Raw genomic sequence first — 477,643 nt, forward strand, 5'->3', positions numbered from 1 at the left:
GCTTCAATGCCATACAACTCTCCTTCCGTGGCCTCCAACTGCTCTTAAATGCAAACTAAATGCATGCTCTTCAAACGATCGCTGCCCACACCTGCCCGCCCGTCCAGCATCACTACTCTGGATGGTTCTGACTTAGAATATGTGGACAACTACAAATACCCATGTGTCTGGTTAGACTGTAAACTCTCCTTCCAGACTAATATTGAGCATCTACAATCCAAAATTCAATCTAGAATCAGCTTCCTATTTCGCAACAAAGCAACCTTCACTCATGCTGCCAAACATACCCTCGTAAAACTGACTATCCTACCGATCCTCGACTTCGGCGATGTCATTTACAAAATAGCCTCCAACACTCTACTGAGAAAATTGGATGCAGTCTTTGCTAGGTAAAGCCCCGCCTTATCTCAGCTCACTGGTCACCATAGCAGCACCCACCCATAGCACACACTCCAGCAGGTATATCTCACTGGTCACCCCCAAAGCCAATTCCTCCTTTGGCTGCCTTTCCTTCCAGTTCTCTGCTGCCAATGACTGGAAGGAACTGCAAAAATCACTGAAGCTGGAGACTCATAACTCTCTCACTAACTTTAAGCACCAGCTGTCAGAGTAGCTCACAGATTACTGCAACTGTACATAACTAATCTGTAAATAGCCCATCCAACTACCTCATCCCCCATACTGTTATTTATTTTGCTCTTTCGCACCCCAGTATCTCTACTTGCACACTCATCTTCTGCACATCTATCACTCCAGTGTTTAATTGCTATATTGTAATTATTTTACCACTTTGGCCTATATATTGCCTTACCTACCTTATCCTACCTCATTTGCACACACTTTGCCATGCAAATGAACTGAATCCCCCAAAAAAATTCCACTGCATTTAAGCCCTGCCACAAAAGGACCAGCTGACATCATGTCAGTGATTCTCTCGTTAACACAGGTGTGAGTGTTGACGAGGACAAGGCTGGAGATCACTCTGTCATGCTGATTGAGTTCAAATAACAGACTGGAAGCTTCAAAAGGAGGGTGGTGCTTGGAATCATTGTTTTTCCTCTGTCAACCATGGTTACCTGCAAGGAAACACGTGCCGTCATCATTGCTTTGCACAAAAAGGGTTTCACAGGCAACGATATTGCTGCCAGTGAGATTGCACCTAAATCAACTATTTATCGGATCATCAAGAACTTCAAGGAGAGCGGTTCAATTGTTGTGAAGAAGGATTCAGGGCGCCCAATAAAGTCCATTAAGCGCCAGGACCATCTCCTAAAGTTGATTCAGCTGCGGGATCGGGGCACCACCTGTACAGAGCTTGCTCAGGAATGGCAGCAGGCAGGTGTGAGTGCATCTGCACACACAGTGAGGCGAAGACTTTTGGAGAATGGCCTAGTGTCAAGAAGGGCAGCAAAGAAGCCACTTCTCTCCAGGAAAAACATCAGGGACAGACTTATATTCTGCAAAAGGTACAGGGATTGGACTGCTGAGGACTGGGGTAAAGTAATTTTCTCTGATGAATCCCCTTTCCGATTGTTTTGGGAACCCAGAAAAAGCTTGTCCGGAGAAGACAAGATGAGCGCTACCATCAGTCCTGTGTCATGCCAACAGTAAAGCATCCTGAGACCATTCATGTGTGGGGTTGCTTCTCAGCCAAGGGAGTGGGCTCACTCACAATTTTGCCTAAAAACACAGTCATGAATAAAGAATGGTACCAACACATCCTCCGAGAGCAACTTCTTCCAACCATCAACTCAGGAACAGTTTGGTGACGAACAATGCCTTTTCCAGCATGATGGAGCACCTTGCCACAAGGCAAAAGTGATAACTAAGTGGCTCAGGGAACAAAACATTGATATTTTGGGTCCATGGCAAAGGAAACTCCCCAGACCTTAATTCCATTGAGAACTTGTGGTCAATCCTCAAGAGTCGGTGGAAAAACAAAATCCCACAAATTCTGACAAACTCCAAGCATTGATCATGCAAGAATGGGCTGCCATTAGTCAGGATGTGGCCCAGAAGTTAATTGACAGCATGCCAGGGCTGATTGCAGAGGTCTTGAAAAGGAAGGGTCAACACTGAAAATATTGACTCTGCATCAACTTCATGGAATTGTCAATAAAAGCTGTTGACACTTAAGAAATGGTTGTAATTATACTTCAGTATTCCATAGTCACATCTGACAAAAATATCTAGACACTGAAGCAGCAAACTTTGTGGAAATTAATATTTGTGTAATTCTCAAAACTTTTGGCCACGACCTTATATAGACCTTTTCTATTGTATTATTGACTGCATGTTTGTTTAGTCCATGTGTAACTGTGTTGTTGTTGTTTGTGACGCACTGCTTTGCTTTATCTTGGCCAGGTCGCAGTTGTAAGTGAGAACTTGTTCTCAACTAGCCTACTTGGTTAAATAAAGGTGAAATATATATATTTTTTACACTCTGCTTCTGGTAAAACCACAGAAGTCTCAAGAGGGTTCCCTGTCACTATATCCATTACCTGACAGCCCTGCACAGGGGCAGAATGTTCCTTCACTAACATGTGCATCGTACTCACACACACACGTTATTCATCTTTCTATCTGTGTGGTCGATGGTAATCGAATTGAGTGTGTTGGTATAAGAGAGATTAAGGAGCGTAGGAGCCGCTTCCACAGTAGTGACCAACTTGGCATTTAAAAACCATTAGTCCCATAAGCCACAGCGTGACGCTTTCATTGCAGAAGTAACTCCACCTTTGTGACTGTAATTGTAGGTGAGGATGTGTGTGTCACCATGCACATTTTAAATCCCACAAGCACACCTTCAAGTATACCTTTGAGAGACAGATGCAATATGACTTGTAGGATAGAACAGAGACATGGAGAAACCCTGATACTAATAACACCTTTCACATAGCATGAGAGAACAGTCTGATCACAATCAATAAGCACCCACACATTATACAGTTGTAGATATAACCCTTCCACCGGTCATTTGCATGTTAATAGGAAATCAGCTGAGCTGATGGAATAGGATGGAGGCAGAGAGCAGGAGAAATGTAATTATTTGGCTGTACATGGAAACTAAAAACCAGGCAGTCTACAGGATAGAATGACTGAATTGCAACGAGAGAAAGCTGTTCAAATTCGTTTCAGAATAACATGCCAGCACAGTGACGAGGCACAGTGCCTTCATGAAGTATTCACACCCCTTGACTTTTTCCACAATGAATTATATTGAGATTTTTTCCCCGCTGGCCTACACACAACACCACATAATGTCTAAGTGGAATGAACTTTTAGAAATGTTTACAAACTAATTACAAATGAAAAGCTGAAATTTCTTGAGTCAATAAGTATTCAACCCTTTGTTAAGGCAAGCCGAAATAAGTTCAGAAGTAAAAATGTGCTTAACAAGTCACTGAATAAGTTGCATGGACTGTGTGCAATAATAGTGTTGAACACAAATTTTACATGACTACGTCATCTCTGTACCCCACACATACAATTATCTGTAAGGTCCCTCAGTCGAGCAGTGAATTTCAAACACAGATTCAACCAAAGACCAGGGAGGTTTTCCAATGCCTCGCAAAGGGCACCTATTGGCAGATACAGTAGGTAAAAAAAGCAGACATTGAATATCCCTTTGAGCATGGTGAAGTTATAGATTACACTTTGGATGGTGTTTCAGTACAGTCACTACAAAGACACAGGCGTCCTTCCTAACTCAGTTGCCGGAGAGGAAGGAAACTGATCCGGGATTTCACCAAGAGGCCAATGGTGACTTTAAAACAGTCACATAGTTTAATTGCTGTGATAGAAAACTGAGGATGGATCAACAACATTGTAGTTATTCCACAATACTAGCCTAATTGACAGTGAAAAGAAGGAAGCCTGTACAGAACAAAAATATTCCAAAACATGCATCCTGTTTGCAACAAGGCAGTAAAGTACTGTAAAGAATTTGGCAAAGCAATTAAATTTTTGTCCTGAATACAAACTTATGTTTGGGGCAAATCCAATACAACACTTTATGGAGTACCACTCTCCATATTTTCAAGCATAGTGGTGGCTGCATCATGTTATGGGTATAATCATTAAGGACTGGGGAGGTTTTCAGGATTAAAAAAGAAATGGAATGGAGCTAAGCACAGGCAAAATCCTAGAGGAAAAGCTGGTTCAGTCTGCTTTCCACCAGACACTGGGAAATTAATCCACCTTTTAGCATGGTAATAACTGAAAACACAAAGCCAAATCTACACTGGAGTTGCTTACCAAGAAGACAGCGAATGTTCCTGAGTGGCCGAGTTACAGTTTTGACTTCAATCTACTCTAAAATCTATGGCAAGACCTGAAAATGGCTGGCTAAGCAATTATTAACAACCAATTTGACAGAGCTTGAAGAATTTTGAAAGGAATACATAGGCAACTGTTGCACAATCCAGGTGTGGAAAGTTCTTAGACTTACCCAGAAAGACTCACAAACAGTAATCGCTGCCAAAGGTGTCTACAAAGTATGGACTCAGGGGTGTGAATACTTATGTAAATTAGTTATTTCTGTATTTCAATTTCTAATAACATGTTTTCACTTTGTCATTATGGTGTAGTGTGTGTAGATGGGTAAAAACAACAATTGAAACAATTTTGTATTCCGGCTGTAACACAATGTTAAATAAGTCAAGGTATGAATACTTCTGAAGGCACTGTAGTGACTCAAATACACCACGAAGCTGATATCTGTTAAAGTGACATGCAGCATTGTTCCTGAGATAAATATCCATGACTGAAGTGATACATTTGTCATCAAGCACAATACATGTTCCAGTTCATAAAATGGCAAGTGTTAAACATACATTGGCGACTCAATAGGGATATGGTATATAGGAAACAATGTCACAGACTACTGCAGCAAGCTACACTATAAGAATGATAGTGTGTGATGATAAACCAGCGGTGCTTATGGAGATGACTGCAGGACCACCTCACCATTCAACAGCAGTCAAGCCGTGTGAAGTGAATGCCAGTAAACCTCCACACATTGACTAAAAGTGTAGCAGGCAGAGGCTGATCCTATTACAGTACAGCTGTAAATGGGAGAGGGATAGGCACCCACTGCCATTCAGCTAATTCCCACAGTAGGACTAATCCAGTTTTAAGGAAGTTAAAAGATTTACAGTTAATCCTCCCCATCCATGGTTTCCCAAGATCATTAACCACAGTACCTGCAGCCATCTTAACTGGGGCCTACTGGTGCATCTATAATGTGAAATACTGGGAGAGCTGTTTAGCCCATATGCTGCTATGAAACTATTGGCACTGTATGGGATAACGGTTGACTATGTGGTATTAGGACTAGTAATATGGGAGGTAAATGCATAGTGTTGCCATGAAATTACTTCGAAGCACAGGGAAGTATGTTCATTTCATGTAAAAACGATTAAACTAAAGTGTGAGAGCAACAGGTAAATTCATAGTTGATTTAAAATGTCCTCCGCTCCATATCACTCAGTTATGGGGCAAGTTTTTCAAGTTACAACAGTTGAGTACGCTCTCAGTCATTTCTGCATGGATGCCTCTCCTCCAAATGTGTCTGGGTCACCGTCTTTTCCCCTGGGACCTATTTCAGGGACTGGCGAGTGATGTTGGTGGACCGTTTCCGAATGGTGTGTCTAATCCAACTGCAAATCTCCGATGGGAAAGACTAGGATATCTTCAACGCTTCAACGTCAGGGGGCCTTAAAGTTTGGGTAGTGGCCGAAGAGGACTTGAAACGTACATGATCTGAAGGAAAACACTCATTTCAAAAAGCCTGTGGGGGTTTCTGTGGTAAAACATAAAAAAGAGCATAAAGGTTAATCGAAAAATAAGTACGTAAACATTTCAGCCATGTACTGCATTTTATTGAAGCTGTTGAAAAAAAGAACAAGGTCTTTCTATTAGAATTTAGCTAAAGACATATTTTCTACTGCTGTTGTGTTCAATGTCACCATTGCTCCCATCATTCTAATACCAGTACAGAAATCAGCTAATATATATATATATATATATATATATATATATATATATATATATATATATATATATATATAAAAAAAGCAACATTGGAAAGAAAGGATATTAGAATTAAGGTAAGGCTGAAAGCATAAGGCCTTTGTTTTGCTTGACTGCTACTGAACTCAATCACAGTGTCTATGGAACTAGGGGAAGAGAATTGGATAACACTTTATTTTACAGTCCAGTTTCCACTGTATTTACTAGGATTATTATGTGGTAACAATGGCTACTTTCTGGTACTTATTTCAAATAATTCAACACAATTTGCATCTGGCTGGTACCAAGTGGTAGTGGTGCTTGTTTGAATGAATATCAAAGAAGAGTCATTCCTAGCTTATTGTATAATTACAATGTTTATGTCAAAACCTGGACATTTATGTACCATTAAATGAAGTGCAACCGATTCTCTAGTCCACTGTCATCCCTGTGAAAAAAGTTTTCTGTCCAAAACATCACTCAAATCACACTTCAGTTTATGTATGTCCTCAATTTGATTATATGGCATTTCATACACAACCGGGAGAAGGCTCAAGTTGCCCCAAGATGCTGATCAGAGGTCAGTTTTGCTTTTCCACCCCTAATGGGTAGGATTAGAGTGGGGTTAGCTGATCCTAGATTTGTGCCTAAGAATAACTTCCATCCTGCTTCAATGTCCCAAGTTCTTTTACCGTCATGCTACAACCATGAGACGTGAAGAACCATGACATTTCAGGAAGATAAAACAAATGAAAAACAAGGTTTGTTTTTAAAGTGCTCTGACACACCTTGTGACACACCATAAAATAGCAGCAGCATTCATATAGAAATGTGGTTCAACACTTTTACAAATCACTTGTTAAAAATCGCTTTAATCTCGCAGTCAATTAATTGAATTCAGTCCGATGATATGAAAATATACACGCCCCAAAAACAGTGTCTGCATCTCTCAATAGTCCTAGTACTTGATGATCTCAGGGTGTGAGAAACAGAACAAAGAACCATGAAGAGAAATTAGCTAGCTAAACTAAAAAGTTAAATATCTTCATGCAGAGTCATCCATACTTTACATACATACATACATACAAAGTACACTTTTGCTCGCTATTCGCCTTTAAGAATAGATCTGTAAACACTGTTTGGGTCTTTCGGTCAGTGAAGCCATATTCCCATCACGCCACACACGCTTTCCCAGTAAAAAAAAAAAATCCAAGGCTCCTGCCTCTTCAGAAGGTTGTCTTTGCGTCGTATTGTTATATTCCCTCAATCCCCCATTTCTTAACATCCTCCTAAGTATTTACCCCATGCTAAAACTAGAGAAGCAGAAAAACTGTTAGAATGGAAGCTCTATTCATGTTTCTGTGTGTTTAAAAAAAAAAGGTGGTTTGTGGGTAAAGGAAGGTTCTAGGTAGGTTGTAGTTAGGGTAGGGTTTGGTAGAGAAGAGGGGGTTGTGGGTAAAGGACAAGTGAATTATGGGTAAAAGTAGACATGGTAGAGGTACATGTTGCAGTCCTCTCTTTCTTCTGTGCCCAATAGGAGGTCGAGGAGAGGAAAGGTAGGCTACGGATAAGGTACAGCCGAGATGGTTAGTAGGGGGCAGAGGTTGAGGTCTTTTCTCTCCTGTGCTCAAAGGCCTATCAGGAGAGATAGATAGTATAGGTCTGGAGATGGATGCATTGAGGTTACAGGAGGGAAAGGGTAGAGATAGGTAGAGGCTCTCCTCTCTCTCAGAGGCCCTGTAGGAACTCCTGGAGCTGCCTGACGATCTCTGTGTCCACCGTCTCCATCAGAGCCCCAAAGCCCTGGTCCCCCATCAGAGCCTGCTGGGCCTTCAGCTTCTCATACACATACTGCTGTAAGGAGACACTGTGCACTGGATCCTCCAGGGCCAACTATAGGGACACACAGAGAGAGAGACAGGCAGTTAGCAGGACGCCTAAGACAGATTCTCATAGACCTACTGCTGCAAGGTCATACATCTAGCTAGAAATTCCTCTAGCTTTAGGAGGTAGAGAGAAATGTAGGAAGTCAGCAAGACACGTAACACAAATAGGGAATGCAGCAACACGTACTGTGCACCGTGTGATCGAAGACTAGCTACAAGAGACCGAACAGGGATTGAGTGTGTGTTTGTGTGCTAACCTGGTTGCAGATGAGAGATAGTTGTGGGAGTGTGCTTCATCAGATAATCACACTAATTAGTCTACAGGGGAAATCAGAGGAAACTGAGCCAGAGAGAAATGCCACTGTGAGCTTCTTCTGAGAGGCAGGTAATGACCTTCTTGACTCCTAAGCCAACCAGTGAAGGTATACTCGCTATGGTAATTCCCTGTCATTACTGTGTAATCAAACCACCAGGGTTGAGCATGGACTTAATAGAGAGAATGTCATCAACGTTACACAATAACAATCCGAATCAGAGTGCCCTAAATCTGACACGTGTGTTATGGTTCACACTCAATGATTTCCCAGACAGAACAGTGAAAAGCAATGCTGAGGTAAATCACGATCAATATCACGCATGTAGTGAAGTGAAATTATGAGCAAGGGACCTCTAATTAAAAATATGTTTGTGGTGTGTGTGTGTGTGTCGTGGCTGAGTGAAACAGTAGCCAATTATGGAAGCTAACACATGCATAGGTGCACATTGAGTGTGGTTCCCCACACTGCGCAGGAATAGAAAAGCACCAAACACAGATGCTCTGCATACTGGGCACAACAGAGAGAACATATGATGAATAGAACAAAGGAGAGGGACAAAGAGATATAGAGTGACAGCTAAAGAGCGAGGGGTGGAGAGAGAGAAAGCCGTGCGGCTTGAGAGTAATGTAAAAAGAAACAAACAAAGGCAACAGATTAGGGGATTGGGATCGGTATTTGGGGGAACGATACGACCCCCTGCTGTTTTCACCGGCTGAGGTAAAAATTTGACACGGCGCTAAATTAATCAAACAAACACAGGGGTATTGCGATCCTCTGGAGAGAGAGGAACAGGAGAAACAGACTACTATAACTGTTCAACACGGGGTTTCAAAGAGCATAAGAGAGAGTGAGGCCGGGACGATACCAGTATCGCGATATTCGTTAGTATCGTGGTAAGGAAACAAAACAGATTTATCTTCTTCAGGAAAATAGCCCTAATGTTGGAAACAAACATCATGTTGTCATCCTGACTCACATTTATTTATTTTCCAGCCTTAAGCACACAATATTGTAAACACACAATATTTTAAAGGACCAAAGAGTTTTTTCTGCTTTGTGTTTGAATTTTTACCATGGAAGAAATATTGAGCTACTGGTATTGTCACAGATGGTCACATTGAATGTGTCTGTCCCTGCCTTTACCAAAACAAACAAATCGAAAGTGCACTGTCATTTCTTCCTGTGAACTGCATTGTTACAGGCAGTAGCAGCAGCATACAAGCCTGTTGTCGCTCCGGTACCGCTTGCTGTGCGGTAGCAGAGAACAGTCTATGACTAGGGTGGCTGGAGTCTGACAATTTATTTGACACTGTCTTGTATAGAGGTCCTGGATGGCAGGAAGCTTAGCCCCAGTGATGTACTGGGCCGTACGTACTACCCACTATAGTGTCTTGCGGTCGGAGGCCGAGCAGTTGCCATACCATGCAGTGATTGCAACCAGTCAGTATGCTCTTGATAGTGCAGCTGTAGAACTTTTTGAGGATCTGAAGACCCATGTCAAATCTTTACAGTCTCCTGAGGGGGAATAGGCTTTGTCATGCCCTCTTTACAACTGTCTTGGTGTGTTTGAACCATGATAGTTTGTTGGTGATGTGGACACCAAGGAACATGAAGCTCTCAACCTGCTCCACTACAGCCCTGTCGATGAGAGTGGGGGCGTGCTCGGTCCTCCTTTCCCTGTTAGTCCACAATCATCTCGTTTGTCTTGATCACACTGAGGGAGAGGTTGTTATCCTGGCACCACACAGCCAGGTCTCTGACCTCCTCCCTATAGGCTGTCTCATCGATATCGGTGATCAGGCCCTGTTGTGTCACCGGCAAACTTAATGATGGTGTTGGAGTTGTCCCTGACCATGCAGTCATGGGTGAATAGGGAGTACAGGAGGGGACTGAGCACACAGCCCTGAGGGGCTCCAGTGTTGAGGATCAGCGTGGCAGATGTGTTGTTACCAACTCTTACCACATAGGGGCGGCTTGTCAGGAAGTCCAGGATCCAGTTGCAGAGGGAGGTGTTTAGTCCCAGGGTCCTTAGCTTGGTGATGAGCTTTGAGGGCACTATGGTGTTGAACCCTGTGCTGTAGGCAATGAATAGCATTCTCACGTAGTTCCTTTTGTCCAGGTGGCAAAGGGCAGTGTGGAGTGCAATAGAGATTGCATCATCTGTGGATCTGCTGGGGTGGTATGCAAATTGGAGTGGGTCTAGGGTTTCTGGGATAATGGTGTTGATGTGAGCAATGACCAGCCTTTCAAAGCACTTCATGGCTACAGAGGTGAGTGCTTACGGGTCAGTAGTCATTTAGGCAGGTTACCTTAGTTTTCTTGGACACAGGGACTTTGGTGGTCTGCTTGAAACATGTTGGTATTACAGACTCAGTCAGGGACAGCTTGCCAGTTGGTCAGTGCATGCTCTGAGTACACATCCTGGTAATCAGTTTGGCCCCGCGGCCTTGTGGATTTTGACCTGTTTAAAGGTCTTACTCACATTGGTTACAGAGAGCATGATCACACAGTCGTCCAGAACAGCTGATGCTCTCATGCATGCTTCAGTGTTGCTTGTCTCGAAGCGAGCAAAGAAGTAATTTAGCTTGTTTGATAGACTCGTGTCACTGGGCAGCTCGCGGCTGTGCTTCCCTTAGTAGCCTGTAATAGTTTGCAAGCCCTACCACATCCGACGAGCATCGGACCCAGTGTAGTATGATTCAATCTTAGTCCTTTATTGACACTTTGCCTGTTTGATGGTTCGTCTGAGGGTATAGCAGGATTTCTTATAAGCGTACGGGTTAGAGACCCGCTCCTTGAAAGCGGCAGCTATAGCCTTCAGCTCGGTGCGGATGTCGCCTGTAATCCATGGCTTCTGGTTGGGGTTTGTATGTACGGTCACTGTGGGGACGACGTCATCGATGCACTTATTGGTGAAGCCAATGACTGATGTGGTGTACTCGTCAATGCCATCGGAAGAATCCCGGAACATATTCTAGACTGTGCTAGCAAAAGACTGTAGCTCAGCACCTGTGTCATCTGACCACTTCTATATTGACTTAGTCACTGGTGCATCCTGCTTTAGTTTTTGCCTATAAGAGTACCTCATGATAAGTTGTAGACCACAATATCTACCAAGAGAGTTCTCATCTATATTTTTTGTAGGCGTCTATTTACAACCACAAATGGAAGCTGGCACTAAGACCGAAAATCAACGAGCTGTATAAGGCCATAAGCAAACAAGAAAATGCTCAACCAGAAGCAGAGCTCTTAGTGGCCGGGGACTTTAATGCAAGCAAACTTAAATCCGTTTAACCTCATTTCTACCTGCATGTCATATGTGCAACAAGAGAAAAAAAAACATGGATTGAAGCCATGGATTAAAGGCAACATCCGCACCGAGCTAAAGACCAAAGCTGCCTCTTTCCTGGATACGGACCCTAATCTGGACGCTAATAAGAGATCCCGCTATGCCTTCAGACGAACCATAAAACAGACAATACGTCAATACAAGGCTAAGATTGAATCCTACTACACCAGCTCTGATGCTCGTCGGAAGTGGCAGGGCATGCAAACTATTACAGACTACAAAGGGAAACCCACCCGCGATCTGCCCAGTGAGGCGAGCCTTCCACACGGGCTAAATGCCTTTTGTGCTCGCTTTGAGGCAAGCAACACTGAAGCATGCATGAGATTACCAGCTGTTCCGGACGACTGTGTGATCACACTCTCCATAGCGTGATCACAGACGGATGACCGTGACTTGTATTCAGAGCATGCACAGACCAACTGGCAAGTGTCTTCACTGACATTTTCAACCTCTCCCTGACTGAGTCTGTAATACCAACATGTTTCAAGCAGACCACCATAGTCCCTGTGCCCAAGAAAGTGAAGGTAACCTGCCTAAATGACTACAGCCCCGTAGCACTCAAGTCGGTAGCCATGAAGTGCTTTGAAAGGCTGGTCATGGCTCACATGAACACCATCATCTCGGAAACCCTAGACCCACTCCAACTCGCATAATGTGGTGTGGTGCCAGGACAACAACCTCTACCTCAACATGAGCAAGACAAAGGAGCTGATTGTGAACTACAGGAAAAGGAGGGCCGAACACGCCCCCAGTCACATCGGCGGGGCTGTAATGGATCGGGTCGAGAGCTTCAAGTTCCTGATGTCCAAACCATCATGGTCCAAAGACAGTTGTGAAGAGGGCACGACAACACCTTTTCCCACTCAGGAGACTGAAAAGATTTGGCACGGGTCCCCAGATCTTCAAAAAGTTATACAGCTGCACCATGGAGAGCATCACCGCCTGGTATGGCAACTGCTCGGCATCCGACTGTACAGAGGGTAGTGTGTACGGCCCAGTAAGCATTTCACGGTAAGGTCTACTCCTGTTGTATTCAGCGCATGTGACAAGTTAAATTTCATTTGATTTTCCGGTGATATTACATAAATTGTTCTCAGGGCTGGGTTTTAATTGAATGTTATCACACACCAGCATGGGATTGTTAATTAATCAGAAACAACTGCAAAGTCTTTCCTTTTTGGGACTGAGATGTGCCAAGGAAATTATAGTTACATGTAATTTGCAGCATGCATGACCATGAGCAAAGTCATTGTAGCCTATAATTTCAATTCCCCTGTGAGAACCATGAGCACGTGCTGACTTGGCTTTGCTGTACATCACATCAAAGCCTGCCAGCAGCCTACCTACCAAAGGTCGCACAGTGTCCATTACAACGCAGAAAAGCACAAATCAGCCACCAATAGTTATCCGTATTACCGGAGCTTCATCTTATTCTTCTAACTATTTCTATGGTGTATTCCAGGCTGCAATTTATGGAAGACGGCAAAACTTCATGGCAAAAGATAGGCAAGCGGTTTCCATCTGAGGTGAAGTTTTCCCTAAATCAATGCTTATGACAAATCCAGCTCCAGAACCAGCCATAGAGCCAGCTGGATAATATTTTGAATACGGCGTCGTAAAAAAAGTAACACAAAGAAATGCCTGGGCACTTTAAATCAACGCCTGGACACCCGCCCGCTACCCTGAGGGAACACAACTGTTCAGTCAGTGAGAAGAGAAAAGGGTATGACAGAGGAAGGTAAAGGGGAGAAGAGGGGGGGGGGATAAGATGAAAGGAGAAATGATGGTAAGGGGAGAAAAGAGGTAAGCGGAGAGAAGAGAATGGTTGACAGATAGGCAGGAGCCTAAGGAGCACAGGGTTGTTTAGACAGAGAGAATAAGACAGAGGGAGAAAAGAAGAAGGAAGAAGAGAACGAGTGTAAGGGAAAAGAGTGAAGAGGTGAGGAGAAAGCTGCTTTCCGAGAAGCATTAACCTGTGGATACGCCACTGTTCAGTCAGAAGGAGCGGGAGAGGAGGGATGTAGAAGAGAGATGAGTGGAAGGGAGAGATGAAGGGAGAGATCAGGGAAAGAGATGAAACGTAGGGAAAGGGAAAAATGCTGGCTGTGGGTTGAGTGGCAGTAGCCTAGTGAGAAGAGGGGAGAGGCAGGGGAGAGATGAGAGGAAAAGAGAGATGAAGGGAGACGCATGTAAGGGAAAAAGAGGGAAGAGGAGAGGTTACTGGCAGAAGCCTGGTGGGTACAGATCTGTTTTATCAGCGAGAAAAGGGAGAGGAGAGAGGACAAAAGAGGGGGAAGAGGAAAGGTCCTGTAGCTGGTAGAGGCCTGGTGGGCGGAGGGCAATTGTGTCGAAGGCTCAGTGCCAACTGGCACTCTATTCACTACTTTTGACCAGAGTAGTGCACTATAGCGATTGGGGTGTCATTTGGAACATAACCTAAATATCTAATCCTGTTACCTACGCTCTCCGCAGGTACTATCTGCTGTTGATTCCGTATATAGAGAAAAACCTGACAACTTGGATGCAATTATTCTTTGCTCCAGTTTTGTTTGCAGGTTTATGGTGGCACCTGCTAGAAAATACTTGAGAAACAAACCTGTGTAATAACACCAAATCCCTGTCTGGGGGTGGATGCACAGCTTCCTGGGTAACATCATCTGTACTATGATTTAATACATGTAACTGGTGTCTTGCAATTTCCCGAACAAGTTCCTTCCTGTTTCCAGAGGACAAAAATGACGGGTACCATGGACCAATAATATACCATTTCTATGACGTACTAATGCAACAATACAAAACAGGTATGTGCGAACAGATGCAGTGAACGGACACATCAACTATCTGATGGCTGCTTTTTTTAGTTGTCTAAGAGCTCAAGTCACAAAATAAAATGGTAAGTAATACAATATGGGCCAAAAAGGTGTACGAAAATTGTGTTGTGTGATGCAAGGAACTTACTTCACAAAATAACCTTCATTATCATCACTGGTATTGACAATGGAAGGCTGCTGGTCTCTGATCCCATAAATTACATCTCTTGCTGTTGTGGCTTTGAGCAAGGCACTTAACACCCACAAAGTAAAATAATGCACTGTATAAAAACACATGTGGTCCATCAAGCCTCCATCTGGAGAGCTACTGGGTGTGCAGGCTTTTGATACAGCCCTGCTCAAACACACCAGTCAGCTTTGTCGGAATTACATAATAAGTGGGTTATCATTAAGTTTTTAAAAAATGCCACAACCTTCCCTAATTCCCCTGATAACCAGGTGGAAGGGGATAGAAAAGGACTAACAGAGCTGTCTGACATCTTTCAGTCAAAGGTAGGCTAAAACAAATGTCATTTTGTAGGCTGTAATAACCTCATATTTTACTTGTCGGCCAACAGTGATTCATAGGCATACAATACAACTACCGGTAGGCTACATCAATTAAATAGGGTGGAGAACTTTCAGGAGAACATAAAAGTTTATTCAATTGCAACAAATTGCCTACATCAAGAAACCGTTAGATTAATGTGCATACTTCTCCATTTACAGTGGTATAATTATGTCCGAAAACAACATCAAATGCCTACCTCAAAACACCCGTTTGAACGAGGTTTACCAAACACAGATGGAGAGCCCAGCTCCCCTGTGCATGTTGCCGTCTTCTCTGCCCACGGTAACGAGCGCTGATTTTAGTGGACGCTGTTGTCTTGCATAAACTAATTTGTGCTGTACTGTAGACAATCCTCCCTGATTGGAGATCCAGCCATTCCACAAACACGACCACACTGGTCCTGCTCTATTCTGGACTGGGCCTCTCAGGTCATATTACACATCTGAAAAGATTTGAAAAGTATTACACCAATTCAACTAAGCCTATCAGCTGGCTGTGTCCATTACCATACAGCTAAGGGCCAGTCTTTTCACATTGACACTCTAGTCCTGGAGAGCTGCAATGTGTGCAGACTGGTGTTTCCGCCCTGCACTTGACCTAAGTTCACAGTGAGTCACTGGAGCCAAGCCAAGGAAACACAAAAGTCTGTGGTCTAATGGAAATGGCATTTCAGTCTCTCTTCACACGACACTACACTTAGCCCAATTAAAGTCTGCCTCTCTGGTCCCAATGACAACATTACTCAGCACATTTAAATTACTCCCATTGATACACCAATTTTTACTGTCATATTTAATAAGGCAGTCATTAAGACTATATGAGGGTGCTTAAAAAGTTGACAGGACACATTTACCTTGGGGAAAAAGTAATTGGAGTGTGTGTGTGTGTGTGTGTTTAGAGGTAAAACGCTGTTGCCCTCTGATCGATACAGAGGGAATGTCTAACTGGCCTGTCTAGACCAGGTCAATAACCCAACATGAAAGGGACAATCCTTAGTTGAAACAATGACGAGATGTCCCCGCCTCTGTATTGGTAAAATGCTGAGGGATGGGCCTGGAGAAATGTAACCCTCAAATTCAAAGCTAGAGCTACTGTATGGATGCAAGGACAATCCAAGATATTAAAAGTGTAGTTCTAAGCACGTTTTGAGGCTATCCAATGTTTGTTTACATTTACAATGTTAAGAAATATTGGCCATTTTCCCCCCTTCAATTTTGGGTTCTGATGGGGTACGATAGTTGAACTACGTTCCTGAGGCATTCTTCCCAAATCAATGACTATACCTCATTAATCCAAAAGTCCAAAAATGGATGTGCAGTAGCAATCCCGGATTGCCCTTTCAAGTATGAGACTGTAAATCTGATCAAACGTCATCACACACTTTACCTCACACAGACACAAGAGGTTGTGGAACCATCTTAGAGGTAATAATTAAGGTTAAACTACTCACAATAATATTCATTATAACAATTCTGAAATTCAGAGTTGATATTATTTACTAACACGCACATAAGAGGACACATTTTCCCTGTAAACTGCAGGCAGGTATGATAAATGGGAGACCGCTTCGGCAGTGACAGGTGGTTATTGAAACAGCACTAATGAGTGTTATCTGTATTCATAATGATCTTCATTACACTAGTCAGTAGAGCTGCTAAAACAACAGGAGATGGGCTGGGGTTACCTTGGAGCTCCAACTGAGGACGGGAGGAATATAAGCTTTTCGGACCGTAGGAAAGCCATGTGTGTGCATAGATGCTGTCATGAAAATGCAAGCAGGCACGCACAAACAGTCACACATGCACGCACAGTCCCTGTACCCCCTCACTGCTAACGAGACGCCATTAGCAGTGAACTCTGGGTCAATTAGTGACCCGGGTCTCGCTGTTGAGCGCGGGATGCAAGGGCCTGCCTGGGAGCCCAGGTGTCTGAGAGGAAAACAAGTTACTGTATTGACTAATCACTGATACAGGAATAGGGATGTGTGAGGTGTGTGTGTACGTGTTTCTGCATATTTTGAAAGAGAGCGAGGAGAGAAAAGATAGTCAGAAGAAAGGAAAGACTGGGGGCAGAGACATGCGTATGATGAGAAGAACTATGAGCGAGAGAGATGGAGAGAGATGGAGGGAAAACTGCTGAAAGATGGACAATGAGAGTAAAAACAGACATTTCCCTGTCTCTCTCCTGTGTGTGATGTATTGACTAGGTTCATGATCCCTAAGCTCGTCAGAGGATTAAGCCTTAATTATAGTAATTTCCACACTAAATGAAGCAGTACAAATTAAATTGCCTTGAACAGCATTGGGCGAAAGGGCGTAATTAGTTATAGCACACAAACCCGCACGCACACCCCCCCAAAAACACCAATCAGAGCACACCAACTGTCCAACTTAACCCTGCGGATGATTTCTGTTATTTTACTGAGGGCATAAGTAAACAAACTAAACAAAGCCACATCAACACAGAGGGCAATGTGTGTGTGCGTGCATAGGGCAGCAGGTAGCCTAGCGGTTAAAAGCGTTGGGCCAGCGAACAGAAAGGTCGCTGTTTCGAATCCCCGAGCCAACTAGGTGAAAAACCTGTTGATGTGCCCTCAAGACACTTAACCATAATTGCTTCTGTAAGTCGCTCTGGATAAGAGTGCCTGCTAAATTACTCAAATGTGAAAATGCATTGGGAAAATTGCACATAGGCTACCTCAGATCAACTTCAAATAGCTATCAAATATTGTACTATGTAACTATCTATTTAATTGAAGGACTATGGTGTGCCTGTGCTTAATATCTGGTGAATGTGAAGCCACAAACACAGATACTAATCAAAAGATTAGCCTCCTCTGTTCTTTTGACCCAGTAGCAGTGTTGGCTGGAGCTCTTGGGAGGCATCGGGGGGGTATAACAGCAGCTCTAAGAGATCAATAAGCCCAAAGGGACCTGCCTCTGTGAATTACTCTGTATGTGTGTGGGTGTGTGTGTGTCCTGTGAGATGCCCAGGAGCTGCTGATTGAAGACAGGAGTGAGACAAGCCATCAGGGGAGATGAGAGTAGAGGGGAAAAAAAATCAGTTTTATTGTGTTCTCCAGAGATGAAAGAGAGGCTTTATAAACGACCACAGTAAATAGCTGATGTGGCAAGCAATCATAGGACTGATTGATGGCATGGACTGAGGAAACACAGCTGAGCATGTAGGTGAGGAATTGTGTGTGTGTGTGTGCGTGCGTGCATGCATGCATATGTCTGTCTCAGATAAGGATAACTCACAGGCGGAATCAATAACAGAATGATGTCATCCGCACCATTGGTCTTCGGGTGCCTTTATTTTTTATTACTGGTGACACACATCTTCAGTCAATTCACTACTGTGATTGTCTGCATTGGGTCTGTCTGTTGCTAGCAAATGGCCAGTCCATTTTTTTTTTGTGTACAGCCAGTAGAGTGGAAATGAGACCGAGTCAGCCTCTAGCTACAAGGTTCAACAATGGAACACCACGGTTCCAATTAAATTTCCGCAGTAGTACAAACTTCAGTGAGATCAAAAAAAGAAGAAGACGAAGTAAAAAGCAGGAGATGAGCATTGTGTCCTTCCATTTCCAATCACCAGACTGTGGAGTGACTGACTCTGAACAAGCCAGAAAGAACCATCTGACCAAGAGACCAATCATGCCACTCAATTATCACACTCAGCTTTGAGGCCTCCGGCCGGCACACACCAATCAATCCATGTATCAATGCATCAAAGAAAGCTTTCACAAACAACTCCACCAATCAATCCATGTATCAATGCATGAAAAATAAATGGAACTGACAAGCTAGCACGCACGCACGAACACACGTATGTACACAAATCCACCAATTGATTGATGTATCAATGGCCATAAGTGCCAGGAAACAGAACAGTCCGATCCATGTCATCAGATAAGTGGTTCCTCATCGGACACCTGTCTGGGTGGTTCAATAGTTGCTTCCCCTCCATCAACTATGATTTATAAAATAAATCCAGATAACATTACTTCAGCTCCGGGCCACTTTCTTCATATCGCTCTACAGCAGGGTGCCACAACTGGTGGCTGGTGTTTTATTGCCCCCCCCCCCCCCCCCAAAATGTATCATTGTTTGGGGGGACATAAGTCTAAAAACACCAGGAAATCAGCTCCAAATTATTACATTTTGGAAATATGTTCCCAAGTATTCCCCACGCATAATAAAGATTCTTTGTCCTTTGACAAATCAACTGTAAATTTCGGTGTTCCTCAAGGTTCCGTTTTAGGACCACTAATTGTTTTCACTATATATTTTACCTCTTGGGGATCTCATTCAAAAACGTAATGTTAACTTTCACTGCTATGCGGATGACACACAGCTGTACATTTCAATGAAACATGGTGAAGCCCCAAAATTGCCTTCGCTAGAAGTTTGTTTCAGACATAAGGAAGTGGATGGCTGCAAACGTTCTACTTTTAAACTCGGACAAAACAGAGATGCTTGTTCTAGGTCCCAAGAAACAAAGAGATCTTCTGTTGAATCTGACAATTAAGCTTAATGGTTGAACAGTCATCTCAAATAAAACTGAAGGACCTCGGCGTTATTCTGGACCCTGATCTCTCTTTTGACGAACATATCAAGACTGTTTCAAGGACAGCTTTTTTCCATCTACGTAACATTGCAAAAATCAGAAACTTTCGTCCAAAAATGATGCAGAAAAATGTATCCATGCTATTGTTACTTCTAGGTTAGACTACCGCAATGCTCTACTTTCCGGCTACCCGGATAAAGCACTGAATAAACTTCAGTTAGTGCTAAATACAGCTGCTAGAATCCTGACTAGATCCCAAAAATTTGATCATATTACTCCAGTGCTAGCCTCACTACACTGGCTTCCTGGCCAGGGCTGATTTGAAGGTTTTACTGCTAACCTACAAAGCATTACATGGGCTTGCTCCTACCTATCTCTCTGATTTGGTCCTGCCGTACATACCTACACGTATACGCTACGGTCACAAGACGCAGGCCTCCTAATTGTCCCTAGAATTTCTAAGCAAACAGCTGGAGGCAGGGATTTCTCCTATAGAGCTCCATTTTTATGGAATGGTCTGCCTACCCATGTGAGAGACGCAAACTCGGTCTCAACCTTTAAGTCTTTACTGAAGACTCATCTCTTCAGTGGGTCATATGATTGAGTGTAGTCTGGCCCAGGAGTGTGAAGGTGAACGGAAAGGCTCTGGAGCAACGAACCGCCCTTGCTGTCTCTGCCTGGCCGGTTCCCCTCTTTCCACTGGGATTCTCTGCCTCTAACCCTATTACAGGGGCTGAGTCACTGGCTTACTGGTGCTCTTTCATGCCGTCCCTAGGAGGGGTGCATCACTTGAGTGGGTTGAGTCACTGATGTGATCTTCCTGTCTGGGTTGGCGCCCCCCCTTGGGTTGTGCCGTGGCGGAGATCTTTGTGGGCTATACTCGGCCTCGTCTCAGGATGGTAAGTTGGTGGTTGAAGGTATCCCTCTAGTGGTGTGGGGGCTGTGCTTTGGCAAAGTGGGTGGGGTTATATCCTTCCTGTTTGGCCCTGCCCGGGGGTATCATCAGATGGGGCCACAGTGTCTCCTGACCCCTCCTGTCTCAACCTCCAGTATTTATGCTGCAGTAGTTTATGTGTCGGGGAGCTAGGGTCAGTTTGTTATATCTGGAGTACTTCTCCTGTCTTATCCGGTGTCCTGTATGAATTTAAGTATGCCCTCTCTAATTCTCTCTTTCTTTCTCGCTCTCTCGGAGGACCTGAGCCCTAGGACCATGCCTCAGGACTACCTTTCTAGGGAGTTTTTCTTAGCCACCGTGCTTCTACACCTGCATTCCTTGCTGTTTGGGGTTTTAGGCTGGGTTTCTGTACAGCACTTTGAGATATCAGCTGATGTACGAAGGGCTATAATAAATACATTTGATTTGATTTAAAGAAACGTGATCATATACAAATTAAATTATTACGTTTTAGTCAAATATTATATCTGTTTGGGCTTCTTGCGGTCAATTTGAAGTCCACAAATGATTTGTAATTATGTTCCGGCCCCCCAATAATTCACTCAAATTAATCTAGTTGATGATCCCTGCTTCACAGAGTGGCTGGTGATTCAGTACCACATGATCGTCTCTGACTATCTAGCGTTTCTTCTGCCTCCGGGGGCTTGTGTCCATGCAAACATATTCAGTACGTGTGAATAGTCGGATCAGCAGAGGTGATGTTAAGAACACGTCTACAAACCCATTTCATAACCTACTAATCTTTTTTTTGCTTTAGCAGGTTACGAGGAAAAACAAACATTCAACAACAATGTCAATGTATTAGGAAAGCTAAACTAGTTATATCGCCCTATTAAAGAGTTAAGAGGAATCTTCAGTATGAGCGAGTCAGTCAGAAAAAAAACCTACAAAAAGGCTATTGTGTCTGACTGGATGTGAGAAGCCCCAAATAGTCCTGTTCCTCTGGTCTCCTGGTGATGTAACATGCTGCACCATTTCCCTCAGACATTTTATCTGGAGCCCCAATTAAATCCCCCACTGCATTCCCCACCAGCCTCCATAAATCAAACAACGCCATTAAAGCAGCTAAAATAAACTACTTAAAAATCCCAAACACACGCAAACAGTCGACCACAGCACAGACTGTGACAAATTCCAGGCAGGCAGAACAGTCCAATGCCCATGGTACGGTGGCGTCGTGTCTCTGACTGATTAAATTATGACAGGCTAGTTTATCAAATCGATTACCTAATGTTTGATTGATTACGCGATTGAATTAAACCATGCAACAATTCACTCGTTAATAACCTGGGGTACCACTGAAGAGTGTTTATAGAGCTGCTGTCTTCCGGATAAACTCTTAAAAGATCTGAGGATCTTTTATATCAATAGCAGTCAATAATTAATCATCACCTTATACAGTCTCATCTGAACATCGTCAAATTCTTGGTTTTATGAACCCTGGCTAACAAGTTGAATCAGCAATACAAAAATGGGCAAAATTATTTATTCACTAAATAATCACACAGAATTACATATACACAGGATGGATCATACATCGATTACTAATCATGTCATAAAAAGCCCAGAGCGGCGAAACCGATATGACGAATTGTTACACAAAGAAAGGGGGTTGGTTTTGAATGAAAGAGTGGGAAGACTGAGGGACAAATGGAATTGGGTCTAAATCAGACCTTGAGAAGCTATGCTATCATAAATACAGAATCTTATGCATTTTAATAATCGCCCAGAAAAGAAAAATACAAGATATATATTTACACTGAGCTGCGCTTCGATAGATGGGTTGAAGATGGAAGACTGGTTTGCACAGCAGATATTGCCCTTGTCCTTTGAAGAATCTTTCTGGTCGTAGTGTGGATACGTTGTACCCTTTCCTTCTTATTAGGAGATGGTCTGTCCTTTCCTTTCCTAGGCCACGTACATTTACAGCTGCAGCTAAACGTACGACTTCTCGGATGTATCACTTCTTCAGTGAATAAAAGTTCAAAGTTCATACCATTTTGCCATTATCAGTTCACGCTGTATTCTGGCTGGTCTAGTAGAAATTCAGAATTCCAGCATGGTGATCGTCACCTCCACGTGATCTGGTCTCATGTAAATTTAGTTACGTAGAGTGGATATTCAACCATTTGCAAACCACAGCTCAAGTTGGCGTTTGCTTAGTCTGAGGTGAATTGGGTCACTGGGGATTTATACTGGGGAAGAGAAGGGCGTGATTCATCCCTCTCCAACCAATATCTTCACTTGGGCATGGCCACTGAGTGTGCATAAAATGACTTATAAAAACAATTCTCATTTAGAAGGCTAAAATTACATTGCATTTTTCACAAAAAGTTCGATATCTAAACATATAAATTGCACAACAATTCCATTTGAATCTGAATGTGTAGACTTTCCAAGATACAATTTATGTCGTCCTATCATCAGACATAATGTCCCAGACAACAACTGATCTGACATCGTATTCTTTAACCTCTCGGGGCTAGGGGGCAGAATTTTTACTTTTGGATAAATAGCGTGCCCAATTTCAACTTCCTGCTACTCATGCCAAGAATATAAGATATGCATATTATTCATAGATTTGGATAGAAAACACTCTGAAGTTTCTAAAACTGTTTGAATCATGTCTGTGGAGTATAACAGAACTTATGTAGCAGGCAAAACCCAGAGGACTAAATGTTCAGATTTTTTTTTGTTGCCTCTCTCTGTTCACTATATTGTCTTTGCCATTGGATATTTAATAGGAACCAATTTTCAGTTCCTACCGCTTTCACACGATGTCGCCAGTTTTTGGAATATGGTTGAGGTTTTGCGCAAGACGTGAAAAGCAGAGCTGGTTTCTTTTCGTTCATGTATCAAATACAGATTGCCCGTCTACAATTTGATCGATTATTAACGTTTAAAAATACCTAACGCTGTATTACAAAAGTATTTTGAAATATTTTGGCAAAGTTTATAGGCAACTTTTGAAATATTTTGTAGTGACGTTGTGTTTTTGTAAGCAGTTTTTTTCTGGATCAAACGCGCTTTATAAATGGACATTTTCGATATATATGGACGGAATTAATCGTGCAAAAGGACCAATTGTGATGTTTATGGGACATATTGGAGTGCCAACAAAAGAAGCTCGTCAAAGGTAATGCACGTTTTATATTTTATTTCAGCGTTTTGTGTAGCGCCTGCAGGGTTGAAATATGCTAACCCCTTTGTTTACTGCTGGTGCAGATGGTGCAGGCTATCAGATATTAGCTTCTTATGCTTTCGCCAAAAAGCATTTAAAAAATCTGACATGTTGGCTGGATTCACAACGAGTGTAGCTTTAATTGAGTATCTTACATGTGTGATTTAATGAACGTTTGAATTTTATAGTATTTTATTTGAATCTGGCGCTCTGCATTCTCCATGGCAATTGGCCAGTTGAGACATTTGCGTCCCGCCTATCCCTAACTAGTTTTAAGTACCAACAGACACTGTCAACTGGTTGGATTACAGAAATATAATTCCATTCCCCAACCTTTTGATGTTAATGTATTGCAGTCTCTCTGTGGTAACAGAGGATTTTCAAGTCAATTCTATAGAGTGGAGAGACTTTTGGTATTTATGGGGTGGGGGTCATAAACCAGTGGGGGGGAAGAGAAAGGGAGTTTTATGACCCTCACGCAACAGGGCAAAGTCATGACAGTGGGAAGAGACAAAGCATCTGGGTTCAAAGCCCAGTTTATTTATTTCATTTTGAACATTTGAGAGACTTGCTATCCCTCACTACCTGTGCAGTAATGTACAAGAGAGAATATGCAAATCCGTAAAAAAATAAAAATAATTGTGACCAAATGTTCAGTCTCGCTGTTTCTCGTTTGCATTAAAATAAATCAATAGCTCCTTCAGAAAGTTTCGAGGTCTGTCTTGGACTGGGGAAGTAGTGAGACAACACTTACGAGCACCAGACCAGACTCCAAACAGCCGAAGTAATTGATATTGACTTTGCCCTAAAACATGGTACAGATTAGAGTATCAGAGCCACCAATTTCCTGGCCCCTTTTTCTTTCTACCTTCTTATCCTCTTGGGACTGTTTTCATGGTTTCGATTTTTTGAGCCTGAAGGTGTTCTGGAAATCGTCGACCCTGCCAGACAACATCAAAGTGGGCCTGTTCGTCTCTGTAGTGGAGAGCGTTCTACTGTATGGACGTGAGTTGTAGACACGGTGCAAGATATTGCAACTGGATGGTTTTGGCATTAGAACACCATACAACTATGATTCTTTATGAAACAATTCTAAAGTTAAAGTAATTACATGTACAAGGCCTGTTGTTCATGATTTATAGATGACTACAGGTTCTCAGACGGTTAGAAATGTATGTAATGGGGAAATGGAGGTGAACGGGGGAGGGTCATGCTTTTAACATTTCAGTCAAGGGATGTGTGTCTGATGCCGCCCCTCATCTCTGATTCTCCTCTGGGCACGCAATATCAAGTGCGTCTATAGGCTTTAAGAGTGGGAATCAATTATCCATAGTATATAGGCCTAGGCTATACGAAGTTCATGCTCGGAGAAGCACAGGGCAAAGCTATATTTCTAAGAAAAAAACCGTCCTTCCCGAGTTTTTAACTGACAGCTTTGTGGTGCTGAAACTTGAAGAGGCAGCTGGAGCACAATCAATCAGAGACGGACAGCGCCTGGTTCTGAAAGTAGGCTAATTCAGGCTAAATCGAGTAGGCATTACTCATTTTAACAGTCTTTATTTGAATTAGAATTTTCTAACAACAAGAGGGCTTTGTGTTGGCGCCTATTTCTTCCTATTTACGAAATAAGATTAATTTATAGACTGCTATCCATAGATTATCTGGGCCAATTCCTCTACCCACTCTTTAAATACCCGTGTCAGTGAAGGACTTGGTGTGTTAAGTTAAAACCAGGGCTCAAAATGAGGGGGTATGGGAGGGTATGCCATACATTTTGTTATAGAAAATGGCAAAAAGCATTGGCCTACCCCTTGTTAGCTAAAGACTTAAGAAAATAAAACAGACCTGATTAAATAAAGCGATCTATAAATGGTGCTTTAGTCCGTGACGCTTTATGCTAGAAACTGCTGTAAAATACCCAGGAAAGACGTGACTCCGATGCATTATGGGGATATATTTGGTTAGTCTCTATGACATTCAGACGTTGAGCTACAACCTACAACTTTCTGTAAACTCAGACAGCTTTTAAGGAAATACTTGTTACCACCTTTCTCCTTGGGTTAAGCCATGGAAGAGTAGCCGGCAGTTAAAGCTGAAATGTTTCTGCGTCAGGCCAACTCTGTTTGGGATGGAAAGGTAGGCCTAACTTTTGAAAGTACCATGCTTAGATTCATAATGACGTCACATATTTAATTATTTGCAAATCAGGCAAATCACATCAGACACACTGATGTGGCATTGGAGAATTATGATAAGATTAATGCATAGGCCTCTCTCTCTGTCCATTCTTAGCTTGTAATTTCGGTGGTAAATATTCTGATACGTAAAGATTGCATGAAATCTGTTTATAAAAGGCTACTTTTTCATTGGAACCTCAAAGACGATGATAGGTTCCTTCAATAATTAGTTTTAAAGGACATCTATTCACCACTACCCTTGTCCGCGGTGGTCTACGAACCGACAACCTTCTAGCATCAAAATTGCCATGTTGCCATGCAATGCTTATACAATAGAGAACAGTTTCTAAAACAGCATATCAAAGGCTCTGGTCTGTCCTAGGAGTGAGGGTAAATGGTGGAATGTTTTTTGCTATCCTCTTTGTTTTATACAGGGGAGGGTCGGGTTGAGTGAAAGTACACTATCGTTCAAAAGTTTGGGGTCACATACAAATGTCCTTGTTTTTGAAAGAAAATTAAAAAACATTGTCCATAAAAATAACATCAAATTGATAAGAAATACAGTGTAGACATTGTTAATGTTGTAAATGACTATTGTAGCTAGAAACAGCAATTCTTTTGATGGACTATCTACATAGGTGTACAGAGGCCCATTATCAGCAACCATCACTCCCGTGTTCCAATGACACATTGTGTTAGCTAATCCATCATTTTAAAAGGCTAATTAATCATTAGAAAACCCTTTGCAATTAGGTTAGTATAGCTGAAAACTTTTGCACTAATTAAAGAAGCAATAAAACTGGCCTTCTTTAGACTAGTTGAGTATTTGGAGCATCAGCATTTGTGGGTTCGATTACAGGCTCAAAATGGCCAGAAACAAATAACTTTCTTCTGACACTTGTCAGTCTATTCTTGTTCTGAGAAATGAAGGCTATTCCATGTGAGAAATTGCCAAGAAACTGAAGATCTCGTACAACGCTGTGTACTACACCCTTCACAGAAGAGCACAAATTGGCTCTAACCAGAATAGAAAGAAGAGTGTGAGGCCCCGGTGCACAACTGAGCAAGAGGACAAGTATATTAGAGTGTCTAGTTTGAGAAACTGACACCTCACAAGTCCTCAACTGGCAGCTTCATTAAATAGTACCCGCAAAACACCACTCTCAACGTCAACAGTGAAGAGGCGACTCTGGGATGCTGGCCTTCTAGGTAGAGTTGCAAAGAAAAAGCCATATCTCAGACTGGACAATAAAAATAAAAGATTATGATGGGCAAAAGAACACAGACACTGTACAGAGGAACTCTGCCCAGAAAGTCAGCATCCCGGAGTCGCCTCTTCACTGTTGACGTTGAGACTGGTGTTTTTTAAGTGACCCCAAACTTTTGTATGGAAGTATATATTTTGCTGAATTGAGGGCCACCCATTTTCATTTTTAGAGAGGTCCCATTTACTCCAAGTACCCCTTATTATCAATAATGTACAGCCTCTAATAAATAGTTGATATGCTATATAAACAAATTATGATTTTTATCAACTATCATCCTTCCGCTGAGACTAATGCCGTTTCCAAGACAACTGGAAACATGAAAAAGTAATGAGATCCGACTGGGGAAAAAACTGTCATCTGAACTTTCTAGAGCTCTGACTTTCCGACCTGAAGACCACAGACGTCATGATTTGAGTTCCCAGTTGAAAGCACTATCTTGAAAGCACAACGACCATCAGATGCAGGTACCATCAGGTCAGTAAAAATAAACAAGTAAATGCTACCACCCATTCCTACAGAACAGTTTTTATTAGGTTAATGTCCATTTGAGCGGTAGAACGTGCTTTTTGTCTGCGAAATTGATCTGGACTCAGAAAAGGTTGGTGACCACTGAACTAATGGCTTGTATGCAAAGCTTAAAATGAAGCATTAAACCAACATGAAACCCACAGAGCTCTCTGCGCTCTACTGTTAAACAGTAAATTCACACCACTGGCTGCCAGTCAGAGTGATGCAAATCCAACTTGGCAGGAGTGTCATATAGATCATGGATGTGTTATGTCACATGTTTAAATAATTGATAATGGAAAGAGAGAGATTCACACCACTAATTTCCTCCAACCCCATTGCAGTCCCTTCTCCGTTTCTCTCTCCCTCTTTCTCTGAAAGATACAGTCATTATTTGATCGCGCCTCCTAGGCCATTAGCTTCACCCATCTGTCACTCTCTGTAAAGTATCTCATGCAGGAAGGAATGAGAGTTAAACTTGATTTGAGACAATAGACACTGACAAACGCTTTTATTGCATTGTTTTTTTTATGTCTTTAATGTCTTTGCACCAACAAGCACTTCAGGGTCATATTTCAAACCGAGAATTTCAAAGCCTGAAAGCTCTTTTCCAAAAAACAAGTGGGAAAATATCAATATAATCTGCTGCAGTTTAAAAATGGATGTTTTTGTGTCACAGAAATACAGCCCTCATATTTTATTTCCATATTACCAAAAACGTCCATGTTAATGTTTTCCCTTGTATGGAGGTCACTGGTACAACAAACATGATTAATACATGTAACCAGGGTTTCTAGCTTTCGCCTCCGGACAAATAACACGAAATACCAATGGTTAAACATTGAAAAATGACCGTGCTACTTTTATTCAGTCGGTCAGTGTCTTTTGCTGGTCTGAGGTCCCCCTTCTGTCTAGTCAATAATACATTCCTTCCTCCACACGTTCCCAGCTATCAGTTAATCTTACACAGGGTCTGAAAATGTTGGACTGATACGGATCTCTCCAGAATCTCTCAGTCCCTCTACTTCCTTTGCATGATCATGAGGAAGTGCTGTGGACTTATGGGAGGGCAGGCCGTCAATGCTAGGATATCGATTCTACAAGGCCTAATAGCGTGAAATGCCCTTTCTCATTCTCACTTCAGTGGTGGAAGGATGGATTCTCTTAGCATCGTCCTTTCTCTCTCCTCAGAGAGAGATGGCAATCCCTCAAGTCAACGGCAGACTTTAATGCCTACACACGTTCATTTTTACTCTCCCAAACACACACACAATGTACTATTTATAAACAGCACTTGAGTGAAAGCAGAGAATTCATATAAAGATCGATCAATTCTGTCGAAGGGTGAAACAGCGGTATCTCATGGATATATTTCCAGCATAAAATCGGAAAAAAAGTTACGTTGATATCTCTGCCAGCTGGCACTCAATTTATATGTACATGACATTGCATTAAGTGGGTGGGACAGATTGCGGCACCTGATGTAGTGTGTTTTATTCACAAATCTCTGAGGCGACTGAGACAGCAGGTCTTCCTGCTCCACAGAGATCTCCCAGATCCCTCTACACCCTGTTGCAATGCATGAAGCAAATTAAGATGCTGTTGTCACAGTTCCTTTGCACAGATCTGCATCGATAACCCATTTGTAAAAAGCCTCACAGTTCATATGGACGCTGGGTTGTTTTGTCTTGCTTCATTACGACAGTCACAAACTTCTCCGGAATGCTCAGTCACTATGGTGGAGTCAGTTAGAGCTTCTAACTATGGTATGATGCTATCCAACTCTTCCACAATGTGTCAAGGCTGAGCTGCATCTGTAGCTAGTGGTGTAGAAGTGCAAACTTCAGCACAGAAATCTTTAACTTCTTTGAAAAGGTTCAGTTCACCTTTGTCCGTTAATTTATACCCTCAGACTTCACTGTCACTGAGGCCCCTGCTAACTTAGATATATAAAATAAATTGTCGATAGCGCTTTCAAAAAGTTTGGCTATCTTTTCTGGACTGGTGAGAAATCCTTTAGAGTACTAGGATGCACTCTTTGAACAATGAGAAAGTCCCAGAAAATTCTCTTCAGGATTCAGCCACCCTCTGTGCTGATGGAACTTCTGCCGCAATGTATAATTTCTCCAAGTTTTAACTAGAGGACTTCTCAGCTGCTGCTGATCACTTCAAACAAAGTCTTAAAAACCCAGCCACTTCAGGCCGATGGTGCAGCTCACTTTGGTGTGACAGTCCATCCACTGTTTGCTTGCTTACACAGCATCTGTTCTGTTAATTCACCCCTTTCAGTCTCCGGTCTCCTTTCTGCTCTTAGAATAGGCTCTAAATCACGTGTCAAACTCATTCCCCGGAAGGCCAGTGGGTTTTCACTCCTACCTTGTACTTGATTGATGAATCCAGATCACTAATTAGTAAGGAACTCCCACCACCTGCATGTATAGGTCCTAATAAAAAAACTTTTAAAAAACTAAGCCAGCAGTCACTAGGCCCTCCATGGAATGAGTTTGACACCCCTGCTCTAAATTATATTAATGGGATGCTTTACATCCAGAGGAAAGTGTTCAGAGAACACTAAGCTCCAGGAATCTCTTATTAGACCAACTCGACATTGCCAGCATGAAAGTGGGAAGCTACACAGGTGATCTTGAACTATGCTTACTCAGGACCAAATCACCGGTAGTGCTTTAATTGATCAATTATCTGTTCCGGGATCAATGACAAATCGGTCAAATAACCATGATGTAACTGGATTGACGAGCCCTGAACGTGACCCAGCAAGTTCATGTGCATAATCAGGACAGGAGGTGAACTCATCATTTAGGATGCTGCATTCTGTAAGTGGGCCCATCACCAGGACAAGATGACATCTTGAGCTGAAATGGCCTACGTGCTGTGTTGGTAGACTACATAGAAGTAGTCAAACAAATTCAATTAATTTTGGATCGATTACAAGAGCCATCAGCGTCGGGTCATTACTTGAAACCAGACAATTTACCCCCACCAGGGATCCAATGAATCCATCAGACTGAAGACATTTAAGACATTATGTCTGGCTACTCACCGATCCGCACAGTAGGAGTATTAAATACAGAGACGGCATATAAATCACATACACAACGGGCACATTACATACTACAGTAAGTGGGCTAAATGACTATGCTGGCGTCCGCCGGAGAGGCTGCATTATAATTTATTACCTGCTGGCTCGTTAAGACAAGCACAATGCTACTCCCTTCACCTTCGTTAAGATGCTCCGCTGTTCTAATTAGGCTGTGTGGGACCAGATAAGAGAGAAACTAACACGGAATATGAACACTAATGATGAATGTTTACATACATCAGAGTCTAGGGACTATTCCTCTGACGTAAATAAGAAGGAATGCAAACAAATGCAGACCCACATTGCAAAAGAACCAACCCCCTCTGAATTAGGGAAGGGAGTTTTTGAATACTAAAATCACTATTGGTAATTTGATGACTTCCAGGTCTTGAAAACGTCTGCATTCCGACTTTTACTAGAGCAGGAGAAGTACGGTAAAAGCTGTACTTCCATCCAGCACAAGTCTACAGTATCCATTGCCTCAGGTGTATTTCAACAGCAAATGTTCAAGTATTTCCAACTTGCCTTAAATTGATTTAGACATTTGCTTAGTTTATTGTTTTCCCTATAGTTTCTGTGAGTTGGAGAGAAGCTGTACATAAATAAAACAAAAGACAAAAAACATTACATCATTACCATTATCAAGCAGGAAATAGGTCTGACCTCAAGTGTGACAATTACCCAGCATTCAGTTCTCTAATGGGCTACACGATCTGAAGCAATTAAGCAGATGCCAAGAGAAGCCCTGCACTGAATAAGAAGCCTCTCCGTTAGTGTCATAAACACAAGGAAGAGCAGGATGAGGTTAGGATAATGGTGATCCAGTGACAGCAGATTCAGATGAGATCAACTTCAATTTTTATTTTATTTTAAACAGAGCACAAACTTAAAAGTTCACCGACATCCATGCATGACAGAGCTCAAGTTTTCTTTTGCACTATTGACTTCCAAAATGTGTAAGTACTGTAGCTATGACCTTAGAAAAGTAGCTGAATTGTTCTCTGCATGGATCACAAAATCTCAATGGGTCTGGTGAGAATTAAATCGCAATGAGCATTTTGTACTATCAGACGGGAAAGTTAACGAGGTAGAAATGGCCTTGAGCAATGCAATTGTTACCACAATGCTTCTACATACAGTGACAGACATAATGATTGACTATTGATTCCATTCTTCACAACATTGCCATTACTTGCTTTGTGTGAGTGCATGAGTAGCACGCATGTGAGTTGAGAACTATACAATCTGGCGTACCCGCGTGTGTTTCGAGGTTGAGAACTAGGCTTCATTTTGTAAACGAAGTCAAGGTTTGTGACTAGATGGAACACAGCTACAGACAACATCTACAATTGAACTACTGCGAGAGTTGGACTTCACATTTTGAAACCAGAGGATGGGTCTGAGTTGTATTTCACTTAGTTTTACAGAAAATAATTGTACATTTTCAGTTTATAAAACTCACAATGGCTTATTTTCAATGAAAGTACTGATGGGTATACTGTTGCTTGTATGCATGTGCTTACTTCCCACACCGTTAATGGACGGCAGTGATTGACAAGCGGGATCGAAGACACTGTCCCAGTGTTGAAGCCATTAACGCTTGTATCAAGGTGACATCTAGATGGTTATCAATATTATTTATTGTGTAGGCTACTATCCTACATAAAATACAATCATGGTACGGTAAAAATAGGGTACATTGGCTACCACCGGCGACACTGTAGCACCTCACATCAGCAAGCAACTCAATACAACACCTGTGCCGTAGTCATTTACGCCAAGTTAAAAGTATGTTTTCTGTCATCGCCAAGAGACTCTAGCCAGCTAGTTAACTAAACTAACTCTCGGTAGTTATCGCCATAGCAACGGAAAGCACCAAGTCGCTTTCTGACTTTAAAAAAAATCCTAAACATCATAAGTCCAAACTCGTGGTATTTCAATGGTAAATCTCGCCCACAGCTGTATTCCATCTAAGTAACAACCGAAGTCAACCTGTCACAATAAATACAGTCCATCTCTCAACGGCCAAATAACACATCAAGCTTGCATGAATTTTCTGGTCCAGCTCTGGCCTGTAGCACCTAGTTAACCCAGAAAGGAGAATACCTCCCCGTGTATCTTCACCTTGCTTCTATTCAAAAAGGTGCAAATTGAAACTCATCTGTCAAAACGCCATTCGGTTATCAGATTGTCCCGGTCTTAAATACAGTACTGGTAGAGAGGAGAGCTCCGAGACTACAGTGACAGATACTCAGGCTGATGGCTCACTACGCTGCAAGCGCCACACTAGAATTTCTCAGCTTTCAGAATTCATCAGGGTTATTCTTTAATACAACTAGATTATAGTGACAGTTGCAGTAACAGCCTGACAGGGCAAAGATAAGAGCAATAAAGCAGTTTGTCCCCCATTTTTAAACGATGACAGATCATTATCAGTGGCTTTTGAAAGAGAGAAAAATGATCACACGATAAAACACATGGCAAACGTGCTTCCATAATAAGTCTCCCTGTTGTTCCAAAAAAATGGACAATCCAAAATGGATTAAGTGGGATCATGACCTGATGAGTAATAAGCCTAATATCTCATCTTCTAATACAAAAAATAAGATTTATGATTTTTTTCTTTTTAAGGAATTTGGTCCAAACTTCCAAATGACCTATAGCAATGTTCGAGTCTGCATGAGGCTCTTTGGGGGAAACGAATGCAGACCTCTTCAGCTCTGGTATAGGATTTCAGATAAAGGATGGGGATGAGTAATCGAGTACTCAAACGGACGTCAAAACTAGATCTTTAACCAAAAACAACAACAACAATAATAATAATAAGCTAAATACTGTGTGGCGAATACACGCTAACGCTAGCCATGTCTCTCTCCACTGGCAGGTAACACAGCTCATTACGGTTTCAATTCATAATTCTCAAATTGCACTTGTTTTTTATTTAGTTTTACCAGTCAAAAGTTGGGATGCACCTACTCATTCAAGGGTTTTTCTCTATTTTGACTATTTTCTACATTGTAGAATAATATAGTGAAGACATCAAAACTATGCAATAACACATATGGAATCATGTAGTAACCAAACAAGTGTCAAACAAATCAAAATATATTTTCTATTTGAGATTTTTCAAAGTAGCCACCCTTTGCCTTGATGACAATGTAGAAAATAGTTAAGAATAAAGGAAAACCCTTGATTGAGTAGGTGTGTCCAAAATTTGACTGGTACTGTATATGGGATAACTGGATTTTTATTTAATTACTTTATTTAATTACTTGACCTACCTTTATGTAGTAATTTTGATTCCTAACATAAGGCTTCTTCTACAAGCAAGCGCCACTGTTGAGGTTCCTACCTTTTTGAAGACTGTGTTCCACAATGTAACATAGCCAGTTGATATTATGGTTTCAATAAGTGGATCTTAAATTGCCATTTAGCTATTAGGATTTGTTATCTGTAATGGTTATGATAAATTATGCATTGTGGCGCACTGTTGGCATATTGATAAATGCATTTTTTTTTTAATTGGAGTACTCGGGGGAAACAAATCATGTGAGTACTCGAACAGTCAAAACATTTCAAATTCCCATCCCTATTTCCGACGCAGCCCCACTGTGTGCGCCAGTGGTTCTGAGGGTTTCACTTGAGGGCCTGCTAAACGGCGTGACGGCGAAGGGGAGCCAAAGCTGTCGGAGCGAGCAAACACGAACACACACAGGGGCTGAAAGCCCACCATTACTGTGGGAAAATGTCAGAGCATTCTCACTGAAAACCATCACTGGAGCCTGAGCACACATATATGAACACACACACACGCACACACACACAAACACACACACTACAGTGCATGACCAAGACAAGCACACAGTTTTTAAAGCGTCAAATCATGATTAAACTGGTTAGCATGAGAGATATATAAAATCATTTTTGACCAAAACAGCAGATTTTGACTAGAGCCGTAGCCGTCCCCCATCACACACCACCATAATATCTGCAGGGAGTTAATGTGAACTAAGACTCAAATCCTATGAACTTTCAGGGAACTCTAGAGCTGGGAATTAAAAGTCTTCCTAAAAACATCCAGATAGAAGCTGAACATTCTGTATGTGTTCTAAATATCAGAAAGCATTACAATGGTAAATCAGCTTAAAGGTAGTACACTTTATAGGGAGCCATTTGGGACTGAGATGCACTGGGTAATATTCTTTTTCACTCCCCTATACCCTCTGCATATCATATTTGACGTGCATAGGCACAGATACGCATGCAGGCACACAATACACTGCATCTACAATAATTACGTCAATGCATCTTTTTGGGGCGGCAGGGTAGTCTAGTGGTTAGGGTGTTGGACTAGTAACCGAGAAAGGTTGCAAGTTCAAATCCCCGAGCTGACAAGGTACAACTCTGTCGTTCTGCCCCTGAACAGGCAGTTAACCCACTGTTCCTAGGCCATCATTGAAAATAAGAATTTGTTCTTAACTGACTTGCCTAGTTAAATAAAGGTAAATAAACCTACAGAATACAAATCTGAAAGTTAACAAATACAGACATCTCAATTCCAATACAAGCACATCCCCGATGAGGCTAAAGGTCTGCAATTTAGATGTAATTAGATTGTAATGAAGCCACACCTTGCACAAATATAACAATCGATGCAGAATGGCTGTTCTGTGGCTCAGTGTGTTACTGAGTGGGTCTTTGCCTGACGATACCGGCTATGCTGCCAGACATCTTTATCATAGAGAATAAGCCGTATTGTTTCGGACTCGTATGGCTTCAGTAATTCAGCGGCCAAAAGGCTGTATTATAGTGTAAATCCCTGGCAAAGCCTATCCTATCCCCTTCACTGTACAGACTTAGAGAGAGAAAATGAGAAAGAGGGAGGGGATCGAGAGGACGATATCCTCTATACGCATAGCTGTTAGGGTGCCAGAACAAGAAACCCTTTCTTCATCATTATTTTCTCTGAAAATAAAATCAGTCCTCTCACTTTTCTCCCTCTTTGTTTCTTCCCTCCTTACATAAGGAGCACAACCTGCACCTTAGTGCTTTCTTTTATTTTCTTCCCAATCCCGTAACACTTCTCTTCCTTGCCATCTTCGTCTCTCTCCCCACCCCCTCTACCTTATTCCTGTACAAATCATGTCTTCCATTCCATTCAATCCCAATACCAGCACATCTACTATATGGCTAAATGTCAGCAATTTACCTCTGAGTGCTAGATCTTTTTTTTTTCGTAACCCCTCTCTTCGTCTTTCTCCCACTCCCTCTACTTTCGTCCTATACAAATCATGTCTTCCATTCAATTACAATACCAGCACATCCACTATACGGCCACATGTCAGCAATTTACCTCGGAGTGCTTTCTCTTCCTTTTTTCTTCGCCTAACACTTCTTCCTCACCCGCTCGCTCTCCCACCCCCTCTACCTTCTTCCTGTACAAAGCAGGTCTTCCATTCTGCAATCCTTTTCTGTCTTGCTCTAGATATCCCCTTTCCCTTCATCTCCCTCATTCACCATCTTGCTCCTTGCCCTCCTAAACATAAAGATAGGGCTTTACATCTCCTCCAGCTCTTCCCCTTTCTGATCCCTAACATATCTCTTCTACTCCACCTCTCACACTTTCTCGCTCCGTCCTATAAAAACACTGCCTCCAATTCCTTAACCCGGACTGATACTACGAGGCTCTGCTCCCGACCTCCACACAAAGACCACGCCTAACAGTTTGACCTCTTATCTTCCTTTCTTTTGTCTGTATCCTCCTCTGGCTCACAGACACCTCTCTCGCACCCTCCCTCCTCCAGAACTTCATATGAAGACCAGGTGTTTACATCTCTAAGCCTTCCTCTCATCTGAACCTATAAGCGTCTAAGCCCCGTCTAAGCCGGGGGGAGGGGGGTTATCCAAAGCTATATGGAATTGTTTTAAAGGAAATCATACCAAGGATCATTTTGCTATTTGATTTAGAATTTTAATGTAAAAAAAAATATATATACAAAGTTATTTGATGAAATTTTTTATTTGGCCTCACTGCTATTAACCCATACAAACGCATTGAATAACAGATTCACTACATGGAACAACAGATAGTCCCCCCCCAAAAAAATCAAAAGAAAGTTTGTTCCGAAGTGTCTTTCCGAGAGAAATAAGACATTTTTCAGGAAGTCTCATGGTCAGATGCGGATAAAGAAGTGTTTCATAGGCAGATGCGTTGGATCCAATGCAAAAAAAACATATCCATTATTATGCTAATTCGATTTCAGCAGTTAATAATAATAAGAATTGTTTTAATTTGTAAAGCGCTTCACACACACCCAAGGAGCAATAAAATTTTTAAAAATCCATCACAGAACATTGTTCGCAGACAACAATAAAAGCTATATTTTTGAATTTTGAATTTTACTAGGCAAGTCAGTTAAGAACAAATATTTATTTTCATTGACGGCCTAGGAACAGTGGGTTAACTGCCTTGTTCAGGGGCAGAACGACAAATTTGTACCTTGTCAGCTCGGGGATTCGATCTTGCAACCTTTCAGTTACTAGTCCAACGCTCTAACCACTAGGCTACTCTGTCTCCCCAAATATACAGGTGTCATCAGATTCGGTGGATAGGAGAACAGAATTAACATAGGTCCTTGAAAGCTTTTGTGAACACTTTTAGCTGTCCTATAAATGAGGCCAGAAACTCTGAAGCCCAGACAGTGACTGGAAGTGCGAACAGCTGAGGAGTCACACAACTGAAAGCCCTATCACCCATAGCATTTAGCCTGCTGTGGAGCTGCTGACGGAAGTTGGACCTGAAGACCAGAAGGGTGCGTGCGGCAGGAGCTTGGTAGGTGTGACCCAAAATGTTAAACATATTAGGAGCCAGTTGAGGTTGAAGAGCCATGGACTAATGTGCTCATGGGGGATTGTAGCATTCTTAACTTCTTGGTGTTAGGGGGCAGTATTTTCATAATTTTTTTTTTTTTTAAACTTTCCCGTTTTAAACGGGATATTTTGTCAGGAAAATATGCTAGAATATGCATATAATTGACAGCTTTGGATAGAAAACACGAATGTTTCCAAAACTAAAGATATTGTCTGAGAGTATAACAGAACTGATGTTGCAGGTGAAAGCCTGAGAAAAATCCAATCCGGAAGTGCCCCAGGTTTTGAAAGCGCTGCGTTCCAATGACTCCCTATATGGCTGTGAATGTACCATCAACGAGCTTACGCTTTCTACGTATTCCCCAAGGTGTCTACAGCATTGTGACGTAGTTTTACACATTTCTGTTGAAGAATAGCCGTATGGGGGCACATTGCGTAAGTGGTCACATGGTGGCTCCGAGAGAAATTCTTGCGTAATGTGCAGAGGCCATTACTCCAATCGGTCCTAGAGAAAAAGGAATTGTCCCGACGGATATATTATCGAATATATATTAGAAAAACACCTCGAGGATAGATTCTAAACAACGTTTGCCATGTTTCTGTCGATATTATGGAGGTATTTGGCGTGGTGGTGACCGCAATTTCCGGGCGATTTCTCAGCCAAACGTGAAGAACAAACGGAGCTATTTCGCCTACAAAAATAATATTTTGGGAAATAATGAAATTTGGCTGTCTACCTGGGAGTCTCGTGAGTGAAAACATCCGAAGTTCAAAAGTAAACGATTTAATTGGATTGCTTTTCTGATTTCCGTGACAAGTTTGCCTGCTGCTAGCAAGGCATAATGCTATGCTAGACTATGATAAACTTTCATCAAAATGCTTGTCTAGCGTTGGCTGTAAAAGCATATTTTGAAAATCTGAGATGACAGGGTGATTAACAAAAGGCTAAGCTGTGTTCCAATATATTTCACTTGTGATTTTCATGAATAGGAATATATTCTAGGAAGATTTATGTCCGTTGCATTATGCTAATTAGTGTCAGATGATGATAACGGTCCCGTTCACGGGCTGGGCGTCACTACAGGTTAACTTCTTGGTGACTGGGGGGCAGTATTGAGTAGCTTGGATGAATAAGGTGCCCAGAGTAAGCTGCCTGCTACTCAGCCATAAAATCTAGAATATGCATATAATTAGTATATTTGGATAGAAAACACTATGAAGTTTCTAAAACAGTTTGAATGATGTCTGAGTATAACAGAACTCATATGGCAGGCGAAAACCTGAGAAAAATCCAACCAGGAAGTGGGAAATCTGAGGTTTGTAGTTGCCATTCCAATATGGGCTCATGACGCGCGTTCATGTGAGAGTTACCTCGCGTTCCATTGCTTTTCTACAGACAAATGAATTCTCCGGTTGGAACATTATTGAAGATTTATAATAAAACATCCTAAAGATTGATTCTATACTTCGTTTGACATGTTTCTACGGACTGTAACGGAACTTATATTCTGTGTATTCTGATGAAGATCATCAAAGGTAAGTAAATATTTATATTGCTATTTCTGACTAATGTTGACTCCACAACATGGCGGATATCTTTATGGCTTGTTTGGGCTCTGAGCGCTGTACTCAGATTATTGCATGGTATGCTTTTTCCGTATTTAAAATGTTTTTATCTGACACAGCGGTTGCAATAAGGAGAAGTTTATCTAAAGTTCCATGTATAATAGTTGTATCTCTTATCAATGTTTATTATGAGTATTTCTGTAAATTGATGTGGCTCTCTGCAAAATTACCGCATGTTTTGGAACTACTGAACATAACACGCCAATGTAAAATTAGATTTTTGGATATAAATATGCACTTTATCGAACAAAACATACATGTATTGTGTAACATGAATTCCTATGAGTGTCATCTGATGAAGATCATCAAATGTTAGTGATTAATTTTATCAATATTTCTGCTTTTTGTGACTCCTCTCTGTTTTTCTGTGACTTGGTGGTGACCTAACATAATCGTTTGTAGTGCTTTCGCTGTAAAGCCTTTTTGAAATCAGACACTGTGGCAGGATTAACGAGAATTTTATCTTTAAAATGGTGTAAAATACTTGTATGCTTGAGGAATTTTAATTATGAGATTTTTGTTGTTTGAATTCGGCGCCCTGCACTTTCACTGGCTGTTGGCAAAGTGGGACGCTACCGTCCCACATTTCCCAGAGAGGTTAAGCGCTTGGCAGATGTGCCAACAAGCAGGGCATTACAATAGTCCAGATGGAATGAGATAAAGGCGTGGATGACTTTCTCAACAGCGGGTTGTAACAGCATAGGTCATAACCAGGCAATGTTCTGTAGATGGTCACACTTTTGATGTGGGCCTCAAACAAGAGCAAACTGTCAATTATTACACTCAGGTTGCGAACCTCAATGGAGGATAGGACCTTGACACCACAAATATTGAGGCTGTAGCTGCTGATGTTAATTATGGTATGAGAGCCAATAAGGAAGACCTCAGTCTTTTTGCAGTTTAATTGCAGTAAACTCTGCTGCATCCACACTTTGATGTCCTGCAGGCAACTGACCCAGAGTGCAGTGGCATTGGCAGTATCAGTGTTTTTGAGACATACAGCTGAGTCTCGTCGGCATAAAAGTGAAAGCCCAGTCCGTGTTTCCTCAAGATGTTTCTCAGTGGCAGATAGAGCCGCTACTGTTTTCTAGGACCGAGCCTTGAGGGACCTCCTGGCAGATCGTCACTGTGTCTGACCTACTAGGACCGATGGCTACAAACTGGGAGTGATCAGTGAGAGAGACATTGTCCTGGACTGGTTCAGGTCATAACAGGCCCAAGAACTTCTCCATGCGGTCCAGCAGATTGGCATGTCTGACCATGTCAAATGCTGCACTAAGGCCCAGCAATTAGAGGATGCTGGCAGTCCCGGGTCCGCATTCATAAGGTGGTGAACCTTACCCAAGGCAACCTGTGCTGTGTCTACCTCTGAAACCCGACTGGAATGGGTCGAGTAGGTTGTGAAGAGCCACATGGTGTGGTACTGTAGTTGAAGACAGGCCTGTCGTTCTGGAGGTTGTCATGGTCAGATCCAGGCTCGCTTTTTCATCATCATCCTCTGTCCTCCTTCACATGGAGACCATGTGCTCCCCGTCTTTCCATACTGAGATAGATGAAAGGGTGTTGACACCCAGGCTCACCATCTTCCCACTTCAAAGAGCCCCAAATTAGACATTCTCCTGATGGCTTCAGTAGCCCCTGTTTGTGTGTTTGTATATGTATGTGTGCTTTCTCTAATAGCATGAGTGGGGGTGGAGGAGCCTCCTCTCACCATCACGCATACTAAAGACCCCATGCTTCTCAGCTGAAACGGTTTGGACATTTGTGTGCATATATTATGACAACATTTTGTTACTTTTCTTTTGGTGAGAGTTTTTTCGGCTGTTCGGGCACACAACATTTTTTTCCGGAGGAAAGCTGAGTTTTTTTGCCCAAGTTTACACCCCTTTGTCGGTGATTGGTCAACAATAGTGATACTTCAATAGATTCTGTTGTCATTCAATGAGAGCCGTCTTGTTTTCATGCACATTTTTTCATTGTGAAATACTGCACCAAACATATTAGCTGGATCTAAAATTGCACGACTAAGATCTCCTCTGCAAAAATGGCAACATTTTTGACAGATTTCTTGAGTTATCTTAGATTAATTCAGACTATTTTGAGGAAGTGTACAGTATACTGGCTACGGTGTCTCAAAATGGACATAGAGCACTATTGCCACTTTTGATAAATCTTTCAAGGAAGGTCTTAGAGCACACTTGTTTGGTTTGCCCAGCCTAACTGAAGCATGCTGACGCCTCAATGGGCACCTCTGATGGAAGCTGAGGTATCACAGTACTGCCGAGAGCCAAAGATAAGATACACCATGAAACAATGCTATATGTATCAAGCGTCTCAGAGTAGAAGTGCTGATCTAGAATCAGTTTTGTCTTTTAGATCAAAATTAATACAATTATGTTGAAAATGGGGACCGATTCCTAGATCTTACTTTGAGATGCTTCATACATATGGCCCTTGGGCTGTATTTCAAAGGGTCTGGAACTATGTGGTGAATTAAGTCAGGGAGATGGAGAGGTTAAGATCAAGAGGTGAGCATAGAATGAATAAAATCCTTCATGTTTTTCTATTCTCTCTGGGTCCAATTTTAACCTCATAAGCGTGAGCAATGTGAACTTTCCTGCAAGTCTGCGATTGATGTCAATGCATGATTTGTGCAGTGGTTTGAGTTCCTTGCTCATAAAGTATCAAATGCTTGAAAAGTCTGAAAACTATTTTTCCTATGAGATGGTGTCCATCCCCTACAGCCAATTAAATACTAGGCTATATCTGAATTGTGTGTAGGGCCTACTGAACGTTTAAAGTTAAAAGTGGACACAAACACTCCCTTCTCAGACCCAAAGCCATATGGGTAATTTATCTAAATTATGAGAGAAGAGGGTATTATAGGGTATTAATAGATAATTATAATGATTTATTATTAAAATGTCCTCTTCATGCTAAATGGTGTCCATTTAAAATGTGAATGTGCAAATTTCCACTGAGCACACAAAGACCCAATTCTTCCACTACAGGGAGGTCCAAAATGATTGACACCTTTGATAAAGATAAGCAAAAATTACTATAATATAATTGAAACTGAGCTATATTGTATGCAAAAGATTTTTGTGAAATTGTTATTTTATATGAATACAATTGCTCAGAGAAAAAGAGGGATCTTAGATCATTTCTCCATACAGAATCCTCCCAGATCCTTGATATTCCTTGTCTGCACTTATGGACTGCCCTCATCAATTCAAACCACAGGTTTTTAATGGGTTTCAAGTCCGGATACTGAGATGGCCCTTGCAAAATGTTGATTTTGTGGCCAATTAGCTTTTTCTTTGTGGATTTTAATGTGTGCTTGGGGTTATTGTCTTGCTGGCCAAGATAATTATCATAAGTAGACATTCCAGCTTCCTGGTAGAGGCAACTAGGTTTTTGACAAAACTAGCCTGGTACAGGGTAAAGTTTAAAAGCCATTGCCATATGTACTGGTATGTTTCCAAGTCAAAAGAGTTTGCACATATATTATGACATCAATGTGTGACACTTTGTTTGTTTTGGTGTTCGGCAAGGTTTTATTCAGTTTTCTTCCCTGTTTTTCCTTGAGGCAAGTCAAAATCAAATCAAATTGTATTTGTCACACGCCCCGAATACCACAGTTGTAGAATTGACTGTGATGCTTACCGACAAGCCCTTTCCATACAACGCAGAATTAAAAAGAAGAGTTACAAAAACAAAAAAAGCTAATAATAAACAAAAATAACAATGAGACTATATACAAGGAGTACCAGCACCGAGTCAATGTGCAGGGGTATGAGGAAGTTGAGGTAATATGTACATGTAGGTAAGGTAAAAGTGACTAGGCAATCAGGGTTAGGGTTGCACATTCTGGGGAATATTCAGAGGTAGAAACTTTCCGTGGCAATTAAAGGGAATATATCGAAAATTAACAGTAATACCATTAAAGGTAGATGTTTTTTCCATTGGATATATTTATCATATTATACGGAGACAGAAACATAAACCTTATCATAAGTAGACATAATTGCAAATGATTAAATACTTCCAATAGAAATAAAAAAATCAAGTTACGAATTGTACTTTAATTAAATGAGTTGACTCTTCACATGGGGTGATTCCACAGAACAGCAAAAGGGAATACTGAATGATCCCCAATGATCCATTGCATCGCCGAAAAACATTTTTAACAGACATCTGTCTAGAAATGAAAGCTTTGGTTGTCTTCCCCTCAGGCTTCCATGTCCTCTCCCTGGACCTCCTCAATGTCCACCGGATGGCAACCAATTGTTCAACCCTGTATTGTCAGCCTGATGCGTGCATTGGTGTGTGTGTTCCAGAACAAGGACCAGTTGTGATGTTGGTGGAATTTGGAGGATGATGGAGGCAACAGCGGAAAGAGCCTCAGATCCACAAAGTCCCAACCACCAGGTGGCTGATGAGATATGTTGGCACGAATGCCATATTACATCTTCATCCCAAAGCCCTTGCTTGGAAGTGTACTTCACCAAGCTGCCAAGAACCTTGCCCTCATCCAGGCCAAGGTGACGAGACAAGATAGAGATGACACCATAGGCCTTGCTGATCTCTGCACCAGACAAGATGATCTTGCCAGCATAGTTGGGGTCCAACATGTACGCTGCGGTGTGTATGGGCTTCAGGCAGAAGTCTTTATGCTTTTTGATGTATTTCAGAACTGCAGTTTCCTCTGCTTGGAACAACAGTGAAGTGGGCAGGGCATTACGGATTTATTCTCTTACATCTGCAAGCAGAGTCTGAACATCAGACAGGATGGCATTGTCTCCCTCAATCTGTGCAATGGCTAGTGATATAGGTTTCAGGAGTTTCCGGCTGCTTGCAAATCTCTCCCAAAATACATCATCCAGGAGGAACCTCTTGATGGGGCTGTCCATATCGGCAGACTGTGATATGGCCATTTCCAGGAGACTGTCAAACATGATGCCAACATCAACCCAACAGTCTTGCTGGGCAGCTTCAATGTGGTGCTCTTATTCATATCACTTTACTTTCTGAGGTAGATTGCTGCTATAACTTGATGACACTTCACATATCTAACCATTTCCTTGGCTCTCTTGTAGAGTGTATCCATTGTTTTCAGTGCCATGATGTCCTTGAGGAGCAGATTCAATGCATGAGCAGCACAGCCAATGGGTGTTGAGGGTAGGACTCCTCCACTTTAGACCAAGCCGCCTTCATGTTCGCAGCATTGTCTGTTACCAGTGCAAATACCTTCTGTGGTCCAAGGTCATTGATGACTGCCTTCAGCTCATCTGCAATGTAGAGACCGGTGTGTCTGTTGTCCCTTGTGTCTGTGCTCTTGTAGAATACAGATTGAGGGGTGGAGATGATGTAGTTAATTATTCCTTGCCCACGAACATTCGACCACCCATCAGAGATGATTGCAATACAGTCTGCTTTTTCTATGATTTGCTTGACCTACACCAGCAAATTAGTAGATAAAGCATATCTGGTTGGAGGGGTGTATGCTGGGCGAAGAACATTCAGAAATCTCTTCCAATACCCATTGCCTGTGAGCATCAGATGTCAACCAGTTGCATTTCACAGCTCGAGCAAGACATTCATCAGCATTTCTCTGACTACGTTCCTTCATTGAGTCAAAAAAACTTCTGATTCCAGGAGGACCATGAGCTGTTGCTATCGATAAAGTGTCTGATTCATCATTTTCACCTCAAATAGAAGTAGAGGGACTTTTGTCAGAGGTTGTTTGTTGTGAGCACTGAGGGAACTTTATGCAGTTGGCCAGATTATTCTGCATCTTTGTTGCATTCTTCACATATGATTTGGCACAGTATTTGCAAATGTACACAGCTTTTCCTTCTACATTAGCTGCAGTGAAATGTCTCCACACATCAGATAGTGCCCATGTCATTTTCCTGTAAAGAATAGGGAAAAAATGAGTAAAATAACAACAAATACAATTCCATGTACAGATAAATAGTTAAGCAATTAGATTAAACAACTCTTTTGTAAGATACATTTTTTTTTTAAATAAAGCATGTATGGAAACAGGTGAATTAACAGTCCTCAGTTAGCAGGCCCAAGCAAGCTAAAACCCACATGGCAGCAAAAACTAACTAGCAGAAATTGTTAACAAGTTAGAAATGATTTAAACAAACTTTTCTGTACGCTACTATTTACTAGTTAACAAGAAATCATGTATGCCATAAAAATATTCTCCCCACCCAGTATTGTAATCAAAACTTACCAGAAAGCATGTAGTCCTTAGCTCAGACAGTGTGGTAGTGTGGGCTCAATAGCATCTCATTAGTGTGCAAGATCTTGAGAATCAGCTGTACATGTGATGGAAGAATGCCCTGCGCATTCAGAGGGTTGCAATTCCATTGAATTAGGGATAGTTTAACCAAAATATGCCACAAGACCTAGAATTGCCTTGTGTGCATATCCCACAAGAAAGGTTCACTGTTATAAGCATTTTTTGTTGTTGATGAATTTAAGCAAAATTCCCCAAATTCCCGAGCTTAACTTCCCATGGAAGATTTACCAGAATGTTTCCGACCATTTGCAACCCTAATGAAGATAGATAATAAAGATTAGCAGCAGCGTATGTAGAGAGTGTGAGAGTATGAAAGCCGCCTCCAACGTTGTTTTACAGAATTTGGCAGTACGCCCAACCGGCCTCACAACCACAGACCACGTGTAACCATGCCAGCCAAGGACCTCCACATCCGGCTTCTTCACCTGCGAGATTGTCTGAGACCAGCCACCCGGACAGCTGATGAAACTGTGGGTTTGCACAATCGAATAATTTTTGCATCAACTGTCAGAAACCGTCTGCGTGCTCGTCGTCCTCACCAGGCTCTTGACCTGACTGCAGTTTGGCGTTGTAACCGACTTCAGTGGACAAATGCTTACCTTTGATGGCCACTGGCACGCTGGAAAGGTGTGCTCTTCACGGATGAATCCCGGGTTCAACTGCACTGGGCAGATGGCAGAGAGCGTGTTTGGTGTGTGGGCGAGCTGTTTGCGGATGTCAACGTTGTGAACATGGTGGTGGGGTTATGGTATGGGCAGGCATAAGCTACGGACAACGAACACAATTGCATTTTATCAATGGCAATTTGAATGCACAGAGATGTGACGAGATCCTAAGGCCCATTGTCGGGCCATTCCTCCACCGCCCTCAACTCATGTTTCAGCATGATAATGCACAATCCCATGTCACAAGGATCTGCACACAATTCCTGGAATCTGAAAATGTTCCAGTTCCTCCATGGCCTGCATATTCACCAGACATATTAACCACTGAGCAGTTTGGGATGCTCTGGATCGATGTATGACAGCGTGTTCCAGTTCCCGCCAATATCTAGCAACTTTGCAAAGCCATTGAAGAGGAGTTGGACAACATTCCACAGGCCACATTCAACAGCCTGATCAACTCTATGCGAAGGGGATGTCACGTGCTGCATGAGGCAAATGATGGTCACACCAGATACTGACTGGTTTTCTGATACAAGCCCCTACCTTTTTTTAAGGTATCTGTGACCAACAGACGCATATATGTATTCCCAGTCATGTGAAATAAATAGATTAGGACCTAATGAATTTATTTAAATTGACTGATTTCCTTATATGAACTGTAACTCGCTAAAATCTTTGAAATTGCTGCATGTTGCATTTATATTTTTGTTCCACGTAATTACAGATTTCTTGATTTATCAGAACAATTCTGACTATTTTGGGAAAGTGTATACTGGCTATGTTGTTGCTAAGGAGTCTCAAGAGCGAGAAACAGTAATATTGCCGCTTTTTTCTCGCTTTTCAAGTTAGGGTCTTTTATTAAGGAAGTATGCAAGGCACAGACTTTCGCATCTCCTTGCTGAGTTCTGCTAGGAGCAATCCAAACCAAGTATGGGGGTGCCTTTAACCCATCAGCTGGGGAGTACTGGAAAGCAATACCAGGCTACTAGAGGATGACGCTCAGAGTATAAGAGTTAATGGGGGCTCTGCAAGACAAAAAGAGGAAAACCAACTTTGTCATTCACATTATGGTTCATAAACAGGATTATTTGGGCAGGTCAATGATCAGGGGCAAGTTCATCTCTTGTGGACAGACTAAGTTAACGTAAATCGTACCATAGATCTGTATTTATAATATAAACACCAATTGATGACAAGCAGCAATAGTTTTGGTGTTTGGGTATTTCCATCACTGGTAAACTTGGACAAATCAGGATTGGGTGAATGCGGTATTTGTATGGTTTTGAAGGAGAGTCTGAAAGGGCGGTCATAGTCTGTTTACGAGAGATAAAATGATGTAAACATTATGGTACCGTAGAGGTCATCCTGCAATGGGATGCGTGTGATAACAAGCAGCATTAGTTCAGGGGCTTAGGTTTTTTTAGTCACTTGTTATTTGGACAAATCACAATTTCGAGAGAGGGTGGAGCTCCTCTTTCTGGTTCCACTCCTAGCATTTATTCATATCTTCTCTTAATATGTATGGACACAGAACTTAATTGAGCATCTGGCCAATTATGCAAGACATTAGTTCTGGGTTAAAAGAGATTAGGGATATATTTGACATACCACAAGACAAGACATTTCCAGTAAAAGTAGTGCCATATTTCTTCTGCTATTTAGAAGTAACACATGGTAGCTAGGAAAAGCTGAACCCTTGAGAAACTCTTGAGGAAATTACAAGACAAAAACAGTCATTTCAGAATTATTCCTCTTAATTTTAAAGCGTACACAGTGATGTTTAGGCCAAAACAAAAGCAGCGGTGCATCTCTTTCACTCCATGTCATCTGTTTCAGGACAGTAAATCTTGTGATCCCACAGAGAAAAGTGTGAGGATGGAATGATCAATGAGAGCCATCACAACCACTCAGAACCAAAACAAACCAACTGAACACACTGAAAAAGTCCAGCTCTGACCCATTACGACCGGTTTTCAACCATATTGTTTTTCTTCACTTCTTCTACTGTAGGTTTGGGAATTGCCAAGGACCTCACGATACGATGACACTTAGGTGCTGATAAGATAAGTATTGCGATTCTATATTGTGATTTTATTGCAATTTGATGTTTCAAACATATTGCTCACCATACGCTCACCGTCTTTTGCAGAGGGACAACTGAGAACGAGTTTGGATCAGTCAGGGAAATAAAAGTGCCAAAACATATGGTCTCATTTCGAAAGAATGCAGAGAACAAGCTATGAAAGAAGATGACTGGAGTTGGTGCATATACAGCCAACTAATGCAAAAATAATATTGCGAAAGTCAAAACGACACATCGTCAAAAATCCCGATATGCAACTATCGATTTTTCCCTCATCACTATTCTACTGTTGTATTTTTTTCATAACACGGGTTATATGTAATCTAAATGCTTTTAGCTGACTGATAGTTTAAGTTGAGTGTTTCAAGTTGATATTTAGTGTGTGTCCCTCTTTCCCCTCCACTTCATACTTGATAACATCTTTAATAATATAAACATGAAGCTGATTTAGAGGACTGTCTTTACCTCCAACATGCTCCGGGGGACATTTCCTGACAGACACATAACTGTACAAAAATGAAAAGTCTGGAGAAGCCAGGAGGAGGTTGGAATGTGACCCAGTTAGGGAGCTTGCCACTGGGGAGCGGGAAGGACTGTGACAACCAAGCTCCAAATCTCCTTTGGAGGCTACACACATACACAGTTACAGGCACACTGGTCAAAAAGCAGATGGGCCAGCCAAAATCACTCCAAAGACAGATTCACGTACAATCACGTGCACAAATCAAATCCAGTTCCATTTGAATCCTACATCTATAGCAGTTACCCTGGCCTAAACTCCCAAAAGAGGCAGACAATTGTGTCCTGCACGGGGCTGCCACGCCTGAACAGTAAATATCAAATAAAAAAATTCAGAATAGCCTCTGAACCAAACCATCTATACCACATTGTCACTCCACATTCTGACTCCAGCACACTCCATCATCTGTCACTCAGCATCCCTCCTCCTACTCCATCTTCCACACTGTGCCCATCACGCCACTGCCTCTGCTCTTAGTCAATTCTTCAGCCTCTTCTTTTGTTTCCCTCTTCTCTCGCCTCCTCCACCTATCCCTGATGCTCTCGTCTCAAAGTGCTGCCCCCACCCCTATTGATGTTCCTATGTCTTCCTATGTCTATGTTCTTTATATGCTCTGTTTCCGTCTCTGTCCACCACCCACCATCGATGTGCTCTCCATCTTGCTCAAAGTGCTGTACAGTGTCTCTGTCTGGAGTTTGTGTATCTGAGGGTATGGCGTTTGTGAAAGACAGAGTGTGTGTATCTAGGACTATGTGTGTTTGTAAGACAGTGGGGATTTCAGTTGGATAATGGCCTAGCTCTGAGTCCTGGTTTTCTTACACTACAATGAGCAAGCATTATCCAAATTGCTTTGACCACACACACACACACACACACACACACACACACACACACACACACACACACACACACACACACACACACACACACACACACACACACACACACACACACACAGGGTAGAGGGAGTAAAAACACACACACATATACCCCACTAGTACAACCACACACGTGCACACACACTGAACGACCACACCCTGCTAGTACACACACCCACACACATAGTAGACTGATGGCAAGACACACCAGGGTAGCGCTCCACCCGGGTTTGTCTGTCAGTGAAAGAGGGAAGAGAAACAGCAGAAGTCTGAGGGAACAACACAGCGCAACTTCAGATTTATCCCTCTGTTATTCTATTCATCTTTTATTCAGACAGCAGAGCAGGGGGAAATCTTTTCATCCGAAAAGATACAACCATCATCTGCAAGCAGAGGGACCTCCAGGCATGAATAAAACAAAAGAACTAGAAAGGTAGATTTCGCAAGAAAAAGCTGTCCAAATGTATTTTTATGTCAGTGGGAGAAGTGTAGAAGTTAAAATTGATAGAGGCTAGTGTTTAAAATGTGAGACTAGTGTAGTAGCAGAGGTAGTGACTGTATTATAAAGAGTAGTGGGATAGTATATTTTAGTTGTTTATTAACAGTAGAAGTAGTTACTTCAGTAGTGGTGGAGGGGGGGATGGATGGAGGGAAGGAGGGAGTGATGGCTGAAAAGATGTAAGGAGGGAGGGAAAGGAGGACAAAAAGAAGGTAGGGGCAAGGTCGTATAGAGGAATGGAGAGGGAGAGAAATGAATCGAGAGGTAGATTGAGAGCAGAATGGAGTGATGGGGGGAGGGAGGTATGACAGAGCTCACTCCGTCTTCCTGGCTGTTGTCTGTACATTAGTGAGGTTCTACAGCGAGAGGTGAAGTATATATAATTAATATGAGAAGAGACTGAAAAGGAGAGTTGAGGATATTTCACCACACACACACCGGTGAGAGTTGAACCTCGGGCAACACACACAGTTGTGAGGGTCATGGAATTTTGGATGACAGTAATTGGCCCGCCACATTTTTTCCCCCAAACATTTCTCCTCTCCTTCATTCCTGACTGCATGTGCTGCCATAGAAATGTAATTAATACATTCTATTTCTATGTTTGCTGCTGCTGCATTGTGCGGGGACGACTGCCGAATGAGTCTGCGGTTGCCAAGGCAATTTGCTAGTTTCATCAAGGCGCAACAAAGTTTCATCACGTTGTTAAAGGGATAGCTCACCCAAATGACACAATGACATATTGGTTTCCTTACCTTGTAAGCAGTATGTGATTTAGGCGTGACATCAAACCGTGCCTTGGTTTAGTTGCGTCAATGTGTCCACATGCTAATCTTTTAGTGTTTGTGGCACAAACCCCAATCAAGTCATGGGACCAATATAATGTTTGTGGCACAAACCCCAATCAAGTCATGGGACCAATATAATGTGTGAACTATCCCTTTAAGAGTCCATATTACTGCATGAATGCCTGTGCCAGCTCTACACACACAAACACTGTTACAACTGCTGCTGTTACGTCTGCTCCTTCTAAACCAACCCAGACTTCACAAATACACACTACATTGATATCTTACGCTTCAAGTGCCGAACCCCGGCATGTAATTTGTGCATGTAACCTCACTTACACAAAAGTCTCCTACTGACATCCATTCATGATTGACAAAGCCAGGCAGTGTTGCGTCTCAGGATAGGATAATTTCCATCCTAGGCCCACTGATTTAACGAGTTGGCACTTCTACGGCAATAATAGAGTTCAGAGTTGTTAGCAGCTTCAAAAAAATAAACTTTCCACACCTATGGGCTTGTTCAGTGGTTGGATGGTGCAAAATGGTGTTTATTAATTTAGCTTCAGGCCAGTTCAGAGAAAGGCTACAGCTAGAAGAGAAAGAGGAGGAGTAGGAGGAGGAGGAGAAAGGGAAACGTAACAGCAGCACCTCCAGACACTACAACACCTACCTGCTTGCAGACAAACTAAACCACATCTCCACATGCTCTTGTTAAAGCCTCCATTATACAAGACATCTGAACGTCCCCGAATGGAGATCGAGACCATACCCATTTCCATAAAATACCACTATATCAAGTTTTGGGAGCATGAGAGTTACAGATGATACATTTTCTGCACTATTTTGTGCAGCACCTGAACAAAGGGGATACAAATATGGATATGCCGTCACACAGGCACAAGCGCACGCACACACACTTCGAGTGTTTAATAAGTGAAGCTACACTTGCAGTACAACCAGGCGCCGTGGCTTATGGAGTGGTCACAGGGAGCCCCAGACGTCACTTAGCCAAAGGTCACTGTTGATGGGACACTCTAGCAGCACATAAACATGCCACTTAGAAACAGGTACACACACAGGCCAAATGCTACCTCACAGAGTATGTTGCATACAATTTTGCCAGGTGACACACAGAGGACACAAACAGGGTACGCTTGCATGCACACACACAGACACACAACGTTATTCAATTGTGCAGGTGAGACACTCACTGGCATGCTAATGTGTTGATTGTCTGGTCTGTGAGGTCTGGAAACATCAATGTTTAAAATATTGAATCGAAATAGCGATTGAGGAGCAAGTGTCTAGTGTTAGACTGGTGTCAGTCTAGACAGTTTAGTGCAGTTTGTCCATTCTACCTCAGAGGTTTAGTCATTGTCCCCCCTGTTGAAGTATGTCTGCTGCTTTTAAACAGCTCCCATTGAAGAGGCTTGAGACCCTTGTCTAATGCTATGGTAAGCGCCACAGAACAACCTTTACAAGCTTCTGGATAGCTGAAATGCCTGTGACGGTTTTCTCCCGAGGAGACTAAATATGATAAGCGCAACATGAAAGGTAAAGTGAAGGTTAAAAACAAGTGGACTTTAAAAAAAAACATGGTTTTGCTGCTTATTTCAATGCCCTTCTGAGAACGGTACGCAGGGCGGCGCATAGGCTCAGTTAATCTGTCTCTTTAATGGAGGCTAGGGGGACAGGGTTTCCGCCCTGCCACGAGCAGCACTAGAGATGTGAGCAGGAGTGTGTGTGTTTTGCTACACTCTAGACTCTAAGAGTGCTCCGACTGGGCCATGTTCCATTCTATTACTGTCACACTGGTGGTAGGGGGCTGTGTCCCAGATCACATAACCACTGAAGCAAACCCACCTGCTAGAAACCATGCTTGAGTGCACACAGCGGCTGTGCAGGTGTGAGATATCTCCGTGTTGGACTGGGGATCTAAGGCAGAACATTTAGCGCTCTTCCACACTTAAAAAACGACTATGCTCTCCCCTTGCTGGCTAGCAAGCAGATCAAGAATGTGTGAGAGAGAGAGCGAGAGAGCGAGAAAGAGAAAGTCCGAGGGGGGGGGGGGGGGGGGGGGAGAAACGGAGAGAGAAAGAGTCAGACTGAATACAGCGACCATTCTTCAAGGGAGCTGCGCTGGAACAAGCAGTGCCAGCTGTGTGTGTGTTATAGTGCTGTAGCTTTGTGCACTGCTGTCTTACCCTCAGGGGAAACATCAGGGGTCTGGGCTGAGGTGATAAGTGCTGTGGGACACTGCCACAGTGCCGACACAAACAAACATGCTAACAAAACCATGCGCGCACGCACGCACGCACGCACACACACACACACACACACACACACACATTCCCACACACCCCTGTGCGTAGATGTGCACCAACACACCAACTTATCCAACCTGTTTAGGAGGGTAAGCGGGCGGTTGGTAGAGTAAAGTCATACTTTAATATATAGCGTTATTATTTTACCCACTGTGAACCACCTGTGGAGCCTGCAGAGGAACCATGATTGTCCACAGACACACAGCAGGACGGAGACATGTAAAGCGAGAAACATGGCTCAGAAAGGTGCCAATGGTTTGAAACAAAACCAAATTACAACACGCTCTGCAGTGGGGAGAAAATGCTGTTGTTGTGATTTAACAGGACACACTGTGCTCTGTGTCTGTGTGTGTGTGTGTAGACTCACCAGTTTCTTCCTCTTGTCCTGTTCTGTGGGAGGCTCCTCATCGTCAGTCAGCTTGGGTTCCTCGAAATGGCTCATCAACATACAGCTAGCAGAGAGAAACACACACACATAGTTACACGTGGACAGACAGACATGTACCAACATATACATGCACCCTACGCACGAACACATACATTCAAGCGCGCTACACACAGACAGACACATGTACAATGCGCCTACACATATGGCCCAACGATAGGCCCATGAATCATGCAGCCGTGTGATTGATAACGCAGTTGCGAATGTATCATAGACCTGGTGACTGTGATGAAGAGTCTTCGAGGGGAGAGAACCTTAGGGCATGACATCATCTAAAACCTATGATGCACTGACGACACTGCGGCATCACTCTCGTATATCATACACACCATATATCGCTGCATACACAAACATTCACACATTCATTCACATACATATTTATACAGGTGATTCTCATGAAACCAGTTTCAAACATGTCTATAGCAAATTGAGCTACAAAACCATGATGCATCTGCAAATATCAACTATCATTCTGAGGACTAAGATGTTTCGTTTTTGGCAAAGTGTCTTATTTTAAATACATTTTATCCCGAATCTTTTGTCATGACCAAAATACATCCGGATTAAATTCTCAGGTATTTTTTTTTATATAAAATGTTAAATTAGAAAAACCTAAAATGCATGAATGTTTGAAATGTTGTTTAACTCAGGCTTTAATTAGTGGCGCAACATAAAACATATATTTGAAATTGATTACTTTTTTGGACCGTTACGGTAATGAGAACTTTGTGGAAATTGTGGTAAAATGCATAATATCTGATCGAAAAACATAATAATAATTATGAAACAGATAAGTACAGATCTAATCTCAGTGATCCAAGAGGAAATGTCGTGAAAAATGACACGATTTTGTGGGTCAAATGTCAGTTTTGTGAGAATGACCCACACATGGATACGCACTCAGGCATACAAATAAACAAGCATGGTGGTGACAAACTACCCAGTAATCCCTCACTATTTGCGTCAACTTTTTATTTCCACCAGTGTGTCCGTTGATTGCATTTGCAAACAATACAAGCAAGAAACTTCCATTTGCTAGGATGCGCAGAGCTGATTCCTAACAACTTTCAACAACAGCCAAAATAACTTGAGGAGTTGAAGTGTGAACTCCGCATGCCAGTTTGCTGTCTGGGCGGGGATCGGTAGCGCTAGGGCTGCTATCATATGTCTGGGGGTAAACACTATTACGCCGTGCACCATTGTTCCCTGTGCCATTTCACGCACCATTAAATCCCCAGATTGGCACAGCCACAGAGAGATGTTATGTTGAACCAGCACACCTACTCCTTATGGGATTACATTTCTTGATCGAAATTTCTCTTTAGGCGTTTGGGTTTGATGTCTTTCAGATTCCTACCGCCGATTCTTATTTCATGAAAGTGCCCTCAGATTCTAACCACAGACACCGTGGCTCTTGCTTTCTGTTTCTCACATTCACACAGTTTAAATGATCAGACTAAATCCATGTTGCATCACATGTACTTCCATTTCTGTCATCAGTTCTACTGACTGTCGTTGTGGTCATGCTATGGGCAAGCGATGGTCAGAATGTGGTTGTGCTGTGGTTGCGTTCAGGCCAGACGTACTCTTTGAGGGTTCCTGTGTCGGAGTCTTCTGTCATCACGTCATGCAGCGCCTCCACACAGATGTTGATGATGCCACAGAACTTCTCCTGGACCACACTAGAACACAAAAACTCTCATTAAAAAGACAAACTGCAACAACACACATTCGCAACAAACTGCAAAACAACAACAAAAACAAGAATATGAACAACAACCATTTAAGATACACTGGAATACAACAACAACAGAGTTAACACACAGAACATCTCCACACTGGGACACAATAAGAGACCGTTTCTTCTGGATCATCCACAGTGTCCGGTATCAAGCAGGTGGATCAATGGTCCCTTTGAGAATTATGTGTGTTACCGCGTGGCTCAGCTGGTAGAGCATGGCACTTGCAACACCAGGGTTGTGGGTTTGATTCCCACGGGGGACAAATATGAAAATGTATGCACTCACTACTAAGTTGATACGTATCAGAGCGTCTACTAAAATGTCAATTGCTTCAATAAAATAATGTTTGTACCCTGTGCTGCTACAATGCTGTGCTGTTGTCTTATGTGTTTTGTCCTATAAATGTAATCCCAGCACCCGTCCCCGATGGAGGCCTTTTGCTAGGCCATCATTGAAAATAAGAATTTGTTCTTAACGGACTTGCCCAATTAAATAAAGGTTTTATTCATTGATGTAAATATCGCAATCGCCATCACACTGCCCTATCCCATCTGGACAAGAGGAATACCTATGTAAGAATGCTGTTAATTGACTACGGCTCAGCATTCAACACCATAGTACCCTCCAAGCTCATCATCAAACTGGAGGCCCTGTGTCTCAACCCCGCCCTGTGCAATTGGGTCCTGGACTTCCCGACGGGCCGCCCCCAGGTGGTGAAGGTAGGAAACATCTCCACTTCACTGACCCTCAACACTGGGGCCCCACAAGGGTGCATGCTCAGCCCTGTACTCCCTGTTCACCCACGCATCCAACTCAATCATAAAGTTTACAGGCGACACAACAGTAGTGGGCTTGATTACCAACAACGACGAGACAGCCTACAGGGAGGAGGTGAGGGCACTCGGAGTGTGGAAAACAACCTCTCACTCAACGACAACAAATTAAAGGAGATGATCGTGGACTTCAGGAAACAGCAGAGGGAGCACCCCCTATCCAAATCTACGGGACAGCAGTGGAGAAAGTGGAAAATGTTAAGCTCCTTGGCGTACACATCACAGACAAACTGAAATGGTGTTATGGGATTTTTATGAATAATGACTAAATTATGTATACATTTAGCTTAGAATTATAACTAAACAGAATACTACTCTGTTACTATATGAATGTATGAATCTTATTATAATCATGATACTAAATATAAGGTGTGTAGTTTTAGTCAAGAATTAGAACAGAAAGTCCAGAAACGAATGGCGCTATCGTCAGACCGGCTGGAATACTGTGTTCCTTACAGGACATTCTGTCCCTACCCAGGGAGGGGAGAGACCTTGGGCTTGTAGTAGATTGTTTAACAGGTGGCAGACAATGTGAGAAGTGAACTATATTGCCATTGTATCTGAGAAGAGGGACATTTATGACGAAATGTGAGGTATATAGACCAATGTACAGGAAATGATAAGCAGAACGTTCCCGCGAATAAACATTTAACTATTGTACTATTGTAGACTGGGCCTCTGTCTGTCTATATTTATATCAGTATCTTACAAATCCTGATATAGCAGACTGAGTAATTACAATTGAATTGGCTAATGAACACGAGAACAAAATTCTCATCACAAATGGTCCACAAACTTTTACAGATGCATAATCGAGAGCATCCTGTAAGGGCTGTATCACAGCCTGGTACGGCAACTGCACCGCCCTTAACCGCAAGGCTCTCCAGAGGGTGGTGGGGTCTGCACAACGCATCACCGGGGGCAAACTACCTGCCCTCCATGACACCTACAGCCCTCGATGTCACAGGAAGGCCAAAAAGATCATCAAGGACAACAACCACCCGAGCCACTGCCTGTTCCCAACGCTACCATCCAGAAGGCGAGGTCAGTACAGGTGCATCAAAGCTGGGACTGAGAGACTGAAGTACAGCTTCTATCTCAAGGCCATCAGACTGCTAAACAGCAATCACTAACTCAGAGAGGCTGCTGCCTACATTGAGACCAATCACTGGGCACTTTAATAAATGGATCACTAGTCACTTTAAATAATGCCACTTTAATCATGCTTAAATATCCTACATAACTCATATCATATGTGTATACTGTATTTTACACCATCTATTGAACCTTGCCTATGCTGCTCAGCCATCGCTCATCCATATATTGACATGTACATATTCTAATTCACCCCTTTAGATTTGTGTGTATTAGGTAGTTGTTGAGAAATTGTTAGATTACTTGTTAGATATTACTGTACTGTCGGAATTAGAAACACAAGCATTTCGCTACACTCACATTAACATCTGCTAACCATGTGTATATGATCAATAACTTTTGATTTGTCCCAGAGTCTGTTTGGGCTATTTATTTCTTGACAAGCTGACTAATAGATAGTATAGGATAGTGGATAAGGATAGTAGATTGACATAGGATAGTGGATAAGGATAGTAGATTGACATAGGCTAATGATTAGGATAGTAGATTGACATAGGCTAGTGATTAGGATAGTAGATTGACATAGGCTAGTCGGGGACTTTTTTCCCATGATGGTCCTCAGAATTTGGTAAGAAGGAACACACATTGTTGCGTCCTCGACTTGGATGTTCTGTTAATGATAATTCAGAGGCGAAAAAAACACACCTATTTAGGTGGCTGGCTAGCGGAGTAGAACAGCTGAAAAATGAAAGGAGAGCAGCACACTCTAGTAGCTCAGATGCAATAATTTAATAACCTAATATCCAACGTTTCGACAGATAAGCTGTCTTCATCAGGATTAATAATTACCATAATCTAAATGTGATTTCTGTCATTCTGAGCACCTTGGGTGGATGATCTAATCAGCTTACGCACCCCAATGCATATGGGTCCGGCAGATTTCTCCAATGTCCGGTAAATTCAAATGTTGCTGATCAAATATCCAGTGCCACATTTTCCTAACGCAAACCCCGATGTGTGGCTTTATGTCACAGAAACGATATTGGCACCATGTGTGTGCAAAACATGTACAAGAGCATTCGGAAAGTATTCAGACACCTTGACTTTTCCCACATTTTGTTACATTGCAGCCCTATTCAAACATTGATTAAACAAATACAAATCTTAATCTACACACAATACCCGATGATGACGAAGCAAAAACAGGTTTAGAAATGTTTGAAAATGTATCAAAAATGTAACTGAAATACTTTATTTACATAAGTATTTCGAAATTGAGCTCAGGTGCATCCTGTTTCCATTGATCATCCTTGAGATGTGTATACAATTTGATTGGAGTCCACCTGTGGTAAATTCAATTGATTGGATATGATTTGGAAAGGCACACACCTGTCTATATAAGGTCCTACAGTTGACAGTGCATGCCAGAGCAAAAACCAATCGAAGGATTTATCCGTCGAGCTCCGAGACAGGATTGTGTCGAGGCACAGAACTGGGGAAGGGTTCCAAAAAATATCTGCAGCAATGTCCCCAAGAAAACAGTGGCCTCCATCATTCTTAAATGGAAGAAGTTTGGAATCACCAAGACTCTTCCTAGAGCTGGCCACCCTGCCAAACAGAGCAATCAGGGGAGAAGGGCCTTGGTCAGGGAGGTGACCAAGAACCTGATGGTCACTGTGACAGAGCTCCAGAGTTCCTCTGTGGAGATGGGAGAACCTTCCAGAAGGACAACCATCTTTGCAGCACTCCACCAATCAGGCCTGCATGGAGATGGCCAGACGGAAGCCACTCTTTAGTAAAAAGACACACGACAGTCAGCTTTGAGTTTGCCAAAAGGCACCTAAAGGACTGACCATGAGAAAAAAAAATATCTGATATAATGAAAGCAAGATTGAACTCTTTGGCCTGAATGCCAAAAGCGTCACATCTGGAGGAAACCGGGCACCATCCCTACGGTGAAGCATGGTGCTGGCAGCATCCTGCGGTGGGGATGTTTTTCAGCTACAGGGACCAGGAGACTAGTCAGGATCGAGGGAAAGATGAACGGAGAAAAGTACAGAGAGATCCTTGATGAAAACCTGCTCCAGAGTGCTCAGGGCCTCAGACTGGGGCGAAGGTTCCCCGCCCAACAGGACAATGATCCTATACACAGCCAAGACAATGAAGAGCGGTTTCGGGACAAGTCTCTGAATGTCCTTGAGTGGCCCAGCCAAAACCCGGACTTGAATCCGAGCGAATATCTCAGGAGAGACCAGAAAATATCTGTGCAGCGATGCTCCCCATCCAACCTGACAGAACTTGAGAGGATCTGCAGAAAATAAATGTGTGAAACTCCCCAAATACAGGTGTGCCAAGCTTATAGCGTCATACCCAAGAATACTCGAGGCTGTAATCACTGCCAAAGGTGCTTCAACAAAGTACTGAGTAAAGGGTCTGAATACTTATGTAAATGCTATATTTAGGTTCATTATTATGATTATTAAAAAAAAAAAAAAAAAAAAAAAAATGGTCTTTGTCATTTTGGGGTATTGTGTGTAGATTGATGAGAAAAAACTAAACAATTGAATCAATTTTAGAATAAGGCTGTAATGTACCAAAATGTAGAAAAAGTCAAGGGGTCTGAATACTTTCCTAGTGCACTGTATGTGTGCAAACACGTGAATATCTACATGGAGAGAAGTGACATCCACGGGGACATACTGTATCAGTCAAAAGTTTGGACCTACTCATTCAAGGTTTTCCTGTATTTTTTAAAACTATTTTCTACATTGTTGAATAATAGTGAAGACATCAAAACTATGAAATACACACATGGAATCATGTAGTAACCATCAAATTGTTAGACAAATCAAAATATATTTTATATTTGAGATTTTTCAAAGTAGACAGACACCCTTTGCCTTGATGACAGCTTTGCACACTCTAGACATTCTCTCAACCAGCGTCATGTGGTGGCAGGTAGCCTAGTGGTTAGAGAGTTAGACTAGTAACCGAAAAGTTGCAAGATCGAATCCCCGAGCTGACAAGGTAAATATCTGTCGTTCTTCCCCTGAACAAGGCAGTTAACCCACTGTTCCTAGGCCGACATTGAAAATAAGAATTTGTTCTTAACTAACTAAAAGGTAAGTAAAAAAAGAAAAGAGGAATAGTTTTCCAAGTCTTGAAGGACTTCCCACCTATGCGGAGCCCTTGCTGGCTGCTTTTCCTTCACTCCGCGTCCAACTCATGCCAAACCATCTCAATTGGGTTGAGGTCGGGTGATTGTGGAGGCCAGGTCATCTGATGCAGCACTCCATCACTCTCCTTCTTGGTCAAATAGCCCTTACACAGCCTGGAGGTTGGTTTTTGGGTCAATGTCATGTTGAAAAACAAATTATAGTCCCACTAAGCACAAACCAGATGGGATGGCGTATCACTGCAGAATGATGTGGTAGCCATGCTGGTAAAGTGTTCCTTGAATTCTAAATAAACCATTGACAGTGTCAACAGCAAAGCACCCCACCACACATTCTCCTCCATGCTTCACGGTGGGAACCACACAGACGGAGATCATCTATTCACCTATTCTGCGTCTCACAAAGACATGACAGTTGGAACCCAAAATCTCAAATTTGGACTCATCAGACCAAAAGGACAGTGTTTCTTGGCACAAGCTAGTCTCTTCTTATTATTGGTGTCCTTTAGTAGTGCTTTCTTTGCAGCAATTCGACCATGAAGGCCTGATTCACACAGTCTCCTCTGAACAGTTGATGTTGAGATGTGTCTGTTACTTGAACTCTGTGAAGCATTTATTTGGGCTGCAATCTGAGGCGCAGTTAACTCGAATGTACTTTTCAGCAGCGGTAACTGGGTCTTCCTTTCCTGTGGCGGTCCTCATGAGAGACAGTTTCATCACAGCACTTGATGGTTTTTGCGACTGCACTTGAAGAAACTTTCAAAGTTATTGATATTTTCCAGATTGACTGACTTTCGTGAAAAAGTAATGCTGTTGTTTTTCTTTGCTTATTTGAGCTGTTCTTGCCGTAATAGGGACCTGGTCTTTTACCAAACAGGGCCATCTTCTGTATACCGCCTCTACATTGTCACAACACAGCTGATTAACTCAAACGCATTAAGGAGGAAAGAAATTCCACAAATTAACAGGAACACCTGTTAATTGAAATGCATTCTAGGTGACTACGTCATGAAGCTGGTTGAGGGAATACCAAGAGTGTGCAAATCTGTCATCAAGGAAAAGGGTGGCTACTTTGAAGAAACACAAAAATAAAATATATTTGGTTACTACTGTACATGTTTCCATATGTGTTATTTCATAGTTTAAGTCTTCACTATTATTCTACAATGTAGAAAATAGTAAAAAATAAAGAAAAACCCTTGAATGAGTAGGTGTGTCCAACATTTTGACTGCTACTACATGTCAGACAACCCTGGAGCAAAGGTTCAAAGAACATATTTAACATCACGTTGGGCCTCAACTTCCACTACAACACACATTGCTCCCCTCGTGTGTCGCGTCTATGTTCGCCCTCACCTATTCACTTTCTCGCTCATACCATTTCTAGCCACATATTCCACTTTTCTCTTTCCCGCTCACCCTCCCCGTTGGTCTTTCTACCTGCTTTTTCTTCTTCTCTCTCTGGCTGTCGGTGTCAGTCTGTCTGTCGGTTTCACTCATCTAACACTCACCTACTTTGGTTTCCAAGAACCCAATACTTGGCAGGCATAAAAACACATAGGCCTATTGTGAAATTGTAGTATTTCCTCCCTCTACGAACTAACAAAGCTAATACCTGAAAGGGAATGAAGAGAACATCTCTCTAAGATCCAAGACCTGCTCCAGTCTACACATGTACTAGGCCATTAGATTGGATAATATGATCTATGGTTCAAATAGCATCCTATGATGCTCTGTCTGTATGCTATGTCTTGCTTGTCCTATGTTGCTATGTCTTGCTTGTTCTATGTTGCTATTGTCTATATTGTAATTGTTTTTAATAACCTGCCCAGGGACTGCGGTTGAAAATTAGCCGGCTGGCTAAAACCGGCACTTTTACTGAAATGTTGATTAATGTGCACTGTCCCTGTAAAAATAAAAATAAACTCAAACTCAAATGCTAATAGCACGGTCCGAGAAAGCAAAATGCCTCACAAAATGCCCCACCGTTTGATAGCTCAGCTCAGTGCAAAGATAGCCCCCTAACATTCTAAAACGCATCTCTATCGACTTTCCAGTGCTATGTATGAAAGGGATAATAATGAAATAATAAATTACTAATAAGCCTTCAGCGGTCTAAAATGGGGGCTATAATAATAAAACGCCATTTAGCAGACACTTTGATCCAAAGCGACTTACAGTCATTGGTGCATACATTTTACGTGTGGGTAGTCCCAGGAATCGAACCCACTACCCTGGCATTGCAAGCGCCATGCTATACCAAGTGAGCTAGATGACCACAAAGCTGGGTGTGAGTAGCGAAGGCCAAGCTTGTATTTCAGACATTGATTTGGAGAGACAGGAAAGTCGATTCCATTCTAGTGACAGGGATTTAAGTTTGGCTGGAGAGAGCAGATGGGATGGAGAGAGGTAAAGTGACTTCATTGATTATCCATGTGTAGTAATCTGTAGAGTGTATGTGTAGATTGATATTGGATTGGGAAGGAGTTGGGCAAAACCATTTATTTGGGATTTGATGGTACTTTAACTGTATGCCTTTTCATGAGGCACAATGATTGTACCTTGACATCTGCTGAAGTACGTGTAAAAAAAAAAATGTAGGGTGGAAAATTCTTGCTAAACTAGCCCACTGGTAGTGCTTTATTTGACAGTCATGTTTCAGTGGTAACATCATGTTATTACTGTATGTTAGGTGGTAACCATGGTTACTATCTTGGAGGGGAGAGAGACCGGGAGACATGAAGTGAGAGAGGGAAAAGACAGTGAACAAGAAAGAGAGGGTGAAAGAAGATCTAGATAAGAAAATTCTGCAAATAATACATATTAGAAAGCAGGGAATGAGAGGGCAGTGATTGAAAATGAGAGGACAGAGAGACACATTTTCTCTAACGTGGTGAAAGCCGATGGGGAAGACAAGGCCCAGCCACCGTTTGATAGCTCAGCTCAGTGCAAAGATATAATCTATCAGTGCTCGACTTTGGCAGGAGCTCATCGGAGCGGTGTGCCTGCACCTAAAATCTCCTGCTGCTTAAGCGCCTTTTACTCCTGCACCTAAATATAAACCGTACCGGCACCTATTTCAGACCAAGTCAAGCACTACAATCTATTAAACACCTGAGGACACATTCACCAGAGTTTGTTACATGATGTTGGACGTTCAAGCCGTCCCAGTTGTCTGCATGTCATCCTACGTTTTATTTATTCATAGGTTCCAACAGTTCATATAGGTTGAATTATTGAGGGCACACATCTGTGGGTATATATAGCTGGCTGGTTCCAGTTCAACCTCAAGCCCCATTCCCTAGCAAGCTAGCCATCTCACAAGTTATTTGCTAGCTAACTAGCTTACCAACTAACGTTATCTCACGAAATGGCTTCCTAACTGACTAACAAATATTAGCTAACTAACGAAATAGCTAACTAAATAACAGATCTGAAAGGACTATGCTGTCAAAACTACACTTCCTTCAGAAAGCTGAGGATACAGAATTTCAGTTACTTTGATGTTTCCCCATTGAACACCCAATGCCTAGCAAAAAAGCATTTCATAGATTCATTATTTGAGTCTTTCTTTGAAAGGGTGAGAACAGTGGGCTGGCCATACCAATGGAACGAAACGAGAACGGGAAAATAACTTGAGATAAAGAGGGCAGTGGAGCTTCAAACTCAGCGTCAAACTTGTGAGTGGATGGATAGTCGAGACAAAGATAGACCACAGCCTGTCGTTTCTAATGGGAGCAAATTAATCCTAGTGGGCAGAGCCAAGCGATCCTATTGGCGCATTTTAGCGTGCATTAGCATACTTTGTTAGGGAATGCCTACTCTTAAGCGCACATGTGCAATAACTCAATTCACCCTTGCACTCCTAAACAACGCAATTTATTAAAACATTGGCAAAGGATAAAGTCAAGAGAGCCAAGGCAGAGATCAAATGCTTCATTGATGAAAAAATAAGCAGACAAAATACATCTCTCTCCATCTTCTCCCACTACCGGCCACTGGGCTTCCTCTCATCACCATATTTTGTGGTGAGTAGAAATGCCAACCGGAAAATGTATACATCTGGTGAAACATTTGGCTCATTGTTCGATTTGTGATCGAGCAGTCCGGAGTAAAAGTCAGCCAATAAGCTTTATTTTGTAGAATGAGTAGCTTTTTCATACTCTTGACAAAATGTCTGTCAATAGCTGGCAATTGTCAGTTGTACCTATGCTGTCGTTTTGCCATAGTAATGTACAGCTACTCCTTTGGTACAACATTTCTACCCTCAAGTCTAAACATGCATTGCTGTTTCCATATTAACATTGAAATTATTGCTTGCATCAATGGCTAAGAGAAAACAACCATATTGAAAGAAGCCTCAAACTGCAAATCTTAAAAACAGACAATAGACTAAAGAAAAACTGTTCTGATGCCACCTCACAGAACAGTCTGAACAAGGTGCATGAAAAGTAGAGCCAAACAATTATACAAATGACATTTAGACACTTTTGGAGGACTACATCTTAAGCCAACAGACAAACTTGTCTCGGATACTTTCCTATTTCCAGTCATGCGTTTAATAACATTTTAATACTTTAATAACCTTGCTGTGTAACACGCACTATTGGACACCCCTACCCTTAATCTCCTTGATATTAGTGTCAGGCTTGGCTGTCATGGCAACCGATTGAAGTAGGCGTCCGGCATCATATTAAAGATCTCTTATCACAAGTGAGGCTTGTGTCAGTTCGAATTCCGTTCTGCTCGACACCTCGTTCGTGATTACTTACCAATGGGTGTCACCCCACCTCCATTCCAGAGGAGATAAAAACATGGACGTGTCAGGGAAGCCAAAGAGTGTCCCCGAGGAGCAAGGAAAGACACATTCTTACTGTATGTAGCTAGTTGCAATGCTTCATGGTGCTAGGGTCAGGCAGGGGACTTTTTTCCCTCCATTAATACTTTAACAGTGTCATCCATCTATGAGGTATATCAGTGTCGTTTGAAGAAACTTGCGGTTTTGAACATTTCCGGTTCTGTGGTGGAATTTGGGTTTGATTTGATTGAACTCAGCCTGTATTTTTGATGTATTCTGTGACTTGAGGACGTTCCCAACTGGAAACTTCTATCTCCCTCTTGAGATCTCAAACAAACAAAAGCAACAGTATAAATGCCGCAATTGAGTAACTTATTAAGAACGGATTCTCTCTTTAGCTGTTTGGCCACATTGAATCAGCAAAGCAGTAATTCATTCACTTTAGTTTCATTGTAATGCTATACAATCCTTGTAGTTCCACACATATGTCTGGAAGATTGGCATGCCAACTTACCAGGTCAAACAAAATACAAATGACCATGGCACTCTTCCATGAAACTGACCACGCAATTTATGCATGCTAAGTAGAGGATATAATTCCAAAATGTGTACTTTACTTATTAAAAGACTGGCAAAAGTCCTTTTAAACTATGAGCAAAAACAGGAGGACCAAAAGGCCAATAAGATATCCTCTGCTGATAAGGAATAAAAGCTACATTTCCTTCAATGGCTTAGAGACTAACACAAACCCATTGATAAACAACCCCCCCCCCCTTTTTTTAATACAGTGAAAGAAATACGGATGGGAGGTTGTGACGGATGGACTGAATAAGTAAGTATTTCACTGTTGGTCTACAGCACACCTGTTGTTTACGAAGCATGTGACGAATAAAGATAGATTTCGATTAATCTTTTGTTGAATAGTTTATGGTGAGCTAAATGCTCACTTTTAAAAGAAAATGAAGGGGGAGTGGTACCCCACTCAGACCAACACCTCTCTAGCCTCTTCAAACCAGAACACTGATTTACATTCAGTGACAGAAAATAAACTAGTCATCCAACATCATTATCATAAGATAGGACAAGAGGAGGCTGCAAAATTCAACAAATCATTGAAATGTAAGTGGCAAGGAACAGTTAGTGAGTGGGAATAATTGCATATTAAAAGGAGACGGAGTAGTTACCTGAAGCCACCGTGTTATCAGATATTTACATTATATTACTGGCAAAGCAGAAGCTGTTATCCCGATCTGACACACAAGACAGTCAATTTACACAAAACTGTTTATTTAATTTTATTTATTTATGGATTGCACTGACTAGGTCGCTGTGGATAAAAGCATCTGCTAAATAAGGGTTTCCCAAACTTAGCCATTGTAGTAGTTGGAATTCGGTTCAATCGCAGTGGATCGAATCATGTGGATCAAAATAATAATTTGTGAAATCGCGAACAGGCAGCAAATTTTTTGGGAAAAAATATTTTGTTTTGTATTATGTGGTTGCAAAACTTGTTTTGTAGATACTTCAAGTTGGGCATTCAATTTAGGAGATATTGCAACTCAATAGATACTAGTCAACCTGCAAAGTAAACACGACTAAGGTAAGAAAAATATGACTAAACTATGAAAGAAGAACATTTGTGCGCGTTCTTCAGCTGTCTAAAAATATTGTATGGTAGTTGGAGATGTTGTTAAATGTATAATTCAAGCTGAAGAGGAGCTTAAGCAGTTTATTAAGAATAGGTCTGATTACTTTAGTAGAATGATATACAGTGCCTTGCGAAAGTATTCGGCCCCCTTGAACTTTGCGACCTTTTGCCACATTTCAGGCTTCAAACATAAAGATATAAAACTGTATTTTTTTGTGAATAATCAACAACAAGTGGGACACAATCATGAAGTGTTAGAATGGCCAAGTCAAAGTCCAGACCTGAATCCAATCGAGAATCTGTGGAAAGAACTGAAAACTGCTGTTCACAAATGCTCTCCATCCAACCTCACTGAGCTTGAGCTGTTTTGCAAGGAGGAATGGGAAAAAATTTCAGTCTCTCGATGTGCAAAACTGATAGAGACATACCCCAAGCGACTTACAGCTGTAATCGCAGCAAAAGGTGGCGCTACAAAGTATTAACTTAAGGGGGCTGAATAATTTAGCACGCCCAATTTTTCAGTTTTTGATTTGTTAAAAAAGTTTGAAATATCCAATAAATGTCGTTCCACTTCATGATTGTGTCCCACTTGTTGTTGATTCTTCACAAAAAAACACAGTTTTATATCTTTATGTTTGAAGCCTGAAATGTGGCAAAAGTTCAAGGGGGCCGAATACTTTCACAAGGCACTGTATATTTCAACTAGGTCATCAATTGTATAAAATAAATAAATAATAATAATAATAATAATTGCAGAATATGCCTCTGCAAAATGAAAAACTGTGGTCCCGGTAACTAATTTCAAAACCGTTATACCAAAAGTCTAACATCTTTGGGTATGGCTGATAGGTGTATTTGCTTGCTCACCACAAAAAAAATGAAATCCATTAAACAGTAAATCAACTGTGTATGGCCTAGTACTCTGTCACCGTACGATTCGATTGAGGTGACGTCTACAAAATTCATCAAACTATAGCATTTCAGCTGTGACTGTGTGAAATAGCGGTTAGGTGGTAGTTTGGAGATGCAACACAGCCAGCAAAGGCTGTCATATCCAATTGCTGGACAAAAGAACTCCCACTTGCCTACAGTATGATTGTCACATCAAAACAAAAGAAAACTCAACCCCCAGAATCTGGATAAGGAATTTACAACCATACAACACAAGACTTACAAAGGAGAAGTTCATTCTGAATCCTTTGAAAAGTTCAATAATATGCTTTACCTCCCACTTGGCTATCTGCCACGGTATAATAATTTCAGTGCTTGTAATTCAGCGCTCATTGTCTGGCTCACATAAAAGACAAGAAAATAGAATATCAAATGAAATATTTATCGACCAACAGTTGTAAACAAATATTTGTAGTCTTAGTAAGTCCTGAGACCTGATACACAAAGCTCCTGCTCCAGCTGTTAGGATACAACCATAATGTCAAACCTATGACACCACCCACCATCAATACCTTAGCACACTTAGTTTGTCGACATTTTGAGTCAAGTTGATCAATGTCTCGACAAAGCAGTAACAGATTTTGCTTTCAGGATGAGGGTCATCCTGAATCGACCCTGGAAATGTTTGCACTCTCTGTGGCGTCAGAGAGAGGTGTGAGTGACCCTTTTAGATTAGAGCCAGGGAGATGTTTTTTTGATCCAGCCCAGACTTAAATCCTATCGACCAGCTATACTCCAATGGTCATCCTCTCTCTCTCACACATACTAGCATTTCATATTTTAAATGGTATTTTACAAAATGTTCCATCTCAAGAATAAACCACTTATCTTCCAGAAGAGTTATTCTAAAGCTTATAAAGCATATGTCACCATTTGATTTGAGCTTTGATTGGCATGACATTCAAGCCTCATGCTACCTGATCCTGATGAGCCATACATTAAAGACATTTTATGAGCCCGAGCCCAAATGATTGTGCTGGTAGCCTATAATATACAGTGCATTCAGAAACAATTCAGGCCCCTTCCCCACATTTTGTTACTTAGACTCCAAAATGACAAAAGAAGTTTCAAATGTATATAAAAAATATATTTAAAAACTTAACATAAGTATATGAGACTCGAAATTGAGCTCAGGTGAATCCTGTTTCCATTGATCATTCTTGAGATGTTTCTACAACTTGGAGTCCACATGTGGTAAATTCAAATTGGTTGGACATGATTTGGAAAGGCACACGTCTATATAAAAAGGTCCCACAGCTGACAGTGCATGTCAGAGCAAAACCCAACCAAGAGGTCGAAGGAATTGTCCGTAGAGCTCAGAGACAGGATTGTGTCGAGGCGCAGATCTTGGGAAGGGTACCAAAACATTTCTGCAGCATTGAAAGGATAAGCGCCTTGGTCTGGGAGGTGACCAAGAACCCGATAGTCACTCTGACAGAGCTCTAGAGTTCCTCTGTAGAGATGGGAGAACCTTCCAGAAGGACAACCATCTCTGCAGGACTCCACGAAGCAGGCCTTTTTGGTAGTAGTCAGACGGAAGCCATTCCTCAGTAAAAGGCACATGACAGCCCGCTTGGAGTTAAAAATACACCTAAAGAACTCCATGACCTTGAGAAACAAGATTCTCTGGTCTGATGAAACCAATATTGAACTATTGGCCCTGAATGCCAAGCATCACCCCTGGAGGAAACCTGGCACCATCTATACGGTGAAGCATGTGCCAGCAGCATACCACCCTGCGTGCCAGCAGCATACCACCCTGTGTCCTACTGCTGGCTTGCTTCTGAAGCTAAGCAGGGTTAGCCCTGGTCAGTCCCTGGATGGGAGACCTGATGCGGCTGGAAGTGGTATTGCAGGGCCAGTAGGAGGCACCCTTTCCTCTGGTCCCCCCCAAAATATCCCAATGCCCCGGGGTAGTGATTGGGGACATTGCCCTCTGTAGGGTGCTCTCTTTCAGATGCGAGGTTAAATGGATGGAGTAGTGATGTTAACACCGGTGTCCTGGCTAAATTCCCAATCTGGCCTTCATACCATCATGGCAACCTAATCATCCCGTTTACAAATTGGCCGATTCAGCTCCTCTCCCCTGTAACTGTTCTCAGTCAACTTACCTGGTAAAATCATGGTCTCCCAGCGGCTGAGACTGGGAGACTAGTCAGGATCAAGGGAAAGATGAATGGCACAAAGCACAGAGAGATCCTCGATGAAAACCTGCTCCAGAGCAGGTTCACCTTCCAAAAGGACAATGAACCTAAGCACAAGTGGCTTCGGGACAATTTAATCAATTTCAGAATAAGGCAGTAACAAAATGTTGAAAAAGGCAAGGAGACTGAACACACTGTATAGGCTACCGCACATTACACATGACATGAAATCAAATATATGTAGTAGCTCTTGGGTAAACAAATTAAACTAGCTCCAGTAGTCTAATCTTTTGGAGTGTGGACTGTATTACTGGACTGCATTTTGTTCGGGGGCGGCAGGTAGCCTAGTGGTTAAAGCGTTGGACTTGTAACCGAAAGGTTGTAAGATCGAATACCTGAGCTGACAAGGTAAAAATCTGTCGTTCTGCCCCTGAACAAGGCAGTTAACCCACTGTTCCTAGGCTGTCAAGAACACATTTTTATTTTCATTAACTGACTTGCCTAGTTAATTAAGGTAAAAAAAAAACTGGGATTACACATTCAAACCATAAAGCTGGGAGGGACATGCAATCCTGGTGCAGGACATAAGGCCTACAAATTAACTAGGAGCTAAAATATAATAGGGCCTATTTTACATTTGTATCATTAGTAGGGTGACGCATATATACCTTTCAATCTTTACCAAGATTGAATATTTATGGTCTGAACAAATAACTGCTATAGCCAAGAGCCATTGCGAGTTCGCTCTTCTTTCAAACTCCCCTTGAGTTTTAGTGGCTGCTGTACTTAACATTCAGCAAACAAGAACTTGCTCTTCCAACAGTATATTCATATAAGAAATACAAAAACAAAATGTACAGCCTTTCCTGGGACTTAGAAGTTAGAAGCTTATGCATAAACCATCATTCATTAGCTAAATATAAGGCTAATACTGCATTGAATCTATTACCCGAAAGAGGTAGGACATCTCATATATATATATATATATATATATCTTGAACAGGATTATCGATTTTGGGTTACATTTGAATGGAATTGATGGAGAGAGAGAATAGGGATGGGCATTTGACCTTTTTTGACTGTTCAGAGTACTTGCATGATTTTTTTGTTGTGAAGTACTCAAGTACTCGACTGAAAATAAATATATATACTTTAAAAAAAGCTATTTTAGAACAAGAGCAGTACTGGAAAGAAATGTGCACTTTTATCCATATGCCATCAGTGTGCACCAATGACAAATGTATAACCATTACAGATAAATCCTAATAGCTAAATTGCCTCATATAGTCAGTCAGTAAAAAAACAAGTGCAATTTAAGATGAATTTATTGAAACTGTAATATCAAGTGGTTATATTATATTGTGGAACCCAATCTTCAAAAAGGAAGTAACCTCATCAGTGGGGCGCTTGCTCATTGGCAATTTTAGCATGTAAATCTTGGTGGGACAAACTTTAAAAAACTACTATGCATACCAGCAAAGCCACTACACAAAACTAAACAATACATTAATTGCACTATAACGGTGACAAACGGTGCCTACATAAAACTGTCCCAACAGCAGAGTCCCAATAGCAGACCTTAGCACTGCTACACCTGGCTCTCAGCAGAGCCTTGTCTGGCAGCGAAAGTTAATTCAGCCTCATTTACTGCCTTTAAAATAAACATAGCTGATATGACTGACTTGTTAAACAAATGCGGTTTCTACTGGGAATTGAGATGTACAAACTATGGCATAAGGGAACGACGAATGGATAAGAGGCAATCCGTAATTTCGATTAAAACATTGAGCAAGCTAGGACGGACATTGTCAATATAACTATTTGTTCAGCACTCTTGAAACATACAGCGTCAGAATTCAGAATATGTTCCGTGCTTACAGTCAGAACCGTGGGATAAACGTTCTAACCACTAGGCTACCCTGCCGCCCCAATAAGCAGACAATGAGTGCTCTTACAATATTCAATGACATGTCTCTAAAACAGGCTATTGGCTAATTAAGAGGGGGAAAAGGGAACAAATTAGTAAGCTGTGAGGCACAGCTTACTAAACAACATACACTTAGTAAAGTTATTACTTTCTTAGCTACAGTATACATATCTCTCTGGCATATTACATCATTTATGCAGCAGCATACAATACATTTTTGGACCCACGTTGTTGTGCTGTGCTCACTTCCTCCCAAACCACTCATTGTTGAATTCGCGATTTCCAACTTGTTGTGTACTGTTTATGTCCAATGGCCGATGAGCACCGATAGGTTTTTATCTATAATTTCTCTTCATTACTTCTCTTCATACGACAAGGATTGAAAAGGACTTGCCAGTAGATTGTCAACTTGATTCATGATGACTGCTGGCTAATATTTTGAAAGTATGATGTTGACAAGATCAGTCCAATCAAAGCTATTGTACATATAACGTGATTTTACATTTTATGTCTGGCCAATGACCTTGAGCCTTCTTGGATGGGCACTTATAATATCAGCGGCCAAAGGGATAGCATTTTCGAGGTTTCCCCTCACACTTCGCAGTGACATAAACAACCGTTCAAAAGTGTGGGGTCACTTACAAATGTCCTTGTTTTTGAAAGAAAAGCACATTTTTTGTTCATTAAAATAACATCAAATTGATCAGAAATACAGTGTAGACATTGTTAATGTTGTAAATGACTATTGTAGCTGGAAATATATATTTTTAATGGAATATCTACATAGCTGTACAGGGGCCCATTATCAGCAACCATCACTCCTGTGTTCCAATGGCACGTTGTGTTAGCTAATCCAAGATTATCGTTTTAAAAGGCTAATTAATCATTGTAAAACCCTTTTGCAATTATGCTAGCACAGCTGAAAACTGTTGTCTTGATTAAATAAGCAATAAAACTGTCCTTCTTTAGACAAGTTGAGTATCTGGAGAATCAGCATTTGTGGGTTTGATTACAGGCTCAAAATGGCCAGAAACAAATAACTTTCTTCTGAAACTCGTCAGTCTATTCTTGTTCTGAGAAATGAAGGCTATTCCATGTGAGAAATTGCCAAGAAACTGAAGATCTCGTACAACGCTGTGTACTACTCCCTTCACAGAACTGCGTAAACTGGCTCTAACCAGAATAGAAAGAGTGGGAGGCCCAGGTGCACAACTGAGAAAGAGGAATAAATACAGGATATACAGACGCTCTATTGAGTTCATTATGACTGTCCTTGGAATTTTCTAAATGGATGAACTTATTCTACATTGAACACTTCATCTGGATGAGTTATGGCTAGGACATCTGTCTGGTGAGTAGGCCAAGGCTTAATGATTCTGATGAAAATACGCTCTGTCTTCATCAAATTAATGTTTTTTTTGCATAGTTTCAGTGTGGAACCCGTCTTTGTTTAGGGGGGGTAATAGCCGAGGCTAACAAATTCTAAATGACACTAGCAGTTCCTAAAGTGGGGTCGTCACTAACGTTAGTTACCACAGCCACAAATTCATAAACGCTGTCTGTTTCTACAATTTTTCTTCATAAAATCAGATTTTAAACTTAACCACATTGCTAACCTTTTTTATATTGAATTAATTTTGGGCAACAGATATATACAACAAAATGCACAATGTGGACCAAGAGGATATAACTTGAAAGTATTAATTAAAACGCTTATCTCCAAAGTGGTCCTCGAAGGTAAAAATAACTAACACATAATGATTAAAAGACCAGACAAAATTACAAACAACCATAAATACATTCATTACATTGACATCCTAAAAAGTGGAACTATTCACTGCACTTCTCCCTAACCTTAAAAATCAACCACTCATTTCACATTAAAACAATCTAGTAATCGCACATCATACCGATCCTTCAAATAAATACACCTGACCAGCAGTAGGGGGCACAAGGGGCTATGGAGTGGTTTCCTTACTTAGACAACCTTGTCCGAATGAAAAACTTTGCCTGCTTTTTAAAGCTATTTTTACTTTTTATTTGCTTGATCTCCAAGGGAAGGCTATTCCAAATGCCTGTATGTAAAAATGTGCTCCTCGCAGTACTGTTTACTCTTATGCCTCACCCTAAACTTCAATTAAGACAAAAAAGCACATGTTTACTTTCATACATTTTTACAATAGAGCCAATATTGACTTACTGGCTGTGGTAATTAGTGACAACCGCAAAGTAGCCTAAGCAAAAATTACATAATTATTCCAAAACTGCAACCCATTGTCGGAACACATATTTTCCTACTTCAGTTAACCAGTCCATTTTGAATTTGAGATAAAACTCAATTTGGCAAGGAATGTAGCTTGTGTATCCCATCAGTTAGAGACGTTTTTATAGGCATTTATTTCTGTAGGTGCACACAGCACGCGTGTGTAGAGGGAGCTGTCAGAACGCAATTGAGTGAGTGAGTGAGACATTAAGGGAGCAGAACTGTGTGATGCTTGGATTGGTTTCTTTTTTGTTGTGTCCCGCAATTGCACACGCACTGATTTAAAGCAGCTATATTCAAGTAATAGGCTGTTTTTAAAACTCTGCTCTGCAATAAAAAAATATATCTTTACAATAACTGTTTTGTCAAAAGAAAAAAAGTTACCATGAGATACATGCATTGTGAACTGTGCTCCATGCTGAGATGTGCTGTCTGTGATTGATCATGCAGATAGCAGTGAGAAGGCAATAGAGAAGCCAGATTTAGACAAAGCATATAAATGAACCGTTAACGTCATGCTGTTCAGAAAAATAATTTACCAGTTTCTTGCAGTTATTTTGTCTCTGCGTACAGTTTGAAGTTGCTAACTAGTAGATACCATAGCATGCTAGTAGATACCATAGACTTCCAGACATTACACTAACACTAGTTAGCATTGGCTAGTGAAACTACTTCTAACTTTCTTCATGCTGGATGCAGAGACAAAAATTGTATATATGACTAGGGTATCACTTTAAACAACTAAAACCAGATATAAAGTATGTATGAAAGACAATGGAGCTACAGTTGAAGTCGGAAGTTTACATACACCTTAGACAAATACATTTAAATTCAGTTTTCACAATTCCTGACATTTAATCCTAGTAAAAATTCCCTGTCATAGGTCAGTTAGGATCACCACTTTATTTTAAGAATGTGAAATGTTAGAATAATAGTAGAAAGAATGATTTATTTCAGATTTGATATCTTTCATCTTATTCCCAGTGGGTCAGACGTTTACATACACGCAATTAGTATTTGGTAGCATTGCCTTTAAATAGTTTAACTTGGGTCAAACGTTTTGGGTAGCTTCCCACAATAAGTTGGGTGAATTTTGGCCCATTCCCCCTGACAGAGCTGGTGTAACGGAGCCAGGTTTGTAGGCCTCCTGGCTCGCACATGCTTTTCAGTTCTGCCCACAAATGTTCTATAGGATTGAAGTCAGGGCTTTGTGATGGCCACTCCAATACCTTGACTTTGTTGTCCTTAAGCCATTTTGCCACAACTTTGGAAGTATGCTTGGGGTCATTGTCCATTTGTAAGACCCATTTGCGACCAGGCTTTAACTGATGTCTTGAGATGTTGCTTCATTATAGCCACATCATTTTCTTTCTTCAGGATGCCATCTATTTTGTGAAGTGAACCAGTCCCATCCTGCAGCAAAGCACCCCCACAACATGATGCTGCCAACCCCGTGCTTCACGGTTGGGATGGTGTTCTTCGGCTTGCAAGCCCCCCCTTTTCCTCCAAACATAACAATGGTCATTATTGCCAAACAGTTCAAAATATTTTATATTCTTCAAAGTAGCCAACCATTGCCTTGACAGCTTTGCAGCACTCTTGGCATTCTCTCAACAAGTTTCATGAGGAATGTTTTTCCAACAGTCTTGAAGGTGCTCCCACATATGCTGAGCACTTGTTGGCTGCTTTTCCTTCACCTCTGTGGTCCAAATCATCCCACACCATCTATATTGGTGAATGCGGAGGCCAGGTCAACTGACACAGCACTCCATCACTCTCATTCTTGGTCAAATAACCCTTACACAGCAAGGAGGTATGTCTGGAGTCACTGTCATGTTGAAAACAAATGATAGTCCCACTAAGCCCAAACCAGATGGGATGAAGTATCGCTGCAGAATGCTGTGGTAGCCATGATGGTTTATTGTGCCTTGAATTCTAAATAAATAACTGACAGTGTCACCAGCAAAGCACCCCTACACCAAAACACCTCCTCCATGCCTCACGGTGGAAAACACACATGCAGAGATCATCCGTTCATCTATTCTGCGTCTCACAAAGACACGGTGGTTGGAACCAAAAATCTCAAATTTGGAGTTATCAGACCAAAAGGACAGATTTCTAACAGTCTAATGTCCATTTCTCGCGTGTCTTGGCCCAAGCAAGTCTTCTTATTTTTGGTGTCCTTTAGTAGTGCTTTCTTTGCAGCAATTCGACAATGAAGGCCTGATTCACACAGTCTCATCTGAACAGTTGATGTTGACATGTGTCTGTTTATTTGGGATGCAATTTCTGAGGCTGGTAACTCTAATGAACTTATCCTCTCAGCAGCAGAGGTAACTCTGGGTCTTCCATTCCTGTGGCAGTCCTCATGAGAGCCAGTTTCATCATAGCGATTGATGGTTTTTGCGACTGCACTTGAAGAAACTTTAAAAGTTCTAGATATTTTCCGGATTGACCGACCTTTATGTCTTAAAGTAATGATGGACTGTCGTTTCTCTTTGATTATTTGAGCTGTTCTTGCCACAATATGGACTTGGTCTTTTACCAAATCTTCTGTACACCTCCTACCTTGTCACAGCAATGGGCTCAAATATATTAAGAAGGAAATCAATTCCACAAATTAAATTTTAAGAACTGTTAATTGAAATGCATTCCAGGTGACTACATCATGGTTGAGAGAATGCCAAGAGTGTGCAAAGCTGTCATAAAGGCAAGGAGTGAATATTTGAACAATCTCAAAATTAAAATATATTTTGATTGGTTTAAAACTGTTTTGGTTACTACATGATTTCATATGTGTTATTTAATAGTTTTGATGTCGTCACTATTATTCTACAATGCATAAATAGCAAAAATAAAATAAAACCTTGAATGAGTATGTGTTCTAAAACCTTTGACCAGTATTTATATATATTTTGTTTTACACTGTTTGGACATAGCCGGCCCAAAAAACACTTTAGCGTCCCGCCCAATACATTTCTATGAAGAAAAAACGCTGGTGTGTGTGCCTACCTGTGTTTTTTTTGTCAGCCAATGGGAGTCAGGGTATGGAAATAAAGAGAGCTGAAACGCTCCAACTAATTTGCTAGGTGTGTCCTCACCTGTTGTCTGACGGTAAGAGGGAGAGCAGAGCCAGAGACGACAGTTTCCTCCTCTCCGGCTGTGTGATGTTGTCCATGCGGTCAACCCACATCTCTATCACACCACCTAACAACTGGCCAATCTGAGAGAAAGTGAGAAAGAAAGGGAGAGAGAGAGAGCAAGAACACAAGGTTCAAACATATCAGTCATCTGAAGTGGCCTCTGTCTTTCAAAGTCACAGAAAAGAAGTGGACAGATGAAAGCATAACAGCTATTAGTCTTCATCCACAATGCTCTCACCTATTTTGTCACATCAGTACTGATGGAAGAGTAGAGCGTATGAGATACACCCTACTGTATACAGTGCATTAGGAAAGTATTCAGACACCTTAACTTTTTCCACATATTGTAAAGTTTCAGCCTTATTCTAAAATTGATTAAATAAAATAATGTCCTCAATCTACACACAATACCACATAATGACAAAGTGAAACAGGTTTTTAGAAATGTTCTCAAATAAAAAAATATAAAGATATACAAAAACACCTTAATTACATTAGCATTCAGACCCTTTGCTATGAGACTCGAAATTGAGCCCCGGTGAATCATATTTCCATTAACCATCTTTGAGATGTTTCTACAACATGATTGGAGTCCACCAGTGGTATATTAAATTGATTGGACATGATTAGGAAAGAAACACACCTGTCTATATAAAGTCCCCACAGTTGACAGTGCATGTCAGAACAAAATCCAAGTATTGAGGTTTAAAGGAATTGTCTGTGAGCTATGGGACAGGCTTGTGTCGAGGCACAGATCTGAGGAAGGGCACAAAAAAATGTATGCAGCTTTGAAGGTCCCCAAGAACACAGTGGCCTCCATCATTCTTCAATGGGAGAAGTTTGGAACCACCAAGATTCTTCCTAGAGCTGGATGGCTAGCCAAACTGAGCAATGGGGGGAGAAGGGCCTTGGTCAGGGAGGTAACAACCATCTCTGCAGCACTCCACCAATTAGGCATTTATGGCAGAGTGGCCAAACAGAAGTCAGTCTTTAGTAAAAGACACATGACAGCCCTCTTGGAGTTAGCCAAAAGGCGCCTAAAAGACTCCTAAAGAACAAGATTTTCTGGTCTGATAAAACCAAGATTGAACTCGTTGGCCTGAATGTCAAGCGACACGTCTGGAGGAAACCTGGTACCATCCTTAAGGTGAAGCATATGGTGGTGGCAGCATCATGCTGTGGGGATGTTTTTCAGTGGCAGGGACTGGGAGACTAGTCAGGATCAAGGCAAAGATGAACGAAGCAAAGTACAGAGAGGTCCTTGATGAAAACCTGCTCCAGAGCTCCCAGGACTGGGGTGAAGGTTCACCTTCCAACAGGACAATGACCCTAAGCAAACAGCCAAGACAATGCAGGAGTGGCTACAGGACAAGTCTCTGAATGTCCTTGAGTGGCTCAGCCAGAGCTCGGACTTGAACTGGATCGAATATCTCTGGAGATACTTTAAATGAAAATAGTTGTGCAGCGACACTCTCCATCCAACCTGACAGAGGTTGAGAGGATCTGCAGAGAAGAATGGGAGAAACTCCCCAAATACAGGTGTGCCAAACTTGTAGTGTCATACCCAAGAAGACTCGAGGCTGTAATCACTGTCAAAGGTGCTTCAACAAAGTACTGAGTAAAGGGTCTGAATACGTATGTAAATGTAATAAAGTTTTTTATTTTGAATAAAATAGCAAAACTGTCTAAACCCGTTTTTGCTTTGTCATTATGGGATAAAAAACATATGATATATATATATATATATATACGTATACACATACACACACACATATACATACACACATACACTTGAAGTCGGAAGATTACATACACTTAGGTTGGCGTCATTAAAACTCATTTTTCAATCACTCCAAAAATATCTTATTAAGAAACTATAGTTTTGGCAAGTCGGTTAGGACATCTACTTTGTGCATGACACATGTCATTTTTCCAACAATTGTTTACAGACAGATTATTTCACTGTATCACAATTCCAGTGGGTCAGAAGTTTACATACACTACGTTGACTGTGCCTTTAAACAGCTTGGAAAGTTACAGAAAATGATGTCATGGCTTTAGTAGGTTCTGATAGGCTAATTGACATAATTTGAGACAATTGGAGGTGTACCTGTGGATGTATTTCAAGACATTCCTCAAACAGCGCCTCTTTGCTTGACATTGTGGGAAAATCAAAAGAAATCAGCCAAGACCTCAGAATTTTTTGGGGGAGACCTCCATAAGTCTGGTTCAGCCTTGGGAGCAATTTCCAAACGCCTGAAGGTACCATGTTATTCTGTACAAACAATAGTACGCAAGTATAAACACCATGGGACCACGCAGCCGTCAAACCACTCAGGAAGGAGACACGTTCTGTCTCCTAGAGACGAACGTACATTGGTACAACAGCAAGGAATGCTGGAGGAAACAGGTACAAAAGCAACTATATCCACAGTAAAACGAGTCCTATATCGACATAACCTGAAAGGCCGCTCAGCAAGGAAGAAGCCACTGCTCCAAAACCGCCATGAAAAAGCCAGACTATGGTTTGCAACTGGACATGGGGACAAAGATCGTACGTTTTGGAGAAATGTCCTTGTCCGATGAAACAAAAATAGAACTGTTTATCCATAATGACCATCGTTATGTTTGGAGGAAAAGGGGGAGGCTTGCAAGCCAATGAACACCATCCCAACCGTGAAGCACGGGGGGTGGCAGCATCATGTTGTGGGGTTGCTTTGCTGCAGGAGGGACTGGTGCACTTCACAAAATAGATGGCATCATGAGGGATTAAAATTATGTGGATATATTGAAGCAACATCTTAAGACATCAGTCAGGAAGTTAAAGCTTGGTCGCAAATGGGTCTTCCAAATGGACAATGGCCCCAAGCATACTTCCAAAGTTGTGGCAAAATTGCTTAAGGACAACAAAGTCAAGGTATTGGAGTGGACATCACAAAGCCCTGACCTCAATCCTATAGAAAAAGTGTGGGCAGAACTAAAAAAGTATGTGCAAGCAAGGAGGCCTACAAACCTGACTCAATTACACCAGCTCTGTCAGGAGGAATGGGACAAAATTATTGGAATGGGCCAAAATCCCACTTATTGTGGGAAGCTTGTGGAAGGCTACCCGAAACGTTTGACCCAAGGTAAACAATTTAAAGGCAATGCTACCAAATACTAATTGCGTGTATGTAAACGTCTGACCCACTGGGAATGTGATGAAATAAATAAAAGCTGAAATCATTCTCTACTATGATTCTGACATTTCACATTCTTAAAATAAAGTGGTGATCCTAACTGACCTAAGACAGGGCATTTTTACTAGGATTAAATGTCTGGAAAACTGAATTTAAATGTATTTGTCTAAGGTGTATGTACACTTCAGACTTCAACTGTATATCTACTGTATATAGCACATCTATAATTTGGTCCCTGGTGGACCACGAGGTTGTCTGGTTTGAGTTTCCCCCCGAACTCTATCCTCCATTTCCATCAGGGAAAGGGGTACCCAGAGGAAAGACAAACAGCCAACTCCCTATAGCAAAGTCTGTATCAGAGGTTCTTAAACTCTGTTTGGCTTCGTAGGCCTAATGAGACCTAACTGTGCGTTTATCCCCTGGTCGGGAATCAATCGTCCAAACCATTCCCTCCCAATCCATTAGCCTTTCATTTTCTACTCAAACAAGCCCAGAAAGTTTGACTGTAATCCACGAACTAGTGAAATAAAGTTGCACGAAGACCCTGGGGGCATATACTGTTGGAAAACATAGATAAGGGGATTGCAAGGAGAATTGTCAAGGTCGACATTTCAACTGCAAGGCCTTTTACAAGTCAAGACTTGTGGACAAGCCTCAGTGTCAACAACGGAAAGACTGCCCTCAATCCCACTTTCTTAATTTTTGGTATAAAAATCAACAGAGATGCATGTATAGGCTCCATATAAAAATACAATCTGACCCAAATTGCTTCTCAGAGGGCCTCCTGGAACTCCCTTGTGCATATATTTGTGAACAACTAGTAGGGTTTGGCAAACTGATCCCCTGATCAGAGTAGGCCAGCAGGTCGTAGTGACTAAGAGGCATGTGGATGTTTACACAGGATTATGCTAGTAACCTGGGCTGCAAGCCGTTTCACCTTCTGCCTCAGCCGTCTCATATGCTGTTTCCTAGCCAAACAAGAATCTAAAACAATCAAGGAGTTGGCGCAAGTCAAAAGACTGGCACCCATGCTTAATCTCGGCCGCTGCTGCCTGGATCCCAACTGGATGGCCTATGTACCCAGCAGGGCCTGATCTGTACGGTGTGGTGACTTTAGCATTAGCAGAGATAGTTAACCCACAGACATCTCAAAACTATTAGCATAGCAGACAAACAGGCATATACAGTGCATTTGGAAAGTATTCAGACCCCAATACTTTTTCCAAATTTTGTTACATAACAGCCTTATTCTATAATGAATACATCAATCTACCCACAAGAGTTCCATAGAGGAACTCTGAAGCTCTGTCAGAGTGACCATTGGGTTCTTGGTCACCTCCCTGACCATGGCCCGTCTTACTGAGGAGTGGCTTCCGTCTGACCACTCTACCATAAAAGCCTGATTGGTGGAGTGCTGCAGAGATGGTTGTCCTTGTAAGGTTCTCCCATCGCCACAGAGTGACCATCGGCTTCTTGGTCACCTCTCTGACCAAGGCCCTTCTCCCCCGATTGCTCAGTTTGGCCGGGTGGCCAATTCTAGGAAGAGTCTTGGTGGTTCTCAAGGTCTTCCATTTAAGAATGATGGAGGCCACTGTGTTCTTGGGGACCTTCAATGCTGCAGACATTTTTTGGTACCCTTCCCCTCGATACAATCCTGTCTCAGAGCTTTACAGACAATTCCTTCAAGCTCATGGCTTGGTTTTTTCTCTGACATGCACTACCAACTGTGTGTCTTTCCAAATCATGTCCAATCAATGCAATTTACCACAGGTGGACTCCAAGTTGTAGAAAGATCTCAAGGATGATCAATGATCAAGGATGATCATTTTCAAAAATGTATGAAAACCTGTTTACGCTTTGTCATTATGGGGTATTGCGTGTAGATTGTGGAGGACTTTTATTAATTTAATCAATTTTTAGAAAAAGGCTATAATGTAACAAAATGTGTAAAAAGTCAAGAGGTCTGAATACTTTGGTGGACTGAACGTGATTTAATCATTTTGGCTGCTGTTGAAGGGGAGCAGAATTTCTTTCTCATGTATTCTCTGTCGCTAAAGAAAAGTTGTACAGACAATAGAGGGTGAATATAAATAAACATCTAAACAAAAAGGCATCTTGGGAAAATGTTTGTTGCTTTAAGTACTACGGCGGTAACAAAGCTAAATTACGGGAGAGGGGGGTTAAATGATGTAACCTCCTGGTTAGAGTTACGGGCCATATGGTACATCCAATATGCCTACCATTCCACCACTCTACTAGTTGGCAAGGTGTCTCACCTCCTGGTTGTACTCGCTGGCCATCTGTGTGAGGAGAGAGGAGAAGAAACTAGCGTTCTGCAGCAGGACTCTTCCCATGATGCCCAGGTAGGTGGACATCACCACCGGGTACCGCTACAAACACACACACAAGAAAGAACAGGGTTAATGCTGAAAACACCAATGTGGAGAGGAGCATGTACGTATTACTGTCAATGAGTAAGTACAGTATATGCCAAGGTAACTGATGAAAGCATAAAACCTTGAGCGCTTTCAGAACAAACCAGTCAAGGTAATTGTATGAGTTTGACATACAGTAGTGCTGAGCAATTAGCGCTTTTTGAAGTTGGTTCGTTTTCGATTATTAAAAAATAATCAAGGATTTCAGTTTCGATATATTTAAAAAAAAACATTAAATTTGATTATGCATTTTGTCAGTTGAATGCTGTAAAACAGAAAACAATTAATAAAAGCCCCATAATGGTAGTGACTGTCCATTTACCGCTCATCAATTATTAACTATAATTTATTCACATTACTTCACTAAAAATATTTCAGTTGTGTAAATTACTTTTGTTTGATTTGATTTAATTTAATTCCAAGTCATCATCTCTATAGAGCTGCTGCCTATGCTGTCTGACAAAATCACTATTTCAGTAGATCTTCAAATTAAATAAGGCATACTTTTATCACTGCTGAATATCAACTATCAATTGCTTATATCATGTATTTTCAGGTAGAGAAACCTCTGATCTCTATCCCTCTCGATTGCGAGAGAAACTGTGCATTGAGTTCAAAGAAAAAACGGAACGAAATGGAATTGTAATAATTAAACTGACGTTGGTCAATTATGTTCCTTTAAACCAAAAAACACACAGTGTACAAAACATCAAGAACACCTTCCTAATATTGAGCTGCACCCTCCTTTTGCCCTCAGAACACGGACCATTCTTAATACACATAACACATAGGAAAAAGTTGAGTGTGAAAAACCCAGTAGAGTTGCTGTTCTTCACATAAACCGGAGGCACCTGGAACCTACTACCAATACCCCGTTCAAAGGCAATTAAATATTTTGCCTTGCCCATTCAGCCTCTAAATGACACATTCACAATCCATGTCTCAAGGGTTCAAAATCCTTTAACCTATTTCCACCCCTTCCTCTACACTGATTGAAGTAGCCTTCAACCTGAAATCACCTGATCAGTCTGTCATGGAAAGAGTATAATGTTTTATACACTCAGTTTACAGTGAACTATAGAGGCTAAATGGATTATACTGTCATTCAATTTAGTCCTTTAGTATTCGACAGGGAACGACATAAGGGGAACCCATAGTGAGTGAGTGAGAGACTAAAGGTTCCTATGGAAGGTTCTGACAGGGAGCCATAGCAGTTAAAGCAGAGCTCTCATAAGATAGAGAAAAAGAGAAAGAGAGAGAGACAGACTAAGGTTGCAAAAATGCTGGTAACTTTCCCCAAATCGCCAACCAGGATTTCTGGAAAACCCGTGAATTTATGGAAAGCTACTGGACTTTAGCTACCCTGGTTGCACCAAAGCCCAGCTCCAGAACAGGTACAAAGCATTAACAGGTAGCTCACCTCTCCATCCACGATCCCTCTGAAGACAGAAGGCAGCAGGGGCTGGAACATGTGGGCTCCTAACACAGGGCTAACCTTCAGAGCTACTTCTACCACCTACAGAGAGAGAGAAAGAGACAGCTATTAGTCTACTATAACGCGATGCGGCTTGGTTGGTTGATCACTCGTTGTCCTACTAGAACGGCTCCTCCCTCTCGTGCTTTATCAGCTCAGTTTAATAAGGTAGCTAAAACAGTACTTTTCTGCTAATTTCCTCACTCAGATCGGACCGGGTGTGGCCCTGACAAGGTCTATACAGAAAGGGTCTTGTTGACCTCTGGTCCGTTTGGAAAAGTTATGTATATTTAAAAAACAAACATTTTATGCATATCGGGTCTGGGTGGGAAAGCCCCAGGATCATTTTGGGAAAGTGTTCGACTTTTTGGACCTGTGAAAACCTCTATTTCCAGGTCCTGTGCCTGAAACTGTACTTCAACCCTAAAATGAACAGCCTGGAAGAGAACACCTACCCCAAGGTCTAAAACCAGCTAGTTAGCCTGTTGTGACTAGGGGGCAGTATTTTCATTTTTGGAAAAAAAAACGTTCCCGTAGTAAACAGAGGAAACTGCAGTTCTAAAATAAATTTAAAAAGCGCAAAGACTTCTGCCTGAAGCCCATACACGCCACAGCGTACATGTTGGACCCCAAGTATGCTGGCAAGAGCATCCTGTCTGGTGCAGAGATCAACAAGGCTTATGGTGTTATCACTACTGTGTCTCGCCACCTTGGCCTGGATGAGGGCAAGGTTCTTGGCAGTCTGGCAAAGTACACTTCCAAGCAAGGTCTTTGGGATGGAGATGCAAAAAGGCAGTCGTGCCAACATATCTCATCTGTTAATTAAAGTTCAACTCGTAACTTAATTGTTTTTTAAAATTTCTAGGCACGACAACACATTTTCCCCCTCAGGAGAGAAGAAAAGATTTGGCATGTGTCCCCAGATCCTCAAGATGTTCTACAGCTACACTATTGAGAGCATCCAGACCGGTTGTATTACCGCCTGGTATGGCAACTGCTTGGCATCTGAACGTAAGGCGCTACAGAGGGTAGTGCGTACGGCCCAGTACATCACTGAGGCCAAGCTTCCTACCATCCAGGAACTATATCCTAGGCGGTATCAGAGGAAGGCCCAAAAAATTGTTGAAGACTCCAGTCACCCAATTCATAGATTGTTCTCTCGGCTACCGCAAGGGCAAGTGGTACCGGATCTCCAAGTTTAAGACCAAAATGCTCCTTAACAGCTTCTACTCCCAAGCCATAAGAATGCTGAAAAATTAATCTAATGGACAATTTACATTGACCCCACCCCCTTTTGTTTTTACACTGCTGCTACTTGCTTTTTATTATCTATGCATAGTCACTTTACCCCTACCTACATGTACACAATAACTTGACTAACCTGTACCCCCTCACATTGACTCGGTACCGGTACACCCTGTATATGTGACCCGATTCAGGATACTAAGCGTATGTCGCAAGTCACGACTTCACATGAGAACCATTTGAACGTAAATTAAAATGTGTTTTTAGGCAGAAATGCCTTGTCGGACATTCATGTGCCTTTATAACGAACTTGTATGCCGTATGTAAATACAAATGCAATTGTTATATTACGAGCCTTGTTGGTTAAACCACAGAAAAAGAACGCAACCTTCTCATTAGCCATGATTGGCTGTGATAATGAGTGGACTGGACATGCCGATATTATTAATATTATTCGTATCCCAGAGCTGACTTTCTAGTTAGAGCCTAATGTTAGCTAGCTAACATTGAACCTGGTTGTTTAGCTCCCAGCACTGTGGCATTGTTGGCACTAGTTTTCTAGTTAGAACCTAATGTTAGCTAGCTAACATTGAACCTGGTTGTTTAGCTCCCAGCACTGTGGCATTGTTGGCACTGTGTTAATTGTTGTTTAACTGGCTAACATTAGCTGGCTGGCTTGCTAGCTAATGTTACGTGACGTGTGTGAACTTACGCTTTGTTTACCTAGCTATGTTCATTGTTTACCTAGCTAGCAAGCAATATGTCTTAAGCTAAAGTGTACTGTTAGCTAGCTAATGTTAGCTGGCTGGCTCCCTAGCTGACATTATTCGTATCCCAGAACCATTTGCTTTTCTAGATAGAGCCTAATGTTAGCTAGCTAACATTGAACCTGGTTGATTAGGTACCAGCACTGTGGCATTGTTAGCACTGTTCATTGTTGTTTAACTGGCTAACATTAGCTGGCTGGCTCGTTAGCTAATGTTACATGACGTGTGTACAACACCCGTTGAATATGGCCGGTGTCAGTAAACATCTGAAAAAAAGCATGTTATCCATAGGTAAACAAATCATTGGCCAGAGCGTCAAGTGTGCACTCCGAGAGCAAAACAAGATCAGTGGGACTAAAGCTTAAGAGGGTGTGAACAATACGAAGTGGGTGTAGACAAAGAAGAGCTCTTCACGAGATACCAAAACATTCAATGGCCATTTTCTCAAAAGTGAGTTTACAAGTTGATCAACTTTCAAAGCAGCATTACTTTCCTCAAATGCAGTGTAAGATATAGCATTTGGTAGCTCTGAGTCTCTACTTTTATCCAATGTAAAAAACACAATTTCAAATTTTGCTACGTAAGACCGAATCCAGGTGGCGTGTCACGTATATAGCTGTGTTACTTTTTATTTTAATTTTACTACTTTTACTTGAATGTATTTATTTTCTCAACCCTTTCTTGAACTGCATTGTTAGTTAAGGACTTGTAAGTAAGCATCTCACGGTAAGGTGAAGTATTCAACCCCTTTGTTATGGTTAGCCTAAATAAGTGCAGGAGTAAACATTTGCTAAAGTCACATAATAAGTTGCATAATAGTGTTTGCCATGATTTTTGAATGACTACCTCATCTCTGTATCTCACATACAATGATCTATAAGGTCCCCTCAGTCGAGCAGTGAATTTCAAAAAACAGATTCAACCACAAAGAACAGGGAGGTTTTCCAATGCCTCTCAAAGAAGAGCACCTATTGGTAGATGGTAAACAATAAAATACCAGACATTAAATATTAAATATCCTTTTGAGCATGGTGAAGTTATTAATTACACCTTGTATGGTGTATTAACACACCCAGTCACTAGAAATACAGACATCCTTTCTAACTCAGTTGCCGGAGAGGAAGGAAACTGCTCAGGGATTTCACCATGAGGCCAATGGTGACTTTAAAACAGTTACAAAACTGAATGACCGTGACAGGATAAATCTGTTGATGTCTAAACATTGTATTTCCTACACAATACTACCTAACTGACAGAGTGAAAACGAAGCATGTACAGAATGAAAATATTCCAAAACATGCATCCTGTTTGCAACTAGGCACTAAAGTAAAACAGCAAAAATGTTGGCAAAGAAATTAACTTTTTATCCTGAATACAAAGTGTTTCAGGCTAATCCAGTACAACACATTACAGAGTACCATTCTTACCCAGAAATAATCACCACTGTTATTGCTTTCAAAAGTGATTCTAACATGTATTGACTCAGGGGTGTGAATACTTAAGTAAATGAGATATCTGTATTTCATTTTCAAAACATTTGAGTGTAGATGGGTGAGAAAAAAAAAACATACATTTAATTCATTCTGAATTCAGGCTGGAACAAAAATGTGGAATAAAGGGTATGAATAAATTCTCGACCATCAAATTGCAATAAAATTGGTATATCGAATCGCAACACATAAAATAGTGAGAATCACAATACACATCGAATCAGCACATACAGTGCCTTGCGAAAGTATTCGGCCCCCTTGAACTTTGCGACCTTTTGCCACATTTCAGGCTTCAAACATAAAGATATAGAACTGTATTTTTTTGTGAAGAATCAACAACAAGTGGGACACAATCATGAAGTGGAACGACATTTATTGGATATTTCAAACTTTTTTAACAAATCAAAAATTGGGCGTGCAAAATTATTCAGCCCCTTTACTTTCAGTGCAGCAAACTCTCTCCAGAAGTTCAGTGAGGATCTCAAAATGATCCAATGTTGACCTAAATGACTAATGATGATAAATACAATCCACCTGTGTGTAATCAAGTCTCCGTATAAATGCACCTGCACTGTGATAGTCTCAGAGGTCCATTAAAAGCACAGAGAACATCATGAAGAACAAGGAACACACTAGGCAGGTCCGAGATGCTGTTGTGAAGAAGTTTAAAGCCGGATTTGGATACAAAAAGATTTCCCAAGCTTTAAACATCCCAAGGAGCACTGTGCAAGCGATAATATTGAAATGGAAGGAGTATCAGACCACTGCAAATCTACCAAGACCTGGCCGTCCCTCTAAACTTTCAGCTCATACAAGGAGAAGACTGATCAGAGATGCAGCCAAGAGGCCCATGATCACTCTGGATGAACTGCAGAGATCTACAGCTGAGGTGGGAGACTCTGTCCATAGGACAACAATCAGTCGTATATTGCACAAATCTGGCCTTTATGGAAGAGTGGCAAGAAGAAAGCCATTTCTTAAAGATATCCATAAAAAGTGTTGTTTAAAGTTTGCCACAAGCCACCTGGGAGACACACGAAACATGTGGAAGAAGGTGCTCTGGTCAGATGAAACCAAAATTGAACTTTTTGGCAACAATGGAAAACGTTATGTTTGGCGTAAAAGCAACACAGCTCATCACCCTGAACACACCATCCCCACTGTCAAACATGGTGGTGGCAGCATCATGGTTTGGGCCTGCTTTTCTTCAGCAGGGACAGGGAAGATGGTTAAAATTGATGGGAAGATGGAAGGAGCCAAATACAGGACTATTCTGGAAGAAAACCTGATGGAGTCTGCAAAAGACCTGAGACTGGGACAGAGATTTGTCTTCCAACAAGACAATGATCCAAAACATAAAGCAAAATCTACAATGGAATGGTTCAAAAATAAACATATCCAGGTGTTAGAATGGCCAAGTCAAAGTCCAGACCTGAATCCAATCGAGAATCTGTGGAAAGAACTGAAAACTGCTGTTCACAAATGTTCTCCATCCAACCTCACTGAGCTCGAGCTGTTTTGCAAGGAGGAATGGGAAAAAATTTCAGTCTCTCGATGTGCAAAACTGATAGAGACATACCCCAAGCGACTTACAGCTGTAATCGCAGCAAAAGGTGGCGCTACAAAGTATTAACTTAAGGGCGCTGAATAATTTTGCACGCCCAATTTTTCAGTTTTTGTTATGTTAAAAAAGTTTGAAATATCCAATAAATGTCGTTCCACTTCATGATTGTGTCCCACTTGTTGTTGATTCTTCACAAAAAAACACAGTTTTATATCCTTATGTTTGAAGCCTGAAATGTGGCAAAAGGTCGCAAAGTTCCAGGGGGCCGAATACTTTCGCAAGGCACTGTAAGTATCATGATAATATCATATTTTGAGGTCCCTGGCAATTCCCAGCCCTAGTTAACATAGGATAGTGGATAAACGATATGAATGAGTTTGTGTGTAAGTATGTGTTTATTTTGTGTGTGTGTGTGTGCGTTATGACATGAATAGCAGGGCATCTGATCTAAAGACTCCTCTCCTCTGCCCACAGCACCATGATCAAAGACACAATCAGGACATAACCCCTGACCTCTCCACAGTTTAACATATTCTCAGAATTGTACTATTTCGATAGCCTCTCCCTCTAATACTTTTCAACATTTCACTTCGTTTGATCTTTCAACTTCAAACATTTGACACCACGATACAAAACAACTTAATGGATCATTTCAGCCAGGGCTCGACATTAACGCTGGTTTTCGTCTGAGACAAGTCAAAAAGCCTCATGTCCAAACCAATGCTGACATGAGGCACCAGAAAATGGAGCCAAACTTTAATTACATAAATATGGGCTAAACACCAGTCATGTTTGATAAATATAATGAAGGATAATTAACCATGTCTAAAGGCTTGATTCTGTCGACATACTAGAGTCAAGGTTAGTTCAGATCAAATGGTCACCCGAGAGTGCGCACAGCATAACACCCACATTGAATCTGAGCTGCGGCAGTCAACATTCGGACACTATTTAACCATAAACTTAATTGTTTAAAACATGGACTTCTGTAATTTTATCAAGCATGTCTTACCTTGTTTCAAAGTAAATTTGAAATTATTTTCTAAACACTTTATATGCCACTGAAACCAACATTCTTCTCATATTCTATTGGATTTCAAATCAACATAATTTTATTGCCCAGCAGCCAAAGGCATAATTCTAGTCATGCAAGTAACCCACGCTAGATGATGCATCTTTAGATCTCCCTCTCTTTATTAGTTTCTAACAGATATTTTTCATCACTGTCACAGGAAACCGCGCATGCGCACGTTTGAGAATGGTGTATTCCAGGTCATTTCCTTTTTGAACCTTCACATGTAGCCTGCATTGTTGCACTTATAATATGTGACCTACCGGCTCGATTCATATTCACGTGAAGCCATGTACTAAAAAAACTAAGACTAAAAGCTGGTTTATACTATGTGCTCAGAGTGTACTCTGGGCTTTCGTAAACTCGTTGTCAGATTGTCCATTTGTAAATTCAGAGCGTTTCGGAGCCCACATTGGACGCTCTGGCGGAGGAGTAAGGTCAGAACGCTCGGATCAACCCAACAGCAGCAGTCAAGCAAACTGGCTAACGTTGGCTAGCTTGCTAGCTACTTCCAGACACAAATGAGGGAACCGCTCACCTGACCATTCTATTCGTCTTAGCAGCACTGGTTAGGCAGTTTATTTGTTATTCAGAGCGTTGGTTCTCCGCAACTGCGCTGCTGGCAACAATTTAATTACTTTTTTTTTTTTGCTAACTTTTACTGACACCGGCCATATTCAACAGGTGTTGAGCGTTCGTAAATTCGTCAGAACTAAAAAGTTATCAACATTAAGTTAAACAGTCAGATCTGTTGCATCAGCCTCATTGTTTTTTCACATTTAGTAATGTTGTATAAATTTAGGATCTGTCCCAGAATCGATTTTTGAACATTATTTTAGTGTCCAAGGAATGACAGGACACCCTTAATTTTGAGCCCTGGAGGGATTGATTATATATAGACATAAAAAGTATTTGGTTGTAATGTTACAATATTTTATAGGCTATAAAGGGTGACCAACCATTCCTCCACGAGAGCCTTAAAGGGGAAGTTTTGTATATTGAGACAGACTTGAATATGCCAATGTTGCAGTGTGTAGCCTACATTTTGGTCTGATTCTCTATGGCAAAAAATAAAGATAATTCCTTTGATCTTGTAAAGTGGTTCATTGCATCATACAATTAGGTAAAAATTGTGTTTACACACCTTGTTTTTTGAAGGGGGGGGGGTGATTGGTGATGCAATCAACAGTGGATGGGTGGAGAAACCATCTAGATTGCTAGCTAACTGTTCTGTTCCAAGTGAAACCGAATGGGAGCATTCACACCGTCAGGGTGGTCCCACTTGGGCAAACGGCCAGAACAGGGAAGGTCCTACCTGAATTGATCTAATAAACGCCTGTTTTTGTTTTCCATTGCAAAACATTCTGCTACGGTGTGAACTAATGAATAAAACAGAGGCTAGTGAGAACGAAGAGGGTGAAAACGTTCTCTGAGCTGAGTCTTCTTCACTCTGTTGTTCTGCTTCTGTCCTCAAATGGGATTAAATTCTTTAATAGGGATGATTCAGCAACACACATTGGTCCCCGGTTCAAATGTTTAAGATGCATCGGTCAGAAAATCTATTGAAAAGTTACGAATCATCTATTAAACTGAAATGGTTTGCTCAAACACTCCGTATTTTCTGCTGACTTGCCCCACTAACACAGAAGGTACTTAGCTAGGCTGAAACACCTGCATTTTGGCGCTGCTTTACAATAAATACATACAGTTGAAGTCGGAAGTTTACATACACCTTAGCCAAATAAATTTTAACTCAGTTATTCACAATTCCTGACATTTAATCAGAGTAAAAATCCCCCGTCTTAAGTCAGTTAGGATCACCACTTTATTTTAAGAATGTTAAATGACAGAACAATAGTAGAGAATTATTTATTTCAGCTTTTATTTCTTTCATCACATTCCCAGTGGGTCAGACGTTTACATACACGCAATTAGTATTTGGTAGCATTGCCTTTAAATTGTTTAACTTGGGTCAAACGTTTTGGGTAGCCTTCCACAAGCTTCCCACAATAAGTTGGGTGAATTTTGGCCCATTCCTCCTGACAGAGCTGGTGTAACTGAGTAAGGTTTGTAGGCCTCCTTGCTCCCACACGCTTTTTCAGTTCTGCCCACACATTTTCTATAGGATTGACAGCCGGAGCATTGTGATGGCCACTCCAATACATTGTCTTTGTTGTCCTTAAGCCAGTTTGCCACAACTTTGGAAGTATGCTTGGGGTCATTGTCCATTCGGAAAACCCATTTGCGACCAAGCTTTAACTTCCTGACTGATGTCTTGAGATGTAGATGACTATTTCTATATTTCGAATTTGGCGCTCTGCAATTTCACACAATGTTGTCGAGGTGGGTCGCTAGCAGAACGCCTTCGCCAGAAAGGTTACAAGACATTTGTGGATTGGTTGAAAAACAAGTTTTAATGACTCCAACCTAAGTGTATGTAAACTTCCGACTTCAAAAGTGTGTGTGTGTGTGTATAATATATATATAAATAAATATATATTATATCTATATAAATAAATATATATATTATACACATACCACATTGTAGAATATATATATTCTACAATGAGTATGTGTGTGTGTGTGTGTATGTATGTGTGTATAATATATATATTTAATAAACATTACACATACATTCTACACTATAGAATATACATACACATATATTCTACATTGTTACACACAATATATATATATATATATATATATATGCATGTGAGGATGCTAATGGGGCATGGAAAATGGCCCCATTCCAGATGATGTAAAGGATTACAACAAGAGCATGGGAGGTGTGGATATGTCAGACGCGCTGATAGGCTACTACAATTTTCTTCACAAGACAATGAAATGGTACAAGACATTGTTATATTACTTCATCGACATTGCTGTGGTGAATGCACAGCCAGCCTTCAGAGAGCTGCTCATCCAGGAGCTTGCCGACTACGGCACAGAGTCCACTGCAGCGCCTTCTGTCTCCTCTACTCCTGCCACCAGTGGTGTTCACCTGCCAAAATACGTAATTGCAGACCTGAATGTGCCTCAGGGCCAAAAGAGTACAGCGGGGAGGAGTCGTTGTATTCTTTGCCACAAGAAATATCCCATCACATGCACTACTTGTGCTGTTTCTCTCTGCTTCACAGTAAAAAGAGACTGCTATGGGACTTGGCATAAGCAGCACTATCTTGTGTAGAGGACTGTGGGTATTGTAAATACTCTAATTGTACATTTAAAAAAGTATTCACTTTGTGTGTGGTTAGTGGTGTGTGTATTTATGACATTAGATCAGTGTTGGCTGCTAACTTACCCTTATCTTAAATAGTTCACTTGTGTGTTGGGAGGCATTGGATCCGTGTTTTCGTTACATCTCATGTTAGTACCTTTTATGTAGGGAAGCTAATGATTCATTATTTATTATTATTTTCCTGGGTGTGTAAACTTAATTTTTGATTACCAAAGCATTTTATGTTCTCTATGGTTATGTACTTGAAAATGTACCAATTCGGCCACTTGGGTATATTTGGGGAAACTCGTGAGGGACACCTGGGACACTTCATACTAAATATGATGTAGCTCTCACTTTCTCGTGTTGCCCTGTTGTGAACAACATCTACATTATCCCCAGCATCCTATCTCAATGGCCTGTCTTTTGCATTTCAAAGAAGAAGAAATATATATGTAGAAAACACTTTTTTTGTTTGTTTGAACTTTTACCAGATCTATTGTGTTATATTCTTCTACATTATTTTCACATCTACACAAACTTCAAAGTGCTTCTTTTCAAATAGTATCAATAATATGCATATTCTTGCTTCAGGTCCTGAGCTACAGGTAGTTCGATTTGGGTATGTCATTTTTGGCTGAAATTGAGATGAAGGGTCCTATCCAGAAGAGGTATAATCAGTTTTTTTGATATGCCACACCTGTCAGGGGGATGGATTATCTTGGCAAAGGAGAAATGCTCACTCACAGGATGTAAACAGATTTGCGCCCAACATTTTAGAGAAATATGCTTTTTGTGTTTATGGAACATTTCTGGGATTTTTTATTTCAGCTCATGAAACCAACACTTCACATGTTGTGTTTATATTATCGTACATACATACATACACACTGAACAAAAATATAAACTCAACATGTAAAGTTTTATTTCCATTATGAACACTTGCTCTTTCCATGTATACTGACCAGATGAATCCAGGTGAAAGCTATGATCCCTTATTGATGTCACTTGTTAAATCCACTTCAAATCAGTGTAGATGAAGGGGAGGAGACAGGTTAAAGAAGGATTTTTAAGTCTTGAGACATGGATTGTGCATGTATGCCATTGTGTGTGTGTGTGTGCCATTGAATGGACAAGACAAGATTGAAGTGCCTCTGAACTGGGTATGGCAGTGGATGCACTGGTTTGAGTGTCAAGAACTGCAGCGCTGCTGGGTTTTTCACTCAACAGTTTCCTGTGTGTTTCAAGAATGGTCCACCACCCAAAAGAAATCCAGCCAACCTCTACTGACTCCCCATCCCGCATAATCATCGCCTGACACGAATTAGCATAACGCAACGGACATAAATATCCCGAGAAAATATTCCTATTCATGAAAATCACAAATGAAATATATTGAGACACAGCTTAGCCTTTTGTTAATCACCCTGTCATCTCAGATTTTCAAAATATGCTTTACAGCCAAAGCTAGACAAGCATTTGTGTAAGTTTATCGATAGCCTAGCATAGCATTTTGTCCAGCTAGCAGCAGGTAATTTGTTCACGGAAATCAGAAATGCTATCAAATTAAATAGTTTACCTTTGATGAGCTTCGGATGTTTTCACTCACGAGACTCCCAGATAGATAGCAAATGTTCCCTTTTCCCAAAAATATAATTTTTGTAGGCGAAATAGCTCCGTTTGTTCTTCACGTTTGGCTGAGAAATCGCCCGGAAATTGCAGTCATGAAAACGGCGAAAAATATTCCAAATTAGCTCCATAATATCGACAGAAACATGGCAAACGTTGTTTATAATCAATCCTCAAGGTGTTTTTCAAATATCTATTCGATAATATATCCATCGGGACAATTCGTTTTTCAGTAGGACCGATTGGAGTAATGGCTATCTCTGTATTTTACGCGAGAATCTCTCCGGGGGCATCAGGTGACCACTTGCGCAATGTAGCCGCCTACGGCTATTCTTCAACATAAATGCGTAAAACTACGTCACAATGCTGTAGACACCTCCGGGAATACGGAGAAAGCGTAATCTGGGTGATAGCCCATTCACTGCTCAATAGGGACTCATTGGAATGCAGCGCTTTCAAAACATGGGGCACTTCTGGATTGGATTTTTCTCAGGCAATAGCATGCAACATCAGTTCTGTTATACTCACAGACAATATTTTTACAGTTGGAAACGTTAGAGTGTTTTCTATCCTAAGCTGTCAATTATATGCATATTCTAGCATCTTGTCCTGACAAAATATCCTGTTTACTACGGGAACGTTTTTTTCCAAAAATGAAAATACTGCCCCCGGGTCACAACAGGTTTTAACACAACTGGGAACATTGGAGTCAATATGGGCCAGCATCCCTGTGGAATGCTTGACACCTTGTAGAGTCCGTGCCCAGATTAATTGAGGCTGTTATGAAGGCAAAAGGTGGTGCAACTCAATATTAATAAAAGTGTTCCTAATGTTTTGTACAATCAGTGTTTATCTGGTGCAGAGAGATGAGAAAATGAGTTTCTCAGTCATGGAAATAAAAGTGCTGAAAACTATTTTAAAATAAAATGGAGAATAAACTATAGGATTAAAAATACTGGCGTTTTGGTCAGGTACAACTGACTAGCGCTAACTAACGCTACCTAGAAGTGCTAACAAACGCTACCTACCTATAATATCAGCCAAAATAATATTGAGATATTATTATATATAGACTTTTCCCCCATCACTAATTCAGTCCCGACAGATTTATTTCGGTTTACACGCAGAATCTTTCCACGAGAGATTACACAAACACACAACACAAATTCACACACAACCAGGTTTTACTGCTAACCTACAAAGCATTACATGGGCTTGCTCCTACCTATCTCTCTGATTTGGTCCTGCCGTACATACCTACATGTACGCTACGGTCACAAGACGCAGGCCTCCTAATTGTCCCTAGAATTTCTAAGCAAACAGCTGGAGGCAGGGCTTTCTCCTATAGAGCTCCATTTTTATGGAACGGTCTGCCTACCCATGTCAGAGACGCAAACTCGGTCTCAACCTTTAAGTCTTTACTGAAGACTCATCTCTTCAGTGGGTCATATGATTGAGTGTAGTCTGGCCCAGGAGTGGGAAGGTGAACGGAAAGGCTCTGGAGCAACGAACCGCCCTTGCTGTCTCTGCCTGGCCGGTTCCCCTCTTTCCACTGGGATTCTCTGCCTCTAACCCTATTACAGGGGCTGAGTCACTGGCTTGCTGGGGCTCTCTCATGCCGTCCCTGGAGGGGGTGCGTCACCTGAGTGGGTTGATTCACTGTTGTGGTCATCCTGTCTGGGTTGGCGCCCCCCCCTTGGGTTGTGCCGTGGCGGAGATCTTTGTGGGCTATACTCAGCCTTGTCTCAGGATGGTAAGTTGGTGGTTGAAGATATCCCTCTAGTGGTGTGGGGGCTGTGCTTTGGCAAAGTGGGTGGGGTTATATCCTTCCTGTTTGGCCCTGTCCGGGGGTGTCCTCGGATGGGGCCACAGTGTCTCCTGACCCCTCCTGTCTCAGCCTCCAGTATTTATGCTGCAGTAGTTTATGTGTCGGGGGGCTGGGGTCAGTTTGTTATATCTGGAGTACTTCTCCTGTCCTATTCGGTGTCCTGTGTGAATCTAAGTGTGCGTTCTCTAATTCTCTCCTTCTCTCTTTCTTTCTCTCTCTCAGAGGACCTGAGCCCTAGGACCATGCCCCAGGACTACCTGACATGATGACTCCTTGCTGTCCCCAGTCCACCTGGCCATGCTGCTGCTCCAGTTTCAACTTCCACCTGACTGTGCTGCTGCTCCAGTTTCAACTGTTCTGCCTTATTATTATTCGACCATGCTGGTCATTTATGAACATTTGAACATCTTGGCCATGTTCTGTTATAATCTCCACCCGGCACAGCCAGAAGAGGACTGGCCACCCCACATAGCCTGGTTCCTCTCTAGGTTTCTTCCTAGGTATTGGCCTTTTTAGGGAGTTTTTCCTAGCCACCGTGCTTCTACACCTGCATTGCTTGCTGTTTGGGGTTTTAGGCTGGGTTTCTGTACAGCACTTTGAGATATCAGCTGATGTACGAAGGGCTATATAAATAAATTTGATTTGATTTGAACCAGGTAATGGAATTCCAATATGGATCCTGCATGGCCAGCGTAATAATGCTCTTTCCTAGTATTTTCCAGGGGAGCTTAACTTCTAACAATAACATCATTTTTTTCATGTTGTCAGAACAAAACATGCCAGACAGACAATGAGGGAGGCATATAAAAATCATAATGAAAAAAATATCCCATGCCAAAAAATATCCATGCCATTTTAAAGATCCCTCATTGCGTTTGAAGTAGGAGAGAAATGACAGTTAGCAAGCTGACTGTAAAAAAATTTAAGCTAATGAATGACGATGTAGGTTGTCAACGTGGTAACGGCTGAGCGGCTGAGAGCTTTTCCAAGGAAATGAATTGAATGAATGCATGCAGCACTTTGGAGGGTGAGCAAGACCTCTAAAGAAATTATAGGCTCCTGTATATTGGAATGGTAAAGGTCAAGTCTATTACTAAAAAGCATAGAAAGGCGAAACATTATTAAAAATACATTAATAGACATAATATTCAACTCCAATCCCATGGAAAGTGGAAGATAAGCAGGCGAGATGGATGATGCTTCACTAAGAAGAACGTAGAGTGTTTCTACATTATATTCCAATATGGAAAAATATCTGGAATAATGTTTGTCGACCCGTTCTGGTCTCTAAATAACATCTCAACTATCAACTTTTTAGGAGTAACATCATATTAAAAGCTATTACCAAGGCTACAGTAAACGCTATTATCGAGACTACTGTCAACTTTTAAACAATGTACACGTGATGACTTCACCAACAAGTCACTGAATGTGCAACTTTTGGTACAATACAGACATGCTGCACATCAACTCAGTTTCTGTAGTAGACAATAGTGCTCCGTAGACGTGATGTCAGTAGAAAGTTAACAGCACGACAGGATCAACCAGTTAACCTATAGAATGATCTAGAGGCAAAAACAGCACCAACAACTACTAACAACAGGATGAGAAAAAAAAAACACTTCAACCAGAGCCGTATATTTACACATATTTATAAATATACATCTCTGACCTCAATCAGTTGCCTCAGTTCCCCTCATTAGCTGAGAAAAACACAGCAGCGTCTCTGTTCATCAATTTGTGTGTCAATTAGCAGCGAGTGGCGTCACCTCTGCTCTGTCGCTATCGACAACCGCACTGGAGGAGTAACAAGTTAATTAGCGTCACTAAGAGTCACTTCCTGTAGCTACCCTACCCTTCCTCAGAAATGGTGTGTCATTGGCGTTCGGTGCGTTTAAGATAACAAATAAAATAAAAATATTAGCATGGCCTTATTTCTATGACAGAATATTGGATGACTGTCACTCATATTCCATTCACTCAGCTTAATGTAACATCGATAGTTTTAAGTTACTACATGACACTTATTTTTCCTAAACCCATTATAAGGCTGCTACAGGGTAGCCTAGTGGTTAGAGCGTTGGATTAGTAACCGGAAGGTTGCAAGTTCAAATCCCCGAGCTGACAAGGTACAAATCTGTCCTTCTGCCCCTGAACAGGCAGTTAACCCACTGAACAGGCAGTTAACCCACTGTTCCTAGGCCGTCATTGAAAATAAGAATTTGTTCTTAACTGACTTGCCTAGTTAAATAAAGGTAAAATAAATAAAAAATACAATCTAGGCTATGAATGAAAGTTTCCCATACAGAGGTCGAGAGAAGGATGAGTAATCAAGTTGAAAGATAGTGACACATTCAACAATGCCTTGCACACTCTTGCCTGCAGCTAGCTGATCTAGGGTGTAATCATTAGTCCAACAGTTGCAAAAGAGAGTTTCTATTGGACCAATTCAGGTATGTTCATCCCAGTTTCATTCCATTTGCTTCCGTTTAAGAAACGTTATTCAACATAATCGGCATAATGAATACACCCCTGATCACACGCAAACACAGTTCCCTTTCATAGCAGCCACATACAAACAGCATGATCGCTTTGCTCGTTAATTCCTTCTCGCATCGACATACTCTCCTCCTTTTACCTATTCCCTTAACTTGTGGAATTCAGTGCACAACACATCAGCTGTCTGTGACCAGGCAAAAAAACACTTTCCAAGCCAAACCTTTATATCTTACCCGCTAACCGCTACACACAGCGTACATCGTTGTCACCAAATTAGCTAATGTCATAGTCAACATCGCTACTAGAACTAATGCATTAGTAAACCCGCAGTACAGCGTACAGTGAGCATGCAAGCAGATGACCAGTTAGTTATACCTGCAGGGACTTGACTTGGAAAAGTTCCAGTGTTGGATAGCCATAACCAGCTAGCTAACATAACATCCCTCTCTGTTTAAACTGGGTGTTTGAATAGCCTAACTAGCTAGCTGCATTCGCTAGCTAAGGAAGTGAATATACCTAGTTCGCTCTCTCTCTTGCTGTCTCTCTGTTCAACTATTGTCTTCCTGAGTCAACTACTCACCATATTTTATGCACAGCAGTTCTAGCTAGCTTTAGCTTATGCTTTGAGTACTATACTCATTCTGATCCTTTGATTGGGTAGACAACATGTCAGTTCAGGCTGCAAGAGCTCTGATAGGTTGGAGGATGTCCTCCAGAAGTCAATTTGTAAGTCTATGGAAAGGGGTGAGAACCATGGTTTTGTACCAAGTGGAGGATGGAAACTAGCTGTCCTCCTGCTACACCATGGTGCTACCCAACAGAGTGCTGTTGAGGGTACTGTAGACCTTCATTGCAAAAACAGGGTGTTTTAATAAATTATTTGGTGACGTGAATATATTCACTATATGGTTCACTATTTTGGTCCTCCCCATCCTCCTCTAAGGAGACTCCACTGGTGTGTATGTGTAATAATAATTTGTGCTTATTTCACACATGTATTAGTATGCATGTGAACATTGAAAAAGTGTTTATTTTTTTTGCATTTCCCACTCTGAGACACCCAGACATCACAGCTCTTCAAGGTAAATATACGCTGAGTGTACAAAACATTACGAACACCTTCCTAATATTGAGTTGCACCACCTTTTGCCCTCAGAACAGCCTCAATTTGTCAGGGCATGGACTCTACAAGGTGTCGAAAGCGCTCCACAGGGATGCTGGCGTTCCACAGTGGTGTACCATTCTTGATTCAAACGGGAAACTGTTGAGCACAAAAAACCCAGCAGTGTTGCAGTTCTTGACACAAACCGCACCGACTACCATACCACGTTCAAAGGCACTTAAATATTTTGTCTTGCTCATGGCACACAAACACAATCCATGTCACTATTGTCTCAAGGCTTAAGAATCCGTCTAATCAACTACACTAATTGAAATGGATTTAACAAGTGACATCAATAAGGGATCATAGGTTTCATCTGGAATCACATGGTCAGTATGTCATGGAAAGAGCAGTGTTTTGTACACTGTGTAATGGCTTGTTATAGTGCTTGATGAAGAATATATGGGGAATGGAGGAGGAGCGGGGAAGGGAGGGAGAGAAGCTTTCACAGAATAGTACCATATATTTTAAAACGTTTCTAATCTAGAACTATTCCACACACTCAATTAAATGCAACAAACTGAGGTACTAGAGAGGTGTGAGCCTTCTTCTGAATACAAGGATTGTCTGGTTCCACACTCTAGATCCAAGATGGCAGTGGATTCAAACAGGTGGCTGTAATCTGACACCGATGCATCTTTCATACTCTCGCCATCTCCCCGACTTTCTCTCTTTTACTCTTTCGGTCTCCCCCGCTTCTCTGTTCCCTCTCTTTCACTTCCTCTCCCCATCTCCTTCTACTGCCTTCTCCCTCTCTCTCATGGGCCAGTGGGACACAGCAGCACAGTGCCTGGCCTCTGCCTCTCTCTCTGTCTCACACTGGCATCGCAGACTTGAGCTGCTTTTCCTCAGTCATCCTCTTCAACAGGGAGGCAAGTGGCTGACACTTTCCCCACAGAAAAAACACAAGACACGCACAACTCTGTCCTTCAGAGCCCACCACCCTTCTCCTCCTCTCACTCCCTCCTTCCCTCTTACTCTCCTCACAAATCGACAGTGCTGGCCAAAGTCTGTACACATCTCCACCTCATTTCACCCTTAATCCTTCTCATACTCTCTCTACTTCCCTCTAGTCCTCCCCTCTCATCAAATTCCCGTCAGCCTCCCAAACCCACTGAACAAGCCAATGCAGCTATGAACACCACATCAATCACTTTAGAAACCAGATGACCAAGTATATACTGAACAAAAATATAAATGCAACATGTAAAGTGTTGGTCCAATGTTTCATGAGCTAAGAGGACAGAAATGTTCCATACGCACAAAAAGCTTATTTCGCTCACATTTTGTGCACACATTTGTTTACATTCCTGTTAGTGAGCATTTCTCATTGCCAAGATAATCCATCCACTTGACAGGTGTGGCATATCAAGAAGCTGATTAAACAGCACGGTCCTTACACAGGTGCACCTTGTGCTGCGGCCAATAAAATGCCACTTTAAAATGTGCAGTTTTGTCACAACACAATGCTACAGTTTTAAGGGAGCGTGCAATTGGCATGACTGCAGGAATCACCGCCAGATAATTAAATGTTAATTTCTCTACCACAAGCCACTTCCCATGTTGTTTTAGAGAATTTGACAGTATGTCCAACCGGCCTCACAGCCGCAGACCATGTGTAACCACGCCAGCCCAGGACCTTCACATCCAGCTTCTTCACCTGCGAGATCATCTGAGGGGGTGCTGCACATGATTTCTGTCTATAATAAATCCCTTTTGTGGGGGAAAATCTAATTCTGATTGGCTGGGCCTGGCTGACAACTGGGTGGGCCTATGCCTGCCCAGGCCCACCCATGGCTGCGCCCCTGCCCAGTCATGTGAAATCCCCAGATTAGGGCCGAATGAATTTATTTCAATTAACTGATTTCCTTAAATGAACTGTAACTCAGTCAAATCTTTGAAATTGTTGCATGTTGCATTTACATTTTTGTTCAGTATACATGGAGACCAGTGGCATCTGGTGGGATTTTAAAGTGGAGGACGGGCTCATGGTAATGACTGGAACAGATTGGAATAAATGGAATCAAACACATGTATCATGGTTTCCATATGTTTGGCACCATTAAATTCTAAAATGGATGGATGGAAGCAAAGATGGAGAGGAAAAGGAGGGAAACAAAAGAAAGGAAGAGCGAGAAAGCGGAGATAAGTGTGGAAGGAGTTAGCCATCAGGGTGAAACACTAAAGCAATGCAGTATTAAAAGAGCACACAGCCTTGTTATTCCCTCTTTGATTTAATCAAATAAAATGTTAACAGCAGAAGGCTGACTCCTGGTACAGGGAGAGGTTTTTCCCCTCACTGCCCTGTTACACTGATGGACATACTGTACGTACAGGCTGGGGGGGAAGAAAAGATGTCGATAGAGCTCATTTGTTTGTTTCTTTGTAAAATATGTAGTCTTATTTAGTCTTTGGCCCACCGAGATATCAAGAGGAAACCAAACATAGTCCTCATCCACAGCTCGATTAAACCAGCATTGGTCTCTCATTACTGTACAATGTTCATTTGAACTATTAGTTTTATGTACAGGCTGTGCCCAGAGTGAAACAACCTTCACATCCTACTGGGCAGGACAATTAGAGTGACCTTATACTGGGCAGTTGCTTTGTTCAAGTAACACTGTGCTTGTTGTTTTTAGTGTGAATTTGAGCACAGCGTTAACTCTCACTGCTGATATAGCCCCAAAACCTTGCACAGTTACTGGTGCAGTACACTACTCTTGGCTCATACTGCCCACTAAATCAATGCAAATGTTATTTTTCACATGCTTCGTTAACAACAGGTGTAGACTAACAGTAAAATGCTTACTTACGGGCCCTTCCCTACAATGCAGAGAGAAAAATTGAAAAACATGAGGAATAAATACACAATGAGTAACGATAACTTGGCTATATACACGGGCTACCAGTACCGAGTCTATGTGCAGGGGTACGAGGTAATTGAAGTTGATATGTACATATAGGCAGGGATAAAGTGACTAGGCAACAAGATAATAGACAGCAGCAGCAGAGTCTTTGAAGAATCAAAAGAGTCGATGCAGATTGTCCCAGTAGCTATTGGTTGACTATTTACTATCTTATGGCTTGGGGGAAGAAGCTGTGCAGGGTCCTGTTGGTTCCAGACTTGGTGCTCCGGTACCGCTTGCCATGCGGTAGCAGAGAGAACAGTCTATAAATTGGGTGACTGGTGTCTCTGACAATTTGTAGGGCCTTCCTCTGACACCGCCTGATATAGAGGACTTGGATGGCAGGGAGCTTGGCCCGAGTGATGTACTGGGCCATACGCACTACCCTCTGTAGCCCCTTGCGGTCAGATGCCGAGCAGTTGCCATACCAAGCGGTGATGCAGCCAGTCAAAAATAGTCTCAATTGTGCAGCTGTAGAACTTTTTGGAGGATCTGAGTGCACATGCCAAATCTTTTCAGCCTCCTAAGGGGGGAAGAGGCGCTGTCGTGCCTTGTTCAAGACTGTGTTGTTGTGTGAACCACGTTAATTCCTTAGTGATGTGGACAGTGAGGAACTTGAAGCTCTCGACCCGCTCCCCTCGAGCCCCAGACTGTATAGTATTGGGGAAGAGAGGGATGCAGGGATCACAGAAATCCCTGTCTTCCTCTAGAGCAGGGTTCCCAAACTCGGTCCTGCCCCCCGGGTGCACGTCTTGGTTTTTGCCCTAGCACTACACACCTGATTCAGTTAACCACCTCATCAAGCTTTGATTATTCGAATCAGCAGTGTAGTGCTACGGCAAAAACCGTAGCACTACACTGAAGTTTCCCAGAAATACAATTCTCAGAGAAGCCCATGATTAAATTCCTAAAGCCGGCGCATCGATAATGGAGAGTAAAACCGAGTGAAAACAAATGTACAAAAGGGTGCAAGCGTGGGCACACAAGCACAGACACAAGCACACACAAGCACACACACACACAACCTTCAGAACTTGGACTTGTCCTTCGTTGGTGATATCTTTGAGTAGATTACAGAAGGATCTGCACAGGCCCTCAGCATAGTTCTGTAGGAAGTCAGTAGCTGACAGGTAGATGTAGGCGTTGACTATCTGGAAGCATGTCCTCAGGTTCTCTGAGCTCATCTCTGAAACAGATAAACACACATCACATTAGAGGGAGGGAGAGAGATGAGCCAGACAGACTCCTAATCTCTGTGTTCTTTATAGTGTGCAAGGTCCTATCTCACCAGGCAGTGAGAGGCTGGCCTGGCACTAAGGGATGGATGCTCTTGAGGATGCCACCCCTCAGCAGACCCAGGGAATATCAACATACACTGCCAAGATCCATGACTCGTTCCAGTGCTAGGAACCAAGTGATATCGTGAGTCTCAATGATTTGACTCACTAGCACATTTTGAACAGCTAAGGGCTTGAACAAACTACGCCGTCATGCAGTCCACGATCCAACATTAGTCAAGAACACTTGGAGAAACCCAAACCTTCCTGGTTAATATAAAGGTTAAATAAATAACAATAAAATAACTGTTGCTAAGTCGAGCAAAACGCCACACTCCTGCAAGCCTGCCTAACTACAGCACCATGCGGGTTAATATGATAAACACATTCTCCAACATAACATCTAAATGGTTCAAACACACCCTCTACTTACACTGGCAACATTATTATTAGCATTGAATCACTTCTAGAGAGATATATAGTCGTTAGGCCTGAGTCCCTGGTGTTTTCCCACCCGTGTGTTCTCCACATCTACCTGATTAGTGATGGAGTTTTTCAGTTCAGTGATTGAAGCAAACACAAACCATCAAGAGGTAGAGACTCCAGCTGTGTGTTTATGTTTCTGGATTATTAGCGCTGATCAATTATGTGTAATCACCAACAATCTTATTTTCATGTCAATTATTATTGACATTTTCTTTACTCTGTTCAGCCCTAAGTCTTAATCCGCGCAGAAAGGTATAGTAGAACGGGGCTGAGTCCCCAATGGCACCCTATTCCCTATGTATAGTGCACTACCGTTGACCAGGGCCCATAGGACTCTGGTCAAAAGTAGTGCATTTATAGGGAATAGGGTGCCTATTGGGACGGACCCCTAGGAGCCTTAATCCTATCAAGAGAACCTGCATCTCGCCACAGAAAAGGAGCAAACGACAGGACATTGATGAGACAAAGTAAAAGCTATACAACAAAGCAATCAATAAATCTAATTGAAATTGATACAGAAATCTGCATATTTTTAACAATTCAAGCCACTAGGGAACTAAAATGTAAATGAGAAATACATGAGTAAAGGGTTAATGATGAACCTTTACTAATCATTATGGAACCTAGCTACTCCCAGACAGTATTCAAGCCACTAGGAATTAACATATAAATGAGAAATACATGATGATGGGATTAATGATGAACCTTTACTAATCATTAGGGAGCCCAGCTACTGTAACCCTGTTGTTTATCATGTGACTCACTGTGGGCTTGTAAGAGCTGCTTTTGACAGGGTTTCTTTCCATATATGTGCAATAACTAAACTGACCACAGCCACATTGCCATACTGGAGTGTGTGTATGTGTCAGCAAACTCTTCCTAGATTGCCGCGAGGAGCTCAATTTAACAGTGATGTGGAGTGTCATGGTGGCTGATCCAACCCCCAACACACACACACACACACAGAGGAAGCTTGTCTCTGACGGTAATGTGAAGTGACAGGGTTACCGCTCCTAACGCCTGGAATAGCAGTCTGCTTGCATCCCCAGAAACACACACCTCTTACCCTTTCAAATCCCCTCCTCCCTTCCCAGAATTTGTCCTCTCATGCTGTCGGTCTATTTCCCTCTCTGGGCTCTTCTGTAAGCCCCCTAAAACAAGCTCTCACTATCCAGTAGACAGCACTTTGCTCCCACTTAAGGATATTTTGTGTGCATCTGTGTGTCCTATCTGCTAATCAAGAAATAGGAAAGTTCTAGACTGACATGCTCTTCTCAAGGGTCTGACCATATCAGATACAAATCATACATCATTCTATGAGACTCACCTACCAGAGGTTGTGTCGTTTATAGTGCACTAATTTGGAATTTTTCCCAGGACCTAGTGTAGGCCACTCCGGCAAATTGATTGGTACCACTCCAAGCCTCTGTCACACTGCAGACAGACTCACTTTGGGTTGAAGTTATGGGTGGAATCAAATTCTGTTCGCAACAATCAATAATTTAAAATAAATATCCATCCAGATTTTGACGCCCCACCCACTTGATCCAGTTCCTGATCAAACGGGATTCTTTTCCTCCTTCCGGCCGATTGGCAAACAAGTAAAACTTTGTTAAATATTAATTATATTTGTCAAAACTATTAAATTATGTGAACAGAATTTGAAAGATATGTTAATTTTATGTTGAGGAAAAATATTACAAAAAAAATGTAAATGCTTTTTTTTCCACCTGGTATAATACTCAGAAGCCATCGTCAGTTAGCATTAGCATTCTCACAGAGAATGAATGGTGGTGTTAGCTAGTTAGCGTATTAGAAAAAATTTAAACCGTGCCGATATGTTGAATGTAGATAACATTAGGATATTTGGAATCTGTTGTGCCACAAAGCTAACAACACAAGGCATTCTCTATTACCAATTTCAGACAGAAGATGAGGTATGTTACCTATAAAAATATCAAATCCCATTTTATTAGTCACATACACATGGTTAGTAGATGTTATTGCGAGTGTAGCGTAATGCTTGTGCTTCTAGTTCCGACAGAAGCACAAGCATAAGGAAATGTTTGTATGAACCCCTTTCTTGCAGGTATACCACTTTTATAAATATCAGTAGGCATGGTAAAATAGTGGGAATTTGGTCAGTGTATGAAAGGGATATATGAGTGAACATATATTTCAAATTCTGTGCATGTTATTTAATTGTTATTATATTTTATTCATATTTAACAACATTTTGCTCGTTTGGGAATGGACCGGAAGGAGGAAAATAATCGCAACAAATTGGATGCGCCCTTGTTGGCACGTGTCATAAGGTGAATTAACAAAGAAATAAACCTCCCCTACACTTTGTAGGTTATTGTTGTTGGATGACATTAGCCTAGTTGTCTGAAACTCTCTTACAGAGATGTAGTATAGGCCAGTTTCGTTCGCTTGTGGACTACCTCTATTCTCAAAGCAGTGAGCGATAGATATCAAGGGCACTTCTAACCTGGATAAAAAAGGAAATGAATATGCGAATGTACAAATCCTACATCTCCTGTAAGAAAGAGTGGTATAAGATGGCAAAGATGTATTGCCATTGAATCCAATGCTTATTCCCATTCAAGCTACAAGTAATAATGCATTCGTAGTGTAAGTGGCAAATCATTTTGGCTCGAGGGCCACATCAGGGTTTTCAAAATTCGGTGGAGGGCCGCCAGATTTCTTTCCAGACATATTTGTTTTTCAAAAGGTCAGTTATTTGTAAATAAAATAATACATTTCCCCAATCTTTTGTTTTGAACTCAAACCTCCCCAGAACTGGATTGAATGGGCTCGCGGGCTATGCACAGGTTGTTAATTTGGGCAATGTATTTCATAGCATCTGCTCTCTGCACATGTTGTTAATGATGATAATGTATGCAAGGCAGCTTTTTAGTCAGCATCTCAACCCTGATAGCTTCATGAATATTTAAAGTGTCTTCAGAAAGTATTCATAACCCTTGAAACGTTAACATTTTGTTGTGTTACAACCGGAATTGGAAATTGATTCAATTGAGATTTTGTGTCACTGGCCTACACACAATACCCCATAATGTCAAAGTGTAATTATGTTCAGGAGTATACATTTGCTTAAAAAGTCACAATAAGTTGCATGGACAAAAACAGTGTTTGACATTGAATGAGTACCTCCTCTCTGTAGCATAAACATACAATTATATGTAAGGTCCCTCAGCCGAGCAGTGAATTTCAAACAGAGATTCAGTCCCAAAGACCAGGGAGGTTTTCCAATGCCTCGCAAAGGGCACCCATTGGCAGATGGGTAAAAATATAAATGTATATCCCTTGGAGCATGGTGAAGTTATTAATTACACTTTGGAAGGTGCATCAACACAACCAGTCGATACAAAGATACAGGCGTCCATCCTAACTCAGTTGCCGGAGAGGAAGAAAACTGATCAGGAATTTCACCATGAGGCCAATGGTGACTTTAAAACAGTTAGAGTTTAATGGCTGTGATAGCTTTCTCCTGAGAATGGATCAACAACTTTGTAATTACTCCACAATAATAACCCAAATGACAGAGTGAAAAGAAGGAGGCCTGTACAGAATAAAAACAATCCAAAACATGCATCCTGTTTGCAATAAGGCACGAAAGTAAAACTGCAAAAATCATGGCAAAGAAATTATCTTTTTAAGCATGTTATGGCTATGCTTGTCATCGGCAAGGACTACAGAGGTTGTTTTTTTAGGATAAAAAGGAAACGGAACAGAGCTTAGCACAAGCAGAGGAAAACCTGGTTCCAACAGATACTAGGAGAAAAAAATCTACTTTCAGCAGGACAATAACCTAAAACGCCATTCCAAATATACACTGGAGTTGCGTACCAAGACGCAAGTGGCCTAGTTAGTGTTGACTTAAATCTACTTGAAAATGGCTGTCTAGCAATGATCAACAACCAACTTGACAGAGCTTGAATAATCTTTTTAATAATAATATGCAAATATTGTACCCTCGAGGTGTGCAATGCTCTTAGAGACTTGCCCACAATGACTCTAAGCTCTAATCGCTGCCAATGGTGATTCTATCATGTATTGAGTCAGGGGTGTGAATACTTGTGTAAATGCGATAAAAAAAAAAATGTATCAATTTAAACTATTTCGTTACAAAATGTGTAATAAGTTGAGGGGTATGAATACGTTCTGAAGGCACTGTATGACCTATGAGCTTGGCGAGTGAATGTGTCCGACCAGATAATTAGCTAATTGATTATGTACACTGGACACTTCATTCACATCACGTACATACACATAATCACCACTAGCGATAAGGCTAGGCACCTTCCCTAAGTACACAGTCATGGAGTTGCTACTAATCCCATGCAAATCCATTCCAATTATGCATGATCTAACACTCACTTAACCACATTGGCCTCCAGAGACACGGCTCTACAGTACTCACTATGCCCATTAAACATGAATAGATCTAGACATTCCTTCCTATTATCAAAATATTACATATAGAGCTATATGAGCTATTTATATAAACTCTGAAATCCAGGTCAAATGTAAGTTACTCTTAAGCGCTTTTCAGACAGCCAGCGGAATAGAGTAGAGTTCCCCGCCTAGTACGCCATTTGTCTCTCTAGACAAAGCGGCAAGTGTGTTCACATGAGGACGACAGGCGCAGGTGACCACGGCAACAAAATAAAGAAACATTATCGATGTCTGAAAGAATTATCGCTTTAACGTGCAACAGAATTTATTAATCCAAAAATGGATTAGAAAACAATAACTTCTATTGTAAATGGGACTCTAAACTGATTAGCTCGTTTTTACTGCTGTACTGTTTTTGTAATGCTGTTCCGTGCTGAGTGTCACCACGCAGGGTATGTTTTGTGATTCTTTCCTCTGGTAAAAAAAAGCATCCCATTGGTAGTTAGTCTTGTCCCAGAGACGCAAGCCAGTCGTTCAGTCTTTTTGTTCTGCATCTATGGACACGACCCAGTCATTCGTTCTAAATTTGATTTGATAAGTATTCACCCGAGTCAATTAAGGGATAATGCCCGAGAAGCCGGTGTTTGGAGGATATATTAGCATGGGTGTTAGGCCCGAGACGAATTTGGCAAACCGAGCCAATATATCCTTCAAACAACGGCTTCGAAGCCATTATCACTTTTATACAATGGGTTACCAACATATTCAACTAATGATTGACATTTTCGTTAAAAACTTTATTTTGTGACTACTGAGTGGCACAGCGGTCTAAGGCTTGAGGCATTACTACAGACCCAGGTTCGATGCCAGGTGGTGTCGCAGCCGGCCGCGACCGGGAGACCCAAGAGGCGGCACACAATTGGCCCAGCGTCGGGAGGGTTTGGCCGGCCAGGATGTCCTTGTCCCATCGCACCCTAACGACTCCTTGTGGCGGTGTGGGCACATGCGCGTTGAAACATTAGTGTGGCTGGCTTCCGTGTTAAGCGAGCAGTGTGTCAAGTAGCAGTGCGGCTTGGCAGGGTCGTGTTTCAGAGGACACATGGCTCTCGACCTTCATCTTTCCAGAGTCCGTACGGGAGTTGCAGTGATGGGACAAGACTAACTACCAATGGGATATAATGAAATTGGGGAGAAAAAGGGGTAAAGATACTAATAAAATGACATTCTTTTGATTAATTTATTCACACTATTTCATCCATCCACAAGATAGTCCTGACACAAATCGAGGGTCGCTACACAAGCCGGCTGGTCATTAGTGCCATCGCTTCGGTTGCCAGAGACGCAAGCCAGTCGTTCAGTCTTTTTGTTCTGCATCTATGGACACGACCCAGTCATTCGTTCTAAATTTTCCATTGCCATACCGGCTGGCAACATTCTTATCCCTTGGTTGCTAGCTAACTTAAAGTCATGTCAAAAAGTGTAGAATATGCCAGAATAACTGCAAAGTGTTGCATTTGCAGTTTTCTAGTGACATTTATTTGGATACATCCATAACAATGAGCTATTGAGGTGCGATTTCACCTGGCATAGAAAGTATGCTCACTCGGCAGGACAAAATGTTCAGAGGAGCTAGCCAACAACACAGCTAACAAAATCAATTCAAACTGAAGCTGGAAAGACTGCAAACTAGCTGCACTTCATTTCATTTCAACTTTTTTCAATTGACATTTCTTTGTATGCATAAAAATGATGCCAGGTGATTCATGATTTCGACATGCTGAGAAGCGCTGCCTTTTGGTCAGTCTCGTCTTGACATGTTCATTGCTATGGGAGAGCTGGAGGTCGAATTTGAATATTGGAACAATGTTGCAAATACCGGAGAGAGACAGCAGGTTTTATTCAAATCTCCTCTGCTGAAAACTAAATACTAGTCTAAAACAAATGTGAGATAATGTCAAGATGCTTTCTATAGTGGAAATCAAGTTGATAAATTCCCTGGCTGGGCTGAGACAGTGGATTCCACAGTCAGATGGAACAGAGAAATAGGCATTTTAACGTGAAATAGACACCAGCTGGAATACGGTATTAACCAATCAGCATTCAGGATTAGCCCCACCCGTTGTATAATTCATGTTAGAAACACCATTGGCAGTGATTACAGCTTTGCACACCTGGATTGTGGAATATGTTATTTCCCTGCCGAAAGGTAAATTCCTCTCCCAGTTGCTGGTGTAAAGGATTTTACTTGTGCTTAACTCCATCCTGTTTCCTTTTATTTTAGTCTCTGCCAATATCAAGCATACACATACTATGATGCAGTCACCACCATGCTTGAAAATAAGGAGGCAGTTACTCAGTGATGTGTTGCGTTTGCATTAAGGCCAGGAAGCGTATTCCTTGTTTTTCAAAGTACAACTTTAGTGCCTTGTTGCATACAGGATGGATGATTTGATTTTTAAAAAATTGTTTATATTTGTATTTTTCTTTTCACTCTGTCATTTAGTTTATTGTGGAGTCACTCACTACTATGTTGTAGCAATGTTAAAATCACCTCATGACCTCATGGTGACATCCCTGAGCAGTTTCCCTCCAGTCATGCAGCTTAGTTCAGAAGGATGACTGTTTTGATGCATCTGGGTGGTTTAATACATCAACCACAGCATACAGTGTATTTGGAAAGTATTCAGACCCCTTCCCTTCTTCCACATGTTGTTACTTTACAGCCTTATTCTAAACAAATAAAACAAATCCCAATCTACACGCAATATCCCATAATGCAAAAGCGTAACATTTGTTGTACATTTATTACAAATAAAACCAGAAATACATTATTTACCTATTTAAGTATTCAGACACTTTGCTATGAGACTCAAAATTGAGCTCAGGTGCATCCTATGTCCATTGATCATCCATGAGATGTTTCTACAACTTGATTGGAGTCCACCTGGGATAAATTCAATTGATTGAACATGATCTGGAAAGGCACACGCCTGTCTATATAAAAGTCCCACAGTTGACAGTGCATGTCAGAGCAGAAACCAAGCCATGAGGTCGAAGAAATTGTCCGTAGAGCTCTGAGACGAGGCACAGACTTAAGGAAGGGTAACAAAACATTTATGCAACATTGAAGGTCCCTAAGAACACAGTGACCTCCATCAGTCTTAAATGGAAGAAGTTTGGAAACACCAAGACTCTTCTTGGAGCTGGCCTCCTGGACAAACTGAGCAATCAGGGGAGAAGGGCCTTGGTTAGGTAGGTGACCAAGAACCCAAACCAAAAACCTAATGGGAGAACCTTCCAGAATGACAACCATCTCTGCAGCACTCCACCAATCAGGCCTTTGTGGCATTGGCCAGACGGAAGCCACTCCTCAGTAAAAGGCACATGACAGCCCTCTTGGAGTTTGACAAAAGGCACCTAAACGACTGATGAAACCAAAATTGATATTTTTGGCCTGAATGCGAAACGTCAAGTCTGGAGAAAACCTGGTGAAGCATGGTGGTGGCAGCATCATGCTGTGGGGATGTTTTTCAGTTGCAGGGACTGGGAGACTAGTCAGGATCGAGGGAAAGATGACTGGAGCAAAGTACAGAGAGATCCTGAATGAAAACCTGCTCCAGAGTGCTCAGAACCTCAGACTGGGGCAAAGGTTCACCTTACAACAGGACAACGAACTTAAGCACACAGCCAAGACAACGCAGGAGTGGCTTCGGGACAGGTCTCTGAATGTCCTTGAGTGGCCCAGCCAGAGCTGGGACTTGAACTCGATCAAACAGCTCTGGGGAGAACTGAAAATAGCTGTGCAACGACGCTCCCCATCCAATCTGACAGAGCTTGAGAGGATCTGCAGAGAAGAATGGGAGAAACTCCCCAAATACAGGTGCGCCAAGCTTGTAGTGTCATACCCAAGAAGACTCGAGGCTGTGATCACTGCCAAAGGTGCTTCAACAAAGTACTGAGTAAAGGGTCTGAATACTTTCGTAAATGTTTATTTAATTTTTTACAAATTAGCAAACATTTATAAAAAATATGTTTTTGCTTTGTCATTATGGAGTATTGTATGTAAATTGACGAGAAGGAAAAAGAATACACAAATATTCATTTTCAAAGTCTGCTGCTTCAGTTTGGATGTTGGCAATTTGCATATACTCCAGAATGTTATGGAGAGTGATCAGATGAATTGCAATTAATTGCAAAGTCCCTCTTTGCCATGCAAATTAACTGAATCCCCAACAAAAACATTTCCACTGCATTTCAGCCCTGCCACAAAAGGACCAGCTGCCATCATGTCAGTGATTCTCTCGCTAACACAGGTGTGAGTGTTGACGAGGACAAGGCTGGAGATCACTCGGTCATGCTGATTGAGTTCGAATAACAGACTGGAAGCTTCAAAAGGAGGGTGGTGCTTGGAATCATTGTTCCTCCTCTGTCAACCATGTTTACCTGCAAGGAAACACGTGCCGTCATCATTGCTTTGCACAAAAAAGGCAAGGATATTGCTGCCAGTAAGATTGCACCTAAATCAACCATTTATCGGACCATCAAGAACTTCAAGGAGAGCGGTTCAATTGTTGTGAAGAAGGCTTCAGGGCGCCCAAGAAAGTCCAGCAAGCACCAGGATCGTCGGGGCACGACCAGTACAGAGCTTGCTCAGGAATGGCAGCAGGCAGGTGTGAGTGCATCTGCACGCACAGCGAGGCGAAGACTTTTGGAGAATGGCCTGGTGTCAAGATCTGACAAAAATATCTAAAGACACTGAGGCAGCAGACTTTGTGAAAAGTAATATTTGTGTCATTCTCAAAACTTTTGGCCACGACTGTACAAGGACAAGAACTGTGTAGTCGAGACATAGGAATATTAATATGAGCTGTTGAGAGATATCACACCTGGCACAAATTCTTGTCTAGTTCTCTTTTATCTGCTGGGCAGTGCCCTATACCTGCACCCAGAGGGGAGTAGTTCAAAATCCAGGCACAGGGGGTGTCTTACATTTTTCTTGTTAGCCTTACAGAGGGCCCTGACCGTAAATATCTAATCTAAGCCTGTCTGTTTGACTCCAAGTACCTTGCTTGCTGTGGTGATAATATTTTTCTGGCTGACAGCGGCATTACTAAACCAACAATGTAAGACACAAAAAGTTTAAATACTCTCAATAATAAAATAAAATAATAAAATATGTGTAAAACAGTCAGTATCGTACAGTCAACAATTAAAATATCCCAGGTTTTTGCCAAAGTACAGTCTCTGCTGACGCTTATTGTAGATGAGGTCTGTACATTTACTCTACTGAAGCGTATTGTCCAAGAGGACACCCAGATATTTGTATTCCTCAACAATCTATGTTCTGACCTCTGATAGCTGTTGCAGAAGTCTGAGTTTTTGCTCCCTGAAGTCTATACACATCTATTTGTTGGTGCTGAGAAACAAGTGTGATTCATCACACCACTCTACAAAGTCATTTCAGACTGGGCCATGGTTTTCCTCATCATCATGCAACAGGCTGATCAGGGCAGTGTCATCAGCGAACATGACAAGGTGTCTGTCAGGATGGGAACTTGCACAACTGTTGGTGTACAAGATGTGCAGGAGTGGGGACAAAATACATCCCTGTTGGTGGTGCATTTGTCCGACATGTGGGGACCCACCTTGACCTGCTGTGAACTCTGGATCATGAACATTACAACCCCTGAACAATTTCAAAAAATCAGCCTGTTTTTCACAACAATCCTCTGACATTTGTCATGACTCATTTGTTGTACATCCAACAAAGTGGACTGATTCAAATCGGGAGAAGAAAACATTGTTCATTAGCCATACTCAGGCTGATGTTTCGAAATTGTTCAGGGGTTGTAATGTACACAAAAGCCCAGGCCCAGACAAAATAAGTGGATTTGTGTTAAAGCACTCTGCTGAACAATTAGCTGGTGTTAGACATTTTTCAATCCTTACAATCCTTACTCAGCCAGCAACACGTATCAGCGTTGTTGAAAAACTCAACAATTATGCCCATTCCTAAAGCATCCTGCACCCCGGCACCGGTGCCCCCTGTATATAGCCTCTTATTTTTTACTTTAGTTTATTTAGTAAATATTTTCTTAACTCTATTTCTTGAACTGCATTGTTGGTTAATAAGGGCTTGTAAATTAAGCATTTCCCGCATGTAAGAAATTATATTAGATTTGATCTAATCCCTGTGCAGAATGACAACCGTACTGTCGCCTTGGCATTCTTAGTAACGAAATGCTTTGATAAAATTGTAAAGTCATATCTTCTGCGCCACCAAGCAGTTACTCGACCCCTTTCAGTTTGCAGAGGAGTTGATACTATTCTTACTCTCCTCAACTTGGTCTACAGACATCTAGAGGGTGCCAAATCCCATGTCTGAACATTCAGTTCATTAGCCATGTTCTGCCCCTAATTTCGCCTAAGGTCAGCATTGGCTTTTCCCCTGCCTTTGTGGGGGCCACTAGTCATGGATTGTATCCCTTACCAGGCAACACTCGAGTTTCCTCAGGAGAGGGTCCTCTCCACCCTTTGCTTTTTTGCCTCCTTGTCCACCAGTATCAGTCTTCTAATCTCACATTGTAAATATCTTAAAGCCTGTCCATCACCCTCAGCATAAACTGCCTTCTTTCTACTCAGAAGTGATTTTAGATGTTTTGATACCTAGGGAAGATTTCACAGGTCTTGGTAGGCACAACTGACAACACAGAAGTTTATATAGTCAAACAACAGAGTTAAGAGCAGAGCTGCTGTCCTCAAATAACTGCTACATAGTACAGTCAAAACACCCTTGGAGACGAGTGATAGGGTTCTCGTTCCAGATCTGGACAGTTTTAACTGTGTTTCTCCCTCTCCAGGAACTGATAGAAGCTTGGCAAGAGGTCGACAATGTTGTGGTCTGATGTCCCCAGGGGAGGTTTGGTGGTGGAAGAGAAAGCATTTGGTATTGTCCCACAGCACAAATCAAGAGTCTTATTTTCCTCAGATGGCATTTTACATACTGGTGGTATGTGAACAGGACCTTGCGTAGAGTGCAGTTGTTAAAATCCCATAATATAAATGTGGGTGTGTCAGGGGAAATTGAGTCCAATTTCTGTGACAGATAATCATCTCTGATGCCATTGCTAGAGTCGGTTTTGTTTGAATATACACAACGGTAAACAATTAGGGAAACTCGCAGGGCGGATCGTAGGGTCGCAGTGACACAGAAAGCAATTCGAAAGTCGGGGGTAGAGAGTCCCTCTCTTACCAGGATCAATTTATACCACTGATCCCTGATAAGCAGGCAGACTCCACTGCCGTGATGTTTCCCTGTAGCGGTCAGATCATGGTCCGCACTGACCAGTGTGAAGCCGGCAGGCCGCACCTCACTGTCCGGAACTCTGTTATCCAGCTCACCCGCTTTCCCCCTCGGTGACTGGGTGTTGATCAGCAAAGTGGTGGGTAAGGAAAGTTTGTTCTTAAATATTTTAAGTCTGTCTGATTCCCCACGTTTTCCATGTTTGCATTTGGGCTTGTAATCCATCCACTCGCAGACAATCAGAGATGGGCCCTTGGGATAACGATCACGTTGCTTTGTTGAAGTAGGAACTCTTTGCTGTATTGGATTCTGCTGCCAGCAGCGTTTCCATAACTTAAGTCTGTGTGTAGCGGATATGTACACCATCAACAAGATCAGTCCAACACCCCAAAACTGTAAAGACATCTTTGACAGATGGTTAAGAAACAAAGTGTAAAAATGTTAAAAACCTAAAAAGAATGCCACGACAAACATCGCACACCATGCGGGATGCAAAAGAGCCACACGCCCTTTGCTCATCAGTCAGGCTCAAGTGCAGAGCAACCCAACTCAATGATTAAACACAGAAACATGTCAGACAAGTGCAGCTGTACATTCTCAAATTGGAGCTTGAGGGTCTTCGACTAATGAACAAATAATTAGTGATGCACCGATAACATTTTTGGCCGTTAACTGGTATTTTCCTTGCTCATAAAAAAATGACACTGATACCGATAACCGACGTTTAAAATTTTTGCGGCATTTTAAGCATTCTAGTACAGTTAAATAGTTAAAACACACACACGGACGCAGCAGTCTTAGGCACTGCATCTCAGTGCAAGAGGTATTACTTCCGTCCGTGATTGGGAGTCCCATAGCACAATTGGCACAGCATCATCCGGGTTTGGCCGTCATTGTAATTAAGAATTTGTTTATTAACCGACTTGCCTAGTTAAATAAAGGCTACACACACACCAACACACAAGTTATTTTGTTGGCATTTACATATGTCCCCATTACCCGTAAAACAATCAAAACCTATTTCTTTCACTTACTTGCTGTGCAGATTCGTTGTTAATTCGTTCAGTCGTTTCATTCTCAACCAGGATTTCGAATACTATGGAACGTCGTTTGGGTCATTGCGTGTCAAATAACACTATTTGACGTGTCAAATAAGCTTGTTGACCAATCAGGACCTGAATATGACTGTATGTCACATAATACATTTACGCGTTCATAAATGTTTTACGTAGATATTACGCACTGATTACACCATCACTCGTATTCCATAGTTACACAACGGTTCATCGATACGTATGCTATGATGGTAAAGTTGTCTCGCGCACCTACAGTGCTGGTCATAAAAAAAAGCTAGCTAGCTCATGGATGCAAACAATGTTCTTCCCCAAAAACATAGCATAACAACAATCTGTTTCAGCAGCTGCAGTTAGCTAGCTAACTAACTATATAGATAGGTCTCATCTAAAATAGCCCTCATTTATAAGACAGTTCTTATTTGATTAATGATCGGACCCATCTGTGAAGCTAGCCACAATAAGGATTAGCCACAAGAGTGGACTTTGTGGTTAGCCTTCAAAATAAAAGTATGTCATTGACAGTGATGCAAATGAATACAAATAGTAGACATAAGACATAATTGAATAGATCATGCTAGACGAGGTTGGAACGTTGTTATATAAAATCAAATAAAGACAATTTGTTAATTTCACAAAAATCTGTTGAAATCACACTGGATGTATTATACTTCAGAATTGCATTGGGGGCATACTTGTTTCACTGTACAGTCTTACCTATGGATTGTGGCTCAATGACATGGGTTTACTCTGTGACACCCAGAGGACATTAGTGTCTTTGCTCTAATTGCGGGACTCTGAAACAATTGTGAATTGAGCCACATTTACTGGCAACCTATGTGTATTGAACACTATTCCCGGTGGAAAATACTGCGTGGATGTTTTGGAGTCTAATAACTCTGACATTGTTGGGAAAAAACAGCTTGGGTATTGAGTAGTCTGATAACCATTTTCATTGAGCCCCAATCCTTAGGTAAAGCTGTACAGTGCAATATGAATGTCAATACACACAATAGGCCGGGAAGGTTATTTCACACAGTCACAGTCCCACGATAAGAGCTACAACGCTAATATTTGCGTAAACACTTCACAGTTGTGTTCTGTAGGTGTCAACGAGTAGACTGATACCTAATTTCATTGCTTCACATTCCAACCTTGTTTAACATTATCTAGTCTAAATATTGCATGATTCCACCAATTGTAACCTTCTGCATCACTTTCAAATCCTTATTGTGGCTAGCTTCAGAACACATAACCCGTTCCGGAAGAGCCTCATTTGCCAGATGAAGCTAGCTGGCTGCTTATAACGTTATCTTTGGGCAACAAGGTTAAGTAGCTTGGCTAGCTATTTATTTTCATGAACTGAAGTTCAATTTCAATAGGAGAACAACAAGTGGCTACCTAGCTAATACTTACAAGGATTCCTAAATCATTGTTTAAAGTAATGAAAATGACTGCAGTTTCATCTGGTCATTGCTTTCAGGCTGGTTTTATTGGTGCTAGCTAGGTACCAAGCTAAAGCTAGCTACCCTAGAAGTTACCAACGCAGTATTGGAAATACTTTTTTGTACAGCTATCACAGTGCTATTGATCGTAGTGGTGGTGCTTGGCTCGCATGTAAACATTCAGAACACACAACATTCTATCACAGAACTGTGTTATTTGACATGTCAAATTAAAAGCTTATTTAATATATTTGGACACGCAAAGACCCAAACGGCGTTCCATAGTATGTCATGAAGCTAATAGCAGTGACGCTATTACTGTGCAACTCTGGTATGGCAACATGTGTACCGGTGCTCGACCAGTCAGCAAAAGCCAACATCACCCACGTGATGAGAACAATGAAATGAATACCATTATCTTGCCGTTAATGGATTTCGCCTTTGGAGTTGTTGAAATTTCACTGACATTTTCTTACCCTTTCAAATGATTGCTTGACTTGTTGACTGCTCAATCCACACAGCGGACATTGTGGGCTAGGTTAGGAATGCTGTGTTGCGCAACATTTTACGTGGCGACATTACATCATGTACCTATGTCATATAGGTATGCACGTAGGCTTTGACGTTGGTTTTGCTCATCGGTGTTAAACTAGACATCGGGTCGATAACGATGTTGGCATTTTTAACTAATACCAGCCGATTCCGATATGTTCATCGATATATCGTGCTTCCTTATAAATAATTTATGAACACTAAAAAATGCATTAACATGGTAAAGGGTGCTGAAAAAGGCAGAACACCTGGGAATTAGTTGGTAAGGTCTGGAAGGATTATGCTAGTCTTAAAATCTATGCATGGCCAGTGACATATACATCCTAGACCTTTAAAAGGTTTGCCTTCACCATTATGTGTCCCACTCACAGTTAAAACACACCCCATATGATTACCCAAAAGACAACAGGAGCAACAGCATAGATTATTGGAATAATCTGTCTCTGTGCAGTGCTCATTTAGAGCAGCCCAGAGGCCTATAGTCTCCAAGTCTCTTCAGGCCTATGCCCAAAGCCAAATCAACGAAAACCCAGGAGGAAAGAGCCGAAGTGCCACGGGCCAAACCAAAAACAAGCCAACAAGGATCCCTGTGGAGGTGCCCCAGGGCAGATGACACATATCCACTGTATGAGGCAGTTAGAGACAGTATGATTACTAACAAAAAAATCCTTCAGCAATGGTTTGGAAGCTAAAAAATAAATACCTTACTGTGATTGTTTTCAATTGAAATGGCAAAGATACATTTCTCTAGCAAGAATTTTGCTAGGACTGTCTGAGTGGGGAGGGAAAACTGAAAATGAGTTATTGGCAGAGAGGTTTGAAATTCTTTCTTATTGGCCTATTAAGTAATTAGGCCAAAATTCCATCCCACCAAAACAGGATGACGCTACGATGACATTGCCATTTTCACAGTACTATTCCAACCTCATAGTATGGAAATATACATGTACAGCTGAAGTCGGAAGTTTAAATACACTTAGGTTGGAGTCATTAAAACTCGTTTTTCAAACACTCCACTAATTTCGAGGTTAAATAAACTATAGTTATGGCAAGTCGTCTTCCCAACAATTGTTTACAGACAGATTATTTAACTTATAATTCACTGTATCAAAATTCCAGTGGGTCAGAAGTTTACATACACTAAGTTGACTGTGCCTTTAAACAGTTTGGAAAATTCCAGAAAATTATGTCATGGCTTTAGAAGCTTCTGATAGGCTAATTGACATCATTTGAGTAAATTGGAGTTGTACCTGTGGATGTATTTTAAGGCCTACCTTCAAATTCAGTGCCGCTTTGCATGACATCAGGGGAAAATCAAAAGAAATCAGCCAAGACCTCAGGATTAATTTTTTGTAGACCTCCACAAGTCTGGTTCATCCTTGGGAGCAATTTCCAAACGCCTGAAGGTACCACGTTCATCTGTACAAACAATAGTACGCAAGTATAAACACCATGGGACCACGCAGCCGTCATGCCGTTCAGGAAGGAGACGCATTCTGTCTCCTAGAGATGAACGTACTTTGGCGCGAAAAGTGCAAATCAATCCCAGAACAGCAGCAAAGGACCTTGTGAAGATGCTGGGGGAAACAAGTACAAAAGTATCTATATCCACAGTAAAACGAGTCCTATATCGACATAACCTGAAAGGCCGCTCAGCAAGGAAGAAGCCACTGCTCCAAAACTGCCATAAAAAAGCCAGACCACGGTTTGCAACTGGACATGGGGACAAAGATCGTGCTTTTGGGAGAAATGTCCTCTGGTCTGATGAAACAAAATAGAAGTGTTTGGCCATAATGACCATCATTATGTTTAGAGGGAAAAAAGGAGAGGCTTGCAAGCCAAAGAACACCATCCCAACAGTGAAGCACGGGGGTGGCAGCATCATGTTGTGGGGGTGCTTTGCTGCAGGAGGGACTGATGCACTTCACAAAATAGATGGCATCATGAAGGGGGAAAATGATGTGGATATATTGACTCAACATCTCAAGACATCAGTCAGCAACTTAAAGCTTGGTCGCAAATGGGTCTTCCAAATGCACAATGACCCCAAGCATTCTTCCAAAGTTGTGGCAAAATGGCTTAAGGACAACAAAGTCAAGGTATTGGAGTGGCCAACACAAAGCCCTGACCTCAATCCTATAGAAGATTTGTAGGCAGAACTGAAAAACATGTGGGAGCAAGGATGCCTACAAATCTGACTCAGTTACACCAGCTCTGTCAGGAGGAATGGGCCAAAATGCACCCAACTTATTGTGGGAAGCTTGTGGAAAGCTACCTGAAACGTTTGACCCAAGTGAAACCATTTAAAGACAATGCTACCAAATACTAATTGAGGGTATGTAAACTTCAGACCCACTGGGAATGTGATGAAAGAAAAAGCTGAAATAAATCACTCTACTATTATTCTGACATTTCACATTCTTAAAATACAGTGGTGATCCTAACTGACCTAAGACAGGGGACTTATACTAGGTTTAAGCGTCAGGAACTGTGAAAAATTAGTTTAAATGTATTTGGCTAAGGTGAATGTAAAGTTCAGACTCTTCAACTGTACATAAAACACAGGGAAACCGTTTTATTAGTTACTGGACTGGGTCTTTATCAAAGAGTCACATTCTCAGCAGACCAATGCTGCTTTACTCAAGTAGCCTAGCTGCTACAAATGAATGATTGGATATTTCAACATACACTAGCCATTGACATAATCTAAAAGTTATACCCAGGTGAAAATTATCCTCTGAATATCTTTATTTCAGCACAATGCCGGCTACGGTGAGACATGAGACTTCTACAGGTTTTAATTGTTCCCTGAAGGGATGGAAGAATGGAGTGAGTGCAAGTAAACTAATAGAACGCTTTGATAAAGCTCCATTTCAATTCCGTTGAGGATCCTTTCACAGAGGGAAATTCACTTTGGAACGTTGGAATGCACTGGGAACGTGTTAGGGGAGGATGTTGGACGTTTCGTCTGAAAAAGGGTTCTTCTTACTACTAATGGATGAAATGATGGTATTAGACAGTGAAGAGGAAGAGGCGGGGAGAGACAAGAGAGAAAGGGACATGCAAAGAGAGGAGAGAGAATGTGAACGATAATCTCCAAATAGGCTGTTTCTAAATAAACAATTTTAAGTGCAGTATGATCCTCATAGCTCCAGAGACAGGTTCACAGCATGACACACACTAGTCCTAAAGCAGTCCAGGCATGATGTGGCCCGTCAAGTGATTTCACGCTCCAACGTGCATAATCCTTTCTTCAAATGTATATCCATATTACAGCAGGGATCAACTCAATTCAGCCGCGGGGCAATTTCTTCTTGAGCGGATGGTCAGGGGACCGGCCCGGAACATAATTAAAAATCATTTGTAAACTGCAAATTGACCGCAGGAAGCCCAACAGATATAATATTTGACTAAAACAATCCTCTCAAACCTTGTTTACATTTGTATACGATCATTCTCTATTATGCGTGGGAATACTCTGGAACGGCTTTCCAATGTTAAAACCACTTGGAGCTGATTTGCTGTTTTTTTTTTACAGTCCAACAATAAAAATAAATATATAACTCTGCTCAGAAAACTCGGGGGGCCAAATAAAATAAAAATAAATCAACTGTGGCCAAGCAGTTAGGGAACCCTGTAATACAGATTAATTGCCTGGGCATCAGCAGTATTTTGTCTTTTTAACAGGATTAGGATATGGCATTCACTTCACCGAGGATACTTGTTAATACATTCTAAATGGTCAGTGTTTCCCCTATATTCATTTAGCAGTGGTGGGCTACTGCTGGTAAATCGTTGCCGCCACTCCCCAAAATTTGGGGTTGGTAAAATCAGCGTAAACTTAAATGACTAAAACCAGATAAAATTACGCAGAAAAGTTAATGGAGCTATACATGTTAAAAACGATCATCTTTGAGAACTAAAAAACACCAAAATAAAAACTAAACAATCAGGGAGAATCAAAAATCCCCAAAATGTCATGCCTATGGTTGCACATATTGGGGAATATTCAGGAGGTGGAAACTTTCCATGGGAAGAAAAAGGAGTATATGGGAATTAACAGAAATACATGCTAATTAATACCATTTAAATGTATGTATATATATGTATATGAAAATGGCAACATTTTGTCAACGTCCACTCCCCTCCCCTAGCGCAGGTGAGGAATGGCACTACAATTCCCTCAATTCCACACACACTGATTTTCTCCCCTCGGGTGGTGCATCAGACTGGGTTCTCTCACGCACAAACATCCACGTACACACACACACACACACACACACCTAGGGAGGTTTCTCATGGCTGGATATTAAAACATATAGCCGCATACACCCAGAACACGCCAGGGGGTTATGGATCAGGAGAAGTCAAGGACTTAAATAACACTGTTTCTAATGGCTCTAAACCATTTAACTAATAACTATGTAACTTTTCTAATGACATGCAAAAACCTTGGGAACTTTCACCAAGCAGTTCATTTACATTCATTGGAAATGGTGAAAGCCAGCTGATAAGCTGTGCACATACAGTAGCAATATCTTCCAGGGACTGGTTCATAAGAATATCAATATGAGAAAAAAGGCATTCAGGGAGAGAATAAATTGAATTGGATTTCGCGGCTGCGTTCAATTTGGGAAGGACAATGTGGAGTTAAAGGTTGGATTTAATAAGGCTTGCAAAAAAATCGTAAAAACTCCAGTGTGAGAGAACGGGGGGGGGGGGGGGGGGGGGGGGGGGGCAGCCGAGTCAACACTTTAAAACCAAAAACATTAAAGTATCAAGTTTGAACACCCCTACAACTCTCTTTCTGATGGGGGCTGAGAGCAGTATGTCAAAGTAATTTGCTAAACAAATCGCAATAGCAAGGTCCATTGACAAGTCTTCACCTTTCCTTAAAAGTTACTTGTCCATGAGATACCAAGTTGAATTTTAATACATTTCATGGGTTTGGACGACCGTGCCAGACGGAAGCCCTGCCTTGTTCTGGCTGTTGGAGAATCAGAGATAGTCTTTTAGTGAGCTACCTGTACTGGGGTGATCAGATGCAATACACAGCCCTCTTTCAAGTGACTCACCTGTATCTCCAACTCCCCAAGCACATCACAACTTTTACCAGGTGTACATTGTTCACTAATTGTCTTGTCATTCAAACCTGCCTGCTGACCTGCTGAGTTGGAGATAAATGAGATAATTGTTTTGAAAAGAATGTCTAAAATAGTCTGTGCGGCACTTTTATGATTAGTCCATCTGTATGACCTTTGTGGTATTGGAGACATCATTCTCTTGCTCTGACTCATTCTCCTTCCTTTCCCTCTCCTCCTCAGCGTCATTAAAGCGGAGGTAAGACAGGGGCAAAGCATAGGCCCCGTGAAGATATTCCATGTGGGCCTAGAATTCACTTGAACATTAAAAAAAATATATCCAATCAAACTACTGGCTGCTACAAAACATCACTGAGCTGGATTGATAAACTAGGTCTTTGCATTACCGACAACAGCTGCAAAGGTACTGATAAAAACATTGACAGAAGATAGGAGTCTGGCCCTGGGCAAATGGTGGAGACCGGCAGGACTAGGAATTATCGGACAAAACAAAGTGTGTGTTCAACGCTGGGCTTGCATTTCAGTGAGATAACCATTCCCGAAACAGCTTTAATGTCTGTTGGGAACACTGAGGCTCTAAGGCTGTCGCGGTGACCGTATTACCACCAGTCATGACCTCGGTCAAATATTCTGTGACCGTTGGTAATCCCATCCAAAACTGCACAAATGAATGCCGCTGATGGTTAGTCTACTAAACTTGCTAATGGCCTGGTACTCAGCGCTCGATTGTCCGTCCCTCTAATCGCTCTCTAAACACGTCATGATCTAATTTGAATAATAAGGGAAAATGGTGATGGGTCCCGAAATGGACACGGGAAAGCCCTGGACCCAATATGCATACACTTATATTTAAAACCCGTTCCCGAAAGGACAACCGGTCCAAGTGAGGGAAGCAGCAGAAAAGCTACTTTTTTAAACATATATTTTTTTTAACTGGCAGAATTACACAGACACCGAGAAGCAGAGACAGAGAGGCTGTAGGCTAGTAGGGAGCAGAGGCCGTGCGACATGTGTGTGAGTAAGACATGGAAGGCTGGGAGCAACATAACTCCATTCAGATTCTAACCTAAATAGCAGCCTACCTGTTGGCTTTCGGTTGGTGTAGCCTTTCGTTCTCATTTCACTTCCAATTGTGTCATTTTAATTCAATCTTCCATTGATTAAATACCCCCTAACTTGGTTGCCACACAAGCAGCGCAGCAATGGTTAATTAACGGTTAATTACGGTGAGACTGGCAGTCATATGCATGACAATTACCGACAAAATAACAAAATAATTCAAAATAATAATAAGCCCTAGGAGGGTGTTGGTCCGTACCCAAATTTGCAGGTTTTGGAGGCTCCGTGACGGGGTTGAAAATCTGTGCATCAAATGGGCACTCAGGGAAAATGTGAGTTTCACAAATGATACTGAACAAAATTATTAAACAAGGATGTTGAAGTTCGTATAAGGAAATCAGTCAATTGAAATGAATTCATTAGGCCCTAACCTATGGATTTCACATGACTGGGCAGGGGCGCAGTCATGTATACATTTGGTGAGACTCTGTACCATTAGGGTGTAAGGGTGACCAGACTGTCTGTATAAGCCGTTAGACTAATTCAGAGTAAAGACACGGGGCTGCTCCTTGAGTTGACAGCAATCGCACATAAACCCCAGAGAATAGAATTCATAATAAAGCATAAATGGATGACGTCCCAAGGTGAACAAACTTTTCTAAACTACAGAAGAAGAAGCCCCGTCCTCTATTGAACTTCAATCACATCAGTAAACAAGGTTATGTAAAACCTTAGACTGTGCAATCTAATCCTCATCCTGGGACAATAACCGGAGTGAATTATTTGCCTCGCCAAATTTAAATAATGGGTTATAGCAAGTCATGGATATTTGCATTTATTGTTGTGTACACAGAAGGACAACGCATAATTTAACTAAGCGAGGCTTAACTTTTAAAAACTAGGAGAGCCCTTTGTTCCCCATGGTTCACAGAGCACTCCATGCCTTTGTGCAACAACCCCAGCGGAACAGCCATGGCCTGATAACACAGTGGGCATAAAGATCAGACCATGAACATGCTCATACATCACTGTGTCCATAGACCACCAACACTCCAACTGCATTAGGTAGCTAGAGTATGCTAGCTAGAGACCAACAGCTTCATAAGAACCAAGTAGCGCTGTTGTTCATGACCAAGCCCCCTAACACAGCATCAACAACAAGATGGCAGAAGGAGCTTCAGAGTTAGTGAAAAGGCTAGGGTGCCCTGTGGGAGGCGGGCTTTGAAAAGTCATGTCTGAGCAGAAACCTCAGAGAGAGAAAGACAGAAGAGACAGGCATGGCTCAGCATAGGCGCCAAAAGCAAGTTTTTAGGGCGCTCTCCATAGGTCCTAAACGTTAATGATGTGAAGGCAACAAAAACATATCTCTGGAACAGGCCTAGAGTAGAGATTCAGATGAAATACAGTAGAGGGAATAGAGCAGTGGTCACCAACCTTTTCTGAGTCAAGATCACTTTCGCAGTTTAAAAGAAAGCCGAGATCAGATTTGTTAAGAACATTACTTACAAAATGTAACAAATCAAATCGCATGTCACATGCGCCAAATACAACACGTGTAGACCTTACAGTGAAGTGCTTACTTAAAAGCCCTTAACCAACAATGCAGGTAAGAAAAAATATATTAAAAAATAAAAGTAACAAATAATTAGCAGCAGTAAAATAACAATAGTGAGGCTATATACAGGGGGTACCAGTACAGAGTCAATATGCGTGGGCACCGGTTTAGTTGAGGTAATATGTACACTAACGTTTAAAAGTTTGGAGTTACTTACAAATGTCCTTGTTTTTGAAAGAAAAGCTAATTTATTGTAGCTGGAAACGGCTGATGTTTTTTTATGGAATATCTACATAGGCGTACAGAGGCCCATTATCAGCAACCATCACTCTGTACGCCTATGTAGATATTCCAATAACACATTGTGTTAGCTAATCCAAGTTTATCGTTTTAAAAGGCTTATCATTAGAAAACCATTTTGCAATTATGTTAGCACAGTTGAAAACCGTTCTTCTGATTAAAGAAGCAATAAAACTGTCCTTCTTTAGACTAGTGGAGTATCTAGAGCATCAGGATTTGTGGGTTCGATTACAGGCTCAAAATGGCCAGAAACAAATAACTTTCTTCTGAAACTCATCAATCTATTCTTGTTCTGAGAAATGAAGGCTATTCCATGCGAGAAATTGCCAAGTAACTGAAGATCTCATCTACGATCATCTACTTCCCTTCATTAATTTCCAGGAGTTTTCTCGAAAGATGAGGGAACCATTCCTTCTAGAGGTCGACCGATTAATCTGAATGGTTGATTACTTAGGGCCAATTTCAAATTTTCATAACAATCGGAAATCGGTGTTTTTGGACACCGATTTTCTTTACACCTTTATTTAACTAGGCAAGTCAGTTAAGAACACACAACACAACGATACACTTGGCTACTAATTCATAGCAGCTGCAGCGTGAGTGGTCGTAGTACCACTCACCCTGCAGCTGCAATGAATTAGTAGCCAAGTGTATTGATAGGCGCATATTATGGTTTGTAATAGTGTTGAATAAAAACAGTGTTGACAGTTCTGAATAAAAACTTAAACATGAACTCACTCATAGAAACAGCAGCTCTATGCTGTATTCTTTGACAGTCTCTCTCTGGTCATGGTATTTAAAAAAGTTATTAAATCTCATGTAGGCTTTGATGGAAGCTGTAGCCACGGTGATTTGAGTGATCCGATTGGCCGGCTTCTGAATCAAGTGCAAACTGCGTAACACGACAAAAAGGAAAGGAGCGCAAGCCTTTATCTTTGGCATTTCTACAGAAATGTTTGGTGATTGACTAGGAATGCCTTGAAGATCGAGCAGTCGATCATGATAGACCAGTTGATGACCACTGGAATAGAGTGTAATCTAATGAAAACGCTATGACATCATCTGAAAATATGTGTTGCAGCTGATTTCGAACAGTCCATTTAGAAAGCAAAGACGTCCGGAGATACTGCAGATCCCATACAAATTAGAGAGATTCGGAGTTAAATACAGAGATCCAATTAATTCGAGTAAATGGATTAGAGACATTGTCCTATTGTCTGGTAACCTTTGTGGTTTTGTAATGTGTCTAACATTCCCCTCTGCAATAGCTGCGATTTGGGATAAAGCCTCTTTTTAAAAATACATCTCTTATCTGAACGTGATAACCCAGGTAGACCATACAAGACGTCCGACGAGATTAATGTGTCAAAAGAAAGAGAATACAAAATGGAGTCAAGCTCCTGCCATGTCGAGATCCCTCCTCCGGGTGTGTTGGTGTGGAGGTCAGTTGTCAGAATACATCAGATTAGCATTAGAGTAGGAAGTAGGAGTCTTCACTGAACACCAGGCAAAGAGGCATGAAGGTGTATTCATTAGGGCAGGAAATTGCCAGGGACCTCACAATACAATATTTTTGTGACATTTTATTTTATATTACTTTGTATAAGTCTGGCTGCAGAGAGAAAAAGCAATAAAAAGTGGTTTTGATCAGTCATGGAAATAAAAGTGCTGACATGTTGGCTCACTATTTAAAAATAAGACGGAAAACTAGCTAAAATACCAGAGTATTGCCGCAGGTACACCCGACTTGCACTTTGGAGTCAAAGTATCAATAAAATATTGTCCCAAATAATATTTCGATATGTAACTGTATAGATGTTTTCCCTCATCACTACTATTAATATTATTGTTTTTTAAAGCCTGGTCTGACATCTCAAGTAACATTGTTTTCTACCTGACTGACTTATCGTTCAGCCTGCTGTTAGCGTGCAGTAGCTTCTTTTAGCTTGTACTAACTGTTTATTATCCATCAAACTCATTAACTAGTAACATTCCCCTGCTCCAGTCCAGCGGAGACATACCAGTCATCTTCATCTGCTGGACCAGCCCAGGCTAGACCGAACATGACAATCACACCAGACTATTAGGGATATAACGATTCACCGATATGTATCGGCCCACAGTTCAAATGTTTAAGATTGCCAGTGCATCGGTCCCCAGGAGCCCAAACTGATCCAAATTAATAAAACCAATTCAAATGTTACGAATCACCGGGTTCACTGATGTTTAAAAAAAAAAAAAAATATATGCCTTATGTCTGAAAACACCTCTTATCTGATGTGACTAAATTCATGCGATCTCTCCTTCAGCATATCAAACTTTTATGCATGTAACTGTGTATGACATCGATCTACAAATCAGGTGACTGTGCACACGGTGCAGGAGACGCAGCTGCTTGCGTCAACGAGAGTTAGGCCTACTCTATCACTGTTCAAATATTCAGCATTAAGAAGTTAGTAAAAATGGCTTTCGCAACATTAAACCATAGGATTTATTAATTGAGGGACAACCAATGAAATTTGCTGGGTCATTGTTACCAAATGCGCTGTATAAAAAAAAAAGGGTATTTTACCGGCGGAGCTGTGTAGGCTCCCGGAGTGGACAACTCACATATAACTGCTGATTTTTGGTAGTTCAGTGCATTTTGTCATTTTTATATGAACAGGGTGAAGGTGTAATTTCATAACAAGGACAGGAATCATTCTTGCGAGCAGCACTGGTTGGAATGGGAGAAGAGAGCAGCTCTCCTCAATAAAGTAAAACAGTCAAAACCATTTGCTTTTGATACGGGGGTGAAATCCAAAACAATGTTATATTAACTGGCTATATATGGCATAGCTCATTTCTAAATATAAATAGACATATTACTAGCTAAAAATATTTTAAATCTACTACATTGTCAAGTTAATCAGTGGGTGATTGAGGATTTCAGATACAAATTGCTGCCCCCCCCCACCCCCCCAACCCCACCCAATAAACACAAATAGCTTCTGTAAATGTGACACACAAAAAAGCAGGTGAAAATTATATATCCAACTAAACACCAGTGCTAAGATGCAAACTGCAAACCCGGATGGCAACTCCGGGGAATCACATGAATTCATACCAGTTATTGCCACGGCACTACTGAACTCATATGACATTTTAATAACGGAATGAAAATCTTAAGGTCTTTATTTCTTCTATTAATACATGCATTTCCTAAAATGAGGCCTACCAACAGAGGCAAGCGCTTCCCTCCTAACCCGATGTGCGGCTTGTCGTATGACTAATGAGAAGGAACTGTCACTAGTTGTGAAACTGATTACGTCTGTGGAAAACCTCATTAAGAGAAGTGTCACACTTTCCATTAGGCCAGAATAGGAAAGTGGGAGAAGGACGAAAGGAGGGAGTGACGGGTGTGGCTGTTCCTTAACGCACCTAGCTGATGGAAGGAGGGATGCGGAGTACTGAGCTAGTTTCACACTGAATAAGAACACCCTTTCTGAGGACATCAAAGGTCCTATTGCATGTATCGTTGACAGATGGGTTAGTTGGTGGATCGTCTGATCAACCTAGAGCAGCAAGCAACATCGCTCATCTTTCTGTACTGTCTAGTCTAGGTTCCATAAGACACCAATTTCCATTAGAAACCATTTAAAGTTAAGCTTACATTTTACCAGAGAAAAGTAGGCTGGCTACACCAAGAAAAGTACTGGAGAAAAGTAGCTGGTCAAATCAAATCTTATTGGCAACATGCACATGGTTAGCAGATGTTAATGTGAGTGTAGCGAAATGCTTGTGCTTCTAGTTCTGACACGACAGTAATATCTAACAAGTAATCTAACAGTTCCACAACAACTACCTTCTACACACAAATGTAAAGGGATGGAATAGCGCTGTCTGCTGATAAAATGCCAATTTGTGAGTGGAGAAGTGCAACTGTCTGAAGCACAAAATTAGTCTGATGCTGAGCAGAAAGTATTTTATAGAGTTGAAGTCGGAAGTTCACATAAACCTTAGCCAAATGCATTTAAACTCAGTTTTTCACAATTCTTGACATTTAAAATTCTCTATCTTAGGTCAGTTAGGATCACCACTATATTTAAAAAATGTGAAGTATTTGGTAGCATTGCCTTTAAATTGTTTAACATGGGACAAACGTTTCAGGTAGCTTCCCACAATAAGTTGGGTGAATTTTGGCCCATTCCTCCTGACAGAGCTGGTGTAACTGAGTCAGGTTTGTAGGGCTCCTTGCTCCCACACACTTTTTTAGTTCTGCCCACACATTTTCTATTGGATTGAGGTCAGGGCTTTGTGATGGCCACTCCAATACCTTGACTTTGTTGTCCTTAAGTCATTTTTCCACAACTTTGGAAGTATGCTTGGGGTCATTATCCATTTGGAAGACCCGATTGTGACCAAGCTTTAACTGATGTCCTGAGATGTTGCTTCATTTTTGGTAGTTCAGTGCATTTTTAGGTAGATCGTCTGATCAAGGTAGATCGTCCGATCAACCCAGGGAGCAACATAACTCATATTTCTGTACTGTCTAGTACATTTTAATAAGGACAGACATTATAGGGGTGTCAACGCGGCACATCACCATTGGGAGAGCCATTCTGGGGATACTGAGGTGTGTAAAGGGAGAAAGGGGGTGAGAGGCCAACCAGCTGTATTAAAAGAGATATTAAAGCCATCTGCCTGGGAGAGAGTTTGACGGGTGTTTAGGAGCTTAAATAAGCTTCAAAACTAAATGAGTCCGTGGGGATGAGGAGGCTGTGAATGGATGGTGACTAACTGTGAGTGTCATCCCATTCCCAACACACTGTAAGAGCAGGATCTGGAGGCAAAGCCACAGAGATAAAGACATGTTACATCACATGCCTGTCTCTTCATGCTTTTCTACATTACTGAGAAGATAAAGGAACCCATTTGGACAGCAGAAAAATGGGATGTTACGAAAAGAATACTACTAGTCACAAGGCCTATTTTAGCTGCATTTATTTAAAACCTCGTTCGTTTTTTTTTTACACCCTTTTTCTTCCCAATTTTGTGATATCCAATTGCAATCCAATTAAGATCTTGTCTCATCGCTGCAACTCCCTAACGGGCTCGGGAGAGGCGAAGGTCAAGTCATGTATCCTCCGAAACATGACCCGCCAAACCCTGCTCCTTAACACCCACCCGCTTAACCCGGAAGCTAGCTGCACCAATGTGTCAGAGGAAACACTGTTTGACTGATGGCCAAAGTCAGCCTGCAGGCGCCCAGCCTATCACAAGAAGTAGCTACAGCGCGATGAGCCCTCCCCTGACCAGGACGATGCTGGGCCGATTGTGTGCCTGCCCTATGGGACTCCCGGTCAAGGCCGGTTGTGACAGTCTGGGATCAAAACATCTCCTCTCTTTATGTTGTTTGTGAGAATGTATTGGGACTGAAAGGCTATGGGGCTGCTTTAGACCTGGTTGCTGACGCACAAATCTGGGCAGGAGCAATGGCTGCCAGTTTGAAAAGAGGGAGAAGTAATTTACAGCATGGAATTCATAAAACATGAGACCTTTATGTGGGTTAATGCTGGGAGCACGCGCTGCTATTAGGCCCACTCATCGCTATTCAATAGCAACTACAGCACACCCCACTCAAGACTATCAGACTAAGACTATATGGATAGACAATGCCATTTGCAGCTGCCCTCAAGAGCCCATCTAGATGTATTTAAAAGGTGATCTAAGACAGTATCAGGGCTGAAAGTAAGGTGGTACGGTCCAGTATGACGTCCCAGCAAAATAAATAGTGGGGGATACGCCATACCGGTAAAAACATGAGCATATCACAGTAATTAAAACAAAACGTTGAGAAAAATGTAAGCTATTATATCACTTATCATTACCACATGTCAGAGGCATGAAAAATGAGAGCAACGGGTGGTATAGCCTATGCTCAAAACTGGATGTGGTTAGATGAAAAACAGACATTTTGCCAAGGCAGAGACAGGTGGCTGACAACGAGACGCACGCGGACATCAGTGGACGCATAAATTCTGGCCTAATGACAATCATCAAATGTCATTACACTTGTCGTGTTTTGTGTAACAGATGACATTCACCACTGTCTGGAGGCTGGAAATGTTGTGAGTGGATGAAAGTGCACGGGTAGCCTAGTAAAGGAGCTATTGGAGTGAAAACATGAATGGTTGTGTTCATGCCACAATAAACTTAACATTTTAAAAGTTAAATATTCACGACTAGGCTCAGATATATTATTGAATTAATTTGGATTCTATACAGTGGGGCAAAAAGTATTTAGTCAGCCTCAAATTGTGCAAGTTCTCCCACTTAAAAAGATGAGAGGCCTGTAATTTTCATCATAGGTACACTTCAACTATGACAGACAAAATATGGGGGAAAAAAATCCAGAAAATCACATTGTAGGATTCTTTATTTATTTATTTGCATATTATGGTGGAAAATAAGTATTTGGTCAATAACAAAAGTTTATCTTAATACTTATATACCCTTTGTTGGCAATGACAGAGGTCAAACGTTTTCTGTAATTCTTCACAAGGTTTTCACACACTGTTGCTGGTATTTTGGCCCATTCCTCCATGCAGATCTCCTCTAGAGCAGTGATGTTTTGGGGCTGTTGCTGGGCAACACGGACTTTCAACCCCATCCAAAGATTTTCTATGGGGTTGAGATCTGGAGACTGGCATCAACAACTGACTGTTGTTGATGCTGAGCAGCAATTACAATAAGAAGTATTTTATACGTTCGTTTACAAAACACAGCAATTGTGTTAGCTTTCTGCCATATTTGAGAAGTCAAAGCTCGTCTTCCCCTCTCCCTTCATCTCCGAGCATTTGTTGTGCATGTCTGGCACCTCCTTGTGTACTAAGCCGGTAATACCGTATATCCCAGTACAAGAGAAGGACAGTTTGACGATATAAAAATCTAGATACCAATCAACCCTATTTCTTGACTTTCACTCTGCAGTCTACATGGTCAGATGGATGCAAGAGATGGTGACATGATGATTTCCACAAGCAGTCTATAATTACACTACTAGTTTGTAGTATGTTTATTTGTGTATCTTTTGTTAGCTAGTTGTGTTAGCTAATGCTAAAAACAGGTTAGGTGGCTAGCTAACTTGCTAAAAGTACTTAAGGTCTGAGCACACAGCTACCTAATATCAAATCAAATTTTATTTGTCACATTCGCCGAATACAACAGCTGTAGACCTTCCAGTGAAATGCTTATATACAAGCCCTTAACCAACAATGCAGTTAAGAAAAATAAGTTTTGAGTAAAACAGATACAGTAAGTAACAAATACTTAAAGATCAGCAGTAAAATAACAGCAGCGAGGCTATATACAGGGGATACCAGTACAAAGTCAATTTGCTCCATGTTATCGACAGAAACACGGCAAACGTTGTTTAGGATCCATCCTCAAGGTGTTTTTAACATATATATTCGATAATATATCCGTCGAGGCAATTGGTTTCTCATAAGAAGCGCTTGGAAAAATGGCTACCTCATTATTTTACGCAAGATTTTCTGCGGGAGACACCATGTGACCACATGCTATATATGGTCCCTTACAGCCATTCTTCAATGGAAATGCCTAAAAAGACGTCACAATGCTGTAGACACCTTGGGGAATACGTGGAAAACGTAAGCTCATTCACAGCCATATAAGGAGTCATTGGCATGAGGCGGTTTCAAAAAATGCGGCACTTCCTGGTTGGATTTTTATCTGGGTTTCGCCTGTAACATCAGTTCTGTGGCACTCACAGAGAATATCTTTGCAGTTTTGAAAACGTCAGTGTCTTCTTTCCAAAGCTGTCAATTATATGCATAGTCGAGCATCTTTTCGTGACAAAATATCTTGTTTAAAACGGGAACGTTTTTCATCCAAAAATTAAAATAGCGCCCCCTAAATCCAAGAGGTTAATGTCCTGTTGGTAGGATATTTGTGATCGTAGTTTGTCTATTTTGTTATCCAATGATTGTTCATTGGCTAATAGGACTGATCGTAGAGGCAGATTACCCACTCGGCGTCGCATCCTTACAAGGCACACCGACCTACGTCCCTGATATCTCCGTCTTGTTCTCATGCCAATGACAGGAATTTTGGCCTTGTCGGGTGTCTGAAGTAAATCCTTTGTGTCCGACTTGCTGAAAGAAAAAAAACTTTGTCCAGTACCAGGTAAGTAATCGCTGTCCTGATATCCAGAAGCTTTTTTCGGTCATAAGAGACAGCAGCAGAAACATTATGTACAAAATTAGTTTTCAATTAACGCGAAAAAACACACACAATAGCACAATTGGTTGAATGCCCGTAGAAAGGGAGCCATCCCCCCCGGTGCAATTATTAAATCATGTATAGCATGGTACTAGTGCTTGTGAAGTCCTAGATAAACATGTTGTTTGTGCAATGGTATCTTCTAAAATCAGAGAAGAATTGTTACAAATTCCCTGCCGGTGACTCTTAGCACACCATCTCATTCTCACAGCCCTCTCTCAGGGACAAAAACTCTGCAACTTTTGAACTCCAGCATTAGGCTCCCTTTCCCCTCTAGGCTATGGGTTGTAAACGGACCCTTCACACCTCTGTACCTAGCCAAACCGATTGGCTGCTAGAGTTCATGGTTGCCAGGGGCCTTGACACAGTGGGGTCAGCCAATCACAGGCATTTCTGTGATTGGCTGCATCCAACTTTCAGTCTCCTTCAAGCAGTCACAACAAGATCAGCAAACTCATCTCTGGCCTGCACAACAACAGCTGGAGTCGTATCTGGACTGGACTTGTGGGATGGTGTGCGTGCACAAAGTGAGTGGTGTGACGTTTCAATTTTGTTCGTAGTTAGTTGTTACCATTGTTGTACGCTGCCTCTATGTACAGCTGTATTGTAATATGTGCATGTAGCAAACACATTTTCATACAGTCTTTCCCATGTTAATAGTCTTAATAGCCTCAGTTTTAGTATTGTGTACAGTGTATTCATTAGCTATTTTGTTTTGAGTTGGATTGAACAGAATAAAACCATCAGAATGGAGAAAGTCACATTGAAATCACATAGAATTTGTGTTGCCAACCTAGGGTCATGAACTACTCCCACAATCATTCACAAATGCATCGTCAACATCAATAATGTAAAACTCACCCAGGAGAGCCGACATGTTCTGGAAGATTCTCAGCAGCTCTGGGGTGATTGCCGGACTATTCTCCAACGTTACCAACCTGTAGGTCGATAAAGGGATGGAGGAGAGAAAGGAGGGTGGAGAGAGAGAGGGGGGTGCATGTGAAATGGAGAAAGAGGACCCGAGAGTTAGCGTCACAGAAGCATTTAAAGCTGCTGACCAGACCATAACAGAGCCCTAGATTAAGCAGACGCTCTTATCCAGAGCGACTTAAAGAGTAGTGAGAGCATACATTTTCACACTGGTCACCAATGGGAATCGAACCCACAACCCTGGCATTGCAAGCACCATGCTTTACCAATGGAACAGAACAGACAACACTACAAAAACTGTGTTTGAGACTCAGAATATGTACATATCTATGGCTGGCGGAGAAACGTCAATGTGTCAATGTGTGGCTGAACCATAAAAGAAGAATCTGTCTGAATGAGTCAATCAAACTCAAAACCATGACAATGGTTCATCACAGTCAATTGAGTCAGTCTATTGAGAGCAACTCAAGCTCAGTCTAGCACATCACTGCAGACGTTCTGCCCTTTGAGATGACAATTTAAAAGCAGACAATGTGCTTGTTCAGAGACGGTCCTGTTTGACACACCGGCTCAGAGATAGGACGCGTAATCCCTCTTATCACTGCTAACCATGTGTAACTAGGCCAACGTCATCGAAAGGCACAACAAAAGACGAGCCACGCTAAGGCCTCAGCGTTCAAGCTTTTGCAAGCCAGACAGGCTTTCCACAATAGGATCGTTTACTACAAAATGGCTCTGTAAGGAGAACCACCATTTTGAACAAATGTAAAAAAAAGTATTTTCAGAGCTCTGGTCGCACGGGAAAATGGGCAGTGTGTGTTACGCCTACTTTGAAGTTATCGTCATCGCCCATCAGAGGGCATGTATGAACGTGAAAGAGTGATTGAAGGAAAGAGAGAACGAGGAAGAGAAGGACAGAGATAGAGAAAGGGGAGAACAAAAAAAAAAAACGAGTGACGGACCGCGAGACAGAACACAAAATAGAGTGCGAGACAGCAGGTGAAAAAAAAAAGAGAAGCTGTTGACACAAATGACTCGGTAAATGAGGTAAATACGTATTTCGGTCACAACTGTTTATCTGGGAGGAAGCAAAGGCAAAATCAACATCACGTAAGCGGGGGGGGGGGGGGGGGGGGGGGGCGAGAGCGCATAATGGGAGAGAGAAAGCAGAGGGAAGAAAAAGAGGGAAATATCTAAGAGGGGAGTGAGAGAGAGAGCTACAGAGGGTGGGATGGAAGAAAGGTGAGTGCTGTAAGTGCCTGATAAGCGTCTGCCTTTAGAAGAGTGACAGAGACCGTTAGTATCAGTCTGCTCTCAGGGCTGAGTTTGTGTGTGTTTGTCTCTGTGTGGAACTGTTTGTCTCTGTGTGTGTACGTACCACAGCTCCAGTCCGTCCTCTAGCAGGTAGACATGCGGTGGTTGCGAGACATCTGTACTCAGCTGGATCACAGGAAGCAGGAAGAGATACAGGTTCTTACTCTCTGCTCCCAGGCCCTGTGATGACATCACAAAAGGTTTTACTACAATTTGCACTCATTTATTTTTTATTTTATTTCACCTTTATTTAACCAGGTAGGCAAGTTGAGAACAAGTTCTCATTTACAATTGCGACCTGGCCAAGATAAAGCAAAGCAGTTCGACACATACAACGACACAGTTACACATGGAGTAAAACAATAATACAGTAGAAACAGTATAAACAAGTCTATATACGATGTGAGCAAATGAGGTGAGAAGGGAGGTAAAGGCAAAAAAAGGCCATGGTGGCAAAGTAAATACAATATAGCAAGTAAAATACTGGAATGGTAGATTGGCAATGGAAGAATGTGCAAAGTAGAAATAAAAATAATGGGGTGCAAAGGAGCTAAATCAATTAATTAAATACAGTAGGGAAAGAGGTAGTTGTTTGGGCTAAATTATAGGTGGGCTATGTACAGGTGCAGTAATCTGTGAGCTGCTCTGACAGTTGGTGCTTAAAGCTAGTGAGGGAGATAAGTGTTTCCAGTTTCAGAGATTTTTGTAGTTTGTTCCAGTCATTGGCAGCAGAGAACTGGAAGGAGAGGCGGCCAAAGAAAGAATTGGTTTTGGGGGTGACTAGAGAGATATACCTGCTGGAGCGCGTGCTACAGGTGGGTGATGCTATGGTGACTAGCGAGCTGAGATAAGGGGGGACTTTACCTAGCAGGGTCTTGTAAATGACATGGAGACAGTGGGTTTGGCAACGAGTATGAAGCGAGGGCCAGCCAACGAGAGCATACAGGTCGCAATGGTGGGTAGTATATGGGGCTTTGGTGACAAAACAGATGGCACTGTGATAGACTGCATCCAATTTGTTGAGTAGGGTATTGGAGGCTATTTTGTAAATGACATCGCCAAAGTCGAGGATTGGTAGGATGGTCAGTTTTACAAGGGTATGTTTGGCAGCATGAGTGAAGGATGCTTTGTTGCGAAATAGGAAGCCAATTCTAGATTTAACTTTGGATTGGAGATGTTTGATATGGGTCTGGAAGGAGAGTTTACAGTCTAACCAGACACCTAAGTATTTGTAGTTGTCCACGTATTCTAAGTCAGAGCCGTCCAGAGTAGTGATGTTGGACAGACGGGCAGGTGCAGGTAGCGATCGGTTGAAGAGCATGCATTTAGTTTTACTTGTATTTAAGAGCAATTGGAGGCCACGGAAGGAGAGTTGTAATGGCATTGAAGCTTGCCTGGAGGGTTGTTAACACAGTGTCCAAAGAAGGGCCAGAAGTATACAGAATGGTTTCGTCTGCGTAGAGGTGGATCAGAGACTCAACAGCAGCAAGAGCGACCTCATTGATGTATAAGGAGAAGAGAGTCGGTCCAAGAATTGAACCCTGTGGCACCCCCATAGAGACTGCCAGAGGTCCAGACAGCAGACCCTCCGATTTGACACACTGAACTCTATCAAAGAAGTAGTTGGTGAACCAGGCGAGGCAATCATTTGAGAAACCAAGGCTGTCGAGTCTGCCGATGAGGATGTGGTGATTGACAGAGTCGAAAGCCTTGGCCAGATCAATGAATACGGCTGCACAGTAATGTTTCTTATCGATGGCGGTTAAGATATCGTTTAGGACCTTGAGCGTGGCTGAGGTGCACCCATGACCAGCTCTGAAACCAGATTGCATAGCAGAGAAAGTATGGTGAGATTCGAAATGGTCGGTAATCTGTTTGTTGACTTGGCTTTCGAAGACCTTAGAAAGGCATGGTAGGATAGATATAGGTCTGTAGCAGTTTGGGTCAAGAGTGTCCCCCCCTTTGAAGAGGGGTATGACCGCAGCTGCTTTCCAATCTTTGGGAATCTCAGACGACACGAAAGAGAGGTTGACCAGGCTAGTAATAGGGGTGGCAACAATTTCGGCAGACAATTTTAGAAAGAAAGGGTCCAGATTGTCTAGCCCGGCTGATTTGTAGGGGTCCAGATTTTGCAGCTCTTTCAGAACATCAGCTGAACGGATTTGGGAGAAGGAGAAATGGGGAAGGCTTGGGCGAGTTGCTGTGTGGGGTGCAGTGCTGTTGACCGGGGTAGGAGTAGCCAGGTGGAAAGCATGGCCAGCCGTAGAAAAATGCTTATTGAAATTCTCAATTATGGTGGATTTATCAGTGGTGACAGTGTTTCCTATCTTCAGTACAGTGGGCAGCTGGGAGGAGGTGTTCTTATTCTCCATGGACTTTAACAGTGTCCCAGAACTTTTTTGAGTTAGTGTTGCAGGAAGCAAATTTCTGCTTGAAAAAGCTAGCCTTGGCTTTTCTAACTGCCTGTGTATAATTGTTTCTAGCTTCCCTGAACAGCTGCATATCACGGGGGCTGTTCGATGCTAATGCAGAACGCCATAGGATGTTTTTGTGTTGGTTAAGGGCAGTCAGGTCTGGGGAGAACCAAGGGCTATATCTGTTCCTGGTTCAAAATTTCTTGAATGGGGCATGTTTATTTAAGATGGTGAGGAAGGCATTTAAAAAAGATATCCAGGCATCCTCTACTGACGGGATGAGATCAATATCCTTCCAGGATACCCCGGCCAGGTCGATTAGAAAGGCCTGCTCGCTGAAGTGTTTCAGGGACCGTTTGACAGTAATGAGTGGAGGTCGTTTGACCGCTGACCCATTACGGATGCAGGCAATGAGGCAGTGATCGCTGAGATCTTGGCTGAAGACAGCAGAGGTGTATTTAGAGGGCAAGTTGGTTAGGATGATATCTATGAGGGTGCCCGTGTTTAAGGCTTTGGGGAGGTACCTGGTAGGTTCATTGATAATTTGTGTGAGATTGAGTGCATCAAGTTTAGATTGTAGGATGGCTGGGGTGTTAAGCATGTTCCAGTTTAGGTCGCCTAGCAGCACGAGCTCTGAAGATAGATGGGGGGGAATCAGTTCACATATGGTGTCCAGAGCACAGCTGGGGGCAGAGGGTGGTCTATAGCAGGCGGCAACGGTGAGAGACTTGTTTTTAGAGAGGTGGATTTTTAATGAATATAATATAAAGCCAAGCTTTTACGGTATTGAAAATCAAAGTGTCGGCATTTCAAAATACCCTATGATACGGTTATTCGCTCAAGCCTCCCATACAGGTGCGAACACGCACACTGGGAGAAGCAATGACAAACGGCAACGAAGGGCTAAGGGGCCAGACGGAGTGTATTTTTTATTTGAACCTTTATTTAACTAGGCAAGTCAGTTAACCAATTCTTATTTTCAATGACGGTCTTGGAACAGTGGGTTAACTGCCTTGTTCAGGAGCAAAACAACAGATTTTTACCTTGTCAGCTCGGGGATTCGATCTCGCAACCTTTCGGTTGCTAGAGCGAGATTCCAACGCTCTAACCACTAGGCTGCCTGCCGCCCCGTATGTGTCATACCTGTACAAGGTGAACCAGTGTGGTGAGTATGGCACAGCGCAGCATGTTGTGTTCTTCTGATTGTTTCCAAAGCAGTGGCAGGTACTGGACCAGACAGCCTACATATGGCCGGATCTAAGAGAAAACACAATCCGATCAGCAACAACAAACACCAGAGCATTCCATTCAATAGAAACACAAAGGCCTTCATACAATATGAATGTGGAAGTCCAAATCAAATCAATCAATGTCTTTATTGTCCCATTTGGGAAGTGTGTACAGGTCCAGGTGTCAGTTGTACTAGTTAGGGTGTACGTCTTGTACGAACACAATGTCTAACGTGGGAAGTATTCTGAGCCAGACCTAACCATTCTACCTGTTGGATAATGTCCTTCTTTGTAATACTCCTGGGTGGAAATCGTAGGGTTGGAAGGGAGCAGGTCAAGATATTCTTTGTGGTAACACGATTTCAAAATATCAAGAAAGACTCCAACTGTGTACGTTCTCTCCTAAGCAGCCATACCAATGTATTCATCCCAAGTACCCAACACAAACAGACTAACTATTTGCACTGGCTGCTAATGTTCCCTGAAATGTGCTCATTTGCTGCTTGGCAATAAAAGTAAAATGAGCAAATATCAAATTAAGCCCCACTCCTCTAACAGACTGGCAACTCGACAGTAGAGCTCAGAGTGAGTTTACCATAGCCCACACACTCCTTTCTCTCCCTCTCCCTCACACACCCTCTCTTTCTCTGGCATCTTTTCTGTAAAGGAGGTGTTTAATAATTACATCTTTATTGGATTGAGTCGGAGGCATGTCGACTGAGACCAGTCGCTCTCTTTCCCCTTCGAAACTGGTAAATATGTCAGCACCTGCGGCCGCTGATTTACAACTACCTAAGTGCAATGGGCCAAAACTTATTATATGGGCCCAAACTTAATTATACATTTTTTTTATAACATTTTCATGCACTGAGTCTGTCTCTTTCTCCACTTGCTCCAGCTCCTCCACGCTTCCTGTCCCTTTCCCCTCTTAGGCTTCTTTCTCTCACTTCCCTTCTTCCCGCCCTCCCTTTGTGAGAGCTCCGCGTTTGAATGTCTTGCACCGTTACACATTTTTAAGGAGCAGAGGGAAAAAGAGAATCACAAAAAGACAGACAGCTTTCAAATGCAGCCTTTTAAAGAAGATGAGAGGGAACCAAGCCATTCTAAAGGGTGATTTGTAAATGCAGAAGAGAAAGTGAGAAGAAAAAAAATCTCCCATCTCCAAGCCATGGTTTCATTAGGCCTTTTCTACCCCATTATTTCTTTATTTTTTGCCTTGAAGAATTCCCTGTGAGGTGTAATAGAATATTCATGTGACTGCGTTCTCGCTCATAGGCAGTTAAGACAGGCGATTTAAATATAATGACAGTTGACTGGAGTGGAAGCCATTTATGAGGGAGTGAAGTCAAGAGAGCATTGAGGAGAAATAGTACCCCACTGAAAAATACAGGGGTCAAAGAATAAAGGTCATCAAAGGCTGACAAACACCGAGTAGATTTAGTAAAACAATCTGATGGTACTATTATAAAAGTGCTAGAAGGTCAAAACTATTATAAAAGTGCTAGCGAGTGAGAGCTTTCGTCGTGCTCAGTTGAACTCGGAGTTCACTTTATGACTTATGACAAACACATCATCAGTGGAAGGACGGCAGAACCCTGCAGTTGAATGCAACTGTCTGAGAAAGTGATGATGTGACTGGTTTCTTTTGCTCTTAGAAAGTAGCTTTGTTTCCTCTAGCCTGAGGGAGAGCAGGCTGAGAAATGTTGCATACCGGTTACATGATGGTTGTTCTGAACAGCAAGTGCTGTCTCCTAATAAATCAAAGGCAATGGATGCCACTGTATTTCTTTAAATATAGTGGCGTTTTTTTATCCCAGCTACCACATCAATTAGATGTGCATATCCTAATGTGTATCCTACCATGACGTATACCATTACCTTAGTAAATTTTTTAAAAACATTTTAGGCAATGAGCTCTTTGGGATTTGACCCCTCACCTGGATGTTAACCCTCTCAATGACACATGAGATCACATGGAGGACCTGCATCTTAGTGTCACACTCTGTCACCTGCTGCAACAGCTGGAATAGCAGGCTGAAAATAGACTCCAGGTACTAAAGGGTGAGAGAGGGAGGTAGAGGGAGAGAGAGAGAGAGAGAGAGAGAGAGAGAGAGAGGGGAAGGGAGAGCATTTTAACATCCCATTATCGCATACCATGCATTTACCCTCAAAAAATGTAACTAAAAAAAGCAAGGCCAATAGAAGACGATTAGCAACATTCTTTAGCAAAATTCTTTAAAAACATTTCTCCCCTAGAAAAGGCACTCACCGGTAAGAACTGTTCTGTCCGGAACTCAAAGTCGTCGACAGGTGATGACACATTAAGGAAAAGAAACTGACAGGTCTTACAAGAGGTTCATCTTCACAGAGAGACTTCACGGTGACAGGAAGAGAGGTGCATAACAATATTGATTTTTGAAAGAAGCAAAACATTTGTATTTCAGCAAAAATAGATTAAATGAAAAGGATATTGAGTTTCAGAGTTGTGGCCGTCTCAATCCGCACCTTTAGAACAAAAACAAAACATTGGTATTCTGCCAAATATGTCTGGGATGGGGCTGAATATGGAGCTGTACTCACAGTTGAGAAGACTGACTAGGAATAAGAGATGAACTTAAGGTTTTTATTGTTGGGGATTGTGATGAGTGAGGTAATTAACCGAAATGTCAGGTTTTGACAGACAACTAATTGACAGAATTGAATTACTTCAATTCAATTCCGTTCACATTTTTTCAGTAAGCTCAATGGGCACATTGCACAGTTTCTCTAGAGATAAATCAGATCAAGTCTGAACTGTAGGGAGTTGTCGTTACCAAAAAGCCAATATTATACACCGCATTTTTTAAAATAAAACTTGGTAATTAACTACAATGACCATAATCCATTGCTCCAAGTTGTCTGGTCTGTGCATTTCTTTTATACCTGCTACGAGAAGAGACAGAAGAATGCACGATCGAGAGGGAGAGCAGTTGCTTCCGGAGGTACACTACATAACCAAAAGTATGTGGACACCTGCTCGTCAAACATCTCATTCCAAAATCATGGGCATTAATATTGAGTTGGTCCCCCCTTTGCTGCTAGAACAGCTTCCACTCTTCTGGGAAGGCTTTCCACTAGATGTTGGAACATTGCTGTGGGGACTTGGTTCCATTCAGCCACAAGAGCATTAGTGAGGTAGGGCACTGATGTTGGGGCGATTATACCTGGCTCGCAGTTGGCGTTCCAATTCATCCCAAAGGTGTTCGATGGTGTGGAGGTAAGGGCTCTGTGCAGACCACTCAAAGTTCTTCCATGCTGATCTCGACAAACCATTTCTATATTGCTTTGTGAGGGGGCAATGTCATGCTGAAACAGCAAAGGGCATTCCCCAAACTGTTTTGGAATCACAGAATCATCTAGAATGTCATTGTATGCTGTAGCGTTAAGAAATTCCTTCACTGGAACTAAGGAGCCTAGCCCAAACCATGAAAAACAGCCCCAAATCATTATTTCTCCTCCACCAAACTTTACAATTGGCACTATGCATTCAGGCAGGTAGCATTCTCCTGGCATCTGCCAAAACCCAGATTCATTTGTTAGACTGCCAAATGGTGAAGCGTGATTCATCACTCCAGAGAACGTGTTTTCACTGCTCCTGAGTCCAATGGCGGCAAGCTTGACACCACTCCAGCCGAAGCTTGGCAATGTGCATGGTGATTTTAGGCTTATGTGCGGCTGCTCGGCCATGGAAACTCATTTCATGAAGCTCCTGACAAACAGTTATTGTGCTGATGTTGCTTCCAGAGGCAGTTTGGAACTAGGTAGGGAGTGTTGCAACTGAGAAAATATGACTTTTAAGTACTACACTCTGTGAGCTTGTGACGCCTACCACTTCACGGTTGAGCCATTGTTGCTCCTAGATGTTTCCACTTCACAATAACAGCACTTACAGTTGACCGGGGCAGCTCTAGCAGGGCAGAAATTTGACGAACTGACTTGTTGGAAAGGTGGCATCCTATGATGGTACCACGTTGAAAGTCACTGAGCTCTTCGTTAAGGCCATTCTACTACCAATGTTTGTCAATGGAGATTGCATGGCTGTGTGTTCGATTTTATACAGCCAGCAAAGGGTGTTGCTTAAATAGCCGAATCCACTTATTTGAAGGGGTGTCCACATACTTTTGTATATGTTGTGTATCTCTTCCTGAAAATAGATTATGTAAGTGATTGTTAGTTGGTATTCAGCAGTCATAAAAGTATGCCTTATTTACTTTGAAGAACTACTCAAATTGTGACTTTGTCAACAGCATAGGCAGCAGTGCTATGGTGATGAGATGATGAATTGGAATATAAACAGGTCATCAAATAAAACGTAATATACACAACTGAAATATTTTATTCAAGTGAATAAGTGATGGTTAATAAGTGCTAAGCAGTAACGGACAGTCACCACCGTCACGGGACTTTTTATTCTGTGTCGTTTCAGCATTCAGCCCACATAATGCAGTGCATTTCATGTTCAAAAATAAAATAATCAAAACTAAAATTGAAAAGAGAAGACTTGAGAATACTGAAGTTGCCGTGTCACTTTCATGGGGAATTGTAAGACGTCCAGTGTTATTGACTGTCTCCTCTGTGTAATCTACCACTGCCAATGTGATGAAGCTCATGTCTACAACAGAAACAAATGATTAGACCTAGGAGAGGAAAACAAGTCTGGGGCCGGAGTGGAACAGTGGAGTGACTACAACCTGCTGTCAGTGACAAGAGTTGAGCAGGAGTGTGTGTGAGAGAGTGTGTGTGAGAGAGCGTAGGGCCTTAATCTCACTGCTAATGTTAAACCAAATACGGCGGGCAGTCAATAAAAGCTCTGACACAGTATTGGCCCAGCAGTTGAATAGCCTAGTCCAAAAGTCATCAACAAAAACCATTAAGTGAAAGCACCACTTTGAAACCCTGCCTTGACAATCATTCAAGTGTATATATTTTTTGTCTCTGTGAACTGTATATAGAGCATGCATTGCACATTTGATGAATTCATACTAGTCGGCGCCTATATTGACAAGACGGCATATGGGCCGACAATTTGACACTATGGCAGTAAATGAAAAGAATGAACGTGCTTGGTGCATATAACTTGAGAGTAATACCTACGTTTGCTCTGCTGCTTTAGAAACATTGAATGCCACCCTTAGTGAGATTCCATTCAACTGATAAGAATAAACTGCATTTCCTTTCATTCCTGTGACATCTACCGGCTGGGAGAAGCAATAGGCCTAGTAGAGCTTTTGCATTCTCGGATTGGCAAGCACTGGTCTAAAAGGTGGGCATGAAAAGGCCAGCAAATTGACCCTGTTACCGGGCAGAAGCAGACAACGACATTTAAATAAAAACATCTTGATTCTCACATCTCTCCATCTCTGTTCAGTTTATACACCTCGGAAGATCGATTTCCTGTGCGTCTGTGTTCCCTTTCTGCAGTCAAGGCAATCACCTCCATTTTGTTCATTTGTTGTGGGTAAGCGATACCAACTCAGACATCCCACAGCATGGATAATAACTACGATGCTCACTAAAGACGTCAGTGAAATCCGTTCTTTTTTTAGATGTTCTTACAGCCCTTCTCTAGCTTCACCCTGCTATTCTACAGAGCTCAGATGACGGAGTGACAGAAAATGGGCCACAATGGGCTGAAGAGTGCCACTGCCACAGCGTGAAGCAGCCTTAATGGTTATGGGAACTTTCTTTCCGCTGAGCAGAGGCAGGGCTTGGCAAATTGAAGGAATCAAAAATGTCACCAGGAAGTATTTTCAGTCGAGGTTTTGGTAAACAGGGCAGAAATCAGATGGGTCTGAAAAGCAAGGATGAGGACTGAGGAATTGGCAGCCAGCTGAGCTGTCTACAGGGGATGGATATCTATGACTGGTGTGACTCACCTCATAAATATCACTGATAAATGCCCAGTGTGTGGTCCAGTGTGTGTGTGTTGAGCTTTCTCATGCAAAAATCCCTCTCTCTTTTATCATCTCTCTCACTCTTTTTCCCTCTAAACATTTCCCTAAATACTAAATGCACAAACAAATTACAGAATTTCAAATACACTTTTTGATCACGGTCTACCAAACCAATGCATATTACTTTACTTGCACACTTAAAAGGCAGTAATATTACACTTATTACAGGGCAGTATTTATAACATTATTTAATAATAATTACTTTGGAATAATGTGTAATACTGTTAATTGTTTCCTAACTGAATACATTAGTGGTCCACTTCCGTTCAGAATGATGAGGTGATTGGTTACAAAACATTCACGTTACTGGACAGGGGACCAGGTTATTGGTGTCTGGAGTTATTGATAACCAGTAGCTGGTTTGATTAATACGTTTTCAGAGTCAGACCGTGAGTGGCTATCATCAATTACTCTGACGGTAATACCGCCAATCAGGGCCCCAGCAGTCCCTAATTGAAGGAGGCAGTATTGATCAGAAGGTATACATAATTTGGACGGCTAGCCTGTGAGTAATCAATCGAGAACCATTCCTTGTGCAGAGCAGAGGGACTTTAAGGGTGATGCATGAGTGTTGTCCAACTAATTCACGTAGAGTAAGGTCACTACTGTATGTGGACCAGACAACACATCCCATGCTGGAAACAGTCCTTCATGTGAGTAGTAAAAGTGAGTAGTACAGGCCCGACACAGCAGCAGAGGGTGGATAGCCAGCTACAGTTTGCAACTCTCTACAATTATTATTATTGAACACTCCCCAACCACCCACCCTCTTCATGGAAATGCTTGTCTGAAATTCTCTCTCTTCAAGTGAGAGATCTGTGTGTGATTGGGCACTGTGGGTAATGGAGGCAATCTCAAGTCTATTTGGGGGAAATATCAGTTCTAAAGATCATTCAGCAGACTGTTTAGAACAAGACTTCCAAACAGTGTTTCAGTTACAGATGAAGCTAGAGACATGTCAGAGCAGAGTTGACTCTAGGACACTCTGTATAGAGTATCACTTCTACAGGCTAATTAGCCAAGTAAGCCATCATGGATGCAAAGTTTATTAGGAGCAGCTTAGCAATTAGCGTACTACAAGTGCATCATGTTAGCATGGAGTTAATGTCCTGAAGCTCACACAACATAGATTTCCAATTAACAAGCTCTGGCATCTCGGCAGAACTAACTGGCCATTTGTCCTGCCTTGTAAAGTGTGTGAATAACACTTGTTGCTACTAAAGAACCAGTCGTCACTATATTAACTGTGTCTAACAGCCTAATCATGGCTTTCGTTACTCTTTAGTGTGTGTGTGTGTGTCTCTCACCACTAGGTCTGGGTCCTGCATGAGGTTAAGGATGACCTCGTAGAGCAGCGGCCGTAGTTCGGATTTAAACTTCACTGAAATCCACTGACCTATGAGCCAGATCACCCGCCGACGAATCAGCTTGTACCTGGAAGCAGAGGGAGGGGGAGAACCAATCAGCTTGTGCCAGGGCTGCGTTCAGTACGTTTTTACATTCTGTAACGTTCAATTGAACGGAAACGGTGCAGTAATGAATGACTAGTTGAAAAATGGGGGAGGGGTCAGGTGGTGGGTTGTCAGCATGGCCAATGCCCTTTCACTACATCACGCATTGCTTCAAGCCACACCTCGACACACCCACCAAATGGGAACAAACATACAAGAACATTTTGGGGAAACATGTCATTCGGTATAAACCATTCCGCAATGTGAAGTAGCAATCATTCAAGCGAACAGAACGCACCTCTGGATAAACAGAGGAGGAGATGACAGTGAGGCGTTGATACACATTCATATAGTGTAACATAACGATAGCTAGTTCGCCGATTGGGAGAGCTACACTAGAGAGAGATCGAGCAGGTACTGTAGCAAAGCACCCATCCCTTAAAACCACCCCCACTCATTATGTAGGCTGAAAGACACTTAACATGTCACTGATATGTTTTTAACAGGGAACTGGTGAATTAGCAGCAATTGAATTAGGCTTACATAAAATATTAGAGCACATAAAGATAAAAGGCAAATTCGTTTTCACTGAACATCTGAAAATTCTAGAGCCGTGTAGTGTTTTGACAGTAATATAAATACACACACATACATATATACAGTGGGGCAAAAAAGTATTTAGTCAGTTCTCCCACTTAAAAAGATGAGAGAGGCCTGTAATTTTCATCATAGGTACACTTCAACTATGACAGACAAAATGAGAAAAAAAATCCAGAAAATCACATTGTAGGATTTTTAATGAATTTATTTGCAAGTCTCTGAATGTCCCTGAGGGGCCCAACCAGTGCCTGGTCTTGAACTTGATAGAACATCTCTGGAGAGACCTGAAAATAGCTGTGCAGCGACACTCCCCATCCAACCTAACAGAGCTTGAGAGAATCTGCAGAGAATAATGGGAGAAACTCCGCAAATACAGGTGTGCCAAGCTTGTAGCATCATACTCAAGAAGACTTGCTGCCAAAAAGGTCCTTCAACAAAGTACTGAGTAAAAGGTCTGAATACTTATGTTAATGTGATTTCACACTCGATACAGTCATTGTCAGATGCACCTACTCATATTTAAACTGTGTGTCACTGTGGAGACAGGTCATCGATCACACACCGACTCACCTTAAATCATAAACATTTATGAAGGCAGACAGTGTCAAAGAGCTTTACAGCAGAATACCAAGTAGAACACAATAAATAAAAAAGGCATGAACAATATTTCTGTCATTCAGGCTGGTGTCAAGACAAGCATTGGCATAAAACAGACAAAGCGAATTCTCTCTCGTGGACATGGATTCTACACACCTATGTCTCCAGGTCAGAATATCGCTTAATGCTCAATTCAATGCTCATTAATCCATACTCATCCGTGTGCATCTTTAAATGTCCCTATGTAGTACCTTTTATGACCTCTAATAAAAACTCTGTTAAATTTCCTTTCTGCTGGCCCAGAGATGAGGGAGAAAGAGATGAGAAGGGCTGTGTGTGAGTGTTTAGGTGAGGGGGGGGGGGGGGGTCAGAGGGAGGGTCTGGGCCTGCTCTTCATGGCTCACAACCACCGCAGCCAGATTCAGAGTACCAGACCCGCCACAGGCTCCAAGGCCGATTATCGCACGCCTAATGCATTGTAAACTACCGGAACATCAGAACACTGGCCCTGGAGAACAGAGTTGGCACTAGAATCCTTTATAGAAGCACAAATCCTGACGTGAACCCATGCAGGCAGGCACATCATGTGAGCACTGACTACCACAGTCTGATAAAAACCAACTGCCTCTCTCAAAGGCCTTTTGGCACTCTGCTAACGCGTCGTAAACTAGCTGTAGAAACAGACACAGATCTGGAATGTATTCAATTCAATGGAGAGGAGAAAATGGGTCTTGCTTTCTCCCTCCCTCACCCCTCCCAGTGAGTATTAAGAGCGGGCTGGCAGGTGACGGGTGCAGGTGGGCCATATGTGGTGCCCTTTAAGAACACGCCGATCTGTCTAATCACTCTGCAGCATCATTCCTCTCCCTCCCTCCCTCCGAACACAGGTATGCCACATGTGGTGGTCTTTACTACAACACAATGCAGTCTTATCCATCCACTACCATCAGCCATTACCCAGAGGGCCGAGCAGCACAGGCAGGGGGAAATGCCAACAGCAAGGTTGAGGCAGACGCGTGCACACACGATTTTCCTTGCCCGTACCAAACCACTGCCCGTCTGAGCGTCCACATAAGAAGGTCAGCAGAGAAAGCAGCAGATGCCTTTTAGCAACTGCCCTGGCTGGATCAGTCTCTCTTAGTATCGGTCTCTCTATTAGTCTCTCTCTCGCTCTCCTATCAGTCTCCGCTGTCCCGCATTTCTCTCTTTTTTTTTACCTTCTTACGTCTGTATACTTCCGCCCAGTACGGATGGCAGATAATGAACGGCTTGATTCCAAATGCATTCTTCCATAATTCTCTAGCTCTGCTTTTCACCATACAAATACCCACACGGATTAACAAACACCAGCAAACAATTCAGCTATACACACTAAGGATGCATCCCAAATGGCACCCTAATCCTTATATAGTGCTGTAGTGGAAGAATGACCTATAAAAGATTGAGTTCCATTTAGGTTGCATCCTAACTAGATCGGTTGAGATCCAGACTTGCACGTTAAACCACTAAAACGGAACAGTACTAGGGTTGGGCGGTATCCAGAGTTTCATATAGTCATACCGTCCTTCCCTCACCCCGGGATTTACAGTATTACCAGTTTAGTACACAAGGGGGAGCCAAATTTTTTTTAAAGCCCATTGGGGTGTCTATTAATAAGAGAATGCTAACAAAATGTGCACAATTAATAGAACATTTCAATGAAATATGCTAACGAGAGCAAATTAAAATAAATGAAAAATAAAAATAAAAAAGTCAATCCAGCTCATAAAGTTACACATCTATAGACAGGAACTACCGAATGTCATTTTTGGTGCGTTTAGACATTTACAAGCGAATATGAACGAGAGACATTGTGCAAATGAACAAAGTTTTGAGGCATGCTTGTCTGAAGGAAGAACAGTACTGGCTCTCCAGCAGCATGTCTACAAGCTGTGTCTGTGTGGAGTCTGTTGTTGCTAGGACAACAGGCCTGCCATGCTCTGCTAAGAGGGGGGGAGGAGCAGACTGACGAGAACAGAGAGAGGAAAAAAAAACTAGGAAATCAAGATAGCAGTGGCAGCTGTACAAATAACTAATCCAAAGGGCTTTGACTTCTCAAACACAGCAGAAAGCTAACACAACACGATGTCCCATCACCTTATTAACTCAGCCACTTAGATAGCAAGTTAAACTTAGGGGTCGTGTTAAAACACAGAATTCTGATTTCACACAGGAAAAATAAATAATAATCTTGCTGCATTTTGTAAACATAGAACTAAAATGCTTCTTACTGTAATTTTTAGCCATCCTATTTTTTCTCAGGTAAAATGCTAGATTAACTTCAAGCAAAACATTAGGAAATGTAGCTGGCTTCATTCTTTCTATGATAGTCCTAAACATAAATAGGATGGCCATGCATCATTTTTTGCCAAAAAATACCTTGCTTTTCATTGTATGCTCATTTACTTGTGTGGCTGCCAGCCAAATAGTGTTGCACTTCTGTTGTCATCTGATGAAAATGAAGCAATTTTCTGCCAAATGTGTTGCACTAATTTATTTTATTTGAAGGAACACTATAGTTGCACCTCCCTGATCACTCTATTGAAGCAAAAAAAAAACGGTTGACTTTCAATGTAAACACGTCCCACACACACACAAAGGCCAGAAGGGGACAGCATGAATGTGTTGCAGCATTGGATATGGAGACATATTATATATATATATTTGTCTTTATTTAACCTTTATTTAACCAGGAAAGGCCCATTGAGAGACAGTCTCGTTTACAAGGGAGACCTGAAAGGCAGCAGCAATCAATACAACATTACAAAATGTAAAACAACACACAATCAGCACAACAACACGATTCAGCCTAGAGGAAACATTTACACTCCTCCTGAACAGTCTTGCATCAGAGTTTTAAACGCACTGAGGGGCACTAATACATCTAGGTGAAGCATATATTGTAGACTATTCCATGACTCTGGTGCACAATAGGAGAAGGCAGTCTTACCTCAGAAAAGGCCCTTGGGACTGAGTAGCTTTAGCTTTAGTAGTTTTTGCTTCCTCACAAGATTATCCATCTGAACTTTAAAGGTCAGCTTGTCATCCAACCATAAACAGTGCTTTCTGAAAGTATTCACACCCTTCGACTTTCTCCATATTCTTTTTTTCTCCGTACTTTCTCCATATTTTGTTGTGTTAAAATCTGTCAGTAAGTATTCAGGTGTGGAATTAATGAGCGTATGTTCGGAAATGTATTATTGTTACGCGATTGCTATATATATGCAGCTCACAGATCACTGCACCTGTACATAGCCCCTCTATAAATAGCCCAAACAACTCCCTCTTCCCCTACTGTATTTATTTATTTATTTTGCTCCTTTGCACCCCAGTATTTCTACTTTGCACACTCATCTACTGTCAAATCTACCACTCCAGTGTTTTAAATGCTATATTGTATTTACTTCTCCACCATGGGCTATTTATTGCCTTTACCTCCCTTCTCACCTCATGTGCTCACATTGTATATAGACTTATTTTTCTACTGTATATTTGACTGTATGTTTGTTTTACTCCATGTGTAACTCTGTGTTGTTATATGTGTCGAACTGCTTTGCTTTATCTTGGACAGGTCGCAGTTGCAAATGAGAACTTGTTCTCGACTGGCCTACCTGGTTGAATAAAGGTGAAATTAAAAAAGGAAATATAAAAGTACCACGTATGTAAAATGTAAAGTGTGATATGTAAAATGCACAGTTGAAGTCGGAAGTTTACATACACCTTAGCCAAATACATTTAAACTCAGTTATTCACAATTGCTGACATATAATCCTACTAAGAATTCCCTGTCTGAGGTCAGTTTGGATCACCACTTTATTTTAAGAATGTGAAATGTCAGAATAATAGTAGAGTGATTTATTTCAGCTTTTATTTCTTTCATCACATTCCCAGTGGTTCAGAAGTTTACATACACTCAATTAGTATTTGGTAGCATTGCCTTTAAATTGTTTAACTTGGGTCAAAGTTGGGTGAATTTTGGCCCATTCCTCCTGATAGAGCTGGCGTAACTGAGTCAGGTTTGTAGGCCTCCTTGCTTGCACTCTCTTTTTCAGTTCTGCCCACAAATCTTCTATAGGATTGAGGTCAGGGCTTTGTGATGGCCACTCCAATACCTTGACTTTGTTGTCCTTAAGCCATTTTGCCACAACTTTGGAAGAATGCTTGGGGTCATTGTCCATTTGGAAGACCCATTTGCGACCAAGCTTTTAACTGATGTCTTGAGATGTTGCTTCAATATAGCCACCTAACCGCATTTTCTTTCCTCAGGATGCTATCTATTTGTGAAGTGCACCAGTCCTATCCTGCAGCAAAGCACCCCCACAACATGATGCTGCCACCCCAGTGCTTCACAGTTGGGATGGTGTTCTTCGGCTTGCAAGACTCCCCCTTTTTCCTCCAAACATAACGATGGTCATTATGGCCAAACACTTCTATTTTTGTTTCATCAGACCAGAGGACATTTCTCCAAAAAGTACCATCTTTGTCCCCATGTGCAGTTGCAAACCGTAGTCTGATTATTTTATGGCGGTTTTGGAGCAGTGGCTTCTTCCTTGCTGAGTTGTTATGTCGATATAGGACTCGTTTTACTGTGGATATAGATACATTTGTACCTGTTTCCTCCAGCATCTTCACAAGGTCATTTGCTGTTGTTCTGGGATTCATCTCTAGGAGACAGAACGCTTCTCCTTCCTGAGCGGTATGATGGCTACGTGGTCCCATGGTGTTTATACTTGCATACTATTGTTTGTACAGATGAACTTCTTTTGGCTGGGGGCAGTAAGGTGCAGAGAGGTGCCCAGAGTAAACTGCCTGCTACTCAGTCCCAGTTGCTAATATATACATATTATTAGTATATTTGGATAGAAAGCACTCTGAAGTTTCTAAAACTATTTGAATGCTGTCTGTGAGTATAACAGAACTCATATGGCAGGCAAAAACCTGAAAAAATCCAACCAGGAAGTGGGAAATCTAAGATTGGTCGTTTTTCAACTCATTATCGAACAAAACAAACATTTATTGTGGAACTGGGATTCCAGGGAGTGCATTCTGATGAAGATCATCAAAGGTAAGTGAATATTTATAATGTTATTTCTGACTTCTGTTTTCTGCACAATATGGCGGATATCTTTTTGGCTTGTTTGGTCTCTGAGCGCCGTACTCAGATTATTGCATGGTTTACTTTTTCCGTAAAGCTTTTTTGAAATATGACACAGCGTTTGCATTAAGGAGAAGTGTATCTAAAGTTCCATGCATGACACTTGTATTTTCATCAACATTTATTATGAGAATTTCTGTAAATTGACGTGGCTCTCTGGAAAATCACCAGATGTTTTTGGAACTACTGAACATAACGTGCAAGTACATACTGAGATGTTTTTATATAAATAGGAACTTTATCGAACTAAACATACATGTATTGTAAGTCCTATGAGTGTCATCTGATGAAGATCAGGTTTGTGATTAATTCTCTCTCTATTTCTGATTTTTGTGATTCCTCTCTTTGGCTGGAAAAAATAGCTGTGTTTTTCTGTGACTTGGCTCTGATCTAACATAATCGTTTGTGGTGCTTCGCCGTAAAGCCTATTTGAAATCGGACAATGTGGTGGGATTAACAAGAAGTGTACCTTTAAAATGGTGTGAAATACTTCTATGTTTGAGGAATTGTTTCTTTTTTTCTGGGGTCTTGGCTGATTTCTTTTGATTTTCTCAGGGTGTCAAGCAAAGAGGCATTGAATTTGAAGGTAGGCCTTGAAATACATCCACAGGTACACCTCCAATTGACTCAAATGATGTCAATTAGCCTATCAGAAGCTTCTAAAGCCATGACAAGCTGTTTAAAGGCACAGTCAACTTAGTGTGTGTAAACTTCTGACCCACTGGAATTGTGAATTATAAATTAAATAATCTGTCTGTAAACTTAAATAATCTGTCTGTAAAATTGTTGGGAAAATTACTTGTGTCATGCACAAAGTAGATGTCCTAGTCGAAATTTATGGAGTGGTTGAAAAACAAGTACGTAAAGTACGTCAACGTAAATGTATGTAAACTTCTGACTTCAACTGTATATGTACCAAAAAAAGGGTGTGGTGGCAAGCCTAAAGAAGTAAAAATGTGCTTAATGACTATGATAGGAGAAAACTGAGGATGGGTCAACAACACTGTAATGACTCCACAATACTAACCTAAATGACAGTGAAAAAAAGGAATCCTGTACAGAATAAAAAATACTCCAAAACATGCATCCTGTTTGCAATAAGGCACAAAACAAAAACTTTATTTTATTTTAAAGTTGACTTAAATTGGCTTTAAAATCTATGGCAAGACTTGTAAATGGCTGTCTAGCAATAATCAACTTCACAGAAATTGTGAAAATACTGTACAATCCAGATGTGCAAAGCTCTCAGAGGGGTGTGTGAGAATACTTATGTAAATGAGATATTTCTGTATTTAATTCACATACATTTAGAAAAACCCGTTTTCACTGTCATTATGGGGAAGTGTGTGTAGACGAGTGAGATTTTTTATTTATTTAATCCATTTTGAATTCAGGCTGTAACAACAAAATGTGGAATAATTTGAAGGTTATGAATACTTTCTGAAGGCACTGTACACAGGTAAATGTTTGGGATGGGCATTAGATATTATTTCACTATTTAAATAATAATCATTCATTTATACTCGAAATTCCAAAATAGCTAATTGCTATTTGAAGTGGGAAAAATACCATAACGTTGTCAGGGCTGACCGGAAGGCTAAATACTATATGATATTAAAATACCTTTTACATGTAAAACGCATCCTATGTGAGAGAAAATGAACTTGAAAATAAAACAAATCACGTTGTGCGTCCTCAGAACTGTCAAAGCCACGTGATGTCTGAAGCAGCAGTAGCTCACAGCGACTGACAGGAGAAATTCCATTCAAGGACAATGCAGGAAATGATCCATGTTCAAACGCTTCTATCCACAGCAATATTTGTGCTTCGCTTTTCAAACGGATCCAAATATCTACCATCTCTACAATCTCCCAGACTCTCACACCAATTCACCACAAGCAAAAAAAGAAACTGAACAAAAAAAAAGCTGATGTTGAAAAGTGCATCAGAGCACATACTGTCTATCAACCTGACTTTATTCTCTGAAGAGACTAAAAATACTCTCCCTCTTTGAAGAGCAGCAGCTCACCCACCACAGATACATGATAAGGCCAGATGGAGCTACTTTAACTAAAGTAAGTCTGTGAGCTTTGATGTCTCAGAGAGGCTGAGAGAGGCTTGAGCCATTGTCATTCCGTGGAAAGAACCCCTCCCCCATCAAAGCCCCATTGTGACATCACCACACCTGCACTGTGACATCACACCGTCGTTGGGACATCACTTCCTTTGTGTGTTTGACCACTCAATTGTTGAGAGGGTTCCTTTGTACTACATGAGATCATACATTCCACCTCTGCCCTCTCCTCCTCCTCCTCTCCTTCAAACACTGTCTCTCCCTCACACTTCTTTTAGCCGAGTCATCACAGCCTGAGTCTAGATGTTTGTAGTGACACCAACTACTAACCAAGTGACAGTCCTTTTTGGCTAAAGGAGTGATTTGCATTGATTGATGGAGAAAGAGTGGATGGAGGTTAACTAAATGAAGCTCAATTGAGTCAACAGTAACTCCTGGCATTGGGTGACAATAGAGGAAACCAGTTCACGGATTGGGTAACAGGAGAGTTGTCACGCCCCACTGAAAGCACTTCCAAGTTCTTGGAAAAGCATTACACCTATACAAATGCAATCCCTCACTGTTAATAATGCACCATTATGACACTTATGACATACCTGTGGTGGCTCACTTGTAGCTCGCCCAGCAGCTGATTGTTGAACCACTGGTCAAAGTCAATGTTGTCAAACAGCTCGTATGCCGCCAGCCCCACTGCATTGTACACTGTGGGCAAACAGGGACACACAAATTAAACATTTTTCAACAATGAAATACTGTTACGACTGAAAGACGCCATCTATTTCTACTTCCTTGCCATCGAATATCCAATAGTCTGAGCTGTAAATTTGTGGTTTTGTCATTTTATATTGAAGAAAACGTGAGGCATAAGGAACAAAACAGAAACTATGACACAGCGGTTTTGTATGACTATCCATAAAGCCCATTTGAGTAACTACACTGAAGAGCCCACTGACACTAGACATGGATTTTATAGCGTGAGAAATAGTCAACTATAAACCATGTGGACAGCTGATGACAACACACTGGTGGTGTGTTGGACAAACGATGTCATTAACAGGGCTGGGAGAACCTGTGGTGTGCTAACAACCACAGAGGGAGGAGGACACATACTGGAAGCAACATCAGGACAAGGACAGTCTTTCTACGAAATGAGACCCAGAGAGGGAGTTAAAGTCTGTATAAGGAGTGATCAAACTAGAGAGGGATAGGGCGAGGAAGAGAAAGAGAGAGAGGGATGGGGCGAGGAAGAGAGAGAGAGGGGGGGGGGGGGGTGCAGCGTAAAAACATTTAAAAAAGGAGGGATGGCGAAATGAAAGAGTGATAGAGAGGAGAGCGATAGGGTTTTTTAGTCTCTCTAGGGAGTAAATCACTGGATGTGGATAACAGGAACATCAGTGTGTCCTCCTGTATACCGGTATGACTCATCTAGATATTCTGTGGTCCAAAACACCCTCTAGACTTAGAGTTAAGTCCTAGTGGCGAAAAAATATCCCCAGGAGATGTTCCTCTTTTATCTTACTTTCAAACCCTGAATGAGATCTACTAAGGATCCAGTGAGATTCACGGTATATGAGAACGTCCGTCAAAATCCTGTGATGTCAGAGCTGCCAGGCACTTGAAACCGTCAGACGAAAGTCACTGCAAAAAGGCGGCAGCTGATTGTATACAGCCTTTTTACAGCCCCTGGATAAGGGAATAATCCTAAGGTTCTTCCTAGGATAGCTACAGTACATTTCCTGGAAGACTACTGCAGCCATTTCTCATCTGGATGTCTGAGCTTCAGACTTAAGGAACAGAGGTACCTCCGACCTTGCAGAGAGCTGTGACCTCTGACCTTACTGCAGTGAGACCACAATAACTCATGATTACCCACCTGCATCTTTCATCAGAAGCTGAACAGGATCCTCCACATTGCTTGGTCCTGCAATCACACACATAACACCAAGTTAAACCTACACACAAACGATAATAAGCTGAACATGGAAAATTATGGAATCCTCTGTCCCTCTCACTTACACCCCTGTTGCTGGAGCCTGAGTGGCTTCCCACAATCAATATCTGGCTCTCAGCTAAAACGGAATTTTCCATTCTAGTGTTATCCAATTTCTCCTCACTCTGACAGTCCTCTATAATATAACTCTGTCAGAGGAGAACACTGGCCTAAAGACACCATGTAATTGTCCTGTGTTTGTGTGCACTGACAACTCACTCTGGAAACTAATAACTTATCACAGGTCTGAGTCACAGGGGGAATCTCATATTGTAATCTAAAGAATGTGTTCCTAAAGACTCTTGAATGGTTGTGTTGTACAGCACATGTTCTGAGCCATTTAAGTGGACACCTCTACAACCAAGGCTGTGGTTGGACAAGGCCAGGTTAGAATGCAATCAGGCTGCGTTTTGTGAAACATGTTCATATATAATTCCTTTATTTAAAAACAGGATGTAACAATGAGATGAAGAAATTATTGTCTTAAGAGGACAATACAATAACAGACTTACCTTGTAGATTCAGCACCATCTCCAGCAGCACTGGTGTCAGAGTCTGACTGTAGTTGTGGAATATGTCCAAGAACAACACTTCTGTACAAGGCTGGTGAAAGAGAGAGAGAGGGGGGGGGGGGGGGGGGGGGTAAGAAAACAACAACACGATCACACACTCCCTCTCCATCAGATCCAGTCCCGCTCCATCAGTTCTACTGGCACTAAATCAATGAGCAGGGGAGCCACGTGGAATGCATCGCATGAGACCCCTCACTGACAGCAACAGCCAGGTGTCACTGACAGGGTTAAAGGATAGTCATCACCTATACAACACCTGTCAAGCGTTATCAGATCACGCCACAAACACAACACACCCATCAAACATGTTCTACTCCCACAGGGGGAAACAACCCTGACATGATCAACACCAGTGGAAATCAATAACTAGGTGTTAAGTCTTGCTGCCCATGACGGACCATTGATAATAAAGCCATACTGACAAACAGCTCATTAGAGGACCACGGTGGAGAGGGAAGAGAGAAGGCGACATCAAGGACACATCACCCACTGTACTGGGGAAGGCAGATCTATTTTCCTCCCAGCAGGCACACAGCATGCTGTAGCGGGGACTGGGGCATGTATGTCAAGATTTGTTTATTTATATGCAAGGCCCTGAGTTTGCTATGACCACATGATCTAACTAGAAGGAAAAAAAACTTGGACCTAGTCATCAGTGTCTGTGTAGTTGAAAGTCAAGCAGGATTGATGGGGGAGGGGTGGTCGAAGATTTGGGACAGCTGTGATTGGGCGCAAACCGGAGAGTGAGGATATCCTGAGCGAGACAAATGAATGTAAAAGGAGTCAGCACCAATTACGTCATCCACAGTTGCCTCATCAGCGGTCGACTACACTGGTGTACTTCAAAAGAAGTGTGGATCCTGAACCAGAGCGCCACGGAAGTAAGAAAAGCTGGGCTTAACAGAGAGGGAATATTAGAGAAAAAGAGATGGAGAAGAAGAAGCAAGGTAGAGAGGGAGGGAGGAGTCTGATAGCAGTAAGGAGATGATACAGGTAGCAGCCAAAACCAAAACAAAGCTTACCCCAATTCATTGAGAATCAGACAGTCAGACATCAGAGACGTCACTAAAATATCCCCCCCTGTGCCATGGTACCTACTGGTCCTAACTATAGGCAATATAAATAGTATATCAAATACATTTCCTTGTATCAGCTCAATACTATGAGTGCAGACCTTTCCTTTTTCTAAACATGGTCTGATTTTGGGTGAGAGTAGTGCTGAGTGATTAGTGCTTTTTGAGATGGGTTCGGTAATTTTTTAAAATAGTTTTGATAATTAAAAAAACAAACAGTGCAATTAATATGTGGGTTGAATGCTGTAACACAGAATAAAACAATGAATATAAGTCCTATGATGGTAGTGATGCCCATTGCTGCTTCGCACTTATTAACCATCATTTATTCACATTACTTTCATCAAATACTTCCATGTGTAAATTACATTAGTTTCATTTGATGACTATTATTTAAATTCTTAGTCATCATCTCAATAGAGATGACAAAATATTTGTATTAGTTCCTTTATTTTACCAGGTAGGCAAGTTGAGAACAAGTTCTCATTTAGAATTGCGACCTGGCCAAGATAAAGAAAAACAGTTCGACACATAAAACAACACAGAGTTACACATGGAGTAAAACAAACATACAGTCAATAATACAGTAGAAAAATAAGTCTATATACAATGTGAGCAAATGAGGTGAGATAAGGGAGATAAAAGCAACAAAAAAAGGCCATGGTGGCGAAGTAAATACAAGATAGCAATTAAAACACTGGAATGGTAGATTTGCAGTGGAAGAATGTGCAAAGTAGAAGTAGAAATAATGGGGTGCAAAAGAGCAAAATAAATAAATGAATACAGTAGGGGGAGAGGTAGTTGTTTGGGCTAAATTATAGATGGGCTATGTATACGTGCAGTAATCTGTGAGCTGCTCTGACAGCTGGTGCTTAAAGCTAGTGAGGGCGATAAGTGTTTCCAGTTTCAGAGATTTTTGTAGTTCGTTCCAGTCATTGGCAGCAGAGAACTGGAAGGAGAGGCGGCCAAAGGAAGAATTGGTTTTGACCAGAGAGATATACCTGCTGGAGCGCGTGATACTGGTGGGTGCTGCTATGGTGACCAGCGAGCCGAGATAAGGGGGGACTTTACCTAGCAGGGTCTTGTAGATGACCTGGAGCCAGTGGGTTTGGTGACGTGTATGAAGCCGAGGGCCAGCCAACGAGAGCGTACAGGTCGCAGTGGTGGGTAGTATATGGGGCTTCAGTGACAAAACGGATGGCACTGTGATAGACTGCATCCAATTTATTGAGTAGGGTATTGGAGGCTATTTTGTAAATGACATCGCCGAAGTCGAGGACGGTAGGATGGTCAGTTTTAAAAGGGTATGTTTGGCAGCATGAGTGAAGGATGCTTTGTTGCGAAATAGGAAGCCAATTCTAGATTTAACTTTGGATTGGAGACGTTTGATGCGAGTCTGGAAGGAGAGTTTACAGTCTAACCAGACACCTAGGTATTTGTAGTTCACATATTCTAAGTCAGAACCGTCCAGAGTAGTGATGTTGGAGGGCGGGCAGGTGCAGGCAGCGATCGGTTGAAGACGATGCATTTAGTTTTACTTGCATTTAAGAGCAATTGGAGACCACGGAAGGAGAATTGTATGGCATTGAAGCTCTTCTGGAGGGTTGTTAACACAGTGTCCAAAGAAGGCCCAGAGCTTTACAGAATGGTGTCGTCTGCGTAGAGGTGGATCATAGACTCACCAGCAGCAAGAGTGACATTATTGATGGAGACGGTCTAAGAATTGAACCCTGTGGCACCCCCATAGACTGCCAGAGGCCCGGACAACAGGCCCTCCGATTTGATACACTGAACTCTATCAGAGAAGTAGTTGGTGAATCAGGCGAGGCGATCATTTGAGAAAACAAGGCTATCGAGTCTGCCGATGAGGATGTGGTGATTGACAGAGTCGAAAGCCTTGGTCAATGAATACGGCTGCACAGTATTGTTTCTTATCGATGGCGATTAAGACATCGTTTAAGATCTTGAGCGTGGCTGAGGTGCACCCATGACCAGCTCTGAAACCAGATTGCATAGCGGAGAAGGTATGGTGGGATTCGAAATGGTCGGTAATCGGTTTGTTGACTTGGCTTTTGAAGACCTTAGAAAGGCAGGGTAGGATAGATATAGGTCTGTAGCAGTTTGGGTCTAGAGTGTCACCCCCTTTGAAGAGGGGGATGACCGCAGCTGCTTTCCAATCTTTGGGAATCTCAGACGACATGAAAGAGAGGTTGAACAGGCTAGTAATAGGGGTGGCAACAATTTTGGCAGATACTTTTAAGAAATTGTCTAGCCCGGCTGATTTGTAGGGGTCCAGATTTTGCAGCTCTTTCAGAACATCAGCTGACTGGATTTGGGAGAAGGAGAAATGGGGAAGGCTTGGGCGAGTTGCTGTGGGGGGTGCAATGCTATTGACCGGGGTAGGGGTAGTCAGGTGGAAAGCATGGCCAGTCGTAGAAAAATGCTTCTTGAAATTCTCAATTATAGTGGATTTATCGGTGGTGACAGTGTTTCCTATCCTCAGTGCAGTGGGCAGCTGGGAGGAGGTGTTCTTATTCTCCATGGACTTTACAGTGTCCCAGAACCTTTTTGAGTTTGTGTTGCAGGAAGCAAATTTCTTCTTGAAAAAGCTAGCCTTGGCTTTTCTAACTGCCTGTGTATATTGGTTTCTAGCTTCCCTGAAAAGTTGCATATCACCGGGGCTGTTCGATGCTAATGCAGAACGCCATAGGATGTTTTTGTGTTGGTTAAGGGCAGTCAGGTCTGGAGAGAACCAAGGGCTATATCTGTTCCTGGTTCTAAATTTCTTGAATGGGACATGCTTATTTAAGATGGTGAGGAAGGCTTTTTTTTTTTAAACCAGGCATTCTCAACTGACGGGATGAGATCAATATCCTTCCAGGATACCCCGTCCAGGTCGATTAGAAAGGTCTGCTCGCTGAAGTGTTTCAGGGAGCGTTTGACAGTGATGAGTGGAGGTCGTTTGACCGCCGACCTATTATGGATGCAGGCAATGAGGCAGTGATCGCTGAGATCTTAGTTGAAAACAGCAGAGGTGTATTTAGAGGGCAAGTTGGTTAGGATGATATCTATGATGGTGCCTGTGTTTACGGCTTTGGTGTGGTAACTGGTAGGTTCATTGATAATTTGTGTGAGATTGAGCGCATCAAGCTTAGATTGTAGGATGGCTGGGGTGTTAAGCATGTTCCAGTTTAGGTCGCCTAGCAGCACGAGCTCTGAAGATAGATGGGGGGCAATCAGTTCACATATGGTGTCCAGAGCACAGCTGGGGGCAGAGGGTGGTCTATAGCAGGTGGCAACAGTGAGAGACTTGTTTTTAGAGAGGTGGATTTTTAAAAGTAGAAGTTCAAATTGTTTGGGTACAGACCTGGATAGTATGACAGAACTCTGCAGGCTATCTTTGCAGTAGATTGCAAAGTAGTTAGGTTGTTGTAGTTAGGGATGGAGATTTCAGAATTTCTGGTAGTCTTCCTAAGCCAGGATTCAAAAACAGCTAGAACATCCGGGTTGGCAGAGTGTGCTAAAGCAGTGAATAAAACAAATTTAGGGAGGAGGCTTCTAATGCTTCTAATATATGCTGTCTGACCAAATAACTATTTTAGTAGTTATTTTACGAACGCTAAATACCATCCATCACTCACTTAGATCATGTATTTTCAGGTCAGGGTCTCCATTAGCTGGTAATAGCAGGCTTTTGGCCGCTAGAAAAATTGAAAAGCCGATAAATAAAATTGGCATCGCCACATTGTTTGGGAGAAGAAAAATATCCCACTGCAAAATAATGCTTTTTATCCTATTAATTGATGGAAATACCAGTTGATGGAAATAATTGTGAATGGTCATGCTTATCAGTCTAGGTTCATTTGCATAATTTAGTGGAATTAAATTGGTGCTTGTGTAGTATATTTGTTATGTATCTTATTTATCACACGAGTACAGCATACAGATAGAGCTTTTGAGCGGAAAATCTGTCACAGTGTGAGAGCTGCTGCTGAAGCTTCTCAAACAGCATATGCATACATAAGCAACAGAAGGTAGGCTACATGAGCGCGTCAAACACCACTTTGCAATGTGCTGGAGGCCGTATGCATTTTTGAAAACATATAATTGTTTGAAACCGGAACATTTGAATACGTATTAAGAGGCATGTCGTACCTCACTTCAAAGTAGCCTAGCAAAAAATCTGACCGTATCCGTGAAGGCAATTATTTTATAGCAACTTTCTTTCATTGTCCAGCAGCCAAAGGCAAAATCCTAGTCATATTAGCAACACGTGCTAGTTGTTGCATATTAGAGCTCCCCTCTTTCTAAATGCCTAATGGATATTTTCACCTCTGTGACATGAAACAGCGCGCATGTATGGTGCCCTTTTGACAACAGTGTTTTCCCGCTAATTGCATAACGGAACGAACATCCGTGCGTAGCCTACTGCCTTGTGTGCATTGTTGCACTCAAACTGTGAAGAAGTAATAGTTTATCATCATTTTAAGCTAAACTTTCTGATCTATTGCATAAGACTCGTTGCTTACATTTTTTAAATTTTATGTAGCCTAAGGCCTACTGGTTGTATGAATTTGGGATCCGTCATCCCACAACTGTCCCAGAGTGTGTGGAGTTGGCCATTTATGTATCGACAAGCTGACCAATAGAATAAGTAAACTTTTCTACTATGGGGAATAGTATATTAACATAGTGTAGTAATGTTGCTGTTCGTCACTTGTTGGCTGAGGAAAAGTAAATGTGGACAGATATTCTAACAAGTGCACACCAGAATTCGGTAAGGAGGACCGCACATCGTTGCATCCTCGACTTGCATATCTTATTAAGATGCATTACCATAATCTAAATGGGATTTCAGGTTACGCACCAAACGCATCTCTCTCAAATGTCCGGTAAATTTAGATGCCGATGGTCAAATTTCCAGTGCCACATTTTCAGAAACCCTGTTAAAGCAAGAGATACCTCGAAGCAACTGTTCTCGTTCCCTCTCGATCATGCATTCTTCTGTCTCTCGCTCTCCGTGTCTACCCCACACTAACATAATGTAGCAGGCATAAAACAAACACACAGACCGGACAATTGCATGCGTAATGGATTACGGTCATTGTACTTAATTACCACGTTGTGTGTGCTAAACCATGTAGAATATTGGCCTGTTGGAAACTACCCTACAACATCGCATAGTTCGGGCTTGACAGGATTTATCTGTAGAGAACTGCTCAATGTGTGCAGTTCATTGAAAAATAAATGGAATTAAACAATTAAACCTACAGTACGTCGGTCAATGAGTTGCTTTAAAAAAACAACGAAAAATAACAGAAACGTTGGTTAATTGCTCAGCTAGTATAAGTCTAATTGATAGTTTGACTGACCAGCGCTGCAATAAGACACTTTATTACTGTGTTTTAGGGGACCGCACAGATTATTTTGCTTAAGACACCTGAAATACTTGTCTTCCTTTTCTTGCATGCCAGTTCAGCTAAAAACTATTCTCATTCTTCCCTCTGGTAAGGAGAATATTGTTGCTCTTGCGTGCTTGTAATGGTGTGTGTGGTTGTTATTTTACTAAGACCATACATCACTGGCCACGGGTAGAAACACTATCTCATCTCTACATCCTTATCCTATCACACCTTCTGTCTCACAAATCTATAGGATTATTCTGGTTCCTGGTTATATGTGGCTGTGCTGTGGTATCTTGTTGCACCCCAGTCAAGGACTCCCAAACAATACAGGAGAAGAGGGATATGATGAAATGGAGGGGAAATAAATCAGCTTCAGTGTGACTGAATACATTGTTGAAATCAAATCAGCAAAGCTGTTAGTGAGAGCAGTGACAGGGGGAGCATGGCTGCTTCAACGGCTTGCCTGCGCTGAGCAAGTCAGTCGGTCTCGTCTCTGTGCACTGGCATATATGCGTGTGTGTGTGTGTGTCATTTACTCACCCGTAGACTGTATTTCCAGGAGTCACCCCCTGTTTCTTCAACAGCTGCGAATACAAAAACAGAGCAACAATGAGATAAGGAGGGTGTGTGTGTGTGTGTGCGTGTGTACTCCAGTATGGTGTGGAGATTCAGATGGACACATTAGCAGAGTTAACTTGTGAAGAGAAAAGTTTGCAAAGAGACAAGGAAACACATCAGCAGCCATATGTCTTTGTGAGCGTACCGAAGCCCTCGGGGTCCTCCTCCCACATGGCCAGCTCTTCCTTGGTCAACAGAAAGTAGTGGGAGACGAGACGCCGTCCGATCTCTGTGAGGGTGGGGTGTGTGAAGAATGCCGTCTTGATCTTGTGGGCCTCCAGACTCTCCGGCTTACTGTCTGAGAGGGGCGACCCAGAGAGCATGTAAGAACTTACACACAGACACACACACACACTATTCAAAACGAACCACAACCATCGACAACTAAGTCTCGACAGCTCAGAGAGAAACTGAACTCCACTGTGGCGCCTCCTAACCCGTTATATTATTATAATGGTACATTAATGATGCTTGCAATCTGCCTGCCTGCCAAGGAAGTGCAGTTATTTGTGGTTGGCTGTATTAACGATGCTACGCCATGTTGATTTCTCCCGCTGTCTCTTTCCATTCTATTTCCTCTCCCTAATTTTCATCTTGCTCTCGCTCCTCTCCTTTATTCTCTCCTTCCCATTTTCTCTTCCCTCCCTCCCTCTCCCCACTAGGGCTGGCACAATTACAAAAACCGTGTCACCAACTCTTATGGATGAAGACAGTCATGAAAATAAAATAACAGCCATAAATGGATAAAAATAGTAATAAAGATTCAAACTTATTACGATGACTGAGTCCTTTGGATAACCAATAACCTCCATCCAAAATTCCATCACCATGACTGCCCTAGCCCCCACCCTCCACCTACCCTCGATGTTCTTGCAGGGTTTGTAGGCCTCGTTCTTGACGATGGTTTTGATGAGGTTCATGCACTGGACAGTGAAGCGCTCGAAAATGAGGCCATCACCGGCCGCCGTGAACACGTAGCTGACAGCAAATTCCAGAGAGCGCTGGATCAGTGGGATGAACGCACACGGGTGGACCTCCAGGAAATCTAATAACTAGAGAGAGAGAGAGAGGGAGAGAGAGAGAGAGAGAGAGAGGGAGAGAGAAATGGTTAAGGAAAAACATGAGATTCAGAGAAGATGGAGAAAATATTAAACAAGAGAGTAAGGTAAGAAAAAAAAGATGGCTAAGGAGAGAACGTCAGAAAAGGAGAAGGAAAAGCAGAAAAAAATGTATAAGGGGAAATAACAAATATAGAGAGAAGAAATGTAGAAAAAGAGAGAAAGTAAGAAATGAAGTTGAAGCACTTGGCGCTGGGATATCAGCCTCTGTCAACAGTGCCTGGTATGCAAGTAAGACTACTGAGAAACTAACTAGTGTAGATTTGTAACAACACCTAGGCCTACATGGTTGTTGACTGATCAGTTTGACTCACCACTTTAGTGTACAGTATGATAGTCTTCTCAAGCTTCTCTCGACATGGGCTGTCTGGGTCTACCTGCCGACCTGGAAGAAATAAAACCAAAACAAATATGAGCAACAGTATGTTATGACATCAGAATAAAAACAACAAGCCATATGACAAGACTATAAAACAACAATACAAAATATGACAAGTGTTCATCTCTTGCCAACATTAAGTGCATCACTTACAACAAGGGGCTACCCATGAAGATGTTACTCTGATGTCAACAACCCCCCCCCCCCAATGCCAGACATCGGAGTCCATCTCCCTGCCCGGCTGCCAATAAACCAGGGAGGGTGGAGAAGACGGAGAGGAAATTGTTAGGTATCCACTGATCTTTTCTATGTAATACAATCATAACAGAGCTCGAGTTGAAGGGAGAAGGGAATGAAGGCAGTGATATCATAATGCACTTCACTACGGATGGATATTTTAATTCCTCTAGTGTATTCAATTCAAATAACTTATTTCCTGGGAGGGAACGTCATGTGTGGTGACGAATGGTACATACAAGACATGAGGCCCTGGCTTCACTTTATAACTACAATACACTCTGGGAGAGTGAACGAAACCACCACCTGGGAGAACAGGGCCTTTGTTTCTCTAATATAATAAAGTAGACTAATAAAGACAGTGTCGTGTCAGGAATAACTCCCTCGGCCGATCAAAATGAATCTATAAAAACAATAAGCTGTGGCCAATAAAAAAATGTCCTGGGAGGTTTACTTCCTCATCACTGTTCCTGATGACATCATCAAGAACAGGAAGCAACGGTCCTGTTCCCTAGCCTCGCAAAGCCGCTGATCCCTCAATATCAGTCTGTTAAGGTTGCGAAGGCCTGAGCCCGGCCTTTTTTTTAGCACCATTGCGTCAGACCAATCAGCTTCCTCTGATGAACTATGCCGGTGGTTTGGATACTGACAGGCAGGAGACAACAGGACAACAACACATGTAAAGTCATACTTAGGTGGTGATAGCTAAATATAAAGCTTTTACATGACAGTCTGAGGTTACTGTATCAAGACAATCTCTGTATTGAATTATATGCAGTGGCATAATATCCATCGCTACGGTTTGGCAAAATCATTAGGCGCAAATTCATTAGATATACCCTCGCTGATGTTAGGCTACTATATTGCTGTTAGTCTCTCGTTGACATCGATATATTACGCTTCTTTTGGCTCATATTGCCAAAGCCTATTGTCCTGGTGTTCGATATGCCTTTCTCTTGAACGACGGCAAGTTTTATTTCCAAGAAATGCATTGCTGCGGCTTCTGTTTTCTGATTGATTGAAGGTGATCCAATCGCTTTCGAGTTTGTTTTGGGGAAAGCCTATCTGCCCAAACAACTTGAATGGAATCCCTTCCAGACTGATAGTGTAGCGGTAATCAGTCGGGTAATTACGAGGCTACCTGTTCCCATACCTAAAAACACATCCTTCAGCAGACGGTGACACCTGTAATAACATGGAATATCCAGACAGCTGACCTCAGCGGAAGGATCATGCACAGGAAAAGGAGAGAGAAAATAGAGGATGGTGCAACTCAATGGACATGCTTCTTTATCCGCCCTTATCTTGCAGGGAGACTGATATTTCTCCTGGCTCAGAGCGCCTACGAGCTTCCGCTGTCGGACAGCCCAAAATATCAACGGGCCCAATACACCCCGACCTCCGCTGACCCTCTGCAATAAGGACATATTGTGTGTGATAATAGGGACAGATACCAGTAATTACATTTCTAACACACCATCTGAAGCACTGAGACTTACCCCTATGTGTGTGGTGTGTGGGTGGGTGCTAGGTGTGTGGTGTGTGTGTGTCATTAGATCATTGTATAATTAGAAAGTTAATAAATATTTAGGAAACATTTTTCAGGATACTTACTGCATTCTAGGAACTGTTTCAGTCTCTCAAAAACTGCATTGAGGAAGCCCTGGTGAGAGAGGGAAAAGAGGGTCAGAGGAAGGAAGCGAGAAGAAGGAGAGGGGGTACCGGGTTTGTTCAATCTCGGTGGAATCTCGGTGGTCGCATCACTGTTTTATCACATAATTAGGAGAGGCAGTCACACAACTGAACACATGAGTCATCATACACGTTACAGACACACACACTGACTCAGTGTGCCTGGCAAGCCTTTGCGACATGTCACTGACAGTTCATAATCTGCCCAAACTGGAAAACACGGAGCCTTCTCACTGGGCACAATCTGGTTGAGTCAACATTGATTCCACACGATTTCAACAAAAAAAATGTAACGTGATGACATTGAATCAATGTGGGAAAACTGATTGGACTTGCAAAAAGGAATTACGTGAATATTTTATCACCCAACTTTTAAACCTATATTTCATGACACCGTTAATCCTTTAATTAATAGCCTATGGCAGAGGACCTCGGAGCTTCAGCACGGAAGTCAACTAGAGGTAAGAAATCCAAAAACATAGGGATGATACCCTATAAGGCTACACAACAGTAACAACTTAAAGTAGGCTCCGTTAAGACAAAGACTATTATCCCCATGGGGACACGCAGGTTGCTGCTCTGTGCATACATAAAACAACAATCAAAACAAAGACAAGTACATATACAGACAAATACAGGTATAAAAAGCAGTTCATAAGCGATCATTGTGGAAATGAGCTAGTATAGCTAGCAGGACCTTTTCACAGCGTTGTAAACTCTTCCACTATCCAGTCACATCTATAGGCTTTTCAGCCTGACCTGCCTCCAGCTACAGTGTCACAACGGAAACACAATTACACAGGGCAAAGCGCTATGGTGTGTCCCCTTTGTTATCAAACTGTCACCAATAAGATTTATTTGCAAATATATTCTGCAGTATGTGGGAGAGCTACTGTAACTTTGGGGCAGAAAGAATGTTTTCCTTCACTTTGCCAAGTTGGGGCGGATGACTTCCTACAAAACCAGTCACATTATTACCGGTCCTTAGGCTGTGTGAGCAGGTAACAACAAACTATAGAGGGAGAGAAAGCACGGCAGAGAAAGAAAGAGCTGTGTAAAACCGGGATGCAGCCTCTCAGGGCAGGATTTGATAAATACCCAAGATATACAGTGCCTTGGGAAAGAATTCAGACTCCTGGATTTTTCCGCATTTTGTTACGTTACAGCCTTCTAAAATGGATTTTTTTTTTTAATTCAGCAATCTACACACAACACCCCATAGCAAAAACAGTTCTTCTTTTTCTTGTAAAAATATGTATTTTATAAACAGACAAAGCTTATTTATATAAGTATTCGGGCACTTTGCTATGAAACTCCAAACTGAGCTCAGGTGCATCCTGTATCCATTGATCATCCTTGAAATGTTCCTACAATTTGGAGTTTGTGCTAAATTCAATTAATTGGACATGATTTGGGAAGGCACACATCTGTCTTCATAAAAGTCCCACAGTTGACAGTGCATGTCAGAGCAAAAACCAAGCCATGAGGTCGAAGGAATTGGAATACATTGGCCTTCATCAATCTTAAATAGAAGTTTGGAACCACCAAGACTCCTACTAGAGCTGTCCGCCTGACCAAACGGGGGAGAAGGGCCTTGGTCTGGGAAGTGACCAAGAACCCGATGGTCACTCAGACAGAGCTCTAGAGTTTGTCTGTGGAGATGGAAGAACATTCCAGAAGGACAACCATCTCTGCAGCACTCCACCAATCAGGCCTTTATGGTAAACTGGCCAGGCAGAAGTCATTCCTCAGTACATGATTCAACCACAAAGAACAAGGAGGTTTAGAAATCCCTCGCAAAGAAGGGCACCTATTAGCAGATGGATAAAAAAAAAAGGAAAAGTAGACTTTGAATATCCCCTTGAGCATGGTGAAGTTATTACACTTTGGATGGTGTATCAATACACCCAGTCACAACAAAGATACAGGTGTCTTTCCTAACTCAGTTACTGGAGAGGAAGCAGACCGCTCAGGGATTTCACCATGAGACCAATGGTGACAAACAGTCAGAGTTTAACGGCCGTGATAGGAGAAAACTGAGGATGGATCAACAACATTGTAGTTACTCCAAAATACTAACCCTTTTGACAGAGTGAAAAGAAGGAAGCGTGTACAGAATAAAAAAATATTCCAATTGATGCAACAGTTTGCAACAGGGCACTAAAGTAATACTGCAAATAATGTGGTAAAGCAATTAACACTTTGTATTCAGGACAAAAAGTTATGTGTTGTATTTGCCCCAAACATAACTGAGTAGCAATTTTTAGCAATTATCAACAACCAACTTGACAGAGCTTGAAGAACTTTGAAAAGGATAATAATGGGCAAATGTTGCACAAGCCAGGTGTGGAAAGCTCTTAGAATATTACCCATTAAGACTCACAGCTGTAACGGCTGCCAAAGGTACTTCCACAAACTATTCACAGAAATACCTTATTTACTCAGGATGCAGCGCCATGACATTTCTGGCCGGTACCAATATCTGATATTTTCCTTGCCCAAAAATCGATACCGATAACCGACAAACATTTTTAGCCACCGTTTAAGCATTCTAGTACAGTTCAGTTTGGTTAGACCGCTACGTCCATGTGTGTGTTAAGGCACTGCATCTCAGTGCAAGAGGCGTCACTACAGTCCCCGGTTTGAATCCAGGCTGTATCACACCCAGCCATGATTGGGAGTCCCATAGGGCAGTGCACAATTGGCCTAGCGTCGTCCAGGTTTGGCCTTGGGTAGGCCGACATTGTAAATAAGAACTTGTTCTTAACTGACTTGCCTAGTTAAATAAAAGGTTACACACACACACCACACAATGAGCAAAAAGTTATTTTGTTGGCATTTACGCATGTCCCCATTACCAGTAAAACCAATTTATTTCACTTACTTGCTGTGCTGTTTCGTTGTTCATTTGTTCAGTTGTTTCATTCTCGACCAAGATTTCATCATGCATGTCAAGCAGTGAAGTTTCAGCTCTGTCTGTCCGTGGCCTCTCTTCCTCAGTGCGCACAGTCACTGTGTACGTTTCCATCTTGTCCAGGTGTGTATGTAGCATTTCACGTAAACCCTGTTTCTTGTCTGCAACGAAGTAGCAGTCCTTGTACCAAGCATCGAGCACGGTGGCAACACAGTAAATAGGCTCAGAGAGAATGCCACCGAATCACGTGTTCACAGCCTCGAGTAGAGTACTTTTGCAAGTTTTTGTTATCCATTTTGTTATCTTCCTTTGAAACTTCAAAATAGATCCAAACCACAGACATTGTGGGCTAGGTTAGGACTGCTGTGTTGCACGTGTAGCGCTGGATTATTTGTGGCATCATTACGCCATCTACCTACGTTATATAGGTATGCACGTCAGCTTTGACATCGGTTTTGCACATCGGTGTAAAACTATACATCAGGCCAATGCAGATGTTGGCATTTTTAGCTAATATCGGCCGATTCCGATATGCTTACCGATATATCGTGCATCCCTATTATTTACATACGTATTCAGACCCTTTGCTATGAGACTCAAAATTGAGGTCAGGTGCATCCTGTTTCTACTGATCATCCTTGAGATGTTTCTACAACTTGGAGTCAACCGGTGGTAAATTCAATTGATTGGACATGACTTGGAAAGGCACACACATCTATATAAGGTTCCATAGTTTACAGTGCATGTCAGAGCAAAAACCATGCCATGAGGTCAAAGGTTTTATCCGTAGAGCTCCGAGACAGGATTGTGTCGAGGTACAGATCTGGGGAAGGGTACCAAAACATTCCTGCAGCATTGAAGTTCCCCAAGAACACAGTGACCTCCATCGTTCTTCAATGGAAGAAGTTTGGAACCACCAAGACTCTTCTAGCGCTGGCCGCACTGAGAAATCATGGGAGAATGGCCTTGGTCTGGGAGGTGACCAAGAACCCGATGGTCACTCTGACAGAGCTCCAGTGTTCCTCTGTGGAGATGGGAGAACCTTCCAGAAAGACAACCATCTCTGCAGCACTCCACCAATCAGGCCTGCAAGGTAGTGTGGCCAGACGGAAGCCACTTCTCTGTAAAAGGCACATGATATCCCAATTGGAGTTTGACAAAAGGCACCTAAAGGACTATGACCATGAGAAACAATATTTAACTCTTTGACCTGAATGCCAAGCGTCAAATCTGGATGAAACCTGGCACCATCCCTACGGTGAAGCATGGTGGTGGTAGCATCATGCTGAGGGGATGTTTTTCAGCGGCAAAGACTGGGAGACTAGTGAGGATCAAGGGAAAGATGAACGGAGCAAAGTACAGAGAGATCCTTGATGAAAACCCGCTCCAGAGCGCTCAGGACAGACTGGGGTGAGCGTTCACCTTCCAACGGGACAATGACCCTAAGCACACAGCCAAGAAAATGCAGGAGTGGCTTCAGGACAAGTCTCTGAATGTCCTTGAGTGGCACAGCCAGAGCCTGGACTTGAACCCGATCTAATATCTCTGGAGAGACTTGAAAATAGATGTGTAACAACACTCCCCCCCCCCCATCTAACTTGACAGAGCTTGAGAGAATCTGCAGAGAAGAATGGGGAAAAACTCCCCAAATACAGGTGTTCCAAGCTTGTAACGTCATACCCGAAAAGACTCGAGGCTATAATCACTGTAAAAGGTGCTTACACAAAGTACTGAGTGAAGGGTCTGAATACTTTAAAGTCCATTTTAGAATAAGTCTGTAACATAACAAAATGTGGAAAAAGTGAAGGGGTCTGTGTCCTTTCCGAATGCACTGTACATACTGAACAAAAATAACAATTTCAAAGATTTGACTGAGTTACAATTCATATAAGGAAATCAGTCAAAATTAAATTAGGCCCTAATCTATGGTTTTCCCATGACTGGGAATGGGTGCAGCCATGGGTGAGCCTTGGAGAGCATAGGACCACCCTCTTGGCAGCCAGGCTCACCCACTGGGGAGCCAGGCCACACCAATCAGAATGAGGTTTTCACCACAAAAGGGCTTCATTACAGACATAAATATCCCCACGCCCCTCAGACGATCCCGCAGGTGAAGAAGACGGATGTGGAAGTCCTGGGCTGGCGTGTTTTCACGTGGTCTGCGGTTGTGAGGCTGGATGGACGTACTGCTAAGTACTCTAAAACAACATTGGAGGAAGCTTATGGTAGAGAAATATTTCATTAAATTCTCTGGCAACAGCTCTGGTGGACATTCCTGCAGTACAAATGCCAATTGCATGCTACCTCAAAACTTCTGTGGCATTGTGTTGTGTGATAAAACTGCACATTTTAAAGTGGCCATTTATTGTCCCCAGCACAAGGTGCCCATGTCTAATGATCATGCGGTTTAATCAGCATCTTGATATCCCATACCTGTCAGGTGGACAGATTATCTTTACAGAGGAGAAATGGTCACTAACAGGGATGTGAACATGTTTATATTTTTGTTCGGTGTATATTTATATTCCTGACTCTGACGTTGTTCATTCTGACATGTCTTAATGTCTTTTGTATTGTTGTTGTACTATTAGATATTAGAGCTAGACATAAGCGTTTTGCTGCACCTGCGATAACGTAGGCAAAACCTTGATTTGATCATTTATGAAACCGTTGACGGAGGGCAGACTCAAGATAGCCAATTACACTGAAATTACATTAGCTTCCTATTGCATACACAGCTCTGTTTCAGAGGGGTATGAAAGGGTGAGAAAGTGTGCCAATGATCTATCTGCTCTAAAGTTCGATCAAACTGAAAGTAGATTACCCAACAAAAGCATGTCCTCCAAGAAGTCTCTAAATGGAAGCACTTTGGAAACAAGTCAATCAGGACTCTGTGTGTGTGTATGTGTGTGTGCATATGTGTATAAGAATCTCTGCCTAGATCAGTGAATTTCATTATTCATTTGTGAAGGAGTTAAGGCAAGGCACAGCCTGAAAGAACTAATTAAAACTCATTTAAATGAGCTTTCTTTCCCTGTGGAGTCTATAATGAGGCAACCTGCAACAACAGCTTCATCAAACTTCTCACATCTCCACTGTTGTGGGTCTATTAAGCAGCTCTACACATCTGAGATGGCATGGGTGGGAGTAATATGGAGAAAATGCCACTGGTTGTGCTTTGGGAAATATAAGCAGGTGATAAGAGATAGGAAGGAGGAGGCGAGGGTGAGTGGATCAAACTACCCCTTGACAGTCAACTCACGCCTCATCCCTCCCTCCTTCCTTCTCTCCTTGAACTTTTTCCTTTGACATTCGCAGAACAAGAGGTTAGCTTAATAGTCCCCTGGTGTTCCTTAAACACACCACTCAGATATGAAGGATAGGAGAGTTGGAGTCGGAGTTCAAATGACCAGAGTACTCGGAGCAAATGATTCCATTAACTCCAAGCCAGGGGAGCAGCCCTCGGCACACGCACACTTTAATAATTTTATTGGACGATTTACACTAAATTGAATGAACAGTTCCAGGACCTTCATAGCGGGGTCTAGCTGTAAGGAAGACTGCGTTCAGGGCCAAGGTTATTATGGTAAACTAAAATAAAATAAATGAAAAATAATTATGAAAAAGCTAATATAGTAAACTGAAGAAAAAAAAATATGAACTATACTGAAACTATTATCGTTGACTCCAAAACTATGAATTACATTCAGCTGCGGGGAGGGGTCTAATGAGTTTAAGCTGTTTTTCTAATGGGGGTTTTCAAGCTTCTGAATCTGGCGGGTCACATTGAGATTAACGTTTATCATTTTAAGGTAAACTCAGTGAGATGATGAGCAGCACCGCATATATTGGGCACGTTTGAGTGGTAAGGCTAAAGCAAATAACCGTAGACAAAGGTGGAGGTGTGAAGTCGGGTGGGAGGTGCATCTGCGACAGTTGGACACGAACATGGTTTTTCAACAGCAGGGCTCAGATCAACATGGTAGTGTTACCATTGTTTCTAAAAAAAAAAATCTTTTTAACATTGAAATAAACATATCACACACTCAAACAACTGAAATCATATTATATTGTGTGTACGTTGTATTATCACTTTGTGAGAGAGCCTCAAAATGTAACATTTATTTGAATATATCCAGTGTACACATAAATCGCGGCAAATTATTTCCCGTTTCAGTCATGTATTTGGTCACGATAGTGTGGGTCAAATGAAAACACCTTAAGGATTAGTTGACAATAGAGCCTCCCACAATGCAGGTGATGGCTGCAGGATGAAGTAGGTGAAGCATACCTCCATGCCTGCAGCTTGTTGACAAAACTGTCTCTAGAAGCGAACTATGGCAATACCTCGCTTACAAATCAGATGGGGGCCAGCCTACGGAAACTAAGCAAAAGGTGTTATTGCAGTGCAAGGGAGGTTTAGTTCGAAAACACAATCTATTTTACACAAGACATTTGCATTGTAATGTTATTCTACTAGCAAGCTATATTCAGCATGACATTCATGGAGCATTATAATATGATGTAAAATGCCCTCATAAATTCTCTATGAAAGCAATATATTTAGACTACTTCACGTATGTCTGGGCTTGCCAGCACAAGCCAGCCAGCAGCCCTGGGTGGCGCATTGCACCCTGGAAGTTGAAATTCACTCAGAATTGCAGTATGCTGTGTAAAATCCATTGTAGAGAATATTGGAATATAGAAGATTCAAACATTTGTTTCAGCGGTTTTTTCCCCCATGTAATTCTGGAACTAAACTATTTATTTAATACATTCAAGCTTTAATGAATAATAAATCTTAGGTCATTTGACCCAATATTATGGCCAAACATGAGCCAATTAACACTGATATGTATCAAATTACATTTTAAAATAGTTTAGATGTTCCTATAAATTATTGTATGCTCCGAGTTTCTGATAGGTATTTTTTAAGGGCTTTGCACACCTTGAAAATTATTCAAGCGCTGTCAAGTTTGTTGTTGATCATTGCTAGACAGCCATTTTCAAGTTTTGCCATAGATTGTCAAGCCAATTTAAGTCAAAACTGTAATTAGGCCACTCCGGAATATTCAATGTCGTCTTGGCATGTAACTCCAGTGTAGATTTGGCCATGTGTTTTTGGTTGTTGTCCGGCTGAAAGGTAAATTTGTGTAACGGTCTGTTGGAAAACAGACCGAACCAGGTTTTACTCTAGGATTTTGCCTGTGTTTAGCCCTAATCTGTTTTTTATAATCAAAAAAACTCCCTAGTCCTTGCAGATGACAATGAACTCTGTCAATTAGATTAGTATTGTGGGGTAACTACAATGTTGTTGATCCATCCTCAGTTTTCTCCTAACACAGACATTACACTCTGTTTAGAAGTCACCATTGGCCTCATGAGCAGTTTCCTTCCTGTCCGGCAACAGAATTAGGAAGGACACCTGTATCTTTGTAGTGACTGGGTGTATTGATACACCATCAAAATTGTAATTAATAACTTCACCACGCTCAAATGGATATTCAATGTCTGCTTTTTTACCCATCTACAAATAGATGTCTTTCTTTACGAAGCATTGGAAAACCTCCCTGGTCTTTGTGGTTGAATCAGTGCTTGAGATTCACTCTTCGACTGAGGGGACCTTACAGATAATTGTATGTGTAGAGTACAGAGATTATTATTGTCAAATCCCATCTTTGCTTCTTTCCAGAATAACTTTCTCCTGGTTTTCCACACTCACCATCACTTCCATATTCTGTTGTGGCTCCTGGAATCCATGGACCGTCAGCTTCCGAAGTACTGGGGGGAAAATGTAAACAATGACCTTTAGACACAAGTCAATCAGAACTGTGTGTGTGTGTGTGTGTGTGTGCGCATGAATGATTCCAGCTACCTTTAAGTGACAGTAGAGTCCTCTCCAGTGAGCTGAGGGCATGGGCCTGATCCACGGCTAGGACTTGCTGGAGGAAGCAGTCTGTGTGGTGGCTCCACAGGGAGCAGGCAAAGCTGTAGATGCCCGACGCCAGCTGCAACACACACAAAACTCAATTAAATAAGACTCCTTAGCCTGGGTCAATCAATGTGTGTGAGTATGAGAATGTGAGTGTGATCGAGCCACAGGTGCAATTTGGCATTCGAAGGCAGGGTTATTGTTCTCTCCATGAGATTACCCCGGAGCAATAAATTGTAGTTTTCCTAAATTACTTTTTCTTGTAATGGCAACACAGTCTGTCACTTTCTAAACTATTGCTTTGTCATTAATTCTAGAATCATAAGGGACTGACATTGCATATAACTTAACTGTTACTGTGACTTGGCATATTAAACTGCAGAATGAGAATCCTCTGAGGTTGATTGTTGTACAAGAAAAACAATGCCATTAAAAACTAACTTTGTGCGCTCCCTCTTTGGTGAGAAGTGAGAGAAGCTCTGTGAGATGATGGAGCAGAAAAAACAAGACTGTGGAGAAGACAAATGGCTGAATTGGGGAATGAGCCAATGAGATTAAGCAAAGTGACTGAAGTGATTTATCCTCTAACACAGCCAAAGACACTATTGTTATCATTCCAGGACATCTCCACAGAAACCATTCATGATAAATCTCCATGCTAACAACAAATCCCTCCATTTGGCCTGAGGGAGAGAATAACCCCAAACAGGGCAGGACAACAACAATGACAGTTTTCTAAAGTGCGAAGTTGATGTGAAGTGTCTTTAAATGAAATGTGAATATCCAGCAATTCAAGGCTCCACATCTACAAATGAGATGTCTGACTCATTTGATCTAGTGTTTGCTTGATGGTTATTTTTATTGTGGCTGACATGTCTAAGGTTCAAGTGATGACTCGGAGGAGTATTCCATCTTTAAAATGACAGTCTCGGTTCAACACACACACACATTTCAGTCAAAGTAATGTTGATTGGATTTCTTTAATCATTTCTTAATGCAAACCCGAAAGAGCATGAAGGTGACTTCAAAAGAGATGTGACTCGATATATCAAATGTTTACATCCAGTGTGGTTTGATATATACAGTGCCTTCGGAAAGTATTCAGACCACTTGACTTTTTCCATCTTGTTTAAGTAACAGCCATACTCTAAAATAGATTAAATTACAGGTTTTCCCTCATCAATCTACACACAATACCACATAATGACAAAGTGAAAAGACATTTTCACTATCCGCCCTGACAAACTGAGCAATCGGGGGAGAAAGGCCTTGGTCAGGGAGGTGACCAAGAACTCGATGGTCACTGACAGAGCTCCAGAGTTCCTTTCTAGAAGGACAACCATCTCTGCAGTACTCCACCAATTAGGCCTTTATAGTAGAATGTCCAGACGGAAGACACTCAGTAAAAGGCACTTGACAGCCCGCTTGGAGTTTGCCAAATGGCACCTAAAGGACTCTCAGACCATGAGAAACAAGATTATCTGGTCTGATGAAACCTAGACTGAACTCCTTGGCCTGAATGCCAAGTGCCATGTCTGGAGGAAACCCAGCGCCATCCCTACAGTGAAGCATGGTGGTGGCGGCATCATGCTGTTGGGATGTTTTTCAGTGGCAGGGACTGGGATACTAGTCAGGATGTAGGGAAAGATGAAAGGAGCATAGTACAGAGAGATCCTTGATTGAAAACCTGCCGCAGAGCACTCAGGACCTCAGACTGGGGTGAGAGTTCAACTTCCAACAGCCAAAGTGGCTTCGGGACAAGTCTCTGAATGTCCTCGAGTTCCCCAGCATGAGCCCAGCTTGAACCCTATCAAACATCTCTGGAGAGACCTGAAAATAGCTGTACAGCGATGCGCCCCATCCAACCTGACAGAGCTTGTGAGGATCTGCAGAAGAATGTGAGAAACTCCCCAAATACAGGTGTGCCAAGCATGTAGCGCCAAACCCAAGAAGACTCGAGGCTGTAATCGGTGCCAAAGGTTATTTAACATAGTACTGAGTAAAAGATCTGAATACTTATGTAAATGTTAGTTTATATTATCTTGAATAAATGTTCAAAAATGTCTAAAAACCTGTTTTTGCTTTGTCATTATGGGGTATTGTGTGTAGATTGATGGGGGGGGGGGGGGGGAGAATCCATTTCAGAATAAGGCTGTATCAATACAAAATGCGGAAAAGTCAAGGGGTCTGAATATTTCCAAATGCTCTGTTCAGTGCAGTGGAAATGTTACTCTCCTTTCTGATTCTCTGTTTTTGCATATTTATTTATACTGAATGTTAATCAGATCTTCAACCAAAACCTAATATTAGATAAAGGTTTACAAAAAAAGCATACTTATTTTATTTATTTTATTATCAAAAGTTAACATCCAATTCCCCTGTGTGAAAAAGTAATTGCCTTAACTGGTTGTGCCACCTTTAACTGCAATGACTGCAGCCAAATGCTTCCTGTCGTTGTTGATCCGTCTCTCACATCGCTGTGGAGGGATTTTGGCCCACTCTTGCACGCAGAACTACTTGAACTCAGCCACATTTGTGGGTTTTCAAGCATGAACTGCTCATTTCAAATCCTGCCACAACATCTCAACTGGGAATAGGTCTGGACTTTGACTAGGCCATTCCAAAACTTGAAACTCGTTGCTTTTTAACCATTTACATGTAGGGTTGATTGTGTGTTCTGGATCATTGTCTTGCCCAGCTGCTCTTCAGCTTCAGCTCACAGGATGAACTGACATTCTCATGAGAAATTCTCTGATAAAGAGCAGAAATCCTGGTTCCTTCAATTAAGACAAGTTATCCAGGTCCTGAGGCAGCAAAGCATCCCCAAACCACCACACAACCATGCTTGACCGTTGGAATAAGGGGTCCTATTATGCCTGGTGAAAACCAAAACACTGAATTCCAAAGTAAAAACCTTTTACCAACAGTCAAGCACGGTGGTGGAAGTGTGATGGTTTGGGGATGCTTTGCTGCCTCGGGACTTGGACGACTGCATGCCAGAGTGGGCCATAATTCCTCCACAGTGATGTGAGAGACTGATCAACAACTTCAGGAAGCATTTGGTTCCAGTCATTGCATCAAAAGGTGGGGGCAATATAAGGGGGCAATTATTTTTCACACAGGGGAATAAATTGCATAAGTGTTCATTAAATAAGTATTTTTTTTGTAAACTTTTTTGTAAACTCAACCTCCCTCAGGTTTTGGTTGAATATCTGATCATTCAATAAAAAATATGCAAAATATAGAGAAAATCAGAAAGGTGGCAAATACTTTTTCTTGTCCTGTACAATGGACAGCATTGTCTCCATCTTACTCACAACACTTGTGTTAGATCATGCATCTCCCTAAACAGAAGGAAGCAGATTGTACAGTCAACTTTTCTGCCAGTTTTTGACTATTGTGAAATCATTTTTCGGAATGCAGCAGCCACTACTCTTTAACCATTGGATGGTGTCTGCCATAGCGCCCTTCACTGTATCACAGGTGACAGTTTTTATACGCATCACCACATCCTGTATCAAAAATTGGACTGGTCCTCGTTAAAGTCCCGTAGATCACTTCATTTCTCTCTTTTTGTTTAGCTTTACTACACAGGCTTACGACCGACCTCACCCGTTCACATGGATGGTGAACTCTCAAGGTTCCACTAGTATGTAACGATCTAGGAAAATCCGTCTTCACTTTTAGTGCCCCCCATTTTTCAATAGCCTACAAAACTCCCTACATCTTGACTCTGGTGCCTCTAGGGCAGTTGAGGACTTAAATGTTGAATGAATTTTATGAGAATTGCAACTTTTTGGATTAAATGTAAATAATTGCATTTTTTGGTGTTTGAAGCTGTAGTGTTGATTCTGTAACTTGTAGTTTATATAAAAAAAAAATATTGGTCAGCTTGAATGTTGTGTTGCTGTCCTCAAGGGACAATTGTAAATGAGACCCTGATCTCAACAGGATCCTCTGAATAAATAAAAGTTCAATAAAAACCTTCAAAAGAGAGTGAAGTGAACACTAAATTAACAAAACATCAAGCACTGCATTGGTGCCATCAAACTGCATATACATATATAAGGTTTCAATGGTGAAACATAAGAGGAATTTGAATAATTCACTGAAATTAGAGGTCGACCAATTAATCGGAATGGTCGATTTCGGGATTTCGATTTCAAAACAATCAGAAATCGTTATAGGAACGGTGGGTTAACTGCCTCGTTCAGGGGCAGAACGACAGATTTTCACCTTGTCAGCTCGGGGGATCCAATCTTGCAACCTTAGAGTTAACTAGTCCTACGCAATAGACTGCCTGTTACGCGAATGCATTAAGCCAAGGTAAGTTGCTAGCTAGCATTAAACTTATCTTATAAAAAACAATCAATCATAATCACTAGTTAACTACATATGGTTGATGATATTACTAGATATTGTCTAGCATGTCCTGCGTTGCATATAATCTGACTGAGCATACAAGTATCTGACTGAGCAGTGGTAGGCAGAAGCAGGCGCGTAAACATTCATTCAAACAGCACTTTTGTGCGTTTTGCCAGCAGCCCATTGTTGTGCGTCAAGCATTGTGCTGTTTATGACTTCAAGCCTATCAACTCCCGAGATGAGGCTGGTGTAACCAAAGTGAAATAGCTAGCTAGTTAGCGCGCGCTAATAGCGCTTCAAAGGTCACTCACTCTGAGCCTTCTAGTAGTTGTTCCCCTTGCTCTACATGGGTAACACTGCGTCGATGGTGGCTGTTGTCGTTGTGTTGCTGGTTCGAGCCCAGGGAGGAGCGAGGAGAGGGACGGAAGCTATACTGTTACACTGGCAATACTAAAGTGCCTATAAGAACACCCAATATTCAAAGGTTAATGAAATACAAATGGTGTAGAGGGAAATAGTCCTATAATTCCTATAATAACTACAACCTAAAACTTTGTTAGCTTTCTTACATAGCACATATTGCACTTTTACTTTCTTCTCCAACACTTTGTTTTTGCAATATTTAAACCAAATTGAACATGTTTCATTACTTATTTGAGGCTAAATTGATTTTATTGATGTATTATACTAAGTTAAAATAAGTGTTCATTCATTATTATTATTTTGTCTGTACATTATAGGGGTAGCCTAGTGGTTAGAGCGTTGGACTAGTAACCGGAAGGTTGCAAGTTCAAACCCCTGAGCCAACAAGGTACAAATCTGTCATTCTGCCCCAGAACAGGCAGTTAACCCACTGTTCCTAGGCCGTTATTGAAAATAAGAATTTGTTCTTAACTGACTTGCCTGGTTAAATAAAGGTAATTTTTTTTTATAAATACCTTGAAGCTATTTTATCGCCCCCAGAAACCTCCTTTTCCTCTCTGTTCCAGACGTTCTAGACGACCAATTCTCATTGCTTTTAGCCGTACCCTTATCTTACTCCTCCTCCTTTCCTCTGGTGATGAGAGGTGAATCCAGGCCCTGCAGTGCCTAGCTCCACTCCTATTCCCAGGCGCTCTCTTTTGATGACTTCTGTAACCGTAATAGCCTTGGTTTCATGCATGTTAACATTAGAAGCCTCCTCCCTAAATGTGTTTTATTCACTGCTTTAGCACACTCTGCCAACCCGGATGTTCTAGCTGTGTTTGAATCCTGGCTTAGGAAGACCACCAGAAATTCTGAAATCTCCATCCCTAACTACAACAACCTAACTACTTTGCAATCTACTGCAAAGATAGCCTGCAGAGTTCTGTCCCACCTCTCTAAAAACAAGTCTCTCACCGTTGCTGCCTGCTATAGACCACCCTCTGCCCCCAGCTGTGCTCTGGACACCATATGTGAACTGATTGCCCCCCATCTATCTTCAGAGCTCGTGCTGCTAGGTGACCTAAACTGGAACATGCTTAACCCCAGCCATCCTACATTCTAAGCTTGATGCGCTCAATCTCACACAAATTATCAATGAACCTACCAGGTACCTCCCCAAAGCCGTAAACACGGGCACCCTCATAGATATCATCCTAACCAACTTGCCCTCTAAATACACCTCTGCTGTCTCCTACCAAGATCTCAGCGATCACGGCCTCATTACCTGCGTCCGTTATGGGTCAGCGGTCAAACGACCTCCACTCATCACAGTCAAGCGCTCCCTGAAACACTTCAGCGAGCAGGCCTTTCTAATCGACCTGGCCGGGGTATCCTGGAAGGATATTGATCTCATCCCGTCAGTAGAGGATGCCTGGTTATTTTTTTTAAATGCCTTCCTAACCATCTTAAATAAGCATGCCCCATTCAAGAAATTTCGAACCAGGAACAGATATAGCCCTTGGTTCTCCCCAGACCTGACTGCCCTTAAACAACACAAAAACATCCTATGGTGTTCTGCATTAGCATCGAACAGCCACCGTGATATGCAACTTTTCAGGGAAGCTAGAAACCATTATACACAGGCAGTTAGAAAACCCAAGGTTAGCCATTTCAAGCTGAAATTTGCTTCCTGCAACACTAACTCAAAAAGGTTCTGGGACACTGTAAAGTCCATGGAGAATAAGAACACCTCCTCCCAGCTGCCCACTGCACTGAAGATAGGAAACACTGTCACCACCGATAAATCCACTATAATTGAGAATTTCAAGAAGCATTTTTCTGCTGCTGGCCATGCTTTCCACCTGGCTACCCCTACCCTGGTCAACAGCACTGCACCCCCATAGCAAAACGCCCAAGCCGTCCCCATTTCTCCTCCTCCCAAATTCAGTCAGCTGATGATCTGAAAGAGCTGCAAAATCTGGACCCCTACAAATCCCCTAAAATTACCCGCCAAAATTGTTGCAACCCCTATTACTAGCCTGTTCAACCTCTCTTTGGTGTCGTCAGATATTCCCAAATATTGGAAAGCAGCTGCGGTCATCCCCCTCTTCAAAGGGGGTTGACCCAAACTGCTACAGACCTATATCTATCCTACCCTGCCGTTCTAAGGTCTTCGAAAGCCAAGTCAACAAGCAGATTACCGACCATTTCGAATCTCACCATACCCTCCAGAGCTGGTTATGGGTACACCTCAGCCACGCTCAAGGTCATAAACAATATCTTAACCGCCATCGATAAGAGACAATACTGTGCAGCCGTATTCATTGATCTGGCCAAGGCTTTCGGCTCTGTCAATCACCACATCATCATCGGCAGACTCCACAGCCTTGGTTTCTCAAACGATTGCCTCGCCTGGTTCACCAACTACTTCTCTGATAGTGTTCAGTGTGTCAAATCGGAGGGTCTGCTGTCCGGACCTCTGGCAGTCTCTATGGGGGTGCCACAGGGTTCAATTCTTGGACCGACTCTCTTCTCTGTATACATCAACGATGTCGCTCTTGCTGCTGGTGAGTCTCTGATCCACCTCTACGCAGACGAAACCATTCTGTATACTTCTGGCCCTTCTTTGGACACTGTGTTAACAACCCTCCAGGTAAGGTTCAATGCCATACAACTCTCCTTCCGTGGCCTCCAATTGCTCTTAAATACAAGTAAAACTAAATGCATGCTCTTCAAACGGTCGATGCCTGCACCTACCCGCCTGTCCAACATCACTACTCTGGACGGCTCTGACTTAGAATACGTACAAATACCTAGGTGTCTGGTTAGACTGTAAACTCTCCTTCCAGACCCACATCAAACATCTCCAATCCAAAGTTAAATCTAGAATTGCCTTCCTATTTCGCAAAACAAAGCATCCTTCACTCATGCTGCAAAACATACCCTCGTAAAACTTACCATCCTACCAATCCTTGACTTTGGCGATATCATTTACAAAATAGCCTCCAATACCCTACTCAACAAATCGGATGCAGTCTATCACAGTGCCATCCGTTTTGTCACCAAAGCCCCATATACTACCCACCATTGCGACCTGTATGCTCGCATTGGCTGGCCCTCGCTCCATACTCGTCACCAAACCCACTGGCTCCATGTCATTTACAAGACCCTGCTGGGTAAAGTCCCCCCTTATCCCAGCTCGCTGGTCACCATAGCATCACCCACCTGTAGCACGCGCTCCAGCAGGTATATCTCTCTGGTCACCCCCAAAACCAATTCTTTCTTTGGCCGCCTTTCCTTCCAGTTCTCTGCTGCCAATGACTGGAACGAACTACAAAAATCTCTGAAACTGGAAACACTTATCGCCCTCACTAGCTTTAAGCACCAGCTGTCAGAGCAGCTCACAGATTACTGCACCTGTACATAGCCCACCTATAATTTAGCTCAAACAACTACCTCTTTCCCTACTGTATTTATTTTACTCCTTTGCACCCCATTATTTGTATTTCTACTTTGCACATTCTTCCACTGCAAATCTACCATTCCAGTGTTTTACTTGCTATATTGTATTTACTTTGCCACCATGGCCTTTTTTTTGCCTTTACCTCCCTTATCTCACCTCATTTGCTCACATCGTATATAGACTTGTTTCTGCTGTATTATTGACTGTATGCTTGTTTTACTCCATGTGTAACTCTGTGTCGTTGTATGTGTCGAACTGCTTTGCTTTATCTTGGCCAGGTCGCAATTGTAAATGAGAACTTCTCAACTTGCCTACCTGGTTAAATAAAGGTGAAAATATATATATATATATATATATATATATATAGCTGCAATTGTCATTATTACAAATAAATAAATAAAAATTGGCCGATTAATCGGTATCAGCTTTTTTGGTCCGCCAATAATCTGCATCGGCGTTGAAAAATCATTATTGGTCAACCTCTAATTGAGATAATGCAATTTTTCGTTCACCATCGGTAATACGAGTTTGCGATTCCACAGATCAGAGTAATCCAAAACTCAGATTTTTAAAAACAACAAAGTATTACATTAATAAGAATGCTGAATGTTTTATTCCCGCTCATCCCTCCATTTAGTTTTCGAGCAACAAGGTATGGAATATCAAAGCTCCCAACAAGGTCCCATCCATCCAGACACTCGTTCATCATGGTGAGTTTGTGTGTGAGCGGGTTCCTGACACTCGTTTATCACGCCATGCTCAATCCCTCCTACCTGTCTGTCACAAGACAAACAAAAGGGCCTTCAGAGGATCAGAGAGAAAGAGAGGGGCCAGACCGATTGGGAGAGGCATAAGAGAGAGGAGAAAAGATGTATGGAGAAAAAAGAAGAGGAGGAAGAGGTGTATAGAGACAGAAATAGGAATAGAAGAGAATCGAGGATAGAGAGAGGATGACAGAGAGGAGAAGGACATAATGGGTCTCTGTCATCAATGAATTTGAATGAAGGTAGCCCGCCTGTCGAATAATACATATATTTGATACAAAAGAGGCCTGTTCCTCCTCTCCACTGAAGGCAAGAAGCCTCATTATTCAAACACTGGCACAGATAAAAGCTTTTAATACTTTTTAAGGCCGCTTTCCCACCCCCACTCAATCTCATTCCGTTGCTCCCTCTTTCATTCTGCAAAAACACAGACAAACATCTCTTCAGCTGCCACTAACATACACTACCATTTTGGGGTCACTTAGAAATGTCCTCGTTTTTGAAAGAAAAGCATATTTTTTGTCCATTAAAATAACATATTGATCAGAAATACAGTATAGACATTGTTAATGTTGTAAATGACTATTGGAGCTCGAAACGGCCAATTATTTATGGAATATCTACATAGGTGTACAGAGGCCCATTATCAGCAACAATCACTCCTGTGTTCCAATGGCACGATGTGTTATCTAATCCAAGTTTACCATTTTAAAAGGCTAATTGATCATTAGAAAACCCTTTTGCAATTATGTTAGCATAGCTGAAAACTGTTGTTCTGAATAAAGAAGCAATAAAACTGGCCGCCTTTAGACTAGTTGAGTATCTGAAGCATCAGCATTTGGTTCGATTACAGGCTCAAATTGGCCAGAAAGAAATAACTTTCTTCTGAAACTCATCAGTCTATTCTTGTTCTGAGAAATGAAGTCTATTCCATGTGAGAAATTGCCAAGAATCTGAAGATCTTGTACACACTGCTGTGTACTACTCCCTTCACAGAACAGCGCAAACTGGCGCTAACCAGAGTAGAAAGAGAAGTGGGAGGCCCCAGTGCACAACTGAGCAAGAGGACAAGTACATTAGAGTGTTTAGTTTGAGAAACAGATGCCTCACAAGTCCTCAACTGGCAGCTTCATTAAATAGTACCCACAAAACACCAGTCTCAATGTCAACAGTGAAGAGGCGACTCCGGGATGCTGGCCTTCTATGCAGAGTTGCAAAGAAAAAGCCATATCTCAGATTGGCCAACAAAAAGAAAATATTAAGATGGGCAAAAGAACACAGACACTGGAGAGAGGAACTCTGCCTAGAAGGCCAGCATCCCGGGGTCGCCTCTTCACTGTTGACGTTGAGGGTTTTGCAAGTATGTAGATATTTCATTTTATTTTTTAAATCAGCCGTTTCCAGTTACAATAGTCATTTACAACATTAACAATGTCTATACCATATTTCGGATCAATTTGATGTTATTTTAATGGACAAAAAAATAGTTTTTCTTTAAAATACAAGGACATTTCTAAGTGACCCCAAACTTTTGAACGGTAGTGTATGTATTCAATCACGCACATCAGCCTGCCTGCCTGCGAGTAAAAGAGAAAAAAAGAACCATGCTGGAATAAGCTATTCGTCATTGAGAATTTAAGTTTCCGGTGCTTCAATTCCCTGTCACACCGTCAAAGAATTATCCACAAATGCTTATTTGAAAAAGCAAATTTGAGATTGTTGAATGCCAAAGTAATTTAGTCTTAAAATTAAGGTGCCACAAAAACACCCATCACACAGTCAGCACTTTATAGGCTTGATGGAAATGGTGCCAAGGATAAAGTAAAGAATAAATCCATTTCACTCTAAGTAACCAAAACACTACATTTCCTGTATGCCATTTACTCCTTCATTCCATTCAACCAACCTGACATACAGGCATTTTACAGGCACTGATATTCCCTCCCTATTCTAACATTTACTCCATTAAGAAGATTCTTGTAGACAATCCAGGAGTGATTAGGGGTGTCGTGTGCCAGCAATGGCTCTGGGATTAGGACTATACCTCATCAGTCTGTTCTGACACCCATTATAACACAAATGTTATTGAACTACTCTGGAGGAGCTGGAACCTAAGATGTAATGAATAACGTTGAAAAATCTCGGTAGCATTACCGAAAGCATCCTCCCTAAATTTGTTTTATTCACTGCTTTAGCACTCTGCCGACCTGGATGTCCTAGCCGTGTCTGAATACTGGTTTATGAAGGCCACGAAAAATCCTGAAATTTCCATCCCCTAAACTATAACATTTTCTGACAAGATAGAACTGCCAAAGGGTGCGGAGTTGCAATCTACTGCAGAGATAGTATGACAGAACTCTGCAGGCTATCCAGGTCTGTACCCAAACAATTTGAGTTTACACTTTTAAAAATCCACCTTTCCAGAAACAAGTCTCTCACCGTTGCCGCTTGTTATAGACCCCCAGCCGTGTCCTGGACACCACATGTGAATTGATTGGCGATAGATGGGGGGGGCAGAGTTTGTACTGTTAGGTGACATACTTAACACCCCGGCCATCCAACAAACTAAACTAGATGCCCTCAATCTCACACAAATTATCAAGGAGCCTACAAAGTACAACCCTAAATCCGTAACCATCTTAGATATCATCCTGACCAACTTGCCCTCTAAATACACCTCTGCTGTTTTCAACCCGGATCTCAGTGATCACGGCCTCATTGTCTGCATGCGTAATGGGTCAGCGGTCAAACGACCACCCCTCATCACTATCAAATGCTCACTAAAACACTTCAGCGAGCAGGCCTTTCTAATCGACCTGGCCCGGGTATCCTGGAAGGATATTGACCCCGTCCCGTCAGTAGAGGATGTCTGGTTGCTCTTTAAAAGTGCTTAACTCACAATCTTAAATAAGCATGCACCATTCACAAAAAGTAAAACTAAGAACAGATATAGCCCTTGGTTCACCCCAGACTTGACTGCCCTTGACCAGCACAAAAACATCCTGTGGCGTTCTGCATAACCATCGAACAGCCACCGCGATATGCAACTTTTCAGGGAAGTCAGGAACCAATATACACAGGCAGTTAGGAAAGCAAAGGATAGCTTTTTCAAACAGAAATTTGCATCAAGTAGCACTAATTCTAAAAGGTTTTGGGACACTAAAGTCCATGGAGAATAACAGCACCTCCTCCCAGCTGCCCACTGCTCTGAGGCTAGGAAACACTGTCACCACCGATAAATCTACGATAATCAATAATTTCAATAAGCATTTTTCTACGGCTGGCCATGCTTTCCACTTGGCTACCCCTACCCGGCCAACAGCTCAGCACCCCCTGCAGCAACTTGCCCAAGCCTCCCCATTCACCCAAATCCAGACAGTTGATGTAATGAAAGAGCTGCAAAATCTGGATCCCTACAAATCAGCTGGGCTAGACAATCTGGAACCTCTCTTTCTAAATTATCTGCCGAAATTGTTGCAACCCCTATTACTAGCCTGTTCACCCTCTCTTTCGTATCATCTGAGAAACTCTAAGATTGGAAAGATGCCGCGGTCATCCCCTTCTTCAAACGGGGAGACACTCTAGACCCAAACTGTTAGAGACTATCTATCCTTCCCTAAAGTCTTCGAAAGTCAAGTTAATTAACAAACAAATCATCAACCATTTCGAATCCCAACGAACCTTCTCCACTATGCAATCTGATTTCCAAGCTGGTATGGGTGCACCCCAGCCACACTTAAGGTCCTAAATGATACCATAACCTCCATGGATAAAAGACAGTACTGTGAAGCCGTCTTCATCGACCTGGCCAAGGCTTTTGACTCTGTCAATCACCGCATTCTTATCGGCAGACTCAACCACCTTGGTTTCTCAAATTACTGCATCGCCTGGATCACCAACTACTTCTCAGACAGAGTTCAGTGTGTCAAATCGGAGGGTCTGTTGTCCGGACCTCTGGTAATCTCTATGGGGTGCCACAGGGGTCAATTCTCGGGCCAACTCTTTTCTCTGTATAAATCAATGATGTCACTCTTGCTGCTGGTAATTTTCTGATCCACCTCTACGCAGAGGACACCATTCTGTATACATCTGGCCCTTCTTTGGACACTGTGCTAACAAACCGCCAAACAAGCTTCAATGCCATACAACACTCCTTCTGTGGCCTCCAACTCCTTTTAAATGCAAGTAAAACTAAATGCATGCTCTTCAACCGATTGCTGCCCGACTAGCATCACTACTCTGGACGGTTCTGACTTAGAATATGTGGACAACTACAAACACCTAGGTGTCTGGTTAGACTGTAAACTCTCCTTCCAGACTCACATTAAGCATCTCCAATCCGAAATTAAATCTAGAATCTGCTTCCTATTTCTCAACAAAGCCTCCTTCACTCATGTTGCCAAACACACCCTCATAAAACTGACTACCCTTCCGATCCTCGACTTCGGCAATGTCATTTACAAGATAGACTACATCCAGTTTGCTGAGTAGAGTGTTGGAGGCTATCACAGTGACATCCGTTTTGTTACCAAAGCCCCATATACTACCCACCCATGCTCTTGTTGGCTGGCCCTCACCACATAAGCCCCACCTGATCTCAGCTCACTGGTCACCATAGCAACACCCACCCGTAGCACGCGCTCCAGCAGGTATATTTCACTGGTCATCCCCAAAGCCAACACTTCCTTTGGCCGCCTTTCCTTCCAATTCTCTGCTGCCAATGACTGGAACGAATTGCAAAAATCACTGAAGCTGGAGACTTATATCTCCCTCTCTAAATTTAAGCATCAGCTGTCAGAGCAGCTTACCAATCACTGTACCTGTACACAGCCAATCTGTAAATAGCACACCCAACTACCTCATCCCCATATTGTTATTTATCCTCTTGCTCTTTCGCACCCCAGTATCTCTACTTGCACATCATCATCTGCACATCTGTCACTCCAGTGTTAATGCTAAATTGTAATTATGTCGCCTCTATGGCCTATTTATTGCCTCACCTCCCTACTCTTTTACATTTGCACGGTGCATAGATTTATCTTTTGTGTTATTGGCTGTACGTTTGTTTATTCCATGTGTAACTCTGTGTTGTTGTTTTTGTCACACTGCTTTGCTTTATCTTGGTCAGGTCGCAGTTGTAAATGAGAACTTGTCCTTAACTGGCCTACCTGCTTAAATAAAGGTGCAATAACATTTGTTTTTAATTCCCCAGGTGGAAGATTCCCAGAATCAAGACATAATAAACAGCAAATACGGAATCCTTCATCCAGGATCTCTGAAAAACCTGGGAATTTGGAGAATATAACTTAAACTTCGTTCTGAATAAGGAGATAGCCAGTCAAGAAACCCAGGGATGGACTATTAAGCCTGACATGGAAGGTTATGAGCACATGGAAAAGTGCCATAATAAAAGTATCTAATCCACTCATGAGGGACCTGGAGAGGAGCTGTATAAATAATAAATCCAATCCGTTATTAATATTATGTGAAACCACAGGGGTCTTATATAAGACTGTGTGATATAAACCAATAAAGCAGCCTTCATTGGTTGAATTACATATTATAAAACAGTTTGTTCGGATCCTGGATGATGATTGGCTGATAGCAGGGAGTTATACACCTCAATCCCCAGGTAAAGCCTGTTCATTATCAATTCATATCCAGTGTCCCACAGCCTAGCCAGGCAATTCATATAGTTAATCTTTCCAGGAAAAAAGTACGTAGACATTATTTCCCCATGCTATGTTGCAGCTATTTCAGCACCACGGAGGGAGTCTCTGCAACTGGGGCCTGCCAAAGATCATCTACAACATTGTCAAGATAGTCGAGTGGCAGCTCTACCAATGGAAATATAAGTCCTCAATGATATGAGGCATGCGAGAACAGGCAGGACCATTCTAGCAAATGAGAGGGCAGATACGCATGTGCACCGCAGTCGTTTTTTATCAAAGTTCCCAGAATGCCACGTGCATACCCTTATATCAGTACGTTTGTAACAGCCTAAAGATTACTAAACTTCAATTCGATCACATAAGCCTGACGTAATTCGACACTCTCATAGACCACCATACAAAAAAAGCGCTTCTCACATGGACAGATTTTGGGTGCCTCTTCCTCTCTGGCCGCGCCTAGCTCCACACCAGAGCTCTTAATGAGTGATATACTGTGGAAAGGGCTGTGAGCAACACATACATATTTGTCAGGAAGAAAAAATCCCACTTAGGATTTCTATTGTTCCCATTAACCTTTTGCCTAGCATTTGGTTTGGAACAGTTGAACTTTGTCTAAACCTTGCTGCCTGCCTATCCGACCTGTGCAACAATGTTGCATTTTATTTTTGCGATCTCGACCGTGCGATAGTGAAGAATGAATGTGATGAGACTGACAGCTTCTCTGAGCCAGGGAAATTATAATTATCAGGATCACTATATTGGATATTTCCCCCAAAAAAGGCAATAGAAAAGGGTGAAAATGCATAGTTTACTGTCATTCCAGCTCCTTGATGTGATTATGTTAGTTGGCTAGCTAGCAAAGGAGAAGTAGCTAGCTTGCTTGGCAGCCTTTTTTTGCTTAGAATGTCCATGCCAATAGAATGGAAAACCAGCCAGTTTGGCTAGCAACTTCAGAATATCAGAACTAATATCAGAATATCTGAACTTTTGACTGGACTATATCCTATGGTGGAAGGATGAAAAAAATGTACTCAAATAATGTTGATCGAAAACATGTCATTAACCTTTTTATATATATATATGCAACAGTTTTATCTGAGCAATAAGGCCTTAGACCCAGGAATTTTCATGAATAACACCCTCTTAAGAGCTGTTTCCTCGGCCCTTCGCTTCACTTCAGTAGAGTCCATTAAAGCCTATAAAAGGGCATACAACACTAGTCTGTTTGGGCCTTCTGAACGAGACCCTGGTAGACCTTCTGTTAGGGGCAGGACAATACCAGGATCGCAATGCTCATTCGTATCATGGCAAAGAAAAACACGAAGCGGATTTAACTTCTTTAGGAAAGCAGCCATAATGTTGGAAGACAACATATTTATTTGTCAAGTTATAATAAATAATATTTTACATACAGCATGTTTTTAAAGGACCAAATAGTTTGGTCTGTATTGTGTTTACATTTTTGCCATGGAAGATTTTTTGCGAAGCTGGTATCGTCCCGGACCTACTTTCTGCAGCGAGGAAACATTTCACAAAGGAAATTTACAGTGGTACAAGTACTATGCAGCAGGTAGCCTCGAGGTTAGAGCGTTGGGCCAGAATCTGGTTTGAATCCTGAAGTTGAATTAATGTCATTGTGAATCCCTATTGCTCCAGGTGTGCTGGACAATGGTGATCCTGGACGCGACCCCACACCCTGCGGGTGTCTCAGGGGGAGTTGGGATATGCAAGACAAATATTTCCATTACACACTTTCACCGATGAACACTTGTATACGTGTGTAAAAGGACAAATATAAGCATCCCCCAAAGTATTATTATATGCTTAACTCTGTGCAGCAGTCCCCCCCCTGGCAGTGAGACTAAGATTTGGATTATGTATAAATGACTAGTATGTCCTCTACGGTTCCAGAAGCTTCCAGTCCACCAGCCAACCTTTTTTGCATCGTTTTCAAAGCATTAAAAGCCCAAACTCAGCTCGAGTTGGATAATTTTCATATGTATAGGCTATTATATGTCTAATTCATGTCATTACAATAAAAATTTTAAATGCATCATATATTCATAAGCTTAATGGCTCCCATGGTGATAGTAATCTATTGGCCCATTTTCATTCCATTCAAGTCATTAATTTACGAATCATCTGCAAAGCTTAATATAGCATTTCACCCAGTGTGATATTCTTTATTGGTAAAGAACTACTGGTTCTTTACCAAAACCCCAATTCAAAAGACATGCTAAATGGTAACTCTCAACCCCAATTTCAGCCTTTGCCCAAACCCTTCAAATAATAATACATTTTTAAAAAATGCGTTCAGATGAGAAGTTGTGGGTGGGGGGAATTGCGCATAAATATTCATTTTGGGGGTGGGTGAACAGTTGAACCTGACGGCAACACTTTCTTACTAAAGCATACTTACCAGGAGTCCACTGTCACGCTCTGATGATAAAATGATGTGCATCGAGAGCATATACAGCTCTTGATAGTTAGTGCACAGCGGTAAGGCAGCGAGTTCCTTACATCTATTGCCACTTGTGGTGTAAGTCTGAATCGACCACGGGGCACCTCCATCTTTGAACTGTGGACTCACATTTAACGTGGTAACATGTTGGGAAGAAAAGTGCAATCATCACCTTGAAAATGAAGATAAGGGTCCTCAATTCCATCCAACCAGTATTTCAGTATTTACGCAGAAGCTCTTCTTCCAATGGTCAAATTAACTCACAGATTGGTCGTGGGTACTGTATAAAAACAGACTACTACAAGGGCGACCCCTCTCACAGGAACGATTTCACTTTTCAGAATTATAAGTGTGTGGGCACGAGATGATTATTGTAAGAAAATTATAAAAAGTCATTTAAAAAAAGATCTGCCCCACGTGGGATTAGAACTCACAACCATTAAACTATGACCCAACTGTCTTAGCAGACTGCGACACAAAGTCATAGCAGGTAGAAAAAAATACTACGAGTTGACATGACACCATTGTCATCTATTTCTTGTCACGATGGATGTAGCTACAAATAAAAACCTATAATCCTCATAGCCTAAGTGTGTTTTTTTTCTTCATAAAAGCACATTAGAAGTGTATGAAACAGAAAGCAAAAAACATTGAATTTGGTCATATGTGGGAATATGGCTTACTGCTTTTAGAATGTTGTGTAACGTCAGTAGTCTACTCAAGAAAGCATGCAGAATATGTTGGCACACTCCATTTAACAAGAACATTGCCAAATAAGGAGCACCTGTCACCTGCTTTTATAGTAAACCTTGAGGAAGTACCACTCAGCACATCTAGAAAAGAGTGTATTTCATACCGAACCCTTACCTTGAGATGATGTAATAGAACCTTCTGAAGGAGCCTTGACATCACGATTTCAATGGGAGGGTTGAACCGCTAGGGGCAAAGAGCACTACACTACTTAAAATACCTAAATATATCCCTTTTGACAAACTATCAAAATGAAGACCAGAATTGACATGTCTCACTACAACTAAGCCTAAAACATCTGATTGTTGAAGATTTTTTTTGTTCATGAAAGTTACTCTTTGTGATTCCTCTCTCATTCTCTCCTCACTTATGCTCTACTCCCTTTCTCCATCTCTCAGTAATATTTCCTCCCTGCATCTCATCCTCCCTCTCTCCCCATTCCTCAGTCATTTTTCTACCAGCAGCCCACGAGGCAGTCATGTGCAGCTGGCAGAGTGCCAGTGTTTACAGGGAGCAGCCAGTGGCCAATTAAACCGAGAGCCAGTTAATGTCCCATCCATTGGTGCCACTCAATTGTCCAGGAGAAGAAAAAATCCCATTGCAAAATAATGCTTTGATGGAAACACTTTTGACTGGTCATGCTTATCGATTTGTAGGTTAATTTGCATAATTTCGTGAATATTAAATTGGTGTGTGTACATCATATTAATTATGTGTTTTATTTATCACACTCGTATAACATACAGATACAGAAACTTTGAGCGGAAAATCTGTCAGTGTGAGAGCTGCTGCTACAGCATTTCAAACAGCAAATGAATGCAGGCAACGGAAGGCAGGCAACTTGCAATGAGCTGGAGGCAGCATGCATTTGGAAAACATATGCCTAGTTGTTTGAAACCTGAACATTTTACTACATCCTATGAGGCATGCTTTACCTTGCGTCAAAGTAGCCAAGCCAAAATCAGACCACATCTGCGGAGGCAATTATTTTATATAAACTTCCTTTCATTGTCCAGTAGCCAAAGGCACAATCCTAGTCATATTACATTTCTATTTTAGTCATTTAGCACACACTCTTATTCAGAACGACTTACTGTAGCAATTAGGGTTAGGTACCTTGCTCAATCTATGCTAGTTGTTGCATATCCGACCTAGAATATGTGAACATCTATAAGTACCTAGGTTTCTGGCTAGACTGTAAACTCTCCTTCCAGACTCATATCAAACATCTCCAATCTAAAATCAAATCTAGAGTCGGCTTTCTAGTTCGCAACAAAGCCTCCTTCACTCACGCCGCCAAACTTACCCTAGTAAAACTGACTATCCTACCGATCCTCGACTTCGGCGATGTCATCTACAAAATAGCTTCCAACACTCTACTCAGCAAACTGGATGCAGTTTATCACTGTGCCATCCGTTTTGTTACTAAAGCACCTTATACCACCCACCACTGCGACCTGTATGCTCTAGTCGGCTGGCCCTCGCTACATATTCGTCGCCAGACCAACTCCAGGTCATCTACAAGTCCATGCTAGGTAAAGCTCCGCCTTATCTCAGTTCACTGGTCACGATGGCAACACCCACCCGTAGCACGCGCTCCAGCAGGTGTATCTCACTGATCATCCCTAAAGCCAACACCTAATTTGGCCGCCTTTCCTTCCAGTTCTCTGCTGCCTGTGACTGGAACGAATTGCAAAAATCGCTGAAGTTGGAGACTTTTATCTCCCTCACCAACTTTAAACATCTGCTATCTGAGCAGCTAACCGATCGCTGCAGCTGTACATAGTCCATCGGTAAATAGCCCACCCATTTCACCTACCTCATCCCCATACTGTTTTTATTTATTTACTTTTCTGCTCTTTTGCACAGCAGTATCTATACCTGCACATGACCATCTGATCATTTATCACTCCAGTGTTAATCTGCTAAATTGTAATTATTCGCCTACCTCCTCATGCCTTTTGCACACAATGTATATAGACTCTTTTTTTCTACTGTGTTATTGACTTGTTTATTGTTTACTCCATGTCTAACTCTGTGTTATTATCTGTTCACACTGCTATGCTTTATCTTGGCCAGGTCGCAGTTGTAAATGAGAACTTGTTCTCAACTAGCCTACCTGGTGAAATATTCTTTTTCAAATCAAATTAGATCTGTCCTCTTTCTAAATGTCTAATGGATATTTTCATCTGTCACGTGAAAACGCGAGCATGAGCGGTGCGTGTTTTCCCACTAATTGCATTACGGAACGAACATTTGTGCATAGCCTACTGCCTTGTGCGCATTGCTGTGCTTAAAATGTGAACAAGCTAAACGTTCTGATCTGTAGCATCAGACTCATTGCATTTTACTTTTCTTTTATGTAGCCTACTGGTTGTATGAATTTGGGATCCATCGCCCCACAACTGTCCCAGAGTGTATAGAATAGGACATTTCGTTCACTCCAAGCTGACCAATAGAATAGGTCAACTTCTATACTATGGGGGAATAGTAGATTGACATAGGCTAGTGATTTTGCTGTTCGTGAGCTGAGGAAAAGTAAAATGTGGACAGTTATTCTAACATCTTCAAAGTGCACATCAGAATTCAGTAAGAAGGACCGCACATCATTGCATCCTTGACTTGTATTAATACGAATTACCATAATCTAAATGGGATTTCTGTCATTCTGAGCACTGTGAGTGGACACCATATGGGTCCCATAAATTTCTCAAACGATGCCAGTCAAATATTCAGCGACACATTTTCCTAACTGAAACCCTGGTGCGTGTTTATCAGTCCGTCCAACCTGTCTGGGAGAACTGACACACCTGGGAGTAAAGTGTTACTCCCATGTTTCATGAGCTGAAATAAAACATGTTCCAAACACACAAAAAGCTTATTTCTCAAATTTTTCACAAATGTATTTACATCCCTGTTAGTGAGCATTTCTCATTTGCAAAGATAATCCTTCCACCTGACAGGTGTGGCATATCAAGAAGCTGATTCAACAGCATGATCATTACACAGGTACATCTTGTGCCGGGGCCAATAAAAGGCAACTCTAAAATGTGCGTTTTTGTCACAACACAATGCCACAATGTCTCAAGTTGAAGGAATGCGCAATTGGCATGCTGGCTGCAGAAATGTCTACCAGAGCTGTTACCAGAGAATGTAACGTTCATTTCTCTACCATAAGCCGCCTCAAACGTCATTTTATAAAATTTGGCAGTACGTCCAACCGGCCTCACAACCTCAGACCACGTGTACGGCGTTGTGTGGGCGAGCAGTTTGTGGATGTCAACGTTGTGAACAGAGTGCCCAATGTAGCAGTGTGGCAGTGAGGTTACGGTACGGGCAGGCATAAGCTACGGACAACGAACTAAAATGCATTTTATCAATGGCAATTTCAATAAATAGAAATACCATGATGAGATCCTGAGGCCCACTGTGACACACATTTTGAATGTATCTGTGACCAGACACATATCTGTATTCCCAGTGTTGTGAAATCCATAGATTAGGGCATCATTTATTTATTTAAATCGACTGATTTCCTCATGGACCGTAACTCAGTAAAATCGTTGAAGTTGTTTCATGTTGCGTTTACATTTTTGTTATTATTTCACAACATAAAATATCAAACAAATTTCCATTTTATTTTTATAAATATGATATAATACTTTGGCCATATGGACCAGCCCTACAAAGGTGAAAAAATTCACAGGGGAAATTGAAATTGGATACGATTCATTATCGATGAATGTGGAGCTCTGGTTGCCCAATGCCATGGACTAGTTTTTTGTCTGTTTCTTGGTGTTTTCTATGAGCCACCGCGTTGACACTGGGTTGTGCGGAGGATAGCTGTGTTTGTTGATGGGCCATTTAGTACTGAAATCATCATCACTTCCTACATCATTAAAAATCTCAGTTTAATGAGTCTCTGAAAGACTGCCCACACAGCCCACAGTCTGACCCCACGCTTGATGTATTTTGTATAATTTTATATGCTGAGGACTTATCGTCTTTAAAAAACATGGAGGGGAAATGTTGTTACTTCAGAGTCTGAGCATCTGTACACACACACACTGCAGAGAAGTCAGCACACAGCTAAACAGAGACTCCCAGAGGCCAAGGCTGGCACAGCACGTGTATCAAACCGAGGAAGAGAGCAGCAGGGACCGGGCAGGTGGAGGAAGGAAATAAAATTGAGAACTACAGAGAATGAATGCACGAGAGAAATACAGTGCCCTTAGAAATATTCATACCCCTTGACTTAATCCACATTTTGTTGTGTTACAGCCTAAATTAAAAATGCATTAAATGTTTTTTTTTTCCCTCATGTATCACTACACACAATAACCCACAAAGTGAAAACATGTTTTTAGAAAATTGAGCAAATTGACTGAAAACGAAACAGAAATATCTAATTTACATAAGTATTCACACCCCGAAGTCAATACATGTTAGATTCACCTTTAGCAGCGATTAAAGCTGTGAGTCTTTCTGGGTAAGTCTCTAAGAGCTTTGCACACCTGGATGGTACAATATTTGCACATTCATTTTAAAATTCTTCAAGTGCCGTCAAGTTCGTCGTTGATCATAACTGGACTGCCATTCCAATGTCGCGGTAAAGATTTAAAAGCTGATTTAAGTCAAAACTGTAACTAGGCCACTCAGGAACATTCAATGTCATCTTCGTAAACAACTCCAGTGTATAGAGCGATACAGAAAAAGAGAGAGACTCACATGGGAGAGTTTGACCTTTAAGCCATGTTCTCCCGAACCACAACAGGGTTGGTACATCCTGGTACACCGCAAGCCTGTATCTTTGTAGTGACTGGGTGTATTGATGAGAGGTCGGCCGATTAATTAATGGCTGATTAATTAAGACCGATTTCAAGTTTTCATAACAATCGGGAAATCGGTATTTTTGGGCGCCTATTTGTCGATTTTAAAATATTTTTTTATACCTTTATTTAACTAAGCAGGTCAGTTAAGAACACATTCTTATTTTCAATGACGGCCTAGGAACAGTGAGTTAACTGCCTCGTTCAGGGGCAGAACGACAGATTTCACCTTGTCAGCTCAGGGGATCCAATCTTGCAGCCTTACAGTTAACTAGTCCTACGCAATAACGACCTGCCTCTCTCTCGTTGCACTCCACTAGGAGACTGCCTGTTACGCGAATGCAGTAAGCCAAGGTAAGTTGCTAGGCTAGCATTAAATTCATTAAATTCATTAAAAACAATCATAATCACTAGTTAACTACACATGGTTGATGATATTACTAGATATTATCTGGCGTGTCCTGCGTTGCATATAATCTGACTGAGCATACAAGTATCTGACTAAGCGGTGGTAGGCAGAAGCAGGCGCGTAAACATTCATTCAAACAGCACTTTTGTGCGTTTTGCCAGCAGCTCTTCGTTGTGCGTCAAGCATTGCGCTGTTTATGACTTCAAACCTATCAACTCCTGAGATGAAGCTGGTGTAACTGAAGTGAAATGGCTAGCTAGTTAGCGCGCGCTAATAGCGTTTCAAAAGTCACTCGCTCTGAACCTTCTAGTAGGTGTTCCCCTTGCCCTGCATGGGTAACGCTGCTTTGATGGTGGCTGTCGTTGTGTTGCTGGTTCGAGCCCAGGGAGGAGCGAGGAGAGGGACGAAAGCTAAACTGTTAGACACTGGCAATACTAAAGTGCCTATAAGAACATCCAATATTCAAAGGTTAATGAAATACAAATGGTATAGAGGGAAATAGTCCAATAATTCCTATAATAACTACAACCTAAAACTTCTTACCTGGGAATATTGAAGACTCATGTTAAAAGGAACCACCAGCTTTCATATGTTCATGTTCTGAGCAAGGAACTGAAATGTTAGCTTTCTTACATAGCACATATTTTACTTTCTTCTCCAACACTTTGTTTTTGCATTATTTAAACCAAATCGAACATGTTTCATCATTTACCGAGGCTAAATAGATTTTATTGATGTATTATATTAAGTTAAAATAAGTGTTCATTCAGTATTGTTTTAATTGTCATTATTACAAAAAAGGAAGAAAAAAAAGAAAACGGCCGATTAATCGGTATGGGCTTTTTTTGGGTCCTCCAATAATCGGTATCGCTATCGGCATTGAAAAATCATAAATCGGTCTACCTCTAGAATTGATACATCATCCAAAGTGTAATTAATAACTTCACCATGCGCAAAGGGATATTCAATGTCCGCTTTTTATTTTTATCCATCTAGGTGCTCTTCTTTGCGAAGCATTGGAAAACCTCCCTGGTCTTTGTGGTTGAATCTGTGTTTGAAATCCAATGCTCGACTGAGGTACCTTGCAGATAATTGTATGTGTGGGTTACATAGATGTAGTCATAAGGCTTGCCATAACAAAGGGGTTGAATACTTATTGACTAGAGACATTTCAGATTGCCATTTTTAATTAATTTATAAATATTTCATTTTGACATTATTGTGGGTAGGCCAGTGACACAAAATCTCTATTTAATCCATTTTAAATCAGGCTGTAACACAAAAATGTGGAAAAAGTTAAGGGGTGTGAATACTTTCTGAAGGCAAGTTTTTAGACTCACAAAGAGAGGAAAAAATAAAAAGGGAAAGTAAAGAAAAAGGGAAAGTGGAGAGTGAAAGAGATGTTGCGACGGGCGTCCTTACGTCTTGAAACAGTCGTTTGTCCTGGGCCAGGCGCTTGGAGGCCAGGGTCTTGGTGACGTGGTAGAAGGTGAGTAGAGCCCTGTGCTGCTGCAGCCCATCCTGACCCTTCACTGACTCAAGCAGGATGGGTATCAGCTCTGGCCACTGGCGGGGACAGTCCAGACGAGCCACCTTGGCTATCAGGACTGCTATCTGGGTGGCTATCTAGTCATACAGGAAACATATACAATAGGTTAAACATTATTAGAATAATATCAGGAATGTTTTTGGATATCCGGATAGTCAAAACACATGCATTAAAGAAAATATTTTTGTGCAACTTCAAATGGGGACTTGCTCTCTGCTTGTTGTTTCAGCACAGACAAGTGGGGGAGGGGAACAAGGGGAGCAGGTGTGTCCGACATGGACGGAGAAAGAGAGAAAGTAGCCAAACTGACTCGTAAAAGTTAAGAGTTGTTGCTGCTATAGGTTATCTATAATCTCATCTGGTAGTGTCTGTCTTGACTGCATCAAATCGATATCGATAACTAAATTAGTTAGCCAGCTAGCTAGTCAGCAAGGCTAATTGAGGCGATTTTTCTGCGCTCCACGCGTCCTTGTCTACAACAACTAACCAACCGATGCATATCTATATTCGCAGCCATGTGAAAGACAGATTAGGGCCTATTGAATTTATTTAAATTGACTGCTTTCCTTATATGAACTGCAACTCCGTGAAATCTTTGAAATTGTTACATGTTGCGTTTATATTTTTGTTTAGTGTATAAAAATCACGATCTGCCTGGTAAACACTAGTTCCTAACTTTTAAAATCACTGGGCTCTCCCGTGATTACTGGAGATATGGAACACCGGCAGCAGACACACTGGTACGTGGCTATTAAGACACACCATGTTTGATCAACAGAGCAAACCGTTTCCAGTTAGCAGCAGCTCAGTGCTAGTATGTTTGAATAGCCATTACGGTAGCAGGTTTGCCAGCATGCTGATGAAGTTGTACTGCACCAAAGTTATGGGACTGTTGTCCGAAACACTGACAAATAATCACAAAAATCCTTAGCTAGATGGCTGGTGCACTCGAATGAGTGGATAAGCCACTGGGAGTAAACAGATATAGGAATGCACTTTGGTCAAAGAGTGATGACAGACACAGAAGCCCAGTCAAGGATTTTAATGATGCAACAGAGTATACATGTAGTCTGTGTACAGAGGGAAACAGGATAAAATAAATAAAAAAATTACTACATACAATGTAAATCCAATAAACAATATTATATTAATGTCAGAAATCTCTACACAATTTACAATAAGAGAAAAATAACACCATAATTCCTCTCAGGAGAATTAACATTACAGTAACAACAACTGGAAGGCTAATTCCAATTGTACAAAATAGTAGAACTGGTGAAGAAAGTTACTCCTCTACATACAAATATCTTGTATTTACAGATAACAGCAGCAACAGGAATATTATAAAAGTGAAATAAGTATTTGTTCTGACTTACATTTGTTTAAAAAATGCACAAATATCCCTGCAAATTAACGGTCTGATCTCCACAAAAGCCAACCGAACTGAGAAATAAGATCAATTTCTATACTAACAATTGGTTGCCATGGTGAATACTCCAATAATAATTGGTAGAACACATGAAAGGAAACAAAAATAATTCACTGGAATCTCAAAATGAAAAAACATGTACATCAATAAAAGGTTCTGGTAAATCAAATTACATTTAGAGGATTCTAAATTAAAATCTACTGGGCTTTTATCCATCCACACCAGAATTAGTGTAACTAATTCAAACTTATTAAAAGCCTCCATCTTTCTTTCTACGAAGGGAGGTCTGCGTCCTCATGGTGGGCATCAGCTCCACCCGTTGTACCCCAATGTGTCTGTAGGGCAGTGCCATCGGAGTCCTAACGCGGGCTCTTCAGGGTCCACATGGTCTTGGGGGAGCCACAGTTCTGTGCTCACAGATCTTGCTTCTTTAGGGAGATGCTCAACAGCTGGGATATTACTCGCCCATTGGCTGATCTCAAATCCTTCTGTGGCAAGCAGAGTCCTTGACTTGTTCACCAGCTGGCGTGCTTCCTGGTATTCAGGGAGGCTGTGCAGGCAATTGTCGACTTAGAAGGCATGTTCCACCATCTGTAGCAAATCCTCATTACAATCCTTATGATCGCACACATGTAGCTGCAAGGCGAATGTGGCATAAAAGAGGCTGCAGGTTGTGCCAAAAGGAAGCACCTGTCATTCATAGACGATTGAGGTCATCTGAACAGGCACTGTTGTTCCTTGCCGGAATTGGACAGGAAGTTAGAAGGCCCTTTCAGTGCCCAACCAAGTCTTGTGTTGACTGCAACAGGTTCACCTTTAGGGTCCCATGAACACCGGTTCCATCTGCGTTAAGAAGTGGGGGTGATCTGAACCAATCAGGACCAGGGGACTGACCTTGGTGAAATTCGTCTGACGAAACCAAAATGTAACTCTTTGGCCTGAATGCAAAGCATCACGTCTGATGAAACCAGGCACCGCTCATCATCTGGCCAACATCATTCCTACGGTGAAGCATGGTGGTGCAGCATCATGCTGTGGGGATGATTTTCAGCAGCGGGTAGTGGGAGATTAGTCAGGATCAAGGGAAAGATGAACGGAGAAAAGTACAGAGAGATCCTTGAGGAAATCCTGCTCTATAGTGCTCAGGACCTCAGACTGGGGTGAAGGATCACCTTCCAACAGGACAATGACCCTAAGCATACAGCCAAGACAATGCAGAAGTGGCTTCGGGACAGGTCTCTGAATGCCCTAGAGTGGCCCAGCCAGAGACCGGACTTGAACCTGATCAATCATCTCTGGAGAGACCTGAAAATAGTTGTGCATCGACACTCCCCATCCAACCTGACAGAGCTTGAGAGAATCTGCAGAGAAAAATAGGAGAAACTCCCCAAATACAGGTGTGCTAAGCTTGTAGCATCATACCCAAGAAGACTCGAGGCTGTAAATTGCTGCCAAAGCTGCTTCAACAAAGTACTGAGTAAATGGTATGAATACTGATGTAAATGCGATTTCAAAAAAAATTAAAATAAATCCAAACATTTCTAAAAACCCGTTTTTGCTTTGTCATTGTGGGAATTTGACATTTGAGAAACATGGATAAACATCTAATTCTGGCGTGAGACAGAGCTGGTAGGTTCTACATGCATTGTCTTAACTTCTTGGTGACAGGGGGCAGTATTTTCACGTCCTGATGAAATGCATGCCCAAATTCAACTGCCTGCTACTCATCCACAGAAGATATGCATATTATTAGTATATTTGGATAGAAAACTGAAGTTTCTAAAACTGTTTGAATCATGTATGCGAGTATAACAGAAGTCATTTAGCAGGCGAATCCCCGAGGACAAACCATTCAGATTTATTTAATTTGTATTTTTTGGGGGTCACTCTCTTTTCAATGGTCATTTCGTTGGGAATCCAGATTTCTAAGGGACCTTCTTGCAGTTCCTATCGCTTCCACTGGATGTCAACAGTCTTTAGAAAATGGTTGAGGTTATTCCTTTGTGTAATGAAGAAGTATGGCCATCTTGAACGAGGGTCACTTGAATTGTACTGTTAGATAGAGGCACGTGACCAGAAAGCATGCTTCAGATTGTTTTCTTCCTGTATTGAACACAGATCATCCCGTCTTCAATTTAATCTATTTTTTAAGTAAAAAAATACCTAAAAGTTGTATTACAAAAGTAGTTTGAAATGTTTTGGCAAAGTTTACAGGTAACTTTTGAGATATTTTGTAGTCACGTTGCTCAAGTTGGAACCAGTGTTTTTCTGGATCAAACGCAAAATAAATTGACATTTTGGATATATATCGACGGAATTAATGGAACAAAATGACCATTTGTGATGTTTATGGGACATATTGGAGTGCCAACAAAAGCAGCTCGTCAAAGGCATGAATTATATATATTTTTTCTGCGTTTTGTGTCGCGCCTGCAGAGTTGAAATATGCTTTCTCTCTTTTGTTTACGGAGGTGCTATCCTCAGATAATGGGATCGTTTGCTTTCGCCGAATAACCTTTTTGAAACCTGACGTGTTGGCTGGATTCACAAGTGTAGCTTTAATTTGCTATCTTGCATGTGTAATTTAATGAACGTATATCCCAGACGCTAGCGTCCCACATATCCCAGAGAGGTTAAACACTTTGAATTAATAATCACCTGAGAAAGCGCTGTCCATTTCATTGCGTTTGGCTTTCAAAGAACATCCACAATTACAATGTTTTCCACTCAGTTTCAAACAGTTGTTGAACTTTTTCTTCAAATTGATCATCACGGTGAGGTCATAAAATTTAGCCTAACTGAGTTTTAAAAGCATACTAATGTTTTGATATGTGTTTGATGTGATTTTCAATTGCATTTGCATCGATGTCAGAGTGGTTGGAGGGACTACTCCCCCACTGTTTCCAGGCAGCGCGCAGTTTCGGGCAGGCCTACTACAGGACCATCCAGGTGTGAAGTATGGACTGCGATTCCCGGCCGGTCTATTGCTTTCTCACGATGGTAAAGACTACACATTTGATTCTCCGGATGAGGGTATGGCTCACATTCAACGTCACATCAAGAAGTCTTGAATTTGCCCATAGATCAGCAACTGTTGCTTGCAAACTGTGGATAGTAAGTAAGTAGCCCACCTGTGGTACAACTATGTTTAGTGAAAAAGTACTATTCTTGTACAGTTGGGGAGTTGGCGAGCCCACTCAAGCTCATTTGATATCATCTAGTGTGCTTGCCTTACAATCATTCAGTCATATTAATTTCATTGTATTAATGTTTTACTTTAGTCCTTTGTTTCCAGACTGTCTCATTCACCTATTTGGTTTGTTTACATAGAGCCTCAGTGACTCAAAATATTTTTGGTTATTGGTTCACCGCATCCGTTTATACCGACCCAGTAAACAGAAAATGTTTTGAGGCTACACGTTTTTGGGGGTCTTCGCTTCAATTTTAAAGGTTTTGAATGTCATTTATGCCCAGCAAACTTTCAACGTTGCACACACATTTTTTGGGGTCTTGCCTGGAAGTTGTCTTATTGTCCAACCAGACAATTATAATTTTTTAATCGTCTTACTACGATTTGCCTACATGAAATTAGGTTTTTGGTTGGGAGCCTTGATACATTTAACTTATTTTCTCTCTCAATGCCTGTTATAAGACTGGGAATATAATTATATATAATTACATATTGACATATTGTCTACAAGTGGTACTTTTGCACTCTCTTTTTTTCTCTTTTTGCTGCTTGATCCACTAACACAAAACACAACTTTAAAGAGCGGGACTGTGGGTTTGGGTTTAACACCGCACTCTCACAGACATACTGTGCCAAGAACATGTTCTATTTAGGCTTATACCTCATTTGGGGAGGAATTGTTTGGGATCGGGGGAGATGGTTGTGGGGAGGAAGGAGGTTCAATTGTTCAGTTCTAATGTTATCATTGTTTTTTTAGTTGTTTTTTTAAGACAAGTTATTCTGGGGTTTTTGGGTATTCATTGCTTTTCCACTCTATGCTCTAATCACAGGGTTGTATAACGGGAGTGCTCAGGGTGGCCGAAATAATACGATCAGGTACATTTCGTGGAACATCAAAGGGGCTAACAACCCTGTGAAGCGTAAGAGGGTGCGGACACACTTAAAGGGTTTGAACGCAAATGTTGCATTTCTACAAGAGACTCACTTGAGGACTGGTGAGCACTTTAGGATGCGTAGGGACTGGGTTGGACAAGTGTTCCACTCTAACTTTCATAGTAAATCAAGAGGTGCTGCCATTTTGGTGCTGCCATTATCGTCCTTAGGGACGATACGTCATAGTAACCGGTAAACTGTTTTCTACCCCTCTTGTTTTGGCTCGTCATTATGCTCCCAATTGGGATGACAAGTTTAATTTATTATTTTTTTCTGCTAAACCCAATTTTGATTCCCATTTGTTGATTTTAGGGGGGGGGGGGGGGGGGGGGGTCAACTGTACAATGTCCCCAGTTCTTGACAAGTTCTCACGAAGAACTACAGGCCTATCTAAATGTGCCCTACTTATTCAATAATTTCTTCAGAAATATGATATGTTTGAGGCCTGGTGTTTCCTACACCCTACAGATAGACAATATTCCTTTTTTTCTCATGTTCATCAAACATGCTCCCACACTGATTACTTATTTTTGGACAAAAAACTTCTGCCTTTGGAGGTGTACTTATGAGAGTATTTTTACTTCTGACCCTTCACCGTGAATGCTTGAACTAGATTTTCCCCAGCGACCTCCTGTTTTATCAATGGCGTTTTAACCCCCTTTTACTCTCAGCTAAGGAGTTTGTCAATTTCATTTCTACTGAAATCACCTTATTCCTAGAAAGTAATAAAACGCCAGGTACAGTTGAAGTAGGAAGTTGACATAAACTAGTTTTAATGACTCCAACATAAGTGTTTCAACCACTTCATGAATTTCTTGTGAACAAACCAAACTATAGTTTTGGCAAGTTGGTTAGGACATCTACTTTGTGCATGACAAGTCATTTTTCCAACAATTGTTGACAGACCAATTATTTCTCTGTGTCAGAAGTTTACATACACTAAGTTGACTGTGCCTTTAAACAGCTTGGAAAATTTCAGAAAATGTCATGGCTTTAGAAGCTTCTGATAGGCTAATTGACATCATTTGAGTCATTTGGAGGTTTACCTGTGGATATATTTCAAGGCCTACCTTCAAACTAAGTTCCTCTTTGCTTGACATCATGGGAAAATCAAAAGAAATCAGCAAAGACCTCATTCAATTTTGGTTCATTCTTGGAGGCAATTTCCAAATGCCTGAAGGTACCACGTTCATCTGTACAAACAATAGTACACAAGTATAAACACCATGGGACCACGCAGCCGTCATACCGCTCAGGAAGGAGACGCGTTCGGTCTCCTAGAGATGAACGTACTTTTGTGCGAAAAGTGCAAATCAATCCCTGAACAACAGCAAAGGACCGTGTGAACATGCTGGAGGAAATAGGTACAAAAGTATCTATAGCCACAGTAAAACGAGTCCTATGTCGACATAACCTGAAAGGCCGCTCAGCAAGGAAGAAGCCTCTGCTCCAAAACCACCATAAAAAAGCCAGACTACGGTTTGCAACTGCACATGGGGACAAAGATGTTACTTTCTGGAGAAATGTCCTCTGGTCTGATGAAACAAAAATAGAAGTGTTTGGCCATAATGACCATCGTTATGTTTGGAGGAAAAAGGGGGAGTCTTGCAAGCCGAAAACACCATCCCAACCGTGAAGCACGGGGGTGGCAGCATCATGTTGTGGGGGTGCTTTGCTGCAGGAGGGACTGTTGCACTTCACAAAATAGATGGCTTCATGAGGAAAGAAAACGGACGGGCTTACGGACAACGAAGTCAAGGTATTGGGAGTGGCCATCACAAAGCCCTGACCTCAGTCCTAAAGAACATTTGTGGGCAGAACTGAAAAAGTGTGTGCGAGCAAAGAGGCCTACAAACTTGACTCAGTTACACCAACTCTGTCAGGAGGAACAGGCCAAAATTCACCCAACTTATTGTGGGAAGCTTGTGGAAGGCTACCCAAAACGCTACCCAAAACATTTGACCCAAGTGATACAAACAATTTAAAGGCAATGCTACCAAATACTAATTGAGAGTATGTAAACTTCTGACCCACTGGGAATGTGATGAAAGAAATAAAAGCTGAAATAAATCCACTCTACTATTATTCTGACATTTCACATTCTTAAAATAAAGTGGTGATCCAAACTGACCTAAGACAGGGAATTGTTACTATGATCAATTGTCAGGAATTGTGAATAACTGAGTTTAAATGTAGTTGGCTAAGGTGTATGCAAACTTCCGACTTCAACTGTATGTCCTGCTCTACCATATGGGAGTCTCTCAAAGCATACCTACGTGGCCAAAGTATTTCTTATACAGCCAACAAAAACAAAGCTCGCTCTCAGCGGCTTCGAGACCTGAGCGAAGCCATAGCTACATTGGATGAGAAGTATTCTACAGAACCTTCCTCTGATCTACATAAAGAGCGCCAACTACTCCAATCTGAATTTGATTAGCTTTCTACCAGGCAAGCTGAATAATTACTCTTGCGAGAGTGTATGTATACAGAGTCTATGAACAAGGCGGCAAGGCCAGTAAACTTCTTGCACATCAAATCCGTAAATCTGAGGCCTCACATTTAATCCCACAAATAAGGACCCTGTCTGGTGCCACCACAGTTATACATAAAGAGATGAATGATCCATTCAAACAATTTTACTCTGCGCTATACACCTCTGAATCTCCTCAAAACCATTTGCTGATTGATTCATTCTTTAATGGTCTGAATATGCCTTCAATTGATACAGACTCCCACGACTGTTTAGAAGAATTTACACCTGAGGAGATTGCAACGTTGATTAACGTGCACTGTCCCTGTAAAAATTACATAAACAGCAGTGTCCGCAATGAAAAATGGTAAACCCCCGGGTCCGTACGGATTTCCAGACTAATTTTACAGGACGTTTTCTGGTCTGCTTAGCCCATTCTTGTCTCGATTATTTGCAGAGTGCCTTAATACATCAAAGCTACTGCCTAGTCTCATCAGGCTTCAATTTCATTACTATTAAATGAAAAACAAAGACCGCCTGGAATGTGGATCCTATCGCCCAGTCTCGCTTTTAAATTGTGATTACAAAATCTTAGCCATGCTCTTAGCCATCCGTATGGAAGGCTTGCTGCACAAAGTAATACACCTTGACCAGACTGGCTTTGTGAGAAATAGGCATTTGAATATACTGTAATTCCCAGCGTCGGGGGAGCCGGAGGTGGTGGTCTCACTCGATGAGGAAAAAGCTTTTGACCGCGTTGAGTGGGACTACCTAACATCTGCCCTTTATAGATTTGACTTTGCCTCCAAATTCATTGCATGGATAAAGATTCTTTATTTTTCTCCTATGGCTTCGGTACGGGCTATCAACTTTTCCTCTGACTATTTTCCCTTGCACTCTTGATCCAGACGGGTTTGTCCACTCTCCCCCTTGTAGTTTGCTTTGGTAATCGAGCCCCTCACCGTCGCACTGCGCTCTAATGATGCCGTTCAAGGTATAATCAAGACGGGCTTAGAGCAGAAAGTCTCTATATGCTGACAACTTCCTTTTTATCTCCAACCCTGATACCTCATTGCCACGTGTCTTGTCTGTTCTTAAAAAGTTTGGATCAATCTCAGGGTACAAGCTGACTCTAGGCAAGAGTGAGCTTTTTCCTGTAAATAAGGCTGCTATAAAGTGCTCTTTTAAAAGCTTTCAGTTTAGGATTGTCTGGGATCAATTCACCTACTTGGGAGTTAAAGTAACAAGGAAATGTTAAAATTTGTTTAAGGAAAACCTTGTTGCTCTAGCAGACAGTTTGAAACCATCTTTAACTTTTTGGAATTCGCTACCTCTTTCCCTTATTGGAATGATTAATGTCATTAAAATGAATGTTTGACCATCTTTATTCCAAAATCTTTTTTTAATTCACTGGATCAAACATTCATGTATTTTATTTGGGATGGCAAGGTACCACGGATTGGTAGAAAACATTTACAGAAACCTAATGCATTGGGTGGTTTAGCTCGCCCAAATGTTCAGGCATACTATTGGGCTGCAAATTTCAGAGCCATTTTGTGCTGACTATAGACTGATCCTACTGGCCCTAGACCACTCTGGGTCCAGATGGAGTCTGGAGCACTTTCTTGTGTGTTGTGCTCGTCTCTCCCAGTGTCCCTAGGCAAAAAGTGTGTCAACCCAATACTAAAGGAGTCCCTTAAAATTTGGAATCAGTTCCGTTTAGCCTTTAGCCTCTGAGGCTTTTCTCTATCAAGCCCAAACAATCAGAATTTTTTTTCCCCTACATCTTTAAATAATGGAGCTTTTCGCATCTGCCACTCACTAGGCCTCTCCTCACTGGCCCAAATATTATTTGATGATACATTTGCCTCTTTTGCTCAGCTACAGGAAAAGTTCAACCTCCCCCAATCCCACTTTTCCCCCCATCTCCAGACTAGGAACTTTGTCAGAGCTAACACACCTGAATTTCCCCCTAGGCCTGCGAATACAGCTAGAGAGAGCACCTTTGAGCTAAACTAGCTTCCTAGGGGCGCAAATTCTCATGTATATGCAAATCATTAATGACTTACAGAACCCTTCTTTTGTGCCTTTAAAGACTCCTCTTTTAGCACTAGCCTCATTCAATTCAAGGTGGTTCACCGGATCCACTGGTTCGGGGGAAAACATTCTCTGATTTTGATCCTGTGTCCGATGTAAAACGGAACCAGCCACACCGTATCATGTGTTTTGGGGCCGTCACAAAAACTGTCAGGTTTCTGGGAATTAATATGATTAATGTGACTTCTGGATGCCTTGTTCATCTTGCCCTGTAAAACACTAAAATGTGAGCTTGTTTTGCCCCGTTTTCTATTTTGTTTATGCTTACAAAAAAACATTTTTTAATAAAGCATTTTAAACTTTATTTTTGGTTCAGTGGATGGTTGGTTTGTGGCCATGACTATCTGAGTGTGAGTGGTTGCATTTCTCCACGCCTATCCCTTGTCTGTTTACAAGATCAAAGGTGAGGTGTCCGCTCTGTCCCTGTACTACAGATGCCCTTTAACCTTTGTAGCCTACTGCCCGGTGTGTTTAACTTGTCTAAAGTACGGTATCTTTATAGCTAATCTTTTTTATTTGTATTTTTTCTAGTTGAGTATATTATTTATATAGTTTTTTGTTGTCTGGTGTGTAAAACTGAATAAACAGAGTATAAAAAAAAAAGTTCCTTGGTGTCCACGTCATTAAGGACCGATCATGGTCCAGACATACCAACAATGTTGTGAAGAGTGCACCACAAAGGAGGCCTCCCCGTAAGGTTAGATTCCAACTGTTTGGAATCTGACCGCAAGGTGATACAGAGAGAAGTGTGTACAGCCCAGTACATCATTGGGGCCAAGCTCCCTGCCATCCAGAACCTCTATACCAGGCGGTGTCAGAGGAAGGCTCTACAAATGTGGAAAGACACAAGCCACCCAAAGTCATTCACTGTTCTCTCGGCTACCGTATGGCAAGCGGTACCGATACACCAAGTCTGGAACCAACAGGACCCTGAACAGCTTCTACCCCCAAGCCATAAGACTGCTAAATAGTCAACCAAATAGTCCGGGTAGCTATCTGCATTTACCCTTTTTACCTCAACTACCTCGTAACCCTGCACATCAACTCGGTACTGGTACACCGTGCACAGTATTCAGACTCCTTGACTTTTCCACATAACGTTATTCTAAAATGTACACAAATATTTTTCTTTATCAATCTACACACAATAGCCCATAATGACAAAGCAAAAACAAAAATCAATATGACATTTACATAACTATTCAGACCCTTTACTCAGTACTTTGTTGAAGCACCTTTGGCAGCGATTACAGCTGAATCTTCTTGAGTATGACGCTACAATCTTGGCCGACCTGTATTTGGGGAGTTTCTCTCATTCCTCTCTGCAGATCCTCTCAAGCTCTGTCAGGTTGGATAAGGAGCGTAGCTGCACAGCTATTTTCAGGTCTCTCCGGAAATGTTAGTTCAAGTCCGGGATCTGGCTGGGCCTCTCAACGACATTCAGAGACTTGTCCCAAAGCCACTCCTGCGTTGTCTTGGCTTTGTGATTTAGGTGATTGTCCTGTTGGAAGGTGAACTTCACCCCAGTCGGAAGTCCTGGGCGCTCTGGAGCAGATTTTCATCAAGGATCTCTCTGTACTTTGCTCAATCCTGACTAGTCTCCCAGTCCCCGCCACTGAAAAACATCCCCACAGCATGAGGCTGCCACCACCATGCCTCTCCGTTGGGATGGTGCCAGGTTTGCTCCAGATGTGACACTTGCCATTCAGGACAAAGAGTTCGATCTTGGTTTTATCAGGCCAGAGAATCTTGTTTCTCATGGTCAGAGTCCTTTAGGTGCCTTTTGGCAAACTCCAAGCGGGCTGTCATGTGCCTTTTACTGAGGAGTGGCTTCCGTCTGGCCACTCTACCGTAAAGGCCTGATTTAGTGGAGTGCTGCAGAGATGGTTGTCCTTCTGAAAGATTCTCCCATCTCCACAGAGGAACTCTGGAACTCTATTAGAGTGAGGATCATGTTCTTGGTCACCTCCACGACCAAGGCGCTTCTCCCCCGATTGCTCAGTTTGGCTGTGTGGCCAGCTCTAGGAAGAGTCTTGGTGGTTCCAAACTTATTCCATTTAAGAATGATGGAGGCCACTGTGTTCTTGGGGACATTCAATGCTACAGACATTTTTTGGCACCCTTCCCCAGATCCTATTCTGACAATTACTCATTACTTTTTTTTGCTCAAACTTCCCCTGTAAACTTTTGGACCTTATATAGACAGGAGTGTCCAATCAACTGAATTTACCACAGGTGGACTCCAATCAAGTTGTAGAAACATCTCAAGGATGATCAATGGATACAGGATTCACCTGAGCTCAATTTGTATTAATAGCAAAGGGTCTGAATGTTTATGTAAAATAAGGTATGTTTTTTATTTACATTTGGGGGAAAAAATATTATTTTCAATCATTATGGGGTATTGTGTTTAGATTGCTGAGGATTTTTTTATTTATTTAATCTATTTTAGAATTAGGCCGTAACGTAACAAAATGTGGAAAAGGTCAAGGGGTCTGAATACTTTCCGAAGGCACTGTATATAGCCAAGTTATCGTTTTCATTATTATGTGTTATTACTTTCCTATTATTTCTCCATTTCCTTTCTCTCTGCGTTGTTGGGAAGGGCCCGTAAAGGAAGCATTTCATCTGTTGTTTACGAAGCATGTGAGAAATAACATTTGATATCTTGCTAGGGACTGAAGCTGGGCCAATAAGCTTCTGTAAGAAGTGTCACTGCACTGACTGCACAGATGGCAATAAATCTGAATCGTATTTGTATGTGAAGATAATTGGTGTGATCGGGCAAAACTCACTTATCTGCATTACAGTCATAGCAGAGGGAGAACAGGGACATTGATCAAGATGCATTATGGCAAGCTGAGTGTTCTCTTCATTTTGGATTTTTGCTTGTGCATGCATGCAGCACACTCTCTCTGAGGCATTTGGTGGTGATGTGTCATAAGGTTACACTATATGCAGCCTTAGGGGGAGATTAACTCTAGACCACACACACATCATTGGATCACGGCAGATTGCTGACCGAGTCAACCTCCTTTCCAGAGGGGTGACAGAAAGAGGAAGAGACAGGTGAGACACAAGGGGCTAGAATGGCTGAAATGCTCTCCATTTGAACACAGACAGCCACTGCTACTAGTAGAGAGGTATCCCTAGGTAGGGGTCCCTGTTGAAGTATGGCCACTTCTCCAAGACAGAGCCAAATGGACATACTGGAAAGCTGTTTGGGAGTGTTCTACTTAGTGATGGTTGTCGATGAAATGATGCTCCGAAAGGGACGAGTCATTGGTTGACAGCTCACGCAAAAAATGACTGACCTGGTTGACGGGCTCGTTGAAGTTGGTGATCAGGCCAGCTCGCAGCGACGTCTTCTCATCTTCTGACAGAGCACTGGACGGACACACACACACAGAACTAGGTTACAAAATAATGCCAAACATCAACGCAAACATCTTTTCAATACTCAATATCCATTTTGAATTAATTGACTGCTTCAAATGTGTTATCAGAAACGCTCTCCACTCTGATGGAATTGTTTGAGGCCTCAATATGCCAGAGGAAAGGAGGGGGAGGCACATTGACCGTGTGCAATTCCTGTCAAATATCACCATCTGCTTCTTTAGTGAGGCGGTCAGCGAGAATGACCCTGGTATTATTACATTTCCACACCCTTCCATTTGAGAGGGAGAGGAAAGCCATGGCATTATCAACTGCCTGACACAGCACCCAGCTGATATCCTGTGAGAGACGCCTTCTGCTTTGAATCCAATTTCCCCAGGGAGAGAGCTAGCGCCACAGCGCAGTCTTTAATATAGAGGGCTGATACGACATGAAGATGACAGAGTGCAGCAGTGAGGGATAGCTCTGTCCCTGTATGAAGCTATTGTATACACTGTCCCGGGCTAACACTGGAACTGCTAAAGCAGTCATTTTGACTGCTCATAAATTAAACATTTTTAAAGTCATGCCCCCCTCCGTTCTTGACTATTCCTAAATAAGTCCATATAACACTGTCGTTGTTAGAATCTTAAATATCACAAACATAACTGGAGTTTTAACCAGTTTTAGGAGGGCATGTCATTTTTTGAATGTTTTTTCCCCGTTGCCCCTACTTCTCCCCACATTTGAAAGTGCAGTACCCAGCTGATGCTCACCTTGATAATTAACTCAAAACTGAAACTAATTTCACACATAATAGATTAACTAAATGAAGTAAGGTATGATGGAAAGAATGGGTGAGTTGAGTGAGGGGAAGCGAACTATGCATAATTATCTAATCACCAATTGTGAATAAAGAACAGGGCGAGCCAGTCTATTGTATTGATCTGTTCTTATTATAATCTCAAAAAACGGTATGTACCCTATATCAGTCCACACAATGTGTTTTGTGGTTTTTACATGTAGCCTACAGTAAAACTATAGCTAGTGTTATTTGATATAAAAATGGTATTCTAATTTTACCCATGGCCTTCATAAAACACCAATTTATAATCTTTTCAATAGCATATATGAAATGTATTCATTACACGTATAGAATATTGCAGTCAGAATGACTGCTCATTAGATTGAAGGAGGTCCCTCGAGGCCCAGCGGTTCTATTGTTAGAGGAAGCGGGAGAGAGGGGGGGGGGAATCATGGAGAGGTAAGAATGTTAAGAAGAGTGAGGAAGGGAAGGTGGCAGCGGTGGATGAGAAAATAGGAATTGAAGCAGGAGAGAGAGGGGAAGAGGGAAAGGAAGAGGGAGGGCTTGATTGAGTCTCATCCTTGTGGAAGAGAAACAGAAGAGAGGGGATTAAGTGAAGTGTAATGTGAAGAAGGGAAGAGTTGCCACATCCCATACAAAGTAGCAGAGATCCTAACCCCGGTAGAAGTTTGTGCGACAAGCCCGCAGAGAGTTTCCCCCAGTAAATTGGGCAACTTCTGTAGGCACTGGGTGCATTAAGCGCAAAGCAATGGCCAGGAGTTCATTGCACCTTCCACAGCAAGCAGAGGTGACAACGGCTTTGTTCGACAAATGATAATGAATTACCCACACCTACAAAAGAAAAGAAGGGGGGACTTTGGAAGGAGAGCACTAAAAAAACAAACGACTGGCTGGAGATTGCAGAAGCAGAACTGATTGTCTTTGAGGTGAGGTGGTTAAAAACAGTCTTTGTTCTGTGGACCTGTAGGTGAACTTGAAACATTAAGCTGGTCAGCAATCCCATAGGTGTGAATGGAGAATTACCATCCCATAGGTTGTGTCTGTACAATACTTTCAGTATGGCCTACACTAGATGAACTTAAGAGAATGGCGCCAATGAATAGCAATGTGAGCTCACAAAACACACACAGCTGAGCCCAATCGATTGGCAGAACTTGCCATTAATACTGAAACGTGATGCTGGGAAAGGTGTAACAGGTGTGGGGAAATATTTGTTTTATCGTAAAATGGCGAGATGACAGAGAAGACGAGACAGGACCATAAGGAAAGTGAAAAGAATGGCGAGAAGAACGGAAAGAAGCAAGAGAAGAAGAAGAGGGAGGTAAAAGAGAGAAGGCTTACTTTGGCGCGACTCTCCTCCAGTACCTGTCGATGCCGTTTTTGAAGTAGAGCACGGCAAGCCATCGGACGTTAACATCCAACATGTGGTTGTTGAAGATATTCTAGAGGACAGAAAACACAGGGCAGCGTTTAAATAACTTAGTAGGTGGGAGGAATCAATATTATTTTAAATCACTGTGATAATGTCCTTGGCTGCAGCTGGAATTTCACAGCTATCCAAGGAGTCATTTCAGAAACTACACAAAGTGCTTACATTCTTGGGTTAGGGTCTGGTTTGGAATTGGGCATTCTTACGGACGGTAGCGTCCCGCCTGGCCAACATCCGGTGAAATTGCAGAGCGCCAAATTCAAAACACTGAAATACTCATAATAAACAATCAAAATATACAAGTGTTATACATCGGATTAAAGTTTCCCTTCTTGTTAATCCAGCCACTTTGTCAGATTTCAAAAGGGCTTTACAGCGAAAGCATACCATGCGATTATCTGAGGACAGTGCCCTGCTTACAAAAGCATACAAACATTTTACAACCAGGTAAAAGAATTACAAAAGTCAGAAAAGGCGAAAAAATGAATCACTTACCTTTGATGATCTTCATATGTTAGCAGTCACAAGAGTCCATGTTACACAATAAATGTTTGTTTTGTTTGATAAAGTCCCTCTTTATATCCCAAAAACTTGTTGGCGCGTTTGTTCAGTAATCCACTGGCTCAAAGGTAGTCACGACATGCCGATGAAAACATCCTAATAGTACCTGTAAAGTTCGTCAAAAGGTGTTTATAATTCATCCTCAGGTTGTCTATTGTCCAAATAATTGATCATATTTCAACCGGACAATAGCGTCTTCAATAGAAAAGAAAAACAACGAATGGTGCGCAATCGGTCACGCGCTCAAAACAGCTCTGGTTCATTTAGAGTCCATTGAATGAATGTTCGAGATTCTTCCTAATTTTTCAGAATACAAGCCTGAAACAATGTCTAAAGACTGTTGACATCTAGTGGAAACCATAGGAACTGGAATTTGGGTCCTATCCAAATACATATTGTATAGGCATTCAATAGAAAAGTACCCACATCAAAAATATCCCACTTCCTGGATAGATTTTACTCAGGTTTTCACCTGTGATATCAGTTCTGTTATACTCACAGACATTATTTTAACAGTTTTGGAAACTTTAGAGCGTTTTCTATCCAATAGTACCAGGCATATACATATCCTAGCTTCTGGACCTGAGTAACAGGCAGTTTACTTTGGCACGTTTGTCATCCAAACTTCAAAATACTGCTCCCTACCCAAGAGAGGTTAATAAAGCCACACTGGCTGGCTGCTTATCTTAGCTGTCCTACAAGGTTTTTTTGAGTGACAGAGCGAGAACCCAGACTTTGGGCTCATTAAAAAAAAGATGCACCAGCACCCGATGTGAGTTCGGGGTAGGTGGGGGTGCATGAGAGGGGCATGCTGGGAGCTTGCAGTCTGGAGTACGCACCTGGCGCCAGACTGAGACAATCACAGCAGAGTGCTGCCACACTCCACTATACACACACACACTTCTCTCAGCAGGCGAATTGAAGGGTGAAGCTGCGTTGAGTAGCGAACCACAGGGGTGAGTGGGGGCAGAGTACAACAATGCTCTCTGTTATTAACTCAGTCCTGACTGTCTGAATAGAGCAGAGTTCTAGGCTCAGAGCGGATTCAAACGGTGTTCTGTGGGTAACAAAAGCAGAACCTGGCAGTGCAGCCTCAGTTGGGTGGCTGATGTGGCTATGGTTGCAAAGGCAGGATATATTACTGGAAACGTTCAAAAGTTTACCATTAAACTACCTGAATTTTGGCATCTTTCAAGGATTTTACGTAATCTATCACAAGACATCCAGTGGCCCCTTTGGGTACTTCAGACTATCACAGGTGTCTGTAATAATCTCTGGCCCTCTGTGTGGCCTCATCACATGTAAAATATATGAAATATTGTGATTTTAAAATAAATACAAAGCCGCAGAAAAATTGATTAGATGCTTTTTAAATTAATTAGACTATTTTCTCTTGAACCATAAGGTCAAGGACAAAGATGCAGTGCATTCGGAAGGAAGACTGTAATCGCTGCCAAAGGTGATTCGACAAAATACTGAGTAAAGGGTCTGAATACTTATGCAAATGTTATAGCAAATTTATAAAACAAAATAAAAACTAAAAAATGTCTAAAAACCTGTTTTTCTTTGTCATTATGGGATATTGGTTGTAGATTGATGAGGGGAAAAAATGATTTAATCAATTTCAGAATAAGGCTGTTATGTAACAAAATATGTGAAACGTCAAGGGGTCTGAATACTTTCCCAATGCACTGTAAAATGCATGTATGAAAATAATGTTATTCAAGTATTAATCAAGTATAAATTACTAACGTTTTTATTTAACCTTTATTTAACTAGATAAGTCAGTTAAGAACAAATTCATATTTACAATGAAGGCCTACCCCGGCCAAACCCTAACTACGCTGGGCCAATTGTGTACCGCCCTACGGGACTCCCAATCACGGCCGGTTGTGATACAGCCTGGAATCGAACCAGGGTCTGTAGTGACACCTCTAGCACAGATGCAGTGCCTTACACCGCTGCGCCACTCGGGAGCCCACGTTAAAAAAGATTGCCATTGATTTTCTGTTGTTTCGAAAAATTACTGAAGATTCTGGAAACGTTGGTAAATTACGGGTAGCTTTGCAACCCTAGGAGTGGCTAACAACCACCTACTGTAACAAGGTATTGGATAGCTGATGGATAGAGATCAACAAAGACCATCTACAGTACACTGACTGAATGAGGAGAGATGGTGAGGAGGATGGGACAGATTAGATTTCTTTACAGCCTCTGTGGAGTATCACACACACACAGTATCCTGCTACTATGGTTTACCCCATGGCTCTAACAGCAGCACAGTGACACATCAACCTGGGCTAGACTGGGGCATTGTGTGTAACCTAATGGTCTATCATTTGTGACAGGGACTAATGCAATGTGACAATGAGATAATGACAGTCAAGGTTAGTGTACAGCTGAGCACCAGTGAGCATCCCATCTATTTCTCTGTCACTATCTCTACCATTCCTGTTAATTTGTTTATTTTTTTTAATTATTGTAGTGAGGGTGGAGTGATTTGTTAGAAGTGATTGTAATCAGGGCAAAACTGCCCACAGATATTATATATGGAAACCACACAAGCTGATCGCCGATGCCGTTGCTGCTGTTGTTATTATTGATATTATTGATATCCAGCCTTCTTTGACATTTGAGAACCCAGTTGCATATAGTATCACATCCCCACAGCTTTGCATAAATCAAGATGATCCAAAACCACAAGAGAAGCATGTTGGGCCCACAGAAGGCCTACCTTTTTAAAAATGTCTGCATAAATTGACCCAAAACTTTCTGGCCCATATCCTATCCATCATGTAATAATTAGGGGAACAATCTTAACTTGAGGAACTCAAAGCTTTGCACAAATCAATGGATGATGTGTGGTAAGCTCCAGTATAGACGTTGGTGCCTGTGTGTGTGTGTGTGTGTGTGTGTGTGTGTGTGTGTGTTAGACATACCAGCAGTACAGAATAGAAGCCAGGTTGTGTCTCCCACTGTCGTAGCTGCTCCTCAGCAGGCTTCAGTAGAGCGGTATCCTGACTGGTGGCCTGGGTCAGGGCCTGTAGGACCACCGAGCTGGCACTCTCCATATCCATACCTAGAGATACCTGGGGGTTAGAGAGCGAGAGAGAGGACAGGGGTGGAACAGAAGGGGAGAGGAGAATGAAAGGGAGAGGGGATGGAGACAGAGGGTGAAGAAGAGAGAGTGTGAGGAGGGGAGAGAGAAACAGTGAGAAGGGTTCAGCACCACCTTCGCATAACATTTTTACAGTAGGAATATGGAAATGATTAAACTTCTGTAGAAGGCACAAGGCAGACATTATGCCTGTACAAATAGACAAATAAACCAAGGAGATCTTTACATGCCTCTTCAACCCACCAGCCCCCCCACCTCCTTCCATCATCACGGTCCTCTCTCGCTCTATAACAGATCACACTGTAAGTAAAATCACTCAGAGGATAGAATGGTAGTCCCAATGACGCAGGCAGGCACAGCCTGACACAGCAGAGCAACACACCTGGTCCTCATGCAGGCAGCACCCTCTGCAACTTAGAATGATTTCCGTCAATCCTACAGTCGAAACTGCCTGACTTGTAAATTTCAAAAAGGGAGACCCGAGTCAATCTCCAATGTTACTCAGAAGAACTAACAATGATACTCCCAGAAGAAATAGGCTATACAGCTCTGTCTGTACGGCACGACTTTCAATTATTTCTCAGCATTGCCTGAAATAACTTTAAATGTTTCATGTGTTTACTACCCATTTGATAACGTCTACATCCCAGCAGATTTGGTTGTTTTTAGGGAGACAGGAAGTAAAAAACATATTTTTTTTTGATTTCATGTCAAAAAACTCAAATCTGCTTTACCCAACTGTGTGGAGAACGAAGGGGCCCCCAGTGTTATGTAAGCCTGAGACCAGGTTTGATCATTTATAAGTCTAAATTGAATTAATGATGATAGACACACAGGAAGTTTCTCGTTACATAGACGCCCAAACCACTTTTTGATTCAAAACACAATGGTGAGTTCTATAACCAGTAATAAATCAAATGGCACATTGGAAAACAACATCTAGTGGTTAAAGTCGAGATGCTGCTGCATGCGTATAGATAATATCCCCATAATCTAAAATAGATGTAAAAATGGCGTGGACAATTTCCTTCCTATTAACAGAAGCCAGACCTTGAACTTAAACTTCTTCACCAGCTCAGTAACATGACAGTTTGTCATCAAGCCAGATACCAAGATATTTGTAGGATGGAAGGAAGTCAATTTGTGTACCATTCAAACTAGTCATTACAAATTCATTTAAAAGTGGGTTATGGGACCTACAAGTTATATAAATAACATTGGTAATTCAGTAACAAATATATAGCTTGATTAACATTAAGAATACCATTTACAGATAGAAAATAACGACAACAGCCACCCTCGAAGCAGCGTTACCCATGCAGAGCAAGGGGAACACCCACTCCAAGTCTCAGAGCGAGTGACGTTTGAAACGCTATTAGAGCGCACCCGGCTAACTAGCTAGCCATTACACTTCGGTTACACCAGCCTCATCTCGGGAGTTGATAGGCTTGAAGTCATAAGCAGCGCAATGCATGACGCACAACGAAGAGCTGCTGGCAAAACGCACAAAAGTGCTGTTTGAATGAATGCTTACGAGCCTGCTGCTGCCTACCACTGCTCAGTCAGATACTTGTATGCTCAGTCAGATTTTATGCAACGCTGGACACGCTAGATAAACTAGTAATATCATCAACCATGTGTAGTTAACTAGTGATTATGATTGATTGTTCTTTATAAGAGAAGTTTAATGCTAGCTAGCACCTTACTTTGGCTTACTGCATTCACGTAACAGGCCGTCTCCTTGTGGAGTGCAACGAGAGGCAGGTGGTTATAGCATTGGACTAGTTAACTGTAAGGTTGCAAGATTGGATCCCCCGAGCTGACAAGGTGAAAATCTCTCGTTCTGCCCCTGAACGAGGCAGTTAACCCACCGTTCCTCGGCCGTGTTCTTAACTGACTTGCCTAGTTAAAAAGAGTAAATAAAAGTGTTAAAAAAAATAAAAAAAAATAAACATTTGGCCAAATAAGTGTCCAAAAATACAGATTTCCGATTGTTATGAAAACTTGAAATCGGTCCTAATTAATCGTCCATTCCGATTAATCGGTCGACCTCTAGTTCCAACATCTAGTGGAAAGCCTTCACAGAAGAGTGGAGGCTGTTATAGCAGCAAAGAGGGGACCAACTCCATGTTAATGCCCATCATTTTAGAATGAGACATTCAACGAGCAGGTATCCACATCATTTTTGTCAAGTCGTGTATTTCTCAATTGCCTAAATAGCTAATGAGTCAGTTAGTCTAGCCTTGGCCCAGACTTGCTTTCTTATCTAGAGGCGGTCAGAGTACAGGACAGTACCATGGATTAGTTTGTTTTTTGACTCGGAATCGCTTGAAAGGGGCATATTTATCAATCAGAGGTAAAAATGGATGAAAAGTGGCAAAACAGTGTCTGGTATGCAGCTAGTATAAAACAGCTCTGCATAACAGATTATGACGGAATGCCTGGGGTGAGAATTTCCACGTACACAGTAGACCACAGCAATAAATATAAATATTTTGGCTTATGGACACTTTTAAGAAAGCATTATGACATAAAAGGTCTTACATAAATAGCCCCTTTTTTGCCCATCACATCTGAAAATGTTGTAGTTCGCAATGGCAACATCCTTATCCATAATCAAATTATTCAGCCAGGTCTGTGAGATAACCAGAACTTCTGGGCTAGTGTCATGCACCCAGACATCCATCCAGAAAGTCCAGTTTAGACATCAGGCTTCACACATTTATATGTAACAGTTCAAGCCCTCTGCGGGGCTTGAAAACAGCAGGAGTATCCATGGTGACAAGAGTCAATCGAACTGGATGAGATAGCCACAATAGGCTTCCTGATTGGATTCAAAGTTGCAGAGCTAGTCGTAGAATTCAGGTAAATGTGCACAAGATTACTATGGACAATACCCCTACGCTTGTGGACACATGTAGCAAAACATTAGCTTGATATAATTCTATTAATAGCATAGGTGGAGAAAATAATAGTGAGTTCCTTAAGGCAGCTAACAGCGCTATCAACTGAAACGTAATTAACAGGCACAGAATGGCCATTTAAAATACCCTATAAACACAGGAAGCTGTGGTGGAATTATATCACTGCGATTTAATGAGAGTAGATACATTTGATGAGTTAAAGGCAATGAAAAGTCAAAATCAGGAATTTCATGAAATTTTATGATATTTCGATTCAACCAGCTCAAAGTATAATAACCAAAGTATGAAAAATGACCGTCGCTTCTACATTGACAAATTGTGATCATAAAAAGTTACTGATCCTTGCCCATGTCAAACATTTGGATTCAGGAGGGGGGATTATTAAGGGGATAGGGTGACGTCACTAACTCATTTTAATACACCAACGCTTACCTAATTTAAGTACCGGCTTATAACCAACATTGGAGAAGGCATGTTAGCGGAAGGGTGTGGTTTATATAGCTACTCTACTGGTGCCAAAATTTTACTGTAGGGTGTCAGCAAATATAATTATAAGTTTACACTATTCATCTATGGCAAAGATACTTAAGACGTGCCAAATGGGAGATGTATATAAAAAAAAATGTAAAAACAATTGATGCAATTTCAATGTTGTTTGTTTGTGTATCACCAAATTTGCTTGAAAGGATTTTACGGCATCCAAGTTGCTTAACATAGGCGTTTCAAAGAGCTGTCAGCCAAGATTCCTGCCCACTCAGCCGGACTTCTCAAACATCCTGGTAGTTAGCTATGAGAGATAAAATACTTTTTCTCAGGGAAAAATATTATGGGTGACATTTAGTCACTCAAAAGGCTATTTTACATGGGAATCAGCATGACTGTTCACAACCATTAAAAAGACAAAAAATAAGCTGAAACGCTTAGGCATATCAAGTAGGCTAGGAGAGTAAAATATATGATAATGTAAACGGGCAATCCGGGATTGGTACATACATGTTCTTACTTTTAATACACACACACAAAGCTATGCGCCCTCACGTTTTATCCACATATCCCTTTGAAATTCATACACAACACTGCATATCTCCAGCAATGGATAAAAGCCACTCGTACACCAGCACTTGTGCCATAAAGCTACAAGAACAGAGACAGACAGCCAGAGATCAGAGCGCACGCAACGTGTGAAGGGGAAGGCCTATTCAGTAAGGAAATCAGCTTTGCTAGACTGCCATCTAGAGGCATGAAGAAATTAGAATCCAAAACACCAAACAAGAGAGAATGCTGTTGTGTTGGCCTACAGAGTAGCCTAAGGTGACAGACGCCAAACTCAGTACAAAGAAGTGATAAATATCATACAGCAGCATATTGCAACACGTTTTAAACTAACCCAAGCTGAATTTCAATAACCTTTCCTCGACTCCTTCTCCAAACCTTCACTCACTTCCTACTCAGTCAGATGGAAGTGAGAAGAGGATTCAAGGAGAGGAAACAAGTGTAAGAGGAAACATGCTTGTTAGCAATGAGTCATGTCTGAAAAAATGCATTTAAATTCACTGCCACAAAAGAACACATTAGAACACATTTATTTACTTATTTTTAGAGAATAAACTAATTGAGATGGAAAAGTGTTTCTAGTGTAAACTTAAATGACTAAAACCAGATAATGTAGAAAAGATCAAATGGAACTATACATTTTTAAATAAGAGTATCTTTGAATGAAAAATAAAAGCTAGACAGTCAGAGAATTTAAAATAAAATCTGCATTCAGGAGTATTTTTATCATGGCATAGGGCCCCCACAGATTTTGTTATGTTTGAGTCACTCGGAATGCATAAGCCATGGCAGAATGTGCAGAACTGCAGGAAATTAGCTTTAAACAGCTACAATGTTAGCCGTAATTAGGTTGTCATTATGGGAAAAGGAGGGTCGAACATGCCCCAATTCACATCAACAGGGCTGTAGTGGAGCGGGTCGACAATTTCAAGCTCCTTGGTGTCCACATCAACAAACTACTATGGTCCAAACACACCACGAAAGTCGTGAAGAGGGCACGACAATGCCTTTCCCCCTTCAGGAGACTGAAAAGATTTGGTACGGGTCCCCAGATTAGAGGTCGACCGATTAATTGGAATGACCGATTAATTAGGGCCAATTTCAAGTTTTCATAAGAATGGGTAATCGGCAATTTTGGATGCCGATTATGGCTGATTATATTGCAATCCACGAGGAGACTGCCTGTTACGCGAGTGCAGGCATCAAGGAGCCATGGTAAGTTGCTAGTTAGCATTAAACTTATCTTATAAAAAACAATCAATCTTAACATAAATCAATAGTTAACTACACATGGTTGATGATATTACTAGTTGAACTAGCTTGTCCTGCGTTGTTGCATATAATCAATGCGGTGCCTGGAATTGTGTCACTTCTCTTTCGTTCAGTGTAAGCAGTCAGGGTATATGCAGCAGTTCGGGTCGCCTGGTTCGTTGCGAACGGTGTGAAGACCATTTCTTCCTAACAAAGACCGTAATTAATTTGCCAGCATTTTACATAATTATGACATAACATTGAAGGTTGTGCAATGTAACTGCAATATTTAGACTTAGGGTTGCCACCCGTTCGATAAAATATGGAACAGTTCCGTTTTTCACAGAAAGAATAAACGTTATGTTTTCGAAATTATAGTTTCCGGATTTGGCCATATTAATGACCTAAGGCTAATATTTCTGTGTGTTTATAATATTATAATTAAGTCAATGATTTGATAGAGCAGTCTGACTGAGCGGTGGTAGGCAGCAGCAGGCTCGTAAGCATTCATTAAAACCGCACTTTCCCCCGTTTGCCAGCAGCTTTTCGCAAAGCTTGAAGCTCAGCGCTGTTTATGACTTAAAGCCTATCAACTCCCGAGATTAGGCTGACAATACTATAGTGCCTATAAGAACATCCAATAGTCAAAGGTCTATGAAATACAAAAAGGTATAGAGAGAAAAGGTCCTATAATAACTAAAACCTAAAACTTCTTACCTGGGAATATTGAAGACATGTTAAAAGGAGCGACCAGCTATCATATGTTGTCCTGTTCTGAGCAAGGAACATAAACGTTAGCTTTTTTACATTGCACATATTGCACTTTTGCTTTCTTCTCCAACAATTTGTTTTTGCATTATTTTAACCAAATTGAACATGTTTCATTATTTATTTGAGACTAAATTGATTTTATTGATGTATTATATTAAGTTAAAATAAGTGCTCATTCAGTATTGTTGTAATTGTCATTATTACAAATAAATAAATACATTTTTTCAATCTTTTATTTTTATTTTTATAAAATCGTCCGATTAATCGGTATCGGCTTTTTTTGGTCCAGTCATCGGTATCGGCGTTGAAAAATCATAAGCGGTCGACCTCTAATCAAAACCTGTGGCCGGATGAAACACATCCACTCGCACCTATTGCTCGTTATTCATGGTCCTCCTGAACCAGCCCTTGGTTAATTCAGATTTAATTCAGAAGTCAGATTTCACCATTTAAATTAGTGATGCACTGAAATTACATTTTTGGCCGATACCAATATCCGATATATTCCTTGCCAAAACAAACAATACCGATATTAAAATTTAAAGGCCTTTTAAGCATTCAAAGACAGTTAAATAGTTATAACACACACACACGGACGCAGTGGTCTAAAGCACTGTATCTCAGCGCAAGAGGTGTAATACAGTCCCTGGTTCGAATCCAGGCTGTATCACATCCGGCCATGATTGGGAGTCCCATAGGGCGGCGCACAATTGGCCCAGTTTCATCCGGGTTTGGACGTCATTGTAAATATGAATTTGTTCTTAACTGATTTACCTAGTTAAATAAAGGTTACACACACACCACACTGACTAACAAGTTATTTCGGTGGCATTTACATATGTCCCCATTACCAGTAAATCATCATCAAAACCTATTTCTTTCACTTACTTGCTGTGCTGTTTCGTTGTTCATTTGTCATTTCACTCAACCAGGATTTCATCATAAATTGCCTTGCAAAAGCATTCATCCCCCTTGGCTTTTTCCCTATGTTGTTGTATTACAACCTGTACCTTAAACTGATTTTTATTTGGACAAAAACAAATTTCTCAAAATTGGTGACATGAAATGGGGAAAAGTCATTTAAAAAAATGCAAAAGAAATAAACTGAAAAGTGGTGCGTGCGTGTATATGTAAAGTTGAAGTAGGAAGTTTACATACACTTAGGTTGGAGTCATTAAAACTTGTTTTTCAACCACTCCACAAATTTCTTGTTAACAAACTATAGTTTTGGCAAGTCGGTTAGGACATCTACTTTGTGCATGACACAAGTCATTTTTTCAACAATTGTTTACAGACAGGTTATTTCTCTTTTAATTCACTGTATCACAAGTCCAGTGGGTCAGAAGTTTACATACACTAAGTTGACTGTGCCTTTAAACAACTTGGAAAATTCCAGAAAATGATGTCATGGCTTTAGAAGCTTCTGATAGGCTAATTGACCTGAAGTCAATTGTAGGTGTACCTGGGGAAGTATTTCAAGGCCTACCTTCAAACTCAGTGCCTCTTTGCTTGACGTCATGGGAAAATCAAAAGAAATCAGCCAAGACCTCAGAAAAAATTATTGTAGACCTCTACAAGTCTGATTCATCCTTGGGGGAAATTTCCAAATGACTGAAGATACCACGTTCATCTGTACAAACAATAGTAGGCATGTATAAACACTATGGGACCACACAGCCGTCATACCGCTCAGGAAGGAGACGCGTTCTGTCTCCTAGAGATGAACGTACTTTGATGCGAAAAGTGCAAATCAATCCCAGAACAACAGCAAAGGATCTTGTGAAGATGCTGGAGGAAACAGGTACAAAAGTATCGATATCCACAGTAAAACGAGTCCTATATCAACATAACCTGAAAGGCCGCTCAGCAAGGAAGAAGCCACTGCTCCAAAACCGCCATAAAAAAAGCCAGACTACGGTTTGCAACTGCACATGGGGACAAAGATGTTACTTTTGGAGAAATGTCCTCTGGTCTGATGAAACAAAAATAGAACTGTTTGGCTTGCAAGCCGAAGAACACCATCCCAACCGTGAAGCACGGGGGTGGCAGCATCGTGTTGTGGGGGTGCTTTGCTGCAGGAGGGACTGGTGCACTTCACAAAATAGATGGCTTCATAAGGCAGTAAAATTATGTGGATATATTGAAGCAACATCAAGACGTCAGGAAGTTAAAACCTGTTAGGGATAGGGGGCAGCATTTTCACTTTTAGATAAATAGCGTGCTCAAATTTCAACTTCCTGCTACTCATGCCAGGAATATATTATATGCATATGATTAGTAGGTGTGGATAGAAAACACTCTGAAGTTTCTACAACTGTTTCAATCATGTCTGTGACTATAACAGAACTTATGTAGCAGGCAAAATCCAGAGGAATAACTGTTCAGATTTTTTGATAGCGACCATTTTACAGTTCCTACCACTTCCACTGGATGTCACCAGTCTTTGGAATTTGGTTGAAGTTAATCATTTGTGCAACGAAGAAGAAGCACATCTTGGAACAACGTTACACTGTTGAGAGTTACGCAAGACGAAAAAAGGTGCATGGTTTGTTTACTTGCTGTATTGAATACAGATTGCCGTCTACAATTTGATCGATTATTAACATTTAAAAATACCTAAAGTTGTATTACAAAAGTAGTTTGAAATATTTTGGCAAAGTTTATAGGCAACTTTTGAAATGTTTTGTAGTGACGTTGTGTTTTGACAAGCTGTTTTTTTCCGGATCAAACGTGCTTTATAAATGGACATTTTGGGTATACATGGACGGAATTAATCGAAAAAAGGACCAATTGTGATGTTTATGGGACATATTGGAGTGCCAACAAAAGAAGCTCGTCAAAGGTAATGCATGTTTTATATTTTATTTCAGCGTTTTGTGTAGCGCCTGCTACGCTAGCTCTTTTGTGTACTACTGGTTCAGATGGGTGCATGCTATCAGATAATAGCTTCTTATGCTTTCGCCGAAAAGCATTTTTTAAATCTGACATGTTGGCTGGATTCACAACGAGTGTAGCTTTAATTAAGTATCTTACATGTGTGATTTAATGAAAGTTAGAATTTTATAGAATTTTATTTGAATCTGGCGCTCTGCATTTCCCCAGGCAATTGGCCAGTTGAGACGCTAGCGTCTCCATATCCTCAAGAGGTTAAAGCATGGTCGCAAATGGGTCTTCCAAATAGACAATGACCCCAAGCATACTTCCAAAGTTGTGGCAAAATGACTTGAGGACAACAAAGTCAAGGTATTGGAGTGGCCATCACAAAGCCCTGACCGCAATCCTGTAGAAAATGTGTAGGCAGAACTGAAAAAGCGTGTTCGAGCAAGGAGGCCTACAAACCTGACTCCGTTACACCAGCTCTGTCAGGAGGAATGGGCCAAAATTCACCCAACTGATTGTGGGAAGCTTGTGGAAGGCTACACGAAACGTTTGACCCAAGTTAAACAATTTAAAGGAAATGCTACCAAATACTAATTGAATGTAAACTTCTGACCCACTGGGAATGTGATGAAAGAAATTGCACACCAAAATGAACAGATCAGGCAAGGTGGGCATTAATCAGAGAGGCAACAAAGAAACCTAAGATGGAAAGCTCCACAGTAGAGATTGGAATATCTGTCCAGAGGACCACTTTAAGCCGTAGAAAAGTACAAAAATAAGCAAACATGTTTGGTGTTCGCCAAAAGGCACTGTGGGAGACTCCCCAAACATATGGAAGAATGTACTCTAGTCAGATGAGACTAGAGCTTTGAGCTTGAGCTTTTTGGCCATCAAGGAAAATGCTATCACTGGCGCAAACCCAACACCTCTCATCACCCCGAGAACACCTTTCCAAGAGTGAAGCATGGTGGTGGTAGCATCATGCTGTGGGGAAGTTATTCATTGGCAGTGACTGGGAAACTGTTCAGAATTGAAAATATAATTTATGGCGCTAAATACAGGGGCATTTTTTAGGGAAACCCGTTTCAGTCTTCCAGAGATTTGAGACTGGGACGGAGGATCACCTTCCAGCAGGACAACGAACCTAAGCACACTGCCAAAGCAACACTTGAGTGGTTTAAAGGGAAAACATTTAAATGTATTAGAATGGCCTAGTCAAAGCCAGATCTCAATCCAATTGACAATCTGTGGTATGACTTAGATTGCTGTACACCAGCGGAACCCATCCAACTTGAAGGAACTGGAGTAGTTTTGCCTTGAAGAATGGGCAAAACTCCCAGTGGCTAGATGTGCCAAGCTTGTAGAGACATACCCAAAGAGACTTGCAGCTGTAATTGCTGCAAAAGGTGGCTCTACAAAGTATTGACATGGGGGGGGGCGGGGGGGCTGAATAGATATGTGCGCTCAAGTTAAGTTAGTGTGTCTTATTTATTGCTTGTTTTACAATAAAAAAAATATTTTGCATCATCAAAGTGGTAGACTGTACATGTCAAGCAGTGACGTTTCAGCTCTGTCCATGACCTCTCTTCCTTAGTGCGCACTGTCACCGTGTCCGTTTCCATCTTGTCCAGCTGTGTATGTAACATTTCACATAAACCCCGTTTGTCTGCATCGAAATAGCGGTCCTTGTACTTAGCATCGAGCATGGTGGCGACACAGTAAAGAGGCTCAGAAAATGACCCCGAATCGCTTGTTCACAGCCTGTGTCAGCAGTTTTGTTGAGTTACACAGTAATAATATCACTGCTATTAGCTTCACGACATACTATGGAATGCCGTTTGGGTCTTTGATTGTAAAAAAAAACATGTCAAATAACACAATTTGACGCGTTAAATAAGTAATTAATTTGACACGTCAAATAACACTGTTCTATTATAAAATGTTGTGTGTTCTGAATTTGCATGTGCAGGCCAAGCGCCACCACTACTATCAGTAGCACTGTCAAAGCTGTACAAAATTAGTCTGCAAACAAGAAAACACCGGCCACGAACGACGAGTTTACAATGCTGAGTTGGTAATAAAGCATTATTTGTTGGGCCGCACCTTCTGGGGTAGCTAGCTAGCTTCAGCTTGCTAGCACCAATACAACCAGCATGAAAACAATGACCAGTAGAAACTGCAGTAATTTTCACTATTTTTAGCAATGATTTGGGAATCCTAGTGAGTAAGTATTAGCTATACTTGTTGCTTGCCTATTGAAATTGAACTTCAGTTCATGAAAATAAATAGCAGCCAGCTACTTAACCCTGTTACCCAAAGCTAGCGTTATTAGCAGCCAGCTTGCTTCATCCGGCTAGTGAGGCTCAACCGGACCAGGTTATGTGGTGTGAAGCTAACCACAATATGGATTAGGCACAATAGTGGAATTTGTGGTTTGCCTTCAAAATAAAGGTACCTCTGAAAGTGATGGTTACAATTGGAGGAATCATGCCATATTTAGACTAGATAATGTTAAACAAGGTTGGAATGTGAAGCTATGAAATGGGGTATCAGTGAAACAAGGCTGTACAGTGAAACAAGTATGCCCCCAATGCAATTATAAAGTTTAATACATCCAGTGTGATTACAACAGATTGTGAAATTAACAAACTATTGTATTTATTTTATTGTATATAACATTCCAACTTTGTTTAGTATGATCTATTCAATTATGGCATAATTCTACTATTTGTATTCATTAACATCACTGTCAATTACTTACTTTTACTTTGAAGGCTAACCGCAAAGTCCACTATTGTGGCTAATCCTTATTGTGGCTAGCTTCGCAGATGGGTCCGACCATTAATCAAATAAGAAATGTCTTATAAATGAGGGTTATTTTAGATTACACCTAGCTATATAGATATCTAGCTAACAGATGTCGTTATGCTATGTTTTTGGGGAAGAACATTGCTTGCATCCATGAGCTAGCTTTTTTAATGACCAGCACTATAGGTACGCGAGACAACTTTACCAGCATCATAGCATATGTATCGATGAATCATTCTGACATATGAAATACAAGTGATAGTGTAATCAGCGTGTAATAACATAAAAAATGTATGAACACGTTAAATGATTGTGACATGCAGTTATATACAGGTCCTGATTGGTCAATAAGCTTAATTGACACGTAAAATAGTGTTATTTGACTATCTTTTTTGACACCCAAAGACCCAAATGGCGTTCCATAGAAATCCTGGTTGAGAATGAAATGACTGAACAAATTAACAACGAACCAGCACAGCAAGTAAGTGAAAGAAATAGGTTTTATGTTTTACTGGTAATGGGGACATAGTCAATGCCAAGTCGAGCAGTCATTTGAAAGAGTTAGAAATATATTTTGATTTGTTTAACACTTTTTTGGTACCTACATGATTCCATATTTGGTATTTAATATTTTTTATGTCTTCACTAGTATTCTACAATGTAGAAAAAAGTACAAATAAAGTAAAACCCTTGAATGAGTAGGTGCCCAAATTGTACAGGTATAAAATGTTATTACATTTTGCATAAGAGCGATATCTTATGGGTTCCCCATCCGTATGTAAGGCTTGCTTTATATGTAAGGCTCCGTATGTACGTTTATTTTTAATTTTATATACTTCTGGTACATTCTTTCACCCTCTCTCCACTGGGATTCTCTGCCTCTGACCCTGAGTTACTGGCTTACTTGTGCTCTTCCATGCAGTCCCTAGGAGGGGTGCGTCACTTGAGTGGGTTGAGTCACTGACGTGATCTTCCTGTCCAGTTTTGCGCCCACTCAGGCTCGTGCGGTGGAGGAGTTCTTTGTGGGCTACACTCAGCCTTGTCTCAGGGTAGTAAGTAGGTGGTCTGTTGATATCCCTGTAGTGGTGTGGGTGCTATCCCTTGGCAAAGTGGGTGGAGTTATATCCTGCCTGGTTGGATATCATTGGACGGGGCAACAGTGTCCCCTGACCCTGTCTCAGCTGCCGGGAAGCTAGGATCAGTCTTATATCTGGTGTCCTGTGTGAATTTAAGTAATTCTCTATCTCCCTTCCAAAGGACCTGAGCCCGAGAATCATGCCTCAGGACTACCTGGCCTAATGACTCATTGCTGTCCACCTGGTCGTGCTGCTGTTCCAGTTTCAACTGTTCTGCCTGCAGCTATGGAACCCATGACCTGTTCACCGGACGCGCTACCTTGTCCCGGACCTGCTTTTTTCGTCTTTTCACTGAATGCTCGGCTATGAAAAGCCAATTGACATTTACTCCTGACTTGTTGCACCCTCTACAACCACTGTGATTGTTATTTGACCTTGCTGGTCATCGATGAACATCTTGAAGAACAATCTGGCCATGTGCTCTCTGAGGTTTTAGGCTGAGTGTCTGTATTCACACTTTGTGACATCTGCTGATGTAAAAAGGGCTTTATAAATACGTTTGATTTTATTTGATCAGTGGGTGATATTTGTATGTTTCATAGGTGTGGTTACACAGATGTGCTCTCGAAACAACATATTAGAAAATCAAGAACAATTGGAGTTTGTTTTGTTGGTGGTGTAGGCCTGTGTAAACTAAAAGACGTATCAGAAATGTCAGAATTTCTGATTCAAATCGCATTGCTGGGAGTATCATCACGAGCAAGAGTCCCGTCATAGTTAGACAGATGAAACATAGTCATATCCATCTTGCAGTGATGCTAGCTAACGTTAGCCCTCGTCCTAGCTATAAAATCAAAACAATGATTTGGCATATCTGACCACCCCCACTAGCCTCAACTCTCGAGGTACATTCTGCAGCTGGAAAGCTTCATACCGTTGGGCTCTTATTATACTAAAAATAGAGCTAACGTTAACTAGCTACAATACATACCTAAAATATATTTTTGCTATTCTGCAAAGCTGTCAAATACATAGCTAGCTACAGTAGCTAAAATTAGCTAGATACCTAAACTAGAGGGACCTTGCTAGCTAGCTACCGTACGTCGGTTATAAAAAAAAAATCGTTGGAGAATTTGCCCTCCGTATCTTGGTAGAGACTAGAGCACTAAATTTGCTTGCTACGTTTCTTTCATGTAACGTTAGCTAGGTGAATTGTCAACAGACGCGGAGGAAGAAACTTGGAAGAAACGTGTCTGTCAACTAGCAAGCTAGCTAACGTTAGCAACATCCTTGTAAAGATAGCTAACACGACTTAAGGGGGAGGCTTTCATTTGCGAATGACACACTTTTGCAGATTGCAGTCACAAATTAAGACTCACCTAAGAAATGATATCTTGATAGAAACACTGAAACTTGACTAATCTTGTGTCAGCTGTTCGCAGCTACAAACGCACACGCTGTCGCTTGGAAGGGCGCGATCCACAGCAAGCAAGACGCGTTTTGATGACGTACAATATTGCCTTACCACCAATAGCTTAGTTATTTTAGATCGTGTACATAAATACATGTCTGTGCCACCACCAGCTTCACTAAAATACTAAACTTTTGATCTCAAATCCTAAATGCTGAAGTATAGAGACATTTTAAATGTTAGCTTCATTGTCCAAATCATGCAGTCATGGTCCAAATACAGTGCCTTCGGAAAGTATTCAGACTCCTTAACTTTTTCCACATTTTGTTACGTTACCTTATTCTAAAATGGATTAAATATTATTTTTCCCCTTAATCTACACACAATACCCCATAATGACAAAGTGACACAAACGGTTTGGGTCTCAGGCACCATGAGAAAGCTTGATTGCTCTGCAAGTACAAAGCACAAACACCACATACACGGGCGTTAACGACAGATTATTGGACGTCAATGAACACGCTGTCATACATCAATGGAATGAGCAATCATTCCATTATTGAGAGACACAGAGCAGTAAGGTGAGCGCTGTCTGATTGCAATGACTGCAGTAGAAGGAATTACAGAGACCCTATTAAATTACTAGACGGTCTACGTCATAAACACCTCAAAGTTCCAAATGTGGTGAAAATGTCAGCCATATTTGTGAGGAAGAAATCCAAACCAGTCGAATTAAATGTATGCACGAAAATAAAAGTATGGCATGTGATATATCATAAATTGTGTAATATAAATGTCAACCAAAAAAATTGTGATATAACAAAAAATACAGTTTATATGGGTTTATAACAATTTCCTGTATTAGTTCATGCGATATGTGCAAATTATTTCATAAAAACATATAACTTGTACAGTCAGGGGCCCTGAAAATGTTAAATGTACCAAGTTTTTGGACGTGGCACTGTTGTAATCACTGACCATCAAAACATAGGTGTAGACATCACATTTGCTGTGTTATCATGATTGGTTCTACAGATATGATGAAAAATACATTGCCTGGTTATGGAGGTTACATTTTGAAATGCCCACACCAGTAGAAAGCCAGAGCTTATCCATGATGTTGCACAACGATTTAAGTCAATACTTCATCGTTTTAGTCAAAGTATGATATAGTTGGGCTTGAAGCGGCAAATCTGAACTGCCCACTTCGTGTAAATCCATGTGAATGCAGTGTCTTTTCCTATGATATGACATACACATTGTTTAAAGCCTACGCTTCATTTCAGGGCTGAATTTAATTTTAATGTTACCGCCACCCAGCATGGCATTATTTATTCATCAGAAACAGCTGCAAAATTATCAGTTTTCGTGACTAAGATGAACCAAACAGCCTTGTGTCCACATGGCCACCTGAGCCATGAAACAAATAAAAATAGGGGGGTACAAACTTATGTTTCTGCATCACTACTTATTTTACCACACAATTATCATAATCCATTGGATAATTTGTAAATGTTAATTTATTGTTGAACTAGTCTGTAATTATTATTTTTTATATGACCATTTTATGAATCGTGTAAATGCGTGATATGATCGCGTTTGGCAAACCCGCTCCCCCAAGATGAATGGTTTACTCTACTGCTTTGATTGGTATGATGTTAGCTAGAAACCACAAGTGTCTACATTGGCGAACAGTCATTCAGGGCAGAGCCCCACCTGTTTTGAGCCCCACTTGTTCAGCTAAAGAAATGCATTAAAAAAGTAAACAATTGTTGCCTGTTTTGCATGTTAATTTTGCATTAGTATGCGTCACATTAGTTTGCAAACAATAAAAAAATAAATCATTGAGTTAATAAAGCTGCATACAAACATGGTGTTTTGTTTTAATTAAAAAATATATAAATATTTTTCGTTGTTATTTTTTACCCCCCTTTTCATGATATCTAATTGGTAGTTACAGTCTTGTCTTATCACTGAAACTCCCATACGGACTCGGGAGAGGCAAAGGTCGGGAGCCATGCTTCCTCCAAAGTACAACCCTGCCAAGCCGCACTGCTTCTTGACACACTGCTCGCTTAACCCTGAAGCCAGCCGCACCAATGTATTGGAGGAAACACTGTACAACTGGCGATTGGAGTCAGCTTGCAGGCGCCTGGCCCGCCACAAGGAGTCGCTAGAGTGCAATGGGACAAGGACATCCTGGCCGGCCAAACCCTCCTCTAACCCAGACGTTTCTTGGCCAATTGTGCGCCGCCTCATGGTTCTCCCAATCACGGCAAACTGTGACACAGCCTGGGATCAAACCCAGGTCTCTAGTGACGCCTCAAGCACCACTCTGGAGGCCCCCCATGGTGTCATTTTTGACATCTTGATTCAACCTTCTTTTACTTCAGAATTCCCAGTTGTCTTGAAAGCACCATCAATCCAGAGAATGCCAGCCTATAGCCTGTCTTATCCGCTCGTCGTTCCCTTATGCCATAGTTTGTACATCTCAATTGTCAGTATAAAACACATTTGTTTAAGCAAGTCAGCCATATCAGCTATGTTTTTTTTAAAGGCAGTACATGAGGCTGAATGAACTGTTTCGCTGCCAGACAAGGCACTGTTGACAGCCAGGTACAGCAGTGGTAAGGATTCACTCCATGGTGCTGGAAAGAAAAAGCTTATCCCAACAGCAGAGCTATCCAGGCCCGAACAGTTTGTGGGCACCATTTGTCACTGTTATAGTGCAACTAATGTATTGTTTAGTGTTGTGTTGTGGCATGCATTAAAAAAAAAAACGGGGGAGTTTGCCCCACCAAGATTTGCATGCTAAAATCACCACAGAGTGTCTATCCAGATAATGAAAAGGCACCCGCAAAATACAGTTCAAGGAACTAATAGTTACATGTCATTTCCAACGTGCATGTTCATGAGAAAAGTCATTGTAGCCAATCATTTCACTTCCACTGTGAGAACCATGAGCATGGGCTGACTTTGCTTTGCTGTTCCACATCCGAAGCCTGCCAGCAGCCTACCAAAGTTTGCACCGTGTCCATTACAATGTAGAAAAACGCAATAGTTATCCATATTACTGGAGCTTCATTTTATTAGTTTGAGTTTGAGTTTATTTTTTATTTTTACAGGGACAGTGCACATTAATCAACGTTTCAGTAAAAGTGCCGGTTTTAGCCAGCTGGCTAATTTTCAACCGCAGTCCCTGGGCAGGTTATTAAAAACAATTACAATATAGACAATAGCAACATAGAACAAGCAAGACATAGCAACATAGGACAAGCAAGACATAGCATACAGACAGAGCAACATAGGACAAGCAAGACATAGCATACAGACAGAGCAACATAGGACAAGCAAGACATAGCATACAGAAAGAGCAACATAAAACAAAAAGCAGCAAGACAAAATTCATAAAAGCAACAAAGTGTTTCCACACCTCACAAGCTACAGACAACAGACAACATGGAGAGCGGCAACACACAGCTAGGGACCATGTTCACAAATCTGATTGACCTTTAGCCATGTCTTCAAGCATTTTGTGAAAGTGTGATATGTGGTGCAGTTATGTGTGTCTGATGGCAGTGTATTCCAGACATGGGAAGCTCTCACAGAGAATGCAGATTTACTAAAGGTGCTTTTCCTTAGGGGAACTATACAGTCACCTCTCATGGCAGACCTTGTGGATCTGCTGCCATATGTCTGTGTTTTCTGTTTAACAAAAATATTGAGTGGAGGGGGAGCCAGGCCATTAAGGATCTTGAATACAAGACATGCGTCGGTGTATTGCACAAGATTTTCCCAACTCAAGAGCTCATGCTTTCTAAGGATGTGACAATGATGATGGCTATTGGGCTTCCTATCAAGCACTTTGAGAGCCTGTTTGTAGACAGACTAAATAGGTTTTAATGTTGTACAGCAAGCTTGGGCCCAACTAGTCAAGCAGTATGTTAAGTGGGGGAGTATCATAGATTTGAAGTACAGTTTTGCTACCTCTGTAGTCAAACAATTTCGTATAAATCGGAAATTAGCTAGGTTGAATTTGGTTATTTGAATTACCTTTTTCACATGCTTTTTAAAAGAGAGGTTGGAATCAAGTATGATGCCAAGGTACTTAAAATCAGATACCACCTGGAGCTTCTCCCCTGACACATAGACATCTGGCTCAGTAGCATCTGTTGCCCTCTTTGTGAAGAACATGCAAACAGTTTTTTTCACATTGAGATGCAAACATGAGTCACTGAGCCACTTTGTAACCAGGACCATTACAGTAGTGAGTTCTTGTGCAGCTTGTTGTTTGCTCTTTGCATGCACATATATCACTGTATCATCTGCATACATTTGAACTTCAGACCCAGTACAGACAGAAGGCAGATCATTAATGTACAGGCTGAACAGGAGGGGCCCCAGTATTGACCCTTAGGGCACGCCCACATCATAGCTACGAGTGGGCGACAGCTCATTGCTCACTCTATTATATTTTTATGTCAGATTCATGGCCGCAATTTATGGAAGATGCCAAAACTTTGGCATTAACAAGCATTGATATAGGGAAAACTATCTATTGTTATGACAAATCCAGCTTCAAAACCAGCCAGAGGGCCAGATGGCTAAACATTTGAACAGGGTGTAGTAAAAAAAAACAGCAACAGATAACATTAGCTAGCTAGATAAGATTGTGTCACGTCCTGACCATAGAGAGCCTTTATTTTCTATGGTGGAGTAGGTCAGGGCGTGACTGCAGGGTTAGTCTAGTTTATATTTTCTATGTGGGGTTCTAGGTTGTTTTTTCCATGTTGGGGTTTTGGTATGATTCCCATTTAGAGTCCCCCGTATATCGTTGTCTCTAATTGGGGTCACACTTAAGTAGCATTTTTTCCACCTGTGGGTTATGGGATATTGTTTATGTTTTGAGGTAGTATTTTAGTCACGGTTCGTTGTTTGTTAGTTTATTGTTTAGTCTTTGCTAAAGTTTCACTTCTTTAATAAATTATGTGGAACTCAAGGTACGCTGCACCTTGGTCCGACATTCATTATAACGATCGTGACAGATTGGCATACTAGCTATACTGAGTTTGGAACCTAAAAGTCCATCTCGAGGACAGGAAATGACGTTGAAATAGCGGCAGAGTAAAAAAAATATATATATTTTTTTAAGTCAGTTTAAACATTAAGAAATGTTTTACATTTCACATCCTTAACAGTTAATAATATTTGGTTTTCAGATTTAACAACATTTCTTAAACCTTAGTTAAACCTTTAATTCCCCCTTCACCTGCAGTTATGGAATGCCCTCTTAAATTAAAACCACACTTTCAATGGGGTTCAAGTCTAGAGACTGAGACGACCATTGCAAAATGTTGATTTTGAAAAACAGAAGCATATGCAGAAAAGTATGTCATACCTATGGTGAAATATGGTGGTGGATCTTTGATGTTATGGAGCTATTTTGTTTCCACTGGTCCTGGGGCCCCGGTTAAGGTCAACAGCCTTGTTTTGTCAAGAGGTGTGGAAGGGCGGGGAAGGTATCTGCAGTCAGAGAATAAAACCAGGATGCAAATAATATCCACTACCGGTCCAGAAGACATCAGCTAGACAACCAGCATCTTCCAACTCGAGGTAAGTTTGCTTTCACTGTGGCTCACCTCAGATGTACATAGGTGGTTAAGTGTTCGTAAGTCGGTCCATCCCTGTCACAGAAGACTCGAAATTTGAATTAACCTAGTGTGCTCTCTGTGCTCTCGTAGAGAAAGGACTGTTGTGCTTAAGGGATGAAGATCCAGATTGTGATACTGCTGTTTGCTCTAGTGAGCATCCCTTTAGCAGCAAGCCTCAACGAAGCTATCCTTAATAATGAAGGTATGTCTAGTGTGTGTGTGTGAGACAGGTGAGTGTAGAGTGTCTCTGTCAGTCTCTGGGATGACAAAACAAATGTTGGTCAAGAGGTGAAAAAAGTTACAATTAGAACCTGTAGAGTACTTAAAGCATAAATATGTGCAATTAAGCTCAAATTGTTATCTGTAGCTAAAGTGTTAGGACAACCATAATAGCCATGGAAAATATCTTTAAGCTGCTTGTTGGTGTACTGTGACATGTGAGATACCTTCCTAACATAGTCATTGTTCTGCTATTATTGTCATAGCAGCTAATCAAACCCTTATTCCAATTGGCACTCCTATGTTGAGTGTTCTGGCGCAAAATGCTGCTTTGCATTATCCAGTTGAGTGTTACACATTGCAGGTGGATGAGATCAGAGACCTAAAGGCCTAGATTCAATCCGTAGCACCAAAGATCCACGCTATTGTGCGATTTAAATTCAAAGGCAATGTTCCCACTGCATTCACCCTAAACGGTAAAACACTGCATATGTCGGTTCAATAGAAAATGATCCAGCTATAAGGCAGATCTTCAACACTACAGATTGGATCTAACCTCTTATACCCGCAATGCTAAAAAAATGTATTCTATTCAACTGAGACATTTACTTAGTTTATATTTTATATTTAGCTTATTATTGTTGCATTGTCGAGAAGGAATCTGCAAGTAAGCATTTCGTTGGACAATGTATTTCGCGTACATATGACTAATTCAATGCAGGAAAACTGAAATCAGTCTTACCTCATTTCTACCAGTATCTCATGTGTACAATTAGGGGTGAAAAAAAAACTCTAGATCAACTTTACCCCACACCCAGAAACGCATAAAGCTCTCCCTCGCCCTCCATTTGGCAAATCTGACCATAACTTTATCTTCCGGATTCTTGCTTACAAGCAAAAACTAAAGCAGGAAGAACCAGGGCAGAGCTCAATACGGAAATGGTCCAATGAAGTGGATGCTAAGCTACAGGACTGTTTTGCTAGCACAAACTGGAATATGTTCCAGGATTCATCCGATGGCAATGAGGAGTGTAAGTTTTTAGACGACGTCATCCCCACAGTGACCATACGTAATTATCACAACCAAGAGCGATGGATTACAGACAACATCCGCACTGAGCTAAAGGCTGCCGCTTTCAAGGAGCGGGCCTCTAATTCGGACGCTTATAAGACATTCCGCTACGCCCTCTGTTGAAATATCAAACAGGCAAAACATCAATAAAGGACTAAGATCGAATCCTACGAATCTGACACTTATCGGATGTGGCAGGGCTTTCAACCTATCATGCATTACAAAGGAAAACCCAGCCACGAACTGCCCAGTGATGCAAGCCTACCAGACAAGCAAAATGCCTTCTATGCTCACTTCGAGGCGAACAATACTGAATCATGCATAAGAGCATCAGCTGTGTGATCACACTCTGACCAGCAAGTGTGTGTCTTCACTGATATTTTCAACCTCTCCCCGACCCAGTCTGTAATACCTACATGTTTCAAGTAGACCACAATAGTCTGTGTGGCCAAGAACGCCAAGGTAACCTGCCTAAATGACTATTGCCCCGTAGCACTCACAGCTGTAGCCATGAAATGCTTTGAAAGGCTTGTCGTGGCTCACATCAACACCATCATCCTAGACACCCTGGACCCACTCCAAATCGCATACCGCCCCAACAGATCCACAGATGACGCACTCTCTATTGCACTCCACACTGCCCTTTCCCAGCTGGACAAAAGGAACAGTATTTATTCTGAGAGGGTTTCATCAGGGAAGTATTTGTACTCCAATGTAGTAAAGAGGAAGGTGTGTCATTTTCAGGGTACAATGGTATACTTAGTTAGTAGTAGGCCTACATGTTATTCAAACTCTACCCCAAGAACTTTATACAAATAACTGGACCCCACAGACTGATCCATCTGAAACTCTGTCTGAGCATCAAGGACCATTTTGTGTGTTGGGAGGTCAATAGGTTGCTAAACATGTGCTACAGCTGAGCTGATCATGTGTTACTGGACCCTGGTGTATTGTGAATGTACATGCTGAAAACACTAGCATTAATTAACTAATTAAAACAAAATGTATATTAGGCTACATTGTATTGCTTTACAACTTTTGTCTTCTTTACCAGAGCAGTACACATGATGGCTACAGGTTAAAAGCTAAATCATTATGGTCAACTGATCATTGTACAGACAGATACAGTTGGGGTCAAATATATTGGCACCCTCGTATGATTCACTATTTATTTTTTAAATACATTGAAATAAAAATGACTTTTGTGTTATTGTTTGCTTTACAACTGCACATAAACTCCCAAAATGTAATAATAAAGACCGAAATTGCAATTTTTCACAAAATTATTCCAAATTCCAAATGAATTTGGTTGGAGGCAAGTTATTCTCGTTCACTGTGTAATTTACTACGCTTTCATATCCAACACCAACTACTGGAACTCAACGACAAAAATGTATGGTGTGTCTATGCCTGCAAGTTGCTACAGTATGTCTGATATTTGTCTCTGCTGCCTTCTTGGTTGAACCAGGTCTCGCTTGAAAAATCAATTCTCTCTCAATGTGACGAACCTGGATAAGTAAAGGTTAAATCAATAAAATCAGTGTTAATAGAACAATAGAAGCCAGGGGATTCAAACACAGCAAATGTATTGCTCAAAAAAGTATACACGTGAAAGAACAAATTGTACAAGTGGATTAAACAAATGTTTTTCCTGCATTGTAACAAATCCATGACCCACTTATCAGGAAATCTTTAAGATCCAATATGTATACTGACCTAAAAGGTGTTGGTTTTTCATTAAAATGCATTATTAAATCAGGGTGGAATGATATTGATCTGCACAATCATAAATAGTTCAGATATCTGCAAGTGATTCAAAGTAGGCCTATTTTATCCAAGAAAGGTTGAATAAATGCCAGGTGCTTTCTCATGTGTGCAGTATTGGAACGAAACCATAATGTTTACAGAAAGGTAAACATTTGACATTTTTGAAACAATTGACATTCAAAAAATTTGAAAAATGTTATTTGTGGTTTTTGTTTGAAGGTGAATATTCCTCTAGTAGTAGTGAGAGACCGCTATGGTGAGATATCATATGCATTCTTCGGTCTTTGCCTCCTGATTTAATGGGCTTGACCAATAGGCAAAAACATGTCTCCAAACCTCGGCAGCATTCCAATCGGCACCCTATTCCCTACGTGTAGTGCACTTTGCATACTTTGCTGGTGCTACTGCCTGGCCACCATCTCCTTCACCCACAGCCCTTCTTTCTCCCTCCCCCTGGGCCGTCCCAGTGCAGCCTGCCTCCTGTGGGGTCCAGTCCCAGCGCCACACATGAAGCATGTGGTCATAGAAGGAACAGCTGGCCATCAGGCAGGACACTGCAGGGCTGTCCACGGCAGGGTTAGGACAGGCAGGTGGGCCTGCCACAGAGCTAGCAGATGACGGGGATAAACTCTCAGGTATGTAACGTCCTGTGTCATCCTCCAAGGAGGTGTCGAAGCTGGCAGTGGGAGATTCATACTGAATCCTTAGGTGTCCTCCTGTACGTCTCTCTGTTTGGGACTGTCTTGACTCTGTGGTCTCCAGAGGGGAGCAGGGGGGAGGCTCCTCCAGGGAAAGCTGGGACCAGTCAGCCCCATAGGCCAGGGAATTGTGGAGGATATAGGAGGCTACGACAGAACACGCTCCTCCGCTGCCCTCTAGAGGAAGAAGTAAATATTACAGGTTTCACAAAATGACAAGACATAACTTGGGTCTTATTCATACTAACACAGGGTAGAACAACTTTTGCAATAAAAATATAAAACAAGTGTTTCTTATTGGACAAATTCAGGTAGGCTCCTCCCTGCTTCAGTTGTTTCCTTGTGAATACAACCCAGCTCTTCAACCAGACAGACATGGTAGTTGTGGCAAAGCGGCGAGTTTTCATGTGAGCAGCATCACGTCCCAGACAGTCAGACTCACCCAGGGCTTGCTGGCAGTGAAGGATGTGGAAGTCGTTGTGCATGCAGGCAGCCAACAGCAAGTGCTCATGGGTAGGATGCCACTTCAGTCTCCACACTCCGCCACCCAGAGCACTCTCACTGAGAGGCTGACGCATGTTCCTCTCGTCCCACAGGAGCACCTGCTCGTCATAGCTACAGGACAGGAGAGAGTTCACATGATTCACTGCATCTCAAATGGAACACTATTCCCTATATAGTGCACTACTTTTGTCCAGAGTCCAGATCATTCCCTATAGAGTGCACTACGTTTGAACAGGAGCCCTATGGGCTCTGGTCAAAAGTAGTGCACTACATTGAGAACAGTGTGCCATTTCGGACGCAAGCACTATAGGGTTCATATGGGCCTCAGGGTTCGACACCAATCTATCCTTCACACATCTGGTAAGTAACATCAATTAGTATGTTGATAGAAAAAAAAACAGATTACTCAGCTTCTCTCCCAGGAACACATAGTGAATATAAAGGGGAGCTTGATGAATACAAGGCTTATAGTATATTATAATATCAGCCTGGCATTTTGAAAATAAAACACCTGACTGAAATAGTCAAAATCCATGTTCATTTACCTGCCTGTGGCTAGAATGCGCTCCCGGTGTGGGCTACTGTGTACGCTGCATACACCCATCGAGTGCCTTCAAGAAAGGAAAAACAGTATTGGTTACATGTTCATTTAAGACATGCTTCTGAGGCACCCACTGATTTGGCCATGGGAATGGTGAATGCATTTTGACTGCGTATTGTGTCAACATGCTCACCTCTTGCTGGTGAATGTGGGGGAAGAGGGACCCATCCTGAGATCCCATCCCTTAAGTTTGCAGTCATCCCCGCCTGCCAGGTGCATTCCATTCAGACAACACACACACACACACACAGGACAGGTTTGGTCATGTTTCAATTATTCTGCAAGCACGCAGACAACAGTAAACATGAGGTCACCAACTGAACTTGCTGCTATGGAAGATCAAAACATAGGACGCATGTCACAAGACTTTTTAAAGAACATGAGGATCCCGTCTGCTCAAAAAGCATGACAACCCTGACCATCTTATTAAGGCAACGTGTAAACATCATCATCACACAAGGAGGGGCAAACATTAACACAGAACTTGACAGGAGGGTATTGAGCACTAAGCGGCCTGTATTAGCTGGATGTGTTTTCGAGAGGGAGTGTTACCGGAGTAGACAAGCTGAGTATCCCAGTATGAGAATGCTGAGATCCAGGCTTCAAAGTCGTGGGCCTTCCACTGTGATACAGCAGTGAGACTGTTCTCCCCCAGGGACAAGACGTTGACACAGCCTGCAGAGTCACTGGACACCACACGCACGTCACTACTGCAGAGGGGAAGAGGAGAGGATACGCCATGGATGGGTCTCAAATGGCACCCTATTCCCTATATTGTGCACTACTTTTAAACAGGGCCCACGGGGATGAAAACCCTAGGTAATCACATAACTTAGTACTATTTCCTAAACAATTCTATTGCCCTGCTCTTTCTCTGACAACATTAAAATGACTTAAATGGAATATTAGGAATATGTATTCCTAAAATGATATTACTCCTGTCTGAACAGACAAAACCATTCAAAATACTACATCAGAGAGCATAATTTAGCCACAGAGGATCAATAGCTTCAAAAAAAAAGTTGCTGTGGATCAAGATTAATCATAAGCACTTAAAGTCGGGAAGGCCAGAATTTGGGCAGCATGCACGCCAAATATAGAACAGCTTGTCGCATTGTGGCCATAGACATATAATCCATAGAAGGGTTTTGAAAACCTCTAAGCCTGGCAATTTGACTGTTAAACTCATGGGTACAGTAGCTATTGCTGCCAGTCCTGACTGAATGGATTATACTACTATGGTTGGTTGCGGCTGTCAGTTGGCCTTTCGCAAATTTCAAGATATAATTGCGAGAAAAACTTTCAAGTTTGGAAAGCAAATGCCTACTGCTGAAAATAGAAGACTAATCTGTCTGTAGAAGCCAACAAAAAAAATGTTTCAACAACTTTTTGAGCGAACAACACTTTTTCTAAGTAGCTTATCTTGAAATAAGCTTTTGGCATGAGTGCATCGGCCATCACCGGTAAGTAGCCTAGGCTTCATCTTCATCATTCAGTGCCACTGGAAAGTTATTTAGTAGCCTACTGCAACCTAGAATATACACTGAGTGTAAAAAAGATTGAGTTGCACCCCCTCTGTCCTCAGAACAGCCTCAATTCGTCAGGGCATGGACTCTACAAGGTGTCAAAAGCGTTCCACAGGGGTGATGGTCCATGTTTTCCCACAGTTGTGTCAAGTTGGCCGAATGTCCTTTGGGTGGTGGACCATTCTTGATATACACAGGAAACTGTTGAGCGTGATAAACCCAGCAGCTTTGCAGTTCTTGACACTCAAACCGGTGTGCTTGGCACCTACTACCATACCCCATTCAAAGGCACTTCAATCTTTTGACTTGCACATTCACCCTCTGAATGACACACATACACAATCCATGTCTCAATTGTCTCAAGGCTTAAAAATAAAATAAAGGGGGATTAGCATTGATGCAAACAATTAAATTGATAGAACCTACAATCTGCGATATTAAAGTTGATCTACCCCCACAAAATACAAATAAAATACAAATAATGTATTTTTGTTCAGTTTTTTTACCCCTTTTTCTCCCCAATTTCATAGTATCCAATTGGTAGTTACAGTCTTGTCTCATCGCTGCAACTCCCATACGGAGAGGCAAACGTCGAGAGCGGTGCGTCCCCCGAAACACAACCCAACCAAGCCGCACTGCTTCTTGACACAATACCTGCTTAACCCGGAAGCCAGCCACACCAATATGTCGGAGGAAACAACGTACACCTGGTGACCTTGTCAGCTTGCAACCGCCTTCGGCCCACCACAGGAGTCGCTAGAGCGCGATGGGACAAGGACATCCCTGCCGGCCAGACCGTCCCCTAACCCGGACGATACTGGGCCAAATGGGTCTCCCGGTCACAGCAATGCTCAAACCAGGATCTCTAGTGGCACAGCTAGCACTGCAGTGCCTTAGACGACTGTGCCACTCGGGAGGCATAAATTATGTATTTTAACATGTAAATGACGTAGAATTGCATGAAATGCATTTATAAAAAGGCCCACTTATTTCAAGGCCCTGCTAAAGAAAATCCCCATGTGTGGAAATCAACAACAAAAAAAAGCCTCTGTTCAACTGTATGCCACTACGAAAATGTGACTATAGATGTATGCAATGCTTTATAATTGAATTTTTATTTAACTAGGCAAGTCAGTTAAGAACAAATTCTTATTTACAATGATGGACTACACCGGCCAAACCTGGACGACGCTGGGCCAATTGTGCGCCGCACTATGGGACTCCCAATCACTGAGATGCAGTGCCTTAGACAGCTGCACCACTCGGGAGCCCAAATAATGAACTTGAAACAGACAAACAAACTTACCACGGATATGCTTACATTCTGAAATTTTACAGACTATTAGAACATTAGTTGTCCAATCGGTGGACTTTAGTAACCTCCCATGCAGTGTTCAGTATATCCCAAATGAAGCCATTATCCTCACCTGTTACCTCTTCCAGTGGACCAGTCTAATGACAGAGCCAACTTATCAGGTCCCAGTCCCAAACTGGTCACAGTCTGCAGAGCACACCGACCTTCCTACTGGAGACACGTATCCATAAGAGCAGTGCCCAAAGCTAGGGTTGCACAATTCCCTAGTTTTTCTGAAATCCTGTTTAGAGGATTACAGATGTTGTGCTTATTCCATCCTAATTCCAGTAATAATGCAAATCAGGATATCTGGACAACCAGGGAATTTGGGGAAGCTACTAGAATTTTGCAACCCTAACCCAAACACTCTAACATAACGGACATAGATATTCGACAGTGAATTAATCTGTATCTCACCTGACTCTCTAGGAGTCTGTGCAGCTGTAGCTCCCCACTGGCTGTAGCCATGCCCAACAGAGGTTTCTCTGACACTGGCACATGACACCTGAAAATAGAGGTATAGCAACAAAGTAATCATCAAGGCCAGGTGGAGGATCTCCATTGAAATAGTTTTGTTCCGGACAAGGTCTAATGTGTCAAGGAAACCAGACCAAACTGAAAAGAAGCTTGTAGCTGTTTGCATCATCTTACCATTTTATATCTAATATAGCTGGTGTGTCAATCCGCTGCAGCTCACTGAGGGGCGGACACATAGGTCCTTGTTGACGAAACTTGAACAGGTACAGTCGGCCAATCCGAGTAGCCGCGTCCTCTGGTCCCTGATGATTGCACAATGAGAGAACTGTTACACCACCTTATACACACACACACCAGAGTCCCAACGTGTATGAGAAGTAACAACTTTCTGATATACAGTCAGTGACATACATCATGGTGTATAAAGTATGTGGACACCTGCTCGTCGAACATCTCATTCCAAAAATCATGGGCATTAATATGGAGTTGGGCCCCCCTTTGCTGCTATAACATCCTGCACGCTTCTGGGAAGGCTTTCCACTAGATGTTGGAACATTACTGCGAGGACGTGCTTCCATTCAGCCACAAGAGCATTCGTGAGGTCGGGCACTGATGGCTTAGATTGGCTTAGATGGGGTTGCTTGTAGCTGGTTTGAAAATGATTTAAAAGACAGAACACAGTGTGTACTTACTGATGGCGTTAACTCAGGATTTCTACTCGTAACAAAAGGTGTCCCACAAGGTTTGATTCTTGGTTCAGTTCTTTTCACAATTTATATTAACAGCATTGGTCTATTTGTACAAAACTGTAACTGTCATCTGTAAGTAGATGACACTGTTGTATACGCTACTGCCCCTACGGCACCTCAGGCTCTGCTGACTCTTCAATCTGCTTTTACTACCTTGCAGAAAGCCTTGGTTGACCTGAAGTTGGTACTAAATGCTGGTAAAATCAAGTACATTTTCCAAATCATGTAATGATGTACCTGATGATTTTTGCATAAGTACGTTAGATGGTGCCCCCATTGATCGTGTCCCCGCCTACAAATATCTGGGCATCTGGATTGACGAAAAGCATGCTGACGAGTTAGTCAAGAAATTAAGAATTAAGTTGGGCTTCTTCTATAAGAATAGGGCTTGTCTTTCATTAAAAAATAGTAGAAAACAGATCATTCAGTCTAGATGTATTCCTGTTGAAGTGTATGGCGATATTATATACATGAATGCAGATGCCGGTGTTTTGAAGCCCTTGGACACAATTTATTATAGCACACTTAGTTTTATAACATCTGACAGTTGACACTCCAGCATCTTTTAACATAAAGTTGGTTGGACTTCGCTAAAAACACATCATTCTGTTTTTGTTTATAAAGCCTTGCTCAAACTACCAATTTACTTAACATCATGGTTGAAAGAAATAGAAACTCTGATTACAACACTTAGATCACAGGGTTGGTTAATGATGGAGACTTCCCTTTCCTTTTCCTACCAGGCCCCTATCATGTTGAATAATCTCCAAGTAATGCTTCATTTGGATGTGTTGTTGTCACTGGGTCAGTTTAGGAGAAAAGGATCCTTATATTGATAAATGTGTTTTGTTTATTGTGTATATAATACTTGCTATTTATTTAATTGTGTGTTTTAAGTTGAGTATAATTTTATTTTCCTGCATTGTTACCAGGGTACATTTGCAAATGAGACTTATAGTGGGGAGAACAAGTATTTGATAACCTGCAAAATCAGCAGTGTTTCCCACTTACAAAGCATGCAGAGGTCTGTCATTTTTAGCATAGGTAGACTTCAACTGTGAGATACGGAATCTAAAACAAAAATCCAGAAAATCACACTGTATGATTTTTAAGTAATTCATTTGCATTTTATTGCATGAAATAAGTATTTGATACATCAGAAAAGCAGAACTTAATATTTGGTACAGAAACCTTTGTTTGCAATTACAGAGATCATACGTTTCCTGTAGTTCTTGACCAGGTTTGAACACACTGCAGCAGGGATTTTGGCCCACTTCTCCATACAGACCTTCTCCAGATCTTTCCGGTTTCAGGGCTGTCGCTGGGCAATACAGACTTTCAGCTCCCTCCAAAGATTTTCTATTGGGTTCAGGTCTGGAGACTGGCTAGGCCTCTCCAGGACCTTGAGATGCTTCTTACGGAGCCACTCCTTAGTTGCCCTGGCTGTGTGTTTCGGGTCGTTGTCATGCTGGAAGACCCAGCCACGACCCATCTTCAATGCTGAGGGAAGGAGGGAAGGAGGTTGTTGGCCAAGATCTCGTGATACATGGCCCCATCCATCCTCCCCTCAATACGGTGCAGTCGGCCTGTCCCCTTTGCAGAAAAGCATCCCCAAAGAATGATGTTTCCACCTCCATGCTTCACGGTTGGGATGGTGTTCTTGGGGTTGTACTCATCCTTCTTCCTCCAAACACGGCGAGTGGAGTTTAGACCAAAAAGCTCTATTTTTGTCTCATCAGACCACATGATCTTCTCCCATTCCTCCTCTGGATCATCCAGATGGTCATTGGCAAACTTCAGACGGGCCTGGACATGCACTGGCTTGAGCAGGGGGACCTTGCGTGCGCTGCAGGATTTTATTCCATGACGGCGTAGTGTGTTACTAATGGTTTTCTTTGAGACTGTGGTCCCAGCTCTCTTCAGGTCATTGACCAGGTCCTGCCATATAGTTCTGGGCTGATCCCTCACCTTCCTCATGATCATTGATGCCCCACGAGGTGAGATCTTGTATGGAGCCCCAGACCGAGGGTGATTGACCCGTCAACTTGAACTTCTTCCATTTTCGAATAATTGCGCCAACAGTTGTTACCTTCTCACCAAGCTGCTTGCCTATTGTCCTGTAGCCCATCCCAGCCTTGTGCAGGTCTACAATTTGATCCCTGATGTCCTTACACAGCTCTCTAGTCTTGGCCATTGTGGAGAGGTTGGAGTCTGTTTGATTGAGAGGTTGGAGTCTGTTTGATTGAGTGTGTGGACAGGTGTCTTTTATACAGGTAACGAGTTCAAACAGGTGCAGTTAATACAGGTAATGAGTGGAGAACAGGAGGGATTCTTAAAGAAAAACTAACAGGTCTGTGAGAGCCGAAATTCTTACTGGTTGGTAGGTGATCAAATACTTATGTCATGCAATAAAATGCAAATGAATGACTTAATCATACAATGTGATTTTCTGGATTTTTGTTTTAGACTCCGTTGAAGTGTACCTATGATACAAATTACAGACCTCTACATGCTTTGTAAGTAGGAAAACCTGCCAAATCGGCAGTGTATCAAATACTTGTTCTCCCCACTGTAGGTCTCAATGTGTTTTTCCCTGGTTAAATGAAAAATTACCTGTTTGGGATAGGGGGCGGTATTTTCACATCCGGATGAAAAGCGTGCCCAAAGTAAACTACCTGCTACTCAGGCCCAGAACCTAGGATATGCATATAATTGGTAGATTTGGATAGCAAACACTCTAAAGTTTCATAAACTTAAAATTATGTCTGTGAGTATAACAGAACATATTTGGCAGGCGAAATCCAGAGGACAAACCATCCAGGAATTCTTTTTTTAGGTGACTGTTTTCAATTGCTTTTCTATGGGAATCTAGATTTCTGTAGGCATCTGGTTGCAGTTCCTAGGGCTTCCTCTAGATGTCAACAGTCTTTAGAAGTTGGTTGATGTTTTTCTTTTGAGCAATGAAGAAGTATGGCTGTTCAGACTGAGTGTCAAGTCTAGCGTACTGTTGTGTTTGGGGCGCACAACCTGGCGCTCACTCCACTATGCTTTTATCCGCTATTGAATATAGTTTATTCCGTCTTACATTTTATCGATTTCTATACATTTTAAAATACCTAAAGTTGGATTAGGAAAGTTGTTTAAAATGTTTGGACCAAGATTACAGGTAATTTATTAGATAATGTGTAGCCATGTTGGGCGAGTTGGAACCGGTGTTTTTCTGAATCAAACGCGCCAAATTAATGGATATTTTGGGGTTATAACGCCGGAATTAATCGAACAAAAGGACCATTTGTGATGTTTATGGGACATATTGGAGTGCCAACAGAAGATCTTAAGGTAAGGCATACATTTATATAGTTATTTCTGAGTTTTGTGTCGCGCCTGGCAGTTTGAAATATGATTGTCATGTGTTTGTTTGATGGGGTGCTGGCCTCAGATAATCGCATGGTTTGCTTTTGCCGTAAAGCCTTTTTGAAATCTGACACGGTGGCTCGATTAACAATAAATTAAGCTGTATTTTGGTGTATTACACTTGTGATTGTATGAAAGTTAAATATTTCAAATAATTTATTTTGAATTTCGTGCTCTGCAATTTCACCGGATGTTGTCGAAACGTTCCGCTAGCTGAACCCCTAGTCGTAGAAGGTTTTAATAAATGTTGGGTGATTAGGCCTGGCTAGCAGTCGGCATTCCAATGCATCCCGAAGGTGTTTGATTAAGTTGAGGTCAGGGCTCTGTGCAGGCCAGTCAAGTTCTTCCACACCGATCTCGACAAACCATTTCTGTATGGACCTCACTTTGTGCACAGGGGCATTGTAATGCTGAAACAGGAAAGGGCCTTCCCCAAACTACTAGTACAAAGTTCCAAGCACAGAACAGACTAGAATGTAATTGTATGCTGTAGCGTTAAGATTTCCCTTTACTGGAACTAAGGGGCCTAGCCAAACTTTACAGTTGGCACTATGCATTCGGGCAGGTAGTCTTCTACTGGCATCCTTCAAACCCACATTTGTCTGTCGGACTGCCAGATGGTGAAGCATGATTCATCACTCGAGAGAACGCGTTCCCACTGCTCCAGAGTCCAATGGTGTCAAGCTTTGCACCACTACAGACGACGCTTGGCATTGCGCATGGTGATCTTATGCTTGTGTGCGGCTGCTCGGCTTCCCGACGAACAGTTATTGTGCTGATGTTGCTTTCAAAGGCAGTTTGGAACTCGGGAAGAGAGTGTTGCAACCAAGGATTTTTAAGTGCTACACCGTTCTGTGAGATTGTGTGACCAACCATTTCGGGGCTGAGCAGTTGTTGCTCCTAGACGTTTCCACATCACAATAACAGCACTTACAGTTGACCGAGGCAGCTCTAGCCGGCCAGAAATTTGACAAACTGACTTGTTGGAATGGTGGCATCCTATGATGGTGCCACATTGAAAGTCACTGAGCTCTTCAGTTAAGGCCATTCTACTGACTTTGTAAATGGAGATTGCATGGCTTTGTGCTCGATTTTATACACCTGTCAGCAATGGGTGTGGCTGAAATAGCTGAATCCACTCATTTCACGAAGAATCCACATACACTATATATACAAAAGTATCTTGGCTTTGAATGTCTGTTTGTCTAACGATAGTGTCTACAATCTTACCGCATCTGGCCCTTTCTGCAGTTGATATGTTCCACATGCCAGTATGTTGTGCCACTCTGGGATGGGGCACCACTCCACTGTGTCGGCACTCAGCTCTGTGTCGAACACCTGAAGACTGCGGGTCCTTGACTTCCAAGCCATCGCAATATGTTCTGCATATTACTGGACCAAAGCACCAGTCAAATATGCAAATATGGACAGTGTCAACCATTAGTATGCCAAGATAACACAGCCCACCATCAACAACATGAACACGGGTAACATAGGATTGTATCAAATATTAGTTAACTAGCTAGCTAACTAACCATTTAACTGCTGGTTGAGATACATGCAACATAAACAAGCGCACATATTTAGCAAAACCAGCACTAACGTTACTGTTAGCAGGCTATAATTTACCTCCCTACTTCGCTAGCAACAGGCTCCGAGACGAACATTTAGCTAGCTACTCAGTTCCAACTATAGTATTTCGATTGAATTATAACGCACATAATATCCCAATAAGCTATATTTGTTTGCAGATCAACATATATTCTGATAAAGAAAATAGAAACATACATGTGAAGCAGCTATTCGGCTGGCAAACACTTCCTGAATGACGCTGCCACGTCACCGACTGGGGGCTACATTCAGCATCGAAACGTTGCACAATGTTACATAGACGTGGGGTATCACTAGCCACCTACTGGCAACCACACACAGTGGATGTTCCCTGACCATCAGCTCATGCCCACACTAACACAAAACATGGATGGAAATCTACCGTTGACCCAATCATCGTATTGCACCGTGGTAGATAAAAAAGACCAATCTAAACTAATATGCTACACGCATACAACATCTGGGATATTCAATGTTGGGTGAGTGTTGACAGCTATCTAGCCATTTCCGTATGGATAGAAACCATGCGTTAAAACAAAGTACTGACCAGAAAACTGACCTAGCGAGCTACAGTAGTTGTGGACATGTAGGTAGCAATTTATTATACGTTAGCGATTATACAGTTTTGCTCAAATTAGAGAGGTGATCTCATCGACTCGGGTGAATCACAGTAAGCTCGTGCTGCAGTGTTCAGGTTAGTGCTAACAACAATAACAACAACAACGCTGCCGCCAGTGGTACCATATAGATATTGCTATAATATTCACCGGTAAAATAAAGATTGGTGTAGTAACACATGCAGCTAACATCATACTTGTTTTCTGTTTCAGCTTGACAAATGCCTTTGATGTGTGGAGCACAGATTTCACTGAGGAGACATTGAACCAGTTTGTATGTATCCTGTAAAAATATGTAGGTTCTTAATAATGCATTATTTTGTCATTTCCCCTCTGTATATGATAACAAAATGACATGCACATTTCTTTTCAGAGACAGAAGTTTGCCTTAAAGTCAACAGAGGATTATATCCTGAAAATCAGGTATGTTTATCCCATTTCCCAGTATATTTTAATCCAAGGACCTCATGCACTCCTTGAGATCCTTACAAGATCCTTTACACTTTCCATGCCTTTACAATACTTGCATATTCCTCCCCTCTCCTCTCCTATGTTCTTCCAGGTCTGCGTGTGGGAGTGGGAGTGTGTCGGTATCGGTGGAGGACACCGATGCAGTGCTCTATGTAGCGGCCAGTCCAGGAGACCTGAGTGTGACTCTGTCCAGACTAAAAGAACAAGAGGCTAAAGAGGTCCTGAGAGAGCTGCTGTTTAGAATGGCAGACAGCCTGACCCATTTAAACAATACTGGTGAGGTTAGGGACAAAGCTCTTATACAGCATACAAAGTTCTCCTCACATACTGTACTCTTTCCTATCGAGGGAAGGCCTTGCTAACTGCTGTTACAGAATGCATGTGTACTCTTACCGCACTGTCTTTATGTTCTCTGTTGTGTTACTATGTTCTCTCCAGCAGGCCCTGCCTCATTCAGTCCTGGGAAGAGTCCGCACAAACGGAATACAGGTGCTGTGTGACAAGTTCTCTTCATCTTCTTTTTTCTGTAGACATGTATTTTTAGTTGCCTTGGTAAATTACAATAGAACATAGCTCATCCTCTAATGTATGAGGATGAGCTATCCTCATAGCTCATCCTCATAGAGGTGTATTAGGAACGATGATGTATAGTAAATGCTACTCTTGCTCTTTCAGACTTTGAGCCAAGGAGACACCAGCAGAGTGGCCAAACTATGGCAGTCAAGAAGCGTCTCCCAGGAGATTCTCTCATCAACCCAGGAACTAAGAGGTTCATCACCTATACATCACCTTCTCACTGAGATCAGGACAGTGACTGTGTCCCAAATGGCTCCCTATTTCATATATAGTGTACATTTTTTTTTTTACCAGGGCGCATAGGTCTCAGCTTAAAAGTTGTGCACTATAAATGGATATGCCTTTGATCCAAAATAGTCCACTAGTTTAAAAGGCTGGCCCCTGGTCAAAAGTAGTGCACTATAACTGGAAGAGGGTGGCATTTGGGACGTAGCGAACAGACGGTCTTTACATACTGTATTTACATGCATCTGCATGTAAATAATATAAAGAGACCAGTTCACTATTATTTGTTTTTCTGACCTTTTTCAGAAAGCGTCAAGCAACCGGGGTGGCATTTGATGAAGAAGACGATCAATGATAATTTGCTAAGAGGAATGACCACAGTTGCTTTCCATCCTTGCTGTCACATTTATCCAGCATACAAACAATATAGTGCATGAATGTTCTTTTAATCCACTAACACTAAGCCATACAGCTTCAACAAAATATCCCAAATGGCACTCATTCCCTATTTGGTGCACTACTTTTGACCAGATCCCTATGGGTAATGATTAAAAGTAGTGCACTATATAGGGTGCCTGATTAAAAGTAGTGCACTATATAGGGTCCAATTTTAGACGCACTCATTATCATTACCTCAATCACTGTGGGAAGACTTGAAACATGTCTTCCCCAAAAATATTCTCCCCAATTTTCGTGGTATTCAATTGGTAGTTACAGTCTTGTCTCATCGCTGCAACTCCCGTACGGACTCGGGAGAGGCGAAGGTCGTGAGCCGTGCGTCGTCCGAAACACAACCAAACCAAGCCGCACTGCTTCTTGACACAGTGCACGCTTAACCCGGAAGCCAGCCGCACCAATGTGTCGGAGGAAACACCGTACACCTGTCGACTGTGTCAGTGTGCATTGCGCCCGGCCTGCCACAGGAGTCGCTTGTGCGCAAAGGGACAAGGACATCCCTGCCGGCCAAACCCTCCACTAACCCGGGTCTCCCGGCTGCGACAGAGCCTGGACTCGAACCCAGAATCTCTAGTGGCACAGCCTTAGACCACTGCGCCACTCGGGAGGCTCGTATTTGAATCTTTTTAACTTTATAATAAGCATGACTTTTTAAAGCCATTCTCCTTGTCCAATCATTCATGTCGATTTGTTTTAATAACATAATTATAATTTTTAACAAGTTAGTCAAATCTGCTCAGGAAACCATGAAATTGATAGTGTATATCAGGCTGATTCTCATATCTTTATTGTTAGCAAAATGACTGCAAGCCTTCAAAGAGCATGCACAGTAAAATATTTGGTTCTAATACCTAATGTTGAAGGTAGGTACTAGAATACTATAATTAAATGCATGATTAAAACCAGATAAAAATAACCCAATTGATACCTGATTTATTTGTCATTTTTTTGTTTAAAAATCCAGATCACCCAATGTGAAGCACAGAATACAGAAACAACAGTAGATTCAGCAACAAGTCCAAATGTAACGCAAGAAGAACAAATATGAACAGATGCTTTACAACAGAAAAATGTCACACATTTTCATAAAATATATAGATATATATTATATTCATATGCACACATACACTACCTGGATAAATTCCAAAGAATTTTTGCTTTAGAGCAAAGCCAAGTAATCACTAGATTGATGAAGAAAAAAACATCTCATCATATTTGCACCCATGTAGAATTACACCCATGTAGAATTGCACCCAATTCTCATATTTGCTGGTGTCGTTTAAAAAAAAACAGTTTTTGTTTAACTCCAGAGATCTTTGAACAATAAGTTATTGTCAATTTTACATTTTTTTTTTTTTTAATCAAGCTTTTTTTTGCTCAGAGAACTTCAAATACCTTTTTAAGTATTCAGAGATGTTGGTTGGCAACAACGGTTGCAATAGATCAAATAATGATCAAAACCATCTAAAATGGTTCAAAACCACATCGCTGTTCCTTTGAGGTCCAGAGTCACAGAACTCTAGTTAAAGCAGAGCATCACGGTCATCATTTAGTCTTGAGTTAAAGGACACAAGTTAACCTCAAGTTCATTACATCTTTCCTCACGGCTTTTCAGCTCCCAACATATACAGGTAGCATTAATTAACACGTTTCAAAGACAGGCTTGGTTTCTCATTCTCATATTAGTTCACATGAAAAATAATTTCACCTACTTTACATTCTGAGGAAAACAAATTACAACAATTAGTTTCCTTGTTTAATAGTAAAAGGATAACAAACACCCCAGTCAAGATATTGTTTTTCAAATAAGTCCAAATTAGGTCACCCATTAAGAAATCAATGTGTTAAATTACATAGAATTAGTCCACGAAATAACTGAAGCAATTTCTGAGAGGAATTAAGAGGGATCACAACTATATCTTTACAACACAAACACCCCATGAACATATCCATTTCAAATCACATGGCAACATACATATTCAAGAAATGACAAACATTTCTCTTCATTAATGACGTGGTGTGGGTGTTCTTCAAAATTCCTAATGTGCTCCAACTTCCAAAAGAAAAAGTCAGCTGACTTGAAAGCATCTTGTAAATCATATAAGATTTCAAACTAAACAATGATCAGAAAGTTCAACTTTTTTTTCTCACAGTGATGGTAGTGCAGTAGTGTATGCTAATTATTGTAAATCCTGTATGTGTCCTTTCTTATAGGTATTACAGGATAGAATTATTATTAAGTTAAGTTCTTTTCACGGTTTTTGATTACTTAAATTATCTTGTTGATTACCTTCATTGTAAAGTAAGTTATTACATGGTGTCCAACATAGGATCTTGTTGAAAGAAACAAATCATTATGATTTGTAGAAGCACAAAATTCAGCATTCAGTAGAAAGTGCTCTAAATATCATGTCGAGACAAAAATATACAGTGTCCAAATGAAGAGGCTAGAGATTTGGGAGGCACCATCAGCATCATCATCAACATATAGAATCATTCCGTTACATTCTCTTAAAAGAGGAAATCTGGTGCAGCTATCCTCTGACTCACTTAGTCTAGTAAAGTGATTTCAAATAAAAGGCCAACGATTCAGGACTCACGTCAAAACTTACTTAGCTATCAACCATCATCAGTTATTTCGAAATCAATCACAGATCAGATATCCTGTATACATTTAGAAAATAAATAATTCTTCTTGCCACAGAAAAATATAGATATATATACTGTATGACACAACACTAGTTTGACTGGTTTCATGACAGCATGCTCTCAAGGCAGGTAGAGGATTTTAAAGGGGGTTGGGGTGGAATCTCTGGTTGAATAGGAACAGTGAGTCCCGAATGGCACCCTATTCCCTTCAGTACATGATGCACTACTATTGAACAGAGCCCCATGGGCCATGGTCAAAAGTAGTGCACTATATAGGGAATAGGGTGCGATTTAAGATGCAACTTGTACTTTGGCAGGGACGGAACAAATTTGACCAATGTTGAATCACAAATTCACTGCGTCAAACATCTGATAAAAGATTAGACTGAGTAAGGTGGTCATATCAGAAGGAATTATGTGATATTTTGTGACATCATCGGCAGTGAATGAAGCCAACTTACTAGTAGCGACATTAATACCTAATCAGACCTTTTGATTTCAGTCCTTTCTAGATGGACCACATTGGTTTTCAGTGTTCCCATCTTTCAATATATATTAAAAGAAATACATATAAACATTCCTATAACAACATATCTCCATTAAAATGCAAGCATTCTCACCGTAGCAGTATGTTTCCCATGACAGAAGACCGATGTCTTCGTCACCTCAGCCTTTAACCATGGCTAACTCTGTGACAGCTTTGAGAGGCTGACTTCACTTCTCTGTCCTTCTCTTCTCTGTCCCACTGTGTCTCCTTCTCCGAGTCCAATGCCTCAGTCTCTGTCACTGTTAGGTGCTTGAGGCTAAAAATTAAATGTATCTTACTTTTCCCTTGGGTAGATAGAGATGGTCCATTCTCTTCCTAGTACATGTAAATCAGTGGAGGCTGGTGGGAGGAGCTATAGGAGGATGGACTCATTGTAATGGCTGGAATTAAATCAATGGAACGGAATCAAACATTCCAGACATTACAATGAGCCCTGCCTCCTATAGCTCCTCCCACCAGCCTCCTCTGATGTATATTTCCTCCTCTCTCTTTCTAATAGACACACCCTCTCTGAATTTCCTCCTCCCACTTTGTATATCTAGCCACACCCTCCCTGAGTTTCCTCCTCCCACGTTGTCTGTCCAGCCACGCCCCCTCTCTGAGTTTCCACAGTTCAACAGACAGTATCTGTGTTAAAGGAGAGCTGCACCTGCCATGGAGACATACCGGTGATTAGTAAAGGATAAAATACAGTCAAGTTTACTTACAGTTAAGTACTTAAGTGTGATCTGCACAGTGTATCTATGTAGACAACATCCCATCTCACTTTCTCAGTCTTCTCCTCTCCCCTCAAACCCTCTTCCCTTTACACTCTCTCCTCCTCTTTCTCCTCTCTCTTCCCGCCTCTCACCCTCTCCTCTTCAAAGCTGATGAGGCCCTCATCGTCGTCACTCTCCAGTTCCTCCTGCTCTTCGCTGACCAGGGCGCTGAGCTCCGTATTGGCTGGCCGGGGCCTCAGCAGGGTGAGCAGGCGCTGCAGGGGTGACTGGCCTCCACCAGGGGGGGAACTCTCCTGCTGCTCCAGGTTGTCACTTTGCTTCTTGGCAAAGTTCACAAACACCTAGGGAAGGGAGAGAACGCAGAGAAACAAAGACAAGGGGATATAATTGAGACTTTTTATTTGAGATGTTTCAGCTGCAAGGCCTTCCTCAAGTCAACAAACAAACATGAAAGGGAGCAATAACCGATGTCTGCATGCACAGATTGTTTTAATAAACATTTAAAATCACCTCATCTGTACTGTCTCAGTGTGGAAATGACCAGTGATGTAAAGTACTTAAGTAAACATACTTGAAAGTACTACTTAAGTAGATTTTTGGGGTATCTTACTTTACTTTACTATTTATATTTTTGACCATTTTTACTTTTACCTCACTACATTCCTAAATAAAAGTTTGTTTTACTCAATACATTTTCCCTGACACCCCAAAATACTTGTTACATTTTGAATGCTTAGCAGGATAGGAAAATTGTCTAATTCCTACTTATCAAGAGAACATCCCTGGTCATCCATACTGCCTCTGATCTGGCAGACTAAAATGCTTTGTTTGTAAATTATGAGTGTTGGAGAGTGCCCGGCTATCTGTAAATAAAAATAAAATAAACAAATGATGCTGTCTGGTTTGCTTTATATAAGGAATTTGAAAATATTTATATTTTTTACTTTTGATATTTAAGTATATTTTAGCAATTACATTTACTTGTGATACTTAAGTATATTTAAAACCAAATACTTTTAGACTTTTACTGAAGTACTATTTTACTAGGTGACTTTCACTTTTACTTGAGTCATTTTCTGTTAAGTTATCTTGACTTATACTCAAGTTTGAAAATTGGGTACTTTTTCCCCACCACTGGAAATGACTAAAACACAGTGTAACAGTAACTCACATTGTCCAGTGTGGTCTGGCTGACAGAGTAGTCCTCTATCCCCAGCACCCCCACCACCTGCTCCATCTTACTGAACACCTGGGCCAGGGAGATCCTGTCGGACTTCAGCTGGAACTGGACTTTGGTGTGGTGGCGCTCCTGGGGGTGGATTCAATACAAACAACATGTCTTACTTGCAATCGCGTTTTTTCCCTGCCACTGACTCTGCTGATAGCAGTTATGTCAAAGAAGAGTCTACCTGAAAAAACTGGGATAAGTGGTCCAACTAAACTTAGGGTTCTACTCAATCTGTAAAGCTGAAGATTTCATTTTAAGGTAATTTCCGATTGAGCCGACGACATACTCTGCTATTCTCTGCTAGAGCAGGAACATTGCCTTTAAATTTAAATCACGCTGTAAAGCTGAACTTCCTCGATGCGGAATGAATAGGGCCCTAATTGAATGCACTGACTGTAAGCGCTCTGGATAAGTCTCATGTATCAAGTTTTAATGTCACGTGCAAAAGTTCAGTGAAATGCCTTTCTTGCAGGCTCCAAACCCAACAATGCAGTACAAAAAAATAGCACAAGAGCGTCTGCTAAATGTCAAATGTAATGTTAGTGTCAAATGTACCTTTAGTACAGCCTCAGGGAAATTCCTGTTGAAGAATCTCACCACCTCCTTCACATTGGAACTGGTTCTAGTCCGCACTGTGATCATGTAACCATCACCAAACCTAAGGAAGGGACACAACCAGGATGAGAGTAGACAAGACACACAGGCCATGATTGCTTAATTTAGAAATTCAACCTTCTTCCTTGAAGTAATCCCAGATCTAAATTGGTTGGATTGGGAGAGTAAGGGTGGTAACCTTGCTTACATCTATCTAACCACATATGGATCTGTGCTTACCTCAAGGAAATAAGGAAGGAAGGATGCATTTCTGAAGTATTTCAACAGGGTCACAGATGACATAACAGGTCGTGTAACCGACAAACGACAAGTTGAAGGAAGGAGGAAATAGAAGGGTGATTCAAAGATGATTACAGATGAGTTGGCATCCCATAATGTCTTCAGCTTCTGGTTGGCCTAGCAACAGAGTAAGGCCACACCCTGCATTAGCTGAGTGAGTGTACACTTCTGCTGACCTGTTCTTGAGGTGCTGGATGCTGCCCAGGCATTTGAACCTGCCGTTGACCATGATGCCCAGTCTGGTGCACAGAGCCTCACATTCCTCCATACTGCAGAGACAGAGACATTCACAGTTGACATTTGAGTCATTTAGCAGACATACTGACAGTCACTGCTATCGGCAGAATCAGTGCCAGGAGGACAAAACAAGCGTGGGTGTGAGTGCAAGGCAGGGCATAACAGACGTCTTACCCACAACACTTCAATAATACAGATAGTAGTGAATACATTAGCAGCACACAGTATGCAGTACATGTCTGATGAGAATGAGCGTCTCACCTGTGTGACGTCAGCACCACAGAGCGTCCCGTCTTGATGATATCAAGGATGAGGTTCCAGAGGAATCTGCGGGCCTTAGGGTCCATCCCTGTAGTAGGTTCATCCTGGACAAACACACAGAACACAATCAGAAATGAGGGTATTCTATCTTATCCAGAGGAGGATATGTATTTTTGTAAGTATTTTAGAATTTTTCCCCCAAAAAAGACAAAAATATTTTTTTTTAATGAAGAGAACCAAAAAATATAATAAATTTTTTTTTAGCCAGAGTCCTATGGTCCCTGGTCAAAAGTAGTGCACTATATAGAGAATAGGGTGCCATTTGGGTGCCATTTGGGTCACACCCATGGTGATGGGGTTGAGTGAGTCTAACCAGGAAGATGAGAGAGGGGTATCCGATGAGGGCGATGGCAGTAGACAGCTTGCGCTTGTTTCCCCCACTGTAGGTGCCAGCGGGCTTGTCTGCATACTTGGAGAGCTCCAGTTTCTCTAGGGCCCACGAGACCACCTGCGAGGGGAAGACGAAAGTAAACGAGGAACTTTTCAACAACATCGATTCAGAAAAATAACACAGTAATATAATATTTTGAATATGAAATGTGGAGTGTGTGTCTGCTTGAGAGTTTGGGTGTGTTGTAGCCGTACCCTCTGCTCGTCCTTCCAGGGGATGCCTCGGAGGCGTGTGTACAGCTCCAGGTGCTCTCTGGCTGTCAGGTCTTCAAACAAGGCATCAAACTGAGGGCAGTAACCAATGCTCTGCTGCACTCTCAACAGCTCCCTCAGGATACTGACGACAAAACACAGATCCAGCTCAACAACAGTACCTGGGCCCGAAATCATAAAGCGTCTAAGAGTAGGAGCACTGATCGAGGCTCACGTCCTCCCTGTCCATATAGTCTTACTGATGATTATCAAAAAGGCTAAACTGATTATAGATCAGCACTCCTGAGACAATTTATGAATACGGGCCACGATGTACAGATTTATTACTAAAACTAGCATAACACATTGAGACGTGTATTGGAATTAGCAATAACCACTTCTGTATCAATCTCAGGTAGGCTACAGTACCAGTATCTGATATAAACCTTTACTAAGACTAGCATAGAGCACTGAGATTTGTGTTAGCATTGTGATTAAAGACCCATCTGGGGTACGTCCCAAATGGCACCCTGTTACCTATATAGTGCACTACTTTTGACCAGGGCCCATCAAATGTAGTACACTATAAAGGGAATCGGGTGCAATTTGGTACGCAAGACCTGGTGTATATGTAAAATACCTGTTTCCCCCTATGAAGGCCTCCCCTCCCGTGGTGCTCTCGTCACCAGTCAGCATCTTAAAGGTGGTGGTCTTCCCTGCTCCGTTCACCCCCAGGAGGCCAAAACACTCCCCAGGACGCACGCCCAGACACAACCGGTCAACAGCCAAGATACGACCCATCTTCCTCGACTTGTACACCTAGTGACACAGAGCATGGTATAAAGGAGGGGACTATTTATGCATTGCGCGTTTTACAAAACTCTAAAGTTTAAATAGCCTCCTTGTAATGCACATTGTTGAAGAAAAATGTCTATTTAAATCATGCTGCCAGATTACAATGAGGTGCATAGTATTTTTTTTTGCACAGATCTGTTCTGTTTTACACCACAAAAATGTTGCCTCTAGTTAGTGCTGAGCGATTAACCGAAATGTTGGTTATTTTTTCGGTTGTTAAACAACAAATTGATGACATCAGTTAAATTATTTAATTCCTCTTGTAAAAAAAATATTCTGTGAGCTCAATGCGCACATTGCGCAGTTTCTCTTCACATAAATCAGATCAAGCCCGAACTGTGCGATGCAGTATGGAGTTTCAAACAGGCCAATATTCTACATAGCTTAGCGTGACAGAGAATGACAGAGCAGTTGCTTCGCGAGGTATCTCAAATCAAATCAAATCAAATATCTCTACCTGAATATACATTATCTAAGTCAGGGATGGGCAACTTTGATCATGAGGGGCCGCAGTTGCTCACAGGCCTGCGTACCCACATCCATACATTTTATAGTTAATTATGTGCAATTCTACACATTGAGCGATTGATTCTACACATTGAGCCATTGAGCGAAGAGGATTCTACACAACTTGCCATAGGATGGAGAGAAATGTTTGCAGTTTTTAATATGATATCTGAGTGAGACTGACTAACAAAATCAATGGTGGCCCCCCGGCCGGTAATTCGACCATGATTACTAAATTTAGATAGCTGGCCATTAGAATACATCTATACATTTTAGCTGACATGGGCTAATTGAGTGACTGTCAATGACTGACATAACAAGAGAGAAACTGCTGATGAACAACCAAATTTCGAAATTGCACCTTGTGTATTCCTACTATTCTAACTCGTTAAGACCCCAGCTGAGTTCCCCCAAAAAAATGATATTTATATATATATGTTTCTTTGGGGGTGGGGCTCCGAGGAATTGATCCGAGGACCTTCAAAAGAGAGGCATGCCACCAGTTGCCCATCCCTGATCTAAGTGATTGATAGGTCAGCAGGCATAAAAGTATGCCTTATTTACTTTGAATAGCTACTAAAATAGAGATTTTGTCAGACAGCAGCTTTATAGAGATAAGAGATGACTTGGAATGAAATAATAACGTCATCAAATAAAAAAATGCACTCTACACAACAACTTAAATATTTTATTAGTAAAGTAGTGTGAATAAATGATGGTAGTAAGCAGTAATGGGCAGTCATTATCATCATGGGACTTTTATTCATTGTTTTATTCTGTGTTGTTATAGCATTCAACCCACATAATGCATTTCATGTTTAAAAAAAATATCGAAATCGAAAACCGTGATTATTTTTTTAATAACTGAAGCGAAACAACCTCAAAAAGCACAAATCGCTCAGCATTACCACTAGTGTCTAGTGATACTCAATTGACCTTAATGATATTAAACCTACTATACACTTATCTATTCTGGTCCTGAAGCTAAATAAAGCACATTGGGATCTCTGTGTCTGTCTGACCTTGGTGAGGTTGTCAATTTTCAGCATGTCGTTGTCAGCATCTCCTCTCAGTACTCTCCGTCTCTCACAGGCCACATCCACATCATCATCCTCTATGAGCTGGCTGCTCACTGGTACTCTCCTGTTACAGTACACACACACACACACACACACACACACACACACACACACACACACACACACACACACACACACACACACACACACACACACACACACACACACACACACACACACACACACACACACACACACACACACACACACACACACTCTTGTACAGCTAACCTTTGTACAGCTAACACAATTCAGTCCCATTCAAAATCCTATTTCCCTTAACCCTAAATGTAACCCTAACTCATACTCTTGCCTTAACCCAAAGATCTAACTGTAACCCTAACCCTTAGACTAACCCTAGCTCCTAACCCTAATACTAACTGTAACCCTAACCTTTAGACTAACCCTTAGACTAACCCTAGCTCCTAACCCTAATACTAACTGTAACCCTAACCCTTAGACTAACCCAAGCTCCTAACCCTAATACTAACTATAACCCTAACCCTTAGACTAACCCTTGGACTAACCCTAGCTCCTAACCCTAATACTAACTATAACCTTAACCCTAAACCCCCTAGAAATAGCATTTGACTCTGTGGGGATTAACAAAATGTCCCCAGTTGGTCAAATGTTTGTTTGTTTTCTATGCTTGTGGGGACCAGAAGCCTACACACACACACTCAGAGTGTGCACAGACCTAGAACACTACAGTGGATCTTATTGGTGTCACACACACACACACACACACACACACACACACACACACACACACACACACACACACACACACACACACACACACACACACACACACACACACACACACACACATGCATGCACATTGCACATATAGCACATTGCATGCACCTACACACACAAGCAGACACACATGCACACACACACACTCACAAGGGTTTCCTGAGGAAGTTGTACTGACACAGGATGGTGATGAAGAATCCTACAAAGCCCTCGATTGTCATGGCTACCAGCCCTCGAGTCACAATGTCCCACTCAAAGGGAGACTTGATCTTGTCAAACTGACCTGAGAGTTAAATATTTAAGAGAGATTGAATAAATTCAACAGGAGGAGGGCAGGATTCAAATGTACAGAACTTGAAATATAATTGAACTGTAACAATACCTATTTTAGCATAGTACTCATTGATGTATTCGTTGTAGGCCATTTCCATCAGGCCGTGACCCAGGTTGTAGTTTGGGAAGATAAGGAAACAGGACTTTAGGTAGCTGTTCACCAGTTTCAGATCCTGCAGGGAGAGACCAAAACACAGTGAGGAAATGTTCAAATAGGGTTGCTAAATTCTGGTAATTTTCCCCAAATCCTTCGGTTTTTCAGGAATCCTATTTAGAAGTTTCGGGATTTCCTGCTTCTTCCCTCCTGATTTCGGGCAACTTTCAAACGGAATTTCAGAAAAACCTTGGGGAAAGTTATAGGAATTCTGTAATCTGTCAGTACACCAATACTGTCAGCAGAGTAAAGCACACACCTTGTCATGCTCAAAGAGCTGCAGCAGGAAGGTGGCCACTGTGGCAGTGATGCCTATGAAAAGGTTGATGACGATGAGGAACACATAGGCCGTGCTGGGCACCTCGAAACAGAAGGAGGCCGGGTACATGATAGGAGTGATAGACCACCTGAAGGGAGAGAGAGGGAGGGAGGGAGAGAGATAGAGATAAGGTTGAAGAGAGAGAAAGAGAATGAAAGAGTGGGAGAGAGAGAGAGAGAGAGAGAGAGAGGAGAGAAAGAATGTATGATAATAGGCTATATTCATTAAACATTCATTACAGTTTCTTGATATCGTCAAAGACAGTTATGAATAATGCATTACTGTTCTTAAATGATGTCATCAATGGAACAATGTCTATGCTTTTTTTCCAGGTTACCTGAATCCAAAAGCACATTTTCTGTGTATCCCTCATAATGGGTCTTAGATAAGAGAAGTGCTGATGTGTCTTCAGTGAAGTGCACTCACCCATAGAGGAGGAAGAGAGACAGGACCGCAGGGAAGTTGGTCGGGGATGTGTACGCAGGAAGGTCAAAGACAAACAGGATAAGGACACAGCACGTGGCAGGCACCAAGTAGTTCAACTAAGAGACAGAGCGAGACAGGAGAGATTCAGTTAGATAGGCTGGCAGAAATAGACAACATCTCTCAAATATTCATAGGACCCTCTGTGGATGAACAGTACAAACAGACAGAAGACAGACAGGCCCTGGTAGGACTTGTTTCAGAGAGTACGGATATAGGGAGCACTTGCCCGCACAACGCACACAATAACAAACTTCACCCCCCCCCCCCCTCCCTCACCATGTCCCATATATAGTTAGCCAGCCAGTAGATGACAGGGTCACATCCAGACACAAACTGCAGGTGCTTGGCCTTGGTCGACTTCTCTGCCACCAGAAAGACCACAAAGCTGGCTGGTACAAAGGACATGGCCACGATGATGAAGATAGCTATCACCACATCAGTGCCCTGGAGCCTGAAGGGAGCAAAAGAAAGCTACTAAGACAGTGTCTGCATCCCAAATGGCACCCTATCCTCTATATAAGGCCCAATAGGGAGTAGTGTGCCATTGGAGACACTGTCAGGTACTTTTCAGAAATGTTGTACCACATATAGTATAATATGTAACCACCATGTAACCACCAAGTAACTCAATGCATAAATTCTTACAAGTAGTCCAGAGAGAGGCTTGCACTGGTACGGTTCATGGGGTGGTTGGTCAGTGTGATTCCTGCAGAATCAAGCACACATCAATAACATGGTTTAGATGGGAACAGATATCGATCCCCAGATACTAATACAAGGAACTAAAAAAATACATTTTCACATAAACAACTACCCGATTCAAATAATCCCAGCCAGAGTACCAGCCTGTGCTATAATGCTAACTCCTTGTCGCCTGAGAAGAAAAGGGAGAAGTAAGAGTCTTGACTCCGCCCTAAATCTGTCCGTGTGAAAATACAGCGTGAAGCAGACTAAGTGGGAATTTGGTCAACATAAAATATGATTGCTAATTGCTACGTGAGGCTTATTTGATCTAAAAGAAGTTGGTAATGTTTAGGTTTTTACGAATGTATTGATATAAGTGTACGCCAGTGGCATTCCGGCAACTTTGAGAAAAACTATTTTATATCGGAGCTGTGCCTTTTGTTCACACACATATCGGCCCTCTCATTGGCTTTTTCCGCCTCCTCTCGTCTGCCTTCATTTATTTCCATTGCTAGAGTGGTCAGTCCAGTATCTTGTCAGTACATAGATAATCTTTGTTGTCACTCATCGTCATGGAGTTGGCAAGATAAAAAACTGATCTGGAACCAGGCTTCTGAGTATGTACAGGTAACACCGACATAAAGTGTCTTAATAGGGCGTTGGGCCACAACTAGCCAACAGAACAGATTCTACAAGTGTCTGGAACTCTATTGGCGGGATGCAACACCATTCTTCCATGAGAAATTCCATAATTCTGTGTTTTTTTGATGGTGGTGGAAAATTCTCCAGAAGCTTCCATAAGTATTCAACTGGGTTGAGATCAGGGGACACACACACACACACACAGACACACACACACACACTTTAAAAACCTCTATGCTCCTTTGAGAGCCCTCTTTAACAGTCAGTGAGGTCTCTTCTAGCCATCGCGTAGCCAAAATAAAGGGCAACTGGGCTTAATTACCTCAGGAACCACACCTGTGTGGAAGCACCTGCTTTCAATATACTTTGTATCCCTTATTTACTCAAGTGTCTCCTTTATTTTGGCAGTTACCTGTATGTCCCCTCTTCTCATGGACAGCATCTCTTACCGTATGCAGCAGGGTTGCCCTTGCCTGGAGGCAGGTTGGCACGCAGGATGGCATTGTTGAGGACGTTGAGATAGGTTGGCATGCTGTGGTACCCTTTATTATTGAACAGCACCTATTGGGAGGGGACATTTATGTCACTGGTAATGACACAGCAGCGCAAATAGCTAAGTGTAATAATAAACCTGTCCATCAAACTGACACTAGAGTTGCATCTCAAATGGCACCCTTTTCCCTATATAGTGCACTACTGTAGACCAGAGCCCTATTCCCTATATAGTGCACTACTGTAGACCAGAGCCCTTTTCCTTATATAGTGCACTACTGTAGACCAGAGCCCTATTCCCTATATAGTGCACTACTGTAGACCAGAGCCCTATTCCCTATATAGTGCACTACTGTAGACCAGAGCCCTATTCCCTATATAGTGCACTACTGTAGACCCAGAGCCCTTTTCCCTATATAGTGCACTACTGTAGACCAGAGCCCTATTCCCTATATAGTGCGCTACTGTAGACCAGAGCCCTATTCCCTATATAGTGCGCTACACCATCCCCCTTTCAAGAAAATGCCATTCTGCTGACCTGAGCTGATCGGCGGACTGCTATTTTGCGAACCATGGGCGGAGTCTTTTTCCCAAAGGATGCTGGGACTGATTTCTGTATGTTGCCTACTGTGAGTCCTCCATATCTAGGAGAGAGGGAGGGAGAGAGAAAATACATTTAAATTGTGTGTGTATGCGTCTGTGCCCGAGCCTGGTGAGTCTGTTACCTGTGCCCGACCCCGGTGAGTCTGTTACCTGTGCCCGACCCCGGTGAGTCTGTTACCTGTGCCCGACCCCAGTGAGTCTGTTACCTGTGCCCGACCCCGGTGAGTCTGTTACCTGTGCCCTACCCCGGTGAGTCTGTTACCTGTGCCCGACCCCAGTGAGTCTGTTACCTGTGCCCGACCCCAGTGAGTCTGTTACCTGTGCCCGACCCCGGTGAGTCTGTTACCTGTGCCTGAGCCCGGTGAGTCTGTTACCTGTGCCTGAGCCCGGTGAGTCTGTTACCTGTGCCCGACCCCGGTGAGTCTGTTACCTGTGCCCGACCCCAGTGAGTCTGTTACCTGTGCCCGACCCCGGTGAGTCTGTTACCTGTGCCCAACCCCAGTGAGTCTGTTACCTGTGCCCGACCCCAGTGAGTCTGTTACCTGTGCCCGACCCCAGTGAGTCTGTTACCTGTGCAGGCGCAGTCTGTCAGAGGTGTAGAGGAGATACTCTGACACATTGCGCCCAGTAATGTCTACCAGAATGTCCCCGGTGACCACCTTCATAAGGGGCGGCCGCCCCCCTACCCCGCTGGGGCAGGAGAAGCCCGTCCCCTGCATGGAGCAGATACAACGAACCAGCTCCCGAATGAACAGGGGCAGGGTGGGAGGAGACGTCACCGTTTCTAAAGACAGACACAGACAGAGGCATGATTTTTAGGGAGGCTACTGTAGAGGACTCTAGTAAGCAAGTAGAGTAAGTAAGCATTGACTGAGCCAGAATGGCCGACACAGGACTCAACTGTAGCTATCAAATACAATTATATAATGTTGATATAATGCAATTATATGACACATAAAACATTAGCCTACATACGAAGTATAACATATATCCTTTTCGACAGTTTTTACCACCTGAGCATTGAGCACGGCGGTGGGAGGGGCGCAAAGACGTACCCCTGACAGTGGTGGGAGTGGTGGCAGTGAAGTTCCACAGCCCATCCTCAAAGTGAGTGTCGGGGTCATCGGAGGGGGCTGGCGAGGGGGGAGGGGGTACGAAGTTGGACAGTGGCACTCCCTGGGTGAAGGAGTCCAGACACATGGAGTCAAAGTAGCGGGCGGCCAGGGTCTTGCTGTTGTTGGCGCTGGGGTTGAGCGTCTGTGCCAGCTGGTCCAGGGTGCTGTTGAAGGGCGTTTTGAGGACGCAGGTGGCGCCCACGCCCGATGGCAGACGCAGCGTGTTGGCGATCTTCTGAGGGCTGGCATCCGGGGACAGTTTACTCCTGAGGAGAGGAAGAACAGGAGGCTGTTATAAAGCTACAGAAGGAAGCTTTAACCACATCCATGTCCTGTAGATTAAACTAATGATGTTGTGTACGATGGGTGATAACTGAGACTCAGATGCACAAATGAACGCATAATGTTACCGGCCAGAAAGAAGGACACGATTATGGATGTGTAAAACAACGCATTTAAATTATATATACTAGAGTGACATGCAGTCTCCTACTCCCATTGTCTGTCTGACCTGTACTGTGGGCGGTCTTCGTTGGCGTAGGGGATGAAGTTGCCACGGGGCTGGGTGTAGTTGTGGTACTGGGATGGGGACAGGATCAGTGGTGGCAGATCTCCTGGAGAACAGAAGACAGACATCACACCACGATGACCTACAAACACTGACAAACAGCCAAGTCAGGGTCAAGGTCAGCTGTAGTTGAACTTGAGGGGAAACAAATGGTACCTGTCTGCCGTGCACTCACACCTGCACTTGTCTTCTTCCTGCCACTGATTCTGCTCACAGCGGGTATTTCGAAAAAGAGTCCACATGCTAGAACAGTGATATGTGGTTGTTTTCTCCTACTAAACTTAGACTACACTCCGGATAAGAGTGCCTGCTATATGACTAAGATGTTCAAATGTAATGTCACTTGTAGTTCTCCTCACCGATGGAAGGCACAGAGAGCGCAACAGTCATGGCCACGCAGACGAAGAATGCGGGCAGCAGGATCTGTGAGAAGAGGCCCTTGGTGTTCCTCTTGGCACAGTGGAACCTCTTGACGATGAGGCCGTGGAACTGGCGTAGCTTCAGCCACCAGCCCTCCAGCTTGAAGCTGCCCTGCCCCTCCAGGACCACAGGCTCAGGGGAGGCCTCCTCCACGTCCTCTGGAGGTAGAGAGAGATGGAGCGAGACAAAGAGAGACATTAGCAAAAGCCTAAAAACACCTCACATGGAGGAAAATGACTCTCATAAGCTCATCCAACCATACTATATATCGCATTGTGTTCTTAATAACATACCTTGTTAAATATAATGAAGATTTTTAAAAAAGGTATTCACTGAGTAACACCCTCTCGATGTCCTTCAGTCTCCTCATCCAACAGTGGGACTCTTACCCCTCAGGCTGGTAGAGTGAGGGTCCCGTCCGTTGTCGAAGAGGCGGCAGTAGTCTCCGTAGAAGTCTGCATAGAGCCCTTCCTCATCCCCCAGCACGGACCCCAGGGAGGAGGAGGAGCGCAGGGAGGATTGGCTCTGGCTGAGCCTGGAGCACATCACCAGGTTAGAGAGCTCTACCTCTGGCCTCTCCACACTGCTGCTGCTCCCCGCAGGAGCCCCCGGCTAAGGAGGATAGGGAGAAAATAAGTCTAATAAGTAATTAGTCAACCAAGGGGGTTTTTATCAATTAGAAAAGAAGGGAAGCTAAAATAAAATAAATTATTACTAGAATGTTTCATTTGTTTAAATAATGAACTGTTTTGCAATCAACTAATAATCCATTCTGAAAAGCATGTGTTGAACTAATCCCTACCTCTGGCTTTCCAGAGCCTCCCACACCCACTGCAGCAGCAGGTTTCCCCACTGAGATACCGCCTAGGGAATCCTTCATGTCTGGGAGGAGAGAGAATTTAAGAGATCATGATTAACATTTAAAGATTTGCAACACCAACACTAAATAGATAACTTGTGAAACGTCTATGTCAGCATTTAGCTATTTGGCAACGCAAACACTGTTTGCAAACTCAGCAGAAATGAAATTCATGATGTGTATCATAAATTATTAATGTAATGAAGCCCTCCCAAAATAACTTTATTGATCCGTGTAGCCGCAGACAGACACACAAAGCTTTGGTCCCACACACAAAAATAGAATTACTAGAATGGACATCCCTATTCAAGTCAATAATGCCATAATGGGTGGACTGGCAGTCATTTTGAGTGTACCCATAGAAGTAAAAGCATATTTCTTTGGTCTCACCGGCATCACTGTTCTCCAGGGACTGGTCCTCCTCCGACACCTTGAGGAAGACCTCCTCCAGAGTGGTGTCCATCACTCCGAAGCTGGTCAGAGCCAAGATGGCCAGATTTTGCTCCAATGCCTGGGAATAGGAAATATGGGCTCTGGTCAAAAGTAGTGCACTATAATGGGAATTTGTCTGTGACATTTGTCTGTCTAAGTGAGTGCCTGAAAGAGTCTCTAGGTCTTCGTCTGTCTATGTGTGTGGGTCAAGTCCCTCTAGGTCATGTGTCTCTCTGAGTGTGTGGGTCTTTGTCTGTATGTCTGTCTGAGTGGGTGGGTGTGTACCTTTATCTCTAGGTCTGTGTCTGAGTCTGAGTGGGTGTACCTCCATGTCTAGGTCTGTGTCTGAGTGGGTGTACCTTCATCTCTAGGTCTGTGTCTGAGTGGGTGCACCTTCATCTCTAGGTCTGTGTCTGAGTCTGAGTGGGTATACCTTCATCTCTAGGTCTGTGACTGTGTCTGAGTGGGTGTACCTTCATCTCTAGGTCTGTGTCTGAGTGGGTGTATCTTCATGTCTAAGTCTGTGTCTGAGTGGGTGTACCTTCATGTCTACGTCTGTGTCTGTGTCTGAGTGGGTGTACCTTCATATTTATATCTGTGTCTGAGTGTGTGTACCTTCATGTCTAGGTCTGTGTCTGTGTCTGAGTGGGTGTACCTTCATGTCTAGGTCTGTGTCTGAGTGGGTGTACCTTCATGTCTAGGTCTGTGTCTGAGTGGGTGTACCTTCATGTCTAGGTCTGTGTCTGAGTGGGTGTACCTTCATGTCTAGGTCTGTGTCTGAGTGGGTGTACCTTCATGTCTAGGTCTGTGTCTGAGTGGGTGTACCTTCACCTCTAGGTCTGTGTCTGAGTGGGTGTACCTTCATGTCTAGGTCTGTGTCTGAGTGGGTGTACCTTCACCTCTAGGTCTGTGTCTGAGTGGGTGTACCTTCATGTCTAGGTCTGTGTCTGAGTGGGTGTACCTTCATGTCTAGGTCTGTGTCTGTGTCTGTGTGGGTGTACCTTCATGTCTAGGTCTGTATCTGAGTGGGTGTACCTTCATGTCTAGGTCTGTGTCTGTGTCTGTACCTTCATCTCTAGGTCTGTGTCTGAGTGGGTGTACTTTCATCTCTAGGTCTGTGTCTGTGTCTGAGTGGGTGTACCTTCATCTCTAGCTCCGTGTCTGTGTCTGTGTCTGAGTGGGTGTACCTTCATCTCGAGGTCTGTGTCTGTCTGAGTGGGTGTACCTTCATCTCTAGGTCTGTGTCTGAGTGGGTGTACCTTCATCTCTAGGTCTGTGTCTGAGTGGGCGTACCTTCATCTCTAGGTCTGTGTCTGTGTGGGTGTACCTTCATCTCTAGGTCTGTGTCTTTCTGAGTGTGTACCTGAAATAGCCTCTCGAAGCAGCCCTTCTTGACAGCCTCAGAGGGCAACACATAGGATAGTTCAGTGTTGGAGTCAGACAACAGCAGACAGGACCCCACAAACTGACGAATGAACTGGGTGACCCGGGTCTCTGAGCAGGGAGAAAGGGAGGAGGAGGAGGGGGACAGGGAGGAGGAGGAAGGGGACACGGTGGAGGGAGGCTGGGGCTGGGTGACCTGGTCTGGAGGCACAAACACACAGCATGATGGATGGAGGGAGGGAAAGGAGGATAAGGTGTAAGGAGAGAGTGGGGCAGCGGGAAAAGTAGAGGACAAAGATCATTTTCAAAGGCAAAATACTAGCTGTACATGTTCAAAGATTTTTAAAAGAGAAAGTGAAGGATATTATAGAGAACACAGGAGGTTGGTGGCACCTTAATTGGGGAGGACGGGCTCGTGGTAATGGCTGGAGTGGAATATGTTGAATGGTATCAAATACATCAAACACATGTTTTCCATGTGTTGATGCCGTTCGCTCCATTCCGGCCATTATTATGAGCCGTCGTCCCCTCAACAACCTCCGCTGATAGAGAACAAATCAATCATATTCTAAAAGTGAGGGACAAAGGAAGTTTGTCATTGATAATAGACTGAGACAGCTTGTGACAAAATGACAAAGAGAAACACACATATACACATAAAAGACTCACCCCCGCTCTCACTCTGTTTCTTGACCAGGGTGAGTTTGTAGCCGTCTCCGTAGGTGCTCTTGAGAAAGAGTGGGGAGCCGCAGCACTTGAGTTTCCCATGGGAGATGATGGCTATGCGGTCTCCTAACAGGTCAGCCTCATCCATGTGGTGGGTGGACAGCAGGATGGTGCGACCTAGAAGCACAGTTGAAATGTTTCTCTTTCAATATACACAGAGTGCACAAAACATTAGCAACACCTTCCTAATATTGAAGGTGTTGCCCTCAGAACAGCCTCATTTCGTCGGGGCATGTACTGTACGTACTCTACAAGGTCTCGAAAGCATTCCACAGGGATGCTGGCCCATGTTGACTCCAATGATTCCACAGTTGTATCAAGTTTGCTGGATGTCCTTTGGGTGGTGGACAATTCTTGATACACACGGGAAACTGTTGAGCGTGAAAAACCCAGCAACTTTGCAGTTCTTGACACACACAAACCGGTGCGCCTGGCACCTACTAACATACCCAGTTCAAAAGCACTTAAATCTTTTGTCTTGCCCATTCACCCTCTGAATGGCACACATACACAATACATGTCTCAACTCTCAAGGCTCAAAAATCCTTCTTTAACCTCCCCCCCTTCATCTACACTGATTGAAGTGGATTTAACAAGTGACATCAATAAGGAATATGAGCTTTCACCTGGTAAGTCTATGTCATGGAAAGAGCTGGTGTTCCTAATGTTTTGTACACTCAGTGTACATCAACATGTGTCAAACCATGTGGTGGGTGGACAGCAGAATGGTGCAACCTAGAAACACAAGGGTGACAAACCAGTGCACTCTATAGGGAACAGGGTGACAAACCAGTGTACTCTATAGGGAACAGGGTGCCATTTGAGACACAATCTTAGTGTGGTTGACCCATGTCTCACCTGTTGTGAGTGTTAGAGTGTGAGGGTTAGTGTGTGAGGGTTAGTGTGTGAGGGTTAGTGTGTGCGTTTGACGCATCATGTCTCACCCTGTTTGTACTTGAGGATGAGGTCCCAGATGGCTCTGCGTGCGTAGGGGTCCACCCCCGCCGTAGGCTCATCCAGGATGACGGCCCGGGAGCCGCCCACAAACGCTATGGCCACGGACAGCTTCCTCTTCATTCCCCCAGACAGAGTCTGCACCAGGCTGTGACGCTTATTATTCAACTCTAGATCGTCTATCATCCTGACAACATACACACAACTCATGGTCATTTACATTATTTTGGGCTGTGGATGGGTATAATTTGTTTCCAAACTATTAACATCCTTCAATGGCAGTCACCTGTACTTATATACTATCTACACCCTTCAATTTGAAGAGGTGAGATCCTAATCTAATGCCATGTTGATAGTTTCATTTCCACCTTAGGGTCTTTGGCTTGGTTAAACCATCCAAATGGGATGTGACGTACTTGTCCATCTCCTTGCGGATGTCCTCCTCGGCCATGCCTTTGAGTTTGGAGTAGAACCACAGGTGCTCCTCCACGCTGAGCTTGTCAAAGAGCACATTGTGCTGGGGGCACATGCCCAGGTTCTGCCTGATACGCTCCATGTCAGTACGGATGTCATGGCCGTAGATGGTGGCTGAGCCAGAGGTGGGCGGGAACAGACCTGTCAGAATAGACCTGGGGATCGAAAGTAGAGAATCAATGGTAGTTAGCGACAGGGTTAGTTAGAGAGGGAAGAAATGGACACGTAAAACATAGTTTATACTGTATTTGAGGCCATTTTTGTGGACATTACGGTGATGTTATGGGAATCATATGGGAAAGTCAAGGAAAGATGACGGAAACATGATGGTGATGTTGTAGCCAACATTATGCATGGCCTGTTTATAATTTATCATTACATGACAATTGTTAACAAATAGTTCATCTACAATATGGTTTATAAGCAGATGATGAATAGCCCTTCAAACAAATTCTTACCAAACATACAACACACATCTCCCCGAGTCTCTCCGTAAACCCACACGTCAACACAACACAAACGACCGGGGACCCTCTGACACACACGTGGGCACACACACATTTTTCTCTCTCACATAGTGGTGGTCTTGCCGGCTCCATTGTGTCCCAGGAAGGACACCACCTGGTTCTCGTGGAGGTTGAGGCTCAGCTTGTTGAGGGCCAGCTTATTGCCCATCTTGTAGACCTTGGTCAGCTTGTCTATACAAACCACCAGAGGCAGGTGGCTGGGCTCCTCTTCAATACCACGCATCTCCTCTGGAGGGAGAGAGAGAGCCAGCGAGCGAGAGAAAGAGAGAGGGTGAGAGAGGATAAAGCTGCTCTCTATTACAGAACCAGGGAAGAACCTTATTTTGAGATTAGATTTTTTTGGTAACATCGTATTTGGATAGTCCCAAATCAATGCTTTATAGATGTTGAGTAGATGTTCAACTACCTATCAACCATATTTCTACTAACTATCCACTAACCAAGTCCAAGGTCAGGCTTGGCCCTACCAGATCGCCGGTGTTCCATGGCACACGCCTGGTCCTCCTCCATGACACTCAGCCTGGCCCCTCCCCCCCAGGGACACTCCCATGTCTCCACACGCCCACTGCCCAGCCAATAGGACTTCTGCAGGGGGAAGTACCACGGCCGAGGCAGCCCATACATCCCTGGAGGACAGGAGAGAATGGGTGAAAAAACCCATTTGTGATTCAGCCCAGTTGCTTCCATAAACATATTCAGACAGTCAGTGACAAAACAGGGACACAAAAAGGAGGGATTTAAGTTAGCAGCCAAAGACATGAAAAATGGAAATCCATATTGGATGTTGACTGTTTACCTGGATGCACAGCCTCTATGTACCAGGTGAGTACTCCATACAAACTAGCATCGATGATGAGCATCATCATGGACAGGCCAAGGTTGAAGTCATCGCCCTCTACAGGTGACTGGTTGATGGTGCGCCACTGGATACCAACCCCAGCCACCTCGTACAGGGCAAAGTACTTAGAGCCCAGGCCGAACGCTGTGGTCGACATAAGAGACTGGAGAGAATGGGAATAAGGACAATGGACGTGTTAAAAGCTGTTGACGTGTATGAAGATCAATGTCTTTCAAGGGCTGACTGATTCAGACTGGTAGTGTCAGAGAATAGAATATAATTTAGCAATTCACGACTCTTGAAGTCTGGTTTCTTCCGGGCTTTCAACTACTTTGCTCGACATTTTGATACACCTTTGACACAGAAATAGGTCATTTGACTCAGTGAAAGAGACAAATAACTAAGTCTAGCCATGAGCCCGGGGTCATGTTTCTCTCATGAAATATATCCAGACAGTCTAGACATGGGCACAGTTTATGACTAACAACAAAAATATCCCTGTCATGAGTAAAGCACAGGGAGAGAGTCAGACAGGGAGGAGAACAAAGGCCCGATCTTACAGCGATACACTTCTCGAAGGCCGTGATCTTGTCATGGGCCACCTCCTCCCTGATGGCCACGTACATGTATGGGACATAGCTGAGGAAGTAGATTATCCCACCACACGCTGACGCCAGCTTGGCCTTAGAGTAGATCACTGACACCAGGAAGCTGGCATACACAGACAGGACACAGACAGACAGAACGGAGAGAAATACTGTTAGCATTAGCATTTACTAATCTTGTTTCTAAACACTTTCGCCCAATGGACAATAGCCTGGAGACATATTTGTATTTATTTATTTTATTTAACTAGGCAAGTCAGTTAAGAACAAATTCTTATTTACAATGACGGCCTACCAAAAGGCAAAAGGCCTCCTGCGGGTATGGGGGCTGGGACAAAACACACATCACGACAAGAGAGACACCACAACACTACATAAAGAGACCTAAGACAACAACATAGCATGGCAGCAACAGAGGTTAAGATGAGGTGAAGGTGCTGAATCTCCTCTTCACTTTAGTCTGCTCCTCAAATCCACGCACCTTGGTTGAAGAGTGAGGTAGCGAGTGTTTCTATTTGCTAGCATTTACCGACCGTGCACGTTTCCTCGGGACGTCTCGCAATGGAGAGGAGGCACTGTCGGCCCGATACATGAAGGAGAGAGCATTCTTTTGAAATAACGCGTTTCTTTCTCAACGAACGTGGACGTGAAAGGGAAACAACTTTTGTCAAATCAGCCGTTGAACACCGCAGTGACTCCACAGTGAGTGATTCGTTAGATTCATCTCTAACACCCTGAACGTGTGTAAAGGTCACGGCTGCTTTGAGGTCACGTCTTTCAGTGAGGACTGCGATAACAGTCAGAGAGAAACCAGTCAAAGCAGAAGTTGCAGTTGCCCCCTAGACACTGTTAGTGGTGAAATGGTGAAGATTTCAGGAAGGTAAACTGATCCTATATCTGTGCCTAAGGCCATGGCAACTTCTGTCTGGGACATAGAAAAAGTTGAAAGCTGCACATACGCTCCCAATGATTATAATGGTTAAAAGAGCAGTGTGCAACTTTCTTTATCGTACAATATTATGTTCGTCTGCACTTCTCCTACTATTTTGGCTGTGTGTCAACTCATGCTTTTTACTAGACTAACGTCAGAGCAGTAGTGGTGCCATTACCAGAACATAATGGTGGCGATGGCGTAGATGGAGAGGAAGAGCCAGATGATGAAGATGTCGCTGTGGAGGAGCACCCGACCGTACTTCAGGATGGCCGTCAGGGCCGTCACTGAGATGGACAACTGGACAAACCCAGTGATGAACCAGGCCACCCAGTGGACCGCGTTGTTCAGGCCCATCATCTTCATCACCTACAGGCCAGGCAGGAAGGATACAGGTTCATTTCCATAAGAGGTTATTTCTCTTATTTACACTCTTACAGTCACCTCACCAGTTATGAACTAAATATTCTGAATATGAAGAAGAAGAAAGAAACGCATACAATATTATCATAGGAATTCAACTTGGGAAAACATTTAATTGAAATCCATATTTCTCCAGCAGGGGGCAGAAGAGAGGCAATAAATACGAGTGACATCATCTTGCTCTCGGATGCCGAACAAAGGCAGAGAGTAGATGGCTTTAGTGTTGCTGCTCCAATGTCACAGACAGACAGACATTGGATAGGAGATGCATTCTAAATAGCACCCTTTTCCCTATATAGTGTACCAATTTTGACTAGAGGTCTGGTCAAAAGTATTGCACTACAAAGGGGTTGCCATTTGGAACACACATGGAGAGCCTAGTATAGACAGGTGAGCAGGCAGCTGCAGGCAGTCTCACCTCTTTGAGCCGGTGCTCCTTCTCCGCCACAATGTGTTGGATCATCATGGCTACAGAGTAGACCCAGGAGATCACCATGCACAGAGGCATCATGTGCTCGATCACAAACAGGAAGCTATGGACCAACGACAGACAGAAGAAATCACTCGCTCAATGCTAAGCCTCATTTAGATCTATTCTTGAATCATTTGGCAGTCGAGCAAGTTGAGGAGACTAAACTGCTGGGCGTAACCCTAGGTAGCAAATGTTCACGGTCAAAACTTGCTCAAATGAGAAGAGGCCCTTCCATGATAGGGCGTCGCTCTGCCTTCCTGACATCTCAGTCGACCAGACAGGTCCTACAGGCCCTAGTTTTGTCACACCTGGACGACTGCCCAGCTATGTGGTCATGTGCGGCAAAGAAGGACATAGGTCAATTGCATTTGGTCCAGAACAAAGCAGCACGTATCGCATTTAGTTGTACACGGAGGGTAAGTGTCAGTAACATGCACGTCAGTCTCTCCTGGCTCAAGGTTGATGAGAGATTGACTGCATCACTAATGGTCTTTGTGCGAGGTATTGATGTGTTGAAGGTGCAGAACTGTCTGGTCAAGCAGTTGGCAGACAGTTTGGACACTCATCGGTACAACACAAGACATGCAACCAGAGGTCTCTTCACAGTCCCCAGGTCCAGAACTGAGGCGGGGAAACGCACAGTATTAAACAGAGCCATGACTACATGGAACTCTCTGCCACCCCAGGTAACTCAAGCTAGCAATAAAAACAGTTGAACAAAAACTGATAAAGGGGACTGTGAAGAGACACACACATTTGATATATCTTGTATTGTAATTTGCACTTTACTATGCATTAGACCTAGATATTGTGTGTACTGTATGTACTAACATACATTTGTACATACAGTACATTTTAAATGTACTTCAGTCTTTGACTAATCATGTTCTGTACTATCTATCTACCTATCTATCTAAATGTGCAGGGCCAATGTAATTTGATTACCTCAGATAGAAATAGTGCCAGAATGAATGGTTATTTTGGCCACAGTCCCAGGGCAGAGCAACTATAAGAAAAAGCCAATGTGAGTAGAGGAGAGGTATATTGAGAGAGTTCCAAGTCTTACTCGTCTCTTGTGTAGCAGGGGTAAGGGAACATCTGAACATAGTTGCCAGGCTCCACCACGTCATGGCCCACAAACGTGTTAATGATGGCTCTCTCCATCATATCTGAGGACACACACACACACACACACACACACACACACACACACACACACACACACACACACACACACACACACACACACACACACACACACACACACACACACACACACACACACACACACGGCAGAGATGACAGGGCCACGCTACACCTTAGTGAGTAAGCCTTCCCATCAAGTTTTCCCCAAAACATACGGAGAGAATATGCTGGGTCTGCAGCTTGGCGTTGGTACCCACACAGGTGTGCCCACCTCAAGATCACTAGGGTAAGCATTTTACCCCAATAAACCCTTATCTTAATAAAACACCAGCAAGAAAAATGTGTTTGACATAACAATTGTGTCCTCCGGTGAACCTGATTTTGTCAGCTGATTTATAGTCTATGTACAGTATAGCCTATTTATAGTTTTGCCTTCGGCAGATAACGCTGAGACAACAAGTACAGCTGAGTTTTGAGACGTCTTCTTTACTACTAAGCAAGGGGAATGAGAAACATACCAACAACACAACAACATCTGGAAATTCCATACCAGCATTCCAATTCTGTATAAAACACTAATTAGAGCCAACCGTTTTCTTCATATTAATTCATTTGAAATAGCCCAAGTGCCAATCTTTTCTCCTTTGGTTAAAGGGATACTTTGTGATTTTGGCATGCTAGCAGATATCCATAGACTTCCAGTCATTGTGCTAACACTAGTTAGTATTGGCTACCTTTAACTTCCTTCATACTGGACGCAGACATAAAAATGTTATCCACGGGATCATCTGACTCTGGGGAAATAGATAAAGTGCCTCATTGCCAAAATCCTGAAGAATCCGTTTAATGTCTTTGTGGCTGTGATGCTGATGATAATGGCTAGAGTTGTCTAGAGTTGTCTAAAGTTGTCTAGAGTAAGATAGAATTGGCTAAAGTTGGCTAGAGTTGTCTAAAGTTAGCTATAGTTGGCTAAACGTGGCTACAGTTGGCTAAACGTGGCTAAACGTGGCTAGAGTTGGCTAAAGTTCGCTAGAGTTGTCTAAAGTTAGCTACAGTTGGCTAAACGTGGCTAAACGTGGCTAAACGTGGCTAAACGTGGCTAGAGTTGGCTAAAGTTGGCTAGAGTTGTCTAAAGTTAGCTACAGTTGGCTAAACGTGGCTAGAGTTGGCTAGAATTGACAACATTTCAGTCTACATCTACAACACTTCGGTAGACAGCGTGGAGGACTCTGGTCACGTACCCTGGATCCACACAAAGCCGTAGAGGAAATAGAACTTTCCCCCCGTGTTGGGCCCTGGGCGCCAGTAGGCCCGGCGGATCTCGTTGGTTTTCTCTGTGAAGCTGGAGTTCTGCCTGATCTTATAGAGGACATGAGGAGGCAGGGAGCCATCTAGGTTGGTCTGGAATATCACACCTGGGTGAGAGGGAGGGGGAACATTATGTACAATAAACCTTTGACATTATTTCCTCATAATATCAAAGCTATTGCCGATCGGAGGCTAGCTGCATGCCGTAGCCACTGCCCTCTCAGTAAAATCCATCTGGCCACCCGGGCCTGGCCATTAGCAACAATCTGTTTTTAACCGTAAAGTCTAATCGAGTGCCAAAGACACGTTTCCATTTTGTGATAATGTAATGGACAGCAAAGTTCTTAGGATTACATCAAGTCGTCTGCCCACTGCAGTGGTGAGTGTACTCACTGGCAAACACTGAGATGTTGTCATGGTAAGCTTGGTTCAGTGTGTAGTTGACGATGCTGTCCTCATCCGGAAAACCCTTGAAGATATCCACACTGACCTGGAACAAGAAGAAGAAGAAGAAAGAAGAATCCTTGCAGTCAATGGGAAATTGTCTTCTGCCTTGATCCCAACCAGATGGCAGCCACAGTAAAGCGCCAACCCCCAAGAGCACAAGAAACGTCTATATCGGCAACATAGGCAATAATAGTCCCTGCCCTAGGCTCTGGTCAAAGGTAGTCAAACATATAGGGGAATAGGGTGCCATTTGGGATGAATCCTGGGACTATTGAATGGAGCTTTGCGTCCTTGTCCAGAGCGGATTATCGGTGCTCATATTACTGCACGCCTGCTGTCTGTGTCTGGATCAATATACAGTACTCAAGTTCCACTGCTCTTCCTGTGTCAGTCTGAATCAAAACGCCCATGTCTACAGTTCTTCCAGCCCGTACACCAGAATCTTATAAAGCTCTCATGTAATGGATAGTGACCTTGGGCGTTCTTTCCAACCAGGACTACTACTACTAGATGTACTATTCATCTCTGTTGTTTTGTGTGTGTTTGTGTGTTTCTTTCTTTCTTTTTCATTCAAGTTTCATACTGACCTTGGACATGAAGTGTGTCCAGCCACAGGCGGCGTTGTCAATGGTGTCCAGCTGCTCCAGCAAGGTGGAGGTGTTGGGCAGGGTGTAGTTGCCCTCCAGCAACCCACGCAGCAGATCACTGTCTGTCCCATTCAGCAGTTCCGGGTGACCACGTAGGTCAGAGGTCAACTAGGAAGAGGAATACATAAGCAGTTAATGCACAGGTAGGCATATCCATGGGCTTATTGTCCAGTAGTGTGTATGTGTTCATGATGCAGAGTACATATGGGCTTATCAGGCAAGATATGGACTGTATTAATATACTGTGTGGGGGACAATAATTTTTTTCAAGATTGCCAGTTAAATCTTATGCTATTTATCAGACAATATTACCTTATGAGGTGAGGTGAATAGTGTCTGTTACTGTATATGAAGCGAGTGTTACCTGCTGCATCCAGGCCAGGTGGTGGTGCAGCTTGCCCTCCTCCAGATAAGTCCTGAGCTGGGCAGAGATGTTGAGCCACACCCGGGCGTAGTGAGTCACGTTCCCCACAAACGCAAATGTCTCATTGGCCTTCACACAGAAGCAGAGTCACGGGTCACCGACACAGAAGAAGCTATCCCAGGCCTAGCTCTGGTCCAGGGTGTTAGGTGCAGCTTGCTGGTGCTGAGGCTTCCCAGTGTCAGCAAGCCACATCCTGAAGCAGAGCTATCCCAGGCCTAGCTCTGGTCCAGGGTGTTAGGTGCAGCTTGCTGGTGCTGAGGGCTTCCCAGTGTCAGCAAGCCACATCCTGAAGCAGAGCTATCCCAGGCCTAGCTCTGGTCCAGGGTGTTAGGTGCAGCTTGCTGGTGCTGAGGCTTCCCAGGCCCATTAACGTCTCGTTACTCGATCCACATCCTTTCAACTGTCCTTTTCTGTTGAGTCCCTTCTGTGGCCCTTCCCTCTGCTCCCTCCCTCTCTAGTTTTGTTAATTTCGTAAAACCCCTCCCTCCTCCAGTCCTCTGGCTAAGATAACAAATCTAGCTATAGACCATCTGCCAATAACAAGCCGGTGGTAACTAGTGGGATGTACAGAGAAACAGAGAATCAATGGCCAGTTCTGCATATGTTGTGGTATAGCGAGACCTCCGGGGACTGAGGATCTCATGATTCATCTAGCCACGCATAGACTTCCTACACATCTTGCCCTTAACCCGATGTACAGAACATGTAGCTACGTGATTAATGTGTAAGGCTGGGATACAAATGACCATGGTGCTCCTAGTGAATTCCCAACATTTTCTCAATACACTGTGAGTCTCAAAGTGTCTGACAACAGCTAGGCCGTATAAATGAAAGAAAAAACTGGAGCACCGGCTATCCTCCATTTAGTCTTGGCATTTGGAAATAGATCACATCTTGTGTACGTAAGCACCCGTTTTCCTCGTACTTTATCAAATGAATATAGACAATGCCTGGGCAGCAGTGTGCATAGCTCTATAGCCTAATGACACCTGAATAACTCTATTACAGTACACTGTCTAGGTACAAGTCACTGTGTAAATGCTACAGTACATCCACGATAACGATACAGTTGACAGAGCTTGAAAGAACATGGTCATGTACTTGCCTTCTGAATGACTTTGTCCACCTGTGAGCCGATGGGGGAGTAGAGGATCTTGGGATTTGTAGTCATCAGATGCACTAGTAAGCCCAGATTGCGCTGCTCTTTACTGGTAAAGCCCAGAGAGCTCATATTCCCTTGCTTTAAAGCCTCTGGCTCAATGATTCTGGAGACAGTAGACAGGGATCAACAACTTCAGCCTTTACGGCATAGGTGTACAGAACTGTGTTTCTCTACTCTGGCACCAGCCCAGTTCTAACACACCTGATTTGCATTTTATCAATTTAAAACATCAGGGCCCTTGATTAGTTGAATCAGGTGTGTTATTATATGGCTGGAACATAAGCCTGCACACCCTGTAGATCTCTAGCCTGGTCCCAGATCTGTTCGTGCCCAAGCAACTCCATGGGTGACAGGGAATTGGCATGATAGCATAAACAGACTAGCACTCATGCAATTGGATCTGCAGTTAAAGAACAATGGCAGAAGGAATGATCCTATTACATAGACACAAACCTGTTGTTCCCACACAGAATAGGCTGCAGCCCTGCCCACAGCTGCACAAAGGTAGAAAACGAGTGAGGGTTCTCTTCTTTCACATTCTCTTTCTCTCGTCCTCTCCCCTCCTCTCCACCCTCCTCCCAGGGGTTCTCGGTGGTGTTGGGCCCCCAAGTGGTGGCGTTGAGGGACCAGGAAGTGGTGGTGTTGGCTGGAGCCCCAGGGGGGACGTGGCCAGCACAGGCCCCCTTGGGGAGCAGGCGAGCCAGGCCTGACAGCAGGTCTACATCCCTGAGGAGCTTCTCCACGTCAGCCAAGTCCTTCAGCAGAGCACCCAGGTGGGACTGGGACAGAGGGTCCGAGGAGTTGGCTGGCTCCAGACGCAGCTGGAGAGAGAAGGCCGAAAGGTGTGGAGAGACAGAAGAAAGAGGGAGAGTATGAGAGAGCGGGAGAAAGAAAGAAAGAAAGAACGAAAGAAAGAAAGAAAGAAAGAAAGAAAGAAAGAAAGAAAGAAAGAAAGAAAGAAAGAAAGAAAGAAAGAAAGAAAGAAAAAAAGAAAGAAAGAAAGAAAGAAAAAGAAAGAGAGAGACCGATGTGGATAAGAATCAAAGGGAGAGAGAATAATGAGTATTAGAGATAGATACTGAGATAGATAGGGAACTAAGATAGATACTGAGGAGCCATAGAATTCCAAATACAAGATCCACAGTATTTATGTATGTGTGTTTGATGAGGGAAAAGCACCTCACCACAGGGATTCTCAGTTCAAAGCAGCCATTGAGTGTGTCCCAAATGGCATCCTATTTCCTATATAGTGCACTACTTTTTTATGGGCCCTGGTTAAAATTACAGCACTGAATAGGGAATAGGGTGCCATTTTGGATGAAGCGATTGTCTCTAATGTACCTTGTCAATGAGGCTCTGTGTGTCTATCTGCTCTCGGAGCTCCTGGCTCATCTCTCCAAAGCGCTCAGTCCTTTGTCCCGCCCCACCTCCACATGCTGCGCTGCGATAGGCCTGGAGCAGGGACTGCTGCTTCTCAGGAACCAATAGGATCTTGCTCAGCTCACTAGTCCCATCCTCCCCACAGGTAAGCATTTCCAACATGGCACCAGTCAGGAGAACACCCTTTGAAAAAACAATCAAGAGCACATTCAATACAATTCACCATGATCAGCATCATCATCATGTATGGTATCAATTATTTCAGTGGTAGTCTTGTAAAGGCTATTGATAAAGGTAATTGGTTCAGGGTATACGATAAAGGCTATTGATAAAGGTAATTGATTCAGGGTATACAATAAAGGCTATTGATAAAGGTAATTGACTCAGGGTATACAATAAAGGCTATTGATAAAGGTAATTGACTCAGGGTATACAATAAAGGCTATTGATAAAGGTAATTGACTCAGGGTATACAATAAAGGCTATTGATTCAATAGAAAAAAGTCAGGAAGAAGGAGGGAAGAAAAGGGGGATGATTCAAATAGAGGAGGATAGATAAGATAAGCAGTGCACCTCCACCTCCTTCAGTCCCTGGGGGTCGTATCTCTGGCCTGCCCCTCCTCCTGCTAGGCCTAAAGCCTGGGACATGAGTTTGAGTAGGGCCTGCCGATGGGCTGCTTTGGTTGGGTCTCGTAAAGCTTTGTGGATCAGTCCACCATCCAGACTTTGCATGACTCCCAGCATCTTCTCCTGAGGGGACGATAGGAGGGGATTACTGCTGAGCTAATACACAGACTCAGATCAATTCCATTCAATATTTACCATTAGTAGCCTACCTCCAGTTGAAGTATCTTCTCTGCAGGGGTATGTGTGGTCTCTTTTTCCCCTCCAGAACTGTGACTACTCCCCCCTCCAGTTCTGGGGTACAGGCCAAAGATCAGGTTGAATACCTGCAGTTCAGCAAGTGAAATAGAGGACCCACACACTCAGAGAACCGGAAGATAAACACACACACACACGTGCACACACACGCAAACACACACACAGGTGGCAGACAGGACTTCAGCGTTTGTTCGCATAGGGAAAGCTGTCAGAAAAACAGGATACTGAGGAGAAACAAGGAGGGACAGACAGAAAGTGACTGACTGGAGAAGATAGAGATGAGGACCTGATGCCAGGCCTAGACAATTAACTGAGACAGAGATGGAGGGAAACAGAAAGGTGGGAGGCACCGAGCCATATATTGATACTGTATGATTCAATGTCATTCCTCAATGACAATACGTCTTTGCCAAATCTGTAATCTTGGCAAACGGGTGGGTGTATATTCAAATTTAGATGTCAAAATTGTGTTATCTAAATGTAAATATACCCAATAGCCAAGATTTCAGATTTGGCAGTCTATACTAACATTCAAATCAAATCAAATGTATTTATATAGCCCTTCGTACATCAGCTGATATCTCAAAGTGCTGTACAGAAACCCAGCCTAAAACCCCAAACAGCAAGCAATGCAGGTGTAGAAGCACGGTGGCTAGGAAAAACTCCCTAGAAAGGCCAATACCTAGGAAGAAACCTAGAGAGGAACCAGGCTATGTGGGGTGGCCAGTCCTCTTCTGGCTGTGCCGGGTGGAGATTATAACAGAACATGGCCAAGATGTTCAAATGTTCATAAATGACCAGCATGGTCGAATAATAATAAGGCAGAACAGTTGAAACTGGAGCAGCAGCACAGTCAGGTGGAAGTTGAAACTGGAGCAGCAGCACATTGTTTCTTACTTCCTTGTTCATCAGTCATGTCACAACATTTGAATGTAAACCCTGCAGTACCCCATAACTAAAACAGTCCCCAGGGGGTAGATGAGGACTAGGGAGGTACAGTGTGTGTGTGTGTGTGTGTGTGTGTGTGTGTGTGTGTGTGTGTGTGTGTGTGTGTGTGTGTGTGTGTGTGTGTGTGTGTGTGTGTGTGTGTGTGTGTGTGTGTGTGTGTGTACATGTGCGTGCGTGTACATGTGTGTGTGTGTGTGTGTGTGTGTGTGTGTGTGTGTGTGTGTGCATGTGACAGGATCACAGACCTCTTTGAGGTTGACAGGAGTGGAGAGCAGCAGGCTGGCGGTGTCATTGGGGAGGGACAGATTCCTGACCAGGAACTGATGGAACACTGACTGGTTCTTCAACACACTGGCTACTGTGAACCCTGCAGGGCAAGAATCACACAGCACAACCACAGATAATATACATGAAGACTTCCAGGAACTGCTTATCCAATAGAAATCGCACAGAACAGTGTCAAATGCAGTGTACGTACATCCAATAACTTGTAGGTGCCGGGTACAAAAATAAACAAATGGGATTAAGATAGATAAGCTACTCTGAAAATGTAGTTTACCAAGCTACCAATTACTTCACACTGGAAGAAATTAAGCTACACTAAAGCTACCCTTAAGCTACCCTTCAGTACATCCAAGCTACTTTTTGAAGAATTATCATATGTACATCTGAAATGTCATATTCAACACAAAAACTGTGTTTCAAGTGAGAATTAGGCAGGTCGGATGATGAAAAAGAAAGGAAATGATTGCCTACTTCACCCAAAAACAGTACTGTGTAGTTCCAGTAGTTAGCTACACCACTACATGGCAAAAAAGTAATTAACTACTGAAAATACTACCTAGATTGGATTTTAGTTCAACTACTACCAAGCTACTGCAAAACCTAGTTAAATGACTAGTTAAACTACATGTAGTTCACAACTCCCCAACACTGCAAACAGATGAATGCTCCTGCAGTTTATTGTGTAATGTTTCAACCCAAAGGTCTTTGTCCTCCTGAAACTTTTTTGTGCATGTGTATCACTTGGGTGTGGTACGCACACACACTGCATTACAGGCAAGCGCACAGACACACACACACACACACAAACACACTGCAGGAAATCACTGTCCAGAGGGAGCACTTGCTAGAATTCCTCAAGCTTATTGATTTCCGTGCCCTGAAAGGACAAACACAAACCTTTGATTTGAAAGGTTAAATTGCTTGTCTTCCAAATCTGTCTACAGCTGGTGTCCTCAATATTGAGAGCAGAGGTAGTTTAAAGAGGTACAGGTTTACTGTAACACAGACAGACACACACACACACACACACACACACACACACACACACACACACACACACACACACACACACACACACACACACACACACACACACACACACACACACACACACACACACACACACACACACACACACACACATAGCGCTGTTTAACCGTGTTACCAACGGTTATGGACCATCATGAAAATAAAATAACTGTCATAACCTTTAAAAAATAAATGTGACACACACCTTGGCTGGTGTTGAAATTGTTGTCCAGTGGGTAGGGCCCTGCTAATGTGCTGAGGCTCTCCAGGTGTTGCTGTAGGGACTCCAGCTCCTGGCCCAGTCCTGGTCTGTCTGCTGTGAACAGGTGGTTCTGTAACACCACCTCACGGATCCGCTCCAACAACTGGGTGACACTGGGGAGGGGAGAGGGAGGGGTGAAATAGAGGTGAGTGAGGGAAAGAACGGTGGAAAGAGTGGAGGGAGTGAAAGGAAGGGACAAAGAGAGAGAGAGCGAGAGAGAGGAGAGGAGAGGAGACAGATGAGAGGGGGAGGGAAGAGAGAGAGAGAGAGAGAGAGAGAGAGAGAGAGAGAGAGAGCAGATGAGAGAGAGAGGGAAAGGGAGAGGGAGGACAGATGAGAGAGAGAGAGAGAGAGAGAGAGAGAGAGAGAGAGAGAGAGAGAGAGAGAGAGAGAGAGAGAGAGAGAGAGGACAGATGAGAGAGAGAGCTAGAGAGAGGAGAGGAGACAGGTGAGAGGGGGAGGGAAGAGAGAGAGAGAGAGAGAGAGAGAGAACAGATGAGAGAGAGAGGGAAAGGGAGAGGAGGACAGGAGAGAGAGAGAGAGAGAGAGAGAGAGAGAGAGAGAGAGAGAGAGAGAGAGAGAGAGAGAGAGAGAGAGAGAGAGAGAGAGGACAGATGAGAGAGAGAGGGAGAGGAAGAGGGAGGACAGATGAGTTGAGAGAGAGAGAGAGAGAGAGAGAGAGAGAGGGAGAGAGAGGTGTGGGGTCTAGTTATAGGTAAGGACACAATGACAGTCCCCTCCCATTAGGAGAGGCCAACAAATCAAAAAACTAAGCAGAAGGAGATTAATCAATCACATACAATTACAGGTAATGACCACCATCCAATCCTACTGTTAAGTGTTATGGACATTAACACTGTTAGGACATTAGTGCTTAGTGGCATTAAACTATTAGCTGCCTGTCATAAAGAGGAGAGAAACAGAAGGGGGAGGTAGGTAGAGAGAGAGAGAGAGAGAGAGAGAGAGAGAGAGAGAGAGAGAGTGAAAGCTGGGACTGTTTAACTCACGTGGAGTTCTTGTACTGTAGGAAGCCAAACTCGTCCCTCTGGCCATCGGGACACAGAGACTGCATGATGGGAATGATGCCTGCTGAGGTGAGGGGAGCTGCGCTGTAGAAGGCTGGACATACAGGATGGACACCAGGGAAGGACAGGTGGTAGGTAGGGAAGACAAGAATTGAGAGAGAGGACAGGGATAAAGAAGGGCAGGGAGAGATAGGCAGGACACAGATAGGCAGGACAAAGAGATATGATTCACAGGAAAAGCAAGGAAGAGAGAGAAGGGAGAGGATTAAAGGATTGGTTGGGAGGAGGTTGGAGGGTTTGAATGTGAAGACCAAACCCCAAAAAGTATGTCAAATGAGTAAAGAGAAAAAGAGAGAGGAATTTAGAAAGAAATAAGAAAAACCCAGAACACAGATAACACATAGTCAGTAGCCAGAGAGGAGAGGGACCAAGATGTCAGGGCTGAATTCTTGGACATAATGTCATCATTCTGTCTCAACAAAATGCTGCTTTTGTTCCTAAACCACTCATAAATGGTGACTGCTGGACACGCTTTCACCAAGCCTGCAAAAAAAACTAGGTCTATACTAACAAGGTCTGGACATAATGAAAGGTGTCCCGCAGGGGTCGTTTCTGGGTCCTGTACTTTTTACTGTTTACATTAACAATATTGATGTCTGTAAAAATGTTTTACCTGCACTTGTATGCCAATGATACTGTTGTGTACGCTATTGTCTGCCTTCATTGTACTAAAGAAAAACTTTATTGATCTGAAATTAGTATTGAATGCAGGTAAAACTAAATATATGTTGTTCTCTAGAGTGCATAAAAAGAACTTAATTTAAGCATATGTACTTTGGATGGTGTTCATATTGATAGTGTCCCTACTTACAAATACAGTATCTGTGCATCTGGATAGATGAAAGGCTGTCTTTTAAAAAACACAATGATGACTTAGTTAAAAAGCTAAGAATGAAAATGGGTTTCTTCTATAGAAATAGGTCATGCCTCTCGCTAAATAGTAGAAACCAGATTTTTAAGTCGATGCTCCTAACAATTCTAGACTATGGCGACATCTTCTATATGAACACAGCTGCAACTTCATTAAAGCCGTTAGCTACTATGGATACAGTTTATCATAGCGCACTGTACTTTATTACGGGCAACAGTTTTAGTACTCATCACTCCATTCTCTACCAGAAAGTTGGTTGGCCCTCTTTGATGTCACGTAGATTGATACTTCTCTTTTCGATTTTTACTTATACCCCTTTTTCTCCTCAATTTGGTATCCAATGGTATCCAATTGGTAGTTACAGTCTTGTCTCATCGCTGCAACTCCCGTACGGACTCGGGAGAGGCGAAGGTCGGGAGCCATGTGTCCTCCGAAACACGACCCGACCAAGCTGCACTGCTTCTTGACACAATGCCCCTGTGTCGGAGGAAACACCATACACCTGGCGACCGTGTCAGCGTGCATGCGCCCGGCCCGCCACAGGAGTCGCTAGAGTGCGACGGGACAAGGACATCCCCGTCGGCCAAACCCTCCCCTAATTCAGGGCTCATCTGTAAAAGAGACCATGTCTCATTATGACTCCCTGATAAAATAAAGGTTAAATAAAATAATACTGTACAGTGGAATGGTCCATGTTTCCATGACTACCGTGGAGAGTTTTTCTTAACCTTTCTCTCTCAGCAGCTCCATCCATCCGCCTAGCAACAACACTCTCTATTCTCTTCAATGATACATCCAGTTCATCCCTCATATTACACTGTCATGCATCCCTTTGGATAAAACAATAAGCATCCTAAAGATGCATATCCTGGCTATCAACAAATAGGCCACTTTGAGAATGTATTGTTTGATATAACGGTTGCCTTGATTGGCAATGTAGAGCGCTACGTATTACGGATATTACTAAAAGCTCTTTGGGATCTAGGTCTATAAATTATTAAACTGATCAACTAGTGTTCTGATGATAATGCAGTTTTGTCTGATTGTTCTTAATGTGCAGTGATATTTTGCAGCTTTTTTGTTAATATAAGACTTGGGTATAAAAATGAATTACCCCCTGTGATTATAAAAATCTATCCATCTCACCAACGTTGCTTTATCCTAATAAAACCGGATGCTAAACTGCTGACACTTACTCTGGTGCTATTACTGTATCATTGAATAACCTATAAAAATTGGAAATACCCACTTCTGAGCCAATTCCAGATGAAGGAGTCCTTATGTGAGCACTTCTCATGATGGTCTAGGATGAAGCAGCCCCTAGAGACACTGATCGAAGGTCAGTTTGTTTTGGGTTTCCCACCTCTGATTGTTACTGTAAGGTTTGGAGAGGGTAAACTGATCCCAGATCTGTACCTAAGGGCAATCAGTATTCAGAGCTGCTGATGCGGTGGAATGAGTCAAAAGCTTCGAGTTACTAAGCGTGCACATCACAGAGGACCTGACATGGACCAACCATACTACTACCACGGTGGAGAAGGAGCAACACACACAGGGATCATGCCGCTTCTCCTTCCAGGCACTACTAACCCTGTGTCACGGCAAAGTAGACTATAAAGATGTTAAACCACAGAACGTGCCTGTCAAAAAGTTCTGTTTCTGAGAATGTTGAAGGAGTGTTCCTTGATAACTGCATAGCTGGGATTGAAGTCCTGTGTTGCTTCGTTGGTAAGAGCAGAACACAAGGGAAATCCAAGGTTGTGGGTTCAATTCCCACAGGGATTTCATAGACCTACACTTATAAAACGTGTATGCATTGTACTGTGCTGTAAGGAGGCCCGAGCACACCCCCATTCACATCATCATACCTTATCATATTGACACATCCCATGTGCTGCTGCTACTGTTTATTATCTATCCTGTTGCCTAGTCACTTTATTCCTAGTTATATGTGCATATCCACCTCAATTACCTCGTAGCCTTGCGCATCGACTCAGTACTGGTACTCCGTATTTATAGCCAAGTTATTGTTACTCATTGTGTATTTATTAACACTTTTATTATTACGTATTATTTCTCTATTTTCTTTCTCTCTGCCTTGTTGGGAAGGGCCTTTCTCTCTGCCTTGTTGGGAAGGGCCTTTCTCTCTGCCTTGTTGGGAAGGGCCTTTCTCTCTGCCTTGTTGGGAAGGGCCCGTAAGCATTTCACTGCTAGTCCACACCTGTTGTGTACGAAGCATGTGACTAATATAGTTTGATTTGACACATACACACTCAGGCACACACACACACACACACACACACACACACACACACACACACACACACACACACACACACAGTCAATGCTGTTGTTCTGTTATATATCATTTATTATACTGCGCGACCAAGACACGGCCAACTTTATATCAGTAAATACGGTCCATTATTACTATGCATACTAGCTCTTTTATTACTTGATACAGTATTTTTGACCTTGACTTATTTTATTGTTTTTCTTGATATAGATTATTGTTCTGCATTATTGAGGAAGCTGGCACACAAGTATTTCGCTGCATCTTTTATGCCCTCTGTAAACTGTGACGATTAGTATCGATTTTTTAAAAATGTTATCCTATTCCCTATGTAGTTCACTATTTTTGACCAGGGCTAATAGTGCTCTGGTCAAAAGTAGTGCACTAAATACGAAATCGGGTACCATTTGGGACGCACACAGTCCTATCTTCCACATTATAACCCAGTTCAGTCCGGACATCTGGTCCCCCTTCACACACTGAGCCCAGGAAAAAAAGGACACAAGATCATCAAAGGTCAATGGTTTAGTAGATCAGTCAACCAGCGGAAAAGTAGATCAAGTGTCAGTCAGTTAGATCTAGTTCCAGACAGATTTATGGTAGAAGTATGTGATGTATACATGATGTAGTATATGTTGCTACCAGTAACTGGTTATCAAAGAAACACAGAAACATAGACACAGGCACACATACTGATTCCCACATACTCACACACACACAGACAACATTCACCTTCAAATCCACACGGACAGCCCAGTGACTTTATTTGTGATCATGACCGCGTACGTGCAGTCACAGATAACATTTTGTATTTGCTCCCTACACATTTGAGCCGGTGGTTGTGCGCCCGCGTGTGTGTATGTGTGTGTGTATATATATGTGGCAGGGTGCCCGTGTGTGCCTTACAACGCTAACCTGGGCACAAAGCTCTTTAGTATTAGTCAGATGTGTGAAATAGGATCTGTTGGCTGGAGATGACATTGTAGACAGATCCCACCCCAGTCACTGAGAATACGTCCCAAATGGCACCCTATTCCCTATATAATGCACTGTCCTGGTAAAAACGAGTGTACTATAAAGGGAACTACGGTGCTGACAACACAGAGACCAGGAGGGGAGGCATGCACACACATAAAAATAAAATAAAAATTGACATTGAAGTTCTTTAACAGACACTGTTATCCAGAGGAACTTAAAGAAGCAATTAGGGTTAAGTGCCCTGCTCAGGAGCACATTGACAGATGTTTCACCTAGTCGGCTCAGAGCTCTTAACCGCTAGGCTACCACACACACAAATATTAGGAGACCCGAGTCAGAGTCAAGGTAAATATAACCATAGATGAGATTTCCATGAATGAGTCAGTCACAGCCACAATAATAAAGACGTATTTGACACTTACAGACTGCTCTAGCAAGCAGTGAACATGCATCATGCGGAGGAGACAACAGAGAGTAGAGAAGAGAAAAAGAAGAGAGAGAGAGAGAGAGAGAGAGAGGGAGAGATATAAAAAGAGAGAAAGAGTAGAGGGCCATAGAATAAAAGAGAGAAAAAAAGATGTAAATAAAACAGGTGTGTATGTCTGTGGACAATGACAGTGCACAAACTAACATGACTAAACATGACTAACAGTACTATGAATGACAACGTGACTAGACAGTAGTGTCTTTGCAACCAGCCCTTCACTAGCAGATTAGCAAAGCTAACGTTGGCCTTCTACAACTAAACAGAAATACGTGGCAACTCACAACAACACACGTCGGCAGTCTCAAATGGCACCCTGTTCCCTTTAAAGTGCACTACTTTTGACCCAGTAGTGCACTATATAGGGAATACAGTGCCATTTGAGATGCATACATTCCATATTTAGGCCAACATGCGTATCTACGTCTGTATCTACAGCGCATTGTAGGCCACAGCACTGTTCATTGTCTTCTCGAACTCCACAGTGGGACTGTCAATGAAGGTATGGTTAGATTCATGTTTTTGAACTGGTGGACCCCTTCCCCGCTGGGAGGCAATAGTGAGGTAAGCATGGGAGATTCTCACGCATCCACAGCACAGTAAACTAACCAACCACTAATCACCATCGCTCCTCAACCCTCTGCATCCTGGCCTCCTCTCATCTTCTTCTGCATCTTAACCTGGTCCCAGATCTCTTTGTGCTCTTGCCAAATCCATTGCTGTCCTGGTCAGTTGTTGTTACCCCCATATTCAAGTCTGGAGATGGTTTTATGGTCAATAATTATAGACCTACAAACAGTATACAAAACATAAAGAACACCTGCTCTTTCCATGACATAGACTGACCAAGTGAATCCAGGTGAAAGCTAGGATCCCATATTGATGCCACTTGATAAATGTAGATGAAGGGGAGGAGACAAGTTAAAGAAGGATTTTTAAGTCTTGAGACAATTGAAACATGGATTGAGTATTTGTGCCATTCAGAGGGTGAATGGGCAGGACTAAAGATTCAAGTGCCTTTGAATAGGGTATGGTAGTAGGTGCCAGGTGCACCGGTTTGTGTCAAGAACTGCAACGTTGCTGGGTTTTTCATGCTCAACAGTTTCCCGTGTGCATCAAGAATTGTCCACCATCCCAAGGACATCCAACCAACTTGACACAACTGTGAGAAGCATTGGAGTCAACATGGGGCCAGCATCCCTGTGGAACGCTTTCGACACCTTGTAGAGTCCATGCCCCAATGATTTGAGGTTGTTTTGTGGACAAGGGGGGATCAATATTAGGAAGGTGCTCCTAATGTTTGGTATACTCAGTGTATAAGAATTTTACCAATTATTTCAAAGGCTGCAGAGAGGGTAGTTGCTGAGCAATTTGATTGATCACTTGAATACTTGTGATTTGTCATTACACCCGATGAAATTTGGCTTCAGAGATAATCATTCTACTGAGTCAGCAAACTGTTATTTTTTGGGGGAAGGTTCAATTGAAACTTGACAAAGTGGGAGTGGTAGGAGCTTTGCAAAAAGCATTTGATACTGTAAATCGGGGTGAATTCAGTTGAATACATTCAGTTGGACAACTGACTAGGTATCCCCCTTTCCCTAAATCACAAATTCTACTCTCTAAACTAGCAATGTTTAAAGAAAAAGCATTGAACCTTTTCTGACATCTTTATTAAGTCAGAAAAAAATCTATATTGTGTCTGAAATATACAGTGCCTTGCGAAAGTATTCGGCCCCCTTGAACTTTGCGACCTTTTGCCACATTTCAGGCTTCAAACATAAAGATATAAAACTGTATTTTTTTGTGAAGAATCAACAATAAGTGGGACACAATCATGAAGTGGAATGACATTTATTGGATATTTCAAACTTTTTAAACAAATCAAAAACTGAAAAATTGGGCGTGCAAAATTATTCAGCCCCTTTACTTTCAGTGCAGCAAACTCTCTCCAGAAGTTCAGTGAGGATCTCTGAATGATCCAATGTTGACCTAAATGACTAATGATGATAAATACAATCCACCTGTGTGTAATCAAGTCTCCGTATAAATGCACCTGCACTGTGATAGTCTCAGAGGTCCGTTAAAAGCGCAGAGAGCATCATGAAGAACAAGGAACACACCAGGCAGGTCCGAGATACTGTTTTGAAGAAGTTTAAAGCCGGATTTGGATACAAAAAGATTTCCCAAGCTTTAAACATCCCAAGGAGCACTGTGCAAGCGATAATATTGAAATGGAAGGAGTATCAGACAACTGCAAATCTACCAAGACCTGGCCGTCCCTCTAAACTTTCAGCTCATACAAGGAGAAGACTGATCAGCCAAGAGGCCCATGATCACTCTGGATGAACTGCAGAGATCTACAGCTGAGGTGGGAGACTCTGTCCATAGGACAACAATCAGTCGTATATTGCACAAATCTGGCCTTTATGGAAGAGTGGCAAGAAGAAAGCCATTTCTTAAAGATATCCATAAAAAGTGTCATTTAAAGTTTGCCACAAGCCACCTGGGAGACACACCAAACATGTGGAAGAAGGTGCTCTGGTCAGATGAAACCAAAATTGAACTTTTTGGCAACAATGCAAAACGTTATGTTTGGCGTAAAAGCAACACAGCTCATCACCCTGAACACACCATCCCCACTGTCAAACATGGTGGTGGCAGCATCATGGTTTGGGCCTGCTTTTCTTCAGCAGGGACAGGGAAGATGGTTAAAATTGATGGGAAGATGGATGGAGCCAAATACAGGACCATTCTGGAAGAAAACCTGATGGAGTCTGCAAAAGACCTGAGACTGGGACGGAGATTTGTCTTCCAACAAGACAATGATCCAAAACATAAAGCAAAATCTACAATGGAATGGTTCAAAAATAAACATATCCAGGTGTTAGAATGGCCAAGTCAAAGTCCTGACCTGAATCCAATCGAGAATCTGTGGAAAGAACTGAAAACTGCTGTTCACAAATGCTCTCCATCCAACCTCACTGAGCTCGAGCTGTTTTGCAAGGAGGAATGGGAAAAAATGTCAGTCTCTCGATGTGCGAAACTGATAGAGACATACCCCAAGCGACTTACAGCTGTAATCGCAGCAAAAGGTGGCGCTACAAAGTATTAACTTAAGGGGGCTGAATAATTTTGCACGCCCAATTTTTCAGTTTTGAAAGTTTGAAATATCCAATAAATGTCGTTCCACTTCATGATTGTGTCCCACTTGTTGTTGATTCTTCACAAAAAAATACAGTTTTATATCTTTATGTTTGAAGCCTGAAATGTGGCAAAAGGTCGCAAAGTTCAAGGGGGCCGAATACTTTCGCAAGGCACTGTAAATACCTGGGTGTGGTATTAGACTCTGACTGACTTTAAGAAAACATGTAAAAGAAGCTGTTCAATACTGTGCAATTTTACTTTAGACATACAGTGCCTTAAGAAAGTATTCACACCCCTTGAGTTTTTTCACATTTTGTTGTGTTACAGCCTGAATTGAAAATTATTACATTGAGATTTTGTGTCACTGGCCTACACACAATACCCCATAATTTCAAAGTGGAATTATGTGTATTGACATTTTGGCAAATTAATTAAGAATGAAAAGCTGAAATGTATTGAGTCAATAAGTATTCAACCCTTTGTTATGGCAAGCCATAACAAGTAAAAATGTGTTTAACAAGTCACATAATAAGTTGCATGAACAATAATATTGCTTAAAATGATTTTTGAAAGACTACCATATCTATGTGCCCCACACATACAACTATCGGTAAGCTCCCTCAGTTGAACAGTGAATTTGAAACACATATTCAACCACAAAGACCAGGGAGGTTTTCCATTGCCTTACACTTTGGGTAGTGTAGCAATACAGCCAGTCACTACAAAGATACAGGTGCCCTTCCTAACCCAGTTGCTGGAGAGGAAGGAAACTGCTCAGGTATTTCACCATGAGGCCAATGGTGACTTTAAATTGCTTTACTTTATTTAACCTTAATTTAACTTGGAAAGTCAGTTAAGAACAAATTATTATTTACAATGACGGCTTACCCCGGCCAAACCCTAACCCGGACAACGCTAGGCCAATTGTGCGCCGACCCTATGGGACCCTAAGGGACTCGCAATTACAGCCGGTTGTGATAAAGCCTGGAATTGAACCAGGGTCTGCAGTGATGCCTCTAGCACTGAGATGCAGTTCCTTAGACAGCTGCGCCACTCGGGAGCCCATTTAAAACAGTTACAGAGTTTAATGGCTGGGATCGGCAAAAACTGAGGACGGCTCAACAACATTGTAGTTACTCCACAATACTAACCTAATTGACAAAGTGTAAAAAAGAAAGTCTGTACAGAATCAAAATATTCCAAGACAAGCATCCTGTTTGCAACAAGCCACTAAAGTAATACTGCAAAACATGTGACAAAGCAATTCACTTTTTGTCCTGAATACAAAACGTTACAGTGCATTTGGAAAGTATTCAGACCCCTCGACTTTTTACACATTTTGTTACACTACTGCCTTGATTAAATCAATCTACACACAATATCCCGTAATGACAAAGATAAAACTGGTTTTTATAAATCTGGGCAAATGTATAAAAAATTCTAACAAAAATGCCTTATTTACGTAAGTATTCAGACCCTTTGCTATGAGACTCAAAATTGAGCTCAGGTGCATCCTGTTTCCATTGATCATCCTTGAGATGTTTCTACAACTTTATTGGAGTCCACCTGTGGTAAATTCAATTGATTGGAAGGGATTTAGAAAGGCACACACCTGTCTATATAAGGACCCACAGTGTATGTCAGAGAGGAAACCAAGCCATGAGGTCGAAGGAATTGTCCGTAGAGCTCCGAGATAGGATTGTGTCGAGGCACAGATCTCGGGAAGGGTACCAAAACATTTCTGCAGCATTGAAGGTCCCCAAGAACACAGTGGCCTCCATCATTCTTCAATGGAAGAAGTTTGGAACCACCAAGACTCTTCCTAGAGCTGGCCGCCCGGCCAAACTGTACAATTGGGGTAGAAGGGCCTTGGTCAGAGAGTTGACCAAGAACCCGATGGTCACTCTGACAGAGCTCCAGAGTTTTTCTGTGGAGATGGAAGAACCTTCCAGAAGGACAACCATCTCTGCAGCTCTCCACCAATCAGGATATGTGATATTTCAGTTGGTTTAAAAAAAAAACAGATTTTGCTTTGTCATTATGGGGTATTGTGTGTAGATTGATGAAGAAAAATGTACTATTTAATTAATTTTAAAATAAGGCTGTAACGTAACAAAATGTGTAAAAAGTCAAGGGGTCTGAATACTTTCCGAATACACTGTATGTTTGGGGCAAATCCAATACAACACATTACTCTCCATAGTGATGGCTGTATCGTGTCAAGGGTATGCTTGTACTGGGGAGTTCTTCAGGATAAAAAAAAATGACTGAATAAGCACATGCAAAATCCTAGAGCAAAACCCGGTTCAGTCTGCTTTCCACAAGACACTGGGAGATTAATTTACCTTCCAGCAGGACAATAACCTAAAACACAAGAAGACAGTGAATTTTCCTGAATGTTCCTGAGTGGCCGAGTTACAGTTTTGACTTAAATCTACATTAAAATCTTTGGCAAGACCTGAAAATGGTTGTCTAACAATGATCAACAACCAATTTGACAGAGCTTGGAGAATTATTTTAAGAATAATGCACAAAACAGGCGTGGAAAGCTCTAATTACTGTAATTGCTGCCAAAGGTGGTTTTACAATGTATTGACTCAGGGGTGTGAACACTTATGTAAATTTGACATTTATGTTTTCCATTTTCAATCAATTTGTGAAAATGTCTAAAAACATGTTCACACTTTGTCATTATGGGGTATTGTGTGAAAATGGTTGAGAAAACCCCCCAACTATTTAATGCACTTTGAATACAACACACAACAACATGTGGAATAAGTCAAGGTGTCTGAATACTTTCTGAAGTCACTGTATAATAAACTGTCTTAACACTAATGCTGCTAAGGTTTATATGCAGTCTATGATATTTTCTCACATGTTCTATTGCATTGCAAGTGGGTCACAAGCAGGGAAAAAAGGCCAATCAAACCATTGCAAATCTCAGTACAAGAGTGCATTGAAGGTTATTTGATCAGAAACACAAATATTCATCACCATTGTTAAATTCTCAACACAATTTGTTAAGTTTTGAAGATTTTGTACATTTTAAAATGTAAAGCTGCTTTTTAAATGTTTACATGGACTTGATCCACAACCCTTAAGTAGTCCAGTGACTACTTTACTATCTATTGTACATGGTCCAATACTAGCTGTGCAGTGAATGTAAACTGTGTGTGGAACAGCTTTTGCTCAATCTGCATTTTCTGTAAAAACTGTTCACCACCAACTTCTAGAAAAGTGTAAATGTGTGGCTAGTGTCAGCAGGCTTGTAGCCACTTCTGAACCTTTTCTGTTGCTGTTTGTTTTTCTTGCTGTTCTTTTACTATGTTTTTACGACTCTTAATTCCAATAGCAATGTGTCTGATTATTATTATGTGCAATGTCTTGACTTCCGTCTGGAAATGTATCTGTTTGTCCTGACCTGTATTTTTTTGTGTATTTTGTATTATTATATACACTACCAGTCAAACGTTTGGACACACAAGGAAACCAGGAAAACATTATTTATACGAGCAGACAACATACAAACATCAGACACACATTTTTTTTATATACAGTACCAGTCAAAAGTGTAGACACACCTACTCATTCAAAGGTTTTTATTTATTTTTTAAAACTATTTTCTACATTGTAGAATAATAGTGAGGACATCAAAACTATGAAATATGGCATCACGTAGTAACCAAAAAAGTGTTAAACAAATCAAAATACATTTTATATTTGGGATTCTTCAAAGTATCCACCCTTTGCCTTGATGACAGCTTTGCACACTTTTGGCAATCTCTCAACCAGCTTCATGAGGTAGTCACCTGGAATACATTTCAATTAACATGTGTGCCTTGTAAAAAGTGAATTTGTGGAATGTCTTTCCTTCTTATTTGGTAAAAGACCAAGTCCATATTATGGCAAGAACCGTTCAAATAAGTAAAAACAAAATGACAGTCCACCACTTTAAGACATGAAGGTCAGTCAATCCATAGAAAATGTCCAACACGAGGAACGTTTCTTCAAGTGCAGTTGCAAAAAACCTCAACCACTATGATGACACTGGCTGTCATGAAGACCACAACAGGAAAGGAAGACCCAGAGTTACCTCTGCTGCAGAGGATACGTTCATTAGAGTTATCTGCACCTCAGATTAAAGTCCAAATAAATGCTTCACAGAGTTCAAGTAACAGACACATCTCAACATCAACTGTTCAGAGGAAACTGAGTGAATCAGGCCTTCATGGTCGAATTGCTGCAAAGAAACCACTACTAAAGGACACCAATAAGAAAAAGAGACTTGCTTGCGTCAAGAAACACAAGCAATGGACATTAGACGGGTGGAAATGTGTCCTTTGGTCTGATGAGTCCAAATTGAGATTTTTGGTTCCAACCACCGTGTCTTTGTGAGACGCAAAGTAGGTGAACGGGTGATCTCCGCCTGTGTGGTTCCCACCGTGAAGCATGGAGGAGGAGGAATGATGGTATGGGGGTGCTTTGCTGGTGACACTGATTTATTTAGAATTCAAGGCACACTTAACCAGCATGGCTACCACAGCATTCTGCAGCGATACACCATCCCATCTGGTTTGCACTTAGTGGAACTATCATTTGTTTTTCAACAGGACAATGACCCAAAACACACCTTCAGTCTATGTAAGGGCTATTTGACCAAGAAAGAGAGTGATGGAGTGCTGCATCAGATGACCTGGCCTCCACAATCACCCGACCTCAACCCAATTGAGATGGTTTGGGATGAGTTGGACCGCAGAGTGAAGGAAAAGCAGCCAACAAGTGCTAAGCATATGTGGGAGCTCCTTCAAGACAGTTGGAAAACCATTCCAGGTGAACCTGATTGAGAATGCCAAGAGTGTGCAAAGCTGTCATCAAGGCAAAGGGTGGATACTTTGAAGAATATAAAATATATTTAGATTTGTTTAACACTTTTTTGGTTACTACATGATTCCATATGTGTTATTTCATAGTTTTGATGTCTTCACTATTATTATACAATGTAGAAAATAGTAAAAATAAAGAAAAACCCTTGAATGAGTAGGTGTGTCCATACTTTGACTGGTACTGTATATCAACAACCATGTCTGTAGGTTGTCCGTTCGTATAAATAACATTTTCCTTGTTTATACTGTATGTTCACTGCAGACTGAAATTAGCTGTTGGCTAAGTCTGGTACAATGCATCTTTTCTCAAGTGTACTGAGACTTATGTTTTGTTGTACATTGTCCCAGTTCAAATAAACGCAATAATAATGCCAAACAATGTTGGCAGGACAATTAGTTACACGGAGTTTGCATGGTAACAGACTGGCACTTAGGCTACTTCTAAATCACTTCTATTTCTCTTCAATTTTTACACTCTTTTGTGTAGCTCCCTTCTTTCTTTCCTACCTTCCTTGACGGGGATGGCAGGTTTCTTCTGGCGCAGGCCCAGCAGGATGAAGAAGAGGACCAGAGGGATGAAGATCTCAAAGGCCAACACCCACTGTAGAGAGGGAGGGAGGGGCAGGGAGGGAGAGAGAGAGTGAGTGAAACCGCTGAACAGCTAAACCAGTCTAGGTACAGTAGTTGTAAACAGCACACAGGTGTGGCTACAAGGTTGAATTTAGTTAGCTACTACTTTCTTTCCACAACGAACCACTCCTTGTCGATTCTCATTTACTTGGTGATATATCAGCATAGTAAATGGGTTGAGTCGACTTTACCCAGTGTCAGTTATTGATCCATTAAATTAGGGAGTTGGAGTGAAGGTTGTCCAGTTTGCTAAACAAGCACTTTTGGCTCATGGACTGGGTGCCAAAACGGCCAGTCCTTTCCAAAGTGGTCTGCTACAGATATTACTTATGAAGAAGGGGGGGGGGGTATAGAAGATGGAAGACGCAGCACTATAAGAAACACCACACACATACACAAACAATCACACACACACACACAAATCAGGTAATCTGTGGTTATTGCTTGGTGTATATTGGCAGGAAAAGGAACTAGCACTTTCAATTTCACCCGCGTCAACTGACACGAGTTATCTAGTAGTGGAGCCATAGCAGAACAGCAAGACAGTTTCAAAATACATTTTCTTTAATACATAAAACCAGCCCCTTGCCAGGCTATCATTGCAAATTAGAATTTGATTGACTTGCCAGTTGCCTCGTTAGATAATAGGTTACATAAAAATATGGGGGTCTGATTGTTCCGTCTCTCTATGAGAGACGCTACCACTCTCTAAACATTCAATTATACGTGCCTTGAACGCAAAACAAAGTGATGATTCATGAATCACATCAAGAATGTTGAGGAACGGTAGGTAGGGTTTATGCATCCTGATCAGTATTCAAGAGCGAAAGAGAGCGAGTCAAAGAGAAAGAGAGAAATGCAGAGAGGAGGAAGTATAGTGGAAAGAGGAAAGGAGATAGGGGAGCGAGAGAGAGGAGAGAGAGAAAGAGACAGAGAGAGGAGGGAGTGTAGAGGAAAGAGATGTCATGACTTGCCCTGTTGGGACAAGTCATGCCCCCCCACCTCCTCTCTCTCCCCCCCACCAGTTTTATGACCGGTCGTGAATACTGTGTAGAAACTTTGGGTTTGGCAGGATTGAGGGGTAAGAAACCTCTTTGTTACAAGGAAATTCCTCACGCCAAAACGTTAACATCAAAAGGTTGAATAATGAAATGACATTTCTGTAGTCAAGTGGTTGGAGTGGTCCGTGGGCACTCATTTGTGTCTTGGGATCCCACGAAGGGCAGTATAACAACATAACTGTATCTCTGAATGTGTATATTTCCCAGTGAATGTGTATATTTCCCAGATTCACATCCAAATGTCGGGGAACTGATATGATTAAATACTAAACTATTTGTGAGAAGATGTAATGTGATGTTAGCCTTCTAAATTAGAGAAGTGTTTTTCATATGAAGTCTTAACCAAGTCAGTGGCCACACCCAGGTGCGCACACACATTACGTCGGCGTCATGGAACGCCCCTTTTCCCAGAGTGCATAAAACCCACTCCTGACAAAATGTACATTAGACCTAGCAGGCGGATGGTGTGAACCGGAAGTCACAAATGGTTAAGAAATCTACAAAACTAAGAGACCCGAGAACGTGAGGACATGCGTCCCCACGCTGAAATGGTTACCACTCTATAGGCCAACGAGACCGACGGCGTTAGCTGAAAAGTACTGAATGGCTAGAAACTCTGAAACTTTCAACAGAGAAGAAGAACACCTCTACAAGACTACACATTCACAGCCTGCAGCTGTATGTGTAAAATAGTCTAGGAAACTCGACCGAAGAAGAGAGAGAAGAACAATTTCCTCCCACCACTATGGATTAGAGGTAGACCGATTCTGATTTTTCAACGCTGATACCGATACCGATTATTGGAGGACCCAAAAAAAGCAGATACCGATTAATCAGCCGTTTTTAAAATGTATTTATTTATTTGTAATAATAACAATTACAACGATACTGAATGAACACTTTTATTTTAACTTAATATAATAAATCAATAAAATCAGTTTAGCCTCAAATAAATAATAGAACATGTTCAATTTGGTTTAAATAATGCAAAAACAAAGTGTTGGAGAAGAAAGTAAAAGTGCAATATGTGCCATGTAAAAAAGCTAACGTTTATGTTCCTTGCTCAGAACATGTGTAACGGGGTGAGTGACTGGTTGCTGGGAAGTCAGGCGCAGGAGAGCAGAGATGGGTGATAAGAGGAGAACTTTAATATACACCCTGGCCCAAAGGCAGAGGCGAGGCAGCAAAAAGCACAACCACGGTAACATGAACCGGATTAAACAAAACAAACAAACCTAGGTTTGAAACAAATCTAGCGCAAGCCAGCCTGTAACGTAACACCCTACACAAAGAACAATTCCACACACAGACATGGGGGAAACAAAGGGTAATATACATTAAGTCTGATGAGGGAATGTGAACCAGGTGTGTGGGAAAACAAGCAAAACAAATGGAAAATGAAAGGTGGAGCGGCGATGGCTAGAAGACCGGTGACGTCGACCGCCGAACGCCGCCTGAACAAGGAGAGGGACCGACTTCGGCGGAACTCGTGACAACATGAGAACATATGAAAGCTGGTGGTTCCTTTTAACATGAGTCTTCAATATTCCCAGGTAAGAAGTTTTAGGTTGTAGTTATTATAGGAATTATACGACAATTTCTCTCTATACCATTTGTATTTCATATACCTTTGACGATTGGATGTTCTTGTAGGCACTTTAGTACTGCCAGTGTAACAGTATAGCTTCCGTCCCTCTCCTCGCCCCTACCTGGGCTCGAACCAGGAACACATCGACAACAGCCACTCTCGAAGCATCGTTACCCATCGCTCCACAAAAGCCGCGGCTCTTGCAGAGCAAGGGGAACAACTACTTCAAGGTCTCAGAACGAGTGACGTCACCAATTGAAGCGCTATTAGCGCACACCCCGCTAACTAGCTAGCCATTTCACATCGGTTACACCAGCCTAATCTCGGGAGTTGATAGGCTTGAAGTCATAAACAGCTCAATGCTTGAAGCACAGCGAAGAGCTGCTGGCAAATGCATGAAAGTGCTGTTTGAATGAATGCTTACGAACCTGCTGCTGCCTACCACCGCTCAGTCAGCCTGTTCTATCAAATATCAAATCATAGACTTAATTATAACATAATAACACACAGAAATACGAGCCTTAGGTAATTAATATGGTCAAATGCAGAAACTATCATTTCGAAAACCAAAAGTTTATTCTTTCAGTGAAATATGGAACCGTTCCTTATTTTATCTAATGGGTGGCATCAATAAGCATAGGTCTAAATATTGCTGTTACATTGCACAACCTTCAATGTTATGTCATAATTATGTACAATTCTGGCAAATTAATTACGGAATTAGTTTGGAATAAATGGTTTTCACACAGTTCGCAACGAGCCAGGTGGCCCAAACTGCTGCATATACCCTGACTGCTTGCACGGAACGCAAGAGAAGTGACACAATTTCCCTAGTTAAAAGAAATTAATGTTAGCAGGCAATATTAACTAAATATGCAGGTTTAAAAATATATACTTGTGTATTGATTTTAAAGAAAGGCATTGATGTTTATAGTTAGATACACATTGGTGCAACGTGTCGTGGCAGAATCAGAATTATTTAGGTAACATTTATAAATAAAACGTTTTATTTATTTTATGCTTATGTGAGATATGTCATTAGAATGTCTATTTTTGGATAATACTGTTGGCCGGTTGCAGTTATCTGTTCTCTGTCAGGGTTCAGTTACTTGGGCCGCAGAGAGGGGAGAGGTCAAGCGTGTCTTCATATGTAAACAAATCTTTTAAACCATGTTAAGGGATGATTGACCAATTATCTCTTGGCTCCACAATGTCTGTGTGCCAGTCACTGTGTCTCCGTGAGCTTGTCCAGAATGGGAGTGTCTAAAATGACAATTGATATATATCCTAATGTCTTGGTGCTATGTTGTACCAAGAACGAGAAGTAGAACCTCGTTTTAGGAGAGCAAACTGAACGATAATTTATAGCTAATGCTGTCTGGCTATGGAATACTCCTCTCTCAAGTAAAGTCTTCCTTTGTAATGTTCCTAAGATCTGTTATTCGTCATGTGAGTTGAGATGGGTGTGTCTTGGCTATAAATGATACTAAGAACTGTTTTGTAAGCACTCTCAGAGAATTAATTTATAGACACTGAATTGATCTGAGAGTCACAGGGTTGTGATGGAGCTCATATAATTCAAGATGGACTTTATGATAACTCTGACTTGTGTGTGGTTTGCTCTCATGATTTGGTAAATACAGGAAATTTCCACTACATTGCCAGTGCTTTTTTCGCCCGTTTGGCAAAGTAGGCTGTGATTCGATGAGAAATTAACAGGCACCACATCGATTATATGCAACGCAGGACAAGCTTGATAAAGTTGTAATATCATCAACCATGTGTAGTTTCGTGATTATGTTAAGATTGATTGTTTTTTATAAGATATGCTTACCTTGGATTCTTGCTGCACTTGCGTAACAGGTAGTCAGCCTGCCACGCAGGCTCCTCGTGGAGTGCAATGTAATCGGCCACAATCGGTGTCCAAAAATGCCGATTACCGATTGTTATGAAAACTTGAAATCGGCTCTAATTAATCGGCCATTTTGATTAATCGGTCGACCTCTACTATCGATACCTCTAAAGTATCTATTCTAACGAACCAAGCCCGAGAACCATATGGTGGTACCTCTAAAGAACATTTCCCTATCCAACGATCATTGGTACACCCGGAAACTCAGTTCTAACAGACACAACCAGAGACTTTCTGTCAAATTACTCCTCAGACGGACCGGCGATTTCAACAGAGACAACAAAGGCAGAAAATTGTAAATATATACATTGCAATTCTTTTCGAATGAGCGGCCATGTGCAAAGTATAGCATTTCCATGAGCATAGTTATCAGCTGTGTGTAGATAGTGAAGTCCTTTGTCTTTTCTCCCGCTCTTTCTTACATGCCCCTCCCTTTTCATTTGGTGTAACAAGCCGTCATATCGGTTTATTCCGATCATCTGATCTGTCCTGGTTATTAGACTTTTCATTGCATTGTGTTAGTAACCAATAACTATACTGTTTGTGTGTTTATGTAATTCTGTGTGATTATTTAGTTAGACAGTAAATAAATAATTAAGCCAATTTGTATATCGCTGATCGATCATTTATGCTCGGGTTCGTGCAGAAGGATTTTGCGACATTCAGAATGAGAATGATAGAAGTTAAATAACAATTAATTAATAACTGATTGATGACTGAAATGTCAGAGATATTTATATCTTTAAGAGTTATTTCGGGAAACGGTAACCTGTTAAATAAACCTTATTCGTGGTGCCCCAAAATTGCTGATGATGAATTGTTACATGAGTAATTGAATCATAGCAATAATTAAACATGGTTAATCGATTTGATAAAACAATCGTCATCACATTAATGATAGCCAAGTCACGACAGAGAGTAAAGGAGAGAGGGGAGAGAGAGGAGAGAGAAAGAGAGTGTAGAGGAAAGAGGAAAGGAGAGAGAGTAAAGGAGAGAGAGAGAGAGAGAGAGAAGAGGAATAATATGTGTGACAAAAAGAGCAGTGTGCTGATTTTTTCTTCTCTCCCGAGTGCTGCTGGTCTCTATGCGCTGGGGAAGTCTGTGTTCTCCTTGAGAAGAGAAATCATTTGAGATGCAGACTCTGACCCTAACTCCATCCTCTGCTACAGTCTTCTCTGCTGGGACTCCCATGGCCCATATAGACCAAGCTAGCCTCACTTTATGGGAGTGGCAAACATTGGTCACCTGAGGGGACATGGTGTGCGTTCCAAATGCGTCTCTATAGGCCCTGGTCAAAAGTAGTGCAGTACATAGGGAATAGAGTGCCATTTGGAACACAGCCAGTTCTCCTCATCTATGCTGTTCACCTGATCTAACCCTCTTTCCAACTAGATCTGTCCTGGTTTAACCCTGTCCTGATTTCCCATTCTACAGCTGAAGTTCTGCTGAAGGGTTTAAGGGTCAGAGATGGTGTGTGTGGGAGACAGATGACGTTATTGACACAATGGGAGTGTCAGAGACCCAGTCAGAGTACACAGACTACCTCATTTTATGGCATGGTGTCATGGTACACAGCACCAGGGAAACAGTCATCGGTGTAGGTCTCCTTCTCCCTCTTCCTTCCAGTCCCTTTTCTCTCTCTCTCTCTCCCTCTCTCTAACACCCACACACACACATGCATGCAGGCCACCTGTCCAATCACAGGCTGGATGCTGAGTGCTGAGTCACCGGAAAGAGGGAGGATGGATAGGTGATTGAGTGACAATGCAGGTGTCTGTGTGTGTGCGTGTGCGTGTGTGTGTGTGAGGGATGTACTCTCTTCTCCCTGCTCTGTCCCAAATGTCTCTTGTACACATGAGAAACAGGGAGGTCAGACATTCTGTCTCTGTGTCTGTCTGTGAAGGTCATGATGGACAAACAGCTCTTTGACATGCTTCTCTCACAATGCCCTGACACACTCAACAAAGCTTCCATTATAAGATCCTGAGTAGTAAACCCAACTGCTATCTCTCTGTGTATACACACATGCATGAACAAACACATTCAGTACGCACACACACACAGGCACAAGCACACACACAAACACACGCACGCACGCATGCACACACACATACAGGCAAGCGCACAGACACACACACACACACAAACACACTGCAGGAAATCACTGTCCAGAGGGAGCACTTGTTTCTTGCTAGAATTCCTCAAGCTTATTGATTTCCGTGCCCTGAAAGGACAAACACAAACCTTTAATTCGAATATTAAATAGCTTCCCTTCCGAATCAGTGAGTTTCATAGTGCCTGTTTGAGTTTTTTCCTCCCCCAAATTTGCATGTCGAAGGTATATCTTCCATTATTTATAGGTGTGCCAATGCGTCTATCTGCCTCTGCTGTCCTCAATACTGAGTGCAGAGATAGTTTAGAGAGGTTCAGGTTTACTGTAACACAGACACGCACACGCACACAGACACACGCACACACAATAAAGAGATTCTGGGACTACAGGCTTCACAGGTAATCTGGTGTCACTTAACAAACAACATCACTCACCTCCGTAGTAGATGCACTTTAGCACAAAACAATATCTAACAAACAATCACAAACTAACCACCATCTAGGCACCAAAACACCACTCAGATATGGCCCTGACATGGTCTGCAATCCACAGGAGGCTGCTGAGGGCAGGACGGCTCATAATAATGGCCGGAACGGAGCGAATGGAATAGCCATTCCACTGATTCCTCTCCAGCCATTACCACGAGCCTGTCCTACCCAATTAAGGTGCCAACAACCTCCTGTGCTGCAGTTCCACACAAGATAAAAAACCAAAACCCTACTTATTCCACTGACAAACCATCCAGCATAAAAATGGCCAGTGTTCAGTACAGTGCCTTTGGAAAGTACTCAGACACCTTGACTTTTCCCACATTTTCTTACGTTACAGCCTTATTCTAAAATGGATTAAATAAATACAAATCTTCAGCAATCTACACACATTACCCCATAATGACAAAGTGAAAATAGGTTTTATTTACGTAAGTATTCAGACCCTTTGTTATGAGACTCAAAATCGAGCTCAGGTGCATCCTGTTTCTATTGATCATCCTTCAGAGTCCACATACGGTAAATTCAATTGACTGGACACGATTTTAAAAAGGTACACACCTGTCTATATAAGGTCCAACAATTGACAGTGCATGTCAGAGCAAAAACCAAGTCACGATGTCAAAGGCATTGTCCGTAGAGCTCCTAGAAAGGATTATGCACAGATCTGGGAAAGGGGACCAAAACATGTCTGCAGCATTGAAGGTCCCCAAGAACACAGTGGCCTCCATCATTCTTAAATGGAAGATGTTTGGAACCACCAAGACTCTTCCTAGAGCTGGCTGCCCAGCCAAACTGAGCAATAGGAAGGGCCTTGGTCAGGGAGGTGACCAAGAACCCGATGGTCACTCTGTGGCGCTGAGAGAACATTCTTGAAGGACAACCATCTCTTCAGCACTCCACCAATTAGGCCTTTATGCCAGACGGAAGCCACTCATCAGTAAAAAGGCACATGGCAGCCCGCTTAGAGTTTGACAAAAGGCCCCTAAAGACTATCAGACCATGAGAAACAAGATTATCTGGTCTGATGAAACCAAGATTCATATCTTTGGCCTGAATGCCAAGTGTTACATCTGGAGGAAACCTGGCACCATCCCTACGGTGAAGCATGGTGGTGGCAGCATCATGCTGTGGGGGTGTTTTTCAGCAGCAGGTACTGTGAGACTAGTCAGGATCGAGGGAAAAATGAACAGAGCAAAGTACAGACAGATCCTTGATGAAAACCTGCTCCAGAGTGCTCAGGACCTCAGACATGGGTGAAGGTTCACTTTCCAACAGGACAATGACCCTAAGCACACAGTCAAGACAACGCAGGAGTTGCTTCGGGACAAGTCTCTGAATGTCCTTGATTGGCCCAACCAGAGCCCGGACTTAAACCCGATCAAACATCTCTGGAGACACCTGAAAATAGCTGTGCAGCGACGCTCCCCATCCAACCTGACAGAACTTGAGAGGATCTGCAGAGAAGAATGGGAGAAACTTCCCAAATACAGGCGTGCCAAGCTTGTAGCGTCATACCCAAGAAGACTCAAGGCTGTAATTGCTGCCAAAGGTGCTTCAACAAAGTACTAAGTAAAGGGTCTGAATACTTATGTAAATGTGATATTTCTGTAGCATTCCCCTTGCCTATATAGTTATAGTATTCCCAGAGGTATCACTTCCTCAAATAAAGTGAGAATTCTCACTTTAGATGGGATTATTTCAATACTAAGAATAAAAAGCAGTAGAACTTTAGTGTGTTTCTTTCCCACCTAGGGAGAGTCTAATGAATGGAAAGAGTGAAATAGGGACCAACAGAGAGAGAGAACTGGAAGGGAAATAGGATTTTAAAGTCCTAGGGAATTGCATTCCTGCCATGCCATGCAAACATTTCCCACTGATTCATTAAACAGGCTGCATGGTGCCCAATTCCTTATGCAGTGCACTGCTTTTGACCAGGGCCCATAGGACTCTGGTCAAAAGTTGTACACTATATAGGGTATAGGGTGCCATTTGTGACGAGCCCACAATGTAGCCAATGTCTGAGGTTTAAGGATGTGTGGGTGGGGGTGGGGGGTGGAAAAATGAAATGCCTGAATATTGCAGAGCAGCTTATCGCAAGGGTTCAATCAGTCACTCAACAGGCAACTGGAGTGCACAATAGAGCCGGAATGGAACCATGGTCAATTGCACAGGATTGATTCTCCACACTACGTCATCATAAGAGGCTAGCTTGAGCCGCAGACAGACCTTTATTTCCCCAGGAAAGGGCCCACCTCTCTCTCTCTCTCTCTCAGAGGAATAGCCTTAGTCTATGAATAGTGTCTGCCTCTGACCTGCAGAATCAATCAAACATTGAGATGTTTGCATTTGAACTGGAATGAATTTGCACAGGTCACCATGGCCGCGTTCCAGGCTAACTAAATTGTAGACACCTGGATACTGTAGGTGTTTATGTGCCCTTGAGCAAGGCATTTAACCCTAATTTGCTCCACGGGCGCCGTACTACTATGGCTGACAACACAATTCACTACACCTATCCGAAACCAAAATAGTTTCTCATCATCTTTCCTTCTTCCTTCAGGCTTCTTCTTCTTCTTTGGACTTTATATGACAGTTGGCAACCAATTTTACGGTGCATTACTACAACCGACTGGAGTGCGGACCTCAGTTAATCTTTCAATCACTCACGTGGGCATATGCTCCTAAAAACCAATGAGGAGATGGGAGAGGCCGGACTTGCAGCACGTTGAGTGTCACAAATAGAACCAATTTCTATTTTAGCGCCTGGCCACGCAGAAGCTTGCGGACACGTGCGAGCAGTGTGGTCAGCATGTAAGAAGTATACAAAGTTACAGTAGCTAGGTTTCCATCGAATTGGCAAAATATTTTTTGGGGGGCCGGCAGGACGCATGGCTCTCGAGCTTTGCCTCTCCCGATTCCGTAGGGGAGTTACAGCGATGGGACAAGATCGTAACTACCAATTGGATATCACGTAATTATTTATATTTTTTGCATTTTTCCACCCAATCAAATTTACTTGTTGTGGATAAAAGGCTGTATGTGATGATGTAGTTAAATGAGGTTCCATCGCATACTGATGGCTTTGTAAAAAAACTATGTTGCATTATATAGAAAATGTGCCCACTCTGGTCTTGGTTGTCTCAGTGCGCTCCAGCCAAGAGCTTGGAGATACCGACACGAAAGGATCCCACCTTGTCTAGCATATTTTGTTTTGCTGACATTTGGAAAGATTTACCGACAAATTGACTGTTTCCATCAGGCCTATCGTGACATTTTCCTTTATCTTCTTTACGTGCATGAAAAGGTTGGATGGAAACAAGGTTACTACGGAGGAAGAAACAGGAGTATTTTTTGCTCAACTCTGCACATCTCTGAGTTGTTAATTACCAAGCAAACTGTGAGCATCACTAACAAACTTTGATCTTTCTGCTTGTGGAGGCGTCGCTTTTAATCAATACCAGTCAACTCAGGACCGCATGGGCCTTTATGCATGAAATACATCCAAATTAGCAGCTTCATCACAGCAATTAGTCGAGATTCTGTCTCTGGAGCCTTTCGTTGTTTTACACTGCAACTAAGAACAACTGAACACACTCTCATCCTCTCTATTCTGCTGTCTTCTACTTTCACTCTCTCTGTCTTCCTCTGTTTTGCTGTCTGTCTCCCTCTGCCTCTCTTTCTTCCTATCTCTCTTTCTAGCTTTCTCTCTCTCTTACTTTCTCTCTCTACGTATCTCTCTGTTTCACTCTTTTTTTCCCAGCCTAGTTAGTTCTCAATGTGCCATTACCACTGGGATAACAATGCAGAGAGGACTAAGTTACGCAGGAACAGAACCACCGATATGATACATAGTCAGGTACTTGGTCCCCAGTCTTCAAAATTTGAGATTCTACTCAATAGAAAGACAAGTCACAAAAATACACAGAACATCTGGTCTCATTTCAACCCTCATTTCATCTGCTTTTCCACCTAGGTAATTGTATTTCTTTTTAGCTGGCATCTTTCCTTGTAGCCTATCTCTCCTCTGTTCTCTCCTCTGTTCTCTCCTCTGTTCTCTCCTCTGTTCTCTCCTCAGTTCTCTCCCCTGTTCTCTTCTCTGTTCTCTCCTCTGTTCTCTCCTCTGTTCTCTCCCCTGTTCTCTCCCCTGTTCTCTTCTCTGTTATTTCCTGTGTTCTCTCCTCTGTTCTCTCCCCTGTTCTCTCCCCTGTTCTCTCCCCTGTTCTCTTCTCTGTTCTCTCCTCTGTTCTCTCCCCTGTTCTCTCCCCTGTTCTCTTCTCTGTTATTTCCTGTGTTCTCTCCCCTGTTCTCTCCCCTGTTCTCTCCTCTGTTCTCTCCCCTGTTCTCTCCTCTGTTCTCTCCCCTGTTCTCTTCTCTGTTCTCTTCTCTGTTCTCTCCTCTGTTCTCTCCTCTGTTCTCTCCTCTGTTCTCTGCCCTGTTCTCTCCTCAGTTCTCTCCCCTGTTCTCTTCTCTGTTCTCTCCTCTGTTCTCTCCTCTGTTCTCTCCCCTGTTCTCTTCTCTGTTATTTCCTGTGTTCTCTCCTCTGTTCTCTCCCCTGTTCTCTCCCCTGTTCTCTTCTCTGTTCTCTCCTCTGTTCTCTCCTCTGTTCTCTCCTCTGTTCTCTTCTCGGTTCTCTTTGTTCTCTCCTCTGTTCTCTCCCCTGTTCTCTCCTCTGTTCTCTTCTCTGTTCTCTCCTCTGTTCTCTCCTCTGTTCTCTCCTCTGTTCTCTCCTCTGTTCTCTGCCCTGTTCTCTCCTCAGTTCTCTCCCCTGTTCTCTTCTCTGTTCTCTCCTCTGTTCTCTCCTCTGTTCTCTCCCTGTTCTCTTCTCTGTTATTTCCTGTGTTCTCTCCTCTGTTCTCTCCCCTGTTCTCTCCCCTGTTCTCTTCTCTGTTCTCTCCTCTGTTCTCTCCTCTGTTCTCTGCTCTGTTCTCTCCTCTGTTCTCTCCCATTCTCTTCTCTGTTCTCTTCTCTGTTCTCTCCTCTGTTCTCTTCTCTGTTCTCTCCCGTTCTCTGCTCTGTTCTCTTCTCTGTTCTCTCCTCTGTTCTCTCCTCTGTTCTCTCCCGTTCTATGCTCTGTTCTCTCCTCTGTTCTCTCCCGTTCTCTCCTCTGTTCTCTTCTCTGTTCTCTCCCGTTCTCTTCTCTGTTCTCTCCCGTTCTCTTCTCTGTTCTCTTCTCTGTTCTCTCCTCTGTTCTCTTCTCTGTTCTCTCCTCTGTTCTCTCCTCTGTTCTCTCCTCTGTTCTCTCCCGTTCTCTTCTCTGTTCTCTTCCCTGTTCTCTCCTCTGTTCTTTCCTCTGTTCTCTTCTCTGTTCTCTCCTCTGTTCTCTCCCGTTCTCTTCTCTGTTCTCTTCCCTGTTCTCTCCTCTGTTCTCTCCTCTGTTCTCTTCTCTGTTCTCTCCTCTGTTCTCTTCTCTGTTCTCTCCTCTGTTCTCTCCCGTTCTCTTCTCTGTTCTCTTCCCTGTTCTCTCCTCTGTTCTTTCCTCTGTTCTCTTCTCTGTTCTCTCCCGTTCTCTCCTCTGTTCTCTCCTCTGTTCTCTCCTCTGTTCTCTCCTGTTCTCTCCTCTGTTCTCTTCTCTGTTCTCTTCCCTGTTCTCTCCTCTGTTCTCTCCTCTGTTCTCTTCTCTGTTCTCTCCTCTGTTCTCTTCTCTGTTCTCTCCTCTGTTCTCTCCCATTCTCTTCTCTGTTCTCTTCCCTGTTCTCTCCTCTGTTCTTTCCTCTGTTCTCTTCTCTGTTCTCTCCCGTTCTCTCCTCTGTTCTCTCCTCTGTTCTCTCCTCTGTTCTCTCCTCTGTTCTCTCCTGTTCTCTCCTCTGTTCTCTTCTCTGTTCTCTTCCCTGTTCTCTTCTCTGTTCTTTCCTCTGTTCTCTCCCCTGTTTCCTCCCCTGTTCTCTTCTCTGTTCTCTCCCCTGTTTCCTCCCCTGTTCTCTCCCCTGTTTCATCCCCTGTTCTCTCCTCTGTTCTCTCCCCTGTTATCTCTCATAAAGGAGCTTGTTTCTGCTGCTGCTCTGACTGTGTCTAATACAATGCAGCTGATCAATTATTAACGAGCAGCTCGGCAGGTCAATTAAGAGGGCTGATCATGAGAAAGCTCCGTTGATGGATCCAATGTGGAGCGCTCTATAGGACAGTAATGTGTGAGAGAAATGCCATGTGTGTGTGTGTGTGGGTGGGCGTGTATGTACCTGGGGGTAGAGATATGTGTGTTGGTTTGTATGTACCTGGGGGTAGAGATGTGTGTGTGGGTGTGTATGTACCTGGGGGATGAGATGTGTGTGTGGGTGTGTATGTACCTGGGGGATGAGATGTGTGTGTGGGTGTGTATGTACCTGGGGGATGAGATGTGTGTGTGGGTGTGTTTGAACATGGGGGTTGAGATATGTGTGTGCGTGTTCACATCAAACCAGATAATACTGCTGGATTATGTGAAAACACATATCACTTTGACTGCTTTTACTGCACACACACAGTTCAGTCCACCCATGTAGTGCTTTGTAGCGTCAGTCATGATGTGGCAGGAAGGCAGGCAGCATCCCTGTCCATTTACCCAGCGTGTCACAACGTTAGAGCACACATGACCCTAGCCACCTGTCATGACGTGGCCCTCTTTGGGTATAGTGAGTACCCTCCCCTTCCCCTTCCCTCTCCCTCCTACACCCAGGTTCTGTTATCTCAGGTCATACATTTCTGGAGGAGACTCTCACCCCCCTGGCCAGGCAGTATAGGGAGAGAGAGTTTCACAGTATAACAAAGGCACTTCTTCTACATCACAGAACTTGAGAACTGAACAATATCCATGTTTTGGAGAATGTGTAAACGGTCGGTGGAGAAACCAGCTACGACTGGCCCGTTTTGTTTCATGTTGTGACCTTATGGAAAGACAATACAGTCACATTACCATAACTCTGTTTATACAGGAGCCTCCGTTATGAGGTTTGCATCTAATTATTGTATAAAATGAATGATTAAAGATTAAACTATTTATGAAATTATGTAAGGTGATGTTGAGCCGTTAATGTGAGAGAATTGTATTTCTGTTCAAAGTTTAACTAAGTCATTGGCCCGCCCCATGAGCACAGACATTGATCTGGCATCATGGGAAAGCCCTGTCCTACTGTTATGAATAAAAAACCCACCTGAAGAATTTTCCTTCAGACCATGCCTACCTCGGTCAGCTGAGGGAGGGAAGGTTGAGTAGAGACCACAAGAATCTCAGTATAAGATAAGGTTGTAATGGTTGTTGAAACTCTAAGACTATGAATTCCGACAGAATTAGAGCAACTCTTCGATACTAATTACTAGTCTGCAGCTAGGAATTAGGTACCATCGACAACCGCCGAAACAACTATTCTATCAGAACATTTCTGGGTGGTGCTCTGAAGTATCCATCTAACCATGAGAGACTTCATGGGAACCGAGAGAGACGGGCGGGTGAATTTTTCAACAGAAAGACGGACGATTCCAACAGAGATCACGACGACACACTGAACGGAAATATATATTGATTGCAATTATTCCCGAATGAGTGAGCGTTCATGTGCAAAGAATTAGCATTTCAATCAATATAATTATCAACTGTGTAGTGATTTCTAATTCCCGCCCTTCTCAGTCCACCCCCACTTCTCTTTGTCCACCAAGCCGCCATATTGTCTTCGCCCACTAGAGAACATTTCCTTGTAACCATATCTACTGTTTTTTGATTATGCATCTCTGTGATTATTTAGTTCGTTAGTAAATAAATGATTAAGACAATTGATGTATGGATAATTCATAGTGAAGGCTGGGTTCGTGCAGATAACCAACAACTTACGACATTTGGAATGGGACTAATGTGAGGTAAAGAATAATTCATTAATTAGAAGACTAATTGGACAGATATTAAAATATCTGAAAAGTTATATTAGGAAAATTATAACTTTGTAATCTGAAGATTTTCCTTGGTGCCCCAACTTCCTAGTTAATTACATTTACATGATTAGTTTCATCATGTAATAATAATTACAGAGAATTGATTTGGTAAAATAACAGTCTTCAATTTAATGATGCCAAAGACACAACACACTCTACCCTTCCTCCACCACTGTCTCTCTAGCATAATACCAGCCATACCCTCTGCCACTGTCTCTCACTATCATAATATCAGCCCGCTGCTAATACCACAACAGCACAGACTAGGCAGGATAAATCTCACCAGGTGTCTCTGTGCAGCGCTCCTCTCCTCTCAGACTAAAAGCCTCCAACACGACAAGTATTATGTTAGTGTTGGATTGTGCAGTCGTCTCATGCTCATCTGACGCACAGCACAATCCTGTCCCAGGCTTTTACATTCACTGGCTTTCTCTATCTTACACCCAACTTTAAAGTCCATGGAGTTTCATTAACAGCAACTTCTCCTCAGGCAAATGAGAGAGAGCTGGCCTTATGTAAATATGAAGATCAGAAATAAAAAAGAACATCCCATCCTCCTGAAGGAGTTTATCGTTTGCTGTTTGCTGCAGTATGCAAATGTGAGAAGTGTCAGTGTGTGTGTGTGTGTTTGTGTGTGTTTTTGGCTGATGACAGGGAAGGTGAAAGTGGAAGGTGATGTACAGGTCAGCAGTCACACACAGACATGCACATCACCTTCTCTTGTGTCTCACACTAGTGACATCAGCAACCTCCTTGTGTCACCATGAGAGAGAAAGTTCTCCCTCTTCCCAGTCCCAAAGACCATTTTTACACAATTACATAATCTCTGAGGCTCCAGATATTACATGACGACATCGTCATGCAAAAATCCCTTAATATAAATTTGTCTTATTGCAAATGCCAAACTTTTATCACCATGCTACAGTACAAATCGTTTGGACACATTACAACACATCTCCATTGGGGTGTTTTCTCAGGAACTGTAGCAGTGTAATCACAGTGTTGCGGCCGGGCCGGCGTTCTGTTCTGTTCTAAGGTGTTAGGTAAACAGACTACAGTCTGGCAACACTGTTACACAGCTACATGGGCTGGCCAACCTGAGCCACACTGGTGCATGGGACTGCGTCCCAAATGGCACCTTATTCCCTATACAGTGCACAACTTTGGTAGTGCACTAGGGAATAGGGTGCCGTTTGCCAGGAAATGGTGGAAGTCAGCCACCAGCAGCAGACAACATCTCTACTGCTTTTACAGTTGTAATTTTCACTAAGCATTAAACATATTTCTAAAGGATTTTTGGGATTAGTGACTAGAGTAGAATTGTGGAGGTAGTTTGAGGTGAAAAATAAAGACAGAAAAAGTAACTAGTCAAGGGGACAGGTGAGCGTGAAAGAGAGGCACCCAGAGAAGAGGTGTAGAACGGGGTTAAACGAGTGTCCTCGATCACAAATTAATGCTAAAGGGTCAGGTGGTCTCTAAGCCAGGGATGACAGGTGTGAGCCAGGACAACAATGAGCAGGTTACGTTCCAAACAACACCCTATAATAGTGCACTACTTTTGGCCAAGACACATCTGGCTTTGGTCAAAAGTAGTGCACTATATAGAGAATAGAGTGCCATTTGAAACATACACCTCTTCATTCCACAAATCACCTATGAATGTGTCATATCCTGTGGAGAGGACTGATAACAGGAAGTGTGGGCACTAAACGTCTGTTAGGCACATCCTGCTATGAATTACACCCAGTACTTCCACCATTGGAAGACACGAGGAGTTACTGCAATGTCTTATGGAGGGACTCCATACCTTGGCAGAATGCCATGACCAGGCGTTCGATACATTGCTGGAGCATATCCACGGATTCCCCACTGGGCATCAGGTCACACCCGTAATCTCCCAGCCTACCCCAGTGTCCCGAGTACCCAACTTACCTCCTCCGGAGCACTACGCTGGAAATCCCGGAACCTGCTGGGTTTTTCTCTCCCAGTGCTCCCTCATTTTTGAGCTGCAGCCTTCCTTGTTCCCCTCGAACCGCTGGAGGATAGCGTACATCCTAACGCTGATGTCCGGGAGGGCGCTCGCCTGGGCCACGGTGGTGTGGGAGCAACAGTCCACCGTCTGGCTCAGTCTGGAGGAGTTTGTGGAGGAAGTTCGGAAGGTGTTTGATTCTCCGTTGTCCGGGAGAGAGGCTGCTTAAACTGCTCCCATAGTGTGGCATACCACGCAGTCGATTTTCGCACGTTGGCGGCTGAGAGTGCCTGGATCCCAGAAGCATTGTTTGACATGCTCCTTCAAGGATTATTGGAGGTGATCAAAGATGAGCTCGCAGCCCGGGGGCTTCCCATGGTTCCGGACCATCGCGTCCTCCCACTGGATCGAACAAGTCGGCTTTGGTCACGTTTTCCGCAGCGGACTGCGGGAGTAGGTACAGATGGAGTTAGCCTGCCACGATGACAACCTGTCACTCGACCAGCTCATCAGCATGGCAATCCGTTTGGACAACCCCCGGCGGTTCCGACAAAGACCTAGGCGGAATCTGCACATTTGCCCAAGGCAGCACGTAGGTGGAGGAGGAATATGGGCCTTTGCTCCTATTGTGGAGAAAAGTGTCATTTCTCCCCGAACTGCCCTCTATCCATTAATAGGTGAGAAGGTAACAACCCAGGTGTCACGCCTTGGTCATAGTATTTTGTGTTTTCGTTATATATTTGGTCAGGCCAGAGTGTGACATGGGTTTATTTTGTTGTGTTTCGTATTGGGGTTTTGTAGGCATTGGGATTGCGGCTGAGTAGGGGTGTAGCATAGGTTTGGCTGCCTGAGGCGGTTCTCAATCAGAGTCAGGTGATTCTCGTTGTCTCTGATTGGGAACCATATTTAGGTAGCCGGGGTTTCACTGTGTATTTTGTGGGTGATTGTTCCTGTCTTTGTGTTTGCACCAGATAGGGCTGTTTCGGTTTTCACATTACGTTTATTGTTTTTGTAAGTTCGTGTTTCTTTATTATTTAATAAACATGGATTGCAATAGCCACGCTGCATTTTGGTCCGATCCTTGCTACACCTCCTCGTCCGAGGAGGAGATAGAAGAAAGCCGTTACAGAATCACCCACCACACCCGGACCGAGCGGCGTGGTAACAGGCAGCGACAGCAGGAGCAGCGAAAGGAGGAATGGACATGGGAAGACGTGTTGGATGGCAAAGGTTGTTACACTTGGGAGGAGATACTGGCCGGAAGAGATCGCCTCCCATGTGAACAGGTGGAGGCACTTAGGAGAGCAGAGGCAGCCGGAGATAAGAGCTGACGATACGAGGGAACACGGTTGGCAAGGAAGCCCGAAAAGCAGCCCCAAAAATGTATTGGGGGAGGGCTCAGGGAGAGAGTGGCAGAGTCATGAGTCAGACCTGAGCCAACTCTCCCTGTTAATCGTGAGGAGCAGCGATCAAAGGACTTCTGGACTTGGGAAGAGATATTGGACGAAAAAGGACCATGGGCGCAGCCTGGTGAATATCGACGCCCCAAAGAAGAACTGGAGGCGGCGAGAGCGGAGAGGCGCTGGTATGAAGAGGCAGCACGGCGACGCGGATGGAAGCCTGAGAGTCACCTCCAAAAATGTATTGGGGGGGGGGGCTCACAGGGAGTATGGCTATGCCAGGTAGGAGACCTGCACAAACTCCCTGTGCTTACCGGGGGGCTAAAGAGACCAGGCAGGCACCGTGTTATGCTAGTGAGCGCACGGTGACTCCAGTGCGGGTGCATAGCCCGGTACGGTACATACCAGCTCTTCGTATTAGCCGGGCTAGAGTGGGCATCGAGCCAAGTAAGGTTGGGCAGGCTCGGTGCTCAAGAGCTCCAGTGCGCTTGCACGGTCCAGTCTATCCAGTGCCACCTCCACACACCAGTCCTCCGGTAGCAGCTCCCCGCACCAGGCTTCCTGTGCGTGTCCTCGGTTCAGTACCACCAGTTCCAGCACCACGCACCAGGCCTTCAGTGCGCCTCGCCTGTTCAGCGCAGCCAGCGCTTTCCTCCTCTCCTGCGCTGTTGGAGTCTCCCGCCTGTTTAGCGCAGCCAGAGCCTTTCTCCTCTCCTGCGCTGCCGGAGCCTCCCGCCTGTTCAGCGCAGCCAGCGCTTTCCTCCTCTCCTGCGCTGTTGGAGTCTCCCGCCTGTTTAGCACAGCCAGAGCCTTTCTCCACTCCTGCGCTGCCGGAGCCTCCCGCCTGTTTAGCGCAGCCAGAGCCTTCCTCCTCTCCTACGCTGCCGGAGCCTCCTGCCTGTTCAGCGCAGCCAAAGCTGCCAGTCTGCATGGAGCAGCCAGAGCTGCCAGTTTGCATGGAGCAGCCAGAGCTGTCAGTCTGCATAGAGCTGCCAGACTGCATGGAGCAGCCTGAGCTGTCAGTCTGCATGGAGCAGCCTGAGCTGTCAGTCTGCATGGAGCAGCCTGAGCTGTCAATCTGCATAGAGCTGCCAGTCTGCATGGAGCAGCCAAAGCTGCCAGTCTGCATGGAGCAGCCAGAGCTGCCAGTTTGCATGGAGCAGCCAGAGCTGTCAGTCTGCATAGAGCTGCCAGTCTGCATGGAGCAGCCAAAGCTGCCAGTTTGCATGGAGCAGCCAGAGCTGTCAGTCTGCATAGAGCTGCCAGTCTGCATGGAGCAGCCAAAGCTGCCAGTCTGCATGGAGCAGCCAGAGCTGCCAGTCTGCATGGAGCAGCCAGAGAAGCTAGATCCGCCAGTCAGCCATGATCTTCCAGATCTGCCAGTCAACCAGATTCTTCCAGATCTGCCAGTCAGCCATGATCTTCCAGATCTGCCAGTCAACCAGACTCTTCCAGATCCGCCAGCCAGCCAGGATCTGCCGGAGCCAACTACCTGCCTGAGCTTCATCTCAGTACTGGGCTTCCTCTCAGTACAGGGCTTCCTCTCAGTACTGGGCTTCCCCTCAGTCCCGGGCTTCCCCTCAGTCCCGGGCTTCCCCTCAGTCCCGGGCTTCCCCTCAGTCCCGAGCTGCCCCTCAGTCCCGAGCTGCCCCTCAGTCCCGAGCTTCCCCTCAGTCCCGAGCTTCCCCTCAGTTCCGAGCTGCCCCTCAGTCACAAGCTGCCCCTCAGTCCAGTGGGGTTCTGGGTGAGGACTATTAGGCCATGGTCGGCGGCGAGGGTGGATTATCCCAGGACGCGAAGGGGAGGAACTATGACATTAATGGAGTGGGGTCCACGTCCCGAGCCGGAGCCGCCACCATGGACAGACGCCCACCCGGACCCTCCCTATGGTTTTGAGGTGCGTCCGGGAGTCCGCACGCCCCTCGGTCGTTCTGCCACGCCCCTTGTCTGAAGTCAGCGCAGCCTTCCCCGGAATGTCTTCTGGTGGGCTCAGAAGTTGCCCCAGACCTCTCCGCCATTCTCTCGGGAGTATCAGGACCTCCAGGAGGTTTTTTAGTAACTACGAATACCTGGTCATGCCATTTGGACTTACCAACACCCCTGCTGTGTTCCAGGCACTGGTTAATGACATTCTCCACGACATGTTGAACCGGTCTGTTTTGGTCTACCTTAATGACACCCTCGTTTTCTCCCACTTTCTCCCACGCAAAAACATGTGCTCCATGTCCGACAGCTCCTCCAGTGCCTCCTGGAGAACCAGATTTTTCTGAAAGAGGAGATATGAGAATTCCATTGCTCCACCATCCCCGTCCTTGGTTACATCATCGCTGCAGGAAATGTACAGATGGATCCCGGGAAGGTGAGAGCGGTGGCGGATTGGCCCCAGCCTACGTCCAGAGTGCAGCTGCAACATTTCCTGGGATTTTCCAACTTCTATTGCCGCTTTAGTCGTGGTTACAGCACCCTGGCTTCGCCCCTGTCTGCAGTCACCGCTCCCAAGGTTTCATTCATATGGTACCCAGCTGCTGACCGGGCATTCTGGGACCTCAAGTACCGCTTCACCATTGCTCCCATAATGGTTCATTCTGACCCGTCCCATCAGTTCAAGGTGGAGGTCGATACTTCGGATGTCGGAGTGGGGGCTGTTTGGTCCCAGCGTTCTGCCCTGGACCTCAAGTTACATCCCTGCGATTTCTTCTCCCATCACCTCAACACCACGGAGAGGAACTATGATGTGGGGAATCAGGAGCTTCTCACCGTGAAGATGGCGTTGGAGGAGCGGAGACACTGGTTGGAGGGGCGGAACTTAACGTTCATTATGTGGACGGACCACAAGAACCTGAAAAATCTCCGCACCGCCAAGCGTCTCAATTCCAGGCAAGCTAGATGGGCCCTGCTTTTCACCCGGTTTAACATCTCCCTCTCCTACCGACCATGATCCAAGAACATCAAGCCGGATGCGCTATCAAGCCGCTATAGCCCCGCCGCTACACCCTTGGACCCCGAGACCATCCTTCCCACCTCATGTCTGGCGATTGCACTCATCTGGGGAATAGGGAAGCTGGTCTGTGAGGCCCAGCGTTCCCAGCCGAGCTCCCCTCCAGGTGTCGTCCATCTTCCTCATTATCCCCAGTGTATTTATACCTGTATTCTCTGTTTGTCTGTTGTCCTGTCTTGTCATGTCTCACCAGTGTGTTTTCCCGTCTCCCTGCTTTCTCAAGTTCTGTTTCCTAGTTTCCCCGGTTCTGACCATTCTGCCTGTCCTGACCCCGAGCAAGCCTTCTGTACCTGCCTGACTCTGACACATTTACAAACCTCTGCCTTTCCTGACCCCGAGTCTGCCTACTGTTCTGTACCTTATTAACTCTGCCCTGGGTTACGGACTTATGCCTGCCTTTGACCTGTCTTTTGCCTGCCCCCTGTTTGGGTCAATAAACATATGTAACTCTAGCTGTCTGCATCTGGGTCTTATCGTGAGCTCTGATAGAGAGAGTGAGTCTAGAATGATTAATGACGCTGATTATTATAACAATGTTGGATGCAGCCACAAGCAGGCAGGGGCAGTATGGCTACTAGCTAACATCTTGGAAACACTCTTGCAATGTTGGGCACAGCTGGTTCATAAATCATTCATCCAAAAAGTTTTGAAACAGATACGTTTACTCCAAACGGAAAACATTTTGCAACGAAAATAGTTTCTATTGGACAAATTCAGGTAAGTCCCACACAGTTTTGTTCCATTTTCTTCAGTTTGGTTATGTTTGGTTCCTAGTGAAATAATTAATACACACCGTTTCAAAATGGTTCGCAACTGAAAGCAAAAATAGGCGTTTCTTATTATTGGACTTATTCAGGTAGGTCCCTCCTTGATTTGGCCTGTTTGCGTCCTTGTTGTTCCAAGTGAATACGAGGTGAATAGACCAGTGTTAATCCAGAGGGTAAAATGATTTCACCATGGTGAAAACCGTTCAGCCTCCCTCTCTTCCTCCTCTCACTCTCTCTTCTATCTCTCTATTCTCTCTGTTTTTCTCCCTATCCTTCAGTTATATCTGCTCTACTCATGGAGTTTCCTTGACTTTGATGTGAACTCATTCAAACACTCATTCAGAATCAATGCTCCCTCTTCAACATGGCCACCTGAGACGGCAGGCTTTCTCTCTAACCATAGCTGTCTAATCTCCATTTCCCTCTCTCTCTCTCCTTCAGTAAACCTCTATCTTCTTCAGTAAGCCAGGGAATAAGACGACCCTCAATAAATACCATTTCCTAAATGGGGACTTTGTTTTCCTCAAGCATACATACACTCTAAATAATGTACTAATCAGCTTTGGATAATATATGCCACAGTAGACAGAAAAGCAGTCTGGGTATAAATAGTGGAAGATAAAAAGATCAGCACACCAGACACTCTCCTGTCCTCACATTCACCCCAGTCACACACACACGTCTTTCTCGCAGACACTCACACAGACACACACTGTCACACACACACACACACACACACACACACACACACACACACACACACACACACACACACACACACACACACACACACACACACACATACACACACACACACAAAGTTTCTGGGCGGAAGTTTAAATTATTAATTGGGATCCAGGATGACAGTATGAATCATTAACATTCCCTCCCTCTTTCCCTCCTTCCTTCCATCCCTTCCTCCCTCCTGCACTTGGCACAGCCTTCATCTAAGTGCCTGAGAAGAGCACTCCTCTTCAACAAGCAGCACAGTGGAGAAGAGTGAGCAACTTGAAGAGGACCTTCTACAAGCATCACAGTGCGCAGCTGAACATTGTATGTTGGAAAACACTTGGTTTGTTATTTTTTATTAAAACAAAACCGATATTCATTAAATACAAATACAGAACTTGTTTTTGCGTGGATTCCGTGACGCGGTAAGCTTTAACAGCTCGGACCGGCATTTCTTGTCCCGGAATCCCACTTATCAGACAGGTTGAAGACTGCTTGGCAGAGACGCTAAGCTGCTAGCCTGAAAGTTGGTACCAGATGAGTTTTGCAATGGAGCCCTCTTTGTCTGGAGCAATAAATGAACGGTTCCAGCGCTGTATCTATTAGGCTTTGTTTCGGGACAAACCAGAGTTCCAATCCTGCAATTGTTTACTTGCCAAGGCTTGAGGTGGCTTCCTTGATCATGCAGGTCGCCAGCCTACGTAAGAAACTGGGGAAAAGGCAGAATGGAATGTTTACATTTTCTACGCCGGTGGCTGGACGGCGTTCGCGCTTGTTGTATGCATCTCCGCCTTGTAGTTTGTCGTTATCCGACTGGCTGGTGTTGCCCGGAGCTCTCCCATCTGATAGCGGAGGAGCACAGCATGAGGAAAAAGGCAATCAACGATGGTCGCATGTTACGAGTCGTGGAAGCCGAAGACAGCGACCTCCCGCAAAGCAGTCTACACTCCCAACGAGAGGCCAGGAGGGGATACAAACAACAAATTGTTTCACCATCCTGGAGCCTGTTCTTCCTGCACCCTCGTCGCTGGGGGTGCCTGTGTCTGCGGCCACAGTGCCTAATATTACGATTTCGAAGTCAACGTCGGCAACCTTCCGTCCATGCTCTGGATCGAGCGGGGCTTTTCCATCTGTCGGAGGCCTGAATCTTGTGAAGCGTGGGATTGGGCGGATTTCCTCGTCCTTCTCGCCAGCTGTGATTTTGGGCAGCTCCGTGGTAAGAAATGTGACCGTTCCTGGTGCAAAAACAATGTCCTATCCAGGAGCAAGAGTAAATTACATTACTATGTACTATGCCAGGACATGGAAATCAATTCTATCGTAGTCTATGTGGGTTTTAATGACATTATGAAGGGCAGCTCTGAACAGTTGAAACTGGATTTTAAAGAGCTGATTAACTCTATGCTAGACGATAACAAAACACCCATCATATCTGGCCCTGTGCCCTCTCTTAATAGTGGCATTGGACGCTTTAGCAGGATTCTTTCTCCTCACAACTGGCTACGTGATTATTGCAGCTCAATGGGTGTAACGTTTGCTGACAATTTCAATACCTTTTGGAAACAAAACGCGTTTTATAAGGAGGATGGGATCCACCCAAATCATTTGGGTTCCTGGATCCTTTCACTGCATTATAAGGCTGCGTTGAGACAATGAATTATCAATGACCCAAGCCCAGCTCAGCTAATCCCTAGCATTGTGACGCAGTGTAGTCATAATGCTTCAGCAAATGTACATTACACCAGGCGTATTGGTAGACACAATATAAGTAACATAATTGATGTCCCACGAACTGCTCTGAATGCCTCTGCTGATCCTACAGCTATTGTATGCAGTAATCATGTGCCTACAAACCCGATTTACACTGTTAGCACTGAGCCGGTGTGCCCTGGGAGGAAGTCCACTGTGTGCAGCTCACCCTGCACAAGGATAAAGAACATGAGCACATCTATTGTTGCTAAGCTTCTGAGTAAAGCAATAAAAAAAAACGAAGCATCCCAGAAGAAAAGTGCTCAAAATAGCCCACGTTAACATATGTAGCTTAAGAAATAAGGTTAATGAAATCAATAATGTAATAGTATTTTTTATTTTATTTCACCTTTATTTAACCAGGTAGGCTAGTTGAGAACAAGTTCTCATTTGCAACTGCGACCTGGCCAAGATAAAGCATAGCAGTGTGAGCAGACAACAAAGAGTCTGCTCACACTGAGTCTGCTAACAGATAACATTCATATTCTGACTATCTCTGAAACTCACGTAGATGATACCTTTGATGATACAGTGGTAGCAATGCAAGGTTATAACCTTTACAGAAAATACAGAAATACCAATGGTGGAGATGTTGCTGTATATTTTCAGAAGCACATTCCTGCAAAGATTAGAGAGGATCTCATGTTAAATACTGTTGAGGTAATATGGCTGCAGGTTCATCTGCCTCACCTAAAGCCCATTCTGGTGGGAAGCTGTTATAGACAACCAAGTGCTAACCATCAGTATCTGGAAAACATGTGTGAAATGCTTGATAATGTATGTGATGTCAATAGAGAGGTTTACTTTCTGGGTGATTTAAATATTGACTAGCTTTCATCAGGCTACACACTCAAGAGAAAGCTTCAAACTGTAACTACTGCCTGCAACCTGGTTCAGGTAATCAATCAACCTACCAGGGTAATTACAAACAGTACAGGAATGAAATAATCAACATGTATTGATCATATCTTTACTAATGCTGAAAGCAGTATCCAAATCTATTGGATATAGTGATCACAGTATAGAAGCCATATCTAGGAAAACCAAAGTTCCAAAGGCTGTGCCTAATATAGTGTATAAGAGGTCATTCAAGACGTTTTGTGGTGATTCCTATGTTGTTGATGTAAAGAATATTTGTTAGTGGTCTGTGGTGTGTAAAGAGGTGCAAACAGACACTGCACTTTACACATTTATGAAATTGCTTATTCCAGTTACAATTAAGCATGTACTCATTAAGAAAATGACTGTAAAAACGGTTAAATCCCCATGGATTGATGAGGAATTGAAAAATGGCATGGTTGAGAGGGATGAGGCAAAAGGAATGGCAAATAAATCTGACTGCACAACCGATTGGCAAATTGAGAAATCGATACCAAACTGAATAAAAAGAAGACAAAACTACACTATGAAACAAAGATAAATTACATAAAGATTGATAGTAAAAAGCTTTGGAGCACTTTAAATACCATTTTGGGAAAAAAGGCAAACTCAGCTCCATCAGTCATTGAATCAGATGGCTCATTCATCACAAAACCAACTGACATTGTCAACTACTTTTCATTGGCAAGATTAGCAAACTTAGGCATGCCATGCCAGCAACATACGCTGACACTACACATTCAAGTATATCTGACTAAATTATGAAAGATAAGCATTGTAATTTAGCATTCCCTAAAGTGAGTGTGGAAGAAGTGAGAAAATTATTGGTGTCTATCAACAATGACAAGCCACCGTTCAACAAGCACAGCACTTACACATTATTACTGATGATTGATGATAACAAGATTGTGGTGGCTGTTTTGTTAGACTTCAGTGCGGCTTTTGACATTATTGATCATAGTCTGCTGCTGGAAAAGAGTTACCTGTCTAACAGAATACAGAGGGTGTATTTAATGGAAGCCTTTCCAACATAATCCAGGTAGAATTAAGGAATTCCCCAGGGCAGCTGTCTAGGCCCACTACTTTTTAAAATCTTTACTAATGACACGCCACTGGCTTTGAGTCAAGCCAGAGTTTCAATGTATGCAGATGACTCAACTCTATACATGTCAGCTACTACAGCGACTGAAATGAATGCAACACTTAACAAAGAGTTGCAGTTGGTTTCAGAGTGGGTAGCAAGGAATACGTTAGTCCTAAATATTTATAAAACTAAAAGCATTGTATTTGGGACAAATCATTCACTAAACCCTAAACCTCAACTAAATCTTGTAATAAATCATGTAGAAATTGAACAAGTTGAGGTGAATAAACTGCTTGGACTAACCCTGGATTGTAAAACTGTCATGGTCAAAACATATTGATACAACATTAGCTAAGATGGGGAGAAGTATATCAATAATAAAGCGCTACTCTACCCTCTTAACAGCACTATCAACAAGGCAGGTCCTACAGGCCCTGGTTTTATCGCACCTGGACTACTGTTCAGTCGTGTGGTCAGATGCCACAAAAAAAGGAAAGTTGGAGGAGTTGGCTAAAGCACAAAGCTATGTGAATACCATACTAAGGCTTGTGTTATCGCCGGGAGAAATGAACAATGGACTCCACAGGTTATGTGACAAAGATGAGTAGCTACTCTACTGCAGCGTCTGCCTAAATCTTGATCCTCTCCCCTCCCGTCCTTTCCCCACCTCTCATCTCCTCTGCTCTGCTTTCCTCTCATCTCCTCTGCTCTGCTTTCCTCTCATCTCCTCTCCCACTCCCCCCCTCTCCTATTCTCTACACTCCTACTCAGCCCTTTTTCCCACTCCGCTCCACTCCCCATTAGACAGACAAGACAACATGAATTTTGCAAACAAGCTCCTCTCTGCTTCCTTTTACCAGACAGACAGTGAACAAGACGTTTTGCTGGCGGTGCCATCAATCCTAAGACGAGAGGCTTTTGGACACAGCAGACACATAGAACAAACAAACTATCCTTCTCCTGTCACCCAAAGTCATATCCATCTCACAGACAACATTTAGCGAGATGTTCACTTAGGGCACTTCGTCATACAGGACACTTCCTATAACTTGGAACTAAAACCCTTCCGGAGAATAACAATCTGCCCTTTTACAACAAACTAGAAGAGAGGACGCATTTAATAATGGCCTGTAATACATCCCAAATGGCACTCTATTCCCTATATAGTGCACTTTGACCAGGGCCCATAGGACTCTCGTGAAGTAGTGCACTATGTAGGGAATAGGGTGCCAATTGAGACACAACCCTGGGAGACGGTTATCTTTCACATGATTAGTTTTACATCAGAAAATTCAAGATGTCTATAAAGGTAAAAACATGATGATTTAATAAGAATGAACATTGTATTATGGTTATGGTACAACACCTGTAAATATTTAATGGTATGCTTTAAACACAGCAACTACTTTAGATAAAGCAGCTGAGAGGCCATTTTCATTCCATTAACAGTAAGACACCCTGATTACAGCTGAGGGATAGAGGAGGGAGGGAGATAGATAACACATGAAAAGAGAGATGGAGGACAGACGTAGAGAAATAGACAGACATACCATTTCACATTCTGTAGATGTGTGTGGATGTGTACACGTTGATATTCACACTTCCACATCATATTAAATAACCAATCTAATGATGACAATAATGATTGTAATTAAACGAACACACACAGGCACGCCCGCTATCCCTGGTCTCAGTAGGTGTGAGAGCATTGTTACTGGCCACAGATCTGTAACAGCAAACAGGTGGCTCACACAGCAGGACTGGGGAAGGGGCCAAGCAAAGCCGAGATACAGTCATATAAAACACACACACACACACACACGCACACACACGCACACACGCACACACACACACACACAACCCCTGACTTGAGAATACACAGTGGTAGATCCTTCCACCATTAGAACCAAGTCTCTGTCTACTATTCCCAGCAGTCAAGCTTTACTGATCCCTGATTAACTATGAAATTACTTTATGAGATGTAGTTATAAAGCAGTAACAACCATTTGACAGGGAAGGCTCCACACTCACCATACTGTCACTCAGTTATGTCAAACACATAGCAGGTGATATGAGGTCAACACTTGACCATTGCGCTTAATCCTTACAGTTACAGCAGGCAAAATGTTATGATTACTAATCTCTCTCTGTCTCTCTCTCTGCCCTGCGTGGTGAACGGCAGCTATTGGAATTCCCTCCCTCTCCCCTAATTTTTTCTTCTTCTCCATCTCGTATATTCAACCCAGTCTCTCTCCAGCACACTAGGGTCTGGGAGGAAGGAGTCGGAGCAGAGGACTCTTAAAACCCATCAGAGGGCCTGTGATTTTCTTTTCTTCCCCTCTATGGAAATCAAATGCCCATCCAACTGATTTGTTCTGGCACCGGCCCAGCCAACACCACCACCAACACTGCCACCACCACCAACCAGTGACGTGTGGTCAGGGTAGACAGGGTAGGCATTGTTTTACCCTGTGAAAAAAAAAGTTTCCCCTGTGAAAAAAGGAAGAAGAAAAACGGCAATGAAAAATAAATAAATCTACATTTGATCAATAATCATTTCGTCATCGTCATGCTTTTTTCTGCATGATAAAATCTATTTCTGAACTAGTACTTAGGTCCCAAATTTGCAGGCAGAAAGCTTCGCTGCCTTCCATGTGTCAATATGTCCCATTTATTTTCATAAATTGGCATGGAAAAAGTAATGGGGTTTACATTCATTTTACTGCTAGCTAAAGTTGAACAGGATGACTAACATATTGGATCTGAAACAGTTGTCATCGTTGGATTTTCGTGTGAAACAGGGAGTTGTTATAAGGGATGGAAGACCAACACCTGAGCTTAGGGACCTACAACAAAGGAAGGGACAGACAATAACACTATCATTTGAATCTGAGTGGTATCAACAGAAAGACTGGCTCAGTGGCTGCGCTGTTAGCAGCTGACTCAACTGCTTCCCCTTCCTGCTGTTCTTCACAAGCGACCAAGTTTGGACTAAAGCCGGTTACTGCAACTTGCACAACTTGCCTATAGCACTCAACAAGTGTGAGAAGTCTGTCTCACATCCAAAGCCACACAGCTTTAAAAGACATTTGGCAGCTCACGGATAGATCTGTCATTGAATTAACATCTGCATGCAGAAAGCAAAGGTGAAAGAGAACAGTGGCATTTGAATTCATGCTCATCATGCTACCTAGGTGAGAGTGCCGGCTTATCAAACAGGCCCAGGGGAAAGTATGTGTAACTATAACATGCCTTAAAAAAATGTTTTAAATGAACCGTTAGCGACTCATTTAGAGACCAACACCAGGTTTGCTTTTTTGCTCATGATGGAATTGTCAATGAAGAACAAAGAACAAAGTGATGGATATGAGTGTCTGCCATACCCGAATCAGCCACACAATGCAAGTTCTGGAACGGCAGCGTTAAGACTTTGATCATTTCTACGAGAGATTCGAGCAGAAATGCAATGGTCTGGGCTTGGCAGAAAGTGAAACTCGCAGTAAACAGCCGATCAAAACCAATGTTCAGATGAGAGCCAGGTTTGACCACATTGGTGAACTTAATTTCCTTGGCTTAGTGGACTGCAATTTTTTTTCAACAATGTCACAAAAGTTAGACACCAGCAGACGAGAGCCTGTCAAAATATGCTAAGAACTTGAATTTCGTTAGACTTAATGCTGATCTTGTCAGACTGTACAGTTCACAAATAGTACGAGACAAATCATTTAGACAGCTCCTCAGCTTTTTGTTCCAGCATGACACAGACTGTCATCGAGGCGACAAAGTTACTGCAGCTGGTCCTCACTATACCAGCCACCAAAAGCTTCCGTTGAGGGAATTTTCTGAAATGGATAAAGACATGCAGTTGAAACTGGACCGATCAAGGATGACTCCCATCCCTTGCTTGCTTTTGGCTGATAAAATAAATTAAAAGCTGATAAATAACATTTAGGAGAGAGAGAAAGCGAGAGAGGAGCCTTGGCCTAGGCTACTGTTGATTGCAAAGATAGAGGCCTTTTTCATTTAAGTAAAACTAAAGTTCGAGAGTGTGACTATAGTGAAAATTCTATACAAGGTAGGGCTCCAGACTGCGACCATTTAGTGGCATTTTGAGACCATTTAGTCGCATTTTGAGACCATTTAGTTGCATTTTATGTTCCTTTCACTTGGCTGTGTTAGTTTAAAAAAACATTGGTCGCATTGTTGCGGGATGCACATTCATTCACCTCACTAAAAACGTTCTATTCTTTAGGAGGCTAAAACCATGATTTGGTCAAACAGTAAAGTACATTATCCTGTTGATTCATGCAATGAAAGTGTCTGCCTGTGTGCCCCAGTATCTGTTTTGCTGGGGACCGCTGCTATGTCGAGAGAGTCACTCTCTCCTTTCCTGGGGGGAAAAATGCTCCGGGGGAAAGAAAAGTGTTCTGATTGTATGACATAAAAAATCTAATTCCTGTGAAAACACAACTATCTTGTTGTCACAGATGGAAAGAGGATGTTCTCAGCTTTCTGTAGGTAAACTTTTTATTTCTCAACTCTCAATTATGAGCTCAATAGCAACTATTTTGAAAGATATTTGACATGGCTTTGAGATACAGAGCACTCGAAACGCACATTGGTCATTGTGAGTGAATAGGCCTCATTGGACAGTAGGCTCGAACTGCAACTTTTTGGGGGACATTAAATGTCTCAATAGAAAGTGCCTACTCGGCCTCAGACCTCACCACACGTCACTGCCAACTACACTGCTACCAGCACCACCACCAAGACTGCTACCACCACCACTACCACTAAGACTGACACCAACAGCCACCACTACCACTGCCACCTACACTGCTACCAGCACCACCACCAAGACTGCTACCACCACCACTAAGACTGACACCACCAGCCACCACTACCACTGCCACCACCACAGCAACCAACACCAACAACACTGCCACCCCCACCACCAACACCACCACCACCAACACTGCCACAACCACCAAGACTGCTACCACCACCAACACTGCCACCACCACCACCAAGACTTCTATCACCACCACTACTGCCACCATCACCACCAAGACTACCACCACCACCAGAACTGCCACCACCACCACCACTACCACCAACACTGCCACCACAACCACCAGCAAGACTGCCACCACCACCATTGCCACCACCACTCCTACCAGGATGGGAGTCTAGGCTAGACCAGTGAGAATCCAGATGGAATTGAATGGGAATTTGGAATATGGGGGGCGGCTGTGGCTACTGTATCTTGTAGCCAACTCTTTGTGCATGAAAGCAATAGAAGAGCTGCAGCACAGTATGATACCAGGCTAGTGTGTGTCAGGCTTGGGTTAACCCAACATCTAGTCCTAGAGAGGGCCTGCATGGACCATGCCTGGTGTGACTGTGAGCCAATAAAATAGGTGCTGTATGGAAGGCCATGTTTACTGGTTGTGTTATCAATCAGCCATAAAGCTGTCTCTGTGTGTGTTTATTATATTGTGTGTCATAAAACATATTTATTACAGTGCCAAACGGCATCAGACTACAGGAAGTTCTGTCATACTTCTAAAGACAACTGGTCCCAAGTCAATCATTTTTTCTAAATCCTGAAAATGATGAAACTCAAAAGACTGTTAAACATGATAGAAAACATCAAATGCATGCCTCGGGCTGGAGTAACAACTGAATTAATCAGGTACTGAACTGTAATATTCAAATTTAATAACCTGTCAATCAAAATCCTCAAGTTATTGGATATTCATCCAATTGGAACATTCAGGAATATTCAAATCCCCTTTCGTAAAAAAAAGTTACCCAAGGGCTTGCAGATGATCTTTTCTTACTTGTTGAATATATTCTATGCCCAATTCAATATTTAAACTGTTTCTGTCACTTCAATTATACAAAGAAAGAGGCAATAAATCAAAACAAACGAAGCATGTATATTCACTCGTAAAAAAATAAAATAAAACATTTGTAATATAATTTTGAGAGTTTCATTTTTGGTAACGGTTTCAGTCAGGGGCTGAAGTAAACTCAGAGTCAGACATTCAGAAAAATGTATATCCTCACATGCATTTTGCATACCCTACATATCAGCCACTGCAGGTTGGGCCAAATAATTCTGAAGGCTCTAGTCACGACTCATTGACGACATCATTCATGAGCTCTCACTATTAGTGAGGGATAATGGATTAGAGTCATCCACATTAGGCTCGTAGAGTACTGTAGTAGTAACCCTCTACTCCAAAGTGAGAAATCTGTGTGCAGCCCCTCCAGACTGACCTCCATTTCCATCTCTCTCCTGTCTGAGTCCTGTCCCTGCTGTAAGATCAGCATACAGAGGTAGCGTGTGTCTGACATCCCCAACATCTATGAGCTACTGCAGTGCTAGTCCATTAGAGTTTACAGATATCATGTATCATTTATTGGCTTGCCAGTGTGACGCGCTCCTATGTAGTTGTCACCTTCTCTCTTTCTCCGTTTCAATCTTTCTCCCCCTTTTACCTCCCTCGCATCTTTCTCAACCTTTCCCCCTCTCTCTCTGTCTCTGTTACCCAGCCAGCTCTGCCCGGCGCGGAACGGCCCTCAGTCAGCCAATCATTCAGGGACGCTGAGTGCCTGACTGGGAGAACTAGGTCATGAGTGCTGATGCTGCTGCTGCACTAGGCTAGTGGCTAGTGGTGAGCTAAGAGAGTGCAGTGGGACAGAGAGGGGTTTGACCACCCTCTCTCTCTCTCTTGCTCACTCTCTCTCAGCTTTGACCCCTCTCTATCTTTCTCTGTTCTCGCTTCCTCTCAGCTCTCTCTTCTTCTTCTCTCTCTCTCTCTCTCTCTCTCTCTCTCTCTCTCTCTCTCTCTCTCTCTCTCTCTCTCTCTTTCTCTCTCTCTCCAACAGAAACATGTCTGCAAAGCAGGAGCAGTGACAGGGAGTTATTGACAGACAGGAAGAGGAGCTAAAGGTTTGACGCTACAGACATGGGACTTTCCTGTACCAAACAACAAAGTGATTAGGTTACGTTATTTAGTGATATTTGCATTACGACTCGACAGACATTGTTTTTCCTTGGAAATGATATGACTGTATAAGGTTTTTCTGCGTGGCACAGACTGTCAAGCAGAAAACAAAACAATGAACCATGGTCTTCACACCATGGCGTCAGTTGGCTGCTATGCAAATAGAGACCTTTCGAAAGCACAGTACAAAGTTGTAAACTATCAACTCTCCTCACAAACATTGCTCTGTCCATAAAATGTCAAACGTGCCACAGTGTACACTCACAAATGACAACCTGTTATTCCCTATATAGTGCAATACTTTGACCAGAGCCCTATGGTCCCCGGGAATAGAGTCGGTCACAGCCACAGAGTTTCCAATTTCTATACAATAGCAGGACTCGCTCATTAGAACACAGACCAAAGCATGCCACTGGTCCTGACAAATGCTAACTAGCCCCATCCCGGAACCCATCAATCCACTAGGCTAATGCTATAGACATCTTCCTGAGCCCCTGCAGGCCCAGCGCTGCATGCTAATAAACCTACAGATGACGTGGCTGCTACTATTATTACTCTGTGGCAACACTAGTGTACTCCAGGGAATCTATCTGACGTCTTTATTGAGGCTGGGTCCTAAATTTCACCTTATTCTCTACGTAGTGCAGCACTGTAGTGCATGAACAGGGCCCACCGGTCAATAACTTGTGCACTATATAGGGAATAGGGCATGGGCCCTGGTCAAAAGTAGTGCACTATAAAGGGAATAAGGTGCCATTTGAGACAGATCCTGTGTGTGATCTCTGAAGGGGGAACCAAAGATAAAAATAGCACCAAAAAAAAGGACACGGGAGGCAAAGACATTAAGCTATGATGGATGAAACTAAGCATCTTTAGGAACAACAAAACAAATGTGTCCGGAGCTCTACATCGCCAATTGTATTTCTAACATCTACCCTTTTTCATGCAAAAGGGAAGATGTGAACTATAAAGATCTTTAAGCAAAACCCCCACTGCTATAAATGGAAAGGCTCCAAAATGCATGGAAATAGATTGTGCTCTCTACAGACTACTATAAATAGGTCCTGTTGACTGATGAACTAAAAACAGTCCTTTAGGTCATTAGGTTTTAAAGTAGGTACTTTACACTGTACATTAAAGGGGTTCACTCCAAAGTTTGTCAGGTGCTGTCTACAAACTAGGCACCATACATTATAAGCATTGTTCTGGGATTCACCATATGGCATTGAGCTTGAATACCACCTCAGTCACTGGCTTCACCAATAAGTTAACCGTAAGTACATATTCCAACCAGAAGCCATGGATTACAGGCAACATCCGCACCGAGCTAAAGGCTAGAGCTGCCACTTTCAAGGAGCAGGACACTAATCGGGACGCTTATAAGAAATCCCGCAATTCTCTCAGACTAACCATTCAAGCAAAGAGTCAATACAGGACTAAGATGGAATCCTACTACACTGGCTCTGACGCACAACAGATGTGGCAGGGCTTGCAAACTTTTACAGACTACAAAGGGAAACCCAGTCGCAAGCTGCACAGTAACGCGAGCCTACCAGATGGGCTAAATGCATTTTATGCTAGCTTCGAGGCAAGCAACACTGAAGCATGCATGAGAGCACCAGCTGTTCTGGATGACTGTGTGATCACGCTCTCCATAGCCGATGTGAGCAAGATCTTTAAACAGGTCAACATTCACAAGGCCACGAGGCCAGAAGGATTACCAGGACGTGTACACAGAGCATGCGCTTACCAACTGGCAAGAGTCTTCATTGACATTTTCAACCTCTCCCTGACCCAGTCGGCAATACCTACATATTTCATGTAGACCACCATAGTCCCCGTGCCCAAGAATCCGAGGTAAACCTACCTAAATGACTACCGCCCATAGCACTCACGTCAGTAGCCATGAAGTGCTTTGAAAGGCTGGTCATGGCTCACATCAACACCATCATCCCGGAAACCCTAGACCCATTCCAATTCGCATACTGCCCCAACAGATCCACAGATGACGCAATCTCAATTGCACTTCACACTGCCCTTTCCCACCTGGAAAAAAGAAACACCTATATGAAAATGCAGTTCACTGACTACAGCTCAGCGTTCAACACCATAGTGTCCACAAAGCTCATAACTAAGCTAAGGACCCTGGGACTAAACACCTCCCTCTGCAGCTGCATCCTGGACTTCCTGAAGGGCCGCCACCAGGTGGCAAGGGTAGGCAACCACACATCTGCCACGCTGATCCTCAACACGGGAGCCCCTCAGGGGTGCGTGCTTAGTCCCCTCCCTCCTGTACTCCCTGTTCGCCAAGCACAACTCCAACACCATCATTAAGTTTGCTGATGACACAAAGGTGGTAGGCCTAATCACCGACAACGATGAGACAGTCTATACGGAGGGGCTCAGAGACCTGGCAGTGTGGTGCCAGGACAACAACCTCTCCCTCAACTTGAGCAAGACAAAGGAGCTGATCGTGGACTACAGCAAAAGGAGGGCAGTACATGCCCCCATTCACATCAACGGGGCTGTAGTGGAGCGGGTCGAGAGCTTGAAATTCCTTGGTGTCCTCATCACCAACAAAATATCATGGTTCCTGCCAACCAGGACCTATACGCTAGGCGATGTCAGAGGAAGGCCCAAAAAATTGTCAAAACTACAGACACCTAAGTCATGGACTGTTCTCTCTGCTACCGCACGGCCAGTTTTATTTTCTTAAAACTGCATTGTTGGTTAAGGGCTTGTAAGTAAGCTTTTCACGATAAGGTTATATTCGGTGAATATGACAAATAAATTGGATTTGATTTGATATTCAGGCCCAAATTCCAAATGAATATGATTAGAGTTAAGCAATAGTTCATTCAATCCCATTAAGTCCGGTTTACATAATAATAATCATATCATAACAGGTTATGACTTAATAATATGCTATTCTGTATCTGCAGTTATGGAAGAGTTAGATTACTGCTCAGGGTCTTTTAGGTGCTGCCGCAGCTTTACTAATCTGACATAAGCGTGTAGCCTAACACATGCACGCGCTACTGATGGGGAGCTCTCTAAGAAAGTCGTGTCGTTTGTTCCACTGTGTGGTTTAAGAAAACAATGTGTAGACCAGTGTTTAAAAAACGTGTAGACGAGTCATGTTCGCCAGAACACAGACATACACGTACTATAACATGAAAAGGAGCCAGAGCTGCGAAAATCCTTGGATGCTGGTCCTTTCTCTATATTATCCTATCGGAAGGGAGAGCAACCTCAGAGCATCTTATTTTTTTGCGGGGATATGCACAGATAGGTGCAAGAGCACCTGCCCCCTCTGTGAAAGTGCCCCTCCCAAGATGTTAGACTGAGCACCAGCTGTCCCCATTCTCAGTGTCCTGTCCTTACTGTCATTGTCTGTCAGGTAGCCTAGACTACACGTGAGGCTGGTGTTTAACCAAAAGACACAAATAGATGCATACAAGCAATTGGTTATGCTATACTTATGCATTTAAATATATATATGAATACCATTTAGTCATTTCAATGTAATCTATTATCATTTCAAGATGCATATCATGATACATTTTCACGATACCAGAATGACTTGCATTTAAAAAAAAAGAAGTTTATTAAATGTGTGTTTACATCTTCTTCCCTACCACATTGATTGATGTACTGAGGCGCATGATCTGATATTAAATGTAGTTTGTTGAAACGCAACAGCCTGCTCAGTCCTATGTGCACGACAAGTAAAACCCCCGGGGCTACACCACCACATCTAAACATCTTGGCAACTACGGGAATCGCAAATTGGCCAACAATTTCACAAACATATCAGTGAATTAAATGTATTGATAATAAAGGAACGAGGTGCTAAATGTTCAGTCGATACATGATGGTGGCTCTGAATATCATGCCAGCCTGAAATGCATGCAATGCAGCGGCAGCAACCGAATTCTATTGTAAACCGACCGACGCCTGTCGGATCTCGCGCTGACATCCGGCGAGCGCACAAGCTAAGGCCCACATATCCAAGTGTCTCCATTCTAATTATCACCTATGAATATCAACGAAAATGTTTCCTTACCGGTCCTCTCCTCTTCAAAGAAACATTCTTCCACAACAGAAGCTGTAGCTGGTGGAGGAATCCCATTTCCACAGGCTCGCGGTTTAACGGTTAAATTATGACACAGTTAATTAAGTTACCATATAGTGGTGGATTTTTGGAAATGGATTACTAACCATTCCGACGTAATTAAATGACAATTTAGATACATGTATTTTGGACAAGCTATACCGACTTGATATAGGCTTATTTGCCCATTTTACCTCTTGCTCTCTATATCGCTCTCTCTCAACTAGACCAGGTGACTGTTTTCCTCCACTGATGGCTAAATGTGACTAGCTGTATTTCAGCGGCAAACCAGGCTGGTATTCTGTATGCAATCACCATCCGCGGAAAAATACAGAAGCATCCAATGGAAACCGTGCTTATGCAATGCGTTAGAATGAACCGAGCACGGTGGGTATAGGGAGAAATATCACCGTCGTGCAGTCTAGTGGGCGGGGACAGCTACAGTAGTCTACCTCTTCTCCCACTGTAATCTAGATACTATTCTTTGAAACACAAAGTTCTTCCAGACAAAACCTGGTAGTCTATGTAATACATATAGTTCCAGGATTTTAACCTAGTCATTTCAGTGTAGACAGTCTCTCAGTGTTCCCAATTCTGAGTTGTAGAATTCTAGATCTCTCTAAATGTTGTTCTTCCTTACAAAATATTTGTGACGACCATTGCTTTCTCAAATGTTTAGTCATGCACTTATGTGTCACTCTGTATGTGTGTGTGTGTGTTTGTGTGCAGAGAGAGAGAGAGAGAGATTATACAAAAACCGAGACAGACTGAGCATCTTTGTGACATGTCTTTATGCAGTGGTTCTAAATACTAGGGGTCTGGGAGGACCCAAATAAGTGTTCTAGTCAAATCTTAAACAAAATATTGTGTTCATATCAATTCACTTCTACAACTTGAGGATGATCTATTTATTTACCTGTTCCTAAATAATATACCTGGCCAAAGCAAATTCTTTACTTCCGCTCCCATCTAGTGGTCTTTTTATAAATTGTTACTGCTACAATTGTTATATCCTTTCCCTTTATATAGTGTGCTACGTAGAGAATAGGGCTCAAATCGGGGCACGAAAGTAGTGGCACGACAATAGTGTTCTACTTGTTAGCAGGGGAACGTAGGGGTGTGATAAACGTTTTAAAAAACATAGGGAAATGCTCCTCAGTGGTTTATTGCGAAGGTGTGAGTAGATAAAACACAATTTAAATGATAGCCCTTTCAAGCCTTCCATTTTGGTACAGTTATCAGTTTAAATCAGACAGCTCTTGCACAGTAGCCAAACTGAGGGCATAGTCACGGGCGGGACCTGGTCTTCAACAGGAGAGAAACTAGGCAGGGTTGTGTTTCAACGGATACAGTGCATTTGGAAAGTATTCAGACCCTTTGGCAGAGATTACAGCCTTGAGTCTTCTTGGGTATGACGCTACAAGCTTCGCACACCTGTATTTGGGGAGTTTCTCACATTCTTCTCTGCAGATACTCTCAAGTTGTGTCAGGTTATATGAGGAGCGCCGCTGCACAGCTATTTTAAGGTCTCTCCAGAGATGTTCGATCGGGTTCAAGTCCGGGCTCTGGCTGGGTCACTCAAGGACATTCAGAGACTTGTCCCAAAGCCACTCCTCATTGTCTTGACTGTGTGCCTAGGGTCACTGTCCTGTTGGAAGGTGAACCTTCACCCCAGTCTGAGGTCCTTCTCTAGGAAGAGTCTTGGTGGTTCCAAACTTCTTCCATTTAAGAATGATGGAGGCCACTGTGTTCTTCGGGACCTTCAATGCTGCAGAATTTTTTTGGTGCTTTTCCCCAGATCTGTGCCTCGACACAATCCTGTCTCGGAGCTCTACGGACAATTCCTTCGATCTCATGGCTTGGTTTTTGCTCTGACATGCACTGTCAACTGTGGGACCTTATATAGACAGGTGTGTGCCTTTCCAAATTATGTCCAATCAATTGAATTTACCACAAGTGGACTCCAATCAAGTTGTAGAAACATCTCAAGGATGAACAATGGAAACAGGAAGCACATGAGCTCGATTTCGAGTCTCATAGCAAAGGGTCTGAATACTTATGTAAATAATTTACACCGTGTGTACATTTGCAGAGGATTTTTATTGATTTAAACATTTTAGAATAAGGCTGTAACGTAACAAAGTGTGGAAAAAGTCAAGGCGTCTGAATACTTTCCGAATGCACTGTAAGATCCAGAAGTAAATTGCTGGCAAGCCAACTGCAAGAAAAGTGGCATTGGCCACATAAAACCGTTATTCTGTGGTCATGGTGTGGTACCTCTTTCCTCTCCATTTTTCAACAATGACGAGAAAACATTGTGGTTAAGTAATTTGAAAGTCACACCCTTGGTGCCTACGGATGACCTCAACTGAAGTGATTGTTCTGAGCATACAGCTTAGATTATTAATGGGGAAAGGTTATCTAACAAAGCTCAAATACAGTAAAAAAACAAGGGAAGTTCGAACATATGAAATTAATTCCGAGCAGAATACCGATTAGGATCCACTGATTAGGATCTAGGTAGAAAGTCTGGATTGACCAAAAACTCTGCTTGTACCCTCGTCCAATGATTGAAATACGCTTCTTTTGGGCTCTTTCATTATTGTGATAGATTTTTGGTCTCATAAATTAGCCTATCTATGGCTAAAATGTAAATAATAACGAAGAAAGTCACACACACTAAATATGCTCCCAACAATTGAATGAGTCCATATAAAATGTAAATAATGAGAGTAAAATGTATGTATTCTAAGAGTAACTACAAGAGTGCCCTACCAACGCTCAGCTGTACTATCCAAATGACTGTCAGAAAGTCACAACCAAGGGTGTGGTCTGTGGTAAGTGCATGTTGAGAGAGAACAGAAAGATGATGCGGTGAAAAGGGAGCAAAAAAAGTGGTAAAAACAGGATTTCCTACACACTGGTATGTGCCGCTGCCTACGTTACTATATAATCTCACAGGAGAAAAGTCATCTTCAGTGAATCTTACCTCCACAGGACCGGAAAAACGCTGACAGACGCCCTTCGGACCTCACCCAGGTGAGTACAATTGAGCCTTGGTGTCGGGAGACATCTCTATTTGCCAAATCAAATCAAATCCAGTTTTATTGGTCACATACACATGGTTAGCAGAGGTTAATGCGAGTGTAGCGAAATGCCTGTGCATCTAGTTCTGACTGCAGTAATATCTAACACGTATTCTAACAATGCCAGCGCTATTAAAAGGGTTCTATGAAATGGGATGCTCATCTGGGTACATTTTTAAAAAGAACCGCTGATGGCATGGCTTACTACCAGGGAGAACACTAAATAAAAGAGTATCTATGTATTAGATCAAATGTTTGTTGTTGCGGCCTTTTTGGGGCATCTCTGTGATGTGTTGTTATGCACGCTGAATGCAATGGTTCTGAATGCTACACTCTTAGAAAAAAAGGTGCTATCTCAAACCTTAAATGGTTATTTGGCTGTCCCCATAGGAGAACACTTTGAATAACCCTTTTTGGTTCCAGGTAGAACCCTTTTGGGTTCCATGTAGAACCCTCTCCACAGAGGGATGTACATAAAACCCAAAGGGGTTCTATGTGGAACCCAAAAGGGTTTTCCCTGGAACCAAAATGTGTTCTCCTACGGGGACAGCTGAATAACCCTTTTGGAATCCTTTTTTCTAAGAGTGTAGGGGTCTGGGAAGGCAGGATAATAAGGTTCTTGTTATGCACAGCATGGTACATTGTATCTCATTACATAGCCATACACAGCAGGAGGCCATTCAGGCTTCCACATTATATTTCACGCCGCATGAATCAGCACAAATCAAGAGCACTTCAACAAGTACCATCTGAAACCATTTCTGTTCCTCTTATTGTCATTTCATCTCCTTTGAAACTATATGGAAGAGGCAGAAAATGTGCATTTAATGTACATGGGCTTTGTGAAAAAAAGAGAGATAATTCCCATTTGTAGTGATATATGAATATTTTCTGATTACTTGAATCAATTCATCAATCCTCAGATATTGTATATTCCATCTTCGGTAAGGCGAATAATTAGCTGTACTTAATGTATTTAACTGTGACAGTGATTGTGAAATACTGATGGTAAGTGTGATATTTATCTTAAAAATAGAAAGAAGTGAGAGGAAGTGGTATTGCAGAGGTGAAAGTGGAGCTGATGCAGTTTCCTGAAATTGACTATTTAAAAGTGACTATTTTCTTCTGCCATATTATTCATGTCTGTATTTATAAGGAACTCCAAGAGCTTCTTCCAACCCTATTCTTTAAAGACCCGAATCAGACTTAGAAAATGTATGCTTTTCCTAAGCGTTTTGATTGGGCCCTTGAATCTATTGCATACTAATTTATCTTATTGTCTTACCAGGGAGGAAATATTACACTATTTGAGTAACAATCCTGAGGAGATTGTGTGATTCTGGACGAAACGAAAGTACGCCGCAATTCCACCAGTCAGTCTATTGCCTGCCTGTCATCCCCTGTGTCAGAGATGACTGCCTCCAAGCCCCTGTTCCTCTCAGCCATTATGATCCTCAGCATCTCCTCTTATGTGCTCCACCAGAGGCTCCTACTGCTGGCTCAGACAGGGACCGCTCATCAACACGAACCCAGGAACCTCACCATCCTGCTGTGGCACTGGCCCTTCGGCCGTCCCTACAGCCTGGAGGGAGATGTGTGCAGCGACGAGTACGCTATCCCAGACTGCCTCCTCAGTGACAACACCTCCCTATTCCCCCAGGCAGACGTGGTGGTCTTCCACCACCATGAGCTGAAGACCGGCCGCTCTGCCCTGCCTCTCCACCTCCCCCGGTCAGTCTCCCAGCGCTGGCTCTGGCTGTCCCTTGAGCCCCCGGTGCACAATGGCAACCTGACCCAGTACAACGGACTGTTCAACTGGACCATGAGCTACCGAGGCGACGCTGACATATCCATGCCCTATGGGAAGATAGTTCCGGTTCCACATAACGGTATCAGTAACGGTAGCAGCTATGTGATCCCCAAGAAGGGGGCTTGTCTGGCCAGCTGGGTGGTCAGCAACTACAGGCCGGACCATGCCAGGAGTCAAGTCTACCAGAGCCTGAGGAAGTACATTCCCATAGAGGTGTATGGACACTGGTCAAAGAGGCCACTGACCGACCAAAGTTTGATACCCACCATTGGCCACTGTAACTTCTACCTGGCTTTTGAAAACTCAGTGGCATTGGACTACATAACTGAGAAGTTGTGGAGGAATGCCTACCAAGCAGGGGCAATACCTGTGGTTCTGGGGCCCACTCGGGCTAACTATGAGGCCCTTGTGCCACCAGGCTCATTCATCCATGTCAGTGACTTCAATAGCACAGAGGGGCTGGCTGTCTTCCTACAGCAGTTGGCCACAGACAGAGGACGCTACGAGGGTTACTTCAAGTGGCGTCAGACACATAGAATCAAGATGTACACAGACTGGAGAGAGAGGCTCTGTAATATCTGTGTCAACTATCAAAGACTACCAGGTAACAAGGTGTACTACGATCTGGAGGCATGGGCCAGTAGATAACATCATAGATGCTTTTGCTACTGTAGGTTGTTTTTTCCCCCATGCAAAACAGCAGTCTGCAGTGCAACTTGAAATGCATTCAGTGCTTCTGCACCTGCATTGCTTGCTGTTTGGGGTTTTAGGCTGGGTTTCTGTACAGCACTTTGAGATATCAGCTGATGTAAGAAGGGCTATATAAATTCATTTGATTTGATTTGGTTCAGTTCTGGTGGTGAGCCACTTTCACATCAGCTTGATGACATTACAACATTGACTTTTGTTCCCTAATTCATGAAACACCACAGGAAAATCACAACTTCTGTAAAAGAGGGAAGTCATTCCTCTAACACCCATCTTTCTGACACAATACATTTTTAGTTCATATGTTAGATGCTTTGATTTATTAGTAGTAGTAGTATGTGTTTTTTTCTGGAGCTAATCAGGTTGACAAATGTGGGTGGGCAAGTGGGAGGGATAGGGAAGGCTCAGGGGACAAACAAGGGATTTTCGGGATTCGGAGCGGTTTCACTTTTGTAAAAATGTATGCTTAAAACTTCAATAAAAAAAGGAGGGGGAAAAAAATGGAAATAAGGAAATGACACAACCGTGCAGGCTAGCTAGACCATGATGCAATTGTAATGGCACAAGACAATGTCTTTCCCGGCAGTAATATTGAATCTATGAAAGCTTACCCTCAATATTATTGTCGGGAAAGACAACATTGTCTTGTGCCATTACAATTGCATCATGGTCTAGCTAGCCGACACGGTTGTGTCATTTCCTTAATTCCATAATTTTATTTTTCGTCCTTTTCTATTGAAGTTTTTTATTTATTGAAGTTTTAAGCATACAGTATAGTTCATACCCTTTCTTTAGGCATAATGACTAATGCAAGTAAGTTACCAACCTTAGCATGACTTACTCGATTTAAGCCCTTGGCTCTTATGGGGAGAATAGGCAGTTGATGAATGTCCTCCATCACACTTGGTTCAGGGTTTTTTCAGATCACACCAATTGAGGCTGTTCTCTCTCCTCCCAAGTCCTTCTGGGTCAACCCATGTTTCTTTTCCCCTGAAAAAGAATAGTAAACCATAAACAAAATCCCTGTGCCAATACTCACGCAATCCCTCTCAGAGAGATTACTGTGCATTAAAAGTTCTGCATGTCACTCAATTCAAACTACCTCCTCTGTAACCTGATGTAACTGTATGACCAATAGTGATGCATATTATTGGATTTCTAGTTCCAATGAAAGTTACACACACCAACATTGCATCTCAAATGGTACCCTATTACCTACATAGTGACATTTATAGGGAATAGTGTGCCATTTGGGATACAGCCTTAGTTTCTGGAGATGTTGCTTTATAATCTCTATATCTATGGATTCAGGGAACAATAATTGACCACTATGCACATTTAGCTCTGGCCACCAGATGTCATGATTGCCTACAAACTGAATAACATATGGAAACAATAAAGATATGCAATAAAGATATGCTTTTTAAATTTCTTTAGTGGTGTAAAGTACTTAAGTAAAAATACAACTTAACTAGTTTTTTGGGGGGGTATCTGTACTTTACTATTTATATTTTCAAAATGGTTTACTTTTACTTCACTAGATTCCAAAAGTACTTGAATGCTTAGAAGGACAAGAAAGTGATCCAGTTCACGCACTTATCAAGAGAACATCCCTGGCTATCCCTACTGCCTCTGATCTGGCGACTCACTAAACACAAATGCTTTCCTCTCAAAATATCAACATTTCCTGTCTTTTTCTCCTCACTTTGAAAACATCTACATTCCTATTGATCTGATTGGTTACTGATCTGATTGGTTACTAATAATATCATTTAAAACCCCTCAAATTGTGTCCCATATGTGTTTAGACACGGTGACCATTTATGTTTGTGAATTATATCTGAGTGTTGGAGTGTGCCCCTGGCTATCCGTAAATTTTAAAAACAAGAAAATTGTGCTGTCTGCTTTGCTTATGTATAATACTGAAGTATATTTTGATACTTATGTATATTTTAGCAATTACATTAACTTTTGATACTTAAGTACATTTAAAACCAAATATTTTTAGACTTTTACTCAAGTAGTATTTTACTGGGTGACTTTCTCTTTTGCTTGAGTCATTTTCAATTAAGGTATCTTTACTTTTACTCAAGGATGACAATTGGGTACTTTTTCCACCACTGGATTTCTTGAGTTTATAATAAATCATTAATTGTTTTATAGGCTATTAACATACAGTACCAGTCAAAAATGTGGACACACCTACTCAATCCAGGGTGTTTCTTTATTTTTACCATTTTCTACATTGTAGAATAATAGTGAAGACATCAAAACCATGAAATAACACACATGGAATCATGCAGTAACCAAAAAAGTGTTAAACAAATCCAAATACTGTATATTCTATATTTGAGATTCTTCAAAGTAGCCACCCTTTGCCTTGATGACAGCTTTGCACACTCTCGCACTTTTGGTCTGCTTTTCCTTCACTCTGCGGTCCAACTCATCCCAAGTCATCTCAATTGGGTTGAGATCAGGTGATTGTGGAGGCCAGGTCATCTGATGCACTTTCCCTTTTGGTAAAATAGCCCTTACACAGCCTGGAGGTGTTGGTTCATATTCCTGTTGAAAAACAAACGATAGTCCCACTAAGTGCTTCTGCAGAATGCTGTGGTAGCCATGCTGGTTAAGTGTGCCTTGAATTCTAAATAAATCACAGTGTCACCAGCAAAGCACCCCCACACCATCACACCTCCTCCTCCATGCTTCACAGTGGGAACCACACATGCAGAGATAATCCATTTACCTACTCTGTGTCTCACAAAGACATTTGGACTCATCAGACCAAAGGACAGATTTCACCAGTCTAATGTCCATTGCTCGTGTTTGTTGGCCCAAGCAAGTCTCTTTTTCTTATTGGTGTCCTTTAGTAGTGGTTTCTTTGCAGCAATTCGATCATGAAGGCCTGATTCACACAGTCTACTCTGAACAGTTGATGTTGAGATGTGTCCCTTACTTGAATTCGGTGAAGCATTTATTTGGGTTGCAATCTGAGGTGCAGTTAACTCTAATCAGCTTATCCTGTGCAGCAGAGGTAACTCTGGGTCTTCCTTTCCTGTGGCGGTCTTCATGAGAGCCAGTTTCATCATAACGCTTGATGGTTTTTGCGACTGCACTTGAAGAATTTGTCAAAGTTTTTGAAATTTTCCAGATTGACTGACCTTCATTTCTTAAAGTAATGATGGACTGTTGTTTCTCTTTGCTTATTTGAGCTGTTCCCACCATAATATGGACTTTTACCAAATAGGGCTAATTTAAAACTTTTTAGCTTACTACATGATTCCATATGCTTTATTTCATAGTTTTAATGTCTTCACTATTATTCTACAATTTTATAAAATAGTACAAATAAAGAAAAAGACTGGAATGAGTAGGTGTGTCCAATTTTTGACTGGTACTGTATATTTTGATTCTCTCATGAGATCCCAGATTGATGTTTGCATCACATCTAGTATTTTTGCTTGATTTTCTTTTAAAAACAATCTTCACTTGAAGCTTTAGATCATCTTCCAACAAGATTGTCCATTATGTCATAAAAACACAGCACAGCAGACCATGTCGCAGTTAAGATCAAATATTTATATTATTACATTTTTCTGATATGTCTTCATGCATCATGTTCAACAATCCCAGTAGTAGTAAAAGAGGTTGTTCGTCTCTCAGGGTTGGTGTGTTAATTACCCTCTAGTCCGGGAGGGTGGTTTACTGTAAAAAGAGGGTAGTCACTAGTCACTCCTGGAGATTCTTAACCATCCACATTTGTGAAAGCAAGCAAAGAGCAAATGTCAATCCTTCAACAAAGATTTATGGAAAACCTAGGAATTTTGGTTAGGTTATCAGCATTTTGCAGCCTAGGGGACAGTATTGATGTACAGGTAACTGCCAAAATAAAGGAGACACTTGAGTAAATGAGGGATACAAGTACTGTATATTGAAGGCAGGTGCTTCCACACAGGTGTGGTTCCTTAAAGGTCCAAAACAGATGCTTTTCTCAATATTAAATCATTTCTGGGTAACAATTAAGTGCCTTACTGTGATTGTGTTCAATTAAAATGATCAAAAATAAACAAACATAGCTTCTTAGCAAAGAACAACTTCTCAAAAAAGAATTTTGCTAGGACTGTCTGGGATTGGTCTGAGTGAGGAGGGGAAAACTGAAAACTAGCTGATATTGGCAGAGAGGTTTGGAACTCTCTTCTTATTGGTCTATTAACGACACCTGGGTATGACACCAGGCAGGCCAAAACTACAGTAGGCTGAACATTTCAGGCAGTCTTTTCAAACAGCTCTTACACTAAAAGGGAATGATCATTTTCACAATTTTAGTGTTATTCTAACCTCAGTGTGGAAATCGATGGCAGATTGACCAGGTGAATCCAGGTGAAAGGTACTCTTATTGATGTCACCTGTTAAATCCACTTCAAACAGTGAAGATGAAGGGGGAGGAGACAGGTTAAAGAAGGATTTTTAAGCCTTGAGACAATTGAGTATGTGTGCCATTCAGAGGCTGAATGGTCAAGACAAAAGATTTAAGTGCCTTTGAACTGGTAGTAGGTTCCAGGCACACCGGTTTGAGTGTCAAGAACTGCAACACAGCTGTTTTTTTTTTCCACTCAACAGTTTCCTGTGTGTATCAAAAATGGTCCACCACACAAAGGACATCCAGCGAACTTGACACAACTGTGGGAAGCATTGGAGTCAACATGGGCCAGCATCCCTGTGGAACGCTTTCAACACCTTGTAGAGTCCAGTAAAAGTGGGGGGTGCAATTCAATATTAGGAATGTGTTCCTAATGTTTTGTGCATTCAGTGTATATATAAAACATTTGACTGCACTGGGCTTTAAGCAGTTAACATCCCATCATGCTTTGGGTCATGTATAAAAATGTCAAGTTGGCCATTATTTTGGCTACAATGTCTAGAATCAGAAATCTGTGACATTGAAAGAGCATAGGGGGTTTAAAGCTGGTGTGTGTGTGTGTGTCTCTCTGTCACCAGATCTCAACCAATTTGAACACTTATGGGAGATTCTGGTGCGGTGCTTGAGACAGCGTTTTCTACCACCATCAACAAAATTCCTATTCTGGAATTTATTGTGGAAGAATGGTGTCACATCCTTCCAAAAGAGTTCCAAACACTTGTAGAACCTATGCCAAAGTGCATTGAAGCCGTTCTGGAGGCTCGTGGTGGCAACACTTCCAATTAAGACACTTTGCATTGGGGTTCTCTTTATTTTGGCAGTTACCTGTAGGTATGTGGTAAAACAGTCAAGGTTTGATGTTCAGCATCTTCACGAGTCATCTAGGCCTACATCAACGGACGAATCCATTCTAAGAGAATCCTCTTTCTATCTCACATACATTGTTCTTGAAGCCTAACTGGGCAAATAAAACAAAACTGCATCCACAAATCATTCATGTTACAGTACGTGTCGGACTACCTTTTCATTCAGTATGAGAGTTGAGGCAGAGAGTAAGAGAAATGGTTAAGTACATAGAAGAGCTAATGACATCAGCATTCCTGAGAGACAATAGGCAACTTCTGAAAAGACTCGTGTGCTCCAAAGAGCACCCTTTTCCCTATAGTGCGACCCTTTTGACCAGGCCCTATCGGGCTTTCATAAAAAGTAAACGCACGATACAAAAGATTGGGGTGCAATTTGGGTCTCACATTAGGCTAAAGCAAACGATGGTTCATTTGACACAGCAATCAGAAATATAGACTAATAATGTGTACAAATACATCATTAGTGACAGTTGGTCATCTCTGTACAGTACACGTCAGTGGCTATTTACATGAACATCATCACAAATCATGGGGACAAATATGTGTACACGATGGGGTTGCTCTGTTTCAGAGTTCTGTAAAAGAGGTTCCAAATTCCAGTTATCTAGATAGCATAAGCAAGTTTACACAGGAAACTTGAATAACAATCATAAATGCATATAGACTTTTATCCCTTTTCAGCAGAACCCAGTGTCATCAAGTCATGCATAGAGGGACCATATATAATGATAATATAATGGCTATATAAGAGAACTTTAACAGGTCAGGTTTACCGTATGCACTGCATGTGTACATGAAACAGTCAAATAAAATTAAAAAATAAATAATTTATGTTAAATTATTAGAAAGTCAATGATGAGTTTCAGATATTTAAGATGCATAATTAATGGAACTTTATTCCATATATATATATATATATATATAGGGAATGAGGTGACTTTTGTAATGCAGCCATTTAGTCTGGCCTATGATTAGCATTGACAGCCTTATAATTGTACTATGCCAACCATTCTTCGTTTCAAAGGCTTGAACTAACGTCTGCAGTTCCATCATTATTTCTAGGACCAGTTTTCAAGTCTACAGCTACCTATAGGCCCATAACACATCTTTATTTTCCAACTGTAGTTCTCTGTTCTCCTTGAACCTGTCTGTGGGTATGTGTCCTATGAATCAGGGTTGTATTCATTAGCGCACACTGTAGCGATACATTTTGCAATGGAAAAAGAAAACAGCATTTTTTGTTGGAAAAGTTCAGGTATAGTCCCTCTCCCTCTGGGAGAGCAGTACTTGGAGAATGTTATCCATAATCATACACATAATCTCTCAGTCAGTTTGTTGGTTGATGTGTGCACATGTTTGACAGAAGAAAAAAAACAGAGAGAATTTTACAGGATCAATTACACAAGAGATAAAATAAACATAACAAAATACGAAGGAATGGATATTTTAGGCCAGACGGAAAAGTACAACGTCGTGTAGGTTTTCTAAGTGCGAGAGACGTCACGGGTCCCAGATATCAGTCCGATCCAAAAGGAGATTCACCTGCATGCCACTTCAATCTGCCATTCAGACACAATGTCCATACAGTCCACCGCTTCTCTTCCTCCTCCTTTTCAAGTCCGTCTTTCTCACAACCTCCCTACCGTGTCAGGAGTGTATCATGTGAGACAGGCTAGGTATAGAGAAACCCGATGTGTATTTGTATGTGTTTGAGTAATTAAGTGTGATTTGATCTTCCTGTACGTGTAGGATGACATCTTTTATAGGTGCATATCAGAATGTCCAGGGTTGTCAGGGTTACTTGTGGCTCCGCTGAAGGGTGGAATCATCAAACAAAGGATTCTTCACCTCCATTTCCCCTGTCTAAAGAGAGAGAGAGAGAGTTAATGACAACCTGCCCTGAGATGAGGAAGAATGTGTAGTTTATAAAACTATGATTAGTAGTATTGAGTCCATTTATCCCCCCCCCCCCCTAATTAAAATTGTTACTTGATAATTCTGTTCTGATTTATATAACCTGTTCATTTTCCATTGTTAATTTCTCTATTTTCTAATTCAACAGTGTGCTTTGGCAATATGTAGCAATACGTCAAGCCAATAAAGCAAATGCGAGAGAGAAAATAAGAGAAGTCTGTAGCCTACTATTTATAAAATTGTATTCAAAGTAAATGTACAGTATTTAACTCAAATGTATTCAAACTAGGAGGTAAATATATATTGGATATCAGTAGTGTATCGTTGCCTCTACCATGCCTGCATGTCTGTATAGTACACTATGTGTGTCTGTCTCTTACTGGGGCCAATCCAGGACACTCGTACACCGTGAAATCCCCGTCCTCATTCTCCTCATCTGACGTGGCCACAGAGTCAGGCACCTTTGGCTCATCCCGTTGTCTGAAGGATAAGGAAAAACAAAGAACAGAAAACTGGAGTCATGGAGGTATCCAAACATCACACCACAACCTACAATTCACCCTGATACAGACTGACAGGAAGACAAGGGAGAAGGGAGGGAAGAGGAGGAGAGGCGAGACGTGGGCTGTGTCTGGAAACGTTAATAGCCTTCTTCCTCTTTTCCCCCTCAATTCCTGGTAAAACACTTTGGAGCACCACCAAGTAGCTTAACAAAAGAGGAAACAAGGAATTGACAGCTGGTAACATTTTCAGACAGCCAGGGACAGACGGCAGACAGGTAAGTCTGGTTACGTAGCAGACAAGACAGACAGACGGAGTGGAGCTAGAAGGCCAGGGGCATGACTCACTTCTCCAGGGAGAGCATCTGCTGTTTCTGGTGTTGGTAGTGGTACATCTGGGCACTCTGAGCCAGCCTCTTATCCCCAGGCTGCAGGCAAGGCATACGATTACATTAGAGGGCATGGTGGCACCCTACTCCCTACACAGTACACTATTTTTAAACAGACAATATAAAAAGCAGGTGCCATGTGGGAGTGTTTCAATAGAACATTATTGTACAGAACGTGAGATTGTTTCAATGTGATTAGTATTGCATTGGAAATTGAAACACACTTTACAGTAAAACAATAAAATGAAGGTGATAAAAAAATAAACAAAGGCAAAAAGCGATGAATAAAAATACAAACTAACTGGAAAGATAGATAAAAAATAAAAAAAATTATATGATTTATATTGTAACCATGACTTTGTAATGTGATTGTGTTCTGTACTCACCACATTGTTGTCATAGGAATGGGGCCCCGTACCCTCATAAGCAGGGTAGTCTGCCTTCTGAGCCAGACGTACACCTCTCTGCAACCTGAGATGATACAGGGACATCAGAGTTAGCTCTGTGCCATACCCAACACATTGTTCACCACCATAATTTGCAAATGAATTCATTAAAAATCCTACAATGTGATTTTCTGGAATTTTTTTCTTATTTTGTCTGTCCTAGTTGAAGTGTACCTGTGAGGAAAATTACATGCCTCTCTCATCTTTTTTAAGTGGGAGAACTTGCATAATTGGTGGCTGACTAAATACTTTTTTGCCCCACTGTATGTATGATATTGTCAAGTTAAAATGTCATTTTGTTTGAGGGTATGTAATTAAAAGCAGATGATTCGTGCATCATTTAAATGTCATCTTTAATTTGTGGGCTGAGTAAGTAGCTTATAATTACATACCCTCAAACAGAATGACATTTTAACTTGACAATATCATATTTGCATTTATTGTTTGGAGGGAAAAATATAACCTTTACGCAATCTCAAAAAGGGTGTTACTTACTTACTTAGCGATTTTGAACAGGGCCCCATTTAATCTTTCCCAGTTTCTCAAAGTGTTTTCAGGTTTTCACTCTTGAAATATATCTATATTTATTATACTACAAAAACTGCATATTCTAACAATGCTTAAACCACACCAGAAGAGATAGTTGTGTTTGGCTAGCTGCGTTTTTGTACTGTACAGTGTAGACTGCATGATGTGATGGCGGAGATTGTTAAACAAATGCCGGGCAATTGATACAAATCATTATGATATCATTCTGCCAGGTAGGCCTACTTTCCAGTCAACATTTAATTGGGAAGCTGTTTGGGGAACGCATTTAGACAATGTTCATTCAAACAGCGCATGATGGGTGAATTGCGCATCACAAAGTCAACTAAGACTTCGGATCAAACATTTTGAATACCTGGTTTGCATGCCCATTGTTGCATACCGATTGATGTTGGAATAAATCTTGATAAACATTTTTTTATTATTAAATGAACCAAAAACTAACTGAATTTGCTTTGTAATCATTTTACGAATAGTCAGGTAGCAAGTTAAACCTCGGTTGTTTATTAATGCGGAGTCAGTCGCGACTAAAATGGTTACATAAATGAGTACATTTCTACTAGTCGGTACAACTGAAGTGCATACAATTTACAATCAGCAACTTAAAAACGGACACTAAAACGAAGCGACAATGTGACTACTAAAAACACACCAAAAACTGTCCGTTCGTAAAACAGTTAAGTCAGTGTACAGTAAAGTACCGCGCAACATGTAAGAAACCAAAGCCGACTGGAACAAGACGCAGATGTAGGGAGAATTTTTACCTGATCCAACAGACACCAGCCAAGAGCAAGGCCACAGATCCCATGACCACAAACACACTGGTCATGACTGTAAAGAGGAAAAGAAAGGGTGTTAGGAAAAGAGGATGAAAACAGCTGGTAGAGAAAAGGGAAGACATATCCTGAAGAGGGTATAGATCAGAGGAGAAGACAAGAGACTAAAGGCACTGTCTAGGTTCGTTCACAGACTAGGAGAAGTCAGTGGGAGCTGAAAAATAAATCCATTCACAAGGTTGTATGGGCATCCCAAATTGCATCCCTGGGAATATCGTGCCATTTGGGTCACTATAAACCTCAGTTAAGAGCCAAGAGCAGTTAAAGTCAGTAAAAGCATTCATAAGATAATCAGGATGTGGAAAAACTTCAGATTGGAGAACAATGGTTCCCCTGTTCAATATTTCCATGAGAAATGTGTAGATAATACTGGAACGTTCTGGACTCATGTATATAGAGGAAAGCATTTTGCTGTTAAAATCAAAACATTAAAAAGTAATAAGGAAGGTTACATGCCAATAAACACATGATCGTTGGAGGGGTAAGGGATGATCAGGGGCCCACTACGAACTGCTGGGATGTGGGTGGTAGTGGGGGCGGCTGTAGTGGTGTTATACGGGGCTGTAGTGGTACTGTGTGTCGTAGGCTGGTCTGTGGTAGGCCGTTGGGTGAGGATCATGGATCGGTCATCTTCCTCCTCGGCTTTGGAAAAATCCTGAGAGAGAGGAGCTAGGAGATACAAAAATGAGAGAATTAAATGGTAATTGATAGCAAGGAAAACTATACTACTAATATAGCAAATCATATGATCTTCCTATGCCATAACTACGCAATTAAAAGCTTTGTCAAATTGGGCCTCCCGAATGGCGCAGCGGTCTAAGGCACTGCATCGCTACCGGCCACCCCCTTGGGCGGCACACAATTGGCCTAACGTTGTCCGGGTTAGGGGAGGGTTTGGCCAGGGGGTGCTTTACTTGGCTCATCGCGCTCCAGTGATTCCTTGTCGCGGGCCGGGCGCCTGCAGGCCATAGGGCTTTGGTCAAAATATGGCACTGTAAAGCCAAAGGTTTTCTTCTCTCACCTGGATGTTTGACCCCCGACTCCTTCCGTTGGCTGATGATGGTGGATAGGAAGTCTATCTCCTCATCCACTTCAGGGAACGTGGTCACTTTTCCCGCTGAAAGGAGAACATGATCTTGGTCATTGGATTTCAATGATTACTTACACAACGATGTGAGGAGAGGAGAAGACAGAGGTAGATGCAGAGAGAGAGAGAGAGAGCAATTTCTCCTCCACCATCCAGGTGATTGCAGGTATGAGTCAGATCTACAATCGCCAATGATGACCTTCTACTCCACCATAGTGACTATGGAGAATCAGTCATCAGATGCTGACAACACAAGCTACACTTAATCAACTGCACAAGCTATTGATTTCCATACAGAACGAAAGGCTACGAAACACAGATCAGGCATGTATTCGTCCTATAATTGTATTAATAGTAGTGTAGTAGTTCAGGGTGGCAGATCAACAGGAAAACCACAGCCCTGCTGATTAAGGGAAATCCAGAGTCTTTGGTACTTGACTGCAGAGGTATACACTTTAAAATGGGGAGCTAACATGTCCACCATATGGAATTAGTGTCATCATGTAAATGCATCATATTGCATCTATTACTGAACATACATACAAATGCAACAACTTCAAAGATTTGACATTCTCATTTACAATGACGGCCTACCCCGGCCAACGCTGGGCCAATTGTGCGCCGCCCTATGGGACTACCAATCACGGACGGATGTGATGCAGCTGGATTCGAACCAGGTACTGCAGTGGCGCCTCTTGCAATGAGATGCAGTGTTTTAGAGCACTGCCCCTGCTGGGGAGCCAGGTCCAGTCAATCAGAACGAATTCTTCCCCACAAAAGGACTTTATTACAGACAGAAATACTCCTCAGCACCACCTCAGACGATCCCTCAGGTGAAGAAGGCCGATATGGAGGTCCTTGGCTGGCGTGTTTACACTTGGTCTGCGGTTGTGATGCCGGTTGGAAGTACTACCAAATTCTCTAAAACGACATTGGAGGCGGCTTATGGTAGAGAAATTAAGAGTACATCTCTGGCAACAGCTCTGGTGGACATCCCTGCAGTCAGCATGCCAATTGCACACTACCTCAAAACATCTGTGGTATGGTTGACAAAACTGCACATTTTAGAGTGGCCTTTTATTGTCCCCATGCTGTTTAATCAGCTTCTTGGATATGCCACATCTGCCAGGTGGATGGATTATCTTGGTAAAGCAGAAATGCTCACGAACAGGGATGTGAACAAACTTGTGTTCAAAATTTGAGAGAAATAAGCTTTTTGTTCACATGGAAAATGTCTAGCATCTTTTATTTCAGCTCACAACACTTTACATGTTGTGTTTATATTTTTGTTCAGTGTAAATACATGGCTCTCCTTGACTCCATCCATATACCCCGTACTGGTCCTCATAGGGGACACAGAGGAATTCCAGTTAGAAAGAACTGGTCCATGCTGCCCTCGTGTGGCCAGTGTGGATAAACACACACACCTACACCAACAAGTGAGTCGATGATACGTGTAAGGATCCAAATCAAATCATTCATCAAGTACAAAAGGCTTTCGCAAACACAAACTGCAGCCTTGCAAAAGCATTAAACATCTTTGTATTTGCAGAGATGACGCGCTGCATGTTTCTTACATTGGATTGGTTTGTGCTTAATCATAAAGGGTTACTATATCAACAGTAATTAATAATGCCGGTTTCACAGGTGAGGTGAGAGCAGTGAGGTGATAAACTGCATAGCAGTACGGTGCTGTAAGTGTTAGAATGTGTGTGTGTGTGTGTGGTGCTGTAATGCCTGTGTGTCTATGTATGAGACTGAGTAAACCAGTGATACTGTGTGTTGCTAGCTGGATCAAAGTGAGAGAATCTCTGTGTGGGTGGGTGTCTATGACAGAGTGAATGTGAGGTGCTTTCGTGCATACGTGTGTGTGTGTGTGTGTGTGTGTGTGTGTGTGTGTGTGTGTGTGTGTGTGTGTGTGTGTGTGTGTGAGAGAGAGAGAGAGAGTGGTGCAGTGTGTGTATGTGAGAGAGTGTGTGTGTGCATTCATGTGTGTATTTGTGTGTGTAAGAGATTCTGTACATTACATATTAGTGAGAGTGGGGGAATTGTGTCGCGGTGTGTGGGTGGATAGGTCAGCGTCTCTGTCATGAAGAGGTGCTCTGAGCGTGTGGGTGGGGGGCAGAGGAGGTAGGGCGAGAACAATAGAGAGAGAGAGTGAGCGATAGAGAAAGACGGAGGGAGAGCGAGAGAGCAATCATGAATGAAAACCATAACCAGGGCAACAGAGAGAGAAGGCAAGGGAGGGGAGAGGATAGAAGGTAACTATTCCCCAGGTCATTTCTGTAAATGTGCTCTCAGTCAACTTACCTGGTAAAATAAGGTTTGATGCATACAAATTGAAAAAAAGAGGGGGGGTTGGAGTCAGATTAAATATGTGGTTCAGAGGTGAAGAACCGTAAATTAACCAAAGACCCATTTCTAAAGGCCGTTTCAAGTACTGTAAGGTATCATTATTTTCTGATGTAATAAATATTTTCAAAATGTGAGACTTTGGTCATATACATCATCCCTCCATAGCTTGTGCCAACCAACCACATTGTAAGTGCTCTAGAGATTCGCCTAGAGGTCAGTAAAGTGAAGTGCACAATAATACAATAGCGATGAATTGACCAGTGGCTTCCAAGCAGCTCTGAATAATAGTAACTGCTGGGCCCCCTGTCATCAATTCTTCCTATTCAGTTCAATGCAACTTTTGTATGCAGCAGACCACAGATATGACTCCAATTATACTGGGCAAAAATAGAAACACAACATGTACAGTGCTGGTCCCATGTTTCATGAGCTGAAATAAAATATGTTCCATATGCACAAAAAGCTTATTACTCTCAAATGTTGTGCATGTATTTATATCCCTGTTAGTGGGCATTTCTCCTTTACCAAAATAATCCATGCACCTGACAGGTGTGCTATATCAAAAAGATGATTAAACAGCATGATCATTACACAGGTGCACCTTGTGCTGGGGGGAAAATAAAAGACCCCTCTCAAATGTGCAGTTGTGTCACACAACACAATGCCACAGATATCTCAAGTTGAGGGAGTGTGCAATTGGCATGCTAACTGCAGGAATGTCCACCAGAGCTGATGCCAGAGAATTATAAATTAATTTCACTACCATGAACCGCCTCCGTCGTTTCAGAGAATTTGGCAGTACGTCCAACCGGCCTCAACCGCAGACCACATGTGATGACGTGCAGCAGCTTGCAGAGATTTGTAGTCTTGCATGATGTCTTCTTTGATGCTATTTAGAATTTTTTAATCCGAGTAAATAGAGCCAAATATATTGATAAAAGCCACCTTGTCCTAGAGAGATTTACATGGATATCAAAATGTCATGCCAGGGTAAGCCTACACAAAACACAGTCCTTATTTGAAGTGTTTCTAAAATCTACAAAAGGATAAAATGAATGGTGGAAAAACAACCAACCATTTCAGTGTTTGAAATGCTAGGCTTTGTGGGTATTATGACACGGCCAGTCACATTCTGTTAAAAGGTCCCCAAAGTCCACATCCTCTTTTCAGTTCGCTGCAGCTAGCAACTGGAACAAGCTGCAAACAAACACAAACTGGACAGTTTTATCTCAATCTCTTCTTTCAAAGACTCAAATCGTGGACACTTACTGACAGATGTGTTGCTACCATGCTATGTTGTTGTCTTATAGGGCTCTCTTTATGTAGTGTTGTCTCTCTTGTCGCGGTGTGTGTTTTGTCCTATATTTTTAGTCCCAGGCCCCCGTCCCCACGATGGAGTTGAGCAGCAGCTGGTGTGAGCAGACTGGTGCTCTGACATCACATACAATTATTTATTCAAATAAAAACACTATCGATTTCAGTACCCAAAGAATAGCCTGCAAGTACACAGAACATTTTATCTGACGTCGGAGCTCTAGTCACTCCACACTAGTCGCCGCTAAACTCCAATTGTAAATCGGCTATATAGTTGAGCCATGATAAGCCGCTTTATTTTTCTATTCACGCAGTAAGAACAAAAGCCTCAATGCTCGTCTCCTGTCCTGTCATATGAAATGAGTAAATGTCAGTAAGTAATTAATTTTAAACCCTTTTTCAATGTGGCCCCCTTCTAGCTCTGGTCGATGGCATATGGGTCTGAATGACGCAAGCCAGTTATGCATATATTAGTGATCTATTCCCTATTGATAACAGAGAAAAAGGTTGCACCTGAAACCAATGCAAGTTAGTCAACTCCAGCTGCAATTTCCAATAATGTGGTGGCCACAGTGAAAGTGAAAATCTCTGACTTAAACAACAGCTAGGGGGAAAGGGTGCCGTTTGGGAGCACACAAGACACAGTGGCAACAGAAATATGAGTCATACTGCAGATCAATGCTCAAATGTAATTATTCTGTCACATTTCCTCAAAATGTTCTGTGTTTGTCGAGTGGGTGGTTGGGGCTGGGTAAAGACCAATCTCTCGTTTGAACATGTCTGCAAATATTGCCTTGTTTTGGGGGAAATTACCTGAAATACGCTGCCGATTGCCCCATGTGCCTAGTGGCCATGGTCTCAAGTGTATTACATTTAATTGTTCCAGGTGATTTGTAAGTGAGCGAGCTATACTGTAGGGCAGGGTTCCCCAAATGGCGGCCTGCATGCTGTGGTTTAATTTGGCCCCCCAAGTTTTCTGAGCAACTGAAAAACGTATAGATAATCTGAACAAAAATATAAATGAAACATGTAAGGTGTTGGTCCCATGTTTCATGAGCTGAAACAATTATATCCCAGAAATCTTCCATATGCACAAAAATATTCTCTCAAATGTTGTGCACAAATTTGTTTACATCCCTGTTAGTGAGCATTTATCATTTGCCAAGATAATCCATACATTGTTTTAGAGAAATTGGCAGTCCCTCCAACCGGCCTCACAACATACAAAGTGGTTCGCATGTGATGCATTCTTATCCATTAAATTCAGTCATGTGCCAGTCATGTCCCAAGTGGCTGCAAAGAACTAAATGGCCATTAGGAAAATGGATACCACTTAAATGCGGTGGGCTAAATCAGTGAATTAACTGTGTACAGCTGCAAATCCAGAGGTCTCAAATGGCATCCTTATTCACTACATAGTGCACTATTTTTGAACAGAAGCCGGACTATGGTCAGAGCAGTGCATACAGGGACCACTTGGGAAGCAACCCAGGATGAGAGCCGGTAAACATGTCCAGATGACAGATACTCAAAGTCTAAACGAGTAGAATGACCTGTATCACAACCAACATCCTTGTTAACATGGCCATCCATACGAGTGGACGATCGTTTCCAACAGGGCAAACTGTTGCTCACAACATCAGTGTGCTCAGTGTGTATGGAGTGGCTAGAATATCCACGGATGAGCTCGCTCAGGAGGAGGAGAGCGTGTGTGAAGGGCAACAAGAGGAAAAGAAAGAGAAGAAAAGGAGGATAGAGAGTGATAGAGAGGAAGAGAGATATGTGGAGGAGGAAAGAATGATAGAGGGGTCCTCTCTAACCTTCTGTTTAGTGATTTACTCTGTTTACCATCAGCTCTTCTAGAGCCAGTCAGTGGAGGTGTCCCAAATGGCACGCTTGCGTTAAAAGTAGCATGCTTGATAGGGATTAGGGTGCCATTTGGGATGTATTTTCTATCAGTGGATCAGGGAAAACCTGCTTGGCAGACAGTCCATGCTTTACAATCTGTGCTGAGGGATACTCGTTTAGACTTTGTTGTGGCTAGGCTGTAATCTCACAGACTGGTGGTGAATCAGGTCTCAGTCTCTCAATTCCTTTCCTTCTTTAATGTAGAGCTTTCCTGGAGTCACCCTCCCTCCAGTGTCTGTCTGGCCTATGACTAAATCTAATCTAAGATATTTCTTTATGGGTTTTAATGCCAATTGTTTTGTATCAATACCACTTTATGAAAGTCATCCATTCTCATTTTGAACCATTATGAATCCTTTCCCATTGCTCTGGCTCTCTCTCTCCATTGGAACAACAAACCTTTTTCCCGAGCTATCAGCTCTCAGTCCCCTGATGACGCACCTCCTACGCTGTCTCATTAACACTCGTTAAAGTCTGAGGCAGTGGGGGACTGGAGGGGAGACTGCTATTATCCATTAAAAAGTGAGCAATATTAACTTCTTTTTCACATTAAACTAGTCTCTCGTGAGATGGGACAGACAATGTGGAACAGTTCTCCCTGTGCCCTCGTTTTGTATAACAGGTTATTAGGACGAATCTTGTGGGGGTACATTCAACGTTCCCTCAAAAGGTCTGCTGAGCGCAAACTTGAACATTGAAAATTCTGTGCAACTCGTTTACTGCGAACACTGCGGCTGTACCCGCTTTAACTTACAGTTTTAACAGTGGTCAAGTTGACTGCTGTGGCTATTTGATCATAATTTAGTCCTAAATTAGAGTGGCCTACCATCAAAACCAATGGAGAAAATGGATCCCATAACATTCTAACATGGAAATAGCTGTTCTATCATTCAGCCTACAGTAGCAGCCAATGTGTGGTGTTCAATGTAGGCCTACATTTGATTTGACCAGTGGTTCCCATACTTTTTATAGTCCCAAACCCCTTCAAACATTCAACCTCCAGCTGCGTACCCCCTCTAGCACCAGGGCAGGGGACTCTCAAATGTTTTTTTTGCTATCATTGTAAGCCTGCCACACACACACTATTCATTTATTAAAACATAAGAATGAGTGTGAGTTGTCTTCACAACCCGGCTCGTGGGAAGTGACAAAGAGCTCTTATAGGACCAGGGCACAAATAATAATCAATAATTTTGCTCTTTATTTATCCATCTTATATATGAAGCTTTATTTGTTCATTGAAAATTGTGAATAACTCACAGGTTAATGAGAAGGGTGTGCTTGAAAGGATGCACATAACTCTGCAATGTTGGTTTGTATTGGAGAGAGTCTCAATCTTAAATAATTTCCCACACAAATTCTGTGCCTGTATTTAGTTTTCAGGCTAGTGAGGGCCGTGAATCCCCTCTCACATAGGTACGTGGTTGCAAAGGGCATCAGTGTCTTAACAGCGCGATTTGCCAAGGCAAGAAACTCTGAGCGTAGCCCAATCCAGAAATCTGGCAGTGGCTTCAGATTAAATTCCATTTTCACAGAACTGCTTTATGCAATTTCGATGAGACTCTCTTGTTCAGATATCGGTAAATGGACTGGAGGCAGGGCATGAAAGGGATAACGAATCCAGTTGTTTGTGTCGTCCATTTTGGGAAATTACCTGCGTAATTGCGCACCAAACTCAGAGGTTCTTCGCTATATCACATTTGACATTGTCCGTAAGTGTGAGTTAATTTGCACACAAAAAAAAAAATCATACAATGATGGAAAGACCTGTGTATTGTCCAATTTTGTCCCGCACATTGAATATAGTTGCGGAGAGTCCCTGTAATCATAGATTCAGATCATTCAGGCGAGAATAAACATCACCCAGATAGGCCAGTCATGTGATGTGAAAAACTCGTCATCATGCAAGTGGTCAGACAAGTGAAAATGAAAAACTAAGTTTGTCTCTCAATTTAAAAAAACGTGTCAATACTTTGCCCCTTGACAACCAGCGCACTTCTGTATGTCGTAAAAGCGTTACATGGTCGCTGCCCATATCAGTGCATAGTGCAGAAAATACTCGAGAGTTTAGGGGCCTTGCTTTAAAACCTGTTAAGGCTAGGGCAGAATACTGCCCCCTTTGGAGGAATGCGTGCCCATAGTAAACTGACAAAAAATCTGTCAAAAATTGCTAATATATGCATATAATAAATATTATTGAATAGAAAACACTAAAGCTTCTAAAACCGTTCAAATTATGTCTCTATGTAAAGCAGAACTCACAGGGCAGCCATTCTTCCAAACTCTTTCTGTCAGCAGAAAAGTTGGCCCAACTTTGACGTCATCGCCCCCACCCTTCCCAACCAGCTACAGATCTGGGAACAGTTCCTATCTCTTCAGCGCGATGTCCTCTTTCAATGGGGCGCTTCATTGTGAAGATCGCGCGCTCCCTCACCCTTTGGCGGGAAGAAACCCTCGGGTCACGCAATAATACGTGCGCGCCTCGGGTGTTTGGCTCTCTTTGTTCCAAGATCCACCAAACGATATAGGCTTGTCCTTTCGGGCTAAGGATTTTTATGTATGTTTATAACATGTTTTAGCTCGATTCTGAACTTAGTTTGACCAGTTTAGTCGACATATAATATGTAATTTTGAAGTTTTCATGCGCAACCCATAGAATTTTGGGTGCATTTCAGCCGAAATTAGTCGCGTTTGATAACCCAAAGACACACATTTGAAAGGCAAACGCTGTTTTTGGTAAGTATCACTTCTTCCACGACTTCTGATCGAACAACGGCAAAGGTAAGGGAATATTTATGTGGTTATTATGTGTTTCTGTGGACTCCGAAATAGCGGAGCCATATTGCTAATCTATGAGCGCCGTCTCATATTATTGACAAGTGAACGAATTCTGTAACGTTAAAAATAAATGTAACACAGCTGTTTTATTAAGAAGAAGTGTATCTTTCTAACTATATGTAGAACATGTATATTTAGTCAACGTTTATGATGTGTATTTCTGTTATCTGGCAGAGTTATCATCATTTCTCCGGACATTCTAGTAGCATTTTTTGAACATGACGTTCAATGTAAACAGTGATTTATGGATATAAATTGCATATTATTGAAAAAAACATAAATGTACTGTATAACATGTCCTTTTCCTGTCATCTGATGAAGATTTTCAAAAGGTTAGTGAATTATTTTTCTTTTAATCCTGCTTTTGTGATTGCATCTATTGTTCTACAAATATGGCTATGTAAATTAGCCTATCTTTTGGTGGTGGTTTGACATAAATATGTGCTATGTTTTCGCCGTAAAACATTTTAGAAATCTGACTTGCTGGATAGATGAACAAGGTGTTTATCTTTCATTTGAGCTATTGGACTTGTTAATGTGTGGAGGTTAAATATTTCTAAGAATATTTTTGCGTTCTGTGCGCCACTGTGTCAGTTGAGCAGGGGGGGATGGTACCCCTAGAGGTACGTGGTGGTGTGAACAGGTTTTAACAAAGTTTACAATTTTAACTGTAGTGTCCAAAACGTCTTTCAAGTTGTCAGGCATTCCCTTGGCAGCAAGAGCCTCTCGGTGGATGCTACAGTGTACCCAAGTGGCGTCGGGAGCAACTGCTTGCATGCGCGTTACCACACAACTAGGTCTTCCTGTCATGGCTTTTGTGCCACAGATACCAACACATCTAGACCACCAAAGTCCATTTGATGTCACAAAGCTGTCCAGTATCCTCTCCTGTTGTCCTGGCTTCCAGTGGTTTGCAGAAGAGGATGTCTTCCTTAATTGACCCCCCATAAACGTAACAGACATATAACAGGAGCTGTGCCAGGCCCGCCACGTCTGTTGACTCATCCAGCTGTAACACATAGAATTCACTGGCATGTATGTGAAGCAGTAATTGCTTCAAAACATCTCCTGCCATGTCACTGATGTGATTTTCTGTATAGTTTTTTGGGCCTTTTCCCCCAGCATTGTTTCAGCCATATCCGTGGCAGCAGGAAGAATGAAGTTCTCCAGAATAGTATGGGGCTTGCCTGTCCTAGCCACTCGGAAGCTCACCATATAAGACTCTTCTAGCCACTTCTTATTAATAGTATCTGTTGCTTTTATACTTGTCTTACTACTTGGAAGTCTTAATTTGTAATTGGCATGTTTTGATTCTAAATGTCTGCCTACGAGTGAAGGTTTCATCGTGTTGTGAGATAGTACTTTTGAACATATAACACACTGTGGCTAAGGAAAGGCACTACTCCCAATATAAGTGAACCCCAAATTGTTGGAGGAAATTATAGTTGAAATGATTAATTATGTATACATTTAAATTAGAACCATTTATTTTAATACTATTATGTTATGGTATTAAATGTATGGGTTCTTGGTTAAGCTGTTACTGAAAATGTAAGTAAAACGAATTAATTGTCTGTACCTTGCGGGTTTAAGGGAGGGGGATGGCATATATCTTTTCAGACAGATAAGAATGTTTGTTTGATGTTCCATTAGTGGAGAAAAGTATATATTTTAGACAGATTGGAATGTTTGTTTTATGAGGGGAGTAGAAGACAATTTCCAGACCTGAAGACACCGCGCTATTGTGTGGATCGGAGAGGGTGTGAGAAACTGATGACGTCATTTTATGTTCTCTCTTTAAAATGTAATGTTCTTTGTATTTTGGGTCAGTACTCATCAAGAATAAATGCTGAACTTGTTTTTAAGACTGGTCTCGATCTATTTCATGCAAAATGATACATTTACAACTTATTATGAAATAGAGAGAGTGAATTTGGTTTTGGCTACAAAACATTTAGGAATTTAGAATTCCTCTAACACAAATCAATGTAGTTCTCATCATATTTGCGGTGCTTTCCCGTGTAAGGGGGCAGTAGCTCATCGGCTGCATCAGATTCACTGTCCATGCTAGCTGGGCTAACAACAAATGTAGAATTACTGATGCTAGCATTGGATGTGATCGTGGAAGCAGAACAACTTGTGTCATCGACAGGTGCAGGTGTAGTACTGCTGGTAGTAGCAGTACAACCAGTAGAGTTGGTATGTGCCTATATGGATGTGGGCCTTTTTAAAAATGTCAAAATATTTATCAATTTTCGAGCAAAACACTTTTAGAATTTTTTATGTGAATCACGTTTTTATTTGGCGTACCCCAGTCTGGGAATACCTGGATTAGACTATTGGAAAAAGACATGCAGGGCTTGACATTAACCCATTTATCCACTTGTCCTTTAGACAAGGAGGAGGTGACTGAAAATGTTTTGTTTGATGCAGGAAACCACTTTACAATGCCTTGCAAAAGTATTCACCCCCCTTGGAGTTTATCCTATTTTGTTTCATTACAACTTGTAATTTAACTTGATTTTTATTTGGATGTAATGGACATAGCCAAATTGGTGAAGATACAAAAATAACTTGTTTCAAGAAAATGTAAAATAAAAGGAAAAGTGGTCCGTTCACGTGTATTCACACTCTTTGCTATGAAGCCGCTAAATAAGATCTGGTGCAACCAATTACCTTCAGAAGTCACATAATTATTTAAATAGATTGCACACAGGTGGACTTTAAGTGTCACATGATCTCAGTATATATATATATATATATATATTACACACACACGTTCTGAAAGGCTCCAGAGTTTGCAACACCACTAAGCAAGGGGCACCACTAAGATAGCGGGACCATGAAGACCAAGGAGCTCTCCAAACAGGTCAGGGACAAAGTTGTGGAGAAGTACAGATCAGGGTTTGGTTCTAAAAAAATACCTGCAACTTTGAACATCCCACGGAGTACCATTAAATCCATTATTTAAAAAATGGTAAGAATATGGCACCACAACAAACCTGCCAAGAGAGGGCCACCCACAAAAACTCACAGACCAGGCAAGGAGGACATTAATCAGAAAGGCTACAAAGAGACCAAATATAACCATGAAGGAGATGCAAAGCTCCACAGCAGAGATTGGAGTATCTGTCCATGGGACCAGTTTAAGCAACATACTCCACAGAGCTGGGCTTTACGGAAGTGGCCAGAAAAATAAGCAACAATGTTTGGTGTTCGCCAACAGGCATGTGGGAGACTCACCAAGCATATGGAAGAAGGTACTCTGGTCAGATAAGACTAACAATGAGCTTTTTGGCCGTCAAAAAAGACACTGTCTGGTGCAAACACCTCTCCTCCCCCCGAGACCACATGTTTGTGGCAGCATCATGCTGTGGGGATGTTTTTCCATCGGCAGGGACTGGGAAACTGGTCAGAATTGAAGGAATGATGGATGCCGCTAAATACAGGGAAATTATTGAGGGAAACCTGTTTCAGTCTTCCAGAGATTTGAGACTGGGATGGAGGTTCACCTTCCAGCAGGACAATGAACCGAAGCATATTGCTAAAGCTACACTTGAGTGGTTTAAGGGGAAACATTTAAATGTATTGGAATGGCCTAGTCAAAGCCAGACCTCAAGCCAATTGAGAATCTGTGGTATGACTTAAAGATTGCTGTACACCAGCGGAACCCATCCAACTTGAAGGAGCTGGAGCAGTTTTGCCTTTAAGAATGGGAAAAAAATCCCAGTGGCTAGATGTGCCAAGCTTATAGAGACATACCCCAAGAGACTTGCAGCTGTAATTGCTGAAAAAAGTGGCTTTACAAGTCTTATTTCTTGTTTCTTTCACAATAAAACATATTTTCCACCTTCAAAGTGGTAGGCATGTTGTGTAAATCAAATGATACAACCCCCCCTCATTTAAAAAAAAAATTCAGGTTGTAATGCAACAAAACAGGAAGCATGCCAAGGGGGGTGAATACTTTCGCAAGCCACTGTACACAATAAAATGCATCATTATTCCTAAACCACTATTACAGAGAATCAGACAAATTATGCTACCTTCCACGTATTGGCTACTTAGCTCTTCAAGCCTGTCTCAAAATACAACACTGCTCCTTTAAAAACATGAAAAAGGACTTTACCTGACTCACTTTTCAAAGATGGCTTGAAATGCACATGATTGCAGCTCTTGTATAAAGCAATCACTCAAATAATCTATAACTGGGCTAATAACTCACTAACTAGCAAAGGATATGAACAAAAGTGCACACGGCTACATTTACCTCTCGCTTTGATCTCAAAACAAGTGCATCTACTCATGACCGCTGTCGTGACGTGACTTTCCTTTATGTGATGAGTGTTCTTTATCTCATAGTTACCTACCCTGTTTAATTGTTACCAGACTAAATTAATCATGCAACAATTAACTCAGTAGGAATTTGGGGAACCATGGAGGAAGTTGTTTAACGAGTTTCATCTTCCGAATTAAACTGAAGAATATATACACATATATAAATCTTATATAAATACACATATATATAAATCATATAGAAATATAGAAATCGATAAGTCACATAACCATTACCTCATATCAGTCTCATTCTGAACGTTGCAGACTTCTTGAAACTGCACAAACCTGAGTCTTACTGATCATTCCGTACGACACAAATTGATTTGATTATTTATTTACTAACAAACTAAATGATGACACACACACACACACACTTACTGATTTGAAACTTAATAAGATGAAAACAGGTCCCTAGTGGACTAACACAATATGACACTTGTTACAAAAGATGGAGAGTTAAAGAGAGACAACACTTAGATACAGTCGGGAACTATGCTCACAGTAATACCTTGCCCCGAACTGGTGCCCATTTGGGTAAGAAGTAATGCATGTATTTACGTGTTGAAGGTCTTCATCGTGTATCTCTGTTGGACCCAGGCCTTCGTTAAAAGGGTTCTGCTTTGTGAAAAGGGTTCGATTGGGCCTTCTCCTTAGTTCGTTACTGTAAGTCTCTGTATGACCGCAAGAGGTCACAATGTCCTTCTCCTTAGTTGTCTGTGTTTACTTTCACTCATTCTGGAAGAGTGGTAAAGGATGTAAACCTGATATACAGTGTGAATGCTCTTCTAGTTACAATATATTTTTGTTATATCACTTTTATATACATTTTTAATGACATGACCATCTATAAATTAATTTCCCATATTCCATCTCTCATCATTCCCCACATTCGGATGTTGAAATATACTGTCCCAGTGTTCACTGTTGGACGTTAGAGTTTTTGGGCTGCAAAACCTTCCGTAACAAAGAGATTCCATTCACCAATACTAAAGACCAAAAGGAGTTGTCTGCTGCCTACAATTTACGATCGACTTGAGGTGTCATAAAACCCACACACCAATGGCTCTGTAGATGCTGATCGATTGTAGTCTGATCTTTGGATCCTCACAGGAGTGTCATGACACTGCTTATTTATTTTTTATTTAACTAGGCAAGTCAGTTAAGAACAAATTCTTATTTTCAATGATGGCCTAGGAACAGTGGGTTAACTGCCTGTTCAGGGGCTGAACGACAGATTTGTACCTTGTCAGCTCGGGGGTTTGAACTTGCAGCCTTCCGGTTACTAGTCCAATGCTCTAACCACTAGGCTACCCTGCCGCTGTAAACATAGTCCAGTTCAAAGTGAATGGCACAGATCCATATATGGCAATGGTATATTTGCAAATAGGCCTACTGCAGCTCTGATTGGTTACGACACACCGATCCGTGTAGAGTTTGGGCCTGTCATATCTGTCAATGCAATAGAATCTTACTCCGATGCATTCTACTTACAACTATCTATCTATATATATATATATATATATATATATATATATATATATATATATATATATATATATATATATATATAAGTTTTGCATACTCAATATGCATAATAAGGTGATCCTCTCTCATGCTGTGAGGGCATTCTCTGACGATGTTCTCTTGAGTACGCTTGTGAGAACGAGAATGTGGAGAATGCATAAAACATTACATTTGAGAAGCACTCGCACTCCCCCTACTGTATTACCTCATGCTTCACCTCCCCATTTACTGAACCTTCTTCCAGCCAGGACAATAGCAACAATACAAAACAAGATATTCACAAAGCAAATAATAATAATAATAATAATAATAATAATAATAATAATAATAATAACTATTATCAGCTAGATATTTCAATCGTAATAATCTAACTAGCTTGCTAGTTAAACAGGCAAATATGACAAATTAATGTTATGCAAGGTAGATGTAAATATTTTGGGGGTACCTACCAATTCTTCATGGCTAGCTAGCTAGATAGCCCTATTGACTTATTGTGGGCTTGTGATCTACGGTATGTAGGCAGGTAAACATGCCAAAATGGACACAGCATGTATTAATTAACATATCAAACATTTCATTGTGATGACAGAGTGTATTTTCTCTCGCTTCAGCTCAAATAATGAAATAACTGTTTTCAAGAAATTTTACCACATTTTTTAAGTGGTTGCATTTAAAAAATTAAATTGCATACTTTCCGTTGAAGCTTGCATTGATGCATGCTTCAAAATATGTAGAATTGGAGTACGCATTCGATAAGTGCCCACCATGCTCCATTTTGCATACTTAGACATACTCCGAACCTTCCATGCTCCAATTTGCCTGCTCGGAGCATGGTAGTATGCTTTTTGAGAAATACCTCAAGTCTTGCATAGTTTGTTTTGGTATGTTGCATTGAAAGTGACTAATATTGCGTTGATTCAATCACAATTACCACAGTAAAGGGAAATGTTGATAGTGTTAACTAACAGGGAAAAGTCTAGAAAGTTGAGCGAAGTTCAAACTAGTGCTTCTCTGCGCAGGCAGATATTTATTCTGCACGGCAGTCCTGAGGGAGAAGCTTAGAGGGAACATTGGGTACACTTACATTCAGCATCAGAATTTCGGAAGGAGAAGGGATATTTGGCCCAAAGGCTTGGTCAAGGCTTGCAACGAGACGTGCTTTGTGGCTTTGGCTACTGTTTCTACACTAGCAGTGAAACAGCAATGCATTGGCATTAGTAGGGATAAGTGAACATACCAAAATGGGGGGCGTGAGCGTGTCTCCTCTTCACTATGCATCTGCCATGTGAGTTCTCTACCAGCGGGTTGAGGCAGGGGCCGCAGTGTGAGCTGCCCGGCTGGCAGAAATGACGCCCTGCTCGGGCACAGTCTAAGCTCCGCGGGCATACTGAAGAAGACCCTGTGGAGATAGTAAGACACAGAGTAACATTAGTATTCACATCCATTTGGATTTTAACGCCAGTGCACCTGCGCTAACAGTGAAAATGCGAGCCCATCTCTTCCTGACTGTTGGTGCTAACGTCAGCAGACATTTTACTTTAACATGTTCCTGTAAAAATGACAATCAAATGTATTGTCAATCAAAACACAAGTCTCTTAGGACAATACCCAAATTGGACACACACACTAGAGAACTAAGCATATAACATTATGCACAGAGGCATCTCATGAGTCTTATAGCCTAGCTATTATCAGGGTGCCTAAGGTGACAACGGAAGAGTGAGTGAGAAAGAGAGAAAATAGACAAAGGAAAAAATAGAATCATAATTACTGGTGCCTGACAGTACGTCATCTAATATAATACGCCTCCAGGCCAGCCCTACCACTCACTGAGCTACAGCTAATCAGAATAGATACTGCGTCCCAAATGGCACCCTATTTCCTGTGTAATGCACTCCTGTTGACCAGTGCACTGGTCACAATAAGTGCACTACATAGGGAATAGGGTGCCATTTGAGTCACAGCTCTAGTTTTAGCTGAGGATACACCTAGTCGGGACATCTACTTCACTACCTCTCAGGAAAACCAGCCAAATTCCTCACTGTACCAAATCTCAGTCAGATAAACCAAACTCCTCTGAAGTCTGAGGGCAGTCTTTAGTTTGTAGACTTTGTTATCTAAGGGTCAGAAATGATTCTGCAGGTTTAGGCTACGATGGAGGAGGTTGAAATCCTTCACTCTGATGTGAACAGAATATTAAACTACAGTATTACTTGACCGGTGTTTGATGTCGTTTTGGGGCTATGGTCATGTGGCCTCTGTCGCCACCTGACCGGTGTGTAGTGGGGTGGAGGTGGACAGGTTCCCTGGGCTGGGGGACTATATGGGCCAGCAGGTGGGTGCTAAGATAAGGGAAAAGACTGTGCTGTTAGCTAAAGGCCCTTTTCTCATGGAATAGTAACCCTCACTGTGACCAGAACAGTGAGTGAGTCAGTCAGTCTGCCCAAGGCTCCTGACTCCTGTTGGGTTGTATGTTTGGTGTCATGTTGAGATAGGTGTTTTTACTGTTAGGCAGGCTGATTAAACTCCTAACCGACCAAATGACAGGCCCTGGTCAAAAGTAGTCCCCTACATAGGCCAGGTAATAGCCAATTGGGAAGAAGCCTTAGTCTTTGTGTGTGTGTGTGTGTGTGTGTGTGTGTGTGTGTGTGTGTGTGTGTGTGTGTGTGTGTGTGTGTGTGTGTGTGTGTGTGTGTGTGTGTGTGTGTGTGTGTGTGTGTGTGTGTATGAGAGGTCTTGGCTGGGCTCGACTTAGCAAGGCTGTTAGAGGATTCATACAACCAGCCGTAGGCTTGTTCTTCTCTGCCTGCCAATGCTCTGTAAGCATTCAATAGGCTGAGGGAAGCAAATAATTAAAAGTAAATTTATCAATATTAACCCCTTACTGACTCTCCCCCCAAAAAGAAGTCAGCCAACCACTGAAACTAGGCTGCTGTGGTTGCCATGGCAACATACAGCGTGACATCAGGTGTGAGTCAAACTGTGAATGCAGAATCCGAGGATGGAGAGAAGGGGTAGGGGAAGGTGGGATTAAGACAAACTAAGATTAAGACAAACGATAGCGAGAAGAGAACATTTATTTTAAGTGGGTTAGTAAACTTTAAAGGACATGGTGTTTATTTTAAGTAGTAAACTATGCTCCAGTCTGCTTTTGATAAGCGTTATCAATGAGATATTCATGAGTTTTGACCCTGAAAAGCAAAAACAAACCCTTGAATCTCATCTGAATGTAATTTTAACGTAGCTAAAAAAAAAGCTACAAATACTGACCTATATTTATTCTCCCTCATTCTCATGGTCTACGCCCCAAATTGCAGCCCATTTCGTCCAGGGCTCTGGTCAAAAGTAGTGCACTATGTAGGGAATAGGGTGCAATTTGGTACGCACATTCAGTTTTCCTGATCTGACTAATTAACTCAATATCTGGCCCAAATGGCTTGTTTTTGCACTTGACAAATCAGGCTTCTCAATTGGTTCTGACAGAGAGCAGATCTCCTGTAATCTTCATTCAGCACCAGCAGGCTATAATCACCCCCCCCCCCCCCCCCCCCCCCATCTCATTTTCCTCAGAGAGCACGGTCTCTCAACAATATGCTAGTCTAGACCCTGGCTATGGCCATGAAACTTTAGAAGAAACTACGAGCGAGAACGGAATACGGTTTCCTCAGCAGCGTGACATTTTTTAAAAATAATAATAACTACTTGAGATTACCCTGTAAACCATGTTATTAAAAATGACAAAAACATTGAAGGGAGAAAAATAGGTTGTGAGGGGTATGAACAAAACAACAAGACCCAGGTCTTTACAAAGCATCCATGTCAACTAGTGATGGTCTTCCATAGGCAGCAGCCAGCTGCTTGCCGCCTAAGCAGGCACAACTGACTACAAGTTTTTCATCATTCTCCACACCTATCCGTGGGTCAATAAATCCACAACTGACGCATATAACCAAATCCTCTCTGGGTACACTTGAGGTCGCCTCGTTCATCTGGCAGCACACATTGCGTCCCAAATGGCATCATATTCCTATCTAATGCTCTACTTTTGAACTAGTATTAAGGGAATAGGGTGCCATTTGGGAAGCGCTGTAGTCCATCTAGCAGCATACTGTATGCAAAACAGAAGACGTAAATGTAGTCCTGCGATCTCTCCAACTCTACCAAACTGAGGTGAGTCAAGTAGACTGTCTCCTCCATTTTGATGTGAAGGGGTTTTATGCCTATGAACTGTCTGCCAAAGTTAATTCCATTTAAAACTACTGAAGACCTGGAATAGAAAAACAATGGCAATCATTTTATGGGAACTCCAATGAATTCATAAACAGAATTTAAATTTAACCCTTGTGTGGTGGGGGTCATGTTTTTTGTTATTCACCCAATGTTTGCAGGTCTCATAACCCAATAATGTTGTTGGACTTTCAAAACAATACAGCTGTAACAATTTACGTAAAAACTAAAAATGTTGACATATCAATTACAAGCAATATAGACAGCATACATGGTTAACATTTGCCATTTACCTCTGCTAGACCACATATCAATAAAAGTGCTATCCTTTTTTTAAATATATATAATCAAGACATGGGTGGAATAAAATCATGATTATATTGAACAAATATAAAACGCAAAAGTTATCACTATTGATGTTTTTTTGCTTTGAATTGAACAAATCGGAAGGACAACATGACAAACGTGTTGTACGCCGAGACGTTGAAGAATATCAAACGGCCAGCGTAGGGTTCTTCTTTTGCAGCTGTAGCCAGTCACCAGCTTGTCTAAATTGTCCACCCCTCCTTTTATGGTATTGTAATGTTACGTACTGTTCCTACCATCGTCGGCTTCCTCGAGGAGCTCCTGTCCCAGCTTGTGCAATGTAAAAACGTGTTGCGTGATGTTGTGGCCACGGAGTCCCTGTGTCACATCCAGGACAACCCACATCCCTTGGTTCTTCTCAGGGGCTCCTCCATCTAACTGCCACGTATACCCTTGCAAGTTCCACGCATATGATGAAGCAGCATCACAGGCAGCTCAGATCTTGATTCCATATTTTGTGGGTTTAGACAGTATGTACTGTTTGAAGGGGCAACGGCCCCTAAATGGCAGAAGCTGCTCAGCAACAGTAACATTGGCCCCAGCGTTGTAAAAACAAGGGAAGGCGGTCCACCCACTTGTCCCACACTGACCTGATTGCAGCTAGCTTGTCTCTCTGCAGCCGATGTTCTTCACATAAAATTAGCAAAGGCCAATGTGTCTCAAGTTGAAAAAATAATTACATTTGATCATTTTTCTTTCAGTAAACATTTAAAATGGGCCCAACGGAGATGAACACCACATAAGGGTTAATTGACTCAAATTAAAATGGTATGACTATGGGGATTATCAAAGCACTACGGCACGGTACGGTCTACGGCACGTGCGATAGCTCCTCCACAACCTGCCACCTATTAGGGCTGGTGATCCTCAGGGCTAGGCAGGCTGTGTGAGGTCAGATAGCTAGCTGTACGCTGCAGTCAGAGGCCAGACATTGAGCCCCGTGTACCTAGGGCACTGAAGGGTGGCGACCGGGGCGCTAATCTGAAAACATGACAGGCAGTGTCCTGTCATGTCATTTACAAATAGAAGACTCTGCCTCTATCAAGCTGTCTGTCTGTCTATCCGTTTGAGGGATGTCAACAGGAAGAGTCCAGACTGATTAGCATCCTCTTTTTGGCTAATTGTTTAGTATTAAGACTTAAGTATGTCCCAAATGGCACCCTATTTCCCATATAGTGCACTATTTTTGACCAGTGCCCTAATGCACTACATAGGGAATACTAGGATTCCATTTGGGACACAGCCTTACACTCTTCCAGAGGGTGTTATAGAAAAGACAGTTCTATATTGGGCCCTTGGCTCACTTCTGCTCCATCTGTTTAGAGCCATTTTCTGTTTACCACCAAACAGCCCGTTCGAGTGATGCGTGCGCATCCCAACATCAAAAAGCGCTGTAGCAGGATAGCTAACACTGATGTCGGGACCTTGACAAATTTAACAGTGAGTGAGTGATGACCATATTAACACGCAAGACTGTTGGCTATAGCTCTGTTCAACAAGTACATTCATCTTCTGGCTTTATCTCTATAATTAACAAATATATAAAACGCAACAATTTAAAAGATTTTATTGAGTTACATTTTATGTAAAGAAATCAGTCAACTGACATAAATTCATTAGGCCTTAATCTATGGATTTCACATGACTAGGCAGGGGTGCAGCCATGGGTTGGTCTGGGAGGGTATAGCCAGGCCCAACCAATCAGAATGAGATTTTCCCCACAGAAGGGCTTTGTTACAGACAGAAACACTCCTCAGCAACCCTCCCCTGATCCCACAGGTGAAGATGCCAGATATGGAGGTCCTGGGCTGGCTTGGTTACACGTGGTCTGCGGTTGTGAGGCCGGTAGGACGTACTGTCAACGTTTAGCATCTACTTTTATGTTTTTTCCAATGACCAAACATCTCTCTAGCTACCCCTTATTTCACAATAAGCCTTTTACGCCCAATGGTCCCTCAACTTCGGACCATTCGGGAACTCTCCATCTCCTCTTTAAACCCAACCTGCCTTCCCCCATTTTCCCTACGCTGCTTCCTTCACTTGTTCTAACATCTAGACTCAGTAGCGTTTAAACATGTTTTTTTTTTCTTTAAATGTAAATGTTGTGGTGTACCGTTTTTGCTACCTCTTTCACCTGTGTAATGCTGTCCTCCTGCTTACTCTGGGGTTCAGACTGAATGCAGTGGTAAACGTGCTGCTCACAATTAACAGCAGCAACATGGACCTGGTAAATTGACAAGAAATGTGTTGATATAGCTGCGTTTAAGCATGGCTTCCTTGTTTTGAGTATGTTTAGTGTGTTTCTCATTCTGCTGGAGCGGACCTAGTATTTTATATAAAAGCTACCTTCCTAGTCCAGTTTTTCCATTTCTAACTCCTCCACCAAAATATACTGTTTTTACATGGCATTTGTGCTGGTCTAATTCCTAAAATGGAAAAGCATATGGTGCTTCGGGATGTCCCAGGTTTGTGGCATTGATTAATAAATCATTTAATGTTTACTTAAAAATTCAGATGTTTATATGTTATGTATAAAAGGGATACACTGGGTCAGACCCCACTTTTCCTCCAGAACTGCCTGAATTATTTGGGGCATTCTACAAAGGTGTCGGAAACGTTCCACAGGGATGTTGGCCCATGCTGACACGATGGCATCACGCAGTTGCTGCAGATTGGAAGGCGGTACATTCATGCTTTACAGCCCATTCCATCTTATCCCAAATATGATCCATTGAGTTAAGGTCTGGAGACTGAGCAGGCCACTCAAGAATACTGATCTCGCGGTCATGTTCCAGGCGATGTTGTTCCCTCCTCAATTGTCCAGTGTTGATGATTGCGTGCCCAATGAAGCCGATTTCGATTGACAAGGATCAACAAGTTGTGCATTCCGAGATGTCGTTCTGCACACTCTTGTACTACTTCGTTATTTTTCTGTTTGTGGCCCATCTGTTAGCTTGCACAATTTTTGCCATTCTCTTCCGCCCTATACTCAACAAGCTGTTTTGCCCACAGGACTACCCCTGTGAGCTGACGAGGTCATCTCCCTCTTCAAAGGGGGAGACACTCTAGACCCAAACTGCTACAGACCTATATCTATCCTATCCTGCCTTTCTAAGGTCTTCGGAAGACAAGTTAACAAACAGATCAACGACCATTTCGAATCCCACCGTACCTTCTCCGCTATGCAATCTGGTTTCCGAGCTGGTCATGGGTGCACCTCGATAAGAGACAATACTGTGCAGCTGTATTCATAGACCTGGCCAAGGCTTTCGACTCGGTCAATCACCACATTCTTATCGGCAGACTCAACAGCCTTGGTTTCTCAAATGACTGCCTCGCCTGGTTCACCAACTACTTCTCAGACAGAGTTCAATGTGTGAAATCGGAGGGCCTGTTGTCCAGACCTCTGGCAGTCTCTATGGGGGTGCCGCAGGGTTCAATTCTCGGGCCGACTCTTCTCTGTATACATCAATCATGTCGCTCTTGCTGCTGGTGATTCTCTGATCCACCTCTATGCAGATGATACCATTCTGTATACTTCTGGCCTTTCTTTGGACACGGTTTAATTAACCTCCAGAGAGCTTAAATGCCATACAACTCTCCTTCCGTGACCTCCAACTTCTCTTAAATGCAAGTAAAACTAAATGAAAGCTCTTCAATCGATCGCGACAAGCACCTGCCCGCCCGTCCAGCATCACTACTTTGGACTGTTCTGACTTAGAATATGTGGACAACTACAAATACCCATGTGTCTGGTTAGACTTCAAACTCTCCTTCCAGACTCATATTAAGCATCTCCAATCCAAAATTAAATCTAGAAATCGGCTTCCTATTTCGCAACAAAGCATCCTTCACTTATGCTGCCAAACATACCCTCGTAAAACTGACTATCCTGCCCAACCTGGACTTTGGCGATGTCATTTACAAAATAGCCTCCAACACTCTACTCAGCAAATTGGATGCAGTCTATGTTAAGGGGATTTTTATCAATCAGGACTGACTAATCAGAATACTATTATGTTACTGTATATGTACTAATCAGAATACTATTATGTTACTGTATATGTATGAATTTTCTTTTTAATCCTAGTACTGAATATAATGTGTGTAAATATAATCAAGAATTAGAACAATGACTGTCTGTTCCTTGGTAGAAATGAATGAACTATATCGCCAGACTGGCTAGAATGCTTATCTACACTGGCTGACCTTGGCTCTAGGCGAGGTGGGAAAGCCTGAGAACTATAGAGCCTTTCTACCAGTGTCAAGAAGAGACGGAACATTTAGAAAATGCTGACGTCATTTTCAGTTTATAACCTGTGGTAAAATGTGTAAGGAGCAGTACTCTCGTGAATAAAAGCTGCTGTTTGACTTTAAGACTGGGCTCTGTCCATTTTTATAAAATAAGGGTCATACAAATCCTTATGAATTGACAGAGTGTTTAATTTTAATTGGGTATTAAAACAGAGGAATTTAATTCCTGCAACAGTCTATCACAGTGCCATCCGTTTTGCCCCCAAAGCCCGATATACTACCCACCACTGCGACCTGTATGCTCTCGTTGGCTGGCCTTCATATCCGTCGCCAAACCCACTGACTCCAGGTAATCTATAAGCCGTTGCTAGGTAAAGCCCCACCTTAGCTCACTGTTCACCATAGAAGCACCCACCCGCAGCACACTCTCCAGCAGGTATATTTCACTGGTCACACCCAAAGCCAATTTCTCCTTTGGCTGCCTTTCCTTCCAGTTCTCTGCTGCCAATGACTGGAAAGAACTGCAAAAATCACTGAAGCTGGAGACTCATATCTCCCTCCCTAGCTTTAAGCACCAGCTGTCAGAGCAGCTCACAGATCACTGCACATAGCCAATCTGTAAATAGCCCATCCAACTACTTCATCCCCATACTGTATTTATTCATTTTGCTCCTTTGCACCCCAGTACTACTACTTGCACACTCATCTTCTGCACATCTATCACCCCAGTGTTTAATTTGCCATACTGTAATAATTGCCACTATGGCCCATTTATTGCCTCACCCCCCCTTATCCTATCTCACTTGCACACACTGTATATAGACTTTCTCGATTGTATTATTGACTGTATGTTTGTTTATTCCATGTGTAACTCTGTGTTGTTGTTTGTGTCGCACTGCTTTGCTTTATTTTGGCCAGGTCGCAGTTATAAATGAGAACTTGTTCTCAACTAGCCTACCTGGTTAAATAAAAGGTGAAATAAAACATTTTTTAAATAATCATATAACAAGCCATGACTCACTGTCTGTAGGTGCGGCCCATTTTCAAGAATGGATGGCGTACCTAAAACTGGCCGGTGAGTATGTATTGTTTATCATTTTGATTTCTTTAAAAACAATTGTTGGAGTTCAGGTGTTTGACCTGATCGATGGGTGACCAGGTGCATTTTTCTCAAATAAATATGCTTATTCATTTATGATTGGGGATAGATGTGTTGTGTGTTAAACTGGCTTAAAATCTGCAACAGGACATGTCAACAATTTACTTCGGAATTGCTTTAATACAGCAGTCCATTCTATTACCACGAATTGAAAGAGATTTCCCCTTGTTCATATAGTTGTCAGAAATGATAAGGCATTAAATCAAGACCTCCACCGGCTGAAGGAGAAAAGGATCTGGTAAAATGAAGGTATGTTGCTAATATCACCTAGGTAGGTAGCTCACTACTTATATTGCTGCTTTGCAAAAACTAGCCTACTATTCATGGCACATTATAAGTATCTGACTGCTACTAGGATAGTCTTCTGTACAAGACCAAAAGGATGAATAAAAACAAATTAGTTAAATAAAATATGGAAGAGTAACGTTAAAATGTTCAATATATCTTTTGTTTTGGATCAAGGTAACTAGCTAGCTACATGACAGCTAAAGTGTCAGCTAGAGATGAAGTGCAGGAGCTTGCAGGGATTTGTAGTCTTGTATGTCGTCTACTTTGATGCTAATTTGCATTTTTGAATCAGAGTAAATAGCCGAATATATTGATAAAAGCCACATTGTCAGAGAGACATTTACATGGATATCAAAACATCACACCAAGGTAAGCTTACACGAAACACAGCCCTTATTTGAAGTGTTTCTAAAATCCACAATAAATAAAATAAAATGGTGGAAAAACAATTGGAACCATTTCAGTCTTTGACCGCTAGGTTTTATGGGTATTATAACGCGTCCAATGTGGAGCTCAATAGTCCCATATAGTAGCCGACTAATCTCCACATGATTTATGATGCAGAACAATGTTGTGCGTAATTGCAGGCTATTCTGTGGGTGCTGAAATCAATTGTGTTTTTAATTTTAAGAAATGCCATTTTATGCTGTTCCAGTTTCAACTGACCTGAGCCCTAGGACCATGCCCCAGGACTACCTGACATGATGACTCCTTGCTGTCCCCAGTCCACCTGGCCATGCTGCTGCTCCAGTTTCAACTTCCACCTGACTGTGCTGCTGCTCCAGTTTCAACTGTTCTGCCTTATTATTATTCGACCATGCTGGTCATTTATGAACATTTGAACATCTTGGCCATGTTCTGTTATAATCTCCACCCGGCACAGCCAGAAGAGGACTGGCCACCCCACATAGCCTGGTTCCTCTCTAGGTTTCTTCCTAGGTATTGGCCTTTCTAGGGAGTTTTTCCTAGCCACCGTGCTTCTACACCTGCATTGCTTGCTGTTTGGGGTTTTAGGCTGGGTTTCTGTACAGCACTTTGAGATATCAGCTGATGTACGAAGGGCTATATAAATAAATTTGATTTGATTTGATGTGACGTGGGTGCTCCAGTCAGTCCACACTAGTCGCCGCTCAACTCCAATTGTAAATCGTTGAGTTTAAAAATCCGGCTATAGAGTTGAGCCATGATAATCTGCTTTACTTTTCTATTCACACAGTAAGAGAAAAAGCCTCACTCCTTGTCTCCTGTCTTGTCATATGAAATGAGTAAAATTTCATTATGTATTGAATTGAAAATCACAGATTTCCCTTTTTCAGACTGGCTCCCTTCTAGCTCTGGTCGATGGCATATGGGTGGAATGACAAGCCAGTTATGCATATATTAGTGATCTTTTCCATATTGATAGCAGGACACAATACATTTGAGACAGAGAAATGTTTGCACCTGAAACGAATGCAAATTAGTCATCTCCAGATGCAATTTCCAACAATCTGGTGGCCAGTTGAAGTGGCAATCTGGGATTCAAACAGCTAAAAGTTATGAGTCATACTGCAGCTCAATGCTCTAATAATATGTCACTTTTCCTCAAAATGTTCTCTGCCTGAAATAGGCAACTGCTTGCCCTCTGTGTCTAGTGACCATGGTCTCAAGTGTATTACATAGAATTGTTCATGGTGTTTTGTAAGTGAGCAAGCTATACTGTAGGGCAGGGTCCCCCAACTGGTTTAATTTGACCCCCCCCCCCCCCGTTTATAAAATAAACAAGTCATTTGTTGGTCCCATTTTCATGAGCTGAAATAAAATATCAAGGAAATCTTCGATAAACACAAAAAGCTGTTTACATCCCTGTTAGTGAGCATTTCAAAATAATCCACCCACCTGACAGGTGTGGCATATCAAGAAGCTGATTAAACGGCATGATCGTCACACATGTGCACCTTGTACTGGGGACAATAGAATTCCACTCTAGAATGTGCAGTTTTGTCACACAACACCAAAGCGGTCTCAAGTTGAGGGCGTGTGCAATTAGCTTTCTGACTGCAGGAATGTCTACCAGAGCTGTTGCCAGAGATTATGTTAATTTCTCTCCCATAAACTGCCTCCAACAGCCATTGAAGAGGAGTGGGACAACATCCACAATCAACAGCCTGATCAACTCAACGTGAAGGAGAAGTATTGCGCTGCATGATGCAAATGGTGGTCGCACCAGATACTGAATGGCTTTCATTAACTGTAACTCAGTAAAATCTTTGAAGTTGTTGCATTTTTTTTTTTTTGCATTTTCATTGTTGGACATGGAATACAAAAACAAAACAAAAATACAAAGTGATTTTACTTAAAATACAAGCATTTTGCTACACCCACAATAACATCTGCTAAATGTGTGTGACCAATAAAATGTATTTGAATAGTGAAAATCTGTTCCCAAGTATTCCCACACATAGAGAGATGTGATCGTATACAAATATAAGCAAGGTTTGAAATTACTATGTTTTAGTCAAATACATCTGTTTGGGCTTCTTGTGGTCAATTTGCAGTGTAATAATTATTTGTAGTCAAGTTCCAGTCCACCGACAAAAAAAAAAAGGAATCACCCGGTAGCTGAATTTAGTTGATGATCCCTGGTAGAGTCTGAAGTAACCTCGTCCCAAAGCTCAATTTCTACCACATAAAGGGAAAGCCAGCTGGGGACAAGATTAGGTCTGAAGTATTGTTAGGTCTGAAGTACTGTACATGTGTAATACAAATGTAATTATTTCTATGGTAGATATTGAATATTTCCATTACAACAATGTCCAGTTGTGAGTGTGATCTCCCCTGAGAGAACCTACAGGTGTGAACCCATGTGAACCATTGAAGGTCATTGAGACCCCCCAGTCTGTTGTATTATAGATATCCTCAGCTGCCTGGCAGATATTTCCTTTCCACACAACCTAATCCTTAAATTAATTTTCTCCCCTGTGACATTCTGCACAGCTATACAAGGACACAACAAGTCTACCTTGCATATGGCAATCACTGAACTGGATTGACCTGGTAATCCACATGCAAGGTGAACTTCTTATGTCCTTGTTTATCTGTGCCGAATGTCACAGGAGAGCAGATAAATGGTTTTTAGGCAGAAATGTGTAAAGATATGACAAAAACAAGTTTATTCTGTCCTTAATGCATTTCACATTATGTTACCTCCGTTAATCCAGACTGCGCATGCAAACTGACACGCACTTAAAATAATTAGTATGGATAAACATTAGTAGTACCCTTATGTTTCTGGTACTGAAAACAAAAATATAATATAATGTCCATCTGGTTACTGCAATGTTGATTTACTGATCAACATTAAAATGTTAAATCAAACAGATTCAGGTGATACAGAATACAGTTTAGGCTGATTAATGATTTATTCTATACACTAATATCCCTGCTTTAAATGATGAAGAGACTGACTAAAATAGAATGGATTCAAATGATTACCATTGATCAGTGTTGTTTGACAGCGGCCGGGAATGAGTTAGGCTTCTATTCCAGTGCCTGAGTGGCTATATTATTAGAAATGATCCCTCAACCTTAATTTGAGGACGTGTAAATGCAATTACCTTCATATGATATGAGCATTTATGGGAATGGAACACTGCAATGGAAAATCTTTGTTGCGTAAAGTAAGTATATTTCGAGAATAGTCTTCTGATTCAAAGTACTTTGGTTTATTCCTCTTCAGAAAACAAAAGGAGAAATCAAGAGCGAAGATGGTATTAGACATGTCAAGTGTCCTCTTAGTGATTTATTTTTATTTTTTAAGTACTCCTAGAAATACAGGGTAACGTGGGGTGACTAGCCCTTCCTGTCAAATTGATGACACAAAAAAGCAATGTTTGCAGAAGAAAAATGGTATGTAGTTGATGGGCATGCTTAGGCAAACAAACTATGAAGGGAAATAAGTGGCTATTGTTTACACTTCATAGTTAATTAATGAAATGCTTTTTTTTTTTTTTTTTTTTGTTTTTTTGTTGAAAAGGGGCGTTTTTCCCCCCAAGCGATTGTGGTAACGTACAGGAACTCAAGTCCTTTTGTTCTCCCGATCTAGAATGGTGACCGCATTACCTCCAGAGATAATTATCTTTGGTTATTGTCACTGTGGTGTATATTACCCCCGAGCTGATACCACGACGTCTCCAAAAACTACACTGGATTTTGTGCAAACTGGAAACCACAAATCCCGAGGCAGCATTTATTGTAGCTGGCGACTTTAATAAAAGAAATCTGAGGATAAAGCTCCCGAAATTCTATCAACACATGTTCTCTGCTACACACGGAGAGAAGACTCTTGACCATTGTTTCTCTTGCTTCCAGGATGGCTACAAGGCCCTTCCCGGCCCTCCCTTCCACCAAATGAGATCAAGCCTACATCCTGCTTCTCCCCGCCTATAGGCAGAAACTTAAGCATGAGGCAGCCGTGGTAAACACTGTTCAACGTTGGTCTGACCAGTCGGAATCTATGGTTCAACATTGTTTTTAAATCAGGGGGACTGGTCACTTTTGGGAATAGTATCGAAATATACTATGACTCAGTGACTAGGTTCATCAGGAAATGCATAGAGGATGTTGTTCCTACTGTGACGATTAGAACTTATCTATCCACGGTTTTTGGTTTGGATAACAAAATTTGTGCAAAACTGAAAGCGCGAACCACCGCATGGAACCATGGCAGGGTGACTGAGAACATGGACATGTACAAACAGACCAGCTACGACCTCCTTAAGCCAAAATGACATTACATGGACAAAGTGGAGTCCCAATTCAACAGCTCAGACATGAGAAACGTGGCAGGTACTCCAGGCACTCGGGTAAAATAAAGGGAAAGCCTGCCACGATGTGGACACCGACGCCTCTCTCCGGGACAAGCTAAACACCTTCTTCACCCGCGTCGAGGAAAACACAGAGCCGCCGATGTGGGCTCCTGTCACGAGGACTGTGTGCTCCCGATCTCCGTGGCTGACGCGAGTAAGCCATTTAAGCGTGTTAACCCTCGCAAGGCTGCCAGCCCAGACGGTATCCCAAGCCACGTCCTTGGAGCATGTGCAGACCAGCTGGCTGGAGTGTTTGTGGACATATCCAAATCTCTCCTTATCCCAGTCCGTTGTCCCCATTTGCTTTAAAATGTCCACTATTGTTCCTGTATCCAAGAAAGCAAAATGTAACTGAACTAAATGACTATCGCCCCTTGGCACTCACTTCTGTCATCATGAAGTGCTTTAAGAGGCTAGTTAAGAATCATTTTTACCTCCACCTCCACCTCACCCAACACCCACTACAATTTGCATACCACCCCAACAGATCCACAGACCACACAATCGCCATTGCACTGCCCTATCCCACTTGGACAAGAGGAATACCTACCATACCGTTCAAAAGTTTGGGGTCACTTAGAAATGTCCTTGTTTTGTAAAAGAAAAGCACATTTTTTGTCCATTAAAATAACATGAAATTGATCAGAAATACAGTGTAGACATTGTTAATATTGTAAATGACTAGTGTAGCTGGAAACGACAGATTTTTTTATGGAATATCTACATAGGCGTACAGAGGCCCATTTATCAGCAACCATCACTCCTGTTTTCCAATGGCACGTTGTGTTAGCTAATCCAAGTTTATCATTTATTTTAAAAAGGCTAATTGATCATTAGAAAACCCTTTTGCAATTATGTTAGCACAGCTGAAAACGGTTGTGCTGATTAAAGAAGCAATAAAACTGGCCTTCTTTAGACTAGTTTAGTATCAAATCAAATTTCATTGGTCACATACACATGGTTAGCAGATAATGCAAGTGTAGCGAAATACTTGTGCATAGTTCTGACTATGCAGTAATATCTAACGAGTAATCTAACAAATTCACAACAACTACCTTATACACACACATTTAAAGGGGTGAATAGAATATGTACATATAAATATATGGATGAGCGATGGAGTGCGGCATAGACAAGATGCAGTAGATGGTAAAGAACACAGTATATACATATGAGATGAGTAATGTAGGATATGTAAACATTACATAAAGTGACGTAATTTAAACTGACATCTTTATTAAGTCCATTTATTTAAATGGCCAGAGATTTGAGTCTATGTTGGCAGCAGCCTCTATGTTAGTGATGGTGTTTAACAGTCTGATGGCCTTGAGATAGAAGCTGTTCTTCAGTCTCTTGGTCCCAGCTTTGATGCACCTGTTCTGACCTCGCCTTCTGGATGACAGCAAGGTGAACAGGCAGTGGCTCGGGTGGTTGTTGTCTTTGATTTTTTTGGCCTTCCTGTGACATCGGGTGCTGTAGGTATCCTGGAGTGCAGGAAGTTTGTCCCCGGTGATGTGTTGTGCAGACCACACCAACCTCTGGAGAGCCTTGCGGTTGAGGGCAGTGCAATTGCCGTACCAGACGGTGATACAGCCCAACAGGATGCTCTCAATTGTGCATCTGTAAAAGTTTGTTTTAGCTGACAAGCCAAAGCTGTTGTGCCTTTTTCACCACGCTGTCTGTGTGGGTGGACCATTTCAGTTTGTCTGTGATGTGTGCACCGAGGAACTTAAAAAACAACTTTCCACCTTCTACACTACTGTCCCATCGATGTGGATGTGGGGGGGGGGGTGCTCCTTCTGCTGTTTCCTGTAGTCCAGAATCATCTCTTTTGTTTTAATGACGTTGAACACTCCGAGGGTCCTCACCTCCTCCCTGTCAGCCGTATATGGAGCATCAGCATTTGTGGGTTCGATAACATAAGAAGTTTTAGGTTGTAGTTATTATAGGAATTATAGGACTATTTCTCTCTATACGATTTCTACTTCATATACCTTTGACTATTGGATGTTCTTATAGGCACTTTAGTATTGCCAGTGTAACAGTATAGCTTCCATCCCTCTCCTCGCCGCTACCTGGGCTCGAAAATTAGTTCACAATGAGCCAGGTGGCCCAAACTGTTGCATATACTCTGACTCTGCGTGCAATGAACGCAAGAGAAGTGACACAATTTCACCTAGTTAATATTGCCTGCTAACCTGGATTTCTTTTAGCTAAATATGCAGGTTTAAAAATACATACGTCTGTGTATTGATTTTAAGAAAGGCATTGATGTTTATGGTTAGGAACACGTTGGAGCAACGACAGTCCTTTTTTGCGAATACGCACTGCATCGATTATATGCAACGCAGGACACGCTAGATAAACTAGTAATATCATCAACCATATGTAGTTAACTAGTGATTATGATTGATTGTTTTTTATAAGATAAGTTTAATGCTGGCTAGCAACTTACCTCGCGTAACAGGCGGGCTCCTCCTGAGGCAGGTGGTTAGAGCGTTGGACTAGTTAACCGTAAGGTTGTAAGATTGAATCCCTGAGCTGAAAAGGTAAAAATCTGTCATTCTGCCCCTGAACAAGGCAGTTAACCCACCATTCCTAGGCCGTCATTGAAAGTAAGAATGTGGTCTTAACTGACTTGCCTAGTTAAATAAAGGTGTACAACAACAAAAAATTACAAGAATTCAAATAAATAAATATTATATATATATATATATATATATCTTTTTTTTTTTTATTGGCAAAACCGGTGTCCAAAATGACAGATTTCCGATTGTTATGAAAACTTGAACTCGGCCCTAATTAAAATTGGCCATTCCGATTAATCGGTCGACCTCTAGTTTAAACCCTACATATATATTTATTTACATACTGGATTATAATATTTATACTGCTGTACATTGTACAAGTATTTGATACACTGCTGATTTTGCAGGTTTTCCTACTTACAAAGCATGTAGAGGTCTGTCATTTTTATCATAGGTACACTTCAACTGTGAGAGACGGAATCTAAAACAAAAATACAGAAAATCACATTGTATGATTTTTAAGTAATTAATTTGCATTTTATTGCATGACATAAGTATTTGATACATCAGAAAAGCAGAACTTAATATTTGGCACAGAAACCTTTGTTTGCAATTACAGAGATCATACATTTCCTGTAGTTCTTGACCAGGTTTGCACACACTGCAGCAGGGATTTTGACCCACTCCTCCATACAGACCTTCTCCAGATCTTTCAGGTTTCGGGGCTGTCGCTGGGCAATACGGACTTTCAGCTCCTTCCAAATATGTTCTACTGAGTTCAGGTCTGGAGACTGGCTAGGCCACTCCAAGACCTTGAGATGCTTCTTACGGAGCCACTCCTTAGTTGCCCTGGCTGTGTGTTTCGGGTCGTTGTCATTCTGGAAGACCCAGCCACGACCCATCTTCAATGCTCTTACTGAGGGAAGGAGGTTGTTGGCCAAGATCTCGTGATACATGGCCCCATCCATCCTCCCCTCAATACGGTGCAGTCGTCCTGTCCCCTTTGCAGAAAAGCATCCCCAAAGAATGATGTTTCCACCTCCATGCTTCACGGTTGGGATAGGGTCTTGGGGTTGTACTCATCCTTCTTCCTCCTCCAAACACTGCGAGTGGAGTTTAGACCAAAAAAACTATATTTTTGTCTCAACAGACCACATGACCTCTCCTCTGGAGGAATGGGAGAAAATGTGGAAAGGAGTGGCTTTGAAAACTTTCAGAATGCACTGTATTTCTGTAGATACATTGATGATTTATAAAGCCAGGCAGTTAGTTACCCTAGATTAGGGTAAAAACTCATTTTGTCAAACTCATTTTGCCCCGGAGGGCAGTACTTCACTGTCAAAATTTGCTTTAGTTTCGATAACTGTTAGCAAGCTGGACAGAGTAGAGAGACTAACTGTAGGTCCATGATCATTTATACACAGTTTTGATTTAGTTTGAGTCATTGCCATGTCGATTGAGATAGTTTCTCCCCTGAGAAAAAAGGGATCTTTTAACATAAAATAATGATTTACTCAAACCACCCCTGTCCTAGATGGTTCAAGAGTAACAAAGGGTTGAGAGCGAGAGAGAGAATACTCTTATGAGCATTGAGAGAGAAGTTCTTGAAAATGTACCTACGGCACCAGAGATGTTATTGACAATAAGAGATAGCATGAAAGAGGAATGACTCAAAAACAGAAGAGAGAGAGCGAGAGGAAGAAAGAGAGCAAGAAAGCGAGAGACCAAGAGAATGAGAGACATATAATTGGAGAGGAAGAGAAGGCTGGGAGAAAGGCAGTCTAAGCTGGTCCTCCCAGTGCCAGCAGCACACACCACATCAGCAGAAGGACTAAACATCTCACTGACACGTTGACAGGATTAATCTTCGAGCCAGCATAGTCTGACGAGCCTACTTGGGGGCACGCAGCCACGTTTTTGGACCCACCGTATGGAGCGTTGTCTTTTGTGACACGATAAGATCTGAAAGCTGCTGACAGGGAGCAGTTAGTTCACCATGTGACGTCAGTCACTTCCATACAAAAAGCACATGGTCGACCAGACAATACCTAGAAAGAAAAAAAATTAAGGTTTCTTCATGTTTAAATCAGATCTTAGTTCACATACTGTGAAAAAGGCCTTAACTGTGCCCGTCTAACATCAAGTCCATACGCTTGAGAATCAGGCACAGACCTCTACAGACGTCAGATTGGGTGAGACGAGAAGAGGAAGGTGATATGAAGAAACTACATTCAGCCACCAGAAAACCAACGCCTTCGGGAGAAGGAAAAGACCTGCCCTGGTCGGGTTGTCACAGTTACGCTCCACAGCTTCTAATAAAACCTAGGCAGAACCTTTTAATTCAACTCTCCCTCCCTCCTCCCCTACTCTTGGGGCAGCAGCAATACAACAAATTTGACATCTCTACTGCGACAAAGCAATCGATACAGACGGTCATGCATTTATTATGAGCGTTTCCTACACTTTAAAATGACAATCCTCTAATTATCAATTATCATTGAGAGCCTTTTAAAATTGTGCTCTGGTATTCCAAGTGGCAATCTTTTCCAAGAGCTAGACATAACCTCTGGTTTCCTTGAACAGTCAGAAGCTGCATCCTAAATGGCATCCTAGACGCTATACAGTGCTCTATGGGCACTGTTCAAAAGTAGTACACTCTATAGGGAATATGTTTCCATTTGGGACTCAACGGAATGTCTACACTTTGTGTGATGCCAGAGCTGTTTTCTATCCAAAAGACTGGAGAAACAAACCCACATATCTACATTAAAATTAACAATAGGGTCCCTCTCTGCCAAAATGACAAGGCACAGGGACAAAGCTTCCCAATGGTCTGAAAACGCTTCACTCAAAAACAGAATGCCCTAAATGACTTCTCTCAACAAAAACATTTTTTGGGGGACATTTAGCCATAAAGGTGAAAGTGTGTTCAGGACAGGAGTGCCAGCACAGCACATCTCTTTTAGGAGCTGAATACTATACAACTGTAGTTATCTCCTCTACAGTCCTAACATAATGCTGCCATATGGTTAGTCAGTGTGTTCAGGACAGGAGTGCCAGCCCAGCAGATATCCTTTAGGAGCAGTATACTGTACAGCTCCATTTCTCTTGTTTCCACACAGTCCTAAATCAGGTTCTCAATTCTACAGCTTTAACAGGAGCCAGCTCTCATCCCTTCTATCCAGCTCACACATACCCAGGTTGATTCCAAAAGAGAATGTCAACTGTTAAAAACAACTGCTATTACACAGTCTGCATGACAACTTGTCAGTATTACATGCTACTTTACATACGTTTCTACATACCAGATGTTATAACATCCTTATATAATTTACCAAACTCTGTCACATTATTGCATTGAATTGAATGATGGGCGGCATAACCATGTCATATGCAGTTATAGTGTGTGCACAGGCACCGTAAGTAAAGTGACATTTGAGGTGTTATAAAACAGTTATGAATGTGTTTGATACTGTACCACATGATGAGTTGAGAGTATCACAAAACCATTCAGGATCCCCAAGAAACATCGGCAAATGAGAGCCGATGTATTTAGGATTTTTTTTTTTTGACAAACAAAACTAACTGCTCTGGAGCACAACAGGATGTGACAGCTGTGAAAAAAAGTAAGTTGTGCAGGCTACAGTAACAATGACATAAAATGGGTAGTTAGTCAGTCAGGTAGCCAGCGCACTAAGTAATCGCAACATGGGAACAGGGTTAGAGAGCCCTGCTCTACACAGTCCAAACAAAGTGTTTTGTTTTACAGTATAGAGCCCCACAGTGGAGGTGTCATAATACCCAGAAAACCTAGCAGTCAAAACAGGGAAATTGTTCCAATCTTTTTTCCACCATTCATTTTCCCATAGCAAATTTTTGAAACACTTAAAATAAGGGCTGGCGTGATGTTTTGATAACCATGTAAATCTCTCTCAGACAAGGTGACTTTAATATAGTCGGTTCTAGTTACCCTGAGATTCCGTAAACGCTAATCAGCATCGAAGTAGACATCATGCAAGACTACAAATCCCTGCAACCTCCTGCACAACATTTTTAGCTGATACCTTTGCTATTTAAAACTTGCACAAGAATTGTCAATTTAAATAAATGTATTTATTCATACTAAATTTAGCTAACATATTTTATCCAGAGATTCTTACCCTTGCCTTGATTTGGCAGTCTCATCCAGATCATCATGGAATTTGTGGTGCTTTATGATAGCCAGATTAACAGTTAATTAGCATTTAATTTGGGGGGGGGTAAATACAGGCAAATAAAAGTCACCTTGTCCTAGAGAGATTTACAATGTTAACAAAACTTCACGCCAGGGTAAGCCTACACAAAACACAGCGCTAATTTTAAATGTTTGAAAAATCCCCTTTGGGAAAAATGTATGATGGAAAAACAATTGGAACCATTTAGTTGCTTGACTGCTAGGTTTTATGGTTATGACAACTCATACTGTGGTACTCTATTGCCACCTAGCCAGACATTCATTCACCCATAGGGCCACGACATGAGCAGCCCCACTGTGCCTCCATCGACGCATAGCTAGAGGGCTAGCTATTAGCTAAAGTTAGCTATAGTTAGCTAGCTATAGGGGGAATCCCGAATTATAAAGTGTACTTTGCAGCACACCACACAATACATTCTCCCTATGAGCCCTGGTCAAAAGTAGCACACTATAAAGGGAATAGGGTGCAATTTGGGACACACCCCAACTCATTGATTCCGGTGCTTAAGAGCTCACATCAGTAAATCCAGGTTCATGTTGCCCGTCAAACACAGCAGCACTAAGACCAGTGGCAGGGCTATGCCGCGCACTTGCACTCACTGCAACCCTTTTCATATCACAGATGTTATGTTATCACCTCTCCTGTGCCCGGGCCAGGGAAACAGGGATGAAATGAACTAATCAAGGTGGTGAGAAGCACTGTTAACAGTCCTGCACTCCAATAAAGCAGGCGAAATGAAAACACAAAACGATCCTGGAAATCGGAGTGGAAACTCAGAGCACAACATGTTCTCTGCTTCTGTTCTGAGGAGCGAGATCATGCCATACCATGAATGGCATAGAAAATCATCATCTTCACAGAATGCACTCTATTTGATTGGGTTAAACATGAATTGACACAGATCTGTGCTCATTATGTTATATAGTACAGTAAAATTTATTTTTGTGTAGCAATTGTCGTGGAATTATTCTAATCAAAGGAGAGACTTAGAGTTCTTCAAAAACAAACTTTATTAGTAATTACTGCAGTAATGGAACGTTAACAACCACCCAATGGTGTAAACAGGATTCGGTTACAACTCTTTATAGTCTTCCTGAGTCCTTGTGATGAAGAACAGATATGTTGAAATTATACAAAAAAGGTAGATTGTGCTCTCATGCAACAGACATCCAGATTTACATTGCGGAAAATATGTCTAGTTTATTTACTGCTTGCTTACACAAAAATACTAATGCAACCTAGAATACTAAATCCTTTCCTTAAATAAACAGGTGGTTGGTTCTCCCTGTTACCGACAGACAGGAACACAGACACTAATCATGGTTTGGAATGTAATGCAGTCTTTAGGTTATCACCAAGCCATCGTGAATCTACTTGTCAGTGTTAAATCTCAGGCTTCTCTCCCTTCTCACAGACACATGAAAGTTCTAACAATCCTATTGTGTTGCCTCTAAGAAAAACAGACAGTGTGAGTACTAATATAGGATTACATTCTAATATAAGAGTAATGTGATTAACAATGTTGTAATTCTACGACACAATCTATAGAGTATTTGTGGTGTTGCTTCTAAGTTCATTGCATGTCTCTGAGTTTTGCTGATTTTAAGAATGCTTTTGATTCCATATGGCATAATGGATAATATTACAAAACCCTCCAAAGTGGCATTGGGGGTGAAGTATATGACATCATAAAATCTATTTACTTGATCAACACATGTAGCATTAAAATGAACAATAAAACTATAGAGTTTTTTGCACAAGGGCGAGGGGTGAGACAAGGGTGCAGTTTAAGTCCAACATGTATATCAACGAACTAGCAGTGATGTTGGACCGATCTACAGCCCCTGGACACACCCTCAAAGATGAGGTCAGATTCCTGCTCTATGCAGATGACTTTGTCCTACTGTCACCAACAGAGCAAGGTCTACAGGAACAACTTAACTTTATTTGGGAATACAGCATCAACTTACAGAAAACCAAAGTTGTGGTTTTCCAGGAAAAGGCCAGGAATCAGAGCAGCAGACACTCCTTCAAATGAGGAAATACCATGGTTGAATATGCCCAATTGTACAACTACCTGGGACTAAAAATCAGTGCCTCTGGTGGATTTAGTCTAGCAGTTAATGCACTAAAAGAAAAAGCCTGCAAACAATTTAACTCCATAAAAAGACATTTCTCAAAAATAGATATTCAAATCCAAATCTGGTGCAAAATATTCAATAGTGTAATTTTACCAATTGCACTATATGGAAGTGAGGTTTGGGGTCCAACCTGTAATTACAATTATGAGCTTAGAAAATCCACATACAGAATTATCCTAAATATCCAAAAGAAAGTACCAAATAATGCATGCAGAGCGGAACTCGGACGATTACCTTTAAATTGTAAATATAAAAGAAAAGGACAAACATTTTGGCATAATTTCAGATTAAGCCCCAAAACATTCTTACAATTCAAAGCACTGGAAGCCCAAGAGCTGAACCCTGAAAAGAGTCCCCTATGTCAGTGGTTAAAAACACTAAACAACCCTATTATACAAACAAGGAAATTCAGCAAATTGTTACAAAAATGAAAACCTACTTGACAAATTGTGAAGATGAAACAAAAACACAGAATAAACTAAATTGCTATTTGGCAATCAAAAGGTAATACAAATTGGCAGAATATCTCTACTATGTCAGAGATACAAGACAGAGACTGATCCTGACCAAATACTGGCTCAGTGACCACCACTTAGCTAAAGAAAAAGGGAGAGACAAAAAGACAGGGCTAACCAAAGAGTGTCTGTGGACCCTGCAGCCAGGGGAGGTAGAGACTAGAGGTTGACCGATTAATGAGGACCGATTTCAAGTGTTCATAACAATCGGAAATTGGTATTTTTGTACACCGATTTGGCCAATTTTTCTCTTCTTTTTACAACCCTCTTTAATCTTTATTTAACTAGGCAAGTTAGTTAAGAACACATTCTTATTTTCAATGACGTCCTAGGAACGGTGGGTTAACTGCCTTGTTCAGGGGCAGAACGACAGATTTTTACCTTGTCAGCTCGAGGGATTCAATCTTGCAACCTTACAGTTAACTAGTCCAACGCTCTAACCACCTGATTACATTGCACTCCACGAGGAGACTGCCTGTTACTCAAATGCAGTAAGCCAAGGTAAGTTGCTTGCTACCATTAAAAGTATCTTATAAAAAACAATCAATCATAATCACTAGTTAAACTAGTAATATCATCAACCATGTGTAGTTATCTAGCGTGTCCTGCGTTGCATATAATCGATGCGGTGCGTATCATTGCTCCAATGTGCACCTAACCATAAACATCAATGCCTTAATTAAAATCAATACACAGAAGTATGTATTTTTAAACCTGCATATTTAGCTAAAAGAAACCCAGGTTAGCAGGCAATATTTACCAGGTGAAATTGTGTCACTTCTCTTGCGTTCATTGCACGCAGAGTCAGTGTATATGCAACAGTTTGGACCGGCTAATTTGCCAGAATTTTACGTAATTATGACATAACATTGCACAACCTTCAATGTAACAGGAATATTTAGACTTATGGATGCCACTCGTTAGATAAAATATGGAACGGTTCAGAATTTCACTGAAAGAATAATCTTGTTTTCGAGAAGATAGTTTCCAGATTCTACCATATTAATGACCTATGGCTTGTATTTCTGTGTGTTATCATATTATAACTAAGCCTATGATTTGATAGAGCAGTCTGACTGAGCGATGGTAGGCAGCAGCAGGCTCGTAAGCATTCATTCAAACAGCACTTCCATGCTTTTGCCAGCAGCTGTTTATGACTTCAAACCTATCAACTCCCAAGATTAGGCTGGTGTAACCGATGTGAAATGGCTAGCTAGTTAGCGGGGTGCGCGCTAACAACATTTCAAACGTCACTCGCTCTGAGACTTGGAGTGGTTGTTCCCCTTGCTCTGCATGGGTAACGCTGCTTCGAGGGTGGCTGTTGTCGTTGTGTTCCTGGTTCGAGCCCAGGTAGGAGCGAGGAGAGGGACGGAAGCTATACTGTTACACTGGCAATACTAAAGTGCCTATAAGAACATCCAATAGTCAAAGGTTAATGAAATACAAATGGTAGAGAGAGAAATAGTCCTATAATAACTACAACCTAAAACTTCTTACCTGGGATATTTGAAGACTCGCTTTCATATGATCTCATGTTCTGAGCAAGGAACTTAAACGTTAGCTGTCTTACATGGCACATATTGCACTTTTACTTTCTTCTCCAAAACTTTGTTTCTGCATTATTTAAACCAAATCGAACATGTTTCATTATTTATTTGAGGCTAAATTGATTTTATTGATGTATTATATTAAGTTAAAATAAGTGTTCATTCAGTATTATTGTAATTGTCATTATGACAACAACAACCCCAAAAAAAATATATATATACAAAATTTTAAAGGCCGATTAATCGGTATCGGCTTTTTTGGGCCTCCAATAATCGGTATCGGCGTTTAAAAAAATCATAATCGGTTGACCTCTAGTAGAGACAGATGCACTTTCTCCTCTACTGTGAGAAATACTCCCAAATAAGATCATATTTTTTCAATAAAATATCTCAATCAATTCCTAACTTCTGTGCATTTACTAATATAAAAAAAGGTGGGAATTATTTTGGATGGGGGAAAAAAAACCCACAAATATTACTGCCAGATATGCATATGCCATAGCCTGAGGGACACCTCATGATAATGAATTCCTTGAAGTATTTGCATTGTACATAACTTACAAGTAATACAGTGTAATAATCTATGTACATTGTATTGTTAATTTATTAGCCATTCACCTTTCTATAACCTTAATTAAATGTATCGACCCAAGATTTCACAATACAATAGCAGTATTGTGCATTTGGAAAGTATTCAGATCCCTTCACTTTTCCCACATTTTGTTACAGCTTTATTGTAAAATGGATTAAATAAATGTTGTTTTTCCTCAATCTACACATAATAACCCATAATGACAAAGTGATAACAGATTTCTGAAAACGCATTAAAATAAAATGACATTTACATAAGTATTCAGCCCCTTTGCTAGAAGACTCAAAATTTAGCTCAGGTGCATCCAATATGTATATATATAATATGTATGTAGCATTGAAGGTTCCCAAGAACACAGTGGCCTCAATCATAAAAACACGGAAATACCTTATTTACATAATTATTCAGACCCTTTGCGATAGGACTCGAAACAGGTGCATCCTGTTTCCATTGATCATCCTTGAGATGTTTCTACAACTTGATTGGAGTCCACCTGGGGTAAATTCAATTGATTGAACATGATTTGGAAAGGCAACCCACAGTTAACAGTGCAGGTGAGAGCAAAAACCAAGCCATGAGGTCAAAGAAATTGTCCGTATATCTCAGAGACAGGATTGTCTCAAGGGACAGATCTGGGGAAGGGTACCAAAAAAAATGTCTGCAGCATTGAAGGTCCCCAAGAACAGTGGCCTCCTCCATTCCTAAATGGAAGAAGTTTGGAACCACCAACACTCTTCCTAGAGCTGATGCACCCAGCCAAACTGAGCAATCGGGGAGAAGGGCCTTGGTCTAGGAGGTAACCAAGATCCCGGATGGTCATTGACAGAGCTCCTTTGTGGAGATGGGAGAACTTTCCAGAAGGACAACCATCTCTGCAGCACTCCACCAATCAGGCTTTTATGGTAAAGTGAGCAGACGGAAGCCACATGACAGCTTGCTTGGAGGCAACGAAAGGACTCTCCGACCATGAGAAACATGATTCTCTGGTTTGATGAAACATTGAAATCTTTGGCCTGAATGCCAAGCTTCACATCTGGAAGAAACCTGCACTATCCCTACGGTGAAGGATGGTGGTGGCAGCCTCATGCTTGTGAGGATGTTTTTCCAGAGACAGACTCCTAGACTAGTCAGGATCGGGGGAAAGATGAACGGAGCAAAGTACAGAGAGATCCTTGATGAAAACCTGCTCCAGAGCTCGCAGGACCTCAGACTGGGGTTAAGGTTCACCTTCCAACAGGACAACAACCCTAAGCACACAGCCAAGGAAACGCAGGAGTGGCTTCGGGAAAAGTCTCTGAATGTCCTTCAGTGGCCCAGCCAGAGCCCGATCGAACATATCTGGAGAGACCTGAAAATAGCTGTGCAGTGACGCTCCTCATCCAACCTGAGAGCATGAGGATCTGCAGAGAAGAATGGAAGAAACTCCCCAAATACAGGTGTGCCAAGCTTGTAGCATCATACCCAAGGAGGCTGTAATCGCTGCCAAAGGTGCTTCAACAAAGTACTGAGTTAAACAAAGTCACGTTGTCATTATGGGGTATTGTGTGTAGATTAAAAAAAGATCTAACATAACAAAATGTGGAAAAAAGTCAAGGGGTCTGAATACTTTCTGAACACACTAAGTGCTGGAATTAGTTGGCAGGGGTCTTTGATTTAATTAAGAGTGTTTTGACGTATTTCTAATACCTTTTAAGACATATGATGGTAGATGTTGTCTAAGACCCCCTTTCCATCTGTTTGAACAGAAATAAACGCTTTAGCTTATTCCAAATGTTTTGGGTGGAAAATGGTTGACAAACCTTAATAAAAAATTATAATATGTGTGAGAGATACAGTAGACTCTTAGCTTTCATTGACACCCAATATGACATGGTCATGGGTCCTTTTACTTGGAAATGACCAGAACAATCACAATGGTGATCAGTTGCCAAATATTCTAGAGCATTGCATATACATACCTTGAATAACTGATATGATTCCTTACTCTATATTTCAGAGAGGCATGTTTGTTCTACATATAAACATACTTTATATATTCCAATTAAAATATCCCTTTTTCAAATCTAAAAAAGCCTATGATCAGAAATTAATAGTATTTAATCCATTTGTTGAGTTTGTGTAGGCCTAGAGTCCTACCATATGTTACCTTTTGTAGGGAACGCGGTAACACCTGCGCATTAATATGTTTACATTGACAGCATATGACATCATCCACATCGGGATCAACTTTCATAAATGTGCGCACAACACGCAGACTTAAATATTAAAAGAGCTGTTCTTACCTGGCATGCATGCGCTCATAGCAACGAAGGATGCAAAGACAGCAACCTGGGTTAGAAGCGTGGCGGCGGTTCTCGGTCGGTGATCGACACCTCTTCTCGGGGATGGCATACTGCAAAGCGCTCTTACAACTGATACAACTGAGCTGGAGATGGGGAGTCGGGGTTGATCATTCCCCCATCCCCTTAGAACAGAAAGAAGCTTTGGAAAGGTGCTCAGCTTTTGTAAATATGTAGTCAGAATGCGAGGTAGAAAAGGCGCTCAGTTGCAAGAACCAGATTCGGTAATAGAGCGCTGGTCAACGATTTCGTCTGCTGTGTGTTTTGCGCAGGATCCCATTATGTCGCTTTATGTGTGACGGTTGAAGAAACGAGTGAGGGCAGGGCTGCTGTCTGTCACAGAGTTTCTATAGCGTCGTGAGAGAGTTACGTAGATGTCGTCACGATGCGCGCCTAATCAGCTTTACCGTACGCACAGCCGCAAATACAAGCCACATTCCCGAAGCAGGTGCATTTTAATGGACTATAGTGCCTCTAGTGCCTCCCCGGTTCTGAGAGAAATGTGTTCATAAAAAGCCCTTTGCTATTTTATTAAAGGATTCAAATAATCTGTATAAGTGCACACTGATGATTCATACATAATATGACATGACACCAAGGTTACATAATAAAAGGCTGAAATAGATCAATTAAGTCTGGAAAAGAGATACAAAACATTGTTTAATTATGTGGCTGAACCAATATCTCTTGAAATATTATCGTTTTTCGAGTGTTTGGTTTGTGGAAGATCAATACTTAATGTGGGTTATACATATTATAAATTTGTAGTAGGCCTATAGTTTGTAGAGCAGGGGTATTCAACTCCTACGAGGTCCGGTCCAGAGCCTGCTGGTTCTGTTCTGATAATTGACGGCACCCACCTGGTGTCCCAGGTCTAAATCAGTAGAGGAAAAAACACACACAGTGGAACTGGCTTTCAGGTCCAGAAGTGAATTTGAGGGCTCTAGTCTGTACCCCTCAAACTCAAAGCCAGTTCCACTGCATTTTTTAATTGTTCCCCTCTAGTCAGTGACTGATTTAGACCTGTGACACAAGGTGTGCAATTAATTTTGCAATTAATTTTCAGGTAGAACAGAAAACCAGCAGGCTCTGGACCTCCTAGGTTAAGAGTTGTGTTCCCCTGGTCTATACATTTGGCATTTCCCAAGACAACATTTTTAAACCACAATTAATCTACGGCAGGCTACGACATTGTCCTATTCTGGAAGGTGCAACGATGCAAGGCGTAGTAGCAAGTCTTGCTTCAGACTAACTGTAGATTGTGCCCAGATGGAAATATGACAGTCAATGTGAATGCAAGACTAAATACTGCTAAATCATTGATGGTCCATCCATTTTCAAAATTTGAGAGTAGTTCAAATATCCAGTCCCATCCCTGAGATGTTTAACAAACAAAAAAAAGTGGCAAGATATCCACGTCGTTTTTCAAATCCCAGACTGCCCCTTTAACAAACCTTTTGTGTTCCAAAGGAAAAACATACAAACATATTGAATCAACAATGATTTATTATCAGTAACAGTCCTGTTGAGTAAAATAAATCTAAAAGTACAGGCATCAAAAGGGATGCGGGACAGGGACGTAAATGCAGAGTGCAATACACAATAAATACAAATAATTGAGATCATATTATGTGTATCAATGAAGGCACTGAAGAGAAAGTAAAAAATAAAAACGTGTCACAGCTGCTAAGACGAGCATCTGTGGAAAGACTATATGACAATGAAAAGGGTCAAAAACGTATGAAGTCAACATAGCATTAAATACAGTATGTACAGATGCTTTCTCTGTTGGGAATAGCTCAATGTTTTAACTGAGGTATTCAAGTCAATAAGAATTTGTCAAATATTAAAGACAACATATCAAATACCATTACTCGGTTGCCTTTGCTTTCCATGTCTTGCGATAACAGAACAGTTAACACATCAATATGTTTGACGGATTGTCATTTCAATTTGAAATAGAAAATAAAAAGTACTTTGAATGAGATGTTTTCTAGTATTTCATAAAAGGCACTGTTACTACAGAATTGCTTGCACAAATTGCTTGCTTCCCAGACACCTTTTCAACATATCTCAATAAATACACGTCAGAAGAATATTATTGGAGGTTGATACACAATTATAAAAGTATTGGAATTACTCTGATAGAAAAAGAGTATCAAAAACTGACAGGAAACTTCAGAGTAGAGAGCAACTGTACGAAAGTGACAATGAAAGAACACCAATAAGATGACAACAATGGACATATATCAGTCGTTGAACCTATTGGAATAAATACTCTGTGATTTTGAATTTAGCCATGGCTAGCTATACTGTAGCTTTGCTCATGTTGTCATGGTCCACTCTAAATACAATTGAACACAAACTAGATAAGTCAGATCCTTGACAGCTTTTGGATTCAGGGTAAAGCCAATTCAAGTGGTTGAGCAGTTGTGTAGATCATAGAGGACAAATCAATGATGATATTGAATGTTATATACCCCACCAAGAACACCTGAAGTGTGTGAGTTAATTTCATATTAATTTCCTTTTTTAAAAAAGGACAATGGGGTGAGTCCCTAATCTGGTTCCAGATCAGTTTGTGGCCTTTCTAATTCCAAAGCTGCCATTGCCAAGCCATGTTTTTTTTGTTTTGTTACGACAATGAGTGACAGTGAGAGTTGGCATGAGCGCACAAACATCTGGCACTCAAGCCACAATGCACATGCTATCAACTGGAATGTGGACGTAATCTGTCAAAATATAGACACAATAGGAAAACAACATATACAGGCATTGAAGTTGCACCTGAACCCCGATCAATGTACATACAGACTGATGATTTGGTAGAGGTGGATAATAATGGTGAAAAAAAGTAACTGTTATTAAGAGAATCATCTTGAACGAAAACTAAGCGGTAAAATTATTGGCAAAACTACTGTATACAAACTATTTCCATTGATGAAATTGTCTATGCTATTGTGAGATTAATTGTGTATAATATCCCAGTCTTGGTAAAAAAAACAAATTCCATATTGACACCAGAATACAGCCCAAACAATGACTCATTCCACACTGGGGCAGTCTGCCTTCTCTGAGTCCTTCTTCTGCGCTGCTGCTCCCTCCTGGGACACAGTCACTCCCTCTCCCCCTGCCTCAGGGATCACCTCTGCTGCCTCTGGCTCCTCTGTACTGGGGGCAGCCTTCTCCACCGCCTCACTGGTGGGAGACTGGAAGCCACTGTCGTCATGTGGAGGTGGAGGGGGCAGGGAGTTCAAATCCACCGTGGGTTGTGGATTTGCTCTCTGGACATTTGAAGTGCTCTCTGTGCTCTCCGACTCCTCTGGCATTGGTGTAGGGACAGGGACTTTCTCCAGGGCTGTTGTTGTGGCTGCAGGAATTTCTGTTTGTGTGGGTGCAGGCACTTGGGGCTCTGTGTCCAGGGCTGTTGGTATGGGGATCTCCTCTTGTGCTATGGGTGTTACTGCTACTGCTTCCGTCTGTGTTGAGGGTAGGGAAGATACCGCCTCTGAACTAGGAGACGTATCCCCTTGGGTTAGAGCTGCTGGTGCCGAAGCCTCTTCCGGAACTGTTTTCAGAGATTCCTTCTCTTTGCTTGAGGGTACACTTCTAACCTCCTGGCTTGAGGGGGACACTTCTGCTGCGGTCTCCTGTGAAACTGCAGCCACCTCCACGCCTGGCTCGCTGTCCTCTTCCTGCACAGCATTCTCTATCTCCTGTATGGCACTCTCGATGGCTGATGCTGTGTTCTCTGAGTCCTGTAAGGAGCTCTCAATCTCTAGGTACTTCTCCTCACGCTCAGCTTCCTGGGTCACATCCTCTGAGATTTTGGTCTGCACCTCTGGGGCCACACTCACGATCGTCACAGACTCTCCTCCTTTCAGGACGGAGCCGTTCGTTAGGGCAGGGGATGGACTGTTCTCTGGCTGGACAGGAGGTGGAGGGGCTTTCTTCTTTTGTTTTGGAGTGGTTGCATTAACTTTGACTGGATCCTGGTGGACGATCTCTGGAGACGATGGAGCGTCCTGGTCCTCCCCCTCTCCCTCCCTCTCCTCAGGGATGCCATCCACACTGGGTACCTCGAGGCAGGACTCGTTGACCAGGATGGGGGAGCCATCCAGCTGGATCATAGAGACCACCTGCTTCATCCTGCGCCTCCTATGGGCCTCCCCACTATCACCAGTCTCTTCCCCCTCTACCTCATCTTGTCCCTGTCCTTCCTCTGGTCCTGTCCCGTACTCCCCAGCCCAATCAATGGCAGGGTTGTCACCCAGCAGGTGCAGGTTGGGGTCACTGCTGGTCAATACAATGCTGTCCCTGTACAGGTTGTGTCTCCTCTGGACTGCTGCCTCCTTCACAGCTACACAGGGAGGAAGAAAGAAAGGATAGAAAGAGAGAAAGAGAGAGAAAGGTCATTAAGACATTGTACACCGGAGGTTCGTTCCATTTAATTTCAGAAATTAATGACACCCACCATCTCAGATTGTTGTGAAATGGTTTCTGTAGTTGGATTATTTGTTTTTACATTATATGTACTTCAATATTATTTTGTTGAAAGACATTTGGAATTCTGAGAAATTAATTAAGCTAATTGATTGCACACAAATAGGCAATTTCAATTTACAGGATTCATATAATATACATTAAATATAATGCCCAAACCCCGATTTCATGGCCTCTGCATTTCTTATTGACCAAGCCGAAAAACAAGGCCTTAATCAGAACGTTCAGACCCCCCCCCCCCCCACACACACACACTTAAAACACAAGTGACCAGCAAAATTGATAAAAGTAACAGCATGAACAGCAGCATCTAGTGGGAGAAACCTGGTACTTTCACACTATCTTATGGGCAGAAATGCAAGCGACTTAAATGGTAAATTTGTCTGAACGGAGAGGGAAAACAACTCCACAAAATTCACTGAAAATGCATGACATAGTATGAATAAACAATAATCCAAGCCACAGTGTGATACTACCTGTCAAATATAGATAACTGATACTGTATACTGGCCATTGGGATGGGCTTGGGGGGGGGGGGGGGGGGGGGGTCCGTGGGAGGCTTTTGACCATTTATTTGGATTTCTCATGTTTTATACATTATTAAGAAGTGGTTTGCACCAAACTGGAAGATGGGTAATATATTTATTGAATATTATATGAATCCTATAAATTAAAATGGCAAATATGTGCAACATTATATTTAATTTCTCAAATGTTTCAAATAATCTTTCAACAAAATAATGCTTATATTATCTGTTTCTAACTACAGAAACAATTTCAAAACAATCAGAGATGGAGGCTGTCAATCTTATTTCTTGTACTTTTGAGGTGAAACGACTCAGGAGTGGTATCTCTTCTAACACATCGATTTTGCATATCACTAGAGCATGGAGTTTTTCCTAGTGAGGTCATTTGGTGACAAAGAACTCTGGGGCCTAAATATAGCCTGTGAGTACTCGTATTCCATACACTGAATACACAAGACCGGGATCATCAACTAGATTCAGCACCGGGACAATCTTTTCTTGAGTGGATTGTCAGGGGGCCGGAACATAATTACAAACAATTTGCAAACTGCAAATTGACACACTTAGAAGCCCAACAGATATAATGTTTGACTGAAACATAATTTTAAACCTTGCTTATTTGCATATGCCCACATATACTGAGTGTACAAAACATTAGAAACACCTTCCTAATATTGAGTTGCACCTCTTTCGCCCTCAGAACAGCCTCAATTAAGCGTTTCACAGGGATGCTGGCCCAGGTTGAATCCAATGCTTCCCACAATTGTGTCAAGTTGGTTGGATGTCCTTTGGGTGGTGGACCATTTTTGATACACATGGGAAACCTTTGAGCGTGAAAAACCCAGCAGTGTCGCAGTTCATGACACATTCAAACCGGTGTGCCTGGCACCTACTACCATCCCCATTCAAAGGCACGTAAAGCTTTTGTCTTTCCCATTCACCCTCCGCATGGCACACATACACAATCCATGTCTCAATTGTCTCAAGGCTTAAAAATCCTTCTTTAATTGATCTCGTCCTCTTCATCTACACTGATTGAAGTTCATAATGTTTTGTACACTCACTGGGTGCAGATTTGCTTGTGTTTCTATAGTATTTTATCTTGAACCCTATTTATGTTGAATACATTTTTTGCTCAGAAAACTTGGAGGGCCAAATGAAATCACAACCAGTTGGTTAACCCTGACATAAGGCATTGAAATATAAGATAAGTATATGTCTGTGTCCCAAATGGCACCCTATTCCTCCTATTGATCAGGGCCCATATTAATGCAATACAAAGGGGGTAATGGTGCCATTAAGAACAAAGCCACTGTTTCCATTGTGAGACTCACCCATCATGATGTCCTTCATGACAGAGTGCAGCACCACTTCCTCAAAGATGTTCTCCACCAGGATGAAACGAGAGAAGTCCTCAAAAATCAGCTCCTGGAAACGAGGCAGCTCCTGGACACGGCAGAGGAACAAGTATGAGAACAGAGGACCCATAAAAGGTGTCATACACAATCAGGAATACACTCAGGAGAGACATGCAGAGAAACAGTAAGTTAACAGTATGAGTGACAAAGGGAATGCTATTGCATGGAAGTGTAATGTCAGTTTCACACAATGTATGCATTTGACCCGTCCTAGACACACTCTCTAGCCGGCTACAGCTGCTAGACTTACAGATGCGACGGAGGGAGTGAGCTGCTTCAGCATGTAAGGGATGAAGATCTGAAGAAGAGCCTCTCGGAAGAACCTCTTCCGGACTGTGCTGCTGTCATAGTCAAATTTCTGTGGACAGACAGAAGGGAAATAAAAGACAGGAGATGTTATGATTTTTTAAATAACATTTATGTAGTATCAATCAGCTCAATCCTACATTTTCCAAGATGGAGTAGCAGCAATACGTGTTTGTTTTTGTCCCGAGTAAATATTCAGCTTTTTTCGTCTTTCTGTATACATTTCAAACTCTTTTTCCATTTTAGAATTAAATCAGCTTCCTGCAACCCACCTCACCCAACGTGGTACAGATCTGCTATTTTTTAGACCTTATAACCAGAACCTCCATCAGAAGCTAGCCTTCAGAAGCTATCCAGCTAATTAGCTACTAGCTATTTAGTCATTGTTAGCCACTGCTAGCAGTCTTTACCTTTAGCACAGACACCAGCCGCTTTAGCCTGGATAGCCCGGATAATATCTGCACAGCACGATATCAGCCCGAAGCATATCGGACTGCTTTTTTCCCCCAATACATCACCGGATTCCTGCCACAAGCTCTGGACCATTACACCGGATCATCACAGCTAGCTAGCTGCTAAGTGGCTATCGTGGCTAACGCCCTTTTCCAGAAGCAAGCAGCAGTTAGCCTGGAGCTAGGCCCATTCCCCCAGCTAGCAAACGCAGTACACCAACTACAATACCTCTCTTGCCAATTGGCCTGGACACTTTGTCGACACGGAGCCCCTCCGATCCATCACGACTGGTCTGCTGACGTATTTCGGCCAATGTGCTCTCAACCGGCCTCTGCGTTGTTGATATTGGTGAGGACCCAGCTACTAGCCCCGGCCTGCTAGCTCTCTGAGCGCCGTGTCTCCCGCTCGCATAGCGTAGTGAGGACTGCCGAGCGGCTCCCTTTTTCATCCATTGCTGCTTATTGGACTCTATGATCACTCGGCTACACAGCTGATGACAACTGGACTGTTCATTAACACAGTACTTAATTTTGTTTATCTGTCGGTGCCAGCCTCGAACTCAGGCCCTGTGTGTAGCCAACTGACCCTCTCTGCCCATTCATCGCCATTTACACGTTATTGTGGTCTTAGCTTTTTACCCGTTGTTGTCTTAGCCCTCCCAATCAACACCTGTGATTGCTTTATGCCTCCCTCTAATGTCAATATGCCTTGTATACTGTTGTTTAGGGTAGTTCTCATTGTTTTTGTTTTACTGCGGAGCCTCTAGTCCCAGTCTTCATGCCTAGATTAGCTCCCTTGACCCACCCCCCACAAATGCCGAGACCTCACCTAGCTTAACTGGCGTTTCCAGAGATGCAACCTCTCTCATCGTCACCCAATGCCTAGGTTTACCTCCACTGTATTCGCACCCTACCATGCCCTTGTCTATGCATTATGCCCTGAATCTATCCTACCACGCCCAGAAGTTTGCTCCTTTTACTCTCTGCTCGAACGCACTAGACGACCAGTTCTTATAGCCGTTAGCCGTAGCCTTATCCTTCTCCTCCTCTGGTGATGTAGAGGTTAACCCAAGCACTGTGTGTCCCCAGGCGCTCTCATTTGTTGACTTCTGTAACCGTAAAAACCTTGTGTTCATGCATGTAAACATCAGATTGCTATTCCCTAAGATTGCTTTAGCACACGCCGCCAACCCTGATGTCCTAGCAGTGTCTGAATCCTGGCTTAGAAAGGCCACCAAAAATTCAGAAATTTCCATCCCCTATTACAACATTTTCCATCAAGATAGAACTGCTAAAGGAGTTGGAGTTGCAATCTATTGTAGAGATATCCTTCAGAGTTCTGTCATACTATCCAGGTCTATGCCCAAACAGTTGGAGTTACTACTTTTAAAAATGAATCTCTCCAAATAAGTCTCTCACTGTTACCGCTTGTTATAGACCCCCCACAGCTCCCAGCTGTGCCCTGGACACTATATGTGAATTGATAGCCCCGCATCGATCGTCAGAGTTCGTACTGTTAGGTGACCTAAACTGGGATATGCTTAACACCCCGGCCATCCTACAATCTAAGATAGATGCCCTCAACCTCACACAAATTATCAAGGAACCTACCAGGTACAACCCCAAATCCGTAAACATGGGCACCCTCATAGATATCATCCTGACCAACCTGCCCTCCAAATACACCCCTGCTGTTTTCAACCAGGATCTCAGCAAACACGGCCTCATCGCCTGCATCCGTTATGGGTCCGTGGTCAAACGACCACCCCTCATCGCTGTCAAACGCTCCCTAAAACACACAGGCCTTTCTAATCGACCTGGCCCAGGTATCCTGGAAGGATATTGACCTCATCCCGTCAGTAGAGGACGCCTGGTTGTTCCTCACCATCTTAAATAACCATTCAAAAAATGTAGATCTAAGAACAGATATAGCCCGTGGTTCACTCCAGACTTGACTGTCCTTGCACACTGCACAAGCTTCGAATAGTCCCCTTGATATGAAACTTTTCAGGGAAGTCAGGAACCATTATACACAGTCAGTTTGAAAAAGCTAGCCTTTGCATCCTGCAGCACGAATTCCCAAAGGTTTTGGGACACTAAAGTCCATGGAGAATAAGAGCACCTCCTCCCAGCTGCTCACTGCACTGAGGCTAGGAAACACTCACCACCGATAAATCCACGATAATAGAACATTTCGATAAGCATTTCTCTACGACTGGCCACGCTTTCCACCTGGCTACCCCTACCCTCTCTTTCTAAAACTTTCTAAAATTATCCACCACCATTGTCGCAACCCCTATTACTAGTCTGTTCAACCTCTCTTTCATATCGTCTGAGATTCCTAAAGATTGGAAAGCGGCCACGGTCATCCCCCTCTTCAAAGGGGGAAATACTCTAGACCCAAACTGTTACAGACCTATATCCTTCCTGCCCTGCCTTTCTAAATTCTTCGAAAGCCAAGTGAACAAAACAGGTCACAGACCATTTTGAATCCCACCGTACCTTCTTCGCTATGCAATCCGGGTTTCCGAGCTGGTCACGGGTGCACCTCAGCCACGCTCAAGATCCTAAACGATATCATAACTGCCATAGATTTTTTTTAAACAGTACTGTCCAGCCGTTTTCATCGACCTGGCCAAGGCTTTCGACTCTGTATCGGCAGACGACACCATTTTGTATACATCTGGCCCTTCCTTAGACACTGTGTTAACAAACCGAGCTTCAATGCCAAACACTCCTTCCGGGGCCTCCAACTGCTCTTAAACGCTAGTAAAACTAAATGCATGCTCTTCAACCGATTGCTGCCCGAACCTGCCTGCCCGCCTAGCATCACTACTCTGGACTGTTCGGACTTAAAATATGTGGACAACTTTAAATACCTAAATGTCTGGCTAGACTGTAAACTCTCCTTCCAGACTCATATTAAGCATCTCCAATCGGGGCGGCAGGGTAGCCTAGTGGTTAGAGCGTTGGACCGGAAGGCTGCAAGTTCAAACCCCCGAGCTGACAAGGTACAAATCTGTCGTTCTGCCCCTGAACAGGCAGTTAACCCACTGTTCCTAGGCCGTCATTGAAAATAAGAATTTGTTCTTAACTGACTTGCCTGGTTAAATCAAGGTAAAATAAAAAAAAATTAAATCCAAAATTGAATCTAGCTTCCTATTTCGCAACAAAGCCTCCTTCACTCATGCTGCTAAACATACCCTCGTAAAACTTACTATCCTGCCAATCCTTGACTTTGGCGATGTCATTTAGAAAATAGCCTCCAACACTCTACTCAGCAAATTGGATGCAGCCTATCACAGTGCCATCCATTTTATCGCCAAAGCCCCATATACTACCCACCACTGCGACCTGTATGCTTTCATTGGCTGGTCCTCGCTACATATTAGCCACCAAACCCACTGGCTCCAGGTCATCTATAAGTCTTTGCTAGGTAAAGCTCCGCCTTACTCAGCTCACTGCTCACCATAGCAACACCCACCCGTAGCACGCGCTCCAGCAGGTATATTTCACTGGTCATCCCCAAAGCCAACACCTCCTTTGGCAGCCTTTCCTTCCAGTTCTCTGCTGCCAATGACTGGAACGAATTGCAAAAATCATTGAAGTTGGAGACTTATATCTCCCTCACTAACTTCAAGCATCGGCTGTCAGGGCAGCTTACCGATCGGTGTAGCTGTACATAGCCCATCCAACCTACTACCTATCTCATCTCCATTGTTGTTTTTTTTCTTTTTCTGCTCTTTTGCACAGCAGTATATCTACTTGCACATCCTCATCTGCACATCTATCACTCCAGTGTTAATTGCTAAATTATAATTACTTCGCCACTATGGCCTATTTATTGGCTTACCTCCTTACTTAATTTGCACACACTGTATACAGATTTTATATTGTGTTATTGACTGTAAGTTTGTTTATCCCATTTGTAACTCTGTGTTGTTGTCGCACTGCTTTGATTTATCTTGGCCAGGTCACAGTTGTAAATGAGAACCTGTTCTCAACTGGCCTACCTGGTTAAATAAAATTTATAAAAATACAATGTTATCCATCCATGTGCCTTGCAAGCCATATATGACATTTTTGTGTGCTTATCTAGATTCACTGGTTTTACACACCAACTAAACTTTTTGGGGGGAGAGCGCAATGGTCTTGATTAGTCATCGTGCCTATGTCATGGTGTGCACTGGGCCAACAGCCATTCCTTTCCTGTCTGCCTTACCTTGATGACCCGGTCCTGGCAGCGCTGGATGTTCTTACAGAGACCCTCTGGCCCCTGGTCCTCCAGACTCTGGTGGAGGATCTGCTCAAAGGTGTAGACCGCATCGTCCATTTGCTGCACAGAAAGGTTTGTTTATCAGTTTACATTTTAGTCATTTAGCAAACGCTGTTATCCAGAGTGACTTACAGTCAGTGCATTCAACTAAGCTTAGTAGTGGAAAAACATCCACAAATCACAGTCATTGCAAGTAAACCTATCTTTAAAATGGTCTATACTCTACCAGACAGAAAGAGAACGCAGAGAAATCGGTTTATAAAATGGATCATCATGTGGGCATGTTGGTAACTCAATAAACTGGTGAACTACACTAAGCAGTCATCTGACAGTGTATAGATAAAGTCCATGATTTGCCTGTTTGCTGAAATCACAAAATGCCAAGCCAATAACAAAACATTCCATCAGTTTTCATATATTCACCACAAGGGGACACTATCTTCCCAACAATTCCTTTTAAAGTGTAGCATAACAAAATAGGATTGCTTTCTATATACTAGTTGAATCCTGTCCAATAAAACCCTTCCCTCCTTCCATTCTAAACTAATCACACGCTGAACCCTGAGGGTAGATCTTTGCTATTGTATATCTGAACTATAAACAGAATCTTGGGTGCAAAGGAAAGTTCAATTGTTGAACTCTCTGAGACCTTAGCCCCTGTCTGAGAGGTCTCACCCCCAGCAGCTTCTAGCCACTACAAAGAGGACAGCCTATGTGATTCACAGTGGGGGACAGAGTGGTGAATACTTGGCTCTAGGATATCTCTCCAACAACCAACAGCCTGTCAACAGAGACCAGCCAGCCAATGACAGTAAACCACCACTCACTAACCAGAATGTGCTTGTTCTCCAACCACAATAATAAAGAACTCCCCATACTGTAGCTCTGAGGATCTCAGACAAAACAGCACAACCAACAACCACAAAATAGACCTGCAGGCCACATCCTTTCAGCACTCATACACCAGCCAGGAACTCAAATGGAGACATTTCAGCAATTATTTAATTAGTACCTCACCATACTCATACCCCATATGTCAGTTTAGTGATTAACTGTCCACATCATCAGTAAGAGGTTGTGTCACGTTTTGCAGAATGTAATAAGGTGTAGGAGGGTGTAGTTTACGTTTGCATTTGGATCACATTCAATTAAGCTAGGTTGTCGTACCTATCACAGTCATTGCAAGTAAAACCGTCATCCTCAATCAGTGCAAGTTAAGTTGTTTTTATTTTATTTTTTACCTTTATTTTACTAGGCAAGTCAGTTAAGAACAAATTCTTATTTTCAATGACGGCCTAGGAACAGTGGGTTAACTGCCTGTTCAGGGGCAGAACGACAGATTTGTACCTTGTCAGCTCGGGATTTGAACTTACAACCTTCCGGTAACTAGTCCAACGCTCTAACCACTAGGCTACCCTGTACCTCTCTCATGAGGATCTGTGCCCTCTGGACGAACACGGAGGGGCTGGAGACGTCGAACCTCTGCTGCAGGCCGTCCAGACTCAGGTCCTCTACTTTCTCATAGCAGCTCTGCATCTTCACCGGGTGGAAAGCCAGCATAGAGATCTTCTCCATGTGCTGACGAGAGAGTGAGAGAAGGAGGGAGAGAAGGAAGAGTGAGGCTGGGTTGACAGAATTAACACAGACCATAGAGACCAGGCTTGGATGATATATGTCTTTCAATTCACTCATCAATTTGTATGCTACACTTCAGATATCACCTAAAATGGGTGGAATAAAACCATGCAGCTAAACTGTTATGCTGGATCATTAGACTGACACCCATATAAATGAATAACAACGTGCTCACCTCTCCCAGTTTTTCCTTGGTGCTGTCGTTCACTGTGTTCTTGCTCATGTCCACCAGCTCTCTGAAGAAGACGTCCCTGACCTCAGAGAAGCCTCGACTGGTGGGCTCCATCAGGGCCTCCAGGATAGAGCTGATGTAGGGCTGGATACTCACCTTCAGCAGCTTCTCTGCCTTAGGCAGCGCCACCGCTGTGAGGAAACACATCGAGAGAGAGAGGATGTCAACACACAGACTAGTCTACATGACTTTATAAACTGGCAGAAGTTCCACTGTGACGCATTGTGCAACACATGCTTTTCTCAAGATATGATACGTCCAAAGGAATTCAGTTCCTCTCCATATAAGACTGTTATTGCGCAAGACTAAGTCCCCCATGTAACTGTTGATGGAATGCTGCTATTCTTCCTGACTTCAACTCAATGGACGCAGGCTGTCAACATAGCACAAAACTGTCTGTGGCTGTGACAACCACCTGCCCAACTGTTGGCAAATATTTGTCACACCACTGGCAAAGAGCCCAGAATGACATACAGGCCAGACATGTACTGTAGGTATTCAGAGTATGAACTAGAATCTACCATTGTACTGCAACTATCGGTATTTACCTACTGTTGGTCCCAAGTTGACCTGGCTTGGGCACAGATCTAGGATCTGCTTACTCCCCCAAAATCCATTACTGGGTGGACTGTAAAACTGACGTTGGGTCAATGTCTGGGACTAGGGCTCAACTTCATCTTACTGTGGAGGGCTCAAATATTTATTGTGGGATATTTATTTATTTTATAAAGATGTAATAATGAAGAGGAGACATGAAAGGTGGAAAAGTTGGCAAGTCAGAAGTGCAGTGGTGTGGATTCCAACTCATGCCGACTCTAGTGTGCATGAGCTGGGGTCTGCAGCTCTAACAGGTGGACCACACCGGTCACTGAGGGTTCACCTTTGATTTTGTTGCTGACGTGCTCCTTGGAGGTGATGATCTGGTCCATATCTGTGCGTATGGAGGCCTCTAGAAGGGGGCGTCCAGCCTCACAGCTCTGCACCACAGCCTCATACTGGGCCTGGGCCTGCCTCACCACCAGACCATAAACAGCATCGCAGATCTGCATGGGGACACAGAGGATTGTTATGTCTGCATCTTGTATTGAGAAAAGCCACTGGGCCGAAACGTTGACCAAAGTGCCATATTATCCACCTTTGTGAACATGGAATACAAAGATGTAGATCACCAGCATTCTTGCATCCCAACATGACATGGATTCATGTACAAACAGGGAACTCAGAAGCTGGTTAAGGAGAATTCATTTTCCCTATTATTATAAAGGGGTATTTGGTCAGTTGTGTGAGATAGGACTTACCAGCATCCAGTTCCTCTGCCTTTCGTGCATTTTGCCTTTCAGTCCCGGGGTGATGAGATCCCTGACCTCAGGGAGAAGTGTCTCCATCACCAGGTTGGCCAGAATCTACAGGGATGGTCGTGGGTTCAAGATCAGATGACAACAATAAGTGTGGTGACGCTGTGCTGTTTGAGATGCAAGACACATTTCCCAAAAAGAGACGCAAAGTGATTCATGAACTACTGAGACCAATACAGCCATACTTCCAGAGTGATACAATTCTTATGACCTACCAGCTCACCCTCTACCCACCTCTGGGCAGTGGGGCTAATCTATGGCTTCGGGGCAAAGTATGTATTTATACATGGGAAGTGGTTCATTGTAGGTCCTATTCATGCTTTGTATCTGCTGGAGGGCATCCTCCAAAAGTCTGTATACTAGTCTACTGTACTTTTCACTCTCAGGTGTGGTCGGCACTCTACACTACAGATATGTCAGAGCTATCGAAACCTGAGAACGGGTTTTTCTAGCCTGATTGCTCTAGATCAGTGGTATTAAACTCTTACCCTATGAGGTCCGCAGCCTGCTGGTTTTCTGTGTACCTGATAATTAATTGCACCCACCTGGTGTCCCCAGGTCTAAAATAAGTAGAACTGGCTTTGAGGTCCAGAGTTGAATATAAGGGGCCCAACACATTCATCACAACATATTTATCATGACTATCTTCTATTGTACTTATTTGGCCTTGAAGTCAAGAGCTTTGGGCTAGGCTGCATTGGATGCGAGTTACTGATCTTGATGATATGGGACAGAGGAATGTGTAGGAGTAGAGTTGGCAATGCTGCCAGAGAATCTCTGTTCTACCATTCTGGTGTATTTCAACTTGAAACAGAAAGATGAGTGCTGGTCTTATCTGTAGGTGTCTCATTGGTGGTGTGTCACAGCAGGGCACGATGAATGACAACCACTGTTTGGTTATTGTAAAAATGTTAGCCAAGGAGTGCACAGATGTTTACAGATTAAAAAAATATATATATATATTTTACTAGGCAAGTCAGTTAAGAACAAATTCTTATTTTCAATGACGGCCTAGGAACAGTGGGTTAACTGCCTGTTCTGGGGCAGAACGACAGATTTGTACCTTGTCAGCTCGGGGATTCGAACTTGCAACCTTTCGGTTACTAGTCCAACGCTCTAACCACTAGGCTACCCTTGCAAGTTATGTAGCAAGTTAAGTTGACAATGCCTGCCATGCACATTTCCCAGTTGCTTCGAATGTTCAAAATCATAGTGTAAGAACACTTTTATGCCTCAAATGTGTCAGTTTTGTCTAGCAACAACAGCAAACTAGCTAGCACATTCACTAATTTATTTGTAAACAGTTAGCTAGTTAGCTACCATGTTCTTGTCTAACAGAGTAGTAGCTAGCAGAGTAGCTAGCAAAATACGCCAAATAACAGTCTAAAAACCACTTGAGGGCAAATAATAGGAATCAGATTTGTATCAGATTTCAAACCACTTATGAAGGTGGTTTGAAATGTGGCTTGAAATGTCCGATTCCACGTGGCTTTTGGTTGTCAATTCAGATTCTAATCGATATACATTTTTTTGGGGGGGGATTTGAGTCACTTTAAACTGACCAATGTGAACAAGGCTTTACTGACACAAAAGGTTAGATGTTGTCGGGTGTTTGACACCTCAGTGACACGTTGATATGGTATATTAACAGTATCACAGTGCACTGCTGACAGAAAAAAACGAAAAAAACATACTTTTCACATTTATTGGGTAAAAAAAAAAAAGCTTGTTATATTAAAGGGCACTTCATTCAAATAGAACATTGAACATTCAATAAATCATTTTTATTTAATGATTTTGGGCATGTCCCTCTGTGCACTGACTTCAAGGAAGATTTGAACCCACTTAACACCAGAATGTTTAAGCATTTTCATCAGTGTAAAGCCATAGTTATTTTGTTGTTTTGACAAAGTCATTTCTGAAAATCATTATATTTCATATTTTCAGGAAGAAAATGTCCCACATTTTAAGGTCAACCCTGTTTACGTGAACTGAACTCACATTTTAATATTGTGAAACTATTCCTTTAAAAAGAAAAAAGAAACATAGCTCATTCTACTCTTTTTGTCCATTTTCTGGTGTGTCGTGGTTGGAAACTGAGTGGGTCAAGCGTAACACGTCAACCCTGTTACCCACAGATAGACAGGCATTCAATTGTCTGTTCCTGTTGCACACAACAACCTTCCATTTCCCCAGTCACAGGGGGGTTAATGGCTGATTTAAGATGAAATCGTCAACTCTGTTACTTTATTTGACACTTACTATTGTAGTTTTTTTATTTAACGACTTGAGATTGAAAAACATGTTTTTTAATAAGTTGAACATGTGCTCTTCATGACAATGTTAAAATGATGGAGAAAGAGGAGGAAGGGAAGCGCTACTAAGGTACACAATAGTACATTTTGGTAGATAGAAGGTGCTCCCTCAGGGAGGGACGAAGGCCATGCAGCCGAAACGCATCGTTTAAAAAAACTACTTTGTTTCTATTGAACATGCCATACTAATAAAGGCATTTTAATTAATTATATGAAGAGTGCCTTGGTCTTCCTTTCTTTTTGATTGACGTTTAGATGAGTGCAAAATGTATCTCGTATACACTGATTTCACAACACATTAGGAACACCTTCCTAATATTGAGTTAAACCAACTTTTGCCCTCAGAACAACCTCAATTCGTCTAGGCATGGACTCTACAAGGTGTCGAAAGCGTTCCACAAAGATGTTGGCCCATGTTGACTCCAATGCTTCACAAAGTTGTGTCAAATTGGCTGGATGTCCTTTGGGTGGCGGACCATTCTTAATACACATGAGAAGCGTTTGAGTGTGAAAACCCCAGCAGCATTGCAGTTCTTGACACACTCAAACCGTTGTGCCTGGAACCTACTACCATACCTTGTTCAAAGGTACTTCAATTTTTTGTCTTGCCCATTCACCCTCTGAATGGCACACATACACAATACATGTCTCAACTCAAGGCTTAAAAATCCTTCTTTAACCGGTCTCCTCCCCTTCATCTACACTGATTGGTAGTGGATTTAACAAGTGACATCAAGAAGGGATCATAGGATTCACCTGGTCAGTCTCATGGAAAGAGCAGGTTTTCCTAATGTTTTGTACACTATATACACAGGCTGTGTCTGTCTGTCTGTTGAAAGTGCTGTGTTGTGTCTGACCTTTGGGCCCATGGGAGTCCTGACTCTGTGGTTAACTCTGAGCCCAAGGCTCCTCGTCTGGCCTTTGACTCTCTCCATCTCCCACTGGAGCAATCTGTCTATGAGATACTAAGAATGATGGGTATGAGTCAAGGCCCCCAGGCCCTGATGTAAGAGCTACAGACATCACACTCACACAGACGGACAAAGACTCAGCTCTGCAGAGGGGAGGCACAGTGAGCTCATGCCCACAGGATGCTGTGTCACCAGGGCAGGGGGCATAGTGACATCATCTCTCAGCTGGACTCTACATCCCTGATTGTATCCCAAATTATACCCTACTCCCTACATAGACCCATTTGGCTCTGGTCAAAAGTAGTGCACTACAGTGCACTAAGAAAGTATTCAGACCCCTCGACTTTTTCCACATTGTTACGTTACAGCTAGGGATGCGCAATATAGAAAATCGGTAAGCATATCGAAAACAGCCGATATTAGCTAAAAATGCTAACATCGGCCTGATGTCTAGTTTACTGCCGATGTCAAAGCTGACGTGCATAACTATATAATGTAAGTAGATGATGTAATGACGGCATGAAAAATATAGCTCTACATGTGCAACACAGCATTCCTAACCTAGCCCACAATATCTTCTGTGTGTATCGAGCAGTCATTTGAAAGAGTAAAAACATTTCAGCGAGACAACTCAAATGCGAAATCCATTCACGCCAAGATAATGGAATTCATTGCCCTTGACAATCAACCGTTCTCTGTTGTGGATGATGTTGGCTTTAGCCAACTGGTCGAGCATCTCGAGCCCCGGTACACACTACCGATTAGGTGCTATTTTTCAGATGTTGCCCTGTGTTGTTGAAACGCACATCCATGGAGCTACTTGCTATGGGCGTCACTGCTATTAGCTTCACAACTGATATTTGGACCAGCAATGTCAGCCCTATTAGCATGCAGAGCCTGACAGCACAGTGGGTGGACGAGGACTTCGTACTGAGGAAAGCTCAAGAATGTGCTGTTATATAGGGAATAGGGTGCCATTTGGGACACACCACTGTCATTGGCTGTGCCATCCTTACCTGTGGAGGTGCGCCACACATCATCTCCCAGGTGCCATACTGCCCATGGGCCTGGCGAAAAAGCCTCACTGAGTCTGTGAAGGCTGGCGTCTGCACCTTACTCTCCTCCAACAAACCTATGGGGTAACCACAGAGGATTAGCATTGTTAGTGGAAGTGGACATTGTGAAGGTTGATTTGAAAACATTGTACAAGTTTGATAATTTATCATAAAATCAGCACTAGCCTGGTCAAGCAGACTGACTGCTGTGCTCACATTTCAAACCAAATTGTGACTGGTTCCACCAGGCTAATCTCAATTGAAATCTTGAATTCAGGTTTGACAGAAATATACTTGAAAATGAGTTTCCATGCATTCCTAGAGTCTGTTGCAACTTGTGCAGAAAGAGAACTGTCTAGTACAGTGCATTTGGAAAGTATTCAGACACCTTTTTTCAACATTGTTACTTTAGTCTTACTCTGATTAAATATAATCTCACTCTACACACAATATCCCATAATGACAAAGTGAAAACTGGGTTTAAGAAATGTTTGCAAACGTATTCCAAATAAAAAAAATAGAAACACATTATTTACATAAGTATTCAGATCCTTCGATACGAGACTCGAAATTGAGCTCAGCTGCATCCTGTTTCCATTGCTCATCCTTGAGATGTTTCTACAACTTGACAGGCGTCCACATGTGATAAATTAAATTGATTGGATATGGATTTGGAAAGGCACACACTCCTCTACATAAATTCCCGCGCATGTCAGAGCAAAAACCAAGCAATGAAGTCGAAGCAATTGTCCATAGAGCTCCGAGACAGAATTGTGTCGAGGCAGAGATCTGGGGAAGGGTACCAAAACATTTATGGAGCATTGAAGGTCCCCAAGAACACAGCGGCCTCCAATATTCTTAAATAGAGAAAGTTTGGAGCCACAAAGACCCTTCCTAGAGCTGGCTGTGCGGCCTAACTGAGCAATCAGGTTAGAAGGGCCTTGGTCAGGGAGGTGACCAAGAACCCGATGGTCACTCTGACAGCTCTTGATGAAAACCTGCTGCAGAGTGCTCAGAACCTCAGACAGGGGCGAAGTTTCACCTTCCAACAGGACAACAACGTTAAGCACACAGCCAAGTCTCAATGTCATTAAGTGGCCTAGCCAGAGACCGGACTTGAACCCGATCAAACATCTCTGGAGAGACCTGAAAATAGCTGTGCAGCAACTCTCCCCATCCAACCTGACAGAGCTTGAGTGAATCTGCAGAAAGGAATGGGAGAAAGTCCCCAAATACAGGTGTGCCAAGCTTGTAGCATCATACCCAAGAAGACTCGTGGCTGTAATAGCTGCCAAAGGTGCATCAACAAAGTACTGAGTAAAGTGTCTGAATACTTGTGTAAATGTGATAAATGTTTTTTATTATTTGTAAATGTGCAAACATTTCTAAAAACCTGTTTTTGCTTTGTCATTATGGGGTATTGTGTGTAGACTGATGAGGGAAAAAAACTATTGAATCAGTTTTAGAATAAGGCTGTAACATAACAAAATGTGGGAAAAGTCAATGGGTCTGAATACTTTCCGAATGCACTGTACGTGGACCAAGGGTCACCATCTAAATATGGAGGGAAGAGTGACAGTCATACGCAATGACCACACCACATACACTCTGTAAAGTCAACTGGATCATTCTCATGTCACGAGTGGCTAGGGTTATTTATCAGAGTTTTGCCATGGCAACCCAGGGAGATTCCACATTATCCATCTTTAGGGAAGTAAATTATTGTCTCCCCCCCCCCAAAAAAGTTAATACATTTTTATTTTTTAAATCACAAGTAGTAGCTACACAACGTGCCAGTAATCGCATGATAACTGTACATGTTGTTTTGGCAACAGGGTTTGTTTTGATGGCATAGGTAAAGCATCTTCGTTGGGCCAGAGTGACTGGTGAACAAGGCTACATCTAATAGATGGCGCGCACACACACACACCTCCCGCTTAGATCATCTCCACCTCTACTGAAAGAGTCAACCGTAAGAATTTATTAATGTATCCAGCTGTGTTTGGATCAGGAATCAGACTCTGGTATGTAGACTCACCATCCAAACATACAGTGCATTCGGAAACTATTAAGACCCCTTGACTTTTCCCACATTTTGTTACGTTACAGCCTTATTCTAAAATTGATTAAATTGTTTCCCTCCCCCTCATCAATCTACACAAAAATACCTCATAATGACAAAGCAAAAAGGTTTTTAGAATTCTTTGTACATTTCAACAACAAAGAAATCTGACCATTTACTTTGTTGAAGCACCTTTGGCAGCGATTACAGCCTTGTGTCTTCTTGGGTATGATGCTACAAGCTTGGAACACCTGTATTTGGGGAGTTTCTTCCATCATTCTCTGCAAATCCTTTCAAGCTCTGTCAGGTTGGATGGGGAGCGTTGCTGCACAGATATTTTCAGGTCTCTCCAGAGATGTTCAATCAGGTTCAAGTACGGGCTCTGGCTGGGCCACTCAAGGATATTCAGAGACTTGTCCCAAAGCCACTTCTGTGTTGCCTTGGCTGTGTGCTTAGGGTCGCTGTCCTGTTGGAAGGTGAACCTTCACCCCAGTCCTAGGTCACGAGTGCTCTGGAGCAGGTTTTCATCAAGGATCTCTCTGTACTTTGCCCCATTTATCTTTCCCTCGATCCTGACTCGTCTCCCAGTCCCTGCCGCTGAAAAACATCCACACAGCATGATGCTGCCACCAACTTGCTTCACCCTAGGGATGGTGCCAGGTTTCCTCTAGAGGTGACGCTTGGTATTTAGGCCAAAGAGTTCAATCTTGGGTTTCATCAGACCAGAGAATCTTGTTTCTCATGGTCTGAGTGTTTGGGTAACTTTTGGCAAACTCAAAGCAGGCTGTCATGTGCCTTTTACTGAGGAGTGGCTTCCGTCTGGCCACTCTACCATAAAGGCCTGATTGGGGGAGTTCTGCAGAGAAGGTACTCCCATCTCCACAGAGGAACTCTGGAGCTCTGTCAGAGTGACCAACGGGTTCTTGGTCACCTCCATGACCAATACCCTTCTCCCCCAATTGCTCAGTTTCCCTGGGCAGCCAGCTCTAGGAAGAGTATTGGTGGTTCCAAACTTCTTCCATTTAAGAATGGAGGAGGATATTGTTCTTGGGGACCTTCAATGCTGCAGACATTTTTTGGTACCCTTCCCCAGATCTGTGCTGATACAATCTTGTCTCGGAGCTCTACGGACAATTTATTCGACCTCAAGGCTTGGTTTTTGCTCTGACATGCACTGTCAACTGTGGGACCTTATATAGACATGTGTGTACATTTCCAAATCATGTCCAATCAATTGAATTTACCCCAGATGGACTCCAATCAAGTTGTAGACACATCAAGGATGATCAATGGAAACAGGATGCACCTGAGCTCAATTTCAAGTCTCATAGCAAAGGGTCTGAATACTTATGTAAATACGTTTTTTTTTTTTTTTTATAAATTTGGAAATAAAATCTAAAAACCTGTTTTCCCTTTGTCATTATGGGATATTGTGTGTAGATGGCTTAAATAAAAACAAACTCATCAATTTTAGAATAAGTCTAACGCAACGAAATGTGGAAAAAGTATAGGTGTCTGAATACTTTCTGAATGCACTGTACTTTACATGAGGAGAGAGCTAGTCTAACAGCATCAGAACAAATCATGTGAAATCCTGTCTTGTGATAAAAATGGGGAATTCATAAATTAACTCTAGCCATGACAAAGACAGGAAGTATGTTGTGCAGGGTGGGGGAGTGAGTGGGCTGTGTGAGTGAGAGTGGGGCCTGGGAGTATGAATTAGGGGGGGGGGGGGGGGGGGAGTAGAGCTTCTAGCTACAGGCAGGAAGTCCACAGCCCCAGACTACCTCCCTCTCTGAAAGCTGTGTGTGTGTGTGTGTGTGTGTGTGTGTGTGTGTGTGTGTGTGTGTGTGTGTGTGTGTGTGTGTGTGTGTGTGTGTGTGTTGAAAGAGTGTGAGGGTGGGAGCCAGGCCATTTATCTTGGCTCTGCCTCATGAGAACGTGGAGGGGATTTTTGCCAGCCCAATAAAGTCTGTACCCCAGCTCTAAAGTCAAACTAGACTAAAAGACATGTTTATGCTGAAATTCCAGTACTGTATATAAATTGATCAGCATCTGTAGAGAAAGAATGGCCTGGTCAGTTTGAGGCTGGTTGTGGTTCAGCAACACCTCCTTATAGTGAGTAGTGTTGTGTGAGTTTTTAAAAATGTTTAATAGTCTGCTTTGTTGTCAGAGGGTCCAGCTTCAGAGCTGACTATGGAGATTTTTATCAACTTAAAAATCCCTATATCATAATGCTTTTCGGACATGGTGATCATAGCTGCTTTTCCAGGCATTGCAACGTTTTCCAGATCATATACAGTCCTACAGTGTGGTTTTCCATAAAGTAGTATCATATTCTCGAGTTGGACAAAGTAACATGATCACAACTGTCAATGTAGACAGAGGTCAATAGAAACCACTGACCGATACAAATCAAATCGTATTTGTCACATGCGTCGAATACAACAGCTGTAGACTTTACCGTGAAATGCTTTCTTTCGAGCCCTTTCCCAACAATGCAGTTAAAAAGTAAGAAAATTAACAAATAGATAAAGAAAATAGAAACAGAATAACAATAAAGATGCAATTCACGAGGAATACCGGTACAAGGTTGTTGGGGTGAATGAGGTAATATGTACAGTATATGTAGGTTTGGTTAGGTAATTCAAGTACTATGTACATGTAGGTCGGCGGTAAAAAGCAGAACGTTTGGGTAGCTGTTTAATTAACTTTTCAGCAGTCTTATGGCTTGGGGGTAGAAGCTGTTCAGAGTCTTGTTGGTTGCATACTTGGTGCATTGGTAACGCTTGCTGTCCGGTAGCAGAGAAAACAGACAGACTTGGGTGGCTGTAGTCTGACAATTTTTAGGGCCTTCCTCTGACACCATCTGGTATAGAGGCAGGGAGCTCGGCCCCAGTGATGTACTGGGACGAACGCACTACCCTCTGTAGTGCATTGCGTTCGGATGCCGAGCTGTTGCCATACCAAGCGGTGATGCAGCCAGTGATGATGCCCTCAATGGTGCAGTTTTATAACTTTTTGAGAATCTGAGGGCGCATATCAAATCCTTTCAGACTCCCGAGGGGGAAGAAGAGTTGTCCTGTCCTCTTCACGACTGTGTTTGGGCCACGATAGATCCTTAGTGATAGGTCCATACCACCCTGCATCCCACTGCTGGCTTACATCTGAAGCTAAGATGTGTTGGCCCTGGTCAGTCACTGGATGCTGCAGGAAGTGGTGTTGGAGGACCAGTAGGAGGCACTAAAGAAATCATCCCCAGCTTCCAGTTGGCTCATTCATCCACACTCCTCTCCCCTATAACTATTCCCCAGGTCGTTGCTGTAAATGAGAATGTGTTCAGTCAACTTACCTAGTAAAATACACAAAAAAAGTGATGTGGACACAGAGGAACTTGAAGCTCTCGACCGTCTCCACTACAGCCCCATCGATGTGAATGGGGGCGTGCTCGGCCCTCCGTTTCCCTTCTACAACCTCATCAATGTTGGCTATTCCTGCCACTCCCCACCATGCTAACTTCAGTCTGCATGAGTCCTAGGTTGTGTCCCAAATGGCACCACATTCCCTATATAGTGCACTACATACATTGGGAACAGGGTGCCATTTGGAACACAGCCCTAGTGCTGGACATAAGCGATGAATGAGGAGTAAATCCTATGGCCCCTGAAGGTGAAGTCTTCATTCATGGTCAGCAGGGTGTCCGTCTGCTAGACAGGGTCCCTCTGTGTTCAGCCCCTAGCCCCCAGCCTGCTCTAGGAAGGAGGGTGGGAGTGGGTAGAGCCAAAGCAGGGCGGACCGCCTGAGGAAATTAATTGCCGCCACATACCAGACTTTATTGAGCCTGCAGTCTAAACATCGAGCTACAGAGCAGTTGTTCATACACTGCTCTGACTGATCACTCAAGGTTTGACTACATGAAGACACGCATGTTTCAAATGGCACACTATTCCCTATATAGGGCACTATAGGTCCTGGTCAAAAGTAGTGCACTATCTAGGGAACAGGGTGCCATTTGGGAAGCGCACATGATGTGACCTTTACAGAATCACAACATTGTGGTCCCCTTCTTTATGAGGCTCAGGCTGGAGCTTCTACACTTCGTATACACTTAATGATGTGTTGTTTTTAGGTTGGCCTGTGTCTTTGCTCTGGTCATACAAGGCTACAGGGACATATCAAATAGTACTTGGAGTATTTGCCTCGTGCTACAGAAAATGGAGATGGACTAATGTTCTATGGGCTGATCTGGCTCGGGAGAAGGCAAACTTATAGTACTTAAAGTGAGTACAAATGTGAATTTTGGGGCATGATCTAGACCAGTGTTTCCCAACTCCGGTCCTCGAGTACCCCCCAACTGTACATATTTTTTGTTGCGGCCCCCAAGCACAACTGATTCTACTTGTCAACTAAGTTGAATCAGGTGTTTTTGTCCAGGGCTACAACAAAAATGTGTGCTGTTGGGGGTACTCGAGGACCGGAGTTGGGAAACACTGATTCTAGACTCCTTGATATGACAGAAAGAAAGAGCTGTACTGTACATCTGTGGAAGCCCTGGCCGCCAGGCAGATGAGATCTTTCACTGAGGACAAAATCGGATTAGAAAGTAACAAAGTTGTGTCGGTCGAGAATCCCAAGAATGACAGCTGCCTGCTAACAGATTCCTTTACCAAGTTCACTCTATCGAGTTAGAGCTTGTTACATGTAACCATTTGCCTAAAAAAGGAGTCTACGGAAAGCCCCTAGTGCCTGTCAACTCCTTCATTATCTCATCACCTCAACCAAGAACATGTTGCCAGCTCATGCCTCCAGTTTGGGCTAATATGCCTGTCGACCCTGACTTGTTAGGTCACACAACAAACTGTCCGCCCACTCACATACTCCCTCACAGACTGTGCTTAGCATGCCTACTAACAACTCAATTAAGTCACATAATAACTTCTATTAAGCCATCACAGATTTTGGAATGGGAGTGCTTAGTAAGTCAATCCATGTGCTTTGACTGACCCATGTCAATCCCAAAAGGCACTCTGTTCCCTATAGTGCACCACATTTGACCAAGGTGTTCATATGAACCCTCTTACTCCTCTCCCACAACATTCAACTCCCCCTGGAGTACTATCAAAAGGCACTGTGAGTCCTGTGTTGAGGAGTACCAGAGCATGCGAGTCAGAGGGAGCCTTCCTCTCTCTCTCTTCTGTTCTCCATCTCTGGTTGTGTTGACTGCCTGGTCTAGTCTGTACCACTGACAGCTAGCTCACCTGTCCATGTACAGTGCACGCAGAGAGAACTCCAGCAGCAGGTAGGGTCGCCCACAGCCAGATCTAGGTTTGACTACCCTTTGAAATCATTTACAAATACTTCATCTGTGCTTGATTGAGCTTGCCTTGCTTCATTGGACCAATGGAATAGTCCCTAACCCTGCCCATCTGGCAGGCTAAAGCAAACTCAGGAAATATTTCAACAATTTCAAATAGTACTTGAACCCAGGTCCCATCACAGCTGCTCCCTAATACCAGAGTAGCCATAACTCAAACAGGGGGAGAGATATGAGTGAGGTAGTTTACATTGTAGCAGTGTGAAGTACACTGACTGGTGGTGAAGTGAAGTCATCTGAACCCACTCATCCCAGGCATTGTGGCTTCTAGCTGTTCTCTGCTCACCAGCCTCACCGTTTCATGATGGCTCCCATGTTTCTCATGCAAGATCCTATCCACATATGGGTAAAATAAAAGAGCTTAGTAGGTTTTGCAGTCCAGTGCATTATGTTAACTAACTTCTAGGGACCTAGTGATAGTGTCTTGGGTCAGTTAGGGCACCCATGTTGGCTCTGAAGAGCCATGCAACGACGATGCTGGTACAGCCTAAAGTATAACTACATAGATTATACATAGTTCTATGGTTTTGTCATGACTTCATTGGGCATGCATCCGCTTCTCTACAGTATAATTAGCAACCACAGCACACGATCATTGACATCTACAGTAACATACAGTTAGTTAGCTGTAATATCTTCAAGTGGACTGAGTCAGAAACTCCAGTGGATGTTGCATTGGAAAGGTTTTGACTATGGAATAGACTGCACGTGATGTCGGCTGTTTACCTGGTCCCCATAACGACAGCAGAGACATTATGCCGGGAGTACCTGCCTGCCACTCTTAACTGTCCGTTTTGTTGTACCGCCTGGTGAGCTGCCACTGACTTCTGACCATATTTCTGAACTTACATGCAACATTGTCACACACATGATTCCCTATATTTAAGTTTGAGAACGGGTATGTAAAACTACAGGTTTAACATTGACAGGCACTTGTCTGTTTACAATTCGGTGCATTGTGCAGGGCAGACAAAAGGTTGGATAATCAGAGCCTAGACTCATCCACAGGCATGAAATACAAGCAAACAAAGCTAAACAATGGAAAAACAGTTAGACTGTCGGAAGGGCAACGCATCTAAAGTTAGGGAGTAACCAATGAATATGTCAACTAGTGATGCATCTTGCAAAATGGAAAATTGACTTCACAGTGAAGTTGAAAGGTTATTACTGCAAGGCATATTTTATGTTGATTCAACCTCCAGAATATCAACAACTAGTCTAGCTACATAACCAAACCAAAAAGGGGTGCCTTTTGCATCCCTTTGATATTTTAAGTGGAAATTGTACACAAATATTGCATTTCAAAAAAAGCCTGTTATATTAAATGAAGTGCCATTTAATATAGAGCACATAGACAATTCTATAACTCGGACTTGCTAAAACTCAATAAATATATCTTCTGACTTTAAAGCTTGCTAAAGTGCCAACATTTCTCAGAGTTTTCACCGTCATTGTAAGGGCTGTTATTATTTGGTTTCTTTGACTACAGTGAGTGATTTCATGTGGTTGGTGATTCATTTCAGGTTAATAAAAATGTGTTCCTCATTTTAAGGCCAACCTTGTTTCGTGAACTGAACTCTCGTTTTAATATGGCGAAACTATTCCTTTAAATAGAATGATACATTCAAATGAAACATTGAACGTCTAATAGTACAATCATAGTGTAAAAGCAGGTGAGCTGGTTTGGCAAAAAAACAAACATATTTGTGGTGGAAAACTGAGCAGGTCGAGCATAACACGTCAGCCCTGTTACCCATAGATACAGACTAGATTTTTTTTTACATTTAATAGTCCCTCCCTGTTGCACAGAACAAACTTCCATTCCCCCTGTCACAAGATGGCTTAAGAGAAAGTAACAGGGTTGACAATCTTATTTGGCCTTTAATATGCACTTACTATAGTCATTTTATAATTTAACCTCGAGCTAAACACTTCATGCTCTACTTCGAGGAAATCAACCTGAGTCCTCCAATGAGGACCCCACTGCTGAAGAGGACTGTGAGCGCTCGATCTCTGTGGCAGACGTAAGTAAGACTTTCAAGCGCGCGAACACTCGCATCAGATGGTAACCCTGGCCGTGTCCTCAGGGCTTGCGCAGACCAGCTGGCTGGAGTGATTAAGGACATATTCAACCTTTCCCTGTGATCCCTTCAAGATGTTCACCATTTTCCCTGTACCCAAGCAAACAAAGGTGACCCTGTAGCACTAATTTCCGTCATCATGAAGTGCTTTGAGGGGCTGGTCAAGGACCACATCTGCCCCACCTTACCTTACACCCTGGGCCTAGTACAGTTTGCATACCATCACAACAGATCTAAGGACGAAGCAATCGTCATTGCTCTGCACAATGCCCTGTCCCACCTGGACAAGAGGAATACTGTACATATGTGCCAATGCTTTTTGTTGAATACAGCCCAGCTTTCAACACCATAGTCCCCTCCAGGCATGTCACTAAGCTCAAGGCCCTGGGTATGAACACCTCCCTCTGCAACTGGATGCTGGACTTCCTGACAGGCAGACCCCAGGTGCTAAGATTAGGCAACAACGCCTCCGCCACGCTGACTCAAAACAGGGGGGCCCCCCAGGGGTGTGTGCTCAGTGCCCTCCTGTACACCCGTGACAACGCACCACTCCCAACACCATCATTCAGTTTGCCAACGACATGGCGGTGGTGGGCCTGATTGCCAAGTCAGCCTGTTAAACAGCCTCTCCCTCAACGTCAGCAAAACCAAGGAGCTTGATCGAGTATTTTTTTAAAAAAATCATTCTGCTTAAAACATGTAAATAAATGATGCCTTGGTGGGGTGGGTGGGGATAAAGGGCTGGATATGTTGTATTGATGAAGCTCTTTATTTGTACGTTTTTGAATTTGCGAACATGGAGACATTGACATCAATACAACATATCCAGCCCTTTATCCCCCCCACCCACCCCACCAAATTCATCATTTATTTACATGTTTTTAAGCAGAATGATAAAAAAAAAAAACATTTAAATTAAATAAATAATATACACAAAAGAGAAAATACAATGAATAAAATAAATTAGGTCTCACAATAACAATGAAATCTTATCTGCACACTGTAGCCAGTGACATAACTGCCTATACTGAAATAAAATGATAGTTATTCTCCACTAGCAGCTCAAATAACATCTGGCCAATACAGCGTCCCCAGTCCTGGCCCCAGGGACCAAAGGGGGTACAAATCCCCACCCCTGCATCCAACGCATTCGACTCCAGACAGAAGTTTGGTAACGAGTTAACTACAGCCCCGTCAATGTCAACGGGCGTACTGAGAGGGTGAAAAGCTTCCAGTTCTTCGGCATGCACATCAAAGAGGACCTGACATGGACCAATCACACCAACACCGTAGAGAAGCCAGCGCAACAGCGCCTATTCAACCTCAGGCTACTTAAGAAAATCAGGGAGTACAGGAGGGGGCTGATCACACCCCCCGAAGGCCCCCGTGTTGAGAGTCAGCTAGGCGAAGGTGGCCCTCAGATCCTCAAGATGTTCTACAGCTGCACCACGAGTGCATTTTGACAGAATGCATCACCGCCTGGTATGGCAACACCCTCAACCGCAAGGCTCTACAGAGGGTGGTGCAGGGGTCCCAAAACTTCACTGGGGGCGAGCTCCCTGTCCTCCAAGGCATCTACACCAGGCGGTGTTTGAGGAAGGCCCAAAAGGTTATGAAGGAATCCAGTCACCCGAGCGATTGACTGTTCACTCTGCTACAGGTTCTATCACCTTCAGACTGTTAAACAGATATCCTTAGCGGTCTCCCTGAACAGACCTGCACCTTGTGACTATTACACCCTTGAGACCATCTTCACCTTAGAGACTATTTGCACTCTCCACACATCCAACCCTTAAACATACACACACACACCACACACACACCACACACACATTGCGTGCAGCTGCATTCTGAATTGATGATTACTTGTGTGCTGCCAGCTGTGGGCATGTGGGCAGGGTTGAAACAAACCTAACCTTAATTTACGTCGTGATGCAGTCAAGACTGACCTTTTGACCAAAATGATCCTATTTACACTATGTAGTGAATTTTGTCAGTAGAACAAAACTTTATGATTCATATCAATGCCTCATGGGCTGTTTTCAAAAATCGAGTTTAGGGGCAGTTGCTCTAAGTTTAACAGATGCTCTTTATGACAGACTTAAAATGAGGTGAATTGGTGGAATGACCCTAAGATCTGTGGAATTTTGTGTTTAATATATGCTCCACTACCACATAATTAAATGTGAATTATAGGATTTGTATGGGCTCTACAGTGTGTCTAGGTTTGAATGTTTGTTGAATGTTTGTGTAGGGTTTACTCACCATCATTGGTATGTCTCACACAGTCCTGAAAAACTGCATGCCACTTCTTCTGCTCTTTCTCCGTTACCACACAGAAGTAGTAATGGCGGGCATACGGGTGCCACAGGATCAGAAGGAACTCGGTGGCACACTTCAGGAAGGGAGTGTTGCCCACTTTAGCCTTTACATCTGAAACACACGCATTCCTCTATCAGTCGGTGTCCACATCGCCCTTTTTGCATGGTTTTGGAATCATACACTCACACTGAAAACAACTTAAAGTCCCAGTATAGTCAAAAAGCAGATTTTACTGTGTTTTATATGGTATTTGAATACTAGTAGTTTAAGGTAGTTGGGGCGGCAGGTTAGCCTAGTGGTTAGAGTGTTGGACCAGTAACCGGAAGGTTGCAAGTTCAAACCCCGAGCTGACAAGGTACAAATCTGTCGTTCTGCCCCTGAACAGGCAGTTAACCCACTGTTCCTAGGCAGTCATTGTTCTTAACTGACTTGCCTAGTTAAATAAAGGTAAAATAAAAAGTAACACTGTGAAATTGAGAAACATATGATCACACCTATAGCCTCAAGTTCTTCAGAACATCATATGACATTGAGATGTTCATAATCAGAACAGTATTAAGCCTTCCAATTTAATGGATTATATATGACAAATGGGTGAGCAGTTGCAACATGTGCCTCACGCCCACCCCTGGTTTTCAGCCGTAACATGTTCTCACCAGGCAGGCTATTATTGAGTAGCTCCAGGTACTGATCCATCGAGGTCAGCACTTTGTATCCGGCACAGTTGATGGTTCCCTTGGGGTGCAGCCCTCTCTCATGAGACTGGACAGGAACACAAGGACATGGTAGACTTAAGAGAATGATACTTGCAGATATAGTAGCAGTTTATTAGCTAATACGGACATAAAATACACCATCATAATGCAACTGAGCTAAGGTGTGTGTGTGTATATATATCAATCACACACACAACCAGTCAAAAGTTTGGACACACCTACTCATTCAAGGGTGTTTATTTTTACTACATTCTAAATTGTAGAACAATAGTGAAGACATCAAAACTATGAAATGACACATATGGAATCATGTAGTAGCAAAAAAGGTGTTAAACAAATCAAAAAATATTTGAGATTCTTCAAAGTAGCCACTCTTGGCGTTCTCTCAACCAGCGTCACCTGGAATGCTTTTCCAACAGTTTTGAAGGAGTTCCCACATATACTGAGAACTTGTTGGCTGCCTTTCCTTCACACTGCGGTCCAACTCATCCCAAACCATCTCAATTGGGTTGAGGTCGGGACCTGTGGAGGCGAGGTCATCTGATGCAGCACTCCATCAATATCCTCGGTTAAATAGCCCTTACACAGCCTGGAGTTGTGTTTTGGGTCATTGTCCTGTTGAAAAACAAATGATAGTCCCACAAAGCGCAAACCAGAGGGGATGGTGTATTGCTGCAGAATGCTATGGTAGACATGCAGGTTAAGTGTGTCTTGAATTCGAAATGAATCACAGTGTCACCAGTGTCACCAGCAAAGCATCCCCATCCCATCACACCTCCTCCTCTATGCTTCATGATGAGAACCACACATGCTGAGAACATCTGTTCACCTACTCTGCGTCTCACACGTTTGGAACCAAAAATCTCTAATCTGGACTCACTAGGACCAAAGGACAGATTTCCCCAGTCTAATGTCCATTGCTCGTGTTTCTTGGCCCAAGCAAGTCTCTTCTTCTTATTGGTGTCCTTTAATAGTAGTCACTTTGCAGCAATTCGACCATGAAGGCCTGATTCGAACAGTTGATGTTGAAATGTGTCTGACACTTGAAATCTGTGAAGCATTTATTTGGGCTGCAATCTGAGGTGCAGTTAACTCTAATCAACTTATCCTCTGCAGCAGAGGTAACTCTGGGTCTTCATGAGATCCAATTACATCATAACGCTTGATGGTTTTTGCGACTGCACTTGAAACTTTCAAAGTTCTTGAAATGTTCCATATGGACTGACCTTCATGTCTTAAAGTAATGATGGACTGTAATTTCTCTTTGCTTATTTGAGCTGTTCTCACCATAATATGGACTTGGTCTTTTACCAAATAGGGCTATCTTGTCACAACACAACTAATTGTGTCAAACGCATAAAGAAGGAAACAAATTCCACAAATGAACTTTTAACATGGTACACCTGTTAATGAAAATGCACTCCAGGTGACTACCTCATGAAGCTGGTTGAGAGAATTCCAAGAGTGTACAAAGCTGTCATCAAGGCAAAGGGTGGCTACGTTGAAGAATCTCAAATGATTCCATATAGGTTACTTCATAGTTTTGAGATCTTCTCTATTATTCTACAATATAGAAAATAGTAAAAATAAAGAAAAACCCTGGAATCAGTAGGTGTGTCAAACCTTTTGACTAGTACACTGTGTGTGTGTATAAACGTGGGACATTTGAATTAAATTCTCCCGTACCGCTTTGTTGTCATAGTAGTTCATGTTGTAGGAGTCAGGAACGAAGAGGAAACGGTTTCTCCATTTCTTGTTCTCCTCCAGAAACTGGAACAGAGCTCCAGAGAAGATGGACCTATTCTCCAGCGGGGTCTGAGTGGGACAGACAGGAGAATCAGTACACATCCCAATGATGACTGGCATGAACGGACATCACCTCTGTGTGGATAGAGCCATATTCATGGGCAGTACATTTTTACGTCAACAATAAATTCCATGATTTTGTAATACTCCAGAAAGCCAAGGAGTGGCCTAAAACTTTAAGCCTTTGCGTTCCTTTAGAAACATCAGGCATACTTATACTGCATGCCATGTGTGATACTACTGTGTATACGTGATATCTCAACTGTAGCCTAGACACTGGAGTAGTGTTGTTTAGTTTACCCAATCATAAGCCCACCCAGTCAGTATTGTTGTTCTCAGGAAAACAGCAGGCATTTCTCAAGAACCTCACTTACTCACCACAGACAATTAAACAACTTGTATCCCAAATGACACCCTATTAATCTTGATAGTTGTACAGTCGTCTCAAATAAAACTGAAGGACTTTGGCATTACGCTGGACCCTGATCTCTCTTTTGACGAACATATCAAGACTGTTTCAAGGACAGCTTTTTTTTCATCTACGTAACATTGCAAAAATCAGAAACTTTGTCCAAAAATGATGCAGAAAAATGTATTCATGCTTTTGTTATTTCTAGGTTAGACTACTGCAATGCTCTACTTTCCGGCTACCCGGATAAAGCACTACATAAACTTCAGTTAGTGCTAAATACGGCTGCTAGAATCCTGACTAGAACAAAAAATATATATATTACTCCAGTGCTAGCCTCCCTACACTGGATTTCTGTTAAGGCAAGGGCTGTTTTCAAGGTTTTACTGCTAACCTACAAAGCATTACATGGGCTCCTACCGATCTTTCTGATTTGGTCCGGCCGTACATACCTACAGGTACACTCCGGTCACAAGACGCAGGCCTCCTAATTGTCCCTAGAATTTCTAAGCAAACAGCTGGAGGCAGGGCTTTCTCCTATAGAGCTCCATTTTCATGGAAGGCTCTGCCTACCCATGTGAGAGACGCAAAGTCTTTACTGAAGACTCATCTCTTCAGTGGGTCAAATTATTGAGTGTAGTCTGGCCCAGGAGTGTGAAGGTGAACGGAAAGGCTCTGGAGCAACGAACCGCCCTTGCTGTCTCTGCCTGGCCGGTTCCCCTCTCCCCACTGGGATTCCCTGCCTCAAACCCTATTACAGTGGCTGAGTCACTGGCTTACTGGTGCTCTTTTATGCTGTCCCTAGGAGGGGTGCGTCACTTGAGTGGGTTGAGTCACCGACGTGATCTTCCTGTCTGGGTTGGCGCCCCCCCTTGGGTTGTGCCGTGGCGGAGATCTTTGTGGGCTATACTCGGCCTTGTCTCAGGATGATAAGTTGGTGGTTGAAGATATTCCTCTAGTGGTATTGGGGCTGTGCTTTGGCAAAGTGGGTGGGGTTATATCCTTCCTGTTTGGCCCTGTCCGGGGGTATCATCGGATGGGGCCACAGTGTCTCCTGAGCCCTCCTGTCTCAGCCTCCAGTATTTATGCTGCAGTAGTTTGTGTGTCGGGGGGCTAGGGTCAGTTTATTATATGGAACGAATTGCAAAAATCGCTGAAGTTGGAGACTTTTATCTCCCTCACCAACTTCAAACATCAGCTATCTGAGCAGCTAACCGATCGCTGCAGCTGTACATAGTCTATTGGTAAATAGCCCACCCTTCTTCACCTACCTCATCCCCATACTGTTTTTATTTATTTACTTTTCTGCTCTTTTGCACACCAATATCTCTACCTGTACATGACCATCTGATCATTCATCACTCCAGTGTTAATCTGCAAAATTGTAATTATTTGCCTACCTCCTCATGCCTTTTGCACACATTGTATATAGACTCCCCCTTTGTTTTCTACTGTGTTATTGACTTGTTAATTGTTTACTCCATGTGTAACTCTTTGTTGTCTGCTCACACTGCTATGCTTTATCTTGGCCAGGTCGCAGTGGCAAATGAGAACTTGTTCTCAACTAGCCTACCTGGTTAAATAAAGGTTAAATAAATAAAAAATAAAAATATCTGGAGTACTTCCCCGGTCTTCTGTGTGAATTTAAGTATGCTCTCTCTAATTCTCTCGGAGGACCTCAGCCCTAAGACCAAGCCTCAGGACTACCTGGCATGATGACTCCTTGCTGTCCCCAGTCCACCTGGCCGTGCTGCTGCTCCAGTTTCAACTGTTCTGCCTGCGGCTATGGAATCCTGACCTGTTCACCGGACCTGCTACCGGTCCCAGACCTGCTGTTTTCAACTCTCTAGAGACAGCAGGAGTGGTAGAGATACTCTTAATGATCGGCTATGAAAAACCAACTGACATTTACTCCTGAGGTGCTGACTTGCTGCACCCTCGACAACTACTGTGATTATTATTATTTGACCATGCTGGTCATTTTTGAACATTTGAACATCTTGGCCATGTTCTGTTATAATATCCACCCGGCATAGCCAGAAGACGACTGGCCACCCCTCATAGCCTGATTCCTCTCTAGGTTTCTTCCTAGGTTTTGGCCTTTCTAGGAAGTTTTTCCTAGCCACCGTGCTTCTACACCTGCATTGCTTGCTGTTTGGGGTTTTAGACTGAGTCTCTGTACAGCACTTTGAGATATCAGCTGATGTACAAAGGGCTATATAAATACATTTGATTTGATTTCCTTAGTGGTGCACTACTTTTGAAAAGAGCTGCATACGGAATAGTGTTGCACTTCTGATGCGGATCAAGACTTCGGTCACTTCCACACAGCTTCATGTAGTTACAGTAGCATTCTGAGTGCAGCGGTAGCACCAGACAGAATGTAACGGTTTCTCTTTAAGAAGGTAATGGCACTGTGCAGGCTTGAAAAAGGTGAATTAAACCATGGCTAGAGACACTGGACATCCAGGAGAATAGAAATAAAGAGTTTACTAGGTGTGACGCCACTCGCCCTAAAGTCAACTGTAGCAGCTGTTCAAGCTTACTTCTCACTTTGTCAGTAGCACGGTTAACTTGAGATCTCACTGCAGATGAGGTCACCACGACACAGCATGGCTGCTTGTTCTTCACTAGCCTGCTAGCTAACATCTGCTACACAGAGCCATACAAGGGAAACAGATCTTTCCCTCCGTACCATGTAACTCTAAAGCAGACTCATTTGGCTGAAGTGGAAGTGGCCTTCAAAAATCAAGGTGACTGTCATTCTGTATTTATAATAAACCATCTCGTGATCTAAACACACTTAAATCTTCAGATCACACTGAAAGCATGGGAGTGTAAATCAGCATCTGTCCTTGAGTCCCTCTTAGACTGCCATTCATTTGATGTAGTGTGATGTGAGCTCCAGGTTCAACATAATGTGGGCAAAGTGTTCCAAATGTCAGCACTTCATGAGAAACTGCTGATATTATTCCATCGTCTTCTCGGGGAAGGCACAGTAGGAATAAAGGAGTATGGAAGAGGGGAACAAGAGGAGGAGAAAAAAACAGGGACAGGAGAGGAAGACGTGTTCATTACCTTACGGCGCAGTAGCTGTGGCTGGGGCCCCCCTCCTCCCTCAATGTCAAAGCGGACCTTGTTGAAGAGGGCCACTGCATACTGCTGCTCATACAGACGGCCAAACTCTCCAATCACCTCGCCTGTCCGGGCTGCATGGGGAAGGGAGGAGAGGCGGGGTCAGTTGTTACAAATTAAGTGGTGTATAATGACACACAGCCACATGCTCCAAACAAGAGGCTCCTGCTCTATAGGCCATTCTGGCTCCGACAATGCTTACTTAATGACACATTCCCCATGTCAACAGTGATGTATTAGTTAGTGTACTCTGAATTAATATGTTACAGTTGAGGTCGGAAGTTTACATACACTTAGGTTGGAGTAGGTAAAACTAGTTTTTCAACCACTCCACAAATTTCTTGTTAACAAACCATAGTTTTGGCAAGTCGGTTAGGACATTTACTTTGTGCATGACACAAGTCATTTTTCCAACAATTGTTTAGACAGTTTATTTCACTGTGTCACAATTCCAGTGGGTCAGAAGTTAAAATGCACTAAGTTGACTGTGCCTCTAAACAGCTTGAAAAATTTCAGAAAATGATGTCATGGCTTTAGAAGCTTCTGATAGGCTAATGACATAATTTGGGTCAATTGGTGGTGTACCTGTGGATGTATTTCAAGGCCTACCTTCAAACTCAGTGTCTCATTGCTTGACATCATGGGAAAATCAAAAGAAAAATCAGCCAAGACCTCAGAAAAACAATTGTAGACCTCCACCAGTCTGGTTCATCCCTGGGAGCAATATCCAATCGCCTGAAGGTACCAAGTTCATCTGTACAAACGATAGTACGCAAGTATAAACACCATGGGAACACGCAGCCATCATACTGCTCAGGAAGGAGACGCGTTCTGTCTCCTAGAGATGAACGTACTTTGGTACGAAAGTGCAAATCAATCCCAGAACAACAGCAAAGGACCTTGTGAACATGCTGGAGGAAACAGGTACAAAAGTATATATATAACCACAATAAAACGAGGCCTATATCGACATAACCCGAATGCCCGCTCCGTAAGGAAGAAGCCACTGCTCCAAAACCTCCATAAAAAAGCCAGACTACGGTTTGCAACTGCACATGGGGACAAAGATCGTACTTTTTGGAAAAATATCCTCTGGTCTGATGAAACAAAAATAGAACTGTTTTGCCATAATGACCATCGTTATGTTTGGAGGAAAAAGGGGGAGGCTTGCAAGCCAAAGAACACCATCCCAACCGTGAAGCACAGGGGTGGCAGCATCATGTTGTGGTGGTGCATTGCTGCAGGATGGGACTCGTGCACTTCACAAAATAGATGGCATAATGAGGAAAGAAAATTGTGGCTATATAGAAAGCAACATCAAGACATCTCTGAACTACCGATACCGGATCCGGGAGCGTGACTACACCCTCAGGCTCATTACCATAACGCAACGTTAACGATTTCTAAAAATCGCAAATGAAATGAAATAAATATGCCTGCTCTCAAGCTTAGCCTTTTCTTAACAACACTGTCATCTCAGATTTTCAAAATATGCTTTTGAACCATAGAAAATCAATCATTTGTGTAAGAGTGTTGATGGCTAGCTTAGCATTTAGCGTAGCATTTAGCACATAACATTTTCACAAAAACCAGCAAAGGAATCAAATAAAATAATTTACCTTTGAAGAACTTCAGATGTTTCAATGAGGAGACTCTCAGTTACATAGCAGATGTCCAGTTTTTCCTGAAAGATTCTTTGTGTAGGACAAATCGCTCCGTTTTGTTACTACACATTTGGCTACCGAAACGAACCGAAAATTCTGTCACCAAAACGTCGAACTTTTTTCAGAATTAGCTCCATAATATCGACCGAAACATGGCAAACGTTGTTTGAATCAATCCTCAAGGTGTTTTTTCACATATCTCTTCATTGATATGCCGTTCGTGGAAGCATGGTTTTTCTCAGAATCCCATGGAAAAATACCAGCAGCTGAGTTTTGCGCACCAATTTCCACGCAGGACACCGTGCGGACACTTGGAAAATGTAGTCTCTCATGGTCAATCTTCCAATGATATGCCTGCAAATATGTCACAATGCTCCAGACCCCTTGGGGAAACGATAGAAAGGGTAGGCTCATTCCTGTCGCATTCACAGCCATATAAGGAGATGATGCAAATCGGAGCCTCAGAAATCCTGTTCATTTCCTGGTTGCAGAAACATCTTGGTTTCTCCTGTAGCATGAGTTCTGGGGCACTCACAGTGAAAATCTTTGCAGTTCTGGAAACATCAGAGTGTCTTCTTTCCAAAGCTATCAATTCCATGCATAGTCGAGCATCTTTTTGTGACAAAATATTGCGCTTAAAACGGGAATGTCTTTTTATCCAAAAATGAAATAGCGCCCCCCTAAGCTTAGCTTGGTCGCAATTGGGTCATCCAAATGGATAATGACCCCAAGCATACTTCCAAAGTTGTAGCAAAATGGCTTAAGGACAACAAAGTCAAGGTATTGGAGTAGCCATCACAAAGCGCTGACCTCAAACCTAGAGAGAATTTGTGGGCAGAACTGAAAGTGTGTGCGAGCCAGGAGGCCTACAAACCTGACTCAGTTACACCAGCTCTGTCAGGAGGAATGGGACAAAATTCACCCAACTAATTGTAGGAAGCTTGTGGAAGGCTACCCAAAACATTTGACCCAAGTTAAACAATTTAAAGGCAATGCTACCAAATACTAATTGAGTGTACGTAAAATTCTGACCCACTGGAAATGTGATGAAATAAATCAAATCTGAAGTAAATAATTACCTCTACTATTATTCTGACTAGAGGTTGAACGATTATGATTTTTCAACGCCGATACCGATAGAGATTATTGGAGGACCAAAAAAGCCGATACAGATTAATCTGCCGATTTTTTTACTTTTTATATTTGTAATAATGACAATTACAACAATAGTGAATGAACAATGAACACTTATTTTAAATTAATATAAAACATCAATAAAATCAATTTAGCCTCAAATAAATAATGAAACATGTTCAATTTGGTTTAAATAATGCAACAAAGTGTTGGAGAAGTAATATGTGCCATGTAAAAATGTGCCATATAAAATATGTGCCATGTAAAAAAGCTAACGTTTAAGTTCCTTGCTCAGAACATGAGAACAAATGAAAGTTGGTGGTTCCTTTTAACATGAGACTTCAATATTCCAAGGTAAGAGGTTTTCGGTTGTAGTTAATATAGTATTTATAGGACTATTTCTCTGTATGCCATTTGTATTTCATATACCTTTGACTATTGGATGCTCTTATAGGCACTATAGTATTGCCAGTGTAACAGTATAGCTTCCGTCACCCTCCTCGCCCCTACCTGGGCTCGAACCAGGAACACATCGACAACAGCCACACTCGAAGCATCGTTACCCATCGCTCCACAAAAGCCGCGGCACTTGCAGTGCAAGGGGAATAACTACTCCAAAAGCGAGTGACGTTTGAAACAGTATTAGCGCACACTCAGCTAACCATTTCACATTGGTTACACCAGCCATTAGGCTGATAGGCTTGAAGTCAAAAACAGCGCTGTGCTTGCGAAGAGCTGCTGGCAAAACGCACGAAAGTGCTGTTTGAATGAATGATTACGGGCCTGCTGCTGCTCAGTCAGACTTAATTATAACATAATAACACACAGAAATACGAGCCTTTGGTCATTAATATGATCGAATCCGGAAACTATCATTTCTAGAGAAAAAAACATGTATTATTTCAGTGAAATACGGAACCGTTCGGTATTTTATCTAACGGTTGGCATCCCTAAATCTAAATATTCTTGTTACATTGCACAACCTTCAATGTATGTCATAATTACGTAAAATTATGGCAAATTAGTTCGCAATGAGCCAGGCAGCCCAAACTGTTGCATATACCATGACTCTGCGTGCAATGAACGCAAGAGAAATGACACAATTTCACCTGGTTAATATTGCCTGCTAAACTGGATTAGTAGTTATAACTAGTGATTATGATTGATCGTTTTTTATAAGATAAGTTTAATGCTAGCTAGCAATTTACCTTGGCTTCTAGTACATTCGCGTAACAGGCAGGCTACTCATGGAGTGCAATGGTTAGAGAGTTGGACTAGTTAACTGTGCGGTTGCAAGATTGGAACCCTGAGCTGACATGGTGAAAATATGTCGTTCTGCCCCTGAACAAGGTAGTTAACCCACTTGCCTAGTTAAATAAAAGGTATATAAAATAAATTAATAATAATAAATCGGAGCCCAAAAATTCCTGATTTCCGATTGTTATGAAAACTTGAAATTGGCCCTAATTAAATCGGCCATTCCGGTTAATCGGTCGACCTTTAATTCTGACATTACACATTCTTAAAATAAAGTGGTGATCCTAACTGACCTAAAACAGGGAATTTTTACTAGGATTAAATGTCAGGAATTGTAAAAATTAATAAAAATAATTTCAGAGTTTAAATGTATTTGGCTAAGGCGTATGTAAACTTCCGACTTCAACTGTATGTAATAGTCTTTGAGAGAGCAAACGGGCACTTTTCTCTCGTTCCAGTGCACCATTACCTCAATTCCTATTTACTACGCTTATCAATGTGTAAAACAACAAAATGTTTCCAAGTGGAAAGTAAAAACACAGGCTTTGAAGAATGTACAGCATTTCACACGGTCCTTTATCAGAATGTCCACACAGTCATGTTTGCATTACCCGGAGTTAGCCTTCAGTTCACAGATCCTTTTACTCTACCCAGTAATGGAGTTGGCATGGAAACAAATCTGGCACATTATCAATTTGTTTGTGAAACTGAAAAGGACCTGACTTCAAAGTTATTTCCTGGACTAGAGCTGGAAATTGCCAGGGATCTTTCTATTTGACCTAGATAGTTTGTGTGCATGTATTGATATGTAGGCTACATGTGCCTTTTTCTATTATGTAGTTCTGTCTTTGTGCTGTTCTTGTCTGTTGATGTTGATGTTATTATGTTTTGTGTGGACCCAAGGAAGAGTAGCTGCTGCTTTTGAAAAAGCTAATGGGGATCCTATTAAAATACCAAAATATAGGATATTATCATGATACTTAGGTGCTGACACGATATGTATTGAGATTCTCACAATTCTATATGTATTGCTATTTGATAATGTAATTTTATTGCGATTCGATGTTCCAAACATATTGCTTCCCATATGTCTGCTGCAGAGGGACAAGAGAGAACAATAAGACAATTTGTTTGATCAGTCATGGAAATTAAAAGTGCTGAAACCAAATTGGGTCCCAATATAAAAAGATGGAGAACAAGCTATGAAGGACAAATACTGGAGTTCTGGTGCAGGTACAGCCAACAAGCATAAAAACTATATTGCAATATTGTCAAAAAAATGCGCTATACCAATGACTACATCCCGTTATCTAACTATCGATTTATTTCACCATCACGGACCTTCTCCAACAAACTATTTTAGCCATTTCTTTATGTGACTCTCATACCGAGTGAGGCCATTTCTGATGTTATCGGTCTCTTTATGTCTGGGCTATTTCTGATGTTATCGTCTCTTTATGTCTAGGCTATTTCTGATGTTATCGTCTCTTTATGTCTAGGCTATTTCTGATGTTATCGTCTCTTTATGTCTAGGCTATTTCTGATGTTATCGTCTCTTTATGTCTAGGCTATTTCTGATGTTATCGTCTCTTTATGTCTAGGCGAATTTGGAGAGAAGGGAATAAAGAAAAAAAATAAGTCAAATGTTGTTTTTTTCTTGTCTATTTAGAGAGTGATGCTATAAATGTAGCGTGGTGAGGAATGGTCTGCTGGCAGGGCAGAGGGCTCTGCTCAAAAGTAGTACACTGTGTATGGAACAGGGTAACATTTGGGACGCGCAACCAGAAAGTGAGAGAAAGAGAGAGCTGGAACCAGGCCAATTGGGGAAATAAAGAACCACCCGACTGGTGCCAAATAGTTTGGGTTCTCCTGAAAGAGGACGGCAAGAGTCCTTCCATCTGCTGCTCTTTAGACCAATCATATTCTAAGACCACCAACCCAAGACCCAGCTGAGGAGAAAAATTGCTACAAATAATTGAGTGTGAGTATTAGCCCAACCGAGTGAGTGACTAAATGGTATTGCCAAAACAAAATTGGCAAAATGTGTATTTCTGATACTATAGCACTTACACGGGAAATACGATAATGTTAGATAGTAATTATAGTTGGAGCAGAGATAATCTCTCTCTGATCCCATCTGTTCTGCATTAAGTTTATGGAATGTTTCTTTTGCTGGGACTGGGAGAGAGGTGGTTGGGTGAAAATAATGAGAGATGGATCAGATTTGCTTTCTAAAGACTGAGGCTACAGTATAATTAAGGGCTCTGGTAAAGACATTAGGCAAGCAGGAGCAGCATCTGGGGGGACTGGACATTAGAACGAACCGGGTTAGTAAGGAACTAGGCTAAGAAGACATGGGGAGGGGTTGAAATATCACCAATTATTTTGTGGGAATGTTAGGCTCACAGCAAAGTCCACCTTGTGCCACTCCTTCCTATGGCCTTCCAACACAACACAGGCCTTCCATCAGATTACTGATGGAAGTAATCAGAGTCGAGTGTGGGTCTATCAGAGACTTGAGGACCATGGTACAGAGAAGGAATAGCAGGTGACACGTTGGTGGTGGTTTTAGGGTAGCCTTTCATAGCTCTATCACTGTTTGTGCAGTGACTCACAATCCATCTTGAACAAACATCTGACTGTAGACAGAGGACTAAAACTGCAAGTGGCTCCTCCACTCTTCCAGTCAGTCCAAACCCATCCAGTCACCAGATGCTTGCTCAACTAAACTCTCTCCCACAGATTCTGACTGCTTAATCCCTTAGTTATAGGTCAAAGACAATGGATGGTTAAACAGGCCACAACTATTTGGACATAGGTCACCTCTAGGTGGAGTGAGCCGAGCCTGTGTGTCAGTATATTTCTACTCTCCTTGTCAGCTATTGTCATGCCAAACATGACAATTTCATAGGGAGTTGGCCAGATAGCAGAAACAAATCCGGGACCAGGCTAAAGTGAGTCTAATGCACTGCAACTCTGTTGCAGAAAAAGCCAAAAATATGGTCAGGTCAGAAGTAGTAATACTGGCTGTGACCATATGCAAAAAAAACACATTTGAAATAGGACAAATGCTGTATAAGCACCCACCAAAATTAATGTTATTATTAATTATTGGAATGAAATAAGGTTAAAGAATAGAAAAAGCCAAACACTGTAATTAAAACTTTTCTGTTTGACCTGATGAAGATCTTCTTGATCAAAACATTGTCATTGTGTAACCTTTATTTAACTAGGCAAGTCAGTTAAGAACAAATTCTTATTTACATTGACTGCCTACCCCGGGCCAAACCTGGACGACGCTGGGCCAATTGCGTGCCACCCTATGGGACTCCCACTCACAGCCGGATGTGATGCAGCTTGGATTGGAACCAGGTACTGCAGTGACGCCTCTGGCACTGAGATGCGGCGTCTTAGACCACTGCACCACTCAGGGGCCCAAGTCATTAAAAGGTGGTAATTAGAACTATGTAAACAGTGAATGGCGTTTTTTTTTTTTTAGGATGTGAGTATGACAAACCATTTCTCCCAAAATAAGATGACACAAAGCTTGGGGAATGTCCTGGTGGGCCAGCTGGCTGACTGGTGAGGAAGTGTCTGCGTTACGTAACTATTAATAACAACTTAGTCAGGGGAGGGGGGGGGCTCTAGTGTCTTCATAGTGCTACTGATGGAACAAAACCTGGAAATCAGTTCAGGGCTTAGACCCACTCCAGCAACAACAAAAAAAAAACTTTGAAAAAACAACCAGTGAGAGGGAGCTAGGAAAGAGAGTTGGCCTGGGAATGGTTCCCATGTTGGGGGTGTGGTCACTTTTGAAAGCTTGGAATGACAAGCCTGAGGAGTAACAACCACAAAATACAACAGTGCGTGTGTGTGTGTGTCACTTGATTGAGTCACATGCTGACTTAGTTTCATGTGATCAAGTCGAGACAGTGACACTTCATTGTACCCAAACATGACATTAGAATAGCAATCACGATGAAATTATACAGCCAGATTGGCAGTCTTTATCCTCTGTTAAATGTGTTTAGAAAGCCTACCAGTGATTGAAGTCACAAGGTAACTTGAAAGAGCACTCTGTATGGCATTGGCAGACTTCATAACACTTAACAATATTCACAATGAGGTGTGAGCGGTCGATTTGGCGCATGACACAGTTGACATGCTCTCAACACTGTCCATTGATTTACTCGGTTGTTTGTCAGGCATGATCACATGGTGGCAGGACCACTGGACTTCTTTAAAAAAAACAAAAAAAATGAAAAGCTTAATTTCTCTCAGTACATGATGTATAAATAGACAGCATGCGGTATCTGGGCTCACAGATAATACTGCCCCTATTCAACTGGCCTTTAGTGTCTTGCTGAAACGGTCCACTGAAAACGTTCCTGATGAACAGCAAACTCTCCGACTCGGACTTTGTGCTGTTGCTGCCGTTCGTAAAACTTTACCTGAATCAAAAATGGAAACTCAATTTCAAAACATTGTGTTGTATGAAAACCAACCTACAGTACTGTGGGCTTCTGTCTTACGTACATCCCAAATGGCACCCTATCCCTTATATAGTGAAATACTTTTGACCGGGGCCCATAGGTCAATATAGGAAATAGGGTACCATTTTAGATGCAGCCTTAGTTGACAGTAGATCCCATAATAACCAACCCTGTGCACTAGAGGTTTGGAGCCCAAGTGTGATTCAGATGTGTGTGTGTGTGTGAGTTCTCTCTGCAGTGCGAGGATGGGTGAGGGTTTCTTGTTCTTCATGAAGAACAATAAGTCTCTCCCCCACTGTCAAGAGCGGTGAGGGGGAGGAAGGGAGTGCTGACAGGGCATGTGTATTATCTCACATCAGATGGGGGTCACTCCTACGCAATTCTTGTCCCTCAACCGATTGTAATGCGTGTGCTGTATAGTCCTAGTACATACTGTAACATACAGTGTGGCATTTTACAGGACTCTACTATACTGTGGGGCAAAAAAGTATTTAGGTCAGCCACCAATTGTGCAAGTTCTCCCACTTAAAAATATGAGAGAGGCCTGTAATTTTCATCATAGGTACACTTCACCTATGACAGAAAAAATTAGAAGAAAAAAAATCCAGAAAATCATATTGTAGGATTTTTTATGAATTTATTTGCAAATTATGGTGGAAAATAAGTATTTGGTCACCTACAAACAAACAAGAATTCTGTCTTTCACAGACCTGTAACTTCTTCTTTAAGAGGCTCCTCTGTCCTCCACTCGTTACCTGTATTAATGGCACCTGTTTGAACTTGTTATCAGTATAAAAGACACCTGTCCACAACCTCAAACAGTCACACTCCAAACTTCACTATGGCCAAGACCAAAAAGCTGTCAAAGGACACCAGAAACAAAATTGTAGACCTGCACCAGGCTGGGAAGACTGAATCTGCAATAGGTAAGCAGCTTGGTTTGAAGAAATCAACTGTGGGAGCAATTATTAGGAAATGGAAGACATACAAGACCACTGATGATCTCCCTCGATCTGGGGCTCCACGCAAGATCTCACCCCGTGGGGTCAAAATGATCACAAGAACGGTGAGCAAAAATCCCAGAACCACACGGGGGACCTGGTGAATAACCTGCAGAGAGCTGGGACCAAAGTAACTAAGCCTACCATCAGTAACACACTACGCCGCCAGGGAATCAAATCCTGCAGTGCCAGACGTGTCTTCCTGCTAGAGAGCATTTGGATGATCCAGAAGAAGATTGGGAGAATGTCATATGGTCAGTCTCCAGATCTTAACCCCATAGAAAATCTTTGGAGGGAGTTGAAAGTCCGTGTTGCCCAGCAACAGCCCCAAAACATCACTGCTCTAGAGGAGATGTGCATGGAGGAATGGGCCAAAATACCAGCAACAGTGTGTGAAAACCTTGTGAAGACACAGAAAACGTTTGACCTCTGTCATTGCCAACAAAGGGTATATAACAAAGTATTGAGATTACTTTTGTTATTGACCAAAGACTTATTTTCCACCATAATTTGCAAATAAATTCATAAAATCTTTTTTTTCTCATTTTGTCTGTCATAGTTGAAGTGTACCTACTATGAAAATTACAAGCCTCTCATCTTTTTAAGAAGGAGAACTTGCACAATTGGTGGCTGACTAAATACTTTTTTGCCCCACTGTGTGTGTGTGTGTGTGTGTGTGTGTGTGTGTGTGTGTGTGTGTGTGTGTGTGTGTGTGTGTGTGTGTGTGTGTGTATATATATATATATATATATATATATATAAATGTATTTAACCTTTATTTAACTAGGCAAGTCAGTTAAGAACAAATTAATATTTTACAATGATGGCCTACCAGAAAACAATGGGTTAACTGCCTTGTTCGGGAGCCCATCGCACAAATCACTAGTCTACCTGCCGCCCCAAATTAGGAGGCACAAAAGAGCAATTGAAATGGAGAAAATCAGAGTACTTTAATTCAAAACACTATTGCAGACAATTGCAGTCAGATACAATATGCTATTGTACCCGGACTGAAGAGTATCCTTCTGTGCATTGTGTACATGTTCAGCCCGGCTAGGCGGCAACTATGTGGGAGTTTCACCAGGACCACATTATTTAATGTGTTAGTTTGGCAATCCAGGTCAAATTCATGATTGTGTATACTGTAAAGTTCATCTTTACACCGTTAAGCAGTAACACCGAGGCTGAGAGCAATAAGGTAATTGCATTTCACCATATTACCATCCTCTATTCAAAGAAACACTTCATTTTCACCTTTAATCCATTTTCATGGAGAAGAAGAGATAAACGAGTTAAAAAGATGGAAGAAATAGAGATGGGGAGCATCTTGGCTCTGTTATTGTGAGACTAGCTGACGCTGTGCTAGGTTGTTCATTTGGTGTGCCATCGTGTCCCAGCTAATTGTGTTGGGGGCCTCAGCAGTGCTGAGTCTGGGTGAAAGCTGGGTTACTGTCTTGTCATGTTCCAATGACTCACAGGAGAACACTCAGTCTCAAATAGCACTTTAATCTCTTTATAAGCCACTACTTTTGAGCAGAGCCAAACGGGCACCCTACTCTCTATATTAGTGCACTACTTTCAAGTCCCCCATAGCAACACTATATAGGGAATAGGGAGAACTTCACTGGGAGAAAGGATGTTTGATATGCTTTTTACATTTGTATCACAAACCATTTTTTTGAAAATCATGAAAGCGGCCAAAGGCAGCAGAAATGTAATGTGTTTGAAGAGCACATTGTTCCAAACGAAGTACTTTTGAGTTATTCATATTCATATTTTTTAATGTTGAATAAATTTATGTGAAAAATGTTATGAAGAATCTAGACATACTTCATTTTTAAGAGCACATAAGGAGTAAAATGACACCAATATACTGCTGTATCATGTAGGGTTCACCAAGTCTTCTTACAAGAGGCATGTATAGGTCTAAAAAGGGCCTAAAATGGTAACTTTCAAAATTATTTTCAAAAAAGTGATACAAAATGTAAAATGCATATCAAACATCCTTCCTCCTAATGAAGTTTCTGTGTGAGAATATCCAGAACAATCTGAGATACCAAAAATATTTTTGCGTGGAATTACCCTAGGATGTAATTTTGGAATGTAGCCGAAATCTTTACCAACCACATCCTTACATCAAATTGAATACTTATTTACTTTAGGGAAGAAAATGTTGAACAACTGCACTTAAACAGCGAAATAGCCTATGGGTGGGTGGGTAAATGTATGGTATGCACTAGCTCTCAAACTCTAGGTGACCTTCTTCCTTCTCCCTACAGTTCTCAGCTGTTCGATTAGTCCACGACTGGCATATGTGAATTAGGCCCTAATCTATGGATTTCACATGACTGGGAATATAGATATGCATCTGTTAGGTAGGGGTGCGGACAGAAAGCCAGTCAGTATCTGGTGTGACCACCATTTGCCTCATGCAGCACAACATCTCCTTCGCATAGGAGTTGATCAGCCTGTTGATTGTGGCCTGTGGAATGTTGTCCCACTCCTCTTCAATGGCTGTGCGAAATTGCTGGATATTGGTGGGAACTGAAACACGCTATCGTACCCATCGATCCAGAGCATCCAAAACATGCTCAATTGGTGACATGTCTGGTTAGTATGCAGGACGTGATAGAACTGGGACATTTTCAGCTTCCAGGAATTGTGTACAGATCCTTGCGACATTGGGCAGTGCATTATCATGCTGAAACATGAGGTGATGGCGGCGGATGAATGGCACGACAATGGGCCTCAGGATATCTCTGTGCATTTAAATTGCCATTGTAAAGTGCAATTGTGTTCGAGGTCAGTAGCTTATGCCTGCCCATTCCATAAACTCACCGCCACCATGGGGCACTCTGTTCACAATGTTGACATCAGCAAAGTGCTCGCCCACACAACGCCCTACCATCTGCCCGGTACAGTTGAAACCGGGATTCATCTGTGAAGAGCACATTTCTCCAGCGTTCTAGTGGCCATCGAAGATGAGCATCTGACAGTTTGTGCAGATATTCTTCGGTTGTGGAAACGATCCTGCAGGTGTGGAAGTCGGACGTGGAGGTCCTGGGCTGGCGTGGTTACATGTAGTCTGTGGTTGTGAGGCCGGTTGGACTTGCTGCCAAATTCTCTAGAACGACGTTGGAGGCGGCTTATGGTAGGTAAATGAACATTCAATTATCTGACAACAGGTCTGGTGGACATTCCTGCAGATGGATCATCTTGGCGAAGGAGAAATGTTCGCTAACAGGGATGTAAACAAATTTGTGACCAAAACATGAGAGAAATGTCCTTTTTGTGCGTACGTAAAATTTCTTGCATCTTTTATTTCAGCTCATGAAACAAGTGACCAACACCTTACATGTTATGCGTTCATATTTCTGTTCAGTGTGTAAGTGTAGGGTACAGATGGTAGTCATTCAAAAATCAAGGTAATCCATGCAACTTATTATGGGACTTGTTTAGCACATTTTTACTCCTGAACTCATTTAGGGTTGCCATAAAGGGGTCGAATACTTATTGACTCAAGATATTTCAGCTGTTCATTTTTTTTTAAATTAATTTGTAAAAATGTTGAAAAACAATTCCACTTTGACATTATTGCCAGTTAGGCCAGTGACACAAAATCGAAATATAATGCATTTAAAATTCAGGGTGTAACACAACAAACATCACGATTGTGTGGTTAAACAATACATAACAGCCTACTGCATTTTACTCATGGCAGAAATATATATATATTTTTGAAAGATTTAAGGTGTCTTTGGTAAAAAAAAAATATATATATTGTCTAGCCTACACTCCAAAATTAAACAAATTCTAGTAAATCGCCTTTGAGTGTTGACCGTATTATTATACATACTGGATGGACAGGTTACCTTATTTGCTGAGATCATAAACTCAGCAAAAAAAGAAAACATCCCTTTTTTAGGACCCTGTCTTTCAAAGAACTCGTAAAAATCCAAATAACTTCACAGATCTTCATTGTAAAGAGTTTAAACACTGTTTCCCATGCTTGTTCAATGAACCATAATTCATGAACATGCACCTGTGGAACGGTCATTAAGACACTAACAGACCTAAGGCAATTAAGGTCACAGTTATGAAAACTTAGGACACTAAAGACACCTTTCTACTGACTCTGAAAAACACCAAAAGAAAGATGCCCAGGGTCCCTATTCATCTGCGTGAAAGTGCCTTAGGCATGCTGCAAGGAGGCATGCAGATGTTGCCAGGGCAATAAATTGTAATGTCCGTACTGTGAGACGCCTAAGACAGTTCTACAGGGAGACAGGATGGACAGCTGATCGTCCTCGCAGTGGCAGACCACGTGTAACACCTGCACAGGATCGGTGCATCCGAACATCACACAGGTACAGTATGGCAACAACAACTGCCCGAGTTACACCAGGAACGCACAATCGCTCAATCAGTGCTCAGACTGTCCACAATAGGCTGAGAGGCTGGACTGAAGGCTTGTAGGCCTGTTGTAAGGCAGGTCCTCATCAGACATCACCGGCAACAAAGTCGCCTATGGGTACAAACCCACCGTCGCTGGACCTGACAGGACTGGCAAAAAGTGCTCTTCACTGACGAGCCGCGGTTTTGTCTCACCAGGGGTGATGGTCGAATTCGCATTTATCGTCGAAGGAATGAGCGTTACACTGAGGCCTGTACTCTGGAGCGGGATCGATTTAGAGGTGGAGGGTCCATCATGGTCTGGATCAGCTGTCCAGCTTGTTGTCATTGCAGGTCATCTCGACACTGAGCATTACATGAAAGACATCCTCCTCCTCCATGTGGTACCCTTCCTGCAGGCTCATCCTGACATGACCCTCCAGCATGACAATGCCACCAGCCATACAGCTAGTTCTGTGCATGATTTCCTGCAAGCCAGGACTGTCAGTGTTCTGCCATGGCTAGCGAAGAGCCCGGATCTCAATCACATTGAGCACTTCTGGGACCTGTTGGATCAGAGGGTGAAGGCTAGGGCCATTCCCCCCAGAAATGTCCGGGAACTTGCAGGTGCCTTGGTGTAAGAGTGGGGTAGCATCTCACAGCAAGAACTGGCAAATCTGGTGCAGTCCATGAGGAGGAGATGCACTGCAGTACTTAATGCAGCTGGTGGACACTTTTGATTTTGACCCCCCCTTTGTTCAGGGACACATTATTCCATTTATGTTAGTCACATGTCTGTGGAACTTATTCAGTTTATGTCTCAGTTGTTGAATCTTGTTATGTTCATACAAATATTTACACATTGAGAGGACGTTTCTTTTTTTGCTGAGTTTATATGCCTAGGCGATGCTGTTTCATTGATTGTGGAGGGCGGCTTGCAGAGTTAATTATAGTGAATTTGTATTCGATTTTGAATAGCCTAGTAAGATATTTTTTTAAATATTTTCATAATTAATAGGCTGAAACATGACCTTTTAGCTACAGATTATCTCCTCTCTCGCCTTAATTTATTTCTCAAGTGCGCAGAGATATGGGCTGTAAACAGTTTAATATGTTTTGTTGCAAAAAAGTTACTGTCAGTGTTCACGAACAGATTTCACTTAGTTTCCCGAATTAACCACTGGGTAGCAGCAGGAATCACGGTTGGAGAGCCCATGGCATACAGAATTTGGGCAGAATGTCACCTTTCATGCAGAGAGAGGCTGCATGCTCCTCAAACAGTGGTTGATGAATGAAGTGAAATAAGTATTCTTATAAGCCCAGACATTTCTATATGCATTCCTTTGTGATAGTAGAGTTTTGATGGTTGCCACTAAAATGAGGAGGATCCCAGCTGCAACTATATTTCTTTTTCTGCTGTTCCACTATGAAAACCAGAGTAGGCTACCTGGTATGATTTGAAAACAAACTGCTTCCATTCACTATTCAAGTGCTTATGGGTAACATGTATTTTTTCCCCCTGCCCATTTGATAATGTGCCATTCTAAATCTAAACAAATTTTACATATCAGTAAAGACCAGATTAAATTGAGAATAGTCTGATGGGTGAAAATATGATCCCTTGAGTGAACAGCATGTTCAGTCTGAGGGAAGGAACAGAGAGCAAGCTTTTTTTGCGACTTTTTCAAATAGTCAATAACCTAATCACATCACGCAGCCCATATATATTTTGATTTCTAAGACATTCTAAAAGGTTTGTATCATTCACAACTAAATTAGCCAATAACTTTAAATCTAGCGTATAGGAGCTGTTTCAAATTATCACTTTTACGCTCGACATAGCCACTTCCATAGCGACTGAGCATATGAATGGGAACAATATCCTTTCTATTTCATGCAGCTAAGTTCAATAATATTATTCTTACTATAAAATCATATAAAATAATGGCATGGGACTTAAGCAAATCTTGTCCGCTAAATTAACTACCTTACATGGCGCATAGCTAGATAAAATACAGTAGGCCTACTCATATTTCAGTTCTTTCTTTAGACCTGCCTAAAATAAATAATGGATTTATTGTGATGGTGTATATTAAAATGTATTTATTATTCTTTTAAATATAGATTTTCCAAAGGTACGCATCAGTGGCTTGTAAGCATGGAGGCCTGGAGATTCTAAACATGTTTATGTCAATTACTGTGAGACCAGCAGTCATTTTCAAGACAATAACCGTCTGACAAAATGTCATGACCGCCACAGCTCTTGCTGCAACCCTATCCTACTAGTCTCAAGATGATGACCTCGTTCAAGGGTTACTGAAATACAGTTATGATGTTCAGTCTTGGAACATGGCCACGTGTGGAGGGATTCCCTGACTGTAGATCCTATCAGTATCAAGGCAACTTTAACTCTCTCTCAACAGAGCTGGATCAGAATATACATGTGAAGAACGCACCAAGCAGCCAGTAAAACAGGGAAATGAGTCATGACACAATGATATCTGATGATTCAATTATTAACTATCCAAACTAAGGGAACAGTCACCTTGGCTACATCCAGAATATAGTGACTGATTTTCAGTAGGAGTTCTGTCCCCCTCTGTCTGGCATGCTGTTAAGGTAAATATGTGGTTTGTGTGCGCAAACAGGCGGGCACCTATGTGTGTGTATGTGCGGGCACCTATGTGTGTGTATGTGCGTCTCAGCACATAATAACGAACAGACATTTCCTCAGAGCAGACTGAAAGAATACCTTGACGTCTTCAGGCCCTTGACAGTCAGTACTATAGAGACTGTGTGGCGCTCCGCTCTCTGTCCGAGACTCGCAAGAGACTGACTGCAGCCCAAGGCCCCAAATATTCTAGTTTTCCAGCCACAAGCACACATGCTTTTTTTCATGCATTCCTGTAATTCCACATCTGATATGTGTCTCTGGATTGGCTGGCCAACGCATTAAAAGTATGACTCCAAAGGAGAACGTTGCTCACTTTATCATCAAGAGGATCACTCTCTCAGATGTTTCCCTGCTAATGGCACAGGATTACTTAGAATAGAGAAAGACTTCACTTGTTATCTACAAAAATGTTTGGTTTTTCATAAGATAGCTCGACATTCTTCATATTGATGTATTGTGTGCAGCCAGGGTTTATAAAGTCACATGGCCATTCAAAAGAAAAATCGGTAGTTGATTAGGAGTCAGGATACCTCAATGAAGAATATAAGCATTGGTGAGCTACGGCTAGGTAGGTGTTGATACTAAATGTCAATGTTGGGAGGGAGCCTTCATTCTCTACTGTTGCCCAACACACCCTTACCCAGGGTTCTTTTCTGGATCAAAATGGGGCTTAGGTGGTGGGCGTGACAGTGGCATGGCCAATGGTACTGTATTTCTTGAAGCCCTCCTGTTGGCCAAAGTGACAAAATGTATTATTATCATAATACATTTTTTACCTTTAACTAGGCAAATCCGTTAAGAATAAATTTGTATCTACAATTACGGCCCACACCGGCCAAACACTGACGGCGCTGGGCCATTTGTGGGCCGCCCTATGGTACTCCCAATCACGGCTGGTTGTGATACAGCCTGGATTCAAACCAGGGTGTCTGTAATGACGCCTCTAGCACTGAGATCCAGGGCCTTAGACCGCTGTGCCAGTCGGGAGCCCGAAAGCTGTTTTAAAGCCCATTTCTACACCTTTTTCCATGTGGTGGAGATAACATTTTGCAGTTTTAAAGCAGATTTCCAGCAATTCTACACATTTTGCCGCAGTTTATGCTATCGGAGTGCCTCAATTTTTATAACAAAATCAATGGTGGCCTTATGTCATGACAACAAAATAAACTCCTGAATGCATCATAAAAAATAAAATAAAAAAATTGAAGATTCTCCCTGACTGTCTAGCTATTAGGAATGAGAGTTTGAAATAATTTCACTATTCGAATAGTATCATGAATTTTCGTTGGATATCCGGATATTCTAAATACGTATTTTTACCTAAGCCCTGCTGAGTGAGGGAGAAGCTGGCGCTCTATTGCTGACGCTGCAGTTGTGTTGTAGCGAGCTGAACGAGGGAGAGAGAGAGATGCCAAGGCAACTCGGCTACAGCTAAGACTTGTAGAAAGCCACAATGTTATTTATCATCCCATATAACAGTACCTGTTGACTGGAGTAGCCAAGAGAAGCTAGCTAGGTTAACGGAGGCCACCTGCTACGCTTTCTCCCCAGCCCGGTTCAGAAAAAACAGCAGCCTACTTGTTGGTTGCTCGTTGTAGCCTACTCCTCATGTCGCTTACTTTTAATTCCGTAATTTTATTCCATCTTGCATTGCATTAGTAAACTTGCACTCCACTTGCTACACATTGAGTCTCTTTGTAGTTTATGTTGGCCAATTAACTTGGCAAAGCTACACAGGTCAAGGCTACTGGTCGGCCACATGTCTTTTTTGGGGGGAGCACCACGCACATCATAAAAACGACTTTAATAAAACGACAAGCTTTTCAAATAAATAATTAGAAATGTCATGGTATACACTTGTATGTAACATCACATGGATATTTTAATTTAGAAAAAGGCTTCAGTGTTAAAATATGGACAAATATCCCCCCCTCAACAAAATGAATACTCATTCGGATGACTTGGCCTGCACAATCACCTGACCTCAACCCAATTTGAGATGGTTTGGGAGGAATTGGACCGCAGAGTGAAGGAAAAGCAGCCAACAAGTGCTCAGCACATGTGGGAACTCCAAGACTGCTGAAAAACCATTCCAGGTGAAGCTGGTTGAGAGAATGTCACGCGTGTGCAAAGCCGTCAAAGGCAAAGAGTAACTACTTTGAAAAATCTCAAATATATTTAGATTTGTTTAACACTTTTTTGGTTACTACATGATTCCATATGTGTTATTTCATAGTTTTGATGTCTTCATTATTATTCTACAATCTAGAAAAAAATAAATATAAATTAAAACCCTGAAATGAGTAGGTTTGTCCAAACTTTTGACTGGTACTGTAGAAGGCCCGAAACAACTGACAGCCTGCCCAAGACTTTTCTACTCAGAAAAGAAACCCTGTTAATCATGTGTTATGTTATTCCTCTCTGATGAAGGCACATCTTCTCAGCTGCCTGTGGACAAGTTCCTACAGGCAGACCCTTGAAGCTACTGGGATTATACAGACTGCTGCACAAGAGTATGATTATACAGTGAGATAAAACTCAGTCCTTATGGTCACCATTGCCACAGCCACGTGGGCTTTACATTGCTATCAACTCAAGTAAAGGGGATTTACATAGAAAATTATTATTTTGGATATTCGGTTCTCTTGTCAATAGCTATTCAACCAAGCATTCCATGACAATGAAAATAATATACTCTGAATCATGGGAAGATGGAGTACAATCCACACATTTTTGTATAACTTTTTATTCAACATTCTAAGCATTTAAGGAACATTTACACGATTTTGCATTCAAAAGTTACAGGCTGTATATACCAATTCATTGTGTATTACAGCCTGATTAATCAGACTAGCGTCTGTAGTGACACTAACCCATTCATAGACGCTAACGGCCGACAGGGAGGAGGTGAGGGCCCTGGCAGAGTGGAGCCAGGAAAATAACCTCTCCCTCAACGTCAACAAAAGTAAAGTAAGGAGCTGATCGTGGACTTCAGGAGACAGCACACCCCCATCGACAGGGCAGCAGTGGAGAAGGTGAAAAGCTTCAAGTTCCTCACTGACAATCTGAAATGGTCCACCCACATAGTGTGGTGAAGAAGGTGCAACGCCTTACTGAAGAGCTCAGAGACTTTCAACGTGGCACCGTCATAGAATGCCACATTTCCAGCAAGTCAGTTCATCAAATTTCTAGCCTGCTATTGCTGCCCCAGGTCAACTGTAAGTGCTGTTATTGTAAAGTGAAAACATATAGGAGCAACAACGGCTCAGCTGCGAAGCGGTAGGCCACACAAGCTAACAGGACCGTCGTGTGCTGAAGCGAGTAAAGATTGTCTGTCCTCAGTTGCAACACTCACTACAGAGTCCCAAACTGCATCTGGAAGCAACGTCAGCACAAGAACTGTTTGTCGGGAGATTAATTTCATGAATTAGGTTTACATGGCCGAGCAGCCGTACACAAGCCTAAGATTACCATGCACAATGACAAGAGTCAACTGGAGTGGTGTAAAGCTTGCCACCATTGGACTCTGGAGCAGTGGAATAGCTTCACCATTTGGCAGTCTGACAGATTAATCTGCATTTGGCAGAAGCCAGGAAAAATGCTACTTCCCCCGAATGATTAGTGCCACAAGTTTGGTGGAGGAGGAATAATGATCTAAGGCTGTTTTCCATGGTTTGGCCTAGGCCCCTTAGTTCTAGTTAACTCATTCTAAACAATTCTGTGCTTCCACCTTTCCTGTTTCAGCATGACAATACCCCCATGCACAAAATGAGGTGCATACAGAAATGGTTTGTCGAGATCGGTGTGGAACAACTTGACTGGCCCGCACAGGGTCCTGACCTCAACCTCATCGCTTCTGGATGAATTGGAACGCCAACTGCAAGCCAGGCCTAATCGCCCTACATCAGTGCCCGACCCCACTATGCTTGTGGCTGAATGGAAGCAAGTCCCCGCAACAATGTTCCAACATCTAGTAGAAAGCCTGGGGGGGGGGTAATAACTACATATTAATGCCCACCTATGGTAATTTCAATTATTTATTAATGATTTAATTCAGATTTTATTTCTTTCATCACATTCCCAGTCGGTCAGAAGTTTACATACACTCAATTAGTATTTGGTAGCATTGCCTTTACATTGTTTAACTTGAGTCAAAACGTTTTGGGTAGCCTTCCACAAGCTTCCTACAATAAGTTGTCCCATTCCTCCTGACAGAGCTGGTGTAACTGAGTCAGGTTTGTAGGGCTCCTTGCTCGCACACGCTTTTTCAGTTCTGCCCACACATTTTCTATAGGATTGAGGTCAGGGCTTTGTGATGGCCACTCCGATACCTTGACTGTGTTGTCCTTAAGCCATTTTGCCACAACTTTGGAAGAATGCTAACATGCTGACCAGACCGGACATGTCACGTGCGCGAGCGTCGCAAAATAAAATGTAGAAATCCATGTTATTCAATTATTGCGCGCGCCAAAGAGTGTCTGCGATGCCAACAGCAAATAGAAATCATTCCTATTTCTGACGCAGATCGCGCTGCAAGTCCTGCCTCTCCCATCTCCTCATTGGTTATATTGAATGACGAACTGTTGAAAGACGGAAGACGGACTGTTTTGCCTGTAGTCGTGGTAATACTATGAAGGTTTAGATGTGATCCCCATATAAGTTCAACGATGAAAAGGCCTGGAAGGAAGAGAGATGACTAGAAACGATTCAGTTGGCTGTTTTGTGTGGGGATTCATTTGTCAGAGTAGAGGTCCTTGTGCATTTCAGGTAAAATAACAACTCAATGTTTATATCCCAGGACAGATTAGCTAGTGTAACAGATGTGAGACGGCTAGCTTAGTTAGCGGTGCGCGCTAAATAGCGTTTCAATCGGTGACATCACTTGCTCTGAGACCTTGAAGTAGTAGTTCCCCTTGCTCTGCAAGGGCCGCGGCTTTTGTGGAGCGATGGGTAACGATGCTTCGTGGGTGACTGTTGTTGATGTGTGCGGGTCCCTGGTTCCCTGGTTCGTTTATACTGTTACACTAGCAACAGCAAGCTAGCTAAATAGGACAAATTAATGTTAGCTAGCAAGTGCAAGCTAACTAGCTAAATTGCCATACATGTTTAATGCTTTTCGACCCGTCTCCAAATTAATGTAATTGGTTCAGAGTTTGTTTTGATATTTTAACCTGCGTGTCGTGATCGCGTTTGGTGTGGGGGGGAATAAATTTGCGCACGCACGCAGACGGTTTGGGTTCCGTGTTAGGGTCATTGTCCATTTGGAAGACCCATTTGCGACCAAGCTTTAACTTCCTGACTGATGTCTTGAGATGTTGCTTTAATATATCCACATCATTTTCCTCCTTCATGATGCCATCTATTTTGTGAAGTGCACCAGTCCCATCCTGCAGCAAAGCACCCCCACAACATGATGCTGCCACCCCAGTGCTTCACGGTTGGGATGGTGTTCATTGGCTTGCAAGCCTCCCCCTTTTTCCTCCAAACATAACGATGGTCATTATGGATAAGCAATTCTATTTTTGTTTCATCAGACCAGAAGATATTTCTCCAAAAAGTACGATCTTTGTCCCCATGTGTAGTTGCAAAACGTAGTCTGGCTTTTTTTAATGGCGGTTTTGGAGCAGTGGCTTCTTCCTTGATGAGCGGCCTTTCAGGTTATGTCGATATAGGACTCATTTTACTGTGGATATAGATACTTTTGTACCTGTTTCCTCCAGCATCTTCACAGGGTCCTTTGCTGTTGTTCTGGGATTGATTTGTACTTTTCGCAACAAAGTACGTTCATCTCTAGGAGAAAGGACTCATCTCCTTCCTGACCGGTATGATGGCTGCATGTTCCCATGGTGTTTATACTTGCGTACTATTGCTTGTACAGATGAACATGGTACCTTAAGGCATTTGGAAATTCCTCCCAAGGATGAACCAGACCTGTGGAAATCTACAATTTGTTTTCTGAGGTCTTGGGGAGTTTCTTTTGAGTTTCTCATGATGTCAAGCAAAGACACACTGAGTTTGAAGGTAGGCCTTGAAATACATCCACAGGTACACCTCCAATTGACTCGGAAGCTTCTAAAGCCATGACATCATTTTCTGGAATTTTCCAAGCTGTTTAAAGGCAGTCAACTTAGTGTATGTAAACTTCTGACCCAATGGAACTGTGATACAGTGAATTATAAGTTAAATAATCTGTCTGTAAACAATTGTTGGAAAAATTACTTGTGTCATGCACAAAGTAGATGTCCTAACCGACTTGCCAAAATTATAGTTTGTAAACAAGAAATTTGGGGAGTGGTTGAAAAACGAGTTAGACTCCAACCTAAGTGTATGTAAACTTCCGACTTCAATTGTATGTCCACCGACCCACCTTTCGCTTTTGCCTTAAGTAACCTTTGTCTTTTGTACCCATGCCAAACCTAAAAATATACTAATTTAAAAGTATCCTGGAATACCCATTTACTATGTTACGTCAAGTTTGAGACCATGCTGACTGGGGGCACACAACTTGTGGATCGGATCTGTTCAAAACTGCTAGAGTATGTGTATCTTTTTTATATTAAAAGATAAGAATATGTTTTGAAAGGCGCTGATTGACGCTTCTGAACGTTAAAAGACAGCATCAGAATTGTTGTTCACATGGAGCCAACCTTGGGCTGAAAACCCTACCAATGGAGAGCGGTTTTCGAGAGCTATGGTAACACTAAAACTTGGGAACTGGAATCGAACTATGCCATATATTAGACACACGCCTAGTAGTTTACTTTACCTGCTATATTCATGATAGAGAACGACAGTGTTTCCATTCAGATCACTAAAATGCTGCTGGTAACATTGACTATGACGGCTATACTGTTCAGTTCCCTAGTTCTTATTCACGCATTTATGATCTGTAGCTTGTATGTATGTACACACAAAACATGCATTACTGTGGTAAAAGCAAATGTTGACAAAATCCCAACGCACTCACCTTTAATGATCTCCCGTTTGCCCTCATCCAGGTGGCTCGAAATCAAGTCCCCCATAACAACAAATAAAACTTAATCCAGTGACAACAATGCCGTTCGTTTCAAAGGCAAATAGAACGCACAAATATACTAAACAAATTAACAGGAACTATTTTGAACTCGCGTGCACACAGCGTGGTGAATGATTGGAAGAATGCAAGCGGTGGTGAAAGGGTGGAGGGAAATAAAATAAAAGTTGAGCTCGCCTTGAGCAGGAGGGAGACACCCTAAATGTGAGTCACTACTCGTTGAACTATGCCAGTCAGACATTTCTTTAGGCATGTCGAAAGTGTGGTTTCGACAGAGGTAGTCCTTCGACATATGGGGCCGATTCACTGCCATAAAGGGCGTGTCAAGAGATTGTAAACCAATTATAGCACACACGGAATTATTTTTAGCTGAAAGATGGAGAGATTGTCTCTCCACGATAGCTTTATCAGCTGTGAAATACTTGCATTAAATGTGGGGTTTTATTCGATGTTGTACTATAAACCAAACGGATGAGTTTCAGCTATAACATACGCTACAAATTATCCTAAAATCATGATGAAATTAGCACCGAGACCCCTAGAGGGCGTAGTTATTTCTGACGTCCTGTATTAACAGGCTACTGTTTGTGTTGACTCAATCTGCCCAGTGGTTCAACCCACTGGGATACATTGGAAACGATGTCGTCAAAATATTTTGTTTGCGGATTGGACCGCGGTCGCCATGACATTTCTCAACAACAACAAAAATAGGCTACCTGCCTTTATCTAGGCAAACTAAGGCAAAGTTTAAATGCAATCATGAACGCCGATTTTAGTCTGTAGCCTATGCCTATTGAAATGACAAGTCAATCTCGCAAATGGGCCATTTATAACGATTTCACACCCTGTGTTCAACTTTCATCACTCAAACTCAACTTTCGGATTTATAATTAATCAGATACGCAAAATTGGTTTATTTACAATTATATAACTGGTTCTAGCCCTGAATGTTGATTGGCTGAAATTTGTGGTTTATCAGACTATACATGGTGCATTCGGAAAGTATTCAGACCCCTTGACTTTTTCCACATTTTGTTACATTACTGCCTTATTCTAAAATGTATTCAATAGTTTTTTCCCCTCATAAATCTACACACAATACCCCATAATGACAAAGCAAAAACAGATTTTTTGACATTTTAGCATAAATAAATAAATAACAGATTACATTTAAATAACTATTCAGACCCTTTACTCAGTACTTTGTTGAAGCTCCTTTGGCAGCGGTTACAGCCTCAAGTCTTCTTGGGTATGACGATACAAGCTTGACATCCTGTATTTGGGGAGTTTCTCCCATTCTTCTCTGCAGATTCTCTCAAGCTCTGTCAGGTTGGATAGGGAGCGTCGCTGCACAGCTATTTTTAGGTCTCCAGAGATGTTCGATTGAGTTCAAGACCAGGCTCTGGCTGGGCCACACAGAGATTTTCCCCGAAGCCACTCCTGCGTTGTCTTGGCTGTGTGCTTCAGGTCATTGTCCTGTTGGAAGGTGAACCTTCTCCCCAGTCTGAGTTCCTGCCACTGAAAAACATCCCCACAACATGATGCTGCCACCACCATGTTTCACCGTAGGGATGGTGCCAGGTTTCCTCCAGACGTTAAGCTTGGCTTTCAGGCCAAAGAGTTCAATCTTGGTTTCATCAGACCATAGAATCTTGTTTCTCATGGTCTGAGAGTCCTTTAGGTGCCTTTTGGCAAATTCCAAGTGGGCTGTCATGTGCCTTTTACTGAGGAGTGGCTTCTGTCTCGCGAGTGCTGCAGAGATGGTTATCCTTTTGGAAGGTTCTCCCATCTCCACAGAGGAACTCTGGAGCTCTGGCAGAGTGACTATCGGGTTCTTGGTCACCTCCCTGACCAAGGCCCTTCTCCCCGATAGCTCAGTTTGGCCAGGCGGCCGGCTCTAGGAAGAGTCTTGGTGCTTCCAAACTTATTCCATTTAAGAATGATGGAAGCCACTGTTCTTTGGGTGCATGGTAATCGAAATTGTGTTTTATTAAGTAAAATGCATATTTTCCAGTTTTCTTTTCGGTGGCACAACATTCAACTAGTTTAGGAGGAAACAGATGCCTTTGCAGCCTGAATGGAGGATATTTTATGTACTCGCTGGTTGCAGGGGTTAAGAGTGTATTGCCAGCTACGCTATTCATATTGGGATGCCAAAGACAAGCTCCCTCTGCTGTTTCCTGAAGTCCACGATCATCTCCTTTGTTTTGTTAACATTGAGTGAGAGGTTGTTTTCCTGACACCACACTCCGAGTGCCCTCGCCTGTGTATACAGTTGAGGTCAGAAGTTAGCAAAGATGGAGTAGCAGTCAGATGTCTTTGTCCTCTTCTTGTCATCTTGTCTGTCCCGTGTATATATCTTTGTTTTTCGCATATCTTTTTTATATTTAAACCTCAACTTCAATATACTCTCCTGCAACCCGCCTCACCCAATGTGGTATGGATCTGCTATTTTCTAAAGTATTTGTCTTTACTTTCAAACTGGAATCCCCCAACAGAAGCTAGCCAGCTTACTAGCTTGTAGTCAGCTAACCACTGCTTAGCGGTCATCAGCTAACCCCTGGCTTGGAAATCTCTCGCCAACGCGATTCAAACCAGAGCATAGCAGACTTATTTTCTCTCCATATCCCCGGATTCCTACCGCAAGCTCTGGACATTTTCTCCTGGATTATCGCAGGTAGCTAGCTGCAATCCGAGTGACTACTCCTGGTTAACGTCTCTGTCCCGAAGCAAGAGCTAGCTCATAGCCTAGGCCCATCTCCCGGCTAGCTGAAGAGGTCCATCAGCCACTCCTTGGGCTACAATACCTATTTTGCCAATTGGCCTGGACCCCTTTTACTACACGAAGCCCTGCTAATCCATCACGACTGGACTACCGAGGTAATCTGCCTGGGGGTTATTTTGCCAACAGGCCCCCCCGTAGCAACGTCCCCTGAAGGCCCATCAGCTAGCCTGCTAGCAGCGTCCCGCAAGCTGTCTAGAGCATATAGGACTGTTAGCTGAATAGGTCCATCGGCCAATTTCTTGGGCCACTATACCTATTTTTCCAATTTGACTGGGACCCTTTACCACATGGAACCCTACTAATCCATCACGGCTGGTCTGCTGACGGAACCGCACGAGGAGGTTACAACAGATTTCTTCCGTCGCGACGTCCCTCTAAGGCCCTTCTGCTAGCTTGCTAACCCTGGCCCGCTAGCTGTCTGAATCGCCGTGTCTCCAGCCAGCTTAACTACTCACTGGACCCCTATGATCACTCGGCTACGCATGCCTCTCCCTAATGTCAATATGCCTTGTCCATTGCTGTTCTGGTTAGAGATTATTGTCTTATTTCACTGTAGAGCCTCTAGCCCTGCTCAATATGCCTTAGCTAACCCTTCAGTTCCACCTCCCACACATGCAGTGACATCACCTGGTTTAAATTATGTTTATAGAGACAATATCTCTCTCATCGTCACTCTATGCCTAGGTTTACCTCCACTGTATTCACATCCTACCTAACCTTTGTCTGTACATTATGCCTTGAATCTATTATATTGCGCCCAGAAACCTGCTCCTTTTACTCTCTGTTCCGAACATACTAGACGACCAGTTCCTTATAGCCTTTACCCGTACCCTTGTCCTACTCCTCCTCTGGTGATGTAGAGGTTAATCCAGGCGCTGCAGTGCCTAGCTCCACTCCCATTCCCCAGGCGCTCTCATTTGTTGACTACTGTAACCGTAAAAGCCTTGGTGTCATGCATGTTAACACTAGAAGCCTCCTCCCCAAATTTGTTTTATTCACTGCTTTAGCACACTCTGCTAACCCCGATGTCTAGCCATGTCTGAATCCTGGCTTAGGAAGACCACCAAAATGTCCATCCCTAACTATAACATTTTCCAACCAGATAGAACTGCCAAAGGGGGCGGAGTGGCAATCTACTGCAGAGATAGCCTGCAGAGTTCTGTCATACTATCCAGGTCTGTGCCCAAACAATTTGAGCTTCTACTTCTAAAAAACCACCTTTCCAGAAACAAGTCTCTCACCGTTGCCGCTTGCTATAGACCACCCTCTGCCCCCAGCTGTGCCCTGGACACCGTATGTGAATTGATTGCCCCCCATCTATCTTCAGAGTTCATACTTTCAGGTGACCTAAACTGGGACATGCTTAACACCCCGGCCATCCTTCAATCTAAGCTTGAGCACAATCTCACACAAATTATCAATGAACCCACCAGGTACAACCCCAAATCTGTAAACACGGGCACCCTCATAGATATCATCCTAACCAAGCTGCCCTCCAAATACACCTCTGCTGTCTTCAACCAGGATCTCAGTGATCACTGTCTCACTGCCTGCATCCGTAATTGGTCTGCGGTCAAACGACCACCCCTCATCACTGTCAAACGCTCCCTAAAACACTTCAGCGAGCAGGCCTTTCTTATCGACCTGGCCCAGGTATCCTGAAAGCATATTGACCTCATCCTGTCAGTAGAGGATGCCTGATTATTCTTTAAAAGTGCTTTCCTCACCATATTAAATAAGCATGCCCCATTAAAAAAATAGAACCAGGAACAGATATAGCCCTTGGTTCACTCCAGACCTGACTGGCCTTGACCAGCACAAAAACATCCTGTGGCGTACTACATTAGCATCAAATAGCCCCTGTGATATGCAACTTTTCAGGGAAGTTAGGAATCAATATACACAAGCAGTTAGGAAAGCTAAGGCTAGCTTTTTCAAACAGAAATTTGAATCCTGTAGCACAAACTCAAAAACGTTCTGGGACACTGTAAAGTCCACGGAGAATAAGAGCACCTACTCCCAGCTTCCCAATGCACTGAGGCTAAGAAACACTGTCATCACCGATAAATCAGAATAATTGAGAATTTCAATAAGCATTTTTCTACAGCTGGCCATGCTTTCCACCTGGCTACCCCTACCCTGGTCAACAGCCCTGCACCCCCCACAGCAACTCGGCCAAGCCTCCCCCATTTCTCCTTCACCCAAATCCAGATAGCTGATGCTCTGTAAGAGCTGCAAAATCTGGACCTCTACAAATCAGCCGGGCTAGACAATCTGGACCCTCTCTTTCTGCCGCAATTATTGCAACCCCTATTACTAGCCTGTTCAACCTCTCTTTCACATCGTCTGAGATCCCCAAAGATTGGAAAGCTGCCGCGTTCATCCCCCTCTTCAAAGGGGAGACACTCTAAACCCAAACTGCTACATCTATAATACCCTGCCTTTCTAAGGTCTTCGAAAGACAAGTTAACAAACAGATCACCGACCATTTAAAATCCCACCGTACCTTCTCCGCTATGCAATCTGGCTTCCGAGCTGGTCATGGGTGCACCTCAGCCACACTCAAGGTTCTAAACGATATCATAACTGCCTTCAATAAGAGACAATACTGTGCAGCTGTATTCATCGACCTGGCCAAGGCTTTCGACTCGGTCAATCACCACATTCTTATCGGCAGACTCAACAGCCTTGGTTTTTCAAATCACTGCCTCGCCTGGTTCACCTACTACTTCTCTGATAGAGTTCAGTGTGTCAAGTCGGAGGACCTGTTGTCTGGACCTCTGGCAGTCTCTATAGGGGTGCCACAGGGTTCAATTCTCAGGCCGACTCTCTTCTCTGTATACATCAATGATATTGCTCTTGCTGCTGGTGATTCGCTGATCCACCTCTATGCAGACGACACCATTCTAGAACCATCTGGCCCTTCTTTGGACACTGTGCTGACTAACCTCCAGACGAGCTTCAATGCCAGACAACTCCCCTTCCGTGGCCTCCGTGGCCTCCTCTTCAACCAATCGCTGCCCACACCTGCCCACCCGTCCAGCATCACTACTCTGGACGGTTCTGACTTAGAATATGTGAACAACTTACAAACAAATACCTAGGTGTCTGGTTAGACTGTAAACTCTCCTTCCAGACCCACATTAAGCATCCGATCCAAAATTAAATCTAGAATTGGCTTCCTATTGTGCAACAAAGCCTCCTTCACTCATGCTGCCAAAGATTCCCTCGTAAAACTGACTATCCTACCGATCCTCGACTTCGGCGATGTCATTTACAAAATAGCCTCCAACACTCTACTCAACAATGGATGCAGTCTATCACAATGCCATCCGTTTTGTCACCAAAGCCCCATGTATTACCCACCACTGCGACCTCTACGCTCTCGTTGGCTGGCCCTCACTTCATACTCGTCACCAAACCCACTGGCTCCAGGTCATCAAGTCTTCTAGGTAAAACCCTGCCTTATCTCAGTTCACTGGTCACCATAGTAGCACCCATTCACAGCATGTGTTCCAGAAGGTATATTTCACTGGCCACCCCCAAAGCCAATTCCTAGATTGGCCACCTTTCCTTCCAGTTCTCTGCTGCCAATGACAGGAACAAACTGCAAAAATCACTGAAGCTGGAGACTCATATCTCCCTCACTAACTTCAAGCACCAGCTGTCAGAGCAGCTCACAGATTATTGCATCTGTACATAGCCCATCTCTAAATAGCTCATCCAACTACCTCATCCCCATACTGTATTTATTTATTTATTTTGCTCCTTTGTACCCCAAAATCTCTACTTGCACATTCATCTTCTGCACATCTATCACTCCCGTGTTTAATTGCTATATCGTAATTACCTTGCCACTATGGCCTATTTTATTGCCTTATCTCTCTTATCTCACCTCATTTGTACAGACTGTATATAGACTTTTTCTACTGTATTATTGACTGTATGTTTGTTTATTCCATGTGTAACTCTGTGTTGTTGTATGTGTCAAACTGCTTTGCTTTATCTCGGCCAGGTCGCAGTTGTAAATGAGAACTTGTTCTCAACTAGCCTACCTGGTTAATTAAATAAAGGTAAAAAAAATATATTTTTTAAACTACTCCCTGTAGGCTGTCTCGTTGTTGTTGGTAATCGAGCCCACTACTATTGTGTCGTCTGCAAACTTGATGATTGAGTCGGAGGTGTGCATGGCCACACAGTTGTGGGTGAACAGGGAGTACAGGAGGGGACTGAGCTTGCACCCAGGTAAGGTGGAGGTGATATGATTCTTGACTAGTCTCTCAAAGCATTTCATGATGACAGAAGTGGGTGCTATGGGGCGGTAGTAATTTAGTTCAGTTATCTTTGCCTTCTTGGGTCCAGGAACAATGGTGGCCATTTTGAAGCATGTGGGGACAGCAGACTGGGATTGGGAGCGATTGAATATGTCCGTAAACACACCAGCCAGCTGGTCTGCGCATGCTCTGAGGATGCGGCTAGGGATGCTATCTGGGCCAGCAGTCTTGTGAGGGTTAACACGTTAAAATGTTTTACTCCCGTCGGCCATGGAGAAGGAGAGGGGGAGGTGCAGTCCTTGTTTGTGGGCCGCAACGGTAGCGCTGTATTATCCTCAAAACAGGCAAAGAAGGTGTTTAGTTTGTCTGGAAGCGTGGCATTGGTGTCCGTGACGTGGATGGTTTTCTTTTTGTAGTCTGTGATTTCCTGTAGACCCTGCCACATATGTCTCGTGTCTGAGCCGTTGAATTGCAACTCCACTTTGTCCCTGTACCAGCATTTTGCTTGTTTGATTGCCTTGCTGAAGGAATAACTACACTGTTTATATTCAGCTATATTCCCAGACCTCTTTCCATTGTTAAATGTGTTCGTGCTTTCAGTTTTTGCGTGAATGCCGCCATCCATCCATGGTTTCTGGTTAGGGTAGGTTTTAATAGTCATAGTGGGTACACCATCTCCAATGCACTTCTTTATAAACTCACTGAGTAGATCGATGTTGTAACATATCCCAGTATGCGTGATCAAAACAATCTTGAAGTGTGGATTCCGATTGGTCAGACCAGTGTTGAATGGTTCTATTCACTGGTACATCCTGTTTGAGTTTCTGCCTATAAGACTGTAGGAGCAAGATGGCATCGTGGTCAGATTTGCCAAAGAGAGGCCGCGGGAGGGCTTGTATGCATCGTGGAAGTTAGAGTAGCAGTATTCCACCCGCGTGTAGTGCAATCAGTTGATTGATCAAATTTAGGTAGCCTTGTTCTCAAATTTGCTTTGTTAAAATCCCCAGCTACGATAAATGCAGCCTCAGGATATATGGTTTCCAGTTTACATATAGTCCAGTGAAGTTCCTTGAAGGCCGTCTTGGTGTCTGCTTGAGGGGGAATGTACACCACTGTGACAATAACTGGCGAGAACTAACTTGGGAGCTAATATGGCCGGCATTTAATTGTAAGGAATTCTAGGTCAGGTGAGCAGAAGGACTTGAGTTCCTGTATGTTGTTATGATTACACCATGAGTTGTTAATCATGAAGCATGCACCCTCGCCCTTCCTCTTCCCAGAGAGGTGTTTATCTCTGTCGATGCGATGCATGGAGAAACCCAGTGGCTGTAACGACAACATATCCCGAGAGAGCCATGTTTCCGTGGAACAGAGAATGTTAAAATCTCTGACGTTTCTCTGGAAGGCAACCCTTGCTCACACATCCCCATTTGCTACACATGCACTTCATGTTTTTGATTTAATCAACCTGGAATTCCAGGTTTGTGAAATTTAGGCAATCAGTGAACTGATCAATTAGCTCAGTTGGTCAGGTGTGCTGACTAGTTGGAACAAAATCCTGCAGTACCTGCAGCACTCCAGGAACAGGGTTGCCTACCCCTGGTGCATGCACAAGACATGACCTTACACCTCGATCACACTGACAACGTCATTGCATTTTGGTACACCAGAAAAACATTGATTTCTGATGGAATGCTGTGTTTGCCTTGCAGCATTGCGTTGGAGAGGCAGTCGCAGTGCGTTCTGTGTGGTGCATACTTTTGGATTTATTGGACTTATGCGTGTACGGCTTTTCAGAAATGGTAGCAGAAGGTAGTGGTGGAAAAAGTACTAAAATGTCATACTTGAGTAAAAGTAAAAGTAATAGAAAATGACTCAAGTAAAAGTGAAAGTCACCCAGTAAAATACTACTTGAGTAAAAGTATTTGGTTAGAATATACTTAAGTATCAAAAGTAAAGGGAATTCTTCAAATATACTTAAGTAACAAAAGTAAAAGTATCAATTATTTCAAATGTCTTATCTTATGCAAACCAGACAGCACAATTTTCTTGTTTTTTATTTATTTTCCAGATAGCAAGGAGCACACTGCAACACTCAGACATCATTTACAAACAAAGCATTTGTGTTTAGTGAGTCCGCCAGATGTTCTCTTGACAAGTGTGTGAACTGGACCATTTTCCTGCAAAATGTAATGAGTACTTTTGGGTGTCAGGGAAAATGTATGTAGTAAAAAGTACATAATTTTCTTTAGGAATGTAGTGAAGTAAAAGTAAAAGTTGTCAAAAAATATAAATAGTAAAGTACAGATACCCAAAAACTCTACCTAAGTAGCACTTTACTCCGCTGGCAGAAGGTTAATGTTGAACTTTTGTTGTACACATATCCAGATTATGTTGAGTTTGCGCAAATACACTGTCAGTGTGAATGAGGCATAAGGATGAATAATAGGCCTATATTTACTTAGACATTACTGCCCCTCTGTGGACATCTGTGGGTATTATTG

General features: G+C 42.3%; 7 protein-coding genes across 16 annotated transcripts; 2 read left to right on the top strand and 5 right to left on the bottom strand.

Annotated features, from left to right (window-relative positions):
* Nucleotides 1-5,864: 5,864 nt before the first annotated feature.
* On the bottom strand, nucleotides 5,865-238,854 carry ipo11 (importin 11). Its single transcript, XM_031806455.1, has 29 exons — nucleotides 238,726-238,854; nucleotides 224,405-224,554; nucleotides 220,817-220,917; nucleotides 218,589-218,661; nucleotides 205,029-205,232; nucleotides 180,432-180,564; nucleotides 180,279-180,337; nucleotides 171,565-171,613; nucleotides 169,649-169,719; nucleotides 169,076-169,268; nucleotides 168,362-168,514; nucleotides 168,139-168,182; nucleotides 161,061-161,151; nucleotides 160,432-160,479; nucleotides 159,155-159,260; nucleotides 149,950-150,076; nucleotides 145,121-145,154; nucleotides 144,919-144,959; nucleotides 144,587-144,703; nucleotides 142,564-142,677; nucleotides 139,071-139,186; nucleotides 137,624-137,700; nucleotides 104,934-105,094; nucleotides 84,473-84,568; nucleotides 82,894-83,007; nucleotides 77,397-77,518; nucleotides 55,306-55,401; nucleotides 53,642-53,726; nucleotides 5,865-7,905 (listed from the first exon to the last, which is right to left on the bottom strand). Exons 2-29 carry the CDS (start codon nucleotides 224,540-224,542, stop codon nucleotides 7,741-7,743), a joined length of 2,928 nt encoding a protein of 975 aa, XP_031662315.1. The 5' UTR covers nucleotides 224,543-224,554; nucleotides 238,726-238,854; the 3' UTR covers nucleotides 5,865-7,740.
* An 8,414-nt stretch (nucleotides 238,855-247,268) lies between these two features.
* Nucleotides 247,269-258,727, bottom strand: dph7 (diphthamide biosynthesis 7). The gene is made up of 10 exons (XM_020475317.2): nucleotides 258,578-258,727; nucleotides 258,020-258,181; nucleotides 252,801-252,928; nucleotides 252,567-252,654; nucleotides 252,223-252,317; nucleotides 249,822-249,979; nucleotides 249,403-249,475; nucleotides 249,214-249,279; nucleotides 248,607-248,779; nucleotides 247,269-248,341 (listed from the first exon to the last, which is right to left on the bottom strand). The coding sequence occupies exons 2-10, from the start codon at nucleotides 258,158-258,160 to the stop codon at nucleotides 247,827-247,829; spliced, it is 1,437 nt and encodes a 478-aa protein (XP_020330906.1). The 5' UTR covers nucleotides 258,161-258,181; nucleotides 258,578-258,727; the 3' UTR covers nucleotides 247,269-247,826.
* On the top strand, nucleotides 258,666-262,056 carry paxx (PAXX non-homologous end joining factor). Of its 3 annotated transcripts, none has more exons than XM_020475326.2 (7): nucleotides 258,666-258,879; nucleotides 259,231-259,291; nucleotides 259,391-259,440; nucleotides 259,580-259,764; nucleotides 259,927-259,977; nucleotides 260,164-260,257; nucleotides 260,596-261,670. In XM_020475326.2, exons 1-7 carry the CDS (start codon nucleotides 258,725-258,727, stop codon nucleotides 260,642-260,644), a joined length of 645 nt encoding a protein of 214 aa, XP_020330915.1. In that variant the 5' UTR covers nucleotides 258,666-258,724; the 3' UTR covers nucleotides 260,645-261,670. The 3 variants fall into 3 exon arrangements, 2 of the variants coding, with proteins under 2 accessions (XP_020330915.1, XP_020330921.1); XM_020475332.2 differs by having other exon boundaries at nucleotides 258,680-258,879; nucleotides 259,930-259,977; nucleotides 260,596-262,056; XR_004205732.1 differs by lacking the exon at nucleotides 258,666-258,879 and adding an exon at nucleotides 258,984-259,094 and having other exon boundaries at nucleotides 259,930-259,977; nucleotides 260,596-262,056.
* Nucleotides 261,663-347,989, bottom strand: abca2 (ATP-binding cassette, sub-family A (ABC1), member 2). Of its 8 annotated transcripts, none has more exons than XM_031806493.1 (51): nucleotides 347,575-347,982; nucleotides 309,731-309,824; nucleotides 309,644-309,646; nucleotides 296,490-296,601; nucleotides 295,426-295,595; nucleotides 294,152-294,273; nucleotides 292,913-293,026; nucleotides 292,650-292,826; nucleotides 292,038-292,259; nucleotides 291,150-291,517; nucleotides 290,640-290,799; nucleotides 289,475-289,603; nucleotides 289,051-289,218; nucleotides 288,410-288,506; nucleotides 287,950-288,123; nucleotides 286,629-286,731; nucleotides 285,509-285,623; nucleotides 284,846-285,036; nucleotides 283,692-283,842; nucleotides 283,090-283,294; nucleotides 282,761-282,919; nucleotides 282,341-282,521; nucleotides 281,709-281,921; nucleotides 281,283-281,479; nucleotides 280,282-280,455; nucleotides 279,593-279,813; nucleotides 278,188-278,308; nucleotides 277,741-277,820; nucleotides 277,328-277,550; nucleotides 276,878-277,096; nucleotides 276,462-276,564; nucleotides 275,891-276,216; nucleotides 275,406-275,619; nucleotides 274,771-274,876; nucleotides 274,190-274,301; nucleotides 273,060-273,120; nucleotides 272,691-272,865; nucleotides 272,355-272,470; nucleotides 271,869-272,016; nucleotides 271,505-271,628; nucleotides 271,273-271,405; nucleotides 270,307-270,427; nucleotides 268,563-268,741; nucleotides 267,926-268,067; nucleotides 267,654-267,788; nucleotides 267,281-267,384; nucleotides 266,959-267,051; nucleotides 266,444-266,546; nucleotides 265,832-265,969; nucleotides 264,792-265,001; nucleotides 261,663-264,590 (listed from the first exon to the last, which is right to left on the bottom strand). In XM_031806493.1, the coding sequence occupies exons 1-51, from the start codon at nucleotides 347,638-347,640 to the stop codon at nucleotides 264,555-264,557; spliced, it is 7,608 nt and encodes a 2,535-aa protein (XP_031662353.1). In that variant the 5' UTR covers nucleotides 347,641-347,982; the 3' UTR covers nucleotides 261,663-264,554. The 8 variants fall into 8 exon arrangements, with proteins under 8 accessions (XP_031662353.1, XP_031662337.1, XP_031662332.1 ...); XM_031806477.1 differs by having other exon boundaries at nucleotides 261,663-264,584; nucleotides 282,734-282,919; XM_031806472.1 differs by having other exon boundaries at nucleotides 282,734-282,919.
* A 2,471-nt stretch (nucleotides 347,990-350,460) lies between these two features.
* Nucleotides 350,461-354,658, top strand: LOC109872472 (alpha-(1,3)-fucosyltransferase 7-like). Its single transcript, XM_020463714.2, has 2 exons — nucleotides 350,461-350,661; nucleotides 351,997-354,658. Exon 2 carries the CDS (start codon nucleotides 352,120-352,122, stop codon nucleotides 353,164-353,166), a length of 1,047 nt encoding a protein of 348 aa, XP_020319303.1. The 5' UTR covers nucleotides 350,461-350,661; nucleotides 351,997-352,119; the 3' UTR covers nucleotides 353,167-354,658.
* A 4,734-nt stretch (nucleotides 354,659-359,392) lies between these two features.
* npdc1b (neural proliferation, differentiation and control, 1b) lies at nucleotides 359,393-407,877 on the bottom strand. Its single transcript, XM_020465726.2, has 9 exons — nucleotides 407,486-407,877; nucleotides 379,742-379,903; nucleotides 364,165-364,260; nucleotides 363,600-363,812; nucleotides 363,072-363,138; nucleotides 361,702-361,786; nucleotides 361,275-361,354; nucleotides 360,807-360,906; nucleotides 359,393-360,375 (listed from the first exon to the last, which is right to left on the bottom strand). The coding sequence occupies exons 1-9, from the start codon at nucleotides 407,592-407,594 to the stop codon at nucleotides 360,310-360,312; spliced, it is 978 nt and encodes a 325-aa protein (XP_020321315.2). The 5' UTR covers nucleotides 407,595-407,877; the 3' UTR covers nucleotides 359,393-360,309.
* A 1,153-nt stretch (nucleotides 407,878-409,030) lies between these two features.
* Nucleotides 409,031-468,421, bottom strand: LOC109883316 (protein Niban 2). The gene is made up of 14 exons (XM_020475341.2): nucleotides 468,015-468,421; nucleotides 444,376-444,506; nucleotides 440,769-440,897; nucleotides 439,023-439,128; nucleotides 438,310-438,477; nucleotides 426,489-426,604; nucleotides 422,190-422,294; nucleotides 421,772-421,934; nucleotides 420,835-421,022; nucleotides 420,447-420,602; nucleotides 418,971-419,084; nucleotides 414,241-414,348; nucleotides 413,907-414,018; nucleotides 409,031-411,902 (listed from the first exon to the last, which is right to left on the bottom strand). The coding sequence occupies exons 1-14, from the start codon at nucleotides 468,067-468,069 to the stop codon at nucleotides 410,587-410,589; spliced, it is 2,967 nt and encodes a 988-aa protein (XP_020330930.1). The 5' UTR covers nucleotides 468,070-468,421; the 3' UTR covers nucleotides 409,031-410,586.
* Nucleotides 468,422-477,643: the final 9,222 nt, after the last annotated feature.

This window comes from Oncorhynchus kisutch, linkage group LG3, assembly GCF_002021735.2.
Source record: "Oncorhynchus kisutch isolate 150728-3 linkage group LG3, Okis_V2, whole genome shotgun sequence".
In the NCBI taxonomy this organism is placed as follows: domain Eukaryota; kingdom Metazoa; phylum Chordata; class Actinopteri; order Salmoniformes; family Salmonidae; genus Oncorhynchus; species Oncorhynchus kisutch.

Excerpts from the sequence above, each read along its gene's own strand:
- ipo11 (XM_031806455.1), bottom strand. The coding sequence starts at position 224,542 with ATGGATATGGAGAGTGCCAGCTCGGTGGTCCTACAGGCCCTGACCCAG. Across the intron at positions 218,662-220,816 it reads TGGAGGAGAGTCGCGCCAAA|TGCTCTGTCAGAAGATGAGA; the intron begins GTAAGCCTTCTC and ends GTGTCCGTCCAG. Across the intron at positions 169,269-169,648 it reads TCATACTGTACACTAAAGTG|TTATTAGATTTCCTGGAGGT; the intron begins GTGAGTCAAACT and ends CTCTCTCTCTAG.
- dph7 (XM_020475317.2), bottom strand. The coding sequence starts at position 258,160 with ATGGCTTGGAAGTCAAGGACCCGCAGTCTTCAGGTGTTCGACACAGAG. Across the intron at positions 252,318-252,566 it reads ACAGACTCCTAGAGAGTCAG|GAAGGTCGGTGTGCTCTGCA; the intron begins GTGAGATACAGA and ends TGTCTCCAGTAG. Across the intron at positions 249,980-252,222 it reads TCCACTGGAAGAGGTAACAG|TAGTGACGTGCGTGTGGTGT; the intron begins GTGAGGATAATG and ends TCCCCTCTGCAG.
- paxx (XM_020475326.2), top strand. The coding sequence starts at position 258,725 with ATGTTCCCTGACCATCAGCTCATGCCCACACTAACACAAAACATGGAT. Across the intron at positions 258,880-259,230 it reads TCTGGGATATTCAATGTTGG|CTTGACAAATGCCTTTGATG; the intron begins GTGAGTGTTGAC and ends TTTCTGTTTCAG. Across the intron at positions 259,441-259,579 it reads GATTATATCCTGAAAATCAG|GTCTGCGTGTGGGAGTGGGA; the intron begins GTATGTTTATCC and ends ATGTTCTTCCAG.
- abca2 (XM_031806460.1), bottom strand. The coding sequence starts at position 347,640 with ATGGGATTCCTCCACCAGCTACAGCTTCTGTTGTGGAAGAATGTTTCT. Across the intron at positions 267,789-267,925 it reads CCTGGAAGGACGAGCAGAGG|GTGGTCTCGTGGGCCCTAGA; the intron begins GTACGGCTACAA and ends TTCCCCTCGCAG. Across the intron at positions 266,547-266,958 it reads ATCCAGCACCTCAAGAACAG|GTTTGGTGATGGTTACATGA; the intron begins GTCAGCAGAAGT and ends TCCCTTCCTTAG.
- LOC109872472 (XM_020463714.2), top strand. The coding sequence starts at position 352,120 with ATGACTGCCTCCAAGCCCCTGTTCCTCTCAGCCATTATGATCCTCAGC.
- npdc1b (XM_020465726.2), bottom strand. The coding sequence starts at position 407,594 with ATGCCATCCCCGAGAAGAGGTGTCGATCACCGACCGAGAACCGCCGCC. Across the intron at positions 363,813-364,164 it reads GTCGGGGGTCAAACATCCAG|CTCCTCTCTCTCAGGATTTT; the intron begins GTGAGAGAAGAA and ends TGTATCTCCTAG. Across the intron at positions 361,355-361,701 it reads ATTCCTATGACAACAATGTG|CCTGGGGATAAGAGGCTGGC; the intron begins GTGAGTACAGAA and ends CCTTGCCTGCAG.
- LOC109883316 (XM_020475341.2), bottom strand. The coding sequence starts at position 468,069 with ATGGGGGACTTGATTTCGAGCCACCTGGATGAGGGCAAACGGGAGATC. Across the intron at positions 440,898-444,375 it reads CACAGCTACTGCGCCGTAAG|ACCCCGCTGGAGAATAGGTC; the intron begins GTAATGAACACG and ends TGTCCCACTCAG. Across the intron at positions 439,129-440,768 it reads ACTACTATGACAACAAAGCG|TCTCATGAGAGAGGGCTGCA; the intron begins GTACGGGAGAAT and ends GTTCCTGTCCAG.